The sequence below is a fragment of the Homo sapiens genome, chromosome 6, assembly GCF_000001405.40.
Source record: "Homo sapiens chromosome 6, GRCh38.p14 Primary Assembly".
Lineage (NCBI taxonomy): Eukaryota > Metazoa > Chordata > Mammalia > Primates > Hominidae > Homo > Homo sapiens.
The window spans coordinates 7,066,667-7,630,999 of NC_000006.12; the positions used below are offsets into that span (position 1 = coordinate 7,066,667).

Here is a 564,333-nt window from a genome sequence, read left to right on the forward strand (position 1 = left end):
ATTATTATTAGAATATCATTTATAAAACTAATTTGATTATATAAAGAATTTAGCTGTGAAGGAATGGAACCAGCTTACCTAATGACCCAGTAAGAGCATTTTAGGCCTTTGGGGTTTAATTTTAATTTTTTTTTTTTTTTTTTTTTTTTTTTGAGTCAGGGTCTCACTCTGTCACCCAGGCTGGAGTGCAGTGGCTCGAACATGACTCTGCAGCCTCCACCTTCTGGATTTATGCAATCCTCCCACCTCAGCCTCCCAATTAGCTGGGACTACAGGCACGTGCCACCATGCCCTGGCTATTTTTTTTTTTTTTTTAATTTTTTGTACAGACAGGTCTTGCCATGTTGCCCAGGCTGATCTCGAGCTCCTGAGTTCAAGCAGCCCTCCTGCCTGGGCCTCCCAGAGTGCTGGGATTACAGTGCCTGGCTGGGGGTTGAATTTTTTTTTTTTTTTTTTGAGATGGAGTTTTGCTCTTGTTGCCCAGGCTGGAGTGCAGTGGCGCGATCTCAGCTCACTGCAACATCGGCCTCCCGGGTTCAAGCGATTCTCCTGCCTCAGCTTCCCCAGTAGCTGGGATCATAGGCATGTGCCACCATGCCCAGTTTATTTTTTGTATTTTTAGTAGAGACAAAGTTTCAACGTGTTAGCCAGGATGGTTTTGATCTCCCGACCTCCCAGAGTTGTGGGATTATAGGCGTGAGCCACCATGGCTGGCCCAGGTGGTTGAATTTTTAACAGCTTGATTTTCCCATTGTTGTCCTAGTCTCTGAAAGTAAACTTGGTGAAGTTGCCCTAAAATGCTAGCTTCTATCAAGGGTGTGACATCACTATCCTGGTACATCCTGGTGTGTTTCTTGGAAAGTGTACACACTGACAGGCATTTTCCAAATAAAACATTTGTTTCAGTAAACAAGTGTTTTATCCAGCAGCCCAAGTGGAGAATTTTAAAACCAGTGTTTGTTTTGCCAGCAAACATTTTGTTTCAATCCTTGCAGCTAAACAAGTGGGTAAGATTTAAGTGGCCTCCTAGTAAAAACAAATGTAAAACCATTTTCAGAAAACTCAGGGCTGAGCAGAAATCTATTTGCTGTTAGAGGGTGAGTGTAGACCTTCAGGGATATAATTTATACTTTCTGTATAGTTCTGTGCTTAGCTGCAGTCAGAGTGAAAAGTCTTAGGTTTGGGGAAGAGAACTTTATTTTTTTTGAGGCAAGAAGGGAAGAAATAGAAAAGAATTATTCAATAAAATGTATTGGCTAAGTGTGGTGGCTTACACTCATAATCCCAGCACTTTGGGAGGCTGAGGCAGGAGGATCACTTGAGCCCAGGAGTTTGAGACCAGCCTGGGCAACATAAGGAGACCTCATCTCTATAAATAAAAAATAAAAATAAAAACAAGGTATCATCATATTGCCGTATTTAAATTTTATAGCCTACCTTTAAAATATAACTAAAACATCATCAGGTATTTGCTCTGCTGTGAATTTCCTACCTCTTTTCTAATTATTTTGTGATAATTCCTCCAATACATAATACAACTCAATGTCCATGCTAATTTTCAGGCTTCATCTTCTAACAAAATTTGACCAAAAATCAAATTTTGGTCAGCTGTTGTTGCTTTTATTTAGGGTTTCTTGTCATTGAACATTCTTGCTGTCTTGAATAAAATTTCATTGCGACATATTTCTCTTTTCTTTTTCTTTTTTTTGAGACAGGGTCTCGCTCTATCACCCAGGCTAGAGTGCAGTGGTGTGATCATGGCTCACTGCAGCCTCTGCCTCCCAGGCTCAAGTGATCCTCCCACCTCAGCCTCTCAAGTAGCTGGGACCACAGGCATACGCCACCATGCCCAGTTAATTTTTATATTTTTTATAAAGACAAAGTTTTGCCATGTTTCCTAGGCTGGTCTCGAACTTCTGGGCTCAAGCAATCCACCAGCCTCAGCTTCCAAAAGTGCTGGGATTACAGATGTGAACCACCATGCCCAGCCTCTTTTTCTTTTTCTTGTTATTTATTTTTAATTTTTTTTTTTTTTTTTTTTTGAGGCAGTCTTGCTCTTGTCACCCAGGCTGGAGTGCAATGGTGCGATCTCGGCTCGCTGCATCTTCCGCCCCCCAGATTCAAGCGATTCTCCTGCCTCAGCCTGCTGAGTAGCTGGGATTACAAGTGCCTGCCACCATGCCCGGCTAATTTTTTGTATTTTTGGTAGAGATGGGGTTTCAGCATATTGGCTAGGCTGGTCTGGAACTCCTGACCTCAGGTGATCCTCCCTGCTTGGCCTCCCAAAACTCTGGGATTATTACAAGTGTGAGCCACTGCGCCTGACGTACATCATCTAGTTTCGCAATTTTGAACATCATATAAATTAGAACAGTATATATTACTTTTTATATGTTTGCTTTTGTCGACATTATGATTGAGAGTCTGGCCCATGTTGATGCTAATAGCTATCATTTGTTCATCTTCATTGTTTAGTATTCCTGTGTACTACAACAATGCATTTATCTGTTTTACTGTCAATGGACATTGAACTGTTTCTAACTTTTGACTCTTATGAAAATGGCTGTGAAGGACATTGTTGTACGCATCTCCTGGTACAGTTACACAAAAGTTTTTCTAGGGTATAGGTGGAAGGTGGATTGTTGGATTGTCAGATATTTGTATTTTTAGCTTTGTGCTGTAACTCGAAACTGTTTTCCAAAGAGGTGGTTCTAGTTTGTACTCCCTCTAACAGTGAATAAGAGGCTGGGTTTTTTTGTTGTTTCTTTTTTTTAGATGGAGTTTCACTCGGTCATCCAGATTGGAGTGCAGTGGCGCAATCTCGGCTCACTGCAACCTCTGCCTCCCGGGTTCAAGCGATTCTCCTGCCTCAGCCTCCCGAGTAGCTGGGACTACAGGCACGCACCACCATGCCCGGCTAATTTTTGTATTTTTAGTAGAGGCAGGGTTTTACCATGTTGGTTAGGCTGGTCTTGAACTCCTGACCTCAGGTGTTTCACCCGCCTCGGCCTCCCAAAGTGTTGGGATTAAAGGCATGAGCCACCCTGCCTGGCTGAGGTTGGGTTTTTAAAAAGGGTTTTTTTCTTTTCAGCTTTATTGAAGTATAATTGACAAAATGTTAATATATATTTAAAATGTACAACAGGGGCTGGGCGCGGTGGCTCATGCTTGTAATCCCAGCACTTTGGGAGGCCAAGGCGGGCGGATCGCTTGAGCTCAGGAGTTCGAGACCAGTCTGGGCAACATGATGAAACCCTATCTCTACCAAAAGTACAAAAACTAGCCAGGCGTGGTGGCACATGCCTGTGGTCCCAGCTACTCGGGAGGCTGAGGTGGGAGGATAGCTTGAGCCTGGGAGGCAGAGGTTGCAGTGAGCAGAGATTGTGTCATTGCACTCCAGCCTGGGTGACAGAGTGAGACCCCATCTCAAAAATAAGTAAATAAAATAAAATATACAAAGGATGATTTTATATATGTATACATTGTGAAATGATTACCGAAATCAATTTAACACGTCTGTCACTTTACATAATTATCTTTAAAAAAAAATTTTCTTTTGGCTGTGTGGGGTGACTCATGCCTTTAATCCTAGCACTTTAGAAGGCTGAAGTGGGAGGATTGCTTGAGGCCAGGAGTTTAAAACTAGCCTAGGCAACATAACAAGACCCCATCTCTACAAAAAATTTTTAAAGATATTAGCTGGGCATGGTGGTTCTTGCCTGTAGTACTAGCTAGTTGAGAGGCTAAAGTGGGAAGATCTCTTGAGTCCAAGCGTTCAAGGTTGCAGTGAGCTATGATTGCACCAATGCACTCCAGCCTGGACAATAAAGAAACTCTGTCTCTTAAATGAAAAAAATAGAATGAGCATTTTTATTATTCCTAATTTTCACCAAAACTCGGTAGTGTTAGATTTTTATATTTTTGCCAAAATGGTGACTATGAAATGGTATCTTGTTGTGGTTTTAATTTGCTTTTCCCTGATTACTAATAGGTTTGTTGGCCATCTGTATACTTTTTTTTTTGAGTGTTTATTCAAACTTTTTGCCCATTTTTCTGTGGATTGTCTCTTTTTATAAAGCTAATTTGTTACTGATTTGTAGGACTCCTTAATATATTCTGGTATGAATCTTTTTTTCTTTTTATTTTTCAGTGCCCAGCATCCGAAGATATAGTATGACTCTTTTTGTCGAGAATATGTGTTGCAAATATCTTCTCCGACTTTGTGATTTGTCTTTTTACTTTTTACTGATAAATTCAACAATATTAAAATTAAGAATGTGTATGCATTCAAAGGCATACACATTTTTTTTTTTTTTTTTTTTTTTCTGAGACAGAGTCTGGCTCTGTCACCCAGGCTGGAGTGCAGTGGCACGATCTCAGCTCACTGCAAGCTCCACCTCCGGGGTTCAAGAGATTCTCCTGCCTCAGCCTCCCAAGTAGCTGGGACTACAGGCGTGCGCCACGACACCTGCCAATTTTTGTATTTTTAGTACAGGCGGGGTTTCACCATGTTGGCCAGGCTGGTCTCGAACTCCTGACTTCAAGTGATCCACCCATCTCGGCCTCCCAAAGTGCTGGGATTACAGGCATGAGCCACTGCGCCCGGCCAGCATACATTCTTAAGTTTAATATTGTTGAATTTATCAGTCTTTTTCTTTATGGTTAATGCTTTTATATTTTAAGAAATTCTTCCCTATTTATGAAGTTATTCTCCTGTATTCTTCATAGTTTTTTGAAGATATTCTCCTCTATTCTTTATAGTTTTTTTCCCCTTTCACATTTTCTTATATGGTATTTCACTCATCTGAAACTGATTTTTATGAATGTTGGAAGGTAGAGGTCCATTTCAGTTTTCATTTAAATAGATATGTGTTTGTCCAGGCACTGTTTATTGCAGCTTCCATCTTTCCCACACACTCTGGAATGCCACCTGTGTCATGCATGTGTGCTCCGTCTGTTTCTGTGCTCTCTATGTGCTGTCCGTCTCTTTGTCAACCTTAGATCCAGCTCTACATTGTCTTAGTTATGACAGCCTTTAAGGAGTCATGCCATCTGGGAGGGCATGTGCTTCCACCTTGTTCTTCTTCAATGATGTCTTGGTGTTCTTGGCCTCTTGTGCTTCTATGTAAATTTTAGAAACAGTTCCAATTCTGTTACAGAATCTTTTGGAGTTATTAGGACTGCACTGAACCTGTAGACCAATGTGGGGAGAACCAGCACGTTTACAATAGAGTGTACCACATTGAAAGGCAGTGTGCAGAATCGCTAAAAGGATGGAGGCAGACCTCCTGGGTGCAGATCCTAGCTCCGCTCCTCACTGGCCATGTGACCCTGGAGAATTTGACCTTAGAGTGTCTCAGTTATCTCACTTGTGTAATAGGGATCGTAGTAGTACCTACCTTATAGGGTCATAATAGTACCTACTGTATAGGGTAATTGAGAGGATTAGGTGATTACATGTCTTGCATATAATATGTGCAAAGTGCTCAGAATAGTCTCAGGCACATAGTAAAATTATATAAGTGCATGAACACCAATTATGTATATCTTCTTCAATGCCCCAAGAACGTTGTGGTTTTCTTTATAAAACTTGACCTGTAGAATATACAATCCAGTCATGTGTCACTTAACGAAGGGGAGGCATCCTGAGGAATGCATCATTAGGTGATTTTGTCATTGTGTGAACATCAGAGTGTACTTACACAAACCTAGATGGTATAGCCCACTACACACCTAGGCTATATGGTATGTAGCTTATGGCTCCAAGGCTACAAACCTGTACAGCATGTTATTGTACAGAATACTGTAGGCAACTGTAACACAACAGAAATTATTTGTGTCTCTAAACATATGTAAACATAGAAAAGGTACAGTGAAAATATGGTGTTATAAGGAATGTGTATATACTATCCCTCATGGGACCCCTGTCATATATGCAGTCCATTGTTGACTGAAATGCTGCAACTGTGTGTATTCCTACATCTCCCTACATACGTAGAATATATTATATTACATATGTATTAGTGTATAGTAAATATTCCTACATATCATATAATATATAGGAATATATATAACTTTTAAAATATATTAAAATACCTTAAAACTTTTGATGCTCTTATAAGTGGTATTTTTAAGTGTTTCTGTGTACAGTGTTGTGTTTAGTTAGTATGTTTTAAGAGCTGATTATGACCATCTTTGATAAATACTTAAATACTTGTGTTGCATGAGGTACTGCTTGGAGGCTGGGCACAGTGGCTCATGCTTGTAATCCCAGGACTTTGGGAGGCCGAGGTGGGCAGAACACTTGAGGTCAGGAGTTCGAGACCAGCCTGGCCAATGTGGTGAAACCCCCATCTCTACTAAAAATACAAAAACGAGCCGGGCGTGGTGGTGGACACCTGTAATCCCAGCTACTAAGGAGGCTGAGGCACGAGAATTGCTTGAAGGCAGGAGGTGGAGGTTAAAGTGAGCCGAGATTGTGCCATTGCAATCCAGCCTGGGCGACAAGAGCCAAACTCCGTCTCAAAAAAAAACAAAACAAAACAAAACAAAAAGAGAGAGAGAGAGATACTGCCTGGGACCAGAAATATGGACACTTTTATCTGGCTGATGGCCCATCACGATTACTGCTCTGTTCTCACAGGGTTGAACATTTTACTCACTTTACATGATTTTAAACCACTGTATCCCATTGACTTCTGTTGTTGAAACAGAGGATTTTGGCAGCCTGGTTCATTTTCTCTTGTATATCAGGTTCTTTGGGTTCACTATTTTCTTTTTAATAAGATCATGATATTTCAGTGTTTACCTATAGCTCACCCACCATTTAGGTTTTATTTCCAGTGCTCTCATGCTTCCCTAAATCCTGTACGAAAGATGCTATGTCAGGAGGCACGGTGACTCAGGCCTGTTGTCCTGGCACATAAGAAGGCGAGGTCAGGTGTTTGAGACTAGACTGAGCAACATAGGAAGCTCTCATCTATTAAAAAAACAACAAAAAAACCAAAAACAAAAAAACATGCTATGTCCTTGGCTATTCGAGCCACAGCTTTGTGCATTGACACACATCCAGCATCAGCAAGCTTTTTCTAAATGAGAACAAGCGTCATTCCTTTGTCCATTTGTCAGACTTGTCACATATGTCTCTATGGGATTATAGTTTTTTTAAAAAAAGAAAAGAAAGTAAAGGGGGAAATATCTGTAGGTTCCCCTTGCCTGTGTGTTCCTCTGCTTTCAGCTCTTCAGCACAGGCAGTCTCGGTCACGTGGCCCTGCTCACGCAGGGCCCAGACCCACGCTGCGAAGCTCTGTATGATTGTGTTTTGGGTTGCAGGAGGCAGAAACTCAAAGTGAAACCAATGAAAAAAACCAATGTGTTCTTAATGGTTTTTACCTAAACCATAAATCCCTCTCTTCGAGGGAGAGGGGAATCACCCAAGATTTGGCCCAGTTCCCTCATTAAGTTCCAGGGCTATATTTGTCTGTATTTTTTCTTTTCTTTTCTTTTTTTTTTTTTTTTTTTGTTCATATGTGTGTCAGTTTGGTGACGACCTGTGTCCAACTCACTCAAGGAAGATATTTAAAATGCAGATTCCAGGGCCTGATCTAGACTAAGGGAATAAGACAGTGGGAAGAGGAGGAGGTAGAGAGTTGAGTCTCCTGACTCCCTGGTGGTGCTGACAGTCAAACAGGACTTACTAACAATGATGAAGGTATTATGGGCTCAGATTTTTATCCATCACTACATTATCACTAAATTTTTTTTTTTTTTTGAGACCAAGTCTCACTCTGTTGCCCAGGCTGGAGTGCAGTGGTGTGATCTTGGCTCACTGCAACATCCGCCTCCTGGGCTCAAGCGATTCTCCTGCTTCAGCCTCCCGAGTAGCTGGGACTACAGGCGCACACCACCATGCCCAGCTAATATTTGTATTTTTAGTAGAGACGAGGTTTCACCATGTTGGCCAGGATGGTCTCGATCTCTTGACCTCGTGATCTGCCCACCTCAGCCTCCAAAGTGCCAGGATTACAGGTGAGAGCCACCGTGCCAGGCTTAATTTTTATATTTTTAGTGGACACAGGGTTTCACCATGTTGGCCAGCCTGGCCTCGAACTCCTGACCTCAGGTCATCCACCTGCCTCAGCCTCCCAAAGTGCTGGGATTACAGGCATAAGCCACTGCGCCTGGCCTAATGGAACATTTTTTACCAGGTTTAAAATAAGATATCTAATGCCAGATGCTGTGGCGCACACCTTTAGTCCCAGCTGCTTGGGAGGCTGAGGCAGGAGGTTTGCTTGAGCCCAGGAGTTTGAGACCTGCCTGGGCAACATAGTGAAACCGCATGTCTATATGAATAAAATAAATAAATAAATAAATAAATAAATAAATAAAATAAATGAAATAAGATAGCTAACACTTATTAAGTGCCATGTGTCAGGCAGGCACTTCACATTTAAACCTATGTGTAGGCTACTATTGTTAGTCCCACTTTATAGAAAAGGAAACTGAGGCACATAGAGTTTAAATGCTTTGCCCTGAGTCAAACACCTGAGGCAGAATTGTCATGTTCTTTGACAATCTTCAAAGCAAATTCACGATATTTGTTAATTACAAAATAACGGAGTCTCTGGCACAAATGGGCCCAAAGAGTCTGCTTGGATCATAATCATGCCTTGGTGCTATATTAGGTCCCTTATAAATTATTCATTCTTTTAGCAAGTTCTTACTGAGCATTTAGAGTCCCCGTGGCTTGGGACAGGTATTCCACAAAAGGGAGGGATGTACAGGAAGTTATACAGACAAACTAGAAACTTCTTAGCAGATGCCTGTGCATAAATGAGAGGACTTGGATTAGGGCTGGGGGGAGCGGTGCTGACAGAATTACTGTCCAGAGAGCTGTTATCTTGTTATCTGTTATCTTGGCTGTGTGCTAAATGTTTTAGGTGTATTTTTTTCATTAATTTCTCACAAGAACCCCACTGGGTTAAATTCTATGAATAATCTATTGAACAGGAAACTGAGGCTTAGAGATGTGAAGAGACTTGCCTGTGGTCATATGGCTTCGGCCTCATGGTTGTGATATGAAGGCAATGCGTATCTCTCTCTGGACCCTGGCTTTCATCCGCTGGATTTTCTGCTTTCGTCAAATAGGATTTTGTTTTCTAGAAGAGAACTGCCATCCCTCTGATAGTGACCCAGATGGCCCCATCACTAGGATCACTCTGGGCTTTAAAGAGATCATGGCTTATGATGTCAGTCATCGTTGGCTTGGCCTCTCTATTTTGTCCTCTGGTTCTGGTGTCCTCACCTGGCCCCTAGGGAATCCTTCAGAAATATTAGTATCAAGGCCATGTCCATGGCCTATAACCAGATTGGCAGATGTCTGTAGGCTGGAGGAAGCCAAGAACTGTTTTTGAAGGAGCATCATGGCTTTGTCCATCCACACTTACTGCTGTGCAGAGGTGAGGGGCCTTCTGTCCCTACTCAGGCTTCTTCATTTTCACTAGAGGATGTTCAATGTTTTGTATTGTTCCCTATGCAGATGGGTATTCAATATAATTTTTTTTTTGAGATGGAGTCTCACTCTGTTGCCCAGGCTGGAGTGCAGTGGCGCGTTTTCGGCTCACTGCAAGCTCCACCTCCCAGGTTCACGCCATTCTCCTGCCTCAGCCTCCCCAGCAGCTGGGACTACAGGTGCCCGCTGCCACACCCAGCTAATTTTTTGTATTTTCAGTAGAGACGGGGTTTCATCGTTATAGCCAGGATGGTCTCAATCTCCTGACCTCGTGATCCACTCGCCTCAGCCTCCCAAAGTGCTAGGATTACAGGCGTGAGCCACCGCATCTGGTCTCAATATAATTGTTTTTGAGCCACTTCAGAAGGGTAAAATGGAAGAAACCTTAGAAATTTGATGTCTCCATTTTACTGAAAAAGGAAGGAAAAACCTACATATTAAGTTACTTATTCAAGGTAACAACTAATTAGTGGCAAGACTGGAATCCAGTTCCTGACGCTCAGTTCAATATCTTCCTTTTACCCCTTTAATCTGATTTTACGCGAGGACTGCCCTAATGAGTCTGAATCTTGTCATGAATAAGCTGTAAGAAATTCAACTTCAAAATGATTCCTGTGGTGGGGCTTTGTTTTCAGAGGCAGGTTTACCTTCCTAATTATGAATTATTGAGGTTAATGATAAAGTGACTTTACATTTCTAAATAAATAGCGGCAGGTGATGGCAGAGGATCTCCTAAAATAGTATCAGGTCAGCTGGAAACTTTAATATTCAGCAAAGTAGAAAACCTACTTGTTGATATTACATTTGCTTATACGTGTTTTTAATGAGAAAGAAGAAAATCTAACAAAAAGATAAGAAGAGATGAGGTACATGTTGTTGTTACCATAATTATTGCATTTTGATCTATTCTCGGCCTGCTTCCTTACTGTGGAGGCCTCAAACACACAAGCATGGGTTGTCACTTATGTCATCCCTGTGACCCAGTGTCCTTGGAGAATGGGCATATGAGAGGTGCAAACTTAATAAAGAATCCATTCATTAGATGTACTTCATTCATAAAAATAATCCCACCATTACAGATTAGTTAAGACAGTAACATCAGGACCATGCCTGTAACTCGTTATAGTTGGCCTTAGGATTCAACCAGCCGAGGATCCAAAATATTCTAAAACAGAGCTGGGCGTGGTGGCATGTGCCTGTAATCCCAGCTACTTGGGAGGCTGAGGTGACTAGGAGTTCAAGACTAGCCTGGGCAACATAGTGAGACCCTGTCTCTAAAAAAATAAATAAATAAATAATGTAAAAAATTTATTGGAAAAATAAAAACAACAAAAATAATACAAATAAAAAGCAATACAGTACAACAACTATTTACACAGAATTTACATTGCATTAGGTGTTAGAAGTAATGTAGAGGTGATTTTAAGTATATGAGAAGGCTGGGCACAGTGGCTCATGCCTGTAATCCCAGCATTTTGGGCGGCTAAGGCAGGCGGGTCACTTGAGCTCAGGAGTTCAAGACCAACCTGGGCAACATAGTGAGACTCTGCCTCTACCAAAAAAAAAAAAAAAAAATACACGTGAACAAACTGAGACTGGAAAAAAAAGTTAAAAGTAAAAAGTATATGAGAGATTGTGCATAGGTTATTTGCACATACTATGCCATTTGACATCAGGGACTTCAACACCTGTGGATTTTGATATCTGCGGGGGTCCTGGAACCAGTCTGCTGGGGCTGCCAAGGAACAACGTGTACCTTGTTATTCTGCTCTACCTACATCCTTTATTTTGTCACATTGGCATTGAATTGAGATACATCAGAAGAACCTTGTGGCCTTTTTCTTTTCCCATTTTATAGCAGTGTAATATTCACCCAGAAAAGTGCAGATCATAAACATACACTTCCTTGAACTTTCACACAATGAACACACTTCCATGAGCTTTCAAGTGCCAAAGACCTGATTTCTAAATTCTGCCTTTACCATCTGTGTAACTTTAGGAAAATTAACCTTTTGGGGCCTCCATTTTCTCACCTATCAAATGGGGAAGAAATAATAGCCTTTCATAGGTGTTTGTAAGGAGTGAAAGATAATACATCTCATTTACCTGGCATTTTTCTTCCTTTCCTCTGATTGCAAGAGAGCTTTTGAAAAGAGACACCCTCTGCCGGGCACAGTAGCTCACGCCTGTAATCCCAGCACTTTGGGAGGCCGAGACGGGTGGATCACGAGGTCAGGAGATCGAGACCATCCTGGCTAACACGGTGAAACCCCATCTCTACTAAAAATACAGACAAAATTAGCTGGGCGTGGTGGCGGGCGCCTGTAGTCCCAGCTACTCGGGAGGCTGAGGCGGGAGAATGGCGTCAACCCGGGAGGCAGAGCTTGCAGTGAGTCGAGATCGCACCACTGCACTCCAGCCTGGGCAACAGAGTGAGACTCCGTCTCAAAAAAAAAAAAAGAAAGAAAAGAAAAGAGACCCCTTCAAAGTGCATTAGATGTGTGGTAGTTGAATGTTTGTAATGTTAAGTAACAGCTCATTTGTGTGTGGAAATGTAGTTAATAATATGGACTATGGAAAATAAATGACTAAAAGTTTTCCTACTTCCTACTTTGCTACAACTGATTTTTGACCATTTATCTCAGGGACTCATCTGAGAACGACGATTAAAGTAGTAAATTAGTCTGGGAGTGGTGGCTCATGCCTGTAATCCCAGCACTTTGGGAAGCTGAGACGGGAGGATCACTTTAGCCCAGGAGTTTGAGATCAGCCTGAGCAACACAGTGAGAGTCACTGTATCAAAAAATGAGTGAATGAATGGGAGAAAGAAGGAAGGAAGGAAGGAAGGAGAAAGAAGGAAAGGAGGAAGAGAAAGAGGAAGGAAGGAGAGAGAGGGAGGGAGGGAGAGAAAGAGAGTGAAAGAGGGAGGGAGGGAAAGAAAGGGAAGGAAGTGAGGGAGGGAGGGAGCGGAGGGAGGGAGATTAAAACTATAAGTGGTAGATTAAAGATTCATTCCGGCCGGGCGTGGTGCCTCACGCCTGTAATCCCATCACTTTGGGAGGCTGAGACAGGCAGATCGCCTGAGGTCAGGAGTTTGAGACCAGCCTGGCCAACGTTGTGGAACCCCGTCTCTACTGAAAACACAAAAATTAGCTGGGCGTGGTGGTGGGTGCCTATAATTCCAGCTACTTGGGAGGCTGAAGCAGGAGAATCGCTTGAACCTGAGAGGCGGAGGTTACAGTGAGCCAAGATCGCGCCATTGCACTCCAGCCTGGGCCACAGAGTGAGACTCCATCTCAAAATAAATAAATAAATAATAAAGATACATTCTACTTATTCATACATACCCTGCCTCATCCCAAAAAGGGATTGTAGAAATACACATAGTGAGTACAATAGTATTTATTTCTCCATGGGGAAAAATATTATAGAAATAAAAATATGTTAAACTTACAAAGACTCTAATGAGTCTATTTTAACCTCAGCCAGTCTGTTTTAAATAGTGTCATGAATTTCTGGGGCCTGATTCTAGTTTTTTCAGATTTTGTTTATTTGCTAAAAGTTTCTTTCATTATACCCACAGTTTTTTCGTGTTGTTCCTATTACTATTATTATTTTTGAAATAGTCTTGCTCTGCCGCCCAGGCTAGAGTGCAGTGGCGCAAATTGGCTCACTGCAACCTCCGCCTCCTGGGTTCAAGTGATTCTTGTGCCTCAGCCTCCTGAGTAGCTAGGATTACAGGCGTCCACCACCATGGTAATTTTTGTATTTTTAGTAGAGACAGGGTTTCTCCATGTTGGCCAGGCTGGTCCCAAACTCCTGACCTCACGTGATCCATTCACCTTGGCCTCCCAAAGTGCTGGGATTACAGGTGTTAGCCACCATGTCCGGCCTCATATTATTTTTAATTGACACAGAATAATTATACATATTTATGATGTTCAGTGTGATATTTCCATTCATGTGTACAATATGCAATGGTCAAATTATGGTAATTAGCATATCCATCACCTCTAACGTTTATCATTTCTTTGTGTTGGAAGCATTCAAAATCTGCTCTTCTAGCTATTTGAAAATATACAATAAATTGTTGTTATAGTGCTGTCGAACTATATAATTGAACTATATATAACTGTTGTTATAGTGCTGTAGAACACCGGAACTTACTCCTCCTATCCAGCTAGTACAACAGTATTTAAAATAAATAAGTGGGTGAACTGAGGCTAAACCTTGAGATAAGGTTGATGCACAAACTGTATATCCTGAGATCCAGATCATCTACTAGACATGGTCTGCAGAGTTGGCTTTCAGCTTCCTAAGAGCACTCAAAGCAAGAAGGGGAAGTGATTAATGATACAATTTGGAAGGTCCTTATAATGTGAAAACAAACTGGTAGTGCAGGAGAAACTCGGTTTTTTTCTTGGCCCCCAGACCTTCCTTCCATGGGTCTTCACAAAGAGAATTTAATGTGAACTAGCAGGATTCCCTGTAATAAATAAGAGTATCTGATTTATCATACTGTGCCTCTGTGTAGACAGGTGACACAAAGCCAGTGCTTCATTTAATAAAAACAGTTTGATAAATGACCATAAAATAGATTAAATTATATTCTCTAATATTACAATGGTGCTATGAAAATTAACAGAGACTGGGCTGGGCGTGGTGGCTCACACCTGTAATCCCAGCACTTTGGGAGGCCGAGGTGGGCAGATCACCTGAGGTCAGGAGTTGGACCAGCCTGGCTAACCTGGCGAAACCCCGTCTCTACTAAAAATACAAAATTAGCCGGGCATGGTGGCGGCCACCTGTAATCACAGCTACTCGGGAGACTGAGGCAGGAGAATTGCTGGAACCCGGGAGGCAGAGGTTGCAGTGAGCCGAGACGTGCCATTGCACTCCAGCCTGGGTGACAGAGTGGGACTCCATCTCAAAAAAAAAAAGAAAAAGAAAAAGAAAAAAAAAGAAAGAAAATCAACACAGACTGGGTTACATGCAACCTGTGATAAATTCATTTATGAAATTTTAAACCTACCAAGCAGTGTCATGGTAAATGGAAATTCTATGTGTAGGCCAGATGGAGAAAGAAGCACTTTCTATGACTGTTCTAAGGAAGACCCCAGGGAGGAAGTATGGTCTTTAGGAAGCACTTAGGAAACAGAGCTTAGCACTTTGGGAGGCCAAGGCAGGAGAATCGCTTGAGCCCAGGAGTTTGAGGCTGCAGTGAGTCTAATAAAAAAAAATTACACATAATAAAACAATTAGCCAAACATGGTGGCACATGCCTGTAGTCCCAGCTGCCCAGGAGGCTGAGGTAGGAGGATCGCTTAAGCCCAGGTGGTTGAGGCTGCAGTGAGCCATGATTGCACCATTGCACTCTAGCCTGGGCAACAGAATATCTCAACAAGAAATAAATAATCTTATCTTTTTTTTAAATAACAAGTTTGGGGAGTTAGGAGAAATTTAAAGTAAAAAAATGAAAAAATAAAGGCCGGGCGCGTGGCTTATGCCTGTAATCCCAGCACTTTGGGAGGCCGAGGTGGGCGGATCACTTGAGGTCAGGAGTTCAAGACTAGCCTGGCCAACATGGCAAAACCCCGTCTCTAATAAAAATATATAAATTAGCTGGGTGTGGTTGTTGGCACCGGTAATCCCAGCTACTCAGGAGGCTGAGGCAGGAGAATCACTTGAACCCGGGTGGCAGAGGTTGCAGTGAGCCGAGATCGCACCAATTCACTCCAGCCTCAGCGACAGAGCAAAACTCCGTCTCAAAAAAAAAAAAAAAAAAAAAAAAAAAAAAAAAGCTGTTTGGGGCTGTCAGTAATTTTAAGTGTGTAAAGGGAGTCCTGAGACCAAAAAGTTTGAGAAGCCCTGTGTTAGGCATATGTATACCGTAGACTGTGTTGGTACCGTGCACTAATTATGCTACACAAAGCAGCTGTGGTTCCTAAGATCAAAGACATACTACCATCACCCACTGGATACACACCTACAAATAAATATCCACAATTATTCCAAAGAGTATTGACACTTCTGTTTATTAATGTGTTTATACAACAGATATTTATTTAGCACTGAGATTAGGGCTGTTTGATAAAACAGAAAAGGCCTCTGCCCTTGTGGAGCTTGTTTCTAATAAAAGTGCATCACAAAATCCGAAAAGATGAATAGATACAGTTGGTATTTGTGACTCTGGAATTGGTAGAAAGAGAACCTCTGAGGGAATGAATCCTGTTCTTTACCATGGGCCAGGCACTGTGCTGAGTGCATGTGTGCATTATTTAATTTATATAATAATCCTGTCTAGTACACAAGGTCGTATATCTTTATAGGTGAACAAATGAAAACCCACAGAAGTTAGATAATTTGTCTGGGTTGCCAGCTAATAAGAGATAGAACCAGGATTTGTGCATTTTTATAACACCCTTGTTCTAGGTAGCCTTTCTATTTTAAGGAAGCAAATTTCTCGTTTAACTCTCCACCATCCATTTTGAGACAGGGACTGGCCTTGCCATACTTACCTATTGCAAGGTAGCTTTTGGACCATGTTCTTGCAAAGGTGTAGAAACTTTCACATCCAGGTTGGGACTCTTTCATTGCAAAAGCAGCCAGGGGCATCTACAAATGTGTTGTGCATGCTGAATGCACAAATAGTGTGGTTGGGAACGACAAAGAACCCAGTTAACTGGGAAAGCCCACCTCCAGGGATGCTGACATGATACTGAATGCCAAGAAAGTATCCATGGCAAGGTCTATATTCTTCCACCATCTTTGTGCCACAGCCAGTTAAGATTTCAGATTTTTTTCTTTCATTGCCAGGGCAGACAATTGTAAATTATCTCCTAGAGGAGACCTCTCGACCTGTAAAACGTTTTAATTTGGACCTTTACAGGGATGGTGGGTTCAATCTAGGAGAACCTTTGGATTCAAAGCCAGCCAGTCTCCACTGCTTGGGGTTTTGTGGCACCTGCCATGGCAGGTATTTCTGTTCCCATAGGAGCCTCCTCTGACTTGTCTGGGCACCACCTCCCCTCCTCTCCCCACCCTCCCACATAACTTTCTCCATCAACCGCCAGAAAGACGTTGTGACTTATGGCCGTGCTTAGTGGTGACAGCTTTGTGTATTAACCCCCATCAAAAAACAGTACAATCCTGGAATCTTTCAGAAGTTTGAGGAACTGGAAATAAGTCTTTCTTTCTTTTTTTTTTTTTTTTTTTAGACAGTCTTGCTCTGTCGCCAGGCTAGAGTGCAGTGACATGATCTCTGCTCACTGCAACCTCCGCCTCCCGGGTTCAAGCGATTCTCCTGCCTCAGCCTCCCAAGTAGCTGGGATTACAGGTACCCAACACCACACCTGGCTAATTTTTTGTATTTTTAGTAGAGGCAAGGTTTTGCCATGTTGCCCAGGCTGGTTTCTAACTCCCGAGCTCAGATAATCTGCCCACCTCGGCCTCCCAAAGTGCTGGGATTACAGGCATGAGCCACCGCACCTGGCCAGAAATAAGTCTTTCTAAGTGGAGAGCACACACGTACACACTCACAAATAATCTTCATTTTAGGATGGAATTTGGTCCTCTGCTTGCCAGATTTTTGACTTACACCCTGCCTTGACCCATATCATTGTGTTGTTTGAAATACCCATTATGCGTGCAGTGGATGAAGCATAAACTACCTGTTTATGCTGGCGATGGCTGAATATGCAGAAAGGAGCACCATTTATTCTACACATGAGTTCACAGCGTTCTGTTTCCCCAGTTTCCTCTGGGTGGTTTCTTCTGTTGAAAAGCCCCTTACTTGGCTGGGCGCGGTGGCTCACGCCTGTAATCCCAGCACTTTGGGAGGCTGAGGCGTGTAGATCACAAAGTCAGGAGATGGAGACCATCCTGGCTAACACGGTGAAACCCCATCTCTCCTAAAAATACAAAAAATTAGCCAGGCGTGGTAGCAGACGCCTGTAGTCCCAGCTACTCGGGAGGCTGAGGCAGGAGAATCACTTGAACCCAGGAGGCGGAGGTTGCAGTGAGCTGAGATCGCCCCACTGCACTCCAGCCTGGGCAACAGAGCCAGACTTAGTCTCAAAAAAAAAAAGCCCCTTACTCTACCGGGCATGGTCGCTCACACCTACAATCCCAGCACTTTGGGAGGCCGAGGCAGGTGGATCACCAGAAGTCAGGAGTTTGAGACCAGCCTGGCCAACATGGTGAAACCCAGTCTCTACTAAAAATACAAAAATTAGCCAGGCGTGGTGGTGGGTTCCTGTAATCCCAGGTACTCGGGAGGCTGAGGCAGGAGAATCGCTTGAACCCAGAAGACCAAGGCTGCAGTGAGCCAAGATCGCGCCATTGCACTCCAGCCTGGGCGACAGAGTAAAACTCCGTCTCAAAAAAAAAAAAAAAGCAAAGCCGCTTACTCTAGTTAGCTTGTCAACTAAGCCCTCTCCCTGGGTATGTGATGTTTCTGCCTGTCTTCTTCCTTCCTGTGGCTTCGCTTTACAGTATTCAGATAGCTATAGCAGTCTCGGCTGCAAATCTCTTTTCCAGTGGATCATCCCCTCTTTAACTTTTGTCCTGTTAGCTTGGTGACATCTTTGTATGTTGGAGGGGCAGGCAGAAAAACAACAGCTCTGTGCTTAGAGCCATTTCTCCAGTTTATCCCAAGGTGCTCCTTATCACTGTAGTTTAAGTAAGAACCTTTCTCCGCCTTTCGCAAATCTAGTGTCTTGGTGTGCATTTAGGAAAAAGAGGAATGGCACTTCAGCAGCTTCTCATGTCCAGCCTGGCGTTCCAGCAGCCCTCTTCTTCCCATCCTTAAGGTGCGGCCCACAGGGAGGGTGGGGTTCAGAGCTGTCTGAACAAATCAAGTTCGATTTGTTGGTCTGTTTTAACCACAACACCTTTTAAGAAAATTAAAATCACTATTTCAAGTAGGGACTAAGTCGGTAGAGGGACCCCTCACTGTTGTGATTTCTGGGTGTTGGCAAATGGTACCGCATCATTTCACTGTCCACATGGGGACTTAGGATTGGTTCATTCTAGGACCTTGGGTGATTTAACCTCTCTGAATCTCTTTTCTGTCAATGGGGGCAGACTATCTGCCTCAAAGGGCAATTGCAAGGGTTAAATGAGGTCCCTTGGGCAAACCACTTGACTCAAAATTGAGTCAGGGCTCTCAGCACATGTCAACTTTTATTTGTTTCCAACTTCATAATCCAGATTTATTGAAAATGCAATGTTTTGTTGCTCTGAAATTCACTATAAATGGGTTAAGGAGGGCCGGGCGCCGTGGCCCACGCCTGTAATCCCAGCACTTTGGGAGGCCAAGGAGGGCAGGTCATCTGAGGTCAGGAGTTCGAGACCAGCCTGAACAACAGGGAGAAACCCCGTCTCTACTAAAAATACAAAATTAGCCGGGCGTGGTGGCACATGCCTGTAATCCCAGCTACTTGGGAGGCTGAGGCAGGAATCGCTTGAACCTGGGAGGCGGAGGTTTCAGTGAGCCGAGATCACACCACTGCACTCCAGCCTGGGCAACAAGAGCGAAACTCCATCTCAAAAAAAGAAAAAAAAAAAATAGAATGGGTTAAGGAAACTGGAGGAGACCAGGTCTACAAGGGGTATCCTTAGCTGCTTGGAAGACAGAAAGGAAAGACAACAGAGAGGTAAATAAAAGCAATGCTTCAAGCAACTTGAGATGCCAGAACACCTAGAAAGACCCAAGGCGGATGAAAAGCCCCAAGGGATATGCAAGCCTGGGGGGCCATCTGGGTGGTTTGCATCCTAGCCCGCTGACCTTGGAGGGGCTTTCCTGTCTTTCCCTGATTTCTTTCACTGCTGAAGAGGCTGCCCTCAAAGCCTGGAGCACTTGGCAGGGTTCCAGGGATCTGTACCAATGCCATGCCTCCTGATGACAGAGCAGAGGCTGGTGATGCTAGCTCACAGCCATGTGGCCTTGGCCTTGTCCTGCCTCTCTCTGACAGATGCTAGCATCAGTGGATGCTTTTGAGTTTCACATAGAAGACTGCTGAACTCTCAATTCTTGGGGTCAGGAGGTCTGAATCTAAGTCTCAGCTCTGCTTAGCTTTGCTGCTCTGAGTAGCTTTGGACTTTCAGCAAGTCACACATCAGCTTTCAGAATCCCAATTTCCCAATTTATTAAATGACTGTTAGACTCATTTAATAGGTGGGCTCTGGGTCCTTCCCCCGCTGGCCGGTATGCATTTTGAAGTCACCTCACCAGGCCTCCTTCAAGGCAGCACCACCTTTCAGGGTCAGTACCTAAGGCACAGTCCCTAACTACCAGCACCTCTCAGACTCTGATCTGATTTTGAAAAATTGTAGTTTTGGAAGCCTGATGTCCACAACCATGACCGAGGTTGCTCAAATGACTCTGATGAGTTTCCAGCACACCCTACACCCTGGCTGCACCCACAGCGACCCCGTCAGCCCAGCCTTCCTCAGCTTCCATCTGTGCGCCTGCTCCTCTTCCCCTGCACTATCTGAGAATTAAAGACGCATTCTTAATGAATCTTTCACTTTCAGTGTGTTCTTCCTGAATGAGTCGTAACTTCCATTTTTTTCTAGCTTCGCTCTCTGATCTCAAGGGCCACATCTAACAGAATTCACGTGTTCGATACAAAAAAAAAAAAAAGAACAGGAGGTTTCCACCTCTTTTTATTAATCAGAATGATTTCAGTTTAAATTAAATGTCCCACACAGAATTCCTTTAGAAGACTAGAACTGTTCATTAGAAAGTGAAAGTAGCTGATAATCCTTTTTTAAATATGAGGGGGGAAAAAAACTGGCAAGTCATTTAAACATCTTTCCTCTGGTAACTTACAAAAAATAAGCAAAATACTTTAATTTTGTCACTTTTCTTTTTCCCTCCTTTTGCCCACAATAAAGATGTCATAGAAGCTTTTCCATTCGTGCCGGACTCCTTAGGTTGGAGAAATAATTGGCTTTTCCTGGAGAGAAGGGTAGTGACAGACTGTGTCTGAGGTATTCTCTTGCAAATCCCTGAGGGTACTGAATAACAAAGTCTGTCTAGCTTCCAGTCTGCAACTCTTCTCGCTTTCCTTTGAACAAGGGCAGTAAGTTGCTCTTTTTCTGCCCAGCTCTGGCACTGAAAAAATCCAGTAGGTGGCCAAAGAGCCTTTAGAAGACTAAAGGCAGCTTCAGAGAGCCATTGGACCAGATTTTAAAAAGAAAAGTGTGCTTGTATCTTTGTATTGCAAACAATGCTGGAGGAGCTGAATGGTGCTTCAGACCTTGGGCTTAAAGACAGGTGACTTATTTAGGCCCCTTACAAATGGGCATGTTTGACTACAGCTAAATTAAGTTCTCAAAATAATCCCTGAAACTGGAGCTTAGACTGTTGAAGCAAGTACTCAGGGCAGACGTCTCAGGCGTACTCATTTTCACCTTTCATTTATGACATGGTGTCATCCTTCACAGCTCCACAGAAAAGCTCCTCCAGTGTTCTCTGTGAAACAGGAAAGAACTCTCTATGCACCAGATAAGCCAAACCCCTGGAGTTCCATGGGCTGAGAACTTTGCCCTTCATAAATTACTTCTGTGAAAAGTTCTAAGCTGAGGAGATGGCAATAAAGAAATTGCTCTGCGTTGTTTTATGGTTCCAGCATTCGGTTTCCTGTGGCGTCCCGTGGTCTTTGGTTTGAGTCATGAGAAGAAGCCTGAGAAGCAGGTATCACCCTGCTCTCAGCTAGGTATGTAGAACTGGCTACGGTACTGTGGACATCCCATTTGCCCAGCCACAGCTGTGTGCTGTATCACTGGGATGCTCTGAGTGCAAGGTGCATCTTTGAACGAAATACTAGATGTGACTGGTGCCTTCAGCAGTCATGTGGCAATTTTTAAAAAAGTGTGGTAAAATATAAATTACATACAAATTGAGCATCTTAACAATTTTTAAGTATACAGTTCAGTGGCATTAAGTATATATATGCACAGTGTGATACAACCATCATCACCACCCATTTCCAGAACTTTCTCATCTTCCCAAACTGAAACTCTGTACCCATTAAACACAAACTCCCCATTCCCCACCCCCAGCCCCTGGCAGCTGCCATTCTACTTCCTGTCTTGTTAAATTGGAGTGCTCTGGGTACATCATATAAGTGGAATCACACAATGTTTTTCCTCTTGTGACTGGCTTATTTCACTGAGCTAACGTCTTCAAGGTTCATCCACTTGTAGCATGTGTCAGAATTTCCTTTCTTTTTAGGGCTGAATAATATTGTATTGTATGGATAGGTCACATTTTTTGTTCATCCATTCATCTGTTGATGGACACTTCAGTTGCTTCTCTGCCTTTTGGCTATTGTGAATAGTGCTGCTACGAACATGGGTGTACAGATGTCTCTTCAAGTCCCTGCTTTCAGTTCTTTGGGGTATATATCTAGAAGTGGAATTGCTGAATCATATGGCAATTCTATTTTTAATTTTTGAAGACCTGCCATACTTTCCATAAAGTCTACAGCATGTTACAATCCCACCAGCAGTGTTTAAAGGTTTATATTTCTCTAGAGCCTTGCCAACACTTGCTATTTTCTTTTTTTTTTTTTTTTTATAATAGGCACCTGATAGGTGTGAGGTGGGGTCTCATTTGGCTTTTCTTGCATGCTCCCATACTCTTTTATTATAGATTTATAAGAGTATTAATATCTAATACTCCTTTCTATAGTTCTTCAGGAAAATTTTATTTGCTATTCTCATCTGCTTGTTTTCCTCAGATGTACTTGGGAATTATTTTTGTTATATTTCTCCCTGTACAATATTTTATCCAGTTAGGGTTTTGATTGGAGTTGCATTTAAGATATAAATTAATGTAGAATGAACTTCTTAAAAATAAACTTTTGGTCTTTCTATCTAAATCTTCCTTCATCTCTCTTCTTATATGTAGGTCTAGGTTTGTTGTTTTTCATTTATTCGTTGTAGACAAACCTTCCTGAATTTGTTGCTTTGTGAATGAGGTGTTAAAATTGTATTTTTGTAATGGTTATTGCCTTCCTATAGGAGTGTGTGTGTGTTTGTGTCTGTGAGTATGTGTTGTAACTGTCCACTTTACAGAGCAAAGCAATAAGATATTCAAAAGAACACAGTCTTTGTAGTCAGTCAGACTTGGGTTTGAATCCCAGCTCTGCCACTTACCAGATGCATGACACTGAGAAAACTTTAGTATGGTGTTTTACATACAGGAATTCAATAAATAATGGCTACTACAGTTAGATTTCTCTTTAAATAATTTCCATTAATTTCCTTGAATTTTCTGGTTACACAATGATATAATCTGTAATTAATGATAATATTAACTTTTTCTTTCCAATATTTAAATCTCTCACATCCATTTCATGTCATATTGTATTCACCAGAAAAACTTGTGGGACAATACTCTACAATTATGTGAACATATTCATTCCAGGGGAGTTTTATTCTGATTTTAAAAGGAATGCCTCTAGCTTTTTACCATTAAGTATAATATTGACATAGCTTGAAATTGATACTTTTTATAGGTTAGAGAGTATATTTCAGTTCTTTCTTTTTAAGTGTTTTTAAATTAGAAATCAGTTATCTTGGAAGATTTATACAATTACAACAACTTTATTTGTAAATTATAGTATTAATGTTACCTAAGAAGGAAGAGATGTAGGATCAATCTTATCCTGTCTGTGTGAAGTCTTTATTTTATTTTTTTTTTTGTCACTGACTTCAGGCTCATGAGTGAAGCACTTTTTTTTCTTTTTAGATTGTTCATTATGAAGTGGATTTGTGTGTGTGTGCTTCGCTTTCAGACCCTCATGAATTTTTTTTTCATGTGTGAAGTCTTTATAAGTATTTTTTAGGGATTTGAATATGGAAAGGAAATTAATTTAATTTGCCTGGGGATGGGTTTTAGGTGACATCTTCCTTTTACTGGCCAAACCACCAGTTTCTTTCTGTTATAGAAATTAGTACCTTACTTTTATATCTGGTTTGTGTCCTACAGGCACATTTTTATCTTTGATTCCCATGAATAATTCAACTATGGAATATTTAAGTTTTAAGTCGGGGGGCCCAATCCTTTGGTGTCCCTGAGCCACATCGAAAGATGAAGAATTGTCTTGGGCCATACATAAAATACACTAACACTAACGATAGCTGATGAGCTTAAAAAAAATTGCAAAAAAAAAAAATTCTGATAATGTTTTAAGAAAGTTTACGAATTTGGGGTTTGTTGTTGTTGTTGTTGTTGTTGTTGTTGTTGTTTTGAGACGAGTCTCGCTCTGTTGCCCAGGTTGGAGTGCAGTGGCACCATCTCAGCTCACTGCAACCTCCGCCTCCCGGGTTCAAGTGATTCTTCTGCCTCAGCCTCCCAAGTAGCTGGGATTACAGGTGTTCACCACACACCTGGCTAATTTTTGTATTTTTAGTAGAGATGGGGTTTCATCATGTTGGCCAGGCTGGTCTCGAACTCCTGACCTGAAGTGATCCACCCACCTCGACCTCCCAAAGTGCTGGGATTACAGGCGTGAGCCACGCGCGCCCGGCTGAGTTTACGAATTCATGTTGTGCTTCATTCAAAGCCGTCCTGTGGCATATGGGGCCTGCAGGTCACGGATTGGATAGGTTTGTTTTAAGTAACTCTATAATCTTAAACTAGTTACTCTTCTGGTTAAAGCTTATTAATATTTTAATAATAACTGTTTTCTTGATATAAAAGTAACATATTAGCTGGGTGCGGTGGTGCACACCTGTAATCCTAGCACTTTGGGAGGGCCAAGGCAGGTGAATTGCTTGAGCCCAGGAGTTTGAGACCAGCCTGGGCAACATGGCGAAACCCTATCTATTAAAAAAAAATACAAAAATTAGCCAGGGCTGGAGCAGTGACTCACGCCTGTAATCCCAGCACTTTGGGAGACCGAGGCGGGCGGATCACCTGAGGTCAGGAGATTGAGACCACCCTGACTAACATAGCGAAACCCTGTTTCTACTAAAAATACAAAAATTAGCTGGGTGTGGTGGCACACACCTGTAATCCCAGCTACTCAGGAGGCTGAGGCAGGAGAATTGCTTGAACCCAGGAGGTGGAGGTTGCAGTGAGTCGAAATCATGCCACTGCACTCCAGCCTGGGCGACAGAGTGAGATTCAGCCTCAAAAAAAATTAAACATTAAAATTAAAAAATAAAAACAGCGCATACAGTTATGTAAGATGCTTTTTTTCTCTTACTGTATTTTGAAAATTCCCAATTTCAAATAACCTTACACCTTATGATTGTTAATGGTTAGCATGTCATTTTTCATCATGTGAATACATTTAAATTTATGTTCCAAAACTCTGTTAGTAGACATTTAGCTTGTTTCCAGTTTTTCATGCTGGCAAATAATCTAATGACAATCATTCTTATATAAATAGTATGTATCTCTTTAAGATAGCTTCTAGAATTTTTTCTTCTTAGAAGTTGAGTGGCTGACTGAGTTATACATTTTCATTTTTCATTTATTTATTTATGTATTTATTTGAGACGGAGTGCTGGAGTGCAATGGCGCAATCTCGGCTCACCGCAACCTCTGCTTCCCGGGAAAGCATTTCTCCTGCCTCAGCCTCCCGAGTAGCTGGGATTACAGGCATGCGCCACCACGCCCAACTAATTTTGTATTTTTAGTAGACACGGGGTTTCTCCTTGTTGGTCAGTCTGGTCTCGAACTCCTGACCTCAGGTGATCCACCCACTTCAGCCTCCCGAAGTGCTGGGATTACAGGCGTGAGCCTGGCCGAGTTATGCCTTTTTTTTTTTTTTTTTTTTTTTTTTTTTGAGATGGAGTCTCGCTCTGTCACCCAGGCTGGAGTGCAGCAGCGCGATCTCAGCTCACTGCAAGCTCTGCCTCCCAGGTCCACGCCATTCTCCCACCTCAGCCTCCCGAGTAGCTGGGACTACAGGCACCCGCCACCAAGCCAGGCTAATTTTTTGTATTTTTAGTAGAGACAGGGTTTCACTGTGTTAGCCAGGATGGTCTCGATCTCCTGACCTTTTGATCCGCCCGCCTCAGCCTCCCAAAGTGCTGGGATTACAGGCGTGAGCCACTGCGCCTGGCCGAGTTATACATTTTTAAGAATGTATAATCCTGGTTGGGCATGGTGGCTCACACCTGTAATCCCAGCACATTTGGGAGGCAAAAATTTGATAGAAGAAAAAAAATCTTACTACCTGTTTTAATTTGCATTTCTTTGAGATTGAACATTAAAAAGGTGTTTCTTTCGTATTTATATGTCTTCTTTCATAAATTGTTCCTTCTCATCCTTTGCTCATTTTGCAATTGAGGTGTTATTTTCCATGTTGATTTGTAAGAGTGAGTAGAGCATAATAATTAAGATCAAAAGCATGGAACTCAGAAAGTTTTATGTTGAAATCTCTGTTCTGCTGCTTATTAGTGATGAGACCCTGGGCACATTACTTCATAGCCATTTGGTGTTTGTTTCTTTATTTTCAAAAGTTGAGCTAGGCTGGGTGTGGTGGCTCATGCCTGTAATCCCAGCACTTTGGGAGGCCAAGGCGGGTGAATCGCCTGAGGTCAGGAGTTCAAGATCAGCCTGGCCAACATGGTGATACCCCATCTCTACTAAAAATTCAATAACTAGTGGGGTGTGGTGGTGCGTGCCTGTAATCCCAGCTACCCAGGAGGCTGAGGCAGGAGAATCACTTGAACTCGGGAGGTGGAGGTTGCAGTGAGCTGAGATTGTGCCACTGCACTCCAGCCTGGGCAACAGAGTGAGACTCTATCTCAAAAAAAAAAAAAAAATTGGGCTGGGCTCGGTGGCTCACGCCTGTAATCCCAGCACTTTGGGAGGCTGAGATGGGCGGATCACGCAGTCTGGAGATGGAGACCATCCTGGATAACAGGGTGAAACCCTGTCTCTACTAAAAATACAAAAATTAGCCAGGCATGGTGGTGCACACCTTGTAATCCCAGCTACTCAGTAGGCTGAGGCAGGAGAATCACTTGAACCAGGGAGTCGGAGGTTGCAGTGAGCTGAGATCACGCCACTGGGCGACAGAGTGAGACTTCGTCTCAAGAAGAAAAAAAAAGTGGTACTAATTGTACCTCCTTTATAGGATTATGATGAGATATTTTATGCAAAGTGCTTAGCATGTCTTATACCCAATAAGGGATCAATAAAGTGAAGCTTTTCTTATACTGAGGCTCTTAATTAATTCTGTCTGTAAATATGTTTTTTCCTAGTTTGTAATTTCCATTTTAATTTAACCTGTAGTAGTATGTCTAGAATTATGTAAATGAAAATACATATCTTTTCTTTTGTGGTTTATTTCTTTTTCCTCAAAAACGCTTCCACACCCTCAAAGATCAGATAGATATTTACCTACTTTTGTTCTGGTTCCTTTTTTTTTTTTTTTTTTTTTTTTTTTTAGAAGGAGTCTTACTCTGCCTGCCACCCAGGCTGGAGTGCAGTGGTGTGATCTTGGCTCACTGCAACCTTTGCCTCCTGGATTCAAGTGATTCTCCTGCCTCAGCCTCCCGAGTAGCTGGGATTACAGGCACCCGCCACCACGCCCAGCTAATTTTTGTATTTTTAGTAGAGACGGGGTTTCATCATGTTGGCCAGGCTGGTCTGGAACTCCTGACCTCAGGTGATTCGCCTGCCTCAGCCTCCCAAAGTGCTGGGATTACATGCGTGAGCCACGGTGCCCGGCCTGTTCTGGTTCTTTAATCATTTCATATTTTACATTTAGCTCTTTAATCCACTTGGAGTAACTGTTTTGTTTTTGTGAGAGGGTCTGGCTCTGTCACCCAGACTGGAATGCAGTGGCACAATCTCAGCTCACTGCAGCCTCCATCTCCTGGCTTAAGACATTCTCCCACCTCAGCCTCCTGAGTAGCTGGGACTACAGGTGTGCACCACCATACTTGGCTAATTCTGTGTTGTTGTTGTTGCTGTTGTTGTTGTTGTTGTTGTTGTTGAGATGGAGTCTCACTGTGACATCCAGGCTGGACTGGAGTGCAATGGCCTGATTCTGACTCGCTGAAACCTCTGCCTCCCAGGTTCAAGTGATTCTCCTGCCTCAGCCTCCCAAGTAGCTGGGACTACAGGCATGCACCACCATGCCTGGCTAATTTTTGTATTTTTAGTACAGACATGGTTTCACCATATTGGCCAGGCTGGTCTCGAACTCTTGACCTCAAATGATCCACCCGCCTCTGCCTCCCAAAGTGCTAGGATTGTATCTCTGATAGAGATGGGGTTTTGCCACGTTGCCCAGGCTGGTCTTGAACCCATGAGCTCAAGTAGTCCTCCCGCCTCAGCTTCCCAAAGTGCTGGGATTACAGGAGTGAGCCACCGTGCCTGGCCTGGAGTAAGTTTTTTTGTTTTTTCTTTTATTCTTTTTGAAATGAAGTTTTGCTCTTGTTGCCCAGGCTGGAGTGTAGTGGCATGATCGCAGCTCACTGCAACCTCTGCCTCTCAGGTTCAAGCGATTCTCCTGTCTCAGCCTCCCGAGTAGCTGGGATTACAGGTGCCTGCCACCACGCCTGGCTAATTTTTGGTATTTTTAGTAGAGACAGGGTTTCACTATGTTGGCCAGGCTTGTCTGGAACTCCTGACCTCATGATCTGCCTGTCTCGGCCTCCCAAAGTACTGGGATTACAGGCATGAGCCACTGCACCCAGCCATAAGTTTTAATCTTTAGTGCAAAGTGGGTATTTGGTGTGAATTTTTTTCCTCTAAAATTGTTCCACATATATTGACTAATTTTATTCTTTCCCCCACTGATATGAAGTGCATTTTACCATACACCAAACGCTTCTAGGTTTTCTGTTTGATCCCATTGCTCCATCTGTTGTTGCACCAGCACTGTACCCTAGTATATGGTATGTGTACAATATGTACATTCTAGACTTATCACAGGATTAATATCTGGAAGCATTCATCCCCTCTCCCCTCAACACCATCTATTGTTCTCAGAATTTACGGACTTGGATTACAGCCTGATCAGGATTTAAATTTTTCTGTCATTCCATACAGTGCACAGAAAGAACCTGGGCTGTAGACTCAGAGGACTTGGATTCCAATCCTGGCTCCACCACTTAGCAGCTGTTTAAATTGTGCATGTTATTCTCTGTAAACCTCGGGTTCTTTATTGAAATAATCCTGTGAAAATCAGCACTTAACCCAAGTTCCTCTGAAATAATGGGACCAAATCGACAAACCATGGAGTCACATCACTCAGGTTTACATATTTCTGCAAAATAAGCCATTGTTGGCCGGGCGCAGTGGCTCATGCCTGTAATCCCAGCACTTTAGGAGGCCAAGGTGGGTGGCTCCTTGAGCTCACCTTGAGCTCAGGAGTTTAAGACCAGCCTGGGCAACATAGTGAAACCCTGTCTCTACCAAAAATACAAAAAATTAACCTGTTGTGGTGGCACGTACCTGTAGTCCCAACTACTTGGGAGGCTGAGGCAGGAGAATTGCTTGAACCCAGGAGGCGGATGTTGCAGTGAGCTGAGATCATGCCACTGCACTCCAGCCTGGGCAATAGAGTAAGACTTGGTCTCAAAAAAAAAAAAAAAAAAAAGGCAATTTGATGTAACCTTAACACTTTTATTGGTTTAAAGTACATGTATTTGATTGCAAAATATGACTATTAAGCAGCTCATTTTCTTTTTCTTCCTTTTTTTTTTCTTTTGTATAAATGTAGGGGGTACATACAAGTGCAGTTTTGATATAGGGAAATATTGCATAGTGGTGAACTCTGGGCTTTTAGTGTAACCATTGCCCAAATAGTGTACATTGTATCCATTAAGGAATTTCTCATTCCTCACTCCCCTCCCACCCTTCTGGGTCTCCAGTATCTATTATTCCACACTTTACGTTTGTGTATACACATTATTTAGCTTCTGCTTATAAGTGAGAACAAAACATCTAATTTAAAAATATATAATATGAAGGGCTGGTGCAGTGGTTCATGCCTGTAATCCAAGCACTTTGGGAGGCCAAGGTGGGAGGATCACTTGAGGCTAGGAGTTTGAGATCAGCCTGGGCAATATAGCGAGACCCCTTCTCTATAAAAAATTTAAAAATTAGCCAGATGTAGTGGTGCATGCCTGTATTCCTAGCTACTTGGGAGACTGAGGCAGGAGGATTGCTTGAGTCCAGGCATTTGAGGCTGTAGCTGGCTATGATCAGGCTACTGCACTACAGCCTGTGTGACAGAGTGGAACCCCATCTCTGAAAAAAATATATATGCACAAACATATTTTGCATATATATGTACATATATTAGATATATACATATGTATACACATTATATGTGTGCATGTTGCATACATGTATCTTTCACATGCATACATATTTTATATATGTATTATAATACACTATAATACATCTACATGTATATACAAGGTGTATGTATTTGTATGCTTATGTACGTAGTATATATACAATTATGTACATAGTATATATACATATTATATATATACACTAAAAAAGTATATATACATATTATATATATACACTAAAAAAGTGTATATACGATACTTTTTTTTTGTTTTTTGTTTTTGAGATGGGGTCTCGCTCTGTCACCAGGCTGGAGTGCAGTGGTGATCTCTGCTCGCTGCAACTTCTGCCTTCTGGCTCAAGTGATTCTCCTGCCTCAGCCTCCCAAGTAGCTGGGACTACAGGCATGTGCCACCGCACCCAGCTAATTTTTGTATTTTTAGTAGAGACAGGGTTTCACCATGTTGGCCAGGATGGTCTCGATCTCTTGACCTCCTGATCTGCCCGCCTCGGCCTCCCCAAAGTACTAGGATTACAGGCATGAGCTGCCATGCCCAGCCTTACAATACTTTGTATACTATATACACTATAAAAAAAGTATATATACAATACTATGTATACTATATCTGCATCCTGCCTGGCCAAACAGCTGAGATTTTATTTCTTCACAGTTCTGGGGGCTGGAAGTCCAAAATCAAGGTGTGGACAGGGTTGTCCATCTCCTGAGGCCTCTCTTTTTGGCTTGCAGATGGTTGTCTTCTGTGCCCTTATGTGGTCGTCCCTTTTTTATTTATTGATTTATTTATTTTTTTGAGATGGAGTCTCACACTGTCACCTGGGCTAGAGTGCAGTGGCACGATCTCAGCTCGCTGCAACCTCCGCTTCCCGGGTTCAAGCGATTCTCCTGCCTCAGCCTCCCGATTAGCTGGGATTACAGGCACACACTGCCACACCCAGCTAATTTTTTGTATTTTTAGTAGAGACAGGGTTTCACCGTGTTAGCCAGGATGGTCTCGATCTCCTGACCTCGTGATCTGCTCCTCGTGGCCTCCCAAATCACGCCTGGGATTACAGGCATGAGCCACCGCGCCTGGCCGTCCCTTATTTTTGTATCTGTGTCCTCATCTCCTCTGATAAGGAGACCACATTGAATCAGGGCCCACCCTAAAGACTTCATTTTACCTTAATCCCCTCTTTAAAAGCCCTTTCTTGGCCAGGCGCAGTGGCTCACACCTGTAATCCTAGCACTTTGGGAGGCCCAAGTGGGTGGATCACCTGAAGTCAGGAGTTCAAGACCAGCCTGTCCAACATGGTGAAACCCTAGCTGGGCATGGTGGTGGGGACCTGTAATCCCAGCTACTCAGGAGGCTGAGGCAGGAGAATCACTTGAACCTGGGAGGTGAAGGTTGCAGTGAGCCGAGATCATACCACTGCACTCCAGCCTGGGCGACGAAGCAAGACTCCGTCTCAATCAATCAATCAATCAATAAAGGCCCTCTCTCTAACTACAGTCACTTTCTGAGGTCCTGGGGTTTAGAACTTCAACATATGGGTTTTGGGGAACACTTCAGCCCATCACACCTACGGTAAAGCCGGGGTCATCTGTTGATTACCTGCCTCTTCCCCTCTTCTAATCTCTAAGACACACCTCCTTCACAAAAGCCTAAGTAGCTGCTCCATACTTTTCCTCTCACCCCCTCCGCTTCCTCATTTTTGGAGACAAGACCATCTCTGTCAGGGACCAAGTCCTATTCAGGCTTCATATCTGCTCCACCTCCCAGAAAGCCCAGTGATTGGGATTTCTGCTCCATCTTAGAGTCATTGGCATCTGCCCCTCAAGGGCTCTGACCCTGTGTCTCCCACCCTCACCCCTCCTGCTTTCCCTGCACCTGCTTCACCCCCCTGCCACCCCTCCAGCCACTAAGCCTGCCTCCTTCCACATCTTCAGGCCCCCTCGACCACTCCCAGTTCTCAAGGTCTCAGCCCCTTCCCGCCTTATCCTCCTGGCTCCATTTGGACCTGGGCATGCCCACGTTGGCACCCAATCACATCCAGAAACCTCTGGACATCTTCTGTGGCTCTTCTGGACACTTTTGTGTCTGCCTTGCTGATTTGAATTTCCAGCTGCCAGTCATCATTCCCACTGTAAGTTTCCTCCCCTCTGGGGTGCCCATAGCATTGAAAGGAAGCTGAAACAGCTGGTCTTCCACCACCAGTTCCTGCCTTCTTCTCTCCTTACCCTCAGCCCCGGGCCCCACCCCTACTCTCCTCAATGCTGCCGTACCCAGTCAAGGCCGGCAGATACCTTTTCCCACTCACATATTTCTCAGTGTGTTCCTACTATTCTTTCCCCCTTCTCTCTCATCTTAGAAGATGAAGTATTCCTCTTTTCCTTCCTAGGCTGATCTCTGCCTTTCCTCCTGTGCCATAGACTCTCTCTCACCTCCCTTCCAACGTTGTTTCATACATCTCTATACGCTCCCTCTCTGGGTCTGCATTCCTTTCCTGTTGACATAAATTGTTTGGGTGGTTTAACCCTTCTAAAACCCCTTCTCCACATTCTAATACTCACAGAGATAATTTTTTTTAAGAGATGGGGTCTTGCTATGTTGTTGCCCAGGCTGGTCTTAAACTCCTGGGCTCAGAGATCTTTCTGCCTCACCTTCCTAAGTAGCTGGGATTATAGGTGTGCACTACCACACCCAGCTCCTAGAGATAATTTCCAAGGCACTGTGGAGCAGGGCTTCTCAACCCCGACACTATTAACCTTTGCGACCAGATAATTCTTTGCTGTGGAGGGCTTTCCCTATGCAGTGTAGGATGTTAAGCAGCATCCCTGGCCTCTACTCACTAAATGCCATTTGCACATTTCCCCCAGCTTGTGACAGCCAAAAAATGTCTCCAGACATTGCCAAACATACCCTAGGGTTCAGAATCACCTGGTTGAGAACCACTGGTGTAGACACTGAAAATGTGGACTCTACTGTGCTAGTTCATCTTTAGCCTTTTGCTATGCTAGGCATGTTGGAATCTACAAAATACCCAGCTACAGCTTCGGAATTTATTCTGCACATATGGAACGTAATACTTGGAGAACAGAAAGAGATTTGTACCTTATGTTCATGTGAGGGAGGGGTGATTATAAACCAAATTAGCAATACTTAAAAATGTGCACTTAACTTATCCTTCTAATTAAATCCTTGTAAAACAACTGCACAGACAACAATGGCCCTACTGCAAAACTCCAATCAAGAGGGTTTTATTGAGATTAGTCAAGACAATTAAGTAGGTTTTTTTTTTTTTTTTTTTTTTTGAGATGGAGTCTCACTCTGTCGCCCAGGCTGGAGTGCAATGGCACAATCTTGGCCCACTGCAACCTCCGCCTCCCGGGTTCAAGCAATTCTCCTGCCTCAGCCTCCCGAGTCACTGGGATTACAGGCGCATGCCACCATGCCCAGCTAATTTTTGTGGTAGATATTTTTTAAATTAGTAAACTATTTAATTCTTAATAGGCTAACAACAGCAACCATGACAGTGACAATAAAAAAGTGTGGGCTCCAGGGTCAGGCTGCCTGGTTTGCCTCTCAGTGCTACCCCTTCCCAGCTGGGAGATGTTGGGCAGTTGAGGAAGCTCTCTGCTTCAGTTTCATCAGCTGCAAAATGGGGGTGGTAATGGCACCCACCTGAGTGAGGGTGGAGGGCACAGAGCCAGACTATACAGAGGAGGCCCTGGAGCGGGGCCTGGGCAGAGCCAGCCCTTCAATAAATGCTAACTGTTAATGGTCATTGCTATTGTTATTTTTCTTTCTTTCCCTTCCTTTCTCACCTAAGTTCACGCCAGAGCACAGGGCCTTCACTTCCTCTTCTTCTACTCACTGTTTAACCCCTTGCTTTCTGGCCCCTGCCTACCATACTCACATGAACTCACTTTCTCAGCTCTCAGCCTTTGTTTCTGCCACTTGCCTTGGTTTCTCTTTGTTTGTTTGCTTTTTGCATAAGTTTAAGGGGTATAGGTGCAGTTTTGGTACATGGATATATTGCACAGTGGTGAAGTGTGGCCTTTTAGTGTAACCATCACCCGCATGATGTACATTGTACCATTAAGTACTCTTACCCCCTGCCACCCTCTCACCCCTCCAAGTCTCCAGCATCTATTATCCCACATTCTGTGTGGTTTCTCTGTGTTTTAACACTGTGGGCCACCTTTTCCCTTAGCTGTTCTGCTTCTTTAGAGGCAAAAGAGAAGGAGCTCTTACCACTCCCTCTTCTTTTTCCACTGAATTGCAGCCATTTCCTTGGGTCCTGCCCTAGCCTGTCATTGTCCATGGTCTCTTTACCTAGACGTGTCTTTAGGCCTCCCTCCTGAGTTCCCCTCCTCTCCAATTCCACAAGTCGCACCCCCATCCACGACTCATGCCGCTGGTGAATGGACACACCCTCTATCCAGTTATCTAAGGCCAAGCCCAGAGAATCGGCCTTCTTAACTCCATGACTTCTCACTCCACAACCAACGGGGACCAAGCCTTGCGGATCTGTCCCCTTGACATCTCCTGTCTCTGGTCCTTCCTGCACTGCCACGGGTCACGCTAACTGCTGCGGCAGTTTCACCTCTTTTGTTGCCACACACCCTGGTCAGTGCTCCAGAAGGATTGTTTCCTTTCCTCTCACAGTCAGTTGGTCAAGTTCTGTTGATTCTATGGCCTAATTATGTCCCAGATGAATCCATTCCTCTCCACCTCTACAGCCAGTGCCTCTTCCACCCCTACAGCCAGTGCCTCCCTAGGTCTTTATTCTTGCTTAACTAAATTCTTCTATTACTATTAATTCCTAACTCCCCCTCCTGCCTTGTCCTGCCATCCTTCAGACCATCCTCCACGGTACCCTCCTCCGTGAGCCCTTTCACGGCCTGACTGCTGGATAACGTCCAAGTCCGCTGTGCATAGCGCTCTTGGCGATCTGGCCCACTGGCTACTCCTACAGCCCCATCTCTGGCTGCCTCCCCTCCTCCCTCTGCTGCTCCAGCTCCAGAGGGTGGTATTTGCAGTTCAGGAAACTGACCTTGTTTTACGCCTCTGTGCCCTTGTGCTTGCAGCTCCCTGCCCACTCTGGCTGGAGTGCCCTGCCCCCTCCTCTCTGCCTGGGGACACCTACACAGCTGTGAGACCTCATCCAAGTGGCCTTCTCCAGCATCCACACCTTTTTTCTTCATGATCCTCTTCCACAGCTTAGCTCTGTTGTCCATTTATTTCTACCTCCAGGCTCAATATCACCTACTCTGTCACCTTCCACCTCAAATGGGTTCCCCTTCTCCCTGACTTTCTCATTTTTGTCCTTCTGTCAGCTACCTAGCTAAGACCCAGGCATCATCTTGGCCCTGATTTCTGCACCTTACCCCCCATCCCTCGTTCCCCCTCCATTATGGGTCCACCGCTTGCTTCTCTGTGAGTTCTTCCTCTGAAGTGCTTCTTGACCTCCTCTACCCTCACCCTAGTTCAGGCCCTTGATACCTAAGCTTTTCCACAGCCAATATTCAGAAGTTTTCGTGGGACAGGCTCAGCTTATTTACCTTTTAGTCTCATCACCCATCTATTCCTGTAAATGTTATATTCAGCCAAGCTGTAATCCTTACTGGTCTCCGAGTGGGACCCATAATTTGTTACAATCGTGCTCTTGTATCTGCTGCTGTTTTTAATTCCCAATCTTCATCTACTGAATTTCTAGTCATTCTCCATGGCCCAAATCCATTACTTTCTCTTCCATGAAGCTTTCCCTGATCACTCTTCTTAGAATTGATCTTGGCTAGGGGCAGTGGCTCACACCTGTAATCCCAGCACTTTGGGAAGCAGAGGTGGGCAGGAGTTCAAGACCAGCCTGACCAACCTGGAGAAACCCTGTCTCTACTAAAAATACAAAATTAGCTGGGCATGGTGGCGCATGCCTGTAATCCCAGCTACTCAGGAGGCTGAGGCAGGAGGATCGCTTGAACCCGAAAGGCAGAGGTTGCAGTGAGCCGAGATCGCACCATTGCACTCCAGCCTGGGCAACAAGAGCGAAACTCAAAAAGAAAAAAAGAAAAAAGATCAGCCTGGCCAACATGGTGAAACCCCATCTCTACAAAAATACAAAAATTAGCCAGGCATGATGATGGGCGCCTGTAATCCAAGCCACTCAGGAGGCTGAGGCGGTAGAATAGCTTGAACCCAGAAGGCAGAGGTTGCAGTGAGCCGAGATTGCGCCATTGCACTCTAGCCTGGGCAACAGAGTGAGACTCTGTCTCAAAAAAAAAAAAAAGAAAGAAAGAAACAAGGAAAAGAAAAGAAAAAAAGAAGTGATTTCTGCTGGGCACAGTGGCTCACACCTGTAATCCCGGCACTTTGGGAGGCCAAGGCGGGAGGATCACTTGAGGTCAGGAGTTCGAGACCAACTTGGTCAACATGGTAAACCCCATCTGTACTAAAAATACAAAAATTAGCTGGGCATGGTGGTGGGTACCTGTAATCCCAGCTACTTAGGAGGCTGAGGCAGGAGAATTGCTTGAACCCGGGAGGCAAAGGTTGCAGTGAGCTGATATTGCACCACTGCACTCTAGCCTGGGCAACAGAGTGAGACTATGTCTCAAAAAAATAAAAAGAAAAAAAAAGAAGTGATCTCTTTGCTCTGAACTCCTGGATTTTGTATGTATTTAATTTTTTTTATTATATGTTAGATTACGTCTCAAAAAAAGTGATCTCTTTGCTCTGAACTGAATTTGGTATGTATTTAATGTTTTTTATTATATGTTTTATGTTATATTATATATTATATATATTAATATATATTATATGTTAATTAACATATAATATATAATATTATATGTTAATTAACATATAATATATAATATTATATGTTAATTAACATATAATATATAATATTATATATAATATAATATATATAATATATAATATTATATATAATATAATATATATAATATAATATATAATATATTATTTTATTTCATGATTACATCATGAGGATGCAGAGATCAGATTGCAAGCTCTTTTAAGGCACAGATTATAAATTACCCATTTTTGTATCAGTTCTCCACTACAGAACCCAGCACAATTCCATATATGTCTATACAGCTCAGCTTTATTGGGATATAACTCACATACCATACAATTCACCCATTTAAAATGTACAATTCAATGGATTTTTAGTATATTTAGAGTTGTGTACCCTAACCACAATCAATTTTAAAACACTTTAATTTTAATTAATTTTAATTTTTTTGAGACAGGGTCTCACTCTGTCGCTGAGTCTGGAATGCAGTGGCACAAGCATAGCTCACTGCACCCTTGATCTACCAAGCTCAAGTGATTTTCCAGCCTCAGACTCCCAAGTAGCTGGGACTATAAGCATATGCCACCATGTCTGGCTAAGTTTTTAATTTTTTTTAATTTTTCCTTGAGATGGTGTTGTGTTCTGTCGCCAGGCTGGAGTGCAGTGGTGCGATCCTGGCTCACTGCTATCTCCACCTCTGCCTCTTGGGTTCAAGGGATTCCCCTGCCTCATCTTCCCCAGTAGCTGGGACTACAGGCACACACCACTATGCCCAACTAATTTTTTTTTGTATTTTAGTAGAGACGAGGTTTCACCATGTTGGCCAGGATGTTTTTTTTTTTCTTTTTTAGACAGAGTCTCGCGGGAGTGCAATGGCGCGATCTCAGCTCACTGCAACCTCCACCTCCTGGGTTCAAGCGATTCTTCTGCCTCAGGCTCCCAAGTAGCTGGGATTACAGGCACCCGCCACCATGCCCGGCTAATTTTTTGTATTTTTAGTAGAGACAGGGTTTCACCACGTTGGCCAGGCTGGTCTCAAATCCCTGGCCTCAAGCGATCCTCTGCCTTGACTTCCCAAAGTGCTGGGATTACAGGCAGGAGCCACCTTGCCTGGTCTACACTGTTGTTGCTGTTGTTTTGTGAATGGGAAGCAAGATACTTCTTATATGGCAGAGTGAGAGGGAGTGAGAGAGTGGGAGACAGGGAGGGGGAAGGGGAGAGGTGGAAAGAGGAGGGAGGAGGGAGGAGGTGGGGAGAGGGGTAGTCTGGCCTACTACATTTTTAGCATCCCAAAAAGAAACCCCACACATTAGCAGTCAATCCCTACTTCTCCCTAGTCCTCAGTTCTAGGCAACCATTAATCTACTTTCCATCTCTATCAATTTGCCTATTCTGGACATTTCATATAAACGGAATCATCCATTATTTGTCCTGTTGGGTCTGACTTCTTTCATTTAGCATAATGTTTTCAAGATTCATCCATGTTGTATCGTGCATCAGTACTTCATTCCTTTTGATGGCTGAATAACAGTCTATGTATGGCTGTATCACATTTTGTTTATCCATCCACCAACTGATGAATATTTGAGTTGTTTCCACTTTTTGGCTATTGTGAATAGTGCTGCTATGAATATTTGAGTACAAGTTTTTATGTGGACATATGTTTTCATTTCTTGTTTATGTACCTAAGAGCGGAATTGCTGGGTCATATGGCAACTCTGTGTTTAACATTTCGAGGAACTGCCAAGCTATTTTTCAAAGTGGCTGCATCATTGTACATTCTCACCAGCAATGTATGAAGGTTTCAATTTCTCCATACTCTCTTCAACACTTATTGTCTGTTTTTTTATTATAAACATCCTAGTGGGTGTGAAGTGGCATCTCATCATGGTTTAGATAGCATGACTCCTGAACAGCTGGTTTGACTGCCAAGTTTATTAATTAGCTAGAAATGAGAAACACAGGGCCCAGCATCATGATACTCCAATTTTGAAAATATAACATGTAATAGGCTGGGCACAATGGCTTACACCTGTAATCCCAGCAATTTGGGAGGCCAAGGTGGGAGAATCACTTGAGCCCTAGAGCCTGAGACCAGCCTGGGCAACATAGCAAGACCTCCTCTCTACTAAAACTTTTAAAATTAACTAGATGTGGTGACATGCACTGTAGTCCCACCTACTTGGGAGGCTAAAGGTGGAGGATCACTTGAGACCAGGAATTCAAAGCTGCAGTGAGTTGTGATCCCACCACTGAACTCCAGCCCGGGCAACAGAGTGATGCTCTGTCTCCAAAAAAAAAAAAAAATTAAAAAAAGTTGTAGTAAAACTGTTTTCAATCTTTTTTGTTGCCAGTATTTTCTAGATGGCATTATACAGGTGGCAATTTGTCATGAAAATTCATATAGCATTGGAGATTTGCTAAATTATGCATAAAATTCCAATTTTGATATTTTTCCTATTCAAAACTTATCCCTGAATGGGGAGACCAGGAAAGGCTAGCTCCTGAATCAGAGACAAAGTGAGTAAATAAAGTAGCATTCCCCACAGGGCCCTTCCTCTGCCCTCATTGGAACACATTACAACTTAGAAACACAAGACACCTATTCTATGATGGCAATGTGAACTATTATTCCTGTCTAGAGACCTGCCCATCTCCTCCACGACTGGCCTGTCTTCAAAAAAGCATTTGATAATACATTTGGGGGCGGCGGGGTTGGGGGAGGCTCAGAAAAATGCAACCGCTAAAATTTCTCTGGATGGAGTTTTCTTCAGTAAACAGTAGACCCTGGGAAACATAACAGGTTCCGAAAACTTAATTTTGATGACTGAAAGTCAGAGAAACAGCCAGCTGAATCAGCTCCTTCTTGGGCAGTGGTTTAGCCTACTTATCTCATATCAGACCTAAGGGTCCAGCTGCTTTTCCTTGGTTCTAAAGAGTTCTATTCTGGCCAGGACCCATCCCGAGACAGACACTTCTGTCTGCAGCCCTGAAAACTAGAGGTCAATGGAAGGGCTCAAATTAAAGGCCCACAGTTGGGCTTACAACTCTCCATGGTGTTCAAGCCTTCTCAGAGGAGCTGGTGTGGTGGAGCCAGGGTCAAAGGTCATAGTAAATAGAAAGTAGCCAGCTTTCTGCCTGCATAACATCATCTTGCCTAACCAGACTCAAACGCTTAATTCTACTGTAGTATTCTTTGGACATTCTTCTTTAGAACTACGGGGGCGGGGGGGGGGGGGCGTGTTTATTTTCAACAACCACAATCATCCTTATCTTTCTGAAGATGTTTCCAAAGGCTGAGAACAGACCCCTTTCAGAACCTCGGTAGGAGAAGTATTAACAGTTGGAAACATGTCAGCTGCTTTATGGAGGAAGCACAGCCCAGGCCTGGTTTCTCTGGGCTCCGTGATAACTTGGGGCAAGGCAGCCAGTGCGAAGCGTGGTGGCAGGAGCTGGAGAGATGGAGAGCGGCTCGGAGAAGGGCCCCTGCTTTTCAGAGTTGAAACAGGAGCCCTCTGAGAGAAAGAGATACTGCGTGTGGCTTCTCTGAAGCCTTGGAGGGCGACGTGGATGACACAGCATCAGCCATTCCATCGCGGGGTGGGGACACAGTGGCGGCAGGAACCGTCCTCAGCCCCTGGCGGCCACGGCAGTTCCCCGCTGAAGCATCCTTTGTGGGGTGTGGGTAAGGGAGGGGGACCAAAGTCGGGTCGGAGTTGAGTTTGTTAGACGGCGAGCACACTCAGGGCGGCAGCCCGAGTAAGAAGGATGGCCCCGGGAGAGAAACGGCTCGAAGCTAGGGGCGGGGTGAAGCGCCTGCTCCTTAATCTCCTGCCCCATCATCCACTCGCCCCACCTGGATGCAGAGCGAGGACCGCGTGGAAAGGAAACGGCGCGGGCGGGGCTCCCCCTCGCAGATGCCTCGGAGACCCAGAGGGGCGGCGTCAGGCCAGGGCCCCGAGCCCTACGCCCCCCATCCCCCCAACTCCAGCGCCTCTGAGGTGCCCCTCTCGCAATTCCGAGGCATCACCGTGTCTCCCCCGCCTCCGTTAAAATAGTGAAACTGCGGAGTGAAGTGATGGAAAGCCGGGGGCGGGGAGTCGCCCGCGGCGAGGGGCTGCAGGGGAGGGGGCGCGGTGGCCGAATAAGGTGGCCCGCGAGCAACGGGACGATTGGGATCGCAGCCAGTCGCGGCCTCCCGGACCCTTCCCCTCGGGCAGCCCGGCCCTCCCATGGCCCGGGGCGCCTTGGGAGGGCGTAGGGCAAACCTGGGGCTGCGGTGGGGGGTGGGGAGGGGACTCCACCTCCATCCATCCCGGGATGGCAACTGCGGTCACCCTGCTAAAGTCGGGGCGGGGGCGGCGGTCCTCCCCCTCACCCCCCCCAGTCCGAGCGCCGCCGCCGCCGCCGCCGCCGCCGCCGCGGCCGCTCAGTAACACGTCCCCAGGAGACTCGCAGGAGCAACACGTGATGTGTCTACTTATCAGGGTGAGAGGGGGAGAGCGAGACTCCGAGCGTGCGGGCGAGGAAGCTGGGCGGGGGGCCGAGACGGGGGCCGGGACGACGGCTGGGGCGCCGGGGTCGCCAGCTCCTCGCCCACCTCCCTCCCTGTGGGAGAAGAGGAGGAGGGGAAGTGACTGCGGAGTTGATGAACTTTGCACATCCAGAAACGCCATTTTGATTCCTTTTCCGGAACAAGTTTGCATCTCTCCTCGGTCTCTCCCTGAAGCCCACCGGTCCCCAACGCATCATGCCAGGGAGCCAAGCGTCCTGCCCGGCCGTAAGTACGTGCCCCGGATTCCGACTCGCGGTACGCCGGCGGCAGCGAGAAGTCTGGGGCACAGCCGGAGCGACCTTTTAAAGAACTTTGGGGATGGGGAGGGTGAAGTCTGCAGAGCGCGTTGTACTTTTGAAACTCGGTGTGTCCCGGAGCCGGGGACCCGCACGCCCCACTCCGCGCAGCGTGCGCTCGGGCCGGCGGGGCGGCCAGGGATGAGCGGGGCAGCCCTCTCCCCTCGGGCTGCGCGCCGGGCCATTCCTCCTCCTCCTCCTCCTCCTCCCCTTCCTCCGCTCTTTTCCCTTTCCCGAGCCGCCGGCTCTGCCAACCAGCTCCCAGCGCGAGCCGCCGCAGCGCCCCGCCAGCAGGACCTGATGCGCATCCATATTAGCCGTCCGAGCGCAGGAATCCGGCCCGACCCGCGCCGCCGAGTTTATTTTTAACCAGCACCGCCGGGACTCGGATGGTGCGCGCACCGCCGGCCAGAAACATCTTCCCAGCGCTGCTCTCCATCTTCCGCCCTCTCTCCCTCGACATCCTCCCCCCCATGTGGGAGGGGAAACTTTTCTCCTACATACTTTCGAGTCCTTCTCGGGCCGGGAAGCGCGGAGATGACGGCGCCCGCCCTCCCGCCGCCGCCCTAAGGTATCCGGGGGTGCCTGCCCGGGGTGCTCGCGCGGGGGTGCCTGCTCGGGGCTGCTCGGTGGGAGCATCCGCCGCGCCCTGCTCTGCGGACTTTGAACCTCCCGGGCGGACGGCGCCGGCCGGGAGGGGGCCGCGGGCAGCCCCGCGCCCTCGCGGGTTCCCGGCTGGCGGTCGTGGTCACGCCGACCACCGCCCCGGGGGGCCTGGGGAGGAGGGGACCGGGCCCTAGCCGTGCGGGCACGTATTGTTCCCTCGCCCTTCCGTTGGCGGGGTGAGTGTTTTCGTGGGAGCCCTCGGTGTGGAGCTAGCCTGCCTCGCGGGCGGGGGGGGTGGGGGGCTCGGCGCCGTCACGAGCACAGGAAGGAGGCCGGGAGCATCCGAGGCGGGGCCGGCCGCCGGGGCCCGCTCCGCCGCCCAGCTGTGGAGCGCGCTCGGAAACTTTTGTCCGCCGCCCGCTGGACCAGTTTTTCACGAGTTCTGGGGCTTCCCTTCCTCCTCCCATCCCGGCCCCCGGCGTCTAGCTGGGTGGGGGGAGGGGGCCTGTTGCTGCCCCCCCCGCCCCCAACTTCCCGCACAAGCCTTGGGCCGGGCCCCCCGCGCCCCCTCCCCGCTCGCGGTCTCTTAGGAAACTGCGACCTTAATGGTTGCTAAGGAGCAGGGGAGGTCCTTCCCGTCGCCGACCCCCTCCCTGGGAAGCGGCGTGTTTTCTGGACCGGGCCAAGGGCGCGTCGAGGATGTGACCTGCTCCGCGGCCGCGCGTGAGTGCGGGGCGCGTCGGCCGAGCCCACCGATGGGCGAGGCCACCTTTCTCTCCGGGCGGGGCGGGGAGCTGGGGGACGCGGGGACCCCACGGGGTGCGGGCCCGGGCCGCTTGACAGGCGCCGCGTGCAGCTCGCGCCCCTCGGCCGCCGTGCATCCGTGATGGGTTATAAAAGAGGAGGAAAGTATTTCTCCTTGCTCAGCAGATTTGCCCTCCCTCGCTCCTTACTGGTTAGGAGATAGAACGTGAGCCCAGATCCGGACGAGCAGTTCACATTCCATTACGAAATTCTACACGGCTTCAGAGCCAGCAGCAGCACACATTCGGGGCACTTTGGAGGGGTTTTCTTCGTTTGAGGATGCTCCTGCTGCTGCTGCTTGTGATGGTGGTGGATGTGGAGAGAGACAAAAGGGTGAATAAAAAAATATAACGTTTTGGTATGTTGAAAAACCTGTCCGGGGGTTTTCATTAGTAGAAAATTGAACCCTCTTAGAGTTTAGATTTAAGCTTAGCTCTTTAAAAGCCAGTGGAAATAAAGTTTGCCTGTTGAATGGTGTTGCTGGAAATAGCGAGGAATTTCTGTCTTAAGAAGAAATGATTTCTGCAAAGGCAGAGTTGCTAGTGCATCTCCATTATTTTTGATATTTTTTTTCCCCTTTATATATGTAGTGGACCCTGCATGTGTGCGAGTTGATTCTGAAATAAGTTTAATTGAAGTGGAAGGTGGGGAAAAGAGAACTGCCAAGAAAAGAATGTGGTTTAGTTTTGTTTTTTCACACCCATGAAAATCATCCTCTAGATTTGGTGCTTTTTCAAGTAGGCAGGTATAGTTTCTAAGACATATTTCAACCCGGAAGTCTGAGTTAGATAGAGGCCAAAGTGTTGGCTAAAACCTCTTTGAAAAACAAACGTTGAGTTTTGTGCTATCTTCAAGAGTCCACAGAACTTCTGAAGGAATGGGTTCGAGCTACTCTACAAGTAATTTATACAAAGACAGAATCACTAATTTTAGGGGTGGTGTGTGTGTGTGTGTGTATGTGTTTACCTCCGCCCTTTGGAGGGAGCCTTCTGGGTACCCGCTGATGGGTCCTGCTTTGATGTGCTTTGAGCTTTGGTTACACTGATGAATTAAACATTTGAATGGCTTTAATCAAGTTTTAAATGTGTTAAAAAAATACCTTTCCCCCATTTTTACAAAAGAAAAGGAGAGAAGAACTCTTTGATTTAGTTATTTGCTTAGCTTGTGCTCCATTTTAGGTTAATGAACTTGCATTGTCTTTGTCTTAAAAATACTGCTAAACTGGTTGCATTTTAGAATGTCTTGTTTTTAAAGAGGATTTGCTGGATGTGTAATACTCTTAAGAAATGCTGCCGATGCTTACCGTTTTGTGGAATATCATTCTCTGGGTTTTTCTAGATACTGCTTTATTTCTCATCAGAAAATCAGACTCTAAGCCCTTATGGCAGACAAGTATTTGTTATGTGATGGGGAACATGCGTCTTATTGAGCTGGTACAGGTAGTGCATCCATTCCTAACTAGTTACATCATCCAACAAGCGACCTTTTGATTGAAGGGTCTTTTAAATTTCTTCGGGCAGACTCCCAAGGCCTTATTTGTATCCAACACAGGTACAGCGTGTTGAAGGAAGAAAATAAACCTACACGTATTAGTCCAGCATCTGATCAACAGCAGTTTATTGGTTACCTGCTGTGTGCCAGGCACTGTACAGTGTAGCTGCCTTAGGTCGTTTTTGCTCTTCAATTTTGAACTGTTGCGTTATTCCACTTCTGAGGTCAGTTAGGAAGTCTTTGCTTGCTATCTTATGCTTGCTTGCTAACATCATTTATCACCTTCAGCTAAGGAAATGTCCTAGTTAATGAAGTTTTAAAATGCTACCCTTTTAGGATTTTGCTCAGCATAATTAATATAAATTTAACTCCTATAAGAATTGGTTAAATATATTCTTTGGAAACAGAAGTGAATTCTTTTGATGTTTCTGTTCATTATCCTTCTGAAAAGTAGGTGGTGCTTAGAAGGTCATAGGATAAGGGTTGCTAAGCAGCTAAACAGAAGGATGCTAAAATTAACCAAAGCATTTTTGAAAGGGAGTCATTCCCTGTTTTACATTATTTACTAGGTTTAGTTAATTTCTGAATCTTCTATGTCCTTTGACCTGGGAAGGTAGGATGTTAAAGTTTGTTTTGGTTTTGTTATTATATTTAAATAATCTCTTTCTTTTGTAAGTGTCTTTAATTGAAGTTCAGTACTCTATGACCAGCCTTGTGGTGTCAGATGGCAGCTTGTCTGGTGGACTTCTTGACTATTACCAGTGTGTTCAGGTTGAACCTTCCTGAGGATTTGTGTGTATAGTACCCTCTTATTTCTAGTATTAATAACTGATTCCATGGTTTGTTTTGGAAATTCTGCATAATCCATAAAGTTATGTCTTTTATTCCGCATGAAACAGATTTGTATTCAAAGATAGAAATGCAATTTAGTATCAGTAGAAAGTATGCAATGTAGTCTGTCCTGATAAGGGGACAATAGCTTTCTTTCCCCCTTTACTGAGATTACCATTCCCTTAGATTAGGTTTTGATAGGGCTTCTCCTCCATTTCATTCCACCTCCCTAGTGCAGTTTATTCCGCCCAGTTCATAGCTATCTTTTTAAAAATAATTATATTAGGTTCAGAGTATCTTTGGAAGGACTGGCCAAATGTCAGAAAACAAAAATAGGTGTGATGTACATTACATTTCTGCCAAAAGTATGTTCAAGTATCTTGAAGTTTTTCATTGAGATAAAATGGTTGAAATCTAATTGAAGCCATGATGAGTAACTATCATCTCTTGGTTGAATGGTAAGCCTGTTGTAAGCCAAAAGTTTCCCTGCTTCAAGGTTAATTTCTGTACATCTGACCTATTGAACAGGCAGTGTTGAGTCATATTTTTTATGTCCAAATATAATTAAGAAATTGATAAATGTATTTTCTTTCTGTTTCTTTTCTCTCTTTCTTTCCTGATTTAGACAGTGATTTTTGAGTAGAAGTAGCCATGGCAGTTTTCAAAGAGCAAGGGTCAGACAGTGATTTCCACAGGGGGGTGAGGGTTGCAGGGTTGCAGGTACCTTATATCAAAGGTAAAAGGTACACCGTATGAAACCCAGAGGGAGGCATACGGTGTGCTCTCTGAAATGCATCACTTATTTTTCATTTCCCCCACTCCCATAGAAGGCAGAATACAGAAAAGAAAACTACTGTTGTTTTCATTACTACGGAGGTAAAAGAATGAGGAAGGTGGAGAGGGGTTTTTCCTTTTTTGTTAGCAGTCCTGTCGGCAATGTCATCGACTGTGCTCCGCCCAATTTCTCTTGTCACGTTCTCTGGTGTTCAGCGTGGTCTGAACTGCAGCCGAGTGTAGCTGGGGATTGCACTCTGCCGTTGGCAGTGGCGGGTTGGGGTGAAGCGGATGGGGAGGAGGAGACTGGGAGCGATCGGTGCATCTTATTTCTGGTGGGACTTCAAGGGTACTGAAGTTAGCCAGTCTGCCCATCAGTAGAGGTGGCTGACTGTGAGTAGGTGCTTCAGACGAAAGCATGGGAGAGGGTGGAGATTGTTTGTTCAGTGTGATTCAAGCCAGTAAAGCTAAGAGAATTCGAAAACCTCTGTGAAGTCCGGGGACTGGGGACTGGGTCCTGACTGCTCCTGCAGGGATTCACCTGAGGGCTTGCAGACATCATGAGGGTGGGTGGAGAAAGAGAATGAAAACCCCCACAGGCATTGTCAGACAGCCAGAGTGAAGAGAAAACGTCTCAGTGGGGGTAATTAGATAAAGCTTTTAAATGCTCTATTTGTTTTTCTCTAGTTTGCTTGGTATTTCATCTCTTTCCCCCTTTTCAGAGACTATGGGATAGAATTGTTATGAAAGTGTCTGATACTTCTGGTGGTTTAATCACTTTAAAATTTTTCTTTTTCATTCAGATATACCTTCTAGGACTTAGTTAATTTCACCCTGCTTTTGTGGAGGCCTTTAGCAAAGATTCCACGTTCATGCTGAGAGGAACACTGTGGGAGTTGGGTGGGTATGTTGACCCATTTTACAGCTGCGCGGTGGTCCACCCGGGGGCTGTTAATGAATCAAACTTGGAACCCAGAACTCCTAACTCCAGCCTAGCCCTGTAGAACAGCTGCTTTTTAGAGTCAGTTTGACCTCAGGAGGACTTAGCAGCATTAAATATATACTGCCTATTTATCTCCATGTGTATGGTGTGTGGTTTTTAAATAAGACCAGATCCTTTTCAAAATAAACCTAATTGAGTTTGAAGGTATAAGGAAATTTTAAAAAGCACTTCTGCTCTTGGTAGCATTTCTGTTGATGAACTGTGATGACATGTATCTTTTTAGTAGCCTTTCTACCTCATGAGATTGTTGTAAGGATAAAGTAGATGTTCCAGAAAGTCAAAATCTATAAACGGAAGAAAGTGGTATATTTTGAGCTCAGGAAGCTTTGTGGGTATCCATTCTGGATTTCCTTTCCAGAATTTTGCACACCTCCATTACCTTAGTCAAATTTTGCCTAGGAGTTTATGTTCAGATTGGGGAAATGCAGCACTTTGTTTTTGTTTTTAGTGCTGGGAGACTAACAGGACTAGCAAATTCTTCTTAATGTGGTTCACTTAGGTGAGGCAGAGTCTTGCTGTCGCCCAGGATGGAGTGCAGTGGCACAATCTTGCCTGTCTGCAACCTCCACCTCCAGGGTTCAAGCGATTCTCCTGCCTCAGTCTCCTGAGCAGGTGGGACTACAGGCACACACCACCACGCCCAGCTAATTTTTGTATTTTTAGTAGTAACAGGGTTTCACCATGTTGATCAGGGTGAGGGATGAGTTTTAAGGAAAAAGCTGATGACAAGCTTGGGGCTTACTCTTTGAAGAAGTGGTTCTCAACCTGGTGGGTTTGCCCCCAGGGGACTTTTGGCACTGTCTGGAGACATTTTTAAGTGTTTCTGGTGGGGGGGGGGGCGGCAGCGGGGAGCTGCTACTGGCCTTTAGTGCATAGACCCCAAAGATGCTGTTCCACATCTTGGAGTGCACAGAACGACCCCCATACGTCAGCAGAGCTGAGGTTGAGAAAGCCTGCTTGAAAGGTACAGTAGTCGTGGCCTGGGTCTCATCTACAAGTCCACTGGGTGCGCTGCCTGTATTGCATGCGATATATTTAGAAATCTGAAATTCCATAAAGCAAGTAAGCTCTTATTTGCCTCTGAGGTACCATGGTTGGCAAGTTCGAAGTTTCACAGAAAATTTGGGGTTGAGGAAAATGTTAAGTGGCATTAAATATATTTGAAAACCCCGTAGTAAATGAAAATTCTAGAAGTCATCTACTTCTAAAACAAACTAGATTCATTGGCTTTGTGAAGCTGTTGTGGTCGATGGCTCAGCTTTCCCAGTCACCTCTTCAGTTATTTGGGAAACTTGCTCTGGTGCTGTCATCTGCAGCCTCCTTCATGTTCTAAGTTATGTGGAGTATACCTTTTTTTTTTTTTAAGTGTTTGAACTAGCCCTTACTTGCTTAACAGTTAATGTTTTTGCATTCGTAGTCTCCCTTGTTTTATTTTCTCAAGTTTTTGCAAAATTCTTACATAACCGTCTGCCGTTTTTATAGGGCAGTGTTTCTGAGCCGGGTGCTCTGTCCATACATCTCCTCTTGAGAGGGTGGATGGCTGCCAGCTGCTGTGGTTGGGAGGGATAGGGAGGGAGTAAGGGGATGCAGGGTAGGAGGCGGTGATTATTTTTATGTTAAGGGACCCCAGGCCTCAGACCAGAAATGTCTAATATAGTGTCAGGAGTGATCTTTTAGCCAGCAAGTGTTAACTGATCTGACCCTTGGCCTTCCCCCCCACCCCCCAGCCTATCACACAGACAGGAGGTAAGGAAACCATAGAGGGGAGAAGAAAACAGGGAGACAGAGATCGAATTCCAGAAAAGGAAGGGCTGCCAGTGGTAGGCAGAGTCACCCCTAGAGTGGCCTGGGCTCCCACTTTATAGACATGTGCAATACTTGAAGATAGCTCTTTTTACATCTAAACCAGCGGTTAGTCAGTGTCCCATTGGTGTCAGTCGCACTGATGGTGCTCAGGGCCATTGCTCTGCAGCCACCTTTGCAGTCCCATACGTGGTAACGAGTCCTGTTCCTGCAGAACGCACTCTGCGTTCTGGTGCTTTTCTGTCTTCTCGTCTAACCTATAAACTGCCAACTCCCAACTCTATATCTCCATTTACAACTTCTCCCAAGCTTGAACCTTTTGTCACCCTGATCACCCTGCAAGTACCTTACCCTGCAGGTACTTGTAAAAATGAAAGTCCTCTCCCTTCCTTCTGGAAGGTGATCACCATCCACCCAGCCTTCTAGGCCAGGAGTCTTACTGCCGTCCTGACGTATGTCTGTCCTGCCCCAATGTTCGATCAGTCACCAGGCCCTCTGCAAAACCACACTCCAGTCTGGCCCTGGCATTGGCTGTTCTATCGTTTCTGACCTAAGGCCCTCATCAAGTCACAAACGCCTCCCAAGTTAATTTCCTGCCACCAGTTTCTCCTTACTGCAGTTCATCCTCCACTCTGCTGCCAGAATCATCAGAACTAAAGCCGTGCGTGGTGTTTGCCTGCTTAAAAACATCTCTTGGCTCTCTGTTGTCTACAGGAAGAAATCCAAACTCCTTAACTTGGCATACAAGGAACTTCGTCTGCTTCCAAGCTGAATTTCTAGTCTCAGCTCTTGTCACTCTCTTCTACCCCACTGCCACACTGAATTGATTCTTACTGCCTCCTGTTGCCTGGATTGTTCATTCTGTTGCATCCCCATCCCCTTCCTTCAGCAATAAAAATTTTGTACTCTTTTTTTCAAGACCCAGCTTAAATACTACCTCTTCTATGGAGAATTAGCTCTTCTGTTGTGAGTAACTTTTACCCCCATCTGTCAAGTCTTGTCTGTTGTAATTTATCTCTTAACATGTTTCTCTCACTTCAAGAATATTTTCCCATCTCCTGCACCTAGAACGATTGCATAGTTGGTGCTCACTCACCACTGTGTGTTGATTTCTGATACAAAAATGAGAGTTTCTGAAGATTTTGGAGAATAGCCACATGTAATTTGGAAGCTAAGGCCTAAATAGTGCTACAAATTCAATGAAGGAAATAGACATGAACTAACGATTTCAGCATACCCATCATGCAGAAGGTGGTGCTAGGTGGGAAAGAATTAAGTTCTTTGGTGGGAAAGAATTTTGAATTACAGAAATTCTAAAATAAAAGTTGGCTCAGCTTAATGTAAAAGTGAAAAAAACTCCTTGTTAATGCCTGGTTGCACTAAAAGCTGTCACACTGGGGCCTTTACTAATTATAACCATTTTTCATGGCTCTTGATTTGAAGTTTACATTAAATAGGAGAGATGGGCACACAGATCAAAGACCAAAATCATTTCAGAGCTCCAATGTGTGGGCCCATTTTCTCTGCTTAGTTAGAGTTTTGTTTCATTAGTGGTATGAGTTAATAGGAGTGTTGGTCTGTGTATAATTTAGCTTCTCTTTTTTCCATTACTCGTAGGATTCAAAACAGAATACCAAGCCAGAAATCTACAGGGTATAAATCTTGCTTTATGTGTTTGTATGTGTCTGTGTATGTGCAGTATACACGTGGTAATAGTTGATTTTAGATCATATTTATAAAAATAATCATTTTCACTGTTTTAAGGGAGCTCCCTTTATTCTGACACTTCAGTGTAAAAAACAAAACATTTCTCTGAATATACAAAATCAAAATCTTAATTTTCTCATAAAAGAGGTAGATATGTCTTCAGAAATAGGGGAGATAACCAGGAAGATGGGGTGGGTGTTCTGAAACACAAAGGTGAACCATGTGAATAGGTTTCCTGTTTTTTTTTTTTTTTTTTTTTTTTTTTTTTTTTTTTTGAGACGAAGTGTTTTACTCTTGTCACCGAGGCTGGAGTGCAATGGCGCAGTCTTGGCTCACTGCAACCTCCGCCTCCCAGGTTCAAGCGATTCTCTTAGCCTCCCGAGTAGCTGGGATTACAGGCGCCTACCACCACACCCAGCTAATTTTTGTATTTTTTTTAGTAGAGATGGGGTTTCACCATGTTGGCCAGGCTGGTCTTGAACTCCTGACCTCAGGTGATCTGCCCACCTTGGACTCCCAGAGTGCTGGGATTACAGGCATGAGCCACCGCGCCCCACCAGATTTCCTTTTTAAACAATGAATTTTTATTTTTTATTTTTTTGGAGACAGGGTCTCTCTATGTTGCTCATGCTGGTCTCAAATTCCTAAACTCCTGGGATGGAGCAGTCCTCCTACCTCAGCCTCCCAAAGTGTTGAGATTACAGGTATGAGGTATGAGCCACTGAGCCTGACATGAATTTAAAAAAGCAAAAAGAAGAAAATGACATAGTGTGTGGAAGTTCTTGGTATTTTTTATACAAGATGAAATCCTGGTTGATTAAAAATATATTACTATAAATATTTTTTAACAAGTGCTTATCTGCTAACTAGAGTTTAGGCTCAGATTTGGCAGATACATTCAGATATAATATTCTAACGTAGTTTTATTTATCAGGAGGCTCATATATTTTCCTCTTCAATACAGAAAATAGTTTTTTGTTTTCTTTTTGAGACAGAGTCTTGCACTATCTCCCAGGCTGGAGTGCAGGGGTGGAATCTCAGCTCACTGCAACCTCCACATCTTGGATTCAAGCGATTCTCCCACCTCAGCCTCCTGAGTAGCTGGGATTACAGGCGCATGCCACCACACCTGGCTAATTTTTGTATTTTTAGTAGAAACAGAGTTTCACTATGTTGGCCAGGCTGGTCTCAAACTCCCAACCTCATGTGATCTGCCCGCCTTGGCCTCCCAAAGTGCTGGGATTACAGGTGTGAGCCACCGCTCCCGCCCAGAAAATAGGTTATTTTAAAGTCAGTTTTTCCTTTGCTTTAGGAATTTTAAATGTTTTGGAGGATAATTTTATAAAACTAGTGAACATCTCAAACAGGTTTTCTATGGCTTGGTTAGTTAAATCTGTATGTATTTGGCTAAAGTGTTCTATTAAAAGTTTAAAACCAAGTATAGTTTAAAGGAGGCTTAACTTGCGTGTCTCTGAATTTGATTTGTATTTAAATCATGAAAAGAAGGTTTCTGAGAACCATTTGTTCAAAAGCTTAATAAGGCTTCACAACCTCCTGTCCTGGAGTGTGATTCAGTATGAGATTTAGCGTCCTTTTGAAAATAGTCAGTTTTTCACCACCAAATTTGCCAATCCCATGGTGTTTTTTTTAATTTTTTTTTTTTTTTTTTTTTTTTTTTTTTAGAGACAGGGTTTCACCATGTTAGCCAGGCTGGTCTCAAACTGCTGACCTCAGGTGGTGCACTCACCTCGGCCTCCCAAAGTGATGGGATTACAAGCGTGAGCCACTGCACCTGGCCTCCCATGGTGTTATTATTTTTTTAACATTTACAGATTTTTATTGATTCAATACATATTTGAATATCCACTATGCAAGGCTACTGTGTTAAGCACCAAGTTTACTGGTATGGGAAAGATAGTTGAAAGCCTCGTAGAGGATATATTGCATCAAAAGAAATGGCAGGCGTGGTGGTTCACGCCTGTAATCCCAGCACTTTGGGAGACCAGCCTGGCTAGTATGGTGAAACCCCATCTTTACTAAAAACACAAAAATTAGCTGGGCGTAGTGGCGGGCGTCTGTAATCCCAACTACTCAGGAGGCTGAGGCAGGAGAATCGCTTGAACCCTGGAGGCAGAGGTTGAATGAGCTGAGATCGTGCTACTGCGTTCCAGCTCGGGTGACAGAGCGAGACTCCATCTCAAAAAAAAAGAAAAGGACACGTGTTCAGCAACTAAGAAGTCATTTTTATATACACGTGCTAAGTGCCACCAGTGTGTGGCCTTTGTGTGTGGGGGAGGAGTGAAAGATGCTGGGAGGCCGGTCAAGGAAGGCACCTTGTGGAAGTGACATTTGAGCTAATAGCTGAAGGATGGGTGAGAGGAAAGAAAAAGCGTCAGAAAACGGCTTGTACAAAGACCCTGAGGTTGGAGAGAGGTGTGCGTCCAGGAAAATGAGAAAAGCACAGTGTTTGGAGGAAGACAAGACACAGAACCAGTGAATTACAGGGATGGTGCGGTAGATAAGGGCTAGAGCAGGCTGCTAGGAACTCTGGGAAGCTACGAAAAGTGTTAGGCCAGATTAGCATGATGAGATTTGCATTTTTAAAGATTATTCCTACCCAGAGTTGAGAATAGACCTGGCTAGAAGGAAGCAACTGTTTGCCTTCTGTTTGGAAGAATGTCAGTTAGAACGCTAGTTTTTGAAACTTTGAAAACCGGTGGTGGCAGTAGAAAAAGGGAGCTTAGAAGGATTTGATAAAGGTTTAAGAGGTGGGAGGGGCTTGGCGATGAGGAAGGGTCGTGGAAGGGAGACATGACTTCCTGGTCTCTGGCTTTTGCAGCTGAGTGGATGATGATGCCTCTGACAGTGAAACGCTGGATTAGTCAGGGTTTACGAACAAGGTGTGTTCTCTACCTTTTAAAGAGCTATATTTATGTCCCCACCCCCACCCCCCGCCCGCCTTTTTTAGCTATTTCTTTACTTGCACTGTGTTTTAGTTGATTAAAAATTATGTACCTAGGCCGGGCGTGGTGGCTCATGCCTCTCATCCCAGCAGTTTGGGAGGCCGAGCCGTGCAGATCCCTTGAGGTCGGGAGTTTGAGACTGGCCTGGACAACAAGGTAAAAAACCCTGTATCTACAAAAAAATACAAACCTTAGCCGGGCATGGTGGTACACACCTGTAGTCCCAGATACTCAGGAGACTGAGGTGGGAGGATCACTTGAACCCAGGAGGTTGAGGCTGCAGCGAGCTGTGATTGTGCCACTGCATTCCAGCCTGAGCAACAGGGTGAGACCCCTTCTCAAAAAGAAAAAAAAGTACATGGCATGGATGAAGCATGAACAGTACTTATGTAACAGTGAGAAACAGACGTTATGTTCTTACCATTGGGGAAAAAACCAATGGCTGCCTCGTATTCTATCCTCCTTTTTCCTTTTTTTAATTTCCCGATGCTAAAAGGAACAGGAAAAATTTCTTGTAGATGGTCTGAGCTTTTGAATGATTTTTAGATGAGATGTACACCTATTTTTTTTTTTTTTGAGACAAGGCCTCGCTCTGTCAACAGGGTGGAGTGCAGCCTCGACCTCGTGGGCCCAAGTGATCCTCCCACCTCAGCCTCTTGAGTAGCTGGGGCTACAGGTGTGCGCCACCACGCTTGGCTAATTTTTTTTTTTTTTTTTTTTTTTTGAGACAGAGTCTTGTTCTGTCACCCAGGCTGGAGTGCTGTGGCACGATATTGGCTCACCGCAGCCTCTGCCTCCTGCGTTCAAGTGATTCTCCCTCCTGCCTCAGCCTCTCGAGTAGCTGGGATTACAGGTGCCTGCCACTACGCCTGGCTAATTTTTGTATTTTTAATAGACATGAGGTTTCACCATGTTGGCCAGGCTGGTCTCGAAGTCCCAACCTCAGGTGATCCACCCACCTCAGCCTCCCAAAGTGTTGGGATTACAGGCGTGAGCCACTGCGCCTGGCCAGTTTTTGTATTTTTTTGTAAAGATGGGATTTTACTATGTTGCCCAGGCTGATCTCAAACTCCTGGGCTCAAGTGATCTACCCACTTTGGCCTTCCAAAATGCTGGGATTACAGGTGTGAGCTACCACACCTGGCCTAGACCTAAATCTTAAAAGCACTGAAGTGTGTTTTAGCGATGCTTTATCTGTTTGACTTGAGCATAGGGTTCATGGGAAGAGCCTTTGGGTAGGGACCAAGCTAGGACTCTCACAGTGGCTCAAACCTTTTACTTAGGAGCATCAGAACTCATTTCATGACCTGATTTTCCAACTTATTTCTTAGTTGGAACCACATAAAGTACCTCAGTGGTCACCCGATGCCCTTAATATATTAGAGTTACATTAGTATTTTGCTTGACCTGTAATCTGTGTGAAAACATAGTTCATTCAGTCAGCAACACTTGTTGTGTATCTAATGTGTTGGGCCCTCCACTAGATCTCCTTTGGGTGCCAAAGGAGAAGATTTATTTGACCCCTTTCACAAGGAGTGGAACCTGTCCCCGTGGAGTGATTGTCTAGCTGGTATTTAAATACCTCTGGTGATGGCTGACTTGCTCCCTACCCCCAGGCAGTCCTTTGGTTTCTACTACGTTAATTAACTTTTTTTTTTTAATGGCAAACAAAATCTTTTTGGAACAAAACCGACAGTGACGTGTTTTCCACTGAGTTGGTACACACTAGAAGCTGGAGTGCAGGTGTGCTGCCCTGCTTGATGCAATGCAGGGAGGCAGGGTGCAATCTGACCCTGAGACTTCCATCAGGGTGTGCTCCGGCCACTCAGCAAGTGGTTGTCACCTACTTAGGATTTCTGCTTCCCGAGGGAAGGTGCATGCCTCACTTGGATGCATGGCCCATCCCCTTCTGTGTGAGTTGGGTCACCAGCCTTTAAGATGGTCTCACATGAAAGTCTTATTGGGCTCCCATTTTGGATAATGCTTTTCTCTAATATCATCCGAATAACTCATCAAAACCTCAGGTGAGCATGCTCCAAAGAAGCTTCTCTTTTATAAGGTATCAACCCTGATGGATATAACCTGAACATTCCTTTGGGCCCCAGGTAGTATACTGAGGAGAACGTGAATTTCCATCTCTCTCTCATTTTTTTTCTTTTTTCTTTTTTAAGGGATGGAGTTTTGTTGTGTCACCCATACTGGAGTCCAGTGTTGTGATCACGGCTCACTGCAGTCTCGACCTCCCAGGTTCCAGTGATCTTCCTACCTCAGCCTCCTGAGTAGCTGGGACTACAGGCGGGCACCGCCATGCCTGGCTAATTTTTAAAATTTTTGTAGAGGTGGGGTTTTACTATGTTGCCCAGGCTGGTCTTGAACTCTTGGATTCAAGTGATCCTCCTGCTTTGGCCTCCCAAAGTGCTGGGATTACAGGCATGAGCCACCGCGCCTGGCCCAGCCCTGTATTTGGCCAGATGAATTGAATAGATGGGAACAAAACTCAACAAAGACCTTCTACTCCTCACTTTTTCTGATTGGAATAGCTTGGTGAAGAGATGGCTGGGAAGAAATCTTTGAAAACTGGACTTAAGCGTATTTTTGAAAATTTAAATTTTAAAGTACTCTACAAACAACTTGGAGTCTTTCACTTCAGTGTGACCTAAGCAGATGTGTAGATTTAGAGGTCAAATGAGAAGTGTGTTATAAATACAGCATGCTAGATAATTGCCTTGTCATGAATATCCAAAATTGGGGGTGATAATACATTTAGAAACCAGTTTCTGCTGACAAGCATGTATCAGCTCACTTTTGGATAACCCATCCACAGCTACTTATTTTGAAGAGTGCTGGATAGTGGTGACCACACATACTCTCTGTTGGGTAATGTGTTTTACCTTAAACATTTGTGTTTTTGCCTCACCGTGGTGTTGCCCCTCGGGTCCCTGGTTTGTTGGTTTCTCTAGGCTGTGGGGTATTGGCATGTCTTACATACGGCTGTTTTCTGGATATGTTAGACCATCTGATGCATCATCTGTGAATGAAGTTGAATGTGTTTTTTTTTTTTGGAGACAGAGTCTCACTCTGTTGCCCAGGCTGGAGTACAATGGTGCAATCTCGTCTCACTGCAACTTCCACCTCCCGGGTTCAAGCGATTCTCCTGTCTCAGCCTCCTGAGGAGCTGGGACTCTGTACAGGCGCGTGCCGCCACGCCCAGCTAATTTTTTGTATTTTAATGGAGACAGGGTTTCACTGTGTTGCCCAGGCTGGTCTCGAACTCCTGAGTTCAGGCAGTCCGCCCGTCTCAGCCTCCCGAAGTGCTAGGATTACAGGCGTGAGCCACCACGCCTGGCCGAAAGTTGAACGTATTTTACATAAAGCTCCTGAGGACCTGAGGAGATTACTGAATAAGTTAATAAATAAATACATGTTTTGGAATTTTAGTGAGGTTTTCTCAGAGAAGTTCAGAGTGGCATCAGTTAGGCCAGGCCATGTGATGTGTCTTTTTTTTTTTTTTTTTTGAGATGGAGTCTTGCTCTGTCGCCCAGGCTGGGGTGCAGTGGCGTGACCTCAGCTCACTGCAAGCTCCGCCTCCTGGGTTCACACCATTCTCCTGCCTCAGCCTCCCGAGTAGCTGGGACTACAGGCGCCCGCCACCACGCCTGGCTAATTTTTTTGTATTTTTAATAGCGATGGGGTTTCACTGTGTTAGCCAGGATGGTCTCAATCTCCTGACCTCGTGATCCACCTGCCTCGGCCTCCCAAAGTACTGGGATTACAGGTGTGAGCCACCGCGCCCGGCCTCATGTGATGTGTCTTAAGGGTATCTGTGATATGTCCCTTCTTCGTGTACCCAAAGGCCTGTCATCTTGCTAAGAATGCGGCATTGGGATACATGGTATAAAAATTACTTTTTCCTTAGGAAAGTGGACACTCTGCTTTAGAAAGAGAGTGTATGCATGTTTGGTCCTGTTGCGGTAGTAAGCTCTGGGACCGGGGTGGTCACCCGTCTGAGAGTTTTGTCGTTGATTTTATTTTTTGTTTAAGCAGTTCTTGATATAGATGTGGCAAACACGGTGGCCTGTGTGTTCTGAGGCTTGCTTTGTGCCTTTGTCCTTCCATTCTGCCCTGGAGAGTAGATGCTGTGTGGTCATGTGTTCCTTTTGTGGTGTGCTCAAGAAAAGGGGGGGAGTATATGTGTATTGGGGAGGCGGTGTGGTTAGCATTGGCCAAATTATTATATTTAGAGATCATGATTTATGTCATTGTTATCTTTGCAGGAAGTGGAATTTTGGAAGGGCTCATTTGGCCAGCTTGTCTCATGGTAGCTACCAGAAGTCTCATGGTAGCTAGCATTGCCTCTTGTGTCTCTTCAGGAAACTGAGTACACAGAAATCCAGTCCTAAACACCAGAAACTGCAAGTGGTTATATTACAAATTAATCTGTCTAGAGTACTTTTAAATAAGTTCAACTCCCAGCATTCAAGTAACTCCATGGGACTCCATTGTTATAATTTAGTTTTCACCCTTTGTTGGTTGTTAGGCTTTTCATGTAGAAATACTCCCAGCATGGTGGCAGTAGAAGCAGCAGTCATAAGATCTAACATTTATTGAGCCTGTACTAGTTACCAGCCGCCTAAATTCCTTTCATGCATCATCTCATTCATTCATCACAACAATTCTCTGACCCCATGATGTAGATGCAGTTGTTATCCCCATGATTCAGATGAGGAAATTGAGACCCAGAGAAGCAGCTAGCTAGTAGGGCTCAAACTGTGAAGTGTGACTCTGAGCTGTGCTTCTGACCTCTGGCAGACTACCTGTCATAGAGACATGATCCATTCACCAAACAAGAACTCACTGAAAACCTGCTGTGTGCAGATCCTTCCTTGTGAGGCACATCGAGGGGAAAACTGTTCTGGCTTGTGGAAACAGCAGATTACAGCTTACCAGTGGAACAGCTTATTCTAGCTGGTATTTGACAACATAAGCTAGATCTTCACTTCTGTGATGGTCAGAAGGGAGATTCAGTGTTTTGTGGAAGTGAGGGGTTTGCAAAAGTGGTGTTAGTACACAAACCAGGTGACTGGAATTTGGGAGCCCTTATAGAAGGGAGGTCAACAAGACACTAAAGCATAAGACTGTCAGGGAAAGACCTGGTGGAGAGGTAGGGTGAAACACTGGACAAATTCTGCCAAGTATGGAATTGTCACCCTGTTCCCCTTGGAAAGGTTAGAGTGTAGAACAGAGATGATCTTTTGCGTGGTGGGAAATGTCCCAGAAGTGGAAGAGTGGGGCCTTGGACTCCAGGCTTCTGCTAGTCCTCCATGTGGTTAATGGGGGGGCCTCTCCTGTCTCTTGAAACCTTTCATGTGGGCACCACTTTTAACCTCCCTGAAAGTACTCAGCCCTGTTTCAGACTCACAGGTTGCCTACTTTTGAAGAGACTCTAAGCTCTATAAGCATTTGGGAATTTAGTTTTGCATTGGGTAGGGCCAGTGCCTTGAGAACAGGTCCATTGTTGTTTTATAATAGTTTATTATTTTACATAATATGGAAACTCAAGGTTTTGCCTCAGAACTGGTATTGGGGTGATTGTAAGAGGCCCAGTGACATGTGGCAGTGCTCAAGTGTGATAGCCTCTGGGAGGTGTTGTTTCTTTGTTGTTTTACTTTTCAAGCAGGAAGAGCCGTGTGGACTGGAGGGCAATGAGAGGAGGCTGTCCTGTCTCTTAGAGTGTGTTTGGGATGGGGGTTCCCAGTGTGCCTTGCTCCTTTGTGAGGGCATCGGAGCAAGTTATGGAACTGGCAGATACTGAATTACGGTAAGTACTTCAAGGTCTGTTTCCTGCTTCTTCCTGTCTGCGGAGAAGGACTGTTTTTTGTTTGTTTGTTTGTTTGTTTGTTTGTTTTGAGACGGAGTCTTGCTCTGTCGCCCAAGCTGGAGTGCAGTGGCACGATCTCGGCTCACTGCAACCTCCGCCTCCCGGGTTCAAGTGATTCTCCTGCCTCAGCCTCCTGAGTAGCTGGGATTACAGGTGCGCACCACCACACCCAGCTAATTTTTGTATTTTTAGTAGAGGCTGGGTTTCACTATGTTGGTCAGGCTGGCCTTGAACTGCTGACCTCGTGATCCGCCCGCCTTGGCCTCCCAAAGTGCTGGGATTACAGGCGTGAGCCACTGCGCCCGGCCTCGATTCCCCCCCGACCCATTCTTGTTGCCCAGGCTGGAGTGCACTACAACCTCCGCCTCCCAGGTTCAAGCGATTCTCCTGTCTTAGCCTCCCTAGTAGCTGTGATTACAGGCACACGCCACCACATCTAGCTGATTTTTTTATTTTTAGTAGAGATGGGGTTTCATCGTATTGGTCAGGCTGGTCTTAAACTCCTGACCTCGGGTGATCTGCCTGCCTCCGCCTCCCAAAGTGCTGGGATTACAGGCATGAGCCACTGTGCTGGCAGGACTGTTTTGAAACTAGTAACAGAGAATTACGTCTTGTGTGCTACCAGCTCAGTTATAACTGACCTATCTTCTCTATTTGCTACTGTTATTATCATTGTTATTTTGCTCACAGCAGCTGGGTAGTTTCAGCAAAATAATACTGAGAAGCAATCTGGATTAGGAGGCCAGCATTCTGGGCTCCTTTTTTCCCATCTGTGGAATACCACCATCAGCAAGCCTGCATCAAGAACCGTTTCTTGACACTTGCCCTGGGTACCAGCCTCTGGAAATGCAAGGATGGGTAAAACATGGTCCCTGCCCTAAAACTCGTCAGTGCCTCATAACCAGCAAGGACAAGTGGAGGGGCCTGCAAGTGGGAAGTGGTTGGGAAAAGAAGAGGAAGTGATGCTCTCAAATGTGCAGGGCTTGTCATGTGGAGGAGGATGATGTGGGGAAGGAAAACGTCCTTCTAGGCAAAAAGCAGTTTAAGTACAGGCCCTGGAGTATGAAAATATGAGGCTTAGTTGAGGACAGGGTAGGGCAAAAAGTGGAATGTGACTAGAGGATAGGGCTTAGGCGTGTTGTATTGAGTTGGAATGATGAGAAGTGTTGGCCCTGGAAAAATGGACGGGGGCTCGGTGGTGGAGTCTGTTGTGAGCCATCAAATGCTTTGGAGCAGGACTGTGATGTGAGCAGCTCTGTGGTTCAGAGAACTGCTAACCCTTTAGAAAATTTAAGTCGGAGAGAAGACAAGGTGTTTAGCAAACTGCAGTGTGAACTTGGAATTTGGTATTCTCTTTAACAGAATAACTTCTTCCCTTTTTTTTTACAAGAGATTTTTCAACCCAGGATATGTGGGCTGCCTTCTGAAGCCTTGTTAAATGATAGGGGAAAGGTGGGAACATTTATTTTCAGCAAATATAATTCAACAATGTTTAGACTTCCCTAATTGTGTTGTACTAGTTGGTACTTACTTAAGGTCATTAGAGATTGGAATTCTTTAGAGGAGAGGGACTCATTTCTCAAAAATATTGAGGATGGACACTGGGAGCTGAACTGGGACAATGTATTCCTCGTAACCACGAGTTTGGTGTGTCAGTTGGGAGTGACTGCAGGGTGGGATAGGTGTGAGCAGAGGGCCAGCTAATTTGCTGTCTTGATGACTCTGTGGGTGATGGCTTTAGGGGCTGGCAGCGTCTGGTGGAAATAGAATCTGTTCAAAAGGTGGAGCTGCCTTACAGCAATTGCCAGCTCGCTGCTCACCTGCAGAGCATGTGCCCTCATCTGGGTCACGACTCTGCCCCTCAGATGTTCCTGGTCCTCTGCTTGGATCCACCCCCTTCACTGCAGCTGAAACAGCCAACAAAGGAGCATCATGTGCCCGAGGCCTGAAAAGTTAGAGTGGATGTGAAGGAAGTCAGACTGCAGGCCCCAAAGACAATTAATGGTGTAGTAATTATTGTAGAGGCACAACATTGCCTTGTACTCTCAGGTTTTCAGAGTCCTCTGGGGAAGAAATACGAATTTTTTATAGCCTGACTTTATACATTTCAAAGCTTGTACTCATGGACTAAGGGACTTGGATGGGAGGGTTGTGCAAAATGGGGGTAGGCCTCCTGTAAACTTGGTGGGTTGGACAGAACACATACCTCAATCATTTCCATCACTGAAAACAGATTGTTTCATTTTATGATTTTCCGAATTGTTGGCGAACATTTTTTGTTTAGTTTTGTTTTTTCATGTGTTCTCGCATTTGAGATTGTGCAGGAGGAAGTAGGATTCTGGTAAGCTGAAGTGGAGCTTTTGGGGGACCTGGAGGGGAGCTGGGTTGGAGGCAGTGTCTGAAAGTGCTGCTTTTAGTGGGTTCGACCAGGGCACACTACTTAGGGGAAGCAGAGCACCATGTATGTCTCTGTGTGTAATCATCTCAACAACTTCATGAGGTGTAGCTGTTATTTTCTCCTTTTTAAAGACAGGAAACTGAGGCTTAGAGATGCTCCTGTTTCTGAGATCATGCAGCCAGTGACACATGACCAGGAAGCTTTATGGCAGGCTTTAAGAGTTGTTCTTTTAGATAATCTCAATATACGGTGATACCTGGAGAGTTTCTACCACTTGACTCAATTTGTTTGTCTTGGGGCCGGGCGTGGTGGCTCACACCTGTAATCCCAGCACTTTAGGAGGCCAAGGCGGGCAGATCACCTGAGTTCAGGAGTTCGAGACCAGCCTGGCCAATATGGTGAAACCCCATCTCTATTAAAAATAGAAAAATTAGCCAGGTGTGGTGGTGGGCACCTGTAATTCCAGCAACTCGGGAAGCTGAGACAGGAGAATTGCGTGAATCCGGGAGGCGGAGGTTGCACTAAGCTGAGATTGGGCCACTGCACTCCAGCTTGGGCAACAGAGTGAGACTCCGTCTCAAAAAAAAAGTTATGCTTTTGAGCTTAACACATTATTTGAATACCTCCAGCTTCATCTGAAATATCCTTAATTGAGCAATTGCTATGCTAGGTTTAGGCATGGTGGAGTTTGGTGTTTCTTGCCTTTGGGGAGTTGACATTATGAAAGGAATTCTTATGCCATGTGGACCCTGAGCCAAGTTCCCATGGGAAGGCCAAGGCTCACAGAAGCTCGCAGGAGTGGGTCTGCACTTCTAGGAAAAGCACAAGTAGGGGCTGAGAGCCCAGCAGGAAAGCAGGTTGGTTTTGAGTTTACAGTGTAATTTGGTGTTGAGGAAGGTGTCTGAGAAGATGGGTTGGAGGGATAGTGGGGCAAGGTGGAAGGTGGGGCAGGATTTGACCTTTTCTTCTTAATTTAAGTGGTAGGGAGTCCAAAGTTTTTGAGTAGAGAAGTCACAGTTGGCCTGCTTAGGCCTTGGAGACACCCTCAACAGTGGGCATGTGGTTTGTGTGTCTGTGCTTTGGGTGACTGCCGTGGCTCACTTCACTGTTTGCTTTTTGGCCTGAGGCAGAGAGTGCCTCCCATGGCAGCTCGTACAGGATGAACCAAGAGGCAGCACCCAGGATATCTGAATTGCCTAAAGCCACTGCAGTGATGTACACACATAGCGAAGCTTTATTTCTTTACAGCCATAGACTTGTTGAAAAGCTGAATCACATACTTTGCTTGATATTTGACTTTGTGGTTACCAATTCCAGGTGAGCCACCTTCGAGAGGGGTAACATCCTGTTGTCGGAAAGGTGCAGCCGGGCAGCAGGGAACCTGGGTTCCACTTTAGCCCTGACATAGAAGGTTTTGGTTCATGTCCCTTTGGTCTGGTAGGCCCCTTTTTGGTGCTTGTTTACGGAACTGATTTATCTTGTTTATAATGTTGGTAGACGGGTGTATATACCAAGACCTCTGGTTTACTGAAGGTAGGGCCAAGAGCTTTCCAGCAGTCTGTTGAGTGGAGCTACGGGTCAGTCAGCACACCTGGCCCAGAGCACCGTGAGCTGGTGAACCTACTTGTCCCAGGTGTTGTAGTGTGGCACTTGAGCCCACTCTACTGACTCTCCCCTCCCTCACTCAATTTTGGAGTCTTGCTGTCTTTGCCTGTTGCTGTTCTCTGCCTCAGCCCAAAAGGAGACAAGGAGTGCCTTCACCTGCCCTCACTGGGGGCAAGAGCAAGTCTGGATAAATGACTTTTACTGATAATTCCTCCAAATCATTTTTATCCTCCATAGCCAACACTCCTTCCTCTAAAAACCTGCAAAGTAGTAGTAGTAAATCCCTTTCCATTCCTCTCCTTTGCTCTTTCAGGCCTCTGGTAAAGCTGGAAGCGCCTGAAAGAGAGGCAACCGAAGCCAAGGCTGCCATAATCCACGCGCTCTGGACGTCACCCTGGGTGACTCAGATTTGGTTGCATTTGTCATTTCACAACCACCTGCATCTGATCCCACTGTGTGGGCAAACTGTCTGCTGGGAGTCTCTGCCTGGTGCCTGGTCTTGGGGGCATAGTGTTCTTCCCCAGAATTGCTTTTCCCAGCTGTTTCTCTATAGCTTTAGTCATGGGGTTCACTAGTGAAAGCTGCCATGCCTACCCTCCCCATTTACTTTTGTTAGTAGTCATTTCTTTTTTTTTTTTTCGAGATGGAGTCTTGCTCTGTCACCCAGGCTGGAGTGCCATGGCGTGATCTTGGCTCACTGCAACCTCTGCCTCCTGGGTTCAAGCAATTCTTCTGCCTTAGTCTCCCGAGTAGCTGGGCTTATAAGCACCTGCCACCACACCCAGCTAACTTTTGTATGTTTAGTAGAGATGGGGTTTTACCATGTCGGCCAGGCTGGTCTCAAACTTCTGACCTCATGATCCATCCACCTTGGCCTCCCAAAGTGTTGGGATTACAGGCGTGAGCCACTGCTCCTGACTGTTAATAGTCATGTCTTTTTTTTTTTTTTTTTTTTTTTTTTTGAGACGGAGTCTTGCTCTGTCGCCCAGGCTGGAGGTCAGTGGCGCGATCTCGGCTCACTGCAAGCTCCGCCTCTCGGGTTCACACCATTCTCCTGCCTCAGCCTCCGGAGTAGGTGGGACTACAGGCGCCCGCCACTGCGCCCGGCTAATTTTTTGTATTTTTAGTAGAGACGGGGTTTCACTGTGGTCTCGATCTCCTGACCTTGCGATCCATCCACGTCGGCCTCCCAAAGTGCTGGGATTACAGGCGTGAGCCACCGCGCCCGGCCAATACTCATTTCTAAGAAGCAAATATGTACCATCGTATGCCAGTCATGGTAAATGCTTTCTGTGCATTATCTTCATAGTCCTCACAACAGTCCTATTAAATTGGTATAATTATCCTCATTTTGCAGATTTGGAAGGTGGCATTTGGGGAGGTTACCCTAATCTTTTCAGTTACCTAACTTAATGTACAGGAGGCATTATACCTCTTGCAGTCTGTATTTCATCTGATTTAATCTTTGCATCAACTTAAAAGTTCACTGTTATTTCTGTTTACAGATGAGGAAGCTGGGGCTTAGTTTAAATAACTTGCCCAAGGTTACTCTAGCTAGTTAGTGAGGGAGTCTGAATTCAAACCCAGGCCAGTGTACTCCAATACAAGTGCTCTTCATCTTTTCACTTCTGCATTTGTTTTTTAAGTAAAAATATCCACTTTTGGGCTGACAAAGCTGATAGCTTCTCGAACTCCTGGCCTCAAGGGATCCTCCCATCTCTGCCTCCCAAAGTGGTAGGATTACAAGTGTAAGCCACACGCCCGGCCAAAGCTGATGGCTTCTATTGGATTTGTTTTCTAATGCTTTGTCCATTTTTAAATGGGGGAAGAAAGGGAGATAATGTACTATAGGTTAAGCTCCTTGAGGACTTTTTTTTTTTTTGGAGACAGAGTCTCCTCTGTCATCCAGGCTGGAGTGCAGTGGTGTGATCTTGGCTCACTGCGACCTTCACCTCCTGGGTTCCTGTGATTGTCGTGCCTCAGCCTCCCAAGTAGCTGGGACTACAGGCACATGCCACTACTCCCAGCTAGTTTTTGTATTTTTAGTAAAGATCGGGTTTTTTTGGTTTGTTTGTTTGAGACAGAGTTTTGCTCTTGTTGCCCAGGCTGGAGTACAATGGTGCAATCTCGGCTCACTGCAGCCTCTGCCTCCCGGGTTCAAGCGATTCTCCTGCCTTAGCCTCCGAAGTAGCTGGGATTACAGGCATGCGCCACCATGCCTGGCCAATTTTTGTATTTTTAGTAGAGACAGGGTTTCATCATGTTGGTCAGGCTGGACTCGAACTCCTGACCTCAGGTGATCTACCTGCCTCGGCCTTCCAAAGTGCTGGGATTGCAGATGTGAGCCACCGTGCCCAGCCGAGATTGGGTTTTACTGTGTTGCCCAGTCTGGTCTCCTGGGCCTCAAGCGATCCATCTACGTTGGCCTTCTAAAGTGGTGGGATTAGAGACGTGAGCCACCACGCCCAGCCACTTTTTGTTCTTTTTAAGCATTTTATTCACTGATGCCTCCCAAGCGCTTGCCATAGTGCCTGGCACATACTAGGTGCTCAGTCAGTATTTGTTGAAGGAATGAATGCGGTAGGGGTTATTTGACCTGTTTCACAGGTGGCGATATTGACACAGAGCAGTTGGGTGTCTTGCCCATAGGCATGCACCATTGTTGAAAACAGCTTTTGCTCTTCACACACAGATCTTTTTTTTCTTTTAACAGATTTTTTTTTTACAGGTATAAAATGGAAGTCATTAGACCTAAGTGATGGGATTGTAGAGTGTAATATAACACACTATAAATACCCCGTGTCTGGTATACAATGTCAACATTCAGTAAGTGACTGTGTTTGTTGTGGTTGGAGCTTCTTTTCTGCATGTGCCCTCATTTTGGGTAGGGTTGCCACACAGATAAGGAAACTTGAAAATTTGTGAGCCATGGAAACCTTTTAAAAACATGTTTAATTAATGCAGTGTTTCTATCTTTGCTATACTATCCATCAAGCAATACAAGTAGTCAAATTGGTGATAGGAGTTCACATCTATCCTGAGCAAGTCGACAAGTGGGTTATGACTGGCAAGATTTGATTAAATGATATTTGCATTTTCCCTGTTTACAATCGTAGAGCATTGCACTGGAAGGGGCCTCAGGGAAGCATGGTTCGTTTCTTTTCCTTATACCTCCTTAGCTTACAGGTGAGGAAAGTGAGGCCTGGAGAGATGCAGGGGGCAGGCTTGATGTGGAACTCTGGACTTGCATGTCACATTCTCTTAGACATCAGCTCACCCTGCCAAATCCAGGTGCCTGGACGGGCTTGTATGAACTTTTGTGGTGGAGCCACAATTATTCCTACTATGATGTTAGTAGCAGATTGTATCAATAATCCACCAAGAGCCAATACATCAAAATCAGGACTGTTTAAACATTGTTTTTTACCCATCATAAAATGTTCTTAGCCAGGCACCATGGCACACCCGGGAAGTCCCAGCCACTTGGGAGGCTGAGGCAGGAGGATCGCTTGAACCTGGGAGTTTGAAATCAGCCTGGGCAACATTGTGAGACTCCATCTCTAAATAAGTAAATGAATGAATGAATGAATGTTCTTATTCATTGTACATAATAAGAAGGAATATGAAGAAAAAACAAGTTATCCTAAATTAAGATTATAAATAGTCCTAAGGATTAAAAATTATTTTTTCATCAGAATTTTAATTATTTCACTGCACCTATGCCCATAATAGAAGAATTATAAATGAACCCAAAGGAAAAAACATCTAATGATGCAAAAAGGAAAAAGGAAAGTAAAATTGTTTATGCCCACAAGTCAGAGATAAATCATTGTTGATACTTTACTATTTCCTTTTAGGTGGTTTTCTATGGATATATACACATATTACAAAAATGGGATTTATTGTGGACAATAAAACCCATTTTTGTACATGTCTTTATACCATATGTTTTACAATTTTAATATGATATGACAAGTCTTTTTTGGTGTATTCAAATATTCTTGAACATGAAAATCACATTTTGATGTGGCATAATTTTGGGGGGCAGGGTCATAGGCTAATGTTATAATTATTTTGCATTCCCTGGGCACTCATTGTGTGAGTGAAGGAACCTATCTTCTAGGTTACATGAAACCAACATAGTATTAAACTTTTTATGGTAAATTGTGAATATGTAGTTCATCAGAAATTTATTTTAAAGAGAAAAATACTGAACTGACAAAATGTGTGTGTTTATTTTTGGATAGCATGTGATCTGTCTTATTACCCCAAACCCGTGAGGGTTACTGATGAAAAACAAATTGAGCAGTTCAAAAAGTCCTTTCGCTAGAGGGTTGGCCTCTCTTGAGAGGAAGGTGTTTGTTCTCTTACATAGGGCACTGTGTTGTGAATGTTAGGAATGATGTGATGTGTCCTTTATCTGTGGTTGTATTTTTACTGGATGTTTTTCTTTAATCAATGTCATGTTATTTGGACATTCTAGAGCAATTATTCCCCATCTTTTTAAATGTAAGATACTCTTTTAATGTAAAAAATTTCCAGACCAAGTGTGATTTTAATTATTTTTTTAGATTCTGTTGAGAAGCTCTAATGACAGAAAAACTCTATCGACATTTTAGTGGCACTTATCTTTATTAAATACAGCAGCATTTTCATATACTTGCAAAATAATTGTACATATATGTGTAAATTTAATTGATTTCTAGATGCTTGATGAGCAAATGAATAAGTGGATCCCTTGAAATAGCTCCCTGGAGGGCCCCTGCCCTAGAGGAAGACAGATCCTGCATATGTAACCCTAAAGTCTAATGTCAGGAAAATAACGATTAGACTAGTTCTGAACCGCAAGTGGAGTTCTGTAACTAGAGCTAAACGCCACTGTATGACAAGTTAGGAAGATATATTTTCTTCCACCTGTTCATACACTGAACGGTTTCCAGAGCAGCCCTTGATATCACCTCATTTTCCTCATCATTTCAAAGAATTCTATTGGGAAAGAGAATGCAATCAGCCAGATTGTAAGAAACATTTGGACATACTTAATGACTCTCCCTTGGCCCTTTTAATTAATCTACTGTGATCTATTAGAGAGAGGACTGGGTTTGTTAGCTAGGAGACTAACGTAAGGTCCTGAATGCAAGCCCAACCTTGATTATGATTAAAACAGAAAAAGATATACTTCACACCTTGGTTTTTCCATCTCTAAAATGGGTAGAATTATCTTCCTTGTGCCTTCTTAGGAGGTGACACAATGATACCCATGGGCAGCATTTTCTTTCTTTTTAATCAGTAAACGTAAACAAAAACCTTTGTAAGGATGGAAGCTATTGGAAAGTACCATATAAAGGATTAGGACCGTAAATCCAGGGAAATTCTAAGCATTCTGAAAGCTGCTTTTAGGCAGGGCAGCAGCCAAAAGACCAGCTGGTAGATTGAGACCTTTCTGAAAAACCTGACTTCATTCTCTTGTGGTTCCATTTTCCTTTTTTTCAAATGGGGTCTAGTGGCTTAGCTGTGGTTATTCCACAGCTGATGCCTCTTTCATTGCTGTTCTTCTGGTTCTGACAACAACAGCATTCTTGCACCACTTAACTCTCCAAGATGCAGGCAGGGGAGGTGACTGCCTCATTTCTGATGTGCTTGTTAGCTACAGGAAAAGCATCTTAGTATTCTACCTTTGTCTAGGACTTGGGACTGGGAGCAGGTATTCCGTTTAAGTTTTATGTGCCATCTGTATATTTTCAAAAACATTTAACATGATCTTTATTTCAAGCTTTTATAGCCCTTTCAAGTTGCTCTAGGGGACTTAGCAAAACAGGTAGACAGTAAGTATGGATCAACTGAGCACAGGAAAGAATGGGATTTGGGAAGATCACATTGTTTGGATTTTCTGCTGATACTAAAGCTGGATTTTTACTACACAGGCAGGGAGAAATTACTGTCCTGTGGTGGACCTGGTGAGAGAGGTGGCATATGACTAAGCAAGTCAGCTGACCTCAATTAAAGGGCTGTGACCATCTGTACAATGGGACCAGTACCTCCTCCAACTGTTGGTCTCAGCTGAGTGAGATTCCCATGTCTGAGGAGGTGATCAGGGGTGATGATGACTTTTGATGGAACTGACCTCACACAGGTTTCTGGGGGAAAAAACCCACCAAACTTTATTTTAAGAATTCTAAAACAATTTTACAATTCTGATTTGAGTAGAAGTTTGATTTGAAAAGGGACTTCATCTGCACCTTCTCTCTTGCCTTTGTTTATAGATGTCAGTAATGCCCGTATTTTAAAAAGTTGAAATGAGTTATAAATTATATCTTAAGGATTTTAGTTTGTTTTGAAGAATTGTTTAATTGGCTAGGATTTCTCCCCCCTTCAGTAGCTTCAGATCCCAATGGCTAGGCAATATGGAGATAATAGTAAACAGGATTTTGTAAGAGATGTTATTTATTTATTTATTTTTAAATAGAGATAAGGTCTTGCTATGTTGCCCAGGCCGGTCTCGAACTCCTGGGCTCCAGCAACCCGCTATCCTCAGCTTCCCAAAATGTTGGGATTACAGGCATGAGCCACTACCCTCAGCCTGAGACATTATTTGAGGAGGAGGTCATGAATATATAATTAACTTAGGAGTACAAATGAAAAGTTTTCTCTTGAACCTACCTTTTTGAACAGAAGAGGTGATTTTTAGGTATAATGGTGTGCAAAGTAACAAATAACAGCCTCTAAAGACATTTAAAACAATAAATAAAGCATAAATATCTTTATTCAGGATGAACTGAGTTCTGAAGCCTGATGTTTTCAAGAGTTCTTTATTATCAGGTGGCTTGTGAAAGCCCGTCGTTAACCAAACGTGTTGTGTTTGCCTCAGAATTTTATTAAAAAGGTATGCATAGGTTCATATCCCCCTTATGTGAGGTGGCAGTGAAACAGAAACTTGATAGAAATATTGAGGAGGGGAAAAGATGAAGCCACCGCGGCACCTGGCCTCCCTCTTTCACTTCCCTTTCCAACTCTGCTCCTTTGAGATGTTCTTCGAGAAGATGGAGGAAGCTTGCTGGGTTTAGGGTCATCACCCAGGATCTGGCGACGGGAGTGCCTCAACATGGGGAGTTCCCTCCCCAAAGCCCAGAGCTAATTCGTCACATCCAGCTGCTGTCAGGAGTTGAGCAGTCCTGTCCCCTGGCTTTCCTGGGAAGGCCTGGGTGGAGGCGGCAGGAGCAGGCAAGGGACCAAGAGAGTGCCTGCTAGACCTGATGCCTCTCCCTTCCCCCCTGAGCCCCCAGGGAAGGAGCTGCCTTATAGACTCGGGTACAGGGAGGCAGGGAATAGAGGGTTGGAATCCAGAAAAGAGGGTGGAGGGCATGACTGCAGTTACTGCCATTGTCTCAGGACAGACAGACCAAGCCCTGGTACAGAAATTGTTTGGCTGTTGGCCTTTTCTCTTCAGATGTTTACATGCAGGAAGTGCCTTTGATAAAGTATGGTTTGCTAACATGAGTATGATATGCATGCGCATTTTTGGATGCCAAACACATAGGCAGATGAAACTAAGAAGCCAGATGCTAAGATAGTTGTTGATGAATTGAAACTAGCCTAACTGGCTCCACTGTTGGAGTCATTTGCTCAAACTACTCCAAACTTTTGTTTGGTCTACTGAAAACATTAGTTGGAAAGGTACAGCGTTAATTTAAGGCAGGGAAGCCTCCAGCACGTGAGAGTCGTGTCTCTCTCGGTGATGCTGGGAGGGAAGGATGGGAGATGAGAGTCATTTCACGGCCGCCTAGCTCCTCCTCTTCCTCTCCCTGCCCTGGAGCTGCAGCCTCAGCTTTCAGAGTCTCTTGCCTGGTGGTAGGCCCGGCGAGCGGTTGGATTTTAAGTATCTCAGTTATTTTCAGTATCATCAGTCATCACTTTCAGAGTTCCTTTTCTTTTTCAAGGGTACCCAGTCTAACTGTTTAGCTCCTTTTCAATAGCCCTCCTCACTCACTTACGCCTAGTCAGGAAGATTAATAATGTTAACTGATTTACTATCACTGCAAAAAGCATTAGTTAATTAGACTTTTACACCTCAGTCAGATGGCATTAGACACCCTTTGTGCACTTTAACTCAAGGATGTTAAAGACCTAAATCTTTCAGAAAAAAAGAAAAGAAAGAAAAAGGACAGGCACTTTTCCAGTTTAAGCTGCATGTTGGTCCATGTTAATTAGGCATTTGTCCTTTAGTCTGGAGGTGATAGAAAATGCCAGTTACTGTGGTATTTAACTGACATCAAACTCCTGTCCAAATAATTCAGTTGGGCCCAGCCTTCTCTCTTAATTGGTGGGAAGGAAAACTTCGGCACACACCCAGAATAGGGAGGAAACTGTTACGTTGAACATTTTGAAGTTTCATTCTGAAGGATCTGAAAGACACTTGAATATTTTTTAAATTAACTATCCAGTTGAGCTTTTTAAAAACAGTAACAAAAGAATCTCCCCTCAAACTTGAGCTACCCCAAATGATTAGCTTTTGTAAGTCTTCAGAAAATGAAAGTTTAGTCATTGTAATCCAAGGTCAAAGTGGTGGTTGTTATCCAAAGCTCTTATAGATTTATGTATCTGTTTGGCCCTGTTTTAAACAGTGCTCTGAAAATTGACAGTTTTCTAGCTCACACTCGTATTTCTTTATTAATACCAGAAATTCACAAGTGGGTTAAGGCACCCACCAGTATACACATTTAAAAATCAATATATGCTAGCATATTGGGACAAAAGTGACATGAATATGATTGTTTCATGGGAGCAATTAGATGACACTTTTTTTGTTTTGTTTTTAAAAGTAACTTGTTCCTAGTTGCTGGAGAAGGTAATCCTCCGTAATAAGAGTATAGTTTACCTTATTCATGAGTTACGTAAAACAATTACAAAAATAATGAAAAGATTTTTTTTCTAACTTAGTAGGTAGCCTTATTTGACTCTAAACCTTACTCACTTTTGTGTATGGTTTCTAGCCAAAGGTTCACACATGTGAGAACATTTCACTTTTAGTACTGAACTACTTTTTCGTGCACTGAATGAATACAATATGTTAACACTCCTGTAAGGCCCAGAATTGCTTGGCTGCCCCTTGCCCTGCCTGCCTGGTACTGGCTGAAAAGGTACCATTGTTTGTTCTGCAAACACTGAGTGATGTTTGTTTCCAAGGTGACTGGTTCTATTGCTGCCCTTTAAGCAAAGGTGGGAGGGGGGATGGGGGAGAGAGAAAGTTGGCTTCAGACACCTGAGAGCATCCTGTTCTGGGTACAGTGTGTGTATGTATATGTTTGTAAGTTGAAATTTTATTTTAACTGAGGTAATTGGAGAAAAAGGGATAGTGTAGAAATGGGAGGAAAAGACAGTATCAGTAAGTTAAAAATATCAGTAGGTTCTGATGTTTAACTCAATATACTTTGAGTGAATGTAATGGTAAATGTTAAAATTAAAGATCTGGTTTGACTGAAGTTAACTTTACATTTGGAGTTAAGGGGAGAAAAATAGATAACTGTTGAAATGTTAAATTTATTTTTGCATAAAATAGTTCTGCTATAACCTATGTGTAGCTATTCAAACAAATAAATATTCGACAATATAACTGAATTGGTTATTGATCAGGTAGTTGGGCCTTCAAAAAAAAGTATGAGAATATGAAATATAAACAGATTTAAGTTCTGTAAAAACAAAATCTGTAAAATCATTCAGGTATATTTGTGTTCAAAATTTTCCAAAAAGATTAGATTAAAAGTATCTTTTAATTGGTGATATATATTGACTCCATTAGACTTTGGAAATTTATATTTTATCAGTCAGAACTTTTAGATTCAGACTAGAAAAAAAATTCCTTCTTGGTCCTTTCCCCCACCCACCCTTTTTATTGTACATAGATGCTGTTAACAGAACTTTGCCTTTTTCATTCCTATCAGGTTTAGTACAGTTCATGCGCAGGTTTCAGTAAACATTAACTACTTTTATCAGAGCTTGCAGTGTGCTGAATGGTTAGCAAAGAGAGTGTACTGCAAGAGACAGATGAAAATGAGAGAGTCCAAGGTCACATGGATTTTGAATTTTTTTTAATTATTGAGAATTTAGGGGAAAGACCATCAGGCTTCACACTTTAAATCTCTTTATGTGGGCCTGCCACACGGCGTCTTTGCCAGCTTTTGTATGTACTGAAGCTAAAACATTTGTTCAGATGCTGATTGGCAAGGCAAGTGACTTTAAAACATGGTTTTTTTTTCTTTCAATTAAAAAAAGTTTTATTCAGGGCTGCCTTCTAGGATGAAAGATTCTCAAGGCCCTATCAAAGACGTAATGCAACACTTATCGTGGTGATTCTTAAGACTCCTTTGAATTTTATAGGGATATCCTTTTTCTCAAAGATTTTTCAGGATTGCCTTCTGATAATCTATTTCGTTTCTGGAGTTAGCACAGTAACTCGTAAACCAAGTGCTAAAAGATGAAATCTGAAACACAGATATAGAATAAACGTGTTTTGGATATCATGTAATGTTCCCCAACTTTTGCCTATCATTTTCGAAAACAGGAATGTGATCTGTACTTATTTTTAGAGAAAAGGACACGAACATTTGAGAAATTACTGACAAAAATTATTCTCCTCCTGCCCCTCCGATCCAATAGGTTTGAAGCCGCTGGTCCTCGCCTTTTACTCCTTAGCTGGACAGCGGGTTCGGGATCTGCCCCATGACTAAGGCTGAAGTGGAAAGTTGCGAAGATAGAACAAGAGTTGTTCCTTAGGGTGGTGTCCCTAAACTTGAAAGTGGACTTGGTCCTGCTCGCAGGTGGGCTTGCACGCGCCAGGCTTCGTGTGGTGGCTCGCGCGCGCTGGCCCCCGAGCGCCAGCGTGGGTGACCCGTGCCCCGCCCCGGACGGCCTTTTCACCCTGTTCTGTTTCTGGGGAGGGGCGAGGGGAAAACTGCGGGTGCCTTCCCTCAGAGGCGGGCAGCCATTGTGCCTCGGGAACACGGTCTGAGTAGAGTTGTGTTCGCACAGCTGAAGGCGGCCGGCGGCCCTCCCAGGGCCTCGAGGGTCTGTCTGTGCCCTCCTCAGGCTGGGACCGGGCAGCCGACTGCCCGCGTCAGGGCTCCACGGCCGCAGGGGCCCCCTCGGGCCGCCCCCAGGGCTCCCGCGGTGGGTGTCCGGTGAGCGGGTAGCGAGGCCATCAGTCAGGGCGGCGGGCGCCGATTGGCTGGCGGGCTGGCGGGGGCCGGGCGGGGCGGGGCTCGGTGTTCGTTCGCGCTGGCGTTCCCCCGTGAGTAGAGCCGCGTCTTCCAGCGGATCTTGCCGCACTTTCCTCAGTTGCGAAGGGCACGGCCGCTGGGGACACAACCTAATGAACAACCGGAGCTCTTCAGAGATGCCTTTAGCAACTCAGCTCCTTAAAAATAATAAATTCCTCTTAGGGAAAGATTAGAAGATGAGTGTGCTTGGAGCGAACCCGTGCCCGCCCCCCCGCCTTTTTTGGCTAGAGGGCATTTAGCCTGTGACCACTTTTAAATTTTCACAAGATTTGCATAGACATGAGCATGCCCACTCGCATTATGTAATTATTTCCCCAAATAAGTCCCCATTGAAACATTTGGCTTCCCCGATGGCTATTTCAGAATAAAAACATGTAGCAGGGTATTTCATGATGGGTAGCTCCAAAAACTTTTGTTTAAAAGAAAAACCACGTATCTAGAAAATGCTCCTTTAAGCCTTTTTTGACGAGGAGGAGGGGTGCAGACACTTGCCTGCGGCAAAGTGAACCTGGAAGGAGCGGGGCGTGTGTAGGACAGAGCCCAGGAGAACGGGCAGCCGGGTGGCCGGGCCAGGAAGCAGGGCCTTTCTGGCCCTTTCCGCAGAGGGCTGGATAATTGCCTCTCCTTTCTAAAAGGAGCCGTTTTCTGGGCCGGGAGCGGTGGCCCTCGCCCATAGGCTCACGCTCGTAATTCCAGCAATTTGGGAGGCCCAGGCAGGCGGATCATCTGAGGTCAGGAGTTCGAGACCAGCCTGGCCAACATGGTGAAACCCCGTCTGTACTAAAAAAAATACAAAAATTAGCTGGGCGTGGTGGCGTGCGCCTGTGATCCCAGCTACTCAGGAGGTTGAGGCAGGAGAATCGCTTGAACTTGGGAGGTGGAGGTTGCAGTGAGCCGAGATCGCGCCACCGCACTCCAGCCTGGGCAACAAGAGTGAAACTCCGTCTTAATTTAAAAAAAAAAAAAAGGCTATTTTCTGAGAATGGAGGTGGAGGACCACACAAAACCCAGCCAGTTCTCGTGGCTTCCGCTTTTACACCCTCCTCCGAGAGCCGGCTCCCATGCCCTTCCCAGCTGCGCTGCCCTCGGCACCACCGGGTGCGTCCCCCCGCAAAGCTGGACGCCCTTGTGTCCTCCCGCCTGCCCTCGGTGTCAAGTCTCCCTCCAGGACGCAGTTTCTCGATGTTCTGTACTGGAAGTACATCACCGGTGAGGGCAGCAGGTCACTGTTTGGTAACCATCAGGCTGTTCCGGTGGCTAAAGGTTGCCTGCTGCCAGGCGCCTTGCTGAGTGTGCCCTGCCTTAGTCTGAGACAGTTCGTGGGGTCAGGCTTGACCCCCAGCAGGCCCGCTTCATGAGCTGGCGCCTCTGCAGCCATGTGATGGGCGGAGCCACGTGGGGCTAGCTTACCAAGCCAGGGCACTGACTTCTGCCCCAAGGCCGGGCAGGGAGGACCCCAGCACCGGCCACTCTAGGACCCTAGAATGAGTTCAGTGACTTTACGTGGCACCCCCTCTTTCCACTTTGAGACTTACCTCACTTTTGCTGCACCACCTTTGGTGGTCGCTTTTCTCTTAATAGTGATTCTTCATTCTTCATGGGGGGATAACTTTTCTCTTCTACACATGCTGGGACCCCTCTCCAGGAGGTTCTGGTGGAGCATGAACCAGTGGCTGGGGCATTGGAAGCTTCCCAGGCGATGCAAATACAAAGCCCTAATAAAGCTTTCAAAACTGCGTTAGAAACAGGTCACTTTTACATTTGTGTTGGAAACTTGTCTTGAGACAAATGAATACATTTGAGCCACTGGGATTTTTGGGGAAAATACAGCTAAAAGGGTTAGGAAATGATACATAAGGAAATTCTCCCATCTGATGCTGGCTGGCTTGCTTGCTTGCTGCAAACCCGAGTGTTTTCTATTAAGTGAGGCATTGTGGTTCCTATGCTAGCCCTGATGGGCCTTCAGCACTGGCAGGTGTAAATGCGGCTCATTAATTTTTTAAGAAGTTGGAACTCTGACAGTTTTCAGGGATGCTGAGTAGCTGGTACCAGATGTTTCTTTTGTTAAGGGCATGGAGAGGCAGTGTCACAGGTAATCAGGCTATGGTCGTTCACTCCCTTGGTCTGAGACTATGCGTTTTGTGGTGCTGAATGTTTTCTTAAACCAAGAAGGGTGTGGGGAGGTGCATGTTCTGGTTTCTAGTTGGGCTTTCCCCCGACACTGGCTCTTGCAGTATTATCTTAGGTAGAGGTGTTGACTCAATTATCATTAGACCCAGCTCCTGTTGGAAGAGAGTAAATGGTGCTTGGGGCCTCTTTATCTAGACCGTTTTGCCACCGCTGAAGTGACAGCCTGTGCTTCTAACTGAATTCAGTCCTTTTTTTTCACTCCCTTTCTGTGGAACAACAGCAAAGTCGGCTGCTCATCATTCGGGTGCAGACTTTACAGCCTCTGAACAGCCTCTGCTTTTGCAGTTTATGAATGCACCATTTGTTGTTTTGAGCACAACTGTTAGATACAACTGGCCTCTGCAGCCCACTCTGCCGGCGACCAGTGTGCATCACTGCAGCCTTTTTTTCTTTCTTTTTTTTTTTTTTTTTTTGCATAGGCCAAATTTTTGCTTTAAATACCACCATTTTGTCCACACTAGAATTTCTTTGACCCAACTTACATTTTTTCAAATGTAAGTTTCAGAAATAAGGTTTTAATTTGCTCAAACTGTTGGTCTAGGGATCCTGAATAAGTGCAAGTATTTTACTTTATTAAAGGGGGAATTGTTTTTGTGGCTTGGTTTTGCACACTTTTTTTTTTATATTCTCAAACATGTGACTTCCAAATTTTCCTTTAAATTGGGTTGAAGTTAGAAAGTTTTATTATTTCCTAAGTCATTATATTTTTTCTTTTTGAGCTTTATGCACAAATAATGTTTTCAGTTTAGAACTTAAGATCTTAAATGTTCTCATAACAAAAAATAAATATATGAGGTTATAGATATGTTAGCTTGATTTAACCATTTCACAATGTATACATGTATCAAAACCTCACCTGTACACTGTACATATACAATTTTAATTTGTCAACTATATTATAATGTGAAACTTAATTTTTAAAACTGAATTTAAGGGAAACTGTCAAAACCAAACTTTACAATGTGGTATTGAAGAGTATTTATAAGTAACTGTTTAATTTCTCATTCTTCTGCTCTTGAAACATGGTCTTATCCAAAGGTGATAGCATTAATGTTAGGATTTTCACTTCTGTTTTGTTTTTCTCACATAGACATTCTTTGGCCCTGTGTAATTATATAGGTGCTGTGTTCTCTGGTTGTATACATTGACATTATTCCTTTTTTTTTTTTCACAAATTATTTCTATTTCTTTGTATTTTAGTTAATGAAGTATATTTTAATCTTTTTCTACTGTGCTTTACATATTCAACAACTGGTTCAAATTGTCAGTTCTAACTGCTTTTAGGCCTTGCTTCTCCCAAGGAGATACATTTCTGTTAAGGCAGCAGTAAACATCTTACAGCAACCAACTCTATGTGCCTTGGTATCCTGGAGCTTCCAAAAATGAAACAGTCACTTGTTGAAAATGAAGAAGCTTTCTGTAGTTGAATTTTGAAGTAGATATATTTATTTGTTGTCCTTCAGCGAGGTTATGAAGGCCCTGGGTTACATCTGCATTTTTTATAAAATTGCGACATACAAACATAGTTAAGGGGGGAAAGTGTAATCTTTTGTGAGAGTCATGCTTTCTTCTTCGTCTCACCGTGTAGAGGGGAAGATCTGTCTTTTTATGATTAAAAAAGACACCCATTCTTTCCACTACCTGAAGAATCTTGAAGGTCCATGTGAAGACAAAGCAGCCATAAACAACAAGTTAGAGGGAAAACGAGCTTGTGTGTTAGTGCTTCCAAGAGCAGTTTTCTCAGCTCTGATCTGTTGTAATTTTCAGAGCAGGTTTACATGTGTGGTCGCATGTTTTGGTGGTTGGTTTTGACCTGGACCTTTCAACTGAGCAAAGTCTCCTTGGACTTTTCTCCTTTTCCCATAGTTTCTTGCTGGCTTCTACCTGTGATTAGTATGTGTGTTGCTTAAAATGGCAACTGAAACATCACCAGGAATTTTCACCAGGTAGAAACTGCTTTTCCTGTATCAAAACAACCAGTACAGCTTAGCTGATGCTTCTGTTGCTAAGCAGGTAAATTTCTGGTCTTCAGGCTGCCCTTATTAACCCTGTAAATGCCTAATGTCAACCGAAGAAGAAGAAGAAAAGAACTTGATGCTTCCTTCTCACCTTAGTGCTTTGTTCAAGTGCGTGAAAACTGGACCTAGCTCAGCCTAATTTCCATGTATCTATTTTAGAGGACCTAACCTCGATTAACCTATTTTGCAGGGTCAGGAGGAGAATTGGGAGATGGAGAGGGCCTGTGAGGTTGGTAGTTTCCAGTGAAATGTCAGCCCCAGTAGCTGATAGTGGAAGTCTTATACTAGATGACCAAAATTATGGGTTTATTTCAGCCAGTAATGGGCCCCGTCTTTTTCTTTGGGACTTTTCTCTGCCTGTAGCTGCCCCTATGCCTGTGGGGAGAAGAAGAGGGAAGAAAGGGGTTGCTGTTTGCATCTATTTGCCAGAAAGGAGTTAACAGAACATACCGCAGAACAGGTTGGGCAAGACTGTTAAAGCCAGTGCCTTCCTCTCTCTTTCTCTCTCTCTCTTTCCCTACCCCCTACGCCACCTCTCCGTATCCCTCTCCTTCCTGCTCTGCGCACCGTCTCCCCACCGCCCCCCAGGACTTTAATACATCTTCAGACTATACTCCCCCCACCAACACACACACACAGATACACACACACACTTCAGTATCTGGCTTTCCTTCTAGGCAGAACATGGATGTGAATAAAACACTTTGTGGAGCCTGTTGTGTGAGAAGCAGGCAGCGGCTGTGGGCCTCAGCCTTGCCATCTGTTTCTAGAGCAGTCTGTGGCCCGCTTACCATGCCCTCTGTCATGTAACATAGGCCCCATTCAGCAGCAGCATTCTTGAATGTGCATTTATGTCTCTGTGGGACCGGGGGTAGATGGCCTGAGAGGGGGAAAGCAGGAGATGGGAGGGGAGGAGGCGAGGTGGGGACGGAGAAGGAAGTGTGTGCACACGCAGACAGCCTGGGAGGGCAGTGAGGTGGAGTCACTGCAACTCGGTGCCAGCAAGTCAGGAGACATTACTGCTGGAAGTATCCACAGTTAGCTCTGACTTAGGGGACGTCTTGTGGCCATAAATGTGGAGGAACCGAGCTCTTTAAAAGCCAGTTTGGGTCTGATATAAGTTCTGCTTCGTGTTTGTGTCCATTCACTCCGTAAACATACCATATATAGTCATGTTTGAGCTCACTATAACACACATTGCAAGGGAGCCGCTCATAGTGCACACATCCTTTGGCTGTTAGAAGCAGACTCACATAGGCTATTTCTGGTGTGTCGTGGCTTTCTTCTTTCTTTTTTTTTTTTTGGTGGGGAGGAGGTGGTGGGGGAGGGAGAGGAAAAGGAGCTCTTTTTCCTTCCATCTTCACACTGGTTGGAAGATGTTTCTGATTCTAGTTTGTCTGGCACTCTGAAAGCTAAGGAACTGTATTGTCATGGCAGAAGAAACAATTCTCTGTGTGCATCTGTTTTAGAATGAAACCGTACTTTTCTTAGTATCTTAACATCACATGCATTTTGTAGTTTATGGTCTCCAGTCTCCAGCTGTTTTTGGAGCACCTTCTAACTTTGAGAGGGTGAGCTCTAGCCTGTAAAATGGACTGTGGGTGGCTCGTGGAGAAGGTGCCCTGGTGTGCTTTTCTGTGTCCTCTCTGGATTCTCCCTGAGCTGTCCACCTCTGAAGCCTGCTTCACCTTCAGACTGCCAGGGCAAGACATGCAGCTTCTGCAGAACTCATGGCAGCCGTTTTCCACTTGGCCGAGCTGGGTCTGTGAAGCAGAGAGGAATCAGTAATAGGAAAGAAATGTAGTTGTTTTTTTCCCCCTTAGAATACCTACCATACTGCATTTCAGCTTGGAGTGCGCAGCATGAGGCATTTGTGGTTCAGAAAAGAGGTCTTCCTTTTTCCTCCTCCTGTTTTCTTTTCCTTCCTTCTCCCCAACTCCCCAAAGGCTTACTGCCTTTCTTCTCAGGCCACGTGTGTAGATAACCTTTGAGGAAAAGATGGTTTCCGTGCTGGGATATTTGGATATTACCTAAAGGGACAAGATGAGCCCTTTCTTTGCCTTGTTTTCTTTCTCTGGCCTCATCAGAGTGAATTATATCTGACTGTGTGACAGTTAATTGTACCATCCATCCCGTGTCCTAAGCTGATAAGCCCCTCTCTGTCTGCCTCCATCAAGCTTCTTTGTTTGAGAAGTTCCTAATGCAGTAGGAGAACAAAGTGACAGTTTTCTTATTTACTGAAGTCTCTAAAGCACATTCATAATGCTCTTCATTGTATCTTTCTTATAACTTCATTCCTTCAACTTAGGTAATTAAATTGTTCCATAGTACCAGTGATTGATAAGTTAAAACTTCCTCAGAAACATCAGTGAGTTCAGGAAAAAAAAAAAAAAGTTTGTGTTTTAAGCTGCGTGTATTCATTCCAAACTATTATTGGCTTGGTAGACAGTATTCACAGTAAGACACTGGACACTGCTGGATTGCCAATTACCATTGTGGATATAGCAGTTGATTAGCTAGCTGACTCAAAAGTAGTATATTGCTTATGTAGAGGTCGCTTATTTGGCATTCTTCGGTCCAGAATATTCAGCCGATGTGCTTGCGAGTGAGTGAGAGCCAGCAGGGTATACGTGGGGGGAGAGGTATGTAAAATAAAGTTTTCAAAGCCACAAAGGTGTTAGGAAGTCCTGGTACTAACACTCCTACCTTGATTCCCATTGATCCTTTAGGCCTGCACTTCAGCACTATTTATTCTTACTGTAGATACAGCCCTGGCCACCTTGTCTCACATTTTCCAGTCTACATTTCTGAGGCCAATGTTGGGGATGGAAAAAAGCCATCAGAAGGAGACACATTGACAACAAGCAGAAAAGATGTTAGGGGATGAGACAAGAATTCAAACGGCATGGCGGATTCCCATTGGGGGAATTTCACAGACTGGACAGAGGAGCCCTCTGTGTTATTTCTTAAAACTGCCTGTGTATCCACAATTATCTCAGGAAAATTTTCAATTGAGAAAAACAAGCATGGCCAACAGAGCCATGTGGTACAGTGGCAAAAGTAAAGTGGGGGGGGGTGGGTATGTCACTAGTTTCCAGAGGCAGCCTAGTGTAAGTTGTTCATCGTGATGATCCTGAGTCACCCCCACAAAAGGCTGAATTAATCATACATTGATTCACCATGCTATGCTTAAGGAAACAGGGAAGTTTGAAAGATACTTTAGAATGATTGACACCCAGGAGTTTTATATGGAAAATTAATTTCTGAATACTTTCCTTCCCCCTCAGTGATGTGCAGCTGCTTCATGAGTTAACATGACGTGTTAGAATAAACCTTTCAGTATAGTCAGACATATACTAAAATATTATATATTTTGCCCAGATTTGTAGAAAAAAAGTTATTCATTAACAGATTCAGATGATGTCCAAATACCATACCAGGTTGTCTGTATTCCCTTTATTTTTTGAGACAGAGTCTTGCTCTGTTGCCCAGAATGGAGTGCAATGGCATGATTTCGGCTCACTGCAACCTCTGCCTCCCAGGTTCAAGCAATTCTCCTGTCTCAGCCTCCCGAGTAGCTGGGACTAGAGGCGCGTGCTACCACACCCAGCTAATTTTTGTATTTTTAGTAGAGTCGGGGTTTCACCATATTGGTCAGGCTGGTCTCAAACTCCTGACCTCAGGTGATCTGCCCGCCTTGGCCTCCCAAAGTGCTGGAATTACAGTTGTGAGCCACCACGCCTGGCCATTTGTCTGTATTCCTAATGTGAATTGTGCATATTTATCACCAAAAGAATATATAAAATGTCATGGATTTTTAAAAGCAAATGATACCAAAGATCCCTAGGTACCAGAGAAGTCATAGACATCCTGGAAAACATAGTCTCTGTAGAAAAGGAATACTGAACTTAAAGGAAGTCTCAAGTTAAATTTAAACCATCAAATGGTGAATTGGAAGGAAGGAGTGCCCTCAACTAAGACTTACTGTAAAAAACCATAGAATTTTAGAGCTGGAATGGACTTGAGAGGTGACTTGTTCTGTTTTTATGAGTTTGTCTTCATTTTACCCAGTGTTCTTCCACAATTCATGTCTGTGCCCAGAATTGAACAACTCACCTGGAATAGTGTCCACATGGCTTTTTGGCCATGAGGAATAATCCTAACTTGGAAAATAATAGGTATTTACTCAGCAGAAATTATTAGGTTTTGGGTTTTGTTTGTTTTTTGTTGAGACAGAGTTTCGCTCTGGTCGCCTAGGCTGGAGTCCAGTGGCGCAATCTCGGCTCACTGCAACCTGGCGCCTCCCAGGTTCAAGCGATTCTCCTGCCTCAGCCTCCTGAGTAGCTGGGATTACAGGTGTGCACCACCACGCCTGGCTAATTTTTGTATTTTTAGTAGAGACGGGGTTTCACCATGTTGGCCAGGCTGGTCTCAAACTCCTGACCTCAGGTGATCCACACACCTCGGCCTCCCAAAGTGCTGGGATTATAGGCGTGGGCCACTGCGCCTGGCCTGGTTGGTTTTTTTTTTTTTTTATTCTTTTTTCAAGGTTATTTGCTAATTTTATTCTTCTCAGTAGTTCCATTTTATAGGTAGAGAACACTTCAGCACTCCATGGTGCTATACCAGACTCTTTCTTGGCCTTGTTATATATTAATGGACATTTTCATGGAAATCCCAGGGTTGAAAACTCCCCAGAGTTGCTAATACCTGCTACTGGTTCTCAAGTGGTTTGATATTATATACATAAGTGTGGAGCATTGCTGGACCCAGGTTTTAATAATCAGATTAATAGATACATTTGAAACATTGTCATATTAGCTTTTAATACTACTGAATTTAAGTCTTCTGTGCACTTAGGTTTGCTGTAACGCATGGTTAACATATATAGGTTGGTATAAATTTTTCTGTTCCTGATTCAGATAGGGTTTTTGTGTGTTTTGGGTTTTTTCTCCATAAGAGAAATTGTTCCCTTTGAAATTTTAATTAGTTTTGAAATTAAACTATAGTTGTGCATATGCATGGCAGCTATACCTCCTGATTGCTATGCTGAAGGTAGAAAGTATTCTCTTGTTGTATAGACATTGGTCATACTGTCAGGCAAGGGAAATGCCACTAATTTCTGTTTCTTGAATTGCATACCAGAAATAGGAATTCGTTGTCTGACTGTTAGATGCTCAGGGCAGATGGAAAAGTAAGAAAAACCAGGACTTCCCAGGAAGCAAGTGGCAGATCTGTGTGCTGACTGTTTCAGGGTGGGGATGGCACAGAGGGGGCTTGCAGGAGAGATGTGGCCGAGGGTGGAAGAGCTTGTCTTCGGTGCCTTGTGATAAGCGACCTGCAGCCTGTTGCAATGGCGACTGCATTTGAGATGGTGTGCTTGTAACATCCGCCGGGTAGGCGGAGCCTCAAGGACACATGTTGAGAGGTTGGGGTGGTGGAGCCAGGAGGTGCAGTGAGCGAAGCATCCAGGCGTGGATTTGAACAGCTGCTGGCCGCCCGGAGATCAGCCTCCATGCATCAGTCATAGGCACAGAGAACTCATCCGTGCGGCTGGAGGCTGAACATGGAGAAGGAGGGAAGGGAGCTGCTTTTTCAGTTAATACTCTTGATGCTTCCAGAGCAGTTTAAAGATACTGCGGAAATTTGTTGGGTGGTTCATTGTTTGTTTTAAAAGCTTTGCCCCCTTCACGTAATCCTATCTTTTATTTAATATAAATGCAATCAGTCTGCTTTAAACACTGACTAAAATTGCTTTTACTAGATATTGTATTATGTATAAGGGGGGAGCTGAGGCCCAAAGAGAAGAATTTGATCAATTGATTTAAGGTTGTTGGAGGATTGAAATGTTACTTGATTGCTGGTCTTATCCAGGATTTCAAGATTTCAAGGAAAAGTGGACAATGCCTGCTTTTATCTAAGGGATTTCAGCAGTCATATGATCTACAAACCAGCCCCCAGGAGCAGCAGGCCCTGGCAACCTCTGTGCTATGGAGTCCACGCAGAACAGGGACTTCAAAGTGCTTGGGGTGTGCTGGCTTGGGAGTCATTTCGCTGAGAACTGGTTTTGGTCATGGCCTTAACATCTGCATAGATGTTGCACATTGCAGGCACATGACACTTGAATGGGCTGAGATTTAGGTGCAAGTTGGTAGAGCTTAAAGGGGAGGTAACATTAGTGAGGCCAATGGGCAGCAGCCCCACTGCTGAGCACACACTGCAGTTCCCTGCAGGGTCAGGGAGAAGGTGGCCTTGCCAGGTTGAGGCTAGGAGCAGAGATCATCTTGTTAAGTTCTCACAAATCAATTACTGACACGGGAACAGTGTGTAAAAGTCTGAAACCACAAATCTTTTTGGACATTTTGGCTGTATAAAGCATATCATTTATAAGCTCCCAGGAATTTACTTATAGTTTGAGTGTCTCTTGTGATGAACAGGACTATGGGGGAGAAATAAACCAAGCAAGTGAAATCACAGAAACTATGTGAAATCACTTTTAGATGGCTTTCGTTTTCAAAACGTTGGATATTCTCACTATATTTCCCTTGTAGGTACATACACAAGGACATTGATTTGAGGATGCATTATGAGTTTTAGAAAATCACCTTGCTAAATAATAGGGAGTTCTGGGGCTTTATGGGAGAGTGATAGTAAGATGTGATGCTGAGTTTTTTAGCTGTGTGTATAAGTCCACTTGGTATCTAATTGCACATTATTCCTGTTGTTTCCAGTATCCTAAGGGAACCTCTCTCAGTGTTAGCTCCTTATGAAAAGTACAGAAATAATCCTGTTTTAGGGTGTACATGATGACTTTCTTGGTCTCTCTAATTTCTTATAAGTGGTGTATTACATGATTTTAAAAATAGACCTTCACTAATGTTAGATCTTTAGGTTTTCATTATTGTTAATTGACTTTTTTTATGTCTCCTGAAAGACAGAAATGAAGAAAATAATCCACTCACCAAAAAACCCAACAGTTGCTGAATAGCTATGAAACATATGAAAGAAATTCAGCCTTTAGCATTGGGGCCTTTTTATTATTCTCAAGTTTGATTTTACAGCTGAGCTATAAATGTGACCAAATGCATCACATGAGTGTTTACCTTTTTTTTCCTTTCCTTTTTGGCCACATGGAAGTACCTAAAGAGATGGAATGTGACACACCCAGAGAATGAGGCACTGGAGGGGCCTATGAACTTGAGAAGGCCAGGAGCAGCAGGGTCCCTTCATCTCAGTGCTTAGCTTTGCCAGTGCTAAGTGGGAAGCAGAAGTCACTGAGCTCCTTAGCAAGTGAGTTTTTAAAATGTGTGTGTGTACACAAAGGAGTTGTTCCAGTGCTCTCTGTAGAAAGTGCTAGAGAGAATTCTAGCAGGAAATTCCACCACCTTTGAGATTAGTTGTCAATCCCACTAAAAGATAGCCCTCCAAAGAAGTGCTGCTTTGCTCTGCAGACCTGAAAGGTCCTATGCGATTCTCTTACATACTTCTTAGTTCCCTCTCCCCAATTCTTTTAATTTTGTGTATTTCATGAATTTTGTAGTCTTAAGTTGTTAATTGAGGTGTTCTGGATTGTAATGTGTTTTGGTGTGTGTGTGTGACAGTGAAGGAGGTATTAATCTTTGTGAGAGGGTTTTTTTTTTTTTTTTTTTTTGAGGAAAATATTTTTAATGTTTCATTCCACAGTCTGGTAAGTTGTATACTGTTGACAGCTCATTACCTACATGTTAAACTGCAAAATGTTCCTAGATTAGTAGAACTATTATTTTTTTTTAAAAAAAGTAGCTTTGTGGTTAAATTCTGATGCCCTTAAAGAGATCACTTTCTCCTGTTTTGGCAAAACAAGTTATCAGTCCACACGTGATTACATAAATAAAATTGAAACCCTTTACTCTTGCTCCTCCCTACTCAATTAAAGTCAAGGGATTCCAGTAGTGGTATACACACACACACACACACACACACACACACAAATCCTCCAATGTATTTACTTTTCACATTTTTAATACATTTTAGCGGACTGAGCTTTCTAAATTATTAGCAACTAGTACATAATCATGTTGCAGTAAATAATTTTTTTAGTTAGTGAGAAACAGACCGAAAATAGGAGGTTAAAAACAGTTCATCTGTTTTGGTGAATAGAAGTGAATGAGAGTAGGGTAGAAATTCTGGCTGATTTTATAAAATATCTCAGATCTGTTTGATAGGTTGGGCTTAAGACTGATGATGTGGGCATCCTCTTTATAATGAAGTCAGGCTAAGCGAAGCTATGTTGAAGTATCAAACAAAGCCTGAAATCCCAGTGGCTCAACCCATAAAGTGCCGTTGCTTGTTGGTGTAGAATCCTCTGCAGGTCTGGCAGCTCTCTAGTATAGCTCCCTTACAAGTGGTAACCCAGGGATCCAGGCTGCTCTTGTCTTATAGCTACTCTGTCATTACACATGCTTCCAGGTTGCCACCACAAGGAAAGAGCTAGTGGGTTACATACTGACTTTGAAAGGCTGCAGTCTGGAAGTGATGGCTGGTACTTGTGCTCACAGCTCATTGGCCAGGACTAGTCATGTGACCTGCCTGACCACAAAGGTATACGGTTGCCAGGAAATATGGAAGAATATGTGGATATTCTTTGAGCAGTGAGCATCTTTGCTTTATTCTCCTTTTCCATTTCATCTCCATAAGGTTCTCTATGCACATAAACTAGATGAAGCTTAGGCCTGAAGCCTAGAACATAATGACACTTTGGTTCTCAAAGTGTGGTCCCCAGACAAGCAGCATTAGCATCACCTGGGAACTTGTTAGAAACACAGATTCCTAGGCCCCACTCCAGCCCTGCTGAATCAGAAATGTGGAGGTGGGGCCCAGAAATCTGTTATCATAAGCTCTCCAGGTGCATACTAAAGTTTGAAAATGACTGCCCAGTGGGAGTACAATGTTTGTAGCACCTGTTGAACTCATCACTGGGGACGTGAAGGACTAATAGACACTTGCTAATGTGAACGTACAGTATGTGTGCTCAGGTGTGAGCATGTATATGATAATAAAAAGCACTGAGGGATGGTATCATGTGTGCCAGACAGGTTTTAGCACTTTATAGATTTGACTAATCTATTTCTCAGAACAGTCATATGATTTCAGTATTATTATTGTCTCCATCTCACAGATGAGGAAATTGCAGAACTGAGAGGTTCCCTAACTGTCTAAGGGTCAGGCCACTTACCACTGCTGGCAAGTGGTAGAGGCAGGATTTGCGATGTGGTTCCAGAGCCTACTCCTTAACTACCATGCAATTCCGCTTGTTCATCTTTGGGTGGTTACCCACCGGGCCTTAAGGTAGTCTTTTCATTTTTTCTTGAATGGAGACAGTCTGTCAGAGTTCGCAGGAAGTGTGGTGTGCTGGTGACAGTTCACATTCCAAGTTAAGCCCCCTTACCACGAGCTTCATTCGTTGGTGGTTTACGTGTGGGGGGTGCTGGTGACAGTGTTGGTCAATACTAGAGGGGCATGGCTAGGCAGCAGCTGCCCAGTCATTTAAAACTGAACAATAAATAGAACGGGGTTGTTAGGGGCGGAACGAAGGGGCCTAGTGGGAAGTGGTTTCTCAGAGGGAGATAGTTCAGTCGCACTAGAAGAATATTTTCTTCAGTTAACCTATGTGTAATTTTCAGGCTTATGAGAAGAAAGGCCCTGTTCTCATCACCCTCCCTTTTGATTCTTCTTTGGTCTTTTTCCATCATCCATCTGCCTGCCCTGAGATGCTCATCTGAGGCCTGATTCCATCAGGTGGTCTGAAGAAGGTTTCTATGAAGTCTTTATGAGCTGGACTTCAGTTTTGTTTTGTTTGTTTGTTTGTCTGAGACAGAGCTTTGCTCTGTTGCCCAGGCTGGAGTGCAGTGGCACGATCTTGGCTCACTGCAACTTCCGTCTCCCGGGTTTAAGCGATTCTCCTGCCTCACTCAGCCTCCCGAGTGGCTGGGATTATAGGCCTGTGCCACCACACCCAGCTAATTTTCATATTTTTGGTAGAGACAGGGTTTCACCCTGTTGGCCTGGCTAGTCTCGAACTCCTGACCTCAGGTGATTGGCCTGCCTCAGCCTCCCAAGGTGCTGGGATTACAGGCGTGAGCCACAGCATCCGGCCAGGACTTAAGTTTTAATAGAGAAAATGTGTTTTCCCTTCCAAGAAACCTGATAAAATAGTTTCCTCCCCTTGCACTTGGGAAATCCAGATAGAGTTAGATGTGATTTAATCTTTTGAATTTTGAACTGATTGAAAAGGATTTTCCAAGTGACATTAAGAACTTGCATCCTTTTAAATTTTTTAATTATTAACTGCATTTTCTTTCTTCCAGGTGGGTCTATTATTTGTTGTTGTTTAGGTGTCCTTTGCTGGCCCATGTATTCCCTTGGCTTCTTTGTCTTTTGTGTTCAGCAGACTAGAACTGAGACAGCTCCTTGGCAGCTCTGTCCTGGACAGTACCGGCTTTAACTCTAGGTAGAAGATAAAGATAGCATCACCCCTTTCGGGTTTCATGTTGGCTGGGAACAGCTGCTAAGCTTTGTATAACTCACAAAGTAACATTTCATTCCAGATTTGCTGAAATTTTTAGTTTTCTGCAAGCCAGGGCTTAACCACGGGGTTTTTTCTCATTCACACTTAAGAGTCTAGACTTTTCGTTTGAGAAGCAGTTGCTTGTCTTGGAGTTTAGTAATTGAAGGGAACAGAGGTGGGAGAGGGAGGAAATTATTTGCATAAGTTGTTTTAAAGCTCCGTCCACTTCCTTTCCCTTCATCACTTTAAATGGTTTAATTTGCTTAGGTACTTCAGCAGAGGTGTAGATAATTGAGGTAAATCTCGAGTCAAATCTAAACAAAAGAAAGAACTGACCTAAAAAAGAGCAACTGAACTCACACTAATTGAATCACAGATTTGCTCAGACCAATCTAACCTGTGAGGAAGGCCAGGGAACACTGTGCCCTTGATGTGCTTTTTGCCTCTTAAGAGGGAACACCAGCCAGTCCCTTGTGGCTCTCCCAGCCACCTTCCGCACTGAGCCACATCTGGGTTAGAGCTGCAAAATTCACCCTGAAAAAAATGTGAAAGCCATTTTGGGTTGGACATTTGTAAAACAAATTTTTTCTCCTTTTGGAGACCTGGTGCCCTTGGTATTTGTATATAGAATCCACTTGTTTATTCTTGAGGAGAGCAGCTATGTGTGTGAATTGGGCATCCGTTGGAAGAAACATAACAGGCTTGCCTGTAACAGCTGGAATATAGTTGCAGCCCTTTGAAATAAGACAATCTTAGTTTTCCTTCCTTCTCCTTAGCCAGCCATCCAGCGTAGGAAACAGGATGCTGTGTACGTACCCTGAGTAGGAGGAGAGGGTTCCAGAGTGCCACTTGGCTGCTCCTGTGTACCCATTCTTGTTCAAGAGCACCTTGAGATCACATGGTCTTAAATGCCAAAGCTGACCAAGAGCTGCCCCTCTGTTCAGCTTCGTCGTCCCTGGCTGTTGGGGAGGACTTTGTCTGTCTGACTGCCGCTGGGCTGCCTTGCCCCAGCTCCCTGGGGTCCTTTGCTCCGTAATCCATCAGCTCTTCTTTTCTCTTCTTCTTACTCATAGTATAAGACCCGACTGCCCATTTTTTGGAGATGACTAATTAATTAGTAAAATATTTGGCTGGGCGCGGTGGCTCACGTCTGAAATCCCAGCACTTTGGGATGCAGAGGCAGGCAGATGGCTTGAGTTCAGGAAGTTGGAGACCAGCCTAGGCAACATGGTGAAACCCTGTCTCTACCAAAAATACAAAAACTTAGCCAGGTGTGGTGGGGCGTGCCTGTAGTCCCAGCCACTTAGGAGGCTGAGGCACAAGAATTGCTTGAACCCGGGAGGTGGAGGTTGTAGTGAGCCAAGATCGTGCAGCTGCACTCCAGCCTGGGCAACAGAGTAAGACTCCATCTCAAAAAAAAAAAAAATTGAGTGCCTACTGTGTGCACATGTACCCTGTGTGACCATGGGCCAGGCACAGTGGTTCATGCCTGTAATCCCAGCACTTTGAGAGGCTGAAGCAGGTGGATTGCTCGAGCCCAGGAGTTCGAGACCAGCCTGGGCAACATAGTGAGACTCCGTCTCTCCAAAAAAAAAATAAAGTTAGCATGGTGTGGTGGTGCGCACCTGTGGTCCCAGCATTTGAGAAGCTGAGGTCGGAGGGTTGCTTGATCCTGGAAAGTCAGGGCTGCAGTGAGCCATACTCCAACCTGGGTGACAGAGCAAGACTCTGTCTGTCTCTTTGGGAAAAAAAAAAAATCCAACTTACGAGTTCTCTTGTGCTCCCTCTCCACTGTTCCTCTTTGCTCTTTCATCCCTCCTGACTCCAGAAGAGGGCTCTACCACTCGCTGCTAATGCCTTCACATTTGTCTGGATTCCTGCCTCCTGGGGACCTCATCCTTGCCAGCCCCTGTTGCTGTGCCTGTGCCCTACCAGGGGTGTTTTCATGTTCTCATCAGTGACCCTGCTTAGCCCTGAATATCATCAGCCGGCTCATGCCTGACTTCTCTGTGGAGGGATTCATCCCACGTGCATTCTTCAGGGTATGAATCCCACAGGACCAAGACCTTCTGGATCCCTTTCCATTTCTTCACATTCAAGAATCTCTGCAAAAGAATGTAGCCTAACCCCCCTAACAATCTAAAACTTCTTCCCAAGCACCATTTAGTGCCCCAGGACACTTGCCTGTGGCCAGAGCGACTCTCTTCCTTTCTGCCCTTTCCATTGTCTACCCCACCTGCCTCCCCTTTGAAAGTTGTTCAGGTTTAACTTTCCCTCCCTATTCCCTTTGTTCCCGTTTGTAGGCAGGTCTCCCTCCCCTGCAATCCCATACCATGTTCAAACAGGTTTTCTTAAAACTCTTACATCACTTTTCTCAGCCTACACCCCCTACTGCCCCAGACCCAACCCCAACTCTCCCACCTCCTGTAATTTGCCCACTCCACACACACCCTCTGTAATGAGGCCCCTGCCCTTCAGCAGGACCTGGCTCCTGGGCTTCTTGTGGTACTTCCTGGGTATCAGCTCCCTCCAGCCTCCACCTCCATACCCTTCCTCTTACACTACCCCAGTCCACTAATCTCTGCTTTTTCTAGACCTAAAATTAGAATTGTATAGACAGCACTTAATTCTCTTACCTTCCCAAGCTTTCTTTTACCTCTTACCAAGTGGTAAGCTTATGGAGTTCCCCACCCCAACCTAGTAGTGGATCAGGAGTTACTAATTGAAGTAGCTGACATACATTTTTATCATCAAGAAATATTTGAGGGCCTAAAGTAGAGTATTTCACCCCCAAATCATTTGAAGGTAGATTGTGGGTCCCATTTGTTTATTTTTTTCAGACTCTTTTTTTTTTAAACCTTGATAGCTTAAAGGCCAGGAAAAAACTGATTAGTTTTCATCTTCAAAGGACACAGGATAAAAGAAGGACTGAGCCAGCTCACCCCTACCCTCCAAACACCTTTAAATCACAGTCACTTTTCCCACTCCCCTGGTTGTGACTTTTGAATTTTATAGTTGATATAATCCCTCCTTTTATAGCCGATTTATGCACTGCAATTTAAGTAAGCAGAAATGTTCAGTGCATAGGGGGACTCAGATTTAATGATTGTTGACTTAAATTTAAAAGGATCACTAAGGCCCCTGTACCTCTTACTTATTGCAAAACAAACATTCTCCGTAAGACCACCCTCTATTCTGTGACCCCTTTGAGGTTCCTAGGAATTGATAGGTTGTGGGCCATGTTTACACCCACAGGAGGACTTCTTTACAGAAAACCTCCCCAGCATCTTTGATGGCCTAGATGTGTTCACAGTCACACTGAGAAAGTTTTAACCTGATAGTCATCATTCAGAAACTAACTCGAATCCCAACATCATTCCTGGAATAACGGGACAGCCGCATAGATGGGGCTCACAAGGATGTCTCCCCTCTCGTTCCTTTCCAGAGGATGAGTTCTGTTTTAAAATTATAACTGTTTATTACAGGCACTGGGCGGATTGCTTTAGGAATTGATTTAACGAATGTTCACTGGGTTATTGCCTTGTGTCAATAATGTTTTGAGTGAAATATCAAAACGCTGATGAGATGGTTTATCTCATCTCATCTTTACAAGAAAAGGGAAGGTTAGAGGATTTGGTGTTGCCAGTGTTTTTACTTATTGTTGGTGGCCTGCCTGAAACTGATGGCAGTAGTAAGTAAGGAAAAAGCCTGCCAGTCTCCTTAACTCTCCAAAAGTAGGATTAAATCTGCTGAGGGTCAGACCACTGCCGTAGTTCTGTCCTTTCCTGGAAATCATAGATTCTTTTGAAAGGCTGATCAAATTTATGGACTATTTTCCTAAAGCTGAATACTGTCTGCATTTTACATGTGGTTTCAAGGGTATGACTCTTGCACTTGTCTACAGAACAAGGCTTATCAACCTAAGCATGTCATCTGTTCAGCTCAGCTGGCCCATAGTTGGCTTGCAGTACCTGTTATAGATTGAGAGAAACAATGCCTACTGTGTGCCAGGCACTGAGCTACAGACTAAAGATACATAAATTGGGGGAGGGAGGGCAGGGTGCAATTAAGGACTGAAATTTGATCACTTTCTTTTTTGCATTTTTTTTTTTTAAATGAGACAGGTTTTCCCTCTGCCACCCAGGCTACTTGAGTTCAGTGGTACAATTATAGCTCACTACCAAGCCCAGCAAATTAAAAAAAATTTTTAGACACAGGGGTCTTGCTATATTGCCCAAGCTGGTCTCAAACTCCTGGCGTCACGAATAGTTGGGTCTTTCTGGTATATTTTCAAAAATTATGTTAAGTTTTTTTAAAAAAAAATAGTGACATCAAATTATACTTAAAAAAGCACTGTATTCTCATGATACATACGTTGTTTCAGATTGCCTTTTCTAGACTTTATCCATAAGTATAGCATAGAATCTTAAATGTGCCAGCTAGCTTTTTAAACTTGACCTAACTTTATAAACATTTTCCCATGTTTTCACACATTGACTTTTTTTTGAGACAGGGTCTCAGTTTGTCACCCAGGCTGGAATGCAGTGGTGTGATCACCGCTCACTGCAGCCTTGACCTCCTGAGCTCAAACAATCCTCCCGGTTCAGCTTCCTGAGTAGCTGGGATTACAGGCGCACAACACCACACCTGGATAACTTTTTTTTTTTCTTTTTTTTTTCTTTTTGAGACGGAGTCTCATTCTGTCACCAGGCTGAAGTACTGTGGTGCAATCTCAGCTCACTGCAACCTCCGACTCCCTGGTTCAAGCAATTCTCCTGCCTCAGCCTCCTGAGTAGCTGGGATTACAGGCACGCGCCACCATGCCCAGCTAATTTTTGTATTTTAGTAGAGATGGAGTTTCACTTTGTTGGCCAGGATGGTCTCCATCTCCTGACCTCGTGATCCACCCGCCTCAGCCTTCCAAAGTGCTGGGATTACAGGCGTGAGCCACTGCACCCGGCCCACATCTGGGTAACTTTTTGTGTTTTTTGTCTAGATAGAGTTTCGCCATGTTGCCCAGGCTGATCTCGAACTCTAGGGCCAAACCGATCCTCTCGCCTCGGCCTTGCAAAGTGCTGGGATTACAGGTGTGAGGCACAGTGTCCAGCCCACATTGACCTTTATGTTTGAGGTGGGACCAGGTTCAAGCAGGTTTAGGGTAGATGGGGCAGGGTGGGGATGACTCACCTGGGAGAGGTCAGCCTGCTTATGACACGTCCCTCTATTGTTGGTTTCATGGATTATTTCCCTCTATGAACTGAAACTCTAGTCAACACTAGGCAAAGTAAGTTACTTTGAGATCCACTAACTCCCCTCCCAAGCCTGCAGGTAAAACCATCCCAGATCACCTTTATTCCTGCTTTAGGGTTTAAAAACCCCAGGAGGCAAACAAATTAAAGACTGCAGATGTTCTTAGGATGGTTAGACTTGACACAGAAGAGAAAGAGGTACAACTGTTCATAGAGTTCAGTTTGACAATTAACATGTATATTAGTATGGTTGCCTGTGTTTGTGTTATGTTTCACTGTGTTTCATCTTCCTGTGCCTGGGATCCCCCATGCCCTCCTTTCCTATCTTTCTCAAAACCAGCTGTTTTTCCCCATCTGCTGCATTTTGGTTATAGATATTTATTTGTAGGTTTGCTTTAAAACAAAACTCCTCTAAATCCTACTTGATAACCATCCATGCTCTTTACTCTCTCCTGTCCTGGGAGCTCTCTTCCTAACTCCTGCCCTTCATTCTCGACGCCTGCCTGGCCTCCTTTTGGTTCCTTCTCTACAGCATTGCTTCCACCCACCAGCTGTAGTGCCCCTGTCCCTTAAGAGTATGGCAGTGCCTCCTAACTGGGTTATATACCTCTGATTGTCCATTTTTAAATCTGCTACCAAGAGCTTTTTAAGCTGTGGATACGATTATTTCATCGTGGGCTTTAAAAATTGTGAGGAGGGGCCCTTCAGTGGGTTTCCAGAGCAACAGGATAAAGTTCATGGCTCTTAGATGGAACCTTGAGCCCAGCATCATTCTGCCAGCCGCATCTTTGCCATTTCCCCCACTGCACTCTCCCTCCTTTCTCAAAACACACTGGTGCACTCTGATAGCTCCCAGGGGTTTTGTTTTCATGGACAAGACACACAAAACTTTTGCAGTTAGACACAAGGTTGCCGTTTTTTTATTTTGCTAAGTAAGGGCATTAAAAAATGATCTCTACCATCTACTGTCTTTATCTCATTTTAAAAGATGGCAGTTTACCCTAAAAAAAAAAAAGAATGAATTCAGCATTGTGAGAAACTCAGCAAATCATCTGCTTTTTCTGCACACTGTGTTAACAGCTTTCTGCGTGTGGCTGGGAGGCGAATCTCTTCTTCAAGCTCAGGTTTGCTTTTGCTGTGCTGCCCTCGCCTTGCACTCAGTGGTGCTTACCTCTGGTGAGCCACTGCAGCTCTGGAAGTGTTTGGCTCATACTCCAGGTTCCCTGGAGTTGAAATTTCCCTCTCTGTGTTTCCTCTGACATAGGAAGCCAGGGCTCTCTGTCTTACAGCTCTTGGTGGTTCTGGCACCTGGAATGTTAGTAGCCTTAGATGTCTGAGGATGATCGTCATAATCTCCCAGGTTTTCGCACAGATCCCAAACCTTACCCTATGTGTAGGGTATACAAACAGTATAGAATATTTTAAGCCACTAATTTTAACAACATGCTGAGAATACCCATTTTTCTCTGCCTACGGATTGGATACACTCTGAAAGCAGCAAGGATGGGCCTACAACTCCAGCTGCAGGAAACTGAGTAGACTGCTCCCCTTTATTTTATTTTATTTTATTTTTATTTTTTTATTTTTTCATTTTTTGAGAGAGGGTCTCACTCTGTTGCCTAGGCTAGAGTGCAGTGTCACGGTCAGTGCTCACTGTAGCCTCAACCTCCCTGGGCTCAGGCGATCCTCCCACCTCAGCTTCCTGAGTAGCTGGGACTACAGGTACCCACCACCACACTTGCATATCTATCTTCCAAACTCTCATCCATTAAAAGTGAATCTTGACTAGTAGGGTAAGAGAAAGCCATCACCATAATTAGCAGTGTCTTTTGGAGGAAGCCTTGAAAGGACTATTCTTCCCTTGATGAGAGCAGAGCGTTAAAGTTTAACTACAAGGAATAAAGAGACAGTGAGTTTTTTCTCACATATTTACCGTGGCCAGGTAGCCATTTGTATAATCTGTTGAGCCTTTTTTTTACCCCTTAGGAAAATTCTGTTTGCAGATTGGGAGCACTCCAGGAAGTCACTGGCCTCTGAAATACTTCGTGGAAATGTGTTAGTTCCCATTCTAAATTGGTTTGGTGACTGAGGCTGTTCTTTGACTTCAGCGTTTTATTTTATTTTATTTATTTATTTATTGAGAAAGAGTCTTGCTCTGTTGCCCAGGCTGGAGTGCAATGGTGCTATCTTGGCTCACTGCAAGCTCTACCTCCTGGGTTCACACCATTCTCCTGCCTCAGCCTCCTGAGTAGCTGGGACTACAGGCACCCGCCACCACGCCCGGCTAATTTTTTTTTGTATTTTTAGTAGAGATGGGGTTTCACCGTGTTAGCCAGGATGGTCTCGATCTCCTGACCTCATGATCTGCCCGCCTCGGCCTCCCAAAGTGCTGGGATTACAGGCGTGAGCCACCGCGCCTGGCACTTCAGCGTTTTAGTTGTGGGGCTGGCAGAGCATGAAATTGAGTTTGTGTGAGCACGTGTGTGCCTGGGTATAGTGGACTGCATTTTCTTTGCAGAAGTATAATGAAGCATCTTCAAGGACTTTGAAAAAGTTTCCTCGGACATATCCAGTGAGCATGATAGATGCCATTGTTTCGCAAGTTTTCTATTTTCTTTGTCTGTACAGGTTGTTCCTGACTTCGTGGCTGGGAGGAAATTGAGGATGCTGAAGAGTACTTGCCGTTTGGCCGGTGGGGTTGAGCCAGTCAGCTGGCTCCTGTTCTCCCATGGGCCCCTATCGGGGCTGGGTCCTGTGGCTGTAGGAGAGGGGCCACATAGAGGCACCGTTCTAAGTTCTGTGGGGGGACAGCACAGTTCCTCTGGTCGCCACACATGCCCTGTCTGACTCATCTATTATCTAGACTCATAAAAAAAAAGATCCTAAAAAATACTGGCTCCATTCTGGAGAGTTGGCGCAGAAATTCAGATTGTGGACTCATTCTGTAAGCTGGCTTCTGTTCCTCACCTCCCACCCTTTTCGCCATGGCCTTCCCTACCTACTATCATCAATCCCCACTGCCCATCTCCTTTCCCCCACCCGGTTCTCTTACCTGTGTGACTGTTAGGGGTTCAGTGGTAGGTATTTGGGCAAGGAAATTTCTCCTTTCCTTAATTGATTTTAGGAAGATCTTTTGTATCCCAGAAAGGAACTCCAGGGGGACTGTGGTAAATGTCTGATTTAATCATTTTCTGAATGCATTAACCTCACATATGCTGATGGGATGCCAAGAAAATGGAACTCCTACCCTTGTATGGCAGGGAGTCAGGAACTCTGTCCACTGGTGTGTGAGTTCCCTCAGGTCATCCCATCCCATAAGTGACAAGCACAGTCTCACAACCCTCTTGATTGATGCACAAAAGAGTGGATTTTGCTGCTATACTGAGTCCTGGATATTCACAGCAAAGCTCTAAGTGCCAGGCAGATGGAAGTGCTTTTGAGTCTGAACCTAAAAACACCTAGACATCCCCACAGAGTCAAATCTCAGGCACAGAGTTAGGATTGGGAGGAAAATCAAAGACCACGACCTGGCCTCGCTCCAAAGGCGAGGGGTCCAGTGTATTCCAGGCCATTTGCTTGTGCAAGGACATGGTGTTCTGCTTTCAGTTCCAGTGGTTAAAGGACGCTATTAAATGCTACTGAATTATTTTAAGAATAGTAGTGTAAACTACATTTAACTTGAGCTACTGTAACTAACTTCTCGGGTTTCTGGACTTTGATGAAGATAGCTCTTGTGTTTGCAGCAGACAGAAAGCAAATGTCTAAGTGAGCCCTGAAAGTAAGTTCTCTTCTCGGAAGCATTGGCCTCTCACACACAGAGGCACAAGGAGTGCTATCCGTTGGACTTGAAGGCTGTTAGAGTTGGAGCTGCAATGGATGCCGGGTAGGTGTTGCTTGGGCATTGTTCCAAGAGGCTCTGGAGGCAAATATTTTAAACAAGTCAAACAGCCCCTCTAGGCGAGCTGCAGGAAGTCCAGCCCTTGCCTTCGTGTGGTCAGCAGGAGATAAAAGTGTGGACTGTTGGAGGCTAGGCCCCTCCTAACACTGGATAACAAACTGTTAAGGGAAGATAAAAGGAAAGAGTAGGGATGTCCTTTTTAAACAACATGAAGGTGCCTTTGTCACATGCATTCAAGTAAATTACGGGTGGTGAGCAAGACATGCCTCATTTTTATGATCACAAGCGTGTTGAAGAATTCTGAGAAGCAGGACTTGGTTTCAAAAGTATGCCAAAACAATTTCATGTCATGAAAATACTGGTAGAGGTAGGCTTTTGATTGAGAATGTTCCCATTACATACTGGGTTACATTAAATAGGCATCAGCTTGGATTTACAAATCTGTGTGCTACAGAGATTTTCCCTGTTAAGGTGTGTCTGACCCATGGGGACTGGGTGGGCGTGTCCAGCTGCCCTTGGACTGGGCAGATGAGCAGGCAGGGCGGCTGTGCTTCTCTGAAGTGTGCGCATCTCCTCTTAGTTGTGCTTCTGGTGTTGACCCAATTATTGCCCGGGTATGAAAGAGTTTGAAGGAAGAGACTGTCCTGCTGGTGTCTATCTCCCCTTTTCAGTTTTCCTTCCTGTTCTTTGTAACATTTGGGGGGAGTTTGGGGGCTTGCAAAGGGGTTATCTGTTTCTCAGGGTGGGGCTTGTAAACATGAACCCACACTTAAGAGCCTGGGCATGTTCAGTGCCCTGTGTGAGCTCAATCCAAAGCAAGTGAACAAGTGTGCTTCAGGGACATGATGCTTGTTTCAGGCCCCGCTGGGCCGTGGAGGGGCGGTGGCCCTTTGTGCAGTTAGACCCCCCAGGGAGTGCAGTTGTGAACTAATCACCGCCTGGAGAGCCTGTGTGCCTCACACTTCCTCCAGGACTGCACTAATCCCCACTCCCACCCCCAACTGCCAGCCCCTGGCCTTGGCCCCCTCCTTCCAAGGTGCCTCTGCTGGTCCAGGAACATGCCACCTCCTCTCCCAGCTGCACATGGGCTTTCCAAAAAGGCCCATCCTGCCTGCTAGTCATTTTTGGTTTGCTCAGTTTACTTTAAGAAAACCCATTTGCTTGCCAGTGTTTTTGGTTGGCTAGCTTGTGATAAACACTTATCAACCACTTATATCTCAGAGCATTTGTTTTCCTTCATATGCACAGTAGTAAATACTTTTCTTAGAGGCGAATTTGGGGGTGAGGGGATGGGAGGTTTTCTGTTGTATGGCGGAGGGCAGCCCATGCAGCTCCTGGGAGCTGGGCGTGGTCACTTCACCGCACACAGTCATTCCCAGCTGACGGTTTGTAACGTCTGATTACGCACTGTGAAATTTTGACCACAGCTGACCACTTTTCCAATGGGCGAGGAAAGATGTGATCTCCTCCTTCCACTGCCTTCTCTAAGCTAAGCTGTTAGGGGAGAAGCATTTCAAACGCTTGTATCTTCCACAAGTCATTTTGGTTTTCTAAGGAGTGTCATCCTGAATTCTGGGAATTCGAAGCCCAGATTTAAGGTAAATCACCTGCCCTGGGATTGCTTAGCTTGCAGCTCGTCCCTGGGGCAAAGTGGAGAATCCCGTTGCTGCTGCACCCTTTCCCTGAGCATGTCAGAAAGGCCAGCCCGGCGACCTCAGGGCCTGTGAAAGAGTTGCAGGATATTGCCTAAAACTCTATGCAAACTGCTACTGAACTTTACCCTAGCTTCTTACCAGAAGCTGGAAATGTGACCGAAGATACTTAGATTCACTTCAGAGATGTGTCCCAGAACACTCCCATTTCTACCATACATTGTCATGGTGTCAGCCATGCTGTATTCAGGTGCTGCAGTTAGTTGGGAGAGAAGCAGCTTGGTGAATATAGGGAAGAAAGAGCTGCATCCCTGTGGCAGCCAGTAGTGTGTACTTCCGTAATTAACCAAACGTGAAGCTGACCAGGATTGGTTTCAGCAGCAACTGAAGTCAGAGGGGTTTTTATTTCCTGGTCGCCAGATAGCATGGCGACTGTGTCAGCAGCTGTTCTCATTGGCCAGGGGATTGCATTTGGGAAAAGCCAAATTATATTTATTTTAAATTGTCCAACTTGTGGGCTGGGACAGGATTTTTTTTTTTTTTTTTTTTTGAGATGGAGTTTTGCTCTTGTTGCCCGGGCTGGAGTGCAATGGCACTATCTTGGTTCACTGCAACCTCTGCCTCCTGGGTTCAAGCAATTCTCCTGCCTCAGCCTCCTGAGTAGCTGGGATTACAGGTACCCGCCACCACGCCCAGCTAATTTTTTGTATTTTTAGTAGAGATGGGGTTTCACTATGTTGGCCAGGCTGGTCTCGAACTCCTGACCTCAGGCAGTCTACCCGCCTCAGGCGTGAGCCACCGCTCCCGGCCGGGGACAGGAATTTTTTTAGAAGACCATCAAGGTGAGCTCCTGCCTTCAAGGTTTTGGCAATCCAATAGGGGAAGCAGATGGGTGAATTGAGGAGTTAGGAGAATCATCCCAGGGACTACCTGGAATGTTGGAGGATAAATAGTGTAGCATCAGTAGCTCGCATGCTGGAGGATGCCACAATGTTTGTAAAGTATTTTAACAAGCACTCCTTTGAACCTATATTGTAAGGTAAGGAGGGCAGTGTTATCAGCTTCATTTTTCAGCTAGGAGAACTGAGGCTCAGAGTTCGGTGGCTCCATTGATGGCAAGCTGGATTTCCAGGCCAAAATTTAAGACTCCCCATGTCAGGCTGGGCACGGTGGTTCACGCCTGTAATCCCAACACTTTGTGAGGCCGAGGTGGGAGGATCACTTGAGGTCAGGAGTTTGAGACCAGCCTGTTCAACAAAACTCCATCTTTACTAAAAATACAAATTTAGCCGGGTGTGGTGATGCATGCCTGTAATCCCAGCTACTCGGGAGGCTGAGGCAGGAGAATCACTTGAACCCAGGAGGCAGAGGTTGCAGTGAGCCGAGATCATGCCACTGCACTCCAGCCTGGGTGACAGAGTGAGACTCCGTCTGAAAAAAAAAAAAAAAAAAAAAAGATTCCCCATGTCATGTGCTTTTAAAGTTATGCTGTAATGGTTTATTCTTGCACATGCTTTTGGAATCTTAAGGTATTATGCAGAGAGGACAAGTGTTATGCAAGATAGATTGTCCCCTTAGAAGTGCAGAATCTGGAAGTCAGAAGAGTCTTCTAACCTGGTCTCCCACCCATTGCCGGACTGGGGTTTTTTGTTTGCTTTTTAATTAACTAGTGGTTACCCACCCTCTGCTTGAAGACTCCTGGGGACAGCGAGCTCATTACCTTATCTGGCCTGTATCCATCTGAGGGCTTAGTTCAAAGCTCTGGTTTAAAGAATCATGGAGCTCCAGAGTTACTTGTTTGTGCCTCATTCCTTCCATGGTGGACCTGTGCAATGAGTGTGCCCCTCTTCCACACACCAGTCCTGCAGCTTTTGTAGCTGGCTCTTGTCTCCATTCTGTTAGCCATTTCCAGTTTTCCCCTTGACTTGGTTTCCCAATCCTCTAGCTTGCTAATGACCCTTCTCCAAATGGTTTTTCAAAGACCCTTCTTGTGCTACAGTGGAAAGTACAAGATTTTTGGAGTCAGACAACCCCAGGCTAGACTCCTGGCTCCGCCCTTTAAGAGCTGTGCTATATCTAGCAAATAACCTAATCATTACCTTACAAGATGTGGGGGAGGATTAAATATATGTAAAGTGCCTAGCATATTTCTAGCATAGAGTTTATGTCACAAGTGTTAGTGCCCTAGGTTATCAGGGAAGTGGGTGCTCTGGAAAAAATATAATTGGATGCACATTAGATTTCCAGTATACTCTGACTTGAATCCTGTTTTCTGTTACTTATAGCAACATTCTTTTCTGTTTTCAAATTCCTCAACCAAGGTGTGTTGTGGAGGCCTCTTCCTACCCTTTCTTGCACCTGGGTCTACCTGATAAGCCAGGAGAGCAGATCTTAGGGTGGGACAGGGCAGGGGAGCTGCTCAACTTAATTCCCTGTGGGACATCTTTAGCCTTGGCCCAGGAAACCCTGCCTTGCCCTGGGGGTAGGTGAGGGTGCCCTGTGGGCCCTCTGCCCCTGTGGTCCAGCATGGGTGCTTCCTTATTAGAGCATAGTCCACCTTGGGCACCCAGAGTAGAGACGATACATGTTTCTGCTAAGTTAGGCAAGAAAGTGATGAAATACCAGGGTCCTGGCAGGCAGGCTGAAAAACAATGTTTAGGAAAAGTCTGGCTTTTTTGGGGAAAGGGCCAGGGACTCAACTCTTCCCACAGCTGAGTGCCGAGGGCTGCTGTGTCCCCTCCCAGGGGAGCCGGGTGCTGTGTGACAAATGGCTGCCATTTAGCAGCTGTGTCTTGGCCTTGCAAATCTGGCAGTAGTTAGATCCTGGCAGGAAGACATGCTCCCTGGAGAAGAGCTACAAGAAGTGGAGTCAGCTTCTTCATAGTCCTCATGTACTAGCAGGAAAGCTTATCACTGGGACTGTGCCCCATTTCCTTCCTTTAAAGAAGCACAGAGCCTTGCAGAGAGGTGCAGGAAGAAGAATGGGGTACCACAGGATGGTTTTATCTGGCATTGTCCAGAAAATCTCCCTAGCTCTCCCGTGGATCATGTTTTAAATACTCAATCTGACTGACGTAGATAAATTTGGTAGGCAGGGACCCTGTCTCCCCAGTCAATGTGTGCCTCCCTGCTGAAGTTATATTTAATGTAATAATTTAAATGTCCAAGTGATTTTTAAGAGAAGCTGCTTCCTGCATGGAACCTATTACTCTGCATTAAGCTGCTCCTTCCCCCACACTTTACAAAATATTGAAGTTTTCCTTTACCTAAGAACAACCGACATTGCTTTTGAAAAGGAGCATCAGTAGCTTGTGTTATTTCTAATAAAATGCTCCAGGTCAAGACCAGCGGGGTATTTGAAACCTAGTCAGAGTAAGGAGCAGACACCCTGGCCTGTGAGAATGACCTCTGATTTTCCTTCCTCCACCCTCTGGTCCCATTAAGAGATAAACTGTAGTAGATGGTGAGCAGTTTCCAAGGCTGTAAGAGGGAACCCCAGGGCTGCGTGTCTCCCCTTGAGGTCATCTCCCTAACTGTTCTCCCCGTCACCTGCCCCTTGTTGCTCACTCCTCACTGCCCAGGAGCAGCAGAGAGGTGAGGGAGGGTATCCGGGGCCACCAGGAATCCTGGCTGAAGGGCTCAGGTTTGGAGGTGATCCACAACCACCTCCAAGGAGCTTTTCGGGAAGTACCACAGGCTTGGCAACTGCTGTTTGCTGGAGAGAAGGCTTTTAGGATCCAGGGCTGCGTGAAGGCCCAGGCCATGTGGTTTTGCCAGCCATGCACTGCAGGCTGGCCTTGCCTGTCTGAAGCCTACCTCTGATGTGTGTTTGTTCCTGAGGAAGCCCTGCATAGATCCATTCCTCCCTGTCCCTCATTTATTATTATTTTTTATTGTGGTAGATAAAGCCAGAGTTAGAAATGGGGATCTTTGTCTCTGACCCAGGGCCTTGGTTTTTGCTCTGGAGGTGTATGATAAGCCAAGCAGCTTCTCCCAAATCCTCACTAAAGGAAGGTTTTCAGTGAGATCCTGAGCTTCTTCATGAGCTGGTTCTCAGGGCTGGATGGAAGCCTCCAGAGAGCTGTTAACTCAGAAACTCACACTGCTGTGCCAGCCCCCAGAGGGTTTCTGACTCGGTAGGTCTGGGGTGGGACTGAGAATTTGCATTTCTAATAAAGGGCTGGATGCTCATGCCCTTGGGGTTTGTTTGGTGGAGGGTCTGTAGTAGTTAATTTCTCCCTGCCTCGTGTTGGTGGATCTTCTCTGCAAGGTCAGCTCATCAGATAGGACTAGACTGTTCAGGATTCAGGCAGAGCCTCCTTTGCTTGGCTGCTTCTAGAACACAAGGGTATATAACGTGAAGTGCCCCATCACTTTGCAGAGCAAGCGTAGTGTTTCCAAACTCTTGCCCGCTGCAACGAACCTTTTAGACTGAGGTGGAAGTCCAGTTCTGCCTCCTGCCAGGGAGAGGAGGGCAGAGGTGAAGGGGGAGGAGAGCACTCCGCCTTCCTGCCTTGACGGGGACGGAAATGGAAAGCCAGGTGCAGAGCATCTGGAAGGGCAGCAGTGATGCAGAGCGAGATTATTAGAAGTCAGAGAACGTGACTAAGGGAGCACACCTGTGCTCTCCAGCCATGGGCCAGGAGTCGCACACTTTTCCAAAAGAAATTTAACAGAGTTCAGCAACTGGATTTATTACATTGCTCTACCACGCAGCAGCTCTAGGATCTTGGAGACAAGTGACTCAGTCCCTCTCAACCTTTGTCTTTATGGCTGTACACTGGGAACAATCCTCATGGTTGTTGTTTTGAGGATTAAATGAGACAGTGCATGTGGCACATGGTGCTCAAAAATGGTTAGCCATGATGAAGTGTGATGGGTGTGATGGCAACATTAGAGGTGAGTGTGTCCTGGAATTTGGAACCACGAGCCATGGGTCAGTGGGAGTCATGTGGAACATGGCCATGAGGGATGAGGTCAGGAGAGGGGTGCAGGCAGATATTCTGGGGCAAGGAACTGAGCAGAAAGGGTAACCAAGGGGACTGGTGTGCGACGGGGCCAGAAGGTGGACTGAGGCCAGAGCATGGAGACTCTTGAATGGCAGGTTAAAGAGCCTGACCATTAGTCTTTTTTTTTTTTTTTGGAGATAAAGTCTGGCCCTGTTGACCAGGCTTGAGTACAGTGACGTCATGCTAGCTCAGTGCAGCTTCGCACTCCTGGGCTCATGCAATCCTCCTGCCTCAGCCTCCCAAGTAGCTGGGACTGCAGGAGGGTGCTACCATACCTGCCTAATATTTAAATTTCTTATAGAGATGTGGTCTCACTTCGTTGCCCAGGCTGGTCTCAAACTCCTGGTCTTAAGTGATCTTCCCACTTGGCCTCCCAAAGTGGTGGGATTAGAGGCATGAGCCACTGTGCCTGGCTTGCTGTAGTCTTGAGAGGATGAGAGTATAGGAGTGTTCTGGAGCTCAGAAGATACCCAAAGAGGAGGCCGACATATATATCTTGGGTCCCAAGTTTGCTGCCCCCCTTCACCTCTGCACTTTTGTCTTGAATGTGGCCTGTACCAAGGGATGCATCCCCCCACCCCGGCTTCTTTTTTTTCTGTATCAGAGATGGGTTTTGCTGTGTTGCCCAGGCTGGTCTTGAACTCCTAACCTCAAGTGATCCTCCTGCCTCTCCGTCCCAAAGTGGTGGGATTATAGGCATGAGCCACCATGCCCAGCTCTCCCCAATCTCTTAGGAGTCCCTTCTCACCCAGGAAGAGAAGATCAGAGTTGGACGAAGCAGCTCACGGTGCCCCATGGTGTAGGGGCCTGCTCTAAGGCTCCTGTCTTACCAAAGCCTGTGCCAGCCACGGGTTGCCGGTGTGGGGGGGTGGGGGTGACTTTCTTGGGTTGCCGCCCTATCCAAGGCATAGCCTGGACCCTAAGCCAAGAAACACATCAACTTCCTGGAACTCAAAGCCGTCATCACAGCTGTCTCAGCCCTCAGAGCACATGTGAGGTGGTTAGAAGAGATAGTTTTGCCCCGAGCTTTGCAGGCAGAACAGGCATGGCCCTCGTGGAACATTTAGCCTGGTTTGATTCTGTCCCCAGCCTAGCCAAGACTCAGCCCATCCTTCAAGAGATGCCTTTGCTGTTTGTCAAGCTCCCTCCTGGCTCAGACCATTTTAGTGTCTGATCTCTTAACTAAAACTTGTAGCCTGTCGTGGGTTGGCCTGAACTGGTCAACTAGGCTCTTACATAGTATGGATCAGCCATCCCAAGTATTTGAGGGTGTTGTGGAGACTCTGCACTGTGCCCATCCTGGTCAAGTGTTGTAAAACCCACTGTTCTGTCGTCTGTGGGAACATTTTTTTCAGGGCCTCTACCATCATCCTAGGCATCTAAACTTATTCCACATTTCCTGGGGGCCTTAGGACAGAGTTTAGATTTCACTTCAAGAACCCTCAGGAGGCTGGGGCGGTTTGGATCACCTTAGGTCAGGAGTTCGAGACCACCCTGGCAAACATGGCGAAACCCCGTCTCTACTAAAAATACAGAAACTAGCCAGGCGTGGTGGTGCACGGCTGAGGTAGGAGAATCACTTGAACCCAGGAGGCGGAGATTGCAGTGAGCCAAGATCGCGTCACTGCACTCCAGCCTGGGCGACAGAATGAGACTCTGTCTCAAAAACATGAAGAAAAAAAAAAAAAAGAACTCTCAGGTTTTTGCCTATAATCCCAGCACTTTGGGAGGCTGAGGCGGGTAGATCACTTGAGGCCAGGAGTTCAAGACCCACCTGGGCAACATGGCAAAACCCTAAAAACCCAATTTTAGTCTCAACTAAAAATGCAAAAATTAAAGTTAGCCGGGTGTGGTGGCACACACGCCTGTAATCCCAGCTACCCGGGAGGCTTGAGGCACAAGAATCGCCTGAACCAGGGAGGCAGAGGTTACAGGCTTTCAGCCTTGGCGACAGAAAAAAAAAAAGGGAAAGAAAGAAAAAAAAGGAAAGAAACCCTCGGGTTTTTCAGAAGCTGGGATGCAGCCCTTATCTTTCATCTCTTCATTGCTGTCTCCTTAGACCTGGAGACCTGCCCCTTAATCTTCTGTTTCTGGCTTTACATAGCATTGTCCCGTATCTCCCCCGGGGCTTGGGGGCTGGCCTTTCCCTCCTCCCACAGAGGGACTTCCGCCCTCTCTTAGTCCTCCTGCCTCCGTTGACTTTGCGTAAATCTTGTGGGAGTGCAAATCCAGAAATTCAGCAGCCTCCACCAACAACCAGACCCAGGCTTTCTGTCACACTTCACCTACAGGAGTCATCTTTAGGGTGCTACTAGTCTTTCCTTTTTTTTTTTTTTTTTCTGAAGCATTGTTGATGGAGGTAAGGGGTGTCTTAGAGTTTCTTCTAATAACTCTTTTGTACTTTTCCGCTCTTCAAGCTCTGTGACTCCCTCAGGCCTAATAGAACCCAAAACAAACAGCCTCGTGAACTCTGGCTTTATATTGCAAGACATTCTCAATATTCAAATCATTTACACCCAAGGGCAAGAGGATGGAAGTTTCAAGGTCAAGTCTCTCAGCCTAGCCCTCTTTCTCTAAAACCATCCTCTCCTTGCTGTCCTGTGTGCTTCCAGGACGCTACCCGGTGGACCTTTTTTTAAGGTGTCTTTTTAAAATGAAGGGAAATAAAATAAAATGAAATGAAGGGGAGGCAGCAGATCTAAATTTTAATGGAAGTCTTAGCTACATGCTAGAAAATCTTAATTCTAGACACTTGTTTAGACTCTGAAGTGTGTTTATTTATTGTATTTATTTATTTTTTTGAGACAGACTCTCTGTCGTCCAGGCTGGAGTGCAGAGGCACAATCTCAGCTCACTGCAACCTCCGCCTTCCGGGTTCAAGTGATTCTCCTGCCTCAGTCTCCCAGGTAGCTGGGATTACAGGTGTGCACCATGATGTTCAGCTAATTTTTGTATTTTTAGTAGAGATGGGGTTTTGCCATGTTGGCCAGGCTGGTCACAAACTCCTGACCTCAGGTGATCCACCTGCCTCAGTGTCCCTAAGTGCTGGGATTATAGATGTGAGCCACCGCGCCTGGCCTATTTATTTATTTATTTATTTTAATTTTTGTTATATCTTTTTATTTTGAAGTGTGTTTTTATTAATTATGAGTAAAACTATGGTTCATGCTATTTATTTGGAGATCTTGGCAGTTTCTAGAAAAAAACCAAAGGGCTATTCCTCTTCAGGCTTTGTTCCTAATGAAATTTGTTATTAATTAAAATATGAAAAAAGAATAACTGCTTTTTTTTAAGCAATATTTAATTTCACCTTAGATGGGTGAAGATAGTCTGAAAGGATGTTTGTGCATTTCTGAAAACTCCACGGGTATTTTTCATAAAATGGGCTTGATTCATAGTTTACAAGAGGGCAGGTCATGTGTCACGCAAAACAGGGATTCTTACCCTGCTGTCCCTGGGTGGGTTTCTAGGGTCCCTGACCCTCCTGGTACTGAATGAAAATGTTGAGTATAGAGTATGTGCATTGTTTCAGTGGGGTGGGATGGGGGGGGTATAATGTCCAGTTTGAGGGTCTCTGCATTCCCTTCTGTGGCACAGGGTCCGTCCCTGTGGGTTAGTCCTGAGGTTCATGGTGACAGCTGTGTGGCATGGATGGGCAGCTTGTCTGTAGATGCTCCAGAAGGGGAATAAAAGTGAGAAAATATGCCAAGCAGTTGTTTCTCGCCCGGTGTTGTCCGTGTGGGGTTTATTTTACCTCTGAGTTTTCTCCCAGTTTTGTGCTCTTCACGTTAGCTGAGGGAGGCTGTGTTGAGAGCCAGGGAATGTGGCCACATGCTGTAGCTCTGGGAGATGCTGCATTCCAGTTTTCTCCCAGCACAGGGCTTTGAAGCCCTTGACACCCCAGAGCAGACTTGCTCAAACTTTTGAAGGGCATGTGTAATTTGAGATGTTTTCTGCATCTTCCCTACAGAAAGGAAAAGGTCTGCATTTGGTCCTATTTGACGTGTGTTACCAACACTTTCTCCTCACACCTGCGAGAGGATGTAATCATCTCTCCTCTACTTTAAGGCACTGTTTAGTTGTATATTTCTTATTATTTATTTTTTGAGACAAGGTCTGGCTCTGTTACCCAGGCTGGAGTGCAGTGGTGCAATCTCAGCTTACTGAAACCTCTGCCTCCTGGGCTTAAGCCATCCTCCCACCTCAGCTCCAGAGTAGCTGGGACTACAGGCGCATGCCACCACACCCAGCTGATTTTTGTGTTTTTTATAGAGACAGGGTTTCACCATGTTGTCCAGGCTGGTCTCGAACTCCTGAGCTAAACGATCTGCTCAGTCTTGGCCTCCCAAAGTGCGGGGATTACAGGCATGAGCCACTGCTAGTTGTATATTTCTTAATTTCTTCAACTGTCTTATTTTTCCCCCTCTGTTTCTGATAGCACTAATTGCTGCCTTGCTTTTCTCTTGTTAAACTGGCAGTCTGTAGGTGTCTGCTGTGAACATGCCATTAGGATGCACGAAGCTCCCCCCCGGAGCCAGTGGTCCGAGCCATTCTCACATGGTGCTGCCCTTGACGTTATTGGAATGTGCCTGGGGGATAGGGGTGTTCCTGTCTGTTCAAGGCACACTCAGTTCCAAGCTCTTACTTGGATGTTAATGGGACAACTCTGGATGGAATCAGCCTGGCTCCTGGCAGCTTGCTTGTAATTGCAGGCAAGGGATGGGAAATGTTTTCTAGTCCTAATTGGTGACTCCCGGTGATGTTGAGCAGAGGACCATTTCTGGTCTTAATCCTCTTTTAACATCACCTTTTCTTATTTTTGTAGGTTGCTCCGACTGTGTGTTCCAGGAGTGGTGGCTCTGAGGTGTGACCCTGCCCACGTTTGGGCCCAGCCAGGTTCAGCCCCCCAATAAGGAGGGCAGCTTGATAACACAAAGAAAACAGGTTAGTGAAACAGTTTTCACTCGCAGTGAGTCACAATAATGTTGAACGTCGAGTCTTCCCATGCCCTCCTCTCCTACCCTCCCCTACCTCCCGTTTAATTGTCATGCCATTTCCAGGTCCTCCTGAGGCTTTGTTGCAAAATCGTGTTGAAATTGTAACTAGGCCAGACATGGTGGCTCACACCTATAATTCCAGCACTTTAGGAGGCTGAGGCGGACAGATCACTTGAGGCCAGGCATTCAAGACCAGCCTGGCCAACATGGTGAAACCCTATCTCTACTAAAAATAAAAAAAAATTAGCCAGGCGTGGTGGTGCGTGCCTGTAATCCCAGCTACTCAGGAGGCTGAGGCACGAGAATCGCTTGAACCTGGGAGGCAGAGGTTGCAGTGAGCTGAGATAGTGCCACTGCACTACAGTGTGGGCAATAGAGTGAGACTGTCTCACAAAAAAAAAAAAAAAAAAAAAAAAGGAGGAAAGAAATTGTAACTATAACTTGTTAGTTCTTGATCTGATGGGCCTGAAATGTGGGATGAGAAAGGGTGCCAAGGGTTCGTCTCAGGAAGCAACACTTTGGACATCTCTCTCTTTTTTTTTTTCCCTTTTCTCTCCCTCCCTCCCCTCCAAATCCAGACCATGTGTGTTAAAAACTGGAACACCAGGTTCATCTGCTTGGTAATGTTGATCATATCTATGACTTGGGAACTTCATCTGGTTTCCCAGTGCTGATTCCAGTTGGAAGAGATTATATTAGAATATGACCAGTGATATTTATTTTTAAGAGACAGGGTCTCACTCTGTCGCCCAGGCTGGAATGCAATGGTGTGATCATAGCTCACTGCAGCTTTGAACTCCTGGGCTCCTGTGATCCTCCCACTCAGCCTCCCAAGTATCTGGGACTACAGACACATGCTACCATACCTGGCTTCTTTTTTCTTTTCTTTTCTTTTTCTGTCTTTCTTGTCTTTCTTGATGGAGTCTTGCTCTGTCACCCAGGCTGGAGTGTAATGGGGCTATCTCAGCTCACTGCAACCTCTGCCTCCTGGGTTCAAGCGATTCTCCTATTTCAGCCTCCTGAGTAGCTGGGATTACAGGCATGTGCCACCACGCCCAGCTAATTTTTGTAGTTTTAGGGGAGACGGGGTTTTGCCATGTTAGCCAGGCTGGTCTCAAACTCCTGACCTTAGGTGATCTGCCTACCCTGGCCTCCCAAAGTGCTGGGATTACAGGTGTAAGCCACTGTGCCCGGCCCCGGCTGATTTTTATTTTGTATAGGTGGGGTCTTGCTGTGTTTCCTAGGCTTGTCTCAAATTCCTGGCCTCAAGCCATCCTCCCACCTCAGGCTTCCAAAGTGCTGGGATTACAGGTGTGAGCCACCACACCTGGCCTTATTTTATAATAATAACATATATTATTACTAATATTGGAGTGATGTCAGGGAGAAGAAATGTTGCAGAAGAAAGAATGAAAAGTCTAGGATTGTAAATATCCAGAAAGAAAAAAATGCTTTGTGAATAGACCATAAAAATGTTAGTAATGGTCTTTTATTCCCCGAGATTGAGTATCAGAGGGTTTAGGTTGGTTAGTTTGGGCTGTTGTTCCAAAATTGTCCAGGATGTGGTTATAGGGTAGATAGGACCAACTAATACTGGCCAGCTTGCTCTGGTTCGATGATCTTGTAGAAGAGCCCGCATGTTATGGTGGGTTTTTTCTAACGTAGAACAATGAGCTCCATTGTGCCTTGCACCAGCTTCTTCCCCTTCTTCCCTGCTCTGTGGTCCTGAAGGAAGAACTCAAATAGAAGACATAAGAACAAACTGAAGTACAATCTTGTCACAGCCCAAGGGGCTGGTTGTTGGTTCCTTCTGGAACAGATTCTCAGGGATGAGGCCAGTGACTCTTTTCTTTTTTTCAAACAGTGTAGCTATGAGTTTCATTTTATTAATTACGCTTTCAGATTAGAGATGAGTCTCTATTTTTTTTTAATTGTTATTTACTTAAAATAGGAAAAGGAAGTAAATGTAAGTGATCTTGGTGTCATCAGTGGGTAGTGTCACACTTTATACTTTATCCCCAAGGAAGAAACATGTTTAGCAAATATCTTCCTGTCCAGACAAAATGGCAAACAACAAGGCTTTTCTCCTTTTCAAGTGGGATAAGCTTTTGCAATTTTCAGCCCTTACATTGGTTAACTATACTGACTGTTGCTAGGCTTTCTGTGTTTAAGACACTTAGGTAGTTTGCAAGAATGTATCTTTGATAACATGACTGAAAAGAATTTTTACTGGCAATTTGGCTCTGTTTAGTGAATATATTTTTTTCACTTTGCTTATTATTTCCCTCCTCTCCACTTCCTTCCCTTATTCAATGATAGAATTAGAATTTTTTTTATAACTTAAAATTTTACATTTAGTCTTAAAGGTGTTTAACCTGTTCCCAGACTTGAGCAAACTCTAACTCTACCACATTTTTCTTTCCTTTTTCTACACACATACACACACATTTTGTTGTTTGTTTGTTTTTGCTTTTAAAATTTGAGATGGGGTCTTGCTGTTTTGCCTAGGTTGGACTTGAACTCCTGGGCTCAAGCAATCCTACCGCCTCGGCCTCTGAAGTAGCTGGGAGTAGCCCTCTTTTCTAAATGTAGTAATAGGACAAAAGCAAGATCATCTTCAAAACTCATAGTATAAATTGGTGGAAAGTTTGTAACAATTACAGGAAAGAGAGATTTCTAGTCAGTTATGTTGTAATTCTCTGTACATTAAAATTGTGAGGGAGATATACGTATTTAAAAGAAGGAGGTGAGTTCAGTATTGAAGGTATCCATTTATGAATCAAGTATGTAATTATGTGATTGATTACAAAAATTCTAGGGACTGATGACTCTCTTTTTAGTAGTCCATTAAGAAAAAATTGTGTGTACACACTCATGTATGCACTTTGTGTCTACATGTTTTTTCCCTATAGAGAAATCACCCAAAATAAACCTTCAAAGACAGTTAAAAACAGAAAGTTTGAAACACAGTTTTTTTTTTTTCTTTTAATTTTAAAAAATCTTTTGTAGAGATAGGGTCTTGCTGTGTTGCCTAGGCTGGTCTCGAACTCCTGGGTTCGAGTTGACCCTCCCACCTTGGCCTCCCAAAGTGCTGACATTAAGGTTGTGAGCAACTGTGCCCGGTGTGAAGCACAATTCTTCATAAATTTAAAGGGTCTGCTAGCATGGGGAAATGTCATGGAAAGATGAAAGTATAGATGTTTTTTTGGGGGGTGGGGGCTGTAGCTTTCTTCTCTTTATGGAGAAAGATGTGGACAAAGAGGCTGGATCCATAGTCTCAAATTGTATGTTTCTGCGGTTAGTCCTTTTACCTACCAGTTGGAAAACCATTTGATTCACATCTTCAAAATGTCTATTGACAAGGAAGGTACATTTTATCTCTTTACAAGACAAGTGCTTTCCCTAAGATTCCCTTTTGCCCTTTTGGTAAGAATTTAGGCTGGTACTGCAGGTTTGTAGCTGCTCTGGGTGGTACCATTTCTCATATGCTAGGTCATATCCCCTAAAGTTGGAGGAGGAAGCCATGAGAAATCATATTCTTCCTTGTGTTGTTCCTACACGTTCTCTTTACAGCTGAGATGATGAGCTTGATCTTCAGCTGCTGTTGTGGACTCGTAGAATTTATTAGCACACATTGTGGGATAATAGGATCTTAATATCCAATTACCTTATGGTAGGGCTTCAGCTGTAGAATATCCTCCTAGTTAAAATGAGGGAAGCAGTAGACTTCATACCTACTGACTGGACCTGTAGCCATAATAGTCTAGTTGCAAGGAACGCACATGGCCTGAAAAAGTAAATTGTGACATGGCCATGGGCCATAGTTTTCCCTTTGGTCATTCTTTTCATGTCGCCAGGTTTCTTTTAGGTCTGTCCTGAGAGTGTCTAAACTCAGCCTTTAGTGAATGCCTGAACTGTTTTGTCTTTGGTCACTTTTAGATAAAGGCGTGAGACGGGTCAAGTGGAGCCTGAGCATCCTTGCAAGGGACTGAGGCACAGTGTGAAAGAGAATTTGATGCATGGGTATAAATATGAGCTTTAGAAAGTAAAATTTTACTGCAGAGTCCTTTTGGCTGTTGGGAGTGTGCGTAACAGGCAGTACTGTAGGGGTTAAGATAAGGTTGAGAAACAGCTGTAGAATGTGGTTTTGGAAGAAAGAAAGGCAGACATTGCCTCTCATTTGTGCTCCTTGCATTGTTGTGAATATAGTGGTCTAAGATTATAGCCAATAAATGATTTCAGTTTTTTCTTCACTAAGTGAAAAGATGTTCACTTTGGGCCTTTGCTTCCCTTCCAGTGTCAACGAGTACTACCAAGAGAAGAAGACAAGAGGTCAACACAGACTCATTTTCTACTCCGTGTGAATGATAGCTACAGCAGGGGAAAGTTTCATAGTCTATCAGTGGGTCAGAAAATGGAGGTAATCAGCAGTGTGGCGGGAGGGTTCTTCTTTCCCTCCTAGGGTACGTTACCTGCTTTATACATATTTTTTAAGAAACAGGCTTTGATATGTCAATTTGAAATTTGTTTGTAACTCTGATAGCGTTGGCTTCTTAAATCTCTTATAAAATTCAGGCTCCCCATCAGAATCACTGTATTGCAGCAGTGGAGTTAAATGAAACCTGATGTTTCTCATCACTAGTTTTAGGTCTGGAACATTTGTGTAGTAGTGAATAAGCCTAGGTTCTTAGGAGGGTGCTGCAGGGCGGCAGCTTTCTGGGCTTTGTCATTGTTGGCTTGGCCTTTCCCACTCTGCCTAACCCAGATTAGGAAAGGTAGAGAAACCTGCCTCTCATGAGTTTGAGTCCTGTTGGTAGTGCACACTCAGAAAGGAGGCAAGGTTACTTCGTCCTTGGTATGCCAAGACTTGGTTTAAATGAAAGCTTCCATCACTCTGGGCGTGAATGTGGCCTTTAACTGGAGAAAGACAGCGTTGGATGTTTTTGACCTGAATTACAATTAGAGTAGCCATGGCCAGCGCCCCCTGGCAATGACAGAAGCCTAAACTTCCCCATGATCACATCAGCAATTTCCAATTTTCAGTTTTATAGCAGAGGCTTCTTAGAAGCTTAAACCCCTGTCCCAATGACGTCAAGTTCGCCCGCTGGCTTGGAAGGTTCAGACCTATCTTCCATCAACACCATGATGTCGGCGGTCATGAGTGTAGGGAAGGTCACAGAGAATGGCGGGAGCCCCCAGGGGATCAAGTCCCCCTCGAAGCCTCCAGGACCAAATCGGATTGGCAGAAGGAACCAGGTAAGTGTTCACACCTAGTGGTGACCTCTGGTGGGTTCAATCCATGAGAACATTGGGAGATGTTTCCGAGTTTCCTATGATAAAACCTTGGAAGAATTGGGAATAAAACGGACATACCCAGAGGCCTTGATCATTTTTCAAGGGCAAAATTTTTATGGCTTATGTTAGTTTCCTTTCATGGAGAAGGTTTTCTTTGCTGTGGTGTCGATGTTGGTGGAAGTGCCCTTATTTTTGGCCCCACCATTGGATTTTAACTCAAGCTTTCTTCACTTGATGGCCATGGCAGGGAACATCACTGATTTCTGTGATGTGGTTTGTTTCCTCATTCACACAGCTGGCTATTTTTAAGTATCTTCAGATTAGGTAGCAAATAAGTATTGCCTGTGCTAGGGCTGCCGTTCAGCTTTCTATCCTTGAAAAAGCACAGAATTTGGCTTCAGATAATTCCAGTTAAGATGCTGTTTAGTCATCTTGGATTTTCATTGGGCATCAGATCAGAACAGGGTAAAGTAAATAGGTGGAATTGAGAAGGGTTAATGCTGTTACAAAAGTTGATGTCTTCTCTGTTGGGAAATAAATGAATCTTCAATGTAAGATGGGACATTTCCTTGAAAAGTTGTTGCTGTCTTGGCAACATACTGTTGAACAGAAAGAAGGAAGGTGGTGGAAGGAGGCAGAGAGTGAATACTTCTCATTTCAACTCTGGATCCATGTAATACGAGTTGACTTCCTCGTGTTTAAAGTTTGGTTTAACTAATTTAATGAGACTATACTAAATCCTTGGAGAGAAGGTGGTCTTGCATTTGTCCAGGAACCAGCAATGGATGAGAAAGCAAACCTGCTGGGCTTTTGTAAACTAATTTTCTTTTTTTATAAATAATCCTACTGTGGCTGTCCTTATACAGAATTCTCTGAGTATTAATATGATGGTTTTCTATAAATTCTTAGAAGTAGAGCCTTAATTAAGGCTTTCGATACAACTTGCCCTACAAGAAAAGTTGTACCAGCCCCAAACCCTGCCAGCAGTATGGGGGAGGATGCATTTCTCCACACCTTGCTGAAGGATGGGGACTTGGCAGAGTTCAGTGATGTTTTAGGGTTGGAACATTGATTCCTTTCTCTCTCTCTTTTTTCCCTTTTCTCCTTGTGCCTCTCTTCCTGTGGGTGCCTGAGAAAATACTCAGCCTGTATGACTGTGGCCTGAGTCGAGAAGGAGTGCTAGCTCTGAGAAGAAAAGGTTTATTTCCACTCTCATGTGACTATCCATCTATCCATCTCTCCATCCATCAGCCCATTGGACAATATGTACCCAGTTCCTATATCCAGCTAGCTACTGTACCAGGTGCCAGGCATTTCGGGAAGAATAAGACAGACAAGGTTGTCGTCCTCATCCTTCTGCTCTACCAGGAACAAGTGAAGTGATAGGAAGAGCTTTTCCTCAAATAGCTCTGAGTTGTCCCAAGTCCAGCCTCCAGATCAGAGACCGTGGTTAGGGCCCTGGAGGATGCCCACAGCACCTCCCATGTTTGCATGCTAACTGGAGGCTGCCTCTTCAGGTGTGAGGAGGCAACTGTGCAGGTGGGGCAGGGCTGCCTTTCATCCCCCTCCTTTCTTCTCCAGGGATCTGGTATGCTGAGTTTGCTTTTGAAATGGAGGTCCTGGCCAGAGGTAGCCTGGTAAATACAGTTCTTAATCTAAAAAAACAAAACTCAGTGGGGAGAGAGTATGGGGAAGAAGGAAGCATTCTCCTTACCTGTGGACTAGACAGGGAGTGCTGAGAGACGGAGCCTGGGGAAAGTCCCATTGGTGTGAGCTTAGAGTTCCAGGAGAGATTAGCCACAGCCGGATGCTGACAAGGGTGCCAGATTGTTTCATTATGGAATGGTTAGTTATCACATTAGCTGCTAATTTTATCTTTCAGCTCAGGAGGTGTGCTCCTTCCACCAGCATGGCTGCAATAACTGGATTCAGAATTCTCCATTAGGGTGCTGGGCGTGGTGGCATGTCTCTAATCCCTGCTACTTGGGAGGCAGAGGTGGGAGGATTGCTTGAGCCCAGGGGTTCAAGGCCAGCCCGGGCAATATTATGAGACCTCCATGTCCTATAAAAAACAAAAACAGAATTCTCCAGGAGGGCCTCTCTTCCAGTATCACAGTGCTGTCTTTTCTAGTAGGTTCATTTTATTATTATTATTTTTTTTATTATTATTATGTTTTAAAATAGAGACAGGGTCTCTATTTCTCAACCAGAGCATGGTTGATTCCTAGTTTCATAAACTATACAGCTAATGTGTGTAAACTGTCTTAATTGCTGTGATATCTGGCTTTTTTTTTTTTTAATTATAAAAAAAACTTTTTGCAGAGACGAGGTTTCACTATGTTGCCCAGGCTGGTCTCAAACTCCTGGGCTCAAGCCATCCTCCCACCTCAGCCTCCCAAAGTGCTGGGATTACAGGTATGAGCCACCATGCTTGACATGGTTCATTTTAAAAGATTACATCTGGGTCTGTAGACCTCCTCCCATATAACTTGGATTTTGTGGACCTGTATGATGGCCTGCAGCACAGCACTGCCAGCCTCAGAGAAGGCTGGGGTGTCAGTTCATGAGTCACCCCAGAGTCAACACAAGTCAGCCCCACCAGCCGCACAGTGTGCCTGCTGTCTATTGCAAGGTGAATGCAAGATGATTTTTTAAACAAATTTGTCTCCCTGTGGCTGGTCACTTGGAGGCCTTTTTTTTTTTTTAAAACATGTATTTACATCCTATTGATGTATCACCATCCTGTTGGTAACTTTAAAAATTTTGTGTATGTAAAATTGCCTATCTACTAATTTGACAACAATACCCCGGAGGTGGAACTCATCCCCAACTTTTGGCCTGGCTGTGAGACATCCCTCCTTGTTATGTCTTACTTTGTTGCTGTTGCTTTTGTTTCTCCCCACACCCATGCCCCCATGGGGGTCCTTGGCCAGCTCTACTCCGACTGCAGTTGTAGAACTGGGCAGAGAAGGTATGACACCCCCTCCCCCATTATACCTCAGAAAGAACTAGAAGTATGATAAATGAGTACGACTGGGAATTTGTTTTTTCCACTATCTCTAGGATGTTCATGTTTTGTAGAATCCATATCCTTAATTCTTTTTGTGTGAAAATGTAGAGCATACCTAGTTCTCAGACCCAATTCCATAGATTAGAAAAAAGTTTTGGCCGGGCACGGTGGCTGATGCCTGTAATCCCAGCACTTCGGGAAGCTGAGGCGGGTGGATCACCTGAGGTCGGGAGTTTAAGACCAGCCTGGCCAACATGGCAAAACCCCGTCTCTACTAAAAATACAAAAATTAGCCAGGTGTGGTGGCGCACACCTGTAGTCCCACCTACTTGGGAGGTTGAGGCAGGAGAATCACTTGAACCCGGGAGGCGGAGGTTGCAGTGAGCCAAGATCGTGCCACTGTACTCCAGCCTGGGCAACAGAGTGAGACTCCATTTAAAAAAAAAAAGAAAAAGTTCCTATTGCTCAGAATGAGACTTGTTTGTCTTTGAAGAGGAGTGAGAGGGAAGGTGGCTGTGAGCTAGACATCATCATGCCTTCATTCCACCCGTCTGGTTTATGGCGCCATTTGCTTTTATAGTCTTCAGGGTGACTTTTATTTTCATCATCTCCCATAAGCAACCACAAGAGTGTTTCCTTTCCGTGCCTTGGGGTTAATCCTTTTGGTCAGACTTTATATAGAGCATAGTGGCTTAGGGCATGGGCTGTGGAGCAGCTGGCCTGGGTTTTAATGCTGTGCCTACCACTTAATAGTTCTCTGACTTGGGGCAGGTTACTTGCCTCTGTGTACCCCAGTTTCCGCATCCAGAAAATGGGATCCATAATAATGCTTGTCTATTAGTGGTTGTGAAAAAACCCTGATGGTTCTGTATAGAGTTTAGCACATGGTAAGTGTGCAGTAATTGGTGTTATTTGCAAGGAGCAGAAACTCATTCAAATGAATGCAAGTAAAAAGAGGTCTATTGAAAGATGCCCGAGGATAGGAAATGACCCAGAGCCTAGACAGAGCATCCAGCCCTAGGGACGGTGCCCTCCATCCCGTTGGGTTAACACTGACATCTTCCACACTGCTTTCTCCTGGCTTGGGCTTGCCGAGGTGCAAGCCTCCTTGGGTTCAGCCCTACCTCTCCATGAACTTTCAATTCAAGTGCTCATAATCACCCAACTTAGTAACTTAGCCATCCTCAAACCTGGGCACATATCACCATCATCTGGGGAGCTTGTGAGACAAACAGATTTCTGGGGTTCTACTCCCCCAACCCCAGTCCCCCAGTGACTCCGATGTGGCACGTCCAGAATCTGGTTAAATGCATAGAAACCAACCCCCCAGGTGATTCTGCTGATCTTCAGAAATCTCTGAGCATCCCAACTCCAAATTACTGGGAGAGGTATCCAAGCCTAGGTCCAGTTAGTTTTGGGTATTGAGACAGGAACCCGTGGTCTTAGGGACTGTGGGGGTGAGGAGTCAATGATGCACACAGCCTAGAACTCTGCATGAATTATTTGGAAAGAGGATCTGTAGCATAGGGTTAGTGAACGACATTGGCTTTTTCTGAAAAAGACAAAACATACTGCTTGACCTGTGCATTCTGAGGGAACATAAAAGGAGCCCCCTCACCAAGTAGTGAGCTGGTTCTTTTGTCACCTTCTGTGGAAGTCTTCAGTTTGGGTTGGCATTCCTATCAAAGTTGTCGTGATAAGGACAGCAATTTTCTCAGTGTGATGTTTTTGTTGAGTATTTATGAGCAGTGTTAAGCAGATGCTAGCAGTGGGCAGGGGCATGCCCACTGGGTGCACAGCTAGGCACTGAGGGCTTCCCTCTTTGTAGGGTGGGCTCTTCTGATGAGAACCTTGTTATCTCTCAGGTGTTCTTGGAGACCCTGAAACCTGTTGCAAAATAGCCCAGGCTGGACTTGGGGAGAAATGTATTCCTTTCTAGCTCTTCCGTGAGTCAATGCTTAATTTTTCACCATCACAGATTATTAAGTGGTGTCTGTGTAATTAGAATGCTAGTATTGATTGAGTACTGACTATGATCCCAGCACTGTTCTAGTGCTTGGCATGTGGTAATTTAACCTGCATCACAGCATGGTATGGTAGGTGGTACTGTTTTTCCCATCTTTCAAATGAGGAAACTGAGGCAGACAGGGCCGTGACTTGCACAAGCTTATACCTGGGCAGGTTCTGGAGCCCATGCTCTCAGCTACATAGACACAAGTGCTTATTACACTTATTACAGAAAGAAAAGGCACTTGTTGACTGTGAGTTGAAATTTATCTTCCCTTTTAATCTTTCTTTTTAGGAAACGAAAGAGGAGAAGTCTTCCTATAACTGCCCCCTGTGTGAGAAGATTTGCACTACCCAGCACCAGCTGACCATGCACATTCGCCAGGTAGATTCCCACTGTTCTTTTATTTTATTTTATTTTATTTTATTTTATTTTATTTTATTTTATTTTAGTCAAGTGCAGTAATGAGAAGAGGGGGAAGAGTAGAACAAGGAGTTAAACACTCACTGTGAGCAATCAGTTGAGATAACTCAGTACCTTCGGACCAGCCTATTTTTGATCTAAATTATTCTTCCTTAAGCACAGGGCAGGGTAATTGGATTTTAATGGATGAGCTGTAGCTGTGCCTAATTTAAATTTAGTTTTTTAAATAATTTTGGGAGGTGGTTATGAAATGACTTTTGTATATGCATATTCCTGTGACAAAGTCTTAGGTCAACACAGAATTCCTTTTTGGCTGGGTGCAGTGGCTCATGCCTGTAACCACAACACTTTGGGAGGCCAAGATAGGCGGATCACTTGAGATCAGGATTTGGAGACCAGCCTGGCCAACATGGTCCAGACCAGCCTGGCCAACCCATCTCTACCAAAAATGCAAAAATTAGCCAGGCATGGTGGCATGCACCTGTAATCCCAGTTACTTGGGAGGCTGAGACAGGAGAATCACTTGAACCCGGGAGCAGAGGTTGCAGTGACCCAAGATTGCGCCACTGCACTGCAGCCTGGGTGACAGACCGGGACTCTGTCTCAAAATAAATAAATCTCAAAATAAATAAATAAAATAAAATAGAATCGCTCCCCCCCACACGTGTGTGTGTGTGTGTGTGTGTGTGTGCGCGCGCGCACGTGTGTGACGGAGTCTCGTTCTGTCGCCCAGGCTGGAGTACAGTGGTGCGATCTCAGCTCACTGCAACCTCTGCCTCCTGAGTTCACGTGATTCTCCTGCCTTAGCTTCCCAAGTAGCTGGGATTACAGGCGCCCACCACCACGCCCAGCCAATTTTTTTATATTTTTAGTAGAGACGGGGTTTCAGCACGTTTATATTAGTATAAACGTACATAACACAGAAGGAAATCTACTCAGCTTGGGGTCTTTTTTTGCTTTTCTCCTTTATTATGAGATTTACCCTTCTTCTCCTGCTGTGGCCAATTCATGACAAAATATTGATGAGTGTAGAACAGTGAAGGATTGATGACCTAGTAAAATCATGACATAGTACTGAATTAACATCAAGTTACTAAAGTAACTCGGGTTTGAATAGAAATGTTCCTTTTTACCGTCTTTCAGAGGCCAAAACTCTACCCTGTGCAGGTTTCAGTTCTCTTTCTCTGACGGCAGGCCTGAGTCATCAAATCTGAAGAAGGGACGTTGACTCCTTTAATGGAAGGACATATTTCCTTCACTGTTGAGTGTCCTTCGGCTTGTAGGAGTTAATATATGTGGTCACTGAATCTGTATGTGGTTCAAAGCAAGACCTGGGAAGGCTCTACTTCTTTCTGAGCCTTTCAGTAGAAGTAGTTTTCAAAACAATGTGGGAATGGAGGAATATCATACAAAATATTTATTTGCCTGTTTTCCTGATACATTTTACCCCTTCAGAAAGATATTTAAAATGAAAGAGAAACACATAGCCAAGAAAGTTGATTGGTTTTTTTAATAAAGCTCTGGATCTGCATTTCCTAAGAGCTGAGCTTCTGATGCACTTTCTTAAGTGACCGCTGTGACCATTGCTTTCTGCAGCACAACACAGACACTGGAGGAGCCGACCACTCATGCAGCATCTGCGGAAAGTCACTGAGCTCGGCCAGCTCCCTCGATCGCCACATGCTGGTGCACTCTGGCGAGAGGCCTTACAAGTGCACTGTGTGTGGCCAGTCATTTACCACCAATGGGAACATGCACAGGTGGGTGAGGGCGCCCTTTGCTTGGGGGGTTGGCTGGTACTTGGAGGTTGGCAGGCAGGACAGTGGCCTCTGAGCCTTCAGAAGACTTGCCTAAAGGTACAGAGAGTTCTGGAGCTCTGTCCATTGTATGGAAAAACCAGAGATGCACACTATCTCTGGGGTATTAGAGGTGAAGTGCCTTGGCAAGGTCTGTGGCCCTTCAGAGTTCCTCAGGATGAAACACAGAGTCATTTCCCCTCTGCCAATTGGAGTTGGTTGTTTGTTTGGGTGCTAGAAGTGGGCAGATTATCACATGTAAGAGAGGAACTCTCCATGAGTAGCATCCACGTAACCCTGCCATTTAAAAAATATTTGCATATGCCTACCAGATTCCTGACAGACCTTTTCATTGCAAATAAAAACAAAAAGTCTGGGACCTTTTAATAAATAGTTAAGTGGACTGGTCCTGGAGCTTCAGGATAAGATAGGATAAAATTAAGAAAAAGAAAATCTGATAAACATCAGGACATTAATTCCTGAGAGAGAAAGATGCTCACTCAAGTGGGAGACAGTAGAGTGGTAGACATATTAAAATTGTTTGGGGTGAACCTATGGAAAATAGAGTTTATAGGCTGATCATACATGTTTTGAGGGGTTTACTTTTCCATATTCCTGTCCAGTCCTTATTCTGCTTTCTTTTAAAAAAGTTGAGTCACATTTGTTACATGTTTATTTCAAAAGAAAACTTTATATAACTACTATAAAATTGATATGCTAGTTATATTTGGTTATATAAACACTAAAATGAGTTGGACCAGTTTATTACACGTACACATGGGACATACTGATACAGCGGTTAAGTTTCTTGATTTGGGAACTAGGCACCTGAATTCAAGTCTCAACTGCTACTTGTAAATTTTCTATCCTCAAGCAAGTTACTTAACCTCTTTGTACTCCAGTTTCTCATCTTTAAAATGAGATTTTTTTTGTTTTATTATTTTCTTTCATGCTATTTTGACCCCCCAAAACGAGATTTTTAATCGTACCTACATCACTGGATAAGGCTGAGGATTCGGTGCTAATTAGTTTAGCACACAGTTCCTGGCACAAACTAAGCACTCAGTGTTTATTATTATTTGCGTTTCTAAGTAATGCTGCAGTAATTTAAAGCCAGTGTATATCTCAGTCTAAACTCTTAGAAGTGAGGTATAGTATGACTTCATGAAAAGTGAATATTTTAAGAATTTACAAAGTGTTTTGCTTTTTATTTTCTCATAAATTTCAGTCCTGATGGGTTATTCTCTTTGCCCCTCATCTCTTCCTGGGACTGTTTTTGGGTACAAAGGAATTGAATAGTGTTACTATTTTACAATACAATATTTTGCATTTTAGCTTTTTATTTTTTTACCACCATGTTGGCCTGTTGGTATCCTTTATTTTTGCCTTCTGTTTAGGTCTGCTCGTTCTACACCCCACACCCCCAAAAAGTCCTTTGTCCTTTACATATTTGCCCTTCTCAGAATCTGGTCCTAGAGGTATTGCCTGTTCCCCTCTTGGGGGTTCCATCACTTTTTCCTGCTGAGCCTCTGCTCAGTGGAACTCCCCATGGGCCAGCTCCAAGTTGGCAGGGGCAAGTGGGCACATTGGTAAAGAGGCCCCTCCTAGTGGCGTTTTGGCCCTAACCACTGACCACTGTGATCCTCCATGAGACATCTCTTGATGGTAGGCCCAATCACTCCTGATTCAGACATTTTCTATTTTGAGACATGATTGAAATAAACACAGCTATAAAAGGCGTAGTTATTGTCTTCTACAATAACCTGTGTGGCAGTGTGTTTTTACAAATAATCATTGCTGAAACTGTGGTGCTCTGGGTGTCATATCTGTATTACGTGAACACATGTCTGTATTCACTTTTCATTTTTTTTTTTTACATCTTACGGTATAATTCATACATCATACATTATACCGTGTAAAGTGTGCACTTCAGTGGGCTTCAGGTTCTTTTTTATTGTTAAATAATAGTTCATTGTAGAAATATGATACATTTTACTTATCCCTTGATCAGCTGATGGACATGTGGGTTGTTTCAACTTTTTGGTTATTACGAACAAAGCTGCTGTTGACATTGTTGTACGACATTTTGTGTGGGCCTGTGTTTTTATTTTTCTTGGTAGACACTTAGGAATGGAATTGCTGGGTCATATGGTAAATCCATGTTTAAGTCGAGGAATTGCCAAACTGTTGTTAAAACTTTCAATTTGGGGGTATTGCCATCATAACAATACTAACTCGATCTATGAACATGGGATGTTTTCCCATTTGTTAAGTCGTCCTGAATTTCTTTCAACGTCTCATAGTTTTCAGAGTACAAGTTTTATATCGGTTAAATTTATTTCTAAGTATTTTATTATTTTTGGCACTATTATAAGTAGAGTTTTCTAATTTAATTTTTCAGTTGTTCATGGCTAGTTAAAATTTATATATTGATTTTGTTCCCTCCAACCTTACCTCATTTATTCATTCTAGTAGTTACTTAGTGGATTCCTTATCCTATATCATGTCTGTTATTCATTTTCTCGCCTACTTGCCCTGGCTAGAACCTGCAAAACAATGTCAAATAGAAGTGAAGAGAATGAACATTCTTTTTTTGTTTGTGATCTTAAGGAGAAGGCATTCAGTCTTTCCCCATTAAATATGATGTTAGTTGTGGGTTTTTTAAATAAATGTTCCTTACCAGTTTGAGAAAGTTTCTTTCTTTTCCTAGTTTTTTGAGTGTTTTTATTATGAAAAGGTATTGGATTTTGTCAGATGATTTTTTTTTTTTTTTTTTTTTTTTTTTGCATCTATGGTTGGGTTGTTTTTGTCCTTTATTCTTTTGTTGTTGTTGTTGTTCGTTTGTTTTTTTTGAGATAGAGTCTCATTCTTTCACCCAGGTCAGAGTGCAGTGGCGTGATCTCGGCTCACGGCAACCTGCGCCTCCCGGTTTCAAGTGATTCTCCTGCCTCAGCCTCCCAGGTAGCTGGGACTACAGGCGTGCACCACCACTCCTGGCTAATTTTTGTATTGTTAGTAGAGATGGGGTTTTGCTATGTTGGCCAGGCTGGTCTTGAACTGCCGACCTCAAGTAATCCTTCTGCCTCAGCCTCCCAAAGTGCTGGGATTACAGGTGAGAGCCACCGCGCCTCACCCCAGATTTTGTTTCTTCTTGAGTCAGTTTCAACAATTTGTGTCTTTCTAGGAATTTTGGATATTTCATCAAGTGATATAATTGGTTGGCATACAATAACTCATAATATCCTTTTGTAATCCTTTTTATTCTGTAGTTAGTAATAATTTCCTTTCTTTCACTCCTAACTATAATAATTTGAATCTTCTTTTCTTCCCTTAGTCAATCTAGCTAAACATTTGTAAATTTTATTGATCTTTTCAAATAACCAACTTTTGGTTTCATTGATTTCCCTCTATTCTGTTCTCTGTTTCATTAAATTACTGTTCTAAACATTATTATTATCCGTTTTCTGCTTTCTTTAGGTTTAGTTTGACCTTTTTCCGGTGTTATAGCAAAGTATAAGGCTGGATTATTGACTTGAGAACTTTTTAAATACAGGCTTTTATAGCTATCCATTTTCGTATAAGCATTGCTTTAGTTGTTTCCCATAAGTTTTTGTATGTTGTGTTTTCTTTTTCATTCATCTCAGCATATTTTCTAATTTCCCTTGTGAGTTCTTCTTTGACCCATTGGTTATTTAGAAATGTGGTCTTCAGTTTTCACAAATTTGTGACTTCTCAAATTTCTTATTAATTTCTAGTTTCATTCCATTATGGTCGGGGAAATTCATTCTATTAATTTGTTACTGATTTCTAGTTTCGTTCCATTATAGTTGGAGAACATACTTTGCATGATTTCAAACTTTGTGAATGTACTGAGACTTGTTTTATCACCTAACATATGGTTTATCCTGGAGAGTGTTCCATCTGTTTGAGAAGAATGTGTATTCTGCTGTTGTTGGGTGGAGTGTTCTGTAGATTTGCTGTTGGGTCTAGTAGGTTTATAGCATTGTTCAAGTCTTCCATTTCCTTATTGATCTCCATTTATTTTTATGTACTCTGCCTTGTAAGGATTGTATAATTATTATCCCATTTTGCAAATGAGGAAAGGACTAAAGTAATAGACAGTGCTAAGATTTGAATAAAGGATATCTGGCTTCAGAGGCCATGCTTTTAACTACCACAGATTGAGTACCCCATATCCAAAATGCTTGGGACCAGAAGTGTTTGGGATTTTGATTTGTTGTTTTTTTGTTTTGTTTTGTTTTTTTGGAATATTTGCACATACATAATGAGGTATCTTGAGGATGGGACACAGATGCAGGTCTACACACAAAATTTATATATGTTTCATATACACCTTATACACATAGCCTGAACATAATTGTATGCAATATTTTTGATAACTTTGTGCATGAAACAAAATTTTGACTGGGACCCATCACATGAAGTAAGGTGTGGAATTTTCACTTGTGGCATCATGTCAGCACTCAAAAAGTTTTGAATATTGAAACATTTCAGATTTCAGATTTTCTGATTGGGACGCACAGACTGTATGTGAGAAATAATTGATGTAGCTTTTGTGTCACTTTGCATATTAGAAAAAAAGCACTCTTTCACTCTTTTCCTCATTCTCAACACAATTCTGTGCTGTTATAGAACGTTATTTTCAATGTTAAACTATTTCTGTCATCCCAGTAGCATATTCTATGTATAGTGAGCATGGGATAGTTTTGGGGGCAGCCATTTTGACTGAATTTTATTACTCTGTGTTGTTTGGGTTTACTTGGATAGTCTTAGAAATTATTTTGAATTTTTTATAGCATAGCCCTTGGTACTATTCTAAGATACATTTCTCATTTATGGTCATTGTATTTTGGAGTTGTTTATAAATATTTTTTTAAAAGCAGGCATTGGCCGGGTACAGTGGATCACACCTGTAATCTCAGCACTTTGGGAGGTTGAGGCAGGCCCATCACTTGAGGCCAGGAGTTTGAGACCAGCCTGGCCAACATAACAATATCATGTCTCTACTAAAAATACAAAAAATTAGCCGGGTGTGGTGATGTGTGCCTGTAGTCCCAGCTCCTCAGGAGGCTGAGGCACAAGAATCGCTTGAACCCAGGAGGTGGAAGTTGCAGTGAGCCGAGATCTTGCCACTGCACTCCAGCGTGGGGAACAGAAGAAAAGCAGGCCTTGGTGCTACTTGTTTGTGCTAATTGTTGGTTTTCTGGTACTGATTTTCCTTATTTTGAGGCACCTTGAATCAGAGGAGAGGACTAAATTGGGGCTAAGTTCTAATCTTAGTTCTGCAGAACTTTGTGGAAATCTCTTAAATTTTTGACACTTTAACAGAATGGCTTAGTATTACCTCATATTGAACTTGGGCTCAGATTTAATAATGTTTGTAAAAGGGTTCTGAAGGTTTACAGTGTACTATGGACATGCCCTAGGTAGAGGGAGTTTCTGAGTCTGTATTGTTAGAGCTGAAACCACCGTAATGACAATCTAAGGAAGTGTTCCACTACTAGCTGTGTGATCCCAGACAAGTTACCTGACACCTCTGTGTCCTAATTACTTCATCTGTAAAAGGTAGTATTATCCGTACCTACCGCATGGGAATGTTGTGATGATCAGTAAATACTACATGCAAAGCACTTGGGGTAGTGCTTGTTAAATGGTACATATCAGTAATGGTTACTACTCTTTTATTGTTGTATGTGCCAGAGAGGGAAAATATATTGAGTAAACATTCATATAATGCCAGAAAATAAATTGAGTAAATTGAGAGTGATTTCTTTTAAGTGTGCTTGTTTTACTTTTTGCTACACTTAATCTGTAATTTAAGTAATAATATATTTGAAATACTAGGGATTATCATACTACATTTATTATGTCTTTGCAGAAAGTTGCAAATAATGAGTTAAAAGAACATTTGGGTTTTGGTAAATCACATAAAAGTCATTACCATTTCATTTGTTAGCGAAACTGTACTTTTGAAAAAAATTATAAAAATGTGAGAACACTTACAAAAATGTGCCAGAGAGAATGGAGTTAGATTTATTTGCCCCGGTGGATCTGTTCCAGAATCTGAGACTCTAGTAGTGAGCTGTGATCTCTCCCAAGCACATACCTGTGGGCCTGTGTTACGTTAATCAGGGGCCAGAACTGCCCTGGGATGTGTGTGCAGGAATTAAAAAGAGTAATGCAACCCAGGTCCTGAGAAGTATGAAAGGAAATCAGTCGATCTGTGAGAGTTTAGTGCTTAAGATCAAAGTTCTTTTTCTTGTTTCCCTTCCGCTACCACTGCTTCCCAAGGTCTGTTGGCACCTGCTGGGATTGGGTAGTGCACAGGAATTCCCTCATGGGGTCTCCAGAGCCGATGCTAAGCTGAGGGATCAGAGAACCTCTGCCTCAGCTTCCCAGGACACCCACACCCAGGTGCCTCCGTTCCATCTTGTTTGTAACCCGTTTGAGGCCCTCCCTCAACTGTGCCAGTTTCATCTGACATGGCCCTGTGCTCTGATTTTTGACTCTTCCCCTGAGGGGCACAGATTGGGTGGGCCCTCTGCTGCGGCATGATTCTCTGTAGCGTGGATTTCTGGAGTTTCATTTCTCTGAAGGCTTGATTCCACAAGGCTGGTCTGTGCTCTGCTCCTCAACAGCACAGTTGACAACTACACAGCTTACCCTTCCCCCTCCTCCTGCTCACCCCCTGCTCTGAAGGCTGTCCACACGCACACGTGGGATGCACACCTCCGTGTGTGTGCACACTCTTCCAGATGAGCCCAGCCCTCCGGTGTTGCCTGCTTGAGGCAGATCTGGGCTCCACCCCAAAGTTCGTTGTTTTTTGGTTTTTTTTTTCGTTTTTTTTTTTTGTTTTTTTTTTTTTTTGCTGAAACACTCGGCCTCACAACACAGACTCTGAGGACTACATCCTTTCAAGTTTCAAGTTACTCTTAGCTGATATTGAGGTGCCTTTATAGAGCAACTCACTCTATTTCCTTTGGCCTGTGGTCATTTTATGAGTATTTGTTAGTTATCTGTATTTGTAATGCTACTCAGTCTTTTTGTAGAGTTTCCTTTATCTTAGTTTTATAAGAGGACACTCAGAATTGTTATATTGGTCAAATAAAGTAAACTTCACAGAATGAAGGTAGCATATTAAATTATGTGTAGTCATTGACAGTTGCTTTGTAGCACTGATAAAGCCTATAACTTACTATACTTTTTTCTAGTAAATAAATTTACTTGATCTTTTAAAAGTAATTATATTTTGGCAAGTAGGGAGATGAGAGTGATGCTAATTCCAACTTATTTTGAGAAAGGTTAGGATAAAGACCTTTTTAATTTATTACTTATATTATTTTAATTTATTTTGAGAAAGGTTAGGGTAAAGACCTTTTTAATTTATTACTATATCTGGTACAGCTTTGTGAGCTGCCACTTGCCTGTATGCAGATTCTCATGTGTTTGAGGTTTGAAAATCCTTTGTCCCAAGCCTTTCTAACCACAGCTCAGTTGCTGAGCAGAAGAGTAGGTTACCATCAAGTACAAAACATGTAGCACGGAAACATCACTGTGGATCCAGCTTTTAACTTCCCAGAACTCTTTATCAGTTGCTCCCACGTTGAAAATTTGGATTGAGTGGTGCTCGTCTTCCAAAACAAACTTGGGAAACTGAGCCAGAGCACGCCTCTGGGAGAGCTCAATGTAGGAAAAAGGGCATTGAGCTTTGCAGTTTGCAAAGCTTGTTCCAGGAAGTGCTGAGCTGCAAAGCTGTGAAGAAATGATACTTGAAACAGAGGATAGAAATGTGCCTCATTTGGAATAAAGCCTGTCTCTAAAACTGGTATTTTCCTTTTAAAATTGCCTTGGGAAAATAGGAAATTAATTTTCACTTTGCTCCTTATTTTACAGACTGTAGACTTTTAATTCTAAAGAGTTGTGGAGCATGTCTTACATTTAAGGGCATGCTTAAGACCCTGGCAGGGGCAAGCTTTCATGACTAACTTCACTGATTCTTTGAAGAGTAGGGATGTGTTCTGATTTCAGCTGTCATTAGAATGGTGAAGATGGGCCAGTACTTTGGGAGGCCAAGGTGAGTGGATCACTTGAGGACAGGAGTTTGAGAACAGCCTGGCCAACATGGCAAAACCCCATCTCTACTAAAAAAACAAAAATTAGCCAGATTACCCATAATCCCAGCTACTCAGGAAGTTGAGTTCACTTGAACTCATGAGGCGGAGGCTGCAGTGAGCTGAGATCACGCCGCTGCACTCCAGCCTGGGCAACAAAGCAAGACTTTGCCTCAAAAAGAAGGGTGAAGATGAAGAAGGGAAATCCTTGGAACATCATCTAGTTGTTTCGTTGCAGGCTTTTTTCCTGCAGCCATAGGCACGATTTTTTCTGTTGCCAAGTATGGGAGACATAGGCCCTGAGGATGCCCCTGGACATCAGGATAGGCTTCAGGAAGAGGCTTATATGTTCCTATTATGCTTGAAGAAAATATTAGCTGCGCAGAAATGTGACCTGCTCCATGACAAATGAGACCACGAAGGCTCTGAATTTAGCATGCTACTCTAAGATGCTTAGGCTAAGCCAGCCCTTGGCGCACAACTGCAGTTGGGTATCTGGAACAGGTGGCCAGTATTAAATGAGACAAGGAGCAGAGGTAGCACAGTGTCTCTGAAAGCAGGGGACAGTCACTTCTTTACCCTCAGTTCCCCGCAAGAGGAAGGGTCCTGTGAACTTCCATCATGGTCGTATCAAGTTTCTGAGGACACCCTGTATGTAGCTCGTTCTGGCGCTTGCTGCTTCTGAAGGGTGGAGGTGACCACTCAAAGGTTCAGTCAGTCCCATCTTAAAATTAATGTCATAATCACCAGGTCCCTGTCCCTCTTGACATATTCTTCTGCAGGAAGGAAAGTATCAGGACAGTTCACATGGGAATAAATTATATATTTATTTGTAGGATAAAAATCTGTGGGTCACCCTGCCCCGGACTGTGTGAATGTTTTGTTTCCCTTGAAATACTTCTATGGAAAAGAAAATCTTAAAAGCATTTCAGTTGTCTACATCCAAGGGGGAAGGACAAATCAAAAGCAAATGTCCTTCAGGGATGCTCAGAGATCTTAACACATTTAACTCCACTTAGAAGGACATAAATGTTCTGTGCAAAGACTGTTGAGGGGTTCGTGTAAATGTGATTTTAATGGGATATACGTAGTCAGCATAGTTGTATGAACTGTATATATCTCCTTATATATGTTGGGCGTTTAGTGAATATTTGGTACTGTAGTTTCATTATGATAATACTTGGGTATCAAAGCAGTTTTCAGCATATGTTAGTACTCTGAACACTAAAATAGACATACTTCTGGTATAATTTAGAAAGCTTTTCTTTAAGAAGGGCTGAAACTTCTCTTTTCAACCAGATTAAAAAAAAATATGTAAGTGTAATATCCCATTCCATGATCATTCCACTTAATATGCTTTTCACTCTTGAGAGTGCACCTTGGTAAGAGGCCCATAATCTTCCCTCCAGAGTGGAGATTTTCCACTAGATAAGACATGGAGAAAAAGAGCGGATATTTACAAATCTGTTTATTGCAGCAGAATGTCTGGGCTACCAGTTCCCCCCAGTAGCATTATTAAGCTTTCACCACATAAGCTTATTGATTGATTAAACAAATTTAGCCTTTCTTTACATCTCGTTGGCTGGATTTGAAACCTGGGTGCTTTTGTTTTTACTTCAGTAGTGGTTTAAAGAAGGGCGACATTTTCTTTGGTGCTTCTGAGTCCTCTGATAGCTCCGCCTAACTTTTCTGGCCAGGGCTGATAAAGGATACTCCCTGGAATGGTCAAGAGCCTCAATTTCTTCATCTTTAGTGGGGGTAACGTTTACTCACAAAATCCGTTAGAAGGATTAAATGCTGTAACATATACTCAAGCCTCTGGCTCACGTTAGGTGCTCAACAAATTGTAGTTCAAGGCCTTCCTTTCTCCTCTCCCTTAAGATATTTAACCCAGCAGTTCCTTATACATACTAGTTCAGCAGATGGATTTACTAAAGTGAGAAAATAGACTCCCAGCTTCTTAACAATTGGGGCAACGTAGACTGCATTCTAAGAACCCAAGAACCTGGTAACAGTGCTGTGTATCATGTGCTGAATTTCCATGGCCAAGTTGTGCAAATCCTTATTATTTGAACACTTGCCTTTTTTTCTTCTTTTTTGATTGCTTGTTCTATGATGTTTACATATATATGTGTGTGTGCTTGGGTTTTGTGTGTGTGTGTGATTTTTTTGTTTTGTTTTGTTTTGTTTTGAGACGGGGTCTCACTCTGTCTCCCAGGGTGGAGTGCAGTGGTGCCATCATAGCTCACTGCAACCTCAACCTCCCAGGCTCAAGCGATCCTCCCACCTTACCCTCCCGAGTAGCTGGGACTACAGGCACACTCCACCATGCCTGGCCTATTTTTATACTTTCTTAGTGTGGATTTGCATTAATACTATTAGATGAGATTCTGTGGTTCTTTCCAGAATTTTTACTTTGCATTTTAGAAATCTGTGAATAATCGAAAGCTGCCACTATCCTCTGAGAAAAAGGGTAGGCAAGTGTGATCTGTCACTGAATTTTATTCTTCAAATTAGATAAAAAGTGTAAGAAAATTATCAAAGCTAAAAGTTGGCCAATTTTAATTGACAGTCTCTTGTGTAGCCTGTTTTTTATTTGCTAGACTTGACCTTCCTCAAAACATTTTTCCCTTTTACTTTGTGTTTTTTTCTTTTCTAATACCCTTTAACAATCAGCACAGCTTATTTTATATATATGTGTGTGTGTATATATGTATGTATGTGTGTGTATATATATATATGTATGTGTGTATATGTGTGTGTGTGTGTGTGTGTGTGTGTGTGTGTGTGTATTTTTTTTTTTTTCTTTTTTGAGATGAGGTTTCACTCTTGTCGCCCAGGCTGGAGCGCAATGGCACAATCTCTGCCTCCTGGGTTCAAGCAATTCTCCTGCTTCAGCCTCCCGAGTAGCTGGGATAACAGGCATGCGCCACCATACCCAGCTAATTTTGTATTTTTAGTAGAGATGGGGTTTCACCATGTTGGCCAGGCGGGTCTCAAACTCCTGACCTCAGGTGATCCGACCACCTCAGCCTCCCAAAGTGCTGGGATTACAGGCGTGAGCCACCATGCCTGGCCTATTTTATATTTTTGAAGAAATATTTGAAAAACCTCTTGTGGCCGATGCTTACTTTTGATTTAGAATTTCTCTCTGAATTGAATTGACCAAGTTCATGTTCAGTTATGCCAAAGAGCATAACAATCATAAAACTGTCCAAGTGGACACTGTCCCCTCAGTGGACATGTTAAGCAACAATCAAGCCTTTTTCGTCCTATCACTGGTTCTCAAATTTATGATCTGGTTCATAATTAGTTTTTTATCATTTGGCCAACTGGATGCTAATATTTATAACTTAAGTTTTCTTCTGTTTTAGCAGAGTTGTTGTCAGTTTGTGTTTTGGAAAGGAAATGCAAAATAAATTTTATCTTTAATGCAAGCAGTACAGTATTTTTGACATATCTTGTTGAGGTATTTCAGCAGCTCAGTCTTACCGGGTAAAACTGGTGGATGGCAGCAGAATCTGGAACATCGTGCTTGCCCACACTTGAACAGCAGGCAGTGGTGAGAGTGAGAAATTAGGTTAGGGAAGGTTAGGGATGGGCTTGCTGGGGGTAGGATGACTAGCAGAGAGCTGGCCTCTGCTCCGGAATGCAACATGCCCAGGTGTCCTCTCCCACCATGCCCCTCGTCTGATGCACTGAGAACTTTGAACAGGTCCTGAGTGTGTGTCCGGTTTAGTTTCATAACTCGAAAGTAGCAAAGTCAAGAGGGAGCCTGACTTCCAGCATTAGATCACAAAATGAAACCTGCAGGGAGCTGGCAGCATTTCCACCGTAGCACTTCACAGGGCTTTATACCTTACATTTTTCCGCCTTTGTTTAAATATCCAACCTGTCCGACCTGTTCGGGCTGAACAAGCTGGTGCTAGCAAACACTGAAGCGTGCCCACTCACTGTCAACCTTTTTCTGATGTGTTAAGGAAGGTGATTAGTGGCAACATTGTCCCCCCCCCCCAACCCCCATCCCACCCTCCCCACTGAAACATGAACAGGAAGCACTGAAGTCTTAGCCTGTGTATTCATGACACGGATCCTCATCTCACCTTTGGCATGTCTGTGTGCCTGTGGGCCATCCTCAGCTTCTCTTGGGGCTCTGGGATGCTTAGTGGAAAGGTTGTTGGCCTTCAGTGGAGACAGATTTTGTATTTCCTTAAACCGGAGATTCAGTTGCATAATGGGTTCATTGGTCCTGTGGTGTCAGCACTTAATTCTTCCTTTTCATGCTTATATAACCCAGCTTGCTCAAGAGGACTGCTGTTCCAAGTTTATGGGTGGGAAAACTGAGGTCTGCCATGCTGCAGGTTCTTCTGGGGCCCTCCTCTCCAGTTTCTGTTGGTAGATGGTGTACTGTTCCTCCCTCGACATCTCTGGAGAACAGAGGCCATGTGTGCACCATGTCCATCCGTTTTAGATAAAAGTGGCTATAGACGGCCTTGGTCATACAGAAGGGCTCTGTCGCCTGGTTGGTCTTGGGAGGTGACATTTCTCTTTGGATTCATTTATATTCATTCTCTCTCCAATCTTGGTTCCCCTTTCCTTGCCAGCAGTTTCTCAGTGGCCCGTAAGTAATATAACACAACATCCCCAGAGTGGGTGGCTTTCCTTTTTCACTACGCTGCTTCTTGCACTCGCCCACGGCACCTTCCACTTCCCTTGTGGGCGCATGGCCGACCATCTGGGATGGCCCCACCCGTGCATTTCTTGTTCCTCTTTTGGAACTGGCTGAGGAGTAGCAGTGACTTAGCACTGCCCTATCATGAAGATAGTCATCTCTTCCTCCTGCACAGAAAGTGAGTAAGTAACTAGGTCCTGCCTTCTTGAAGACACCTCAAGTGATCGCCTTTCAAGCTGAAGTGGGAAATGGCCCGTGACTTCAGCACTTCCCTCCTCCTACAGAGCTTAGGTGTGGGGATTGGGGTGTATGATTTTAGTCGTTGCCCTGGGAAGCTGGTCTCTGGTGGCCGGCGATGGCTTCCCTCAGAGGGGACAGCTCTGGGCTCTTGAGATCACTTTGGGAATGATGACTTCAGTTGGGGCACCATCACCTCAGACTGTAATATGGGGATATTCAGCATCCCTGCTGGGAGAGGCCAGCCATGAGTGTGGGGATTTGGACCCCAGGCTGCATGTAAATGTTGAGGAAACTGAGGGAGGTTAGCCTGGGGAAGAAGAAGAGGCCATGGCAACACAGCAGCTGCCCTGAGGTATCTAAGGCCTGTCCGTGGGAAATGAGAGCCTTCCACTGATGTCTCTGGACTCACCCAGGAAGGTCCTAGCTGGCCGATTATAGCTCTATGTTAATGAGAGTTCTCTTTGGGTGAGAGGAACATCAATTCATCCAACTTCTGAGGTCTTTTGTTTGTTTTTAAGAATGTCTGACTTTGTATGGACATATTACTATGTATTTTTGTGGATTTTGTAAATAGATATGGGGACCAAATAACATGAAAATTTATTTTAGCAAAACACAAGCAGGCAAGGGAAAAAGACAAGCACAGGAGGATGTAGGGTGTTACTGATTCAAGGGTAGGGCAGTTAGGAATCATGTCTAGAGTAAAAGATTTTTAAAAGGTTAGTGCTGGTTCATGTGGACTGCCAACACCTCTCTACCCCCTACTGGATCTGAAAGTCAGGAGAGGAGGAAGGAGCTGTAGAAGCAGCAGAGAAGGGCCCTCAGTTTTCTAAGTAGACAGTCATTAGCAAGAGAATGTCATCCCTCAACCCTTGGCCCAGGAGTTTGAGGCTGCACTGAGCTAGGATTGCACCACTGCACTCTAGCCTGGGTGGTGCAGCAAGATTCTATTTCCAAAAAGAAAAGAATACATATCCTTCAGGCATTATAATTCTAGCTCAATGCATCATTAAGGAAGTATCTGTACCAAGAATGCAGAAGGGTCTTTACCCAGGACCAAGATAGAAAAGGAACTGCTCTCTCCAAATACTGCCAAGGAACCTGAGGTAGGAGAGCAGAGATGGTGGTCCAGCCTGGAGAACCATGACCCCATGCCTGGGTTTGGAGAGAAGCTCTGGGCTGATGAGCCGTGGAGATTGAGAGTCCACCAAAGCGTTTGCTTATAAGGAACATGAAAATGAACCCCTGGTACTCCTGGACTTCAAATTAAGATTCCTTAACTTCTGATAAAATTTAACTATCCTTATACTGGCTCCCTTGGAATACCATGCTACAGTCAACAGATGAGAGACGTTCTCTATTCTGGGGACGTATTGCCCTAGTATTGCAGGGAAAGTGGGGGCTTGTAGAAGACATCCATGCTGTGGAGCATGTGGTCTTTATAGACACCTCCCAGAATGGAGGCAGTAGGAATAAACGTCAGTATCAGCCGCAAAGCTTGACTTTGTCATGGCCTCTGTGGGCCATATTGCCCACATCAGAGACTGTGGGATCTAACTGGCCAGTGGTGGTGGCTGCAGTGTCCGGTGCATTTCACCAGGAGCATCCTGCGAGCCCTGGGAGCTGCCTGGCTGACGGCATTCCCACAGCGAGCCTACAGACTGTGGGTTTACACTTCATGCCAGGCTGACTTTAGATTTTTCTAAGGGCTGGCTTTGGAGGTCAGCACAGGTGCTTACGCATTGTCTAACCTTCCTCCACACCCTGGGAGAGCTGGTGTGACCTGCCTTCCGGACAAGCATGACTGAACCCATACAACACCTGAATTACTAGAAGGTGCCTCTGTACTTTACAGGTGGGGCCACACCAGGAATTGCTCAGTTGCCGCCTTGCTGTCCTCCCCCCGCCCCCTCCCTCTCTGTGTCTGCTCTCCATCCCCCATTTGTTTGCATAGAACTTGATTGGCATTACAAGCATCATCCACAGCCCTCCACACTGAACTCCTAGGCATTTGTTAGGAAAACATACACACATCTTTCTAGAATCATACTTTGGCCAGAAATGTAGGTTGTGCAGCTGTGGGGGTTCTTAATCTTATTCGTTCCCTCTTTGTTTATCACAAAGCTTTGTTGGACAAAAAAAAGCGAGCACCAGGTACGGATGGGGATGTCTCTATAACCAGGCTGCTAGACCCTGTTTGAACCTGTTGCCTCCAGCTTGGCAGGTCCTGGGCCGTGCTGTGTGTGCTTTGTATACAGTGTCCTGTGTCCTGACGGAGTGACTTTCCTTACGGTACCATTCACTCAGAGTATCAAAGAAGTTGGCTCCTTCATTAACAGTCCTAGGAGGAAATTGAGACTGAAAAGTTAGCAAATACTGGAAGTGTCTAGATTTCTCCTGAGGTTTAACCTTCACATGCAAATTACATACGGGGAGCTTGAAGAATGTCTGAGACCTGCTCTGAGGGCAGCTATGACTAAGTAATCTTTGGTTTGGATCACATTTAAACTTGTTGAGAGTTTCCCAAAGGATTTTGCCCCCAAAAGAATTTTAAGAATGTTAAATTTCCCAACTTTTTGGTTAAGCATTTATGCCTGGTAAACTGATGGAGAGACTGCTGGTATATTGGAAGATGAGTCTGGGAGATGTTTAATGCTGGTATCCAAAAAATGTCAGTGTCCTGGTCAAATGGTTGACCGAACCTGCAAACGGTGCAGAGAGCTGGAGAAGTTCACTGTGATCCCATGGTTCTCACACTTAAGCAGGCTTCAGTATCACCTGCAGGGCTTGTGCAAGCCAGACTGCTGGGCCCCGACCCAGCGCTACCAGTCTGCAGGCCTGGGATGGGACTCGGGGGTTTTTATTTGCATGAAGCTCCCAGGTGGTGCCCATGCTGCTGGTCAGAAGCCTACAGAGTGAACACTGGTGTTCTAGGAGACTGACAGGATTGTCCCCATTTTACCAGTGTGGAAACTGAAGCTGAGGTAGCCCAAGATTCTCTGGAGTCTCCGTAATTACTAGGTGGCAGAACAGAGATCACACGTCTCAAATGTGTCACTGCTCAGAGACCACCCAAAAGCTTCATTGCATCACATGGTCTCTGTCTACACCATCTTTCCACCCAGATTCCTGATTGCTGCTCAGAGCAAGCCAGTGCTTGGATAGCTAAGAGCTTTACCCCATTCCCAAATCTAATGACTTCCATGCCTAAGGAAGGTCCGCAGAAAGTTCCTGTATTTGGAACTGGAAAGGAGAACATTCAGGGAGGCAGGGAGGGAGGGTCAGCTTTTAGGGATTGGTCTGTCTCCCTGGAGTTATTGACCAGCCTTCAGCCCTTGCACAGGGTGTACTCTTTGGTTTAACTCTGATGTTTTCAATATTCTTACAGACAACCTACCCTGCTAAAATGGACCATCTCAAATTTTAGAAAGCAAATGATTACACTTGTGGGAGAAAAGCCATTTAAGTTGAAAATCAGCATCTACTCCTAGATTCAAAGTAGGCTCCAGTTGTGCCAAAAAGTGCTCAGATTTGGGGGTTTTTTCCACGTTTAAAAAACATCTGCTATATTTGTGTTCGTTCATCACTGTAAAAGCCTCTTTGGGTGTTATGAATAGGATAAAACTTCTCTTGACTCCAAAAGTTCTGATAAAATTCCTTCCTAAGACCACAGTGCGGTAGGATTCCTACTGTTAAAGTGTCATGCTTCCAAAAGAAAATTACAGAATTTTATGGAAAGGCAGAACTCTACTTGGATTTTATATTAACCTCTCTCTACAATGAGTGTAGGTATTGTTTTGAATGAACAAACATATGAATTCCAATACGAAAACATTAACACATGTCCTCAGTGTTCATTGTTGGAGTGTTTTCGATTGAAGTCCCTTCAGTGTGGCACTGTTCATAATCTCGTGTCATGTTTGCTCACACCAAATTCTAGCAAGGCAAGTTATAAGATGTCCTGGAACCTGAGCGTGTATGTCATAGTAATACTCTGAGTGAAGCAAACATTTTCTACATATACTTCATTCCTTCCTTCCTTCATTTGTCCATTCAGGAATTCAACAAATATTTATTTGTTTGTTCTTCCATCCAGCAATTTAGCAGATACTTACTGACCAACACCTATGTGCCACCAGGGCTCGTGCAGAGAACAACATAGACCAGGTTCTTGCTGTAATGGAACTTACTTTCAACTGAGGGTGAGGGGACAGTCAGACGAGTAAAATACATGATATCTTCAGCTACTGCTGTGTGCTGTGGAGGAAGGAACACTGAATTGTGGGTGTAAGAGCATCTGCACAAGTAGGGTGTGGGGCCTCAGGGAAGGCTTTGCAGGTGAGGCGCGTGGCACGAAACCTGGACGGCAGGAGCCAGGCTTGGGAAGGTCTGGGGTGCAGTTTTCCAGGCAGGAGCAGCAAGCATCTTGAGTCCCAGAGGCGGGAACTAGTTGGATGCATTTGAGGGACCCACAGGGGCTAGTCTGTCTGAAAGAGCTTTGGGATGGAAGAGGGCAGGGTGCTCCACTATTGAAGTCTAGCAGATAGGTGGAAGCCAGATTTATTTTAATTCTAAGAATGGGACTGTCAGAGGAATTTAAGCAGGGGAGTGGTATGATTGGTCCTGTGTTTTAGATGCTCAGTCTGGCTGCTGGATAGAAAATGGAAAATAAGAGAGCAAGAGGAAGAGCAGAGGGGCCAGCTTAAGATACTAAGACCAGCTGGTAGGAATTCCTGCCATTGCTAGTGTTTGTGCAATGTATCCATTGAAACATGAATCCTTATATATGGATCTTTGCACATTTGTTCAGTTATTAGACCTTAAGACAGATTTCTAGGAGTAGAATTACTGAGGCAAAGAGCATACATATTTAAAATTCATATCTCTAGTGCTCAGCCACTTTGCAGAAAGGCAGTCACTCATTTCTACTCTCACCAACGATGGGAGAGTACCAGTCTTCTGAACCACACCAACACCGCATATTGTTAATGTAAGACTTTCTCACCCTCGCCAGTCTGGAAGGTGAAAAGATGCACTGCTCAGGTGCAGAATGGAGGAGATGTGGTTTGATAGCAGTAAATGAAGGAATCGTGGGGATTGTGATTGACAACAAACTTGGTAGGAACTGAGGGTATAAACACACCCAATGGAACCCACCCAGGCTCCCTTTATGTACCTTCTGGAGGTCATAGTGCCAGCCATGTGCCCTGAGCTGTCAGATCACATCCAGACTGGAGTTTGCATCTGGATCCAGCATTTCATGAAGGATACCTGTACGCTGGAGAGCATTCCAAGGTTACTTAGGACCAGTATAATTCCACAGACTTGCAAGCAGAGCTTGAGGGGGGCTGTTCACTTTTGAAAAGAGAACGCATTACAGAAACGCAGTAGTCCTCTTACACTATTTGAAGAGCTGCCACGCAGATGAGAACATGGACTGATGTTATAACACAGCATCTCCCTTGAGGACAGATAGACAGAATTTCTGACTCAATGTGAGGGAGATGGTTTTAACAATTAGAACAGCCAGTGAAAATGGAGAAGTCCTTGTTGGTGGAAGTGTCCAAGCAGAACTAAATGGTGATGCCTCCAGTCTGCTGTGGAGAGGGACTTTCTATGCAGAGTAGAGGGCTGAATCCCATCCCAGCTCCCTTCCAGTTCATGGGCTCCTTGTCATTTATTGACTCTCAGGATGCGTGGAAATTAGACAAATTAGCCCTTGAAATCAACCCTGAGAGAAAGACAAGACCCAAGCCTTCTAAGGATTGGAATACTCTCTTTCCCACCACCCCTAATTTGTTTTGGCCACAGCTTGAGGGAAGGGGTCATTAGTGTCTCATCATGATGATCCTGGCTGCACTTCCTGTGAGCTTTTGGGAGGAAATGAACAGCTCCAGTTGCCACTCCTGTTGTTGGAGGCTAGGGAAGCAGAGCAGGGGTCAGAGCAGTGGGGAGAATCTCTCACTACATCAAATCCATCGTCAGACCTGGCCGGACCCCTCCAACCCTGCAGTTCACCCGTGGGCTGAATTGAGGTTGTCAGTGCAGCTTTTGCTCATCAAGCGGCTGGAAGGACAAAGCAGGAACTTCCCATGTTGTACCCGGTAGCTGGGGATTTCACCCTGAAATGGAGCGGTGCTTGTGCTTTTGCACCTGGGGCTCCGGGGCTCAGTGGGAGAACTGGAGTGAGCCGCTGTCTGTCAGACTGCCTTGGCCTGCTTTGGTCACTCTGCCACTTCTAGGAGTGATGCAGTTCAAGGGCAGCCCTGGTTTTCCAGACTAAGCCAGAGGCTCTGCAGTCCTTGAGCAAAACTGGAGGTGGGAATGTTCTATGCCTGAGCTGTGGGCTCCTCACCCTCTTCACTTTGGTAGTAACTGTGCCACCTTGGGCCACAGTCCACCAGAGAGGAAGTGTCCAGGTTCAGGTTATATCCTTAAGATTCCAGCTGGTGATCCAGAACAGAGTTAACTGACTGGCGTGGTCTTGGGAGATAGGCTGGGTTTGGGGGAAGAGCATGAGCTCAGAGTTGGTGCACATAGGTCGGCTCAAGCTCTGAGGCTATGGGCAGGTTGGCCTCCCTGCACCTCAGCTGCCACATCTGCAAAATGGAAATAATGATCTGTCTAAGGTTCCTACTAGGCCCTCAACTAAGTGTTGGCCCCAGTCCCTCCTTTATGAAAACAGCTTCTTTCATAAATCCCAAGAACAAAATAATTACCATTTTGTATTTCTATAAATATTGTGTCATATGATTCAAAAGATATAGCTTGAAATGGGCTCATGAACTGTTTACAGTTGTCAACCTCTAATTTTTAATATTCTCATATCAACTGTAGAAAAGGGCGTGGATTTTGTTAATTAAAATTAATTTTGAGTAATTTATTGAAAGGGCAGGTTTGATGCTAGTTTACATCTCTTATACTTTCTCAACTCTTAGATGCTTTCTTTAAAATGAGCATTTCTAAAATTGGAGTGTGAAAAACTTGCCAGCCTTTCTTTTTTGCTCCTAATGCTGATATTGAGGGATGGTGTCCTCAAATCATAATCACTTTGGAATAGAGGTGCTTAGAACAAAGCTACTTGTTCCCATTAACTTTCACAAGGCTTTAGGAGGCCAAGAACTAAATAATGGTTGTCTGTGATTCTTAATTATTATTCTATTTCTTTCCTTTTTTTTTTTTTTTTTTTGAGACCGGTTCTCAGTCTGTCTCCCAGGCTAGAGTGAAATGACATGGTCATAGCTGACTGCAGCCATGACCTCTTGAGAGCCAATACCGTGCCACTGCACTCCAGCCTGGGCGACAGAGCAAGACTCCATCTCAACAACAAAAAAGGAGAGTACAGCTAAAAAGAGAGCAGAACTTCTTTTCAGAAGGTTGACAGGATAGCTCATGAAAATTTTGCTGTCTTTCCCTACTCCTGAGAATTTCTCAAGCAAGATAATCCTATAGAATAGTTATTCATAAAAAGCTGTGGCTATGGTCCTAAATCTGGCACAGTTCAACCACGGCTACGTGATGAGGGTGATGATGATTGTCATTGGCAAAACTAAATCATTTTTATGTTGCAAAATTAGGAAATTAAAACTCACTATTCATTTGTAATGTCATTCGTTTCCTGTATATCTTGGGACCTTGTTCTTAGAATGTTTGTTTTAGAACTCAATAAAGTAAGGTCACTTAAGTTGAATAACCCATAAGACTCTCTTTTTGGAGTAGACATGCACATATTTTATGTAATACTTAACTATATGGGTAGCCTAGTCCTGTAGATATTAGAGTTACCACATGTAACTTTTTCATTCCACTGTCCGAGTTAACTCTTGTGATCTATAAATCCACATAATACTACGAACAACAGGGAACTGCTTTCAGGTCTTAAGCACTCTGGACATTTGCTCTGTTAGCATGTCTCAAATTTGACCACCAAAATGCTTCCAAAGCAGAAAAGAGAGATGTGTACAACAGATAGATGGGCAGTGGGTTCTTGGGGCAAGGATAGCATTATCACTTAGTTTATGAACTAGTGGAACAGTTTAGGTATCTGGGAATTCTTTATTCTATAGAATTCCATGTCCTAAAATGGTACTTTTTGTCTGCATGAGTGGAACAGGTCACCAGATAGTTTGTTTCATCTTGTTAATGTCAGTTAAGTTCATGAATGTCTTCCAGTGAACAGCAAGACATTAAGCAACGCTTTTGGACAGCACTTGTAAGAGCTTTAAGAGAGGTTCAAGGAGATTATAGAGTTTTAAAAAGATAGAAGTCACTGTATAAATTATACCTCATATCTCTTAACTAAAGAAAATTTAAGTACCAGTGCCTAAATATAAAATATTAAAAACATAAATGAACTGACTTCTTTGTTAGATCACATTGTGTGTGTGTTTGTTCTTTTCAGACATATGAAGATCCATGAGAAGGACCCTAACAGTGCCACAGCCACAGCCCCTCCATCTCCTCTGAAACGTAGGCGATTGTCCTCCAAGAGGAAACTGAGTCACGATGCCGAGTCAGAGAGAGAAGACCCAGCACCAGCTAAAAAGGTCCTCTTGGCTCCCAGTGCAGATTCACCTGCTCAGGGGACTTCTGTCAGAAATACCACTAATCTTTATTTTCTCAGTGTGGAGACTTGGCAGACATACATCCTAAGCTCTTAACGTGTGTTTTCCCATACTGTTTCTGTAAAGTGTCTAAGAAAAGAGTACCAGTGTGCACTTCCTCTTGAGCCCCTCTGCTGAGCCCAGAGATGAAATGAAGAGCTTTTACAATTGTTTCCATGCTTTCTACCTGTTTTTTCTAGCTAAAGCGCAAGCTTCATAAGCATTCGGGACTCTTTTGTCCTCACTTTTTTATTACCAGTGCCTGGCAGATACCCGGTGCTGCAAAAGTACTTGTCAGGTGGGTGGGAGGGTGGGTGGATGGATGGATGGACAGATGGATGGATGGATGGATGGATGGATGGATGGATGGATGGATGGATGGATGGTAGCGTTCTGGGAGTATTTGTTGTGTGAATGAATGAATGGTCAGGTCCTTAATAATCAGGATTGGATAATGCAACCCTTGCCTTTTATTATTGTAAATCTCTGAATTTAGCATTGGCCTCTCTTCCGAAGCCATCCCATGTGGGAGACCTTCATGACTTCACTTTTTTCCTTTTCCCTCAGATGGTAGAAGACGGGCAGTCAGGTGACTTGGAGAAGAAAGCTGATGAAGTCTTTCACTGCCCAGTATGTTTCAAGGAGTTTGTTTGCAAGTATGGACTGGAGACCCACATGGAGACCCATTCAGATAACCCACTAAGGTAGGAGAAAGAGTGAACTAGACCTTGTTCATTCCTGTTTCTCCTGGCATGTGACAATGTTCTTAAGTCCCGTTACTCCACACCGGGCTCCAGTGATTGAACTTGGGCACAACAACATTAGGGAGGCAGTTAAGAAAGTATCGGTGTGGGGAAAAAGTTGGCTGAGAGTTGTCAGAGGGTGGCTGTATCCACAGGGTGTTCACATGGTTCACTGTGCCTTCTTTCTCTCAGCAAAGCCCCTTGAGTAGTCACCAGTGAGCCCCTGAACACTGGGGAGTCTGCTATCATGGGTGTTCTTGGACAACAGATAGATTTTCTTCGCAAAAGATGTTGCAACTCAAATGACTATTAGCAATGCATGAATATGTGGCCCAAACAGGGACAGCCCACGTGTTGGATACCCCTGGCACAGCACTGGTCCATCATAGGCACTCCGAAGTGTTTGAACTGAGCTGGACCTGATAGCACAGAAACCTGAGAAGCCATTTTGGGGTCAGAGAAAGTTCTACTTAGTGCAGGACACTTGGCCAAAAATGGAACCTGATATGTTTCAATAAAAAAGTGACAGGTGATTGCTCTGCCATCCAGCTTCAATTGTAGGGGCTTCGCAGCTCCAGTGTTTCTGATCCTCAGCCTTGCCAGGCAGAAAACACGGGTAGTGACAGGACTTCCCACAAGAATTCAGGGGACTCATCTTTCTTTCTTTACCTTCTCTGATAACTCATCAGGCAACCGTTAGTTCTGTATTCTTGATGAGTTGATAGATTTGGAAGTTATTCCTAGAGAATTGCCACTTTAAAACTGTTAACTGCCAGAGATTTTAAGCATTGGAAAGAACAAAGAACTACTTAGGAACCCCTGTTGTCGTTGAGAGACTTGAAAGTAGCCCATCCTGGAAGTCACACACAGCTGCAGGGTCACGAGCACACAGCAGGGCCATACACGCGTGCAGCTTTGGGTTTTAGAAGACAGCTTGGGAATGCAGGAATTTGGGCATCTGTTTGCCTGAATCCCTGATATATGGACCAGATTTCCTTCTTGAAGACACATGTTTAGCTGTGACTTAGGAATGGGAAAGTCTGAGCAAGCTGAAGACTTATGTTATAGGGAAAATCCAAATTGTACAGTAACTTGATGCCAGGTCAAATATGATTATCCTTAATCACATTAGCCTGACATTTTTCCATTGGTGAGGGAAAAAGGAACTTACGAAGAATTTAAACTGCTGAACAATTGAAGTGCTATAAAATGTCTTTACGGAACTCCCCAGTCTCAAGAAATTGCCTGATCATTGGGTTGGGCACAGACTGGTTGTCAGGCCTAGACCCCACTCCTCCCTCTGCTCATACAGGACCTCAGCCAGCTACATCTGAACCTGTTTTCTCATCCTTCAAATTGAAGGAGGGCAGGACCAGATAATCCTTGTGTTCCTAAAACCTTATTTTTATTTATTTATTTATTTTTGGGTTTTTTTGAGAAAAGTTTTGCTTTGTCACCCAGGCTGGAGTACACTGGCGCAATCTTGGCTCACTGCAACCTCTGCCTCCTGGGTTCAAGTGATTCTCCTGCCTCAGCCTCCCGAGTAGCTGGGATTACAGGTGTGTACCACCACACCTGGCTAATTTTTTGTGTTTTTGGTAGAGATGGGGTTTCACCATTTTGGCCAGGCTTGTCTCAAACTCCTGACCTCTGGTGATCTGCCCCATCTTGGCCTCCTAAAGTGCTGGGATTATAGGCATGAACCACCATGCTCAGCCCCAAAGCCTGCCTCTTAACAGTTGTTTTATTCTGTCTACCAGGAAAAGGCATATGGCCCCTCCCTGTGTAGGCCCTCTAGTTCTGAGAGATTTGGGAAACTTCACAGGTTCAGGAATGTTCACAGCATCCCCAGGATGTGGGCTTGTGGTGGGTGGCAAATACTGAAATAGTTCTCTAGATCAAGGACCTGAGTGAGCAGAGATGACATTACCAGCTGAACCTCCCAAAGAGAATCATGAGCAGAGGCAGAAACAGCACAGGGGACCCCAGCTCCTGCTCACGTTCCTACCCAGCAGCCTTCAGAGCCAGTGCTGCAGTGAATACAGGCTGTCTCTGAGCCCGTCTGTATACTTCATCTCACTTCATATTTTATTCTGTGATCAGATACCACCTTAGAAACTATTATTTACCCCCTTCTAGATAATTCTGTTCTGCAGGAAAAATAATGTGGCTCCCACAAGAGATTTCTGAGCAGTCCAAGCCTGCATAGCATGGTGTGTGGCAGCGATAGAGGCAGATCAGGTGTCTCCTTCTGAAATGCTGACCTGGGTGAGGGACGAGGTTCTCCTGGAGCAATCCTCTGAACAAGGACCTGCTCCAGGGAGAGGCCAGGCTTCCTCTGCACAGAGGTTGGAGATGGGCATTGCACTGGACGCTCGTCATTTTTTTCATAGTTGGGATGGGTAGGATTTGGTGGGTGATTAATCCACAGTGATGGTAGGGCTGGTGCTGTAGACAGGCTGTGAAGTTGAACCCTCAGTCCTGCACGTCCAGCTAGCCGACCTAGAGGATTTTCCTCACCTGTTTACTAATAATGCCCTGTGTTTGGTGAGGGGTTGGCTTAACAATTTTGTAACCTGACAGGGACTTGGCCCCTCTGGGCAGGCTCTCACTTCGCTGGCCCCACAGCTGTGGCTGAGGGGTGGCCCGTAAGAAGAGAGTTGCCAGGCATCCTTTGTGGGGGCACACAGGCCACCCCTGCCCTGTGCCTCTATCTATAATTGTTGCTAGATGGGGTGGGGCTGGCATCTGGAAACCAAAAAGAGTTGATTACAGAACATGGTTAATGTCCCTTTGCTCCTCTCTGCTCTGCCGATCCCCATAATAGGCTGCTATCATAGGAGGCCTGGGGCAGCCTGCGCCAGCGGGGCCTAGCCAGGCGGTGAACTGGGACAGTAGCTAGTGGGAGAGACAGCTTGTTAACCCAGAACTAAAATAGACACCAGCTCCATTTCAAATCCCAGAGGCAGCAGAACCACAGTGGGATGCTACCCGCTTAGACTGAAGGTTTGTAACTCAAAACAGCTGTTGCCTTCTCACTCTCCTGCACTTATCCCCCTTCTCCACTCCCCACCAACACTGGCAAGGTGCCCATTGTTCCTTAATAAAAAGTGTTGGAAATCCAAACTCATATAAATCTCAACTCCATTTCCCTCCACTCCACTGTGTTTCAAATGAATGAAGTGTTGTCGTAGAACAAAAGGAAGACACAAAGCTGCCTGTAGAGATGCCAGCTCTTAGGATCAGGTGTTAGCTTCACCCTGACATGACCAATGGTCAGTCATCCCCCTTCCCCCAGGGCTCCCCAGATGAGGGAGAGAAGGCAGAGGAGGAAGCGGAGTCAGGCTATGGCGAGCTGGCGTTTGGAATCGGAGGTGAGGGACGGAGTGTTCAAGAGAGCAGGCGGCTACACAGAGGACATCCTTTGTGTGAGGATGTTGCTGGGCATTGAATGTCCATCAGAATAGAACTGAGCAACTGGCCATACCCTGCTGTGAATGAAGTCAGCTGGGAGAAGCATCCAGGTCAGCCCGGCCAGCAAGAGAATCTGGGCCACGCACGTCCTTGGAATTTTCTAGTAGCCGTTTTTTATTTCATTTCATTTCATTTTGAGGATCTCGTTCTGTCACCCAGGCTGGTGTCCAGTGACATGATTATGACTCACTGCACCTTGACCTCCCAGGCTTTTAAGTGACCCTTCCACCTCAGCCTCCCAAGTAGCTGGAACCACAGGCATGTGCCGTCACATGCAGCTAATTTTTTTGTATATTTTGCAGAGACAGAGTCTCCCTTTGTTGCCCAGGCTGGTCTTGAACTCCTGGGCTCAAGTGATCTGCCCACCTTAGCCTCCCAAAGTGCTGGGATTGTAGGCGTGAGCCACCCTGCCTGGCCCTAGTAGTCATGTTTTAAAAAGTAAAAAGAAAGAGACAAAATGAATAATGCTTCATCGAGTATACCAGTATCATCAAAATATAATGTCAACACATAATCAATAGAAAAATGGTGAGTGATGTGGTTCACATTCTTGCTTCCATGTACTGACTCTTTGAAATCTGGTGTGTGTGACGTGACCCCAGCCCGTCTTGGCTGCACCACACCAGCCACATTTCAGGTGCTTAACAGCCCACAGAGAGGTTTCAGATGAGCCACCTACGGCAGGGAGGGCTGCAGCTTTGACGCGGAGCCATGTCTTGTGTGTGAAGAAGGCCCAAGGGCGGCAGCTGGATGGTCACCCTGTTGGCACAGCCACTGCTGAGGGTGAAACTCGGCCAAAGTTATTGTGTAATCTTAGATGGCCCCCTGATGAAAGGAGTTCGGGTAATAAGTAACGTTAACATCATTTCAGTTAAAATGTACCCAGCAAATGATTGAGTTTGTACTGTGTGCCAGGCACTTGCCCAGGCTTGAAGGAAAGAGTGATGTTTGAGACAGGGTACGGGCTAGGCACAAAACAAGCTGGTTGGTTATAAAACAAAGTTCAGGGGTGAGTTCAGGGCCCAGGAGGGCACATTTCCCTCAGATTCCAGGCAGGCAGAGGGATCTGGTGGATGCAAAACTTCTCCTTGGGATTTTACATCAGAGGCTGTGGTGCTTCACTTAATTTCCTCTGGGTCAGGGCCCAACCGGGTCTGGTACTTCATTGACCCTGGTCATCTCTGAGTTCAAGGTGATGACATTAAATCTCTGTTGGGAATTGGTACATAGGGAGCCCAAGGGGGCTCTGACAGGAACCTCGGCTCCATGAGTAGTGAGGGCAGCTGAGACCACCCCCTTCCTGTATCTTAGTAGTGGGGCCACCAAAGGGAAATGCCTTCTTTTTCCTGCATTCTCCACTGTTCCAAGGAATGTTTATCTCCCTTCACCACACGCCTACCACCTACAGAGACCCCAAGACTCCTCATGTACCCGGGATTGATCCCACCCTTGTCAAATGTCATCCTAAAAACAGGGAAAAGATAAAATATTTGTCAGCATCTTCTGTTGAAGAGTCTGTGAGTCTGAGGCTTGGGCAGGCAGAAACAGATTTTAAACACTTCCGGGGGCTATGAACAGAGGTCCCTCAAGGAGGGGAAGACTGCCCCCACCCCTCACCTGACAGGTACAGAAGCCTTGGTCAGGACTACCCTGTCCCCCACCCAAGGCCCAGAGCAAGGAGTGGCCCACCCAGCTTCGGTAGCCACTACACACCCTTTGTGAAGTCCCTCAGACTCTGCCCAGTGCTTCACGCCACGCTGGTTTGGTTGAACAGTCAGAGCGGGGCATTGGGTTGCTGTGTGCAGCCTGGGCGGGTTCCTGGGTCATGGGGAGGGACGGCTGCCTGGCCAGGGCCCTGTCACAGGGCCATCACTGTTGCTCGCAGCAACTGGGAGAGATTAGTGCAGCTGTCGGATGTCAGTTCTCTGCCCCGAGATGGGCAGGGGAGGGTGGGCTGAGGAGAGAAGAATGTGTGAGTTGGTTGGGACTCTAGAGGAGAGGTTGTTTGCACTTACTCCTTCTGGCCTCTGGAGACAGAACAGGAAAAATGAAGCATGAAATCCCTTTTGAGAAGGAATGCCAGTCTCTCCATTAAAACACAATAATGAGGAAGGAATTCAGTATCTGAAGGAAATGGTCAAGCTGAGTGGCAGCTTCTCGGCAGGTATTTCGCAGGTTCTTCTGATGAGGGTTGCAGGGAGCAGGGAGTGTCAGCATTAGGAAATGCTCCCAGCTGAGCCAGCGTCCAGGCATTAAGGATGTGTGGGTCACATAAGGAGCCAGGGCATCTGCAAATAGCTGTCCTCTGAACGCACAGCCTGGCAGAGTGGAACGAAGCCAGCCGGCTCCGTCCCAGCCTGCCGCCTGGCAGCTCTGTGACCTCGGGCAAGTGCTGACTTGGTTTCCCTATCTGGAAAATAGATTTGAAGGCTGTTGTGAGGATGAAGGGAGATAATCCACAATCCTCAGAGTGTAACAAATACTAAATGAAATTTTTCTTCTGATACTATTATTTAGAATGTATTTTTTATATAAAATTTTATATAAAATTAAAATTTTTAGATATTTTAAACCTTCCAACATTTACAGTTATAGGTGTTGTGGCACTCTATGGCTATCCCATTCCAATGGAATTGAAAAGGAGTCAACTTCCAGGTGCGATTCACTTGGCAGAGAACATGAAAGCAATTTGTCCTTTACTCTTATAAACAGCTGTTTTTATCTAGTTTTCGCTTTTGTAAAGATTGGGAAATGGAGTGGCTCTTTAAATTTGGTTTGAGTCTTGCTTCCCACGTTTCTTAATCCCACTGTGTGAAAAGCAGATATTTAGAAACGTGAAGGAACTCGACACCTTTATGTAACAGAACAACACATCACTTTCTTTAGATTGTTGGGGGAACCCTAGGGTTCTAAGGAAGTGAGTTTCCTGATGTTTGAAATTTGCCAATGCAGCCTTTCAAAAATATGCTTAGCATAGTTTAAAAAAAAGAAAATTCACCCTTCTTGCTGATTGTGAGGAGGTCAGATATCTGTCCCTCAGCTGTCACAATGGTAGACTTGATGGAGTTACATGACAGAGAAGAGAGCCCAAGGAAGCACCTGAGTGGTTTCTCATCTCTGGGCCACTCTGTTAAGGCCTGTTTGTTGACTTTGGGATTTTCATCTTATTCTGGAGAGTTAAGGTCGCCAGATGAATAAAATACTACTGTTAGTGAGCACTGGGGGAGCTAATCCCAAAACTGTTTAGCCACAAGGTTAAGAAGTTAAAAAAAAAAAAGAGACTTTTGGTGTCCTTGTTTTCCATTTCTGTAAATCACATTGCTGATAAATTTGCCTTTGGGCATGCACCCTGCCCATTTTAGGTACTAGGCTCAGTTACTGGCTACAGATTGCAGATTCCCTTTTCAGGGCTGATGCTTTTAACAGTGATAGTTATTCCTGATAAGTACCTTAACTCTGCTGTGAGGTATCAAAACTGCTGGATCTATTTTTGGCTGCCTCTTTACCATTACTCCCTCTAGAGAATGTCCATACCATAACAACATATTTACATATTTATCACACTGCATTTCTATCCCAGCTCAGAATTGTGCAACTTTCTTTAAAAAAAAAAAAAAAAAAAAAAGGATATCCTGTCTTCTTCCAAGGACATTTGCTGTCAGAAGAACAGATATCTGTGCCCTGCCTAAATAGGCAGACTGTGTAGCACAGACAGCCATTAATTCAATGCTTTTTAAAATTTTAGGGCCTCACGGTGGCTCATGTCTGTAATCTCAGTACTTTGGGAGGCCGAAGCAAGGGGATCGCTTGAGGTGAGGAGTTGGAGACCCGTCTGGCCAACACGGCGAAACTCCATCTCTACTAAAATACAAAAAAAAAAAAAAAAAAAAAAAAAAAAAAAGCCAGGCACGGTGTCTCAGGCCTGTAATCCCAGCTACTGGGGAGGCTGAGGCATGAGAATCGCATGAATCCGGGAAGTAGAGGTTGCAGTGAGCTGAGATCGCACCACTGCACTCCCTCCTGGCTGACCGAGTGAGACGCTGTTTCTAAAATAATAAAAATAAAATAAAATTTTAATTTACTTTTGTTTTCTTAAGACTTAGTGAATCTGAGTGTGAATAAGAACATTATTTGTTGTATTAAAGTCCCTTGAGGATTGAAAGGACAAAACCCCAGCTAGCAACTGAGTGTATTTTCTTGACCTGTTGGAGCTGGTTGGTCCCACCCCTCGCCCTATGTACCTCCTGCCTTTGGTGACTCAGGCACGTGGTCAGGCAGTGGCTGGCGGGTTGGGTCTCTGTGACTTCAGGACAGCGTGGAGTTCACCAGCTCGTGTGGGAGTCAGACTTCTCTGACCATGTTAGCGCTGTGCCCTTTCCAGCCCAGCAAGGGTCAGAGCCAGTATGCTGTGGGATTTGGCTTGTCTGTTTGATTTTTGGAAAAGGGACAGTAAGGGCTGTGACAGTGCCTGTGTAGTCACTGACAACCACAGGCACTTCTCTAAGCACATATCAGAGACTCTCTGTGATCGTGGTTCCCGGCCCCTGGTGTTGGCAGCCACCTTCCTGCCATCTGTGCCTTTACATACCAGGGGCCATGTAGAAAGAGCTTACCTTATGACCTGGGAGTCGTCTTCCTCCACTGGGACCCCCAGCCCTTCTCTCTACTTCACCCTACCCAGTGCCGCCAGGGACATTACAGTTGATACTAAGGGAGGAAGGAAGGGATGGAGGATAAGTGCAGGCAGCTGCTTCACCTCTGCTGTTCCAGGGAGCCCCAATTCCACACACCCCAACACCACAGCCCCCTCCTACCATCTACCCTGAGAACTGCTAGAGCCCCTCCACCCCATAATAGGAACCTCCACAGTGGAGCAGCCCCACTGGAGGCAGGACCCACAGTTCAGCGACTGGCGTGTCATACAGGGGGTGGGGAATGGTCCAATCTACTCCAGCACTCTAAAGTTTCTTATCCTCTTACAGAAACACTGGCCAACGTGTGCTAGAATGCAGGTGTTTTCTGGGTGAAACAGGCTCTTGTGCACTGTCTTGGTACAGAAACACTTATTTCTGTGAGCAGTGATTTGGAGTTCACATATGCTAAGCAGCTCCTGTAAGTTGAGGTCAGGCTGAATGTCCATTTTGGATTCCGTGTGTAATCTAACCTTAATCTGTCATTTGGAGATTTTTCCACTGATGATTTTTTTTTTCTTCCTAAAAGTAATGTAGTGTGATTTTAAAAGAAAAAGAAAGTTTTGTTTTTGAAAGGGTCAGTGGGGTTTTGTTAATTTTCTTTAAATTCTACAAAGAGATACACTTCCCCCAAATACATTTACTTTACTGACAGCAAAGTTAGTTTCCATTTGGAAAAGTTATCCTGTTTCCAACATCGAGTTATCTCTGTTGCCAGAAAATCAAAAGGCAGCCAATCCGATTTGTAAACCTTTCCTCTGGCACATTGTCAAGATCTCTTGCAAAACGAAATTGTCCTACAGCCCTCCCCTCTCCTGTGGCTCTAAGTGCAGTTCTGCCCCATCTAAATATTAATATTTTGCAATCGTGCTCTTTATGAGCCCCTGGCAGAGTGGAGATACGCCACAGACGGGTTGAGGAGAGAGTCGTGGGGACCACCTGGCCAGTGGCTGTGGTCTTAATGGAGATTGACAAGCCCAAAGGAGGTTTGCAAATACCCTGATGCCTGCAGCCGGCTTTGCATCCAGCAGCTCCCTCCACAGATTTACAGTGGCCTCTATTGTCCTTGAAGAGCTGCTTAGAAACAAGGTTGCAAAGCTTTCTCCTTGGGGCCTTGGGAAGGCTGGATGAACCCTCGCGTCTCCACCTGATAGGGCTGATCCAAGTGTTTCTGGGTGGTGGTTTTCCACACTGGTTTTATTTAAGGTCTATCAACAGGTGCTGAGTGTGAGGCAGGGAGGCAAGTGTTTTTCTTTTTTTTTTTTTGAGACGGAGTCTCGCTCTGTCGCCCAGGCCGGACTGCGGACTGCAGTGGCGCAATCTCGGCTCACTGCAAGCTCCGCTTCCCGGGTTCACGCCATTCTCCTGCCTCAGCCTCCCGAGTAGCTGGGACTACAGGCGCCCGCCACTGCGCCCGGCTAATTTTTTGTATTTTTTTTTAGTAGAGACGGGGTTTCACCTTGTTAGCCAGGATGGTCTCGATCTCCTGACCTCATGATCCACCCGCCTCGGCCTCCCAAAGTGCTGGGATTACAGGCGTGAGCCACCGCGCCCGGCCGCAAGTGTTTTTCTGTGGGTGTTTCTTCCTTTTAACCAGCTGCACCACATGCTTCTGGTTTCAAAGCAGAAATTTCTTCTCTGCCACTTTCATGTTTTATGTCTTTTGACTTATAGGAGTGCCTTAGTTGAAATTCCATGAAAAGGGTGTGAAGTGTGGATCACCTTGCTTAGACTCTGTTAGGAGGTTGAGTGCTTGTGCAGGCTGGGAGAGCATGCACTTCTTTTCAGGAGGCAGGTGAAGGGAGCAGGTGGGATGAGGCAGAAGACTGGCCAGAAAGAACACTTTTCTCCCCATGAGTTTTGCAGTTAGACAGAAGTAGTAAGGACGATTGTGAAGTTCTTGAAAGTGAGAAGAGAGAACATGTTCCTTTGAAATTAAAACTCAGGTTTTCCTGATTTTTCACGTTAGCTAAAACGTGCCAGGAAACGGGCTTTTCCTGATTTCTTTTTTTCCCTAGTACAATAACATAATGACTAAATTTGGAAAAGTACTTTGCAGTTTTCAAAGCACTTTGTTATTCACAGTAACTGCAGAGATCCCCCCGTTTTAGATGAGAAGGGAAACTGAGGTGTGAAGAAGGAAAGGAACAGGAGAGAAGTGACAAAGATGAGTAAAGTATTGGTAATTTCTTTTCTCTGGGAGTTCTAACATTCTAACAGGCTTGTAGTTTAAGACGTTTCTAGATAGCAGATTCTCACACCTAACTCACTATATTTTCCAAACTTATCTAACTATAAGAATCCGCTGGTGTGCTTGTTCATATACAGATTCTTAGGCCCATCTTCTAGTTATTCTGATTTCAGTTGGTCTGGGGTGATCTAGGAGTCTGCTTTTTTTAACAAGGTCATGTGGGGATTCTTATCTCTTGGCATGTTTGGGAAATTTTACATAGCCGGCAGCTGAAGTGCACATGGAAATAAGTTGTCCAAGGTCACGCAATCTGAACTCCCTGATCCCCACCTGGTGTCTCTGGTCCCTGAGCCCACATCCCCCTACCACCCACTGTTCCACAGCTGCCTTCCCAGGGACACAGAGTTTGTGATCAATACTGAATAATTCTGCCACGTCTTTATTGTCATGCCTTCATCACCTACTACGTATGAAGGTGTCCAGAAACAGGAGGGATTTAAGGGTGAGGGAGAGAATGAAGAAGACAGACACAGGCATAAGAGACAAAAAGAAACCTCAATGTTATTAAAAATTCAAGCCAGGTGTAGGGGTGCACACCTGTAGCCCTAGTTACTAGGGAGGCTGAGACGGGAGGATTGCTTGAGCCCAAGAGTTCAAGGCCAGTCTGGGCAACATAGCGAGCCTGCCTCAAAAAAGAAAAAAAAATCACTACAACCATAGAGGTGCAGTAAATTCTAAATCTAATTGCCATATTAAGAGGCATTCATTCTCCATTCCCTTCATAAAACCTACTTATTAATGCCAGTCACACTAAATATTCATAACCAATAGGCTGTGCACTAGTACAGAAGTCTCAAAAGTGGAGAGTAGCCAAGCACAGTGGCTCACACCTGTAATCCCAACACTTTGGGAGGCCAATTCAGGAGCATTGCTTGAGCCCAGGAGTTCGAGACCAGCCTAGGCAACATGGTGACACCATGTCTCTACAAAAAATTTTAAAAATTAGCCAGGCATAGTGGCACATGCCTATAGTCCCAGCTATGAAGGGAGGCTGAGGTGGGAGGATCACTTGCGCCCAGGAGTTCAAGGCTGCAATGAGCTATGATCATGCCACTGCACTGCAGCCTGGGCGACAGAGCAAGACTCTCTTTTTAAAAAAAAAAAAAAAAAAAAAAGGCCGGGCACGATGGCTCACGCCTGTAATCCCAGCAGTTTGGGAGGCCGAGGCGGGCAGATCAGCTGAGGTCAGGAGTTCAAGGCCAGCCTGGCCAACATGGAGAAACCCCGTCTCTACTAAAACACAAAAATTAGCTGGGCGTGGTGGCGCATGCCTGTAATCCTAGCTACTCAGGAGGCTGAAGCGGGAGAATCACTTGAACCGGGGAAGCAGAGGTTGCGGTGAACCAAGATTGCGCCATTGCACTCCAGCCTGGGCAACAAAACAAAACTCTTGTCTCAAAAAAAAAAAAAAGGTGAAGAGTATTCAGGAAGATCTCTAGGATACAAGGAAAAAAATATATTTTTTATCTCACCCTTTTAAAATGTCTATTTGGTAATGTGCCTGGCACATTACATATATGCAAATACATATGTACATAAATACATATACTACCTACGTACACACATACACATTCTCAGCTAAACAACAAACACATGTGGAGCACATACGAAAACTTTTTTATAGAAGCGGTACACATTTCAGAAAGTTTGCAGCCACCTCTCAGTCCTACCTGCCTGCCTTTTGCAGTTGACTTGTATGCTACGAAAAGTCTCTTCCCAACCTGTTTATGTCTGTAATACTTGTAATAATTTCTTATAATTTAATTAAATTTTATATAAGCTGATGGAATGTTGTTTTAATAAAAGAAAAGAATAGTCTCTGTGGAAACTTATGTTGGAAAGGCTTAGTTACAGTGCAGATTGGACAGAATATTTTTTTTTTAGTTGCTGTCAAATTTAGGCTAGGTAAGATACCTGTGCACAGTTGAATGCCATAATCGTAAAAATCTAGGATTCTGCTTTAGTTTGGCTTGCAAAATTCTGGTATAATAAACTCGATGTACCCTTATCCAGTTTCAGGGATTATCAACTCACAGCCAATTTTGTTTTCTCTCTTCCCCAACCCAGGTAATTTCAAAACAAATCCCAGATATCCTATGTTTTATTTATAAATATTGCATTATATATCTTTTTTTAAAAGGAACCTTTTTAAAAAGCATAGCCAAAATATTATCATAACTAAAAAATTCAGTCACTTGTGAATATATCAAATATCTCTGATCAGAGTTAGATTTTCCCAATTCAGACATATCTCTTATCCTTTCAGTCCAATATAGATCTTTCAGCCAAGTGGTGGCGAGGTGATGGATTGGCGACCATGGGGAGGGTGCAATTGAACTTGAGCATGGGGGAAATGAAGTGGGGGTGGGAGAAGGAAGGAGCTCTATCTCCAGGACAGAGGCTGTTGTTGCCTCCAAGGGTCACTGTCCTCTCTGTGTGCACAGCTCAGAGCTTGAACGTATTTCAGCCAGAAAGAACCTCACCCAGAGGGGCTGTGTCCATTCTGCTTCCCCGCAGGATCTGTCTCATGGCCTGTGATTTAGACCGCTGGGTACTTTGACATCTGGGCCCGCAGTGTGAGGACTTCCAGCCCCTAAAGGTGTTCTTCATTATCCAGATCTGTCCCTTCCCTGGGCCTTGACCACAGTGGTGAGCTCAGCAGAATTCCCTCAAAAGGAACTCTGTGTTTTGAGTGGCTCATGGGAACCCGGGTTTGGGGTTCCAAAGGTAGCTGAGCAGTGACAGGAGAGTGCTCAGGAGAGGCCCTTCCTGAACAGGGGAGCCAGGGGAGGAGCATGCACAGCAGGACCGGGTTCTGCTGTGCCCGCTACAGCGCGATAAGGCAAGCAGGGCGGCACATACTGGCACTTCTTCCTTTCAGTGCTTCCTGAAAGTGAGCACAGCTGCTTCGTGGCTGACTTCGTTATCTCTTTATTTCCAGAGAAGACTCTCAACTCAAAAAAGTTTTCACTGATGTACATGCAGTGTGGACGTAAGCAAGTGGCTTTGCCTGGCTAAAACAGTGATAAAAGGAGCTACCTTAGCGGTGGTGAGGGTCAGATACGCTTGCACACATAAATACATGGAATGATGCTCGGTATACAGCATTGTCCAACAGAATATCCTGTGATCTTGGAAACATACTGTGTCTGTGCTTCCCGATGCAGTTGAGCCCTTAAAAGAAGGCTGAAGTGACTGAGGAACTTTAATTTAAATTTGAATAGCTACATGTGGCTTTGGTGGCTACTACATTCCATGCAAGTCTAGGGGATGTTGATAATACCATAACGATGGTATTTTGTTTTTATCCACCCATCTGCACACTGATGTAAAATTTTTAATATGGTTCTCAGTGAAGACCTAGAAGACAATACTGGTCTGAAAAGCAGAGACAATATTATAAAGTGGTGTTTGCTATGCATCTGTGTGGCCCAGAACATTTAGGATGTCAAAGATCATCTCTGAAATGAAGGGTCAGATTTTGAAGTGGACTGCCTCTGTGGGAGTCTTTCAAGGAAGGGGAGACAGCCTTGTGATAAGCATGGGTGGGAGCAGGAACTCAGGCTGACATTTTGTGTGTGCTTCTTACTGGCTGTGGGGCCTGAGTCACATCGCTTCGTATTTTTGATCACCGGTGTTCATCTGGAAGATGAGGGTCATGATACGCACCTGCCTGCTGGGGTTGTCATATGTGCTGAGCTGTCAGGGCGCCTGGGCTCAGTCCATGAGGACCATGGTTATCATTCAGATAATGATGATGCTAATACCACAACTTAATGCACAATCACCATCACTTCTAATTAGATTGGAAAATTTAATAATTTTTATCCCTATCAGATGCCAAGGATGCTGATTGATTGCCCTAGATACTACTTAAATGTATGCTCTTCTGACTTTTAAACATTTACAATAATTAGAATCCAGTGAACTCAGGGAGAGAGAAACCTCTGACATGATCCCATTAATGCCTGATCGAGGCGAGAGCGAGCAGGTCGGCCATGGTGGCTTCAGGATCCCAGCTGTCTTCTTGTGCTCAGACTGTGGGTGTTTAGGTCGTACGTACACCTTGTGCTGCCTGCAAAGATTTGGTATCCAGAAGTTGATAGAATACAACTTTTTTAAAAGGAAGAGGTTTTTGGTGCTAACCATGCAGCCTGGCTTCTTGACATCATATCATTTTTATTTTACTCAATTGAAATGAATCAACAAAAACTTAAGTCTGGAAGAGTGGAAACTCTGACTTAACTGCTTCCTCATATGCTCTCCCTTTCTGCCTCATATGTTCTCCCTTTCCTCTCCTAGATGTGACATTTGTTGTGTCACCTTTCGAACACATCGAGGACTGCTGCGTCACAACGCGCTTGTCCACAAACAACTTCCCAGGGATGCAATGGGCAGACCTTTCATACAGAACAACCCTTCAATTCCTGCTGGCTTCCACGACTTAGGATTCACGGACTTCTCCTGTAGGAAGTTTCCTCGCATTTCTCAGGTATTCTGATCAGCCCATGGAAGCAACCAGCAACTGCCTTCCATGGTCCACACAGTTAGACCATGGGAACTTCCTCTCCTCAGGGTTTCTTTCCTTAAAATGTCGGTTGGGCTTTGTCTTTTTTTGTAACACCTTTTTTCTTAAAATTATTGTTGGCCCTTTCGGTCTCCCTTGGGTTGTTGGGTTGAGAAGGCTGCATAGGCTTGTTTGGGGTTGAATATCCTATGAACTGTGCATCAGTCTAGCTCTTCTGTGCCTTTTGTCCGTTCTTGGGTCTTTGAGGTTTAAGTTGTCAGTTGTAGACCAGGCCCCAGTGGCTCACACCTGTAACGCCAGCACTTTGTGAGGCCAAGGCAGGAAGATCATTTGAGGTCAGGAGGTTGAGACCTGCCTGGACAGCACAGCAAGACTTTATCTCTACAAAAAATTTAAAAATTAGCCAGGCGTGGTGGTGTGCACCTAGTAGTCCCAGCTACTTGGGAGGCTGAGGTGGGAGGATCACTTGAGCCCAGGAGGTTGAGGCTGCATTGAGCCATGATCGTGCCACTGCACTCCAGCGTGGGTGGCAGAGAGAGATTGCCTCAAAAATAAAATAAAATTTTAGGGCCGGGCGTGGTGGCTCATGCCTCTAATCCCAGAACTTTGGGAGGCCAAGGCAGTCGGATCATGAGGTCAGGAGTTCAAGACCAGCCTGACCAACATGGTGAAACCCTGTCTACACTAAAAATACAAAAATTAGCCAGGCGTGGTAGCATGCACCTGTAATCCCAGCTACTCGGGAGGCTGAGGCAGAAGAATCGCTTGAACCCGGGAGGCTGAGGTTGCAGTGAGTCGAGATCGCGCCACTGCACTCCAGCCTGGGCAACAGAGCGAGACTCCGTCTAAGAAAAAAAAAATTTTTTTTTTAAATAAAATAAAAGTGGTGAATTGTAAAACACCCCAGTCCTATGATAATCGGAATTCGTGGGATTTTAAAAAAAAATCTTTCTTTACTATCTGCATTGCAGCTAAATATTCCAGCGTTGTGGTTTCTATTAAAAACAATTTGGGTCATTATTGACCTGAATAAGAAAAGAGCCATATATATTCACTGCTAATAAAGCACCTGCTAAAACTACTTTGAAACTGGCTGGGCACAATGGCTCATACCTGTAACTCCAGCACTTTGGGAGGCCAAGGCAAGTGGAACACTTGAGGCCAGGAGTTCAAGACCAGCCTGGCCAACACAGTGAAACCCCGTCTCTACTAAAAGTATAAAAAATTAGCTGGGCATAGTGGCACATGCCTATAATCCCAGCTGCTGGGGAGGCTGAGGCATGACAATCTCTTGAACCCGGGAGGTGGAGGTCGCAGTGAACCCAGATCATGCCTGGGTGACAGAGCGAGACTCAGTCTCAAAAATAAATAAATAAAACTAAAACTGCCTTGAAATTATTTTTTTCCCCATTTTAAAAAGTTGAGATAGAAGGTATCAACAGTGTTGTTGTTCAAGTGTACAAGGTACAAACTCAATGGATTGTTCCATATACACACACCCATGTGTGTGCACCCCCCAGGAGACATTCCTCATAGACCCTCCTAGGCAGCATCCCCCTTCCACAATCATAGAGGGGTAGGGTAGCTGATTCTCCAACATCTCTGGACCTCAGTTTTGCAAGGCACCCACTTTTACAAAGAGAATTAATTCTACCCTTGTGGTATTGTTACTTAACTATACTTCAGAATCTCTAGTGAGATACCCTGTGGGTTGATATCAGTTATCACGCAAACATGATTCTTAAGATGCTTTGTGGATTTCCTTATTCAGTCCAGTGTGTTAGCAAGCAGGAGAAGGTCAACTTTTTTTTTTTTTTTTTTTTTTTTTTAAGGCAGAGTCTTGTTCTGTTGCCCAGGCTAAAGTGCAGTGTGGCATAATCATGTGTCACTTCAGACTCAACCTCCTTAAGCTCAGGTGCTTTTCCTGCCTTAGCCTCCCAATAGCTAGGACACAGGCATGTACCACCACATCTGGCTAATTTTCTTATTTTTTTTTATAGAGACAAGGTCTTGCTATGTTGCCCAGGCTAGTCACAAACTCCTGGCCTCAAGTGATCCTCCCGCCTCAGTCTCTGGAGTAGCTGGGACTAGAGGCATGAGCCAACACACCTGGCTAATTTTTTTTTATTTTTTGTAGAGATACGGGATCTTGCTATATTGCCCAGGCTGGGAACTCTTTATGTTATGGGGAAAGGCTGTGTACTGGGATAAATGTACAACAAATACTTTGTGCATCTCCGTTTAGTGATTATTTTTTCAATCTTCACATGTGTTCCCTTGCTTTTACCGGTGGGTTCTATATAGGCCTGGTGCGAAACAAACCTGCGGAGGTGCATCAGCGAGCAACACCGTTTTGTCTGCGACACCTGTGACAAGGCGTTCCCCATGCTCTGCTCACTGGCTCTGCACAAGCAGACCCATGTGGCGGCAGACCAGGGTCAAGAAAAGCCGCAGGCCACGCCCCTGCCTGGTGACGCCCTGGACCAGAAGGGCTTCCTGGCCTTGCTTGGCCTGCAGCACACCAAAGACGTCAGGCCTGCCCCCGCCGAGGAGCCCCTGCCGGATGACAACCAGGCAATTCAGCTCCAGACACTCAAGTGTCAGCTACCTCAGGACCCCGGCTGCACCAACCTGCTGAGCCTGTCACCTTTCGAAGCTGCTTCCCTAGGCGGTTCTCTCACAGTTCTCCCCGCGACCAAGGACAGCATAAAGCACCTGTCCCTGCAGCCCTTCCAGAAGGGCTTCATCATCCAGCCTGACAGCAGCATTGTGGTCAAGCCCATCTCTGGCGAGTCGGCCATCGAGCTGGCAGACATCCAGCAAATTCTGAAGATGGCAGCCTCGGCTCCCCCTCAGATCAGTCTTCCGCCCTTCTCCAAGGCCCCTGCCGCCCCACTGCAGGCGATCTTCAAGCACATGCCCCCTCTGAAGCCAAAGCCCCTGGTCACACCACGGACGGTGGTGGCCACCTCCACGCCCCCGCCTCTCATCAACGCCCAGCAGGCTTCCCCGGGCTGTATCAGCCCCAGCCTGCCGCCACCGCCCCTGAAGCTCCTCAAAGGCTCAGTGGAGGCGGCCTCCAACGCCCACCTGCTGCAGTCCAAGTCCGGGACCCAGCCCCACGCGGCCACGCGGCTCTCCCTGCAGCAGCCGCGGGCGGAGCTGCCGGGCCAGCCTGAGATGAAGACGCAGCTGGAGCAGGACAGCATCATCGAGGCCCTGCTGCCGCTGAGCATGGAGGCCAAGATCAAGCAGGAGATCACAGAGGGGGAACTCAAGGCCTTCATGACAGCGCCCGGCGGCAAGAAGACGCCCGCCATGCGCAAGGTGCTCTACCCCTGCCGCTTCTGCAACCAGGTGTTTGCCTTCTCGGGGGTCTTGCGTGCCCACGTGCGCTCCCACCTGGGCATCTCGCCATACCAGTGCAACATCTGCGACTACATCGCCGCCGACAAGGCCGCGCTCATCCGCCACCTGCGCACGCACAGTGGGGAGCGGCCCTACATTTGCAAGATCTGCCACTACCCCTTCACTGTCAAAGCCAACTGCGAGCGGCACCTGCGCAAGAAGCACCTCAAGGCCACCCGCAAGGATATCGAGAAGAACATCGAGTATGTGAGTAGCAGCGCGGCCGAGCTGGTGGACGCCTTCTGCGCCCCGGACACCGTGTGCCGGCTGTGCGGCGAGGACCTCAAGCACTATCGTGCCCTGCGCATCCACATGCGCACGCACTGCGGCCGCGGCCTGGGCGGGGGCCACAAGGGCCGCAAGCCCTTCGAGTGCAAGGAGTGCAGCGCCGCGTTCGCGGCCAAGCGCAACTGCATCCACCACATCCTCAAGCAGCACCTGCACGTGCCCGAGCAGGACATCGAGAGCTACGTGCTGGCCGCCGACGGCCTGGGCCCCGCAGAGGCGCCGGCCGCTGAGGCGTCGGGGCGCGGGGAGGACAGTGGCTGCGCTGCCCTTGGTGACTGCAAGCCCCTCACTGCCTTCCTGGAACCCCAGAACGGCTTTCTTCACAGGGGCCCCACCCAGCCTCCACCTCCCCATGTCTCGATCAAGTTGGAGCCCGCCAGTAGCTTTGCGGTGGACTTCAATGAGCCCCTGGACTTCTCGCAGAAGGGCCTGGCCCTGGTCCAAGTGAAGCAGGAAAACATCTCCTTTCTGAGCCCTTCTTCCCTGGTCCCCTATGACTGCTCCATGGAGCCCATCGACCTGTCCATCCCCAAGAACTTCAGGAAAGGGGACAAGGATTTGGCCACTCCCAGCGAAGCCAAGAAGCCTGAGGAGGAGGCGGGGAGCAGCGAGCAGCCCTCTCCCTGCCCAGCACCCGGCCCTTCTCTTCCTGTAACTTTGGGGCCCAGCGGAATCCTGGAAAGCCCCATGGCCCCTGCTCCGGCGGCCACCCCGGAACCCCCAGCACAGCCCCTGCAGGGCCCTGTTCAGCTGGCGGTCCCAATCTACTCCTCAGCCCTGGTCAGCAGCCCTCCACTCGTGGGCAGCTCAGCCCTCCTGAGTGGCACAGCCTTGCTGCGTCCACTGCGGCCCAAGCCCCCGCTGCTTTTGCCAAAGCCCCCCGTGACAGAAGAGCTGCCCCCGCTGGCCTCCATTGCCCAGATCATCTCATCTGTATCCTCGGCCCCCACCCTGCTGAAAACCAAGGTGGCGGACCCAGGGCCCGCAAGCACTGGCAGTAACACCACGGCTTCAGACAGCTTAGGAGGTTCTGTCCCCAAAGCCGCCACCACCGCCACCCCCGCTGCCACCACCAGCCCAAAAGAGTCTAGTGAGCCTCCCGCTCCAGCCAGCAGCCCAGAGGCTGCCTCTCCCACCGAGCAGGGCCCAGCGGGCACGTCGAAGAAGAGGGGCCGGAAAAGGGGGATGAGGAGCCGACCCCGCGCCAACAGCGGCGGGGTGGACCTGGACTCCAGCGGGGAGTTTGCCAGCATCGAGAAGATGCTGGCCACCACAGACACCAACAAGTTCAGTCCGTTTCTGCAGACAGCGGAGGACAACACTCAGGATGAGGTGGCCGGAGCCCCTGCCGACCACCATGGGCCCAGTGATGAAGAGCAGGGCAGTCCCCCAGAAGACAAGCTGCTGAGGGCCAAGCGGAACTCGTACACCAACTGCCTGCAGAAGATCACCTGTCCCCACTGTCCCCGGGTTTTCCCTTGGGCCAGCTCCCTACAGAGGCACATGCTCACACACACTGGTAAGAGGGCCACCGGGCTCCCAGGCAGTGAGTCCTACTTCCTGGTAGGGGGAGCCACGAGTGGGGGTCAAAAGCGAGACCCATCTCCCACAGTTCCAGTTATTCCTAGCTTGGCTTCTTCCCCGGTCTCCGAAGCCCCGAGCTTGTCTGGTGGTGCTGTATTTCCTATGTGCTCTCAGTACCCACATGGCCTTTGTGCAGGGGCCGAGCCCTCCAAGGGCAGCATTCTACTAAGTGTTCATCCGGGGCGTTTTGAGGTGAAAGTGGTCACAGGCCCTCAGATCACTCATGGCGTCGCCTCATCCCTTCCGGAGGTGGTAGCCAGATTATCTGCTGGGTTAAACAGGGAGGCGGCTCCACAGACGTGAGACTTTGTATTAAGGTATTGGGGCATAATGAGCTCGGTGCTTTGACATTCCATTCCAGTGTCCTCAATGCAGCTTTTTAAATTTTGACAATTTTGTGAAGTTTTTTTGGATGCCATGTCTTCTTAAAGAGAAATATGACAAATTGTGAGGTTGGCTGTTTTCTTTCAGTTCACTAAGGCAGTCACATCTTCCCCTGTTGATTGTGAAAATCAGCAATGAGTGGTGGTAGAATGTTTTAAAATTTCTGTTTATACTACAATTGTAAGCCTTTCTGAGAAACTTCTCTCAGAAGGGCCTGGCGCTGGTCCAGGTGAAGCAGGAAAACAACTCCTTCCTGAGCCCTTCTTCCTTAGCCCCCTACGACTGCTCCATGGAGCCCATCAACCTGTCCATCCCCAAGAACTCACACCCAAGTGTGAAAAAATTCTAAGTAACAAACTTAAATTGTCAAAGTGATACCCCAAAAGTATCTTCCTTTTTTCTTTTTCTTTTTTTTTTTTTTTTTTAAATAAAAGAGTCTCACTATATTGCTCTCAAACTTCTGGGCTCAAGCAGTTTTCTTGCCTCTTCCTCCCAAAGTGCTGGGATCACAGGCATGAGCCCCCACACCTGGCCCCAAAAGTATTTTTCTTTTTTTGAGACGGAGTCTCGCTCTGTTACCCAGGCTGGAGTGGAGTAGTATGATCTCAGCTCACTGCAACCTCTGCCTCCCTGGTTCAAGCAATTCTCCCTGCCTCAGCCTCCCAAGTAGCTGAGATTACAGGCATGCGCCACCATGCCCAGCTAATTTTTGTATTTTTAGTAGAGATGGGGTTTCACCATGTTGGCCAGACTGGTCTCAAACTCCTGACCTCAGGTGATCTGCCCACCTTGGCCTCTCAAAGTGCTGGGATTACAGGCGTGAGTCACTGCACCTGGCCTGCCCAAAAATATTTTTCAAATGTTAGTTTCTAGAAGCTGATTTTTAAAGAGAAGTTTAGGATAGGAATATACTTTAAATAATTTTGTTATCAGGTGCTTCTAGTATATAAATGGCCATACAACTCTCATCTGAATTATAATTTTCTAAATTTTCTCAGTGAACAGTCTCAGTATTCAGTGATTTGTGTTATTGAACTAAGCGCAAATTAGTGAGATCCTATCTTTTTGGAGTTTACAACCAAAATATTAATAAATAGATAGGGCCTAAAACCAAATGGTACTGGATTGGTGAATAAAATACAGAACACCAGTTAAACTTGAATTTCAGATAGACAACAAATAATTTTTAGTATAAGTATTTTTATGTAGTTCTTGGGATTTACTAAAAAATTATTTGTTTATCCAAAATTCAAATTTAGCTCTGGGCATCCTGGGTTTTTTTTGTGGGTTTTTCTTTTTGCGCTAAATATGGTAACCCAAGGTAGTCAGGAGGTTTATGACAGGATGTTGAGGGTGGGTTGTGGGAATTGGTGTGAGCTGTGCTCTGTGTCCAGGTGGAAATGCATTCACAAAGCTTTGGAGAAGCTCGTGGAAGGATGTTTCTCCTAGATGAGGTGGAACAGCAGGAGGGAGGTCATGGAGCCACCGCTGGATACCTGAACAGTGTGCAGAATGGAGCCTGGGGAGGGAGAGGAATCTGGGAGCCAGAGGGGAGTTGTGGCTGGGAGCGATAGGACTCTCAGTGGCTGCACTGGTCACCAGAGCTTGCCACACAGACACGGCATTTCCTTCTGCTGTGGTGGGTCCTTGAATCCAGGGATTGAGGAGTAGCAAGTCAGGAGTGCCTATCCAGGGAGGACTCAAGGAGAACCAGGATTTCTAGATTTGTAAAGTATGTACTGCCCTTTCATACCACTGTCTCCCTGTTAAAATAGTTTAAGCCTGACAAGTAAAGCAACCATTCTAATGATGACAGCAGTTCAGGGAAGAAAATGCATCTTCAAGAGAAGGTGCCCCTTATAGCAATGTCTTTTGCTACCCTTTTTTGGGTGCCACCTGTTTATCGCCTACTGAGAGTTTATGGAGAAGTGAGTCTTTCTGTTACCACTTTTCAGAAAGCAGATGGTCTGGATCTGATGATTGGCTTGGCTCGCCCCCTTCCTCGGTGCTCCCACCTCCCCCTGCTGTCACCCAACCTCCCCATCTTCCTCTTCTAGTATTTTCTTTTTTAAGAGTTGTGCCCATGTCTTTGCAGGTGCCTGATATGTGTTCCCATTTGTGAATCCAGTCATGATTGCCTGGCTTTTGAATGCCAAAATGTCAGTGTTGGTTTAAAATTTAGTAGCATCTGAAACTGAGCAAGAAAGCAGGAGGTTTGTTTAAGTTAGGATGGGGTAGATATAAATATAAACATTCTGCCTCTTGTCCCTTAAAAGTTATTGATAACCTTGATAGATGTGTCTGCTTTGGCGCAGTCCCTGTATCCTACCATAATATGTTCTTGGTAGAGCTAGTCTTCATGACAATCCTGTGAGGGTGATGTCATCCATGTGTTGCCACAAGGAAATTGAGGTTTACTTTTAAGGAGCTAAGTAACTTGCCTACAGCCATATGGGGAATAAGAGATGGAGCTACTGTTCCAAGCCAGGGTCCGGTTCTGTGCAACTGCCCACTGGTCAGGGTGTGTGTGCCCAGTGTGTCCTCTGTGTGAAGGCAGAAGGCGGGCAGAGTGCACCTTCCATGTCTCCCTGTGTTCCCACATGTCCACATTGCAGAAGGTTTGGAAGTAGTTTGAGATAAGGGGGGACACCACTGTGGATCAGAATGTTATTAGCTAATTTCAGACTTAATGACTACAGAATCGTGTTAGCCACATGCATAGACACTGTATGAAGGTTGGTGCCCATTGAGCTCCATTAATTTCCTTTGCTGGGCTTCACTCTCAGCTTCCAGGGATGTTCAGCATCACCACTGCTAAATCATGTTATATGGAGCACTTGGCTACATCCAGTGTCGTGTTAGAGCATTTTCCATTCACGGAGCATTAGAGCTGGAAGGAGCCTGGGAAGTCACCTGATGGCCCCTCAGCCCACAGACCTGATCTTTCTCCTGGTAGGCAGCTCTGCTGTCACTCAGAACCACATGGATCCTTGGCTCCCTAGGCTTCTGTGAGGCGCTGTCTCCAAAACTTTGAAAAAAGTCTTGAGTGTACACATGTTAAACATTGACTCTGCAGCCACCCTGCAAACAAAGGTGTTATTCGGAGAAGATGTTCTGTGGGGTATTTTTGTTTTTTCTAGTTTTTTGCTTTTGTACAGACAAGGTCTCACCATGTTACCCAGGCTGTTCTCGAACTCCTCAGCTTTGCAAAGTATTGGGATTTTAGGCGTGAGCCACGGTGCCTGGCCGTTTTGTGTTTTTGAGTACAGTGTTAAAATCTAGCTGAGTTCCAGCCAGAAGCATTGAGCAGCATCTGGTTTTGGACTGCATTTAAACAAACTGTCTACACCTTGAATGCTGGCCTCCTCCTACCCCCTCAGCAGATTACTGTACTGTCTCTACTTTGTCTCAAAACACGTGTTCTCCAGTCCTCCCAGTCCTCAAAGGGGCAGCAAGAAGCAGATCCGGTGTTCAGTGTCCAACGAGGGGTATACCTGCTGGCTGCTGGCAAGGAGCATGTGGCCTCAGCCTTTTCTTGCTCCCGGCTCAGGTTCCAGGAACTGTGTTTGATGAGGAAGCTGGCAGGGCTGTCATTTTTCATACCCCCTGGCACAGTCTCCACACACACCTGCCTTTCCTCCTTCCTTCCACTCCTCTCCAGCTCTCTCCCAGACCATACTTTCCTGCTGATGAGGACAGTTCCTGGTTCCTTACCTTTCTCTACCTAAACGCGCCACTCCATAGGAGACAAGAGTGCACTGTTCCTGCCTTTACCCCTCGGGAGCATCTCGTGTGTTTTTAGGCCACAGGTGGAGGAGAGGGTGCCAGGAAACACAGCCAGTCTGTTCTAGCCTCTGTCCTCATTTTCTTCCCCCTTCCCTTTGCTCCAGTTCCTTGTCCCACAGTGATGGGCTTGGGACTATGGGGTGTCCATTCCGGGCTTCCCTGGCTTGCTTACTTTCTCATGGGTGCTTTGAGCGCCTTTTTTGAGCCGGCTCAGGCTTTCCCCCCACACCCTTTCCTCCCTGCTTCTATCTGGCAGTGAGGGTCAGAGCTTCGGTCAGTGAGTCATCCAAACCTGGGTGTGGAAAGCACCTGGGACACCACTTGTATTTGGCTCCTTTTAGCTTTCTTAAAAGACAGCTTTGGCCGTTTGTACCCAGTCCTGTGTACACTTCTGCCAAATACAGAGAGAAAATACCAAAAGAAAGAAACCTGCCTGCAGGGGTGGAGGAGCAATGGAGAGAAGGCTGGGCTGCTCAGGCTGTCATCTTGTTACAAAAAGAAAAGCAACTGCAAGGTTTTCTATGCTAGTTAGACCCCACCTTTCTAACCCTGATTGTCTTTGAAAAATGAACAGAAATGTTTTCAGTTCTGTTTTTTTTTTTTTTTATCTTGGAGGCCAAGGCCCCAATCTCCTCATCAAACTATTCTCACTGTTCACTCTTCTCTTGCCCCAATGTCCTTCTTCGTTTCTTGACTGTTCTGGGAGAGTAAACACTGGCTAATTTTTTTTGTTTGTTTTTGGAGGTTTTTTTTTTTTTTTTTTTTTTTTTGAGACAAGCTCTCACCCTGTCACCCAAGCTAGAGTGCCTGTGTGCACCCTGGCTAGAGTACAGTGGCATGATCACAGCTCACTGCAGCCTTGAACTCCTGGCTGAGTTCAAGTGATCCTCCTGCCTCAGCTTCCCAAGTAGCTGGGACTACAAGTGCACATCACCATGCCTGGCTAATTTTTTTATTTTTTGAGACAAATTCTTGCTCTGTAGCTCAGGCTGGAGTGCAGTGGCGTGATCTTGGCTCACCACAACCTCTGCCTCCCGGGTTCAAGCGATTCTCCTGCCTCAGCCTCCAGAGTAGCTGGGATTACAGGTGCGCGCCACTGCACCCAACTAATTTTTTGTATTTTTAGTAGAGACAGGGTTTCACCACATTGGCCAGGCTGGTCTTGAACTCCCGATCTCAGGTAATCCACCAGCCTCGACCTCCCAAAGTGCTAGGATTACAGGTGTGAGCCTCCGTGCCGGCCTTTTTTTTTTATTATTATTTGTTATAGAGACAAGGTCTCACTGTGTTGCCCAAGTTGGTCTTAAACTCCTGGGCTCAAGCGATCCACCTCCGTTGGCCTCCCAAAGTGCTGGGATTATAGGCATGAGCCACTCTGCCCAGCTGGCTGATGGTTTAAGCGCTCGCGTTGGGGCTTGCAGAATGCTGTAGGTCCTGAGTGCGCAGGTAACTCACTGTGGTTACAGGTGCTTTTACAAATCCCCTTCTAAAGCAGTTATTCGTGGCAGCTACCAAATAAATAGAATCATTTGCTACTTTCTATATAGATGGCTGGCCAACAAGTGTTTTTGAAACCTGCGTTATTATAAAATACTAAACGGGCCCGTTTTCCTGCATCCCTGCAATCCAGAGAGCCCACCACTATGTAAAAATGTCAGACTTACGCAGTGAAATGTGAGCTTCTAATGACTCATGTGAGTTGTTATGTCACTTTGGGAGCCTTTGTAGTTTGATGCAATACTTTCACATCATGGATTGTTTTCTGAATTTAGCATTAATAGGGACCTTCTCATGGGGACGTCAGCCTGGCAGTCCTAACCAACTGTAAAGGTGACGCACTTACCAGTGTGAAAATTACAGAGTAAACCATGTGACAGGGGGGAGCGAGAAGCCGATTGTTTTCTTTGAAATCAAGAATCCTATCATAGTAGCTTCTTACTTGTTTTCCTCTTGGCCCAGTTCTTTTCTCAATCTGGCCAGACTCAGAGAAGCAGCAGTGTTACCTTTTGACAATAAAATGTTAAAAGTACTTTATTTTTACTTGAAATTATTAAATACTGTGTTCAATTTTAAATGAAAAACAATAAGTAATTTTTTTCATTTTATTTTATTTTTGAGACAGAGTCTGTCTGTCGCCCAGGCTAGAGTGCAGTGGCACAATCTCTGCTCACTGCCACCTCCGCCTCCCAGGCTCAAGCAATCCTCCCACCTCAGCCTCCCCAGTAGCTGGGATTAAGGTGTGCACCACCATGCCTAGCTAATTTTTGTATTTTTAGTAGAGATGGGGTTTCACCGTATTGGCCAGGCTGGTCTTGAACTCCTGGCCTCAAGTGATCTGCTCACCTTGGCCTCCCACAGTGTTGGGATTACAGGCGTGAGCCACCGCACATGACCACAAGAAGTAATTTGGAAGACGCACCATGAACACTGACATACTGTACAACTAGTCACACTTTTTTTTTTTAATGTGGATGTTTTAAAAATAAATTTTGCAGAAAACACCTGCAGAATGATATGAGGAGACCCTGAAAACAGTCAGTGGGGTTCTCCACTTTTGTTCAGGTTGCCTTGTGGAGCTACTCAGAAGCACACAGGCCGGATTTCTGGGTGTCTGATTCTGCCCTTTCCGGGTTTCTAATTCTGTTGTCTTTGATTGTTGCATCTTTATTCTTAAAAGCGCCTGAGGAGATTTGTAAGCATCATCTTAAAGGGTCTTTTAGCTCAGGAGGGAATCAATGTCCCCTGTCTCTGATTATTACTCCTGATGTGAAATTGTGGCCATGCTGTCATGGGGGCGGTGCCAGGTCCACACCTTCAGGCTCTGTATGAATGGCGCCCCCTGGAGTCGTGTGACACAGCCAGTGCCGGTTAAGGCTAGTCCCTCCTTCCCCTGGGAAAACACGTGGCCCCTCTGGCTGGTCCCCAGGTGCCAGGCCCTTGCTGTGCATTCACAGGGGAGTGCGTGGCCTTGGGCACCTGCACTAGTTCAGGCTTCTATCGACATTAATCTAACGCCAGAGGCCCCTGTGATCTGTGTTTCCAGGGAGCTGTGTTTAATTGTGGCAATCCTAGGGTTATGAGACAAAAGTACTGGGCCCCAGCTCTGAAGTCATGTTGGTTAACACACAAAACCTTTTACCCTGTAACATTAGCAACTGGGACCTTGGACTCCAGCAACTTGGGGGAAAGGGAGGAATTCAGTGATACACAAGTGATGCACCACCAACTTCCGCCTCCTGAAGGCCCCTGATCCCCTCCCTCCTCCTCTCTTTTCCTCTCCACCTCCTTTTTCCCTTGTGCTTTCTTTCTCCCTCACATGCATCCGCACAAACCCAGGACAAGTTGTAGAGGAGCTTCTATTGCATTTTGAAACATGATGTTTACAGCACAAAAGGAATCCAAGTAAAAGGAGAGGGTAGGCAGACCAAAGCAGGAGGGGACTGTGCCTCTCTCAGTGGCTCACCCATCTGTGCGTTTGGGATGGGTCTAGGGGCGAGGCAGGGCTGCCAAAATGTCCTCTTCACATGCACATCTGTTGAGTGGAGCACATGATCAAATGCAGACATAGTTACGTATTGGTCACTCATTTGCAACCAAGCTTGGAGCAGGGGGAACAAAGAACCTTTAATGAGAAGATCTCCTGACTGTTGCCACCTAGGACCACAGTGAACTTGAACAGAGGTCACTGCAGGATGTCTCGGCAAGTCAGACAGGAGTTGTCCTGGGAAGTCAGAACTCACTGCTCCCGTTCCCCTGTGGGAGGGACACAGCCACCAAGGCCAGGAAGGGGGACTGGCCACCCTGGCTGGGGGCTGTCCCTGACTTCTTCTCTTCATGGGCCCCCAAAGATACCCAGGGGTTCCCCATTGGATTTCCTAGTGTCCATATTACGGTGTCCTTGCCACACTAGAACTCGTTAGAGGGCGTCTTTCTCTTTGTGATAGAATATAGGTGTTTTCTTGCTGTGCTCTAAAATCTCTTCATTCGCTTTTTTTTGTTGTCGTTAATATTTTAATTGTAATACCGTTGTTTTACTTTAAATGTATATTTTTCAGTTTCATTTATTTTAGTATTTTGAGGACAAAAATTCATATTCCATTCAACTTAGGAAAAGGGAGAATGATCATTTTAGTCATTGATGGTTTTTTTTTTTCTAATGTGTTTTGTTAATTTTCTTGAAGGGATGGAGGAGGGGGGAACAACTGCCAATGATCCCAGGAGAATAAACAAAAGCGACTTTTCTATTTCATTGCAGTAGAAAGCCAGATAAATATATATTTTTTTTCCTGCTTCAGGTCAGAAACCCTTCCCTTGTCAAAAATGCGATGCCTTCTTTTCTACCAAATCTAACTGTGAACGCCACCAGTTGCGCAAACACGGAGTTACCACCTGTTCCCTGAGAAGAAACGGGCTTATCCCCCAGTCAAAAGAGAGTGATGTTGGATCCCATGATAGCACAGGTAGTGCCGCCAGGTGAACAAGAACCCAGGAAGAGGGAGAGAGAGGAGTTCGGTTAAGAATTGTAGCAAACTCCAGTCCGAGCTGTGGAGGGGCTGCTTGTTCACTTCTCTGTAGGATTCAGAGCCCACAGCCTGTTAATAGAAAGGCAGGCCCTGCTGATGATTGGGAGGGAGTATAACTCCTGGGTCAGATCGCCTAGACAGACAGCAGAAAACAGTGACAGTGCCCCTCGGTGACTCTCGGGGCTGCTAGGGAAGATCTGTCACCCTCTTGGCAGAAGAGGCCTTTGTTCCCGATGTTGGGAGGTGGGATGTATGGGAAGGCTTACAACTTTAGCCCTGGGTATGAACTCATCTAAAGGGGATGTGAAACCTAAAGGTTTGGGGAGCCTTAGCCGCTGCAGCCTCCTCGGGAGCAGGCCTGGGCTCCCTGGGATATCAGGGTATTGTAGGAACGAGGGGTGCGGTGTTCTTCTTTTCAATAACTCTCTTCCCGGTGTAAGACTGTCCTTGTTTGAAAAAGCACTGTGCATGTCCTTTCTTTAATCACATCTCTGCTTGACCTGAATCCGGGTATTATTCTCCTGTGCTGATGTGTGCTTCCTCCCTCCAGCACCCACAGAGCAATTAACGGCTGCCCGATACGTCTTGTGCCACCTTGTTTCCCTTATAGTTTCTGAATTTACTCATGTCCTCTATCAGTACACTCCATCCGCTCGGACTGCTGGGGTTCTCCATCCTCACCCCCAAGAGCAAACAAAACGAAAGCCAGCCTGCTGCAGGCCACTTAGATATCCCGCCAGTTGGCACTGATTAGTAACAGGGACAGCATCATGGTGCTGGGTCCAGTTTTGCAAGTCTTGAAAACCTGACACTATCTTGTGGCTGCGAAGAGATCCCCCCAGCTGTGTTTTTTTAGGGTTGTATTTGCGTCCTGTGGCTTCTATTCCTCAGACTAGGGTGGAGATGGGGTGCCCTGTAGTTACGAGGCACCCCTGCCTCAGGAGTCAGTGTGGAAGAGGGTTGGGCATTAATCTTAGCCCCTTGTCCTTACCTTGGTTACAGGGGTACAGGGTGTATCTGAAGTGGAGAGGCCACCCTTTGCCCATCTCTACGCCTCCCACTGAGCCCTAGTGAAACCAACTGTGAGTGCTCTTGACTGCCCAACCGCCAGTCTAGATCAGATCCTCTGAGGGTATGAAAGGGTAAGCTGGTTTGTTCACTGCTTCCCCAGCTTCCACTTCCACATAACTCACCAGTATCTTTGAGTGAAGAAAGATGTGGGTGCCCACGGAATCTTAGCCTAACTTGGACCCCTGTGAGCCAAAGATGACCTGGAGTTCAGCCCACTGGAAGCGCACACCAGTGCTGGCAGGCACGCGTTTGCTGCAGACCATCCTGTTAATGTTTAACCATCAGCCGCCACATTACCTGTTAGTCTGGAACATTTTCTTTCATCCTGGTTTAGAAAGCTGCCCTGTGATCTTCCCATAGTGGTTCCACAGTAGCGAAAGCAGCCGGTAACTGAGGGAGCTGAGGGGGAGCCCTTGGGTTTCCATGTTTACAAATAAGTCTTAGTAACTCCGTGCTGGATGTGCATTTTGCATTCAGCTTCTTTATCATAAGGGAGGAACAAAGACTGGGGCTCCTGCTGACATCTGCAGACACAAAGCTGAGTCGGAATTTGTGGTCTTAGCTTCGGTTCAGCACCAAGTGTATTTATAAGTTTGCAGTCATAGGTTTTGTTGTCCAAATCCCAACAAAGCCCTTTCCCACCTCCACCCCACCCCGGAAGTTATATAGGGTTCCTTGAAGGGACAAAGCCTCTAGAAAAAGAAAAGTCACTGAAAGTTGTAATGTGAAACCAGCAAAGAGAAAATACATGTTTGGTTTAGTTGTGGTCACAGTCCATGGTGAGAAAAGGGACTGAGATTTAAGTGGGAGGGAAAAGTTTAGGGAGGCAGAGTTTAGTGATTTCAAGGAGGATTTTAAAATGCAGATGAGCATGATGGACATGGGGTGAAGCCTTCATTCTGGGTTCCCCCCCCCCAGTGAAGTTTAAAAAGTGAGGCTTTGAAGGAAGACCACTTAAAAAAAAGGGGGGGGGGGAAGGAAATGACCAAGGAGGTCCTTGAGGGGTTTTCTAGGCTTGTATGCCTAGGTGGCATTTTCTTAAAATTCCTACACATGTTTTATAATGTAGGTCTGACATTTTTCAGTCTCATAAAGTCCCCCAAAAGAATGCTAAAAATGCCACAGTGGGGGCAGTTCTCCCTTAAAGGTCCATTTTGAATATTCAAATTTCAACTGAAATTCTTCATTCACTGTCCTGGACAGAGAGGCAGCCTGGCCCCCTCTGCCCTTGAGGGATATGCCCTTGGTCCTTCCTCCGATGATGCCCCGTCTTTGTGTTTGTAGGCACCTACATAGGGCTGTTTTTAATTCGTATAAACATGAAAGTGTTTAAGCTCTCCCTTAATGGTGGCCGCCTTTACCAGCCCAGAAGTCCCACATGTCAGCATGGACTACACCTCAGGAAACCCTCTCCATCCTCAGATGCTTTGGGTGGAGTGCAGACACAGCAGCTTCCCCTGCAAAGGCACCCCTGCCAGGTCAGATAATTACTTAGGTTGGTAGTCTGTCACAGTGGTTGAGGCTCATTTAATTTTTAGGAAGCAATAGATCTTTAATTGTTGAGCTGACTAGGGCTGTCTCCACAGTCCTGTAGGAGGAGCTGCGGGTTTATTATCTACCAGGATTCCTTCTGCTTCCTCTAACAGTTTTCTTAGTTGTTGAACAACACAAACCGAGGGACTGATGGGGAGAGGGAAGAACTGCATATTTTTAAGGTAGCATTGCTTATAAAAAGTCATCAGCTCAGCTACCTGCATTTGGGAGTCTGGGTGTTGAGGGCGGGGATTTATACAGCACCTGGCCTTATAAGTTGAGTATTCATGATAGGTGAAGAGGTGAAGTTTTTTGTTCATGAGAATCACTAATGAAAATCAGTTGTTTAGAATGTGAAGGGCACAGCCTACACTGCTAAAACACTCCCCCTAGTGGGAGTTTGGTAGAATACAACCAAGCCCCCTGTGTCCAAAGAGGGAGTTGGCCTTTCATTGTACTCCGGGTGATCTCTCTCCATTATCCGCGCAAAGGAAGGGCCCGAGAGCAGGAACAATTTGATCTTATATTTCTTTGGGTTTTGTTTCAAAATTTATTTTACTTTCTTTAAAGCTCTATCATGTTAAATATGTTCTGTGCAGTTAAAATAATGCATGTTCTTTGCTGAAAAAAAAAAAATAGAAGTGTAGTCTAGGATATACTGGGGACAAAGGGGAAGTAACCAGAGATTAAACCTTCTTTTAAAAATTACCAGTCGGGCGTGGTGGCGCATGCCTGTAATCCTAGCCCTTTTAGAGGCCGAGGAAGGTGGATCACCTGAGGTCAGGAGTTCTGAGACCAGCCTGGCCAACATGGTGAAACCCTGTCTCCACTAAAAATACAAAAATTAGCTGGGCATGGTGGCTCACACCTGTAATCCCAGCTACTTGGGAGGCTGAGACAGGAGAATCGCCTGAACCCAGGAGGCAGAGGTTACGGTGAGCTGAGACTGCACCACTGCACTCCAGCCCGGGTGACAGAGCAAGACTCCATCTCAAAAAAAAAAAAAAAAATTACTTACAAAGGCCAGCCACAGTTGCTTATGCCTATAACCTCAGCACTTTGGGAGGCCAAGGCAGGAGGACCCCTTGAGCCCAGGAGTTCGAGACCAGCCTGGGCAACATAGGGAGACCCTGACTCTAGGGAGGGAAATTACCCACAAAGCCAGCAAACAAATTGAGCGTTCTGTATTTTTATTGTAGAGTTTATACCAATATCCATTCTATAGATGCTCTCTGTTGAAATGATTCAAGAAAAACGAACATCTAGTTTTTCCTTGGAATGTGGCCCAGACATTGGTGTGCATATCCCAGGACTCATATTCTTTAAGCTTTTGGATAATTTTGCAAAATCATTTCTTCTTTAAAATGTTATATTCACACCATAATATTTCTTTCTGAAACCTCTTGAGATACCCAAACAGTGGCTGCCAAAAAGTGCAGTCAGTGTAAAACTAATGAAATGAAATGATGTAAGTAGCCGCGTTATGCAGATGGCTGTGGGTAAAGCCTAAAGCCCCAAGCAGGTGTGAACAGTAGGTACTGTCTCCTCAGACCTCAGGACGGGGCAGAACCAGCTCCTTACCCCAGCCCTCCTGACCGCCTTGATGGCAAATCATCAAGCATGTGACATTGAGGAGGTGTGATGGATGCAGGTTGACATTGTAGTTACACCTGATCACGTCAAGTGAGAATCCAGGTTAGGTGCGTGAATCTGCTGGCTCAAGGACTGCAATCACATCTGGCCTATTGAGGGAGGGGCATCTCGTACTTGTGCCATAAAACAATGACTTTCATCCACCCAATTATCAGAGGAACTTGAATCCCTGCAGTAATAAATCAGACAGTGGCCGGGCACGGTGGCTCACGCCTGTAATCCCAGCACTTTGGGAGGCTGAGGTGGGTAGATCGCCTGAGGTCAGGAGTTCGAGACCAGCCTGGCGAACATGATGAAACCCCATCTCTACTAAAAATACAAAAATCAGCTGGGCGTGGTGGTGGGCGCCTGTAATCCCAGCTCTTGGGAGGCTGAGGCAGGAGAATTGCTTGAACCCGGGAGGTGGAGGTTGCAGTGAGTGGAGATCACACCATTGCACTCCAGCCTGGGCGACAAGGCGAAACTCCGTCTTGAAAAAATAATAAAAACTAAATCAGACATAGGATCTGCAGCTAAATAATAGGTCCCACCAGCTTCCAATGTACTGTCGTAATGCATAATTTTAAGAAGTTATTAAGTCTTCTTTCAACCTTAGTAAAGAGAAGGCCTTTTGACACTGTTTGATGTGAATATTGCAGCCGTGCCATCCCTTAAAAGGACTGTTGAAAACTGATAGGCTTTCCACATACAGTTTTACTGGGTGGAATGGACAGATAGGAACAAATCAAGAGGCAGGAAGTCAGGGTAGGTGAGATGCCTGGAACCCAGAACCCCTTGTCTTCACAGGCACCCACAGCCCTTCACAGTCCGCTCCCCTCACTGTGTGCTGTTGCCAAGCCTGGCATCAAGGGTGCCCTTCCTTTGAAAGATTCCACCACCCCTGGGAGGCTGACAGCTAGGAAGCCTACAAGCTTGCCTGCGCCCCCTTGGGTCTCTGCAGCCTCCACCTGGAGATGAGCGTCAGGCAAGAGTGTGCATACCATACACACACAACGCAGGCTTGGGGTCGTTTCCTGTGAAACTCATCAAGACCATGCTTTGGAGGATTAGGGGTAGGGGTGGTCCTGTGTATGTTGCATGTTTGTATGATCTCTTTGCACTGGAAAAATAACTTATAACTCAAGCTTCCTCAACTTCCCTAGCGCTGCGAGTCTCTGGAATGCACCCCTCTCCTATCTCGCAGCCCCTGTCTGCCCTGCCTGAGTCACTCACACCTTCCTGGGGGCGGGGGCAGTGGAAGCCAGGGGTTCAGGGGCACAGCCAGCCCTGGGAACACACCTGAGGTGATGTGGAGGCTGCTTTTGCCTTTCTTCACGTCCCCAGGGTCATCTTGGTCCTCCTGGGGGATGTAACAGGTGGTGAGGATTTGGGCCGAAAGAAGTCCTCACTGGTTTGGGGTTCAGGCTGCTGGCGTGGGTCTAGCCCATTCCCGGCGACATCCCTGGCATGGGCGTACCTGGTGGTGCCCCTCTGAGCCCTCCCCGCTGTGCTTGCCCCACAGACAGTCAGTCGGATGCGGAGACTGCAGCCGCCGCGGGCGAAGTGCTAGACCTCACCTCACGGGACAGAGAGCAGCCGTCGGAGGGCGCCACTGAGCTCCGCCAGGTCGCAGGGGATGCGCCTGTGGAGCAGGCCACGGCGGAAACGGCCTCGCCGGTGCACCGGGAAGAGCACGGGCGTGGGGAGAGCCATGAGCCGGAGGAGGAGCATGGCACTGAGGAGAGCACTGGGGACGCCGACGGCGCGGAAGAGGACGCGTCGAGCAACCAGAGCCTGGACCTGGACTTCGCCACCAAGCTCATGGACTTCAAGCTGGCGGAGGGCGACGGCGAGGCAGGCGCCGGGGGCGCGGCCTCGCAGGAGCAGAAGCTCGCCTGCGACACCTGTGGGAAGAGCTTCAAGTTCCTGGGCACCCTGAGCCGCCACCGGAAGGCGCACGGCCGCCAGGAGCCCAAGGACGAGAAGGGAGATGGCGCCAGCACTGCAGAGGAGGGGCCCCAGCCCGCCCCTGAACAGGAGGAGAAGCCCCCCGAGACCCCGGCAGAGGTGGTGGAGTCGGCCCCGGGTGCCGGGGAGGCCCCGGCGGAAAAGCTCGCGGAGGAGACGGAGGGCCCCTCCGACGGGGAGAGCGCGGCCGAGAAAAGGTCCTCAGAGAAGAGCGACGATGACAAGAAACCAAAGACAGACTCCCCCAAAAGCGTGGCCAGCAAGGCAGACAAGAGGAAGAAGGTCTGCAGCGTGTGCAACAAGCGGTTCTGGTCGCTGCAGGACCTGACCCGGCACATGCGCTCCCACACAGGTAACCAGGGCAGGCCAGGTCCCCGGCCCAACAAGAGGAGGCGAGCCGGGCACCTCTCCTAGGAGCTCCCCTGAAGCGGCGCTGGAGGCCACCGAGAGAACGTTTGCTTACGTTGCCGGTGTGCCCTTTAAGCCCGTGAACTAGGAGTTTTAAGGAGTTGTACTCTCAGCCCTTGAAGACGGTGCAGGCCTCCTGCAGCCAGGCAGGAGAGGGTCCTTGGCCGTTGTGTTTTTGAGAACGCTGTGATCCGCCTTTAGCTCTGCTGCCTCCGCCTCCCCATCTGTAGAGTGGGGGTAACAGCTGCCCTGTTTCATAGAGGTATCTAGGAGAGGGTGCTTGTGCTGGGCATTTGGGCCACTTAGTCCTGTCTAGTCCTGTGGCCTGGACGACAGGCACTGCCCCAGGCCGCTGTGGGGCAGGCACCCTGGGTGATCCATTAGGGTCAGGAGGGCCTTTTCCTTTCTTAGCCGTGCAGTTCGGCTGAGATGACTGGGACAGGACCCTTAGCCACTGCCCTTCACACCGTTCTAGAGTTCACCCACCACCTGCAGGGTGGAGGCTGCAGACCCCAGAGCAGGGGCGCTTACTTTGACACAAAGACCTGAATATGCTCATGGAGTCCAGAGATATATCCTTCTTCTTTCCAAAATAACCTGTCCCTCCTCTCAGCCGCAGCTTCCCTCCCTGTCACAGCTGCAGCCCGCAGTGAACACATGTGCCCCGACCCAGCGCAGTCGGCTCTGCCCTGCGCTTGCCCGTGTGAAGGGCCAGGGTCCTTGGCTCTCAGAAGAGGGATATTCTTGGGCTCCCAACAAGCGTGGTGGGCCCTGCCCTGGGCCTGGCGTGTGAGCCATCAGGAAAGCCCCCGCTGCACCACATCGCAATGCAGAGGGTAACTGGTGCCCCCGACCTAGGTGCTGCTGTCCATACAGATCCCTGAGAGGGTCCACTCCTGTCCCCCTCTAGATTCCTTCCCAGTCTCTGGTCGAGGCCAGTCTGCACATCTCCTGAGGCTTCTGCTTCTGGGACCTGGGTTTTCTGGATCAGTATGTAGAGTGCCTGGGCTGAGAGAGGAAGGAGAGGAAAGGTCTCAGACTGACAGCTTGAACCAGCAAACAGAGCTTGTCCGTCCTCAGTTTGCTGGTTCAAGGAAGAGGCCTCTGGCTGAGTAGGACGGAGTCCTGGCCCCCCGCACATAGCCTGGGAGCCTCATTCTTCCTGTGCAGAGCAGGGTGCAGTGGGTACTGGTGCCTTTTGGTTAATGGAAATTCTTTCTTCCATTGTTCCAGGGGAAAGGCCATACAAATGTCAGACCTGCGAGCGAACCTTCACCTTGAAGCACAGCCTGGTTCGCCACCAGCGGATCCACCAGAAAGCCAGGCATGCCAAACACCACGGGAAGGACAGCGACAAGGAAGAGCGGGGTGAGGAGGACAGCGAGAATGAGTCCACCCACAGCGGCAACAACGCCGTCTCAGAGAACGAGGCTGAGCTGGCTCCCAATGCCAGCAACCACATGGCTGTCACCCGGAGCCGGAAGGAGGGCTTGGCCAGTGCCACCAAGGACTGCAGCCACAGGGAGGAGAAGGTCACGGCAGGGTGGCCGTCTGAGCCTGGCCAGGGTGACCTTAACCCAGAGAGCCCGGCGGCCCTGGGGCAGGACCTGCTGGAGCCGCGCAGCAAGAGGCCTGCCCACCCAATCCTGGCCACAGCTGATGGCGCCTCCCAGCTCGTGGGGATGGAGTGACAGCCTCAGTCCCCCTCAGCACAGACAAAAGCCAGCAGAGCAAAGCGTCTATACTTCATGGGGTTTCCTCAGTGCCCTTTGGCTGTTGAGGAGTGAGAGAGAGAGAGAGAGAGAGAGAGAGAGAGAGAGAGAGAGACAAGCAGGAGCGTGGCTGCTCGCTCAGTGCCATAGCCTTACCGCAGCCTGCGCGGGAGGCCACAGCCCGTGCCGATTCCAGTGCCTTAACTACTTACCGGATCCCTCCATATTATCATGGGTGTTGTATTTTTCCAAAATGACTTCTTAAACAAAACAAATATTATAATGAATTGTCTGGAGAGGACCTCTTCATTTGAGCATTAGCGTTATTTTGTATTGGTGTGTGTGAGCTTGTTCTTGTGAATCTGTGATAGCACCGTTTGTTCTGTGAGCTGGAAACAGAAGGAAAAAACATACCCTTGGGTACCCATAGCCAATAACTGGAAGAAAATGATGTGAATTTCATGTAAATGACCAGAGGAAAGATGGATAAGATGATAATTTCTTAAATAGACATTTTCCTTTTTTCTTTGTGCTTCATGGTGGAGCTGTCATCTGGTCCTTGGTATTACAGGATGTGGTTGATGAAGGTTTCCAATATGGTTTCAGGCCAAAACCAGGGAAGATTCTAGCTTCAGCCTCATGTCCATTTCCAGTCTGTCAGCATTAGACATGGTCACTGTTCAAGTTTCAAGACATCCATTCTTAACTATAGAGAAGAGTTACTCCCCTGGCGTCTTAACCTATGGAAAACATGCACGGATAGGATATATTTGATTGCCTCCTCTTCCCTTTCAGTATATGTATTATTAATATTATTATTATTATTATTATTATTAGTTCATCAGTTTGCTGTTCTCTGCAGTGAGCAGAATCAAATGGGCAATATTTGTCCTGGGAGACCTGTGCCGCACCCAGGTCCCCGTGTTAACGTGTGCCTGCGGTTGTGGTTGGCACCCTCGGGTGGTAGCTCTTCTACTGTAATGAGACAAGCCTTTCTTCTGTCACTGCAGAATTTAGAAGGGGCCGTGAGCAGTCTTCCCAAGCATGGTCCAGGAGCAGCTCAGAGAGGGTGGAGTGAGGATGCATGCATCCAGGGAACAGGCATCAAGAAGCCAGGGCCGTGCCTGGAGCACTGCAGAGATGACTTTGGAGAAAGCAAAGCAGTGACCCAGTGACCAGGCACATTACTCGTGAGCGAGGTATTCCCAGTCTTCCTGCTAAGCCTAATCCAAGCCTTACCCAGCTGTGCTACTGTCATTTGCAAAGCAAGGAAATACTACTACTGGTAATAAAACTACACATGCAAGATGTCAGATAAGAAATAGGTTTATATTTACCTTCCTGCGATGTGGGGTTGGTGCTTGAAGATAAATGTGCTGTTTCTAGTTTCTTAAATAGCCCACACCCCTGGATGCAAAAAGGCAGGGTTATTTTTACCCATGAGCATCCTGTGCAGGCAATAGACTTCCCTCACTGTCTCCGCCTGCAGGGAGGAGAATGTACCCCACTGCACCTGAGCTCCTGGTCCCTCAGCCAAGACCTCAGGGGTCCCCAGCCAGCCTGCTGCTGGGGACCCCTGTGCTTGCTGCAGTGTATGGAGCCTCTTGCCTTCCCCTGGGGAGGCACCCCTGTACCCCAGCTTCCTTCCCCTGGCCTTTTCTGGCCCCAGTGCTCCTCCTTTACATAGACTTGTTCACACAGAAACGTGCACGCCCCCTTTTCTCCGCCACTTCACCAGTTTCTGAAATCCAACCTCCCAGACTTCACAGGAAGATAGATATTCTTGAGATAATGAAAAGTGATATCTTCGCATACGAAAGGAAAAAAGGTTGAGGTATATATGATTTTTAACTGTATTAGGGGTGTATGAACCAGTTTAAAAACGAGGTTTTATTTACTGTAGAGATGAATGCAAATCAGAACCAATGATCCCTTGGCCTACTTAGTTAAAACCAGTTCATACATCCCTTAGGGTTTTTATTATTATTATTATTATTATTACAGTTGTTATTGTTGTTTTTGTTGTTATTATTATTTGGGGTTTCTTGTGTTTTTTCTTTGCGACTCTCCACACTAAACTTGCAATATTGTGGGGAGAAGCTGTGACTAAACTCTACGCTGCGGTGAGATGTAGCAGTAATCAGCTCCCAGCGACGTGTGTAGCTGGGGCTGCCGCTCGCAATAATCACTATTGATTTAAAGCTTTACTTAGCCTTGATCTGTACCCTCGTAGTCAATAAGGTCTTGCCACATTTTATTAGTGAGGTGGAGAAACGTATTATTTGTTTGTTGTTTTTGCCCTTCCCCCACCCCCCAATATTAAACTGTGAAATTTGTGATTTGTTTAAACTCTGGGTGAATCATAGCTTAGTTTGCATGTCCAGCTAATTTGTTTCTATACATTTTGTTTGATTCTCTTTCTCCTTCTCTCAGGGCTTTTACAAAAAAATATATATATATGGATCTTCTGAAAAGTTTTTTGAGGTGCAAGTTTTTTCTCTTTTTTTTTTTTTTTTTTTTTTCTCATTGATTAATGGACATGATGCTGAGATTCAATCACTACATGAAACACCTGGCTGTGAAAACAAAACAACCCAGAGGGCTGTGTTCCAAGCAGCGCTGGGGAAGCTACGTAACAGTCGGATGCCAGTTTTGGAAGATTCACCATGCGTTCTGACCCTCTGTTCGTCTCTTTCCTCTCCTCTTTCTTCAAGAAGGAAATTGATCCTAGTGATTTCAGCCCATGCATTAAACAGGAAACAATAATAAATTTGTAGAATTCATATTTTTCTAAAGGGAACTTAAAAACTGCTGCTACATGTTATGTACAAAACTGGTTTATGCCACATGAACAGAGAATCACAAGTTTGGTTTTGGTACTTTTTGTTCCTCTTTGTATTCAGTTGTATAGAACTTCCAAATTCAGAATGAGAAGAAAGCTGTTCTGTATCAAACCATTTAAGCAATAAATGTTATATTTTAAAAGCTGCAGATTGCCGGTCACGTGGCCGTCCTGTGATTTGTTGTGATCCCATCCCCAAACCCACAGCCCACTTGGGGCAGGTCCCAGGTGTGCAGTACCATTGGGGGGAGTCACAGGTGCCCAGGAAAGCTCTTGTCACCCAGGCAGCATTTTTATTTGCGCTGGAGGCTGTGGCAGTGACTCTTGCCTATGCTCCCAGCACTTTGGGAAGCCAAAGCAGGAGATTCACTTGAAACCAGAAGTTCAAGACCAGCCTGGGCAAAATAGTGAGACCCCTATCTCTAGAAAAAAATGTTTAAGAACTAGCTTGGCATGGTGGTACATGCCTGTTGTCCCAGCTATTTGGGAGGTTGAGGCAGGAGGATCGCTTGAGCCCAGGAGTTTGAGGTTGCAATGAGCTACGATCGTTCCTCTGCCCTCCAGCCTGGGGGACACAGCAAGACCCTGCTGTATGTAAAAGCACTCGGCTGCAGTTGTGAGAGCTGCTTTGAGAGCATGTGGAAAGTTAAGTGCATGGCCACTGTCAGAGCTTCAGAGTGGAGATCTTGGTGTTGGGTGCACAGGGCCAGGAGGCTGGACCTAATGAGGCACCACAGTGCAGGCCACTCTGTCATTGGCTAAAGCCAGCATTTTTGTTTCCTGTGCAATAATGCCTAAGAAGTCCGCCTCGCCTCTTCTTCCTCCAACCCAGTGGTAAGTGATTGAGTCAGCACCTAGTGGAGGGAGAACAAAATCTGTTAGTGTGACCAGATTTTGGTGAGACGGGAGGGGACAGCAACCCTAGGGCTGGGGATGGTGCAGGTTAAAACTCACATTTGGGTAAAATAGCAATCAGCAGAGCCCCAACTCCTAGCAGAGCCTCAACTCCTATAACTAGGGAGTGGCTCTCAAAAAGCAACACTGGGGGCTGGGTGCGGTGTCTCACGCCTGTAATCCCAGCACTTTGGGAGGCCGAGGTGGGTGGATCACAAGGTCAGGAGATTGAGACCATCCTGGCTAACACGGTGAAACACCATCTCTACTAAAAATACAAAAATTAGCCAGGCATGGTGGCAGGTGCCTATAGTCCCAGCTACTCGGGAGGCTGAGGCAGGAGAATGGTGTGAACCCGCGAGGCAGAGCTTGTATTAAGCCGAGATCGCACCACTGCACTCCAGCCTGGGCGACAGAGTGAGACTCCATCTCAAAAAAACAAACACTGGGCCGGGAGTGGCGGCTCACACCTGTAATCCCAGCACTTTGGGAGGCCAAGGCGGGAGGATCACTTGAGGTCAGGAGTTCGAGACCAGCCTGGCCAACATGGTGAAACTCCATCTCTACTAAAACTGCAAAAAAATTTGGGTGTGGTGGTGTGTGCCTGTAATCCCAGCTACTCGGGAGGCTGAGGCACGAGACTCCCTTGGACCCAGGAGGCAGAGGTTGCAGTGAGCCGAGATGCCGCCACTGCACTCCAGCCTGGGCCAACACAGTGAAACTGTCTCAAAAAAAAAAAAAAAAAAAAAACGAACACTGAAAGAAGTTGGTTGTGGAGGAGGCTGATTGTGGATAATGCTAAAATGCATTGAGTGCACTGTACCATACACTGCTAAGTGCCACCTCCCTGCAGGACCAGAGCTGTGGCTGTGGTCCTTAAGCTTTTTCAGGCCCCTCTGTTGAAAGACGTAGAATTTAACACACATTTATATGTGGGAGCTTGGGGGATCCGCATGCCTGAGTGGGCGGTGGCAGGTGGAGATGTACTAGCCCTGGGTAAGCGGATCTCAAACCTCAGGTCCTCCGCCCAAAGACATAGCCAACCACCTGCGCTGTGTTAGAGATGCAGGACAAAGAAGTGGCCACGAGCTGTGTTGCTGGGGACAAGCTGGCTGGCATGACAATCCCAGTTCTGCCTCTTCGGGCTGGTGAATGGCCTTGTGCCTCAATTTCACCATTCCTAAGAAAGGGATAGCGATAGTACCTGCCTCATGGGCACTGTTGTGTGGATGCTATGAGTTAATTACATAAGGTGCATGTTAGGGGCTCTCGTTATTGTTTCTACAGTCTTCTCATGGGAATGCTTCCTTGGTTGCCTGGTGAGGAAGTAGGTAGAACTTCACCACACACATTCATGGCACAGTGCGGGGAACAGCCAGAGGAGGGCCTTGTGGGAGATCACCAAGATGCAGGCACTGTCTTTGAACCCCAGGGAGTCTTGTCACCTTCTCCTACCTGGCCTCCTCTGGCCCTGTAATCCCACTACCTTCCCGCTCAGCCTGTGACCTCCCCATGGCCCCAGGACTCTGCCTGGGCCTTGGTGCTTATCCAGCATCCCCACCCTGGACCAAAGCCTCCTCCACTGGAGGAGGGCATGGGGCATGGGGATGGGGGAGCTGGCGGCATAGACCTAGCACCCAGGATGAGGCCTAGTCCCTTGTTACCTTACTGCTCAGAGTGTCGTCTGAAGACCCAAAGCATCAGCATCCCTGGGAGCTTGTTAGAAATGGCAACCTCAGGTTGACCTGGTGCGGTGGTGCATGCCTGTTGTCCCAGCACTTTGGGAGGCTGAGGCAAGAGAATCGCTTGAGGCCAGGAGCTCAAGGCTGCAGTGAGCTATGTTCACACTCCAGCCTGATTGACAGAGCGAGATCGCATCTTCACAAAAATAAAAACGTAAACCAAAAAATAAAAGAAATGAGAACCTCTGACCCACCCAGACCTGCTGAGTCAGAATTTGCATGTGAACAAGGGCCACAGTGGATATGTGCACACATTGAAGTTTGAGAAGCTCCGGTCTAGACCCCAAAGCTTGGTTCAGAATAAGGTGGATGGCGGACTCGGCAGCTGGCTGCAGAGACGGCTGTGGATTCTCCCCCTCAAAGACAGAATCCATCTCAGAATGAGTGGGCAGAAGCCACATATGGCTTTAGAGAGTGCCGATCTTGGCCCTCCAGAGGTTCCTTCCACAGTCCCTACTCCAGCCCCAGCACAGACTCAGCCACTGCCTAAACCCGAGTGCCCCAAGAGTCTTGTTTGGGGTTTCTGCCTGTTTGCCATCCTTGTGGATTCCAAAGGCTACTTTGAAAGGGCTGAGGAGCGAGTGGGGCCTCCAACCACTGGCCAACAGCGCCAGCTGCCTGCTTGCCTGTCCTGGTGTTAAGCCTTGGGCCTGGAGCGCTCAGGCCTCTCCCCTTCATAACCACCTCCCTGAGGAGGACAGGAGTGAGGGAGGATGACTAGGCTTATTTTAAGCTTGTAATTGAAGGTTGCTCTTTAGCAACAAAAGAGTCCCCTCCAATTCTAGACTGCCAGAGTCAGTGTCCTAAATAAGAAACAAGCGGTCACTCCTTTCCCGTTTTACTGTTAGGGGAAGGAAGCCACAGCCCAGTGGGGAAGTGACATCCCTGGCCCTTGCCGTTCACCACTTCAAGTCTTGCCCAGCTGTCAGGGCAGGAATTCATGTCCCCACGGTGGCATCTGCTTCCCAGGCTGTGGGGCCAGCAAGGGGCTCAGCTGCTCCCCAGCCCTGCCTTCCTCCATGGATCTGACATGACTCTTTTATGGGAATTTACGTAAAAGTAACGCCTTGCTCAGTGTGGAAAATTTAGGAGCTTCAGGAAAATATAAAGAAAATTAAGGAAGTCATCTCGCTTCTCAAATACCGTGTTAATTTGGTGAGTGTTGCTCTTTTCATTGGGCCTCACTTTTCCCTTCCTCATTCTCAGATGTGTTTGTACAGGACTTTGCACACTGCAGTGTTTTCCTGTGGTTTTTGTTTCTTTTCTTCACCCAAGTCCAGTGAGCTGTGAAGGAAAAAAAATCCTTATTCCTTCAGAGCAGGGACGAGCATTGAAATGATTTGCCCAGGTCAGCTGGCTATTGAGTGCTTTTGTTGGGATGAAATTCTCCACCAGAAAAATCCTAAAACAGAAGTCCCCAAGAATGGGTGGTGTGTGTCGTCCACTGAAAAGGGAGTTACTGAAAACTAGGAATGCGTGGCCTCTAGGAAACATGGCACTGTTGTGATTTGGCACATAGATATTTGGCATACATATTCCCAGGGTCACTGAGTAAATTCCCAACTGTTCCAGTTCTCTTTTGCTGCATGACGAAGAACACCAAAACTTTGGGTCAGGATTCGGTGGGTTGGGCAGGGCTCTGCAGGGATGGCTCATCTGTCCTCCATGAGGCATCAGCTAGGGCAGAGCCTCCAAGACCATTTTTTCTCGCTCATATCAGGTGCCTCTGTGTGTACAACCCACCCACTCACCTACCCACTAAAAGAACCATTCTTTGGGTTGCTTGTTAAAAATTGCATTTCAGGCCGGGTGCAGTGGCTCACACCTGTAATCCCAGAACTTTGGGAGGCCAAGGTGGGCAGATCACCTGAGGTCAGGAGTTCAAGACCAGCCTGGCCAACATGGTGAAACTCCATCTCTACTAAAAATACAAAAATTAGGCTGGCATGGTGGCAGGTGTCTGTAATCCTAGCTACTCGGGAGGCTGAGGCGGGAGAATCACTTGAACATGGGAGGCAGATGTTACCATGAGCCAAGATCACGCCACTGCATTCCAGCCTGGGTGACAAGAGTGAGACTCTGTCTCAAAAAAAAAAAAAAAATTGCATTTCAGATCTACTAATTCAGGATCTCAGGAGGGAGGACCCAGCCATATACATTTTTAGCAAATTCCTAGAGAATTTGCTAAAGCCCAGAAAAGTTTGCAAACCAGGGCTCTGTTAAAGACTGTTCCAGATTCCTGCCCCTCAGTTGTACCTCTAGTTGCCCCTCAAGCTAACACCAAGGCAAATTGTTTGCAATGGAGCCATTGTTTGGTCTGGGGTAACTCTCTGATATCTAGGATATGTACTGGAAACTTCCTTCAAGCCTCCTGCCTGGCCTCTTTCCCTGCTTTTGCAGCCACTCCTCTACATACATTGGCACAGGTGCTCCCACCCAACTTTACCACCTACCCCCCAAAAGGGAACTTCTAAGAACCTGTGGCTGGGCTCGACCTTGGCACTGAGTCTAGGAGCAGTTGCCTCCACCTGGCTTACCTCCCTGAAGCTTTGGGTCCCTGGTCTCCTGATACGCACTTGTCAGGGCTGGCTCATAATGCTGGGATCCATATGGATAAATGAAAATGTGGGGCCCCACTCTGTCGCCTGGGCTGGAGTGCAATGGCACAATCTCAGCTCACTGCAAACTCCACCTCCTGGGTTCAAGCAGTTCTCGTGCTTCAGCCTCCTGAGTAGCTGGGACTGTAGGCATATGCCACCACAATTGGCTAATTTTTTTTGTATTTTTAGTAGAGACAAGGTTTTACCATGTTGCCCAGGCTGGTCTCGAACTTCTGGCTGCCTCAAGTGATCTGCCCTCTTGGTCTCCCAAAGTGCTGAGATTACAGACATGAGCCACTGTGCCCATCTTGTGTTTGTTTTTGTTTTGTTTTGTTTTTTGTTTTTTAAGAGACACGGTCTCACTCTGTCGCCCAGGGTGGAGTGTAGCGACGCAATCTGAGCTCACTGCAGCCTCAATCTCTCAGGCTCAAGTGATCCTCCTGCCTCAGCTTCTCGAGTAGCTAGGACCAAGGTGCACACCACCACACCCGGCTAATTTTTTTGTATGTTTTGTAGGATGGGGTTTCGCCATGTTGCCCAGGCTGGTCTCAAATTCCTGGGCTCAAGCAATCCTCCCACCGCGGCCTTCCAAGTGTTGGGATTACAGCGTGAGCCACTGTGCCCGGCCAATGGGCTCTCCAAGGCCACATTACCTTAGACATTGGGATACTTACATGCAGGTGTCCACAGGTGCCTGAGATCTCACATCCACCCGACCCTCTCTGCCTCCACACCCAGGCCTCCACCAGGAGCCAAGGGGGCCGCAATCACTAGGCAAGGGCAGGGGGTTGAGTGGCCAAGAGCCCGTCCCAGGGAGGCAGGAGAGAGAGGGAGGCAGGACCACATAGGAGCCAGGGCTCCCGGCAGCCAGTGCACACTCCATTGTCCCATCAGAGTTCACTGACGAATCTCAGTTCAAAGATAGTATCGTAAAGAGTTTCAAGATGGGGCCCTGGGAGCATTGAACTCCAAGCACAGGCCCTCGCAGGGGTCCCACTGCAGGAAGCCGGCCCTGCTGCTGACCCTGCCCACCTCCCTCAGCTCCTTGGTCCTGTCGGGTCTCCCTGCTGACCCCATGGCACTGCTCCACGCTCCTGTCTGTGGGGCCCCCGTCTGTCCCCACCTAGAATTCTGTTTCCATACCAAGGCCTAACCAATGGCCCCTGACCCCGTTCAGTGTTTTGAACCAGCCACTCCTGTTTTTGGCGGCCCTGCCCTCCCATGAATCTCACGCCCACGGCTGCCCTCGGATCTGGACACAGTTGCACTTGTTATCTGGTATCAGCACTAGGGAGGCTCAGTCAAGCCAGCACTAACGGTGGGTTTGGTGTCCTTGGGACTTCTCCACCCAGGGCCTGTGCCAAGGCTGGTCCTCAGTGCTTGGTCAAGAGTGGCTCTGGCGGCTCTGGGGTGGTGGCCTCTGCAGCTCAGTGCCCCTGCCACCCATGCTCACTGGATGGGGGCAACACCCTTCCTCCCAGTTCAGGGTGGATGGGCCCCAGAGCACCACCCAGCCAGCCAAGCCTCCTTGCCCCTGCCCTGCCCTCCGAATGGCCCAGATCATACCTGCTGCCTTTCTTTCCTAGCTCACTGCCTCCACCCAAGTCACCTTCTGTCCTGACTCCCAAGGACTTGGGTCCCACTGGGGAAGTCGGGAGGAAATGGGAAGCCTTCCTGACTGTGAGTGAGGGCAGGAGGGGAGGTGGGGTCAGAGAGGGCACCTGGAGGGTGGCAGGAGAGAGCAGGAGAGCGTGAGAGAGGTGGCAGAGGAGGGGGTGCGAGTAAGAAGAGAACACCATCATTGTTTACCAAACCTGAATTACACCACACCAAGTTGTCCTGTTATTTATTTATTTACTCATTTATGTATTTTAGTGTGTTTAATTGAGGTTAAAAAAAGAAGCAAGAAAAGTGTTTGCAGATTGGCTTTATGGCGGTGAGCTTTGCAATGATCTCTGAAAAAGTCCGGGGAGTCCGGCAGGCAGATGAGAATCTAGGCTTGCTGGCGTATCCAGATGACTCGGAAGGAGGACCCCAGACGGGGAGGGGCAGTGCTGGGAGCAGGAGGCGTCCTGGTCAGGCTGTCCATCCATGTCTACCCAGCAAATATTTGCAGGCCCTGAGCTCAGCAGGGGAGGAAATCTCAGGCAAATGAGACACAGACTCTGCCCTCCAGCCGCTTCGGAGAAAACAGCCGAGAAGGACACTGTTAAATGGAGTGGCAAGCCCAGAGCATCAAGGGCATTTGGAGGTGGGGGGCACTGCTGCTTGGGGACATGTAGACAGAATTTATAGAACGAGGCCCCTGGAAGGATTTCTGCAGGTTGCAGCAGGGTGGAGGAGCGTCGCCGGCCCGGGGCCAGGAAGAAGCTCAGGGCACAGGGAAGCTGGCCACGGGGTGTCCCATCACATCAGAGTGGTGTGGGCTACGGCTGGAAGGGGAGGCAGGCCACTGGCTGACACGCCGCACAGCAGACCGTGAATAGACGCATGAGCGAGTCAGGGAGTCAGGAGAGCTCTGAACACTTGAGTTCATTTCCTGCTGGAGGTGGGAGCCGTTGAAGGTTCTTGAGGGCATCCGTGAATGCACCGGAACTGTGGTCTAGAAACGTCCTAGCAACAGTGTGAGACGGGGAGCCAGCAGAGAAATCATCAAACAGTCTAGGCAGAAGGTAACGAGGGCCAGATGTGGTGGTGTGCACCTGTAATCCCAGCTACTTGGGAGGCTGAGGCAGGAGGATCACTTGACCTCAGGAGTTCGAGACCAACCTGGACAATGTAGCAAGGCCCTTTCAAAGAAAAAAAAAAAAAGGAGTTGGGGAGAGAGAGAAAAGGTAATGAGGGTTTGAAGTGGGCTGGGGAGGAGAGGAGCACTGGAGAGATCGCATTTGGCAGTACTTGATTAACGAAGATTGCAATGGGGGCGCACTCAAGCTTTCAACATTGTCACCGGAAATTGGGGGAGGTGGTGCCATGAAGGATGCCGGGGAAGCCAGGTGGAGAAGTCAGTTTGATGGAACACAGAGATCATGGGTTCCTTCTTGTTGGAGGTGTCTATCAGAGGTCTTCAAGTGACAAAAATTCAACTCAGAGGCTGGGTGCATTGACTTATGCCTATAATCCCAACACTTTGGGAGGCAGAGACAGAGGCAGGACTTGAGTCCAGGAGTTCGAGACTACCCTGGGCAACAAAGTAAGACCCCCATCTCTACTATAAATAAATAAATAAATAACTCAGATCAGCCTCTACAAAAATGAGAATGGGTTAGCCCACATTGACAAAAAGTCCAGAAAGTGACTTTAGTTAGATGCACGTCCACCAAAGCTCATGTTCGAGCCCACCATGTCCCATCTCCTGGTTCTGCTTTCTTCCTCAGGGAGAGCACCTGCCAGGCAGCAGTGTCGCTCAGCTTATGCGCAGCCAGCTTGGGGACTACAGCAGCTCATCCTAACAAGAGACCAGAACTTCAGGCTGGTCTGAGGCATGTGCCCACCTCTGGGTCACACGTCATTCTTGAAGCAGTGGGCAAGTCAAATATCCCCACCCCTCCTGCACAGAAAAGGGGAGGATCCCAAGAAGAGAATGTGGGGGCTGCCTCCAGGAGGAGAAGAAAGACTTGTGGGTCCACTGCAGACATCCAGGTGGAGATGTCTGGAGCCCAGGGGTCGGGTAAGAGCTACAGCCAGGTTGGGGTTATTGTGGGAGGAGCCGTAGGAGTGAATGAGATCAGGAAAGGTGGCCGGGGTAGACCTAGGACCTAGGGACCTAGGAAAGAGACAGACACGCTGGGGAAGAAGCGTCAGAGGACAGAGGGTGAGACGCTTGAAAAGGAAGTGGGCGAGAACAGTGTTGCCTAAAAAGAGGGAGCCCAGTTCCCTGAAGGTGAGGGTGAAGACAGGCCATTGGGCTGAGACGATGGGCAAAGGGCAGGGTGTGGGCAGAGCTGGTTTGGGACCCAGAGCAGTGGAAGGGCAGAGCAGCCCTTGCCGAGACCAAGGGACAGCAGGGCTGAATGACCGCAATGCAGCACCCGCTTCGCTTTGCAAATAAAATGCGGACTGCGCGAGAAAGCCTGGCTTTTAGCGTCCATGCGTGTCCAGGAACAGCGACCAGGGCAAGTGCTTGAGTGCGCCAGGCTGGGCGAGGCAGGGAGGGACTGAGGGCTGGGTCCGGGGGAGAGGAGTGGCCAGGGAGGAGGGGCGACCCAAAGGCCTCCGGTGATGCGCTGACAGAAGGTAAAAACAAGGAACAAAGCAAAACCACACACAGGACGGCAGCGCGGAGTCCGGGCCCTGCCCTCTGCAGCAGCGCAGCCCGGGGACTCTGGGGCTCTCCCTGCTGCCTGTGGAATTTCCAGGCCAGCGCATCTGATTGGCCTGGCCTGGGGCAGTGGGTGGGGATTTGGATGTTTCCAGAGAAGGGAAGATGGCGGTGAGACAGCCGCTCGGCAGCTCCAGAGGGGTCGATCCCGCGACAGGGGAAGGGGGCGTGGGCGTCACATGGCAGCGCTGAGACTTGAGTGCTGGAACAGCCCAGCGAGGAAGGTCCCAAAGACAGCTCTTTTCACCAGAGACAGGCCGTGCGTTTGCGGTGCGGGCTCCACCCGCAGTTCTGCTTCAGGTAGAAAAGGGATGAGGGTGCCGGGCCAGCTTGACCCGGTTTCCGCAGGGGCAGAAGCACTTCTTACCTTCGGCCTGCAGAGCCCCTCAAGCAACAGGGAACCACATTCTCCTGCCCTTGGAAAAAGTTGACCCGCTTCACAGTGAAGCCAGAGAGGCGAGGTGGGGGCGGCGGGGGGATTTGGATGGGACTTCCAGACGCCTTTCTTCTTCCCAGTGCCTACCTAGGGATGGGGACGCTAGGACAGCTGAAGCTGGCACATATCTGATCACTGTTCCTCAAGCACCTCTTTGTCCATGCACCCTCCCTGCCCAACACCTCCAATGGCCTCTGAGGCTTGGAGAATGACATCCAAGCTCTGCTTCCCAAACAGGCCCAAGCCCACCCTCTGCCTCCCAACTCATCCGACCATGACCACCATCTGTCACCCTTTGCAGCCACGCCCTGTGGTGACCACGCCCACAGACGGCCCTGGTGACCTCGCCGACAGATGGGCACGACCTTGAATGGCTCTGCTTTTGATAGTCACGCCCCTTGTAGCCATGTCCTGTGATGGCCACACCCACCAATGAGCATGCCCTCAGGTGACCACTCTCAGACACCCTGGGATCCAGCTGCCCTCACACCCCCGGGGCATGCCTGGGCACACCTGTCCTCTCTTTGGCCCTCCCCTAAAAAGCCCTCCAAATCCTAAATCCTTCTTCCAAATCCTGTTCTGCTGCTTCAGTCTCACCACCTCCTTGAGGCCCCCTGTGACTACCCCAGCTCTCTGGTGTTCACTCGCTTGGTTCCTACGATACATTGGAGCACATTTGCCTTTTTAAAAATAAGCTGAGCTGTCTCCACAGCTAGATTTTCAGATCCCGAAGGATAGGATGGAGGCAATTATTCTTTTTTGTGTACCATCCAAAACTTATCCCAGCACCAAATACCTTTTAGCTATTCAGTCTATGTCTCTTTTTTTTTGAAATGGAGTTTTTGTTCTGTTGCCCGGGCTGGAGTGCAATGGCATGATCTCAGCTCACTGCAACCTCCGCCTCCTGGGTTCAAGCGATTCTCCTGCCTCAGCCTTCCGAGTAGCTGAGATTACAAGCACCCGCCGCCACACCCAGCTAATTTTTTGTAATTTTAGTAGAGATGGGGTTTCACCATGTTGGCCAGGCTGGTCTTGAACTCTTGAGCTCAAGTGATCCACCCGCCTCAGCCTTCCAAAGTGCCGGGATTACAGGCGTGAGCCAACGGGCCCGGCCTGGCTCCCGAGAGCTTTCTAATGTGCAAGGAGGGCTGGGACTGGCTGATCTAAGGGTACCCTGGGAGTGCGATAGTGTGGTCAGCTTATGGGATTTGGAGCCAAACGGCCCCAGTCCAAGCCCTCACCTCACTCTCTGTGTGCGATCCAGCAGCCCTGGGCCTCAGTCATCTTCATCTCCCATATGGGTTTAAAATGCCCACTGCCCAGAACACACAGTGCCTACAGAGCTGCAGATGAGTCGAGCCCCTAAAGCGATAGCCCCCAAGCCTCCCTCAGAACCTAAGGGCTACACTGAGATAGACCCTCAGTCTTCTATACCCAGGGACATGTGGGGACAATGCAACACTCTCAAAAGAGGTGGCTCAAACAATGTCAACCGTAGTCATTTTATAGTGCTGGGAAAAGAATAGCCTTAATTTTACATCTGATTATAGAGGGAAGGATTCATAGTGTCCCTAAATTGACCTGTCTAAATATTTCCACATAATATGCACAATTGTCATCTGCAGGCACAAACGTTTCCTTTTCTTTTCTTCCCTTTTTTTTTTTTTTTTGAGACTGAGTTTCACTCTTGTTGCCCAGGCTGGAGTGCAGTGGCGCCATCTCGGCTCACCACAACCTCCGCCTCCCGGGTTCAAGGGATCTCCTGCCTCAGTCTCCCGAGTAGCTGGGATTACAGGCATGCACCACCACGCCCAGCTTTTTAGTAGAGATGGGGTTTCTCCATGTTGGTCAGGCTGGTCTCAACTCCTGACCTCAGGTGATCCACCTGCCTCAGCCTCCCAAAGTCCTGGGAATACAGGCGTGAGCCACCGCGCTCAGCCAAATGTTTCCTTTTCTTTTTTTCTTCCTTTCTTTTTTCTTTTTCTTTCTTTTTTTTTTTTTTTTTTTTTTTTTTTGAGATGGAGTGTCGTTCTTGTTGCCCAGGCTGGAGTGCAATGGTACAATCTCAGCTTACTGCAACCTCTGCCTCCTGGGTTCAAGTGATTCTCCTGCCTCAGCCTCCCAAGTTGCTGGGATTACAGGCGCCTGCCACTACGCCTGGCTAATTTTGGTTATTTTTAGTAGAGATGGAGTTTCGTCATGTTAGCTAGGCTGGTCTCGAACTCCTGACCTCAGGTGATCCACCAGCCTCGGCCTTCCAAAGTGCTGGGATTACAGGCGTGAGCCACCTTGCCTGGCCCAAACGTTTCCTTTTCTAAGAGGCCGTGGGGTGTCCTGGATCTGGGCAAAAAGGGCACTTCAGGGCGCGGGGCCCCACGAGGCGATGCCCTTGTTGGCCTGTCTTGGTATTGCTGCCCACCTGAGCCGGGGGAGTGGGCCGTAAACTCGCAATATTCCTCCACCCTGCTGCCCACCACAGGAATGCTTGCCTGTGAAAGTCATGGGTCCCCTTTGTGTCCCAGAGTTGTTGAACAAGATCCTGGTATACACCATCATCACACCACATGCCGGGAAGGCCGGAGGATTCTGGGACCGGAGCTCAGGTTTTATTTTTTATTGATACTAGAGAGAGGCTTAGAAGCTTTTCTAATTCTAAGAACCTGCTTAGAATTATACAAACTGAAGGGGATGGGGCTTCAAGTATTTTCAAGAGCTTGGGGGTTGCAGGTGTTACATGTTTGTCTGAAGATGAAGTTAACTAGATCACGAGGTAAGGAAGGGCAGCTTCAACTTCAGATGGTAACTCTTAAGTAGTATGCAAAGCCCTTATCCACATAGATAGCCAAGTCTGTAGGAAATACTGCTTGCTCTACGCTGAGCTAAGTCTCGCCAAAACCATACGGTGAAGCCCCCACTACCTCAGAATGGGACTGTATCTGAGATAGGGCCCTTACAAAGGTAATTCAGTTTCAGTGAGGCCATCAGGGTAGGTCCTAATTCAATCTGACGAGTGTCCTTATAAGAGGAGCTTGTAACACAGACTCAGAGGACGCGGCAGGAGGAGACGGCTGCAAACCAAGGCGAGGCCTGGGGGAAACCAACCCTGTCGAAGCCTTCCTCTCGGGCTTCCAGCTCCTCGGACAGTGAGGAAATCTGTCTCTACTGTGTAAGCCCCCCAGACAGAGGGCTTTGCTGTGGCATCCAGCCCTGACTAGTGCACTGCCCTGGTGGATTTTCTGCATGTTCCTGATACAGCTGACAGACAAGTGGATGATGACAGGGCTTTTTCATTATGGAGTCTCATGAGATGCTGCGGGCACAGCACACAGGACACTCTCCATCAGCATTAGGGACCGACACAACCATCGCAATGACAACCCTTCTCTTACTGCTCACGGGAGAACGCATGACCCAAGGTCCAAGGTCCAAGGCCTGTGCTGGGCAAGTTATAAATCAAATCCACAAATCTTCACTGGGCTCCTACAATACCATACCAGGTATGGAAAGCACTGCTTTAATCACGCTGGCTGGTCCTCACATTTCTTTCTTTCTTTTTTTGTTTGAGACTGAGTCTCGCTCTGTCATCCAGGCTGAAGTGCAGTGGTGCAATCTCGACTCTCTGCAACCTCCACTTCCCAGGTTCACATGATTCTAGTGCCTCAGCCTCCCGAGTAGCTGGGATTATGGGCGCCCGCCACCATGCCTGGCTAATTTTTGTATTTGTAGTAGAGACGGGGTTTCACAATGTTGGCCATGCTGGTCTTGAACTCCTGATCCCAAGCGATTTGCCCACCTCAGCCTCCCAAAGTGCTGGGATAACAGGCTTGAGCCACTGTGCCCAGTGTGGTCCCCACATTTCATTAAAATATCTTTATGGAATTCAGAGAAACAAGAAAAGTTATGGAGTTTTTTTTGGGAAAGTCAGGAAATTCCTCTGTCCTAGAACTAGATAGGGTGTCTTGAGTTCTCTTTGATTGGGAATATTTATTCGTCTAAAGGGGGTTTCTCAGCTCTGGGTGCCTATCTGTAAAATGGATGCTACCAGTTTATCTGTTCAATCTAATGGCAAGAAGCCTATGAAGGACAGAGTGTGAGGGCAAGGAGAACAAGGTGGTACAGTCCCTCTCTCCCACCCCTCCGAGCTGTGTGGCCTTGGTAAGAGGATTGGTATTGTATTGGGAGTGGTGAGAGGCTGGACAGAGGAGCTCTTGAGGCCCCTTCCAATTCTCCTGCTCCTCCGATCAAATAATAGGTTTGCCAAGTTCCCACACCCTGGACTCTACTGTCAAGGACCAGACAATCTTTGGGAACTGTGCCCCTTATCAATTTAGTGCCACACAGCTCCAAGTTCATCCTTCATTGCCTGCTTTGAGAAAATGGATCTGGCCCCTTTAGACATGTTTCCTTTGTGTGCTGACATGGTGTTAGGTTTTGTCAGAGAGAGAAGTGATAGGACACGGCCAGAAGGTTTTTCTTCCTGTGCTATGTGTCCACTTGGCTGACTCCTGCCATGCTCATGGACCCTCCAGCACCAGGCTCCTGCAGTGCGTGGTGGTCAGCAGCACCCAGCAGCCAGCAGCTTCCTCCAACCTCTTCAAGCAGTTTGTGGCTGACTTCCTCCAGGAAGGCACTTCTCTTACAGGAACAGTTTAACTCTGGCCCCCCCCAGAGCTGGATATCCAGCAACTCCCACTGCTTTGGCACCAACAGCAACTTCTCAGCCCTTCGGTGAGTCGGGGCAGTGCTCTCTCAAATGAGGGCTCGAGGTGGGGTGGAGGAGCGGTTGGATGAGAGGCTGTTTCTTTTTTTTTTTTTTTTTGAGACAGAGTCTTGCTCTGTCGCCCAGAGACTGAAGTGCAGTGGCAGGATCTCAGCTGAGAGGCTGTTTCTTATAGCTGCTCTTCCTAGATGATTGGAGTTGACTTCTTACTAGCCAACCCCTCACTACTCTAAACCTGTTACAGTTATGTCAAACTTCCCCCATTCAAATTAATATGTGGTTTCCTCTCTTGCTTGGTACAGCATTGGTACCATGAGTAGTCCCAGCCATAGACCTGCAAAGATGGGATTTGGAAGCTGGTTGTGCCTTTGGGCTTGAGCACAGTGCTGAGCTCCTTGCTGGTGGTACATTGGGTTCCTACTGGGAACAGACTTATCATTCCCAGGGGCCCTTCTTCCAATCCTGTGTAGCCTGCTGATAAATGATCACCCCTAGATCCAGGACGTGACCAAGCCCCACGGGTGATGGCAGCACAGCCTTCCAAGGGACATCTGGGGTTTCCACCTGTGACCTTGGTAACACTGGAAGCATTTCTGGGTGCTGGAATCAAGGCACTGCATGGATGCCCAGAAATGCTCCTAAGTGGCCTCAGAGCCACAGGTCTCTGCTGCACCGCTTAGGAGATGGCATCACCCTGAGCAAGGGACCCTGGCGGGGACCACTGGGCGGCGTGACCCAGGCTCACCCATCTTCAGATCGGGGCACTGGGTGTCTGTCATATGTCCAGAATACCATACTACTGTCACAGGCCGGGCTTGAAACCAAGGATGGGCACACAGAAGAGAAAGGCACATCTGGTCAAATCAAAGTGCTGCAAATATTGCGACTGTCCCGGCACCTCAGTCTCAGGAGAGCCAGTGAGGGCTTCCTTCAGTCTGGCTGATGCCTCATCTCTCTCCAATCCATCTTTTTCTCAGAGGCCCCTGTACCAGCATCACCCATCAGGGAACTGATCAGCAAGCAATTCTGGGCCCAATTCCAGGCCGACTGACTCAGAATTTCGGGGGTGGAGCCCAGCAGTCTGTGTGTGGACAAGTCCTGCAGGCAACTGTGCTGTGTGGTGAAGTGCAACAATTACTCATGTGCCAGGGGCAAATCCTGGCAGGCCCAGCCTGCAAATCACTGAATGCCCCCGCACCCCCGCTGGCTGACAGAGGCTTACCACCCGCCCCCAACACACACACTGTCAATCTCTGAATTCCCATGTAGAGCTTGTTTTAAAATGCAGCTTCCTGGGTCGGCTCCCTGAGATTCTGCTGGAGTAGGTATGTGTGTGTGTTCTGGGTGGTTCTGATGCGTGTGGCTCACAGGCTGAGTGTGCGATGCCTCTCTCTGCCTGTGACTCTGTGTGCACGTGTGTGCCTCTGTCAGGTGGCAAGTGAGCACTGCGTCTCCGCCCTCTCCTGTGTTCGCCTCAGATGCAGCGCACCTCTGCTCCTGTTGCCTCCCAGGTCCCCTGTGTCCTTCTTACCTTCACCTTTTTCCAAAATCCCCACTCCCATTCTCAAAGGCTCAGCTCAAAGATCTCCTCCTCCTGAAGCCTCTCGCCCCCCTCCCCACTCCCACCCACCACCCCCAATATGTTCTTGCTGCAAGTCCATAATATTAGTTATGGGCCCGGCTAGTGTGAAGACAGGCAGCGGCTGTCTTACTCAGCTGTGACTCCCCAGAGCCTGGCACTCAGCAAGAGATTCATACTTATTTGTAGGCCTTTCAATTCAGTTTATTTCAGTCTAATCTGATTCAGGGCAATTCAACTCCACTCACGTCAGCACAAGGGAAGAGCGCCCCGGAGCCCACAATGGGCACCAACACACAGACAGTGGCCTCAGGCAGCCCGGCTGGAAGGAGCCCACTGGTCTCACAGGCGTAACCCGTGTTTGCAGGCATAACTCGTGCGCACGTGTGGCACTGCTCGGCCTGGGCACCGAGCGCTCCCCGTGCCTCAGGTCCCTCCAGACATGCCCCCTCCACCGCCCCTCCTGAGGACGCTCATCTTTGAAAATGTCCTAAGACGGAACTGGAAGCTCTAAGGTACGCGTTCCAACCATCACGTGGCAGGGGCTGGTGGGCTTCACGCAGAGCCCCCTGTCTTCTGGCCTCATTCACCATCAGTGTAGTGGGTGGGGACAGCTGACCCAAGGGCCCTACTGCATGGGTCGCACGGTTCAGCCAGTCCTTGCTGGCGGGACCTGCATCCCCATCCTACTGGCTGGCAGAGTAGGACTGGTTTCCTGGGACATCTCCACCCAGAAACAGCACACGACAGCTGTTATTCATCAGCCACAAAGCCCTAGTGACACAGCCATGCCCAGCGGTGACTTCCCAGAGCCATCCGGCGGAGGGCCCGGTTGAACAGGCGGCTGCTGTCCTAAGTTTCACAAATTGCAAAACGATGCAGAAAAGATGGCCGGGTCTCCAGGAACGGCTGTGCTGGGGGATGTCCTGAAGCAGCCACGGCGGAAGCGCTGGCCTTGCACCTGGAGACTGCGAGGCGCCCGAGCTGCAGGAGCGGCCCGATGTCATCAGTGCGTCTCCCTCCTCCTGCGTCTGAAAGAGCAAAGGGAGACAGTGACCTCCTGAGAGGCTTCCAGACGCCCCGCCAGGCACTTCCCTACTGGTGCATGAAGTGTGTGGCTGGACAGAGGCAGCAGGGCGGGGGGCCCAAGACTCTCTGCTGCTCTGTCCAGGCCAAATAGTTCCCACAATCAAAGACCCAGAGACTCTCCCCTCACACCCATCCACCCTCCCATGAAGAAACACATGGAAAAATCTAGGATGGGGTTCCAAGTTTCTAAAACTGGTCCATTCTGTGATTCCCCAAAGGAAGGATAAATATCATGCTTTTTTCTTGGGATTTGATCAGAGTTTCATGCTTTCAGTGAGAATCTGGCATAAAAAGAAACCCCAACATTTAGCCATGCTTCACGAGTAAAGCAGTGAAAACTGCACACAAAGACCTATCTGGAGAGATTTGGAGGTTTCTGCTTTGTAACTCAATCAGCTCCGAAATCTCACTCATTCTTTCATTCACTCAAGAAATCTTAATATATTAAGTGCCTACTATGTGCCAGGCCCATAGGAGCTGGGGCACCATCATGAGCAAGATGAGGTCCCCTGAGCCTTGCAGTCAAGCGGGGGAAGAGACACACACCAAGATGGCTTGGTCAGTGCAGGTGAGGCACTGTACCCAGGACTCAGGTGAGGGAACAGACACCTACCCTAACTGTGGGTGCCTGGAGGGGTCTATGCAAGCTTTCTTAGAAGAGGGGTCATGAATACGGAGGTTGTAAAAAATAAATAAGACCCCACCATTCCCAAGTCATCAGTATCCACATCACCAGTAACGGGGCCAACCCAGCAGCACCATGTGGTCCTTGAGATGCTGAGCTGGGAAGGCCAGAGCATTGCTGCAGGGCTGTTCTTGCCAAAAAGGCAGAATCTGAATCTAATCCAGAGGAAGGATCACACAAACTCTCCCTGGGGTACTCTCTGCAAAACAACTAGCCTGCGCTCTTTAAAAATGCCAGGGACGCTGAAAGAGAGGCTGTTCCAGAACAAAGGAAACCAAGACATGACAACTAAACATACTGCGTGATCCCAAACCAGGAAAAAAAATAGCCATCAAGAGGATTGCTGAGACAATTAGTGAAATCTGAGCACAGCCTGTAGTTTAGAAACCATTACAAAAATGTTAAATTTCCTGACTTTTATAACTGTAGTTTAGTTATGTAAGAGAATGTTTGGGCCGGGTACGGTGGCTCACGCCTGTAATCCCAGCATTTTGGGAGGCCGAGGCGGGTGGATCACCTGAGGTCGGGAGTTTGAGACCAGCCTGACCAACATGGAGAAATCCCATGTCTACTAAAAGTACAAAATTAGCCGGGTGTGATGGCGCATGCCTGTAATCCCAGCTACGGGAGGCTGAGGCAGGAGAATTGCTTGAACCTGGGAGGCGGAGGTTGCGGTGAGCCGAGATCACGCCACTGCACTCCAGCCTGGACAACAAGAGCAAAACTGTCTCTGAAAAAAAAAAAAAAAAAGAATGTTTGTTCTTAGGAGGTAAACACTGGTGGATTTGGGGGAAGGGGAAATAGCATATCTGCAATTCACTCCCAGAGAGCTCAGAAAAATATACATATGGTGGGTGTGTGCATTTGTATATGGTGAAATGCTAACCACGATCTGGGTGAAGGTGAAGGGCACAGGGAATTTCTTTATACTATTTTGTAACTTTTGTGTAAGTTTGAAGGTGGCAGAGAGTCTGGGAGAGAGGGCAGCCTGTGCAGGCAGGAGGTGGCACCAGTGTGGTGTGCACAGGGAATGAGCTGCTGGGCTGGAGTACAAATTCACAGCAGGACCAGTGAGACAGAAGGGCCAAAGGGCAGGCAGAGGCTAATGGTGGAGAACTTTGTCCTGATGGTTGTGGGGAACCTTTAGAAGGTTTCCAGCAGGAGAGAGCAACAGGGTCAGAATGCTATTTGACAATGACCACAGAAGCAGCTCAGGTGGTGGGCTGGAAGGGGACCAGACTGGCAGCTGGGAGAGTGGGGCAGGGCTCTCACAGCACTGCAGCCAAAGGCGGGCACCACGCCCACACGGGGCAGCACACGGGAACCAAGAGTTGCCACACATTCCTAAGGCCCAGAGCAGGGCAGGGCCGCCGAAGAGCTGGATATAAAAGACTGTTAAGAGGCAGGAGGATGGAGGGGGTCTGCACAAAGGGAGTTTCTTCTGGAAGCGATGGCACCAACCGAGACAGGAAAAACTGCAGGAAAAAGTGGTTTGGGGCTGGGCGCGGTGTCTCACGCCTGTAATCCCAACACTTTGGGAGTCTGTGGCGGGTGGATCACCTGAGGTCGGGAATTCGAGACCAGCCTGACCAACATGGAGAAACCCTGTCTTTACTGAAAACATAAAAAATTAGCCAGGCATAGTGGTGCATGCCTGTAATCCCAGCTACTCGGGAGGCTGAGGCGGGAGAATCGCTTGAACCCGGGAGGTGGAGGTTTTGGTGAGCCAAGATCGCACCACTGCACTCCAGCCTGGGCAACAAGAGCAAAACTCTGTCTCCAGAAAAAAAAAGAAAAGTGGTTTAGGGAAGGAAAATGATCAATCCCCATATGGAGTTCCAGGTGCCTCTGGGATACGGGTGTTTGGCTGGGTCTACCGTTCGCTGGAGAGAGTGGGGGCACTCCTGGGGCCAGCCTACCCACCTCCAGATCCTGGCTACCTTTCTCACTAGCTGGGCAGCCTTACCGTTCTATACCTCAATTTGCTCAGCTCTAAAATGGTGATATCATAACCTGTCTCAGATAGAGAACGGTATGAGTGAAGACAAGTCAGATGCTCTCAGATAGAGAACGGGATGAGTGAACACAAGTCAGATGCTCTCAGATAGAGAACGGTATGAGTGAACACAAGTCAGATGCTCTCAGATAGAGAACGGTATGAGTGAACACAAGTCAGATGCTCTCAGAGAACGGTATGAGTGAACACAAGTCAGATGCTCTCAGATAGAGAACGGGATGAGTGAACACAAGTCAGATGCTCTCAGAGAACGGTATGAGTGAACACAAGTCAGATGCTCTCAGATAGAGAACGGGATGAGTGAACACAAGTCAGATGCTCTCAGGTAGAGAACGGTATGAGTGAACACAAGTCAGATGCTCTCAGGTAGAGAACGGGATGAGTGAACACAAGTCAGATGCTCTCAGATAGAGAACGGTATGAGTGAACACAAGTCAGATGCTCTCAGATAGAGAATGGTATGAGTGAACACAAGTCAGATGCTCTCAGATAGAGAACGGTATGAGTGAACACAAGTCAGATGCTCTCAGAGAACGGGATGAGTGAACACAAGTCAAATGCTCTCAGATAGAGAACGGGATGAGTGAACACAAGTCAAATGCTCTCAGATAGAGAACGGTATGAGTGAACACAAGTCAAATGCTCTCAGAGAACGGGATGAGTGAACACAAGTCAGATGCTCTCAGATAGAGAACGGGATGAGTGAAGACAAGTCAGATGCTCTCAGATAGAGAACGGTATGAGTGAAGACAAGTCAGATGCTCTCAGAGAACGGTATGAGTGAAGACAAGTCAGATGCTCTCAGATAGAGAACGGTATGAGTGAACACAAGTCAGATGCTCTCAGATAGAGAACGGTATGAGTGAACACAAGTCAGATGCTCTCAGAGAACGGTATGAGTGAACACAAGTCAGATGCTCTCAGATAGAGAACGGGATGAGTGAACACAAGTCAGATGCTCTCAGATAGAGAACGGGATGAGTGAACACAAGTCAGATGCTCTCAGATAGAGAACGGTATGAGTGAACACAAGTCAGATGCTCTCAGGTAGAGAACGGGATGAGTGAACACAAGTCAGATGCTCTCAGGTAGAGAACGGTATGAGTGAACACAAGTCAGATGCTCTCAGGTAGAGAACGGTATGAGTGAACACAAGTCAGATGCTCTCAGGTAGAGAACGGTATGAGTGAACACAAGTCAGATGCTCTCAGGTAGAGAACGGTATGAGTGAACACAAGTCAGATGCTCTCAGAGAACGGTATGAGTGAACACAAGTCAGATGCTCTCAGGTAGAGAATGGTATGAGTGAACACAAGTCAGATGCTCTCAGATAGAGAACGGTATGAGTGAACACAAGTCAGATGCTCTCAGATAGAGAACGGTATGAGTGAACACAAGTCAGATGCTCTCAGATAGAGAACGGTATGAGTGAACACAAGTCAGATGCTCTCAGATAGAGAACGGTATGAGTGAACACAAGTCAGATGCTCTCAGAGAACGGTATGAGTGAACACAAGTCAGATGCTCTCAGAGAACGGTATGAGTGAACACAAGTCAGATGCTCTCAGGTAGAGAATGGTATGAGTGAACACAAGTCAGATGCTCTCAGATAGAGAACGGGATGAGTGAACACAAGTCAGATGCTCTCAGATAGAGAACGGTATGAGTGAACACAAGTCAGATGCTCTCAGATAGAGAACGGTATGAGTGAACACAAGTCAAATGCTCTCAGAGAACGGGATGAGTGAACACAAGTCAAATGCTCTCAGATAGAGAACGGGATGAGTGAACACAAGTCAAATGCTTTGAGGGTCCCAGGTCAGAGCTAAGTGCTCAGTAAGGGGCAGCAGCCCCCACCCATTTCAGGTGACCTTGCAGCTATGAAACAAAGGGTGAGAAGTATCAGGAAGGGGTCACGGAACACGGCTGGGCAGCAGGAGCCTCATCAGACACAGGCTCCCCCCGCCCTCGGCGTGCTGGTGCCAGCCTGCCACATGGCTGCTTAGGGACGTCGTGGCTGTCAGCCACAGCTTGCCCTGGGTAACGGTGTGCAGCACGCTTGTGGGAAAACCAGCAGCACTTGTTAAAATACAGACTCCTGGGCCCCAGCCCAGTGTCAGAGCCTCCCTGGGGATGGCATCCTGAACCTTGCACTTCAAGGAAGCCCCACCCTTTACCCCCAGTCTCGGGGCACTTTGCAAGTGCCACAGAGCAGGAAGGAATTGCTGAAGTAACGTGTTTTGGAGGGAGAGAGCTAATGGCCATCATTTCCATCTTTTATCTCAGGTCATCACTTGGACCCTTTAATTTACATAATTCAATAGAATCTGTAAGGTTTCAAGGAGCCAGACAATTATCTTAATAAAGGCAGTGTTTCCTTGAAAACAAAATTGCTCTATGGAAATATATATATTATATATATATTATATATAATATATATATATATAATATATATTATATATATATATATAATATATATATAATATATATTATATATATATAATATATATATATATTTTTTTTTAAGACAGAGTCTCGCTCTGTCGCCCAGGCTGGAGTGCAGTGGCTCAATCTTGGCTCACTGCAACCTCCGCCTCCCAGGTTCAAGCAATTCTCCTTCTTCAGGCTCCTGAGTAGCTGAGATTACAGGCACGTGCCACCATGCCCAGCTAATTTTTGTATTTTTAGTACAGACGGGGTTTCACCATGTTGGCCAGGCTGGTCTCAAACTCCTGACCTCATGATCTGCCCGCCTCGGCCTCCCGAAGTGCTGGGATTAAGAGCCACTGCGCCCGGCCCGGAATATAGTCTTTAAAACACCCATGTAGGCTGCAGGACATTTGACCTTGGCCTGGATAACATGATTGTTCACAAAGAAAGAAGTGATAGCTCTCTTCAAACACATCAAGGGCTGTTGTAAGGGACAGAAGGCAGATTTTTTTTTTCTAAGAAGATCTGCAGAGCAGAACTAGGACATCAACAGGGAAGTTGATTTGGGTTCAAGGAGGAACTAGTATTTGAGCTGTCCAAAGACAGGCCACCTGGCCAGGTAGAGGTGTTCATACAGGTGGTTAGAGAAGAGGGTCCTGCATTGGGTAAAGAGCTGGACTAGATGACTCTTAAGATTCTTTCCAACTCGAACATTAAGTAGATGAGAGGCCGCTACCAGAAGTTCACAGGGAGGAATAAGTTGCTGATAGTGGTTTTCAGTTGGCTGACAAATAAACATGGCTTATGTAATGAAGAAATAAATATTCTTAGTGGTGAAAATTTGAAGGCTACTCTGTGCCAGGCATTGGGATCAGCTTTTTCTTAACATGCAGAACCTTTAAAAAGTAAAACCCTTGACATACAGCAAGGACTTTATTAATATTCCTAGGGTAACTAATAACTGTAGTTACTATTATCCCCATTTTGTATATGAAGAGACAGGCTGAGACAAGTGACTTGCCCAAGGTAATCTAGCCACTGAGTGGGTAAGTTTTGATTCAAACAAGGGCTAATTCCAACAGCTATTTTTTTAATACATAAAAAACTAATTTTAAATTTTTTTGTAGAGATGGGGTCTTACTATATTGCCCAGGCTGGTCTCGAACTCCTCGCCTCAAGTGATCCTCCTGCCTCGGCCTCCCAAAGTGCTGGGATTACAGGCTAGGATTACTGTTGGAGCTACCGTGCCTGGCCTCCAACAGCTATTAACCATCATACTATACTACTGACTGTCCAGCAACTGAAAATATTTGATTTGTTCATCTGAAGTCATCCTGTGTGTATACGTATATGGACATGACAGTGGCAAAGTCGACAGGTGGCCAGCTTTGTCTGTCCTCAAAGACTGCTCCTTTGGGAGGCAAGCTGCAGCACATGTTGGGCGTGGTCAGGCAGCTCTACAGATGACCCACGGGCTTGTCTCACAGCATTCATCTTTCTACCAACACAAACCATTCAAATTACTTAAAAAATCCGAGATTATTTCACTGATGTCTTAGCAAAAGCAGCATTTTTCATTTTCATTTTAATTCTGGGGTAGGGGTGGAGCACAGGCTGTTAGGCTGGTTGGAGTAGGGGGTTTGCTTTAGGAGAGAATGATTCCTAACAGTCTTGTCTTCTTCCCAGGCTTCTCCAGCTTTCTGGCAATACCAAGGGGCAGACCCGGGAATGGGTTGTTCAGTCACTGCTGTACCGCCCATGAGCGGCAGAGGGCAGCAAAACACACTCATCGGACGGGCATCAAGGGAGCCTGAGGATAACCAGGTATGCTTTAAAATGTTTTCGCATCATTTAGGGAACTCTTGCAGAGGAGAAATACTACAGATTTAAAATTATGAAACCAAAAAAACCACAGACACGAGTAACTATTTATTCTCCTTATGAGAAACTTAGAACTGGGCGTGGTGGTTCACACCTGTAATCCCAGCACTTTGGGAGGCCGAGTTGGGAGAATCACCTGAGGCCATGAGTTCGAGACCAGCCTGGGCAGCTCGGCGAGACCCTGTCTCTACTAAAAATTCAAAAAAAAATTAGCTGGGCATGGGGGCATGTGACTGTAATCACAGCTACTTGGGTGGCTGAGGAACAAGAATCCCTTGAACCTGGGAAGCGGGGGTTGCAGTGAGCTGAGATGGCGCCACAGCACTCCACTCCAGCCTCGGCAACAGGGCGAGGCTCTGACTCAAAAAACATAGAAGTGGGCCGGGCGCGGTGGCTCACGCCTGTAATCCCAGCACTTTGGGAGGGTGAGGCGGGTGGATCACGAGGTCAGGAGATCGAGACCAGCCTGCCTAACACGGTGAAACCCCGTCTCTACTAAAAATATAAAAAATTAGCTGGGCGTGGTGGCTGGCGCCTGTAGTCCCAGCTACTCAGGAGGCTGAGGCAGGAGAATGGCCGGAACCCTGGAGGCAGAGCTTGCAGTGAGCCGAGATCGTGCCACTGCACTCCAGCCTGGGTGACAGAGCGAGACTCCGTCTCAAAAAAAAAAAGCCACAAAAATTAGCCAGGGGTAGTGGCACCTGCCTGCAGTCCCAGCTACTCGGGAGGCTGAGGCAGAAGAATTGCTTGAACCTGGGAGGCGGAGGTTGCAGTGAGCCAAGACTGTGCCACTGCACTCCAGCCTGGGTGACAGAGCAAGACTCCATCTCAAAAAAGAAACAAACATACAAACAAACAAAAAAAACCATAGAAGTATACTTTTACAAATTCTTTTTTAAAAACACATACATATAATTTAAAACACAGATGGGGGTCTCACTCTGTCAACCAGGCTGGTCTCAAAATCTTGGGCTCAAGTCATCCTCCCGCCTTGGCCTCCAAAGTGCTGGGATTACAGGCGTGAGCCACTGTGCCCAGCCAACTTTTACAAATTCTCTTCTGTTTTTTTTTTTTTTGGAGACGGAGTCTCACTCTGTCACCCAGGGTGAAGTGAAGTGGCACACTCTCGGCTCACTACAACCTCCACCTCCTGAGTTCAAACAATTTTCCTGCCTCAGCCTCCCAAGCAGCTGGGACTATAGGCGCCCACCACCATGCCTGGCTAATTTTTGCATATTTAGTAGAGACGGGGTTTCACCATGTTGGCCAGGCTGGTCTCAAACTCCTAACCTCAGGTGATCCACCTGCCTTGGCCTCCCAAAGTGCTGGGATTACAAGTATGAGCAACTGTGCCCAGCCTCCTTTTACAAATTCTTAAAGACACAGCTAGTCTCCTGACGTGAGGCACTACTCAAAGGGAGCTTGAACAAATAGTTTTCCTTTGGTCTCTTTCCTCACGGGGTTCGTGTGGCAGCTTTGTGTGCCTGTGATATGTTACGGAGTTGTTTCCACTGGGAATTTGGTAACTTTGTCATTATGCGTTTAAGGAGAAAATAGTTAAGATTACAATTCACTCAATTTAGGAACCAACTTTTTATTTTGAAGCTACAGCTGTGATCTATTGTTTCACTTCCCTTTATGGAACTCACCTAATGGAATTTCACAGAAACCATCTATAGCAACGCCTATGCACTTGCTTGCCAGTTTCTGTTAAGTTTTTGTTTTAGTAAATGCTTCCTGGTTTGAGCTGCAATGTACAACCAAGATGCCATTTCCACTTCTCAAGGTGGAGCAGTCTGATCCATAACCCTGCAAGTTCCCAGCCAGAGATGCACGCATTTGTGAACAGGACACACAAACCTGTGTCCAGCTCTGCCACTTAACGGTTGTGGAATTTCTGGCAAGTTAATTTAACCTGTGTTCAATTTCCTTATTTGCAAAATGGAGATACACCTACTTCACAGTGTGATAAATAATTCACATGAAACACCTACCACGTGTGTCAGGTCCTGTTTTAAGACTTGGTGAGCTGGTGACAAAATTCTTGCTGTCATAAGCTTACATTCACAAGGGGTGATGGGCAATGGAAGGACAAGGTAACTTCTGTGTGTGTGTGTGTGTGTGTGTGTGTGTGTGAGAGAGAGAGAGAGAGAGAGAGAGAGAGTCTGTCTCGCTCTGTCGCCCAGGCTGAGAGACAGAGAGACTTGCTCTGTCGCCCAGGCTGCAGTGCAGTGGCATGATCTCGGCTCACTGCAACCTCTGCCTCCCGGGTTCAAGTGATTCTCCTGCCTCAGCTTTCCAAGTAGCTGGGATTACAGGTGCGCGCCACACCTGGCTAATTTTTGTATTTTTAGTAGACACAGGGTTTCACCATGTTGGCCAGGTTGGTCTCGAACTCCTGACCTCAAGTGATCTGCCCACCTCAGCCTCCCAAAGTGCTGGGATTACAGGTGTGAGCCACTGCGGCCAGCCCAAGGTAACTTCTGATAGTGGTGAAGATAATGAGAACAGAGCAGGGTGTGTGGGGCCTTCCATGAGGGGAGTTTTCAGGAAGACTAAGAGCAGGGAAGATGGGGGCTGAGACCTGGGCAGAGGGGATTACTGCCAAGGCCCTGATCCTGGACAAGCCTGGCAGGGTAGAAGATGAGGAGGTGGCTGGCCAGGAAGCCTGGAGGGCAGCACAGGAAGGGGCAAGGCAGGGAGGGCGAGATACTGGAGAGCCCTGCAGGCAGTGGTGGAGCACTTGTGCTCACCTAGATGCCAGTGGAAGCCAGAGGAGAGTTTCCAGAAGAGAAGAGTCAGGATCTGATAGAGTGGCTTGGACTCTTGTGGGCATAAAGCCCGAGAGGCAAGGGGGTGGGGCAGGAGTGGCTGCACTGAGCACTGGCCTGGCACCAACTCGGCAGCAGAGAGGAGCTCATGTTTTTACAAACAGCAAAGAGAAAGGCTGAGTCCCTGAAAAGGAGAAATACTTTCAAGGGTTTTCTATTAAGAATCTATCTTGGGGCCGGGTGCGGTGGCTCACGCCTGTAATCCCAGCACTTTGGGGGGCCAAGGTGGGTGGATCACGAGGTCAGGAGATCGAGACCATCCTGGCTAACACGGTGAAACCCCGTCTCTACTAAAAATACAAAAAATTAGGCGGGTGTGGTGGCGGGCACCTGTAGTCCCAGCTACTCGGGAGGCTGAGACAGGAGAATGGGGTGAACCCGGGAGGCGGAGCTTGCAGTGAACCGAGATCACGCCACTGCACTCCAGCCTGGATGACAGAGCAAGACTCTGTGTCAAAAAAACAAAAACAAAAAAAGACTCTTATCTTGGGCTGGGCGCGGTGGCTCACACCTGTAATCCCAGCACTTTGGGAGGCCTAGGCAGGTGGATCATCTGAGGTTGGGAGTTCAAAACCAGCCTGACCAACATGGTGAAACCCCGTCTCTATTAAAAATACAAAAATTAGCTGGGCGTGGTGGCACATTCCTGTAATACCAGCTACTAAGGAAGCTGAGGCAGAATAATCGCTTGAACCCGGGAGGCGGAGGTTGCAGTGAGCCAAGATTGCGCCATTGCACTCCAGCTGCGCAACAGAGTGAGACACCGTTTAAAAAAAAAAAAAAAAGAATATCTTGATTTTCTTTCACTATGTAGTGACAATGCATCCAAGTTTTAAAAAGTGGCTCCGTTTCTTTTGGGGCCACAAATAAGCTATCCACAACCACTGGATTTATTATACTCATTGTAGGAGGCTCAGATAAATTTCACATTTGCATTTATTGCTTCCATTATAAAATATAGGCTCATTACAAACATTCTGAAGAAGAAAAAAAAAGTCCACTATCCTAACCAAAAACGGCTTTAGCATTTTGGTGTATTTCTCTTCAGACTTTGGATTAATCCAAAGTTTAATACTGAATGTTTCAAGCATTGCAGAGAAGACGTAATGCTGGTTCTTACTGCCCTAATATATTTTTTCCTAACTCCCCAAGCTTGTTATGCTCTAGTATTTTTTATTCTTCAAAGCATTTTTTCCTCTCAGCAGAAAAAGCTAAAAACATTATTATCTGGTAACAAAGACTGATTCTCCAGAGTTTGCACAGCCTCTAATTAAAAGTTACTTTTTCTATGAAGAACACTTTAATTCTACTGCTTAGAATACAATCTTGAAGGGAAAGAAATCTTAGGTGCTACTGACTTACTGGCTGGGTATACAGATGAGAAAATTACATCAAAGATCCATCTCGGCTTCCTTAGAAATGTTTAATAAGCGATCAGAGTATGCAGTCTGTGCAATTATTGGGAATGGAAAGTCAGTATGGGAGTGTGGATGGGGTAGACCTTACTTACTCATATACCTGCGTGAGGGGGAGTGTCTTTATGATCATCATCTGAAAAGCCAACTAGCTGACAGCCCAAGAGTGCCTGTAAAACCAATCTTAAATCACCTTTATTCTAAAACATCACTGAAATGTCTAAAAATGTGTGAACTTTTTTTTTTTTGAGACGGAAGCACCCAGGCTGAAGTGCAGTGGCGTGATCTCAGCTTACTGCAACCTCTGCCTCCCGGGTTCAAGTGATTCTCCTGCCTCAGCCTCATGAGTAGCTGGGATTACAGGCGCGTGCCACCACGCCCAGCTAATTTTTGTATTTTTAGTAGAGACGAGGTTTCACCATATTGGTCAAGGTAGTCTTGAACTCCTGACCTTGTGATCCATCCACCTCAGCCTCCCAAAGTGCTGGGATTACAGGCGTGAGCCACCGTGCCCGGCCAAACTTTTAAATAATTTCCAGGAGGACATTCCGATCAAAATTGTGATTTTTTTTCTTTTCTTTTTTTGCTTCTATTTTGGATTCCTCGTGCGTCTTGAGACCAAGCAGGAATATGCACTGGTACTTTAGAAAACATTTCATGTTGCACACAAATACTTTCATGATCAGCTTTAATTTAAGGGACATGTAAATAAAAAGATGCATTTGACAGGACAGCAGACTAGTTCAAGCAGGAGGTTAGACCAGTAACAACAACCAAGAAAGCAAAGTGCTCGTTTCCATCTTGGCTTTACCACACTTACAAACTGATACCCAAATAACAGAAATGTTTCTCAAAGCTGCACAAGAATTTTAAGGATTCATGACCCCACTTTCATTAAATAGTCCCAGAAGATAGCTAAATAACATTTTCAGATAGAACCTCACACTGCATAAGTTTCATAACAAACAAACCTAAGATATGCTGACAGAAATCACATTGAGTTTGCAAGCACTCAAATAGAAAACCCAAGACCTCCGGCAACAAATTAGAAAATATGAACAGAAATATTTTAAACCACAAGTATTTCATCCCAACTAAATTCCAATTTCTTCAATGTTCTCTGAGTTGTTAGATTTCAAAGTGAAGAGAACTGAAATCTCTTTTTATTCATAGCAGAGCCAAAACTGGAAGTCACTTATTAAATACCTGTGTACAAAACACCATACTTGGGGCTATATGCGATTTCAGGTTGGATAAACGAGTCATGTTGAATGACAAAAAGTTAGACTGGGGAGATTTATGGAGAGAAGCAAGCACCTGTGATTTGTTGGTTTGGCGTTACAATAAACACTGTAAGTGAAAATGAGTCACAGGCAGTTAGAATGGCGTTAAGGAAACCATTTAGGTCTAAAAATCAGGACTGAAGTGATCAACAGTTAACAGATGAAGCCATGAGAACTGGCACGCTCTGGAAAGGCTGGTGCAGAGAGCAGGACGGTGAGCCTGAGTGAGCCTGGAGTTAGTCAACAGATTCCTCAACAGAAAAGGAGTGAGGAGCAGGGTCAAAGAAATGAAGGTGAATTTGGGGGGTGGTGGTCAATGGGTTAAACGTACAAGTTGAGGCCGAGGAACTGAGGCTGAAGAAGGTTCTGGCAAGTGGAGAACCATGAGATCCTGACAGAGCAGGCTTTTGTGGGCAGAAGCCATATTAGAAGAAGAGCTAAAGGAAAGCTGAAAACCTGGCGACGAAAAGGAAGCCAAGAACATAGGAGATATTTTGACAAAACGGAAAAACAACAGAACAGGAAGTGAGGCAGGAGAACCACAGAGATGGAAGCCAGGAGGTGTCCAATTAGACGGGCACAAGAGAAAAACAGCCAGAGACCGAGAAAACGGCGGGAAGGAAAGGTTCCATCTGGAGAAAAAAGCCTCTCAAGACTGGAAGGGACAGGAGCTGGTGACCATGAAGCAGTTCAGACTCAGCTCTGAGCCCCTTGTGTGGACCACAAGCAGCACTGCAAAGTCCTCGCTGTAGAGAGAAGACCATAGATGCACACAGACGGGGTTATCCCTTGAAACCAGATCCGGGAAGCCATCAGTCAAAAAGCCTGTGTGGTCACAGATGCTTACTGGTGGTTCCTGAAATGAGTATTTCTAGGCAGGGGGCTTCAGTATAAACCAGATGTGTGCTAGCTGGGTGGACTTCAAGTAAGGAGTCAAGACAAAACACTTAGAGTGACCTTTTGGCCACTGCTGTGTCTGCAGGCTCAGCCTCCTCTAGATCTGATTCCCACAGTGGAGGGACAAAGGGCCAGCAGCTTGTAGGACCAAATGAGAAAAATACATAATCATTATGTTTTAGCCAGAAAAAGGCAACTTGATTATGAACTGGATGACATATCAAATGCAAGGCCTTAAAATGCATTCACTCTAATAAACTGCTCTGTAGAATTCAAGGGAATGAAATCCGCTTCTCATACGTACCAAGGACCAACTGCTTTGAATCTTCCACTGTGGATGATGGCAACTGGTCCTTTTAGGAGAGCCATTTTCCAGACAGTCTTGTCTTTATTTATTTATTTTTTAATTGTTAGTAGCTTTTACTTATTATTTATGTACTTATTTTTTGAGACAGTCTCACTCTGTCACCCAGGCTGGAGTGCAGTGGTGCAACCTTGACTCACTACAACCTCCTCCTCCTGGGTTCAAGTGATTCTCCTGCCTCAGCCTCATGAGTAGCTGGGATTACAGGCGTGCACCACCTCGCTCGGCTAATTGTTTTTGTTCTTTTTTGAGATGGAGTCTCGTTCTATCTCCCAGGCTGGAGTGCAGTGGCACGATCTCAGCTCACCACAATCTCCACCTCCCAGGTTTAAGCAATTCTCCTGCCTCAGCCTCCCAAGTAGCTGGGATTACAGGCATGCACCACCACACCTGGCTAATTTTTGTATTTTTAGTAGAGGCGAGGTTTCACTATGTTCGCCAGGATGGTCTTGAACTCCTGACCTCAGGTGTTCTGCCCACCTTGGCCTCCCAAAGTGTTGGGATTACAGGTGTGAGCCACCGTGCCCGGCCTTTTTGTATTTTTTAGTAGAGATGGGGTTTCACCATGTTGGCCAGGCTGGTCTTGAACTCCTGACCTAAAGTGATCCACCCACCTCAGCCTCCCAAAGTGCTGGAATTACAGGAGTGAGCCACCATGCCCTGCCCAGTCTTTATAAATGAAGCTTGACTCTGGACTGTGATAGCAGAAACAAATACAGGCAGTGCCTCAGAGAATACAAAATATCAAGCAAATCCTAAGTGTTGAAGCTAGAACCCAGGTGAGTGCACTCTGCATTACTGAGAATGTGCTCCCTGCCAAAAGGCTCCTACCCTATTCCAACCAAGCCGGAAATGGCAACAGACCAAACGTGAGGAGTGAGTGCCTCTGTGCTCCTTGAGGCTGTTTCATTACAGATAACAAGGTTACCTAGGGCAGTTGTGAAGATGAAATGAGGATGTGTGTGGAAGGGCAGAGCAGATGCTTGATGTTCTCCATCTGAACACTACTCTTGACCACAGTATTTCTCATTCTCCTTTCTGAAATGCCTCTAGGCCTTAAGCGCCTATTTCTATAAATGTTGGGTGATCAGACCAATATGGTTTCTGAAAAAACTGTTCAGAAATAGACTAATTTTCTTTGGGTGGTTCAGTCTGATGCTGAAATAAATTGCAAGATGATTTTCAAAAATAACATGAACCCCAACAGCTTCACTGAGAAATATGGAGCCTCTTCAAACGTGTTTTTAAAAAGAACTGGATGTGCAGGTGTAAGAGATTTATTACAAAACAAAAACTCCCCTTGCCAGCCTTATTACTCTGGCTCATCATTAAAATCCAGTGCTAGCCATATTACATGCCCATCTTAAAACTTTTATCCTTTAGTTACAAAAAGAATACTATGTAGCTTACATATTCAGAATTTACCTACTACCCCACCACATCAAAGTCCATAAGGTACCATATACTCTTCCCCGCCCCATGCTTCATGGGATGTTATTACAGTATGGTGCTTTACAGCGAAAATGAGAGCAGTCACTTAAGCGGCTTACTGAGACCCAGGCAATGTTCTAAGCAGCTACACACAGTAACTCCTAACAACCTTAGGAGGCAGGAACCAAAAGCTGAAGCATCATACAACTTGCCTCCAACTAAGAGGGGATCTGGGGTTCAAACCCAGGCAGCCTGACATGAGCGTTTCCTTTTTTTTTTTTTCTCTTTTGCTAAGTAAAAAGTAGGTTTAAGGGAAGAATCATTTATAGTAACACTGAATTAAGTAAGGGTTTGTAGGTCACAGAATCAGACTATTTAGGGCTGATACTTCAAGCATATCTCAATTAACAAAAAAGCACATTGAGACTCCAAGGATGAACTGCCTTTGCTTAGTGGCCAGGGCACTGTCAAGACCCAGAGGTCTCCTAATTCCCACGCTAGCACACCATACCACCCCTTTGTTCAACCTCACAGAATTGCCAATACTAGCGTATCACCAGGAATACTTACGAACCATACTAACTCACATGGAAGAATGGCAAATGAAAACTGGCCCACATTTTCTTGTTCCTTCTTCAAAGAGTAATAGGGTTCTACCTAATTGTGAACTAGAAGCTGGGGATGAAAAACAAGCCAGATACAGAGCTCACAGTCCAGAAGGAGATGTCAACAAGATGACAGGCTGCCATGGGTACTGACAGAAGTCTACATAAGGGACAGCAGGGGAACAAAAAAAGGCACAGTCAAAACATCTTTGACTGCAATTTGGAGACTTTAAACAAGGATTATCCTTTCTACAGGCATACTGAATTTTCTTTTTAATGCCTCACTGTGCCTATTAAGCAAAATCCGTAATACAACACACCAGACAGAAGCCTTACCCTGTGAGCCGGGCGCAGTGGCTCACGCCTGTAAGCCTGACACTTTGTGAGGCCAAGGTGGGTGAATCACTTGAGCTCAGGAGTTCGAGACCAGCCTGGCAACATGGTGAAACCCCGTCTCTACCAAAAACAAAACAAAAACATTAGCCAGGCCTGTGGTGTGCGCCTGTGGTCCCAAATACTTGGAAAGCTGAAGCAGGAGAATCGCTTGAGCCCAAGAGGCAGAGGCTGCCGTGAGCTGAGATCATGCCACTGCATTCCAGCCTGGGCAATACAGTGAGACCCCATGTCAAAAAAAAAAAGAAAAAGAAAAAGAAAAAAGATAAAAGCAGCTTTACCCTGTAATCTTAGTTCTAGTACTATCTGGTTCTGTAACCCAAGAGCAGATACTTCACTCTTACCTTTAACGTGAAGATTTATCTTTCAATCCTTTAGAGCTTGAAAATGCAATCAACCCATGAAAATGTTTTTAAAGACCATGATTCTGTTCATCAAGGAGACATTTAAAGGTATGTCATTAACAGAAATTTAAAAGGGTATTGTGGGTAACTGAATTATCATAGATACAATACAGCAAGTATATATGGTATATTCATTACTGAGATGATTTGAACTTTCCATATTCAATATGGAACCTTGAGCAAGCTACTTAAATTCAGGTTTTGTCTATTCCATCTACAAAATGGGAACAGTATCACCTTCCTTCAGTGAGCTGTCGTAAAGGTGTGTGATATGATGACTAGAAAACAAACAGAACACAGCACGTGATTGATGTTTAATAAATGAGTTCCCTTCCCCCTTTCTTAAACTGCAGCAAAGTGGTACCCAAACCTAAGAGCTATTATCCCTAAATTTCAAAATCTAAAAAAAAAACCTTAGAACCTCAGATGATATAATTAACATAAAAGCCCAGGTTTTTGTATAAATGAAAAGGGATAAAAATTCATACAAAATCCATTAGTAACATTCATAAGCACCCGAAATAAATTATTTAGATGTTTGCAAGTCAGCTGCAAGGTGTTCTTCCTCCTCAAATATCCTCTAAGGATGAGCTTATAGACAGATTAACTTAACAACGAAACCTAACATTCCACCAGTAAGAATCTTGTTTGTGTGTGAAGCTGCTTTTTACTAAGTTGGAGGTAAGAGCTCAAAGTAGAGTTTTACTTAAGAAAATTGGGGCAAACATTGATTTTAGTTCTACAGCTATAAAATGATGCCATTCAAAAAGTGAACAGTGGGCCGGGCACAGTGGCTCACGCCTGTAATCCCAGCACACTTTGGGAGGCCAAGGCAGGCGTATCACCTGTGGTCAGGAGTTCAAGACCAGCCTGGCCAAATGACGAAACCCCGTCTCTACTAAAAATGCAAAAATTAGGCAGGTGCGGTGACGGGCGCCTGTAATCCAAGCTACTCAGGAGGCTGAGACAGGGAGAACTGCTTGAACCCAAGAGGCAGAAGTTGCAGTGAGCCGAGATCGCACCACTGCACTCCAGCCTGGGTGACACAGAGACTCCGTCTCAGGGGGCAAAAAAAAAAAAAAAAAAAAAAGTACTATGGAAGTACTTAAGTACATCTGAAAATGTTTTTAAATTTAAACATCTAATTTAGGAACTAAAATACAGGGTCTAGTCTTGGCAAGAGATGGTATGTGTCACTGAGTTTTAAAAAATTATTTCAGTATTCAAATGCACAAACCAAGTCAATTTTCCTTCATATCAAGGGTATGGATATCATTGTACAAGATGAATGCTATATATGAGGCTCGCCTATTACTATATTGATCTACTGTACCTCGAAAATAACACATCATTAAGTAAAGGTGGCAATGTTACATTACCACCATTTACTTCTCCCCAGCACAGCCATGATACAGTTCTAGGCTGATGTGCCACAAATGCACTTTTAAGGCAGTAGTTCTTCCATATTTTTTAAGGTCTAAATTTGCCCTTTCCTCTTATCAAAATCACATTTTCTGAAGGTACTTGAAGTTAAAAACCTTATTACTATCAAGTGAAGCTTCTTTTCTTCTGATTTCTACTTTACTCCTTCCCTGAGGCTTCTACTTCTGAGGTCCCATTTCCTTTTCCTCTCCTGGGACAATGCTTTAGAGGGCAGATTAGCCCTGAAAGTCACCAGCTATGTAAGACCATGAAGTAAATGAGGAAGCTATACAACCAAAGCGAGATCCATGCTTTATGAACACATTATTCTCACACATCCGGGGATAGGTTTGATACACAAGATCCTTAAAGTCATTTTACATATTCTGAAACCAAGTTGTTCAAAAGATGAATTCTGAAAACATAGTTGGTGTAGCAAATGAATATATCAAAACAAAGAAAAACTTCATCCAAATATTTACATTTTAAAAAGACATTTAAAAAATAGGCTACTTATTAAGTGTGCTTGAACAAACCATGTGTGGAATTGAATTCCATTCATTACGGAGTTAGTTTCTGCTAAATACTTACTGATGCTAGAGCAGACCCCTGGCATCTGAGGATTTAAGAGTTCAACTGTTCTCAATCTATGCTAAAAAAAAAAAAATGACAAATAATAAATTCTACATTTCCGAGGCACTAATTTGAACTTCAGAAGTGGGAGGGCTGATATGTAAGGCAAGTTATTTAGGAATGAGGAGGGCTGACAGCTGTAACTCAGTGTGGTTTTGCAGCTGCCTACGTTAGTACCAGGTATTCCATAAAACTCTGTAGAGGCCATTTACATTTCGTAAATTCTGTAATTACACCTTACTGTATCATGCCCTAGTAGTTTCACAAACTTAGATATTCACAAAAATGTTTTGGAATATATTCCTTGGGAATGTGAAGGGTCTCCTATATTACATTAAACAAAAAACCATGCAGTTACTTAGAGCTCATAGAGCTTTCTCAAAATCAACTACTGATCATAACAGCCCAATTAAAAACTCAAACACTTTATATTACAGATATAGAGTTTATAATCCAGCAATGCCAATATAGGTAATTTGATAGCCCCTATTTGCAAAGTGATTAACAATTATACAATAACTTCTATCTGCTTTGGCTCAGATGTTTAAATACTTAAACAGTTTGGAAAGACTTTTTTCTGTGTGTATTTCGTTTTGTTTTTTTGTCTGTGTGGGCATGAGCATAGGGGAGGTTATACTGAAAAGGAGAATGAAGAGGTCAGGAATTAAAGAGCCACTAAAATTTGACTTAACATTTTCTTATAAAATACATGTAGGAGAATATGGCTTAAAGACAAGAGGGGGAGAGCCTCTTAATTGTTCATACTATTTTACTTCACCCTCCATCCAGTCTGACAATAATGCCAAACTTAATTTACAATCTAGGGCAAGAGTAACTCTATAAGAGGATTTTATGAAGTACAATTTAATTTTGGTTCCAGTCTCAAGCACTTAAGAACAATTTTTGGAATCTTTCAGGTTAACTAAAAAGGTTATATCAACAAGCAAAACTCCCAAAAGATTAGGTAAGAAAAAATTAGTTAACTGCTTTAAAAATATCCAACTCACTTTCTTCATTGATTAGGAGTAACTGGGAAATATCTCTGTCCTGATAACTTGGTTTTCTGCTTAGTGTGTGGACCAAGGCAACTTCTCTTTAAAAAGGATGCTTCTATTAAGGAGAGAAAAATTCTCTCTCAAAACAAAACAAAAAAACCTACACACAACTGAGTGAGTAGGTCTAAAATCACTCCAGAGCTACCTCTGGGTCAGAACTAGAGCAACAATGGACAACACAACACAATTTTCACAAATGTACTAGTTTCTTTTTGTTAAAAAAGGGGGTAGGATTAGGTTTCATATATTAAAGTCAGCAGAAATTTCATGTTTCACAATTTGTTGCCAGAGAGATCCCCAAATTCCTTGAAGCCACTGGGAAGTTTTCTGAAGATGCGCATTAAACAGCAGCAAAATACTGAAACAATTCTATTGCTAAAAAGCAGCTACTTCTGCTTCTGCCTTTAGAATACTAATTGTAATACAGTAACAACAACAAAATGCTGATTTGTGCCATCAATTGAAATTTGAGCTATTCCAAAAATTGTTTTCTTTAAAACTGTTCAAGGCAGGACATCAATAATCATAGTGGGTAAATATTAACTGAGTTTTGGGGGAAAAAATCAGAAAATGTCAAAAAGGAAGAGACAACAGCATTATATTTAGTATTCTAAAGACTTGTTTCAGGTAGTTCAACAATGATTCTGGTAAGACCAACTGCTCACATACATACACACGCACACACATAGATTTTAATGGTTTAAAAAAAAACCAAATTTGTTACTTTAGAAAAATGAATGCAGTGCATTTTCAGCAATATTATCGCCACAGACTCTGATTGCTCAGTCCACACACAAGTAGGAGTTGCCTTCTATGGTGACATGGCTTCTCTGCACTAATTCCCATCAGGCCGAAAAATATTAGGGCAGGTTAAGTAAAGACCGAATTGTTGCACAAAGGAACATTTACTCATCAGATCCCACTGATCTCTTCTGTGCCCGTTTCCTGGGCAACCTTCTTGGTGAAGCTTTATCTGGAAGAAAAGAGAAAGTTTTAAGCTTGCCTATTATAAGTATATTGAATTCAAAAGACATGTTAAAAAGTATTTACCTTCAACTTTACCACTAAGTTACACACACACATGGGTGAACACCATCTAATAATGAATGCCTCCTATCTAGCTCTAGGTTTTAAAAACAATCTTTAACATAATCCTTCAAGAGGTAACCCCAATTAAAATGAAAGTGTTTTGCAATTAGGGTGGGTAAGAGATTTAAACTTGGTTATTGTACTGCTGAAGACACCATGCAAAATCTTCAATTCTATAACTTAACCAAGTTTATACATGCATAAGTAAACGCTTAAAAACTGCTGATTTTGTATTTACAAATGCAGTCATGCAGTTTGCATAATTTTTCAATTTCATAAATTTACCTGGAATAAGCAGCAGAATAAAGGAAATCAGTATTTCAATGCTAAAACAATTCTATGCACACAAGCTGTATCTCCCATATGTTTGTTAGATTCTCAGTAGGGTCTATTTAACAGAAAATACATTTGTGGTGGGTTTTTCTACTTCCATTTGGTAAGAGGTGTCATTTATAAGTTTCCTCAACCAGTGAAAGGCTGGATGTATGTACCTTCCCTCTATTATTGTCTTGTCTTACTTTCTGGGGGGTACTTTACATATTAGGAAGATTTTAGAATAAGTTAGAAATTACTTGTATAATTGTTTTTGTATTGATTTTGATTGATTTTGCATTCATTGATTTCGTATTGTTTTTTTTTGGTATGTTTGTATACTGTAGAATAAGTTAGAAATAAAAATCATTTTTTCCAGTTAAAAAAAGTGAAGGGCTAGAAAGTGATTTTCACCAAAGCATGGGGCTTATCTGTAAGCATTTCATAAAATGGAAAAAAAAAATCTGTTCAAAAGATCTCTCACCCCCCAAATTATGAGATCACCATGCCTAGAAAATGAGTAAATGTTTATCAAGAATATTTATTTTTTTTGAGACAGAGTCTCACTCTGTCGCCCAGGCTGGAGTGCAGTGCCACGATCTCCGCTCTCCACCTCCTGGGTTTAAGCGATTTTCGTGCCTCAGCCTCCCAAGTAGCTGGGATTACAGGCACACACTATCACACCTGGCCCAGCCAAGAATATTTAAAGACTACACATTTTTCAAAGAAATCTCCTTAAGATTAAGGGCTAAGGCCAGGCACAGTGGCTCATGCCTGTAATCCCAGCACTTTGGGAGGCTGAGGCAGGCAGATCATTTGAGGTCAGGAGTTCAAGACCAGCCCAGCCTGGCCAACATGATGAAATCCCATCTCTACTAAACTATAAAAATTAGCCAGGTGTGGCAGTACACGCCTGTGATCTCAGCTACTTGGAAGGCTGAGGCAGGAGAATCACTTGAACCGAGGGGCCGGAGGTTGCAGTGAGCCGAGATCACACCACTGCACTGCAGCCTGGGCAACAGAGCAAGACTCCGTGTCTCAGAAAAATAAAAAAAGTTAAGGGCTAAAATATTAAGACAGAGCCTACATATCACAGGAAAACTGCCCTCACTTTTCAAGTGTGAAAAAAACCCAGAAAACTGCTCTCACTACTTCATTAAGTAGGTTACTAATAGATGGTTTCAGGGGCTCTTCAACTTACCTAAAACTGAGCTGTGAGTACAGACAAATGTTTCTGATGAAGAAAGTCTACAACTTTTATCAGATTTTCAAAAAGGTTAGACTAGGAACTACTGCCCTTACAGACAACCAATCTCTAAATAAAACTTTTTCAAATAAGCAGTATGCTGAACATAGTCTTTTGAGGATTCAAAAAGTACTCTAGGATTTAACAGCCATCTGTGTGAGCATCACTGTTATATGCAGATGTGAGCTGGGCATGGTGGCTCACACCTATAATCCCAGCACTTTGGGCGGCTGAGGTAGACAGATCACTTGAGCCCGTAAGTTCAAGACCAGCCTGGGCAACATGGTGAAACCCCCTCCCTACAACAAATATAAAAATTCAGCTGGGCATGGTGGTGTGCGTCTGTAGTCCCAGTTATTTGGGAGGCTGAGGTGGGCGGATTGAGCCCAGGAGGTCGAGGATGCAGTGAGCCATGATCACGTAACTGCACTCCAGCCTGGGTGACAGAGTGAGATCCTGTCTCAAAAGAAAAAAAAACAGATGTGTAGCTCCCATGACTTGAGCTACCACTGATGCTATATGTCCCAATGTTTCCAAATCTTGATTCACTTGTGCTCTGAAACAGAACTTTCAAATGTTTCCTGGACATCCTTATCTGGGAGTCCCAAAGGTTTTTCACACTCAGCATAGCTAATCCAAACACATCTCTCCTCATCCTTCCATGCTTCTCTTTCCTAGATTATGGGACATTAATGGGATCAGCTTTCACCCAGTTGCCTAAGTTCAGAATGCTCTTTCATTCCTCCCTCACTAACACATCCAGTCATAAAAAACCCCATCTACTCCACCTGTGAAACATCCTTCTACTCCCTTTTACTCCTATCACCACTGCCTCTGCTTAGGCCCCAGTGACTTCTGTGCTTTACTGAAATCGCGGAACTGGTAACCCTGCTTCCAGCAGCTCCTTTGCAGTCCTCCACAAAGTGATCCTAATTTTTCCTTTCTTTTCTTTTTTTTCTCTTAGAGATGGGAGACTTGCTATGTGGCCGAGGCTGGATTCGAACTTCTGGGCTCAAGCGATCCTCCTGCCTTAACATTTCCAGTAGCTGAGACTACATGTGCACACCACCATGCCCAGCTTACCATAATTTTTAAAACACAATTGTAATTCCTCTCCTTTAAAGTGGCTCTTTGACCTAGGAGTCAAAAGTTGTTAGCATAGCTCATAAAACCTTAAAGACTCCTTCTCACCCAACCTTTCAAGACTCGGGTCTAGTGCTGACCTCCTCCTGTGCTCTTGTTACTTTGAACCCACCTTTCATAAAGCAACTGCTATACTGCAATATGACAGCTAGCTCACAGAAAGAGACAGCTAGCTCACAGAAAGCAGTAGAGAAAACAATTTAAAAATGGAAAAGGACCTGAACAGCCAATTCACAGGAAAAGAAACCCTAGCCAATACAGTCATCTCTATTATCTGCAGGAAATTAGTTCCAGGACTACTCCCCCACGGCAACCCCACCCAAATCCAGGCATACTGAAGTTCCGCTGTCAGCACTGAGGAACCGGTGGATACAAAAAGCCTTCCCTGTACTTAGGTTTGGTATCCTGCAAAAACTGTGATTTCCTTTTTTTTTTTTTAATAGATTTTATTTTACTATTATTTCACTAGTTTTGAGGGACAGATGGTGTTTGGCTACATGGGTAAGTTCTTTAGTGGTGACTTCTGAGACTCTGGCGCATCCATCACCCAAGCTGTGTATACGATAACCCATGTGTAGTCTTTTATCCCTCACCCCCCTCCTACCCTTCCCCGAGTCCCAAAAGTCCATTATATCATTCTTATGCCTCTGCGTCCTCAGAGCTTAGCTCCTCAATGATTTCCTTTCCTCCCCACCCCCACCTTTTCTTTTGAGACAGAGTCTCACTGTCACCCAGGCTGGAGTGCAGTGGCACCATCATGGAGCAATCACGGACCTACCAGGCTCAAGCAATCCTCCCACCTCAGCCTAGGCGCACGTCAACACATGTATTTTTTTTTCATTCTTTGTAGAGATGGGGTCTCACTATGTTGCCAAGGCTAGTCTCAAACTCCTGGGCTCAGGCGATCCTCCTGCCTCAGCCTCCCAAAGTGCTGGGATTACAGGTGTGAACCACCACGCCTGGCCAAATATTGTATTTTTTATCTGCTTTTGGTTGCAGATGTGGAACCCACCAATATACCGAGGGTCAATTATATTGAAAAAATCTGTATATAAAGTGAAACCCAAGCAGTTCAAACCTGTGTCTTTCAAGGGTCAACTATGAATATGTATAAAGGAGCTGAACCTCATTCTTAAAGAAATGCAAATGAAACAGTAAGACACTCATTTTATATCATACCGACAGATTAAATAGGCAATATTGTGCATGGTTGAGAACATAAATTGGCACTACCTTTTTTTCCCCTTTTAGGAGGGAAATGGGGTCCCTTCCATAAAAATTCAGTGTATTTAATCTTAGACCTAGTTACTCTACCTTTAAGAAGTTATCCTATAAATTTATATATAAGAATATTCATTACAGTATCATCTGTAGGAGTGAAAAAATAAAAGTAACCAATATCCTTCCAATACAGAACAGGTTTAATCTATCATGACATACATATATATATAAAATAATATTGTCTAGTTGTAAAAAAACAGTTTAGTAAATATTTATGTAGTTACTACAAAGAGACATCCAAGGTATGAAAACTGAAGTTGTAGACAGCATGATGCAATCTGAACTAAATACTCACATAAAAACAATAGGCGTATATGCTTATAGATATATAGAAATTAATGGAAAATATAAACATAATACCATTTATGAAAAATAGGGCCGGGCGTGGTGGCTCACGCCTGTAATCCCAGGACTTTGGGAGGCCGAGGCTAGCGGATCACTTGAGGTCAGGAGGTCGAAGCCAGCCAGGCCAACATGGTGAAACCCTGTCTCTACTAAAAATACAAAAAAAATTAGCCGGGCGTGGTGGCACGTGCCTGTAATCCCAGCTACTTGGGAAGCTGAGGCAGGAGAATCACTCGAACCCAGGAGGCGGAGGTAGCAGTGAGCCAAGACCATGCCACTGCACTCCAGCCTGGGCGACAGAGCAAGATTCCATCTCAAATAAATAAATAAATAAATAAATAAATAGGATTAATGAAGTCAGGAATTGACTTATTTTTTTCACTTCTGTACTATTTAATTTTTTATAATGAGGCTGCATTGGTTTTATAATAAACATTTTTAAAATGTCCTACAATTGAAGAAACATTTCTATATTCTTTTATAAAGGTTAGTATTTTAACTGAATATGTAATAAAACTGAAATGTATCTGTAAAATAAATTGTCGGGTAATATTTTAGGTTTATTCTTTCAAGTTATACTGGGTAGTTTTTCTAATAAAATGTAGTAAGAAAAATTGTTCCATTACTCATTAAACTTGACGTAAAATATTTACGTGCTATTTGAGAGCCCCCAATTCTCTAGCAAAAACCATTAAAAAAATTAAATGCCTCACCTCTTCTACTCTGCACTGAAGCAACAGAAAGAAAAGAGACAGGAAATGGATTAGGAACACAGAAAATTCACACATTCATAAATAAGCTGCAGATCTGGAAGAATTTCCAAATTAAAGCATAAGAAGACTACACACTGAATAAACCTTTAAGGTCTTAATTAATCACTATACTAGATTCTACACAAGTAATGGAAAAGATGAATGTTAAATAGTACTGAAAAAGTTTTTTTTTTAAACTAAATCTAAGGTATTTAATTTCCACTTAAGAGAAAAACTTCCCAGCCAAGTCTGTAAGACTACTTACTGATTTGATTCAATGTTTCCTGAGGAATCCAACTCATGTCAACATCATTCTGACTTGATGTACCCATTTCTACTTTCTGTATGGGTCTCTTACGCTAAAAGAACATAAAGACATATTTTAAAGGAGTTCCGTTACACCATTTACTTAATATTTTTTAAAAAAGAGTTGAGGTCTTGCTATGTTGCCCAGGCTGCCTGGAACTCCTGGGCTCAAGCAATCCTCCTGCCTGAGCCTCCCAAGTAGCTGGGACTATAGGCACATACTATCATGACCAGCTGTTTACTCTAATTTTTAAAACACCTATCAAATTACTTAATTTAAATATCTTGGTAAACAAGTTATATTCTCTTCTAGTCTTCCTAGAACATACTTCTACTCAAATACTTTATTAAAGGGAAGGAGAAAATCATGTCTAGTACTGATGATAAAGAATAAATCTTCATCACATTTATTTTCAGGCTTTAAAGACCTTTCCCCTTGCTATAAAGGTTCATGTTATGTACCACTGGTGGACCACATAAGAGTATCTATTTATACAATGACTTTATTTCCCTTTAGGAATCAAATTGTAATCAAAGAATAAATTTATTTCTATATTCAACAAAATTCAGGATAACTGCTGATATGTTACATGCAGGCAGTTTCTGCATCGTAAGCTAAATACAATTAAACAGTTGGCACAGACAAAACAAAACGAAACCATAAAATCTCATTAAGCTAACCACCTCAATTTAAGAACTTCAAACTTTCTCCCTAGAGTATTTACAGCAAAACTGCTAGAAAGTAAAAATGACTCATTTAGCCTTGCTTTAAAAAAAAACCCAAGAAACCAACAAACCTCAGTTTATCTACATAAGAAACAGTATTAATTATATAATCCGTAAGTTAGAACCTAAGTACATGGAGAGATAACTTAAAAATAGTTTCATTTAAATAGAAGAAAAATGGAGATGCAGTTATACCTAATATACAAATTTACAGCAAAAATTCCAACCATTATGACAATGAGGCAAAGCGAGTTTTAGAAATTAACATTTAAACACAAAGTATTTCTCTTTTAAAGAGAAAGAGCTTATTAATAACATTCATTGTTAATTTTAATATAGATTTGACTGCCTGACTAAAGGCTTAATAAATAATCGCCAAAATGATTAGCAACTGTTTAGGGTCTAATGAATTATATTAACATATTTGATAAAATTGTTTATATTTTCCCACTGAGAGAAATAGTATAGGTTTTGTTTTTGTAGGCTGGAGGGAAGGAAAGGAGGAGGGTGAGTGAGGGAAGGAAAGGAGGAGGGTGAGTGAGGGAAGGAAAGGAGGAGGGTGAGTGAGGGAATGGGGAAGAGGAGGGAAATAAGGATGTGGTAGGGAATGAATCCAGAGTGAGAACCATGATCGTGGCAGACCCTAGGTGTTACCATTTTATTACTCTAACCACAAAAACAGAATTTTGACTGAGAGAACAAAATGTATTAGTTCTTTTTCCAATGAAAGGACTTGTTTATTAATTAAGGATTGTTTCTATAATTAAGAGTATTAACGCAGGCTGAGTGTGGTGGCTCATGCCTACAATTCCAACACTTTGGGAAACCAACATGAGAGGACAGCTTGAGCCCAGGAGTTCGAGACCAGCCTGGGCAACATGGCGAAACCCTGTCTCTACAAAACATACAAAAATTAGCTGGGTGTGGTGGCGTGCACCTGTAGTTCGACTACTCAGGAAGCTGAGGTGGGAGGATGACTTGAGCCCCGAAGGCGGAGGTTGCAGTAAGCAAGATTGTGCCACTGCACTCCATCCTGGATGAAAGAGCCAGACTGTCTCAAAAAAAAAAAAAAAAAAAAGAATATTAAAGAAAATATAAAAGCTAGGTTACTTGCAGATAAAATAGCATACCCATTAAAAAGTAAAGTAAACAGAACAATAAAATCTGAGTTTAGGGAATAAAAATTCTAGCATTTAGAGCTACAATACCAATCCAAAGGTAAATATCACTCTGGAGGGCACAAAGGACAATAAATAATTGTATGTGTGTATGAAAGTCTAAATGAGGCCAGGTGCAGTGGCTCACACCTGTAATCCCAACACTTTGGGAGGCCAAGGTGGGCAGATTGCTCGAGTTCAGGAGTTTGAGACCAGCCTGGGCATATGGCAAAACCCTGCCTCTACAAAAAATTTTAAAATTAGCGGGGTGTGGTGGCATACACCTATGGTCCCAGCTAACCGGGAGGCTGAGTTGAGAGGATCACTTGAGCCCAGGAGGTTGAGGCCACAATGAGCTAAGATCACACCACTGCACACTCCAGCCTTGGGTGACAAAGTAAGACTCTGTCTCCAGAAAAAAAAAGAAAGTAAGTTTAAATGAATCAATTTACATATCTAAGGCTTCAGGTTTTATTTTAAAAAGGTACAACAAAGTTCTACGTATACAAACCCACAGTGACAGTATGAGGCCGAAGAACTAGACTGCTTAACTTAGTACTTAACAACTTTTGAAACACGGCTGTAAGAGGTGTTCATCCATAATTACCTTTCTAGATTCTAGGAGTTGATGAAGGCCAACAATAACCAGAAGCCCAAGACCAGCAAGGAACATATACATAAAGATTCTGGTACAAAAGGAGAAAATATGAACTGTCTTTAATTCAGAGGAAATACCACGTCTAATTACAACTATAATTATAACACATAATAGAAGCTTTCCAAATAACTTGTGGCGAAAAGGAATAAAATGCTTTGTATTCAACTTAAATCCAGGTAGTTAAGTTTTATAAATTACCTTTAAGAGCAATTAGTCAATTAAAAAAAACTCTATGATTGAAAATAGAATTACAATTTATGCTCTATTCAAAAGCTTGGTTTATAAAATAATTGCATTAGCTTTCATCTCCCTGGAATATTACATTATTTTGCACAATCCAATTTAAAAATTACCTTAAGTGAATTATATATAAGTTTAGAGTAAAAAAAGATTCATCATTCAGAAAGAACACTTACATTTTTCAAGATAAAATCTTCTAACTTATGTTTTCAATAGTAATTTCAGAGGCACGAGACTTAGTTTAGGCTGGTGAACAGTTTATAAGCATGAGGTAGAAAATTTAGATGAGAGGAAGGACAGAAAGCCAATACTAACTTTTAAAGAGATTCTTCCATCAGTTTCAACTATCTTTCCTAATTTGACTTTTATAGTTATAAGAATCATCTGAAGTATGAATGAATATCGTAAGGATTTCACCAAATCTATACAGTTCATTCCATCGTCAACATCTAAAACAATGCTGAAACAGAGCAAGCTTTCCAGTCTTACTTTACGAGCAAAATCAAGATCTACATACTACAACTTTCACTTACGTTTCTCCATCTAACCCATCCTCTCTTTCAATAACTGTAACTGTTTGATTGAAGACTGCATCTTGGAATACATTGCCCTGTTTAAGAAAATAAAATAATCAGAAAAATCTAAATGCAATAAAGGAAGTAAAACATGTAACATTACTTAAAACAGTTACTCTAACAGATTGAATATAGCCTTCCCATCACTTAGAAGACTCAACAAATTCATATGTAACTGCAATATTCTGTGGCAGGGACTCAACATTGTTATTTTCTCACATGAAATAAAGTCTCTGGGCCAGGTGAGATGGCGTATGCCTGTGGTCCCAGGTACTCGGGGGCTGAGGCAGGAGGACTGCTTGAACCCAGGACTTGTGAGTCCAGCCTAGCAAACATAGCGAGATCCACACCCCTTTAAAAAAAGTCACCGACTTTGCCAAAGTTGTCCCCTGAATTTTCTTCTGGGGTAGGGGTGGTGGTGTGAGGACCCAGAGAGTAAAATAAAAATGAGATAAAACGTGCAGAAAGAAACAAAGCTCACAGCATTCTTACGCCAACAAGCTTTACCTTCTGTTGTTTGCAATCCTTCAAAACAAGGAAGGAAGAGTACAGCGGCAGCTGCAGAAGCAGGTCATTTTAAGAACTAGATCGGAACAAAAGTTAAATTCATGTTCTAAAATGACAGTGGTGCCGGGTGCGGTGGCTCACACCTGTAATCTCAGCACTTTGGCAGGCCAACCGAGGCAGATCACCTGAGATCAGGAGTTCAAGACCAGCCTGGCCAACATGGAGAAACCCCCTCTCTACTAAAAATACAAAATTAGCCGGGTATGGTTGCGCATGCCTGTAATCACAGCTACTCAGGTGGCTGAGGCAGGAGAATCACTTGTGCCCAGAAGGCAGAGGTTGTGATGAGCCGAGATCACTCCAGCCTGAGCAACAAGAGCGAAACTCCCACCTCAAAAAAAAAAAAAAAGACAGTGGGCTGGAAACCAATTTCTTCATAATAAATGGGATGGTCACTTTAGGTATGAAAATATTTTTATGTTGTGGTCTTGAAATAATTTTATCAGTTCACAATTTCAGTTTTCAAATGCATTAGACTCACTGGGGCAATACACAGCTATTCTTCACAAAGGTAGTACATTGTCAAAACTGTCACTTATTGCTAAACTGTAATTATGTAAGTTTTACTTCAAGATCCTTCAATTTGCATTCCTCTATTGATAATTTCAGGAATAATACACAGATTAAAAAAAAAGTGGTACAGGTGAATTTAAAAGAAGGAACTAAAACTTCATATATACCTGTTGGATTAAATTTTATTCTACTCAAAAACAAGCTAAAATCAGTAATTCTTTAAGCTACTTAACTATAGAGTTAAGTAATAACTGTAAGTTATTATTTTGAGGACAGGATGAAAATACTTCCTTTTCTCTACTAAGTAATCAGAAAAAAGAAAACTTGATTGCAGCACTAGAAATTTAACTCAGACACAAGGTAAACATGTTAACACCAGGGTAATGAAAAGGTTGAATTAGCTTCCAAGAGAAAATAAAATTTCCTCGTCTGAAAACTTTTTGACAGAGGAATGGTTTAGATGTGCTCTCATTTAGAGGACCTATTTCTACTAGGGTTCTCTCATTCAGTCATTGATGACTGATATATAGTATACATTATTAAAAATCATAAGGCATCAGAGCTTATATTAGGACATTTGGTTCTCCTAAATCAAAAAGTAAATGATAAACCTTGCTGCTGAAACTACATTGAAAATATATGGTTCTATTTTATCTATGAGTACATAAAATGATGGGAAAACAATTATAGACAGTCTTTAAATTTACAAACAGAAGTAGTAAAATGGGCAAAATGCAAGCAACAAAAGGAGGTACAAAACAAATTATTTGACAGATCTTTTATTCTTTTTTTGAGATGGAGTCTCACTCTGTGGCCCAGGCTGGAGTACAATGGTGCGATCTCAGCTCACTGCAACCTCCGCCTCCCAGGTTCAAGTGATTCTCCTGCCTCAGCCTCCCGAGTAGCTGGGATTACAGGCGACTGCCACCATGCCCAGCTAATTTTTGTATTTTTAGTAGAGACAGGGTTTCACCAGGTTGGCCAGGCTGGTCTCGAACTCCCGACCTCAGGTGATCCACCCACCTCAGCTTCCCAAAGTGCTGAGATTACAGGTGTGAGCCACTGTACCCAGCAACAGATCTTAACATCTGAATAAGCTGTAGACTCCATTGTGTGTCTTACTGCTCCTTTTCCCATTAAGATCCGGCTCATAGCTTTACTTACATCTCCATTTTCACTTCCACTCCCACACAATAGCACCTTATTCCCCTTATCTCTAGTATGCATCACTTATCAGCATGTTCTAGTGCCTGTTTTCATATGCCTCCCCCACTGGATTAGACTTGAAGAAGAAACGTGCAATTTATCTTTGCTTCCCTGGTGGCTATCACAGGTTCAACCACAAAACAGGCAACTGAATGAACAGATATATTCTATTAAACAACGTCACCGCCCCCATCCATCTCTAACTTAAACAAAAAGAAGGTTTAGAGGATCTTACGTTCAAATCTTTGTAGTTCAGATTGATGACCAAACCAAATGGTCGTCCGCCCATGGGCTCTGCAGGAATGAAAGAGTACTCAAAAGTTGCCTGTCTCTGGGGTGGCACTACAGTGTTCAGAGGAAGAGCTGTGAAATTCTGGATATAAAACTGGTAGTCCTGAGGATAACGGAATGAGGCATCTAAGGATTCAACAATAAAATCTTCTGTACCCTTGTTGGTAAAGCCTACCAGGAACTTCACAATGTTATTTGCTGGAAAATCTGAGAAACAAAATAGAGACAAAAAAATTAGAACACATGGAAAGAGCACAAAATATTTAAAAAGGCATTACTAATGGATTCTGGCACCCTTTCCTGTGGACTTTGGTGTCAGAATCCCTTCCAATAGAGCACTCCAGTCACCTACTAACGAGAAATTGGTTCAAGTTGCTGTATAGGCTGAAACCCTTTTGTCTGTACGCTAGCACTCCCACATAAGCATTCAATAAGCGTCTCAATTTCAGACCAGATCACATCCAAATCATGTGGTAAAAAAGAGTTGCGTATTTTTGGCAGTGAAATAATCAAGCAGCAGGGTTACGTGTGTTGGTGAAGTCACCTTCACCTCCAGCTTAGTGTTATCTGTGCAGGTAAATAGAAGAATGAAGAAAAGATAAAGTCCAAGAGTTTCATCTGAAAACTAGCATCTGTTAGAACGTAAAAATTAATCAGGCAATCCCAATCCACGTTAAGCAATTAATCAAAATGCAAATTTGAAGGTTAAGACCCAAGGATGTAGCTACAAAAATGGAAGAAAAAAAGCATAATAAAATTATACTTCCTACAGGCATAAAGTTCAAAAGCACATGAGAATAAAACAGAAAATGTAAGAAGACCAAGAAAATTCATAACTTTCAATATTAAGTCTTCAATAATTATACAGTAGTCTACAAAGCTGAGTTTCACTGAGTACAGCACAGGCTATGGGGCCAACAGATCTAGGTCTGGATCCTGTGTTCTCCAATCTATTTATGAACTGGGAGCCCTGACCAGTTTCTTCTCCAAACTTCAGTTCGACAATGACTACGCTCAGTGGGTTTGTCAGAACTAAATAATACATGCCAAGTATTGAGAATATAGCCCTCAATAAATTATCAGCCATAATTATTTTCTTTTAATAAAACCTAGGCACTGGCCGGGTGTGGTGGCTCACACCTGTAATCCCAGTACTTCAGGAGGCAGAGGCGGGCGGATCATGAGGTGGAGATTGAGACCATCCTGGCCAACATGGTGAAACCCCATCCCTACTAAAAATACAAAAATTAGCTGGGCGTGATGGAGCGTGCCTGTAGTCTTGGCTACTCAGGAGGCTGAGTCAGGAGAATCACTTGAACCTGGGAGGCAGAGGTTGCAGTGAGCCGAGATCACACCACTGCACTGCAGCCTGGCAACAGAGCAAGACTCCATCTCAAAAAACAAACAAACAAAAAATCCTAGGCTCTAACCTAGACCATATTGGAAAAATTAAGTATCTCATTAATGGTTAACACTCAAAATGTGACAAAGGGCCAGACGCGGTGGCTCATGCCTGTAATTCCAGCACTTTGGAAGACCGAGACGGACAGATCACGAGGTCAGGAGTTCGAGACCAGCCCGACCAACATGGTGAAACCCTGTCTATTAAAAATACAAAAAATTAGCCAGGCGTGGTGGCACGTGCCTGTAATCCCAGCCACTAGGGAGGCTGAGGCAGGAGAATCGCTTGAAACCGGGAGGCCTCGGAGGTTGCAGTGAGCCGAGATCATACCACTGCACTCCAGCCTGGGTGACAGAGCGAGACTACATCTTAAAAAAAAAAAAAAAAAAAAAAAAAAGACAAAGTTACTTTGCTGTGGCAGTTTAAAGAAGTTTTAAAACATCATCTTTCTCAGGAGGCTGAGGCAGGAAAATCGATTAAACCTGGGAGGTGAAGGTTGCAGTGAGTCGAGAGGGGGCCACTGCTCTCCAGCCTGGGTGACAGAGCCAGACCCTGTCTCAAAAACAAAATCTTTGAAAAGGACAGTCAATTTCTAGTTAAACTAGGTAGTATTTATTTTATTTTTTCCCCTTGGTTTATTTTTTATTGTGTCTATATCACCTACGTATTCCCTTTAAATGCCAACAATATTACTTTACAGATATGGGTATTCAGATATATATGAACAAGCTCATCGTTTTAAAATGCCTACATCTGAATTAAAACTAATACTTCTGTATTACCTTCTCCTTTTACAAACAGTATAGTTGTATCTGCACTCGGTGAAGCTTCAGGTTCACCAGACACATCTTCTTCCTCTTTATCTTCTACCTAAGAAAAAGAACAATTAAGAGGAGATTACTATGGGAGAAAAAAAAATCATTATTTAAAAATAAAGATTTGGCCGGGCACGGTGGCTCACACTTATAATCTCAGCACTTGGCCGAGGCAGGCAGATCACCTGAAGTCAGGAGCTCGAGACCAGCCTGGCCAACATGGCGAAACCCCGTTCTCTACTAAAAATACAAAAATTAGCCAGGTGTGGTGGCACATGCCTGTAATCCCAGCTACTCGGAAGGCTAAGGCAGGAGAATCGCTTGAATCCGGGAGGTAGAGGTTGTATGAGCTGAGAATGCCCCAATGCAAGACTCCGACTCAAAAAAAAGAAATAAAGACTTCACTTTATGTTAGGAAGAAATATTGCTTCTCTACAGCTTTGCTGGGATTAGCAATAAGAATTTCATCATACCTCATTAATTAAAACAGAACTTTTGGAGCAGTGCCTCTTGAACAGTAATGTGCCTACCAATTCTTTGGGGATGTTGCAGATCTAATTCAGGTCTAGGGCAAAGCCTATCATTCTCTTTCTAACAAGCACCCAGAAAATGCCAAAGCTGCTGGTATTCAGACCATATTGTGAACTCCAAGGTTCTAGAACAGAGCTTGGTAAACTTTTTCTGTAAATGGCCAAATAGCAGATATGGCCTTGCAGACCATAAAGCCTCTCTTGCAACTATTCAACTCAACTCTGGGGCTACTGTGTGAAAGCAGCCTCAGACAATACGTAAATGAATGGGGATCGCTAGATGTGGCTTGCAACCACATTATGCCCACCTCTGCTCTCAAGTACCTTGTTAACAGCCTACAGAGATTTCCATTCTAATTAACAAAATTTTCCTGTGAGGATCAGTCACATAATTTTGAAGGAAAAAAAAAAGAGTGTGACCAGAGATCTTCCTGGGTTGATAGAAACGTCCTAAAACTGAATTTATGTTGCAGAACTTGGTAAATTTACTAAGTGTATGTTTAAAACAGATGAATTTTATGATACATAAACTGTATCTCAACAAATTTTTTTAAAATGTGAACAAATTTTATTTAAAACTTTAAACACAGTGCAGCATCATTTCTCCAGGCATCAATATGGATTAGAGACAGTCACACCTTTGAAGTATCCAGACTCTTAATAAATTGAGATGCTTCAGGATGCCATTGTTTATTGGCATTTAACTTTTCACTTACATAAAATACTCCTTCCTCCAATAGATAAAACTTGTCAAGAGCAAAGATTATCTCATAATTTTAAAATCCTCCACCATCCAGCTCATGCACTTAAGAGAGAGTGCACTCAAACACACTTGTTCAATGACTGTGAAACTGTGTTGTAAGTTATATTTTAAGTATCCTTAATGATTTCATTCATTTAGTAAGAGTAAGTTTCTATTCTGAGAAAAGAGACCCATAAGTAGGAAAAGAGAACAGAGACAGAGAGGCTGAAACCATAAATGACAGGGATAGACAGGAACAGGGTATATTTCAGCAAGAGAAATCCCTGATATCTGATTAATGGGTTTTGGAATAAAAACAAACGGAAGAAGTAACAAGACAACAGCTTGAATCACTGGAGCCATATCAAAACAATAAAGAGTTTATGGAGTAGGACACATGGCAAAAGATTTGGACATATAAAATGTGAAGTACTTATGGAGCATTCAGATGAAACTATCCTGTGAAGAGCTGGAAAAGAGCTACAACAGGATAACAACGGAAAACAAGGAATTAGGCAATTAGGTTGCTGGTGACCTTAGCAATACTAGTTTTACTAGATATATGGGACCAGACCATGATAGAGAATAAATGTGAAGTGAGCAGAAGAGAAAAGCTGTCCCTGTTTCTCTTTCAAGAAGCCACCGGTCTTGGTAAAGATAAGTAGGTGCAGCAAATGTGGATGAACAGTATAAGCAGATGTGTGGCTTAACAGAATCAAATCACTGAGGAGGATTAATGCCTGACGTTACAAAAGGAAAGAATAATGTAACAAAATTCCGCAGGAAGAGATGAACACAGGTGGAAGGGTTAGCCTTAGAAGAGAACAAGGACAACTCATTATTAAGAAGAAAATGCAGAACGATGGGTGAATAATATATTTGGAAGTAGAAAATACAAAATCTGATAGAGTTCATGCTTGATGGCCTTCTTCACTTTCTGACACTGAAGGCAATGTTGCTGCCAAGACTGAAAACTCATTTAGGGATTTAAACATGGCAAATGTTTGGAACACTGATTGTGGAAAACTAAGTAACTCATTTATCTTACAGCTATTCAGCATGTAAGATGTATAACGCTTAGTATCTGCTACCCGGTAAAACTCCAGAATATTTCAGCTATTGCAAACAATCTCCAGAGGAGAGTATAGAAACTGGTGGTACTGCTTGCCTACAGGGAGATGACTTCATGGCTGGAAGGCACACAAGGGAAACTTTTCATCATATATTCTGTACCTTGTAAGTTCTGAGCCATTTGAATATATCATCTATTTTAAATAACTATTTTTTTTTTGAGACGGAGTCTCGCTCTGTTGCCCAGGCTGGAGTGTAGTGGAGTATAGTGCCCAGGCACGATCTCAGCTCACTGTAAGCTCTGCCTCCCAGGTTCACGCCATTCTCCTGCCTCAGCCTCCCAAGCAGCTGGGACTACAGGTGCCCACCACCACACCCGGCAGATTTTTTTGTATTTTTAGTAGAGACAGGGTTTCACCATGTTAGCCAGGATGGTCTTGATCTCCTGACCTCGTGATCCACCCGCCTCAGCCTCCCAAAGTGCTGGGAGTACAGGCGTGAGCCACTGCACCTGGCTAAATAATTTTTTTTAAGTTAGTTAGTGTTATTACTACTACAGCTCTTGTTTTAATAAAAATTAAAACAAAAACCTCTCTCATTTCTATGGGGAGGACAAAAAAACCTTTCAGGAATGATGGCAAGTTCCATTGCGACCCAGTTTTATAGAGTAAAAGAATAATCAATGGGTTAGAAAAGCCCAAGGTGACTAGGCCAGGTGCAGTGGCTCATGCCTGTAATCCCAGCACTTCGGGAGGCCGAGGCGGGCGGATCACGAGGTCAGGAGATCGAGACCATCCTGGCTAACATGGTGAAACCCCGTCTCTACTAAAAATACAAAAAATTAGCCGGGTGTGGTGGCGGGCGCCTATAATCCCAGCTACTCGGGAGACTGAGGCAGGAGACTGGCGTGAACCCGGGAGGTGGAGCTTGCAGTGAGCGGAGATCCACGCCACTGCACTCCAGCCTGGGCGACAGAGCGAGACTCTGTCTGGGTGGTGGGGGGGTGGGGGAAAGCCCAAGGTGACTTAAAAAAAAAAAAAAGGTTTGTCCTCAAAAATTCTAAACCAATAACCTGTGTCTAAACCAGCTGTTGATATCTTAGATCTTATGAAAAACCCCCTTTTCCTTCACTTGACTCCAGGACACTGGCCCAGTGGCAAAGGATCCTTCCATATCTCCCAATCCCTTGATGCCTTGGCAGCTGAGTATAGGGTGATAAATCTTGGGAACAGCAGCAGTAGGTGAACTTTCTAGCTCATTCAGTTCTGGAGGTGACTTCTGTAGCAGCCTTGCCTTTGAGGGCCCATCTTTCTTAGACAGTCTACACACAAGCCTACCCCTGCTGGTGTGGTCTAGTACAATGGAAGGTAATACTTTTCCTGCCTTTCTATTTCAATCTACCTTAATTATTTTCTGATTTGAGATAAGTAACAAAGCAGAGGGTACTAACACTTCTGTACTAATTGGCCAGGGTAGAAAGTGGATAATCAGAGTTGTTCTTTTTCCTCTAATGGTTCTCAAGACAGGAGAAATTAAGATATGGAAAAGTTCTGGTCAACGACACAAGGCTATCAAGGATCTAACAGTTCCCTTCTCTACTCCCTACCCTCTACTTATTTATTTAATTTTTTTTAGAGACAGGGTCTGACTCTATCACCCAGGCTGGAGTGCAGTGACACACTCATAGCTCACTGTAACACTGAACTTCTGGGCTCAAGTGATCCTCCTGCCTCAACAGTTAGGATTACAGGCGCAAGCCACCAGACTCAGCTAATTTTTTTAGTAGAGATGGTGTCACACTATTTTGGCCAGGCGGTCTCAAACTCCTGGACTCAAGTGATCCTCCTGTCCTGGCCTCCCAAAGTGCTGGGATTACAGGCGTGCCTCATGGCGTTCAGCATCTCTCTTCTACCCTCTTCCTCCACAATAAGTACATTCTAGTGCCAGAGAGCACAAGTAATTTCATATAATTGGTAACAACGATATAATTCATCAATAAATTTCAGTACATGCCCAAATTTCAGTGCCCCAAATACCATCTTTAATCCTAAATTCCTAGATGGATTCCCTTCCAACCATCACTCTAAGTTATCTTACCACAACTAGTCAAATATTTATTAACAACAATGCAGCAGAAATGTATTAATCTAGTTAAAGCTATTCACTTAATGCAGGCTGGGTTGAAGACGTGGAGTCTTAACATAAACCCTAAAGGTATGTGTATACATACATATGAAAGGCTTGACTCACAGATAATCAGTAAGGAGTTCCTAAAGAGGGGGAAATTAGGAGAGTTCACAAATTACTAGGGACATCCTATCCAGATAAAACAGTAGGTGCAGAAGCATAAAAATGATAACTCAAAAACACCAATAAAATAGCAACAGATTTGCTTAGTTGGAAGACATATTCCATAAAAATGAAAGTAAGTCAAAAAAGAAGCAGAAATCTATATATAAGAATAAATATTTTGATACTGAAATAAGAAAATAGGGAACTAGTGGTTTAATTTTGAAGGAAATGACAAAATCTGGAATCATGAGAGGTTCCAGGTTCAAGTATGACACGAAAATAGAAAGAAAAAAAGCTGTGTAGGATGGATTATAGTCGTTCCAGAGAGGAAATAAAATTAACTAGATGCATGCTGCAATGATCCCAATTCCAGCCCAATATTCTTACTGTTGTATTACATAGTAAACATTTCAGAGCTGAACAACTTTTAAGAGATCTTCTCTAACCCCCTTATTCTTCACCAGATATATTTTACATACTGTTTGTTGTCTGCTTCTCACCCCCTGCCATTAAAACACATATAACTGCCCCAAAAAAAAGTCTGAAAGAGCAGAGAAAATATCTGGTTTGCCCACCCAGCACCAAGAACAGTGCCTGGCACATAAGGATTCAGAAATACAACAAGCAAGCAAAAAGAATAAAAACAGAGTAAAAGCAAGCAAGCGAAAAAGAAACTGAGACCCACAGAGATAAGTCAGAAAAGGAAGCAGCAGGTATTCCAAATCTATGAAACCATGAGGTCCAGTGCTATTTCTACTATGTTGTTACCCTTCTAGACTCATGTCACCACGATCCTGAATTGTTAACTATTTCATGTCTCCTTCCCTGTTCCAGAAAATACTTATGCTCTGTTCTCAATGACTGGTGCCTATTCTCCCAACTTCAATTCACTTTGATCACATTAACAAACCTCTAAAAGTTGGGATTTTAAATTTTTGTATAAGGATAAGCTCTAGGCCAGGTGTGGTGGCTCATGCCCATAATCCCAGTGCCTTCAGAGTCCGAGGCATGAGGATCATCACTTGAGCCCAGAAGTTTTAGACTAGCCTGGGCAACATAGCAAGACCCTGTCTCTACAAAAAAAAATTACAAAAATTAGCCGGGCTTGTTGGGGCATGACGGTAGTCCTAGCTACTCAGGAGGCTGAGGCAAGAGGATCACTTGAGCCCAGGAGTTCGAGGCTGCAGTGAGCTATGCTCGTGCCACTGCACTCCAGCCTGGGGAACAGAGCAAGTCTCTGTCTCTAAAAATAAATAAGTAAGGATAAATTCTAGATGTACTATTGATAACGGTTTTGCTGTGTCCCCAACCAAATCTCATCTTGAAGTGTAGTTCCCATAATCTGCACATCGTGGGAGGAACCTGGTGGGAGGTAAATGAATCACGGGGACGGTTACCTCCATGCTGTTCTCGTGAAAGTGAGTTCTCACAAGATCTGATGGTTTTTATAAGGGGCTTTCCCCACCCTTTGCTCTGCACTTCTCCTTGCTGTCACCTTGTGAAGAAGGACATGTTTGCTTCAATTTCTGCCATGATGGTAAGTTTCCTGAGGCCTCCCCAGTCATGCTGAACTGTGGGTCAATGAAACCTTTTTCCTTTATAAATTACCCAGTCTTGGGTATGTCTTTATTAGCAGCATGAGAACAGATGAATACAATTACATACATTTTACATATATTAAATAGTATGTAACACTAACCAAATCTGTGGGTTCATCTTCTTCTACCTCGGCTTCATCATCTTCATCCTCAATTATGGAATCTTCTACTGTTTCTTCATCCTCTGTAAGATCTTGTGCCACTGCTAACAAGCCTAATGATAAAATACAGAAAAAGCAGTTACCCTTTACTCTGAAATACTAATTTCTTTTTTTAACATCAGGTATAGGCAAAAAAAACTTCCCTTGGACTAACAGAATCTCCCAGTTCACCTGAATGATGCCAATTACAATGCACCGAAGAATATTTATATTTTAGTTTACTAGTAGTCTTAACAACTGCATATCAATTTTTTTTTTTTTTTTTTAAGAGTCAGGGTCTTGCTCTGATGCCTAGGTTGGGAGTACAGTTGTGCAGTCATAGCTCACTGCAGCCTCAAACTCCTGGGCCCAAGTGATCCTTCCACCTCAGCTTCCTGGGTAGCTAGGACTAGAGGCGTGAACCACTGTTCCCTGCCTTCCATGTTATTTTTAATGGGAAATGTGGTTTAACTTCAAAAAGTGCCCAACAGATGGAAAAATGAATGGCACAAACTAAAGATGCCTTGAAGCACAAAGAACTTCAAGCAACTTTGTTAAGCAAATTAAGGAAAATAATTTTTTGCAAAGATAAGAAACTTCTAAATGTAATCCCTGTCATTAACCATACAAAGCAAACTAAACAACCCCCACGTTTAAAAGAAAACAGCATTCTTGGCCGGCGCGGTGGCTCACGCCTGTAATCCCAGCACTTTAGAAGGCTGAGGAGGGTGAATTACTTGAGGCCAGGAGTTCAAGACCAGCCTGGCCAATACAGAGAAACCCCGCCTCTACTGAAAATGCAAAAATTAGCTGGGTGTGGTGGCACACACCTGTGGTTCCAGCTACTCCAGAGGCTGAGGCAGGAGAATCGCTTGAACCCAGGAGGCAGAAGTTGCAGTGAGCCAAGATTGTACCACTGCACTCCAGCCTGGGCGACACAGCAAGACACCGTCTCAAAAAAATAAAAATAAAAAAATAAAGCATTCTTAAGTTCTAATGTTCTATGTAGGAAACACTGTTATCAGAGGTGACTACAGCTGAAACTCTTAGAACTGGATAGTTTGTAAGCCAAGGAACAAATATCTGTAATCATATCCATGGTAAAAACTGGCTTGCATGAAAAACATTGTTTAGTAAAAACTGTATTGGTAGCTTCAGGTTTGATAGCAAAGAAAGAATCCAATTATTTTTGCATGTGGCTTCAAACATGTTTTAAGATATTTTTTCTCAAACTTAGTGTTACAAAGTACAGGTATAATGCAAAAAAAAGGTGAATCACAGTTTTATAGACAATAGTACTCTAAGTAAGTCACATTATATCTATTTCAGGCAAGACCATAAAAAGAATTTCAAAGTTCTAGTGTCTTCCAACATCTCTCAGAAAAAATGATGATGTGGCAATTCTGTGGATAAAAAACATGGGAAGGGAAGCGTGTTTTCACCCAGGAGAAACAGTTAAGGACCATGCATTTGCAGTCTTTTCCATGTCTTTAAGTTCTCACTGGCTGCTAAGATTTATTGCAAAATATTAAAGAACACTGAACCATGCATTATGAACTAAAGAGATTTCACTGCCTGCTGAACAAAGCCTAAAATAGTGCATTCATAACTTACAAGTCCTTTTCAAAAACCAGTAAGAAAAATACCATGTCTGATATAGTAATTTAAAGTCGTGGTTAAATTTGAGCACTTTGGAATATAAAGGCCTTTCATAAATATTAAACAATTTTATTATTTTAATGTTAACCAATAACAATTTTGTCCCCATGAAGTCTAACAGTCTTCATTCAACTGGAAAAACCAAACACAAAAACCGTTTCTCACAAAAAATGTTTACAAGATATTAATTCAGTTTAGATAATGAATTCATGCTTCTTGAAAGTTTTTATAACTTGAAAATAGTTATAAATAGTTCTAAAACTAAAACTACATTTGTCAAGTTTTCTTTTAAAAAGCTTAAAGAGTACCAGCAAACGACTCCTAAAGTAAAAAATCTTGTTAAACCTGCAGATTAACTCATTAACAGTTGTTTAATTCTCCCACTTGGTTTTCTAGCCATTAAACAGAAGCCAGTCACTTCACTTTTCATCGCAAAACAACTCGTGAATACCTGTCACTACCGTTAAGACACACAGCTTGCTTAAACTTACAGAATGAAAGGGATGCTTAGTCAGACTAATTATTTCACTTTACAAATTAGAAAGTCGAAGTTCACGACAAAACCTGTGCAGGAAGTCAAGTTGCCATATTTTTATATTCTGCTAAGTTATTTTCACACTTAATTGCTGGGTTAATTGTTGAAAGAATAAATCTATGTATTAAAAACACTCGAAGTAGGCCACATTTTTTCAGCACAATACGATGTTTCCACAAACAAAAAATTGTTCCATGGAAAGACAAGAAGAGGAAGAAGGCAGAAGGGAGACATCCCACAGGGATTCTTCAGTCTGCTTGGCAGCAGGGGCGGATAACGGGGGTGACGATGGGGTAGTTTTTCTGAAATCAAGCCTCCTAGTAACACATACGGGTCAAGCAGGGCGTGAACAAGGCAGATGACCATTGAACAAGACACTCTGATGGCTTAGATGTGTAGAAAACAAGGGTTTTGGCAAATGAATGAAGACGGACTCCCGGCGTGGAAGCTAAAGACACGTCAGCCCTGAGCGCGAGGGGCTGGGGGTGGAGCGGAGCCGGAGGTGGCCAAAAGAAACAGCCCGGCTGCGGCGCGCTCGGAGCGCAGCCGTGTCCAGCGCCTCCTCCTGCAGCCGAGGACCCTCCAGTTCTGGCCGCTCCTGCAGGCGAGGGTCCAGGGCAAGAGGAGCAAGCCCAGCCCTCGGCCGGCCACGAAGCAAGGTCGCCCGGGCACGGCCCCGCGCTCCGCGTGCAAGGGGCAGGCCGCAGCGGGGTCTCCAGCGCCCGCGGGGACCCCTGCTGCTACGAGCCTAGGCTTGGGGAGAGGGCGGAGAGAGGCCAGCGGGGTGGACGCGGACCCCAGGACCCGGAGCGGCCACCGCCTCCAACTTCAAACTTGCCATCACTGGCATCTCCTTCCTGGCCATCCCCTCCGCACACTCCCCCAGCCTCACCTCTGGGGCCGCCTCGGAACAAGACAGTGGCAGGGAACACGAGTAAGAGAAGCAGCAGCAAGCGGGGGAGGAGTCTCATGGCGCTGCCGGTCCAGTGTCCAGTTTCCGTCGGCTAAGGCTCTCGGCGGCTCCGGCGGTAATGGCGTTACTCTTCATCCGGGCTCCGGGCAGCGAGGGGCGGGACACGTACCGCGCACGGGCCTTTGCCACGCCCCTCCCTGGACCAGGGACCGCCGCCGACGTGGCTGCTCAGCGCGGAGAGGTGGGGAGAGCAGGCCACCGGGAAGTCACGTGGCCGGCTGCTGCCTCTTTGTGGCTCCCGCGAGAGTCCGCCTTCCGCCGCAGTTGCGACCCGGCAGCTTGCGGTTAGCCGTTCTTTCCGCCCAGTTCTTTACTTCCAATTAATTAGCATTGTCAGTGGTTACTTTATTTGAATGACGATCCTCTTGATAACGGCGATGTAAGGAACATGAGCTGCCTTTATGTGGCACTTAAAAGCAAAAAATTTTGTTGGAAGAGAGGACATTGTTCAAAGGAAAAACCATGAAAATACACAGTGGAAAATCTTTGTCCCCTGTCTGCCCACACCCTCTCCCATGGTTAAGTAATGACAATTCTTAAATTATTATTTTTGAGACGAAGTCTTGCTCTGTCGCCCAGGCCAGAGTTCAGTGGCACCATCTCTGTTCACCGCAACCTCCGCCTCCCGGGTTCAAGCGATTCTCCCGCCTCAGCCTCCTAAGCAGCTGGGACTACAGGCGCGCACCACTACGCCCGGCTAATTTTTGTATTTTTACTGGAGACGGGGGTTTCACCATGTTGGCCAGACTAATCTCAAACTCCTGACCTCAGGTGATCCACCCGCCTGGGTCTCTCAAAGTGCTGGGATTACAGGTGTGAGCCACTGCGCCTGGCCAGCAATTCTTAAATTCGTATGTGACATTCCAGAATTATAAGTCACCTAAACAGTGTTTTGGTATGTAGTCAGCATTTGTAACTATACAATAGGTGCAGCAATGGCTGTCCAGTTTTCTTTAGTTTCCTTTTCATCTATTTTGGATTTGAGTTGCTGGAGTAATATAGCAGTTCATGAAATTAATCTGAATATTAAGTAATCTTGGTCTGGACCAGAGTGAGATGTCATAAAGATGAGGAAATAAATCATATGCTTACTATTGTCAATCACCTCCTTAGAGCTGTGCTTTTTCATTTAATTTTCTAAACCTCTCTATGAGCTGGATATTATTTACTGAGGAGAAAACAGACCCAGAGAGGTTAGTAATTTACTCAAAGCTTCAAAACGCTAGCAAACGGCAGATGCAAGATTTGAACAAGGCTATCTGGTTCCAGATTCCATACACTACTGACCTAGGACATTTGCTGTTCTACTCCTGCATTGTTTCCGCTTCAGGTCTCCTTGTCCTGGGGGCTGTAAATGCAGCTTGGACCCACTGCCACCACTACCTACAGTCTGCTAAAGTCACAGCCTGATGGTGCTGGGCTGAATCAACCAAATTCCACTCTGCCAGGCCACCAGTGGCACCGCTGCTGTGTTGCTGCTGCTACTAGGGCGCCCAGCATAAGTGGAGGGCCTCCTCTCACTTTGCTGCTGCCTCTGCTCCTGTGCACGCTACCAGTGTTGCCACTCTATGTCAGAGCTGTGTCTGGAATAGGGTTCTTGGTCTCACTGACTTTAAGACTGAAACCGCAGACCCTCGTGCTGAGTGTTACAGTTCTTAAAGTCCAGAGTTTGTTCCTTCATCATGTTCGGATGTGTTCCGAGTTTCTTCCTTCTGGTGGGTTCATGGTCTCACTGGCTCAGGAGTGAAGCTACTAGACCATCGCAGTGAGTGTTACAGCTGTTAAGGTGTCCATTCCTCCTGGTGGGTTCATAGTCTCGGTGGCTTTAGGAGTGAAGCTGCAGACCTTCGCGGTGAGTGTTACAGCTCATAAAGGCAGTGAGCAGCAGCAAGATTTATTGCAAAAAACAAAGCTTCTGAGAGGTGACAGCATGCTGGCAGTACTCAGCCCTCGCTCGCTCTCGGCGCCTCCTCTGCCTGGGCCCCCACTTTGGTGGCACTTGAGGAGCTCTTCAGCCCACCGCTGCACTGTGGGAGCCCCTTTCTGGGCTGGCCAAGGCCGGAGCCAGCTCCCTCAGCTTGCCGGGAAGGTGTGGAGAGAGGCGTGGGCGGGCGGGAACTGGGGTTACGCGCGGTGCTTGCCAGCCAGTGCGAGTTCCGGGTGGGCGTGGGCTTGGCGGGCCCTGCAGTGGGAGCGGCCAACTGGGCCAGGCGGGGGGCAGTGAGGGGCTTAGAACCTGGGCCAGCAGCTGCTGTGCTCGATTTCTCACCGGGCCTTAGCTGCCTTCCCGCGGGGCAGGGCTCGGGACCTGCAGCCCACCATGTCTGAGCCTCCCCCAACCCCATGGGCTTCTGTGCAGCCGGAATCTCCCCGACCAGCGCCACCCCCTGCTGCACGGTGCCCAGTTCCTTCCACCACCCAAGGGCTGATCAGTACAGGTGCACAGGCATGGGACTGGCAGACAGCTCCACCTGCAGCCCCAGTACGGGTTCCACGGGGTGAAGCCAGCTGGGCTTCTGAGTCTGGTGGAGACGTGGAGAACCTTTATGTCTAGCTCAGGGATTGTAAACACACCAATCAGCACCCTGTGTCTAGCTCAGGCTTTGTGAATGCACCAATCGACACTTTGTATCTAGCTACTCTGGTGGGACCTTGGAGAACCTTTGCGTCCACGCTCTGTATCTAGCTAATCTAGTGGGGACGTGGAGAACCTTTGTGTCTAGCTCAGGGATTGTAAACGCACCAATCAGTGCCCAGTCAAAACAGGCCACTCGGCTCTACCAATCAGCAGGGTGTGGGTGGGGCCAGATAAGAATAAAAGCAGGCTGCCCTGAGCTTAGCAGCGACAACAGGCTCCAGTTTCTTTCCATGCTGGGAAAATATCTGTTCTTTTGCTCTTTAAGCTCATATTGCCTTTATGAGTTATAACACTCATTATGAAGGTCTGCAGCTTCGCTCCTGAAGCTAGGGAAATCACGAACCCGCCAGGAAGAATGAATAACTCAAGATATGCCACCTTAAGAGCTGTAACGCTCACTGTGGAGGTCTGTGGGTTTACTCTTGGGCTAGTGAGATTACAAGCCCACCAGAAGGAAGAAACTCCGGATACACTGCCTTTAAGAACTGTAGTACTCACTGTGAGGGTCTGTAGCTTCATTCTTTAAGTCAGGGAGGCTAATGAGCCCCCAATTCTGGACACTGGAGTGGGACCTGAGCAGGTTGCCACTGATTCAGGCAGCCTGCTTTTTTTTCCGTTTATTTGGCTTCACATTCTGCTGGTTGGTTTATTTTAGAGCTGATTGGTGTGTTTTCAATTGGTGAGCTAGACACAAAGTTCTCCATGTCCCCACTGGGTTAGCTATACACAGAGTGTCAATTGGTGTGTTCACAAACCCTGGGCTAGACACAGTGCTGATTGGTACATTCACAATCCCTTAGTTAGACATTCTCCAAATCCCCACCAGATTAGAGTGCCAATTGGTGCATTCACAAACCCTGAGCTAGATACAGTGTGCTGATTGGTGTGTTTATAAACCTTGAGTTAGATACAGAGTGCTGATTGGTGTGTTTATAATCCCTCAGCTAGGCAGAAAGATTCTCTAAATCTCCACTAGATTCAGGAGCCCAGCTGGTTTCACCCAGTGGATCCCACACCGGGGCTGCAGGTGGAGCTGCCTGCGAGTCCCGCGCGGTGCGCCAGCACTCCTCAGCCCTTGGGTGGTCGATGGGACTGGGCGCTGTGGAGCTGGGGGTGGCGCTCGTCGGGGAGGCTCAGGCATGGTAGGCTGCAGGTCCCGAGCCTTGCCCCACGGCGGAGCAGGTAAGGCCTAGCGAGACATAGAGCACAGCAGCTGCTGGCCCAGGTGCTAAGCCCTTCACTGCCCGGACCCGCTGGCCGCTCCGAGTGCGGGGCCCGCCAAGCCCACGCCCACCCGGAACTCGCGCTGGCCCACAAGCGCCGCGCGCAGCCCTGGTTCCCGCCCGCGCCTCTCCCTCCACACCTCCCCGCAAGCTGAGGGAGCCGCTTCTGGCCTTGGCCAGCCCAGAAAGGGGCTCCCACAGTGCAGCGGCGGGCTGAAGGGCTCCTCAAGCGCTGCTGGAGTGGGCGCCAAGGCCGAGGAGGCCCCCAGAGCGAGCAAGGACTGCCAGCACGCTGTCCCTGCTTTGAGGTGACTGTACCTTACAGAGTTCTCCACTGACTCAGCATAATCTCCCTCCCCTACTTTGAGGCACCCTTTCATGAGTTTCAAATGAGACCTGCTCTGAGCTTGTTGATGTCTGACAGGTGTTTTGACAAATACATCTTTCTGTTTAACTTGCTACTCTCTCCTAACACCAAAAACAATTGATGGGAACTGTAATAGATGGTGAAGTTACAGACTTCATGCTGTACTCAAAATCACACCTGCTCTCCATCACGGCACCACCGTGTCTTACTGGCTTGCTTTCCCCATTCAGAGGACTGATTACTGAAGGGGACGACGTCTCATTCTTTATGGTAAAGAGATTCCTAGTAGGTCTGTCTCACCGGTTCTCAGATGTTTAGACGTAGCCTGAACATGTAAGGATAATTTAGTTTAGGCTTAACCTGTGACTTCCACTCCAATGATGATGTCATCAATCGATTACTATCGGATTTTATTTGGGACTTGAATTTTACACAACCAGCTACTATTGGTACAACAGGAAAAATAAAGTGTGCCTACTCGAGATATTACTGATGTGATGAATTTAGGGAAAATAACATGTAAACAGAAAACAGAAGACCTGTGTGACTGTCCAATTAGTATTAAAAAATGACAGCTGTGATCAAGGAAGTAAGGGGCTCACCCTGACCAGTGTGCTCACCAATTCTGCATCACTGTGATCCACATTCTTCCCGTAATAAGCAGCTTTTCCTTGGTGCCCACCCAGAGCTCTCTGCCCTACTTGGTTCCAATCCTTAATTTATGGAATTATGAATTCCATTTACTAATTTATTTAAGTCTTTCCAAATCTCTCCCCATGTCTGTACCAATCTCTTTGAAGGGATTTCTTTTCAGGGAATATTCCATATCCTGGTGACTCTCCTTCACAGACCTCAGACAAATCCGTAGTTGATTCTCCACATCTGTCATTTCATTCCCTTAGAATGTGTAAAAGCAGAGGATTCTTTCCCTTTGATTACTTAAGATTTCCCTCCACATCACTCACAAATGTGTTTGTTAAGTACTCGTGTTTGTTCTTTTATACCCCCACCAAGTAACTGTGTGGCCAAGAAACTCCCTCATGTCCTTTATTTTTTTGAGATGGAGTCCTGCTCTGTCACCCAGGTTGGAGTGCAGTGGCACAATCTCGGCTCATGGCAACCTCTGCCTTCTGGGTTCAAGCGATTCTCCTGCCTCAGCTTCCAGAGTAGCTGGGATTACAGGCACCCATCACCACGCCCGGTTAATTTTTGTATTTTTAGTAGAGACGAGGTTTCACCATGTTGGTCAGGCTGGTCTCGAACTCCTAACCTCAAGTGATCCACCCCCCTCCCCTCGGCCTCCCAAAGTGCTGGGATTACAGGTGTAAGACACTGCGTCCAGCCGCTCATGTCCTTTAAATCTTTGCTCAACTGTCACCTTCTCAGTGAGGCTTACCTTGACCTCTGCTTTAAAATTCCAACCCTCCTGCCCCCACATTCTCCATTTCCCTCTGTTCTCCTCTTGTTCATAGTACTGGTTATCTCCTCTCACAATATAGTTCAGCCTGTCTCCTGTTGGTCACCTGTGAACATCTTGTGGCCAGGGAGTTTGTGTCTTAATGTTATAGAAGGGTGCCTGACAACCAGTGTGAACTCAGTAAGTATTTGTTGAATCAATGAAGGTATAGTGTTGTTACAAGTCACATCTTTCCTCCATAAATTTGAACCCAAGTTTGATTGTAAACCTAATAAGAAATGAAAAAACATTGAGTAAAAAACCCCAAAAACATTATGTTTATTATATATAAGCAAACGCTTAAGCATTCTTTCATGTAGCAAGGGCAAAAAAAAAAAAAAAAAAAAAAGAATTAGCTTTTGTGAACTATACCTCCAAGGAAAAAAACTCCTTTATAATCCTTATGAAAAGAGGGCACTATGGGAAAGGAAACAAGAAATAAGAACGACTTTAAAGGGAGTGCTGGCTCTCCAGCCCACCTCCTCACTTAGGAAGGCCTCCAATCCTTCCCCAGCACATACTTCATAGAAAAGAACAGATGAAGTCATAACTACCTGATCAGTCACCACAAGACCCCCCACTTACTTGCATCCTTGTGCTCAGGCTCTGCCTTTTTTTTTTTTTTTTTTTTTTTGTGAGATAGGGTCTGGCTGTGTCTCCCAGGCTGGAGTGCAGTGAAACAGTCATAGCTCATTGTAACCTTGAACTCCTGGGTTCAAGTAAATCCTCCTGCCTCAGCCTCCCAAGTAGCTAAGACTACAGGCACACCACCATGCCCAGCAAATTTTTTTTTTTGTAGAGATGGGGTCTCGCTATGTTGTCCAGGCTGGTCTCCAACTCCTGGCCTCAAGCAATCCTCCCACTTTGGCCTCCCAAAGTGCTGGGATTACAGGTATGAGCCATCAGTCCTTTCAGTTACAATAAAACGATGTTTAGAGGCCCATCAAAGGCCAACCACCATTTGTGGTTTAGATCCCATCTCCTGCTCAAGGACATGAGATTCTGAAAATAGCCCCCTCTTTTCTCCCTCACAATACATTTCTACTTCTCTAATTCATTATTTGAACATCAACAGACAAATATAATATTCCCTGTCTTTAAAAAAAAACTCTCTCGGCCTTGGTTCCCCTTCAGCAATAGTCTAATTTCTCCGCTCCCTGACACAGTAAAGCATCAGTATTTTACCCCTCCATTTTCTTCTCAGTCTATTCCAACTGTGCTCTTATTTTTAACACTTCACTAAAATTTGCTAGGTCTAATGGCCCTCATGTGAGCCTTTCCTCCTCTCATTCTTGAGCACTTGTTTCTCGAGGCTCACCGACATCCATGCTTCTGGTTTTCCTTCCACCTCAGCAACCCCTCCTTCTTCTCTGCTTGGCACCTAAATATAGGCCTGCTAGAATGGGCACACTGTCTACTCTCTGTGTCTACAGGTTCTGTATTCTTGGATTCAACTGACTGCAGATCAAAAATATTGGAAAATAAATAAAAATCAGAACAATAAAGATACAAATAAAAGTATAACAGTTTACATAGCATTGATGCTATGTTAGATATTATAAGTAATCTAGAGCTGATTTAAAGTATATGGAAGGGTGTGTGTAGGTTATGTGCAAATAGTATGTCATTTTTTTTTTTGAGATGGAGTCTCGCTCTGTCGCCCAGGCTGGAGTGCAGTGGCACCATCTTGGCTCACTGCAAGCTCCACCTCCAGGGTTCACCCCATTCTCCTGCCTCAGCCTCCCGAGTAGCTGGGACTACAGGCACCCGCCACCATGCCTGCCTCATTTTTTGTATTTTTAGTAGAGATGGGGTTTCACCGTGTTAGCCAGGATGGTCTCGATCTCCCGACCTTGTGATCGACCCGTCTCGGCCTCCCAAAGTGCTGGGATTACAGGCGTGAGCCACTGCGCCTGGCCAAATAATATGTCATTTTAAGGAACTTCAGCACCCGCAGATTTGGGTATACATTGGGAGTCTTGGAACTGGTCCCCCTCGGATACTGAGGGATAACTGTACTACATAAGGCTGGGAAACTCACCTGCTTATATTCTGTAAGAGGCCTTAGAGGACACTCCATTTACCAAAGCGATGAGAAATGCACTGGTGAGAGGGGCTGAGAAGAACATTGGTCAGCTGTGCTCTGGAGGTCTGGGCTCAGGGCAAGAGATGCCGTAATGGAACTGCACTGACAGCAGTGGGAGTAAGGATGGGAATGGAGGCCAGACGGCATCACCTAATGGTCAGCAACAATGTGGGCACACTGCTCACAATTCTGCAGGGTCAGAATAGGGGAGAGGGGCTGGGGAACGGGCAAGGGGAGTAACCTGTAGAGAGTTATGGTAATAGCTGATAAAACGCCTTCCTAGAGGCAAGACAGATGGGCACCCAACAACAGCATTGTTTAGTTTATACAATTAAATAAATCAAGAGGCCGGGCGCAGTGGCTCACGTCTGTAATCTCAGCACTTTGGGAGGCCAAGGCAGGTGGATCACGAGGTCAGGAGATCGAGACCATCCTGGCCAACATGGTGAAACTCCGTCTATACTAAAAATACAAAAATCAGCCAGGCGTGGTGGCACGTGCCTGTAGTCCCAGCTACTCGGGAGGCTGACGCAGGAGAATTGCTTGAATGTAGGAGGTGGAGGTTGCAGTGAGCTGAGATTGTGCCACTGCACTCCAGCCTGGAGACAGAGCGAGACTCCATCTCAAAAAAGAAAAAAAAGAAAAAAAGAAATCAAGAAAAACCAGGAGGCTGAGGGCAGTCATCCCAATAAAAAGTTTTGATACTGCTGTGGTCTGAATGTGTCCCCTAAAATTCACATGATAATATTATAAGAAGAGGAGCCTTTCGGAGGTGATTAAGTCTTGAAGTCAGAGCCCTCATGAATGAGATCAGCAACCATATAAAAGCTCTGGAGAGAACTAGCTAGGCCCTTTTTGCCAGTCTTGATTTTTTATTATTATTAGTTTTTGAGACGGAGTCTCACTTTGTCACCCAGGCTGGAGTGCAGTGGCACGATCTCAGCTCACCACAACCTCCGCCTCCCAGGTTCAAGTGATTCTTGTGCCTCAGCCTCCTGAGTAGCTGGAATTACAGGCATGCGCCACCATAGCCAGCTAATTGTTGTATTTTTAGTAGAGACGAGGTTTCACCATGTTGGCCATGCTGGTCTTGAACTCCTGACCTCAAGTGATCCACCCACCTCAGCCTCTTGAAGTGCTGGGATTACAGGCACAAGCCACTGCACCCGACCTGCGTTCTTTCTGCCATGTGAGGACACAGCATCCATCACCTCTGGTGGCCACAGCAACAAGGAAGCAGAGAGCAGCCTTTACCAGACTCCGAACCTACTGGCACCTCGATCTCAGATTTCTAAACTCTGAGACTGTGAGAAATAAATTTCTGTTCTTTTTTTGTTTGTTTGAGACAGAGTCTCACTCTGTAGCCAGGCTGGAATGCAGTGGCTCAATCTCGGCTCACTGCAACCTCTGCCTCGCGGGTTCAAGCGATTCTCCTGCCTCAGCCTCCCGAGTAGCTGGGACTACAGGCGTGCGCCACCACGCCCAGCTAATTTTTGTATTTTTAGTAGAGACAGAGTTTCACCATGTTGGCCAGGATGGTCTCCATCTCTTGACCTCGTGATCTGCTTGCCTTGGCCTCCCAAAGTGCTGGGATTACAGGTGTGAGCCACTGCGCCCGTCCTAAATTTCTGTTCTTTATAAGTTACCCAGTCTCAGGTATTTTGTTACAGCAGCAGGAACGAATTTAGACAGCTCCCCTTCCTCCACTGGGCCTGACCCAATTATCAATCCCAGAACTGAAGCAGAAGTCAGGTTCCTATGACAAAGAGCCCTGAAGCACCACCACAACTGCCATTTAGTATTGAATACCACCACTACTCCCCTCCGCAGCCAAAATTAAAAATTAAAAATACAAACCAATCACATCAGTGGGGAATGGTAGAGGTGTGTGTCACCTTCAAAGGGGTGGTGGTCTGTGTTAAATCCCAGTTTAATTTGCCAGCTTGCCCCTGCAAAAACTAGATAGTTCATAGGAGATGACAGCAGAATACTAAAACTTTCCCAGGTAGCAGCCCCGATGCCTCAAGCTCAAACACAGCAGTTGATCACAGTTTGTCCTACCAACCCTTCTCTTGGATGTTCCCCAGGAAGAAGATTGATCAGAATCCTTGGGAAACATGGGGTGGGAGCAGTGACGGACTGCAAATAGGATGGAGGAAATTTGGGGATGGGGTGATGGAAATATTGTAAAACTAGATTGTGGTGATTATTGCATGACTATATAAATTTGCTAAAAATCACTGAATTGTATACTTAAAATAGTTGAATTTTACAGCACATAAATCATCCCTCAATAAAGGGAAGAGTATAGAAAATACATTTATTGGTGGTAATAACTTGTGTATTTATGTACTATAGGTTTTATGCCTCTTCTTCCAGTTACCAACACTCTTTCATTAGGGGATCAAATCCTCCCATCAAACAAGTGGAGACATGCCCAGTGGAGCAGCTTTGCTGTGAAATTTTGAAAATTGAAAACTCTTCTCCCAGCACCTTCTTTGGCCCTTGGCCCCATTTATGATAAGAATCCTCCACTGTATTATAGTGTTGAATTTTTACCATATTGTGCCCACTAGACTTTTATAAAAATATATTCTAATTGTTCTTCATGCACATTTAACCTTGCTAAATACAGGATGATCTTTGTCCAGTTTCACACCTTACCCCTAAGGTGCAATCATAATTCATACTAATTCCCAAAGTCCTTTGCAGTTTTTTTCAGACTGGATCTGCTAGATTTGAATTATATAGGCGGCTCACTCTTACCAAGAGTTGCATTTATATAGGCGAATGTTAACGATCTTTGAAAGATAGAACATAATATACAAAACATTTATATCCTTAAACAATATTAGCACAGTCCTGTAACTCTTCTTAAACTAGAGTGACTATGAACTTAGTTTCCTAAAACAGATGTTATGGAGGAGCCAGGGTTTGAATCTGAATCTTATGATTCCCTGTCGAGTGCTCTTTTTCCTATTCCGTACTATCTCTCCTGCATTATAATTTAGGGAAGAATGTGCTAAGTGCCATTAAAAAGTCAGATAAAACAGACGAAAGAGGCATTTCAGATGAGGATGAGGGTGAGATCTGAATTAGATCTCAAAGGGTACAAATGTTTTAAATATGAGGTACTGCATGGTGGATGTGAAGAAAGGAGAGCTTTTAGTGGGCAAGGAAAGTGCATTCCCAAAAAAGGAAACAATATGGGGAAAGGCACAGAAGTTTGGGCCCAGAGCATGGAAGGCAATGAACACTGACTATGGAGTAAGGATTTGAAAACCTGTCCATAAAATATATTTAAGTGAATTATGACACATATCCATGAAATATTATACAGCCTTCAAAAATCAGAGTTATGAAGACTGGAGATACAGGAAAATAGCTATCAGAAACACTATGAGTTCAGATAACCTACTTAGGATAGTGTGTGAAAGTGCCTTGTAAACTGCAAATAACAATTTTTGGAAGGTTTATCATGGGGAGTGAAAAGAGAGGAACCATGATAGCTTTAGAAAAGAAAAGGGTTGCAGGAAGGATATTTTTTAAAGGCTAGGGTAGGGTTCAATGAAGAGTTATAAAGGAAGGTGTGAGAAGATACAAATGATTGCCGGAGCAAATCCTCAAGGAGATACGATGGGTCAGAGTCAAGAGGACAAGAGACCAAACAGACCAGAGGAAAAAAGAGGAAAGTGCGTAAGTCCACAGACGGGAGAGGAAACTGCGTCCCCATGCAATCTCCTGTGGTGAGAGCCAAAGCTTTACTCTGTGAAGGCAGAAGCTGTGGCTATTTCCAACTTTCACTTCTCTCTTCCGTCCCCCTACTACAAGAAGAGAGTGACACTCCCGGCCATGAGCTCCCTCAACTTACTACACCACGGCTTATGTTTGCCCTGAACATGCCTGTCCTGATTTCAGAGGAAGAGCTGTCCCTGTCCCTAGGCTGTGCTGTGGAGCCTAGTCTCTCTTTTCTCCTCTGACATCTTGCTTCATCAATGATCCCTCTCTCTCCTTGATCTTCAGTCTCTTCCCTGATCACTTCTCAGCATATACATAACTGCTTATGAAATACCTCCACTCAAGATGCTTCACAGCTACCTCAAACTCAGGGTATCTCTCCTTACAAACCAGCTATCCCTCTGGTCTTCTCTACATCGTTCATCCAGAGCTCTTCTAGGCTTCCTAGACCCTTCTCTCTCCACTCCCACAGCTAACTAATAACCCCATCCTTTCCATGACAACAATAATAATAGCTTTTATTTATTCACCACTTCCTTCAGGACCAGATATATACTCTACATATATTTTCATCTCGTATTTATCTAATTTAAGTGCAAAACTAACTTTAGTGAGATAAAATAGTTTTTCTCTTCCACCTAAGGGGTGTGTGTGTGTATATATATATATTTTTATATGTATATATTATATATATATATATATATATATAATTTTTATTTTTTTTTTTTTTGAGATAGGGTCTCACTCTGTTGCCCAGGCTGGAGTGCAGTGGTGAGATCTCAGTTCACTGCAGTCTCTGCCTCCCAGGTTCAAGCAATTCTCTGGCCTCAGCCTCCAGAGTAGCTGGGACTACAGGCACTCACCACCATGCCCGGCTAATTTTAGTATTTTTTTTTAGTAGAAACAGGGTTTCAACATGTTGGCCAGGCTGGTCTCGAACTCCTGACCTCAAGTGATCCACCTGCCTCGACCTCCCAAGGTGCTGGGATTACAGGCGTGAGCCACCGTGCCCAGCCGTAAGGCATATTTTGATCAATAGCTATACCTCCAGTCCGGTTCTGGGATTTATCAAAAGGATAATATGTATGTTATATACATTTATTTTTCTAGTGCATCTCACAAAATCAGCTCTCTCTGGCTCCTTTGTTTAAATTCGGAACTAATTCCTCAAAACTATGTGAAAGTGGAAATTATAAGGGTTAGGTCTTAAGAGACCAGTCCTTTCCTTTCATCTGGGTTTTTCTGTTTTGAGACAGGGTTTCACTCTGTTGCCTAGGCTAGAGTGCGGTGTATGATCATGGCTCACTGCAGCCTCCTCCTGGGCTCAGGCCGTCCTCCTGCCTTAGCAACCTCCCATCCCCACCCCCTTATACCACACTCCCCTCCCCTGCCACCCAGTAAGCTGGGACAACAAGTGCTTGCCAGCATACCTGGCTAATGTTTCTGATTTTTAGTAGAGATGAGCTCTTCCTATGTTGCCCAGGCTCTTTATTTATTTATTTATTTTATTTGAGACAGAGTCTTGCTCTGTCGCCCAGGCTGGAGTGCAGTGGCACGATCTGGGCTCACTGCAAGCTCCGCCTCCCGGGTTCACACCATTCTCCTGCCTCAGCCTCCCGAGTAGCTGGGACTACAGGTGCCCCCGCCACCACACCTGGCTAAGTTTTTGTATTTTTAGTAGAGACGGGGTTTCACCATGTTAGCCAGGATGGTCTCGATCTCCTGACCTCATGATCCACCCGCCTCGGCCTCCCAAACTGCTGGGATTACAGGCATGAGCCACCGCGCCTGGCCACCCAGGCTCTTTTATCTGCGTTATAATTCCAAAGGATTTCAGAGTTGGTGTCTTTTAAAATTTGGTTGGTATTATGAAGAATCTGCCTGCCTGGACAGAAAAAGGATGTCCTGCAGAGGAAATAAAAAGTTGAAGTGAAATCCATGACTATTTTTGTGCATCATTAAAGGCCTGATAATATGGGAGTGGTATTCTGTGAGAATATTTGGTCAAAAAACCACTGTATTCTTCTGTTTATGTTAAATAGAATATATTTGATTATTCACAGGAAGAAATTAGAAGAAAAGTAATCACATCTTTGGAATGTAAGACTTTACCCTTTATACAGATTTTAATATATCATCTGCATGGATTGATTTGGCTAGCATATGTAGTAATGACTCTTCCTGGAGTGGTTGACAAAAATGATTACTGTTTAATCTTCAGGCTTGTTTAATCTAAATCATTTCTATTTTCTTTAAAAAGAGCTGGCATCTAAAAATGAAAGGAAAAATGTTTCGTAAGTTTTGGGGAAAGACTAACATTCAGTGACAGAACCCCTAAACAGCCAATTTTTTATTACATATGGAAAAGGGGTGCAAAGTAAGCCTATAGATAGATGAATTCCACAGATAATACCAACACTATATTTTGTTTGTTTGTTTTGAGACAGAGTCTCACTCTGTTACCCAGGCTGCAGTGCAGTGGTACAATCTCGGCTCACTGCAAGCTCTGCCTCCCAGGTTCAAGCGATTCTCCTGCCTCTGCCTCCCAAGTAGCTGGGATTATAGACACTCAACACCATGCCCGGCTATTTTTTGTATTTTCAGTAGAGACGGGGTTTCACCATGATGGCCAGGCTAGTCTCGAACCCCTGACCTCAAGTGATCTGTCCACCTCAGCCTCCCAAAGTGCTAGGATTATATTTTTGATAGAGATGGGGTTTTGCCATGTTGTCCAGGCTGGTCTCGAACTCCTGACCTCAAGTGATCCACCTGCCTCAGCTGTGAGCTCAGGTGTGAGCCACCACACCTGGCCCCCAACACTATATTTTAACTGATATTTTTGTTTGTTTGTTTCAACCTTTTTCCCACTAAGGAACACCATGAAGAACAATGTGGATTGAGTTTCATCTTCCTTGGTTTGGTTGGCAATTGACAGATGTAGAAAAAGGAATAGAAGCAAGAATCTGAATAATCCAAAAGTGATTTAGCAGCATGGCATAGTTAAAAATTGATAGTATTGGCTGAGCGCGGTGGCTCACGCCTGTAATCCCAGCACTTTGGGAGGCTGAGGCAGGCGGACCACCTGAGGTCAGGAGTTTGAGACCAGCCTGACCAACATGGAGAAACCCCGTCTCTACTAAAAATACAAAATTAGCTAGGCGTGGTGGTACCTGCCTGTAACCCCAGCTACTCGGGAGGCTGAGGCAGGAGAATCACTTGAACCCCGGAAGTGGAGGTTGCAGTGAGCCGAGATTGCGCCATTGCACTCCAGCCTGGGCAACAAGAGTGAAACTCCGTCTAAAAAATAAATAAATAAATAAATAAATAAATAACCATTGACAGTATTAAGGCACCCTCTTAGTTCAACTATGAGAAAAGCTGGGTCTCAATGGCAGCATATGGAGGCATGCCCTATTGAGTGTCCCCTCATCCCCAAAGCTATGTTACAAATAGGCCACGGCATTTATGAACATACCCATGTCCTGGAATGGGACAGAGGTGGCAGCAGCTGTGTCTGCTGTTTGGGATCACTCCAGCAAGTGTAGCATTGGTCCTGGGTCCCAAGTCTAACATTCACTCCTATTTAGTACCTTTTATGAGATAGGTACTTGAGGATATCAAAATGAATATGAGACAATTCCTGTACTCAAAGAGTTCTAGTCAAGTCAAAGGACATGCAAGCAGAGAACTGTAATGCTGTGTCATAGGTGCTATTACGTCAAAGGGTATAGTGTGAGCACATGGGAGGAAGCAAGTCAGTTCCATTTGGGAGACAGAGCAGGAAAAGCTTCAGAGAGGAGGCAGAGCTTGAGCTGACAGGCGTTTGTGAGGTGGGAACTGAGTAACTGAGAGAAAGAGTTGGGGAAGAACATACCAAGTAGGAGAAGCTGCATGAGCAATAACAGGAAAGCACAGAAATGACATACCATGCATAGAGGTAGGAAGTAGAACCATGGTTAGTAGAGGCTGAGAAGGGCAGTGAGGGGAGGATAGGGAGAAGTTGGTGAATGGATACAAAATGACAGCTAGATAGAAGGAATAAGTCCCAGTGTTCTGTAACACTGCAGGGTAACTAGAGTTAACCATAATTTATTGGATATTTTCAAATAGCTAGAAGAGAGGATTTTGAATCCTCCCAACACAAAGAACTGATGAATGTCTGGAGTGATAGATTTGCTAATTACACTGATGTAATCATCACACATTGTGCACATGCATGGAAGTACTACTCTGTATCTTATAAGTGTGTGTGTGTGTGTGTGTGTGTGTGTGTGTGTGTGTGTGTGTGTATATATATATATATATTTTTTTTTTTTTTTGAGATAGAGTCTCTCTCTGTCGCCCAGGCTGGAGTGCGGTGGTAAGATCTTGGCTCACTGCAACTTCCGCCTCTTGGATTCAAGCTATTCTCCTGCCTCAGCTGCCCAAGTAACTGGGATTACAGGCACGCACCACAACATCTGGCTAATTTTCTGTATTTTTAATAGAGACGAGGGTTCCCCATGTTGGTCAGGCTGGTCTTGAACTCCTGAACTCAAGTGATCCACCCGCCTCGGCCTCCCAAAGTGCTGGGATTACAGGCGTCAGCCACCGCGCCCAGCCTGTATCCTATAAATATGTACAAGTTATATGCCAACTAAAAAGAAAAGAAAAAAAAATCGCTTGCTTAGAAAGCTGCAGTTGGTTAGATGTGGCCAATATGCATGATGAGAAGGAGAAAGCAGTGAACGGTAAGACTGGATAGGAGGGCTGGAGCCAGATCATAGGGGACTTTATACGCCTCGCCAAGGAGCTCAGATTTGATCCAGAATGTGATTGGGAACCACTGAAGGGCTTTATGCAACGGAGGGGCATGAAAATATTTTGCTTTTGAAAGATCACTCTGTCTACTCTATGGAGGATGGCATGAAGGGGACCAAAACTGGAGGCAGAAACAATAATTAGGAGGTGAGTGCAACAGGTCATATGAGAAACGACAGGGGCTTGAAGGAGTAGCAGTGGGGATGGTGTGAAGGAGCCCTACAAGATTAGAGGGAGGGGTTTCCAATTATAGCACCAGCTATGACAGGAGACGGAAGAGCCCTCATCTGAAGACAGAGGGGAAGGCTAGGTTGCACAGTATGGAAATGTGACTTCAGGAACTCCTATTAAATCTTGTGTTATTGTCAAATTACATGGAAATGTAAGATTCTTTATCATGATCATCAAGGTGACCTACCATGGTCATGGACTTCGGATGATTTTCTAAGCTTTTTGATCTGTAAGAAATAGAAAGAAAATAATGTAAAAAGGAGGAAGGGGGGACTGAAATAGTGAACATGGTGAGCAAGTTGCCATTATTTAGCATATTTTCCCCTCACTTTCAAGGAGAAATCGTCATTTAAGATAGAACTATGAGACCCTCAGAGATTAAGATCAAGCTTTTTGGTATATAACATGTGAATCATTCTCAGTGCATTTAAATAAAAACAATGAGGCAGGTTGCGGTGGCTCACACCTGTAATCCCAGCACTTTGGGAGGCCCAGGTGGGTGGATCACTTGAGGTCAGGAGTTCAAGACCAGCCCTGCCAACATGGTGAAACCCTGTCTCTACCAAAAATACAAAGATTACCTGGGCATGGTGGCACGCACCTGTAAACCCAGCTACTCACAAGGCTGAGGCGGAGAATTGCTTGAGCCTGGGAGGTGGAGGCTGCAGTTAGCTAAGATCGCGCCATTGCACTGCAGCCTGGGTAGCAGAGTGAGACTTCATCTCAAATAAAAAAATACATAAAATAAAATAACGATGAGGCACACTCTCACTACATTTAACATTCTCATAGATTTACTTAGGATACGATTCTGACTTGAAAACTTAATGAATTTCCTTGAAAGTCATGAAGAACTAGAGGCAAAAATAAAACATCTGAGGCTATTCAGATACTCGCTTTTGTATCCTTATTTCCCACTATTTCCACTACTGAAGACAACTGGCAAAAGCAATGCCATAATTTTGAGAGGCTGCAGAGTAAGCTGAAGCTTGTTTGAGTGCCGAATATACTGAGATCAATTGGGCCAGTCATCACAGGCTTCACAGAGGGTGGTGGCTGAAAGCTGATGTAGGTCTGGAGTTTTCTAACAAATGTCCTCTTGGCTGGAAAGGGCTTTGAGAGCTCTTCTGCCCATCTCACCCCCTGGCTTCTAGGCCAGTCTAAATCTATATAAATGGGCCTAGACTCCATTGTGAAAATAGGCCAAATATAAGTAAACAGAGGTCTGAACTGGTGAAACACATGTAAATTCATATTTAAATTTTCTTATTTTAAAATAAGCCTAGGAAAAAAATTCCATTGTTTCTCTCAGCAACTCAGAGAAGATCCATCTTCAGTATAAATTAGCATTTACTGAGCATCTGTGGTATGCCAAGGATCAGATCACATTTTTTCATTTTGGGGAAAAAGTCATAGTTAACCTATCACTTGCAAATGCTAGTTTAAATCTGCCAAGGGTTTTCTATTTTCTTTCTCTCTTTCTTTTTTTACATCTTTAATGAAATGACCTTGGAAATAACGTACATTTCCATGACACCAACACTATAGTTTTTGGGGTCACGGTAAGATACACAGAATTACATCTGTAATTAATATGACTGCCAACATGTCAAGCAGTGGTTTATCACATGGCAAACAAAATCAAGAAAGCAACCATCAAACAAAAGAGACCCGTAAGTCTGGACAAGGCAAATCCCAGGACAGCATATGAGAACAGCTGCTACTTTAGTGCAGGGTTTCTGGCATAACCAATGATAAGGCTACCAAAGACTGTTCCAATACCAGCAGCAGAACCAGCCACTCCTAATGTTGCAGTGCCTGCACCGTTACATTTCACACCAGTCTCAATGTCTCTGCTGATTGCCCTGGTTTGAAACTCTTTGGTTTAGCTGAGACACACCATTCTGGGCCCCATTAAATACCACAGAGCCCTCTCCAGGTCTGTATGCAACTCTACGCTGTTTAAGATAGAACTTCAGAGCGGGGGTGCAGGCGAGCTTGGCATAGGCAAACATCTTAAACTCTTCGAGGTGGTGCAGCTGGAGGACTTGGGTGACAGGAGACTTGGGCTCCTCTCCCGCTTCCTCTCCTCCTGGGAAGTGGCAGTGGCAGCAGTGGCAGCAGAGGTTGAAGGAATGGGCCTCCGATTTTCAAAACAGTTGTATTTGCAAATGGTATGCTGAACAAACATGACTTATGACAAAACCAAAATGCAACTTTAATTTTGGTCTTCCATTTCTACTTTAAGCTTTTTGCACTCAGAGAAGCTTTTCCTTTGCCCTTCCTTGGGTGAATACACAGCAGGGCCAATGCTTCTTTTGCTTACTCTAAAGTAACAGTCTTCACTGTGAGGCATAAACAGTCTCAATTCATTAGGTATACTGTACTGTCTTAATATTAATCAATCCTTTAATCTTCACTCAAAAGCAGGGCTTCTCCTCCCCATCTATCAGTTCAGGTCTGTAGCTGATGGACACCACTGTCTTTGGAGGCCAGTTTCCCCTTTTTGCTCATTTCCCTCTCCATTTGTAGGAGGAGAGCAAAGGCCACAGGACAGCTCATACTTGGCTGGGTGGCTTCAGAGTCTCAGCTTGGCAATTGGCTAATGCTGATTCTTTCTCTTTGGAGCTTGCCGTTGCTGGGGATCTCTGTCCTGCAGTTCCCAGGACCTACGCGGAGGCATTTCTCCTCTGGGTGATCACTCGATACTCTATCAGCCCCGAAGAATCTGGCATTCTCTTCTAGTTTCTTGCTGCTTCCAGGCCTCCTTGGGCAGAGCTGAAGATAACTCAACTCTCAACTGCATGGTTCTTAAGGGATTTTCACACCCATTCTTTGTCTCAACAAGCTCAGAGAGAAAAGCTATCCAACACAGCCCCTCTGCTGAGCAGCCACAGCTTGCCTTAGTTTTCTTAGGCATGAATGAATCACCAGTCCTCTGTGTTTCCCAACTTTTAGGGAACACGTTTCAAAGCTCTTTAGGTGATTCCCTGGAAACTCCTCATAAGGCTTTAGGTAAAAGAGGTAGAATTACCTGGGAGACAGGAACTCATGACACGACAGATTCGAAGAAATCCTTCTCCAATCTTCCCTACTCTCCATACTTTTATATCTTGGATCTGGCCAAGAGATAGGAGTCATGGAAGGGGTTCTCTGAAATCATTTATTTCGGAAACTCTGCACATGGGAAAAACTCACTCTCACTTTGGGAACTGGTAACAGTGTTATTAGCACCTAAGGAACTGGGCTAGAAAGAGTCTCATTTTAACATACTGCTGTGTTCTTTTTTTTTTCTTTTCTTTTCTTGAGATGGAGTTTTTGCCCTGTTGCCCAGGCTGTAGTGCAGTGGCACGATCTCAGCTCACTGCAACCTCTGCCTCCCGGGTTCAAGCGATTCTCCTGCCTCAGCCTCCTGAGTAGCTGGGATTACAGGTGCCCACCACCATGCCTGGCTAATTTTTGTATTTTTAGTAGAGACAGGGTTTCACCATGTTGGCCAGGCTAGTCTTGAACTCTTGACCTCAAGTGATTCACCCGCCTCAGTCTCCCAAAGTGCTAGGATTACAGGCATGAGCCACCGTGCCCTGCCTATACTGCTGTGTTCTTAATCAACCACACAGGGTTTGCGCATACATCTTGTAGCATCAGATGTTGAGCCTCTTCTAAAATAGCAGACTGTGAGGCTTAATGTTACTGTAAGAAAATATGGTGATAAAATACAGAGCAGGGCAAGTAGTTTTGTTGTAGACAAAAATCTTAGCCCATAATCTTTATAGTTTCTTCCTTAGAGTGACTGTACATTCCATGAAAGCAGGGAATCTGGCTTTCCATTTTAGGTTCTACAAAAAACATTAATCAAGCAACTACTTTATGCTAGGCAAAACATGAAGCACTTTCATATAATTATCTTGTTTACCTTAAATTGAGATAAGGAAAAGAGTTTTTTTTTTTAAGTATTATCTAACTATCTATCTAACTATCTATATATATATATATATATATATATATATATACATTTTTTTTTTGAGACAGAGTCCCACTCTGTTGCTCATGCTGGAGTGCAGTGGCACGATCTCGGCTCACTGCAACCTCCGCCTCCCAGGTTCAAGCGATCCTCCTGCCTCAGCCCCCCAGTAGCTGGGATTACAGGCACGTGCCACCATGCCCGGCTAATTTTCGTATTTTTAGTAGAGATGGGGTTTTGCCATGTTGGCCAGGCTGGTCTCGAACTCCTGACCTCAGGTGATCCACCCACCTTGGCCTCCCAAAGTGCTGGGATTACAGGCGTGAGCCACCGCACTTGGCCATATTACCTATATTTTAAAGACATTATTAATTTTAAAAATAAAGGGAAACTTACCTTGGTTTTCTGGCTTTTTCTCTGGGCTTTCTAATTAAATCCTCTAAATGTTTATTTCTCTCTTCCAAACTGAAAGAAGAAACAATTGAATTTTATGACTAAAATGGACTTTTCTAGACCAATATTTTGTTAGATTCACTGGAGGATTTTAGTAGGTAAAAATAGGTAATCTAATTATCTATATGCTATCCAACCACCTAACCATATAGAAACTTGGGATTCTTTCCTAGCAACTCAAAATTATTCTATCAGTTTTTCCCTTTATAGGTTCCAGTGGTGAAGAAGGAAAGTAGACAGTAGCAAATATGTAAAGCAGCATTCAGATATTCTCCCATTTGCTTACACAGTGGTTTACTCATACTGATCCCTCTATATGAGTAAATCCAATATGATCCTGGGGGTAACATGTTAAAAACAAAACTCCTGGCTAGACATGGTGGCTCACACCTGTAATCCCAGCACTTTGGGAGGCTGAGGCAGGCGAGTCTCTTGAGCCCAGGAGTTCGTGACTAGCCTGGGCAACATGGTGAAATTCTGTCTCTACAAAAATACAAAAATTAGCCGGGCATGGTGGCACATGCCTGTGATCCCAGCTACTTGGGAGGCTGAGCTGGGAGGATTGCTTGAGCCGAGGAGGTGGAGGTTGCAGTGAGCCAAGACCGTGCCACTGCACTTCAGCCTGGGACAGAGCTAGACTCTCTCTCAAAAAAAAAAAAAAAAAGGAAAGAAAGAAAATAAAAGAAAAAAACCAAAAAACCCTGAGCTAGAAACAGCTTAACATGGGAAAATATGTGATAGCATTACAAGACTGTCACAAACCCATTTTTCCATCCAGAGAGGTTGTATGAGCTTCCTGTGGCTGCTGCAACAAATCAACACAAATTCTGTGGCTTAAAACACCATTTATTTTCTTCTGGAGGTCAGAAGTCCAAAAGAAGCTTCACCGGCCTGAAATCAAGGTGTTGGCAGGGATGTCCACCCTCTAGAAGCTCGAGAGGAGAATCCTTCACCTGGCCTCATCCAGCACCTGGAGGCCGTCCTCATTCCTGAGGGGGCTTGGCCCCACATCACACCACCTTTTCTCCCCGTTTCCACTGTCATGTTGACTCTTTATCTTCTGTCATCAAATCTCTCTCTGCCTCCCCCCTCTTATAAGGACCCCTGTGATTGCATTTAGGGCCCACTCAGATAATCCAAAATAATCTCCGCAACTCAAGATGTAATCACATCTGCAAGGCTCTTTTGCTATATAAGGTAATGGTCACAGGTTCTAGTGATTAGAACTTGGATATCTTTGGGCCATTCCTCGGCCTACTATAAAGGATAAATAGACCTGAGAGGATATGAAATTCTACTGCAGAGGTCTAAACTCAAACGCCTGTAGAAGGGTCAGGCAGGTATGTGAAATGAGCGAAGCCAGCTAAATGGTGATTCAGACAAACCAAAGAGCATACACTCCTAGGCCCTGCCTAAAAGAAGTTGCTACTTAGCTCTTGCCAAATGTTGCCATGTGAGAATGCTGCAGCCGTGAGATCAGATCTTCTTGTTTTATTTATTTTTAAAGTTTTACTATTCAGAGACAGAGTCTCACCCTGTCATTCAGGCTGGAATATAGTGGTGCAATCACAGCTCACTGCAGCCTCAAACTCCCGGGCTGAAGCAATCCTCTCAGCCTCCTGAGTAGCTAGGACTGCAGGTGCATGCCACCACACCTGACTAATTGTTTTACTATTTTGTGGAGACAAGAGTCTTGCTATGTTGCCCAAGCTGGTCTTGAACTCCTGGCCTCAAGCTATCTTCCCGCCTCAGCCTCCCAAAGTGCTGGGATTGTAGGCATGAGCCACCATGCTCAGCCTACTTTTGTTTTTAAAGAGGAGATATAAATCTAGATTTTTACAGAATTATCTTCCCTTTTCAATTCTGGCAATTAATTTAAAAAAAATGTGTTAAATATTATATGGACAAAACACATATACCCTAGAATATAACTTGTAGATTGTCATTTTGAAAGTTATACTCTTTCTTTCAGAGATATCAGGCTTTTGTTTTAAAGGGATAAAGAGAAGTTGTCAAACCCAGGAACAGAAGATAATGTGAAACAGACTCTGTGTATACCAAAAGCCTGAGTCTATCATGCTTTGTCATCAGAGAAATAACATGGAATAAATCTTCTGTATTTCTAGAATTGAAAAGAATGAGCCCAACTCCTGAAGGAGGGAGATACCCAAGGAAAGAAAGTGAAAAGTTTTTCCAAGTGTGCAACATAGCAGCAGTGGAATATATTGACACTGCACTCCCATGTGTAGAGCTGCACGCAAGAAGCTATAATCTAAGCCTACCTAAATGGAGTCCTTGGTTTATTTTGGAGGAAGTCATGTCCTCCGTAGAGGCCATGGGAGAACTCTGCTGAGAGCTAGGCAAGCAAAGCAGCACCACTGAATGGAGTATAATGAGTGCTTTGATTTGCATTTAATGACATGAGTGTATTTCTTTCTTTTTTTCTTTTAAGACAGAGTCTTGATCTGTCGCCAAGACTGGAATGCAGTGGCACAATCTCAGCTCACTGCAACCTCCGCCTCCCTGGTTCAAGTGATTCTCATGCCTCAGCTTCCCGAATAGCTGGGATTACAGGTGTGCGCCACCATGCTTGGCTAATTTTTGTATTTTTAGTAGACATGGGATTTTGCTGTATTAACCAGTCTGGTCTCAAACTCCTGGACTCAAGTGATCCTGTCACCTTTGCCTCCCAAAGTGCTGGGATTACAGGCATCAGCCACCGCACGCAGCTGACATGAATATATTTCATGTGCTTATTTGCCATCCATATACTTTCTTGGTAGAATCTCTACTAAAATCTTCGCCCATTTTTATTGGGTTATTTGTTTTCTTATGACTGAATTTTGAGAGTTCATTACATCTGGATAGAAGTTCTTTATTGGATACACGATTTACAAATATGTTCTTCCAGACTATGGCTTGTCTTTTGATCTGTTAACAGTGTCTTCAGAGAGCAGTTTTAGGCTGGGCAAGGTGGCTCACACCTGTAATCCCAGCACTTTGGGAGGCCGAGGTGGGTGGATCATGAGGTCAGGAGTTCAAGACCAGCCTGGCCAACATGGTGAAACCCCGTCTCTACTAAAAATACAACCAAAAAAATTAGCCCAGTGTGGTGGCGTGCACCTGTAGTCCCAGCTACTTGAGAGGCTGAGGCAGGAGAATCACTTGAACCTGGGAGGCGGAGGTTGCAGTGAGCCAAGATTGCACCACTGCCCTCCAGCCTGGGTGACAGAGTGAGACTGTCTCGAAAAAAAAAAAAAAAAAAAAAGAAGAGCAGTTTTAAATTTTGATGAAGTCGAATTTATTAAAATTTTCTCTAATGAATCATGCTTTTAGTGACATGTCTAAGAAATTGTTGCCTAACCCAAAGTCATAGAAATTTTCTCATATGTGTTCTTCTAGATATTTTATGGTTTTAGCCTTTATCTTTGGGTATATTATCCATTTTGAGTTTACTTCGTATGTGGTGGAGTGTATAAATCAAAGTTAATTTTTTTGAAAATGGGCAATGATTTCAGCACCATTTGTTGAGAAGGCTATCCTTTTTCCACTTTGTTGCCTTTGTACCTTTGTCAAAAATCACTTGTCCATATATGCATGGGTCCAGGTCTGCATTCCCTGGTCTGTTCCATTGATTTTTATATTTTTACACCAATGCTACACTGTTTTGATTATTGTAGCTCTATAAAAAGTCTTAGAATCAGAGTTTCCCTCCCATTTTATCCTTCTTTATCAGAGTTCTTTCAGCTATTCTATGCCTTTTGAATTTCCATATGAGTTTAGAATCAGCTTGTTAAGTTTATTTAAAATTGGAATTGCACTGAATCAATAAATGAACTTGGGGAAAATCTTAACAAAATTGACCCATGAAAGAGATATACCTCTCCATTTATTTAACTCTTCTTTACTTTTTCTCAATGATGTTTTGTAATTTTTAGTATATGAGTCTTTTACATACTTTCGCCAAATTTATCCTTATGTAGTTTATATTTTTGGTGCTATCAGAAATGTTTCTTAATTTCTGATTATCTGTTGCTAGTATATAAAAATACTACTTTTACATATTTGTACTGGATCCTGCAACTTTTTTTGTAGATTCCATCAGATTCTCTACATAGATGATCACGTGTCTGTGAACACATGCATTTTTGCTTCATGTCCAATTTGGATGAGTGTTATTTTTCTTGCCTGATTGTACTGGACAGAACTTCCAGTACAATGTGAATGTACTGGAATGTCTTGTTCCTGATGATGAGAAAGCATTTAGTCTATCATCATTAAGTATAATGTTAGTAGGCTTTTTGTAGGTGCTCTTTGTCCTTATTGAGACAGTTCCTTTCTTTTCCTAGGTTGTTTAGGTTTTCTCATGAAGAATGATGTTGGATTTTGTCAAACGGTTTTTCTGTCTATCGAAATTATCATATGCTTTCTCTTTTTTAGTTTTTTAAATATGCTAACTAACATTGATGGATACAATTGTTATTACACATAAAGCTGGCCCTTTTTTGCTATATAAGGTAACATTCACAGATTCTAGGGATTAGAACATGGATTTGCCATTTACTTTTACCTGCCATTTTTAGCAGTATACACTGTACCCAATTTGTAATCTTTTATCCCTCACCCCCTTCCACTCTTTCCCCCAAGTCCCCAAAGTCCACTGTATCATTCTTTTTTTTTTCTGTCTTTGTACAATATTTTATAAAGGTCTTTACAGAGCAACATCCAGACTCCAGAATACAGCTGCCAAGGAGATCCTGTTATGCTGTGGTGACTGAGGGCACGGCAGGAGGCTCTGGCTTCCCACCCTTCTGTTCTGAGATGGGGGTGGTGGGCAGTTATCTCATCTTTGGGTTCCACGATGCTCACGTGGTCAGGCAGGGGCTTCTTAGGGCCAATCTTACCAGTTGGGTCCCAGGGCAGCATGATCTTCACCTTGATGCCCAGCACACTCTGTCTGAGCAACACATGGCGCACAGCAGTGTCAACGTAGTAGTTAACAGGGTCTCTGCTGTGGATCATCAGGCCGTCCACAAACTTCATGGATTTAGCTCTCTGTCCTCAGAGTTTCCCAGACACCACGACCTCACAGCCTTTGGCCCCAGTTTCCATGATGAACCGCGACACACCATAGCAGGCCCTCCGCACAGCAAGCCCTCCTAGGAGTTTGTAAGGCAGAGACTCTGCCTGGGCAATGGCACACAGACCCCTAGTGGCCACCTCTTCAGCATAAAGCTCTACACTGCCCTCTGGAGAGCCAAACCTCTTCTGAACTACAGCAGTCAGTTCCCGAATCCGCCGGCCCTTCTCACCAAGAACATTCTGTGTTCTGGTGGCTAAGACAATGATTTCTGTCCTGGTTGGTGTAACTCGCATCTCAACTCCAGAGTAGCCATCTTCAGCCAGCTCCTGAGTAAGAAACTCATTCATTTCAGCTTAGAAGATGCCATCAGTGACAAACTTCCTCTTCTTGGAAATTTGTAAGGCGATCTTGCCGCCATGCTCCGCTGAAAGGAAAGGCACTGTATCATTCTTATGCCTTTGTGTCCTCATAGCTTAGCTCCCACTTATGAGTGAGAACATATGATGTTTGGTTTTCCATTCCTGAGCTACTTCACTTAGAATAATGGTCTCCAATTCCATCTAAGTTGCTGTGAATGCCATTATTTCATTCCTTTTTATGGCTGAATAGCATTCCGTGGTGTATATATATACCACAATTTCTTTATCCATTCATTGATTGATGGGCATTTGGGCTGGTTCCATATTTTGGTAATTTCAAATTGTGCTGCTATAAACATGCATGTGCAAGTATCTTTTTTGAATAATGACTTCTTGTCCTCTGGGTAGATACCCAGTAGTGGGATTTCTGGATCAAATGGTAGTTCTACTTTTAGTTCTTTAAAGACTTTCCACACTGTTTTCCACAGTGGTTATACTAGTTTACTTTTCCACCAGCAGTGTAGAAGTGTTCCCTTTTTACCGCATCCTTGACAACATCTGTTATTTTTTGATTTTTTGATTATGGTCATTCTTGCAGGAGTAAGGTAGTATCACATTGTGGCTTTGATTTGCATTTCCCTGATCATTAGTGATGCTGAGCATTTTTTCATACGTTTGTTGGCCATTTCCATATCTTCTTTTAAGAATTGTGTATTCATGTCCTTAGCCCACTTTTTGATGGGATTGTTTTTTTCTTGTTAATTTGTTTGAGTTCCTTGTAGATTCTGTATATTAGCCCTTTGTCAGATGTACGGAGTGTGAAGATTTTCTCCCACTCTGTGGGTTGTCTGTTTACTTTGCTGATTATTGCTTTTGCTGCGCAGAAACTTTTAATTAAGTTCCACCTATTTATCAGTTTTTTAAGAGAACATAGAATTTATTAGATATTGAATATAAAAATAAACCATCTAAATAGGGGCCCAGGGAGCTTCCTTTATTTCTGTAGGTGCCTCCAGGCCTTCCCACCCCAACCCCAATAAAAACATTTTGCATATATAATATCTAGCAAACACTAAAAAGATGCAAAGCTTCCAAAGACAGCAGGCACTCAGCTTAAGGAGGGTGATGACTGGGTCAGATGAGATCTTCCTGGAGGAGCCCACAATTTTCTTAGTTGCAGCACTGACAAAAATACACCCCAGGCTTCTGGACCAGGGGCTGACATTAGGGGGTCCCTGAGCAAGTGATGGGCTAGAGCTACTCGTTGGGAGGCAGACAGTCTACTCCCTCAATGCATCTTCCAACTGCTTCACTAGCAAAGCCTGCTTCTGTTCCTGCAGCACACCACAGAACTGATGTATGGCCAATTTTAGCCGGGGGGAGCTCGTCTGCAAAGATGAGGTGGAACCGGCCTGGCTCCTTATACATACAGGCTTTGCCACAGGATAACAACAGCTTGTTGTCCAGGAAGCGGAGAGAGGAGCTGTTGCTCTTCAAATGTACAGGGATCCAGGTACTTTTTCAAGTTGATCCAGATATAGAGGCCAGAGCTGCAGCTGTGAAAGGGGATCTCCAATGCCTTTAGCTTGGCAGTGATGTACTTGTGAGCTTCCCACAGCCGGTAGTTATTGGTGGGCAGGTACACTTTGTCAATCCATTCTGTGTTCTGGAGCAGTTGACACAGCTTGTGCTAGGTGATGCCAGAGATACTGTGGAGGTAGCCAAAGGTGCTCACAGCAGAAGCCATCTCCTTGTGGTGGGTGTAAACAGAGTACCAAAGAGGAAGCCAGAGATGCCAAAATCCTTACTGGTGTCCCAGATCACATGGGTCCTGTTGTGATCAGGCAGACTTTTCATGCTTAGGACACTGTGGAATGTGATGGATTCATCAAAAACACAGATAGCATGTAAATCTCATCTATGATCACATGTAGGTTATACCTCTTGGCAAATTCCAGGTATTCCATCGCGAGTCTGAGGAGTAGATGTCACCCAGAAGATTCTGAGGGTTGATTAGCACAAGGCCTCGGACCTTTTTCCTCTCAGGCCTAGCTTTAAGCAGGGCTTCCTCTAACTTGTCCACAGCAAGGTGGAACAGATGGGTGTTTGCAACAGTGATCTCACTCTCCAGGTGGACAGGAATCAACTCAACCTTCACGTACAGGCAGGAGCTAAAGTCAAAGCCACTATAGAAGGGAGCAGGCGCCAGGAAGGCCTCGCTTGGATCACACAGAACCATGGCCAGTGCAGAGAAGACAGAGCAGCAGCCATTTAGAACAACCACATTTTCTGGATCAAGTCGGGCAGGTGCCTTGCACTAGTAGGTCAGGAACTGGGCCACTTCTTCTTGCAGGAACGGGTGCCCTCTCCAATCAGGGTACTGCAGCAAGATGTCCTCAATGCCGTTCGTGTCACTTTCTTGCAATCTTTCAGTCATCAGATCTATGCAGAGCTTGTTCTCACTGGTGCCAAGGTTAACGAAGCTCAAGGTGTTCTTGTCCTTATGATATTTGTCTTTTTGGTAGGCATTGTAGTCCTGGAAGCTCGACTAATAGAAGACAGAGATGTCAATCCCACAGTTGGATAGGTCACGGCTGATGAAGGCAGCTTCACAATCACTCAGTTGGGGAACTGGATCAGGCTGCCTGGACAGTTGGGCCCCCTGCCCATATCTGACATCACCCCTAGAGTCCTGGGAAGGAAGAGGCACTTGGAGCTCCAGGCCACTTATGGCCCCAGACTATAGGAGCTGGATCATCTGGCACATTAAGCGACCCAGAAGGGCTTCATGCTCACGGATGGCCTGAGTGTGCCTCCATTCTTCCAGCGGCAGGGCCCTGCCTGCTCATCAGCTGCATGAAGTACTCCCTCATGGTCTACCGCAAGTGCAGCATCATCTCAACAGCTGGGTATAGATGCTCTGGTCTCTGAGGACCTGGCCTCTCATCTGGCCAGATGGCACAGGAAGGGTGTCTGACTGATGACTCATACTCCGGGTATCTGTAGTGGCTCCTGCAGGCTGGCTGTCACCTCTGTCTCTGTTTTCACTTATCTTCTCTCCAGTCTAAAGCCTCACTGAACAAACTGTCCTTGACTGTCAGTGCTCAGGGAACTGCTCTGCCACCCTTCTCCTCAATGAATGTGTTAATCATTGTTTTTGTTGCATTTGCTTTTGGGTTCTTGGTCATGAAGTCTTTGCTTAAGCCAATGTCGAGAAGGGTTTTTCTGATGTTATCTTCTAGGATTTTTATGGTTTCAGGTCTTAGATTTAAGTCCTTGATCCATCTTGAGTTGATTTTTGTATATAAGTTGAGAGATGAGGATCCAGTTTCATTCTTCTACATGTGGCTTGCCAATTATCCCAGCACCATTTGTTGAATAGGGTGTGCTTTCCCCACTTTATGTTTTTGTTTGCTTTGTTGAAGATCAGTTGGCTGTATTTATGCCAACCCTTTTTTCATTAAAAAAGAAGCCTGGCCAACATAGTGAAACCCTGTCTCTACTAAAAATACAAAAAAATTAGCCAGGTGTGGTGGTGGGTGCCTGTAATCCCAGCTACTTGGGAGGCTGAGGCAGGAGAATCGCTTGAACCCGGGAGGTGGAGGTTGCAGTGGGCTGAGATGGCACCACTGCACTCCAGCCCAGGCGACAGTGCGAGACTCTGTCCCACAAAAAAAAAAAAGAAAAGAAAAGAAAAGAAAAAGAAGTCAAAGAAATACAATGGGATTGTGACTATAAATAAGGGCAGTACTAATGTTGTTTTTACTATATACTGAAATGCAGCTTTCTGTGGGGTTTACAAGTTTTAGGGGTAAACAAATGTTCACCTTATTCTCTATGATCAAGGTATAAAATCACATGGATTTTTAAAAGAATGTTCAATCCAATCAAACTTTTTGATCATTCTGTACTCAAAGTATCATGAAACTTAGAAAGAAAGGTTGTGGATTTACACTGAAATTTTCTGTTATTTTTGATATGGTTTTGCATGGAAAAACATTTACAGGGGCTTCATGTGGGTAGAAATAACAGTTGCTGTGACAGGGCAGTGAGTTGTCATTTATGAATTCAGTGTTGTCTGTAGGAGATATGGCATGGAAGTATTCTTCCAGGACTCTGTTGGCATTCTGTGGATGGTGAATAGTAAATAAGTTAATGCAGATTTTGATGAGTGACTTCAAAAACTACAGATTATGATCAGGGATCATATAATGGGTAGGAATGGAATAGAAGGTCACCTTGAATAACAAGGTAGCAGGGCTTGAGAAAATGGGAAGCCAGGACAGGAAATGAACTGGAACATTTTTATAAGAGGATCGACCTCTCACCAGGATGATGTAATGATTGTGATGGGGACAAAGATAGAACAAGTCTCATTTTGTAGGCAGGTGCTCCTTCCTACAAAGGAAGAAATGGGATAGATTCATCAAAAACACAGACAGCACGTAATGTTGTTTGGAGCAGGAACTTCTACATCTGAAACAGACAGATCTGGACTTAAGTGTTAGAAAGTGGTGAGAGGTGACAGCGTGCTGGCAATCCTCACAGCCCTCGCTCGCTCTCGGCACCTCCTCTGCCTGGGCTCCCACTTTGGTGGCACTTGAGGAGCCCTTCAGCCCACCGCTGCACTGTGAGAGCCCCTTTCTGGGCTGGCCACGGCCAGAGCTGGCTCCCTCAGCTTGCAGGGAGGTGTAGAGGGAGAGGCGCCAGCGGGAACCGGGGCTGGGCGTGGCGCTTGCGGGCCAGCTGGAGTTCCGGGTAGGCGTGGGCTTGGCGGGTCCCGCACTCGGAGCAGCCAGCCGGCCCTGCCAGCCCGGGCAATGAGGGGTTTAGCACCCGGGCCAGCGGCTGCAGAGGGTGTACTGGGTCCCCCAGCAGTGCCAGCCCACCGGCGCTGTGCTCGATTTCTCACCGTGCCTTAGCTGCCTTCCCGCAGGGCAGGATTCGGGACCTACAGCCCGCCATGCCTGAGCCTCGCAACCCCTCCATGAGCTCCTGTGCGGCCCAGCCTCCTGGATGAGCGCCGCCCCCTGCTCTACAGCGCCCAGTCCCATCCACCACCCAAGGGCTGAGGAGTGCGGGCGTACGGCCCGAGACTGGAAAGCAGCTCCACCTGCAGCCCCGGTGCCGGATCCACTGGGTGAAGCCAGCTGAGCTTCTGAGTCTGGTGGGAAGGTGGAGAACCTTTATGTCTAGCTCAGGGATTGTAAATACACCAATCAGCACTCTGTATCTAGCTCAAGGTTTGTAAACACACCAATCAGCACCCTGTGTGTAGCTCAGGGTTTGTGAATGCACCAATCAACACTCTGTATCTAGCTATTCTGGTGGGGCCTTGGAGAACCTTTGTGTCGACACTCTGTATCTAGCTAATCTGGTGGGGACGTGCAGAACCTTTGCGCCTAGCTCAGGGATTGTAAACGCACCAATCAGCGCCCTGTCAAAACAGGCCACTCGGCTCTACCAATCAGCAGGATGTGGGTGGGGCCAGATAAGAGAATAAAACCAGGGTGCCCAAGCCAGCAGCGGCAGATGGCTGGTGTTGAAAGCTTTGTTCTTTCACCCTGCAGTAAATCTTAACTCTTGTTGCTGTTTGCTCTTTAGATCCATATTGCTTTTAGGAGCTAGGTCCATATTGCTTTTAGGAGCTATGACACTCCTTGTGAAGGTTTGTAGTTTCACTCTTTGAAGTTAGTATAAGCTACCAGCCTACCAAGAAGAAGGAACAACTCCAGACACGCTACCTTAAGAGTTGCAGCACTGACTGTTAAAGGTTTGCAGTTTTATTTCTGAACCAGCGAGACCACTAAACCCAGCAGGATGAAAGAAACTCTGAACACATCAGAACATCAGAAGGAACAAACGCCAGATGTGCCATCTTAAGAGCTGTAACCCTCACTGCAGGGGTCTGTGGTTTCATTCTTGAAGTGAGACCAAGTAGCCCAAGTCCAGACACAAAATGGCATACTCACATTATATTTCAGCAAGATCACTCTGGCTGCATATACAGAGTAAGCTATCACCAAGTAGTTTTCTTTCAGCCTTTTAGAAAAACAATGTCACTAATAGCTTTCATAGTAAACAGCTGTTTCTAACGTCTAAGGCCTGTGAACGGAAAAATTACAGGCCCGGCGCAGTGGCTCATGCTTGTAATCCCAGCACTTTGGGAGGCTGAGGCGGGCAGATCATGAGGTCAGGAAATTGAGACCATCCTGGCTGACTAAAACCCCGTCTCTACTAAAAATACAAAAAAAATTAGCTGGGCGTCGTGGCAGGCCCCCATAGTCCCAGCTACTTGGGAGGCTGAGGCAGGAGAATGGTGTGAACCCGGGAGGAGAAGCTTGCAGTGAGCCGATACTGTACCACTGCACTCCAGCCTGGGTGACAGAACGAGAGTCCATCTCAAAAAAAGAAAAATTACAGTATAGCCTATGAATGCATTTGAAGAACAATACCTCAAACTCTATTAAATTTTAGCAGAATCAATAGACTAGCACCAATTTAAAAGAATATTGTTCTGATGATGTGTGTATTTGATAATTTTTTTTAAATTTTAGGTGAACCTATAAAGTGAGAGCAAGTTTATCAAGAAATAAAGGAATAAAAGAATGGCTACTCCGTAGGCAAAACAGCCTGATAATTTTTGAAGCAGTGTATACCTTTTAATGAGAGTAAAGCTAATTCACTATAATTAAAAATACTGTTCTTCATGGATATAACAGACTAGATTTGATTTTTTAAAAAGTAAATCAGGGCGGGTGCAGTGACTCACGCCTGTAATCCCAGCACTTTGGGATGCCAAGGTGGTAGGACTGATTGAGTCCAGGAGTTCAAGACCAGCCTGGGCAACACAGCAAGACCCTGTTTCTAAAATAAATAAAAGTCACGCATGGTGGTGCATGCCTGTAGTCCCAGCTACTTGGGAGGCTGAGGTGGGAGGATCATTTGAGCTCAGGAGATGGAGATTGCAGTGAGCCAAGACTGCGCCACTGCACTCCGGCCTGGGCGACAGAGCCAGACCCTGTCTCAAAAAACAAAAAAGTTAGCTGGGCACGGTGGTTCACACCTGTAATCCCAGCACTTTGGGAGGCTGAGGTGAATGGATCACTTGAGGCCAAAAGTTAGAGACCAGCCTGGCCAACACGGCAAAACCCTGTCTCTACTGAAAAAAGAAAAAAAAATAGCCAGGTGTGGTAGTGCACACCTGTGGTCCCAGCTGCTCAGGAGGCTGAGGCAGAAGAATTGCTTGAGCCTGGGAGGCAGACACTGTGCTACTGACTCCAGCTGAGATTGTGCCACTGCACTCCAGCCTGGGCAACAGAGCAAGACTCTATCTCAAAAAAAAAAAAAGAAGAAAGAAAGAAGATTCTAATAAGCAGCCACAGTTGACAATGCTTATGATAAAGCCTAAATTCAGATTCTGACCTATGGTCTCTTCTTCAACACAAATTGGATCAACCACTCAACTGAAATATACATTAGGAAAAAATTTTTTTTCACCCAAGCCCTGCAGAATATTTACATTTTTTAATTTAAAAATAACTGGGGCAATCCTCATGGTGGACGGGAGGCAGGACTAGATTGCAGTTCTGACTAGGATGGACAGAGCAGTGTGTGGAGGCTCGCGTCATGAATTTTAGCTCCAGAATGACTGCAAGAACAAATCAGGAATCCTGACAGGACCCACAGGCCCTCTGAAGGAAGCGGACTGCTCCTGCAGGAGCTGGGAGACACCCCAAATACTGTGAGGGCCCAAACTGCAGAAGTGGGAAAGGGAGACCCTCTGCTCCCAAACACAAACCCCAACTGAAGAAAATGAAGGTCTAGTTTGCGAGAAGTTTCCGACCTTACCTGGAGCTGAGTCAATTTAGAGAGCCAAGCGAAATACAGGGGTAGAGGAAGCAGCGGGAAAGGCCCTGGGAGCTCGCTGGGTCCCCAAGCAGGCCCTTCCTGCCTGGCCCCACAGGGATCCAAAGCGAGGGTGGGGGGGGGGGTTGGGGGGGGCGGTGGGGGAACTTTGTAACAATTTGAATTGAGCAAGAAGCCTCCTGGCCAGAACGTGGGGGAGGGTGGGAAATCTATCTGGTTTGCAGACTCCACAGGAGGGAAAATAACCAAAGCCCTGTTCTTTCACAGCTGGGAGGCAGGTAGCCTGGGGCAAGTTCTCAAGCCCTGCTCACCCACTGCCTGGAAACAGACTGTAAAAGGGGGCATGGTGAGAGTGAGACAGGCCCTTTGGATTGTGTGGGAGTTGGGTGAGGCCTGTGACTGCAGGCTTTCCCCCACTTCCCGAACAACCTGCATGACTCAGCAGAGGCAGCCATAATCCTCCTAGGTACACAACTCCAGTGACCTAGGAATCTCAACCCCATCCCCCACAGCAGCTGCAGCAAGACCTGCCCAAGGAGAGTCTGAGCTCAGACACACCAAGCCCTGCCCCTACCTGATGGGCCTTCCCTATCCACCCCTGGTAGCTGAAGACAAAGGGCATATATTCTTGGGAGTTCTAGGGCCCTGCTCACCACCGGTTCCTTTTCTCTCCATACTACACAGCTGATGCTCTCTGGAAAGTGCCACCTCCTCACAGGAGGCCAACCAGTACAAAAATAAAACATTAAACCACCCAAGTTAAGAACGCTCACAGAGTCCATTTCACCCCCCTGCCACGTCCACGGGAACAGGTGCTGATAGCCACAGCTGATATCCATAGACAGTTCACATCACAGGACTCTGTGCAGACAACCCCCAGTACCAGCCTGGTGCCAGGTAGACTTGCTGGGTGGCTAGACCCCAAAGAAAGGTAACAATCACTGCAGCTCGGCCCATAGGAAGCCACATCCCCAGGAAAAGAGGAAGAGCACCCCATCAAGGGAACACCCCATGGGACAAAAGAATCTAAACAACAGCCTTGGACCTTCCCTCTGACAAAGCCTACCCAAATGAAAAGGAACCAGAAAACCAACTCTGGTAATATGACAAAACAAGGCTCTTTAACATCCCCCAAAATCACACTAGCTCACCAGCTATGGATCCAAACCAAGAGGAAATCCCTGATTTACCTGAAAAAGAATTCAGGAGGTTAGTTATTAAGCTAATCAGGGAGGCACCAGAGAAAGGTGAAGTCCAATTCAAGGAAATCCAAAAAATGATAAAAGAAGTGAAGGGAGAAATATTCAAGGAAATAGATAGCATAAAGAAAAAAAAACTTCAGGAAACATTGGACACACTTATAGAAATGCAAAATGCTCTGGAAAGTCTCAGCAATAGAATTGAACAAGTAGAAGAAAGAAATTCAGAGCTAGAAGACAAGGTCTTTGAATTAACCCAATCCAACAAAGACAAAGAAAAAAGAAAAAGAAAATATGAACAAAGCCTCCAAGAAGTCTGGGATATGTTAAACGACCAAACCTGAGAATAATCGGTGTTCCTGAGGAAGAAGAGAAATCTAAAAGTATGGAAAACATATTTGGGGAATAATCGAGGAAAACTTCCCTGGCCTTGCAAGAGACCGCAACATCCAAATACAAGAAGCACAAAAAACACCTGGGAAATTCATCGCAAAAAGATCATCGCCTAGGTACATTGTCATCAGGTTATCTAAAGTTAAGATGAAAGAAAGAATCTTAAGAGCTGTGAGACAGAAGCACCAGGTAACCTATAAAGGAAACTTATCAGATTAATAGCAGATTTCTCAGCAGAAACCCTACAAGCTAGAAGGGTTTGGGGCCCTATCTTCAGCCTCCTCAACCAAAACAATTATCAGCTAGGAATTTTGTATGTAGCCAAACTAAGCATTATATATGAAGGAAAGATACAGTCTGTTTCAGACAAACAAATGCTGAGAGAATTCCCCACTACCAAGCCACCACTACAAGAACTGCTAAAAGGAGCTCTAAATCTTGAAACAAATCCTGGAAACACATCAAAACAGAACTCCTCTAAAGCATAAATCACACAGGACCTATAAAACAAAAATACAATTTAAAAAACAAAAAAAAACCAAGGTACACAGGCAACAAATAGCATGATGAAAGCAATGGTACCTCACATCTTAATACTAACATTGAATATAAATGGCCTAAATGCCCCACTTAAAAGATACAGAACTGCAGAATGGATAAGAACTCACTGGCCAGGTGCAGTGGCTCATGCCTGTAATCCCAGCACTTTTGGAGGCCAAGGCGGGTGGACCACCTAAGGTCAGGAGTTTGAGACCAGCCTGGCCAACATGGTGAAACCCCATCTTTACTACAAATACAAAATTAGCCAGGTGTGGTGGTGCACACCTGTAATCCCAGCTACTCAGGAGGCTGAGGCAGGAGAATCGCTTGAGCCCAGGGGCCAAGGTTGCCGTGAGCCAAGATCTCACTGTTGCACTCCAGCCTGGGCGACAAGAGTGAAACACTTGTCTCAAAAAAAAAAAAAAAGAAAGAAAGAAAGAAAGAAGAAAAAAAAAGAACTCATCAACCAACTATCTGCTGCCTTCAGGAGACTTACCTAACACATAAGGACTCACATAAACTTAAAGTAAAGGGGTGGAAAAAGGCATTTCATGCAAATGGACACCAAAAGCGAGCAGGGGTAGCTATTCTTATATCAGACAAAACAAACTTTAAAGCAACAGCAGTTAAAAGAGACAAAGAGAGACATTATATGGTAAAAAGCCTCGTCCAACAGGAAAATATCACAATCCTAAACATATATGCACCTAACACTGGAGCTCCCAAATTTATAAAACAATTACTAATAGACCTAAGAAATGAGATAGATGGTAACACAATAATACTGGGGGCTGGCTTCAATACTCCACTGACAGCACTAGACAGGTCATCAGGACAGAAAGTCAACAAAGAAACAATGGAGTTAAACGATACCTTGGAACAAATGGACTTAACAGATATATACAGAACATTTCATCCAAGAACTGCAGAATACACATTCTATTCAACAACACATGGAATTTTCTCCAAAATAGACCATATCATAGGCCATAAAACGAGCCTCAATAAATTTAAGAAAACTGAAATTATATCAAGCACTCTCTCAGACCACAGTGGAATAAAACCGGAAATCAACTCCAAAAGGAACCTTCAAAACCATGCAAATACATGGAAATTAAATAACCTGCTCCTGAATGAGCATTGGGTCAAAAATGAAATCAAGAAGGAAATTTAAAAATCCTTTGAACTCAACTACAATAATGACAGAACCTATCAAAACCTCTGGAGTACAGCAAAGGTGGCAATAAGAGGAAAGTTTATAGCCCTAAACAATTACATCAAAAAGACGGAAAGAGCACCAACTGACAGTCTAAGGTTACACCTCAAGGAAGTAGAGAAACAAGAACAAACCAAACTCAAACCCAGCAGAAGAAAGGAAATAACCAATATCAGAGCAGAACTAAATTAAATTGAAACAAAAAATACAATACAAAGATAAATGAAACAAAAAGCTGGTTCTTTGAAAAGATAAATAAAATTGATAGATCATTTATTAGATAAATAAAATTGATAGATCATTGATAAATATAATTGAAGACTAACCAAGAAAAGGAGAGAAAATCTAAATAACCTCATTAAGAAATGAAATAGCAGATATTACAACTGACACCACTGAAATACAGAAGATCATTCAATGCTGCTATGAACATCTTTACACACATAAACTAGAAAACCTACAAGAGATGGATAAATTCCTGGAAAAATACAACCTTCCTAGCTTAAATCAGGAAGAATTAGATACCCTGAACAGACCAATAACAAGTAGCGAGATTGAAATGGTAATTAAACAATTACCAACAAAAAAAGTCCAGGACCAGATGGATTCACAGCAGAATTCTACCAGACATTCAAAGAAGAATTGGTAGCAATCCTTTTGGCACTATTCCACAAGGTAGAGAAAGAGAAAACCCTCCATAATTCATTCTATGAAGCCAGCATCACCCTAATACCAAAACCAGGAAAGAACACAAATCAAAAAAGAAAACTACCCTAAAACTTAAAGTATAATAAAAATAAAATAAAATAAAATAAGATCACAGCATTTTGGAATAGAAAAAAAAAAAAAACTACAGACTGCTATCCCTGATGAACACAGACGCTAAACTCCTTAACAAAATACTAGCTAACTGAGTCCAACAACATATCAAAAAGATAATCCACTATGATCAACTGGGTTTCACACCAGGGATTCAGGGGTGGTTTAACATATGCAAGTCAATAAATGTGATACACTACATAAAAAGGATTTAAAACAAAAATCATATGATCTTCTCAATAGATTCAGAAAAAGCATTTGACAAAATCTAGCATCCCTTTATGATTACAATTCTCAGCAAAACTGGCATACAAGGGACATACCTCAATGTAATAAAAGCCATCTATGACAAACCCACAGCCAACATAATACTGAAATGGGGAAAAGTTGAAAGCATTCCCTCTGAGAACTGGAACAAGACAAGGATGCCCACTCTCACCACTTCTCTTCAACATAGTACTGGAAGTCCTAGCCAGAGCAGTCAGACAAGAGAAATAAATAAGGGGCACCCAAATTGGCAAAGAGGAAGTCAAACTGTCACTGTTGGCTGAAGACATGATCATTTATCTTGAAAACCCTAATGACTCCTCCCAAAAGCTCCTAGAACTGACAAACGAATTCAGCAACGTTTCCTGATACAAGATAAATGTACACAAATCAGTAGCTCTTCTATATACCAACAGCGACCAAGTGGAGAATCAAATCAAGAACTCAAGCCTTTTTACAATAGCTGCAAAAAAAAAAAAAAACAAAAAAAAACAAAAAAAAAAAACCTAACCAAAGAGTCGAAAGACCTCTACAGGGAAAACTACAAAACACTGCTGAAAGAAACCATAGATGACACAAACAAATAGAAACACACCCCATGCTCATGGATGGGTAGAATCAATATTGTGAAAATGACCATACTGCCAAAAGCAATCTACAAATGCAATACAATCCCCATCAAAACACTACCATCATTCTTCACAGAATTAGAAAAAACAATTCTAAAATTCATATGGAATCAAAAGAGAGCCTGCATAGCCAAAGCAAGACTAAGCAAAAAGAATAAATCTGTAGGCATCACACTACCTGATTTCAAACTATACTATAAGGCTATAGTCACCAAAACAGCATGGTTCTGGTATAAAAATAGGCACATAGACCAATGGAACAGAATAGAGAACCCAGAAATAAATGCAAATACTTATAGCCAACTGATCTTTGACAAAGCAAACAAAAACATAAAGTGGGGAAAGGACACCCTTTTCAACAAATGGTGCTGGGATAACTGGTTAGCTGCATCTAGGAGAATAAAACTGGATCTTCATCTCTCGCCTTTTACCAAAGTCAACTCAAGATGGATTAAGGACTTAAATCTAAGTGCTGAAACTATAAAAATTCTAGAAGATAACATTGGAAAAAACTCTTCTAGATATTGGCTTAGGCAAGGATTTCATGACCAAGAACCCAAAAGTAAATGCAATAAAAACATAGATAAATAGTTGAGACTTAAACTAAAGAGCTTTTGCATGGCAAAAGGAATAGTCAGCAGAGTCAACAGACAACCCACAGAGTGGGAGAAAATCTTCGCACTCTATACATCTGACAAAGGACAAATATCCAGAATCTATAAGGAACTCAAACAAATCAGTAAGAAAAAAATAATCCCATCAAAAAGTGGGCTAAGGACATGAATAGACAATTCTCAAAAGAAGATATACAAGTGGCCAACAAACATATGACAAAATGCTCAACATCACTAATGATCAGAGAAATGCAAATCAAAACTACAATGCGATACCACCTTACTCCTGCAAGAATGGCCATAATAAAAAAATCAAAAAACAGTAGATGTTGGCATGGATGCAGTGATCAGGGAACACTTCTACACTGCTGGTGGGAATGTAAACTAGAATGTAAACAGCCACTATGGAAAACAGTGTGGAGATTCCTTAAAGAGCTAAAAGTAGAACTATCATTTGATCCAGCAACCCCAATACTGGGTATCTACCCAGAGGAACATAAGTCATTATATGAAAAAGATACTTGAACACACATGTTTGTAGCATCACAACTCAAAATTGCAAAATCATGGAAGCAACCCAAATGCCCATCAATCAAAGAATGGATAAAGAAACTGTTATTATATATATGTACACACACACACACACACACACACACACACACACACACACACACACGATGGAATACTACTCAGCCATAAAAAGGAATGAATTAATGGCATTTGCAGTGACCTGGATGAGACTGGAGACTATTATTCTAAGTGAAGGAACTCAGGAATGGAAAACCAAACATCGTATGTTCTCACTGATATGTGGGAGCTAAGCTATGAGGACACAAAGGCGTAAGAATGATATAATGGACTCTGGGGACTTGTGGGGAAGTGTGGAAGGGGGATGAGGGATAAAAGACTATAAATATGGTGCAGTGTATACTGACTGGGTGATGGGTGCACCAAAATCTCACAAATCACCACTAAGGAACTTATCTAACCAAATATCACCTGTACCCCAATAACCTACGGAAAAAAAACAAAAAATAAAATAAAATAAAAATAAAAATAACTGAGGCAAAGCAATATCAGCAAAATGATAGTTTGATATTATTTTTAAATATTAGTTTTTTAATTTTTATATTTCATTGGCCTATGATCATTGAACATTGGCTGAATTTCCTTGGTTATAAGCTGAAGAGGAATCAAATTTTACATTTCCTGAGTATACAACATCCTCTCCCCTCTTCAAATTTAAAACTTGCCTGCATTAGTTTGAAAAAATGGAAAAACTGTTTGACATTTGTTCTGCTTAGAAACAATTGTGAAAACCAAATGCAAACTTTCTAAGATACAAATGCATGCACTTTTAATTATTTTGGGTGAGGCAGGCTTATAGAAAGCTCATATTTTGGGGGCGCTGTCTCTATAAAATTAGACCTTTTGTTAGCTCCAGTGATAGCCAGCACAGCATATATGAAATTGGGGGAAGGATGGAAGAAGCAGCATATTAGAAACAAGTATAATGAATAAATAAGAACTATGCAGAGTTTAGGAGCACAAATTTTGCAGTGTTTCATGCTGAATCCCATTCTCATGAGTTTATTTCCTTCTTGATATATGTATGAATATGTTTAATTTGGTGTGCATTCAATATCTTTTTGTGAGTAATTTCTAAGCACTACAAGATTTTACTTGAATACTACGATAATGTCCTCTAAAATTGCTGAATGTTTCTTAGTAATTCCTTCATCACCCCTTTAAATCAAAGGGAGCTCTGAGAAAGGAAGATGAAAATCTGGTTGCTTAACTGTTGAAGTAGTCCAGACATTAAGCAGTCTATACCTATATTAATAAAGAATGAACTTAATTAATAAAACTGCACATTTTTCTTCTTTCTAGGAGTCTGAAAAAAAGAATTTAGAATCCAGAGAATAAGGTATTAGTAAATATTCACAAAATTAAGGATTCGTTTTTTCAACTTACTGTGCAATCTGGGAGTGGGATATTGCAAGCCTTTGGTCAGCACATTCAATGATTTCTTCATATGATGTAACCTTGAAAAAAATAAGCTAAACCAATTATTTTTCATTCTAGAATTTTTATTTTTTTCTTTTTTATGACTACAAGTTGAAGCTTAATTATCTGACTATTAATGAAAGTTTCATAATAGGCAAAACACTTTCCTTACATTTTGAAATCAGGAACATGAAAGAAAAGAATGATAACACGCCCATTAATCATGCAGAAAACGTGAAGTACCAAAAAATGGACAACAGTAATGAGTCAACCATAATCTAGTTGTCTTCCAAATAAGTACTGTATGCATCAACTAGGGATTAGAGTTCATTTGATTAAAGTTAAGGCAGTTTTAATAAGGTAAACTGGAACACTAAGTTGGCAAGATTTAGAATTATCCTGAAAATGAAGTAGCAATACTAAGATTTTAAATTGCCAACAGCAGAATGGATAGACACACACAACAATCTTTGATAGCTTTCAGCTAAAAGGATAATGGGGGTGTTTTATAATATCATTATGAAGTAAAAGGGATCAATATAAATGTGCTACATCATCCCACAGACCCTTTTTAGCTCTAAAATTCTATTAATATTTGGCATAGTTTTTAAAAGGCACAAATATTTCTGTAAGGCAGTTTGTACCAGGCCGGGAACAGTGTCTCAGGTCTGCAATCCCAGGATTTTGGGAGGCCGAGGCAGAAGGATTGCTTGAGACCAGGAGGTTGAGACCAGCCTATGCAACATAGCGAGACCATGTCTCTACAAAAATTTTTAAAAATTAGCCAGGAATGGTGGCACATGCCTATAATCCCAGCTACTCATGAGACTGAGGCAAGGAGGCTTGCTTGAGCCCAGGGGATTGAGGCTGTAGTTAGCACTGCACTGTACTTCGGCCTGGGTGACAGAGTGAGATCTTGTCTCAAAATACAAAAGAAAAAAAAATGTCTACCTTCTTTATTAAGTTGCCTAAATGTCTTTGATACTTGTCATTTTCTTCAATGAGTCTGTTGCAGTGGTTTTCTTTTGACTCTAGGAGATGTCCCAGTTTTGTGATCTATGGAGAAATATCAGTAAACATACTAATCTGGAACCTGCCAGGAAAGCTATATATGGATGCCAAGAACAAATGAGAAAACTGAGCAATACTTTATTCCAATATTCTTCTAAACCGAGCTGTACCGTAGGTGAAGCATGAGAGGCTATGAACCAGATAATGGTTGGACTGCACTTAGAACAGATAAACAAAAATTATAATGGGGTTTTACCTTTCCTCTTTATACTATAAAACAGCATTACAAATAACAGAACACCTATTGGTACATACAAATATTTATCAGCCCCAAATCTTCCTTATCGTCTTTCCATATATAGCCAATGGGTAGACATATTTGACTCTATATGAAGTAAAGCACTGATTTTTCAGATTTGAGAAATACTCTCCCTTGCATAATTTTCAGGTTTGAGAAATACTCTCCCTTGCATAAATGACTGCAAGTTTTTAAAAAGGTTCAGCTTAATGTATTTCATTTTCTGACCTATGGTCCAATTTTTATTTGCAAGAAAGCCATTAAAAATGAAAAATTATGTGACATCTGAAATTAATTATCAGGAAATGGTATTCACAATTTCCCCTAGCAGTTACCTTAATTTTCAAAGCAATTATAGAAGAAAAACTATAAACATGAAATAACAATGTTAAATGACTTTTAATCATCTAATGTTTTATTATTTATTTATTTATTTGAGATGGAGTCTCTGTCGCCAAGGTTGGAGCACAGTGGCACGATCTCAGCTCACTGCAACCTCTACCTCCCAGGTTCAAGCAATTCTCCTGCCTCAGCCTCCTGAGTAGATGGGATTACAGGTGTGCGCCACCACGCCCAGCTAATTTTTGTATTTTTAGTCGAGATGGGGTTTCACCATGTTGGCCAGGCTGGTCTTGAACTCCTGAGCTCAGGTGATCCGCCCCCCGTCGGCCTCCCAAAGTGCTGAGATTACAGGTGTGAGCCACCGCGCCCAGCCTAATGTTTCAAATATACTTACATGTCTGTAGTGAAGAACCCTAGAGGAATCAATAACAGAGCAAATTTGCAGCAGAAATAGCAACTTTCTTTCTCTTATATGAATAAATTAATGAGGACAATATCAAATCAGTGGTCCCACTTCTCTAACAACATATATTATTTAAGGTACTTAATCTAGTTGTTATTACCTCAATTTAACAGTTGGAACAAAAGTGAAGAGAATTTAAAAGACTTTTGAAGTAGAAAATGTTAGGCTCTTTTCATCCCATCTCCTCACTACATCCTGGAGGGGGGTTCCACTCTGCTTCATGACACTTGACTGAAGCAATGTGGAATTCCTTCTCAATTTCTCTTTTTCATTATAGATTTCATGGCACACTTTGAATTCTTTAATAGCTTTCAAGATCAAAATAACAACCCTTTTAAGTCTGCAGATGGATTTTTTTTTAATTTGCTAACCTCAGATTAAATAAAGAATAGCAAAAGCTTCCTTACAGAATAATATTTATTTTAAAGGTAAAGGAATTGCTCTGCAGAAGCCGGGTTTTTAGATTATCATGAAAAGAAATACAACATTTTGAGTTTCTGCTAACGTACAAATTTTAACTGCTTTAAGGGTATAAGTGACACACGATTAATAACACATATTTAAAGTGTATGGTTTGGTAAATTTTTGTTGTTGTTGTTTGTTTTTATATTTGTTTTTGTTTTTGAGATGGAGTATCGCTTTGTCACCCAGGCTGGAGTGCAGTGGTGCAATCTCTGCTCACTGCAACCTCTGCCTCCAGGGTTCAAGTGATTCTCCTGCCTCAGCCTCCCTAGTAGCAGGGACTACAGGTGTATGCCACCACACCTGGCTAGTTTTCATAGTTTTAGTAGAGACGGGGTTTCACCATGTTGGCCAGACTGCGGTTAGGTAAGTTTTGAGATATATATATATATATATATATATATATATATATATATATATATGCCTCCAAAACCATCACCAGCATCAAGATAATGAGTCTGCCCGTCAACCTCCACAACCAAAGTTTCTTCTTGCCACTCAGCAATCCCTCCCTCCTGCCCATCTGCCTTCCTTGACCTCCACACTCTCTGCCAGTCCCAGGCAAACACTGATCCACTTTCTGTCATCATAGATTACTTTGTATATTCTAGAATGTTATATAATGGAACCAAACAGTATTTACTCTTTTTTTGTCTAGTTCTTTTCACATGGTATAATTATTTTGAGGTTCTTCTATGTTGCATGTGTTTCAGTAGTTCATCCCTTTTTTATGACTGAGGAGTATTTTCATTGAATGAATATATACAATGTATTTACCCATTCACCTGTAGACAGACATTTGGGTTGCTTTCTGATTTGGGCTATTTATTATAAATAAAGCTACAAAGACCTCATACATATTTGTATGAACATATGCTTTCATTTCTCTTGGGTAAACATCTAGGAGTAGGCCAGGCACAGTGTCTCATGCCTGTAATCCCAGTGCTTTGGGAGACGGAGGCGGGAGGATTGCTTGAGCTCAGGAGTTTGAGGCTGGCTTAGGCAACATAGCAAGACTCCAGCTCTACAAAAAAAATTTTTTTTAATTAGCTAGGGCTGGTGATGTGCACCTGTAGTCCCAGATATTCTGGAGGCTGAGGTGGGAGGCCACAGTGAGCCAAGATTGCACCACTACACTTCAGCCTGGGTGACACAGCAAGTGATACCCTGTAAACAATAACCAAAAAAAACTAGGAGTAGAATAATGGTAGGTGTGTGTTTAACTTTTAAAGCCATCGCCAAAATGTTTTCCAAAATGGTTGTACAATTTTACATCCCAACCAGCAGCGAATGAGAGTTGCATTTGCTCCACATTCTCTCCAAGCCTTAGTATAGTCAGTCTTTTTAATTTTAGACATTCTAAAACGGGTGAGTGGTATTCTCTGTGGTTTTAATTTGCATCTTTTTTTTTTTTGAAACGGAGTTTCGCTCTTGTTGCCCAGGCTGGAGTGCAATGGCACAATCTTGGCTCACTGCAACCTCCTCCTCCCAGGTTCAAGTGATTCTCCTGCCTTGGCCTCCCAAGTAGCTGGGATTACAGGCATGTGCCACCATGCCCGGCTAATTTTGTATTTTTTAGTAGAGATGGGATTTCACCATGTTGGTCAGGCTGGTCTCAAACTCCTGACCTGAGGTGATCCACCCACCTCGGCCTCCCAAAGTGCTGGGATTACAGGTGTGAGCCACCTTGCCTGGCCTAATTTGTATCTTAAAGATGTTAAGTATCTTTGCCACCTCTTCAGCACCTCCTTTCCTGAGTGGCCTGCCCATGTGTACTGCAGCACAGAGCACAGACACAGACCCACAGAAGTTGTGATGGGCCTCACTGACTGCCTTGAAGATGTAGGCTCTAAGGGCAGGGGTGAGTTAGGCAGAGGCTGAACACACATGTTGGGTCATGTTCACAGCAACAGACATTTGACATAGCAGAGGAGGAAGTCCTTTTGGAGAGCTGCTCCCCGGGCAGTGTGGACTACAGCCAGTGAGAGGCAGAGAAGCCAAGATGAGGTTCACTCAGTCCAGGTGGCACTGCTCAGTCATGAGCCCTCCAAAGATATCCTGGGTTTGGTCCTCTCTGTATCCCAAATTTGTGGACACAGTTCCAAGTTAATAATATATTAACTTGCTTCAATATATTATGAGGCACTGAAATCCAAATCACTAAAAAACTGAGGTCACACATCTTGTATTCACTTTCTGTCGCTGCTGCAACAAATTACCACAAACTTAGTGGCTTCACACAACACAAAGTGATTATCTTATAGTTCTGTAGGTGGGAAGTCTGGCACAGGTCTCACTGGGCTAAAGTCAAAGTGTCAACAGGGCTGCGCTCCTTTCTGGAGGCCTTAGGGGAGACTTTCCAGCTTCTAAAGGCTGCCCACATCTTTGGCTTAGGTCCCCTCTCTTCATCTTCAGAGCCAGCAAGTGTCGTAGCTTTGAATATTCTTTAGTAGTCAAATCTCCCTCTGACATGTCTGGGAAAGGTCCTCTACTTTTAAGAACTCATGATTATTGGACCCACCCTGACAATCCAGGATAATGTACCCCTGAATCTCAAGGCCCTTGATTTAATCACATCTGCAAAGTCCATTCTGCCATGTTCTGGGGACTAGGGTGTGGGAATCTTTGGGGGTGCCATTATCCTGCTACCACACACCTGTTATGAGGGTTACTGAGGCCCTCTATGATTTGAGGTGCCAGGCCAGGTGGCCTGGCCATAAGGTGAAGCCAGGGTATTTAGCTCTATCTAGGTCGTAATTCAAGGTTTCCTAAGAGGCTTTTACTTGCATTAACACACTTTCCTCATATAGGGTTGTCTTACACTCTGATAGTGTCAACTTAGAGGGAAAGTATGTCAAGGTAGACATAACATTCACCATGAACAGTGGATAAATCAGGCATCATTATTAATAGCCTTGCAGATTGAGATATGGGAAGAAGATTGGCTGATTGAGTTTCCAATTCTCTACACAAAGGTTTTGAGGTTGTGTACATACAATACAATATAAACCTGGCTGGGAGAGATGGCTCACAGCTGTAATCCCAACACTTTGGGAGGCCAAGGCGGGTGAATCACCTGAGGTCAGGAGTTCAAGACCAGCCTGTCTAACATGGTGAAACCCCGTCTCTACTAAAAAATACCAAAAAATTAGCCAGGTGGGGTAGTGCACGCCTGTATTCTCAGCTACTTGGGAGGCTGAGGCAGGAGAATCACTTGAACCCGGGAGGTGGAGGTTGCAGTGAGCCGAGATCACGCCAGTGCACTCCAGCCTGGGTGACAGAGCACGACTCTGTCTCAAAAAACAAACAAACAAATACAATATCAATCAGAAACTAAACATTAAGCCAGAATATATAGAGCAGGTGAGGAACAACAGGCAGATATGAAGATAGCTAAGACCTACACTCCAGTGTCATATTTGCTAATAAACTTCTTCGTAGCTAGAACGAAATGGAAATCTGGTCAGTTACATAAATAATGACAAATCTGGTTGTCATTATTCATGTGATGAAAATATACCTGCTTCTAAAAGAGGAACTTGTCCTAGTGGGCCTGAGATCTCTAAGGAAGTTCTCATCCAAGTGAAACAACCATGTCTCTGTAGCAAATTAGAAGGATGTTTCCTAGGATTGTTGAGAGTCTAACACCAAAGCACAACTCAGTAAAAGCAATTCTGCAAGGGCCAAGAAAGTATGTTCCAAGCAGCAGCTTTCACATCATGAACATGATTCAGGTTATGACTCTTTATTAAGTGGTAAAATGAATTTATAACCAACATAAAAAATGAAATGGAATAGAACAGAACAGAATTTTAAAACCCAATGTTTTAGCTGTGTGTGTGTGTGCATATAAGTATTCCATCAAGATGTAAAATGTATTTTTTCTAAACTGAGGATTACTACTAGAGGAACAAAAGAACTGCAAAGATAATCCTTCAGAGATACAAGAGCTCTTAAGCTCTTGCTAAGAGCTGGTCAGGAAACAGATTGGTGTGATATCCTTTAGCAAGGATCTGTAGTGCAAATATTGTTTCCCACCCTTGCTTTAGAATGGAAATTAGGAAAATCAGAACTAGGAAGGTGAGGGATAGAGTCAGAGTATCAGAAGGACTACTGTAAAATGCCAGGATGCTTGAGAGAACAAGAAAACAGCTGGTAAGGTTGACATCTATGTAAACTAAGAATGTAAGATTCCATCTGGCTGGACAGCCCTCCCACCTGTGTGACCCAAGTTTTAGTGATGATCCTAGTCTCTTCCTTAGGAGGCTGGTCAGTGGCAGAGAGGCCGGCAAACTATAAAGTATACTCAAGGTAACACCGTGCCAAATCCAGATACAGGTGGGTCCCTTTGGTCATTCAAGTGGACCACAAGATACTGGGCTTTGATTGTTTTCTTTTGGCTCACTTGGAAAATTTTTCCTAAAGCAGTAATTTTCTACTTTGCCTGTTCCTTTCTTATTCTTGTGACTTCTTTACAATTTAACAAGCTGTTAATTTTAAAGGCTACCAAAATAATAAGTTAGGTAAATGTTTTACGTAATATATGATTGCCATATTGAAGTGGTATGTTTTAGGACAGATTTTGATTTTTAAATTTTAACTACTCCATAATACTGGTTAGAGATATCTTATTTGTATTAAAAGTTATCTATTTTACTGAAGATGGGATCTAGGAGGAACTTACTATGAGCCTCTTTGAACTCTGAACATCAGTACCATTAAGTGGACTTTTGCCTTGTTCCCAGTGGTCAAATCCCTGACTGTATCAGTGTCTTCCTGGACCAGGAGACATTTTGCACTTGACAGTTAAACACCCAGGATGCTTGAGCCAGCAGGAAGGCAAAGCTGAAGTCAAGGACCCTGTCTCAGGATGGAGGAGGCCAGGCTGTGAATGGAGCAGATGGCAGGGTCAGAACTGTGAAGAGGAGCCAACGGCAAGGGGTCAGAAGGACATGAGAGAAGCACGCGACGATGTGCCAAGGGAAGCATGAGCATCACCCTGCACTCCAGCGGCCACACCTTGCTGGCCCAGAGTTCCTTAGAGAATGAGGTGTGAATCTTCTGGAGTACATTCTGCACTACCAAAAAATAAAAACAAAATCCTTTTTATCTTGAAAATTTTCATGCAAGTCTAAAGAATAACATAATGAACCTCCATGTTTCCATCCCATAACTTCAACAATTATCAACATTTTCCATTACTGTTTTATCTTTCTCCAACCCTGCCCCTACACCTACTATGCCACCTTTTTGTTCTCCTGGAGTACTTTAAAGCAAACCTTGCCATCATATTAATTCACTCATAAATACTTTTCAAAATGTAATACTAACAGGCTGGGCATGGTGGCTCACACCTGTAATCCCAGTACTTCCCAGAGACTTTGAGAGGCAGGTGGATCGCCTGAGCTCAGGAGTTCGTGACTAGCCTGGCCAACATGGAAAAACCCTGTCTCTACTAAAAATACAAAAAATTAGCTGGGTGTGGTGGTGGGTGCTTGTAATCCCAGCTACTTAGGAGGCTGAGGCAGGAGAATCGCTTGAACCCTGGGGGCGGAGGTTGCAGTGAGCCAAGATCGTGCCACTGCACTTCAGCCTGGCGACACAGCAAGGATCCGTCTCTAAAAACAAACAAACAAATGTAATACTAACAGATAAGGGCTTTTAAAAACAAAATGGTACCACTATCACATCTATTAAAATCAACAATAAAATTTCTTAATATTATCTAATATGCTGAATTCAATTTTCTATTATCTCACAAATGTCTTTTTATAGTGGTTGGTTGAGTTTCATACACTGCCTCTGGCTGATTTGTCCTCTAAGTCTCTAGCCTCTCTTAGTCTATAACAGTTATTCCCTCTCCTTCCCTTCTCTCATGCCAATTATTTATTTATTAGAGTTCTCCACATTCAGGATTTGTCATTATGGTGTGATCAAGTACATTTCTTTACCCACTGTAGTTCCTGTCTGCTGGTAGTTAGGTCTAGAAGCTAGCTTTTGGATTCAGCAGTTTTGGTAAGAAGCCTTGTGGAGGGTGTTGTGTGCTTCCTCTGCACCATGTCAAGGGGCAGGGGTCTGCCTGTCTCACCGTTAGTGGGGTTGAGATTTATCGGTGTGTTCAAGTATTGGTCAATATGACTCATTCATTAAAAACTCCTTATTAATCTTGAACCTACAGGTTTTAGCAGCCATTATGATAACTGCTTACATTCCTTAATTTATTCAGGAGTGCAAAATATAATTTTCTAAACTTATCTTTTCTTCAGCTTTTAATAGCTTACATTCTTCAATAAAGAACTCTCCCTCATCAATTATTTGGATACTCTGAGATAGGGTTTGTACATCAAAGCCTATAGTGCATTTTAAAGGTGTGTCTGACACTCTGCCATTTGTGACCTTGTTCCCATTCCAGCTCCCACTGCTGGGAACACTACTGTTTACTCTCATCATCTTTGTATCACCAGGGCCTGAAGCATAGGTACTGCTAATGGACAACAGAATGTATTGAGTGCTGTCCTCTTAGCTCCCTATGCCCAAATTTTACTGGTCTTTAAGACCCAACTGCCATCTCCTTCATAACCTGCACTTAGAAATAATCTCTTCCAGTCCTCGGACAAGTATCCACTCTGTTAGATGCCAGCCATTGTACCTCTTCTCTAAAAACTTTCCCTTTCCTTCTGATAAACAGTTATTTATGTATCTTATCTTCTTTTCTAGATTCCTTAGTACCAGGGTTTATGTTTTGTTTCGCTTTCTAGCTCCTTAGTGATTAGCTTATTTAATCTTTTCTGGGAAGTCAATAATAATTACTGGTTTTTTGTTTGTTTGTTTGTTTTTGAGACAGAGTCTTACTCTGTCACTCAGGCTGGAGTGTAGTAGCGTGATCTCAGCTCACTGCAACCTCCGCCCTCTGAGTTCAAGCGATTCTCCTGCCTCAGCCTCCCAAGTAGCTGGGATTACAGGTGCCTGCCACCGCGCCCGGCTAATTTTTTGTATTTTTAGTAGAGACGGGGTTTCACCATCTTGGCCAGGGTGGTCTTGAACTCCTGATCTCATGATCCACCCGCCTCAGCCTCCCAAAGTGCTTGGATTACAGGCATGAGCCACCGCGCCTGGTCAATAATTACTTCTTATGAAAAAAAAATTACAAAAGAGGAAAGCTTTGAACCTTCACGTTATTAGACACTTTTCTATTAAAAGTGAATTGTATGTAATGAATTTAGTATAGAATGCTGCTTTTTAATCATTTAAAAAATATGATGGTAGACTTAGCTAATTAACTCCTATAAAAATTCATTATGTTAATTAGTCGTTTTCATTTTAGTGAGATCCAACTGAATTCCTAAATTGCTCTATAAGTATCTAGATTCTAAGATCACATTTTCATTTTCTTCTAACATATTTTTCCTATTTTATCTGCCTTTATCTTTACAATACCATCTAAAGTACATTATGAGTGTTATTGCCTGAAGCATACCTTAACCATGGCTGTTGTACACAGCTATTACTGCAGCATATGCAACAGTATTAGTGTACTTCATCTACTGTGAAAAAACAGCACTTTTAAAATTTCTGCATTTGGAAGGAAACAAATCTGATTAATCTTAACAGAAACGAGGTAGGACAATATTTAAAATTTCAAAACCCCAAAATGCAAACTTCGATTCTATATTATTGTGGGTAAATAATAATGCCATGATGCCAGTGTGTGACCCTTTTTATAAGCCAGTTTTTTGAAGGATGATAACTTCTTAAACTTGCTAGTAAAATAATGTTGTGTATAAAAATAATAGCAAGGTAAAAAAAGGTCTTTCTTACCAAGAAATCAAGCTCCTCATTTAGACTGTGGTACTTATCCAGTTTGGCTCCCAGAAGGGTAGGTACATCTCTGATACTCTTGGCTTCATCTGAATCACAGTCTATGACCTGAGATTAAATATATTTGTTCTCACTTTCAATCATTTCATACTCCTTGGAATACCTGACAATAAATACTTTATTAGTTTAAAAATCAAAGAGATTATCAGTGGCTGGAATAATAAAAGTGCAGAACTTAGAACTAGAAGTACTTCAACAAATTTACCAAAAGAACATAAATACCTGAAATTGTATATTTTTATGTTAAAGATAGTACGTAGTAAATATTAAGCTCACCTTAATAGCATGATCTTGAAATGCTTTTTCCTTAGCAATTAACTCTCTAAAGGTTGTGATTCTATCTTTATGTTTCAGTAGCTAAGAAAAGGAAAACATTCTGTATTTTAGAGAGAAAATACAACTACGCTCTAATATTTATAATAAAATAATCAAACCGGGCCGGGCGTAGTGGCTCATGCCTATAATCCCAGCACTTTGGGATGCTGAGGCGGGTGGATCACCTCAGGTCAGGAGTTCAAGACCAGCCTGATTAATATGGTGAAACCCTGTCTCTCCTAAAAATACCAAAATTATCCGGGCATGGTGGCTGGCACCTGTAATCCCAGCCACTCAGGAGACTCAGGCAGGAGAATTGCTTGAACCTGGGAGGCGGAGGTTGCAGTGAGCCGAGATGGCGCCATTGCACTCCAGCCTGGGCGACAGAGCAAGACTCTGTCTCAAAAAAAAAAAAAAAAAAATCAAACCATGCAGTCTAACAGTCTTCAAAAAACATACAAAAAATATGTTTTTATAGCTCTTGTGAGGAAAAGAATTCACACAGCAGGTCCAAGACTGCTAGGCTTAGAGAGGCCTGCTGGCAAGGCTGCCCCATGACTGGCATTTGGAAAGTTGGACTGCAGAAAGTTTTCCACCATTCTCTGATGTAAATGGCTTATGGTGCTCAACCTACTTGCCCAAAGCATGGGCATCTACTTTCCTTCCAGGGGTCTGGAATTTTGGTACGCACTAGGCAGAGGGTGCTTATGTGAACAGCTCCTGATAAAAACCTGGGGCACTGGGTCTCTAAGAAGCCTCGCTGGTAGATGACACTTCCACACCTGTGGTTGCAACTCATTGCTGGGGGAACGAAATGCATCCTGTGTGACTCCATGAGGACTCTTGGAAGCCTGAGTTTTGCTTTCTCTAGACGATGCCCCTGTGCCTTTCCCTCGGCTGATTTTGCATTGTATCCTTTGCTGTGGTAAGTCATAGCTGTGAGGACGACTCACAGTCCTTCAGCTAATCATCAAACCTGGGGGTGGTCTCGGGGTCTCCAAGGAGTTATCCTAACATAACGATTGTTATTACAGTCAGGCTATTAAAATTTTTCCTTAAAGAAAAAAATTAGCCAAATCTGGGCGTAATTTATAATCATTTCTTATTTATTCCTTCAGTATAATAATAATCTTAATATCCAATATTCAAACTGATTAGTGAAGTGTGGTGTGCAAAATATTTTTTATTCTTTATTGCAAACATTTTCCAATATTTAAAATAGAAAAAACTTTAATGAACACCACGTAACTATCATTCAGCTTCAATAATTAACAGCTAATGGTCAATGTCATTATATCCTCAATCACTGCCCTCTTCCCTCCATCCCCCTTCACTGAATCAAACTGCAGACATCATATCACCTGTCAATACTTCAGTAATTACACAGAAAAAATTAACCAAAAGAACATAAATATCTGAAAGAAATATTTGGGGGATTTTTTTTTTTTTTTTGCTTTTTGTTGTTATTGTTTGTTTGTTTTGAGACAGTGTTTTGAGACTTGCCTCACCACAGCTTCGACCTTTCTGGGCTCAGGTGATCCTCGCACCTCAGCCTCCGGAATAGCTAGGACACAGGTGTGTGCCACCACGCCTGGCTAATTTTTGTATTTTTTGTAGAGACGGAGTTTCCCCATGTTTCCCAGGCTGGTCTCAAACTCCTGGGCTCAGGCCATCCGCCTCCCTCAGCCTCCCAAAATGCTGGGATTACAGGCATGAGCAACTGTGCCCAGCCTGAAATTGTATTTTTGTAACAACCTCAGTTGGGCTTATTTTTGAAAGCTGTTTAGAGGAGTAGAGGCCAGCCGTTTCTCTGCATGACTGTGCTCATACTTTGGTCCTGTCCTCTACAGGCTGGCTAGGAGGCAGAGAGATTCTTCAGGATACCCGCAACACGTCAGTTCAGATAAGTGTTACAGAATGAATTTGTTATGATCCAAGATTCCAGGTTTGAATACGTTTTGATTCCTTTAGCCAGATAAAATTTTCATGTCTGCATTCCTCTCAGATTCAAAATGGTACAATTTGACATCCTGTTATCACCTTCCTTATTTAATTCTCTTCATTTTATCCTTCAATCTGTATACTACCACACCTAGAAAAGAGTACTTGAGGCCGGGTGCAGTGGCTCACGCCCGTAATCCCAACACTTTAGGAGGCCAAGGCAGGTGGATCACCTGAGGTCAGGAGTTCAATGGCTGCATTTCATTAAATTCGGCCTGGTCAACATGGTGAAGCCCCGTCTCTACTAAAAATACAAAAAATTAGCTGGACGTGGCAGCACACGCCTGTAATCCCAGCTACTTGGGAGGCTGAGGCAGAAGAATCACTTGAACCTGGGAGGCGGAGGCTGCAGTGAGCCAAGATCATGCCACTGCACTCCAGCCTGAGCAACAGAGCAAGACTCTGTCTCAAAAAAAAAAAAAAAAAAAAAATTAAAGAAAAGAGTAACTAAAGACAATCCAAGAACCTCTGCCCTCACCCTTCAGCCACCTGAGAAATAAAATTATTTTCAATGTTTCTGTTATTCCAAAGGATGAAGTTTGAAATCACTATAGGAAAGTCAAAATAAACAACCCTTCAGGAATCAGTAGTGCCGTGCAAAAATGAAAAAATTTATCATACTAAATTTTTTGTAGGTGAATGAGATTTTCCCATACAGACAAACAATAAAACAAGTCAAATGTTGAACATTTTATCTCTTTAGTGAGGGGCACAGTAAAACTAATCTGGTCCCCCAAAATAATTTTTAAAATGATTCCAACTTTAAGAGTTACTTCTTCACTACCTTTTAACTATTTTTTCACTAAAAATAATAAAATTTTTAGAAGAAGAATAAATATAATACCTCTTTATCTAAAGTTTTCTTTTTAAGATGGAGGCTCTTCAGTTTTTGCAGCATTATATCACTAACCTTCTCACTCTCTTTGAAATGTTCAGCATCAGAATTGATGATGTCCTAAGGGTAAGAGTTTCAGAAGCTAGATGAAAAAGTTTTTACTAAAGCTAAAATGAGGCCAAAACTATGCATATGAAACAAAAACAAATCTCCTTTCAATAAGTAAGCCAATCAAAAGAGGTAAAATCATATTGAACTCCATTCCTCAATTACTTATCAGAAGGCATCCAATAAAGGGTTAGTACAGAAAGATTTCATTTTTTTTATTTTAATTTTTTTTTTTTTTTTGAGATAGAGTTTTGCTCTTTCACCTAGGCTGGAGTGCAGTGGCGCGATCTCTGCTCACTGCAACCTCTCCCCCCAGGTTCAAGCTATTCTCCTGCCTCAGCCTCCCAAGTAGATGGGATTATAGGCACCCGCCACCATGCCCAGCTAATTTTTGTATTTTTAGTAGAGATGGGGTTTCACTATGTTGGCCAGGCTGGTCTCGAACTCCTGACCTCAGGTGATCTGCCCGCCTCGGCCTCCCAAATTGCTGGGATTACAGGCGTGAGCCACCGCACCTGGCCGTGCATGTCCCTTAATTGTTTTTTTCATTAAATGCAGTGCTTATAAGCTCCCAGGACAGAAGCATCATTTCCCCATCTTAAAGATAAGGAAACTGAAATGGAAGTTAGGTTACTTGGTCAAGTTACACAGCTAGGAAATGATAAGCCAGCATCTGAACTCATCTGACAGCAACTTCACTTTTCATTCTACTAATGTACACAACTCTACACTGCCCTTCCCCGACTCCTAACCAAACGTGGTATTTTAGATTGGGCAAACAGCTCATTAATGTGAACAGTCATTAATCACTAGGCGCAGACTGACCAGAGCACAAGACTACTGATCTGGGAGGGCATCGCTGAAACGTGGGAAGTACTTAATAAAGGGTTCTTTTTATCTTATTACATCTTATCTATCTCTACGCTTGTGAGCATTAGGTGTTCAAGAAAGATAAGCAGAAAGAAGACATGGGGCGAAGAAGGGTTGGATGGATGGCTTAGGGGTCTGTATTTTATCTTCAATTCTTCATTTTCTTCTTCCACAACTTAATTCCTTTTATTGCCTCTCTTTTTGTCCAACCCCAGTATTTATTCCTCCCCTACTAAAATATCTAATATATATGTTTTATTACCTGGCATGTGAGAAGTCCCACCATCAGAGCCAGAAGACTGTGCATTTTGGAGGCCAGCTGAGAAGCTCTTTTTATATCTGCAGGATTCAGCCTCTCTTCACAAGGTGAGCAATCCGGGAGCAGATTAGAATGTGTCGTTTTTGTATCCTACATGCACGTAATTCAGATTTGTCAAAATAATGATGAAGAACCTGAAATATCTTTTAAGTAAAATGCTGAATAAAATGGCACTCTTAAAAACCTTGGGCGACAGTTCTCAAACTTTTTCATCTTAGGATCCCTTTAGAAATTAAAACTGAGAATATTTTTAAATATTTGTTTACTAATTCTTTTAAAGTAGCAATAACTCCATTATGTAGAAGCATAAATAACAATTTATTTATTTATTTATTTTTGAGCCAGGGTCTCACTGTCACACAGGCTGGAGTGCAGTAGTGTGAACATGGCTCACTGCAGCCTCAAATGCCTAGGCTCACACAATCCTCCCACCTCAGTCTCCCCAGTAGCTGAAACCACAGGTGCATGCCACCACACTCGGCTAATTTTTCAAATTTTTTGTAGAGATGGGGGGTCTCACCATGTTGCCCAGGCTGGTCTTGAACTACTGGGCTCAAGCAATGTTCTTGCCTTAGCCTCCCAAGTGCTGGGATTGCAAGTGTGAACCACTGTGCCAAACCAATAACAATTTTTTAAAAAAACAATTACCACATTTTTTGAAACAAAAAATTTGTGAAAAGAATGGCACTGCTTTGCATTTTTTGCAAATATTTTTAATGCTGGCTTAATTGAAGATAGCTGGATTCTCATATTTGCTTCACACATTCCATCAGCCATGAGAGCAATTACATCATCACACATCATGTAGCTTCTGGAAAACTCCACTGTACACTTGTGAAAAATGAGAGTAAAAAGGGCAATAATGTCTTAATATTACTATAAAAATACTTTTGACTTCACAGATACTCCCAGACCATATTTGGAGTAAACAGAACTAGAGTTCATGAAAAGCAAAACTATAAGCAGAGTAAGTATGAATTCAGTGTTAGAGAAATTGATTAATCAAAATAAAATAAGGAACTTAAAGAAAATTATATACTATGCTAAATTTCTGTACAATTAAACTAATTCATTCAGAGCTTACCAATTTAAAATTCATCATGATTTGCTTAGGAGCTCAAGTTAAGGTGGCTTAGGTCCGTGGTTCTCAAAGTGTGGTCCCAGGAGCAGCAGCATCAACAACTGGGATCTTGCTAGAAATGCACGTTCTCAGGCCCCACCCCAGAATTACTGAATCAGAAACTCTAGGGTAGGGCCAGCAATCTGTGCTTTAACAAGCGTTTTAGGGAATTTTGAAGAATGTTCAAGTTTGAAAACCACTGGCTTAGATAATCCTTTTTTCTTAGATCTTAGATTTTTTTTTTAATTTAGGAAAAGAATATTTTCCTAAGAATCCTTAAAAACAGTAAAATCATTCACTTGTAAAGAATACTTAAAATGATTACAGATTCATAAAAGAGGGTCCACTAAGGACATCTTAAGGTAACATCAGCTCAGTTCAAGTTATTAAAACAAATATAAACATAGCCAGGTGCGGTGGCTCACGCTTGTAATCCCAACACTTTGGGAGGCCGAGGAGGGTGGATCACCTGAGATTGGGAGTTCAAGACCAGGCTGGCCAACATGGTGAAACACTGTCTCTACTAAAAATACAAAAAAATTAGCTGGGCATGGTGGTGTGTGCCTATATAATCCCAGCTACTTGGGAGGCTGAGGCAGGAGAATTGCTTGAACCCGGGAGGCAGAGGTTGCAGTGAGAGGAGATCACACCACTGCACTCCAGCCTGGGCGACAGAGCGAGACTCTGTCTTAATAGATAAATAAATAAAACAAATACAAAAAATAAACTTACACATTTTTCTAGTTCATATTAGCCTTCTTTCTAAGTAATCATTTAATAAGATTTTACTATACATACTTTAAGGCAGGCCTACACAACTGAAATAGATGTGCTCTGTCTTGTGAAAATTATCACTTCCAGAATGTGTTTCCAGGTTCTTCGCTGCCAAAAAAGCCTTTTGAACTACATATAATAAAAGATTACAGCTTCTCCAAACATATTGTTATGGTTCTGATGCTGTTCTTAAATGTATAAAACTAGTATATGATACAGGTTTGTTTTGCCTTGTAAACCAAACATGCAATTATATTATTTTGTTTTGTTGAATAGGATTGAGAGACAACTTAGAAAATCTTTTCTCAAAGGAACCCTGGGGTTGGGCGCAGTGTCTCACACCTGTAATTCCAGCACTTTGGGAGGCTGAGGCAGGTGGATCACTTGAGGTCATGAATTCGAGACCAGCCTGGCCAACACGGTGAAACCCCATCTCTACTAAAAATACAAAATTAGCTGGGCATGGTGGCGCACGCCTGTAATCCCAGTTACTCCGGAGGCTGAGGCAAGATAATCACTTAAACCTGGGAGGCAGAGGTTGCAGTGAGCCAAGATCGTGTCACTGCACTCCAGCCTGGGCGACAGAGCAATACTGTCTCAAAAAAAAAAAAAAAAAGTAACTGCTGGAAGATGCTTTTGATGACTGGCAATGAGTACCCACAAAATTCCCACGTTAATGGCCACCTCTACCAAAAGAACCACAAGAAGGCAGGAATAGCTGTTCTTTGAATATTCATGAACCAAAAGAAACTTCTCCAAACCTGTGGTGTATTTTCCTTTCCATATCTGTTTTTCTTTTTTCTTTTTTTCTTTTTTTGAGACAGAATCTTGCTCTGTCACCCAAGCTGGAGTGCACTGGCACAATCATAGCTCACTGCAGCTTCAAACTCCTGAGCTCAAGTAATTCCCCCATCTCAACCTCCCGAATAGATAGGACTATAGGCGCACACCACCATGCATGACAGATTGGCTGCTTTAAAAAATGTTTTGTAGAGATGGGGTCTCACTATGTTGCCTAGGCTGGTGTCAAACTCCTAGCCTCAAGAGATCCTCCTGCCTCAGCCTCCCAAAGTGCCGAGATCTGTTTCTTTCTTTAATAATTCTTTCTGCAAACAAATATAAGTGCCACGTCTAAATACGCATCACTAGACCACTAGAAACTCTTGAAATTCCGCATTAGAGATTTAGAATGTGTATCAATACCTTGGTAATATCTGACTTCAAGACTTCCTCTAATTGATCCTTTAACTGAGCTGTCTCAAATTTAGGGACATAATTTTGCTCTTCACTCCTTGCAACCTGCTGTTTAAGTTTTGCATTCTCATTTTTTACTTCGTTGATTTGCTGCTGAAGTTTTATATTCTTCGTTCTTTCATTTTCAGACATAAATTGCAAATTTCTAACTTGAGTGAGCAATTTCTCAAGTCTAGATTTCAGTTTCTGTCTTTCTTCCAGGTTTTCCTTTTCAAGTTTCTGGAATTCCTCCTGTAAAGACAAGAACTCTTGTTCTTGGGCCTCTTTTTCCCGTTTCAACAAGTCCAAAGCAGAAGCTGTGGCCTTTTCCAGTTCTTTTTTGAGTTGTTGTAGTCTCTCTACCTCTTCTTCTTTCTTGCTTAAGGTTTTGTCCATCTCTAAATACTGACTTACAGATTTATTTTTTTGTTGCATTTCAGTCATGTACCTTTCCTGTAAACACACATAATTAGCCTTGATCTTCTTAAATTGAAGCTGTAACATTTCCTTGTCATTCCTGGATTCCTGAAGATGTTTTTGCGTGTTAGCTAAAACCTCTTCCAAATTCTGCAATGTCTTTTTAGTATCATTCTTCTCTAGGATTATTTTGTATTTGTCTTCAATTAATTCTTCAACATTCTCCTTTAGCTTATTGATGACATCAATGAACACTTGCTGTTTGGTAATCTTCATCTGTAGTTCTTTAACCCTCTTCTCTAAATACAGGTTACTACACTGGAGTTCTTGGATTCGCACTTCCTGCTTTCTGTTAGTATGTTTTAATTTCTGCAAGACTTCATTTAAAGCCATGTCCTCTTGAACAGGTTGTAAGCTTTCAGCACTTTGCTCCCAGTCAGGCATCTCACAGTTCTCCCGACATGCTTCACTCCTCCAGGAAATGCCTGCCGAAGACCAAGTTGAGACAATTTCTGGCCTCTCCACACCCTCTGCTGTGACTTCCTTTTCATAACTGACTGACATCTCAGGAATCTCCCCATAATTCTGTATTTCTTTTGAAGGAACTGCAGTCTGTAAATTATAGTAAACAAAGTAAGTGTGAACGAGTAGAAAGATAATGAGCTTTCAAGTCAAATAGGGCTGGCCTTGAATTCTATTAGTAGATCCCCTGTTTGGCTTTCTCCGCTATAAAGTAACAATAGTATCTACTTCCAATAATAATGCCTATTAACAAAAGTTAATACCTATGTATTAATTGCTAAATGTTTGTACAGCACCTAACAGCACAGCAGGGCACAGGCAGTAGGTATATGACAGATATACATCCCATTTACTTTGACAAAAGGAAAATTAAACTTTCATCCTCTTACCATTTTCTATTATGCAAACTTCTCTGAACACATATAAGATGCTTTGACTTCAAATAAATTCAGACAAATAAATGTATCAATTACCTTACAGACTGCAAGTTCTCTCTCTTTTTTTTTTTACATGTTATTACTGGGCCAAAAGTTTGGATTTTTAGGGGGGAAAGTTCTCTTCTCTTTTGAATATTTTTTATTCCACATTTAGACCATTATCTCATTATTCTGTGACTCTCAGGAACATTAGAATGGCAGAAGAACATGCCTCATGATTGACTTTATGCTGCCGATAGAGGTCTCGAGGAGGTTATAAAAAGACAGTAGGCCGGGCGAGGTAGCTCACGCCTGTAATCCCAGCACTTTGGGAGACTGAGGTGGGTGGATCACCTGAGGTCAGGAGTTTGAGACCGGCCTGGCCAACATGATAAAACCCCATCTCTGCCCAAAATACAAAAATTAGCCAGGCATGGTAGCACATGCTTATAATCCCAGCTACTTGGGAAGCTGAGTGAGGCAGCAGAATCACTTGAACGCAGGAGGTGGAAGTTGCAGTGAGCTGAGATCACACTACTGCACTCCAGCCTGGGCGATAGAGCGAGACTCTGTCTCAAAAAATAATAATAATAAAATAAACAAATAAAAATAAAAAAAGACAGTAATTTGTGGTAAGAAATGGTGAAATGAATATGACATTAAAAACCCAGGGCCGGGTGCAGTGGCTCATGCTTGTAATCCCAGTACTTCAGGAGGCTGAGGCGGGTGGATCATGAGGTCAGGAGATCAAGACCATCCTGGCCAACATGGTGAAACCCCATCTCTACTAAAAATACAAAAATTAGCTGCGCGTGGCGGTGTGCACCTGTAGTCCCAGCTACTCGGGAGGCTGAGGTAGGAGAATTGCTTGAACCCTGGAGGTGGAGGCTACAGTGAGCCGAGATCACGCCACTGCACTCCAGCCTGGGCGACAGAGCGAGACTCTGTCTCAAAAAAACAAAAAACAAACAAACAAAAAAAACAAAAACAAAACCCAGGCCAGGCACAGTGGCTCATACCTGTAATCCCAACACTTTGGGAGCCCAAGGTGAGAGGATTCCTTGAGACCAGGAGTTGGAGACCAGTTTGGGTAACACAGTGATACCCTATCTCTTCAAAAAAAATATTTTAAAAATCAGTCAGGTGTGGTGGCATGTGCCTGTAGTCCTAGCTCCTTGGGAAGCTGAGGCAGGAGGATTTCTTGTGGGCCATGATCACACTGCTCTCCAATCTGAGTAACAGAGCAAGACACCTTGTATCTAAAATAAATAAATAAGTAAAAACCCAGTAAAAGGTATCTGTAGTGGTGTGCTGTATAATTCTCTGGAATTTAGAGACAAGGACTTCTGTATTTTGTTTTTTGAGCTCATCCTTCTGCAGAACCTTGTATCTTAATGGTTTTTCATTGTTCTGGGATAAAGATAACTATCATTACTGAGACCTACAAGGCCCTAATATCTTGCTCTTGATATCTGCTGTGCTTTAAATGCATCCCCTAAAGTTAACGTGCCGGAAGCTTGATCCCCAATCCCCAGTGCAACAGTGTTGGAAGACGGGGCCTAGTAAGAGGTGAATAAAAATGACTAAATGTTGTTATCACAGGAGTGTGTTAGTTATCACAAGTGGATTTGTTACAAAAGTGAGTTTGGGGGCTGGGAGTGGTGGCTCACACCTGTAATCCCAGCACTTTGGGAAGCCGAGGCAGGTGGATCGCAACGTCAGGAGATTGAGACCATCCTGGCTAACACTGTGAAACCCTGTCTCTACTAAAAATACAAAAAATTAGCTGGGCGTGGTGGCACACACCTGTAATCCCAGCTACTGGGAAGGGTGAAGCAGGAGAATTGCTTGAACCCGGGAGGCGGAGGTTGCAGTGAGCCAAGATGGTGCCACTGCACTGCAGCCTGGGCGACAGAGCGAGACTCCATCTCAAAATAAATAAATAAATAAATAAATAAATAAATAAATAAATAAATAAAATAAAAGTTAGTTTGGCCTCCACTTGCTCCCTCGATCTCACCTTCTTTTGCCCCTCCACCTCCCACCATGAAATGACAGCACAGAGACCCTCGAGTGATGCTGGCACCATGGACCTAGCCTCCAGAACCGTGAGCCAGATAAATTGTTATTCATTATAAATTGCCCAGTCTGTGATATAGTTGCAGCAAGATGAAATGAACTAAAGCAGTATCTGACCCACACCACCTCTCTGTCTTCATCTGCTGTACCCCTCCTCCTTCCTCCAACTCTGATCTTCCTGGACTCAGGGCTTCCTTCAGGTCCTAGTAGGTACCATGCTTCCTGTGGCCACAGGGTTTGCAGACGTTCTTCCTTCTGTATGGAAGGCTCTCCTACCCATGGCTGCCTAATTAACTTCTACCCATCCTTTAGAGCTCAGCTCAATGATCATTTCTTCAGGGATGCCTTCCCCAGACTCCCTGATCAGGGTAGTGTCCTTATCATAGATGCCCAACCTACTTACATATGCAGCACTTATCATAGTTGCAAGTTTATCTGTAACTTGATATAGCATCATAGCATAAATAGTAACTTTATATAACATGCTCTACATATACTTTATATGTAACTTTATTCACCTTATTGATCTTATTATAGTTGCAAGTTCACATTTATTTGTGTGATTGATTAATGACTACCTCCTCTAGTAGGATGCTGTCTTCATGAGGACAAGAACTACATCTTTTTGTCTATTTTCTAACCATCACCTAATGTGTAGTACAGACCTGCCATGTAATAGATGCCTAAAAGTATCTATTGACTGAATGAAAAATGGCTAAATGCAATGAAAAGAGGAAAGAACAATCTTGCGAAACCCTATTTAAGCTGATTTTTAAAAGGTTGTTTTCCAGAAATCAACTTGGACAAATAAAGTCCTTTTAAATGCTGTCATCTACTTTCAAAAAAATGAAAATGCTCATACTTGTAAATAAGACATTATAGTCATAGTGTTTCCCATCAAACTCACATTGGAAAGGTATTATTGGCCAGGTGTGGTAGCTCACACCTGTAATCCCAGCACTTTGGGAGGCCAAGGCGGGTGGATCGGCAGTTCAAGACCAGCCTGGCCAACATGGTGAAAACCCGTCTCTACTAAAAATACAAAAAAAAATTAGCCAGGTGTGGTGGCACACGCTTATAATCCTAGCTACTCAGAAGGCTGCAGCAGGACAATCGCTTGAATCCAGGAAGCAGGGGTTGCGGTGAGCCAAGATCATGCCACTGCACTCCAGCCTGGGCAACAGAGTGAGACTCCGTATCAAAAACAAAACAAAACAACAAAAAAAGAGAAAAGGTATTACTTATACTATTCTTGAATTTTATCTATTTTCCCATACCAATTCCTAGTATTTTTAATTTTTTTGTTCAGAAAGTACACAGAATATATACTGTCGGTATCTTCAGTGCTCTTAGGATACTACATGTGTGCTCGGAATCAATAAACCAAATGATAAACTAATATTTTCACTTTAGTAGAAAAAGTAGTATTTTTTGCTTGTCAGTAGAATTCCAATATGACAGAGAAATCTTGTTTTTCTTGAAAAATGAATTAGTGCCTCTGCACTCCTTCCTCTTCTTGACCTTTCCATCAGTGTAAACTCTGCTACTTCCAGCCATTTTGATTCAACAAATATAAAAGCTTATTATATTCAGACTGCTCTGTCTACACAGTAGCCATTCTTTTGTTTCTTTACTTCTCTAATAAACTTGTTTGTGGTGAAAAAAAATTATGGTAAAAAAAGCTTATTATATTCAAGGAAACATATAGACGCTGTGGTGCATAAGAGGGTGAGTAAGACAGTCCTGATCCTTAGAGAAATTACCATTTGGTAGAGCTAATCCTCAAGTATGGACTTGATTTTACTAGAAAAATTTATTTCTGAATTGGCTAAGATCTCAGAATGCATTTTCCCCAGAGAAGCAAAGTCCCTCATGCTAACTAGGTGATTTAACACTACTTGGAAAAGTCTCAGATTATATATATATATATACAATTTTTAAAATGCATCCTTTAATACTCCACAGGCTTTACTGACCATCACAATCGTACCTCCTCTGCTTTATAATTAACTCTCAGATGAACTAGGTTAGAACTATTCTCTTTATCAAATGGTTTTACAATATTATTGTGTACACTTTCCTTACATAAGAAGCTTGGAGGTTGGCTAGGGTTGAGGGCAGATTCCTTGGCAATACTTTTAGCCAGTGACTTTTCTGTAAATTTCAGCATCTCTCCACTGCAGTGGATTAGAGGCGGGCTTCTAGGAGGAGGCTGTCTAAAATACTCGTTACCAAGTTGGTCTGTATTTGCAGAAACACTAGTTTCCATTGGATTTTCTTCCTTAAATGAGTCTTGCTTTATATTGTTGTCTTTTGCATAATTATACACTTGACTTTGAAATTCTGGCTTCTCTGTCATTTCATCATCAAATGCTTCTACCCAGTGAAATTTGCAAACGGTTTCAAATTGTCTCAAGGAAGATATGCTGATGGTGTCAACTGGCTGAATTAGTGCATTCGTTGAGTAATTTTCAATGTTGTTATCTCATAAGAAAGAGAAAGAAGGAAATAAAAACGAGTAGACCATGAACTTGGATGGTAACAGTTATATTTATATTTATCAAATAAACTGCTGTAGCCACTTAAAAATTATATATTATTTCAACCTTATTTACTGTGTGAATTTTAGCATGGTTTTGTGCTAGCAAACAAAACAAAACTTTTTACATGGGGGAAAGAAGTCCCCAAATGACTGCTAGGAAAAAGTGTGTTATATGTAATTCTGGTCAAATAAAATTACAATAAATTTCAAGAGATCTTCAAAATTCTTTTGTTGTACTGTAATTTTAAGATGTTTTAAATTATACAATGTTTCAAAAGGACAAGGATAGTATAATAGAAAACACATATAAACTTGCTTAATCTCACAAAAATCCCATGATGTCAGTACTGTTATTATCCCTATTTTACAGATAAGGAAACTGAAGTGTAAGAGATGTTAAAGTCACTTGTCCAAAGTCACAGAGCTGCTAAGCAGTGCTGCTGAGATTCTAGACTACTACTTCTAAATGCTATGCTATACTATTTTTCAATATGACAAATTATGCAGATGTAATGTTTTTTAAAATCAGGAGCAAATAAGAAAACAGAATGTTACAAATTATTGATCCCTTTTATCTAACTTTCCTCCTCCCCAGAGATAACCAGTGTACTGAAGCCCATATGTATTCATTCTTCCCATTCCCATTTTACTTTTACTACTGATTTATGTATCCTAAATAATAAAATCAACATAATCTTGCCAAAGAATAAAGTTCCCAGATTTCCTCATTTTGTGACACCCTTAATGTCTCAGTACTTTTTTTCACAGTACCTCTGGACCAAAAGGAATACTTAAGTTCCATTTAGTAAATAATTAAGTTCAAACTAGTATTTGTCCTAAGTTATTAGCTGTTTGAAAATACACATAAACTAAAAGAAAAATATAATATTTTATTCTTAAACAACCACACTTTACTACTTGGATGTACACTGTTAGGCACCGTACAGCACCTCAAATCGTGGAATCAGATTGGAGACCACCACTCTCACTTCCTATTCCACAATGATTTTCATACGGGACTTGCTTTTTATTATAGCAACCTCCAAAAACCTACCTTTACAAATAAGACATCATAGGAAGGACTATAGTATGGGTTTATAGTGAAAACTACAGCTAACAGATTGTGGGGGTCTGATAGATGTCCAGTGTCACTGTTTCCCTCAAACTCCAAAATACCCTGCAACACTTTAGGTGAGTGATTAATATATAGTATTGTTTTATGTGCTTTTATATTTTACATAAATAGCATCTCACTCTATCTATAGCCATATAAAAGTCTTGGACGCAGTGGTTTACGCCTGTAATCCTAGCACTTTGGGAGGCTGAGGTGGGTGGATCACCTGAGGTCAGGAATTCGAGACCAGCCTGGTCAACATGGTGAAACCCCGTATCTACTAAAAATACAAAACTTAGTGGGGCGTGGTGGTGCACATCTGTAATCCCAGCTACTCAGGAGGCTCAGGCAGGAGAACCACTTGAACCTGGGAGGCGGAGGTTGCAGTGAGCCGAGATCATGCCACTGCACTCCAGCGTGGGTGACAGTGCAAGACTCCATCTCAAAAAAAAAAAAAAGTCTTTATTTCACACAAAATTTTGCTTCTGAGGCTTAGCCACATATATACATATATATGTAGTTCATTCTACTGAAAGATTACACTTTATTCCTTTTTTGTTGGCTATTTAAGTTGCTTCTAATTTTGCCCTTAAAAACAGCACTGCAGTGAACATGTTTCCTTCTATGCCAATGTAAAAACTTTTGGCTAGGTTCTGGGGATACACCTAGAAGTGAAATTGCTGGATTATAGAAAATACATATCTTCAACTTTACTAGATATTGCAAAATTACTCTCCAAAGTGTACCAATTTATGCTTCTACCAGTAGCCTCTGGGTTCCTTTGCTCTACACATCTCTCCAAAACATGTCAAATTCATATGCATGAAATGGTATTTTACTGTGACCTTCTTAATGTACATCCTTTCATGTATTTAATGGTCTTACAGGTTTCTTTTTCTGTGATCTTCTTGTTGTATACTGTTATGGGCTCAATTGTGTGCCCCCAAAATTCATATGCTGAAGCTCTAACCCCTAGTACCTTAAAACATGACTCTTATTTGCAGACAGGGCCTTTAAAAAAGTAATTGAGCTTAAAAGAGGTCACAAGGGTAGGCCCTAATCCAGTATGACTGGTGTCCTTATAAGAGGAGGAAGAGACAGCAGCAAGGCATACACAAAGACAAAAGGCCATGTGAGACACTGCAAGAAGCTGGCCATCTGCAAGCCAGGGAGGGAGGCTTCAGTAGAAAGCAACCGTGCTGGCACCTTGATCTTGGACTGCCAGCCTCTAAGAATGAGAAAATCAATTTCTGTTGTTTACACTACCCAGTTTGTGGTGTTTTGTTATGGCAGCCCCAGTAAACTACTAATACATATACTTTGCCTGTTTTTCTATTACGTGCCTTTTTTTTTTTTTTGAGACAGAGTCTCTGTCACCCAGGCAGGAGTGCTGTGGCACGATCTCGGCTCATTGCAACCTCCACCTCCTGGGTTCAAGCAATTCTCATGCCTCAGCCTCCCAAGTAGCTGGGAATACAAGCGTGCACCACCATGCCCGCCTAATTTTTGTATTTTTAGTAGAGATGGGATTCCACCATGTTGGCCAGGCTGGTCTTGAAATCCTGACCTCATGTGATCTGCCCACCTCAGCCTCCCAAAGTGCTGGGATTACAAGTGTGAGCCACTGTGCCCGGCCTGAATTATGTGCCTTTTTCTTTTTTTTTTTGAGACAGAGTCTCACTCTGTCCCCAGGCTGGAGTGCAGTGGCGCGATCTCGGCTCGCTGCAAGCTCTGCCTCCTGGGTTCACGCCATTCTCCTTTCTCAGCCTCCCAAGTAGCTGGGACTACAGGCGCCCACCATCACACCCAGCTAATTTTTGTATTTTTGGTAGAGACGGGGTTTCACCGTGTTAGCCAGGATTGCCTCAATCTCCTGATCTCGTGATCCGCCCATCTTGGCCTTCCAAAGTGCTGGGATTACAGGCGTGAGCCACCGTGCCCAGCCATTATGTGCCTTTTTCTAAGTGACTTGTAGTTCTTTATTTTAGATACCAAATCTTTGTCAATTATACATATTGCATGTATCTTCACTCCATGCTTTTTACTTTATTATACTTTGGCCATACAGACGTTTTCTTAATGTAGTCAATGCATCGATTATGGATTGCATTTCTCCTGTCTTTTTTTTGAGACAGAGTCTCACTCTGTCACCCACGCTGGAGTCAGTGGCACGATCTCGGCTCACTGCAACCTTCGCCTCCCGGATTCAAGTGATTCTCCTGCGTCAGCCTCCTGAGTAGCTGGGACTACAGGCACGCGCCACTATGCCCAGCTAATTTTTGTATTTTTAGTAGAGGCGGGGGTTTCACCATATTGGCCAGGCTGGGTTTGAACTCCTGACCTCCTGATCCGCTTGCCTCGGCCTCCCAAAGTGCTGGGATTACAGGTATGAGCTACCGTGCCCAGCCCTGCATTTCTCATGTCTTAAGAAATCTTAGGCTGGGCGTGGTGACTCATGCCTGTAATCCCAGCACTTTGGGAGGCTGAGGCCGGCAGATCACAAGGTCAGGGGTTCAAGACCAGCCTGGCCTACATGGTGAAACCCTGTTTCTACAAAAACACAAAAAAACTAGCCGTACATAGTGGCAGGCAGCTGTAGTTTCATTACTCAGGAGGCCGAGGCAGGAGAATAGTTTGAACCCGGAAGGTGGAGGTTGCAGTGAGCCGAGATCGCTCCACTGCACTCCATCCTGGGTGACAGAGCGAGACTCCATCTCAAGAAAAAAAAGAAAAAGAAATCTTTTCTGTTGTCACAAAGGCATTTGATATGGTTTGGCTCTGTGTTCCCACCCAAATCTCATCTCCAATTGTAATCCCCACGTATTGAGGGAGGGACCTGGTGGGAGGCAATTAAATCATGGGAACGGTTTTCCCCATGCTGTTCTTGCGATAGTTGAGTTCTCACAAGATCTGATGGTTTCAAAGTGTTTGGCAGTTCCCCTGCCCCTCCTGTCGTCATTTAAGACATGCCTTGCTTCCTGTTTGTCTTGTGCCGTGATTCTGTTTCGAGGCCTTCCCAGTCATGTGGAACTGTGATCCAATTAAACCTCTTTTCTTTATAAATTATCCAGTCTCAGGTAGTTCTTTATGGCAGTGTGAAAACAGACTAATACAGCATTTTCTACACTTCTTTTATAAGTTAGAACTTTGCAGTTCACATGTAGGCCTTTACCCATGTGGACTTTATTTTGTATTTGGTGTGAGGTAAGGTTCTAATCATTTTCTGCATTGAGAGAGCCAACTGTTCCAGCACAACCAAATGAACACCCCCACTGGTTTATAATGACACCTCTATCAAATACCAGGTGTCCTCATATATAAATGGGTCTACTTTTGGACTTTGTCTTTTATTTATCCCACTGGTTTGTTACCCTTCTGCCTATAATACATTGTTATAATTACTATAACTAATAACTCTTGTTATCTAGCAGGGTAAGTCTCCACATCTTCTTTTTCAAAATTGTATTGGGTATTTTTTTTAACTTTTTCACTTCTGAATGGGGATGTTAGGATTAAGGTAGGATACATGAAATTGCATTAATCAATAGACTTCAGGAAAACTGACATCTTTACAATCTGAACATGAAACATTTAATTATTTTTTATGGCCTCCAGGAAAGTTTTATAATGTTTTTTAATGGAAACTTACACTTTTTGTTAGATTTATTCTTAGGTACCTTAGTTTGTGCTGTTACTGATAATAGTAAGTTTTTAAGAATTACTGTTTTACATTTGTTGTTGCTAGTGCATTGAATGCTATTGGTTTTTTAATATTAATTTTATATCTAGCTTTCTTCTAAACTTTCTTATTAGTTTTAATAGCTCATCTGTAGGTGCTTATGACTTTTCTATGTAGAAAAGTACATATTTGCAAATAATGATAATTACTTCTCTTCCTTTCTAATCCTTATAGCACTTATTGTCGCCCAGGCTGGAGTGCAGTGGCACCATCTCGGCTCACTGCAAGCTCCACCCCCTGGGTTCATGCCATTCTCCTGCCTCAGCCTCCTGAGTAGCTGGGACTACAGGCGCCCACCATCATGCCCGGCTAATTTTTTGTATTTTTAGTAGACACGGGGTTTCACCATGTTAGCCAGGATGGTCTCGATCTCCTGACCTCGTGATCCGCCTGCCTCGGCAGCGCTTATTTTTCTTACACCTGCATGTATTAAATTCCATAATTTCAATAAGCCTTGTCAAATCTTTTCATTTTAGTATTATTTGCAAGTATTAAAAATAAAGACATTTGTATACAGCATTTAGATTTACTTTAATAAACATGATCAGTGTAGGGCCCGGTGTGGTGGCTGATACCTGTAATCCCAACACTTTGGGACACCGAGGCAGGAGACTCACTTGAGCCCAGGAATTTGAGACCAGCCTGGGCAGCATAGTGAGATCCATTTCAAAAACAAAACCAAAAACATGATCAATGTATCTCATTATATGATTAAATCCTAAATAGCTTTCATCTGTCAATTTAGGATTAGAATAACAGATTTGGGGTTAAATCAACACACAGCTCTCTTTTTTTTTTTTGAGACAAGGTCTCACTATGGTTGCCCATGCTGCAGTGCAGTGGCGTGATCTCGGCTCACTGCAGTCTCAGCCTCCCGCGCTCAGGTAATTCTCCCACCCAGGCCTCCAAAATGGACCACGATGCCTGGCTAATTTTTTGTATTTTTAGTAGAGACGGGGTTTCGTCCTATTGCCCAATCTGATTTCAAACTAGTGGACTCAAGCAATCCTTCTGCCTTGGCCTCCCAAAGAGCTGGGATTACAGGTGTGAGCCACTGTACCTGGTGTTTTTTGTTTGTTTTGGTTTTTTTTGAGATGGAGTTTCGCTCTTGTTGCCCAGGCTGGAGCGCAATGGTGCAATCTCGGCTCACAGCAACCTCCACCTCCTGGGTTCAAGGGAGTCTCCTGCCTAAGCCTCCCAAGTAGCTGGGATTACAGGCATGCACCACCACACTCAGCTAATTTTGTATTTTTACTGGAGACGGGGTTTCTCCATGTTGGTCAGGCTGGTCTTGAACTCCCGACCTCAGGTGATCCACTTGCCTCAGCCTCCCAAAGTGCTGGGATTACAGGCGTGAGCCACCGTGCCTGGCCCCCGCTTTTTTTTTTTAAGAGACAGGTTCTCCTTCTGTTGCCCACTGGAGTGCAGTGACATGATCATAGCTCATAACAGCCTTGGACTTCCTGGCTCAAGCAATCCTCCTGCCTTGGCCTTCCAAAGCACTGGTATTATAGATATGATCCACCACACCCAACCTCAATACACATTTAAGGATACTTGTATAGTAGAAAATTTTTGTGTCTGAGTCTGAGACTTGATCACGGCTCATTCATTTAAAGCTACACAATCCTGGGCAAGTTACTCTCTGAGCCTTATTTTCCTTATCTGTAAAATGAAGATAAAAACAGCCCTTACTTCAATTTTTTAAAATTCTTATTTCAATAAGATTTTTTTGTGGATTAAGTGTGATGATGTATATAAAGTGCTTAGCACAAAACCTGGCTATTGTTACTATCACGGAACACAAAAAAAAGTTTCTCTCTTTTGCATATTGCTAACAAGTAGATACTTACCATTTAACAAATTGTCTAGTGTGCCATAAGCATCTTCACAAAGTGTGGATTCATACTCATTTTCCCTTTCAAAATTCTTTATTTCGTTCTGTATTAATAAAAAAGGCATCAATACTTCAAGCAAACATCACAAGCTTCTTCTAAAGGTATTTGCACATTGTTACATAATTCTGCTATTAGAATATTTCATTACATAGGTAGAATGTGCTTTCTAGTATCTTTCCCCAGCATGTATTTGGCTCCCTTTTAGTAAAACTATGCTAACAGAGTCCCAATATTAAACAACAATGTAACAAATAGCTTGTTATTTTAATATTTTGGTTTTTTGGTAAGTCAAATCATGTGACTATAAACTTAGGGATACGTGATAGCATATTTATGTATTGATAATTATTTGATGTTTATTAAATCTAGTCTAAACAGCATTAAGATGGTTATTTCAGTCTTTTAACACTGAAGATATATAAAACAGGCATATATCTTTGATGTATTTTTATAAATTCCTATTTAGTGGAATCAGATGTCACTGACTATCAAACGTTTAGCACAACACTCATGAAGATATTGGGACATTACAATCTTTTATTTTTTAATAAAGGGAGCTAGGCATTTTCATGAAGACAGGAAAGTTGTCATTTATATGCAGGGTGCTGTCAATGTCATTATGAATGACAACTGAATCATTTGCATACTGATGTAAGTGGAAGATGCATTAGACTAGAAGTCAGGTTCCTTGGGCTCTTGTCCTGCCTCTGACTGAATTGGTCACGTCCCCTGGCTGCACTCCTGGCTAGAAAGGATCAGTTTTAACACTGTGTGTAAAAATGTACCTTGCTCTCTCGCATAGGCTGGAGTGCAGTGGCGCGATCTTGGCTCCCTGTAACCTCTACCTCCCAGGTTCAAGTGATTCTCCTGTCTCAGCCTCCAGAGTAGCTGGGATTACAGGTGCTCGCTTCCATGCCTGGCTAATTTTTATATTTTTAGCAGAGATGGGGTCTCACCATGTTGCCCAGGCTGGTCAAAATGTATCTTACGCTAGCGAAACTGGGAAAACCAGACCCTGTATTCCCCTCCTTTATGTGTCCACCGAATATTGTTTTATTGTTCCTTATAGTTTTGAAGAAATTTTCATATGGAAGACAATGTGAATTCTGAATACATCTGAGCCTCCTGGAACTTATAAGCAATGCACACCTGAGGCAAGTCACAAGTGGTGCCGGTGGTTTCCATACAGATTGGAGAATGTGAAAGCATTACACCTTGAGAAAGATTGCTGACATTCATGGTATCCGATTCTGACATGCTTTCTACTTTTTCATGAGAAGTATCCACTTCAAAATGTACAGGATCTGAAGGTGATGACCAAAATTTTTGATAGTCCTTGTTCATAACTGTTGAACAATAGAAGACTTCTTTAAAAAAAAAATGTGTCTATTAGTAGGTATAAACAAAAAGTTTTTTCCCTATCCCTCTTCTCATTAAGAAAGTAGCAAAGTTCACTGCCCTTATTTGAAATGTCATTTGTCAAGTTATTAGAAAAATTAAAAATTTTAGTCTGAGTATACCGTAATTTGGTATGGTAGTAAATACTGATTTGGAGAAAAACAAACAGTATTGGCTACTATCCAATAACTCCCTAGAAGGCTTTGGACCTAGAAGTGAAGGGATCTCTGTGTTATTTAATCAAGGATATTTACAAAATATTATCAGAGACCTAATAGTTTCCACAAAATCCTGGATTTTTATTTACTTGATACCTTCCACTTGAACACCTCACTACCAAGTCAAACCCAGCATTGTAACTGTTTTCCCTCCTCACTTTCCTATACTGCGCCTATTCCCTCAGGTACATGTGTTTGAAAACTGGACTTGTCTTGGCATCCCTCTACCTCATCATGCATGGCTATTCAGATACCAAGTCCCGTCCATGTCTCCTTTAAAAATGTCTTTCAGGGCCGAGCGCGGTGGCTCACGCCTGTAATCCCAGCACTTTGGGAGGCCGACGCGGGCGGATCACGAGGTCAGGAGATCGAGATCATCCTGGCTAACACGGTGAAACCCCATCTCTACTAAAAATACAAAAAAAAAAAAAAAAAAAAATTAGCTGGGCGCGGTGGCGTGTGCCTGTAGTCCCAGCTACTCTGGAGGCTGAGGGAGGAGAATGGCGTGAACCCCGGAGGCAGAGCTTGCAGTGAGCCGAGATGGCCCACTGCACTCCAGCCTGGGTGACAGAGCAAGACTCCATCTCAAAAAAAAAAAAAAAAAAAAAAAGTCTTTCAGTAACCTGTGCTTTCTTTCCATCCCATGTTGCCACACTGGTCCATATTCTCCTGACTTCCTCAGGCCTGTCCAGAGCTCCAGAGCTGAGAGTGGAAAGGATGGCCACTCACATTGATTCTATAAATTTTTGTCCTTCCAGGCCATCCATAGCCTGGAGTGACATCCCCTACCCGGTACTCCCCTGCTCTACTCAGATCAGGCTCATTTCCCTGCAGACAGATAATGTTCCTTACGAATTAAGCTTCAGTCATCTGCCCTGGCACGTGCTTCTCTCCTAAAACCTTCCCATCTACCCATTCATCTATTTTCAAAATTCCTACAATGTCTTCAGTCTCTAAATCTCTATCTTACAATTCAGCACTTGGTGATTTCGTTTACTGTTTTAGAGCTTCACCACTGTTTCAAGGGTGTTAGTGTTTGTGTTTACAGATCATAAATGTCTTGAGAGGAGCATACTTAGGGCTTTCCAATATCCCCTACTGCAAATGGACCAGTGCTGTCTACACAGCAAATATTGATTGAATAAAACCTGCATTCCAATGACTTATTTCTATCAAGCTCTTTCAATTTATAGTCATTACTCATCTGCCTGGATTCTTTTATTGAATTTCTGAATGAATAGTTTATTGAAAATTAGTTGTTTTCAAACCTATGTCATCACTTGGTAAAATATAAAAAAGTAAGCCAAGCAGACCAGTCAGGATCAGTGAAAGGCCCAACTTTATGCTCACTTCTCCCTTGTCTTTCAAATAATGCTGCCTGGATTGTGGTGAGATCTGAAAAATTCTTGCTTTGTTTTCCCAATGCAAAAAAGCGCAAAGGCCTTGTTTCTTAGTTTTCTTGTTTGTGAACCCAGCACTTCCAATTACATTTCTACAACTTTGTTCATCCCTCATGTGGCACTGCACAATCTGCCAGTTTACCTTTTTAATTTAAAGTTAGACTATTTTTTCCATCTTTCATTTGTCCTTACAGGTTTATGTTGGATTTTTAACATATTTATCAAATGTTTGAATAGATGTTCCAGAGACATTCTAAAGCTGTTTTAAGATAGGAGTTAAAAGAGGTGTCACGGGAGTTACTCGCAAAAACTATAGTTTTGTTTAAAAGCTTTTTCAGTTGTAAGACAAACTTTACCTTTTTAAAAAGCACTTATCTCATTCATTTTTCACCTCAAAACGAGACACCAAACTTTTTAAGACACAAAAGTGTGCTCACTTCCAGGATCCATAGTTTCTTGGACCCACGCTACGGACCTGGCTCTCCCTCCCTCTGCACCGGGTTTTGTGGGAGGGAGAACGCTTTCCAACCTCCTCCACCAAGGACTCTCACAAACTCGCAATCGGGCTCCCGGAGTGCTGGAACGCCCCTGTGTGACGTCCGCCCGCGCCGGGGGAACTCCGCAGAGACAGGTGCAGCCCGCGAGGCCCGAGCGACCCTACTGTGGGTGCGGTGTCTTCCCAGAGAGTGGTGAAGTTAGGAAGGTACGACCCCCTAGGCCGAACAGCCTGTGGGCTAGCTGGCGCCTCCTGCCGCAGTAAACACAAAGTGGGGTACAGAAACGAAAACTCCGGGAAGAAACGGCCAGCACGGGCCTCGCCGTGCCGGCTACTCAACACGCCTTCCTGAGAGCACAGAACATCCACAGCCCTATACAGCGCGCCATCCAGAGAGCTCCGGACTCCCAGCTCGGCGCAGGGGCGGGACTTCCGCTCAAGTCAGACTTCCGGGCGAGGCGGTGAGGGGCTTCCGGTTGGGGTGGCAGGGTGGTGGATCTGTCGGTCCCGTTTTCCCGTCGCACGTGGTGGCCACTGTTGGCTTCTGAATGGTTTGCAAGGCGGATATCCACGCCAAGGCCTTTGGATCGGCCGTGGGTACATCCGTCTGAGCCGTTCCTTTCCATCGCAGAGCGGCGGCCTCCGGCGGCGCTCTCCAGTCATGGACTACCGGCGGCTTCTCATGAGCCGGGTGGTCCCCGGGCAATTCGACGACGCGGACTCCTCTGACAGGTAGGCGGCCGTACAGTGCCCTGGCTCTGGGTACGGCTCTCTCCTTGACCGCCCCCTTGGGGTGTGGACTCTTGTTTGCGGTTTAGAGGGAGACTAGTGGTTCATCACTCAGCGTCTCTCTTGACAACCCTTTGCCTGTTTCTGCATCCCAGCTGGGTTTTTCTCCCAGTTCACGCGGCAGAGTTAAGTGAAAGCTACTTGTCAAGGGAGTCTGCGGTTCTCAGGTCGGTTAGCGTCACTGGGAGGCAGAGTTGGGGATAGCGATTAGGAAACATGGGTTTTTGCGTTTTAACCACATTTAGCGTTCAACAAATACTTACTAAGCACTTAATATGTACCACGTTCTGTCCTGGGCGCCGGAGGTAACAAGAAGAACCAACTTCCTGCTGTCATGGAACTTTACCTTCTACGTGAAAGAGAGGGCACACCATTTAAAAACCAAATAATGATGTAGACTATGCAAATCGTTTGATATACCAAGTGGTGACTGAATGGGTAGGGAAAGGTTAAGTCCAGATTTGAATGACAAGGAGCTAATCCTGGCAAGAGCAGAGGGAACAGCATTTCACACAGAAGGGACAGCAAGAGCAAAGGCCCCGAGGCCAGAGTGCCTAGAGCACAGTGGAGGTAGTTGAGAAGATTGGTAGGGTGATAGAGAAGTAAGAAGGGGGGCCAGATCATGGAGACCTTTACAAGTGATGGTGAAAAGTTCAGATATTAATGTGGGTCTTATGGAAAGCCATAGGAGGGATTTTAGCAGAAGAATGACATTATTTGCTTGGTGATTTAAAGGAATCATTCTTTCTAGGTAGATGATGTTCATGGAGGGTGGGAGTGGAACAGAGAGACCAGTTCAAAAATAATAAGGTAATCAGATTCAAAGATGGTGGGGACTAGAGCCCAGATCCTAAAGATATGTCTTGGAGGTAGAAGTGGCAGCGTTTGGTGGTAGACTGGACGTGGAGTCTGGGGAAAGAGGGATGAAGGATAACTCCTGCCTAAAAGCAAAATGAAACATATTGGAGTTATTTTGGAATTCCAAGAAAACAGCTTGTACTTTATGTTTACAGTAAGGATTCATCACATGCGGATTTTGTTAATTATTGGGGATGTTTTCAATAAATATATGTATGTTGAATGCTTTCTGTGAGTCAGATCTAGTCTTAGGTGGTAGGGAGGCATTGGTAAATACCATCCTGAATGACACAGAGCTTGCACCCTAGCAGGGGAAACCGATATTATTAAATAATTAGACTATTTGTATTCGAATTGGGTAAGTAGTACAAAGGAGAAGTGGGGGAAAAATAGGGAAGACTTCCTTGAGCAAGTGATAGTGAGCTGATACTTGATGGATGAGTAGGGGTTAGCCAGAGAAAGAGGAAGGGCATTCCAGTTTTATGGTTACGGAGAAGTGTACAAAAAGCTTTAGAGAAGAAAAGCAGCAGAAGAAACACAGCCAGCATAGCTAGTGGGTAGTTAATGGTAATGAGAGGGCACTAATTTACCATCCACCCCAGGGTATTGTAAGGATACACCAGTGATTTTCCATTGGGGAAGATGTTGCCATCCCGACTTCTACCCAGGGGACTTTTGGCAATTTCTGGAGACGTTTTTGTATGTCACAGCTGGGGGTGGTGGTACATTAGTGGCATCTGGTAAGTAGAGGCCAGAGATATGCTGCTAAAAATCCTACAGTGCAGAAGACAGTCCCCCACAACGAAGAATTATCTGGCAAAGTTACAACTTTAACATGCCACTCTAGGCAATTATATATCAATCTGTGGAGCATATGTATGAAGTCCTGGTAAGTAGCAAGTGTTTGATGATTGTCTGTTTTCTTCCTCCACATGTCCACGGGGAACCCTCAGAGCCATGGCTAATTAATAAATTGGGATTGATAATCTGAATTTACTTAAACTCGTCTGTTTTTCAGCTGGTATCTCATATTATCAGCTGCTTTTTTATGGTTTCTGTCCTTTTCTGTACATGAGAGGTAAAAACTGAGTCCTCTGTTGAATTTGGCCTGCAGACATGTTTTGTTTGGTATGCACAATTATTTGTAAAAATTGACTATGCCAGTGAAGGGATAGATTTTACACAGAAATCCAGACTTACAGCTTCACTTGAAAAATTAAGATCTGGTAACACTAGGCCTGAATTCTAATATGGCAAAAAAAAAAAAAAAAAAAGCCCTTACTGGTTGTGCTCCCTTTACCTTGGACCTCTTCTCCCAGTTTGCCAGTCCCCACTTCTATTGTGCAGCCTACTTCTCTCATTTGTAGTGCCTGGTCCCTGTATTCACCATTTCTTCCCATCATGAACAGGGATGATTTGGATTTCTTTGTGGAACACAAATCTTGATGTAACTTCTTTTATTGCAAAGTGTTATCGAGTTCAAAGTAAGACTGCCTTAGACTTATTCCCAAATTTTTTGTCAGAAAGCTTTTTTTTTTTTTTAATTACAATTTTTTTTAGAGACAGGGTTGCCCAAGCTGGAGTACAGTGGCACGATCATGACTCACTGCAGCCGTGAACTCCTGGGCTCAAGCAATCCTATGGCCTCAGCCTCCCGAGTAGCTGGGATCAAAGGTGTGAACCGCTGCACCAGCCTTTTTTCCCCCTTTCTTTTTTCTTGTTTTACAGAAAGATTTTCCTAGAGATTTTCTAAAGCAGCTCTGCGAATGATTTTCCTAGAGTCAAGTCTGGTATACTGGTCTGAGTTGTTTATTCAGCAGAGAAGATAACAATATAATTTCTAACTTTAACAAGGCAGAAGCAGATTTAACTTGATGTGCTTCTTGAATAGTAGGCTTTGGGCATGGAGAATGAGCAAACAACTGCAACAGAACTGGAAAACAGGAGAACATGGTTTTAAGGAGATGGAGCTTATCGGAAGGTGTATTTTATATAAATATATAATCTTTTAGATTTATCAATATTTTAATATCTTACATCATAAATATGTGAGATCAGTTAGGGTATGTGGAAATATTGTTATGAAATAATAAAACATTGTTATTTCTAGTGAAAACAGAGACTTGAAGACAGTCAAAGAGAAGGATGACATTCTGTTTGAAGACCTTCAAGACAATGTGAATGAGAATGGTGAAGGTGAAATAGAAGATGAGGAGGAGGAGGGTTATGACGATGATGATGATGACTGGGACTGGGATGAAGGAGTTGGAAAACTCGCCAAGGGTTATGTCTGGAATGGAGGAAGCAACCCACAGGTATTTTATAAAGGATCCTGCACATCTTTATGTAGTCTGCTTATGTCTACTTTTTTAAAAGGCTGTTTTGTGATTCTGAAATTGAATAACTAAAAGATTTTCTTCATGTTATATTGTCCTGTAGCCTCAGCCTTTACTGATTTTCACTTTTCATCCTTTCTGTATTTCTGATAATTTCCTGGGTGTGGATTCTTTCCAGAATCTGTAAATTTAAAAAGAGTTATAAAGATTGTGAGCTTAAAATCTTCATGGGAAAGGGCATGGATTGGCAGTTTACTACAAATAGTTAAGAAACATGGTAAAAAAGTTCAGCCTCATTGGTAATTAAAGAAATGCAGATTAAATTTGTAGAGATGCCGTTTTTTCACCTGTGAAACTGTTAAAGACAAAACATATCATTGATGGTCAAGTAAATAGGTGCACTTACTTGTAGGATAAGCTGGTATGTGATAAAAACTTTAAAAGCTTCAAAATACTTTGACTTAGCGATTCTGTGAGTGTGCCAAGACTTAGTTACAAGAATGATCCTCCAGGATTGTTTATGGTAGAGGAACATTGGAAGCAACCTTGAACGGGATTAAACCTGCTATGGGACTGATTCGCACAATGAGGCATTATACAGCCATAAAAGATGTTGTAATGGAAGACTGTATTAATGAGATAGGAATATGTTTGTGATTATTTACCATGTACAAAAAAAAGTTACCAAACCACGTACAGCTGCTGCTCATACTGGAAGTACCAAGTGTGTTAGGAGTTTGTAAGGCCATAGGATTAACATGGTACATCTTCCTGGAGCATAAAGGTTAATCCAGCAGTCTTCCTTTGACCATTAAAATGGCTATATCGGCTGGGCGCAGTGGCTCCTGCCTCTAATCCCAGCACTTTGGGAGGCCGAGCTGGGCGGATCACCTGAGATCAGGAGTTTGAGACCAGCCTGGCCAACATGGCGAAACCCTGTCTCTACTAAAAACACAAAAATTAGCCGGGCGTGGTGGTGGGTGCCTGTAATCCCAGCTACTCGGGAGGCTGAGGCTGGAGAATCGCCTGAACCCAGGAGGCGGAGGTTGCAGTGAGCCAAGATCACACCACTGCACTCCAGCCTGGGCAACAGAGCGAGACTCTGTCTGTAAAAAACAACAACAATAAAATGGCTATATCATGGACCAGAATGTGTGCATTTTAAAATAACCACATTGTGAGTGACGACAAATTTTGCATTTTTATATCGTCTTGTTCTGGTGACTCCTTCACTGATTCATAATGAGGCTTTGAGCAATTTCATTATTGAAGTTTGCGCATAGCACCAGCGTAAGTGCTGAGCCTCGTACTTAATATTTCCCTCTCTTGAGACATTGGGCCCAAAATGAAATTCTGAACCAGCTTAATGCTGGTCTTAGCTCTTTATTATATACTTTGGGGGTAAATGAACATTCTCAAATTTTAAGTCTATAAACCAGTCAAATTAGAAAACTACACTTAATTTTAATCTGTTACTTATAATAAGAGGAATCATAGAGAAGTTAAAAAAACGGATTATGCAGACTCTTTTAGTCAGTAATTTTAACCTTCTGTTTCAAATGCTCTTTAAAAAATTTTTTGAGCCAATTTGATTGACTCTTACCTTTCCTTAAGATACTCCTCTAAGTATTGATGCTTTAATAGCTAAGTATGAACTAAGGAAATGTGATGATGAATCTTAGGTTTGTTTTTACAGCTAGTGCCTTAGACTCTGGAATTCCCTTCTAGGCAAATCGACAGACCTCCGACAGCAGTTCAGCCAAAATGTCTACTCCAGCAGACAAGGTCTTACGGAAATTTGAGAATAAAATTAATTTAGGTGAGTTTACAAAATACATCACTGGGCTAAGAGGACATTTTTCAAAAACCATGGAGTGTTGTATAATTTTATTAGATCAAGAAATGAAGGCTGGCCGTGGTGGCTCACGCCTGTAATCCCGGCACTTTGGGAGGCTGAAGTGGGTGGATCACCTGAGGTCAGGAGTTTGAGACCAGCCTGACCAACATAGTGAAACCCTATCTCTACTAAAAATACAAAATTAGCTGGGCGTGGTGGCACATGCCTGTAATCCCAGCTACTTGGGAGGCTGAGGCAGGAGAATCCCTTGAACCTGGGAGGTGGAGGTTGTGATGAGCCGAGATTGTGCCGTTGCACTCCAACCTGGACAATAAGGGCAAAATTCCATCTCAAAAAAAAAAAAAAAGAAAAAAGGAATGAATGTATTCAAGTGTTACTAACTCAATAATGTTTAGAGAAAATAAAAATCGTAATTTAAAAACATAACTTTAGGAAAAGACTTAAGCTTATGCTATTTTGGTTGTTTTCCCACTTGCCATAGGAATGTAATGTTACAAAAACCCATTTAAGTATTGTCTGTTCGGTTTTAGGTTTTTTTTTTTTTTGAGACAGGGTCTCACTCTGTCACCCAGGCTAGAGTGCAGTGGCACGATCTTGGCTCACTCCAACCCTGATTTCTGGGGTTCAGACGATCCTCCCACCTTAGCCTCCCAAGTAGCTAGGACCACAGGTGCACACCACCACACCCGGCCAATTTTTATTTTCTGTAGAGACGGGGTTTCTCCATGTTGACCAGGCTGGTTTTGAACTCCTGAGCTCAAGTGATCTGTCCGCCTCAGCCTCCCAAAATGTTGGGATTACAGGTGTGAGCCACTGCGCCTGGCCTGTTTTAGATTTTGTAATAGGGTTATCTCATAGTAGGATGTTGAAAATACTAGAGTATTGAATATAGTTACATACGGTTTCACTAGAGGTTTTTTGTGTAGGTGTTAATTATTTAGTGACCTGTTCGATGCCAGGCATCAGAATGTTAATTTGAATCATCATCTCATAGAAAATGTAAGAGGGATGGAGGGAAGGAAGGAAGGCCATCTTTCTATTCTTGTGGATCTTCACTCTAAACCTAACACAGTGTTTCTCATATAAGCTGTCAATACATGCTAAATTAATATAAGTATTTTAGGGCCTTCTTTGCCTATCATAGACTTATAACTTGAAGTGAAACAAGTTTTTAGAATTAAACTTGAAATTCAGGCAGTTTTATTAGTCATGTGGAGTACTAGCAAGTGTCTGAAATTTATTATGCAAATTATTATCTTTGAAGAATTTCTGCATCTAGAATTCTGTGGCTCAAATATTATAGCTGTAGTGATGAAAGTGACACTTACGAAGGAAACGCAGTTTAGTGCCTACTTTTAAAAACATTACATTGTTTTCATTACTAAACTGTATTCTATTTACAATAAAACATTTAGAAAGTGTAGAAGAGAAGGAAGAGGGGAGAAATACCCTGTTCAGCAACTCTGTTAATGTCTTTTCGTCTTACATATTGTTTACATTGTGGGTTTCTTGTATTTTAGATAAGCTAAATGTTACTGATTCCGTCATAAATAAAGTCACCGAAAAGTCTAGACAAAAGGAAGCAGATATGTAAGTAATATTTTAATAATATGCATGGGTGATAAGGACTAATCTAGATTAAGCAGCACCTTGATCATAATTCTTTTACAGAGGATGTTCATTTGTATACTTAAACCAATCATTATTTTGGTGTGTGTGTGTGTGTGTGTGTGTGTGTTTTCCTTAGCTTAAATTAGGATAACCTATGCCTTTGTGAATTAAAAATATTAATGAATCTTGGCTGGGTGTGGTGGCTCATGCCTGTAATCCCATCACTTCAGAAGGCCGAGCTGTGGGGATCACTTGAGGCCAGGAGTTTGAGACCAGCCTGGCCAACATGGTGAAACCATGTCTGTACAAAAAATACAAAAATTAGCCAGACATGGTGGTGCACGCCTGTAATCCCAGCTACTCAGGAGGCTGAGGTGTGAGAATCTCTTGAACCTGGGAGGTGGAGGTTGCAGTGAGCCAAGATCGTGCCACTGCACTCCAGCCTGGGCCACAGAGCGAGACTCCATCTCAAAAATAAATACATAAAATAAAAATTAATGAATTTTAAGAAATACATGGTAAAAGTGTAATCTCATGAAATTTACAAATGTGTTCTTATGAGGGGAACAGTGTTTGTAGATTTCAGTTTAAACTAAAATGTGCAAAAATGTTCCCTTAAAATTTATTAAGAATTATTCTTTCCCATGAAGTATTTTTAAAAATTTAAGGGAAGACTATGAACTAATGATATAACTGAGAACTGTTTCTGTTTACACTTCTGTTCTCAAAGCCAATTGTTTAAGATCTGAATAACTTCTCTTATATGCTAATAACTCTAAAGTATTATCACTATATTATAGAAAACGACACTAAGATCATACAACTAACTGTGAGAATTGAACGTAAAAGCCAGCTTTCTTCCAATTTATTGCTATGTCCAAGAGGTATCAGCTTTTTGAGATACACCATAGTTATTTGTTATTTCACTGGTATCTGTTTGAATCTTTGTGTTTAAACCTTTATTAGTTTAGGTTAGTGTGCTAGGTGGAGTCACTCAGTGTATAAGCAGAAGCAAATCAGAGTCTGCATTTGAATACTGTCTTGAAACGATTTTAAAAAACAAAACTGCCAGGTGCAGTGGCTCACGCCTGTAATCCCAGCACTTTGGGAGGCAGAGGCGGGCGGATCACAAGGTCAGGAGATCGAGACCATCTTGGCTAACAAGGTGAAATCCTGTCTCTACTAAAAATACAAAAAAATTAGCCGGGCTTGGCGGCGGGCGCCTGTAGTCCCAGCTACTCGGGAGGCTGAGGCAGGAGAATGGCGTGAACCCGGGAGGCAGAGCTTGCAGTGAGCCGAGATCGTGCCACTGCACTCCAGCCTGGGCGACAGAGCGAGACTCCATCTCAAAACAAACAAACAAAAACAAAAACAAAAAAACTTGTATCTTCTTAGAAAATGCCTCTAAACAGAAAGCCTTGTAAATGACTAACTCTATGTGGAGGCTGGGGCAGGAGGAATACTTGAGCCCAGGAGTCTATGCCTAGCCTGGGCAACATAGTAAGATGCTGTCTCTTTAAAAAAAAAAAAGAAGACAAGACTTTAATTGTGTGCTAACAGAATCATTAAAGATGTGAAGGACAGTACAAATATACTCAATGTTTTCTCTTTTTCAGCATAGTTCACTTTACCCTGGCGGCTCTTTGATGCTTCTGAAATAGGAATAGATTTTTCTTTTTACTGTATACATACTCCTTTTGCCAAAATACAGAATTGAATTTTGGTATTCAGGGGAAATGAAGAAAGTTTCACTGAGTAATGAAAAATCTACAATCATATCATAAAATCTGTTATTTAGAGAAACTACCTACTTAGGAATTTTCATGAAATTATCTACATTTAGAAGATTTTGGCTTCTCACTGAATTTTGAATGTGTCAACTATACGTTTTTGTTTTTGGTTAGGTATCGCATCAAAGATAAGGCAGACAGAGCAACTGTAGAACAGGTACAATTTAAATGTGTTGCAAACTCTTCTTTTTAATTAGCATTTCTTCTCTCTTTGAATTGTAGTTTGCTTTTATCCTTTTTGCTTAATGCTAATGTTACCTAAAATTACTCCTATATAAAATTATTCCTTTTTATAGTTTCGAGTTTAGAGACCTACATCTTGCTTTTATAGGACTATTGGATGAATTAGAGTCATGGTCCTTCAGTGGCCTTGCAGAGCCACCATGCGATGCTTTCCCTTCTTGGAGAGATTATCAGACCAGCAATCTTTTAGAAAAGGTCCGTAGGAATTTTGTGAGCTTTCCCAGAAGATAGGTAGGGTATCTGCCACAAAGCAGGAAGTGTGGGTGTAAAAGAGAGAGGGGCAGATAATGTCTTCAAATTTCCAGTTAGGAATCCTTTGTTTAGAAATTATGCTTGTTTTATTCTTTCTATTCAAGAATGGGGAAAAATTGGCCCCTAATTTTCCCACATTCCGAAGAATGTGATTGGATATTAGCCTTGGCCCAGATTTTTGATGTGAAGAAAGTGATAAAAAGAGTCAGAACATTTGCCTCTGCCACCTACCACTCCTTTCCACCACCCCCTCCCATATACACAAGCACATGTTCTGAATTCCACCATTAGACAGAAGCCGGGTCTGTGGTCTGTGTCTTCATTGTCCCCTAGTTTATTTTGTGATTTATTTCTGTAATTGAAAACAAAGTATGGTTCACCTCGGAAAAATGAGATAGCCTTAAGTTTCAAAGACCCTAAATAACTTTAGGGTTATTTTTGGCAGGAAATTCTTTTTCTCTTTCAAAATTAATTTTGAATGATAGAGTACATAGCTGGAGTCTTCAGCTGTCTATATAAAATATATGCTTGTGTGTAAATTTATCATTTCTCTTTCCCTGTTTTGTTCTTAAGCCATCTGGTTTGTTACTTCTTCCTATGCCCCTGACTTGTCTAACTGCCAACTTCGCAGAAGCACAGTTCTGTACCTAGAGGCCCATACTCAGCCAGCTGACTTCCCCTCTTTGCTTACCTGTGCAGTAGAGAAGAAATGGAAACTAGTGCCTTTTCATTCTTCTCTAGTTGCAATGGTCGTGATTTGGTTTTTAGTCCTATAGTCTTCCCAGGTGGTTTTGTTTATATTAACCTTAGGTTTGTGGTGTGACCCCAGCCACTTCATTGAAGGTGGACCCTAAAGTATAGTTGAGTTTGGCTAGTTTATAATACCGTCTCACCCCATGGGGGCTAGAGGGCCTGCCTGAGCCACAAGGAGTTATTGGTTGGTATCCTTAGAAATTGCATACAAATATTTGGCTGCTTTAGTTTCAGAGATAAACAAGAACAGCCTTTAAATTCACTGCCTTCTGTTTGTTAGAGAAGACTTTGAAATCCATTTTACTCAAGATTGATTATTCTGGCTTGAAGGAAATGCTTACCGTGATTTACTAATCTATAATGGCAGGGGTCTGCAGACTCTTGAAAGGGCCAACTAATAAATATGTGTGAGCATTGTGGCTCACATATAGTTTCTGTTGATTTTTTTTCAAAGCAATCATTTAAAAGTGTAAAACCCATTCTTAACTTGCAAGCTAAGGAAAAACAAGCTGTGGTCTGATTTGGTCCATGGGCCGGAGAGTGCTGACCCCTGATTTACAGCTGCCTGTCCACGACGGTAGCCACTGGGCACTTGAGATGTGGCCAGTCTGAATTGAGATGTGCTTTAAATGCAAAAGACACCGGAGTTTGGAGACTTAGTGTCAAAAACAAGGATTATCTCACTGATGACTTTTTATATTGATACAGGTTGAAATGATAGCGTTTTAGATATTTTGAGTTAAATAAAATATATTAAGATAATTTCACCTGATTCTGTTTACTTTCAGTGTAGTGACTAGAACAATGTAATACTATTTATGTAGTTTGCATTATACTTCTATTAGCTAATAGCCTAGAGTTCTGTTTCTCTTGAACTTGGTTGCCTTTGATTTCCATGACTGGATGAACTTGCTAGTTGGTTTTGCCTTTGGTTCCTTTGGCCTTTACCTGACATTTTACTGATTAACAATTAGAGTGAATAAAAGCACCAAATAGTGACTCTCATTTAGTCAACCAGGATAGCGTCGTACAGTTAAGCTCTGCTGTTTATTGATTGTCACAGGTTTTAATGAGGAAAATTTGGTACCGTCTTTTGGAACTTTTTAATTTTTGCATTTCTTTTTAGGTGTTGGATCCCAGAACAAGAATGATTTTATTCAAGATGTTGACTAGAGGAATCATAACAGAGATAAATGGCTGCATTAGCACAGGAAAAGAAGTGAGCTCTTCTTTGGATGATTGGATATTTAATTTTCTTATTTCAGATACCAGATGAAACTGGCACTTAGAACTACATTATGCCTTTAAGAAGAAAGAAAAACAAAGCCATACACATTAATATTCATGGTTAGAGAGGAAGTTGTACATATAACTACGCCCTTTTCACTACCGCTGCTGCATTGGATCATTGAGTCTAACTAGTTGTGCCCAGTAGTGAGTGAGATGGTCAGATTATTACAGGCCTGAGTTCTAATAAAATAAATTACTCATGGGGCCAGGGGTTTATGGTTATGTTTCTATGAGTCAGCAAGTCTTTCTTATTTTTTTCTTTACCTACGGGTATACTGCCTTCTGTTTGTTAGAGAAGACTCTGAAATCCTTTTGACTCAAAATTGACTACTCCAGCTTGAAGGAAACTCTTACTGTGATTTACTCAGCTATAATGGCAGGGGTCTGCAGGCTCTTGAAAGGGCCAGCTAATAAATATATGTGAGTGTTGTGGCTCAATATAGTTTCTGTTTTTGTTTTTTTTTTAAAGCAATTATTTAAAAGTGTAAAACCCATTCTGCTGGAAGCAATTCTCAGTAAAATTCAACTTATAAATCACTGGATTTTTAAATTTTTTTTAAACAGAGTCTTTTTTTTTTTTTTTTTTTGAGACAGTCTCCCAGGCTAGAGTGTGGTGGCATGTTCTCAGCTCACTGCAACCTCTGCCTCTCGGGTACAAGCAATTTTCCTGCCTCACCCTCCCGAATAGCTGGGACTACAGGCGTGCACCACCACACTCAGCTAATTTTTGTATTTGTAGTAGAGGCAGGGTTTTGCCATGTTGACCAGGCTGGTCTCAAATTTTTGGCCTGAAGTGATTCACCCGCCTTGGCCTCCCAAAGTGCTGCTATTACAGGCATGAGCCTCCACGCCTTGCCTAAATCACTGGATTTAAGAATGTCTTTAATTATTTTGCATATACTTGAGATATAAAAAAGTTTGAAACCACTTCTCCCCTATATTTAAATTGGATTTTACTGTACAGTCTTGCATTGCTTAATGAAGGGAATACTTTCTGAGAAATGCATCATTAGGCAAATTTGTCATTATGCGAAGAACATTATAGAGCATACTCATACAAACCTAGATAGTATAGCCTACTGCACTCTCAGGCTATACGGTAGTTCCGAATCTGTACAACAGGTTTCTGTACTGAATACTGTAACAATTGTAAGACAATGGTAAATATTTATCTATCTAAACATAGAAAAAGTACAGTAAAAATACCTGTTATAGTCTTACGGAATCACCTCATATATGCGGTCTGTCACCTGTCAGTAACTAAAACGTTATGTGGCACGTGACTGTATTTGTATATTGGAGCTATGTTTACTGTCCTTTTGATGTAATGTTTTACATTTTAATTCACATATTCAAAAGACAGTGGTATTCCTTATGCATGTTATTTCAGTTCACTTGACTTTTGAGGTTAGAATCAAATAGATTGAAAAAGTGGTTATTTAACATAAACTTCATTTTCTTTTTTTTTTGACTTAATATAGGCTAATGTATACCATGCTAGCACAGCAAATGGAGAGAGCAGAGCAATCAAAATTTATAAAACTTCTATTTTGGTGTTCAAAGATCGGGATAAATATGTAAGTGGAGAATTCAGGTAAGTTCAGATTTTTCCCTCCAGTTGGTTTAATTTCTATTTCCTAAAACATTAAAATAATAATGGAATGATTGAAATAATAAACATTTTTCTTATTCAAGATTTCGTCATGGCTATTGTAAAGGAAACCCTAGGAAAATGGTGAAAACTTGGGCAGAAAAAGAAATGAGGAACTTAATCAGGTGACTGTCTGGGATGTGTGTATGTCTGTCCTATGCCCTGTACATGAACATCAGCCCTTCCTCCCAGCAGATCCCAGTGTGGTTCTGCCCAAATGTAGGGACTTGTTAGGGCCTTTATTTCTATTAGGTCTGCTGAAGTAAGCAGAAGAAACACATGTCTGGACAAATAGAGATTGTTTCCTATTCTGTTGTTTTCTATTCTGAGAATCCATTTCAAAAGAATACTGCCACAATTCATATTTATTCCACGAAGCTAGATCATTTGGAAGGCCTTGTAAGCCATTGAAAATGTTTAGAATTTATACTGAGGATAATAAGGAACTGCTAAAGGATTTTAATCAGGAAAGTGACACAATCAGATGGTTATAATGCTCTGTCATGTTTTCGTAGGTATTGGAGTTTTCGACTAATCTTGTTAGGTCGTGAACTCTTTGTTTATCATAGTTTCCTTTTCTTAGTCCAGTTTTGGACACTTTTTTTATATTCTTTGTTTGCACTAACACCTTTTTATCAGGTAAAGGCCTCATCTAGTTGAGATCAAGTTTCCTGAAAATTATGGAGTTTTAAAAAATGTCTTATAACTTTTTATATGGTGTACACAGGTGACACATTGGATAGTGTAGTATTGAGCAAGTACTACTCGTTTTGAAAGTCTTTTGTGTTCAACAAGCTATTAGGTGTGAGTCCAACTATTTTTATTAAGCATTTTTCAGGCTATTCAACACAAAAGATACTTGTGGACCTATCTCCTCTATTTCCTCCATTGTAAGATGCACATTTTTTTCAGTTTAACATCTCTGGAATTGCTTTGGGTATTACAGGTTATGGGATGTAATAGTTGAATTGCTAGTGTTTTATCATTCTCGGTGGTACATAATGGTGCCACTTAAAATAATCTTAGAGTTTATGAAATATTATAATACATTTGAGAGGCCTTGGTGCTATTTCTTAACAGCAATATTAATCTTGGGACCTGCAGTTGTAATTTATTTAGATGCCTTTTCAACTTTTCAGTTGTCCTTTTATTTGTTATAATATCACAGGCTAAACACAGCAGAGATACCATGTCCAGAACCAATAATGCTAAGAAGTCATGTTCTTGTCATGAGTTTCATCGGTAAAGATGACATGTAAGTACATGGAAGGGCTAATAATTGCATTCTCAGAACTGTATTTTTAAGTTCTTTGAGTTTATCCACTATATGAATATTTCCCATTTGAATAACTTATTAATCTTTCCCACTATATTAGTGAATAAGTGTTATCAATGTATTCTACCTTTTCAAGTCTGAAAATGCTTCAGAATGAGGAGCAAGTTAGTCCTGTGTTGGAGGGTGGTCTTATACAGTGTGTTGGGAAAGCATCTATTTGCCGGTACCTTCTTGGTTTATGTGCATTGAGACAGATTGTCCCACATACAGCTCACATGATGAGTTGTAGAAGAGAAGGGCATGTAACAGTATAGTAAGAAGCAAGAAAACTTGTTCTTGGTCATTTTATCTTAGTTCTTTTCATTCAAGGCCTGCACCACTCTTGAAAAATGTCCAGTTATCAGAATCCAAGGCTCGGGAGTTGTACCTGCAGGTCATTCAGTACATGAGAAGAATGTATCAGGATGCCAGACTTGTCCATGCAGATCTCAGTGAATTTAACATGCTGTGAGTGTATTTTGTCTCTTAAGAACTGCCTGTCAGTTGTTTCGTGTCCTTTAAAATGATAAACAAAATCCCAATCCAAGAAGTCACACTAACTTCTGAAGTTTTATTGTTGACTTCCAAATGGTATAAGATAGGATTCCTTTTTTCAGTGACCTTAGTCACCGAATTGACTGCTTGGATCATTAACAGTGAATGGATTTTGGAAATTTTCCCAGTTCCATCTGTTAGTCAAGATTGCCTCATCTTATCTACCTTGGTGATTTTGTGAGCTACTTCCCTTGCTTTTAAGAGTAGAATTTATTTTAAACGAAAAACATAGTAAAGTAATACCATCCCACAGCTTCTGTGTCTCTGGCCCATAGGTACCACGGTGGAGGCGTGTATATCATTGACGTGTCTCAGTCCGTGGAGCACGACCACCCACATGCCTTGGAGTTCTTGAGAAAGGATTGCGCCAACGTCAATGGTGAGTAGAAACGGCAATTTTCGAAACAGCTCATTGGTCTGTTTTGGTTTTGTACTCAGTTAAGCTGTTGGCGTAAAATTTTCTCACTAAATTGTTTGGTGCAGTGATGCTTAAACCATTTGCTGGGAGATGGTATGTAATTTTATCTCCTTGTTTCTCTATAAGGTAGTTGGAATAATAATATTTTTCCTCATAAAAGCTGTCATTAACGTTTTTCCTTCTGACAGATTTCTTTATGAGGCACAGTGTTGCTGTCATGACTGTGCGGGAGCTCTTTGAATTTGTCACAGATCCATCCATTACACATGAGAACATGGATGCTTATCTCTCAAAGGTAAGATGGGGAGAGGAAGGAGGAATAGGAAATAGCAGTACAGGTGCAGTATCTCTTATCTCAAGTGCTTGGGACCAGAAGTGTTTTGGATTTTGGATTTTTTCCAGTTTTGAAATATCTGCCTTGTACTTACCCTAGTTGAGCATCCGAAATATCAAAATCCAAAATCCTCACTGCTCCATTTCACATTTCATTTGAGCATAATGTTGGTGCTCAAAAAGTTTCGGATTTTGGAGTATTTCAGATTTTTGATTTTTAGATTTGGGATGCTAACCAGTAATTGCATTTGCTTGACACTTCTGAGGGACCCAGATTGCATAGTGTAGTTTATTCATTTTGACAGCTTCCTGAGACCTTTTCCTTCCTACTTAACAGATGAAGAATCAAAAATACAGCACAACAGCCAATGGTAAAGCCAGGGGTTTTTTTTTTTTCCTTTTTTTTTTTTTTTTCTTCTCCTGAGTCAACTTGATATCCAAGCTTTTTACTTCAATTATCTGGCAAGATTACATAGACTGTCAAAGTTTGTGAAAGTTTAGCAAGAAAACTGTCAGTTTTTTGGTCATTAATTCTTTTCCCTTGTTTCTCAGGGGCCTTTCTCTTTTTTTCTTTTCTTTCTTTTTCTTTTTTCTTTTCTTTCTTTCTTTTTTTTTCTTTTTTGAGACAGGATCCCACTCTGTCACGCAGGCTGGAACATAGTGGCGCACTCTTGGTTCACTGCAACCTCTGCCCCTCAGGGTCAAGTGATCCTCCCAGCTCAGTCTCCGAGTAGCTAGGACTACAGGCACACGCCACCACACCTAGCTAATTTTTATATTTTTTGTAGAGACAGGGTTTCATCATGTTGCCCAGGCTAGTCTTGAAATCTTGGCCTCAGGTGACCCACCTGCCTCAGCCTCCCAAAGTGCTGGGATTACAGGTGTGAGCCACGACGCCCGGCCTCAGAGGCCTTTCTGAATATAGAATTTTTTAGAATTCTGGTAAAAGACATAATATAAAATTTAATGCTTTAACCATTTGAATGTATGGTTCAGTGGCATTAAGTACATTCACATTGTGGTACAAACTATCACCACTGTCTATCTCCACACCTGTTACATCATCCCAAACTGATATTCTGTACCCATTAAGTAACAACTTCCCATCCCCTGGCAATCACCATTCTACTTTCTGTCTTTGTGAATTCACCTACTCTAGGTACCTCTTATAAGTGGAATCATATAGTATTTGTCTTTTTGTGTCTGGCTTATTTCACTTAGTATGATGTCTTCAAGATTCATCCATGTTATAGCATGTGACAGGATATCTTTTTCTTTTTTTGTTTGAGACAGGGTCTCACTCTGTCACCAGGCTAGAGTGCAGTGGCGTGATCTTGGCTCACTGCAACCTCTGCCTTCGGGTTCAAGCAATTCTACCACCCTGGCCTCCCTGAGTAGCTGGGACTACAGGTGCGAGCCACTACACCCGGCTAATTTGGGTATTTTTTGGTAGAGACAGGGTTTCACCATGTTGGCCAGGCTGGTCTCCAACTCCTGGCCTTAAGTGACCCGCCTGCATCGGCCTCCCGAAGTGCTGGGATTGCAGACATGAGTCACCACGCCTGGCCTAGGATTTCTTCTTTTAAGGCTGAATAATGGTCCAGTGTATGTATATACTATATTTTGTTTATCCATTCATCTGTGGATGGACATACGGGTTGCTTATACCTTCTGGCTATTCTGAATAATGCTGCTATGAACATGGATGTATAAATATCTCTTCAAGATGCTGCTTTCAGTTCTTTCGAATATACACCCAGAAGTAGAATTGCTGGATCAAATGATATTTCTATTTTCAAGTTTCTGAGGAACCCACCATACTGTTTACTGTAGTGGCTGCACCATTTTACATTACCACCAACAATGCACAAGGGTTTTAATCGCTCCACATCCTCACCAGCACTTACTAATCTCCATACCCTCACCAACACCTATTATTTTGTTTTTTGTTTTGTTTTGACAATGAGAGACCCCCTAATGAGTGTGAGGTGTATGTTATTATGGTTTTGGTTTGTGTTTCCCTGATTACTAGTGACGTTGAGCATCTTTTCATGTGCTTCTTGCCCATTTATATATTTTCTTTGGAGAAATGTCTTTTTTTTTTTTTTTAAGAGACAGGGTCTCTCTGTTACCCAGTCTGAAGTACAGTGGTACAATCCTGTCTCACTACAGTCTCAACCTTCTAGACTCAAGCAGTTCTCCTGCCTCAGCTGCTTCAGCCTGCTGAGACTATAGGTGCAGACCATGACACCCAGCCAATTTTTTTTTTCTTTTTCATTTTGTTGGGACAGGGTCTCACTGTGTTTTCCAGTCTGGTCTTAGACTCCTGGGCTTAAGCACTCCTTCTGTCTCGGCCTCTCAAAGTTCTGGGGTTGCAGGCATGAGCCACAGTGTCCAGCCCCATGTCTTTTTTTTAATCAGGTTTGGTTTTTTTTGTTGAGTTGTTTGTATTTTCTGGATATGTCAGATACGTGATTTGCAAATGTTTATTCCCATTCTGTGACTTGTCTTTTCACTCTGTTGATTGCAAGCTTTGATGCACAGAAGTTTTAAATTTTGATGTGATCCAGTTTATCTATTTTTATTTTTGTCTCTGAATCATAGAGTTTTGAACACATGGCATGTATGCCTCTACACAGGTTTTCAGGTTTGTTTGTTTTTGAGATGGAGTCTCGTTCTGTTGCCCAGGCTGGAGTGCAATGGCACAATCTCAGCTCACTGTAACCTCCACCTCCTGGATTCAAGTGATTCTCCCACCTCAGCCTCCTGAATAGCTGGGATTATGGGCACCTGCCATCATGCCCAGCTAATTTTTGTATTTTTGTAGAGATAAGGTTTCACCATGTTGGCCATGGCAAGTCTCGAACTCCTGACCTCAGGAGATCCGCCTGCCTCGGCCTCCCAAAGTGCTGGGATTACAGGCATAAGTCGCCTTGCCTGGCCAGGTCTTCAGGTTTTATCCTGTCCTTTCCTCTTTTTCCATTTCCTTGCAATACCTTCCCATTTCTGCCTTTGCTCAACTTTGCTCCGCCTGGTGAACTTTAAAGCTCCAGTTAGAAAGCTCTCTGGAGGGGTATTTCAGCAGAAATTGTTTTCATAGGTGTAGTCTCCTACAACTATAATAGAAGTAGTCACACTGTGTCACTTATTATACTAAGTCCCTAATTCTGTCACCCTCAATTATGAACTTTTATGGAACAGGAGTTTTCTCTATTGCCAAGTACCCAATATCTGGCCCATAGTAGGCAATCACATCTGTTAATGGAATAAATAAGTGTGTCATTTTTATTCCTCAACTTTTTAACTTAGCACTGACTTTCTTTTTCTTTTTCTTTTTTTTTTTTTTAAATGGAGTTTCCCTCTTGTTGCCCAGGCTGGAGTGCAGTGGGGCAATCTCGGCTCACTGCAACCTTTGCTTCCTGGGTTCAAGCGATTCTCCTGCCTCAGCCTCCCGAGTAGCTGGGATTACAGGCATGCGCCCCCATGCCCAGCTAATTTTGTATTTTTAGTAGAGATGGGGTTTCTCCATGTTGGTCAGGCTGGCCTTGAACTCCTGACCTCAGGTGATCCATCCGCCTCGGCCTCCCAAAGTGCTGGGATCATAGGTGTGAGCCACCGCACCCGGCCTCTTTTATTTATTTATTTTTTTGACGGAGTTTCGCTCTTGTCACCCAGGCTGGAGTGCAGTGTGCAATTTCGGCTCACTGCAATCTCCGCCTCCCAGGTTAAAGCAGTTCTTCTGCCTCAGCCTCCCCAGTAGCTGGGATTACAGGCACCCAGTAGCTGGGATTACAGGAGCCCACCACCACTCCCGACTAATTGTGTGTGTGTGTGTGTGTGTGTGTGTGTGTGTGTGTGTGTGTGTGTGTGTGTGTGTTTGAGATGGAGTCTGGCTCTCTCACCCATGCTGGAGTACAGTGGCACGATCTCGGCTCACCACAACCTCTGCCTCCCGGGTTCAAGTGATTCTCCTGCCTCAGCCTCCAAGTAACTGAGATTTCAGGTGCATGTTAGCATGCCTGGCTAATTTTTGTGTTTTTAGTAGAGACGGGTTTTCACCATGTTGACTAGGCTGGTCTGGAACTCCTGATCTCATGATCCAGCCGCCTCAGCCTCCCAAAGTGCTGGGATTACAGACGTGAGCCTCAGCCTCCCAAAGTGCTGGGATTACAGGCGTGAGCCTCAGCCTCCCAAAGTGCTGGGATTACAGGCATGAGCCTGTAATTAGACTGCACCTGGCCTAATTTTTGTATTTTTAGTAGAGACGGAGTTTCCCCATATTGCCCAGGCTGGTCACAAACTCCTGATCTCAGGTGATCTGCTGGCCTCACCTCCCAAAGTGCTGGGATTAGAGGCGTGAGCCACTGTGCCTGGGTCAGCACTGATTTTCGTGTCTAAACTCAAAAAAAAAAAAAAAAAAAACCTCTGCTCCCACTATTTTTTCCTTTCTTCTATATAGAGAAGAGAACACTCAGTTTTACAAACCAAAAGAACCCTTTGGAATCTTTGTCACCCTCGTTTCAGTCATTGTTTGCTCAGAGAGCTTTCTTCAGTGCAGCAGCAATAAAGCCGTATATTCAAGATTTACAGCCAGCCTTTGCAATTCCCTTCGCCGACTGCTCAGGATTTAAGGAATGGTTCTTTCATTCTTTAGGTCTCTGTATTCCTTTAGTAAATGCTAAAGCATTTACTAAATGCAAAAGCTAATTATTTAAATTTAGTAAAAGTAGCATAACTTTTGAAAAAGGGGGGCTAGGGATCCCCCTAGGCTAGAAGAGTTTGATTTATTGTTACTTTTGGGTTGATGGCAGCCTTTTTGGTGAGGTCTGTGCTGGAAAGCTAACTTGTACCATTAGACCTCACTAAATGCTTTCCTAAGTGTGAGGAGGTGATACTTAAAAAGACTGGAACAATTTTATACCAAAACTGGGACATGGATGTGCCTTCTGCAGTTTGAATATAAAAGAAAGTCATTTTTGTTTTCTTTCCAAGGCCATGGAAATAGCATCTCAAAGGACCAAGGAAGAACGGTCTAGCCAAGATCATGTGGATGAAGAGGTAGGATTTATTATCTATTCACAGCCTTTGGAAACACTTGTGTTTTGAGGGTTTTTTTTTTTATGTTGCTAGAGCATAAACTTGATTTAAATAGATAAGCAGCTTTTTCAAATGATGGTAATATTTCCTTAAGATATATTATAGTAAATGATTTAAGTGAGCCAAGTTGGATAGTTTACATTTCACTGTATTGGTCCACTCAGCAACCTGTTAGCCCATTGTCCTAGATGGAGAAAATTTTTAAAGAGCCTGTTAGGATATAGGCGTCAAGAAGGAAAAGCCTGTTTTTAATTTGCAAATGTGAGTTTTTAAATGACTTAAATATTGATTCTAGAAATGTTATAGATTTTAAATATTATGCTTTGATAAAAACGAGTCAGGGTGTTTTTTTGTGAAGGAGCCATAGTAGGCTTTTAAAAAAAATTCTCACAACTCTTAATGGTTGACTATGAGGTGCCCTGTGTTTGTCGGCAGCTCTCCACCTTTTTCACTGTAGCAGCTGGGTATGTTTCGTAAGGCATAGCCAGGCAGCGCTTGCCAACTGTAATTCCGCCCCTTTCCCTCCTGCTCAGAAAAGCTTTTTGGAACAAAAATGAAGGAGAAGTGTTATTCTAAGGATAATCTTGAATCAGCTCTAATGTTTTTTTTCCCTTCCTTAAAATAAATCATATGCAAAATTTAGTGTTCTATCATTAGTAGTGTTACTTTTGGGACACCACATCACAGATGGGATACCAGTGTGTGCAGACAGCTTAGCCAAGCATCAGTGTTAGGGATGAATGAATATATAGATTCCCCTGTAACCTGATGGAGGAGTATGCTGTGTGAATGTGAGAAGTGTATGAATAACAGTTTTGATTTTGCTTTTCCTCTCTGTTAGGTGTTTAAGCGAGCATATATTCCTAGAACCTTGAATGAAGTGAAAAATTATGAGAGGGATATGGACATAATTATGAAATTGAAGGAAGAGGACATGGCCATGAATGCCCAACAAGATAATGTAAGTAGCTTGGTTTGTATATAGCAAGCAGCTCTTCAAAAGTAGTAGGGGACTGTCCCAAACCTATCTGGGCCTTTTAAGTTCCCCTAATCTTGAATATTGGCTTCTGAGCTAGTGAAATGACTAACTCTATCTGTGTTAACTTGTGTGCACATTGAACGCAAAGGGAATTATTTGGAATTTATGAGAGGAGGTAACACATTTGAATGAATCCAACAAGCTGTAATTGTAGAAACAAGATTCAGATAGAAGTCTAGGCTATTAATGGTTATTATATTAGGTCCATTAACATATATTTCTTTAACATACATCATTCAGGAACAATTTCTTTTTGGTGAAGGGTCAGATAGTAAATATTTTAGGCTTTGCAAGCCAAGAAACAAAATTGAGGTGATTACGTAGGTCCTTATGTAACAAGAGAGAAAAAAATTCACCCTCAATTTTTATTCGTGAAATTAGAAATACTTTAATAATAGTTGAATACACTTTTGTGTAATACAAGTATACTAAAGAAGAGTGGAATTATTTGATGTGGGGCAGATAATATTTCACTTAATTGGGGCTCAAAGTTTGTGTTTGCTATCTTCAAATTGATTGCAAATGTTTATCTGTAAAAACTACCAGGTAGGCTGGGCGCAGTGGCTCACACCTGTAATCCCAGCCCTTTGGGAGGCTAAGGTGGGCGGATCACTTGAGGTCAGGAGTTCGAGACCAACCTGGCCAACATGGTGAAACCCTGTCTCTACTAAAAATACAAAAATTAGCCAGGCATGGTGGCGTGCTCCTGTAATCCAAGCTACTGGGGAGGCTGAGGCACGAGAATCACTTGAACCCGGGAGGCGGAGGCTGCGGTGAGCTGAGATTGCGCCATTGGACTTTAGCCTAGGCTACAGAGCGGAACTCTGTCTCAAAAAAAAAAAAGGCCCAGTACGGAGGCTCACACCTGTAATCTCAGCACTTTGGGAGGCCGAGGTGGGTGGATCACCTGAAGTCAGGAGTTCGAGACCAGCCTGGCCAACATGGTGAAACCTCGTCTCTACTAAAAATATAAAAATTAGCTGGGCATCGTGGCAGCTGTAATCCCTGCTACTCAGGAGGCTGAGGCAGGAGAATCTCCTGAACCCCAGGTGGTGGAGGTTGCAGTGAGCCAAGATCGCGCCACTGCACTCCAGCCTAGGCCACAAAGCAAGACTCCGTCTCAAAAAAAAAAAAAAACAACTACCAGGTGGCTGGTTGGATTTGGCCAGTAGATCTGGTAGACAGAAATAATATCAATATTATAAACTTCCTGTGTTACAGTGAGATTAATTTTAGATACCTTTTTATAATCATAGGAGACATTATTTAACCCACATTGTTCTTAATAGTGCAATATGCATATTTCATTGTCTAGTTTTATGTTGATCCTTATTTTTTTTTTTTCATTTTGGTTATAAGATTCTATACCAGACTGTTACAGGATTGAAGAAAGATTTGTCAGGAGTTCAGAAGGTATGAAGAACATGTGTTACTGTTTGTTTATGTGAAAACAGTTTTAAAGGATATAAACTCTAGTCATACTGTTTTTTATTATTATTTAATATTATTAGAACTAAATGTTATTTTATATTGTTAAAATGTTATAATTGCTTTCAAAGTCTGTGGACATCTTCAGAAATGCCATTTTTGTGTTCTTTCTAAACACAGCACTGAAATTTGGAAATTAATTTATTTTTCTTTCTGTCTCTGAATTGTTCAGTGATTGCAGGTGAGGTATTTATCTTTTTGTATCCTGGTCGTCATTTGTGGAGCTCTTAATGATAGCCATTGTGCTTCTTGATGGTTTTACAACCAGCTTAGGAGAACTTTGGAATGTAGTCTCCTACCAGGGTATTACTTGTTAAAGAACAATCTCATGAGTTCAGCAAGTCCTGCTGTGCTGGATTCCTGTGATGTTCTTTTTTCTTAAAACAATCTTGTTTTGTTTTACATTTTAGAAGGGCAGGGATTAAGTAATTCTAACTTAGGCAGTCATAAAAGCAGTCTTTATTTTTTTAAATCTTCCTAATTGAAGACTTAAATAAAGGATCACAGTTTGCTTTCTTAAAATCATGTCTTTTCTGTGGAAAGAATTGAATTAGGGGAATTCTGGTATTTTGCATTTCTGAGTTATAATAACAGGTGTCATAAGGAAGTTATGCTTTGGATTCCAGAGCATGAAGATTTTATTGCAGCAAGCTAGAAAATCTTGTTGTACAATTGACTTCTAAAGATCTGTTTTTTTCTTATAAAAGGGAAACCTCACTCTTAAAAACTGCTAGGAAGCGCTGTATTAGACAACTGCTGAATTTCAGGAAGTAATGAAAATTTCTCTTCTTCACATATTGTTTTCCCTCCCAATTGGATTAGTTTATTGCTAGAAATGTGGTTCACAGGAAAACAGCTGTGAAGTTATCCATATAAATCTTCATTTTCTACCTCTATGTATATTTTGCCTCTTTCCCAATCCCAACTAAATGCTCCTGATTAGCTGAAAGAAGGAGAACAGCTCTGTTGTTGATCTAGGTCACGCAGTAAAGCCCTGGTTCCTTCATTTGAGTATGTTCTGGAGCCTTACTTGGAGTGGCTACTTTCATGTTTCCCTCCTGATGTTCATTCTGGTGTTTTGATGTTTCAGTACAGGATGTTAGTTTTTAACATATATTTGCGAGCCTAAAATCTGAATTCTGGCATTAACACATTTAACAACAACACATAACTTGGTTTGTGTGTTGTTTAGAATAACATGGTTCTTTAATAATTTCAAGGTCCCTGCACTCCTAGAAAATCAAGTGGAGGAAAGGACTTGTTCTGATTCAGAAGATATTGGAAGCTCTGAGTGCTCTGACACAGACTCTGAAGAGCAGGGAGACCATGCCCGCCCCAAGAAACACACCACGGACCCTGACATTGATAAAAAAGTAAGCAATGAAATACCTTCCCCTTTTCTTTAGTGTGGGAGCACAGCCGCTCTTATTTCTCTTTGCTCAAGGATCTAGCTAGATTATGATGGCTGAAAACATTATTGATAAGTACCTCTAATTACAGTTTTAATACCTAAGTGTGAACTTGACTTTTGGTGGTAACATTATCTTGAGATTGGGCTGCTCATCAGAGCACCTTGGGCATTGCCTAGAGAGAGCACGCACTAAATTCAGTACATTTCACATGAAGTACAAGTGATGTTAGAGTTGACCCAGGGTAAATACTGAAGAGCCATTTCAGGGGGATTTATAGCCCAGCTTGATGTTTCTGGAATCTGAAAGACCATATAATAGTCCCCCCATCCATGCTTTCAGTTTCTACTGTTTCAGTTCCCTGCAGTCAGCCTTGGTTTGCAAATATTAAATGGAAAATTCCAGAAGTAAACAATTTATAAGTTTTAAATTGCTCACCGTCCTAAGTAGTGTGATGAAATTCATGCTGTCCTCCTCCATCCTGCCTGGAATGTGAATCATCACGTGGTCCAGCGTCTTCACACTGTCGACACTCCCCACCCGTTAGTCACTTAGTAGCCTTCTTGGCTATCAGTTCAGCTGCTGTGATGTTGTGGTGCTTGTGTGCAAGTAACCCTTACTTTGCTTAATAATGACCGTAAATTACAGGAGTAGTGATGTTGGAATTTCAGGTATGCTTTAGAGAAGCCATAAAATGCTTCCTTTAAGTGGAAAGGTGACCATTCTTGACTTAACAAGGAACTCATGCCTGTAATCCTAGCACTTTGGGAGGCCAAGGAGGGCGGATCACTCCAGACCAGTCTGGGCAATAGAGTGATACCCCGTCTCTATTAAAACATTGGTGATGAGCACCTGTAGTCCCAAATACTTGGGAGGCTAAGGCAAGAGGATCCCTTGAGTCCAGAAGTTTGAGGTTCTAGTGAGCTGATCATGCCACTGCACGCCAGCCTGGGTGACAGAGTGAGATTCTGTCTCAAAAAAATAAATAAAAGGAAAAGAATCATATGCTGAAGTTGCTGGTGAGAATCTTTTATCCGTGACATTGTGGAGAAGGAAAAAGATGTTTGTGCTGGTTTTGCTGTCTCACCCCAAACTGCAAAACTTAGGACCATAGCATGTGATAACTGCTTAGTTAAGATGGAAAAGGCATGAAATTTGTGGGTGAAAGACGTAAACAAAAACATCTTCCAGTTGATGGCACCATGTTGCACCAGAAAGCACTGAGCCTATACGAAGGTTTCAAAGGTTTCAGCAAGGGTTCCCCTGAAATGAGTGCCACCAGGCCATTTACTGTAAGGAATAGTTACACAGATTCAGGAATAGGTTTGGACTAAAAAATAGAAAAATTACCAGAGAGGCTGCATCTGCCAATGAAGAAGCTACTGTCACATGAGTATGATACTGTGGGATATTTGGAGAGAGAGACCACATTCAAATAACTTTTACTATAGTATATTGTTACCATTCTGTTATTAGTTATTATCTCTTACTGTGCCTAATTTATAAATTAAACCTCATCATAGGTACGTATGTATAGGTAGAAGCATAGTATATATAGGGTTTGGCACTATCCACAGTCTTAAGCATCCACTGGGAGTCTTGGAACATATCCCCCATGGATAAGAAGGGACTCTTGTATTTCTTTAATCCCTAGCCATAGACATAGAGACACTGCTGACTGAGTGCTATGTGACTATTATTATTCCATCTTAGTCTAATCCTTTAAACCTTATACAATGTGGGTCCCAAGACTTCTGAGGGACATACTCAGCTGCTAGCATATTTTCTCATATGTCTACTAGAAACACATATTTTGTCTCTTTCCAATGTCTATTTCTGTTAGAATATGGAACTTGTAAAGAAAAGTATTTGCAAACATTTAATAACATTCTTAGGGATATTTCTGTTTGGCTGTCTTCACATTTCTATTAAGGAAGCTCAGCTGGGCGCGGTGGCTCACGCCTGTAATCCCATCACTTTGGGAGGCCAAGGCAGGTGGATCACGAGGTCAGGAGATCGAGACCATCCTGGCTAACATGGTGAAACCCTATCTCTACTAAAAATACAAAAAATTAGCCGGGCGTGGTGGCAGGCGCCTGTAGTCCCAGCTCCTTGGGAGGCTGAGGCAGGAGAATGGCGTGAACCCAGGAGGCGGAGCTTGCAGTGAGCCGAGATCACGCCACTGCATGCCAGCCTGGGCGACAGAGACTCCGTCTCAAAAAAAAAAAAAAAAAGAGGAAGCTCAAGGCCGGTTATGGTGGCTCATGCCTGTAGTCTCAGCTACTGGGGAGGTTGAGGCAAGAGGATTGCTTGAGCCCAGGAGCTTGAGGCTGCAGTGCACAATGGTCATGCCACTGCCCTCCTGCCTGGGTGACAGAGTGAGTCCCTGTCTCTAAAAAGAAAAAACTGAAAGACAGTTTTCACCCCAAGTTCCTCCACCAACCCATAATCATTTTCTTTTCTTTTCTTTACATTACACTCACTTTTATTCTTCTATGTGTGTATTTTATTTAGTTATAATCATAATAATACTCCAGGTGGGTGCAGTGGCTCATGCCTGTAATCTCAGCATTTTGGGAGATCAAGGTGGGTGGATCACTTGAGCCCAGGAGGTCGAGACCAGCCTGTGCAATCTGGCGAAGCCCCATCTCTACCAAAAAATACCCCAAAAAAACCTAGCCAGGTGTGGTGGTGCACACCTGTTGTCCCAGCTACCCAGGAGGCTGAGGTGGGAGGATTGCTTGAGCCCAGGAGGTGGAGGCTGAAGTGAACCATGGTCACGCCACTGACTCCAGCCTGGGCGACAGAGCAAGACCCTGTCTAAAAAACAAAAAACAAAAAACAAAAACAAAAAATGCATACTCCAAATGAATGAAAGTTGGCTTTTTTGTTTGTTTTTTACAGGAAAGAAAAAAGATGGTCAAGGAAGCCCAGAGAGAGAAAAGAAAAAACAAAATTCCTAAACATGTGAAAAAAAGAAAGGAGAAGACAGCCAAGACGAAAAAAGGCAAATAGAATGAGAACCATATTATGTACAGTCATTTTCCTCAGTTCCTTTTCTCGCCTGAACTCTTAAGCTGCATCTGGAAGATGGCTTATTGGTTTTAACCAGATTGTCATCGTGGCACTGTCTGTGAAGACGGATTCAAATGTTTTCATGTAACTATGTAAAAAGCTCTAAGCTCTAGAGTCTAGATCCAGTCACTGACTCTGTCTGGTGTTGACAGAGGATTTATTTAAGCTATTATTTTAATAAAGAACTTTGTACATTTTTATTTTTATATTTTTTTCTCTTACAAATATGTTTTTGGAAGCATGATAAATGTTTAAATGTAGTCAACATCTGTAACTCTTACATGAGTGTCCAGAGGCACTCATGGGAAAATTGGTTTTGCTTTCTTTGTACACACCAGAGACCCATCTGAGGTCATCTGATTATAAGGCCATGTTTATATAAAGGGAATTTCACCCACAGTTCAGCTGGCTGTTGATTTTCACTGCAACTCTGCCTTTGTGTGTATTGGCGATCATTTGTAATGCTCTTACACTTCGTCTTTAATGTTCTTTTTGGAGTTAGGACCTCTCAGTTCATAAAGTTTTTTACAATTCAATCATTTGGCATATTCATTCATTCATCAAAAATTTGAGTATTTTAGTTGCTGGGGATACAGCAGAAAACAAACTAGACAAAAATTACTACCTTTGAGTAGTTTACATTTTGATAGGAAGATAAGACATTAACCAAAGTAAGTAAAAAGCAGTGTATCAGCAGGTGATAAATTCTATGGAGAGAAATAATGCAGAGATGAGAGGGCGCCTATAGATGAAAGAGTTTGCAGTTTAAAATAGGGTTCTTGGAAAGGCCTTACTGAGGGCTGATATTTGAGCAAATACTTGAAGAAGGTGAATTGTTTGCATAACAAGAAGGAAGAACATGCCAGGCAGAACAACCAGCAGTTGCAAAGCCCTGAGGCAGGAGTGTACGTGACATCTTCCAGAAACAGGGCTGAGACATCATCATCAAGGGAGAAAGTAGTAGATGCAATCAGATAGTGTACGGCTGTGGGAGGGTTTTGGCAGGGGAGTGATATGATCTGACTTCTGTTTTAAAAGGATTACTCTGGCCTCTGTGGAGAATTGATCAGGAAGCAAGGGTGGGAGACCAGTGGGTATGTTCATTGAAGTAAACCCAAGCAAGAGACGCTGATGGCTTGGTATAGGATGGTGGCAGACATGAGAGAAGTGGTTGCACATTCTAAGGGAAGAGATGAGATTGCGTGGAGTGAAGGGTGACTTCAGGGTTTCTGACCTGAGCAGCAACTGAGATGACTGGAGTTGCCACTTACTGTGATGGGAAAGACTGGACGGGAGCAGGTTTGGGGAGGGTAGGAGGGTGAGATAAAACCTTACATCACAACATAGTACAGATACTAAAAGAAATTACCAATTTAATTTTTTTAATGATATACTTTATGTTGGAAGTGACTCTTGTAGTCATTGCATTTAGAAATAATTTCTATAAATCAACCCCTAGTTTTCACTTAAACTGAAGCTTGCCCCTGCTTATTTGACAGTGGGTTATAGGGGGAAATCATTTGAGCTCTTTATGTTTATTTTGACTATAAAGTTCAAAATATGAAATATAATTTCAATGAAACACAAAAATAATCCCTCTAAAATAGTCTACAGTTAGCACAACAAAAGAAAAAGCAAAAGCAGATATCAATCCTGCACACATCTGGGGAGTTTATCTTCAGGATCTTCTAACTCTTGTGTTTGTTTTGATCTTACTCTCCGACATGGTATGTTTGCATTAGGAGGTCAAGCTGCTCAGTGCTGTCTTTTGCTGAATCTCATGCAGTTTCCAAGCTTGGAATCAGTGCCACTTGGCCAGATGTAGCAATAGCCAGATTGTGGGGCAGTTCATTCTCTTACATTGCTGCTGGGAGGAAGTGACTTGTAAAACATCAAGAGTTGGTAATGAAGATTCTAACCTGAGAAAAGCTTTTCTGATACCCCTCTTGCTCATGTGGCTGTATCCTTGTTTGGATTCTGGGTCATAAGGCTGTGGCTGGTTAATAGCCACTCATCGTATTCTTGCCAACCTTGTCTGAAATTATCATCCTCATCAGAAGGCTTAGAAGGAGCCTAATCTTAGGCAAACAACTAGCAGGGCTGCTTGCTGACTTTGATAACAATTGAGTTTTGATTGTTTGGCAGGTTTTAGTGTTAATGGATTATTGGTTGTACAGTTACTTTCTACTTGGAAAGGTGAAGTTTGGGTCTCTTGGCCCAAAGCTGGGGACATTATTTTGGTGGTTGTAGATATATCTGATTTCATGTTTTGTTGTTTTTCTCATCCATCAAAATAATGCAGATGTTTCTAAAAGTTTACTATGAGAAATCTGGGTAACTTCTTTGAAGCACAAAATTACAGCTGTTTCCTATGCTGCTGTCACTCTTATTCTTCCTTTGATAGACCTGTTCAGGAATAGAGTGTTTCTCAGCCTGAAAGTACCACCATTTCTTTTTGTTTGTTTGTTTTGAGATGGAGTCTCGCTCTGTCGCCCAGGCTGGAGCGCAGTGGTGAGATCTTGCCTCACTGCAACCTTCATCTCCCAGGTTCAAGTGATTCTGCCTCAGCCTCCCAAGTAGCTGGGATTACAGGTGCCCGCCACCACACCTGGCTAATTTTTGTATTTTTAGTAGAGACAGAGTTTCACCATGTTAGCCAGGCCAGTCTCGAACTCCTGACCTTAGGTGATCCGCCCACCTCATCTCCCAAAGTGCTGGGATTACAGGCGTGAGCCACCACTCCCAGCCAGCACCACCATTTGAAAGTGGTCTTTTAGTGAAGAAATGAGAATGGTGGCAGCTCTTTGCCCAGGTCTGGTCAAGTATGAATCCATGGTTCTTGGCTAACATCAAGTTTTCTTCAGCTTTATCGCTAACTTGATGAAGACAGACCCAAGATGTTGAAAAACTTTATAGCTTGGTACTAAGAGTTGTTTGAGATCTTTCCTTTTCATGAGTATTCTGTTTAATTCTGTGCTAGCAGCTTGTTTCTTGGCTGTGGGCCCATCCTGTTTTGTGACTGTGATTTCATTAACCTTTTGGCTCAGAAAAGGAAGAGATTAAATAAAAGTTCCTCCAGATGCAGGTAAAAATGAAATTTAAGGACATCTCAAATGTCAGGCTCTGAATGCTATCTCTAAAAAATCCTTTTCATTTTCAAAAGCTTGATATACTCTCTAATTTCTAGTGGTCTATACACATCGTAAATAAAGACCTTGACTGTTCAGAGCTTTACTTTGATTTCTGAGGTTTACTTTTTTGATGGAAGAGCTAAAAGGATTGGCAGCGTGAGCAGATTCTCCTCAAGTATAGTTTCCCATGAAGATTTCAAGCGCAGGGATCAAAACCAAGAACTCTCCACATTCTGTCTCCTAAATGGGATTAGGGTGTCACATTCCCTGCATTTTGGTTGGAGTATTTAACTTTCATATCCTTTGGGTTTGTGTTGCCTTGGACATGAAGGCTTTTAACTGTTTCAAGGGAAACCATAATATTGGTATGAAATCATTAAAGCCAGTTTTGTAAGGAAAGAAGTACTATCTTGCATCTATGCCTTCCAGAGATCTTAGTCCCAGTTGATGGTGTTGCAGAAGGTGGTGCAGGGTCTCAGACCCTGACACCATTAAGAAGGCAAATGCTGTAACCATTGTGGAAGTAATAGTAGCACCTCCCTCATAGATTATTGTGAAGGATGCTGAGAAGAGCTGGTGGGAAAGTTTGCAATGGTTGGATCAGGCTGATAGTACCCGAACCCATTGCTTTGTCATTGAAAGCGGAGCAGCCAGCCCCATAGGTGCTCCTGTTGTGATGTAAAAGGAAGTACACAGAACCATCTGTAAAATACCTCACCTGCCCCTAAAAACATTGAACCTGAACTATGTGGCCACTAGATGTAACTAGCAGTTTACAGGAAACACAGGACGCAGGAACAGGATAAATGATCCTATGAGGACACAACCAAATCTGGAATAAGGGAGACTCCATAAGGAAAAAAAAAAAAAATGGAAGGCAGGGCACTGTGGCTCATGCCTATAATCCCAGCACTTTGGGAGGCCAAGGCGAGCAGATCACGAGGTCAGGAATTCAAGACCAGCCTGGTCAACATAGTGAAACCCCGTCTCTACTAAAAATACAAAAATTAGCTGGGCATGGTGGCACATGCCTGTAATCCCAGCTACTTGGGAGGCTGAGGCAGGAGAATCGCTTAAACCTGAGAGGTGGAGGTTGCAGTGAGCGGAGATCGCACCACTGCACTCCAGTTTGGGCAACAGAGTGAGACTTCATCTCAAAAAAAAAAAGAAAGCACAAGTGGTTTCAGACCACATATCCCAATGCTGGGTACTGCATTTGGATCCTGATGAAATCAAACCAATTGTAAAAAAAATTGGGATGGTTTTTTTAAAAAAAGGAAAGTTAAAATGAAATATGTATTAGATGGTAGTAAGGAATTGTTCATCTTATTACATATGATAGTGACATTGTGGTTACATTTTTAAAAAATGTGTTCCCTTCAAGTATCTACTGAAGTCTTAATGAATAGGATGTCTGGGATTGCTTTAAAATACTCCACCCTGTCTCTAAAGAAAAGTGGCAGTAGATGAAGCAAGATTTGCAGAATGTTAATAATTGCTAAAGCTGGGTAATGGATATGTGGGGATTCATAATACTGTTCTATTTTTGTATATAAAAATTTCTCTAAGAAAAAGGTTTTTTAAAACAATTTTTAAGAGCGTCTCACTCTCTTGCCCTGGCTGGAGTGCAGTGGCACCTTCTTAGCTCACTGCAGCCTCGACCTCCTAGGCTCAAGTGATCTTCCTGCCTCAGCCTCCCTCGACCATCTGGGCTCAAGCAATCCTCCTGCCTCGGCCTCCCAAAGTGCTGGGATTACATCTACCACACCCAGCCAATAAAATGTTTTCTAAAAATATGTTTAAGTATATTGAGCACTCAACATGGCTTATCACGTAGTAGTGCTATATTATACAAGTGTCTATGTATTTGTTATTTTACTTACTACTTTCAAGTAACTTCTTTTGCCTAGGCATCAGGTTAAACCATGTGAGCTAAGAAGATAGGTCTAGGCAGAATTATAATGCCAGTACTCACCTAGCTTGGTGTCATGAAATGCCCTTTTGGTTCTGAAATTTAGATTCTATTAGTGGGTGCAGTAAGATAACTTGTATATTGAACAAATGCAGATAGAATTCATTTTGCCAACCTGATCCTTGTTTTAAAAGACAATATCAGCCAGGCGCGGTGGCTTATGCCTGTAATCCCAGCACTTTGGGAGGCTGAGGAAGGTGGATCAGCTGAGGTCAGGATTTCAAGACCAGCCTGGACAACATGGCAAAACCCTGTCTCTACTAAAAATACAAAAATTAGCCGGGAGTGGTGGTGTGCACCTGTAATCCCAGCTACTCGGGAGGCTGAGGCAGGAGAATCGCTTGAACCTGGGAGGCAGAGGTTGCAGTGAGCCAAGATCGTACCACTGCACTCCAGCCTGGGCGACAGAGTGAAACTCTGTCTCAAAAAAAAAAAAAAAAAAAAAAAAAAAAAGGCAATACCACTTCTGTGAGACCTGTTCTAACCACTCTTTGAAATTGCCATCCTGCCTGCTTCCCAAAGGCCCCACATGCCTTGTCAGCTCACTTGCATTATTTTTCTATAGCTCTTCTAACAACCTAAACTCACATGTTGAATTTACTTATTCATACCGTGTCTCTTTCCTCGCCTTCCACCTCCGTCTATAGTGTAAGCTCCACAAGGGCAGGGATTTCTGTCTTTGTTTTGTTTTGTATCCCTGCTCCTAGCATGGTGCCTGAAACGTAGTCAATGCCCAACAAATACTTAACTGAATAATATGTTGTGTTTCCTAAACAAAGATCAGGCTATTCCATCCATGGATCACACCCCTCACGTTCATAAAAATGAAAATAAGGAGTCGACGTGGGTTGATCTGCACCTTCTAGTCAGACCCTCCCTGTGACCAGCGGCCATGTTTTCCAATGGCAGCCGGAGTCGGGTCTGGGGGCTCAAGTGCTACACCCTGCAACAGAGCCTGTTTTGTCATTGACCCTTGGTGCGGAAGGCACTCAAGCCAATGGAACTGATTAGACTAAGATTAAATTAGACTAAGATAATCGAGGAATGTTGCTATTTTAATCTTGACCATGTGAGACCATTTGACTATCATCCAAAGGGCTCAGCCAAAAAAAGATTACCTAATGAGTTAATCCCAAATCATCACAATATGTGAGAAAATGGGGCCGGGCATGGTGGCTCCCAGCACTTTGGGAGGCCAAGGCAGGTGGATCACCTGAGGTCAGGAGTTCAAGACCAGCCTCGCCAACATGGTGAAACCCTGTCTCTACAAAAATACAAAAATTAGCCGGACATGGTGGCAGGCGCCTGTAATCCCAGCTACTCAGGAGGCTGAGGTGGGAGAATCGCTTGAATCCAGGAGGCAGAGGTTGCAGTGAGCCGAGATCATGCCTTTGTACTCCAGCCTGGGCAACAGAGCGAGACAATGTCTCAAAAACAAAAAAAAAAAAAAGAAAAGAAAATAGGAAAATGGGAAGCTTTATGAAATCAAGACGTGTGTTCACACGTCATCATCTCTTCCCAAATGTTATAGCTGATAAATTTAAAGAGCTATTGATTCCAAGAGATGGCCCTGAGTTTAAACAAGACCTCGGCCTACTTGGTAGCCTGACAAATTCCCACAGTGACACTGCCATGATCCTTTCCTCCAACAGGTTGTGAAATAGTGCCCCAGTCCCATGGGACTGGTGTGATTGTTAGTGGGTACTCAGTCTTGCCCAATCTGATTTTTCCTTAAATAGTACCAATATGACAGCAATGTTGGGATGTTGTCTCCGGCTGCCTCTGCATGTAAATATTGTCAACCTTGCTCAAGGGAAATGGGGTTGCCGACTTTAGTCCAAGATCCCTCTCTTGGCTATTACTGGCAACCTGCCATGGAACTGGGCAAGCCTCTTTCCTTTCGGGGGAAACTGCTCATCTGTAAATTGAGGGAATTGGGTTATCTAGTCCAACTTGGTCTAGATGGTCTTAACATTTCATCTTTAAAATTCTGTTATTAAAAAAAAACAAAACAAATGATTTGGAACAGCCAAGTTGGAATTACAAATCCTGAAAGGACTTGTTCATTAAAAATAAAATGGCCAGGTGCAGTGGCTCATGCCTGTAATCCCAGCACTTTGAGAGGCAGAGGCGGGCGGATCACGAGGTCAAGAGATTGATACCATCCTGGCTAACACGGTGAAACCCCATCTGTACTAGAAATACAAAAAATTAGCCTGGCGTGGTGGCGGATGCCTGTAGTCCCAGCTACTTGGGAGGCTGAGAGAGGAGAATAGCATGAACCCAGGAGGTGGAGCTTGCAGTGAGCCGAGATCGTGCCACTGCACTCCAGCCTGGGTGACAGAGCCAGACTCCATCTCAAAAAATAGATAAATAATAAATAACAAATAAAATAAATGGGTTGAAAGTGTCGATGATCACACAGGTCAGGTATGCCTTTTCTATGAATCATAATCTCATAAGGCAACTTTTTACCCTGTGCTATTTTAATTTTGCGATAGGAATTGTTCATTGGCTTTGCAATAATGTTTGCTCCTCTAGAGGGAGGTGTGCTCTTGGGTTCCGATTATTAGCTTGTACTCAAGCAAGCGGAGGACAGGCTGCTGAGGGCCAGAACTGTAGACTGTGCAGGACAGCAGGCATTCCCCTCAAAGAAGGATTACATCAACAGACCCTGGTGATAGTGGGGGCATGTTTGGTGGCTGATTTTTTTTTTTTTTTTTTTTTTTTGAGACAAAGTCGCTCTTGTCTCCCAGGCTGGAGTGCAAAGGCACGATCTCGGTTCACTGCAACCTCTGCCTCCCCGGTTCAAGCGATTCTCTTTCCAGTCTCCCCAGTAGCTGAGATTACAGGCGCCTGCCACCACGCCCAACTAATTTTTGTATTTTTAGTAGAGACGGGGCTTCACAATGTTGGCCAGGCTGTTCTCAACATTGTGTTCCCAACACAACGTTGGCCAGGCTGACCTCAGGTGATCCGCCCGTCTCAGCCTCCTAAAGTGCTAGTGAGAGGTGACAGCGTGCTGGCAGCCTTCACTCGCTCTGGGCACTTCTTTTCCATGGGCTCCCACTTTGGCGGCACTTGAGCAGCCCTTCAGCCCGCCGCTGCACTGTGGGAGCCCCTTCCTGAGCTGGCCAAGGCCGAAGCCGGCTCCCTCAGCTTGCCGGGAGGTGTGGAAAGAGAAGCACGGACGGGAACTGGGGCTGGGCGCGGCGCTTGCGGGCCAGCGCGAGTTCCGCGTGGGTGTGGGCTCCGCGGGCCCCGCACTCGGAGCAGCCAGCTGGCCCCGCCGGCCCCGGGCAGTGAGGGGCTTAGCACCTGTGCCAGCAGCTGCTGTGTTCGACTTCGCGCCGGGCCTTCACTGCCTCCCCGCGAGGCAGGCCTCGGGACCTGCGGCCCACCATGCCTGAGCCGCCCCCCAATCCCGGGCTTCTGCGCGGCCTGAGCCTCCCCGACGAGTACCGCCCCCTGCTCCACAGCGCCCAGTCCCATCAACCATCCAAGGGCTGAGGAGCGCGGGCGCACGGCGCGGGACTGACAGGCAGCTCCACTTGCGGCCCCAGTGCGGGATCCACTGGGTGAAGCTAGCTGGGCTTCTGAATCTGGCGGGGACTTGGAGAATCTTTATGTTTAGCTAAGGGATTGTAAATACACCAATCAGCACTCTGTCTCTAGCTCAAGGTTTGTAAACACACCAATCAGCACCCTGTGTCTAGCTCAGGGTTTGTGAACGCACCAATGGACACTGTATCTAGCTACTCTGGTAGGGACTTGGAGAACCTTTATGTCCAGCTAAGGGATTGTAAATACACCAGTCAGCACTCTGTATCTAGCTTAAGGTTTGTAAACACACCAATCAGCACCCTGTGTCTAGCTCAGGGTTTGTGAATGCACCAATTGACACTCTGTATCTAGCTACTCTGGTAGGGACTTGGAGAAGCTTTACATCTAGCCAAGGGATTGTAAATGCACCAATCGGCACTCTGTATCCAGCTGAAGGTTTGTAAATACAACAATCAGCACTCTGTGTGTAGCTCAGGGTTTGTAAACACACCAGTGGACACTCTGTATCTAGCTAACCTAGTAGGGAGGTGGAGAACTTTTGTGTCTAGCTCAGGGATTGTAAACGCACCAATCAGCACCCTCTCAAAACAGACAATCAGCTCTCTGTAAAACAGACCAATCGGCTCTCTGTAAAATGGACCAATCAGCAGGATGCGGGAGGGGCCAGATAAGAGAATAAAAGCAGGCTGCCTGCCCTAGCAGTAGCAACTTGCTCAGATTTATGTTTCCGTAGTGTGGGAGCTTTGTTCTTTCACTGTTTGCGGTAAGTTTTGTCAGTGCTCAGGGTTTGGGTGTGCATTGTCTTTGTGAGTTGTCACGCTCACTGTGAGAGCATGCTGCTTCGCTCTGAAAGCCAGGAAAACCCTGAACCCCGCAGGAAGAACAAACAATTCCAGACGCGCGACCTTAGAGACCTGTAACACTTAGCGCGAAGGTCTGTAGGTTCATTCCGGAGCCAGTGAGACCATGAACCTCTAGGAAGAAAAAACTCAGAACGTATCTAAAATGCCAGAAGGAACTAACTAGGGACACGCTGCGTTTCAGAACTTTAACACTGAACGCGAGAGTCTGCGGCTTCATTAAGTCAGTGAAACCAATAAACCCCCCAATTGTGGACACTAGGATTACAGGCGTGAGTCCCCACACCTGGCCTGTTTAGTGGCTGATTTTAGAATTAATCCTCACTGAAGAACTCCTGAGGAACTAACTCCTCAGTAACATTTTTCAGAAGTTGTTCATCCAATCAGGATCTGGCTTACTTCAAAATAAGCTGGGTTTGGTGACTCACACTTTAATCCCAGCGCTTTTGGAAGTTGAGGTGGGCGGATCACTGGAGGTCAGGCATTTCAAATCAGCCTAACATGTAATCCTGTCTCTACTAAAAATACAAAATTAGCCAGGTGTGGTGGTACATGCCTGTAATCCCAGCTACTTGGGAGGCTGAGGGGGATCATGCTTGAAACTAGGAGGCGCAGATGGCAATAAGCCGAGACCTCACCACTGCACTCCAGCCTGGGCAGTAAGAGTGAAACTCTGTCTCAAAAAAGTAAAAAGCACGCTTTAACAAAAGAATAACAATAACAAAAATAGACGTTTAAAGGGCCTTAGATTGCGAGGGTGAATGCTGATGAACTTGCTGAGGCTCACGTCATCTTTCTGGGCCTCCGCTTTCTCATCTGTAAAATAATATTGAACTGATAAAGCCTCTGATAGGTTTAGAGCTGCCCTCTTCAGCAGGGAGTCAGGAGCCACATGTGACTACTGAGTGTTTGCATGTGGCTAGTTTGGATTGTAAGTGTGAAATACATACTGGGTTATGAAGATAGTATGACATATATAATGTATAGAATAATTTTTAAATGTTGGGTACATGTTGAAATGGTAATATTTTGCATATATTGGGTCAAATATTTACATTAATTTCACCCACCTTTTGGTAGGATAGGAAATTTAAATTCCGTTAGTGGATATGTGATACATAGGATAAAACAACATACAAAGGAAGGAACTTTCCCCCAGAATCTAAGTTAAACTTCACATAAGATACTTTTTTAGCTGGATGCTGTGGTTCACACCTGTAATCCCAACAGTTTGGGAGGCCGAGGATCTCTTGAGGCAAGGAGTTCAAGACCAGCCTGGGTAACAGAGAGAGACACCACTTCTACCAAAAATTTATAAATTAGCTGGGTGTGGTGGTGAATGCCTGTAGTCCCAGCTACTTAGGAGGCTGAGGTGGGAGGATCGTTTGAGCCCAGGAGGTTGAGGTTTCGTGAGCAGTGATCGCACCACTGCACTCCAGCCTGGGCGACAGAGTGAGATCTGGTCTCACACACACAAAGATTCTTTAAAATTTCATACTCAGGAATATTAATTCTGAAGAACAAAAACAAAAAGTTAAAATTGCCATTCCAATTGGTTTAAATATAGTTGATATACAGAGTATGGGGGAAAATGAGACTTCTTAAGAATAAATAAAAGGAGACGTAAAATACTTGTTTTTTTCCCCAACAATATTTTGTTAGCTTATAAGTTTGTTCCTCAAAGTTTTCTACCAAAGATGGAAGAACATCACTGAGCTGCTTCTACTCCACCTCCAAGCGTGACATTTCTTTCAAATCTCTTGTTTGAGCTTGAAAAAAAGTCCATGTGAATTTTTCATTCCTTTTCATACTAAATTCCTGTTAAATTGTTTTAATTTATTTTTAAAATTGGCCGGGCACAGTGGCTCACGCCTGTAATCCCAGCACTTTGGGAGGCTGAGGTGGGTGGATCATAAGGTCAGGAGTTCAAGACCAGCCTGGCCAACATGGTGAAACCCCATCTCTACTAAAAAATACAAAAATTAGCTGGGCGTGGTGGCAGGCGCCTGTAGTCCCAGTTACTTGGGAGGCTGAGGCAGAAGACTTGCTTGAACCTGGGAGGTGGAGATTGCAGTGAGCCAAGATCATGCCACTGCACCCCAGCCTGGGCGCCAGAGTGAGACTCCATCTCAAAAAAAAAAAATTGATACATATCAGATGTACATATTTTTTGGGTACATGTGATAATTTGATACATTCATATAGTCAAATCAAGGCAATTGGGATATTTATCACCTTAAATCTTTATCTTAGACCAGGTGCAGTGGCTCATGCCTGTAATCCCAGCACTTTGGGAGGCTGAGGCGGGCGGCTCACTAGAGGTCAGGAGTTCAAGACCAGCCTAGGTAACATAGTGAAACCCCATCTCTACTAAAAATACAAAAAAAATATATATATATTGGCCGGGCACAGTGGTGCACACCTGTAATCCCAGCTACTCGGGAGGCTGAGGCAAGAGAATTGCTTGAACCCAGGAGGTGGAGGTTGCACTGAGCCTCGGTCATACCACTGTACTCTAGCCAGGGGAACAGAGCGAGCCTCTGTCTCAAAAAAAAAAAAGATTATATTTTCTTTACCCTAGGAACATTTGAATTATTCTAGCTGATTTTGAAATATACAATCAATTAACATTATAGTAACCCTACTGATCTATCAGCACCATGTCTTATTTCTTCTATCAGCTTAAAACAAAATTCATGTGAATTTTTCACTCCAGTTCATAATAAATTTCTGTTATGTTTGAAGTTTTAAACTCACATCAAGTAATGATGCTCCAGAAAGTAGTTCCCCACGTTTAACCTGTAGTTTTCTTGTGGCACATCAGGATGACCATAATTGTATTGTATATTTTGTTGCTCCTAAAAAGAGTATGGCAAGATTTTTGTCAATTGGAGGACAATGGTATCCATTATATTGCAGTTAGGATTAAATGAGATATAATGCAGGCATGTCATTTAGCACACAATACACTTTAATAAAAATAAATACTGGTTACTTTTCTCATTTGGTTCCTAATAGGTGCCATTCCATATAAAGTGAAGGATAACGGCTACAGCATTTTTTGTTAGACTTGGACAATGTTGAATGTACTACAGAAGCATACTTTAAGGTATGTGCATGGAGGCTGCTATAGGACATATAGGTACCCATTCATTTACAGTTTGTTGTTGTTGTTGTTTTGAGATGGAATCTCACTCTTGTTGTCCAGGCTGGAGTGCAATGGTGCAATCTCGGCTCACTGCAACCTCTGCCTCCCAGGTTCAAGCAATCCTCCTGCCTCAGCCTCCCAGGTAGCTGGGATTACAGGCATGTGCCACCACGCCCGGCTAATTTTTTAGTATTTTTCGTAGAGACGGGGTTTCACCAGGCTGGTCTCGAACTCCTGACCTCAGGTGATCCACCCACCTCAGCCTCCCAAAGTGCTGGGATTGCAGGTGTGAGTCACCGCGCCCGGCCTACAGTTTCGTTAATACTTATGCAGGTGTTCGTAGGCAGTCATGTGCTGTAATTGAAAAGTCCCAGATTTGAGTTAAGAGAACCTGATTCTAGCCCAGGATCTGCTACTCCTTTTTAATTTTTTAAAAATAATGTATACCTTGCCTATTAATAATTTTTAAGACCAGATACAGTGGCTCACACCTGTAATCGCAGCACTTTGGGAGGCTGAGGCAAAAGGGTTGCTTGAGCTCAGGAGTTCGAAACCAGCCTAGGTAACATAGAAGACCTCATCTCTATTAAAATAAAACTAAAAAAAAATTAGCCAGGCATGGTGGCACGCGACTATGGTCCCAGCTATTCAGAGGCTATGGTGGGAGGATCACTTGAGTCTGGGAGGTTGAGGCTGCAGTGAGCCACGACGGTGCTCCAGCCTGGGTGAATGAGATGCTGTTTCAAAAAAAAAAAAGAAAAGAAAAGAAGAAAAAGAAAAACAACACAACCCAAACACCAAAAAACAGAAATAATTTTTAACTAGTCTTCGTTAAGCAACATTCTCAATACTATCAGTAAAAAGATCAAAGCCATTTAGAGGAAGGGAGAAGGTATTATAGCCAAAGCAAAATAGGCTGCCATAGCTGGTGCCTCGCTGAATTTCCTGAGTTGTTGAGCACAGGGTCAGTGAGCTTGGGGAAGTCATTGGACATTTCCCACCTGGCCTGGGTCCGCCCACCTCCACAGTGCAGTGGTTGGATGCCGCCTCCTGCAGTATTGACTAACTGGGCGAACGTGGGCAAATCCAACTTTCTGAACATACTCCCTTATCTGAAATGAGGACGGTGTGGAAGGTGAATGTGCTGCCAGTGAAAGCTCAGAGCTTGACACCAGGAAGCACTCAATTAATGCTGGCTTCCCCTACGAATTCTCAGAGTCTAATACAAATTCACTTGCGGTGTCATTCTGTCGTTCTGTTACCCTCTTCCAAAATGAGGAAGTGAGTGTTCTTGGACGAACAGGCTCCTTTGGATTTAAAATCACCACTCCAGAGCAAAGTGGTCTTTCCATCCTTAGCACAGCCCGTGGAGGAGGAAGGAGGATCACTGTGGAAATCGTCCTCACCTCCCACGCGGCTCCTGGGAATATGTCTCAAGAGCAGATGAGGGCCTTGACCTCAATGGCAGATCAGTTCACCCTACATTGTAAATGGCTCATATGCGTAGAGCAAACGGTGATGGGTGGAGGGCAGTGGAAGGGGCGTGGTGGGAAGTCCAGAGAGAAGTCCAGAAAAGAGAGGATGGAGAAATCCAAAAGCCACTGACTTCACAGTTTTACCTGGGCCAGCCCTGCCCTGGCCTAAGCCAGGGGGAGGAGCTGGTTGGCTTTCAGGGCCTCCTCATCGCGTCAGGAAGCCACACCCCATTTGGGACAAGGGACCACAGTGCACAGCTTGTGGGCTCAGGTGGAGCTGGGATCGGAGCTGCGGCCCTCACCGGGCAGCCTGAGTCCCATAGGGCGGGACAGCAGGGCGGGGGCTGTGGCACCAGCCGAGCTCCCGACCCTGCGCCACTTGAGACCCCAGATTTCCTCTGGCATGTAAGCCAAGTGGTCATTTGGATTCTGGAGGAGAGCCAGGTTGTTGTTTTGGGTGCTTATGTTTGTTTTGTTCGTTTGTTTTCGGTTCGTGGCAGCCTCATGGAGCATCTAGTTGCTCAGCTTGGTGCAGTGTGGAAAGCCCGGAGCTGCGGCTTTGCTGGAAAGCCAGATCCGGTTAGGATCTCTTCAGTAGCCTCTTTGCTGCGGTGGTTTCCGAGCAAGTACACCCGTGCTTGCTGCCTTCAGTCTGTGGCCGGGAAAGAAAGTGTCTTGACCACAGAATCAGTGGGCAGTTCTGAGGCATTCGCTGGATTGCTCTCCCAGCATCTCTCTAAAATACCGTGACCTTGGGAGCGGTTCTGAGTCCTGGGGTGGCCGAGTGGGCTTACATGCTTCTGCCTCTGGAGGCAGGGGATGGGGAACAAAGAGAAGATTCTCTGGGGACGGCTTTCCAGAGTGAGAGGCAATGTTTCCAGAGGTGTCACAGAGACAAAAGTCCAGCCCTCTGACTAGATGGGCTTGCTGCAGACAAGGCAGTTCTGGAAACAAACAAACAAAAAACTTCAAACAGGTTAACAATGGGAAAATATTTTTGCAATGAAGAAAAAACAAGCCCCTACGAGAAGGCAGGTCCAGAAAAGATCGCTGCATGATTGTATTTTGGGTTTGAAATTTCAGCTGCTTCTATCTTCAAGCCAAAGGCAGACCCACCCCCAGCCTCGGCGGGCTCTCCCTGGTCTAGGGAGGGCCACACCAAAGGGGCCTCACCCCTTTTGGTGTGGGCTTTGTGCCAGCCAATGTCAGCATCCCAGCAAGCCAGCATTTGTTTCCTAGAACTATGTGTTTTGAAGGGGAGAAAGATTATATTCGGCACATTATGGGGCCTTTGGATCCTGCGGGTGGACGCTGGGTGCGGGTAGGGCTGGCTGTGCTGTGGGACGCCAAGTGCTGCCCACTGGAGCTGCAGGGGTGTGAAGGCAGCACATGCACCGCCTGTGCTAGATGGAAAACGAAGTGTCTGCAAATACTAACAGATATGAAAGAAGGCTGCTCAGCGTGTGGAAACGGGTGGGTGCTGGAGCCATTGGAACCCTGTGGCTTTTAGGAATGTGGATGGCCAGTGCTTGCAGATGTTCACAGAGTGAAAACTGTGGATGGACCAAGAGGCCAGACTTCACAGCTTGGGTTGCCCCTGGGAGGGCAGGTGAGAATCAGGCAGCTCTTGGGTTTGAAGGCCCGGACCCTTGAAGGGCTGCTGTTAGTGTTTGTGTCTCTTCCTCAGTTAACACCTGGAAGCAGGACAAGGAACGCCCAGAGGAGCTCCTTTGGTAGTTCGCCAGCATAGGGGCAGGACTGTCATCTGATCTGTGGAAATGGGATCCACTTTCTGTTGGCCTATTAGGGCCTTTCTCTGTCACACATAATTTCAAGAAGAGGAGGGGAAATTGAAAAGTGGTAGCCTTGACTGTCAGCATCCTGCCCTAGTTTGGAAGTCAACAGTCTGTCCTTCTCCGGGAGTGGCCAGTGCTGCTCTGGGGCTGCTTCCTGCACCCCACAAGCTGCAGAACTGCAAAGCCTCTCAGCCTCCCATGAGTCTGGTCTGATTATTTTTTTTGAGATAGTCTCATTCTGTCGCCCAGGCTTGAGTGCAGTGGTGCTGTCTTGGCTCATTGCAACCTCCGCCTCCCAGGTTCAAGTGATTCTCGTGCCCCAGCCTCCCGAGTAGCTGAGATTACAGGTGCGCACCACCACGCCCGGCTAATTTTTTGTGTTTTTAGTACAGATGGGGTTTCACCACGTTGCCCAGGCTGGTCTTGAACTCCTGAGCTCAGACAATCCACCTGCCTTGGCCTCCCAAAGTGCTAGGATTACAGGCATGAGCCACTGCGCCCAGCCTGATTTTTCTTTCTTTTTTTTTTTTTTAAGTAGAAAATGTGAACAGCAGAATGAAATGCCACCCAGTTAACCCATGTATGCCAGAGGTTGCAAATTTTTTGTGTGTGTGAAAAATCAGACCTTAGCGATGACCTTGAGCAGTAGAGTATAAATAACTCCCATAAGCTTAGCATTCCGATAATGGAACACTAGGCATAAATGGGCTAATGACCTCTTTCCTTCCTTGGGCTCTTTTTATGTAGCTTTTATGCTGCTGGTTTTTGTTTTTTTTTTTTTTTTTTGAGTCTTACTTTGTCACCCAAGCTGGAATGCAGTAGTGCAAACATGGCTTACTGCAGCCTCAACTTCCCAGGCACAAGAGATCTTCTCACTTCAGCCCCCTAAATAGCAGGACTACAGGGGCACACCACCACACCTGGCTAATTTTTTTTTTTTTTTTTTTGGTAGAGATGGGGTTTTGCCATGTTGTCCAGGCTGTTCTCAAACTCTCCGAGCTCAAGCGATTTGTCCACCTTAGCCTTCCAAAGTGCTGGGATTACAGGCGTGAGCCACCGCGCCTGGCCTCACGCTGCATTCATAAAGAGACTTACCACACGGAGTCTGATTGGAGGTTGCAATAGAGGTTTGAAAGCTAGGAGTAAATGTTTACGTTAAACATAGACTTATGTGGCTTAGATTCTTTTCCCAACATCCCATCCTCCTATCAAAATAAAATAAAACTTCTTCCCCAGCAAGTAGAAAGTTGATGAAAATCAAAAAAACCATATAGTTCATTCACTGTATTATTTTTCTAAATTGAATATTATTCTAAGCCTATCAACAGAATGCTATTGGGGAATATACAAGGGTTATATGTTATCTCCTATCCTTAATATTGCTGTTTCTTATGCAATAACACACACGTGGACACACACACACTCACATGTTCACACTCACACACAAATGATTTGGAAAGAATGTGAGGTCTAAGTGCTAAATTGTGTGGCCCAGAGGTACATGCCATAGATGTACAGAGAAAGGAGCAAATTGCATGGATTGGAGTGGTTGGGTGGGACTGGTAGGACCAGAGCCAGACTGAGGGATGGATAGGTTTGGGTGGGGACTGGGAGGGTGAAAAGCTGAGCTACATGCCAGAGGTAGATGACAGAGAACCTGCTCTGCCTGGATGGAAGAGTGCACCAACTGGTGTGCTTCTGGTTGCAAGTAACAGTAAACCCTGACTTGCACCGAGATGATCACCAGAAATATCCCAGAACTAAAATATGAAGATAAGACAGTTTTCAGGGCCACAAAGAGGTGAAAAAAACCCGAGAAGATGGTAAGATAATCAGATTTCCACATCTGTGACACCCCTCCCCTCGTTCTACCTGGCAGCAAGTGTGTGGAAAATTTCCCCCCAACTCACTGTTTCTACACTGGTGTAAGTAAGATCAAGGTCAACAAACAGCTCCCCCACCATCTTGGGTTCCCCGGCAGGAGATCCGTTCCTTCCTTAACCCACAGGAAGCATAAAAGGAGAAATATCTCTGAGAACAGGCAGAGACAAAGGGAGGAGGCAGGACTACCATCCCCACCCTGGAAATTCTGTTCTGTAACTCAACCAAAGGAGGCACCAAGTCAGAGTGACTATTTAGCAGTACGACACTGTAGGGGGTTCAGCTCACAGGTCCCCTGGGCACAAACTCCTAGCCAGGAAGGGCAGTATACTGATCAGTTACTAGAGTCAAAGTGAACCTGGGCTTTAAGGTGCCACCCAGAGCTGAAAAGGGGGCAGTGGCCTAGCAGTGAATAACTTCTAAGCAAATATATTCAATAAAAACCCAAACAAGCTAGAGAAGACTGGAATACATAATGTTTCAATGCAAAGACAGACGTACATCCAGAAGAAACAACGGCAAACAGGGAACAACAATCCTCCAAAATGGACAAACCAAGGAACCAGTAACTGACCCCAACAGGATGGTGATATGTGAGCTCTCTGACCAATAAGTCAAATAGTAGTTTTAAGGAAACTCAGTGATCTCCAAGATAATACAGAAAAGCAATTCAGAAATTCATCAGAGAAATTTAACAAAGAGATTGAAATAACAACAAACAAACAGAAATATTGGAACTAAGAAATACATTTGCTGAATTAAAATATTCATTAGAGGCTCTCAACAGCAGAATGGATCAAGTTGAGCCAAGAATCAGTGAGCTAAAGACAGGTTATTTGAAAACACACAATTGGAGGAGAAAATAGAATAAAAAGCAATCAAGTGGCCGGGTGCAGTGGCTCATGTCTGTAATCCTAGCAATTTGGGAGGCCAAGGTGGGCAGATCACCTGAGGTCAGGAGTTCGAGACCATCCTGTCTAACATGGTAAAACCCTGTCTCTACTAAAAATGCAAAAAAAATTAGCTGGGCATGGTGGCACACGCCTGTAGTTCCATTTACTCCGGAGGCTGAGGCAGAAGAATCGCTTGAACCCAGGAGGCAGAGGTTGCAGTGAGCCGAGATCATGCCACTGCACTCCGGTCTGGGTGACAGAGTGAGACTCTGTCTCAAAAAAAAAAAAAAAAAAAGAAAAAAAGACTCCAGGGTATTTGGGCAGACAGCTCCTGTCATCTGTCTCCTCTGCCTTCTGCATTATCTCCACTCTCTTCCAAAGTGCAGATTCCTCCCTTTCCTAATTAAAGAGTATGCTTGATAGCTTTTCCCACACCTTGCCCATCATTTCCTCTCTCCTTTTTTTTTTTTTTTTTTTGGAGACAGGTCTCACTCTGTTATTCAGTCTGGAGTGCAGCGGCATGATCTTGGCTCATCACAACCTCCGCCTCCTGGGTTCAAGCAATTCTCCTACCTCAGCCTCTCGAGTAGCTGGGACTACAGGTGTGCACCACCGTGCCTGGCTAATTTTTGTATTTTTAGTAGAGATGGGGTGTCACCATGTTGGTCAGGCTGGTCTCGAACTCCTGACCTCAGGTGATCCACCTGCCTCGGCCTCCCAAAGTGCTGGGATTATAGGCGTGAGCCACTGGCCCCGGCCTATGGTGCTGTGTTCTTACAGTTCTAGAGACAGCCTCTGGTTCAGAGGAGAAAGAAGGGTCTGGTTCTACAGAGTTTCTCAATCTTGTTCTATGAGCTACTTCTTTGAGAAACAGCTTGAGCTACAGGTGTGTGTCCGTAAGCTGTTGAGACGGGCAGCTGCATGAACAGAAAGGGTGTGGGCCACTCAGATAAGGGTGACTATGAGATAAAGAAATGACAGGTCTCGGGGCTGAGTGTGGTGGCTCCTACCTGTAATCCCAGCACTTTGGGAGGCCAAGGCGGGAGGATCACTTGAGCCTAGGAGTTTGAGACCAGCCTAGGAGTTCAAAACATAGTGTGACCCCCATCTCTACAAATTTTTTTTTAAATTAGCTGGCATGGTGGCACAAGCTTACAGTTCAGCTACTAGTGAAGATGAGGGGGAAAGATTGCTTGAGCCGGGGAGATACAGGCTGCCGTGAGCCAAGATCGCATCAGTGCACTCCAGCATGGGAGACAAAGTGAGACTGTCTCAAAAAGGAAAAAAAAGAAGAAAACGAAAGAAAGAAAGAAAAGAAAAGAAGAAAGAAGAAAATAAAGGAAAGAAAGAAAAGAAAAGAAAAAAGAAGAAAATAAAGGAAAGAAAGAAAGAGAGGAAAGGAAAGGGATGGGACAGGGAGGGGAGAGGAGGGGAGGGGAGGAAAGAAAAAAGAAAAGAAAAGGACAGACAGCCACAATATGACTGAGAGAGGGTAGATTTTGACCAGATGTCTGAGCTAGGAAAAACCGTGAGGAGAGGAGACAATAAACTCCAAACCCAGTTTAAGATGGAAGTCTGGCTGGGTGTGGTGGCTTACGCCTATAATCCCAGCAGTTTGGGAGGTCGAGGTGGGCAGAAAACCTGAGGTCAGGAGTTTGAGACCAGCCTGACTAACATGGAGAAGCCGTCTCTACTGAAAATACAAAATTAGCCGGGCATGGTGGTGCGTACCTGTAACCCCAGCTACGCGGGAGGCTGAGGCAGGAGAATCACTTGAACCTGGGAGGCAGAGGCTGCGGTAAGCAAAGATTGCGCCATTGCACTCTAGCCTGGGCAACAAAAGCAAAACTCCGTCTCAATAAATAAATAAATAAATAAATAAATAAAAAGGAAGTCTTGAGAATAATCTGCTCATTTAAAGAAAAAAGAAAAAGGGAGGGGGTGGACTTTAGTTCCACATGTGTTGTGGCCTGGCTGTGAATGTGCTGTGGGTTTCCACAATAAAGGCCTGGCCAAGGACTCATCATGCCCCAAATCCTAGATGAGAAACTTTCATAAGTCAGAGGGCCTGGCCCTTCTGACTCTCAGATTCTGAAAATTAGTTTTTACCTTGATTTGGACAAGAAGATTTATTGGGTGGGGGGTTTTCCTACAAATTTGAAAACTTCTAAAAGCCATTTGAATTTTACATCTATATTGAAATATGGGAAACTGGCCTTTGTAAAGATGTTTTTCACTTCTTTTTTTTTTTTTTTTTTTCCCGAGACAGAGTCTTGCTCTGTCACTTAGGCTGGAGTGCAGTGGTGTGATCTTGGCTCACTGCAACCTCCGCCTCCTGGGTTTAAGCAATTCTCCTGCCTCAGCCTCCAGAGTAGCTGGGATTAGAGGTGTGTGTCACCATGCCTGGCTAATTTTTTTTTTTTGTATTTTTAGTAGACAGGATTTCACCATGTTGGCCTGGCTGGTCTTGAACTCCTGACCTCATGATCCACCCACCTTGGCCTCCCAAAATGCTAGGATTACAGGTATGAGCCACCACGCCCGGCCTTGTTTTTCACTTCTATAAAAAGCATTGATAGAAAGGATGCATACTTTCATGATTTAAACTTCCTATGGATGTCTCATGTAATTAATATCATTGCTTCAAAGATGAGTTGTGAATTTCTTATGGAAATTAAATAACTCTACCTGTTTTGGATGAGAAATTTCATTCATTTTAGTGTTAGCCTACCATAATGATAGCCAGGGGATTCTGTTTCTTTATTGTGAAAAAAAGGTCTAAACTTTATATTAATGTTACTTTAGTTTAGAATAAACATTTTTTCCACTTGCAAAAACATCCAATATTGCCGTTTCACTTTTTGTCAAATGTATATGTATGTACTTATTTTTCTTTTTTAAAAGGTTTGAGACAGGGTCTCACTCTGTCACCCAGGCTGGAGTACAGTGGCTCGACCTCAGCTCACTACAACCTCTGCCTCCTGGGCTCAATCAATCTTCCCACATCAGCCTCGTAGGTAGGTGGGACTACAGGTGCACGCCACCACATCCACTTATTTTTTGTATTTTTTGTAGAGATGGGGTCTCACTGTGTTGCTCAAGCTGGTCTCAAACTTCTGGGCTCAAGCCATCTGCCTGCCTTGGCCTCCCAAGTGCTAGGATTACAGACATGAACCATCATGCCACGCCCTTATTTTTCAAAGTCAATCAAATTATTAAGTTAAAAAAAACCACTTCCCCTATACCCACTTCCCCAATTTCTCCTTTGCTAGTGTCAGTTATGTTCTTTTAACTGATTATTTTGGTATTTACCTGGATAAATTTAATTAACAAGCTTGTATTGCTTTATTTTTCAGTTTAAAACATTAGTTATTTTCTTCTATGAAAGTTGAAGATTTAGTTCTTCATTCTCCACATATTTTCACTTCTGTCCTCTTGCCTGTCATCCCAGTTATGTTTTAACTTTTATTACTTTTTGTTAGACACGGAGTCTCCCTATGCTGCCCAGAGCAGATTTGAACTCCAGGGTTCAAGCCATCCTTCTGCCTCAGTCTCCCGGGTAGCTTGGAGTTTTCACATCAATTTCCATTATTTGTGTCAGTGTGACTATCTGTGTTCAGAGTCAATCTTGTAATATTGCAACTACTTTTTTCTTTTGTGCTTAGCTATTAAGTTTCCCCCAAATTAACAACTGTCCTTTTTTTTAAAAAATTGCCTACTTTTCTGTCTGCTGTGGCTAATTCAACTCCAAACTTTCTGCTCATTGTCTGGGTCCTGTCCCAGTAGGTTCATTTTCATCATATATCCTCCCAGTTTGGTCTCCATGCAGACCCTCCGGGCTAGTTGCTCCCACGCTGGTGTCCAGCAATCATCTGGCAGGCCCCTTTTCCCGTCACACGGGGATTCTCTTCATCTCTCCACCATCAAGTCTCCAGTTCCTTGACTTATTTTTCATCTCCTTGTCATTTTACTCTGGGAGATTTCCAGTTTTACCTTGAACTTTTCATTTCTATTATATTTTTAATTTCCAATAGATCTTTCTTTGTTCTCTTGAATGCTACTTTAAAAAAACTCATTGTGGGCCGGGCGCGGTGGCTCATGCCTGTCATCCCAGCACTTTGGGAGGTTGAGGTGGGCGGATCACGAGGTCAGGAGATCGAGACCATCCCTGGCCAACATGGTGAAACCCCGTCTCTACTAAAAATAAAAAAATTAGCCTGGCGTGGTGGCGCGTGCCTGTAATCCCAGCTACTCCAGAGGCTGAGGCAGGAGAATCACTTGAACCTGGGAGGCGGAGGTTGCAGTGAGCTGAGATCACGCCACAGCACTCCAGCCTGGCGACAGAGAGAGACTCCGTCTCAAAACAAAACAAAAAACTAAAACAAAACAAAAAACCTCATTGCATTCTTCTTTTATGAATACACTCTCTTTTCTCTATATTGCTGTCATCTGGCTTTAAAAACATGCTGTCCTGACTTGGTTTTGAGTCTCTAGCTAGAGACAGGTCAGTTTCCCTTATTAATACTCGAGGGGGTTCTGGAAGTTATCTTTTCTCTGCAGTGTCCCATTTCCCCAAGTTGCTTTTCCCCCTTCCTTGCGTCTCCTTGATATTAGAGACTTTGGTGGTATGCTGCTGCATTCTTTAGGGTGTAAACATTCACACCACCCTCCCCACTGACTCTCGGGTCCTCCCCCGCAGCTGTGCCCCTGGTCCCCAGTGCAGAGACCTTCTCCTTTCCCCTCTCCTGAAAATACATCTGTCCCCAGGCTTGTGCTGCAGTGGGAAAGGGCCCGTCCAGGAGTCGGGGAGGGATCCTGGAATTTAAAAGCATCTTTAACAGCTCCTCCTCAGAAACCCAGTCACACTTCCTTCCCCGCTAGTGAGAGGTGCCAGCCTGCTGGCAGCCCCCCTTCGCTCTTGGCACCTCCTCGGCCTCGACGCCCACTCTGGCCGTGCTTGAGGAGTCCTTCAGCCTACCGCTGCACTGTGGGATCCCTTCCAGGGATGGCCGAGGCCGGAGCCGGCTCCCTTGGCTTGCGGGGAGGTGTGGAGGGACAGGCACGGGCAGTAACCGGGGATGCGCGCGGCGCTTGCGGGCCAGAGCGAGTTCTGGGTGGGCTTGGGCTCGGCCGGCCCCGCCGGCCCAGGCAGTGAGGAACTTAGCACTTGGGCCAACAACGGCTGTCCTCGATTTCTTGCCAGGCCTTAGCTGCTTCCCCATGGGGCAGGGCTCGGGACCTGCAGCCCACCATGCCTGAGCCCCCCGTCCCAACCCCGCCCTGGGCTCCTGCACAGCCCGAGTCTCCTGAGCCTCCCGGACGAGCGCCGCCCCCTACTTCACAGCACAGAGTCCCATTGACCGCCCAAAGGACTAAACAGTGCGGGTCCACGGGCGGGACTGACAGCTCTACCTGCGGCCCCGCTGGGGAATACCACCGGGTGAAGCCAGCTGGGCTCAGTCAGTCTGGTGGGGACTTGAACAATCTTTATGTCTAGCTAAGGGGTTGTAAATACACCAATCAGCACTCTGTATCTAGCTCAAGGTTTGTAAACACACCAATCAACACCCTCTGTCTAGCTCAGGGTTTGTGGCTGCACCAATCGGCACTCTGTATCTAGCTAATCTGGTGGGGACTTGGAGAACCTTTTTATCTAGCTAAGGGATTGTGAATACACCAATCGGCACTCTGTATGTAGATGAAGGTTTGTAAATGCACCAATCAGCACCCTGCGTCTAGCTCAAGGTTTGTAAATGCACCAATCGGCGTTCTGTGTCTAGCTGATCTGGTGGGGACTTGCAGAACCTTTATGTCTATCTAAGGGATTGTGAATGCACCAATCGGCACTCTGTATCTAGCTCAAAGTTTGTAAATGCACCAATCAGCACTCTGTGTCTAGCTCAGGGTTTGTAAATACACCAATTAACACTCTGCATCTAGTTAATCTAGTGGGGACGTGGAGAACTTTTGTGTCTAGCTCAGGGATTGTAAACGCACCAATCAGCACCCTGTTAAAAACGGACCAATCAGCTCTCTGTAAAACAGACCAATCGGCTCTCTGTAAAATGGACCAATCAGCAGGATGTGGGTGGGGCCAGATAAGAGAATAAAAGCAGGCTGCCCGAGCTAGCCCCGGTAATTTGGTTAGTTTGTTTCATATGATGTGAGATATTTGTCTTTTTTTTTTTTGTTTTTTGGGTTCAGATTGTTGTTGGGAGTTTCAGCGGTTTTTTGCTAAAGTCTGTAGATTTTTCTGAATCTAATGTGGGTTGTGAGCCCTTGAAAAAGAACAGAGAACTTCAGATATGGTACTTTAAGTATGATAACATGAACTGTGAAGGTCTGCAGCTTTACTCCCGAACTAGTGAGACAGCGAACTCTGGGCAACGCTGTGTTTAACAGCTGGAACACTCACTGTACAGCTAAAACACTTTAAGTTTGCAACTTCGTTCTTGAAATTAGTAAGACCGAGAACCCGCTAGTTCTGGACACACTAGTTCCCAGGGTTACCAGGTGCTGCCTCTTTATGAAAGGCTGAGGCTTTTTGGCTGTTAGCTTTTCTCTATCTAGTATTCGGCTTTTCTCAGGTTAGTTATTTGCCCTACCGCTGACGTTTGTCTTGTACGTTTTTCCGCAGTTTTCTTTTAAGCGCTCTATTCTTGTGGGTGGTTTTGTTTTGGTAATTCAGGAAAGAAAATGAGGTGTGTGCATTCGTTACCTATCTTTCCCCTGAACTACAGTTGAGTGGTGTGTTACTTATCTTTCCTCTGAACTACATGGTAATTTGTGGTTCAGGCTACAGCACTCTGAAAACATGACTAGAAATCCTATTTCATTGGTGTATGCTCTTAAAATTCAAAAAAACTAAATGCCTAATTCTTTCGTGTCTATATTCTCAAAATCTTGTCAAGCCAAGGAAGGTAAAGGAGAAAGTAGTATTCAGTCATCGGTAGCTTTTTGTATTCAATCTTTCTCATTGATAAAGCTTTAAAGGTCGTACAGGTCCTCACTTCATGACAATGATAAAAGGAATCACAAGAGGGCAGGTTTACTTGGTGAGCAGAAGGATTGGAAGCATTTTCTCTCTTGACATTGTTTGGAATTGCCAGCCCATGATAATAAAAAGCAGAGTTTTGATCAATCGGTTGATTTTTGAGACAGGTTCTCACTCTGTCACCCAGAACTGAGTGCAGTGGTGAGATCTCGACTCACTGCAGCCTTAGCCTCACAGGCTCAACCGATCCTCCCAGCTCAGCCTCCCGAGTAGCTGGGACTATAGGCATGTGCTTCTTATCCCCGGATAGTTTTTTTTAATGTTTTGTAGAGACGGGGTCTCTCTATGTTACCGAGGCTGGTCTCCAACACCTGGGCTCAAGTAATCCTCCTGCCTTGGCCTTCCAAAGTGTTGGGATTACAGGCATGAGCCACTGGCACCTGGCTCGGTTTATTATTGTTTTTTTTAAATCTCCTTTGTCTGCATCTGTCTGGTGGTTTTAGTTGAGGATCTTGGGACAAACAGGCTCATAGCAATGATAGGGAGATTTTAGGCAGAAAATGGAAAGTTTCTGGGATTTCAGAAATTTTCAAACTTCAGAAACTGTAACGGTTGTTTGTAGCTCTTTATATTATTCCATCTTTATAAAATTCCATATGTGGAAATAATGTGTGTTCTCATATTTAACTCCATCCAGTCATGCATTTAGTGCATATTCATTGAGGACCAATTACGTGCCAGTGTTGCTGAACAGGGGAAGGACGCAACGCTATTGAGACTTCCCAGCCGGGCACAGTGGTGCATGCCTGTAAGCCCAGCACTTTGGGAGGCCAAGGTGGGTGGATCAGTTGAGGTCAGGAGTTGGAGACCAGCCTGACCAACATGGTGAAATCCCATCTCTACTAAATACAAAAAATTAGCCGGGTGTGGTGGACATGCCTGTAATCCCAGCTACCTGGGAGGCTGAGGCAGGAGAATCTCTTGAACCCGGGAGGCAGAGGTTGCAGTGAGCTGAGATTGTGCTATTGCACTCCAGTCTGGGCAACAAGAGCGAAACACTGTCCAAAAAAAAAAAAGCCGGGCGCAGTGGCTTATGCCTGTAATCCCAGCACTTTGGGAGGCCAAGGCGGGCAGATCATAAGGTCAGGAGATCGAGACCATCCTGGCTAACACGGTGAAAACCCATCTCTACTAAAAATACAAAAAAAAAAAAAAAATACTAGCTGGGCGTGATGGCAGGCGCCTGTAGTCCCAGCTCTTAGGGAGGCTGAGGCAGGAGAATGGCGTCAACCTGGGAGGCGGAGCTTGCAGTCAGCCGAGATTGTGCCACTGCACTCCAGCCTGGGCGACAGAGTGAGACTCCGTATCAAAAAAGAAAAGACTTCCCCTGGGGAGTGTCTGTAATCTAGCTAGAGAGATATCTTTTTATTTACTTTGTTTCTTTATTTTTGAGAGGGAGTCTCACTCTGTCACCCAGGCTGGAGTGCAATGGCACGATCTGGGCTTACTGCAACCTCCGCCTCCCGGGTGCAAGCAATTCTCCTGCCTCAGCCTCCCCAGTATCTGGGATCACAGGCACATGCCACCATGCCCTGCTAATTTTTGTATTTTTAGTAGAGAGACAGGTTTCTCCGTGTTGGCCAGGCAGGTCTCGAACTCCTTCCTGACCTCAAGTGATCCACCCCCTCGGCCTCCCAAAGTGCTGGGATTACAGGCATGAGACACCATGTCCGGCCGAGAGATATCTTCTTAAAAACTGCAATACAGGGACAGCGTGATGAGAGGTACAGCAGAAGTTTTCTTGACTATGAGCTACAAAAGAAGCCCAAAGGAGGATGGAATTGATCTTGCCTGGGGGCATCAGGGAAGCCTTCGGTTGGAGAGGACATCAGATAGCACAACAGTTCATGCAGAGAGTGGGGAGATGAAATCATTCAGTGTGTCTGAAGAGTAGGATATGTGGTGGGGAAGGGGCCTTTGAAGGGATCTGAAGATGATTCTTCAGGCAAGGAATTTTCAAAATCCACTCCACAGCAGGAATAACCTCCTAAGACTCCCTGGAGATCCTGACTCAGCCCTTCTTGGGCCCTCGGAATCTCTGTTTTTTTTTAAAGCTCCCAGATGTATCAATCAGACTTAGAAATCACTGCTCTGGGCAGTACGATTCCACTTTAGGAATTTAAGTAGGGGAGAACATAATCAGATTGGCATTTTAGCAATATCCCTTCAACCAAAATGTGGAAATTGGACTGAGAGAGAATGGAGGCAGGGAAGCCCCATGGGAAGCTTGTGAGAAAGTGGGGACAGGAGCCAAGGCCATGGGAGCTGGGGTGGAAAGGATAAGACCCGACAGCACACGGCGGTTGTGTAGCTGTAGAGAGGGGAGCAGAGTCGTCACATGGCGCCCAGGTTTCGACTGGGACAGTAACTGGGTAGGCAGTGGTCAAGATGGGAAATCAGTGGAGGGTCAGAACTGGAGACAGAATGAGATCCTTTGGGAAACAATGAGTCTGAGCTATCAGCGGGCAGATGTGGGAATGGATGTGAAAATTTGAGGTCCCCCTTACGGGGGTGCTACTGGACATCATAGGAATAAGTGAGTCACCCAGACAGAGGGTGAAGAGTCAGAAGGGAAGACAACGACGCTGTCAACCTTCAAGGTAGGTAGGACCGTGAGCATGGGGGTGGGTGGGAGAAGGTGGTAGGGTCAGAAAACTGGCAAGGAGGAGAGTCGGGAGGAAAAGGAAAACACGGTGTCCCCAAACTGGGGAGGAGGACAGCCTTAAAGAAGAAGGGTGTGGTCACCCAGGCCCACTGCCCTTCCTGAAAGCCACCTCCCACCCTGCACGGCACCTCCTGGGAGCAGGCAGCTGCAGCCCCGAGGGAAAGGCGAGGGGAGCAAAACTGAGGATCTCCCTCAATTATTTTTAATCTCTTTGCGGATTTCGTCAGTGCTCAGCAGCATTTTCTCCCAGAAACAAAAGCAGGAGGGTGCTGGGGGCCTGGGTGTGGCTCCGGGAGCCCTAATTGCTGAGTGAGACACTCCTCGGTCCTCTGGTGTCCTGGAGAACAAGTTGGGGGAGCCGCCCGCCCCACCCTGCAGGAAGAGGCCAACTCAGAGCTGTGCATTACTTTGTACATTTCTTTGATTTTTCTTCTTATTTTTTGAAGCATATGCAGTACTCAGAGATCATTTTAGACACTGCAAGAAGACAAAGATACCTAAAGAGGAAAAATGAGTTTTTCTCCCTCATTCTGGGCTCTCCACTGCTTATATTTTGAGTTTAAAGGAGACATTATACACACATTAAAGAGATTCATGGAGGCCCTTATTACTGGGTGAAATATATTCTGTAAGCCAGCCGTCCCTAGCCTTTTTGGCACCAGGAAGCGGTTTGGTGGAAGGCAGTTTTTCCATGGATGGGAGGGTGGGGATGGTTTCAGGATGAAACCACCACCTCAGATCATCAGGCATTAGTTAGACTCTCATAAGGAGCACGCAACCTAGATCCCTCACACGCGCAGTTCACAATAGGGCTTGTGCTGCTATGAGACTCATGCCACCGCTGTTCTGACAGGAGGTGGAGCTCCGGCGGTAATGCTTGTTCACCCCACGCTCACCTCCTGCTGTGCGGCCCAGTTCCTAACAGGCCACACAGATACTGGTCAACGGCCGGGGGCTGCGGACCCCTGCTGTAAGCCTTTTCTTCACCCAGCAAGATTTAGTGTTGTTCATCCGAAGAGCTCAATTCTTATTATGGACACAAATGAATTGATCTAACCAGCAGCCCTGGGAAGTGAGAAAGACTAATTACCCCAGGTTGTAGTTATTTCTTGGATGGATGGCTTTGGGTGGATAGCCGGGTGCTGTGAGTACATTCATTCACTATTCATTCAGCAGATATTTTTATTGACTGCCTACTCTGTACAAATTAGTGTGGATGAAACTATGCCCTGCCCACAGGAACATGTCCAGCTGGGGAGCAAGATGGAACATGCATGCAAAGGTTTAGAAACACTGCAAACAAGGCTACCTGCTGTCGTTCCTGGCCAAAGGAAACAGAACGGAAGAGCCTCTGTTCCCCAGAAGTGGTCACTTAGGGTTGCCCTGATCTGGGAAGGTTCTGTGCAGAGGTGGCCTCGTGAGGTGCGCTGTGGCACATAGACCTGTCACCAGTGGAGGGTGTCCAGGTTCTTGGCATCTTGAACAAAGAATTGGACAAAACGCACAAAGCAAGGAAGAAATGAAGGGGGTTTATTGAAAATGAAAGTACACTCAGGCCAGGCGCTGTGGCTCAAGCCTGTAATCCCAGCACTTTGGGAGGCTGAGGCGGGTGGATCACAAGATCAGAAGATCGAGACCATCCTGGCTAACACGGTGAAACCCTGTCTCTACTAAAAATACAAAAAAAAAAAAAAAAAAAAAATTAGCCGGGCGTGGTGGCAGGTGCCTGTAGTCCCAGCTACTCGGGAGGCTGAGGCAGGAGAATGGTGGGAACCCGGGAGGCAGAGCTTGCAGTGAGCTGAGATTGTGCCACTGCACTCCAGCCTGGGCGACACAGCAAGACTCCATCTCAAAAAAAAAAAAAAGAAAGTACACTCGACAGCGTGGGAGTGGGCCTGAGCATAGGGGCTCAAAGGCCCCGTTACAGAATTTTGGGGAGTTTAAATACCCTGTAGAGGACTTGGGGTATGCCCTATGTAAATGAAGAGGTTGAAGTAATGTTACAAAGTCATTTACTAGGGAGAGGATATTTTCTGTCATAGCGGAAGTGTGAATTGGCCTTATGTTCCCTGCCTCCAGACCCTATTTTCCTGCCTCAGACCTTGGTCACTCGCTGGCTGTCCGTGTCCTTTTCAGACCTTCAATATCTATTCCTAAATAACAGTTGTTAGAAAGTGCTTGAGAAGTGTAACTGAAGTTGCCTTTCTCTGTCCAACCCCCAACTCTGCTCTCCAGCCCCCAGCCCCATACCACTTCTCATGGGGGTCACAGCTGCCTGATTCCCGGTGGGCCGCCCTCATGAGCTGTCTCATTGTAAAGTCTGCCTCCTGGTACATAGTGAGGACTTTGTAAATGTTTGTTGAATGAGGCAATGAAGAGCCTTCTAGACAGAGAGTAGAGAGTGTGGGGCTAGCATGCGCTTGTAGTGTTCAGATGAAAGGGAGTCAGCCTGTTGGGTTGGAGTCAGGTGTGTGTGGGAGGACGGTGGAAAGATAGCCAGGGTCCTGTCTGTCCACACACGAGGCTGAGAATTGGGACTTTGTCCTGTTGGTACCAGAGAGTCACAGAATGTTCTGGAGCAGGGGATTGACAGGGCAATGTGGGGGGAAGGTCAGCTTGCGCCGCTGTGTAGGGTGGACTGGACTGGGTTAGATGAGAGGAGGAGAGGCCAATTAGGACTGTCCCAGTAGTGCAGGGGAGATGACACTGCCGCTCCCAAAGCAAAAGATGCAGGTTAAAAAAATGTGTCTATTTTCCATTAAAGAATATTTTAGCCACTGGCTGGGCACGGTGACACACGTCTGTAATCCTAGAACTTTGGGAGGCGGAGGCGGGTGGATCACTTGAGGCCAGGAGTTTGAGACCAGCCTGGCCAACGTGATGAAACCCCGTCTCTACTAAAAATACAAAAATTAGCCGGGCGTGGTGGTGGGTGCCTGTAATCCCAGCTAATTGGGAGGCTGAGGCAGGAGAATTGCTTGAACCCTCGAGGCGGAGGTTTCAGTGAGCCGATATTGTGCCATTGCACTCCAGCCTGGGTGACAAGAGCGATACTCTGTCTCAAAAAATATATATAAAATAAAAATAAAAACAAAAAATAAAAAAAATATTTTAGCCACTGATAGGGCAATGATATGTAAAATTTATTTTTTTGTTAGTTTTTTTTTCTTTTGAGACAGGATCTTGCTCTGTTGCCCAGGCTGAAGTGCAGTGGCACCATCACGGCTCACTGCAGCCTCAATTGTGTGATCCTTCCACCTTAGCCTCCTAAGTAGATGGGATCACAGGCACGCACCACCATGTCCAGCTAACTTTTTAATTATTTATAGAGACAAGGTCTCACTATATTGGCCAGGCTGGTCTCCAACTTCTGGTCTTAAGCAATCCTCCTGCCTTGGCCTCCCAAAGTGTTGGGATTACAAGTATGAGCCACCACGCCCGGCTACCATGTATAATTTTAAAATCCACATGAGTTTCACTTAGGCCATAGTAGAATGGCCTCATATTCTGAACAGGAATTGATCTGAAACTGACCTTTCACTCCTAAGGATGCCTTTCTTGTAAATTCGGCCTTCTCTCCCCCTGTGAGTGGAATTCTCTCTGGAAATCAGATGGCAATGAAAGACTGGGAGCCCTTATCTTTTGTGTTATTGATTTGGTTTTGTTTACTCTGACTCCCAGGAGAGACTCCCAGCAGGGATTCCTCGGGAGGGCTCACGTATGTGTGTGTTGTGTGTCTGCACATGTGTGTGACTTTTCCTAGATCTCCTCCAGATTTTTTTTTTTTTTTTTTTTTTTGAGACGGAGTCTCCCTCTGTTGGCTAGGCTGGAGTGTAGTGGTACGATCTTCGCTCACTGTAACCTCCGCCTCCCGGGTTCAAGTGATTCTCCTGCCTCAGTCTCCTGAGTAGCTGGGATTACAGGTGTGCAACACCACACCCGGCTAATTTTTGTATTTTTAGTAGAGGCGGGGTTTCACCATGTTGGTCAGGCTGGTCTTGAACTCTTGACCTTGTGATCCACCCACGTCGGCCTCTCAAAGTGCTGGGATTCCAGGCATGAGCCACTGCGCCCGGCAGCTCCTCCAGAATTTATCTGGAGCTAAACATTGTCCAGTTGCTGCTGACCCTAATCTCTGTTAAGAGAGTCTTGGTTCTCCACCCACAGTGCTCCACTTGACCAGCTTCAACTAGTCTTAAAAAAAAAAAAAAAAAAAGCGAGATTGAGTTTCTTGGCGCTCAGTAAGCCAGGGCTTGAAAACACCACAGCTTCCCACTTCCCCAAGACTGCGGACAGGATGGGTTTCAACAAACCTCTTGGCCTACAGGCAAAGAGCTCATGGCAAAAACGACTGTTTAAATAAAGCTTGGGTGGGCCAGCTTTTTAATTTTTTCCAGGATGACTTCATTTGGCAATGATGATTGTGCATGTTGGCAAACAGATGGGAGAATGAAAAAATGCACGGTAAAGGTGTTCTGTAGGAGGGAGAGGAGAGAAGGTCTGGGAGAGAGAAAGGGCATCTGAGGACAGCAGCAGCAGCAGCAGCAGGAGAAAGGAAAAGATGAGAAGACCTGAGGAGGGTGGGTGAGAGGTGTATGGAACAGGAAAGAAAAGATTTGCCTTAAGTGAAACTTTGACTCTTTGCTTGCTTTCTTTTTTTTTTTTTTTTTTTTTTTTTTTTTTTTTTTTTTTTTTGAGATGGAGTTGTGCTTTGTCACCAAGGCTGGAGTGCAGTGGCGCGATCTCGGCTCACTGCAACCTCCACCTCGTGGGTTCATGCAATTCTCCTGCCTCAGCCTCCCGAGTAGCCGGGATTACAGGCATGCGCCACCACGCCCGGCTAATTTTTGTATTTTTAGTAGAGACAGTGTTTCACCATGTTGGCCAGGCTGGTCTTGAGCTGACCTCAGGTAACCCACCCACCTCAGCCTCCCAAAGTGCTGGTATTACAGGTGTTAGCCACCGCGCCCAGCCAACTTGGACTCTTCATAGCTAGACCAGCATGTATTTTAAATGTGTTTTAAAATGTATATAGAAGAGATCCATCATGTGGCAGTAATGCCACCCAATTCTTGTTTTGAGTATTAGGATAGCTTGGAATGGATGTGGATCAAAATTTTGCATTTCTGAAACATTATTCTCCCTTTTTTGTTTTTGAGACTGAGTCTTGCTCTGTCACCAGGCTGGAGTGCAATGGCACAATCTCAGTCACTGCAACCTCCGCCTCCTGGGTTCAAGTGATTCTCCTGCCTTAGCCTCCCGAGCAGCTGGGGTTACAGGTGCATGCCTGTAACAGGTGTTACACCTGGCTAATATTTGTATTTTTAGCACAGACAGGGTTTCACCATGTTGGTCAGGCTGGTCTCGAACTCCTGACCTTAAATGGTCTGCCTCAGCCTCCCAAAGTGCTGTGAATACAGGCATGAGCCACCGTGCCTGGCTGAAACATTATTCTCGATAGCTGAAAAGCAGAAACAACTCAGATGTCCATCGGCTAATAAGTGGATGTGGGTATGCAAACAACAGATTATTATTCAGCCTTAAAAATGAGTAAGTTCTTTTGCAACATGCAACAACATAGCTGAATCTTGAAAACATGATGCTGAGTGAAAGAAGCCAGCCACAAAAGATGACATATTGTATGATTCTCTTTTTAAGAAATGTCCAGAATGGGCAAATCCATAGATACAGAGGACAAATTGGTGGTTGCCAGGGACTAGAGGGAAGAGGGAATGGGAAGTGACTGCTAAAGGGTTTAGGGTTTCCCTTTGGGGTGATGGAAACGTTCTGGAATTACACAGTGATGGTTGTACACCTGTGTCTGTACCCAAAAATCACTGAACTGTACACTTTAAAAGGGTAAATTTTATGTGACTACTATCTCAACTTTTAAAAAATGTTGTGTTTGTGTGACTATACTTTTCAACTTTGGCCCTACTCATTTTGTTTGTATTTATTTATTTTTTCTTCCTAGAAATAGTATTACGGTCACATGATTCAAAATTCAATATATAAAAGGATGTAAAGTGAAAATTCTTTCTCCCATCCTCGTCATTCCCAAGCTACTCAAAAAGTAAGCAATATTACCAGTTTCTTGTGTGACTTTCACAGATTTTGTGCACACAAGCAAATAAGTACAAACAAATATTCTTCCCTTGCTCTTTTTAAATAAATAGTGACATTCACATGGTTCTGTACCTTGCTTATTTCACTAGCCAACACATTTGGTTGAAACCTTGTTCATATCAGTGCATGTAGATCTCTGCCATTTGTCCAAACATATGCCTTTGGATTACATGTGTCATTTGTTTAATTGGCCCACTCTTCTTCTTCTTCTTCTTCTTTTTTTTTTTTTTTTTTTTTGAGACAGGATATCTCTCTGTCGGCTAGGCTGGAGTGTAGTGGTGTGATCATCATGGCTCACTGTGGCCTCAAACTCCTACTATGGACAGGAGACAGGGAAATACTGGGTAGAAGAGGACAGTTCCCCAGCAAAGGCCCCACCCTCAAGCCTGGATACCCATGGCCCTAAATGGGAACAGGCATTTCTGTTTTTGCACCCCAAAAGTTGACTTTTGGCCCACATGCTCCCTATCCTGTACCCATATAAACCCCAAATTCCAGGCTCCAGAGAGAGACAAGGAGATGAGGAGACAAGCAGACGAACAGCGGAACAATGCAGCAGAGAAAGAGAGAAGAGAAGGAACGTCTGAACGTCGAGAGGAGTTCGGCTGCTGGACGGCCAAACTCCAGGGGAAGATCATCTTCCCACTCCATTCCCCCTCCAGCTCCCCATCCATCCCACTGAGAGCCACTTCCACCACTCAATAAAAGCCCCACATTTATCCTTCAAGTCCATGTGTGATCCAATTCTTCTGGGATGCTAAACAAGAACCTGGGATACAGAAAGCTGTCACACTGGCCCTCTGCCCTTGCAGAAAGGCAGAGGGGCCCTGAGCTGGTTGATACTTAAGCTGTCTGTGGATGGCAGAACTAAAAGAGCATTGGGACACTGGGGTTGCAGGCACCCCCCCACCCCCAGACACTACTGCAGGGCTGGAGCCCAAAGTGCTCGCTGTGGCTCACGCCCCTGCCCATCTGCATGCTTCCCCTCCTGCAAGAAGTTTGAGCTTGCAGTGGGCGGTCAAACAGAGAGCCGCACCCCTGTCACATGCCCTGTGAGGGGGGCCAGGGAACTCTCCCGTTTACCTCCCAGGCTCAGGTGATCCTCCTACCTCAGACTCTCAAGTGGCTGGGACCACTGGCACATGCCACAATGCCTGGCTAATTTTTTAAAAATTATTTGTAGAGACTGGGGTCTCCCTGTTGCCCAGGCTGGTCTCTAACTTCCGAGTTCAAGTGATCCTCCTGCCTCGGTCTCCCAAAGTGCTGGGATTACAGGTGTGAGCCACCAAGCCCAGCTTAACTGGCCCACTCTTGATGGAAATTTGGTTCTTTCCAATCCTTTCAGACTTCAGTGAATAATTTCCTTCATACATGATTTCACCCATACAGGAGGTTATCTGTAGGCTTAAATTCTTAGAAGTGGGATTGTGATTAAGGGGTATGTGCACTTGTAGTTTTGGTGGATATTTTCTAGTCTCCTTTCACAGATATAGGCGTGGGTTTACACTCCCACCAGCAATGGATGAATGCTCCTGTCCCCAGATACTGTCAATATGTTGTTAACATTTTCACCCTGCCAAACTAAATGATGAATAAATGTGTCTCAGTTGGGGGGTTTTAACTTTGTCTTTTCTTTTCTTTTTTTTTGAGACAGAGTCTCACTCTGTCACTCAGGCTGGAGTACAGTGGTGCGATCTTGGCTCACTGCAACCTCCACCTCCTGGGTTCTAGCGATTCTCTGCCTCAGCCTCCCAAGTAGCTGGGACTACAGGTGCACACCACCACACCCAGCCAATTTTTGTATTTTTTGTAGAGACGGGGTTTCGCCATGTTGGCCAGGCTGGTCTAGAACTCCTGGGCTCAAGTCATCTGCCCACCTCGGCCTCCCAAAGTGCTGGGATTGCAGGCGTGAGCCACCTCACCTGGCCATTAACTTGGCATTTTATTGTTATGAGAGAAGTTGACAGATTTTCTGATGTGAAGAGCCTTTTCTATGAGCTACTTTGCCCATTATTTTATTGAGTTTGTTCAGTTTATTATTAATTTTCAGGAGCCCTTATATGTCTTTGTCTGTGATAGGGATTTGGAAGATAAGTTTTCCAAGGATCTTTAAAAAAAAATTTTTTTTCAGAGGTTGGATTGATTTTTTTCTTCTGTGGTTTCTAGGAATCTTACTTACAAATAATTTTGGTTGCACGCAGTAGCTCACACCTGTAAATGCAGCACTGTGGGAGGCTGCTGTGGGTGGATCACTTGAGCCCGGGAGTTCAAAACAAGCTTGGGCAACATAGTGAAACCCCATCTCTACAAAAAATCAGCTGGGTGTGGTGGCACACACCTGTAATCCCAGCTACTCAAGAGGCTAAGGCATGAGAATTGCTTGAACCCAGGAGGTGGAGGCTGCAGTGAGCCATGAGCTGAGATTGCACCACTGCACTCCAGCCTGGGCAACAGAACAAGACTCTGTCTCAAAAAAAAAAAAAATTCCTTGCCTTTTAATTTTCAAATATTAACCAGTATTTAATAATTGTGTGTTTGTGATCCCCAGACGCTTGTTCTCTCTGTGTGTTCTTTGGAGCATTTCATTAAGTCTTTAATAGCTTTATCCTACAAGACCTTCTGATATGTTCCCAATTTTTTCTATAAAGAAGACTACCATCCACTAATTTTTTTCTGATTCCCTCCTGCTCTTGAAATCAAGCATCTAAGTATCTCACCAGACTTGGCCTAAGGCATAATTCCAGGGTTGGTGGTTTGGATACCAGCCTCACTGATGGCTCTGTTTGTCCCCCCACCTTCAGCACTGTCAGCGTTAGCACCTCCTCCTCCCGTTTTCCCTCCCTCTTCTCTCTCAGCATGAGAAAGAAACTGGTCCCTGTGGGGTCTGCATATTGTTTGATACTCTTTTCTTTAATAGGTGGAGCTTAATTCCCCTTGTGTTTGGCTTGGACTTGGTGACTGACTGCCAATGAGTAGAGTATGCAGAAGTGAGGATGTGTGGCTTCCCAGACCAGGTCACAAAGGCATTGGAGCTTCCTCGCTCTCTCAAACCACTTGTTCTGGGGTAAGTCAGCTGCCACGTTGTGAGGACACTCAAGCAGCCTTATGAGGAGATTCACATGTGAGGAACTGAGGCCTCCTGCCTGTAGCCATACCACTGAGCCATCTCGGAAGTAGGTCCTCCAGCCCTAGCCAGGCTTTCAGATGACAGCAGCCCTGGTTGATTCTTGACTGCAACCTCATGAATGACCCTGAGCCAGAACTGCTTAGACAAGCCATTCCCAACTTCCTGATCCACAGGAATCGTGTGAGCTAAAAAGTGTTTATTGTTGTTTCAAGCTGTTTGGTTTTGGGGTAATTGTTATACAGCAATAGAACAACACAGTATCTGTAGAAATTACAGCTGGGATGAATCTCAATCACTCAAAGCCCTTGTGCCTCTGGCATCGCCCACGGTTGGGTGCAAATGTGCCTGGAGTATAGCAGTACCCCAAATCTCTTCTTTCGGGCTGGGCGTGGTGGCTCATGCCTGTAATCCCAGCACCTTGGGAGGCCAAGGCAGGCGGATCACCTGAGGTCAGAAGTTGGAGGCTAGCCTGGCCAACATGGCAAAACCCCGTCTCTACTAAAAATACAAAAATTAGCTGGGCGTGGTGGCGGGTGCCTGTAATCCCAGCTGCGCAGCAGGCTGAGGCAGGAGAATCGCTTGAACCGGGAAGTGGAGGTTGCAGTGAGCCAGGATCGCGCCATTGCACTCCAGCCTGGGCGACAAGAGCAAAATTCTGTCTCAAAAAACATTTTTTTAAAAAATTATTTTCTTTTTTTTTTTTTTGGTGGCAGGGTCTCGCTCTGTCACCCAGGCTGGATGACAGGCTCACTGTAGCCTCCCTTGACCTCCCAGGCTCAAGTAATCCCCCCACCTCAGCCTCCCGAGTAGCTGGCACTACAGGCGTGCACAACCACACCTGGCTAATTTTTGTGTTTTTTGTAGAGACAAGGTTTTGCTATGTTCCCCAGGCTGGTCTCCAATTCCTGACCTCAAGGAGTCCGTCCTCCTTGACTTCCCAAAGTGCTGGGATTATAAGTATGAGCCACTGCATCCAACCACTCTTAATTTTGAGAGGTGACAGTGTGCTGGCAGTCCTCACAGCCCTCGCTCGCTCTCGGGGCCTCGGCCTTGGCGCCCATTCTGGCCGTGCTTGAGGAGCCCTTCGGCCCACCGCTGCACTGTGGGAGCCCCTTTCTGGGCTGGCCAAGGCCAGAGCCAGCTCCCTCAACTTGCGGGGAAGTGTGGAGGGAGAGGCGCGGGCGGGAACCGGGGCTGCGCGGCGCTTGCGGGCCAGCGCGAGTTCTGGGTGGGCGTGAGCTCGGCGGGCCCCTCACTCAGAGCGGCCGGCTGGCCCCGCCGGCCCGGGGCAGTGAGGGGCTTAGCACCTGGGCCAGCAGCTGCTGTGCTCAATTTCTCGCTGGGCCTTAGCTGCCTCCCCGCGGGGCAGGGCTCGGAACCTGCAGCCCGCCATGCCTGAGCCTCCCCCCACCCCGCCGTGGACTCCTGCGCCGCTGGAGCCTGCCCTATGAGCGTCGCTCCCTGTTCCACAGTGCCCAGTCCCATTGACCGCCCAAAGGCTGAGAAGTGCGGGCACACGGCGCGGGACTGGCAGGCAACTCCCCCTGCGGCCCGGGTGCGGGATGCGCCAGGTGAAGGCAGCTGGGCTCCTGAGTCTGGTGGGGACTTGGAGAATCTTTACGTCTAGCTAGGGAATTGTAAATACACCAATCAGCACCCTGTCTAGCTCAGGGTTTGTGGATGCACCAATCGGCACTCTGTACCTAGCTAATCTGGTGGGGGCCTGAAGAATCTTTATGTCTAGCTAAGGGATTGTGAATACACCAATCGGCACTCTGTATCTAGCTCAAGGTTTGTAAATGCACCAATCAGCACTCTGTGTCTAGCTGATCTGGTGGTGACTTGGAGAACCTTTATGTCTAGCTAAGGGATTGTGAATGCACCAATTGGCACTCTGTATCTAGTTCAAGGTTTGGCAATGCACCAATCAGCGCTCTGTGTCTAGCTGATCTGGTGGGGACTTGGAGAATCTTTGTGTCTAGCTAAGGGATTGTGAATGCACCAATCGGCACTGTATCCAGCTCAAGGTTTGGAAATACACCAATTGACATTCTGTACTAGCTAATCTAGTGGGGACATGGAGAACTTTTGTGTCTAGCTCAGGGATTGTAAACGCACCAATCAGCACCCTGTCAAAATGGACCAATCGGCTCTCTGTAAAATGGACCAATCAGCAGGATGTGGGTGGGGCCAGATAAGAGAAGAAAAGCAGGCGCCCAAACCAGTAGTTGCGACCCTTTTGAGTTACTTTGCCGATAATGGAAGGGGTGTGTTTTGTGATGTCTTGCTGCAGGTTGGTGTATATGTTTCTATTACCTTTGTGAGCTATAACGCTCACTGTGAAAGTCTGTAGCTTCACTTTTGAAGCCAGCGAGACTACGAAACCACCAGGAAGAACGAACGACTCTGGCTACACTATATTAACAGCTGTAACACGGATAAGGTCTTTAGCTTTGTTCCTGCGTGTTTTGCCAGAAGGAGGAAGCTGAGCACATCCATCCATCAGAAGGAATAAATTCCAGATATACCACTTTTAAGAACTGTAAGAGTCACCGTGAGGGTCTGTGGTCTTGTTCTTCAAGGCAGTGAGACCAAGAACCTGCTAATTCCAGACCCAATTTTAAAGGTCTGATAAGCCTACTTGAGTAGTAGTGATAAAAATGGGAGCCAAGTGCTGGTTAGAAGAGGGAGGTTCCATGCTTAGTAAGGCCCCAGCCTCAATCCTGGGTGGCTGTTTCTAAATGAGGACAGGCATTCCTGTTATGTCTAAAAGGTGTTTTTTGGCTTGCCACACCCCCTATCCTGTACCTATATAAATCCTAAATGCCAGGCTCCTGAAGCAGGTAAGGAGATAAGCAAATGGCAGCATGGCACGGCAGAGCAAAGAGAAAGTGCATGTAAATGCTGAGAGGAGTTAGGCTGGGGATGGTCAGAGAAGAGATTGGCTGTTGGGCGGCAAAATTCCACAGGAAGATCATCTTTCCGTCCTGTCCTTCCACCTCTCAATCCATCCAGCTGAGCCACCTCCACCACTCAATGAGACGGTTGCATTCATTCTTCAAGTCCATGTGTGACCTGATTCTTATGGTACACTGGACAAGAGCTTGGGATACGGAAAGCTGTCACACTGGCTCTCTGCCTTTGCAAAAAAGCAGAGGATCCACTGAACTGGTTAACACCTATGCCATCCATCTACAGATGGCAATGCTGAAAGGGCACTGTAGGGCTCTGCATGGTGGCTCATGCCTGTAATCCCAGCACCTTGGGAGGCCAAGGCAGGTGGATAACCTGAGGTCAGGAGTTTGAAACCAGCCTGACCAACATGGTGAAGCCACATCTCTACTAAAAATACAAAATTGGCTGGGTGTGGTGGCAGGCGTCTGTAATCCCAGCTACTTGGGAGGCTGAGGCAGGAGAATTGCTTGAATCTGGGAGGCAGAGGTTGCAGTGAGCTGAGATGACGCCATTGCACTCCAACCTCGGCAACGAAAGTGAAACCCTGTCTCAAAAAAAAAATCAGTCTTTCTAAGAAAGGGAGGTCAGGGGTCTATCATCAGGTGCCTGGAACAGTCAGATCAGTTGTCAACCTTGAGTTTTTCCAGACGAACTCAAGGGGGGCTGGATTTTCCCAGAGCTCAGGCTGTAGGCTGCTAGAAGCCATGTCAGAGTTTGGTCAAAGCTCTCAAGAGACAGATTTAGATGAAGTTTTTCAGGCCGAGAGTTTTTGCGGTTCTCAGAAGACAGTGGCATTGAGTACATTCACACTGCCGTACAACCATCAAAACCCTCCATTGCCAGAACTTTTTCATCTTCCAAAAATGTGTACCCATTAAACAATAGCTCCCCATTCCTCCTCCCCTTAGCCCCTGACAACACCAATTCTTTCTGTCTCTATGAATCTACTCTAGGAACCTCATATAAGTAGAATCATACAGTACTTGTCCTTTTGTGATTGATTTATTTCACTGAGCATAATGTTCTCCAAGATTCATCCATGTTGTAGACTATAAGAATTTCCTGCTGGGGGCAGTGGCTCACGCCTGTAATCCCAGCACTTTGGGAGGCCGAGGTGGGCAGATTATGAAGTCAGGAGATCGAGACCATCTTGGCCAACATGGTGAAACCCCTTTTCTACTAAAAATACAAAAATTAGCTGGGCATGGTGGTGTGTGCCTGTAATCCCAGCTATGCAGGAGGTGAGGCAGGAGAATCGCTTGAACCAGGGAGTCGGAGGTTGCAGTGAGCCAAGATTGTGCCACTGTACTCCAGCCTGGGTGACAGAGCGAGACTCCGTCTCAAAAAAAAAAAAAAAATTTCCTTCCTTTTATAGTCTGAAACATCTCAGTATTACATTTTGAATACGGTACTGTCTATGTGTAACACTTGGCTTGTTTTCATCTTTTGGCTACTGTGAGGAATGCTGCTGTGAACATCAGTGGACAAATATCTCTTCAAGACTCTGCTTTTAATTTTTTTTTTTTTTTTTTTTTTGAGACAGGGTCTTGCTCTGTCGCCCAGGCTGGAGTGCAGTCGTGTGATCATGGGCTCAAGTGATCCTCCCACCTCAGCCTCCTGAGTAGCTAGGACCACAGGGGCACACTGCCATGCTCAGCTAATTTTTCTTATTTTGTAGGGATGGGGTCTCACTATGTTGCCGAGGCCGGTTTCCAACTCTTGGCTTCAAGCGATCCTCCTGCCTTGGCCTCCCAGAGTGCTAGGGTTAAGGCATGAGCCACTGCCTTGGGCCTGCTTTCAATTCTTTTGCTTATTTACATTTGCATCGTTAAGGCTGATCATCTATTAGCTCCTAAAATCTTGTCGAATTAGTTTCTTGGAAACAGCAATGGTCACGGCCGCTTGGCTGAGGCCCACCTTGGAGATGAGATCTTGGGAGGGCCAGGTGAAGATGAGGGGCCTTCAAACAAGGAGGCAGTGCCATGGGGATCGCAAAGCTGGCTGCACTGCTGGTGAACTGGGGCTCCTTGGCATAGGCTTGGGAGCTGTGGTTCGGCCCAGGCAGCAGCACGTTGACTCTCCTGCTGGCTTTGAAAGCCTTTGCAGTTGCTGTCAGCCTCTGCCTAGCATGCTCCTCCTCCAGCTCCTTCCCCACCTTTAGCTCTCAGATCTCATATCTTCTCCTCAAAGAGGCATTCCCCAAACACCTTAGACTCAGCATTTCCGTGGCCAAGTGATTCTCTAGCCTATCACCTGTTTAGAACCATTACAGCCTTAGCCTATATTGCAACAATTTCTTTTGTTTACTTATTTATTCTCTGATCTTCAATGTTAAAAGGTAAACTGAAGCACACTAAAATATTAAAAAGTTTATTTGGGCCAGGTGTGGTGGCTCACGCCTATAATCCCAGCACTTTGGGAGGCCGAGGCAAGTGGATCATGAGGTCAAGAGATCAAGACCATCCTGGCCAACATGGTGAAACCCCGTCTCTACTAAAAATACAAAAATTAGCTGGGCGCGGTGGCGGGTGCCCATAATCCCAGCTACTCGGGAGGCTGAGGCAGGAGAATTGCTTGAACCCAGGAGGCAAAGGCTGTAGTGAGCCAAGATTGTGCCACTGCACTTCTGCCTGGCGACAGAGCGAGACTCCGTCTCAAAAAAAGAAAAAAAAAAAAGTTTATTTGGCAAACGGTAATTCATGAATCTGGCAGTTCAAAGACCACAGGTAATTTGGGGCTTCCCTCAAAGAGGTACTAGGGGAAGGCTTTTACAGGGTGAACACGGAAGCAAAACAAATAAATTCATTTCTGTGTAAAATCTTGTTAGAGGTTAGTTGGCAGTTTGTGATGCCTAGAATATGACCATTTACAGGGAGTTGGGTTTCAGTTTGCTAGGTAGGAACCCAAGGTGCTGGAGTCTTCTCAGCCTAATGACCTCCCAGTGAATTATTTTGGCATCAACCATGCTGTAAGCACCGTGAGGGTGTGGGTCTTACCTGCCTGCATCCAAGCAGTGCTTGGCACATAGTACATTGTATACAAATTGTGGAATGACTATGATGATTTTGTGCGCATGAAGAATGTCGGCACCTCTAGTTATAGTCTAAACAGCACTGGGGAGGAGGCTGTGACCCCAGGACCCTGGTCACCTAAACCTCCCTGACCCAGGAAGTAGGCTTAGGAAAGATCTCTGGCACAAGCAGTTGGAGAAGGTCCTGGCAGGTGAGTAGAATGCAGACAATCATGATCTGAAGAGGGCTTGTGGAGGTCCAGGCACAGGAAACAACCACACTCAATCCTGGGATTGAGTTCAGGTACAAGACTCCATTCATTAGAAGAACCCCTGAGAACAGACAGGCTCAGCTAAGAGCAACGGGCCTGACATCGGAGTTACTTGACTAGGGCTGGACCCAAGGAATGCTGTCAGGAGAGGCTGATTAGTGGACCCAGGAATGGAGGCTTGAGTGTGACTAGCCACTCTGTGGCTAATGAGCTCTGTGTTTGCCAATGGGCTCATGGCTGTGAGGGCAATGCTGTGATTCAGCCAGCATTGGTCTAGATCCTGAGGTGGGGGTAAATAGTCTCAGCATTATGACTATGGGGCAATGGGAACCAGAAACCAGGCAGGCCATCCGAGCAAGCGTGGTACATTTAAAAATGATGTTTTACGGGACGTAAAAAGCACAGACCATCAAGGAAGGGTAGAAAAAGTAAATGTGTTAATATTATTTTATTTTATTTATTTATTTTTGTTAAAAGACAGCATAAACAAGGCTGAGGAGGATCACTTGAGCCCAGGAAGCAGAGGTTGCAGTAAGCTGTGATCACACCACTGCACCCCAGCCTGGGCGACAGAGTGAGACCCTATTTCAGAAGAAAGAAAGAAAAAAAAAAGCAGAAACTCAAACAGATACTGTATGCCAATTTTTATAGCAGCATTATTCCCAATAGTCAAAGGGTGGAAGCTGCCCACATGTCTGTCTATTAATAGATAAATGGATAAACAAAATGTTCTATACGTGTACAATAGATTTAATATTCAGCTTTGGGGCTGGGCACGGTGGCCCACACCTGTAATCCCAGCACTTTGGGAGGACGAGCCGGAGGAACGCTTGAGCCCAGGAGTTTGAGACCAGCCTGGGCAATATAGGGAGGCCCCTCTCTACAAAAAAATAAATTAATTAGGCCGGGTGCAGTGGCTCACGCCTGTAATCTCAGCACTTTGGGAGGCCAAGGCAGGTGGATCACTTGAGGTCAGAAGTTTGAGACCAGCCTGGCTAACACAGTGAAATCCCGTCTCTACTAAAAATACAAAAACTAGCCAGGAGTGGTGGCAGGTACCTGTAATCCCAGCTACTCGGGAGGCTGAGACAAGAGAATCATTTGAACCTGGGAGGCAGAGGTTGTAGTGAGCTGAGATCATGCCACTGCACTCCAGCCCAGGTGATAGAGTGGGATTCCATCTCAAAAAAAAAATTATCCAGGTGTGTTGGTGCACACCTGTATTCCCAGCTACTTGGGAGACGGAGGCAGGAAGACTGCTTGGACCGGGGCAGATCAAGGCTGCAGTAAGCTATGATCACACCACTGCACTCCAGCTTGGGCAACAGAGAGACTCTGTTTCTAAAAAAATAAAATAAAAATAAAATTATTCAGCCTTAAAAAGAAATGAGCTGGGGGGAAGGGAGAATGGGGAGTTATTATTTAATGTTAACAGTTTCAGTTTTGCAACATGAAAAGGAGTTCTGTGGATAGCTAGTGGTGATGGTAGCATCACAATGCGAATGTACTTAATGCCCCTGAAATGTACATTTCAAAATGATTAAGACATAAATTTTATGTGATGTATATTTTGCCACAACTTTTTTAAAAAGCAAGGAAATTCTGACACAGGCTACGACATGGATGAACCTTGAGGAAATTATGCTTAGTGAAAAAGGCCAGACACAAAAGGACAAATATTGTCATTCCACTTAGATCAGGTCCTTACAGTAGTCAAACTCATAGAGACAGAAAGTAGAATGATGGTTGCCAGGGGACTGGGGAGGAGAGAAAGGGGAGTTAGTGTTTAATGGGGACAGTTTCCGCTTGTGAAGAAGAAAAAATTCGGGAGATGGGTGGTAGTGTTGGTTGCACAAAATTGTGAATGTACATAATGCCGCTGAACTGTGCAGTTAAAAATAGTTAAGGCCGGGTGCGGTGGCTCACGCCTGTAACCCCAGCACTTTGGGAGGCTGAGGCGGGTGGAAAATCAGGAGTTCAAGACCAGCTTGGCCAACATGGTGAAACTCCACCTCTACTAAAAAAACAAAAATTAGCCAGGTGTGCTGGTGTGGGCCTGTAGTCCCAGCTACTCAGGAGGTTGAGGCACGAGAATCGCTTGAACGTAGGAGGCAGAGGTTGCAGTGAGCCAAGATGGTGCCACTGCAGTCCAGCCTGGGTGACAGAGTGAGTTTCAAAAAAAAAGTTTAGATGGTAAATTTTATGTATATATATTTTACCACAATATTTTAAAAAAGACAACACAAACAATGGGAAAAGACAAGCTATGGACTAGGAGAAGACATCTGTTTGGTTTTTATATCTATATTCATTGATTTATCCTGTCTGGAAACAAAGTTTCTGGATCAGAAAACAGACCAATTATTTGCTCGAATAGCAGTCTGATTGCCAACTCCCCATCCCTCAGTTTCCCACAGGGCAGCACAGTGTGACCCAGATGTACCCTGCAGATACAGGCCTCTGTGCCACAGGCAAGAGCTTGGAAATGATGCATCTCAGAGCACAGCCAGATGCTGCTGGCATGTCTGGGCCTCTCACTCACTCTGGAGGCGGAGGGAAAGACCTTTGATCTCCAAGGCAAACACAAATCCATTCCGGAGAAAGGAGAGGAAGGTCTCTGGGGTTTTACAATCCTTTGGAATGCAAGCAAATGGTTCTGGGGAAAAGGAGGCATTCGTTATCTTTTTAGCATGTCACTCTCTGTTTCTCAGAAAGGTCCAGAAGTTTCAGGAACACTGAGAACTCCAGGGAGGATGGCGTTCCAACAAGAACTACAACATATATAACCAAAAAGGATTAATATATGATTAATTAGCTAATTCCTACAAATAAGGATAAGGTAAGCAATCCTATCAAAAATTGGATAAAAGAATGTAAATTGGCAGTTTATAGAAGAGGAGGCTGGGTGCGGTGGCTCATGCCTGGAATCCCAGCACTTTGGGAGGCTGAGGCAGGTGGATCACCTGAGGTAAGGAGTTCGAGACCAGCTTGGCCAACATGGCGAAATCCTGCTTCTACTAAAAATACAAAAAGTAGCCCAGTGTGGTGGTGTGGGCCTGTAGTCCCAGCTACTCGGGAGGCTGAGGTGGGAGGATCACTTTAGCCTGGGAGGCAAAGGTTGCAGTGAACTGAGATTGTGCCTCCAGCCTGGGTGACAGAGTAAGACCCTGTCTCCACAAAAAAAAAAAAAATTCCAAATGGCCAATAAACATTTGAAAACATTGCTGGACTTAGCTAGCAATTAGGGAAATGGAAATTTAAATTAAAATAGGTACCAATAAAATGCTGAAATATTTCCCAATATTTACAAAAAGGTGTGTGATGTGTTACATTTCAGGTTATAGGAATTTGTGAAGAAAATGAAAATATAATTCTACTTATATAAAAAGTCCAGAATAGGCAAATCTATAGCCATAGGAAGTGGATCAGTGGTTGCCTAAGGCAGGGGAGACTTCAGGAGAGGAGAGAGGAATTGCAGGTGGCAGCTAAGAGGAATGAAATTTCTTTTGGGGATAATGAAAATATTCTACAATTAATTGTGGTGATGGACGCATAATTCTGTGAATATACTAAAAGTCACTGAATTATACACCTTCAATGGGTAAATTGTATGGTATATAAATTATATGTCAATAAAGCTGTTTTTAAAAAGTGGAGGATGGAAACCATATATACAGCATGCTGACATAGTTAATAATAATGTATTATATACTTGAAATTTGTGAGAATAGATCTTAAGTGTTCTCACCACACACACAAGGATAACCATTTGAGTTGATGGATATATTAATTAGCTTGATAGTGGTAATCATTTCACCATATATATCATATTGTATACCTTAAATATAGACAATTTTTATTTGTCAAGTATGCCTTGACAAAGTATAAAGCTGAAAAAATTAAAAATAAATACGCTGGGCACAGTGGGTCACGCTTACAATCCCAACACACTGGGGAGGCTGAGGAAAGCAGATCGCTTGAGCTCAGGAGTTCTAGACCAGTCTGGGCAACATGGCGAAACCCTGTCTCTCTAAAAAACACAAAAATTAGCTGGACGTGGTGGTGCGCATCTGTAGTCCCAGCTACTTTGAGACGATTGCTTGGGACTGGGAGGCTGAGGCTGCAGTGAGCCATGTTCATTCCACTGCACTCCAGTCTGGGCAACAGAGTGAGACCCTGCCTCAAAAAAAAAAAAAAAGATAAAATACATAAATTAATAAAAGGGGTAGGGATGGAATTTGCTTTCCACTAGACTACCAGAAAATAAAAAGTCTGACTATTCTAAGTGTTGGTAAAGATGTGGAGAGATAGGAGATAGCTACTCTCCCTACTGCTGGTGGAAGTGTGAGTTGGTAGATGTTGGAAGAGCAAATTAATTGGACCTTAAAAGGTCCAGAATTTTCAGGAACACTGAGAACTCCAGGGAGGATGGCATCTAGTTAAGTTAAAGATATACCTACTTTGTGTCCCAACAATTCCACTCCTAGGTAAGAAGCCTGGGGACATGGGCACAGGGAGACATTTACAAGTATGTTTGTGAACACCTTATTTGAAAGAGTGAAAAATTTAAGCAATAACTAACTTATCCATTAGAGCATGGCTATTAATTATGTGGAGTGCAATCAGAGATAATACTGTCTCCGTAGTTTGTATAGGCTTTTAAACAAGTATGACTTTCTTACCTCTATACAGTGCTGTGATGTGCTAACATTAGCATGGTTTGCAAATTAGACTCCAAAGAATAAGAAATTTAAATGCCCTTGAATGGGAGAATGAACAAGTAAATCATTTTTCTTCATACAATGCATTACTATTCAGCAAATAAAAATGAATGAACTTGGCGGGGCACGGTGGCTCACACCTGTAACCCCAGCACTTTGGGGAGCCGAGGCAGGTGGATCACTTGAGGTCAGGAGTTCGAGATCAGCCTGGCAAACATGGTGAAACCCCATCTCTACTAAAAATACAAAAATTAGCCAGGCATGGTAGCGGGTGCCTGTAATCTCAGCTACTTGGGAGGCTGGGGCAGGAGAATCGCTTGAACCCGGGAGGCAGAGGTTGCAGTGAGCAGAGATTGCGCCACTGCACTCCAGCCTGGGTGACAGAGCGAGACTCCCTCTCAAAAAAAAAAAAAAAAAATGAACTAGAGTTACATGTATCAACATGGATACATCTCACTAACATAACATTGAGTGAAAAAAATCAAGTTTGCAAGTGGATGCATACAGTGTGATACTGTTTCTGCAAAGTCATGCAAAACAATAACACATTTTTATTATATAACGAAGCGATAGCATAAAATATGCATGGGAATGATAAATAGCAAAGTCAAGATGATAGTTAGCTCTGCAAAGAGGAAGAGAAAGAGGATTGGGAGGGACACCCAGAGAATATTAACAATACCCATACAGGTTTGTTTCTTTTAAACAAAATCAATGTTTGATAAAGCTGGCACAGACATATTTGCAATATTAGCTGCACTTTTCAGTACAGGTGAAATATTTCCCAATACTAAAGAACGAAGTGAAGTTTTATGTAGTGGGGCTGTAGGAGTTTGTGCAGAGAATGAAAATGTGCGGTACAGATGAAACCAGAGCCCCCTCAGCCACCGCCTGTTCCACCCACTTTGGGATGGAACATGATGGATGAGTTCACAGCCCTGTCTCCGTGGTCCTCACCATGCAGACTCATCTCAGGAGGTGCTGGTGGGCAGTAAGATGCTGCTGGATGCAAACGTTGTCCTTATCCTAGGGGCTGCACAGTTGGTATCTGTGCCAGAGGGGCGCAACCGAGGCTCATCCTTTGGTAATGGTCTCCTGTTCTGGGCCTTGAGGTCTTCAGTCAGGGGAGGCTCCTGTTTTACCATCTACCCTCTTATTTAGAAAGTGTGCCTCCGAGCCTCAACTGCCTTTTAGTTTATCGGGTGACAGGCTGGAAGACTTAAAAAAATGAGAGTGCTTTGATGACTCTGGCATTCCTTGGGCATTGAGAAGCTGGTTATCAGTGTTGCCATGACGACTGCGGGGCCCATAAATAAAACGGTGGAGGCGAAAGGTCATGTTGGACACTAACAATAGTGTAAAGCCTCTTAGATGCCTGGACTATGTACTTGAGACACATTGGATGGTTGTTTTGAAAGGTAATTTTTCTTTTTGCTCCCAAATGACCTCCTATTAATTTTGTTCTTTTTTCAGTCTATTGCATTGGAATGTTGCTTAGCAAACAATTATACCTGGTACTACTCTTCAAGGAGCATGTCTATTAATTGTGTGGAGTGCAATCAGAGATAATACTGTCTCCCAAGCTAGTACAGGCTTTTAAACAAACATGATTTTCTTACCTCTACACAGTGCTGTGATATGCTAACATTAGCGTGGTTTGCAAGACTCAAAAGAGTCAGAAGGATTAAACTTGGAATAATTTAAGGTGCAGAATAATCTCCCAGAAAGCTGAAAGTGAGGGAAGGAACTGTGAGGTTCCAGATGTCGTTTATTAAGAGGAGTATGGTCTACAGGTGGTTTCCTAGGTCCAGCTCCTTGCCACTCAAAGTATGGTCCGTGGACTAGCAGCAGTCTCAGAGAGATTCTTCAACATCCGGAACCTCAGGCCCCACCCAGACCTATTGGATGAAGTGCTGCAGCTTAATAAGATCCCAGGTGACTTTTATGCACATTGAAGTCTGGGAAACAGAGTCTTACAACGTGAGTCAATGGCCTTCCAAAAGGGTGCTGGCACTGTAAGAAATAAAACCTGAGAGATCAGATACTCCTGGGAGAGTTAGGGAGGAAAAGCTTTGCTAAAAGCTGCTGGAAGTAGTGGGTGTCTATTTGTGGATCATATTTTGTACTGAATTGTTATGTTTCCCCTACTTACTGAAAACATGAGCTGAATTCCAGAAAGTAACAGGAAGAAGGATGAGGATGGAAGAGTTAAAAAATAACACAGAAGTCCTGAGTTCTTGCAGGAGCATCCCCTTGCAAGATACTCATCATGACCTTGGGCCCCATTGCGCCACAGTTTTCTCCACTTTGACAAGCCCAGATCACTTCCTAGGGCCTGCAGGATTCCTACATTAGTGCTTCTCAAGGGCTCCGAAAGCCTGGGATGAACGTCATGGCGCATGCGTGAAGCTTATCAGGGTCGCGCTATGAGTTCCAGGCTGGCTCCTAATTCCGCAGCCTCCTCGCAGCTGGGGAGCAGTGTGCCCACTTTTATCTCAGCTCCTGGCTTCTACAGAGGACGAGATGGGGAGGGCGTAGGGCGAGGAAGGAGGAGATAAAGCGGTTTGGTGCATGGATGAGTCAGAGCCCGGGCACTCCCACCCATGGCTGAAAAGAGCATGAGTTTCCCACGTCCCTGTTCTGCTGTGAGAGGGGACCGCGTATCCACGTCCCCCAGCTGCACTGTGGGAGGGTTAATTGCAGAAAGACATTATTAAACAGCAGATTGGCTGTCACACGTGTCAACACGTAGCGATGGAGGTGAGTAAATGACTATGACTCAAAGTAATTTTTAGAAACAAGCACAAAATAAAATGTCTGTGAATGGGACTATTACAGAATCTCCTTGAGGAAGTGGTTGCAAATGTGCAGCTCCCAGAGCAAAACCTATCACAGGCTCACTATAACCTCAAACTCCTGTGCTCAAGTGATCTTCCCACCTCAGCCTCCAGAGTAGCTGGGACCACAGGTGCATGCCACCATGCCCAGCTAATTTTTTCTTTTTTCTTTTTTTTTTTTTTTTTTTGAGACGAAATCTCACTCTTGTCCCCCAGGCTGGAGTGCAGTGGTGCGATCTCGGCTCACTGCAACCTCTGCCTCCCGGGTTCAAGCGATTCCCCTGCCTCAGCCTCCCGAGTAGCTGGGATTACAGGTGGGTACTACCACACCTGGCTAATTGTATTTTAAGTAGAGACGGGGTTTCACCATGTTGGCCAGGCTGGTCTCGAACTCCTGACCTCAGGTAATCAGCCCGCCTCGGCCTCCCAAAGTGCTAGGGTTACAGGCGTGAGCCACCGCGCCAAGCTAATTTTTTAAATATTTTGTAGAGACAAGGTCTTGCTGTGTTGCCCAGGCTGGTCTGTAACTCCTGGGCTCAAGTAATCCTCCTGCCTTCTCCTCCCAAAGTGCTGGGATTACAGGCATGAGCCACCACTCCTGGTATCCTGCCTCTTTTTGATTTTTTTTTTTTTTTTTTTGCATTCTAAAAATAGCATCTTTTCTAAGATTATAGAATTAGTATTCTACATCACAAATATTTAAAATATGAAAAGTTATGAAGAAAATCAAATCACTCCTAATCCCTCCACCAAGAGGTAATCACTGTTAACACTCGTAGTTTATTTCCCTTTAGTATTCTTAGTCGAATCACTTTTTTCTCCAAAAACTATATAGCAAATAAACCAAAAGCAGTTTTCCCATTTGTAATCCATATCCATCTGGCATAAGGCCATGTAAGCTTGGTTTGGAGCTTGTCCCAATAGCCCTGCCAGCCCGAGTTTCCCATCCCTGCCTTGTGGTCTATTTCTCCATCCACCCTGACCCAAATGCCACTCTCACAGAACTCTAGATTTGAGTTTGCCTTCATTTCTGTTTGACCCCTCAGATCTTGGGAATGTAAATTGTAAAGGCAAAACTTCATGAGACTTTTTTTTTCTCTGAACCCGATATATCAAAAAACAAGTGAGACTTTGTTAAAATCTACATTCCTTACTGTTTCTGATGCTTTGGAAATTAATCCAGGTTTACTCTGCCTTTTTTTTGAGATGGAGTTTCACTCTTGTTGCCCAGGCTGGAGTGCAATGGCATGATCTTGGCTCACCGTGACCTCCACCTCCTGGGTTCAAGTGGTTCTCCTGCCTCAGCCTCCTGAGTAGCTGGGATTACAGGCATGCACCACCATGCCCAGCTAATTTTGTATTTTTAGCAGAGACAGGGTTTCTCCATGCGGATCAGACTGGTCTTGAACTCCCGACCTCAGGTGATCCGCCTGCCTCGGCTTCCCAAAGTTGCTGGGATTACAGGTGTGAGCCACCGCGCCTGGCCTACTCTGCCTTTTTCAATGCAGGTATTTCAAAGGATATGAGAAACTCAAGGGAAGGCATCTATATTTGTAACTCCAGTACATGGCCCATAGTAAGTTCTCAATAATTCATGTTCACTGGTCACTTAAATAACACAGAACTATTGCTTCCTGTCTGGGTGAATATAATCAATGGTTAAGATTAATAAGGGCAACAGTAATGAATGCGCTCGGTGGTTCAGGATCCTTTACTAGCCAGAATCACTGGTCTTTAACCCCTACACATTTCTGTTCCCCTAGTTGGGTCTCACCTTTTTAACTGCTAGCATTCTCCTCCTGCAGCCATGGACTCAATCTGTCTTTCCAGCGACCCACCCCTGGCTGGCTTGGATGCTGCTCTACCATCAAGGATGGCATTTGCCTCCTCACTTCACTGACTTGAAGTCTTCCCCACGGTTCCTCCACCTACTGCGGGCTGCCCACTCCCACCCTCATCTCTCTACTGAAACAATTCTTGCCAAACTCTGGCCACTTCTCAATCCTTATCTCGCCTAAGCTCTCCAAGGCATTTGACACACTTGACCTTGCCCTCTTCTTTGGAGATCTTTAGAGAGCATGACTTCTTGCTCTGAGTCTTCCATGTACCTCTAACTGCCCCTTCCCAGCCTCTTTTGCAGAGTCCTCTTCCTCTGCCTCAACCTTAAATGTTGAAATCCCCTGAGTTTCCATCCATCATTTGCTTCACAAGGGGAACCAGTTCTGGGTTCTTGTTCTTTTGCAAAATATACATATAACATAAAATTTACCATCTTAACCATTTTTAAGTGTATAGTCCGGTAATGTAAAGTACATGTACCTTGTTGTGCAACCGTCACCACCATCCATCTCCAGAACTACTTCATCTTCCCAAACTGAAACCACATTCCCCTCCCCATAGCCCTTGGTAACCACCATTTTACTTTCTGTTTCTGTGAATTTGCCTACTCTGGGTACCTCCCATAAGTGGAATCCTATGGTACTTTGCAGTTGGCTTGTTTCACTCATCATATATCCTCAAGGTTCATACATGTTATAATGTGTCAGAATTACCTTCCTTTGTAAGGCCAATGACTTTATATTCCATGATACATATGTACCACACTTTGTTTATCCATTTATCTGTTGGTAGACCCTTGGGTTGCTTCCACATTTTAGCTACCAGGAATAATGCTGCATGAACATGGTGTATAGCAAGTGTGTTCCAGTCCCTGCTTTCGATTATGTGGGGTTTATATCCAGAAATGAAGTTGCTAAATCAAAAGGTAATTTTTTTTTTAAGATAGGGTCTCACACTTTCATACACAGGCTTGAGTATGCCATGGCATGATCCTGGCTCCTTGCAGCCTTGACCTGTGTTCAAGTGATCCTTCCATCTCAGCCTCCCAAGTGGCTACAGGTGCATGCCACCATACCCAGCTATTTTTTTTTTTTTAGGAATAGGATCTTGCTATGTTGTCCAGGCTGATCTTGAACTCCTGGCCTCAAGTGATCCTCCTCCCTTGACCTCCAAGTGGCAGGGTTACAGGTATGAGCCACCATGCCTGGCCTGATAATTTTTTTTTTTTTTGAAACGGAGTCTTGCTATGTTGCCAGGTTGGAGTGCAGTAGTGTGATCTCAGCTCACTGCAACCTCCACCTCCTGGGTACAAGTGATTCTCCTGGCTCAGCTTCCCAAGTAGCTGGGACTACAGGCGTGCACCACCACGCCTGGCTAATTTTTTGTATTTTAGTAGAAATGGGGTTTCACCATATTGGCCAGGATGGTCTTGATCTCCTGACCTCGTGCTAATTCTATCTTTAATTTTTTGAGGAATCACTATACTGTTTTAGTTCCAATTTTTTCATATCCTCACCAACACTTGTTATTTTCTGTTTGCTTTGTTTTGGATTTTGCTAGTAGCCATCCTAATGAATGTTATTGAGAAGTATCTGGGTTTTTTTTTTTTTTTTTCCAGACAGAGTCTTGCTCTGTTGCCCAGGCTAAGGTGCAGTGGCACAATCTTGACTGAGTGCAACCTCTGCCTCCAGGGTTCAAGCAATTCTCATGCCTCAGCCTCTTGAGTAGCTGGGCCCACAGTTGCGTTCCACCACAGCCAGCTTATTTTTATATTTTTGGTAGAGATAGGGTTTTGCCATGTTACCCGGGCTGGTCTCAAACTCCTGGCCTCAAGTGATCCACCCGTCCCAGCCTCCCAAAGTCCTGGGATTATAAGTGTGAGCCACCGCACCTGGCCATGTCTGGGTTCTTTTAAATACCAGTGTTTAAAAATAGAATTATTCTATGAAAAACAATCTAGTCTCAAAATTTTGACTGCTAGAATAAACAATATAGTAAAATGTGTATAATTTCCTAGTTATACTTTAAAGGTAGGATGAAGCTTAAGGTGCAGAAAGTGAAGTTAATTATTATTCTTCATTCATGGTTAGCCTCATCTTGAGTCTAGCAGGGCGCCACCCCTCCTCCCTGTTCCCAGTGCCTGTCCCACTCTCTCTCACCACAGACACTCAAAGTCACTGTTCTGTTACTCTTCTCACTCAAGCCACTGTGCTGGGATTGAAAGACTTTGCTCTTCATGGCTTACAGGAAAGTTAAGGTAGTATTTTTTGCTCTAGAAGCCATGTGAAAATGGGACTGCGTTGGAATAAGCATCTATAGGAGCTGATACCTGCCCTGGCAGTATCTGGTAACCAAGAATTTCCAGAATTGCAATGGGGGAGTGTGGTGGGAGGAACAACCCCAGTTCAAAAGAGGAAAAGCAATCAAAAGGCCACGTGCCGTGGCTCACGCCTGTAATCCCAGCACTTTGGGAGACCAAGGCGGCTGGATCACCTGAGATCAGGAAGGGAGACCAGCCTGGCCAACATAGTGAAAGCCTGTCTCTACTAAAAATACAAAAATTAGTCGGGTATGGTGGCATGTGCCTGTAATCCCAGCTATTCAGGAGGCTGAGACAGGAGAATCGCTTGAACCTGGGAGGTGGAGGTTGCAGTGAGCCAAGATCATGCCACTGCATTCCAGCGTGGGCGACAGAGGGAGACTCTGTCTCAAAAAAAAAAAAAAAAAAAAAAAAAAAACCAAAGGAGGGGCAAAATAAAATGGTAGAAATGAATACGGATATGTCCATAAATGGACTAAATTCACCAGTAAAATAAACAACGATTATTAGTAAGAGATAACCAGATAATGCTGCAATTCCTGCGTGCCTGAAGGCCTGAGAAACTTTCACAGTAGGGTTAGGGGAAGTGAGAGAGACTGAAGGTGTTGTGAGGGCTACCCAGCTCTCCACTTTTTCGAATGTGAAAAGAAATAAAGCAAAAGAAAATGTAAAAAAAAAAAAGAAGAAGAAGAAGAAAGACTTTGCCCCTGAACTCTCAAGAGCAATGGAACTGAATCTCAGGGAGGGCATCCACAGGCTGATGAGTGCTATGACTAAAGGCCCATTGAAGGCATGTGGGGCAATAGGAGCCATAGAGAGGGACCTACTTCTGTTCACCAGGGAACTGAGAGCTCAAAGGTGGCTCCTAGCGAGAAGTGACTCCTAAGCTGAGTCCTGAAGATCGATGTGAGTGGGCCAGGCAGAGGAGAAAGGGAGGAGGAGCGTGTGCAAAGGCCCACTGCCGAGAGAGCCAATTTGTGGGAAGAACCAAGAATCACTCAGTAGCGCTGGAGTTGAGTGTTGGTGTGGGGTGGGAGGGTAAGAGAAGAGGTGGACAGGAGCTCATTCATGGAGGGCCTTGAACCTGTGCCAAGTCTGTAATTTATCTTGTTAGAAATGCACAGACATTGGTTTTAAACCAGGGCATGTCATGATTACATTTTTTTTTTTTCAGAATGATCATTCTAACCCAAATATGGAAAATAAATTGGACAGGGGAATGGGGAGGTCTTTTAGGAATCTGTTTTATCCTGGCAAGAGACAAAAAGGGCATTGGCAAAAGGGAGAACATTCGTTTGCTCATTCCTTTATTCATTCACTTATTTGACATTTACTTTATGTTTTCCCCTGAGCATCTTTTATGTGCCAGCATTGTGCTGTGCTGGGTGCTGGGAATACAAAGGCAAAAAAGAGAAACAAGGTCCCTGCCTTCCTAGGGCAGACACTTACTTGGCAGTTCTGGTTTTCTTAGTCTGTTCTGTGCCAATATAACAAAATACCACAGACTGGGTAATTTATACGGAACAGAAATTTCTTTCCTCAGAGTTCTGGAGGTTTGGAAGTCCAAGATTGAGGGGCTGGCATCTTTCAATTCTTCTTCTTTTTTTAAAAAAAATCTATCTCTTGGGCCAGGCATGGTGGCTTATGCCTGTAATCCTAGCACTTTGGGAGGCCGAGGCGGGTGGATCACCTGAGGTCAGGAGTTCGATACCAGCCTGGCCAACATGGCGAAACCCTATCTGTACTAAAAAAAAAAAAAAAAAAAAATACAAAAATTAGCCAGGCGTGGTGGCACATGCTTCTAATCCCAGCTACTCAGGAGGCTGAGGCAGAAAAATCGCTTGAATCCAGGAGGTGGAAGTTGCAGTGAGCTGAGATCATGCCACTGCACTCCAGCCTGCGCAACAGAGGGAGACTCCATCTCAAAAAAAAAAATCTATCAATCGCTCTGTCTGTCTGTCTATCTATCTATCTATCTATCTATCTATCTGCTTATTTAGAGACTGAGTTATGAGACTGGCTAATTTTTGTATTTTTGGCAGAGATGAAGTTTCACCATGTTACTAAAGCTGGTCTTAAACTCCTGGGCTCAAGTGATCCATCCCCCTCCACCTCCCAAAGTGCTGGGATACAGGCATGAACCAACGCGCCCGACCAGGGATCTCCTTGCTTTGTCATCCCATAGTGAACAGTGGCAGGGCAAAGAGAAAGAGAGAAAGAGAACAGGAATAAGTGAACCCACTCTCTCAATAATGGCATTAATCCATTCATGAGAGCAGATCCCTCGTAACATAGACAAGGTCTCACTCTGTTGTCCAGGCTGCAGTTCAGTAATACAAATATAGCTCAGTGCAGCCTCAGCCTTCTGGGGTCAAGTGACCCTCCTATCTCAGCCTCCTGAGTAGCAGGGACCACAGGTGCATGCCGCCACACCTGTCTAATTTTTTTTATTTTTTGTAGAGATGGGGTCTCCCTGTGTTACCCAGGCCGGTCTGTAACTCCTGGGCTAAAGTGATCTTCCTGCTTTGGCCTCCCAAAGTGCTGGGATTAGATTACAGGTGTGAGCCACCTCATCTAAACATCTCTTAAAGGTTTCACCTCTTAATATTGTTGTAATTGCAATTAAATTTCAACGTAAGGTTTGGTGGGGACAAACATTAAAACCAGAGCACCGGGCCAAGTGTGAAGGCAATGACAGTATGTATGAGCTAACATGATACAGAGTATTTTGGGAGCATATATACCAGGAGCATATTCCAAGAGATTTGGAGCATCAGAAAGACTTTCTTAAAAACTTCCCTAAAATGATGTCTCAGCTAAGACCTGAAGGAGGAGCAGGAGACGGCCAGGTGAAGGAGAGATATTGGGGGTTCCAGGTGGTTGGAATAGTAGAGGCAGCTTTCCAGAGAAGAGAGACATCAGAGCCTCTGAGTGAATGTAAAGAAGTTCAGTACGACTGGACCACAGGGACTATTAAGGTGTGAGGCTAATGAGGGAAGCAGGGACCTGATCCCAAAAGGCCTCTAAATCACATGAAGGAGACTGGACCTTATAAGAGGCATGGCATCATATAAGAGAAAGGATCAGATGGACATCCTGAGAAGATCACAGTCTGGATAAATAGTAACAAGACAGACTAGAAAGGACTTGGTGAACCATTAGCTAGATTTGGGGTTACAGAAGGGCATGAAGACTCGCAGGTGTCTGACTTGGATACCATAAAACAAGAGGAAGAGAGGTTGGGAAGGAAGATCTAAATTTTATTTTGGACCTGTTGCTTTTGAGGGACATTCAAGTGGAGCTATTCAGTAGGTGCTTGCATATACATTCCACGTGGAGATGGAATAGAGTTATTGGCATGTAGGACCTACACAGTGCAGAAATCATAGGAGTGGATGAGACCAGGTAGGCAAGTCTGCAGGGTGAGAAGAGAGCTGTGGATGGAAACTCAGGGGATTCCAACATTTAAGGTTCAGGCAGAGGAAGAGGGCTCTGCAAAAGAGGCTGGGAAGGGGCAGTTAGAGGTACGAGGAAGACTCAGAGCAAGAAGTCATGCACTCTAAAGATCTCCAAAGAATAGGACAAGGTCAAGTGTGTCAAATGCCTTGGAGAGCTTAGGCGAGATAAGGATTGAGAAGTGGCCATAGAGTTTGGCAAGAATTGTTTCAGTAGAGAGATGAGGGTGGGAGTGGGCAGCCTGCAGTAGGTGGAGGAGCCGTGGGAGGTGGGGAAGACTTCAAAGTCAGTGAAGTGAGGAGGCAAATACCATGCTTGATGGTAGAGCAGTGTCCAAGCCAGCCAGGGGTGGGTCGCTGGAAAGACAGACTGAGTCCGTGGCTGCAGGAGGAGAATGCTAGTAGTTAAAAAGTTGAGACCCAACTAGGGGAACAGAAATGTTTAGGGGTTAAAGACCAGTGATTCTGGCTAGTAAAGGATCCTGAACCACCAAGCGCATTCATTACTGTTGCCCTTATTAATCTTAAGCATTGATTATATTCACCCAGACAGGAAGCAAGAGTTCTGTAAGTTCTGTTTAAGTGACCAGTGAACATGAATTATTGAGCACTTGCCATGGGCCATGTACTGGAGTTACAAATATAAATAGGTGCCTGCTCTTGAGTATCTCATATCCTTTGAAATACCTGCATTGAAAAAGGCAGAGTAAAACTGGATTGATTTCCAAAGCATCAAAAACAGTAAGAAATGTAGATTTTAATAAAATCTCACTTGTTTTTTTTGTTATATTGGGTTCAGAGAAAAACGAATCTCATGAAGTTTTGCCTTTACAATTCACATTCCCAAGGTCTGAGGGGTCAAACAGAAATGAAGGCAAACTCAAATCTAGAGTTCTGTGAGAGTGGCATTTGGGTCAGGGTGGATGGAGAAATAGACCACAAGGCAGGGATAGGAAAACTCGGGCTGGTAGGGCTGTTGGGACAAGCTCGAGACCAAGTTTACATGGCTTTATGCTAGATAGATATGGATTACAAATGGGAAAACTGCTTTTGGTTTATTTGTTGTATACCTTTTGGAGAAAAAAAGTGATTCTACATAAAAATACCAAAGGGGCCGGGCATAGTGGCTCACGCCTGTAATCCCAGCACTTTGGGAGGCTGAAGCGGGCAGATAACGAAGTCAAGAGATCGAGACCATTCTGGCCAACATGGTGAAAGCCAGTCTCTACTTAAAATACAAAAATTAGCTGGGCATGGTGGCGCACGGCTGTAGTCCCAGCTACTCTGGTTGCTGAGGGAGGAGAATCACTTGAACCCAGGAGGCAGAGGTTGTAGTGCGCCGAGGTCACGCCACTGCACCATCAGCCTGGTGACAGAGCAAGACTCTGTCTCAAAAAAAAAAAAAAAAAAATACTAGAGGGAAATAAACTACAAGTGTTAACAGTGATTACCTTTTGGTGGAGGGATTAGGAGTGATTTGATTTTCTTCATAACTTTTCATATTTTAAATATTTGTGATGAATAATACTAATTCTATAATCTGAGAAAAGATGCTATTTTTAGAATGCAAAAAAAAAAAATATATATCGAAAAGAGGCAGGATGCCGGGAGTGGTGGCTCATGCCTGTAATCCCAGCACTTTGGGAGGACAAGGCAGGAGGAGTGCCTCGGCCCAGGAGTTACAGACCAGCCTGGACAACACAGCAAGACCTTGTCTCTACGAAATACAAAAAAATTAGCTGGGCATGGTGGCGTGCACCTGTGGTCCCAGCTACTCCGGAGGCTGAGGTGGGAAGATCACTTGAGCCCAGGAGTTTGAGGTTATAGAGAGCTGTGTTTGAGCCACGGCACTCCAGTCTGGGCAACAGACGACTGAAAAAGAGAGAGAGACAGAAAGAGGGGCAGGTTTGTGTTCCAGTGCAGTGACCAAAATGACCAAAATGAAAACAAACAAACAAAAAAAGATACTGGGTGATAACATCGCTTCATCAAAAACAAAAAATGTAGAAGATTATACTGGTAGGAGCAATATTCAGAAATAACACTGAAGACCTAAAAATCACATGCCATGCTTAACCTTGTCACAAACTAGGGGTGGTCCTAGGCATTTTCTTTAATGTATTTATTAATATATAAAATCTAGTAATAATCAATCTGAAAGAAATGGTGTGATTGTGAGTCAGCCCTGCACACATTGCCCCTAGAAGAGGAAAATGACTTGCCCAGGTTTGTACAGTTATTATCTGCATTTTTCTGATCATGTGATATTAATTTTCTCTTGAAACTTGAAATTATGAGGTAGAAAGTGCACTGTGAGAACAAATGTTGAGTTATGGCTGCCGGAGCTCCAAAAAATTGAGTTATAATTCTTTTTTTTTGAGACAAAGTTTCACTCTTTTTGCCCAGGCTGGCTGAAGTGCAATGACATGACCTCGGCTCACTGGAACCTCCGCCTCCCGGGTTCAAGTGATTCTCCTGCCTCAGCCTCCCAAGTTGCTGGGACTATAGGCGCCCACCACTATGCCCAGCTAATTTTGTATTTTTAATAGAGACAGTGTTTCACCATGTTGGCCAGGCTGGTCTCGAACTCCCGACCTCAGGTGATTCGCCGGCCTTGGCCTCCCAAAGTGCTGGGATTACAGGCCTGAGCCACCGCACCTGGCTGAGTTATAATTCTTAATTGTGACATTTTTATTGATGAAAAGAAAATGATTTGATGCCTCTGATAAGAGACTGATATATTCTAAAATAAAGGCTCATTACTAACTGAAATAGAGTTTTTAAAGTTTAATTTGGTAGGAGGGAAGTAATCTCTTAAAAGATATGGCTGGCTATTCTTAAATTCAATTTTAATGAGTATTTGTGGGTAACGAGATAGATGGAAATGTGTTTTGGGAATGTATTCTCATTTTCAATACGATTCCCTTTTATTGATCTCATGGGAAGAGGGCCTGCTTTCCCTTGTATGAAATTTCTAGACAAAAGAGACCGGGTGCTGTGGCTCACACCTGTAATCCCAGCACTTTGGGAGGCCAAGACAGGTGGATCACCAGGTCAGGAGATCGAGACCATCCTGGCTAACACTGTGAAACTCCGTCTCTTATACAAAAAAATTAGCCGGGCGTGGTGGCGGGCGCCTGTAGTCCCAGCTACTCGGGAGGCTGAGGCAGGAGAATGGCGTGAACCCGGGAGGCGGAGCCTGCAGTGAGCTGAGATCGCGCCGCTGCACTCCAGCCTGGCAAGAGAGCTAGACTCTGTATCAAAAAAAAAAAAAAAAAAAAAAGAATAAAGTGTCCGTCCTGCAAGTTGCTGCCAGTGCAGGCAGGTCAGGGAGTCTGCTGCCGCTGGTAGGGAAGACAAGCTTGCAGCTTTCCACACCCATTCCTGAATTGCGAGAAGGGAAACTTACCCAGAAGCTGGAAGGAATCCAGAAAACATGAGCAAACCCACAGCTTCTCCGTTGATAGAAAGGCGTGTCCACTCATTTCTTACGTCTACTGAAGCCTTGAGAAGATTAATTGAGGGTTTGCCTGCCTCGGAGGCATTTCACCTGGGCAGGCTGTGTCCTGATCAGCAATGTTCTAGGCTGTCAGGACAGACACACACTTAGGCACTACGTGTGTGAAATCTCAAAACCGCAGCTGCTGACCTAGGATTTTGTAGACACTCTCCGCTCTTTAGGGCCAGAGAGCCCCAGCAGTGAAAAGCCCAAGGAAGGTCTTGTTTTCCTTGTCATGTCTTTCAAATAAATTAGGGAGAATGAGCACAGCTAAATTTGAGAAATTATTGGCACAGCCGTCAATTAAATCCTTCAGATAGAAAACACATTTTTCTTTTCTTTTCTTTTCTTTTTTTTTTTGCTGTGTTTATTTTCCAAACAATTTTATTGAAATGTGCCAAGAGTACATGGGCAGCACAAATGTATGAACAGGAAAAAAAAAAATCACATGTACAATAATTTTTTTTTTTTTTTTTTTTGAGATGGAGTCTCGCTCTTGTTACTCAGGCTGGGATGCAGTGGCACGATCTTGGCTCACTGCAACCTCCGTCTCCCGGGTTCAAGCGATTCTCCTGCCTCAGCCTTCTGAGTAGCTGGGACTATAGGCGCCCGCCACCACACGCGGCTAATTTTTTGTATTTTTAGTAGAGACGGGGTTTCACCGTGTTAGCTAGGATGGTCTCCATCTCCTGACCTTGTGATCCGCCCACCTCGGCCTCCCAAAGTGCTGGGATTACAGGCGTGAGCCACCGCGCCCGGCCCACAATAATTTTTTAAAAGTGAAGAAGTGAAGGTTAATCTTGGGACAGATCAGGTCCCCTCTCGCTCCCCCTGCAGACTTCCAGCGTTTCCATTAAGGTTAAGCCTCTACAAACCTAGCTTTCAAAAAAAAAACAAAAACAAAAAAAACAAAAAAAAAAAAAAAACGAAAAATGGCATAAAGGGAAGAGAAATGACTTCCTGCTCTGATGGGACTCTTCCTAGCCACCTAATTAGGAGGCATGCTGAGCGGTGGAGAAACACAGCTTCAGAGTGTAAGGTATGGACCACTTGGGTTTTTCATCTGGTAATGGTTCAGGAAGCCCCGAGCCTCCAGGGCATCGCTCTTGGATTCCCACTCCAGCAGTCCAGAAGAGCTGCGCTCACTTTTGCCTGAGAATACTTTCACAGAAGATGGCCGCTTCACGCCCAGCTCATCTCAGATCTCAAAGAAGTTGTCAGTCACCTCCAGCGGGGCGTTGAAGAGGTGCAGCACGTTGCTGGGGTGCTGGATGCGGTTCTTCCCTGCCCGCTCCAGCGAGGGGAACCGATTGTTCGGGATTCACTGAAGTCTCTGTAACTGCAAGACGTGACTTCCAACCCGCATGACTGACAGGGCATGATGGCTGGCTGCTTGGAGACAGACATTCAGCTTCTGCCCAAACATGAAGTTGTTGCTGAGGTGGGTAGTGGCCCGGTCCACAGTGTAGCCGTCAGCCATCTCCACCATGGCGGTCCCCGGCTTGCTTTTCATGACTTTCACCTTCTCCACATTGCTATACAAGCAGAAGACATTGAAGACTTGGTCACAGTTCATCTTAGACTGATCCAAACTGTAGACCATGAGGACAGGGCTGTCGGGGTGAGGGCCATGCTCGGGTGGTGGGGAGGGGGTGGGGGGTGCCCATACTAGGGGCCGTTGCGACTTGGGCCCCAAGGGTGACTCCCCCTCACTGGTGGACCCGTCCTTCTCCCTTCGTAGTGAGGTCGCGGGCTGGGGGGCCATAGCCCTCATCATGGCAATGGGTGTGATACCCACGGTGGGGCCCTCCATATTCTGTGGGGTGATCTCCCAGGAGAGGGGGCTGCCTCTGGCGTTTGTTGGGGTTGCTGCCAGGGTCACCTTGTCCACTGAGATTGGGGTTTGTGTAGTCCCAAGTATCCTGATCATTCTTGAACACATTCAAGCGTGTAGGCTTCGTGTATTTGATCTTCAGAGTGCAACAGCCGGAATAGATTTCAGCCCCATTGAGTGAGGCCTTGGCCCACTGGGCACTTTGAACACAGTCAAATTCCACCATGGCCTGAACTCCATTCTTCCGGAAAATGGCAATTCTCTGGACAGGGCCACAAGGATTACCGATAGTGTAAAGAACATCCGTGGTGATCGAATAGATGGGGTTCAGGATGGTAAAGAGAAGCACACTGTTCACGCTCCGGATCATCCGAGTTCCCGGGGCGGGAGATCTTCTGGCTGGTAGAGTAGTTGACAAAAGCTGGGTGACCGGCAATATGTATTTGGTTGTCGGCTGTGTAGTTCACTGCGTTGCAAGCCTCTAGCACATCTTCAAACTCCACCAGTGCTTGTCTCTTTTTAGACATTACCATCACATAGCTGATGAGTCCAAACTCCTGCAAGGCCTCCACAATGTCAGCTTCCACCACACCATCAATTAGGCCCCTGATGTGGACAACTGGGGAGGCAGAGGTTTTGTGTGGGTCATCACAGTTCTCCTTAGAGATTAGGCTTCCATCAGATGGAATTCCCCACTCTAGAGGACAAGGCCTCTGCCCACCCGTTTCTGCTCCCTCAACCGCCCACGAGGCAGGGCAGGAGACACATTTTTCTTTTATAAAATCTGAGTTGAGAGCCCATCTAAGATTTTTCAGTACCTTTTGGAGTCAATTTAAAAATCCCACTGCAAGCCAGGTGCGGTGGCTTATACCTGTAATCCCAGCACGTTGGGAGGCCAAGGCGGGCAGATCACCTGAGGTCAGGAGTTCAAGACCAGCCTGGCCAACATGGCCTTGGCCAGCCACAGCCAACCCCGTCTCTGCTAAAAATACAAAAAATTAGCCAGGCAAAGTGGCACGCGCTTGTAATCCCAGTTTCTAGGGAGGCTGAGGCGGGAGAATCGCTCGAACCCGGGAAATGGAGGTTGCAGTGAGCTGAGATCGTGCCATTACACTCCAACGTGGGCAACAGAGCGCAACTTCAACTCAAAAAAAAAAAAAATCCCACTGCAGGTATCTATCAGGGTAATGTGGTAGAGTTTCTTCCAAGGGACTCAGAGCTTGACAAATCTGGTCATAGTGAGAAAAACATTGGTAAAGTTGTCCAAAAGAGCAGACAAGGTCATTCAAGGTATTTGATCCACTTTTAGGAGTTAAAGCAAAGAGCTAATTATTCAGGATTAAAAAAAGATTTTTAGCATTACTGTAGATACTCTTTTGTGTAAAGCGTAAGATAAGGACCACACTTTTTATTTTTTTTGGCGTGGCATCTTTCTTGAGTATCGATTGATCTTCAATGGAAGGGCTTATTTTGGGATGTTTTATTCTATTCCACTGGCCCATAACATAAGTCTATGCTTAGGCCAATACAAAATTGTCTTGATTACAGTAGCTTTACTCATATAGTAAGTTTTGAAATCGGGTAGTTTAAGTTCAACTTTATTTTTCAAAATTGTTTGGCTTAAGGTTTTTTTGCATTTCTATATAACTTTTAGGGTCACCTTATCAAATTCTATTTTTAAAGCCTGATGATATTTGATAGGGATGCATAGAATCTATAGATCAATTCAGGAAAAACTGTCCTCTACAATATTGAGTTTTTTGATCAATGTTCATGGTACGTCTCTCCATTTACTCAGCTCTTCAGATAAATATCTCAGTAATGTTTTGTGGTTTTTAGTGTATAGTTATTGCACTTTCTTTGTTAAATTTATTCTCAAGTATTTTATTCTCTTTGATACTATTGTGAATAAAATTTTTTTTAATTTCATCTTACTATATTGAAATACAATTAATTTTCATGTACTGAACTTGAGTCCTGTGACCTTGCTGATCTGGTTGATTAATGCCAGTAATTTTTTTGTAGATTCTTTGGGATTGTCTACATACAGAATCATGTTGTCTTTGAATAAATACACAACCTTTATACCTCCTTCCTAATCTATATATGTTTTATTTGTTTTTCTTGCATTATTTCATTGGCCAGAGCCCCAAGTACAGTAAGTCCTCCCTTAAGACCATTGATAGGTTCTTAGAAACTGTGACTTTAAGCAAAAAGACATTTTGTTCAATCAAAGTATTTTTTTCTTTTTTTTTTTTTTTGGCTGGGATTATAGGTGCATGCCACCATGCCTGGCTATTTTTATTTTTTGTGGAGACAGGGTCTTGCATTGTTGCCCAGTCTGGTCTTGAACTTCTGGGCTCAAGCGATCCTCCCACCCCTACCTCTCAAAGTGCCTGGGTTACAGGCATGAGCCACTGTGCCCGGCCTCAATGTAATAACATTGATGAGAAAAAAAAAATGGATTGTGTTATAAGTCACTTTGCTTAAAGTCACAGTTTTCAAGAGCCTATTGACATTACATGAGGATTTACTGTACAATGCTGAATAAAAATGCTGAGAGCAGATATCCTTGCCTTGTTCCCAATCTTAGAGGAAAACTATTTGATCTTTCACTATCTTATTATTTAAAAAATTGTAGTAAAATATACATAACAAAATGTACACTTTTAACTATTTTGAAGTGTGCAGTTCTCGGCATTAAGTCCATTTACACTGTGTAATCATCATCACCATCCATCTCTAGAACTTTTTCATCTCCCCAAACTGAAACTCTGTACCTATTAAACACAGACTCCCCATTCCCCCAGCCCCTGGCAAACACCCTTCTACTTTCTGTCTCTATGGATTCCATTATCCTAGGTACCTCATATTAGTGGAATGACAATATTTATCCTTTTGTGTCTATCTGGTTTCACTTAGCACAGTGTCCTCAAGGTTTGTTCATGTTGTAGCATGTCTTGGAATTTTCTTTCTTCTTAAGGCCAAATAATATTTCACTATATATTTATTCTTTCACTTTTAAGTATAATGTTAGCAGTGGGGTTTTCATAAATGTCTTTCATCAAATTGAGGAACTTTTCTTTTACTCCTAGTTTATTGAGAGATTATATCCTGAATGTAAATTGGATTTGGATAAATGATTTTTCAGCAGCTATTGAGATGACCATGTGGTTTTTGTATTTTATTCTAATTATAGAGTGTAATTATATTAATCAAATATTGACTGTTAAACCAATCTTGCATTCCTGGGGTAAGTCCCACTCAGTCATGGTGTATAATCCTATGCTTTTTTCTAAGAGTTATATAGCTTTATAATAGCTCTTACATGTAGGTCTATGATTGATTTTGAGTTACTTGTTGTATATTATGTAAAGAAGGGTCCAAAATCATTCCTTTGCATATGGATACCCAGTTGTCCCAGCACCATTTGTTGAAAAGCCTATTCTTTCCCCACTGAATGATCTTGGCACTCTTGTTGAAAATCAATTGACTATAAACGTAAGGGCTTATTTCTGGAACTTCAATTCTGCTCCATTGATCTTTATATCTTCCTTATGCTGTACCACACTGTCTTGCTTACTGTAATAACTTGTAGTAAATTTTGAAATCAGGAAGTATGAGTCCTTCAACTTTGTTCTTTTTTGAGACTGTTTTCGTGAATTTGGGTCTCATATTTCTTAGAGTCCTTTTTAACTTTACCTCATCTGGGAAGAATTGCCTTAAGATTATACACCACAGCAGTGCTTCTTAACTTGGCAGTACATAAGAATTACCTGGGAGGCTTTCTATTTTTTTTTTTTATTTTTGGAGACCAAGTCTCGCTCTGTCGCCCAGGCTGAAGTGCAATAGCATGAGCTCGGCTCACTGCAACCTCTGCCTCCCAGATTCAAGCGATTCTCCTGCCTCAGCCTCCCGAGAAGCCGGGACTACAGGCACGCACCACCATGCCTGACTAATTTTTGTATTTTTAGTAGAGACGGGGTTTTACCGTGTTGGCCAGGCTGGTCTTGAACTCCTGACCTCAAGTGATCTGCCCGCCTCAGCCTCCCAAAGTGCTGAGATTACAGGGATAAGCCACTGTGCCTGGCCTATATAAATTCTTATAGCCTGCACATTTATAGTATTTTCCCCTCTTTTATTATTAGCTTTTATTTTACTTTAACTGCTTATGTTTATGGTATCCATGGTTCTATTATTTTATTCTCTCTCTTTTTTTTGAGACAGAGTCTCACTCTGTTGCCCAGGCTGGAGTGCAGAGGTTTGATCTTGACTCACTGCAACCTCTGCCTCCTGGATTCAAGCGATTCTTCTGCCTTGGAATTACAGGCACACGCCACCACACCTGGCTTATTTTGTATTTTTAATAGAGATGGGGTTTCACTATGTTGGACCAGGCTGGTCTCGAACTCCTGACCTCAGGCGATCCACCCGCCTTGGCCTCCCAAAGTGCTGGGATTACAGGCGTGAGCCACTGCACCTGGCTTGTTTTATTCTTCTTTATATTTAATCTTTTTTCTTTTTTTCTTTCTTTTTTTTTTTTAAATGGAGTCTGACTTTGTTGCCCAGGCTGGAGTGCAGTGGTGTGACTGCTGCTCACTGCAACCTCCACCTCCCGAGTTCAATCATTTCTTTTGCATCAGCCTCCTGAATAGCTGGGACTACAGGCACACACCACCACACCCAGCTGATTTTTGTATTTGTATTTATTTTTAGTAGAGACAGGGTTTCACCATGTTGGCCAGGCTGGTCTTGGATTCCTGACCTCAAGTTATCCGCCCGTGTCAGCCTCCCAAAGTGCAGGGATTACAGGCGTGAGCCACCACGCGGGGCTTAGTCATGTTATTATAGGTGTCTTTGTGGTAAATCACTTTAAATCCCTTGTGGGAGAAAGTGGGATGTAAATAAAAACATTTAAAGCTTGACTTTTCCTTTCAAGAGCCTAGTATAGTGCATGGAACTTCCTGTTCTCCATAAAATATGTTTTGAGTTCTAAAACAGGCTGAGGGCGGGAGGTCAGAAAAAACTAGGTAAACCGTTATCAAATTGATTAGGACAAGGATCCAGCCAACCCCATTCATCATTTATCAAATACCTACAGTGCTACATGTTTGCCTTGCCATTTGACCATTGTGCTCAAATCCGGCAGAGTAAGGATGTCTGCTGGAGATCTCAGTACCACACCTGTAAAATGGGTTAACAGTACCTACCTCACAGGCATGTTGAGGGAATGAGGTGAGATGATATATTCAGAGCACTCACCCCAGAGTCTTGCACTTGGTGAGTTTGTCAATGTTATCTTCCCTCCTCATCTCCTTCCTCAATTAGATGCTGTGACTCCCTCCTAAGATTGTATTTACTTTACAAAAGGATATAATTTGTCGAATGTGCAAATGAACTTTGTCATGCTTTGATCCAAGGGAGTTTCTAATCTTTTTGGGGGAGGTGGGAAAGGAGAGTAAGAAATGAGAGGCCGAGCTCTCCACGCGGCCCATGATAAACACCAGGCAGCTTTGTGTGGAATCATCACTTGAGGGTTTGAGTAGCAGAAACATGATGCTGGAAGACATTAGAAGAGAAAGGTCCATGGGCCACAGAAGGAGACAGGTGTGGAATGAGAATTGCCGGCAGCAGCCATCCTTAGAGAAAGAGGTAAACTCTCCCCTCTGCAGGGGGCTTGACTCTACGGCCTCAAAAACTGTGAGCTCTCCAGACAACTTCTTCCTTGTGCATCACATCCAACTGCTGTAGCCCTTCCTCTGCCTCTGCGCTTTTCAGTCTGGACCCAGGACAACACCAACAGCAGGGCCCTGGTGCCAACCAAAGCCCATCAGGGAACTGCCCCCATAGTATCTACTTTTTTTTTCTTTGAGATGGAGTCTTGCTCTGTCATCCAGGCTGGAGTGCAGTGGCACAATCTTGGCTCACTGCAACCTCCGCCTCCTGGTTTCGAGCTATTCTCCTGCCTCAGCCTCCAGAGTTAGCTGGGACTACAGGTGCCCACCACCACGCCTGGCTAATTTTTGTATTTTTAGTAGAGACAGGGTTTTCAGGCTGGTTCCAAACTCCTGACCTCAGGTGATCCGCCCACCTTGGCCTCCCAAAGTGCTGCGATTACAGGCATGAGCCACTGCGCCCGGCCAAATGACAATTTTTAAAAATTGAGGATGGCTGGTGGCAAAGGAGATTCTTATGCTACTGGTTTTCTGGAGTCTATAGTTGAGCTTTAAGAGTCTTGGTTCAGGGACAGGCCTGGTGGCTCATGCCTGTAATCCCAGCGCTTTGGGAGGCCGAGGCGGGGAGGATCGCTTGAGGTCAGGAGTTCAAGACCAGCCTGGGCAACATGGTGAAACCCCATCTCTACCAAAATTACCAAAAAATTAACTGGGCATGGTGGTGCACACCTGTAGTCCCAGCCACTTGGGAGGCTGAGGAGGGAGAATCATCTGAGCTCAGAAGGTTGAGGTTGTAGTGAACTGAGATGGCACCACTACACTCCAGCCTGGGTGACATAGTGAGACTCTGTCTCAAACAAAAAAAAAAAAAAAAAGATACTGGTTTGGTGTTTCCTAGGACCACTCCTTCTCCTTCTATCTCAGTCCTATTTTATAATCTGATAATGCAATTTAGGTTGTGCGTTTTAAGGTGAAGATTAATGAGCTGTGCAGTGGCTTCCTTTATTAACATTAAAATTTTTTTTCAGAGACAGGGTCTTGCTCTGTCACCCAGGCTGAAATGCAGTGTCATGATCATAGCTCACTACAGCTGTGACATCCTAGGCTCAAGTAATCCTCCTGTCTCAGGCTTCTGAGTAGCAGGGACTACACATGTGTGCCACCACGTCTGGCTAATTTTTTTTTTATTTTTGTAGATACAGGGTCTTGCTATGTTGTCCAGGCTGGTCTCCAACTCCTGGCCTCAAGCCATCCCCCCATATCAGCCTCCCAAAGCACTGGGATTACAGGTGTGAGCCACTGTTCCTGGTCCCTTTGTTACTTACTGAGGAAGATAAATATAGAGATTTCATGCCTTATTCCACGTTCAGCTCCTACATTTGCAGTGTCACCTCCCACTAACTTACTCTCCAGTCACAGTGATATAGATATATAAGGAGTTGTCCCAAACCCACCATGCTGTACCTTTGCACATGCTGTTCACTCTTCTTTGAATGTCTTCCCAACTTTTGTATGCCTTGAAAATGTTTATTCATTCTTCAATATCTACCTTAGACTTTAGCTTTCTCCATGAAGTCTTCCTGGGGGAAGTCTTCCATCCTCAAACCCCTACTCATTTTTTTGTGTGCCTTTTTCAGACTCTATTTTCATTCTTGCATATCAGTCTCCCTTACTACACTGTGAGTTCCTTCAATACAAAATCTCCATATTCTTTATGTTTGTATTTCCAACACTATGACTATCCCTTTTATGTGTGGGTGTGATGAATGTTTCTGCAATTTTATATTAAAAGAAAAAAATTCATGAAGGGAATTTCCGAACTTATTGTACGCCAACAGGTTGGCAATCTACTTGTAGAATTATCCCCATCTTAGTTATTTGTTAGAATGAAAATTACACCCTTATGTGGACACTCCCAGAAAAGCTTGTAAATTTTCTCAATTCTTTGTTTGTCTATAAGATGGCATGAAGCCATAAAATAAATTATACCTGTGAAGTATATAATATGCTGTGTAATTACAGATGTGATGCTAGTTGAACCCACTTCTCTGCAAGGGCTGTCTCTAAACAATTAGTATTTGGGGCCAGCTCTGTGGTATGTTTGATTAATACAATTTAAACAGAATAAAGCAACCAGAGTAAAACCAACCAAACTAGCTGTCATATCAAATCCATCCAGTACATATCTATTTTAAGGTCTTCTTTTACATTTTAACCAGTATGATGTATTAGTTATGCCTTTTCATTTGTGCTTCTCAGGAGGCCCATTTCATGTAGGACACTAAAGTATTTGAGGACACATTTGATTCGGAGGCAGCTTACCCTTCAGTTTAATAGTGGATATCCCTGAAAATCAATTCCTGATCAAACTGAAGGTTTAAAATCATCCAAATGAAATTGCAGGCTGGGCACAGTGGCTCTTGCCTCTAATCCCAACACTTTGGGAGGCCAAGGTGGGAGGATCACTTGAGCCCAGGAGTTCGAGACCAGCCTGGCCAACATAGCGAGACCTCATCTCTACTAAAAATACAAAGGAACGGCTGGGTGTGATGGTGCGTGCCTGTAGTCCCAGCCATTCAGGAAGCTCACGGGGGGAGGATCGCTTGAGCCTAGGAGATTGAGACTGCAGTGAGCCATGATCATGCCATTGCACTCCAGCCAGGACAACAGAGTGAGACCTTCTCTAAATAAATAGAAAAAAAAGAACAAAGAAGTTGCAGAGGTACTTGAAGAGGCTGGTAATAAATAAGGACCATATGCTCTCTCTTTTAAAAATGTACCTGTCTGAAGCTTGAACTTAAGCTTCATTAGTATTCCATGGATGTAATTTTTTTCCTCCTTAAATTACCTGCTTATGCTCCTTTCTCCATCTCACAGAGAAGTGAGATTTTCTATAGTTCAACAAGCATAGTTTGAATATCTACTATGTGCCAAGCACTAAGAGGCACAGGATCTCAATGCTCATGCCACTCTGGGTCCTAAATCCTGTAGCACTCTGGAGCCAGTGCCCTGGGGGTGCAAAGGCTGCGGGATTCTGGTACAGCTATAAATGCCTGAACATCCCCAGGAGGAGAGTTTTAAGTTGAATCTTTGTGTGCAGATAACATGACTATATGGAGCTTTCTCTTAAGATAACATAATTCATAATGCCACAAAATAGGAAACGGACATATTTTATCCAAAAAAGTAAATTAAAAGGGCTATCTATGCAAGACATAATGTCTTCCCCCCATCCGCCTTTTTTTTCTGCAGAAGAGAGGCTGGAAGATCAACAATTTTCTAGCCAAGCCAGCTTCAGACATTTGTCAGCTGAGGTCATTCTTTATATTCCCATATTTGATATAAGACTTCAACATGGCAAAGTAAGTGCCACCAGAATTATAAAACTTTGGCATAGAAAGTGACATTGGAGAGCATTATCTTGGCATCTTGGGGTGGCCCAGAGGGCCTCGGGGTTAGCTTCCTAATTCCAAGGGTGAATCTTGCAACTCCTGTATTCACTGGAGCGAATCTCTCCTACCTATGATTTTTGTGGATTTCGATATATTTTGGTGTCTAACACAAAACATCCTCTGAATAAAAGGCTCATCATTACCATTCACTCTTTGAAAAAATATCCCATTCCAAAGAGTACCATAACCATGTTGCACCTTGCAACCATCTCTTCCTCGTATCTGCCAATGCTCCTTTTATTTTATTTTTTGGAAATTTTTTTTTATTGTAGTAAAATACATATATACAATAGAATTTTCCATTTTAACCAAAGTGTACAATTAAGTGCTGCTAAGTACGTTCACAATGTTGTACAACTATCAACACTATCTATTTCTCAAACTTTTTCACTACCCAAAACAGAAACTCTGGAAGCATTAAGCAATAACTCCCCATTCTCCCCTTTCTTCAGCCCCTGGTAATCTATATTACACTTTCTGTGTCTATAAACTTTCCTATTATAGATATTTCATATAAATGGAACCACACAATATTTGTCTTTTTGTGTCGAGCTTATTTTAGTTGGTATAATGTTTTTAAGTTTCATCCATATTGTAGCATGGATCAGAACTTCATTCCTTTGGCTGAATAATATTTCATTGTATGGATATACCACATATTGTTAATTGATTCATGTGCTGATAGACATGGGTTGTTTCCAGCTTTTGGCTATTGTGATTAATGCCATAACAAACATTGACATATACATATCTGTTTCAGTCCCTGTTTTCAATTCTTTAGGAGTGGAATTGCTGGGTCATGTGGTAATTCAATGTTAGATGTTTGGAAAAATGTCAAACTGTTTTCCACAGTGGCTGCACCATTTTCCATTCCCACTAGCAATGTACCACATTCCAATTTCTCCATATCATCACCAACACTTGTAATTCTCTGCATGCTTACTTATGTATATGAGATAAACATCCCAATGGGTGTGAAGTGGTATCTCATTGTGGTTTTGGTTTGCATTTGCTTAATGGCTAATGATGTTGAACATCTTTTTATGTGCTTGGTGCCATTTGTCTCTCTTCTCTGGGGAAATGTCTCCTCCATCCTTTTGCCCATTTCTTAAATTGGGTTGTTTGTCTTATTGTTGTTAGGAGTTCTTTATATATTCTGGATATTAAACCCTTATGAGATATATGGTTTGCAAATGTTTTCTATTCCATTGGTTGTCTTTTCACTTTCTTGATAATGTCCTTTGGTGCACAAAAGTTTTTAATTTTTAAGTGCAATTTATGTTTTCTTTTGTTGCTTGTGGTTTGGTGTCATATCTAAGAATTCGTTGCTAATAAATCCAAGGTAATGATTGATTAGTGTTTTCTTCTAAGAGTTTTATGGATTTAGCTCTTATATTTAGGTCATTGATCCATTTGAGTTAATTTTTGCTTATGGTGTAAGATAGGGATTCAACTTCATTCTTTTGCATATGAAAGTCCAGTTTTCCCAGCACTATTTGTTGAAAAGACTTTTCTTTCCCCCATTGAATGGACTTGGCACCCTCATTGAAAATCATTTGAGCATAGACACACAGGTTTATTTCTATACTCTCAATTCTATTCCATTAGTCCATAAGTTTATCCTTAGGCCAGTGCCACACTGTTTTGATTATTATATCTTTGTAGCAAGTTTTGAAATTGGGATGTGTGAGTCTTCCAACTTTGTTTTTCTGTCTCGAGATTCTTTTGGCCCTTTGGGTACTCTTGCAATTCCATATGAATTTGAGGACCACCATTTACATTTCTGCAAAAAATACCTCCAACTGTTCTTTGTCCTCTTCCCATAAAGAGCATTCGAACAACTGCCTCCTTCCCCAAAGGCCACCCCGGCTCCAGCTCTCTCAGGCTCTCTGTGTGATTCTTATCACTGGTTTTGGTCCTATCTGCCTCCCAGGACAAGGTAATCATCTCCTTAGGTGCAGACTTCCAAAAGCCTGGTCTGCTCAACTCCTTTATCAACAAGCTCCTTTTGGAGGCCTAAGAACCCTTTCTGATATGGGGCTAATGGTTTTTTGAGCTGCATTAAGAGAATAAGGGGAGAGATAGTGGGGTTGGGACTTAAGGGCTATTTCTATGGAGTGGAATAAATATGATTGCATTCTATCTCTGACCTTTTTGCCAACCTACCCCATTCCCTGGGCCAAGGGAAAAATCCTACATGGACCTATGGGGTGTTAGCTATCATCTTAGCATGAATTTGCTGAGCCCCTAATATGTACTGGGTTGGGCAGTGTAACCATCAGTACACAAGAAGCCCTAAATTCATAACCTCAAGGAGTTTACCATCTCCTGGGGGAGTTTGCATGACATATGAATGTTCCAAATATCTAAAGCATGTGCATGATACATTATTCAATATCATGATGCGTTTTCTGATATAGACAATACATGTGATTGAGGTTCAGCTGAGGGAGAGTGTCATGTGAGCTGCAGTCATCAGAGAGCTGCATGGAGAAGGCAGTATACAAACCGGGATGGATTTCCAGAGGTACGGAAGAGAGGACATTCTAGTAGGTGCAAGAAGTGTGATGAAAGGAGATGAAAACAAAATCCAAGACATAATGGGGATTTAATGCCTCTGTGAACCAGTAAGAATCTCAGTTTGAGTGTAAACTACTCATATGAGAGAAGAGAAAGGACCCACTTGCAGAGCCAGGGTGGAGCCAAATTGAGAAGGTCTTGAGTCAAGAGGAGTTGTCTGGAACTGTGGTGTTCTGGGACTTAGGAGCTCATCCTATCCAGCTCTGGCAGCCACTGCCTTTCCAGTTTCTATAGGACTCATTGTTCTCAAGGTGAAGGTGAAATGTGGCTCTCACGGACACATCAGCAGGTGAAGGAGTTTGGAAAAACTGCCAGGCACACCCGTCTGTATCCAGCTTTTATCCAGGCCACCACCCTGGTCAAGGCCCTTGTCACCTCATACCTGGAATGACTGACTAGTCTCTCATCTGATCTCCCTGCCCTCAGGCTCAACTGTGCTCCAAACCCCAGGACAAATGAACACCAGTTAAATGTGCCTGCAACAATGTCAATGGCATGTTGTTCCTTTGCTCAAGAGCATCCTACAGCTAGGCTGTGGACTTCTGTCTCTGGATCTCAAGGCTCTCCTTGATCTTGTCTGCTTTTAGTGTCCCACCAACCTCCCACTGCACCTGCAAACAAAGCAATCCCATTTGCCTCATTCGTTCAGCTTTTCAACTATTTTCTGACCATCTACTACACCTCAGGCATAGGTACCGTTGTGAGCCGAACGAGTCTCCCTTAAATTTGTATGTTGAAGTCCTAACCCCTAGTATCTCAGAATGTGACTATATTTGCAGACAGAGTTTTTAAAGAGGTTATTAAGTTAAAAATGAGGTTACATGGATGGTCCCTAATCCAATATGACTGGTGTCCTTCTAAGAGGAGGAGATGAGGACACAGACACATACACACAGAGAAGACCACGTGAAGACAGAGGGAGAAAAATGACATCTACAAGCCAAGGAGAGAGGCCTCAAGAGAAACCAACCTTTCTGACACCTTGATCTTGGACTTCCAGCCTCCAGAACTCTGAGGAAATAAATCTTTGTTGTTTAAGCCCCGCAGGCTGTGGTACTTTGTTATGGCAGCTCTAGCTGATGAAGACAGACTACTTTGCCAGGCCACCCTCAATAGCAGCATTTATGTGCACTGCACACGCCATTTTCTTACGGAAATAATGAGATGATTATGCACATATTCTGCAACTAACTTTTTTAATGTAGCAATATTCATAAGCATCTTCCACGTCAGTACTTACAAATCTGCATTCTTTTTAGTATGTGCACAGTATTCCATGTTCTTCCCTCAGTCTTTTTTTTTTTTTTTTGAGGCAGAGTCTCACTCTGTCACCTAGGCTGGAGTGCAATGGCACGATCCCGGCTCACCACAGCCTCCACCTCCCGGGTTCAAGCAATTCTCCTGCCTCAGCCTCCTGAGTAGCTGGGATTACAGGCGCACACCACCATGCTTGGCTAATTTTTGTATTTTTAGTAGAGACAGGGTTTCTCCATGTTGGCCAGGCTGGTCTCGAACTCCTGACCTCAAGTGATCCACCTGCCTCAGCCTTCCCAAGTGCTCGGATTATAGGCATGAGCCACCGTGCCCAGCCCCATCAGTCTTTTTAATAGCAAAATTCCCATGACATCAATTTTATTAAAACTTCTGGAACCTATAGCATGACTGAATCTTTTTTATTCAAAGCTCTATGTTGCCTTCAGAATGTGAAGCTGGATTAGAATGCCAACTTTCTATGAAAAGGACCATAGACACCCCCTTCTAGAACTCCCGTATTTTAGAGATGCAAAGACAAAGGGCCAAAGAATTTCATTACTTTCTCAAGGTAATTTCAATGGTAAATACTGAACCCAGGGGAAGAGGCCACACCTTCAGGGTTATTCGCACTGTATCACAGTGCCACTGAGATGGAGAGACCATGAGTACCTTTCCTGGGATTGCTATGCCAGGTTCTATTCCTTAGCCCATTTAAGCATTGCTTTTTATTAACGTGGAACAAAAAAAACCCATAGAATTAAGTGTGACCCTAGAGTCAGCTGGTCTACCCTCATCTTATAAATAAGAACACAGAGGACCGGAGTTCCCTAGGGAGGGTTTTGAGGTTGATCGATATTTCCTATAAATGAAATCATACAATACATGTCTGGCTTTTAAAAAAATTTAAATCTGATTTTGTTCATTTTAGACTTCAGTCCCTCCAAGAGCTTCCTATTACACTTGCAATGAAGCACACACTCCTCCAGGCTCCAGGACTGATCTGGGTCCTGCGTCTCAGCCTGTTGTCTCCTCTGCCCACCACGCTTTTTCATACATCCTCCTTGCTGTTCTTTAAACCACAAAATATTTATTGAGAAGCTATTTCATGTAAGACCCACTGGCAGATATTACAGGAAATATGAGTCAGATTTAACCATGGTCTTTTTAAAATGTTTTATTAAAAAATTTTTTAATTAAAAAAAATTGTTGTAGAGACGGGGTCTCACTTTGTTGTCCAGGCTGGTCTCAAACTCCTGGGCTCGAGTGAACCTCCTTCCTTGGCCTCCCAAAGTGCTGGGATTACAGGTGCGAGCGCCACTGTGCCCAGCAAACCCTGGTCTTAAATGAGCTTTATATGTATTTCTCTAGATAGATAGACAGATAGAAAGACAGAATGGGCTGGGGTTCATTCTTTTCTTCAATTACTTAGTAAAAAAATTATTATCTGTCTATACATTTTAAGTCCACAGCTAAGCACAGTGGACACAAGGCAAGGGCCCGGAGACCAACAGGGAGGACAGCCTGGCACATCACTCATAAGAATGGCATGCACTGGGTCCTGAGAACAATCAGAACAGTGAAGAGGGCTCTCTCATCAGCCTAGGAGGGTCAGGGGGCCTCTCAGAGGAGGTGACAGTTGAGTTGTGTCTTGGAGTGACACGGAGTTAGTAAATGTGGGAAGTAGAGAGTAAGGTGGAGGTGGGCCAGGGAGGAGGGGAGGGAGTGAGAACTGCCTGTGTGAGGCTCGAGTACGTGGAAGGACGTGTGGAAGGGCGTGCCGCACGGGAGAACTGGGCACACTTCTGTCCTGGTAAAGGGGGCATGTCAGAGCAGTGGGTGGAGCAACCAGGGGAAGCTGGGCTGCCGCGTGAACAGAGCTAAAAAACCATCCCCCACCGCAATTTTATTCTAAGCACGTTCTATTTTATTTGATTAGCATTAAAAGAAAAATTATTTGTAGAATTTTATGTCTTTTATAGAACTCATTGGTGGTGTAGTGGGCACTGGATTTTATTTGTGTGTTGTGGCAGCCAGGGGCTAGTTAGGAATTTATTTTATTAACTCACGCAAAAAGAGTTTTAAATTTATAATTTTATTAGTACTTGTTATACATGGTAATTTCTCTCTCTCTCTCTCTCTGGATCAGGGATATATATATATATATCCTGATCGAAAAATCTGAAACCTAAAATGCTCCAAAATTCAAAATGTATTGAGCACCCAAGACATCACAGGTAGAAAATTCCACAACAAACCTTATGAGACAGGTCACAGTCAAAACTTTGTTTCATGCACAAAATTAAAAATATTGTACAAAGTTACCTTCAGACTATGTATATAAGGTGTATATGAAACATAAATGAATTTCCTTTTTTGATTTGGGTCTGATTCCCAACATATCTTGTTCTATACAGGCATACCTCGAGGATATTGTGGGTTTCGTTCCAGACCACCACAATAAAGCAAATGTAGCAATTAAAGTGAGGTACAAATATTTTGGTTTCACAGTTCATATAAAAGTTATGTCTATACTATATTGTTGTCTATTAAGTATGCAATAGCATTATGTCTAAAAAAGGTATATGCCTTAATTTTAAAATGGTTTACTGCTAAAAATGCTAAAAATCATCTGAGCCTTCAGTGAGTCATAATCTTTTTGCTGGTGCAGGGTCTTTTGTCAATGTTGGTGGCTGCTGACTGATCAGGGCGGTGGCTACTGGAGGTTGGGGTGGCTGTGGCAATTTCTTAAAATGAGACACAATGAAATTTGCCACACCAATGGACTCTTCTTTTCACAAAAGATTTCTCTAGCAGATGTTGCTGTTTGATAGCATTTTACCTACAGTAGAACTTCTTTCAAAATTGGAGTCAAGCCTCTTAAACCTGCCACTGCTTTATCAACTAAGTTTATGTAATGGTCTAAATCCTGTGTTCTCATCCCTACAGTGTTCATGGTACCTTCACCAGAAGCAGATTCCATCTCCAGAAACCACTTTCTTTGCTCATCCATAAAAAGCAGCTCCTTATCTGTTCAAGTTTTCTCATGAGATTGCAACAATTCAATCACATCTTCAGGTTCCACTTCTAATTCTAGTTCTCTTGCTATTTCCACCACATCTGCAGTGACTTCCTCCACTGAAGTCTTGAATCCCTCAAAGTAATCCATGAGGGTTGGAATCAACTTCTTCCAAACTGCTGTTAATGTTATATTTTGGCCTCTTCCCATGAACTACAAATGTTCTTAATGGCATCTAGAATGGTGAATCCTTTCCAGAAGGTTTTCAATTTGCTATGCCCTCATCTATCCAAGGAATCATTGTCTGTGGGAACTATAGCTTTATGAAATGTATTTCTTAAATATTAAGACTTGAAAGTTGAAATTATTAAGTCTTAAATATTAAGACTTGAAAGTTGAAAATTGCAGCTCCTTGATCCATGAGCTGCAGAATGAATGTTGTGTTAGCAGGCATGAAAACTACATTCATCTCCTTGTACATCTCCATCAGGGTTATTGGGTGACTAGGTGCATTGTCACTGAGCAGTCATATTTTGAAAAGAATCTTTTGTTCTGAACAATGGGTCTCAACAGTGGGCTTAATATATTTAGTAAACCATGCTATGCTGTAAGCAGATGTGCTGTCACCTAGGCTTTGTCATTCCATGTATAGAGCACAGGCAGAGTAGATTTAGCTTCATTCTTAACAGCCCTAGGATTATTGAAATGGTAAATCAGCATTGGCTTCAACTTAAAGTCACCAGGTGCATTAGTCCCTAACAAGAGAGGCAGCCTGCCCTTTGAAGCTTTGAAGCCAGGCATTGACTTCCTCTATTCTAGCTATGAAAGTCCTAGATGGCATCTTCTTCCACAGAAGGCTGTTTTGTCTAAATTGAAAATCCATTTAAATCATCAATGCTATTAGCTAGATCTTCTGGATAACTTGCTGCAGCTTCTCCATCAGCACTTGTTGCTTCACCTTGCATTTCTATGTTATGAAAATGACTGTGCTTCTTAAGCCTCATGAACCAACCTCTCGTAACTTCAAACTTTTCTTCTGCAGCTTCCTCATCTTTCTCAGCCTTCACAGAATTGAAGAGAGTTAGGGCCTTGCTCTGGATTAGTTTTGGCTTAAGGGAATGTTGTGGCTGGTTTGATCTTCTATCCACACCACTCAAACTTTCTCCATATCAGCAAAAGGCTGTTCGCTTTCTTATCATTCATGGCTCTCTGGAGTAGCACTTTTAATTTTCTTCAAGAACTTTCCTTTGCATTCACAACTTGACTAACTCTCTGGTGCAAGAGCCCACCTTAGCTTTTGACATGCCTTCCTCACCAAGCTTCACCATTACCAGCCTCTGCTTTAAGGTGAGAGACTTGCACACTTCCTTTCACTTGAACACTTAAGAGGCCATTGTCAGGTTATTAACTGGCCTAATTTCAATATTGTTGTGTCTCAGGGAATAGGGAGGCCTGAGGAGAGGGAGAAAGATGTGGGAAAGGCCGGGTGGTGGAGCACAGAACCCGCAAAACATTTATCAATGAAGTTCACTGTCTTATATGGGCGTGGCTTGTGGTGCCCCAAAACAATCACAATAGTGACATCAAAGGTCACCGGTCACAGATCACCAGAGCAGATATAATAATAATGAAAAACTTTGAAATATTGCAAAAATTACCAAAATGTGACAGAGGAATGAAGTGAGCATATGCTGTTGGAAAAATGGCGCTGATAGACTTGCTTGACACAGGGTTGGCCACAAACCTTCAATCTGTAAAACATTCAATATCTGCGAAGCATAAAAAAGCAAATTGCAATAAAATGAGGTATGCCTGTATATACAAATGTTCCAGAATCTGAAAAAATCCAAAGTTCAAAACATATCTAGTCCCAGGCATTTCAGATAAGGGATACTCTGTGTGTGTGTGTGTGTTTGTGTGTGTGTGTGTGTGTGTGTGTATGAATTTTGAGAGTGTTGTTTATTTTTATTTTGTAAATACAAGGTCTTGCTCTGTCACCCAGGCTGGAGATCAGTAGCATGATCACATTTCACTGCTGCTTTGAACTCTGACTCAAGGAATTCTCCCTCCTACCTCAGCCTCCCAAGTAGGTAGGACTCCCAAGTAGGTGGCGTACACCACCATGCCTGGCTAATTTATTTTATTTTTTCTAAAGACAAGGTCTGTCTATGTTGCCGAGGTTGATCTCGAACTTCTGGCTTCAAGTGATCCTCCCTCCTCAGCTCCCCAAGTGTGTGTGGTTTTTTAAATCCCCTTTTGCGGGTGAGGCAATTGAGGAAAGGCTGAGGACACACAGGTAGTGGGTGAGCAGGAAGGGGCTGCCTACCTCAGGGACACATGGGAAGTCCTGCCCCAGCTCCCTGGATGAGTGTGGCCTGAGCCAAGGGAGGGAAAGGAAGGCTGAACAGAAGGGGGTAAAAAGTGGGGCGATTTAAGGAGCAGACTTGGGAGCACTGGAGCGCAGGGGGAGGGAGAGGAAGGAACCTAGAACAATTTCTAAGTTTGTGTCATGGACAACTGAGAGATCATGGCATTCCCAGAGGTGGGGGGAAAGGAAGAAGGCGCAGGTGAAAGAAAACAAGCCCAGGCATTGCTGTGGAACATGGCAGAAGAGGACACGTGCCCCAGACCAGGAGCATGGTGCCGTGAGCGGGTACCAGGAAAGGCCCCGAGGGTGCTGTGTCTTTTAAAATGGGCCTTGCAGCCAGGTGCAGTGGCTCATGCCTCTCATCCCAGCACTTTGGGAGGCTGAGGCAGGTGGATCACCTGAGGTCAGGAGTTCGAGACCAGCCTGGCCAACATGGTGAAACCCTGTCTCTACTAAAATACAAAAATTAGCTGGGCATGGTGGTGGGCACCTGTAATGCCAGCTATTCGGGGGGTGGGGGGTGGTAGGGATGGTGGCAGCAGGGGTCTCAGGCAGGAGAATCGCTTGAACCCAGGAGGCAGAGTTTGCAGTGAGCCGAGATTGCACCACTACACTCCAGCCTAGGCAACAAGGCCAGAGTCCTTCTACAAAAAAAAAAGAAAAGAAACAAAGGGCCTTGGATTCGGTTCAAAGGGCTTTCAGCAGGTGAGGTTGCAATGGAGAGTGTTCTACTGAGAAGAAACAGGTAGGGAAACATGAGATTGTGTGTAGGGAGTACTGACCGTATATTTTGGTCAAGGCGCTCCATCTGTGGCCGGAAAGGTGTTTGAGCTTGCGGCATAGAAATCCTGGGCTGGGCTTGCTGACGGAAGGCTGTCAGGACGGATCTAGGTTGGCTTAGAATGGGGAGATACTGGAAGTGGGGAGACCAGTTTGCAGGGTTTTGCAATGATGCAGGGAAGAGGTAAGGTGCCCTTGGATTGGGTGGGGATGCTGGTATTGGAAAGAGGAGGGTGTAAAGGGACCAGGGACATAGAGTCAACAGGCTTTGATAACTAGAGGTAGGGCTAAGCGGGTAGGGAGGTAGTCCAAGGCCATCCTGAAATTTTTGAGCTTGGGGTGAAAGAAATAAATTCATTTTGGGGAATACTGTGGTAAGACAACCATTGCCTATCCAGGCAGTGCAGCCCAGAAGGTTGACAATGTGTCTGGAGAAAGTCAGTGCTAGATTTGGGATCATCCTCCCAAGGTTACAGCTGAAGTCTTGAACAACAGATGATACTGTGGAGGACAGAGTGAAGAGACAGGAAGGCAGCAGAGGACGTAACCTTGCCAAACAGCCCGTTTTTGGGGCAGGAGAAGAAGGAGGCATCAAAGGTGACTGAGGCGATGTAGGAGGAGAATGAGGGCAGTGCCAAGGTTCAGAAGTCTGGAGAGGGATTTCAAAGAGGAGGTGGCATAAATCAAAAATCACCTTAAAACCCAGGACCCGGCAGGGCGTGGTGGCTCACGCCTGTAATCCCAGCACTTTGGAAGGCCTAGGTGGGTGGATTGCCTGAGGTCAGGAGTTCAAGACCAGCCTGGCCAACATGGTGAAACCCCGTCTCTATTAAAAATACAAAAATTAGCTGGGCGTGGTGGCATGTGCCTGTAATTCCAGCTACTCGGGAGGCTGAGGCAGGAGAATTGCTTGAACCTGGGAGGCGGAGTTTGCAGTGAGCTGAGATCGTGCCGCTGCACTCCAACCTGGGTGACGGAGTGAGACTCCGACTCAAAAAGACAAAACAAAACAGCTGGGCACAGTTGCTCACACCTGTAATCCTAGCACTTTGAGAGGCCGAGGCGGGCGGATCACCTGAAGTCAGGAGTTCAAGACCAACCTGACCAACATGGAGAAACCCCGTTTCTACTAAAAATAGAAAATTAGCCAGGCGTGGTGGCGCATGCCTGTAATCCCAGCTACTCAGGAGGCTGAGTCAGGAGAATCACTTGAACCCCGGAGGCGGAGGTTGCGGTGAGCCGAGATCATGCCACTGCACTCCAGCCTGGGCAAAAAGAGTGAAACTCCATCCCAAGAACAAAACAAAACAAACAACAAAAAAACAAAAACCAGGACCTTAACTATTTAGCAAGCTGCTGCTGCTTTAGTATTTTGGCCAAGAGTAGATACAACCCTTTCCCTCTTTTTCCCCTCTTACTGTTAGATGCTGGAACTTTCAAAGACTTTTCTAAGTATTGCCAACAGAGAGCAAAAGAATACAGTAAACATCAGATCTGCAGGCTATACAGTTCTCATTGCCAGCACAGCCATGGTACTCTATGGGGCTCGTGGGTTTCCCTCCAAAAGGGAGCAGAGTTCCTCACACCCCAGCCCGAAGTTGGTATGGCCCCTTGGAGTTCTTGGCTGGGCTCCCTGCTTCAGGGGGTGGCTTCCACTCGCTGGCCTCTTTCTGCTCCCATCACATAGGGGCCCCTGCTCTGACAACTGGCATTTGCATCTGGGCAAGACGGCAGCCTGTCCAGGCCTGGCCTCCCTCTTCCTTTGCCCAGCATGAATGACCCCTTGTCCTGGTCAGGGACACCAGGAATCCTGTCACTCTTCCCAGGAGACAGTGACTACAAGCAGGGCCAAGAGCCCAGTGATAGGCTAAAGAGCTACCAGCACTGCAGTGTGTAACGGACCGAGTCATGCGGTGCAGCTGGGGCATGCGGGAAAGGAGGCAGTGCTCTCCCTTGGAGCCAGGTGTAGCAAACACTGCCGCGGTGGAGGAGGCTGGGACTGAGATGAGCCTCTAGGAAAGGACGAGAAGGACGCTGGTGGCTTTCGGCAGAGCTCACTCATCGTAGGGCAGGTTGGACCAGACAAACTGCAGACGGTTATAGCGTGAGTGTGGAGGCTGTGGCGTGGATAGCCCCACTGGAGAGATCTGGCCCATTCCTCCCTTCTCCTGCATCCCATGCAACCTGGCCACTCCAGCTCCTGTTCAGGTCTCACTAGTCCAGGTGATTCAACCACATGGAAGCAGAGGCCCCATCATTCCCCGCAGGCTCGCTGCCCTCTGTGGGGTGGGGCTGTCCCTTTACCTTTCCGAGAGTCAGCTCTTGTGGCTGCACCCTCTGACTTAGGTTTGGGGTGTATCCTGGCAATTTAAAGAATCACCCAGTGTTGCAACCATAGAATTGTGGCATTTTAGGGCTGAAACGGATTTCACATATACAATGTCATAGAACTTCAGAATTTAAATAACATGTGGTATTGATCCTATCTGGTATTGTCCTGGAACTGGTTCATACTGGCTCCCCAGAGCCACCCTAAGAAGGTGGAATGCACCCTCTAACTAGAGTTTCCATCTCTTCCATCCATCCTTTCCTTGCCTTGCCTGTCTTACATTTTAATTTTTTTTTTTCTTTTGGTGACAGTCTCGCTCTGTTGTCCAGGCTGGAGTGCTATGGCTCAATCGGGGCTCCAGTGATCCTTCTGCCTCAGCCTCCCCAGTAGCTGAGACTACAGGCTTGAGCCACCATACCTGGCTAGCCTTCAAGTTTTTTGTAGAGATGGGGTCTTACTATGGTGCCCAGGCTGGCCCTCAAACTCCTGGCCTTAAGTGATTCTCCTGCCTTGGCCTCCCAAAGTGCTGGGATTCCAGGCGTGAGCCACCATGCATGCTGCTCTAATTTATAAGTGTCCATGCTTTCCTGACTTTTATCCTCCTGTAAAAGTCCTAACCAGAACTTTGAGCTCAGCTGTGCAAGTACAGAAAAATCACACTGTGGGGGAAAATGCGAGCATCAAAGTTAATTTGCTTTCGTGTTGAATTCACATTTATCACAAAGACAATAGAGCGAGTCCAATAACCCATTCTAAATGACGTATTTCCAGTCTAGTTTGTTTCTTCTTACTTGTGGTCACGCTGTTGACCCCAGCCTACAGGGCATGCCACTTTTCCCCTCAAGGGCAAAGAAGCCTCTAATTGTTGAGGATATTACAAATACACGATTGTGTCTGCATCTCCCTGTTGCATTCCACCTAAGTATAGTAAGAACATTGCCCCATATTCAGCTTAAACTATGAGAGGGAATTTCAGGAGGGGTTTAATAGCAGTCAGTCTCTTTCCCCTGAGAACCTATTTTCAGAGGAATTATTTGTCCCTCACTCCCTATTAATAGTGCAATAACATCCTCCTGCTTCTGTTTTTTGACAGGATTCTAGGCTGGTGTGACCAGACTATGCTTTCAGCATCCACTCATTGAAATAGAATGCAAAAGGCCAGGCGCAGTGGTTCATGTCTAGGACTTTGGGAGGCTGAGGCAGGTGGATCACTTGAGGTCAGGAGTTCAAGACCAGCCTGGCCAACATGGTGAAACCTTGTCTTTACTAAAAATACAAAAATTAGCTGGGTGTGGTGGCGGGTGCCTGTAATCCCAGCTACATGGGAAGTTGAGGCAGGAGAGTCGCTTGAACCCAGGAGGCAGTGGTTGCAGTGAGCTGAGATTGCACCACTGCACTCCAGCCTGGGTAACAGAGTGAGACTCTGTATCAAAAAAAAAAAAAAAGAACGCAAAAGATTTGGATTCTAAATTCTGCTGCTAATTAATAGCATGACCCTGGGTAAGTCATTTCCTGTCTCTAGGCTGAGGTTTTCTCATCTATAAATGAAGGATTTGGACAAGGTCAATGATGGGCTAGTACATTTTTTAACAATCAGCTCTTAGTGAAGTGGGAGGGGAGATAAGCCTGATTTGTAGTGTTTGTCAGTTTCTGTGGTGTAAATAATCCCACTAAAGGCCCATTTCAAACTACCAATTTGAAGTAAACCGGCTTGAAAATATCCTGAAAATGAAGCCATTGGCTCTGGTGAGCCAGTTATTTAAATTCTGAAGTTCTATGACATTGTATATGTGAAATCCGTTTCAGCCCTAAAATGCCACAGTTCTATGATTGCAACACTGGGTGATTCTTTAAATTGCCAGGATACACCCCAAACCTAATTAACAGCATTCGCTTGCTGCCTCCGTGCACTGGCATCCTAATGAAAGCTGGCTTTGGTCCAGATTCGGAGCCAGATGCCGTGGAAGCAGAAGCTGCTCTGACGCTGTCGTGGCTGTGAGTTGGGGAACTCGGGCCTTGAAACTCACTCAATCAAGAGCTGCTCCTGCCTTCCCTTCTTTTGGTCAGGTGGGGATGATTCATTCCTGTGTTATTTCAGCCACTGTTTCCCAGGGTGCCTGGAAGCAGAGAAGGCCTGAGAGCTTGAAGCAGACAGAGGAAAAACAGGGAGAAGGAGGAGAAAGGGACCCGCCTTGGGTAGGGCCCCTGCTGAGTCGTGGGCAGGTGTGAGTCATTCCTCTCTGCTTCAGCAGCCACACCTTTTGTCAAGTTCTGAATGCCAGGTGGAGAATCTGCCTAGACCAAGCGCCCTTGATCAAGTCAGAACAGGTTTCCTGAAAGATCATTCCCATTAAAATTAATGGAATCAGAATAGGCTGATCTTTTCTGTAATGTGACGTGTTTCTTTTCAACATGTTTCCTAAATGCTTAGAGAGACCCCCTAAAAGTATAGAAGAGGGAGAAAAGAGGAAGAAGTGTGCTTTCACATCCCCAGGGCTCGGGACTAGAGAGAGAAGGTAGTTTTATATTATCCATTCCTGCCTTCCCAACCAACCACCTTACCAGCTTACCAAAGAACTGACCAGCAAGGACAGTGAAGAGTGTAATGAGCATGAATCCTCATGAGCTGCCATATTATGATCAAGATCTTTCCATTGAGTGTGTGTGTTGCTATTGAATTAAGAAGAAAAGGTCTAGAAGGGAAAGACTTGGCATATAACTAATTTCAAAGTCTTAGGGACACACTTTACAGCCATAAGGTTGGCAACTATTGAAAACAGAAACAACTCCTCTCTCTGGTCCGTGTCTTCAAGATGATGAAGAAAAGAAGGAACAATAATTGTGCCAAAAAGAGCCGCGGCCACGTATAGCCTATTCGCTGCACAAACTGTGCCCTATGTGTGCCCAAGGACAAACCCATTAAGAAATTCGTCTCTCGAAACATAGTGGAGACCGCAGCAGTCAGGGACATTTCTGAAGCGAGCGTCTTCGATGTCTATGTGCTTCCCGAGCTGTATGTAAAGCTACGTTACTGTGTGAGTTGTGCAATTCACAGCAAAGTAGTCAGGAATCGATCTCATGAAGCCCGCAAGGACCGAACACCCCCACCCCGTTTAGACCTGCGGGTGCTGCCCCACAACTGCCAGCAAAGTCCATGTAAAGAGCTGAGTCCTTAAAGACTGAAGACGAACTATTCTCTGGAAAAAAATTAAATGGAAATTGTACTTAAAAAAAAAAAAGAAAACAGAAACAAACAAAATAATAATGGTGGGTGAGGGTGTGGAGAAATTAGAACCCTTGTGCATTGTTGGTGGAATGTGAAATGGTGTAGCCGGTGTGGAAAACAGTATGGGAGTCCCTCAAAAAAACTACACAGACGATTACCATATGATCCAGCAATCTCACCACTGGGGTTACATCCAGGAGAACTGAAAACAGAGTCTTGGCTAGGCACAGTGGCTCACGCTTATAATTCCAGCACTTTGGGAGGCCGAGGCAGGCGGATCACTTGAGGTCATGAGTTCAAGACCAGCCTGGCCAACACGGTGAAACCCTGTCTCTACTAAAAAATACAAAAATTAGCTAGGCGGCCAGGCGAAGTGGCTCATGCCTGTAATCCCAGCACTTTGGGAGGCCGAGGTGAGTGAATCATTTGAGGTCAGGAGTTTGAGACTAGCCTGGCCAACATGGTGAAATCCCGTCTCTACTAAAAATACAAAATTAGCTGGATATGGTGGCACATGCCTGAAATCCCAGCTACTAGGGAGGCTGAGGCAGAAGAATTGCTTGAACCCGGGAGGCTGAGGTTGCGGTGAGCCCAGATCGTGCCATTGCACTCCAGCCTGGGCAACAAGAGTGAAACTCTGTCTCAAAAATAAATTAGCCAGCCGTGGTGGCACGTGCCTGTAATCCCAGCTACTCGGGAGGCTGAGGGAGGACAATCACTTGAACCCAGGCATGGGAGGTTGCAGTGAGCTGAGATCGCGCCACTGCACTCCAGCCTGGGCGACAGAGCAAGACTCTGTCTCGAAAAACAAAAAAGAAAAGAAAAGAAAACAGGATCTTGAAGGTATATTTGTACACCAGTGTTCATGGAAATATTATTTGTGATAGCCAAAAGGCAGAAGCAACTGAGTAACCCATGATGATGGATGAATGGACAAACACAATGTGGCCTGTCCATACAATGGAATATTATTCAGCCTTAAATAGGAAGGAAATTCTGGCACATGCAACAACAAGGATGAACCTCGAGGACATTACGCTTAGTAAAAATAAGCCAGACACAGAAAAACAAATACTGGATGATTCCATTTATTTGAGATACCTAGAGGAGTCAGATTCATAGAGAGAGAAAGTAGAATGTGGGTTACCAAAGGCTAGAGTGGGGGAGGGGAATGGGAGTTATTGTTTAACAGGTACAGAGCTTCAGTTTGGAAAGATGAAAATGTTCTGGAGATGGACGGTGGTGACGGCTGCACAATGTGTGAATGTGCTTAATGTCAGTGAACTGTACACTTAAAAACGGTTAAGATTTCTGTGAATGTGTCTTTTACCACAATTTGGAAAATATTCTACACATATACATAAGAACGACAATAACCAAAAACGTTGGAGACAAACTCCCTGGAAAAAAAAAAACTCTCTTTTTTTTTTTTTTTTTTTTGAGACAAGGTCTCACTCTGTCACCCAGGCTGTTGTGCACTGGCACGATCATGGCTCACTGTAGCCTCAACCTCCTGGCTCAAGGGATCCTCCCACCTCAGCCTCCCAAGTAGCTAGGAGTACAGGCACATGCCACCGCACCCAGCTAATTTTAAAAAATTTTTTAATAGAGACAGAGTTTCATTATGTTGCCCAGGCTGGTCTCAAACTCCAGGCCTCGAGCAATTCTCCTGCCTCAGTCTCTGAAAGCGCTGGAATTACAGGCACCAGCCACTGCGCTGGGCCTTCAATCTCTATTTTGTGTCTTTATAAGAAATACGAGCTCAGGCCGGGCTCGTGTGGTTATAGATAGATGTGATTATAGAAGTGGTGGCTCACATCTATAACCGCAGCACTTTGGAAGGCCAAGGCAGGTGGATTGCTTGAGGCCAGGAGTTCAAGACCAGCCTTGGCCAACATGGTGAAAACCCCTCTCTACTAAAAATACAAAAATTAGTTGGGTGTGGTGGTACATGCCTGTGATCCCAGCTACTCGGGAGGCTGAGACACAAGAATTGTTTGAACCTGGGAAGCAGAGGTTGCGGTGAGCCAAGATCGTGCCATTGCACTCCAGCCTGAGCAATAGAGCGAGACTCTGTCTCACAAAAAAAAAAAAAAAAAAAGGAAAAAGAAAGAGAAAGAGAAAGAAAGAAACAAAGAAAAAAGAAAAAGAAAAAAAAGAAATATAAGCTCAGAAAAGTAACTTGATCAATATGAGTCTGTTTGGTTATCTGTAAAATGGAGATGATAATGACATGTACTTCTTAAACCTGCTGTAAGGTTAAAATGAGACAGTCAAGTAAAGCCCTTGGTACAGTTTTGGCACACAGTATGTGCTCAATAAGTGTTAGTGGCTGGGTGCGGTGGCTTACACCTATAATCCCAGTACTTTGGGAGGCTGAGGAGGGAGGATCACTTGAGCCCAGGAGTTCAAAACCAGCCTGGCAAATATAGCAAGATCTCATCTCTTAAAAAAAAAAAAGTGTTAGCCATTACTATTATTGAATCATCGGACATCATGGTTGAAAGTCAACTAGAAGCTCTCCATGGGCAGTCTTATCTAATTTATCTTTTTAAACTGGATCCAAAAAATGGAAACAATTTTCTGCCACATATTCACATCCATCAATACATGCATCATTGAGACCTACATATAAGTGGAGCAAAAACAAGCTACTATCTCTAGTCAGCATTCTTAACCTGTCTTCGTCGCTTATTCTGTATATCAGAGTCCTGCCTTTGTCCTCAGACAAACTGCACTTGGAGCACAGGTGTTTTATGTTTATCAACACCATCAAAGATGAGACATTTGTTTTCTACAAGGAACTACCAGAATAATGTCAGCGGTGCTATGGTGTCCACATAAACTTAAGAGGAAGGCCCGCAGGAGCAAGCCAGCTCTGCAGATAAGGCAGTGGTGATGGTAGAGTATGCCTGCATCCCCCAGGGTCCCACCCTGGGATACATGGATCCTCCAAAGCCATTTCCGTGCTCCCGGCTGCAGCATTCAGCATGTCACCTTCAGGATATTTCCTGGGGAGTTCATCCAATGAGGGCACAAAAGGCAAGGACAGGGAGAAAAACAGAGAAACAATACTGGGAACACCTAATACGTGGCCTTGAAATCTTTGAAACAATAGTTAAGGATGCAATATGGCAAAATGTGAATGTGTGGGGTTGCAATGCCAGTGAATATTTCCAGAACAGTGGTTCTCAAACCGGGGTGATTTTGCCCCTCCCTCTCTACTCCCCAGGGGACATGAGGCAAGACATTTTTGGTTGTCACACTGAAATGAGGTGCTGCTGTGTCTACTGGGTAGAGGCCAGGGATCCTGCAGAAAATCCTACAATCTACAGGACAGCCCTCCATAACAAAGAATTATCCCATCCAAAATGTCAATAGCACTCAGGTAGAGAAGTCCTGCTCTAGAACAACCAGAAGGAATGAAAGGAAATCATTTCCTCCTCAGTGAGGGAAGGATGGAAGAAAATAGCTATTACTATGGATGGTTACAGACGAGGCCCAAAGAAAAAGAATCTAAAGAAAAAGACTGCCCTGCCGGGCACGGTGGTTCACACCTGTAATCCCAGCACTTTGGGAGACCAAGGTGCGTGGATCACCTGAGGTCAGGGGTTCGAGACCAGCCTGGCCAACATGGTGAAAACCTGTCTCTACTAAAAATACAAAAATCAGTCGGGTGTGGTGGCACATGCCTGTAATCTCAGCTACTTGGGAGGCTGAGGCAGGAGAATCACGTGAACTTGGGAGGCAGAGGTTGCAGTGAGCCAAGATCGCACTACTGCACTCCAGCCTGGGGAACAGAGCAAGGCTCCGTCTCAAAAAAAAAAAAAAATAGCAATAATTTTAAAAAATGCCCTTTACCTTTTTAATTTTTCTTTTCTTTCTTTCTTTTTTTCTTTCTTTCTTTTTTTTTTTTTTTTAGAGATAGGGTCTTGCTATTTTGCCCAGGGCTGGCCTTGAACTCCCAGGGCTGGCCTTGAACTCCTGAGCCCAAGGAATCCTTCCACCTCAGCCCCTCAAAGGGCTGGGATTACACCCAGCCCAAGAATGCCCTTTGTATACTACTGGACATTTCTTAACTTTCTTACCCTTATATCCACACCCATACACCCACTACTGAGCAAAGGACACATTTATTTATCATCTTTTTGCAACAGAGATATCAACATTTAAAACTGGATTTGGTGAGGAGGGGAAAATTCCTTTATAAAAGTAAGACTTCTTCATTCAGACCTTCATCTGTGTTAGTCAGAACTTGTTTCCTATCTAGCTTAACATTCAGTAGGAATTTGCCCAAACATGAAATCATTTTAAACTTCACAGTGGGTTATACGTGTGGAAGCAGTTTTATGGACCACATATCAAAGTGGGGAAAAGATTTAGAAAAACTGCACTCAGTGGTCTGTCGAGAACTAAGAAAGAAGCAGCAGCTGCCCCAGGTCCTGGAATCCTAAACCGCATTGCTGTGTTCCTGGAGCACCGTCCCCCATAGAACAAGCGGCCCAATAGCGACCAGCATGTTCTATGACTGCCTGGGTTTGGGTCCAGTCTTCAGGAAGACAAGCTGTGTGGCCTTAGGCCAGTTACTGAACTTCTTTGTGCTGCTGTTTTTTCATCCAAAAAATAGAGATAACAATAGAATGTACCTCATAGCATTGTCGGGTAGATCAAGTGAGATAATACAGGTAAAACACTTAGCACCTGTCAAGGCATTGCAAGCCCTCTAGAAGTCTTAGCTGTTACAGTTTGGATGAGAAAGTGAAACATGGTATATTGATCAAGGTTAAAGGACTGGGTCTGTTTGCTTTTAAATATAATCAACTTTTGTATCTCTGTGGCCTAAAATAATCTGTAGTTTGTTTTAAAACTAGACAAAATAGAATTAATTTTCTTTTCCTCTACTCTGGAAATGACAAGCCAAAATTATACCGGTACCAAAGAATGCTTATACAATTAGAAAACAGCATTGGTGGAGAAAGAGCCCAAGAAAGATAATTTAGATAATTTACTGTGAAAGGAAGTTTAAGAATGGGTTTTGTGTTTGTGCAAATCTTAGGTGCTCAATAAATGCCTACTGAGAAATAAAACTGAGTGATATTTTTATGGAAGATGAGAAGTAATACAATCTTAAGGGAAAGTTGCATGGGAAAAAAAGGGAAATCACTATAGAGGTGACACACTGGGCTCACAAAATATTGTAGGAGTTTTGGAGAGTTCCCATGAAGGCACTCACAGTGTTTCTCTTCCCTGGCAGCTCACTGGGGCGCCTTTAAAAATCCTATTTTTGGCCAGGGTGTGGTGGCTCACACCTGCAATCTCAGTAGTTTGGGAGACTGAGGTGGGCGGATCGCTTGAGTCCAGGAGTTCAAGACCAGCCTGGGCGACCAAAAAGTACAAAAACTAGCTGGGCTTGGTGGTGTGTATCTGTAGTCCCAGCTACTTGGGAGGATGAGGTGGGAAGATGGCCTGAGCCTGGGGAGACTGAGGCTGCAGCGCCACTGCATGCCAGCCTGGACAACGGAGCAAGACCCCGTCTCAAAAGAAGAATCCTATTGCTCAGGGAGGATTGATTAAATCGGATGGGCAGAAGAGGGCTGCAGCTCAGGCTCCAGAGTTTTTTATATGATTGCAATGCACAGCCAAGGTTGAGAGCCAAGGCTCTAGTCTAGACCACTGGTTCTCAACCTTGAATGCCAAAGGAATTGCCTGGGATTTTATTAAAACTCAGATTCCAGTTCAGTCGGTGTGTATAAGGGAAGCGGGGAGCAGAAGGGAGCAGGAGGCAAAGATAACTTTTTCCTAAATAACTCCCAGAAGAGGTCAGTTTTGCAGTTCTGCAGATCCCATTTGCAGCTGCAAGGCTCATATGCTTTGAAAATGGCTCTATATAAACAAATGTATGATGTCATTATAAAATGCTACTGTTGTTCTTTCAGAGGAAACTCATTTGTTCTACAAATGTTTAGTAGCCTATGTGCTTTTGGAGGGATACAAAGATGGATAAATAGATGGCTTCCCTCAAGTTATTTACAATTCAATTTATAATAGATGACATTTAAGTTAAGCAGAAAATAAAACTTCCTGATTGTAAGGCTTTCTGCTGGTGGTGAGATGGGATGGGTGTTCAAGGACACTAGGAGGGTGTTGATGGGTATTGGGGTTGAGGATATTAAGGGGAAGTTTTGCTTCAGGAAAGTAATGAAGGAAGAATATCTGTGTCACGCAACAGAAGATAAGTGGAAAATTCAAGAAAGAGGTAGAAGAAGTTCATAGCAAAAAGAGATTGAGCATCAGGGTTTGGTTTTGTTTTTTTGAGACAGGGTCTCACTCTGTTGCCCAGGCTGAGTGTAGTGGTGCAATCATAGCTCACTGCATACTTGACCTCCCAGGCTCAAGCAATCCTCCCATCTCAGCCTCCTGAGTAGCTGGGACTACAGGCATTCACCATCACACCCAGCTAATTTTTTTATTTTTTGTAGAGACAGGGTTTGGCTAATGCCGCCCAGGCTAGTCTTGAACTCCTGGATGCAAGCAATCCTCCCACCTCGGCCTCCCAAAATGCTGGGATTACAGGCATGAGCCACTGCACTGGACCATGAAAGTTTGAAAGAAGTCGTCTTATAGATGGTTATGAAGAGTTGGAAGTTTCTGAGGAAAGAGAGCCTTGTTGCTGAAGGTAAGAGGACATTGCTACTGGATTTGAGGTTGTACCTGGGAGCTCCTACTGGTCTATGATACTCACTGGGCTTCTCGGGTAAGCCAAGCACATAAGTTCAGCTAAATTTTCTCTAAGAGATTCATCCATATGCCATTTGCACCTGACTTCCAAACCAAATAGATTTATAGACATTGAGAGCAGCTTCGGTCAAGTGTTAGAACCTAGGGGTTTGTACCATGAATCTTTCTGAATAGTTTCTCCTCGTGTCTTCTCCATGCATTTAACATTATCAGTCAACAGCAGTCTGACATCAAGAGTGTTCAGATGCGTTCGTATGTGTCAGGCACCAAGTGGACAGACAAAAGTTAAACTGGAACCTCATCTTTATTGGTCACCTGGCTGATACCAACTTTGCTGACGCTGGCAAGCTCCACACCAGGCTTGCAAAATCTCCACCTGCTTATGAAAGCACTAATGGACCTGCTGAGTTTTCAAACTGTCGGGCAAACCTGCTCCTCCTTGTCTAAGTGCCAGCAGATTTACAAATGCCTCTGATAGTCATTCCCCAAGCTTGAGCACCTTAAATTTTTTTAACCCACCTCCTGCACACACACACACACACACACACACACACAATTTTTAAAGAATAGTGTGTTTTTTTCTTATTAAAAGTAATATCTGTACTAGGCAGAACATTCAGAAAATAGAAAAGTATAAAGGAAAACATAAAAATCACCATAATCTCTCTATCCAAAGATAACTATGAGCCCTGTTCATATTTTGGTAAATTTCTTCCAGGTCATGTTTATTGCAAATGTGGGATTATGCAGCAGAGACAATTTTGCTATTCTGCTTTGTCAGTTAACATTCTTGTTAAATAAGTTAAAAGGGGAAATCATTTTTCTTTTCCTAGTCTGCTCATATCCGTGAAGGCAAATAGCTCTTCCATAGTGTAAATACCCACTGGTGGGTCGTGGTCTTCATTATATACTGGAAACAGCATTTGGTAAGAGAATTATCCAGTGTTCCAGATGCCTTGTGCTGAGACTGCTGTTGGATTCAGTAAAGAATGGTTCTGTCTGAGGTAGGGATCAGTTAAGGTAGGTAGAATTTGCTGATTCTCACTATCACAATATTCTTGGGGATAAGGTGTTGTGCCAAACTCCTATTAATCTCAATAGGGAAGGTACCAGGTTCAAGAGGCCAAAGAAGAGACCAAGAGCCAGCAAATGAGACACAGGGTTTTATTAGGGAATTACATACAGGGGAGAGAGTCCAGCGGTGGCAGGATGGACAACATAACCACATAGCCCAGTGGCAGTGGGTTGGGCAGGAAAACTGCAGCCACCTGCAAACAGCATGCAGTTTCCATAGCATTTCCACTTAACACCCTCCCCGTGACAACCTCCACCTGGCAACCTTCATTTAACCCAAAACTCAGGGCCTTGATGTACAGCCTGTGTTCCATGGAACATGCAAGGGGCTCAGATGTTTATCATAGATAAGGAACGAACTTCCAGGTTAGCTACTTGGGTTCCCCAGCTTGGAACACACATTTAGATGCATCTGCCATCCAGGGGCATTCTCAGAGTATGCTTAAAGAATTGCTACCAGGTGTGTTTACCCTACGTAAGACTATCCCAGGTTTAGGATAGCAGCCTCTACGACTTAAGAAGGCCACCTTTGTGTTCATAAAATCATCTGCATATTGTCATAATATTTGCTTAACTAACTATATAATCCACCCTCAGGACATTTTCATATTAAATGCTCATTATTTCTTAAACTTGCCCTTTTCTTCTCACCTGTCAATAGACATTGATTCTCATGAGGCAATTCTTTCAACAAGCACTTATTGAACACCGACAGTGCTAGAGTTTTCAGAACGCTGATGATCAGGCCCTTCCCTGAGAGATGATTTTAGACTAAGGATGCATGGTTTGGGAAGCCTATGAGCAATGGTTCTCATATCTGCTATACATTAGCATCACCTGGAAAGCTTTTGCAAAGGCCAGGGCTCAGGATGCACCCAGACCAGGTGATTGACTGTTTCTGAGGATGGGACTTAGGCATGTAGCTTTCAAAGCTCCCCAAGTGATTTTAATGTGCAGCCAGGGTTGAGAACCAGTGCCAGAAAACAATGATTCTCATCAAATTGGCTGCATATGAGAATCAGCCAGGGAGATTTTTTTAATAAATAAAACTACCTGGGCCCCACCCCAGAACAAATGAGTCAGAATCTTTGGAAGAGGGATCTGGGCAACTGTATGTTTTCCAAAGCTCCTTCATATAATCTGATACATGGCAAGTACTGAGAATCATTGCTACAGGCAATCTAGTGAATGAGAACATCTAGAGTTGAACCCATTTCTGGCTCTTTGGCTTTGCAAGCCACGCATAACTGTAGGATGAAGAGTCACCTCTGAGCGGCCATGTTGGGTAATGAACAGCAGGGCTGAGAACCTGAAGGCATGGGTCAAGTCTTGGCTTTGCCATATAACATTTGCTCTGCAATGTCACACAAATCACGTAACTTCTCTGGGTTAGGAGTCCTGTCCACCTGCCTAAAAATCCAGTGCTCTTTCTACCATACCTCTGTTTTTAGACTTTTTTTCTACCTTAATTGATATTTTACTGTTTTGTTTTTGTTTTTGTTTAATGATCAGTACATAGACCTAATGATTCATTTCTATATAGTTCTTTTATTTTTTTTCCCAAACCTCCAGGTAGTATTTATCCCAGATTCCAAACTTTCCTGTGGCCTAAAAGCTATTTAGTCTATTGGAAACATTCAGCAAGCTCTTTACAAAAATGACTGCAGTGTCTTCAACGCGTTTGAGTTGCACTCATAGTTTGCCCCAGTCACGTGCGAGTTTAACGTACAACTCTACATCACGTAATGGGACATCTTTAACAACAAAACCTTCCCGTGCCCAAGGTCATGCACAGGAGAAGAAGGGAGTGAATTTCTACTTTATGCATATTTTAGGGAACAATACTGTGGCTATCACTTACCCTTTGAGCACTCTTGATTTTGGTCATTTATATTAGAACATGAGAAACAGTGACAGTGAATACAAATGAGTACTAACCGAATTCCTAGGCTGCTACCAGAAAATAAAATTTAAAGTCCCTTCCCATATTCACAACGGTGGCAATAACTGTATATATATATATGTCTATAAACTTACAATAAAGATAAACTCTAGCTTCTAAACAAATTACACAATCGATTTTGCCTTTATCCTTGAGTGTGACACAGAAAAATGAAAACCTGTAGACCTAGTTATCAAAAGACACTTATCCTCCTCAGCCCAGGTATGAACGTAAAGTTTGGCCTGAGCCAGTTTGATCTTCAAGTTTTCTCCAAGTTTGTCCATGAACTCAAAAGTATTCAAGTAGTCAGAACATTGCGCACTGGGTAAACCTTTAATGCAAGCAGCCAAGTCCTTGGTCATGAAACCAGCCTCAATTGTCTCAATACAGACTTCTTCCAAAGCATTTGCAAAAAAGGCAAGCTCTTTATTGTTATCAGTCTTTGCTCGGAGGGCCAACCCTCTGGTCCAGGCAAAAATGGAAGCAATGGGATTGGTGGATATCTCCTGGCCTTTCTGGTACATGCAGAAGTGACGGGTTACAGTCCAGTGGGCAGCCTCTGCTTCTACTGTCTTGCCATGTGGACACACTAGCATGCTGGTCATCATGCCAAGAGAGCCATACCCTTGGGCCACAGAGTCTGACTGCATGTCACCATCATAGTTTTTACAGGCCCAGATGAAGCCTCCTTCTGATTTCATAGCTTGGGCCACCATGTCATCAGCGAGCCTATGCTCATACCAGATCTTTTGGGCTTCAAACTGGGACTTGTACTGCTTGTCATATATCTCCTGAAAGATGTCTTTAAAACGTCCATCATATTTCTTCAGAATAGTGTTTTTGGTGCTCAGCTACAAAGGCCAATCCTTAGAGCCATTTGGAAGGAACTGTGTGCAAAATCTTCGATTGACTTATCTTGATTATACATCCCTATGGCAACACCACCACCCTCTTCCAAGTTATGTACCAGGTATGTCACCTTTTGGGTTCTGTCACTTAGTGTGTAGGTTATCTCTACTTTTCCAGGCCCAGGAACAACAAAATCAGCTGCTCTGTATTGATCCCCATAAGCAATGCGACCTACGATGATGGATTTTACCCATCCACTCACAAGCTGGGGGATATTTTTGCAGATAATGGCTTCTCTGAGGACCGTGCCAACCAGAATATTTTGGATGGTGCCATTTGGCGATTTCCACATTTGTTTCAACTTGAACTCCTCAACCCTTTTCTCATCAGCAGTGATAGTGGCACACTTGACACCAACGTTATACTTCTTTATAGCTTCTGCAGCATCCTTGGTGACCTGGTCGTTGGTGGCATCACAGTACTCTATGCCTAAATCATAGCTATGTACATCCAGTTCCACATAGGGAAAAATGAGTTTCTCTTTATTCAATTCCCAAATGATTTGTGTCATTTCATCTCCTTGCATCTCTACCACAGAACCGCCACTGATTTTTTTAGACATTTTGAGTTTAATAAACCTTGAAAGTGAATCAATTTTTTTTTTTTTCTGAGACGGAGTTTTGCTCTTGTTGCCCAGGCTGGAGTGCAATGGCATGATCTTGGCTCACTGCAACCTCCATCTCCAGGGGTTCAAGTGATTCTCCTGCCTCAGCCTCCCGAGTAGCTGGGATTACAGGCATGCGCCACCATGCCCGGCTAATTTTGTATTTTTAGTAGAGATGGAGTTTCACCATGTTGGTCAGGCTGCTCTCGAACTCCTGACCTCAGGAGATCTGCCCGCCTCAGCCTCCCAAAGTGCTGGGATTACAGGCGTGAGCCACCGTGCCCCGCCAACAGTGCATCAATTTCTTATCACCCCAATTCCTTCCAGTCTTTCAGACTTAACTGAACGTAGTTTATCTCCTGCCGGGATGATATGCTGATGGGGAGCTGGGGCGCTACAGCTGCTCACATGCTCAGACTCACACACACAGGCTGGCAATCCAAAACCGGACTCCCGCTGCCTTGGCTTCTGACACAGCCTCTGCAGAAACCCTGTATATAGTTCTTAACAGTGAGTACTGAAAATATAAAAAGCTATGCAACTATAATTCTTTTCCAAACAGTTATTCTATTGACTTTTTAGCTTACGATTTGGAGACAAATTATTTTTTTTAGAAACAGGTTTTCAAATGCCATCATCTTAAAACATTGAAAATTTGTTTGGTCTAAAATTTGACTAATTCACGATTTCATATAGATACTACATGCTCAAAACTGTCCAATCTTTCACAACACATTGATAAAATTATTAGGAAAAATTGGATTACCAGGAACAAAAGTGTCATGGAGGACACCCTCTTCCATCAGGGAACCCAGATCAAGGAGTAGTTTTATAAATAATTTTAGTAAAAGACAAGGGAATAAAGCTAAGCAGTATAAAATGTTTATAAGTTAAATGCATGATTACGACTTTAAATTGCCATTGGATTGTGCTTTTTTTTTTTTTTTTTTTTTTTTTTTTTGAGACAGGGTTTCCTTCTGTGGCCCAGGCTGGAATGCAGTGACCTGGTTCGATCTCAGCTCACCGCAACCTCTGTGTCCTGGGCTGGGGTGGTTCTCTTGAGTAGCTGGGACTACAGACGCGCACTACCACGCCCGGCTAATTTTTCTGTTTTTAGTAGAGACAGGGTTTTTCTGTGTTGCCCAGGCTGGTCTCAAACCCCTGGGCTCAAGTGATCCACCCGCCTTGGCCTCCCAAGGGGCTGGGATTAGAGACACACACCACCACACCCAGCCTGATTGTGCTTCTTGTAATGGGATGTTGGAAACTGCTAGCACAGTTTCCACCACCTCCCCTCCCCCACCCTCAGACTACAGTCAATGTCTCCCTTAATTCGATTTCCACTTATTCTATGAATAGCTAAATTGAAAAATGTATGATGTATATGGAAAAATATACAACCAGGGTGGGGAAAGGGCACTAAATAAAAGGAAAAGAAACCTAACCCCAGGCCATGAGCTTACTTCTTTAAAAAAGTATTTACCCTTATCAAAAACAATTTTTTTTTTTAAGGGAAGGGGTAGGTTTCCTGCTTCTTACAAGTGTGTTTCTAGAACTATTAAAAACTTGCCTTTACAAAATAGTTGGTAAAATGGCTCTTCTGGCTTCTGCAAGAAGGCAATGCTGAGATAATCGAGGGTACTCGGTTGAGGATACTCACCAGATTTGGCTGCTTTCTCTCCTGCTTCCCCAGAGTCTGGCCTCTTCTGGTTTTAGCATCTTCATTTTCTGCAGGTGAGTCTGATTTCATAGTTTTGCTCCTCCTTTCCCTTTTGTTTACACTTTCTTACTTTTATTGTTTGTATATTTTAAAATCAGTTTCAGCATCTGCAGGAACAGGTTTGGATACCATCTTGCCAGTCTCTCCATGACTGTCTCTTGAGCTGAACTGCTCCTTTTCCCCGGCTTCCTGGCAGTGTTCCGGGCCGGCACTGCGAGGGCCTTTGCAGAGCTGTCCTGGCTGCAATTCTTACCACCCCTAAGCTGCTGGGACCCTTAAAACTTCTTAAAATCATCAAAACTCCTTTTTTACTTGCGAAATCTTGCACAGAATCCTGATATTTCATAGGGATAGAGATGTAATTGTCCTTGCTGAAGTGGGAGTAAGTACACTTTTGTGGAATGCTCATACCTCTGATCTGGAAATTCCACCAGTCATCATGTGATGCTGACAGATTTTTACCTTTGAATATGAAAAATGATTAAGAATACTTTGGGGGATTTTCTTTTCATAAAGAGAAATTACCAGTCACTTCTCCCAATTCTTTTTATTTTTTATTTGTATTAATCTAATTTTACAGAGATGGAGTCTCACCATGTTGCCCAGGCTGGCCTCAAACTCCTGAGCTCAAGGAATCCTCCCACCTTGACCTCCCAAAGTGCTGGGATTATAGAAATGAGCCACCATGCCTGGGCTCCCAATTCTCGAAGTTGGAGAAAATGGAAAAAAGGTGATATTGATGGTGAGGAGTTTGGGAACAAATAGCCCTCATGGTCCTGTCTGCTCATGTCAATGAGGGAGGGGATCCCTGGTGGAATACCTCACGGGAGAGGCAGGCGTCAAAATCTGACTGGGTAAGAATACACGACCCCGGCAGGCCCACGTTGTATTGGCCTCCTTTATCCATAAAGGGTGAGGTGGAAAGTGAGAGGAAGGAGCATTTCCTCCTGAGAGAATAGAGTTGTGACACAGCCATATTTGACCTGGTCATCTCTGATGGTCTATCAGGTGCTGCGTAAGACCAACAGAAACTACTCACTGAGCCATCCCTATTAGGTGACCCATGACCTTAATTAATGACCACTAATCTGTGTTCATTGTTTACCAGCAGGTTAATAAGCCCTTTAGTAATACCAGAGAAGAAAACAATTAGGAAAGTACAGGCTAAATGACTGTATGACCTGCAGAGAGCCTAGACTTTTATCTGGCCCATCAGTTTGGGCTCCATAGTAAGTGTAGCACAATATTTCCTTTAATAATTATGTAGGACTAACGTCTCATCTCCCTGGGAAGCTCCAAACACTTGACTTATGAATAGGCTCTCTTTCTCTTCATTGCTAGAATTCCATCCATCACCACCCTCATTAAAGAAAATATATATAAGTTTTGAAGTTGCTTGTGTTTTTATAGAGATTCAATTGCCAATGAAATAATCTTGAAATTTCTAGATAGCACTGGGCATGGTGGCTCATGTCTATAATCCATGCACTTTGGGAGGCCGAGGTGGAAAGATTGCTCGAGCCCAGGAGTTAGAGACCAGCCTGGGCAATATGGCAAAACCTATCTCTACAAAAAATACAAAAATTAGCCAGATGTGGTGGCAGGCACCTGTAGTCCCAGCTCCTTGGGAGGCTGAGATAGGAGGGATCACCTTAGCCCAGAGAGGTTGAGGCTGCAGTGAGCTCTGATAGTGCCACTGCACTCCATTGGGCGACAGAGTGAGACCCTATCTCAAAACAAAACAAAACAAATGTCTATGTAGGCATTTTGAGTAAACTTTTTACTAAAGTGTAATATTCATATAGAAATACATACAAATCATAAGTACAGAGTGGGATGAATTTCCTCACTCATCAACACACCATGTCCCCAGGTCAAGAAACAAAACATTACTGTCATCCCAGAAGTCCCCTCTTTGGACCCTTTTGGTCACTCCCTACCCAAGGTAACTATTACCCTAATTCTTTTTTTTTTTTTTTTTTTTTGAGACAGAGTCTCACTCTGTCACCAGATTGGAGTGCAATGGTTCAATCTTGGGTCACTGCAACCTCTGCCTCCCAGGTTCAAGTGATTCTTGTGCTTCAGTCTCTTGAGTAGCTGGAATTACAGGTGCATACCACCACACCTGGCTAATTTTTGTATTTTTTGTAGAGACAGGGTTTCACCATGTTGGGCAGGCTGGTCTCAAACTCCTGGCCTCAAGTAATCCGCCTGCCTCAGCCTCCCAAAGTGCTAGTATTACAGGCGTGAGCCATTGTGCCTGGCCACCACTACCCTAATTCTAACGCCATGTATTCATATCATCTGTTTTTGAATGTTTCCTTTTCAAGTTAACCAGTTTAAGTTTGTTCCTGTGGACAGAAAGCTGTCTTGTCAGTATTTTTATCTCATCAGTTATAATGATAAAGAATGCTATTTTTTTTCATCTTTTTCCTTAGTGCCCTAGAGTGATTGGATGAGCTTGATATAAAGCTGTAGAGCTCAAAAGCTAAAACATCTTTCCCACAGATGCCATCAGTCTTTTCGTTTAATCGTTTGACCTAGAGGGGCTGTGAACATCTCTGTTCTGGTGTATTTTACAGAGAACATCTCTGTAGCTGGTGTATTTTAGTGCTTATTTGTGGATCCGATTCAAGTCATATATATTTGCATATTTTACTTTTATGCACGTGTGAAATGTGCACATACACACACACAGAGCTTCCTGTTTTTCCTGCATTGATTTCTCCTTTCCTATTTCTATCCTCAGTAGACATCCTTCTCTACCCCACGCTATCCTTGCCTTGGGCTCCTCGTACAGACCTTCCTCAACAAATCCCACTCTCCAGACTCAGCCACCCCTGTACACACTGCCTTAAAATGATTGACTATTTATCATTCAAAAGGTGCACACAACCATGGAGAATCCGCTTTCACTTCTACTTTTGATGTAAAGACCATAAGAAATCCAGGTTTGGAAGGGGAAACAGTGCAGTTAAAGCAACTGGTAGAATGTGTGGCTTTTCACCATCTGCCTGAAGTTCCATTCTGAGTTTTTCCTGAATGAGGATGGGATGTCTGTGTTCATACATTTTTTTCTTTTTAAAATATGTCTCAGGCTGGAGTGCACTGGCTATTCACAAATGCAATCATAGTGCACTATAGCCTCAAACTCCTGGGCTCAGGCAGTCCTCCCACTTCAGCCTCCCGACTAGCTGGGCCTACAGGCAGACACCACTGCTTGTGGTTTTGTGTTGAGACATTTGTTTGCTGAAGTGACAGGCACCCCGTTCATGAGCTCATTCATTCACTCATTCACTCATTCATTCATTCAACAGATCTTTCCTGAGTCCTATTATGTGCCTGACATTGTTTGAGAAGCTGAACTTCTCAAGGGAGAGATCTGTTCTTCAGACCAGAGGGAAATTTGGAAGCCCAAATAGAGAACAGTATTTCTAGATCTGACCTTTAGACTATAAGAGGCACCTAATTCCTTAAAATAGAATATTGTTGCTTTTCATTATGCCATGCACATGATAAGGGCTCTGTATATATTTTGGGATGAGGGCAATAGTATTGTCCATGTTTCTCTAAAATAAACTGGTAAAACTCTGAATTGTTTAGATTGAAATGAATAAGATCATTATTACTTTTTAAATTAAGTCTAATCTCTTAGTTAAGTCACCACAACGTATTTGCAGTTGTTTGTGTATGGGCCTGTTTCTTTCTTGGAATAATACTCACTCCTTTCTAGGCTGCCACCTTTCCTGTTAGTTCTACAATGATGGTGAGCATCATATTCTACCTTTTTGTGTATTGCCTTTCATTTTAAAGGCTTATGGCAGAAGGATCTGAGGCATCCTTAAGGAAGAATTAGGTAGATGTATGAACAAAATACTACATATCCTTTTTGTGTTATGCAATAAATCATATAGTTCTTGCTTCAGATGATTTCTTCCAGACTCACTCAGCAACACTCTTTACCCAGACTATATAGCCTTGACTTTCAATAAAAAACAAAGATGAGGCCAGGTGTGGTGGCTCACGTCTGTAATCCCAGCACTTTGAGAGGCCGAAGTGGGAGAATCACCTGAGGACAGGAGTTCGAGCCCTGCCTGGCCAACGTGGTGAAACCCTGTCTCTACTAAAAATACAAAAATTAGCTGGGTGTGGTGGCACATGCCTGTAATCCTAGCTACTTGGGTGGTTGAGGCACAAGAATCACTTGGACCCAGGAGGCAGAGGTTGCAGTGAGCCAAGACCACTCAGGGGTGGTGCCTGGGTGACAAAGTGAGACCCTGCCTCAAAAAAAAAAAAAAAAAAAAAAAACGAAAACCAAAGATGAGTTACCAAAAAAGTTTTAACAAAGGGCACAGGGGAGAAACTCCTCCTCTTCCCATGGCCAGCATTCTGTTACCAGTTGATAGTTTGCACACAGCCAGCTTTGACTGAACTCACCCCTGTTAGTTCAAATTTCTCTGAGATCTGAACTGGAAAGAGGAAAGAGACATTAAAAATGAGCTCACTGAGTTGTTTTTAAATTTGTCACACTGAACCCACGACTGTTAATCCCATTCACGGCTGTAGTAATTATATTGCATAATCAGTGAGGGGAGATCCTCCCCCTTTTGTACTCTTATTGAATAGAGAAGACAGAAAAATGTCAGAGCTCTGCCCTAAACTAAGATTCCTTCCCACAAAAGAATTCTGGACTCAGAAGGGAAGCATGATCCTTTACAAGGTGAGCTCACCTTGTCCACTCTCAGCTCAGGGGTAGCGAACTCATAAACCAGTGATTCCTAGTCTATAGGACATGGATGCCTGATGAGGCATTTAAAATTGTGGGGCTGCAAGCATTATCTATAGACTGCATGCATAATATTTTACACCTACTCATACTATTCAAAAACATGGGGATGTGTAATTGCAATTAATAAAACACAAATTTGCTCAAAGGCATCACTAAATTCATGACTGTTTTAAAAATAATGCTAATACATAATATTTATTCCATTGGTTATTGTCAGAAGATTTCTTTGCTTAGAAGCAAATTAGGAGTTTCTAATAACAAGATGGCCCTTGTAATTTAAAAGTTTGGGGGTCACTGTTTGAGACTGTTGGTGATCTATGTTTAACTCACGGATGACCTCCTCCTAGCTCTATGAAATGTTGAGGTGTTGACATCCCAAACCTGTTTTAACTGGAACATACATATGAATCCCACTCTGCACAAGGCATGATATTCTTGATTTCATCCTTTCCTAACTCCCTTTGTCTCATGGCATTTACAAATCTTTTTTTTTTGAGACGGAGTCTCGCTCTGTCACCAGGCTGGAGTGCAATGGCATGACCTCGGCTCACTGCAACCTCCGCCTCCCGTGTTCCAGCGATTCTCCTCCCTCAGCCTCCCAAGTAGCTGGGACTACAGGTGCACACCACCACGCCCAGCTAATTTTTTTGTATTTTTAGTAGAGATGGGGTTTCACCATGTTGGCCAGGATAGTCTTGATCTCTTGACCTTGTGATCCGCCTGCCTTGGCCTCCCAAAGTGCTGGGATTACAGGCATGAGCCACCGCGCCCGGCCCAGCATTTACAAATCTAATTGAAGAAATACGAAATAAGTGCACACAGAAGTTACATAATGAGTTAAGAAAATGCAAGGAGAAAACATATAGTACATGATCAATTGCGAAATGCTGTGAACTCAAAGAGACAGCAGGAGGGAAAGGTAGAGAGAGAGGGAGAGGAAGGTGAGTGGTATGGTGAGAGGAAGTGTGTTCCCAGGGCGGACATCAGAGCAGGTTTTTACAGACTCGCATTCCTGGCTCTGCTGATTGCCACCCAAGTGACCATGGATAGATAACCTGACCCCGCTAAGCCTCTGTTTTATCGTCAATAAAATCAAGATTATAATTATAATACCTCTCATATTGTGTTATTGTGAAGATAATTTATGACAAAATATATTAAATGCTTTGTACTATAGCTAATGTATAATATGTGCAAACTAAATGGTAGCTAGTGTTTATTCTATTAGACTAAATCCCTCCAGGATGGGAAGTATGACTTACTTATTTTTGCTTCCACAGAATCTAGCACAATGCTTGACTCATAAGTACTCAGTAAAAGGAAAACATTTGTTGAATGAAGGGAAGGATAAATGGATAGATGGCGGGATGAATTTTTTTTAAATGAACTATGGGCTTTGGTGACATGGAAGGGTGTCATGGAGAGCAAGAGGTGAATCTAACCGTGCATGGAGAAGAGAGGAGGGCACTGCAGTGGGAGAGGGCAGGAACCAAAGCACAGAGGCAGGAAGGCACCTGGGATTGAGTATTGGGATTCGGCTGTGGAGGGAGTGGCCTGCCAGGCTGTGGAGTGTGTATCTTACCTGTGGATAGTGGGAGCCAAAGAAGATTCATGAGGAGGAGAATGGCATGAGAAGGGAACTTTTCAGAGGGTTAGCCTGGTGCTGGTGTGGAAAGGAAGGGGGCAATCCATACTAAGCGAGAAGTGGTCAAGTTCCTGACCAGAGTGACAACTATGGAAATAGAGACAAAGGACTGACTGAGGAGAGGTCAGAGGTCTCACATCTCAATTCATTTGGAATTGGTAAGGTGGTCACTTAAACCATCTACCAACACGCCTGCTGACTCTTGAAAGGCCACATTTTTGGCTGGGCACAGTGGCTCATGCTTGTAATCCCAGCACTTTGGAAGGTCAAGGTGGGCGGATCACCTGAGGTCAGGAGTTTGAGACCAGCCTGGCCAACATGGTGAAAGCTTGTCTGTACTAAAAATACAAAAATTAGCTGGGCTTAGTGGCACACTCCTGTAATCCCAGGAGGATGTACTCGGGAGGCTGAGGCAGGAGAATCGCTTGAACCTGGGAGTCGGAGGTTGCCGCGAGCCAAGATCATGTCATTGCACTCTGGCCTGGGCAGCAAGAGCAAAACTCCGTTTCAAAAAAAAAAAAAGAAAAAAAGAAAGACCACACTTTTGAAAATCACTGTGGGTGAGTACTGAGTTAGAGAAGAGACATTGGAGGAATGGGTTGACGAGAAGTGTGGAGCCTGCTGCATGAACTGAGTCAAGGAAAGGTGATTTGAGGGGTAGGCTTTTTTTTGTTTTTTTTTTTTGTTTTTTTTTTTAGAGACTTGGGAAGATCAACAGCGGTGAGTATTAGAATGGGCAATGGAGAGGGAATAATCTATAAACGTGGAACTGAACTCGGGGCTAAACTGCCAATGACGGAGACTCACTTGCCTGAACAAAAGTGAACTGGAAGTCCAGCAACAGGCTCTGCCTGTGGTGGGGCCGAGGGCACAGGTGAAGCCTGGTGGTTGGAGCCACACTGGGCCACTCCCCTTCCCTGAGGAGGAAGCAGAGCTGTGGTCACCTCCCTTCCCCCTCCAGCCTCCATGGAGATCTCCCCTCCCTCCTCCACGTCCCGCGGATACTTCCCTTCCCCTCCACGGTGCACGGAGACCTCCTCTGCCCCCTTCAATTTCACTTGACTAGGAAGACACAGAGGAGCTAGCGCAGGTGGCCTGCTTCTTTTATGTTTTTGGAAAAGCGGTCTGTCTTTCAGGAGGAAGTTATTTTTTCTTAGATAAAGGGACTATCTCTGGGGGAAAAATGATTCCAAAAAAAAGAAATAAAAAACAAAGAAAAATAAGGACTCTCCTTTCTCCTACCCTTGGGGGGAATTCACTCATTCATTACCACATTTAATTAAATTGAAAAAATAGCCACTTTCTTCTTCCAATAACTACTATTGTCGGTGACTACTTGATGTTGTCTTCTGTTAACCACATGACATCCTCTGTGAGTTTGTGGAGCACCAGGGAAGAGGTAAGAACACCCAACTCAGTATTGCTTTTCCGTAACACAGGAAGATGCTGTTAGGGCTAGGTATTCTCTGGGGTTCTTAAAAATTAGATCAATCCAAGAAGACTGAGAAAAATCACATGTATTTCCCCAAAGAACTTTACAAAGGGTAAGACGCTCTAGCCCGGAACTAGAACTTTAGCATAAATCTGGTCTGAAACCTTGGTTAAGGATGTAACAGTTTATATTGGGGAATCTGTATGTGGATCTGAAAAGCAGGCAGCTTTCTAGGTTTCTTATTCACAACTGGTGCAGATATAAAGTGGTGCCACCATCTGAGACGACACTTTGGCCTTTTTGTGTGTGAAAATTGACATACTCTATGTGAAAATTCATATATTCTATGGTCTAACCTTCCATCCTTGGGTATATACCAACAAGAAAACCCAGGAGACATATCTAAAGATGTTCAGAGTAGACCTTTTTGTAATAGCAAAAATGTATAAATCAACCAGTTGTCCATCAACAGCAGAAAAGATAAATACAATGTAATACGTTCATACAATGGAAAGTTATTAAATCATTAAATGGCAGATGGTCTTATAGTGACACGCAACAAAGTGGATAAATCTGAATAATATAATAGTGAGAAAGTTAAAGCCGGGTGCAGTGGCTCACGCCTGTAATCCACTTTGGGAGGCTGAGGCAGGCAGATCACTTGAGGTCAGGAGTTTGAGACCAGCCTGGCCAAACTAATTAAACCTAACTCTACTAAAAATACAGAAATTAGCTGAATGTGGTGGCGGGCATCTAATCCCAGCTACTCAGGAGGTTGAGGCACGAGAATCACTTGAACCCACGAGGTGGAGGTTGCAGTGAGCTGAGATCACACCATTACACTCCAGCCTGGGTGACAGAACAAGACCCCATCTCAAAAACAAACAAACAAAATAAAAAAACAAAAATAAAAAAGCAAGTTAAGTCCAAGAATTACACACGACATTAAGCTCCCTTCACAATGTTAAAAACAACTAAAATGAAACAACAAAGTTTTCCAGAATAGGTATATTTATGATAAAACTATAAAACACACATATACTTAATAGGAAGTGAATAGTAAACCAAAAACTCAATATCCAGGAGAGTTCGCTCAGGTGAGCAGATGGATATAAATTACACTCGTTTTGGGTGGTGAGCTGGTGGATGTTCTTTATCTTATTTTACAAATAGGGTGATGGGGAATGCAGGGACCAGAGATGAGTGTGTCATGAGCTATGACGTATGATTAATCCAGTTCTGCACATCTGAGTGGGGTAGGGGTTGTGGGAAACCATCGCAGGTCTTGTGGGACACAGACAGACCTGATGACTTTTCAGATAGAATTGCAGACTGAGTAGGCGGAGGAATGGAGTAGATATATTATTAGAGTTTGTCATCCAGGGCCTGGCAGGATAATCAGTGTCATGAAGGGCAGCACTCCTGCCTGGAGGAGTTTTCAGCTTATTCCAGACAAAACAACAATGGAGACATTGAGTCTGAGTTAAACATTACGGCCATGGAGTCTACTGTTTTTATTTTTCTAAAGATAAAGATATTGTAACTCAAATGTCTTTATTTTATTTTTTCTGTCAAGAAAGTTATTGCAGAGACAAAAATTTGGAAAATAAAGGATAAAAAAGAAAATATTATTCCAATACCCAGAGATCATCACTGTCAACCTTTTGGTGTGTTTGCCTCCTGTGGACTGTGATAGATAAGAACCACTAACTACCCACCCGTTGTATATTTTCTGACCGAGGCGACCTAGCAAAACTGTTTAGAGCTTAATTCTTTGGAGTGAGAAGAACTGAATTTGAATCCCAGCTTTGCACTTACCAGCTCATGGCAAGCCAATAGCCTTCCGTAAACCCCAGCTCGGTGATGGCACTAGTGGGATTTGTTTTGAGGATTAACCAAGAGGAAACGTGGTGCAATTAGCATTTACAGTGTCTGGCACACAGTCAACCTTCAATGAGAGTTGTGAGTTATTATTAAGATGATGTGCCTGGTTTGGGGCAGTGAGGTTCATTTAGTTAAAAGATGGGGAACTCCAAAAAACACCCAAACAGTGGAAGGGATCCTAGGGTTGTGAAGGTGGAAAGGGCTATGTTATGTTTGATTTGAAGACAACCTGATGGGTGACTTCCAATATGTGAAAATGAAGGCTGTCTCAGAGGATTTGAGAGCCCAGAAAATAAGCTTAATCCTGCTCTTTCAGCATAATAGAAAGTTTATTTATCCTCCTCCAGTGAGAAAAAAAAAATACCTTCAACATGAGAAGAGGAAAGGGCAGGGGAGGAAATGACAGGGACAAGCAGTATCATCTTTTGAGCCTTTGTCTTGGCCACAGCAACTCTCTGAGAATAATAATATACTCTATTTCTCCTGCACTGGGGACCGAACAAGGGGGTATCTAGGTTGAATGCCTCCAAATTTATGTTCTAAAAGTGATGGAACATCCTCACCACTGAAGGTTTTATAAAATGTACAACGGACCAGAGTGGCCTTGGGCTTCTCAACAGCAATTCTGCAAACAACAGATAATGGAGCAATGCTTCCAATAGTCTGAGGGGCCATTATTTCCAAACTTAAATTTGATATCTGGCCAGATGATCAATGAAGTTTGTAGTGGAATAAAGACACTTTCAAACACACAGGTTCTCAAAAACTTTACCTCCCATGTCAGTGGAAGATGTGTGCCACCCCACTGAAGGAGTAAACCAAGAAAGCAAAAGACACTGGACCCAGAAAAGAGAGGATCCAACCAACACGCAGCAGGCAGAGGGGATGACGGTGAAGGAGACCCCACCTCAGCAGCTGAGAAGCAGGTCAGGTCTGGAGAGCAACCAGTTCAGATTGGAGCCAGCCAGAAGATGCCAGGAAAGAATGCTTTGAGCAATGAAATTAATAGAATAACTGATATGAATGTATTGAGAAAATCTTTACTCAACTAGGGGAGAGTGTGGGGATAAATTAATAATAGTAACAGACTACTAAGCCAAAGGGGAAAAAAAAGACAGTTCTTAACACTGGGTGATGGGGAAATTGTAATGAAAATGAAAGTTAAGGCTGGGCGCGGTGGCTCATGCCTGTAATCCCAGCACTTTGGGAGGCCGAGGTGGGTGGATCACCCGAGGTTGGTGGATCACCCGAGGTTAGGAGTTCAAGACCAGCCTGGCCAACATGGTAAAACCCATCTCTACTGAAAATACAAAAAAAAAAAAATTAGCCCGGTGTGGTGGCACGTGCCTGTATTCCCAGATACTCCAGAGGCTGAGGCAGGAGAATCGCTTGAACTCGGGAGATGGAGGCTGCAGTGAGCCGAGATTGTGCCATTGCACTCCAGCCTGGGCAACAAGAGTGAGACTCTGTCCCAAAAAAAAAAAGAAAAAAAAGGAAAAGTTTATAGTAATTTTACTACTTAAAAACAACATAGCAGTGTTATTTACAGTATCCAAAAAGTGGAAGCAATCCAAATGTCCATCAATTGATGACTGGTAAAAAAAAATGTGGTGTATTCATACAGTGAAATGTTATTTAGCCTTAAAAAGGAGAGAAATTCTGACACATGATATAACAAGGATCAACCTTGAGGACGTTATGCTAAGTGAAATGAGCCAGACACAAAAGCACAAATACTGTGTGATTCCGTGTTCATATGAGGTCCCTGGGGTAGTCAAATATATTATAGAGACAGAAAGTAGAATGGCAGTTACCAGGGGTGGTTGAAGTTGGGGAATGGGGAGTTTGTGGTTTTTGTTTTTGTTTTTTTGTTTTTGAGACAGGGTCTCACTCTCTCGCCCAGGCTGGAGTACAGTCGCAGCTCACTGCAACCTCCGCCTCCTGAGCTCAAGTGATCCGCCCGCCTCAGCCTCCCAAGTAGCTGGGACTACAGGTGCACACCTGTATTTCTGTAGAGACGGGGGCTTGCCCTGTCATCCAGGCTGGTCTCAAACTCCTGAGCTCAAGTGGTCCGCCTGCCTCAGCCTCCCAAAGTGCTGAGATTACAGGTGTGTGCCATCGGGCCTAGCTGTGAGTTAGTGTTTAATGGGGACAGTTTCTATTTGAGATGATGAAAAAGTTCTAGAAATGGATCGTGGTGATGATTGCACAACAATGTGAATGTACTTAAGATCACAGAACTGTACACTTAAAATGATTAAAAAGATAAATTGTGTTATTTATATTTTACTGCAATAAAATATCTGTGCAGAAAACCCCAAAACACCCGGTAAGGTGCTGTACAAATGAATTGAATTACAATTCAATTATTTTTCTCATAGTGATATCAGATTTTAAAGACTCAGATATTGGTGAGATCCCAATACCTCACTTTGGTAAGGAAAAGGAAATTACCTTTTCCCAACAAAATCACATATCTTTATTTTTAAAATCTATGATTCGAAAGGCATACCCTAACAAATAATCCTGTATATCCATCTTCCAGTGATAACCCCTATGCCTCAAGATCCTTTATCTGTCTCTTCTAACATATAATTTTCAGTGTAAAAAAAGTCTGACCATACTACATATATGGTTTAAAAATTGCTTTCTAAACAACTTTACAATATATTTTGCCTTCTTTCCACATCTATGTTTATATGAACACACTCATTTTTTAACTTATTTTTGGGAACTCTGGGATCAAGGTATATTTTATATTAATGTAAGTCCCTCTTCTAAAGACAAGCCCCTCTGTAGTTAGAGGTTTTCAAAAGCCTCCTTTGTATGTTTTCTATTGTCTCAGAGACACATGAAATAAAAATATTGATTTTTGTTTTAAGAACACAGAAATTCCAATTTTAGATCATGAGATTATTTTTTCCTTATTCAGTAAAGCAAAATAAAAACCTGTTTAGAGATGATGGTGATGTTTCTTCTGTGTGCCTTGGTGGGAAAGGACTCCGAGTTGCTTTGTTCATTTCCACCTGAAGCCAAACTGCTAAGCAGTTAAAACTCAAGGAGCCGTCGGACAGGTTTAACGAGAGTGAAGTGTGCCGCTCCACACCCACCTTTGCAAGACAGAACTGCTTCACGGGTTTGATGAAACTGCTGTGGAACTGTGCTATAACTTCTTCCTATATTGGAAATGTTTCTGTCTCAAGCCAGCATGGTTTAAATGTTTCAGATTAAAATTCTGCAAATTAGTAAAAAATGCACACATTGAATCAGGTTAAATCTGCTGTCACGTATATTAACTTATTATTGGAGAAGAAACAATCCCTGGGGCTGTTCTCCTGATTTGCACGACTTTTTCTTGAATCCAGCTCTTGCTGAAGGGATGCTTTCTCATTTGGAAGTTAATTTATTAAATTGTGAGGAGCTGGTTAAAGAAAGTAGAAGTATGCCGGTTTTCTTAGAGTTTCCTAAGTATGAATGGCTGGTGAATTTCTCAAAGTTTAAGGAGGAAACTCTCCTGTTTCTGACGTTTGCAACCCACCCTTCATTGAGGTCTAAGGAAGGATTGCTGGGAAGATTCTACAAGGAATTGTCTGCACCCCGCAGGGCTGGATTGTTTTCCTAAACACCATTTGGTGGTGGTTGTAACTCCTGCCACTCAGTGATTGCCACTGCCTCACCCCTTCCTGTTTCCCATCCATAGCGAATGCTATTTGCCATTGATGTGAAAAGTTCTAGAACAGGAGTGGATCACTCGCATGGAAAGCTCCAGAACCGGCTGGGTGTGGTGGCTCATGCCTGTAGTTCCAGCACTTCGGTGGTATCGCTTGAGCTCAGGAGTTTGAGACCAGTCTGGACAACACGGCAAAACCCTGTCTCAAAAAAAAAAAAAAAGCTCCAGGATCTGTACCTTGTCACTTTCAGAGCCTTTTTAAAAAATCAAATGCCACCAGGAAATATTATGCACCTTTAAAAGCAATGCTAACAAGACATTTACACGAGGTTGGAAAATGCTCATGATATTATGATCAACTAAGAAGCTGAGGCCGGGCGTGGTGGCTCACACCTGTAATCCCAGCACTTTGGGAGGCTGAGGCAGGTGGATCACCTGAGGTCAGGAGTTTGAGACCAGCCTGGCCAACATAGTGAAACCCTGTCTCTACTAAAAATACAAAAATTAGCCGGGCGTGGTGGCAGGAGCCTGTAGTCCCAGCCACTAGGGAGGCTGAGGCAGAAGAATTGCTTGAACCTGGGAGGCAGAAGTTGCAGTGAGCCAAGATCATACCACTGTACTCCAGCCAGGGTGACAGAGCGAGACTCTGTCTCCAAAAAAAAAAAAAAAAAAAAAAAGAGCTGAATACAAACTTGTATATAACCTGACATTGGTTGGTTAAAAAGTTCATTAGGGGAAAAAACTGGAAGGAACCTTCCAAAAATATTTAGAATGATCACCTTGTCTGGTTGATAATTTGCTTTGCTTTTCTTTGCTTCTCTCCATTCCCTTCTGCCTTTTCTGAGTATTTTACAGCAAATACATAGACTTTTATAAGCAGGAGGAAAAAACATCCTAACTTCAGGTACATCCTTCTAAGCAAGCCTATTAATTGATTTGCTGTGTGAGCTCTCAGCTCCAATCTGGGCTTTGCCCTTTACAGACTTGGGCCTTGGCAAGTAATGCAGGTTCTTTCTCATGGCCTCACTTCTCTTAGCCAGTGTAGGATAAGATGAGGAGTTTGAATAGGGTTTCTTCCCTGTGATCTGTGATCTTACCAAGCTTCTGACAAAAAAAAAAAAAAAAAAGCAAAAACAAACAAACAAAAAAACAAAACAACCATAAAAACAAAAACAAACCAAAAAACCCCAAACTTTTTGGGACCCTAGATGAGGGGAGTCAGTTGAAACTTGAAACTAAAGATGACCTTCCCCCAGCTCCTGCTCTATTTAAATGATCACTTTCTTTTTTCTTTTCTTTGAGACAGGGTCTTGCTCTGATGCCCAGGATGGAGTGCAGTGGTGATCTCAGCTCACTGCAGCCGCTGCCTCCCAGGCTCAGGTGATCCTCCTGAGTAGCTGGGCCCACAGGTGCGCGCCACCATGCTAGCTAATTTTTGTATTTTTTGTAGAGATGAAGTCTCGCTATGTTGTCTAGGTTGCTGTCAAACTCCTGTCCTCAAGTGATCTGCCTGCCTTGGCCTCCCAGTGTTGGGATTATAGGCGTGAGCCACTGTACCTGGCCTAGATGTTCATTTTCTGTGTGTTGCTATTATAACCAGTGGGTTGTTTGATATTTTGTCTCCTGCTTTAAATGTTAAGATCAGTGAAGACAGAAATCTGGACGTTTTTCTTATTCTTTAGTCTCCCGTATACCTACACCTCTATCTGTAGCAGGGAAACAATGTATGTGCAATAACTAGCTCATGATGATAAGAAACAAATGGTTTATGAAATTTGTTGTTGCTGATGCCTAAGATTTTGAAAGGTGGTCACTTTGGAAACCAGGTTACATTTCGTTGGCATTACAATCATCCAAAGTCAGATCATTTATGTCTTAGTGTCCATTTTGATTTCATGATGTTTAGTATATGAATCTCTAATTTCATTTTTTCTTAACAATGGAAGCTACATTCAAACAAAACAAAACAAAACAAAACATGCAAATACATGCACTGTAATTTGAGGACACCAAGAAAATCACCACAGCTTTGGGAATACAACTAAAAAAAATAAGAGTAGCTGGATGTGGGAAGATCACTTGAGCCCAGGAGTTTGAAGCCAGCCTGGGCAACATAGTGAGATCTCTAAAAATAGATAATAAATAAATAAATTCATTAATTCAATAATAACTGTAATGCATTTTGGTGTGACTTCTGCAAAGCAGGCTTATTACTCTAGTGGAGGAAAATAACAATTGAGGTTGGGTGTAGTGGCTCATGCTTGTAAACTCAGCACTTTGGAAGGCTGAGGCAGGAGGATCACTTGAGGCCAGGAGTTCAAGACCCGCTTGGGCAACATAGTGAGACCTCACCTCTACCAATAATAAAAAAATTAGCTGGATGTGGTGGCACATGTCTGTGGTCCCACCTACTCAGGAGGCTAGGTGGGGGAATCGCTTGAGCCTAGACAGTTAGGGTGTAGTGAATCCGGATTGCCCCATTGAACTCCAGCCTGGGCAACAGAGCAAGACCCTGTCTCCGGAAAAAAAGTAAGAAAATAACAATTGATGGGATAATTTCTTGGTTTCAAGTTGATACCAAATCATTGCTCAGAAATGTGTTCTTTCATGACTGATGGGACAGGAATTTTGACATAATGGAAAGGGCATGAGACTAGAAACAGATGGAATTCTGCTATTTTAGGTATCAAGTAACTCACGGACGTTTCTTAACTTCTCCAGGACTCACTATTTTCTCTTTATTAAAAGGTGAGTTCTGGTTTATATAGTGCTTACATTGGGGACATGCTTTCCTGGACAGAGCACGTGTGGTCCAGGTGCAGCGGGTGGGAAGTGTCCTACAACCACTCTGGCACCACCATGATCTGTTTCCACTGGTGGCCATGCTCAGGGGGTTTCATTTGGAGAATGAGTTCTGAGGCTTTACCAGTTTTTAAATAACTGGTGCAAAAATGTTTTAAGCAAGCTTCTGTTTCTGAAATTCTCTATGGAATATAAATGTTGAGTGCCTTCAGTAAAGGATGATTAGCTATTCAAAAGTTTCTTCACGTAACCATTAGCACATTATATCTCCATGTGGTGTTTGCTGATAACTGGGTTTACTAGCAATAATCTGCATCTTGCATTTGTATATATATAAGTTTGAGTAAGTGTTCCAATCCTAGCATGTTCTATAGATTGAGAGTCCCTCACAATCATGATAAGCTTAGAAAATTACTTCCAAAGTATTTTCAAAAGGTAAACTTACTTGGCTGTTGTATTATATTTATTGACTGTGTGGCTTACCCACTAAAGTAAGTGGGAGTTATTGTTTAGCTTTAGATGTCACTTGGCCATGGGTGTGAGTGGCTCCTCTGTGGTCCATAGCGGTACTTGCCCTCACCGGGAACTTTAACCTCCAGCCTCGCATCTTGCAAATCTGGGTGCTACATGAAAACAGGATCAGGCAGGAAAGTATGGATGAATCCCCAATATCCATGCTATCCAATGAAAAGCAGTCAAAAACTTACTCTATTTTTTTTCTTTTTGGAGACAGGGTTTCACTCTGTCACCCAGGCTGGAGTGCAATCGCTCAATCTTGGCTCACCGCAGCCTCGACCTCCTAGGCTCAAGCGATCTTCCCACTCTAGTCTCCCCAGTAGCTGGTGTATACGGCCATGCCAGGCTAAGTTTTGTATTTTGTATTTTTGTAGGAAGGGGGTCTAACTATATTGCCCAGGCTGGTCTCAAACTCCTGGGCTCAAGTTATCCTCCTGCTTCGGCTTCCCAAAGTGCTGAGCTTACAGGCATGAGCCACCGTGCCCGGCCCAAAAAACATATTCTTAAAGCACAATGGATAGCACAATTTACCTGTGCCAAACACAAACCAAATGGCAACAACAATAACAATAAAAACTCATCACTTCAGTGACAAAAAATGAGAAGTTCCTTTGAGCTATTTAATTTCCACAAAGTTAAGTACCCTCCCCCAGCAAAAATGAAAAATCACTGCAAACAGACAAACTCCCCTGTTCCTGAATGACACTTAAACCAAGTAAACCAAAGATAGTTTGGGGTTAATGTATATATTTTACAAACATTTTCCTATTTTTGAAACGAGCTTTGTCAAACAGCTTTCTTCATTTTGACAATTTTAATTAGGAGAGACCAATCTTATTTTTGTGATAATTCAGATCCTAGATTCATTATTTCTGGAGGATTCTAATTTATTCAGACAAATGGAAGAGAAAAGAAAGAGTAAAATATACATATCCATTTTATTATTAAGATTTTAATTGTCTGACATTTTAACAGGCATTTTCTTTTCCTTCACATTATGGTTCCAATCCTAGCTTCTGCCTGTAATTTTGACTTATTAAAATACTACTCCTTGGCCGGGCACTGTGGTTCATGCCGGTAATCCCAGCACTTTGGGAGGCCAAGGTGGGTGGATTGCTCGAGCCCAGGAGTTCCAGATCAGCTTGGGCAACAAGGTGAAATCCTGTATCTACAAAAAATACAAAAATTAGTCCAGTGTGGTGGTGTGCGCCTATAGTCTCAGCTACTGGGGAGGCTGAGGCAGGAGGATGACTTGAGCTCAGAAGGCAGAGGTTGTAGTGAGCCAAGATCATGCCACTGCACTCCAGGCTGGGCGACAAGTGTGAGACTCTGTCTCAAACAAAACAAAACAAAACAAAAACCCCAGAACTACTCCTCTGTTAGGCAGAACAGTTATTTTAACTCATGGGCTATAAATCTTCTTGTGATGAAGAGGTATCATTTACCAACACAAAGATATAGAGAGTTCCCATGGGATTTTGAGCAAGTAAATGATTCTTCTTAATCTCACTGAAATCAAAGTGTCGTTTTCTTTTAAAAATCTGCTCTGAATATGACTGATTCGTCTTTCCTAACTGCAAGGTGATTTCTAAGGTCAGCCAGAGAGAAAGTTGCCTGTCAGTGATCTGTTTTATCAGTACAAGGGGAGCTATCTATGAGTGGCAGGGAAAAAATAGCTGACCTTAGGTCAGCCAGTGAAGACTCTGCCAGACTTTGGATTCTGATTTTTTAAACCAAGTTGTAAGAAAACAAGCTACTTTTAAACCTCTTTGCTGCGCTTTCAAAATTCTATAAATATACCTTCATTATAGCATACTTAATGTTGTATTGTAATTATTTGTTTTACTACTGCAGACTTTGATATCCTGCAGAAAAAGAGTCATGCTTTATTCATCTTCATGTGTCTAGCATTGAATCTGTTGTGTAACATGGTAGATGTTCAATAACTGCTTTCTAAATGAATGCATCTTAAATGTGTCCAAGAGGGAGGTTTACTGATTTACATGTGGGATAAAGACAGGAACATTAACGGTTAAAATTTCGCATCCAGCAAAGAACTTTTGGCTTAACAGGTGGTACCTTAAGCTTTATATGTTTCACAGTGTTCAAGAATGTTCACGTATTTTATCTCATTTGACCCTCACTGTGGATTTGGAAGGTTGGCAGAGCAAGTGTTATTTCCATTATACACATGAAGAAATTGAGCTCTTGCATAAGTAAATTGTAGCACTAAGATTATAACTATGGGCAAGTTATCCTCGCTCTTCACTGTGTGATGAGCCAACCTGGACAACTGATGTGTGTGTGTGTGTATGTGCATGTGTGTGGGTGTGTGTTGAGGTGGGGGGTGTTCCATCTGTCGGGCATGTCAATCTGTTTATTTTATCCTCTTATCTTTCTTTATCACCCTTAGAGAAAGATAAATGAAAGCCACTGTCTTCCTAGAGCAGGCATGTTTGGTAGCTGGAAGCCGTTCGTGTTCTTGGGGATGCCTGGAAAAGCCCAGGAAGCAGTAAGATGGGTGAGGAAGCAACGCAGCCAGAGGTGTGATTGGTGGCGTGGGCTCTTCGCCTCCTCCTCTGTTTTGCCTGCAGATTGAACAGTTTTGTGAGTCTGGGTGGTGTTTGGGTCTGTGTGGAGCCTGGTTCCTATGACCGTAAGGGGACCCTTGGCTAACAAGAGCTTTTGTTACCACTGGGGGGGTGGTTAATAGATATGTGGGTTTTTTTTAAAAGGATAATTCTACCGTGCAATTGTGTAGCCTCTTTATTACACATTAGGGAAGAATAATCCCTGAATTTTTTTTTTTTTTTTTTTTTTGAGACAGAGTCTTGCTCTGTTACCTGGGCTGCAGTGCAATGACACGATCTCTGCTCAATATAATCTCCACCTCCTGGATTCAAGTGATACTCGTGCCTTTGCCTCCCAAACAGCTAGGATTACAGGCGCCTGCCACCACACCCAGCTAATTTTTGTATTTTTAGTAGAGATGGGGTTTCATCATGTTGGCCAGGCTGGTCTCGAACTCCTGACCTCAAGTGATCCACCCGCCTCTGCCTCCCAAAGTGCTGGGATTACAGGCATGAGCCACCGCACGGGCCCCTGAATTTCTTAAATCAAAGTTTTACTATAATATATTTAAGGGCAGTGACTGGACCCTATTTATCTTTGTATGTTGCAGAGTATTTCCATATCCTAGGTTATAATTATTTGCTGAACAAATGAGATGCATAGAGGGAAAACATCCTAAATGAAATGTTGTACATTATGCACTGACATTTTCCCTCCATGCATGTCTTTCTCTCCTCCACCAATGGATATTATGGGCTGTTTGTGCAGAGGCTGACTTCCAGCCATTGATTCTGTTTGAGAAAAACCACCGTCTTGTCTATAGATCAGTGTTTGTACAGGTTGAGCATCCCTAATCTGAAAATCTGAAATCCAAAATGCTCCCAAATCCAAACTTTCTGAGCACTGACATGATGACCACAAGTGGCGAATTCCACACCTGACCTCATGTGATGACTTGCAGTCAAAGTGCAGTCAAAACTTTGTTTCATGCACAAAATTATCTAAAATATTGTATAAAATTACCTTCAGGCCATGTGTATAAGGCATATAGAAAACATAAATAAATTTCATGTTTAGGCTTGAGTTCCATCCCCAAAGATCTCTCGTTACGTCTATGCAACTATTGCAAAATCCAAGAAAATCCAGAATCCAAAATATTTCTGGTCCCAAGCATTTTGGATAAGGGGTACTCAATCTGTATAATCATTTAAACACTTGACCACTTTGGTTTTATTAAAGATTCGAGGAAATTGAGACTACGATGCAAATTATTGGTTGTGCTAACAGTGATAAACTTTTATCTCATTATATGTGTTTACTCCTTGAATTTAAGACGTTCAGCTGTAAAAAGAAAAAGAACAAGACATTTTGTCAAAAATTATGCCTAAAGGGTCAAGTTGTCATGAGAAGTGCTATAATACGACAAATTTTAGAAAGTCCCCCCCACTCCCTTTACAACATAAAAATGTAGTTTTTTATTTTTGTTTTCAGTTCATAAACATTTTGGAAACGCACTGTATCAGAAGGTAATTAGCGGCATTGTTTGGAAAGATGAAAAATTTATTAGAAAAGATCTTTAAATGGCTTTTACTAAAGCGTCATTTAACAATTTTTCATATTATAGAAACAGCTTTTCATGGATGGTGTGACTGGGTCTGTATCCAAACCCGGTTCGGTTCCTGGAGCCAACGGCGTAGTTAACACTCAGCCTCTTGCAGTTAACACTCAGCCTCTTAACTGGGAGTGGCCCTGGAGCAAGTCGCTGGAATGTTCAAGCTCCGCGTCACTCATCGGTACCAAGTTGATGATCTCTGCCTAGGGTTCTTCGCCACCCTCAGGCTCAAGTCCCAGGAGGCCTCCTCCGCTGACTTGGGTGAACAGCTCTGAGTTCCGGAGAGGGTTCGGTCTGCGGAGAAGCGCGCGAGAGACAAGCATCCTCAAGGTTCTGGTACAAAATTTGGAAAATGGACCTGGCGTTGAAATCTTTACTCCTCGTTTAAAAAGACCATCGAAAGGGAAAAAATAAAAGAAATTGCAGTTTATATTTTTGTTATCCCATGAAAAATTAGCTGCAGTGTTTTCCTCTTCATGCCAAAGAGATTAATATTTACGGTGAAGACTTTTCCAGGAAGTCGTGGTTTTCTGTAAAAAAAGGTTTTACACATCAGAAATCGGACTTCTGGGGCAATTTCCTGAATTCCTGGAATAAAACAAAACAAAAAAAAGCCCCCAAACAAAACTCTATCATCTAAAGCGTTCCCTCCTCACTGTGGTCCTAGTCAATGCGTGGTAGGTAGCGTTTCCAGTGATCAACAAAAGTAAATATTTGACCAGTAAGTCTCCAATCGAGAGGCCCCTCCATTCCAGCTATTTCCGCCCGGGGACCGAGGAAATCCTCAAAAGCCGGGCCACGCATTCCCAGCCCGAGAGGCCCCAGCGCAGAGCGCAGCAGCCCCCGCGAGCGCAGGTCCTCCCCGCGGTGGCTTCGCCCAGGGCGCTTGGGTCTCGGGGACCCCGCCCCCGCCCCGCCCGGTGTTACTCAGGCCTCGGTGGCGCAGGGCGGAGTCGCGGGCGGCGGGCGCAGGTGGGGAGGGGCGGCCGGAGCGCGTCGGTGACACCCGCGGGGGGGCGGGGAAGGCGCGGCGGCCGCACCCCACCCTGGGAAGAAACCGGCCAGGTGTGGCCTAGGCGCCCAGTGCCAGCGGGGAGGAGACTCGCTCCGCCGCCGACCAACACCAACACCCAGCTCCGACGCAGCTCCTCTGCGCCCTTGCCGCCCTCCGAGCCACAGCTTTCCTCCCGCTCCTGCCCCCGGCCCGTCGCCGTCTCCGCGCTCGCAGCGGCCTCGGGAGGGCCCAGGTAGCGAGCAGCGACCTCGCGAGCCTTCCGCACTCCCGCCCGGTTCCCCGGCCGTCCGCCTATCCTTGGCCCCCTCCGCTTTCTCCGCGCCGGCCCGCCTCGCTTATGCCTCGGCGCTGAGCCGCTCTCCCGATTGCCCGCCGACATGAGCTGCAACGGAGGCTCCCACCCGCGGATCAACACTCTGGGCCGCATGATCCGCGCCGAGTCTGGCCCGGACCTGCGCTACGAGGTGACCAGCGGCGGCGGGGGCACCAGCAGGATGTACTATTCTCGGCGCGGCGTGATCACCGACCAGAACTCGGACGGCTACTGGTGGGTACCTGCCCGGAGAGCGCGGGCTGCGGGGCTCGCGGGACAGGGAGGGACCGTCCTCCTCTGGACGACTGGGAGACTCGGGTCCCGAAGGTGGAAAGGTTTTTTTGCCCCAGGTCCCGAAAGAACTTCCCGGCCGCGCTGGGAGCAGGACCGGGTGTCCTGACGCGTGCGGGGACAGGTTGGCCCCTGTCCTGCGAACAGGGACTCGGTCGTACCTTTCTCCCCTCCCGCGAGCCCGGGCGGGTGGTCAGAGGGGGCGTCGGGCCCGCGCGGGGCTGTCCCCTGCCTGCTGGACACGGCTGCAGCCGCCTTTGTCCCAGCCCGCGAATGGGAGGTCAGGCGAGGTGGGGCTGCGACCACAAAACCCAACCTCTCCAACCGTAATCAAAGTAAAAGAGGAAAGGAGCGGGGCCCCGGTCCTGTCTGGTGGCCGAGTGGTGCTCGGGGCTCCGCAGTCTCTACCGGCTCACCCCCAATCCCCAGTAACCCCGAGACCACGACTGCAACGACTCCTGGACTCCTCGGCCACCCAAGGACGTTTGTATCAAGGCTGCGCGTCCCGGCGGCGCGGGGTCCTGTCCCGAGGAGGCGCTTCGGCTTCCCCTGTCCGGGAAACGAAACTTCCCCGCCGGGGCGGCTGCCGGGCCCGGGTCTCGAAGTTCGGCCGGGACGTGCCTGTTACCTTCGGTCGTCCGCGCCGCAGCCCCCGCGGGCGAGCGCACCTGGGGCCCTGCCTCTGAGCCTTTTGTTTCCTCCTTTTTAAAAACACCGGATGAAAGACCCCAGTGTGCCTTGGATCGCAGAGCGCCGGCCGCATGTCTGCTTTGATCCAGAATGTGTGGGCAGGGGAGTGGGGGGGTGGGAGAGGACGACGCTGGGGGCCCGCCCTGGCCTAGGCGCCCCGGGAAGACCCCCCGGTGAGAGGGTCAGCTTCTCCGGATCCCAGCGGAAACAGACCGAGGGCGTCATTTGGGTGGGTGGGGAAGAGATCCTGTCCCTGCTTTGACCGGGTCTCGGGAGCTGGACTCTAGATGCCCACGTGAGCCGTGCGCGTTTTGCAGCCCGCCCCACCTCCCCGCCCCCTGCTAGTTGTTCCCACGTCGGGCTTTTGGGAAAGAGGCCCTGAGCGCCGGGACGTTATTTACCAGGCGTTGTGGCCCTAGGCCTGGGAGGAGCAACCTGAATGCGCTCCAGGGAGTTTTGTTTTGCAAGCAGTTTTGAAGGCAGGGACTACTCGAGTTGCAACCTGTTTTCTGCTTAGATTCATTTATTTATTTATGGGGCATCCTGAAAATCTATTTTCGCTTTTTTTTTTTTTTTTTTTTTTGAGTTAGCAAAGAATTGTCTCAATCTTGGAGTTCTTTGTTTCCTGAACAAAATGTGTCTGGGGATTTCCAGGGAAAATGTGCCAAGCAATAGAAGGAATGAAAACTTGGGTTTTCATTACATTTGTTTTAAAATTTTGCCAGCCATTTAAATCTGAAATTTAAATTTTCTCCCGCAGTCCTCCAGGATTTGAGATGCACATCCTTTAAATGTGTGGGTTACACACAGTTTAAATCCAAGTCAGAATAGAATGCGAAGGACTCTTTAGTAGCTCTTTTTGGCGTTTTCATGAACCAAGTATTTATTTTGATTATTATTTATAACTATGCTTTTGCTAGCTTGGATTTCTTATCTTTTAAATAGACAATAATCAGTACTATTAATCGAATATTTCACTCCCTTGGCTTCTTATACCTTTTGTAGGGGAGTAAAACTTTAATAAATTAAGTGGTTAATGAACTGCATCAAGGTACATGTTTTATTAGGATTCCCCATTGAAACATTTAATTTTGGGCAGGCTCCATGTTTTTTCCTTGTGTAGTATCATCCCGTGCTCTGTTTTTCCAACTTAAAGCCTACTTACAAACTTGTCAAGTCTCACATCTCTCTGGGAAGGGGAAAGAGACCCAAGTGAAAAATTACCTGACTTTGAGGAAGGATGTTTTTTCTTCTCATTAATGTTGCTCTGCCCGGCAGCAGGGCGTCAAGCTCAGGGCTTGAGTCGGGAGGCGGTCATTCTTTCCGGGGATCCTGGCAATGGAGGTTCCTCTCGAGCCTGACCCAGCCTGCAGTGGTGCTACTGACTACAAAATAGCCCACAAATGCTGACTTCTGCGTTTTCAAATAATAGCGACCGCCTGAAGGCAGGGCATGTCGCAGTTTTTCTGGTGGCATTCTGGTTTTGTGTGGAGGGATATGTTTGGCTGTGGCGTGCACTTTGTAGAAGCAGGGTGCCCTCTGTGCCCAAGGGAGCCACTGCTCTCTGCTAAGTGAATGATGATTAAGAATTTCATAAGTATTTTTCTGACCCGAAGGTTTTCTAAATAAAGGTTTTTGTGGTTTTCTTTTCTTTCTTTCTTTTTTTTTTTTTAGCATGAAAACTAGTATAAAAACTATTGGTTGACTTTAAACTCATTTATTTCAAAAACTGCTACTTTATGGCTGAATTATTAATAGATTGGTGATTTTTGAGATGAGTGTTTTGTATCTAGCCCTTCCCTGAATAAAGAAATTTGAATGTGTGGAGGGCCCAACTCTTAGTTTTCCTTTGAAAATGACTTTAAAACATCTCTCTCTCTCTCTGTCCTTTCCACGAACAGCACTTACCCGTTTTTAGGACAGTATTAGATCTCATTGTATCCTAATTCCCTCTTTTTCCCCCGACCACCTGCCTGTTCTTTGTGTCTTTGTTTTAGATTGAATGGAATCTGCAACTACTTAATTTTGTTAACATTTGGTAAATGTTACAACCTTGATAATGAAATAATAGACATGTACATGTTTTGAAATGTAAATTTTGGATTCTTCTTGGATAGGACATTATATTAATACTGTTTTCAATTACAGCAGAATTACTCTAGTCTTATTCCTGTCATTAAAACAAATTATAAATAGTGAAATTTGTTACCAAAGTAACAAAGTCTCACAGTTAGATCTTTCTTTCACCCATCAAAGGGTGAATTTGTGGGAGGATTAAAAGCAGAAAATAGTCATTAAGTTTCAGAAATATGTGGTTATAATATTAATGCTTATTTTTCTTCAGATCTCATGATTTCAAAACTGAGATACGTGTGATCATTATTTCATATACATTTTAAAGTTAGTCTTAAATTAGGTTTTAAGAGAAGCTTATTTCTTACTATGAGACAAACAGGTCAATTTGCCTGAATTTTAGAGCGGGGGGACCCCTAAGGATCACTTAGCCTAGGCAGAAACCCCACACGCACACTTCAGAGACAGGAAGCTGAGGACGTGCCGAAGATCCTAGAATCCACTTAGGGCTGGGTTGGCCTGAGGACCCAAGGATCCTCACCTTGGTTTTCCCTGTGCCTTCACAGCCTGACTTTTAGAATGGACAGGCCTGTAATTACACCATGCAAGTATCTCAAATTCCATTAATTCCTTAATTCAGCAAGTATTTACCGAGCATTGACTGCATTCTGTGTTAAGTGTCAGGGGAGATCAAGGTGGAAATCTATAGCCTTGAAAGGAGTGTAGGCCCTTCCAAGGAAGATAAGTACACGAAGACTAGCACGCAAAAGCGGAATGCACAGGAGGGGTGTACGTGACTTCAGAGACTTCACAAGGAGGTGAGAGAACATCTGTCGTGGGGGCACTGGGAAGACTTTATAAAGGAAGTGGTGTCGAACTAGACTTTGGAGTATTTCAGCTGTGTCAGGATGGGTGGGCAGAGAGCCTTCCAGAGGGAGAGAAGAGCATGAGAAAAGTCTGCGAAGCCTGTGGAGTGATCTCCTTTTAGAGCATTCTCTCTGAGCAGGGAGGCAGTAAGATGAAAGGAAGAAGCATCCTTTTTTGACCAAGGCATTGGAGACCTTGAATGCCCCGGAGAGGGATTTGGATAGGCAGAGGGAAGCTGGTGCAGGTTTTCACTGAAGCCATTGAAAGTCTCCTCCATTGGAGGAGCAGGGAAGTGAGACGATCATAACTGAGCTTCTGGACTGTTTAGGCGTTGGCTTAAGGAAGCCATTGCACCAGTGAAGGAGGGAGGGAATGAAAGTCTGAACCAGGGTGAGGGCAGTGGATGGAAAAGTAGGTATTGCCAAGGTGGAGTGACAGCTTCAGCTAAGAATTGGATGCGAGAGACAAGGGAGAGTCTGAGAAAACAGGCCCAGAGCTCGAGTGACTCATAGCGTAGATAGTCTAAACACTTTTCTGGGAAATTATTGCAAAGCAAGATTTAGTTTAGCTTAATATACGGCAGGTAACATTTACATGGTTATTAAATTTAACTTGTATATTTTATAAAAATATCAGGTCTGTGGTTAATAATAGTTACCATTACCCAGCAAATACCTGTGATGTGCCTTGTATAGGATGTTTGTTATCTCAAGCCTCATAACAAACTTCCCAGTTTACAGATGGGAAGCTGAGGTTAAAATATTTAAATGGCTTGCCTAAGGTCACACAGCTAGTTAAGTTGTTAAGCTAGATTTGAATCCAGTATACCACAATGACGCAAGAGAAGATTAAACCTGCAGTGTGAGAATTCACCTTTTCTACTTGTAAACCCTTTTCTATCTGAGTTATTACTTATTTTTAATCTGTTGAATTCCTCAGTCTGCGTTCCTGTGAAATATTTCATAATCATTGTATTCTTTCATTAATACTCTTGTAGAGTTTCTATCTGCTTAGGAAAAAAGAAACTCAATTTGATTCTGCATTAAGCCAACTAATTGTTAGTCAGATCTATTTAATGGGACAATACAGCTTTCAACAGTCATTTTTTTCTCTAAATATGGGCATAATTTCATTGTTCAGGTAATGGAAGTGTCTTGGAAAGGGAAAAACTGCTGATGCCCCTGATGCCTCAGTGCTGACTTCTTAGGGTGGAGCAAAGGAGGGCTTGGGTGTGAGACTTGGAGAGTGTGTCTTGACTCTCAGCTAACCAGTCTTTCCAGACCAGGAGGTTCTAGAAGGAGTGGTTTCAGTCTGGAGGCCTTGTTGCTGCAGCTGGGAGCAGTGCCTCACCCCTTGATTTTCTCCATCTCCCTCCCGCTGGGCTGGTCCCAGTGGCCCTGCCGCTTGAAAACGTTCAGATGTGGTTCTGATTTTGAAGTCACGGCCCCACAGATCCTAAGACTCAGACATGAGCTGCTCATTTGAGGTGACATCTTGTAAAATACTAGTGCAGTCCAATAATTTATGGCTCACCACCGACACCTTGGGCTGGAAGGGCTCATGAATGTGAAATCTACATTTCATGAAAATGAAGACAGTTTAGTGAGAAGCTGCAGCAAACAGATCAAAGGTTCTGCTTGGAATTACATTTTGTTTGTTTGTTTGTTTGTTTTGAGATGGGGTGTTGCTCTGTGGCTCAGGCTGGAGTGCAGTGGCATGATCATAGCTCACTGCAGTCTTGACCACTCAGGCTTAAGTGACTCTCCCACCTCAGCCTCTCGAGTAGCTTGGGACCACAGGCGTGCGCCACCATACACAACTAATTAAAATTTTTTTTTTTTTTTTGTAGAGACAAGGTCTCGCTATCTTGCCCAGGCTGGTCTTGAACTCCTGGGCTCAAGTGATCCTCCCACCTTGGCCTTCCAAAGTGCTAGAATTACAGGCAAGAGCCAGTGCACCTGGCCTTTGAATTTTCTTACCCTCAATAAGTTTCTTTCATGCTGCTAAAGTGTATCACTCTCTGTGAATTGTCTCAGTTATTTTTGAGTCTTGTAGGGAACCTGAGGAACTCCTGAAATGCCTCACACTTAATACCCAATCCATTTCTTCCTTTTCCTCTTTCTCTTTTTTTTCTTATCACCCCGCCTCCATTTTGCTGCAGGACATCCTTAAAGTTATGGACTGGGGCAAAGACAAAACACAAAAACGAAATTTCTGCCGGGCGCGGTGGCTCACGCCTGTAATCCAGCACTTTGGGAGGCCGAGGTGGGCGGATCACAAGGTCAGGAGTTCCAGCCCAGCCTAGCCAATATGGTGAAACCCCGTCTCTACTAAAAATACAAAAATTAGCTGGGCGTGGTGGCGGGCTCCTGTAGTCGCAACTGCTCAGGAGGCTGAGGCAGAAGAATCGCTTGAACCCGGGAGGCAGAGGTTGCAGCGAGCTGAGATCATGCCACTGCACTCCAGCCTGGGCAACAGAGCGAGACTCCGTGAAAAAAAAAAAGAAAGAAAGAAATTTCAGAACCATAACAACAGCAGCAGCCTCCGCAAGTAAGAGCTATCACTAAGTGAGGTCTCCGCCTCTGCAGTGCCCCTCTGAGCCTCACCTCAGCCCCAGGAGGGGGGTGTTCTACCTGTCACAGAGGCAGAAGCTCCAGGCACTGCCAGTGGATGTCACTTTAAGTTGCTCAAGGTCACAGGCTGTATAACTGGAAGTGGCTGAGCTGGGCGTGGACTCCAACTGTGCCCTACTTCAAAGTCCTTCTGAAGTTAATGATATGTGATCAGTTTTCCACTATCCCACAAACACAATCTGCCAAACACACAGTGTGAAAATCGAGAAAACCGCCTGGAAAAGAAGCAGAACTTTTATTAGAGTACTGTTTCTGTAGCTGCTGGGCGAAGACAAAATGCAGGATCAAAGGAGGCTGTCTTTCTAAAATCTATAGAGACAAAAAATCCACCATGTTTGCTCACTGCTGGAGTGGGAATGGGGAGGGGAGAGCTGTGCTCTCTGGTTGAGCTTTTGAAATCAGGGTAATGAGATGAGCCATAATACCCTCAGATGGGTCTTTTGTTTGCCTTTGTTTTTCTTCCACTTTACTAAGCCAAACAAACATTCATTAAGTACCTTCTGTGTGCCGAACCTTATTTATGTTGTTAGGTTAAGTGTTTGTAGGAGTCCAAGATGACTAAGACATGGGACTTTGCTCTCCAGGAGCAGGTAGCCAGGTGTGTTTAAACTAATGCAAGAGAGGAGAGGATGCAGAGGTGTGATATGGAAAACTCCTTGCAGAAGGCTGTAACTTTTGAAGTTCTGAACTTTTGAAGGATGGCTAACACAGCATTTCAGCTGATGTATATAGAGAGTGTTTAATGAATTTTTTTTTTTTTTGAGACGGAGTTTTGCTCTTGTTGCCCAGGCTGGAGGGCAATGGCGCGATCTCGGCTCACTGCAACCTCCACCTCCCAGGTTCAAGCGATTCTCCTGCTTCAGCCTCCTGAGTAGCTGGGATTACAGGCATGCGCCACCACGCCAGGCTAATTTTGTATTTTTAGTAGAGACGGGGTTTCTCCATGTTGGTCAGGCTGGTCTGGAACTCCCGACCTCAGGTGATCCTCCCGCCTCAGCCTCCTGAAGTGTTGGGATTACAGGCGTGAGCCACCGTACCCGGCTAGTGAATCTTAGAGGTAAAGTATCATCCTTAAATGAAGTATTAAAAATATATTTTTCTTTTTATGAAAGATCCTTTCAAGAAACTCAAACAAAATAGTATATGTGAAAAATGCTTTGAAAATTATAAAGAGCTAAGCAAATAGGCCTCACGGTCAATATTAAAGCATTATATAACTATCATAATTCCTAACACACATTTCCTGAGTTTTTCCTAGGTAATTATTCTGTGAACCTGAAAACAGAGAGACATATGAGTCTTTCTGGCATATGTACAAGAGCCTGTGTTGACTGAATGAACAAAAGAAGAGGAGAGAGAGGAAGGGAGAGATGGAAAGAGGAAGGAAGGAAAGGAGTCCAGTTAGAGAGAAAATATATAAACAAAAAGAAAGGCAAAGTTAGGGGGCATGGTCCAAGTGTCTAATGAGCAACATAGTTATTATAAAAGTATTTTTATAAAACAAAGAGAGTAACTCTTCATTTAAAAACTTTGTTTTTGCCTATAATGTCCCTCTTTGAAATATTTGTCTTGTTTTTTTGTGTTTTTTCTTTATCTTTTTGAAAGTATGAACTTTTTTTCCTTTATCTTTCTGAATATTTTTATTTTTTTAAGACAAGGTCTTGTTCTTTCGCCCAGGTTGGAGTGCAGTGGTGCAATCTCGGCTCACTGCAGCCTCTGCCTCCCAGGTTCAACCATCTCATCTCAGCCTCCCATCTCAGCCTCCCGAGTAGCTGGGACTTACAGGCGTGTGCCTTCATGCCCAGCTGTTTTGTTTTTGTTTTTTTTTCTGTAGAGATGGGGTTTCGCCATGTTGCCCAGGCTGATCTTAAACTCCTGGGTTCAAGCAATCCGGCGGCCTCTGCCTCCCAAAGTGCTGGGATTACAGGCATGAGCCACGGCACCCAACCTTGTCTTGTATTTTTAAAAATAATATTTTTGGCAACACATGTAAAGCTAATGCCTTAGGACAGCTAGTTTTGGAGTCCTATTTTTAAAGAAAAATGTTTTTTTAAAGGTAGTAAAATAAAACCTTGAAATCTTGGTAATATTGTTCACATATTCATGTGGTCCGTCTTTGGATTAGAATCCAGAACTTGTTTTCTTTTTAACCACCGATGAAGGGCTCTCTATGCAAATATTTGGAATCCTTACTTGTTTAAACAAGTTTTAGGATGAACTTAAAAAAAAAGTATGTGCAGGTAGGTTCTTTGTAATATGACTCATTTATCTCTCAGAAGAGTTAAAAACTTTTAAGGATGAGTTATTTTTTTCAAGGGCACCTATTAATTTTGGTTTGGAAGTCAATATTCTTTTGATAAATTTGACCCAAATGAGTTGTTTTCTTTTTCTTTTTTTTTTTTTAAAAAAGCACATGACATCTGCCATCTTCTGTGCCACTGAAATGGGATTTAAAAATCGAACTTCATGGCTTGTTAATTTAATTCCTAACATGATTTGAAAATCTTTCAACCCCTAACACCCATATGTAGCAGTATTAAAAATTTCTTTGAGGGTAGGGATTTAAAAAAATGTGTATACGCTTGTAAGTACATCATTTTAAAATTATTTCTTTATCCATTATAGAATTTTGCATTTTCCCAAACTGCACTATATGAATTAAATTTAATTCAATTAGCATGAATAAATTTATTTACCATGAACTTAACATAGACATTTGTATTATTTTCAGTAAGGAAGAATGAGTTTGGTCATTTCCTAAAATTGAGTTACAGAATGAATGAGGTGAAGAAATCTTACATACCATTTAGCCCAACAGATGGAGATAGAAATTTCTGAGATTAAAAAAAAATCTAAAATTGTGTAGTCAATAACATATATATATATAATCTGACTTAGAAAGGTTTGAATTACAGCTTTTAAAAAAATGCATGTTTCCTGGCTGGGAGTGGTGCCTCCCATCTGTAATCCCAGCACTTTGGGAGGCCAAGGCGGGTGGATCCCTTGAGGTCAGGAGTTTGAGACCAGGCTGGCCAAAATTTGGTGAAACCCTGTCTCTACTAAAAATACAAAAATTAGCTTTGCGTGGTGGCAGTGTGCCTGTAATCCCAGCTACTTGGGAGGCTGAGGCAGAAGAATCACTTGAACCCAGGATGTGGAGGTTGCAATGAGCTGAGATTGTGCCACTGCACTCCAGCCTGGGCGACAGAGTGAGACTCCTTCTCAAAAAAAAAAAACAGGCATGTTTCCTGAAGCAAGCTCTCCTGGCTCTCGTGCTGAAGAATCCAGTGCTACACATACAGCTGGTGTATGTCTGACATCAGACTGACCCGATGGGTCGAAATCATTTCCGCTGAACTTCCTCCCTGATTAAGTACAGCGAGTTCTGTGTGGATTCTTCATTGGGCTAAGACAAGCAAACTGACCTGGCAAGGTGGATTCCCTATACCTTAGTTGGCCTGAGTCTCCCTCTATCTTGTTTTGATGGACCGAGCCATTCACAAGGTATATACCTAGTTCCTTTTCTCGCCTCGGTCTGTTTCCAAAGGGAATTCTTGGCCACACCTAAGACTGAAGTTGGATTCTTACAGATGAAAGATAGAAGTAGACCTTGTTTTAAGGATCAGACGCGGTCTTGAAAAGTTGTGTATATGATGAAATTTCGTTAATCAGATCACACTTCCCAATAGACAAATAATGATATCAAAGATTCTTTATTTCATTGTTCCAACACTTAAGCTTTTTATTTTTTCAACCCTTCAAAGGATTAGATTTCTGTGCATTCCCCATTCCTATACAGTTGTTAATTTATTTACTAAGATGCTGTGCAAAACATGTAAGTTTTTTAGTGGATATCAGGAACATATGAGACAGGGCGCGGTGGCTCACGCCTGTAATCCTAACACTTTGGGAGGCCGAGGTGGGCAGATCATTTGAGGTCAGGAGTTTGAGACCAGCCTGACCAACATGGTGAAACCCCATCTCTATTAAAAATACAAAAAAAAAAAAATAGCTGGGCGTGGTGGTGCATGCCTGTAGTCCCAGCTACTCCAGAGGCTGAGGCAGGAGAATCACTTGAACCCAGGAAGTGGAGGTTGCAGTGAGCCGAGATCATGCCACTGCACTCCAGCCTGGGTGACAGAGCAAGACTCCATCTCGGAAAAAAAAAAAAAAAAAGAACATATGGAAATGGAAATCCTTTAGAAAAGCACGAAGAATTTATTTGGTATTATTAGCAGCATATAAAGTTACCTGTTGTTTTTTTTTTTTTTTAAGTTCAAATATGGGTAGGCAAGGGAAGGCAGGCAAGGTGTCTTCTCTTTATAGGATGTCAACTGATCTCTAGAGAAATAGGAATGTCTTCTAAAACTAGGGGGAGGGAATTAAAAAACAGAGCAAACCCACCAATGTTTTAAGCCAATGTTTGGTTGCCTTACCTCCTTTATCCTGGATGTAATTCGTTTCTAACTGTGGTATAACTAATCAGTCTAGTTCTTGGGTAAAAAGAAGTTGGCAAGTTTTATATTTTGTGGTCAAATGAATTTGATCTCATAAATTCACTTTTAAAAATGTGTATGTACACTTCGGTGCGTTCATTCACAATTGTGTTTGTCCTCCCTGTCTCTGTTTTTTAATACATTTTAATTCTAGAATAGTTTTAGATTTGCAGAAAAGTTACAAAATAGTACAAAGTTTGTGTATACCCTCACCCAGTTTCCCATGCCTCCATCATTTTATTTTTTTTTAACAGCGGGGTTTTATGCTGTGTTGCCCAGGCTAGTCTTGAACTCCTGAGCTCAAGCAATCCTTTTGCCTTGGCCTCCCAAAGTGCGGGGATTACAGGCGTGCCCCACCCTCATCTTATAGCTCAGTTTGTGATTGTTTTTACAGTGGCACACATTATTAAATCATTTAGGAAACTCTGACTTTCCATTGTGCTAAGAGACAACTCTTTCATTTATCTGCTTGGGACTGGCATTCTTTGTGGGAATCACCTTCGGAGCCAAATTGCTGAACAGAATTTCTTAATGTTTCAGAATAAAGGTATTCCTATGCCCCTTCAATGAAGAAAATAAAGATAATTACACAGGACCTTCCTAATTTTTTAATTCATCCTAGGGTTCTAAGTGAGGTTGCTGGGCTTCTTAATGTTTTCCTTTGTCTCTTGAATTTCTTTCCTCTGTTTGATAACAGGTACGTTTTGGAAGGTGTTCTAAGTCAGTTGGAATTCTGCACAAGTTAGGACAACAAATGTGATCTTGCTTGTATCTCAGCAGTATGAGAAACGGACCTCATTTCCTGTATAATTCGGAGTGGAAGACAGAGACTGGTTGCATTGGTGGTGGGTGGGGGCAGTCTTGGTTTCGAGAGCTGGATGGCTCTGGCACCACCTCCCCTGGGCCTGCCTGGAGGAGCCTGTGTCTTCTTCTGGGAGTAGTTCCCAGGGAGGTCTGGGCTCCTCACCCACATTCATCTAGTCCTGGCTTGTTGGGGAGCCTTGCCTGCAGGGAGGAACCCCAAATGGGTGGCCAAAAAAGAAATGCTTTCCCATGGTGAGACAGTGCAGCCAGGTGCTTCGGGAGAATTCCCACATTACTGTGATCTTATCCCATCTATGCATAATGCAACCATTGTTTGTCAAACATTTTTTTTTAAACAGTGAAATTCTTTCTTTAAAACACACACACACACACACACACACACACACACACACACACACACCCAGTTGGTTAGACAGGCATCAGATAAAAGCAGGCTCAGGCTGGCCCTGGCTGAAGGTAGGAAGAGCCAACTTCTTGTAGCACATCCGTGAGGACTTTTCACAGACATTAAATAATCACTTGGTCTGCTTTAAATCTCTCTGAAACCAAACTACAGTAGGCTGTGCTGTGGCATAATATATCTTGGTAAATTTAAAAGCCAGACTTTGGTTATACCTTGCTTGAAGAGCAAATGAAACTCTGTCATCTCGTTCTTTAAGATACAGACCATCTGCAACATTTTCCGCCAACACCACCGTTGTTTTAAGGTTTCTGCTAGGTGTCTTCCAGAAAAGTGCCTCATTTGAAATGTACATTGAATGAGCTTCATTGTAGAGAAAAATAGGTATTCTAGGAACATCTTGAAAGGAGAATGGGTTTGTTTTGCGATAAAGACAATGTATTTAAATTTTCCATCACTTTCTTCACACCATGATTTTTAAAAAAAACATTATTGTCTTTTACAGGAATTACAGAAAATATATATATATATTTTTACAGACAGGGTCTCACTCTGTCACCGAGGCAAGAGTGCAGTGCTGTGATCATAGCTCACTGTAGCCTCCAACTCGTGGGCTCAAGTGATCCTCCCACCTCAGCTGCCTGAGTAGCTAGAGCTACAGGCATGCATCACCATGTTTGGCTAATTTAAAAACAATCTTTTTTTTTTTTGTAAGACAGGGTCTTGCTATGTTGCTCAGGCTGGTCTCCAACTCCTAGACTTAATCAGTCTGCCTGCCTTGGCTTCCCAAAGCACTGGGATTACAGGTGTGAACCACTGTGTCCGGCCAATATTTTTGTAGAGTAAGCTTTTTTCTCCTCTCCTACCTTTCCTTCAGCCCGACTTGCCAGTGAAATCTTCATGCTCTGTGTCTGACACCATGAGGTCTTCCTGCAGAGGGACTTGTGGTGTTGGGGACTGTCATTAGGGACCGCTGTGGGATGAAGCAGGAGTGAAGCTGAAATAGCTGTGTGTCATTGTCATTGCCAGAAGTGTGTTTTTATAACTCAGAGAGATATATTTCTGGATTGGATCCTGGACCTGGGAGGGGAAAACTTGCTGTGAATGACATTATTGGGCTAATTGGTGAAATCTGAACAAGTTCTATAAATTAGAAAATCATTTGTGTCAATTGTAAATTTTCTGCTTCTCATCATTGTATTGTGGTTATATATAAGTGAATGTTTTTATTCTTAGGAATGATATGCTAAGATATTTGGGGGTTAAAAAGCCATGTTCTCAAATGATTCAGAAAAAAATAATATGTATACATAGATAAATATATGCTGAAATATTTGGGGGTAGAAGGGCATGGTTATTCTCAAGTGGTTCAGAAAAAATAATATATACACACAGATAAATACACACACATCTATGGAGAGGGGAGAAGGGGGATAAAAGAAACACAACAAAATGTTAACAATTGGGATTCCGGGTAAAGGGTCTCACAGGAGTGGTTTTGTCCCGTTTTTGCAACTTTTGCAAGTTTGAAATTATTTCAGAATTGAAATAGGTTATTTGATGTCTGGTTTCTCTGTGTTTGCCTCCTTAGTCAAACCGGCACGATGTCCAGGCACCAGAACCAGAACACCATCCAGGAGCTGCTGCAGAACTGCTCCGACTGCTTGATGCGAGCAGAGCTCATCGTGCAGCCTGTAAGCTTTCCCTGTTCCCATCGCTTCTCCCAAAGCCTTGGCCACACCCGACTGTCCTCTGGTTAGCTTCTGCTGGCCGGGGCCTATTCACTGACCTCTTTCACGTAGTGTTTAGAGACACGCTTTTTCAGAACAGACTACAGAGAGATGTGTGTCTTCTTAACCTATTTGTAATGTTGGTTTAACAATGAGAACCAGCTTTCAGACAGTTCCCCGTCCCCCTCCCAACAAATGTTTACACTACAGATTGCCACCTTTTTGGAAATAAAGCAATTTATGATTTACGTGACTTTTTGATACTTTCCCTTCTGAGAAATGCAACCTGGCATGTTTCTGTTCCTGGGTTGGGATGGATCTTCATGTGCACCATCAATTTAGTATGATTTTTTTTTTCAGAGAAAATGACTATATTGAGATAACAATTCTATCTGAGAAACAGAAAAATGGGGAAAAATAGGCAATGGAAAATTGAGGAGAAATGGTAACATTTCTGAGAACCTTGCGATGTTTCTTAAGATAACTGAGACATCCTAGGATCTCATCGAATCCAGATTAGAAATCATGGAGTTCGTGGTATTTGCTGTGTGAAGTCTTCATTTTAAAACACTAGCATTCACCTTTGCTCCGAGTTTGCTAAAAACAGAATAGAGAATGGTGGGGCCGTAGCCATCTTTTCTATCCCTTTCCTGAGTCACTGAATCTTTTCAGCGAAGTCTCCCTAATGCCGACACTGGTATCAAGGTTACATCTGGCATCTGCCTCTTCACAAAGTACCCCTTCTAAATAGCCTACATTTGAAACAGATTTTAACCAGATGAATTTACGGGCTCTGTTTAGATAACATTTTAATATTCTAATTTCTTAATTTAGATATTGTGTGGGTTCTAGTTCTGAATTTCTTCATCCAGTTAAAAAAAGAATGTCACGTTAGTCCATGTTCAGAGATATTTGGGGCTCAGCAAACTAGCTTGGCTCCAGTTCTAGTTGTTTCGAGTGTCTGATTTGAAACATACTCCTTGAAATGTTCCTCGCAGTGGCCCGATTCCTTTACACAAAACAAAATAGCAGACACCAGTGACTTAATAGTGAACATACACACACACACGTCATTTGTAGTGACTATGGATACGTTTTACATGTAGCTCTGAAAATTTTGCATGGCCTCATGTTCTCAGTTTATTTTTGCTTATATGCATCAACGTGCAATAAATAAAAACAGGTTAGGGAAATAGTGTCATATTTGCTAACATTTCTGTTTAGAGAAAAGAGGTTCATTTGACTAAAGCCAAGTAAAAGCAGCAAATATAAAATTCCAGAGAAAGATCAGTAGGTGTTACTGAAGCAGAGGAGGAAGCTTTCTGTTTTTGTTTTTCTGAATACAAAAGCCTTTTTAAATTTTGAAGTAGTTATAGACTCATAAGAAGTTGCAAAAATAGTACAAAGGGGTCTCTACCCAGCACCCAGCTTCGCCCAGTAGTGACATCTTATATGATTATAGCGCATCATCAAAACCAGGACATTGATTGGCCCAATACAGTTAACCAGGCAGAAGCCTTCTTTTTAAGAACTAAAACGTTGGCCAGGCGTGGTGGCTCACGCTTGTAATCCCAGCACTTTGGGAGGCCGAGGCGGGTGTATCACTTGAGGTCAGGAGTTCAAGACCAGCCTGGCCAATGTGGTGAAACCCTGTCTCTATTAAAAATACAAAAATTAGCCTGGCGTGGTGGCACATGCCTGTAGTCTCAGCTACTCAGGAGCCTGAGGCAGGAGAATCACTTGAATCCAGGAGGCAGAGGTTGCAGTGAGCTGAGATCGTGCCACTGCACTCTAGCCTGGGCAACAGAGCAAGGCTCTGTCTCAAAAAAATAAAAATAAAAATAAAAAAAGAACTAAAACATTATGTTCTCATAAGGTATAGGAAAAACTCTGTGCATAAGAGGCCCCATCTGTACCACTGTACCATAATGGTACAGTGTCCTTGTCACAATGAGATTCCCATTATATGAGACTTGTGTGTAAATATGAAAGATCAGCATTTAACATACTGAAGCAAGGGGAAGGTTAGCATTCAGCAAATGTGACTTTAAAAGCCAAGTGCAAATTTAAAAGACAGTCCACAAACTTTGGTTCATGAATCTCCGTCTGTTTACCTTCTTATCTCAATAAGATCATTTTCACTGGCGAAACTTACAGTTTTTGTCATGTTTACAGTGGAAGCTCTTGCTTCCATTAATGCCCATGAAGGTTTTCTTCCTGGTAGTATGTGTTTTCCTTCATGTGAGTGTTTTCTTTCAGGAATTGAAGTATGGAGATGGAATACAACTGACTCGGAGTCGAGAATTGGATGAGTGTTTTGCCCAGGCCAATGACCAAATGGAAATCCTCGACAGCTTGATCAGAGAGATGCGGCAGATGGGCCAGCCCTGTGATGCTTACCAGAAAAGGTATTGTCCACAGAGCATGGATCGGGCAGTCCCCATGAAAAAGAACACCACATAACCAGTTACACTCAATTCCATGACCCAGGGCTTCCTTTGAAGGCAGCACAAATGTTCCCAAGGAAAGGTTTGCTTACTTGGTATTTTGCAACTTTATTATGTATCTCTAATACAAAGTGACCATTTCATTATAGGTGTTAACTGTACCTCCCTTTAGAGGACAGAAAGCCCTTTGGCATGGCATTTGACTTTTTTTTTTTTTTTTTTTTTTTTTGAGACAGGGTCTCGCTCTGTCACCCAGGCTGGAGTGCAGTGGCACAAATGTGGCTCGCCGCAGCCTCAACCTCCTGGGCTCAAGCAATCCTCCCACTTCAGCCTATCAAGTAGTTGGGCTATCGGCATGTGCCATACCTAGCAAATTAAAAAAAAATTTTTTGTGGAGACAGGGTTTTGCCATGTTGCTTAGGCTGATCTCGAAGTCCTAGGCTCAAGCAATCCTCCGTCTTGTGCTTCCCAAAGTGCTGGGATTACAGGTGTGAATCACTTAAGGGTCTAATATCAAGTCAAGCTTAGTTTAATAAATATAAAAATGAGACCCTTAGAGTTGGAAACAAAGACTATAAGGCAGAAAAATGTAGTCTGAATTTGTTCTACTACTACCTGGGGCCCAGGGTACTAGGAAAACTCCCAGGACAAAACGCAAGAGAAAATGAAAGTTGCTCCCAGGTTAGGCAAAGGCAGTGACGCTTTCTATGCTGTTACGCACTTTGAACCTCTTCCTAAGATTTAATTTTTTGTATGTGATTAAGACTTAAGTCCTGGGGTAAAGAAAAAAAAATCTTCAAATACCATAAAACATTTGTAGCTTCTCTATTGACACAAAAGACTCAGAAAAGGGGAAATTTGCCCAGAACGGGTTTTCATAGGCTGTTTTCCTGCAGTGGTTTAAAGGTTTTTTTCTTTGCAGGCTTCTTCAGCTCCAAGAGCAAATGCGAGCCCTTTATAAAGCCATCAGTGTCCCTCGAGTCCGCAGGGCCAGCTCCAAGGGTGGTGGAGGCTACACTTGTCAGAGTGGCTCTGGCTGGGATGAGTTCACCAAACATGTCACCAGTGAATGTTTGGGGTGGATGAGGCAGCAAAGGGTAAGCAGCTTCTTGAACAGCCCAAACCTGTGCAGGCCAGACGTTCCAGCACGATGGGGTCAGCCCATGTGTTTGTGTGACAAAGAGTCTTCTAGACCTCAGGTGGCGGCAGCAGCTTGCTGTTTGCAGGATTTTCCTCCTATACAATTTGAAAAGTGGTCTTCTATTTTGGAATGAATGAGATTTCAGTGTGGCTTGGGGAATCAGCCTCATTGCTTTATAGTCATCCTTTATCACACAGGTCATATTTAACATGTGTAATTTAGTTAGTAGACTTTGAATATCCAGTTCTTATATTGACCACCGGAAAGATCTGTTGTGGGAGTTTATGTGCTAAATAACTTCATTGTTCTATGTGAGTGGCAACTGACCTCATCTGTTTTACTCATAGGTACTTGAAAAAAAGCCCATTGTGGCAGTTCATTTAAAATGGTCATAGATTGGAGGAGCTGGAAACAGTGAAACTAGCCATTCTGGTTTAGGCTCATTGGTTGCTTACCTTAGACTTTTGAAGTCTCAGTTGTCTCATTGTGCAACCATCACGTCACCAGTGTGGGAGTGAAGCAAAATAATGTTGGAAGGATATGCTGATCCTTTCCCTAGAACTGGAGTTTCTGCAAAGTATTTTTCAAGACTAATGATTGTTGTGTTGTTTCATGTAGTCATTATGTCCTATAATGAACAGGTGGTGGTAGAAATATGCCACAATCATGTAGATGGGAATTTTATAATGAAAACCTACTCCTAACCCTTCCCTTGAGAATGTGGATGTGTTAGAGTGATAAGTTGTGGAGAGATTGTTATGCAATTTAGATGTGGTTGTAAGAAAGCTTGGTTTGATTAGTTGTTAGACTAATTCAGCAGTGGTTCTAAAATTTCTCAACTCCTTTAAAATTTTTGTGTATTCTTTCCTAAGTAGTGAGGACTTCAGTGACTAAACATTTATTCATTCATTCAGTTACCTTTTTCTCCCATTTATTATAAAGAATATAAGCTATTACAGAAGGTAAGGCTTAGAAAGAACAAAAGTCAGTTAAAATATCAGAAACCTAAATACAAATCTATTTGTATGTTTTTCAAATTTCCTTCTAATCTTCGAGCACATTTCTTGAGGATTTTATATGTAGTGCCACCCAAGGGTACAAAGATTATGGTCCCTAGTCCTGAAAATGAATGTTATCGAAGAAAACAAGATGCATACGCTCAAATGCCAAATTTCTGTCTAGATCAGCTATAATACATTCTTGCTTAGTTAGAGGGGAGGGTGGCCAGCTCCTGTGGAGTGGAACAGTCACAGGAAGACATAGCGGAGCTGATGGGGCTTAACTACATCTTAAGGATCCACAATGATGGGCAAAACAGCCTTCCAATCAAATTAGTTTGAAATGTCATATCTCCTAAAGTTTTCTTAGTATGACAGTTATAAAAAAAGACAGCCTGTAATTTGTCATTTTTTTGTATTTATGTTGGGTGTAGCTTAAGAATGTAGTAAATGCTCAATGTCTTTAAATTTTGGAAAAGTATTACCACATGAATTCAGTTTTATGTCATTTTCTTTTTTTTTTTTTTGAGAGGGAGTCTCACTCTGTTGCCCAGGCAGGAGTGCAGTGGCATGATCTCGTCTCACTGCAACCTCTATCTCCCGGGTTCAAGCAATTCTCCTGCTTCAGCCTGCCGAGTATCTGGGACTACAGGCGTGTGCCACCATGGCAAGCTGATTTTTTGCATTTTTAGTAGAGACGGGGGTTTTGCCATATTGGTCAGGCTGATCTCGAACTCCTGACCTTGTGATCCGCCCGCCTTGGCCTCCCAAAGTATTGGGTTTACAGGTGTGAGCCACCACGCCCAGCCAGTTTTATGTCGTTTTCTAACAGAAGCAATTGATAAGCGATGCTTTCCGGGTTAGGCACGCAGCCCTCATGGTTGCAAACAAACTAAAAGCTGTTTGATTGCTTACTGCAGGTTCGCTCTGGGATTTGCTGTGGCTCCTTTCCTCTTATCGCTTGTTCCCCTGCATGCTTTACCTCATTCCCAGGAGACTGAGCTGCAGGGCCCAGCTGATAAGGGAACTGTTGCCCCAGCAGCCAGTCAGGAGGCAGGCACTCCTGAGCCAGGTTTTTGTTTTGTTTTCCCGATTTGTGTTTGCCGATGGACAGGTCAGATACGATACACCTGGCTGGTAATGAGACGCCTGAGCTGGAGCCTGGTCACGTTGCTAATGTCCCACTGCACGCACCTGGCTGTCTCTGGTTTAAAGCCGAGACAGCTGTGGGAGAGAAGGGTCAAAGTCCCGGGTAACCTTCTGTTGTCTGACTCTGAAATGGCTCCCCTTTCTGAAGCCTTGCCAAGTGTATTAGAACATGGATGTGGCTTAGAACAATGTGTTTTATGTTCTTGCTGCAATCCCAGATTGGAATGTTTGCCCTTGGCATGTCCAAGAGATGACACAGGTGATTTGGAAATTTACATGTACTCATGCAAAAGAAGGGTGAGATAATGGACTTGCCCCAGTGTGGAACTGGCGGAACAGTGTGTGTGATTCTTATTGTGAAACATTCTTAAATTTGAGGCTCAAATAATAAATTTAGTCAGATTTAATTTTTTAAAAAAGGTAACTTAAGTCCACAATCCTAATATTGCCAACACTCATGGAAATTGAATCCTTGAGTAGATATAGTGACTTCCCTTTGAAGTGGCCCATAGGGAGTTTTGCATCCTAAAAGGGAATGGTATATCCTGGATTTTAAAAAGCCAATAATTACATCCATCAAGACAATATAAAGAAATAAACAATGAAAGATGCTTTTAGGTTGACTATTTAGTTTGGGGAACAGTGTATGATTGCATTTATTTAATGATTTTTTTATGCACATTTAAGAATGATTAAATGAGTATTTTATAACATATCATACATATATATGCACACATATGTTCTGTGCACATGCTTGCTTGCCTGTGCACAGGTAGATTTGGTTTTTTTTTTTTTTCAGAAGACATGATCTTGGTTTTCAGGTTCCCATTTCTAAATTTCCTTCTCTGCCCATCTTGAGCTGGGGTCAAGCAAGTTGAGGGAAGTATTTGGCAACCCTGCATTAGCCATTTGGGAACCTTTAAAAAATATTCTGGCTTCAAAAATACTCCATATTTACATCTTTGGTTCTATCTGAAGTAAAGCCGTGATGGTGTGCGTAAGTGAAACAGGTGCAAAGGGGCAACAACAAAGGGCGCCTCTCTTTGTCTTTGTGTCGCAGGCGGAGATGGACATGGTGGCCTGGGGTGTGGACCTGGCCTCAGTGGAGCAGCACATTAACAGCCACCGGGGCATCCACAACTCCATCGGCGACTATCGCTGGCAGCTGGACAAAATCAAAGCCGACCTGGTACTTGTCTGTGTTTCATTTTAGAGTCTTCAAAATATCTACCGAAGGATCGTGTAATTACTCAATCCCAGGGAGTTTCTTCTGAAACATTGCTATTATTTCTTTCCCAGAAGACTGGAAATGTTTAGAAATCCCACTTCTTAAATGGGGAAGTGGAATCAGTAGCCCTATTAGAGATTATGTTAACACTTGAAGAGGAGTTAAACCAGAGGCTGAGGTTGTGCAAACACTCATTTGCAGTTTGTGAATAAGTCTCTTTAGGGGTGGCAGTTTGTTTCTGCGGTAAGCAGAACATCTTTTTGAATAGGGGAAATGCAACAGTCTTATACAGTAGTTTGTGTCATTGGTGAATCCTTTCCTAGGTGGTAATTAAAACATTATTTCTACTGAGCAAAGCCATATGTCATCCCGACACCCGCTCCCATGCTGAAAAAAGTCAGACTTGAAACTGGGTTGAGAATTACAGCATAAAATCATAACTGATCTTAAGTGCTTAGTTTCCCGCAGGTCTCTACACTTGTAAATCACTAAACTTTTTTTTTTTTTTTTTACCTGAGACCATAGCTTCTCATCCTCATTTCTTCTTCTGGCTTTTTGGGGCTTACTTTTGTCCACCTGAGCCCCTGACCAACTTTCTCCTTCATTTCTCTAAGACCTAGGGAATCCTAAATGATGTCTTTAAACTTTAAGACAATTTTCTAACACGTGAGTCTTTAAGTGACCCTGATCTGGGCTTTCCTTTGTGGAGACGGTGCTGCCAGGCCAGCAAGGGTTTGCTTTCCAACCGCCTAGGAAAAAGTCCCCATGGGTGAAATATCTCATAGAGCTAGTAATTCTTTCTTTCTATGGAGGGATCTGAGGCCAGTATCTGAAGAAAAGGAGGCTTAGAAGGGCCACTCTTTTCTATACAATCCACAAGGGGATTTATATCTACCTGCTTTTTGTTGTCTTCTAGCGCGAGAAATCTGCGATCTACCAGTTGGAGGAGGAGTATGAAAACCTGCTGGTAAGCTGATTTATTTCTCAAGTGCATCGACTTTCTGTTGTTTCCAATTCAATTCAGTTCAAGAAATATCAAGCACATCCTGGCGGGGAGGCACCTGTTCATCGATGCTAATGTTGTTGCTGCTGCTGAGTTTCCTTTAGAAGTGAATTTTAAAAGTTGTTTTCTTTTCTTTTTTTCTTTTAAGTAGAGACAGGGTTTCACCATGTTCACCATGTTAACCAGGGTGGTCTCAAACTCCTGACCTCAAGTGATCCGCCCGCCTTGGCCTTCCAAAGTGCTGGGATTACAGGCGTGAGCCACTGCGCCCGGCCTAAAAGTTGTTTTCAGAAGTCAGTCCCTACTGCTGTTCTGTTTTCAAGTTGTGTCACATAAATGGCACTTGTTAAGTACTTGCAGTTGAAGCAAGAAAACGTTGCCACTTGTGAATTGTGGTCTTTTTTACGAAGTGTAAGCAAAAATAAAAGTTATTTTTCTCAAGATAGAGGTCTACCAGATCGTCATCACAATTTTATGACACTCAGTCATATCAGTTACTTGATTCATAAGAGGAGAGATTTCCATTCTTTTGCCTATTTGTGTCATCATATCTTTACTTTTTAATGTTTCCTTGTTGGCAATGATACTTTTTAAATAATGTCACTCGTGGTGACACAGTGATTTTCCTATTGGGCTGGGGTGTGACTTATGGCACTTTGAATTTTTGGGGAGAAGGTAGGAAAAGCTTGATTTCTCTAACAGTCCATTTTCCCCCTTATAGTCCAAAACTAATTATTGATGGGTACAAAAATACAGTTAGATAGAAGGAGTAAGTTCTAATATTTGATAGTACAATAGGGATATTATAGTTAATGATAATTTATTGTATATTTCAAAATAGCTTGAAGAAAATATTTGTAATGTTCCCAACACACAGAAAAGATAAATGTTCGAGGTGATGGATATCCCACTTATCCTGATTTGATCATTATACATTGTATACATGTGTCCAGATATCATGTGTACCCCCAAATATGTACAACTATATCAGTAAAAAATACCAAAAAAAGACCTTATTTAGAAGAATAAAAAAAATTTAAGGCCAGGTGTGGTGGCTCACGCCCATAATTCCAGCACTTTGGGGGGCCGAGGTGGGCGGATCATCTGAGGTTGGGAGTTCGAGACCAGCCTGGCCAACTGGTGAAACCCCGTCTCTACTAAAAATACAAAAATTAGCAGGACGTGGTGGTGCATGTCTGTAATCCCACCTACTCGGGAAGCTGAGGCAGGAGAATCGCTTAAACCCGGGAGGGGGAGGTTGCAGTGAACCGAGATCGCTCATGCCACTGCACTCCAGCCTGGGAGACGAGAGCGACAGTCCGTCTCAAAAAAAAAAAAGTTGCTGCCTTCTTGTTCATTGCAGATTTGGATGGGTCTTTTCCCATACCAGGTGGTCAGTGAATGCACAAGGTTAACATTTTTCCTATCCGTGTGATTTTTTTTTTAAAGGGACCACAGGTTTAATCTTTAAACCTGCAGAGAACACCAGTCACTGCATATTGTTATTTTAATGCTGCCTTTGAACCTCCTGTGCAGAAAGCGTCCTTTGAGAGGATGGATCACCTGCGACAGCTGCAGAACATCATTCAGGCCACGTCCAGGGAGATCATGTGGATCAATGACTGCGAGGAGGAGGAGCTGCTGTACGACTGGAGCGACAAGAACACCAACATCGCTCAGAAACAGGAGGCCTTCTCCGTAAGTTCACCCCACGCGGCTGTAGATGCTTGTCTTGAGCCTGTTGCCTTGAAGAGCTGGGGTCTCGGGGAATGATTGGTCTATTAATAATTTAATCAGCCACTTGCAATTCAGCCTTCTTTGAAATGGTCGTGAAAAATCCTTCCTTCCTGAAAACTTCTCCGTGTGGAGGCCATTATCCTTAGCAAACTTATGCGGGAACAGAAAACCAAATACCACATGTTCTCACTTAGGAGTGGGAACTAAATGATGAGAATACATGGATACATCGAGGGCAACAACACACACTGGGGCCTTTCGGAGGGCAGAGGGTGGAGGTGGAAGGAGGGAGAGGATCAGGCAAGATAACTAATGGGTACTAGGCTTAATCGTGGGTGATGAAATAACCTGTACAACAAATCCCTGTGATACAAGTTTACCTGTGTAACAAACCTGCACATGTATCCCTGAACTTAAAATAAAAGTTAAAAAGAAAAAGAGGGGCAATACCTTGTTTAATATCCCAGAAGACCGTAGTTTGTTTAGAGAGGATAAGAACTGGTACGTTCAGATAACCCAGGATGTGTGTGGCACTGCAGGAGGGTGGGTGGAAGCCTGGGATTAGAAAACCTCAGGATGGATGTAGCTCTTCTTTCCTCCTGTGTCATCTTGAGTAAGCCTCTGCCACATCCTCTCCTGTAGCAAACATCCTTTTCAGCCTTAAAAATGCTGTGATTCTTGAGGAAAACAGCGTGATTCTTTGGCATTGTTCATTTCCAAAATGCAGTTTTGTATTTCACTTTTAAAAAGTACTGTGGGGGTGATGGAAGTTTAATGATGACTTGCTGCAAAGGATTTCTTATTTCTTCATTCACAGATACGCATGAGTCAACTGGAAGTTAAAGAAAAAGAGCTCAATAAGCTGAAACAAGAAAGTGACCAACTTGTCCTCAATCAGCATCCAGCTTCAGACAAAATTGAGGTAGGCTTCATGAGGTTTATATTTTTGTTAGAAAAAAAAAAACTTTTCATAAAGTAAGACTAACCAAATGAGTAATTCTTATATGACTTAAAGCCGTGCCAACTTTATTTTCTATTTTGGGATCAATACCCTACACCAGGGGTTGGCAAACTCTTTTCAGGAAAGGACCAGACAATCAGTATTTTAGACTTTCAGGCCATTTGGTCTCTGTTACAATTACTTAACCCTGCTATTATAGTGCAGAAGGAGGCATAGACACTGTGTAAATGAATGAGTGTGCCTGTATTCCAATAAAACTTTATTTACAAATAGAAGTGGGCCACATGTGGCCCTTGAGCTATAGTTTGGTGACCGCTGCCCTAGACTGCCATCTTTGGGCCACGCTCAAGGCTGACATTAGCTGGTACCACTGGTATGGCCATACTGCTTGTTAAAAAACACAGAAAGTTCCATATCAGTTGGTAAGAATCACTGTCTTGAGCCCCCTAAGCCCTTTGCTTGGATGCCTCGAACCTCCCCATGATTCAGCAATCCTCCAGGAACAGGGCTCGGTGTGGCAAAGGGATGCCACTCCAGTGCTAGCCCCAGTGACAGTTCTGATTGGTCAGTATCTCTGCTATTTGGGTGATACATATTTTGACTAAGACTCCTCATGGTGTCTATTTGTGAAAGCTGATTTTAAAATTTAGTTTTGACCATACCAAGAGATATATGGTGAGAAATTCTCTTTCCAACTTTTAGAAAAATATCTGCTTGACTTAGAATGAGATAAAAACTGCTTACTAGCTTTCATGCAGGCTCACCTATCTCTTGGTGTTCATGCATCTGTACAACTGAGCTAGGCTAAGACAGCTGACATTTTCTTGTTTCAGGCCTATATGGACACTCTGCAGACGCAGTGGAGTTGGATTCTTCAGATCACCAAGTGCATTGATGTTCATCTGAAAGAAAATGCTGCCTACTTTCAGGTTTTTATATTTAGTGATAATTTTGTTGTTATTTAGGTCTTAATACCTAATCTTTTGAGTGTGTTTTATAAAGCACTGAAAATAATCTTCAAAATGTTGCATAAATCCTCTTCATTGATTTTGAGTGCAGAGTAGCATAGATTTGCAACCTTGCCATCAGTCCTACAAATAGTTTCCCGCTGCCACATACCTAAATACTTTCTGCACGAATTTTTTCCTTTAGCCACCTGTCAAAGAGATGTTTAGGGATGACAATCCTTGAAACAGAACTACTAGATGAAATTGCTCATTGAGTTGCTGTTCATTCACTGATCACTCTCATCCTTCACAGTTTTTTGAAGAGGCGCAGTCTACTGAAGCATACCTGAAGGGGCTCCAGGACTCCATCAGGAAGAAGTACCCCTGCGACAAGAACATGCCCCTGCAGCACCTGCTGGAACAGATCAAGGAGCTGGAGGTATCGTCTCAGACCCAGAACCTCAGCAGCTGTGCCTGATCAGGGAGATAAAACACATGCCTTGGATGCAGTTGGCTCTGATTAGTATTATTGTACAATGCACGCCCAGAGCCAAGCAAGCATTTTCTTCAGCTTCCAGTGGCTTTTCTCAAAATTAACTTCTTTACATGCCCAACTACTCTTGACAGTTACTTTTGCTTCAGTCTGGGCAATTGGTTGAAAATAAGAACAGAGAGAACATTACTTCACATGACAATTCCTTTGGGAACGCATACTTCAAATTTTATCAGCATAGCCCTTTCACACAAGGATGTTCTTCCCTGCCCACTTAATTCCTGCCTGCATAGCTTCTGGAGAGTGTTGTCATGAAAGGTTCTCATGTTTCCTGCCGACGAATTTGTGATTTTTTACAATTGATGCAACTGCAGTGATACTCAGTGTGTCATGTAGCTACATTAATGCAGGTTGAAAATCTCCTCTAAAACTCACAGGGTATCTATGTTTAAGTATGATTTTATTCACCATTGCAGAAAGAACGAGAGAAAATCCTTGAATACAAGCGTCAGGTGCAGAACTTGGTAAACAAGTCTAAGAAGATTGTACAGCTGAAGCCTCGTAACCCAGACTACAGAAGCAATAAACCCATTATTCTCAGAGCTCTCTGTGACTACAAACAAGATCAGGTGTGTACTCATTTAGAATGATACAAAAGTTTTCCCTGTCTTTACACACAAATTTTTGTCCATCAAGAAAGCAACATTTAATCTAGAGTTCAATAATCACCACAGTCAATGTCTTTGATCTATGAAATCAGCAGCTATGGAACAAAAGCAGCAGCTCTGTTCTGAATCATATGGTAGTTGTCAATAACAAGGACAGTAGTTATTTTTAGAACTTTTAAAAATTCGCAAGGCTTAATACTTTTCTTCTAGTATGTCAAAGTTGTCTGTGATCACTCTCATCTTTAAATTTCTGATAAAAGAAATGAGAAATGATGCTTTTATGTTGCATATAAAGTGAATGTCTCTCACTATGGGTGACACAGTGAGACCAAATAAATAAATAAAATGTAGCTCACTTCATGTATACCTTTTAGGCTCACATGTATTATTTAAAGCATCGGTATTGTTGGGTTGTATGATGATCAGCTTCATTTGAGGGGAAAAACGTAAAAGCTTTAATAATTCGCATGTGTTCATCTCTGTTTCCATCATTGAGAAAAAAAATAAAAACACATACTTATGAATAAAGCCAAACCCTGGGGTTGCTTGCCTTACAGAAAATCGTGCATAAGGGGGATGAGTGTATCCTGAAGGACAACAACGAGCGCAGCAAGTGGTACGTGACGGGCCCGGGAGGCGTTGACATGCTTGTTCCCTCTGTGGGGCTGATCATCCCTCCTCCGAACCCACTGGCCGTGGACCTCTCTTGCAAGTAAGTCATCCAAGTTCCCAAAGCCACGCATGCACGCATGAATGTGAGGGCAGAGGAAGAGGGCAGGTGTTTATACCTGAAGCTTAGACACACGATGCCTTGCCATAATAAACACCTTCTAAAAAAAGGAACCTTGTGAAGGTCACCTTCACTTTGTCTTGCAATTTTATGTTGAATAGACAGTCGTTATTGAAGAATAAAAGGGAATATCTGGCCGGGTGTGGTGGCTTATGCCTGTAATCCCAGCACTTGGGGAGACCGAGGTGGGCGGATCACCTGAGGTTAGGAGTTTGAGACCAGCCTGACCAACATGGAGAAACTCTGTCTCTACTAAAAATATAAAATTAGCCAGGTGTGGTGGTACATGCCTGTAATCCCAGCTACTCGGGAGGTTGAGGCAGGAGAATTGCTTGAACCTGGGAGGGGGAGGTTGCAGTGAGCTGAGATCGTGCCACTGCACTCCAGCCTGGGCAACGAGAGCAAAACTCCATCTCAAAAAAAAAAAAGGAATGTCTGACTGTAGTGGGGCCAGAGTGAATAATACTTGTCATGCACTTCAAAGGCATCATTTTAAGGTTCTCCTTTTCTTAGAAAATCAGTTGTTATACATGTAGCTACAAATATAAAATGCCTTTAATATCAATATTCACTCATTGTAGGAAGAACATTCGTTTAACAGGTTGTCCATGGCAGATTCCTTTAAACCATTTAGTATCGAAATCTTCAACCACACACTGAATAGGGAGAGTAGTGTAGTAAGCTGCTGTGTGCTCATGACCAAGCTTTGGGTCATTGGCATCTAATGCACCTGCCATCCTGCCTTAGACCTCTGTCAATTACAAAGTTGCCGAAAAACAAGACAACAACAAAAAGTTGTAGTATATATGTCAGCCAATAATGTAGATAATTCAGAATGTACTTTTGGGGAGTAAATGAATCCAAATCCATGAACTGTTTTCAAAGTTATACCTCTACCTGTTACTTTATCAGTGACTGTTGTAGGTTTTTGTGCAGTGGTGTGAGCGTGTCCAGGTTTCCCATTTGGGATGAAGTGTGAAAGCCTGGCTCTAGCATGTTTTCCCTTTGTGCCTCTTAGGATTGAGCAGTACTACGAAGCCATCTTGGCTCTGTGGAACCAGCTCTACATCAACATGAAGAGCCTGGTGTCCTGGCACTACTGCATGATTGACATAGAGAAGATCAGGGCCATGACAATCGCCAAGGTATGTCCTCAGGGCCACTTAGGCTGCCTGGAGGGAGGGCAGCGCTGCCCCCCGCAGTGCCTGTGTCCAACAGTTCAACCTTCTTGCTGTGTAGCAGTGCTTTTGTGTCTCGTCAAGCAAGTCAGCTCAGCCCTCCTTAGAGGTTCTGGTCTGTCCAATAGAGAACAGGAGGGATTAGCATATGGCTGATTATGAGAGAAAGAAGCAATACTAATTCAGGTGGCCTGACAAGCAAGCCAGAAGTGCCTGTGGAAAAGTCATGCACTCCTGTAAGATTCTGGACCCTATGCTCCTTTGATGTAATGGAAAGTTAGGTCATAAAGGATTAACTGGGTATCACAAAAGTAAAAGGTGGGATAGAATTCTTGGAAGAGCACCCAAAGCATTACTTACTCTAAATCAGTTGTTTTCAGATCATGGTCTGAAGAATCCTAGCAGGAGAGGGAGATCCTTTAGGAGTGACAGGGATGGAAGTGAGGAGAGGGGCACAGAAAGTACCTTTTGGGGTCCCCCGAGCCCTTTTTCTCTTTGTAGTTGGAGCAGCTTTGCTGGGCTCTGCTTTACATTTAGGGCTTCTGAATAATATTTCGTTGAAGAAAAATATTCTGTAGGCAAAAAAAAAAAAAAAAAATTAGCAACCCATTCCTGTGGCTCTTGGGAACAATGTCTAAAACCTAAAAGACCTTTTATATCTTAATGAGCCTGTGATGAGTGTTGCTTTGAGTCCCATCTAGTGGGTGGCATTTTTTGGCCAACTCTTCTTGATTGCATTGTGGGGCAGTCATAAATCCCAAATCACTTCTGCCTGTCTCCTTTCAGCTGAAAACAATGCGGCAGGAAGATTACATGAAGACGATAGCCGACCTTGAGTTACATTACCAAGAGTTCATCAGAAATAGCCAAGGCTCAGAGATGTTTGGAGATGATGACAAGCGGAAAATACAGTCTCAGTTCACCGATGCCCAGAAGCATTACCAGACCCTGGTCATTCAGCTCCCTGGCTATCCCCAGCACCAGACAGGTCGGCTTGGGACATCTTTCTCTTTGTATCAACCATCCATACCATTTTAAAAAGAAGGGAGTTTGCATAAAACTGGTTTCAGAACCATTTCTCTGAATGCTATATAGCCAGTGTTCTTCGTGCACTAAATTTTCAGAATTGATTCTGAAATTCAAAGGAAGAAGGTATACTTTTAGGTAGTATGGATGTTTTTTGAGGCCTAGCACCTTGATACCTAGGTATTCTCTGATTTTTGTGGCCCTAACTTCTTTTTACAGTGACCACAACTGAAATCACTCATCATGGAACCTGCCAAGATGTCAACCATAATAAAGTAATTGAAACCAACAGAGAAAATGACAAGCAAGAAACATGGATGCTGATGGAGCTGCAGAAGATTCGCAGGCAGATAGAGCACTGCGAGGGCAGGATGACTCTCAAAAACCTCCCTCTAGCAGACCAGGGATCTTCTCACCACATCACAGTGAAAATTAACGAGCTTAAGGTAGGTATCTGCTAGTATTTTGCCTGGTTACCCTGTATATTTTTATTTACCTGTAAATGAATAAAAAAAATCCTGGTTTAAATGTTTGTAGGCAAAAATATTAACTTTCAAGAAAACAGGCTTCTGGCAGGATTTCCTTATGTATTATGTTTCCAAATTTGTAGACGGTTATCAGGCTGGGGGTTAAACTGTTCGTTTGTGTGTTGTTGAATCAGGCTACCGTCCATCTCAAAAGTTTTCACAACCATTAATTTGGCTTCTTGCAGAGAACAACCTATGATATGGGTTAGACAGGGGGAATGATCTTTATTTGTAGACATGACACTGACATGAAGAGATTTGGTTGGTGAGATACGATCTCAAAGCCATAGACAGAGTGTGACTATGGCCCAGGTGTGTCAGCTCCTAACTCAGTGATGTTTTCTGCTCAACCAAGCCTGGGCACACTGCACTGGAAGGCCTAAATAGAGATATTCTAAGAGGATCACATTTACAGTGCTAATGAGGCCATACTCAAGAAAGAAATAGAAGGTCAACTCCTCTCTCTTCCTTGAATCCTTTACTTTTAGTGGACTTTTTAAGGGCAAAAATGATCATAAGATTCACACAGCTACAATGCAGAGTACTAACCTCTGTGTGATCAGTATGCCAAAATTGGAATGTAGTTGTGTTGCTTAATGACCGGGGCACATTCTAAGAAATGCATGGTTAGGCGATTTTGTCATGCAAGCGCCATAGAGCATACTTACACAAACCTAGATGGTATAGCCTACTATACACCTAGGCTACAAACCTGTAGGGCATGTGACTGTCCTAAATACTGTAGGCAATTGTGACACAATGGTAAGTGTGTATCTAAATATATCTAAACGTCGAAAAGATACAATAAAAATACAGTATTATAATCTTACGGGGGCTGGATGCAGGGGCACATGCCTGTAATCCCAGCTACTTGCTTGAGCTCAGGAGTTGGAGGCTGCAGGGAGCTATGATTGTACCACTGTACTCCAGTCTGGGCAACAGAGCAAGACCCTTCTCTTTAAAAAAAAATGTGTGTGTGTGTGTGTGTGTTTATATGTATGTATGTACATATGTGTGTGTGTATATATCTTAAGGGACCACCATTGTGTATACAGTTCATCATTGACCAAAACATCATTAGTAGACACATGACTATACACACACACAGTGGGGTACTATTTACCTTTAAAAAAGAAAGAGATCCTGGGGCCAGGTGCGGTGGCTCACGCCTGTAATCCCAGCACTTTGGGAGGCCGAGGCGGGTGGATCACAAGGTCAGGAGTTCAAGACCAGCATGACCAACATGGTGAAACCCCATCTCTACTAAAAAGTACAAAAATTAGCTGGGTGTGGTGGCGTGCGCCTGTAATCTCAGCTACTCAGGAGGCTGAGGCAGGAGAATCGCTTGAACCCAGGAGATGGAGGTTGCAGTGAGCTGAGATCACGCCATTGCACTCCAGCCTGGGCGACAGAGCGAGACTCTGTCTCAAAAAAAAAAAAAAGAAAGAAAGAGATCCTGCCATTTGCAAAAGCATGGATGAATGTGGGGGACATTATGCTAAGTGAAATACACCAGACACAAATACTGCTTGATTTCACTTATGTGTAAATTCTAAGAAAAAAGTTGAATGCAGGGAAACAGAGAGTAGGATGGTGATTACCGGGGTGGGGAGGGAGGAGGAAATGGGAAGATGTAAAGGATACAAACTTGCATTTGTGTGGGATGAATAAATCTAGAGATCTAAATTCAGCGCAAGACTACAGGTAGTAATCTTGTAGTGTATATTGAAATTTTGCTGAGAGTAGATTTTAGGTGCTCTTACCACACATACAAAAAAAGATAACCATGGAAGTTGACTGATGTGTTAATTTACTTACCTGATGTAATCATTTCACTGTGTCTATGTGTATTAAAACAGCATATTGTACACCTTAAATATATACAGTAATAAAAAGAATCAGCTAAATCAAAAGAGCTTTCCTTCATTTTTGACAGAGTGTGCAGAATGATTCACAAGCAATTGCTGAGGTTCTCAACCAGCTTAAAGATATGCTTGCCAACTTCAGAGGTTCTGAAAAGTACTGCTATTTACAGAATGAAGTATTTGGACTATTTCAGAAACTGGAAAATATCAATGGTGTTACAGATGGCTACTTAAATAGGTAAACTCAGCTAACACTAATCTCATATTTTCCTTTTCTCAAGCTTCTTTTTCTGGGTCTTCATTTGCTTTAGATGCTTGCCTTACAGTTTCTCTGTTACTAGAGATTTACTTACATCCTTCTGTGGTTTGGAGAGCATGTTAATTCCGCTAGCCTCGCATGTTAATTCCACTATTCTGAACTATAATGTTATCTTAGAACTAAGTTATGCTCTAAGGGCCAGAACTTGAGAATTCTTCAGCGAATACAAAATGTTGGTCTGAATCACAATAGACCAAAAAACAGACAAAATAAATTTTTATCTGCTTTGACGTTGTTCCCTTTCATTACTAGCTGTGAGAGGCAAATCTTCACAGACTAATTATGTCACTGGCAATTTTATGTGCTTCTTTTGCTCTTTCCAGCTTATGCACAGTAAGGGCACTGCTCCAGGCTATTCTCCAAACAGAAGACATGTTAAAGGTTTATGAAGCCAGGCTCACTGAGGAGGAAACTGTCTGCCTGGACCTGGATAAAGTGGAAGCTTACCGCTGTGGACTGAAGGTAACTTGAAAGCTTATAACAGTGGCCCAACTTACAGGAACTAATTCAGATCTGAGCTCCCAATTATAAAGCCTCACTGGGTTTTCATGAGTTTTGAGGATTATTGGGTTTCAGTGGCCACACAGGTTGACATCAGTTGTCATCTCTGTAACTCTGTTTTCCAGACTGTGTTAGCAGGAACTATATAAGAAAGTAATTCGTGATGGGATTAGTTTGGGGAATGCTGAGTTAAACTGGTTTCTTTACTGTGGGACTTCTTAGAAACTTTAATATGTTCATATTATTATTATAACAGGATAGCACAAAGAACAAGATTATTGGAACAAATACTGGGAAATGCAATTCAGTAAATATATTTCCCTGGATTGACTGTTAACACTTTAAATTATGAATATTCTAAAGTGTTTTATAAACTTTGCCGCCCAATTTGGTGACTTGTAGTGTAGCATACAATGGGAGAAGGGATTAATTTGCAATCTTTTTTTTTTTCATCTTGCAGAAAATAAAAAATGACTTGAACTTGAAGAAGTCGTTGTTGGCCACTATGAAGACAGAACTACAGAAAGCCCAGCAGATCCACTCTCAGACTTCACAGCAGTATCCACTTTATGATCTGGACTTGGGCAAGTTCGGTGAAAAAGTCACACAGCTGACAGACCGCTGGCAAAGGATAGATAAACAGATCGACTTTAGGTATGCCAGCCTCCTCCCGCTCCTTCCCCATCTTCTCCCCTTTTGGTTGTTCACAAGATAATGTCACTTGAAGGGAACCACTGAAGAAAACAGAGGTTTTGTTTTTTGTGTAAGTTAGGCGTAACAGATGCTCTTTTCATGGACTGCCTGTATGCAGCTTTGTTAGAAATGGAAGGAGAATGCATCACGATAGCCAACCCTGTGCAGGCCAGGTGCCATCCAGGGTCTTAGAGAAACGGCAGAAGCCCTTTAGCCAGCTCTTTTGTGTCCTATAAACTCTTGTTATGACTCTTGGAAGGAGTAGCTGCCTTGAGTTAGCATTCTCCAAAAGTTTATGAAAATTAAATCTTAGACCAAAAAAAATGCCTTTCTGCAAATAAGAGTTTAAAAAATCTCTGGAATATGAATCTGCCTATTCTGGAAATTTTATATGACTGGAATCATACAATATGTAGTCCATTGTGACTGGCTTCTTTCACTTAGTATCGTGCTTTCAGAGTTCATCTGTGTTGTATCATGTTTCAGTACATCATTTTCTATTTTTTTCATGTGTTTTTATGATTGAATAATATTCCATTGTTTGGCAGTGCCACATTTTGTTGATCTTTTCATCAGTTGATACCTGAGTTGTTTCCAGTTTTTGGCTGTGATAAAAAGTGCTGCTATGAACATTCATGTATAAGTTTTTATGTGGGAATATGATCAGTTTTCTTGGGTATATATCAAGTGAATTTCTGGGTGATTCTATGTTACATATTTTAGGAACTAATAAGATAATGATTTTATTGTATCTATTTCCCCCCAGGTTATGGGACCTGGAGAAACAAATCAAGCAATTGAGGAATTATCGTGATAACTATCAGGCTTTCTGCAAGTGGCTCTATGATGCTAAACGCCGCCAGGATTCCTTAGAATCCATGAAATTTGGAGATTCCAACACAGTCATGCGGTTTTTGAATGAGCAGAAGGTATAAGCCAACTTTTTGTTCCATAGCTGTTTTGAGATTAATTGGGTGTAATTCATGTTTTCCTCTGGTTTTTGTATCAGTGCCTAGGTTTGAAATGATGAATATTTAATATTACTAACCCATTTTGTGAAGGCTTAAAGAATGCCCAGAGGAAAAGCAACTGAGATGTTTACAAGGAAATGCAAATTATGAACATAGAAATAACGTGATATTGTTCTCTTCATGTTATCATAAATTATCTTTATAAATTGAGGGGATAGGCCCAGAAAACAGGCTGACTAGAAAGTAACCTCTTACAGATAGTAAGTTAAAGGGCTTGCTTCTCTTCTCTGAATGGAAAAAATGCTCATCTCCTAAGCTGTAACTATAAAAATATGAGACAAGTACATGTAGTAATAAACTGAAAAAAGGGTACAAATAACAGTGGTAAAAGAGTGAAATCACATTTATTTAAAAATATTTGTATGCATTAACATTGGTAAATATTTCACTTTTTGTATAGAACTTGCACAGTGAAATATCTGGCAAACGAGACAAATCAGAGGAAGTACAAAAAATTGCTGAACTTTGCGCCAATTCAATTAAGGTATGTTGGTTTCATAAAGAATGTTGGTATTTCACCAAGATTATTATTAACTGCATGACTTGCTGATTTGTTGTAAAGCGTATACACTTCCTGAGGATAGCAATTACGGTCTGTATATATTCTTTTCTGAACAAACCATAAAAATTAAAAATCTATTAGCTTGAATTCATTCCACATTGGCAGTATCCATTTGAATGGCTGGTTTCTATTCTTTGACTGGTGGTAGGTGCTGCATTCTCCATTTAGCATACAAAGATGTACTGCTTGGTTTAATAATGGTGTTTGTTTGTTTGTTTGTTTGTTTGGAGAGAGTTTCGCTCTTGCTGCCCAGGCTGGAGTGCAGTGGTGTGATCTCGGCTCACCGCAACCTCTGCCTCCTGGGTTCAAGTGATTCTCCCGCCTCAGCTTCCTGAGTAGCTGGGATTACAGGCATGCACCACCATGCCCGGCTAATTTTATATTTTTAGTAGAGACAGGGTTTCTCCGTGTTGGTCAGGCTGGTTTTGAACTCCCGATCTCAGGGGATCTGCCCGGCTCGGCCTCCCAAAGTGCCAGGATTATGGGTGTGAGCCACCACGCTAATGTAGTATTAGTTGCTTGGCCACTAGTGGCGCAAAGTCTTTGGAGTGGGCAATTAGACGTGCAGCCCAATGATTTAAAACTGTGGAACTGTAGCTGTTAGTGATGCTTTTTAAGTCTATGAAGGACACTTTTCTTAAACTTCATTATGCTGCAGGATTATGAGCTCCAGCTGGCCTCATACACCTCAGGACTGGAAACTCTGCTGAACATACCTATCAAGAGGACCATGATTCAGTCCCCTTCTGGGGTGATTCTGCAAGAGGTATATATGTCATCACATATCTCTTAAAACCTGCCCCTCCTTCTGCTTCTTCCCTTTTCCCTGTCTCCTGCCTCTTCCCTTTTCCCTGTCTCCTGCCTGTCTTCCTTACCATTGCTGATTTCATCCCATTACAGGGTACCACTTTAAGAGGTTTAATAGCAGGTTATGTGCCCTCCAGTGTGAGTCATTGATGTATGATACATTTTCAGAAATGATCAGGAATGTGTTATTTAGAGTCTTTGTAGAAATTGGGCTTAAATTTCTGGGTTTGATGAGAGAGACTTCTAAAAAGTGGAAAATACAGAAATTTCTAAAAGACAGCCTCTTCTCAAAGATGTCAGAGACTATCGTACCTGTCAGATGGTTTAGGGGAAACAGCCTGGAGAGATGAGAATGGGATACATTTTTGGCCCTTTGTTTTGCTGTACTTTCTTTTGCTGATTTTGGAATGAACACACTAAAGAAGAGAATTCACTCTTTATAATTTCACTATTTTAGAAAACAAAATCGGTCAAATTACATAGGACTTTTTTTTTAATGCAATATCTTTTTCTTTCTTTCCTTCCTTTTCTCCAAGGCTGCAGATGTTCATGCTCGGTACATTGAACTACTTACAAGATCTGGAGACTATTACAGGTTCTTAAGTGAGATGCTGAAGAGTTTGGAAGATCTGAAGGTAATTTATACTGTCTTTTCTTGTAGCGTCAAAAAAGAAAATAGAATAGAACCTTATTATTACTTCCACATTATAACATGGATTTGGACACATCCTGGTGAAACTGTATTTCCTCTAAAGGTTTAGTGTAATACTGCTTGTTTGTAAGTCTGGGGTTACTTCCATGCTCCAATACGCTGCTTTAAATGAACTTAAGTAATAGTCATAATATTGCAACAACTTTGCCAAACAAAAGTCACTTGATTTAATGTTTGGTTAAGGAATTTGCTTTATTTCTCTGTGTTAAAGATAACATCTTGGACTAGGTATATTTGAATTTTTTATATTCAGTGATTGTTCCCTTTATTCCTCATTTATGATACTTAAATTGAGATTATATGTAAACTTATTTTAATGTAAACTTGAAATAAAGGGAATATAATTTATGAAATCATAAGCTTTTGATTTTGAAAGAAATTACCTCATTTTACAGATGAGGTAGCTCAGACTCAAAGATAATATATCATTTGCTAAGAGCATATGAGCAGCTGGTGCAAGAATTATGATGAGAATCCAGATTTCTTGAATATTTGCCTAGTCACTCTTTGCATGTATGTCCATGTGTGTAAAGAGAAATAAGAATGCACATTGGTCTGGGAGGGGAAAAGTACTGCTTCTTTCTTGGAATGTGAGGTGTTTTTCTTTTGACATAATCTCTGATTTCATTCCACAGCTGAAAAATACCAAGATCGAAGTTTTGGAAGAGGAGCTCAGACTGGCCCGAGATGCCAACTCGGAAAACTGTAATAAGAACAAATTCCTGGATCAGAACCTGCAGAAATACCAGGCAGAGTGTTCCCAGTTCAAAGCGAAGCTTGCGAGCCTGGAGGAGCTGAAGAGACAGGCTGAGCTGGATGGGAAGTCGGCTAAGCAAAATCTAGACAAGTGCTACGGCCAAATAAAAGAACTCAATGAGAAGATCACCCGACTGACTTATGAGATTGAAGATGAAAAGAGAAGAAGAAAATCTGTGGAAGACAGATTTGACCAACAGAAGAATGACTATGACCAACTGCAGAAAGCAAGGCAATGTGAAAAGGAGAACCTTGGTTGGCAGAAATTAGAGTCTGAGAAAGCCATCAAGGAGAAGGAGTACGAGATTGAAAGGTTGAGGGTTCTACTGCAGGAAGAAGGCACCCGGAAGAGAGAATATGAAAATGAGCTGGCAAAGGTAAGAAACCACTATAATGAGGAGATGAGTAATTTAAGGAACAAGTATGAAACAGAGATTAACATTACGAAGACCACCATCAAGGAGATATCCATGCAAAAAGAGGATGATTCCAAAAATCTTAGAAACCAGCTTGATAGACTTTCAAGGGAAAATCGAGATCTGAAGGATGAAATTGTCAGGCTCAATGACAGCATCTTGCAGGCCACTGAGCAGCGAAGGCGAGCTGAAGAAAACGCCCTTCAGCAAAAGGCCTGTGGCTCTGAGATAATGCAGAAGAAGCAGCATCTGGAGATAGAACTGAAGCAGGTCATGCAGCAGCGCTCTGAGGACAATGCCCGGCACAAGCAGTCCCTGGAGGAGGCTGCCAAGACCATTCAGGACAAAAATAAGGAGATCGAGAGACTCAAAGCTGAGTTTCAGGAGGAGGCCAAGCGCCGCTGGGAATATGAAAATGAACTGAGTAAGGTAAGAAACAATTATGATGAGGAGATCATTAGCTTAAAAAATCAGTTTGAGACCGAGATCAACATCACCAAGACCACCATCCACCAGCTCACCATGCAGAAGGAAGAGGATACCAGTGGCTACCGGGCTCAGATAGACAATCTCACCCGAGAAAACAGGAGCTTATCTGAAGAAATAAAGAGGCTGAAGAACACTCTAACCCAGACCACAGAGAATCTCAGGAGGGTGGAAGAAGACATCCAACAGCAAAAGGCCACTGGCTCTGAGGTGTCTCAGAGGAAACAGCAGCTGGAGGTTGAGCTGAGACAAGTCACTCAGATGCGAACAGAGGAGAGCGTAAGATATAAGCAATCTCTTGATGATGCTGCCAAAACCATCCAGGATAAAAACAAGGAGATAGAAAGGTTAAAACAACTGATCGACAAAGAAACAAATGACCGGAAATGCCTGGAAGATGAAAACGCGAGATTACAAAGGGTCCAGTATGACCTGCAGAAAGCAAACAGTAGTGCGACGGAGACAATAAACAAACTGAAGGTTCAGGAGCAAGAACTGACACGCCTGAGGATCGACTATGAAAGGGTTTCCCAGGAGAGGACTGTGAAGGACCAGGATATCACGCGGTTCCAGAACTCTCTGAAAGAGCTGCAGCTGCAGAAGCAGAAGGTGGAAGAGGAGCTGAATCGGCTGAAGAGGACCGCGTCAGAAGACTCCTGCAAGAGGAAGAAGCTGGAGGAAGAGCTGGAAGGCATGAGGAGGTCGCTGAAGGAGCAAGCCATCAAAATCACCAACCTGACCCAGCAGCTGGAGCAGGCATCCATTGTTAAGAAGAGGAGTGAGGATGACCTCCGGCAGCAGAGGGACGTGCTGGATGGCCACCTGAGGGAAAAGCAGAGGACCCAGGAAGAGCTGAGGAGGCTCTCTTCTGAGGTCGAGGCCCTGAGGCGGCAGTTACTCCAGGAACAGGAAAGTGTCAAACAAGCTCACTTGAGGAATGAGCATTTCCAGAAGGCGATAGAAGATAAAAGCAGAAGCTTAAATGAAAGCAAAATAGAAATTGAGAGGCTGCAGTCTCTCACAGAGAACCTGACCAAGGAGCACTTGATGTTAGAAGAAGAACTGCGGAACCTGAGGCTGGAGTACGATGACCTGAGGAGAGGACGAAGCGAAGCGGACAGTGATAAAAATGCAACCATCTTGGAACTAAGGAGCCAGCTGCAGATCAGCAACAACCGGACCCTGGAACTGCAGGGGCTGATTAATGATTTACAGAGAGAGAGGGAAAATTTGAGACAGGAAATTGAGAAATTCCAAAAGCAGGCTTTAGAGGTATTCACAAATACTTGATCACAGCTTCACTGTTTCTCAAATTATTCATCACATTATTATCTCATCTGAACTGTGCTCTTTCTGCTTAAATAGATGCTTATAGAAAATCTAATTTTTCTTTTTATTGCTCTACTACTTCCTGTCATAATCCAGGTAACTGCTTTAAAATAATTTCAATGCTGTGTGCCCTGCTGTTCTTTAATTGCATCAAATGCTGATCTCTGGGTAGCCTGTGTTTGGCCCTGCTTTTAAGAACACTAATACATGTATAACTTCCTCCGAATGTTCCATTCTACTTCTTAGAAGTTAGCTCTTATTTAGTGAGCTATGACATACATTTGTAATGAAAATTTTCTTAAATAGAAGCCATACTAAAGTGTTTCCCTATGCAATTTTTAAAACACTTTTTCTTTTGCCTGCTTAGATGATTTTTTTGCATGGATTATTTAGTGTTCGCTTTTGATCATGGCCCTAGTGTGTTTCCTTTTGTTTGACTTTCCTTCTCCTAACCCTTAATTTAAAAATAACTTATTTAACTTCTACAGACAATATTTGTGTGTGGCTGGGTTGGTGTGTGTGTGTGTGTGTGTGTGTGTGTATATCTATATATTATATATATAATTATATAATTACATAATATATATTTATCTATAATATATATTTTATATAATATATATCTTCATATATTTGTATTGCTTCATTAAGTATGTTCATCTAGCTGTAACAGGTGAGATGTAGGTGTAGCAGGTATGATAACCTGAAACAAAACTCCCCACATTTTTTCAAAGCATAATTATTGTTAAGAGTAAGACAGGTCTGCAACTTACAGTTCCTTCTATAGAAAAAAATAGTAAGTATGAAGCCATTTATTGAAGTGGCAACATATACAGAATTTTTCCCACAAATTTGTAAAATAACAAGCTCACAGTGTATCCAGGGACAATATAGAAAGAAAAAATAAGCAAGGCTTTTTTTTTTAAAGATAGATACACAAAAGAAAGTTAAGTCGTGATAGTAATATGATATGATTCAAAACATTATTTTTTCCCATTTCTTTCTTCTTCAATTCCAGGCATCTAATAGGATTCAGGAATCAAAGAATCAGTGTACTCAGGTGGTACAGGAAAGAGAGAGCCTTCTGGTGAAAATCAAAGTCCTGGAGCAAGACAAGGCAAGGCTGCAGAGGCTGGAGGATGAGCTGAATCGTGCAAAATCAACTCTAGAGGCAGAAACCAGGGTGAAACAGCGCCTGGAGTGTGAGAAACAGCAAATTCAGAATGACCTGAATCAGTGGAAGACTCAATATTCCCGCAAGGAGGAGGCTATTAGGAAGATAGAATCGGAAAGAGAAAAGAGTGAGAGAGAGAAGAACAGTCTTAGGAGTGAGATCGAAAGACTCCAAGCAGAGATCAAGAGAATTGAAGAGAGGTGCAGGCGTAAGCTGGAGGATTCTACCAGGGAGACACAGTCACAGTTAGAAACAGAACGCTCCCGATATCAGAGGGAGATTGATAAACTCAGACAGCGCCCATATGGGTCCCATCGAGAGACCCAGACTGAGTGTGAGTGGACCGTTGACACCTCCAAGCTGGTGTTTGATGGGCTGAGGAAGAAGGTGACAGCAATGCAGCTCTATGAGTGTCAGCTGATCGACAAAACAACCTTGGACAAACTATTGAAGGGGAAGAAGTCAGTGGAAGAAGTTGCTTCTGAAATCCAGCCATTCCTTCGGGGTGCAGGATCTATCGCTGGAGCATCTGCTTCTCCTAAGGAAAAATACTCTTTGGTAGAGGCCAAGAGAAAGAAATTAATCAGCCCAGAATCCACAGTCATGCTTCTGGAGGCCCAGGCAGCTACAGGTGGTATAATTGATCCCCATCGGAATGAGAAGCTGACTGTCGACAGTGCCATAGCTCGGGACCTCATTGACTTCGATGACCGTCAGCAGATATATGCAGCAGAAAAAGCTATCACTGGTTTTGATGATCCATTTTCAGGCAAGACAGTATCTGTTTCAGAAGCCATCAAGAAAAATTTGATTGATAGAGAAACCGGAATGCGCCTGCTGGAAGCCCAGATTGCTTCAGGGGGTGTAGTAGACCCTGTGAACAGTGTCTTTTTGCCAAAAGATGTCGCCTTGGCCCGGGGGCTGATTGATAGAGATTTGTATCGATCCCTGAATGATCCCCGAGATAGTCAGAAAAACTTTGTGGATCCAGTCACCAAAAAGAAGGTCAGTTACGTGCAGCTGAAGGAACGGTGCAGAATCGAACCACATACTGGTCTGCTCTTGCTTTCAGTACAGAAGAGAAGCATGTCCTTCCAAGGAATCAGACAACCTGTGACCGTCACTGAGCTAGTAGATTCTGGTATATTGAGACCGTCCACTGTCAATGAACTGGAATCTGGTCAGATTTCTTATGACGAGGTTGGTGAGAGAATTAAGGACTTCCTCCAGGGTTCAAGCTGCATAGCAGGCATATACAATGAGACCACAAAACAGAAGCTTGGCATTTATGAGGCCATGAAAATTGGCTTAGTCCGACCTGGTACTGCTCTGGAGTTGCTGGAAGCCCAAGCAGCTACTGGCTTTATAGTGGATCCTGTTAGCAACTTGAGGTTACCAGTGGAGGAAGCCTACAAGAGAGGTCTGGTGGGCATTGAGTTCAAAGAGAAGCTCCTGTCTGCAGAACGAGCTGTCACTGGGTATAATGATCCTGAAACAGGAAACATCATCTCTTTGTTCCAAGCCATGAATAAGGAACTCATCGAAAAGGGCCACGGTATTCGCTTATTAGAAGCACAGATCGCAACCGGGGGGATCATTGACCCAAAGGAGAGCCATCGTTTACCAGTTGACATAGCATATAAGAGGGGCTATTTCAATGAGGAACTCAGTGAGATTCTCTCAGATCCAAGTGATGATACCAAAGGATTTTTTGACCCCAACACTGAAGAAAATCTTACCTATCTGCAACTAAAAGAAAGATGCATTAAGGATGAGGAAACAGGGCTCTGTCTTCTGCCTCTGAAAGAAAAGAAGAAACAGGTGCAGACATCACAAAAGAATACCCTCAGGAAGCGTAGAGTGGTCATAGTTGACCCAGAAACCAATAAAGAAATGTCTGTTCAGGAGGCCTACAAGAAGGGCCTAATTGATTATGAAACCTTCAAAGAACTGTGTGAGCAGGAATGTGAATGGGAAGAAATAACCATCACGGGATCAGATGGCTCCACCAGGGTGGTCCTGGTAGATAGAAAGACAGGCAGTCAGTATGATATTCAAGATGCTATTGACAAGGGCCTTGTTGACAGGAAGTTCTTTGATCAGTACCGATCCGGCAGCCTCAGCCTCACTCAATTTGCTGACATGATCTCCTTGAAAAATGGTGTCGGCACCAGCAGCAGCATGGGCAGTGGTGTCAGCGATGATGTTTTTAGCAGCTCCCGACATGAATCAGTAAGTAAGATTTCCACCATATCCAGCGTCAGGAATTTAACCATAAGGAGCAGCTCTTTTTCAGACACCCTGGAAGAATCGAGCCCCATTGCAGCCATCTTTGACACAGAAAACCTGGAGAAAATCTCCATTACAGAAGGTATAGAGCGGGGCATCGTTGACAGCATCACGGGTCAGAGGCTTCTGGAGGCTCAGGCCTGCACAGGTGGCATCATCCACCCAACCACGGGCCAGAAGCTGTCACTTCAGGACGCAGTCTCCCAGGGTGTGATTGACCAAGACATGGCCACCAGGCTGAAGCCTGCTCAGAAAGCCTTCATAGGCTTCGAGGGTGTGAAGGGAAAGAAGAAGATGTCAGCAGCAGAGGCAGTGAAAGAAAAATGGCTCCCGTATGAGGCTGGCCAGCGCTTCCTGGAGTTCCAGTACCTCACGGGAGGTCTTGTTGACCCGGAAGTGCATGGGAGGATAAGCACCGAAGAAGCCATCCGGAAGGGGTTCATAGATGGCCGCGCCGCACAGAGGCTGCAAGACACCAGCAGCTATGCCAAAATCCTGACCTGCCCCAAAACCAAATTAAAAATATCCTATAAGGATGCCATAAATCGCTCCATGGTAGAAGATATCACTGGGCTGCGCCTTCTGGAAGCCGCCTCCGTGTCGTCCAAGGGCTTACCCAGCCCTTACAACATGTCTTCGGCTCCGGGGTCCCGCTCCGGCTCCCGCTCGGGATCTCGCTCCGGATCTCGCTCCGGGTCCCGCAGTGGGTCCCGGAGAGGAAGCTTTGACGCCACAGGGAATTCTTCCTACTCTTATTCCTACTCATTTAGCAGTAGTTCTATTGGGCACTAGTAGTCAGTTGGGAGTGGTTGCTATACCTTGACTTCATTTATATGAATTTCCACTTTATTAAATAATAGAAAAGAAAATCCCGGTGCTTGCAGTAGAGTGATAGGACATTCTATGCTTACAGAAAATATAGCCATGATTGAAATCAAATAGTAAAGGCTGTTCTGGCTTTTTATCTTCTTAGCTCATCTTAAATAAGCAGTACACTTGGATGCAGTGCGTCTGAAGTGCTAATCAGTTGTAACAATAGCACAAATCGAACTTAGGATTTGTTTCTTCTCTTCTGTGTTTCGATTTTTGATCAATTCTTTAATTTTGGAAGCCTATAATACAGTTTTCTATTCTTGGAGATAAAAATTAAATGGATCACTGATATTTTAGTCATTCTGCTTCTCATCTAAATATTTCCATATTCTGTATTAGGAGAAAATTACCCTCCCAGCACCAGCCCCCCTCTCAAACCCCCAACCCAAAACCAAGCATTTTGGAATGAGTCTCCTTTAGTTTCAGAGTGTGGATTGTATAACCCATATACTCTTCGATGTACTTGTTTGGTTTGGTATTAATTTGACTGTGCATGACAGCGGCAATCTTTTCTTTGGTCAAAGTTTTCTGTTTATTTTGCTTGTCATATTCGATGTACTTTAAGGTGTCTTTATGAAGTTTGCTATTCTGGCAATAAACTTTTAGACTTTTGAAGTGTTTGTGTTTTAATTTAATATGTTTATAAGCATGTATAAACATTTAGCATATTTTTATCATAGGTCTAAAAATATTTGTTTACTAAATACCTGTGAAGAAATACCATTAAAAAACTATTTGGTTCTGAATTCTTACTAGAAGGTGGTCTTTTGAAGTTAGTCCTTTCGGTACTTCTCAGATGCCTGTCATGTACCCGATGGAGTCCTTGGAAAGAAGGCCTGTGTAAAGAGGCCAGCCTGGAGGTCAATAACCTGTTCTAGTTTATTCTGGACATTGAGTACCAAGTAGCATTGGCAAAAGTCATCATCATAGCATTGAAAAAACATGAAGTTGCTAAGATGCTTTTTGGGTATCCTCAAAATAGATAGTGTTTCACTTTGTCCCGTAAGAGGAAAGAATTGTCCTGGAACCCATGAAAATGATTTCTGAAGAGTTCTTGGCTCTCTGTTGAAGGACAAGGAAGTATAAGCCTATTCCTTTGGATCAAAGAGAAACTACTGAAATTCACACATTTGTCATTAGATTAACATGACTTCACTGAATACCCACCATGTCTAGTATTGGGTTAGGTACTATGAAGACTGAGTAGAATTTACAAGCCCCCGACAACAAAGCATTGGCAATATGGGTGGGGACAGAAACAGATAAAGCAATCAGTGGGACAACTTTCAAATGTCAGCAGTATATATTAATACAAATTTTATAGTACAGATAGAAAATAGGAAAACATGCTAATTGTATAGAACAAAAATCAAGATTAGATTAATTATTGGGGGCTTTTGGTACTTAGGGTGAAAGTCACCTCCATTCTCATTGCATGGGCTATTTTTCCTCCACAGCACTCTTTTCTTCCTTATTTCACCTCTTCTTCCTTACTCCCTCTCCTAATTTGGAGGAGTTGAAATTAATTTTATGCATTAAATACTGAGTTCGCGTGCCATGCATTGTGCCAGAAGCCATGGAGTCTGTGCTAGAAATACATGGTGAAAAAGAGCCCTCATAATCCAAAAGGAAGAAGAAAATGTGGTAAATGCTGTATTGGGAAAAATGAAGGAAATTCCTTATGCTAGAGCTGGGAGACTATATTAGTCACCTCACCCTGCCATAACAAGATGCCACAGACTGTGAGCGGCTTAAACGGAAGTGTATTTTCTCACAGTTCTGGAAGCTAAAAGTACAAGCTCAAGATGCAGGCAGGGCTGGTTTCTAGTGAAACCTGGCTCATGGGTGGCTATCAGTCTTATCTGATTAGAGTACCCACCCCTCCTTTATGACCTCATTTAACTTTAATTACCTCTTAGGGCTCTATCTCCTTATACAGTCACATTGTGGGTTGGTACTTCAACATAGGCATTTTTGAGGGACTCAATCCAATCCATAACAGAGGCCTAGCCTAGAACAGGAGTCTGGAGACCACTCCAGGAAAGTGATATCAAAACAGATCAGCAGCATCAGTGTAGAGCAGTTCCTCGGGCTGAAACAGTAACTAGAGAGTACAGTCAATTGACAAATCTTTCCTACTCCCTCCAGGCTTGTGCCAATGTTGTCATGAAGCTCTGAGATGACATGGGGCTGTATCCTGAAGAGAGGATATGTTTGACGTGGGCTAAGTTTTAATTTGGTTCACATATACAAACAGGGAAATATACACTAGAACTTTTTATCAGGAGTCATGTCACATCAGAAATAGTCTCACATTTTTCCAGACCAACCAGCTAACTATGGAAATGCAAATAAAAAGTAAGGATACCGGGCTGGGCGCGGTGGCTCACGTCTGTAATCCCAGCACTTTGGGAGGCTGAGGCGAGCAGATCACAAGGTCAGGAGTTCGAGACCAGCCTGGCCAATATGGTGAAACCCCATCTCTATTAAAAATAGAAAAATTAGCAGGGTGTGGTGGCATGTGCCTGTAGTCCCAGCTACTCGGGAGGCTGTGGCAGAAGAATTGCTTGAACCCGGGAGATGGAGGTTGCAGTGAGCTGAGATTGCGCCACTGCACTCCAGCCTGGGTGGCAGAGCCAGACTCCGTCTCAAAAAAAAAAAAAAAAAGATACTGTAGGCAGAGTATGAATACATTAACTTCATACTCCTCTCTTACCAGCTTCTAGCCACTTCTGTATTTTATGGTGCTGCCTATTTATAGTCTTATGACTATTTTTTTAAGTGAGAACCGTGCTATTTGCCTTTAGAAATAATTGTTCACCAAAAAATTCCCCCACAGTTCCTTCACATGGGTAAACAAAGTGCAAAAGGAAACCAAGGTTTGACACTTGGGCTTGAAAAAATTTTAAAAAGTAATATAAAATGGGTTAGATTCTAGGAGTTGAAACCATTTGGGGAAACTACAAGGGCTAATTCCAGGTGTTGGGTAGGAAATGTACAAAGTTAAGCTTGTGTTATCAAAGCAAGAAAGCATTCAAGGACTAATAGGGATACATGAAAGACACAGATGGCTTAATGTGGCTTCCACTGGCCACATTTGGGACAATTTGAGCATCAACAAGAATTATGATGTTAAAGGAGTATATTATATTGAATTAAAAAAAAACCTTAAATCAATAACTTTAAAAACACCTTGATTCCCATAGTGAAGCAAACACTAAAATGGAGGTGTGGAAAGAATGCCAGTTAATAAACATAAAAGGCATGATACTATTGCGGAATCACTTATAACTCCTAATGTAACAACAGATTCAGTGAAGGACTGTATCAAGGAGTTGGGGAACAGGTTATTCTTATGGACTCAAGGTATAATCCACAGATTGCTTACCAATTCCTAAGAGGAAAATGTACTATTAGAATGAAGAGATGTAGCCACCACCTTTACCAAGTGATCAAATTTAGCATTACTAATATAACTGAGTTATGCGTCCCCGTGAGTTGGCAACATCTCTTAGGTAGTATTGCAAAAGTGCTCAAACTGAATCTAATCATGAGGGAAACAAAATCTGACAAATCCAGAATGAGAGAGATTCTACAAGACAACTGGCCTAGGCTCATCACAACATGTAATGATTTAATAATTTAAAAAGGAGGGTGAAGGAGGCTGATCTGGATTAAAAGAGACAATAACTAATTATAGCTTATGAGTTGAAAAAATAAAACTGCTATAGAAATAATTTTGGGGACAATGGGGAAATTTGAATATGAACTGTATAATAAATGATTTTATGGACTTACTAATTTTCTTAGGTTTGATCATGTATTGCGGTTACACAGGAAAATGTTCTTATTCTTAGAACATGCATGCTAACATATTTGGGGGTGAAAAATCTGCAACTTACTTTCAAAGAATTCAGCAAAAATCATTGGGTGGGGCTGTGAATGTGGAGAGAAGAGACGGAGAGAAATCAAACCTGGCAAAATGTTAACAATGAGCTGAAGGACGGCTAAACGAAAGCTCATTGTACTATTTTTAAAACTTTTCTGTAGCTATAAGCCGTTTTTTCTGAGGAAGTCGAGGAGGGCGAATATCTTTCTGGAAAGGCCAGAGCAAATGCACGCAAGAGCTGAGAAAAGATTGGAAAACGCCTCTCAAAATAACAGTCCCGCCCTTCCCGGGACTCTTCCCTATAGGCTGTTCAAGTCACGTGGCGACTGTGGCCCCGCCCACAGCTCCCAGAGGCCTGCGCGTGCGGTCTGCAGTTCGGCCGCTTCCTCTTGGCGGGTGGGCTGCAGCTATGGAGGGCGAGCCTCCACCTGTGGAGGAGCGGCGGCGGCTGCAGGAGGAGCTGAACGAGTTCGTGGAGAGCGGCTGCCGGACGTTGGAGGAGGTGACCGCGTCCCTGGGCTGGGACCTAGATAGTCTGGATCCCGGGGAAGAGGAGGCGGCGGAGGTGAGGAGCGCGGCCGCGGGGCCCTTTCGGGGACTATCGGCCCGGGGTCTTCTCTGGAAGAAGGGAGATCCGCACTGGCAGCCGCGGAGGGAAGGGCGAGGAGTCCTCGTCCGTGTGCAGAGCCGCGATGGGCGCCTGGGACCCGAGGGGCGCCGGGGGCCCTGGAGCAACCCTGACGTCCCTGGGTTCCGGGCTGGGGCGCGCGAGGAACTCCCGAAGGCTCCACATCGACCTCCAGTGCGGCGCTCCTCCCGCGCAACTTCGAGTTTAAAGAAAACCGGGGGCCGGGCGCGGTGGCGCACGCCTGTAATCCTAGCACTTTGAGAGGCCAAGGCGGGAGGATCCCTTGAGCCCAGGAGTTCCAGACTAGCCTGGGCAACATGGTGAAACCTCTTCTCTACCAAAAGTACAAAAATTAGCCGGGTGTGGTGGTGTGAGCCTGTGGCCCCAGCTATTTGGGAGGCTGGGGTGGAAGGATAGCTTGAGCCCAGGAGGTCGAGGCTGCAGTGAGCCGAGATCGCTCCACTGCATTCCAGCCTGGGCGACAGAGCAAGACCCTGTCTCAAAAAACAAACAAACAAAATCCAGGAAGGTGTGTTGAGTGAGGAGGGAATGGCAGATTTGGTATTTATTTAGAAAATAAGTGAACGTGTCTCAGAGCGCTGCAGAGGGATTGGCGGTTTGCATTGTCATCTGTCATACGGATTCCGCAGTTGCACCAGATTCGGTGTCAGGAGAGCTGGGAGTTTGCCAGTTCGCCTTTCTGTGCCTTAAAATTGGACACTTCTGACTGGGACAGCACCAATTCTAGGATTATTAAAGGTTGTCACCAAGAGGTGGTAACTGGCAACTCCTGTGGACATTAGAATTGCTTTTTTAAAAATGTAGGCAAGTGTATTTAGAGTGAACATTCGTGATTTTTGTTTTTTTGTGGGGTATTTTCGGTGGAATGAGAGGAAGGGAAGTGCTCCAATGTGGGGTAATTCATTATCTTTACTATTACTTCTGGGTTTACCATGCTGTGATAATTTCTCCTGGGTTTAAGTTACATGACTGATTCCTCAGAGGCATTTAAAATATATTTGATTTCTGTATATACCATTCATTGTTTATTGTATTAAAAGCACAGAGGAAATTAAAAAATCTTTAATATTCATTTAGAGGGGTATTTGAAGCTGGGAATTCCACTGAGTGGGGCTTACCAGACCCTTCCATACATTGTTTACTCAGCATTGCGGTAACATTGGATTCCTTGTATTAACGTTTAAATAGCACTTTGTTTGCCACTTACATTACTTCATTTAATACTCAAAATAACCCTATGAGGTAGGTATCTTTGGCCACATTTTATAGACGAGGAAAGGAACACAGAAGTGATAATTTGTCGAAGGATACACTGCTAGTAAATGGCAGTTAGGATTTCCGCCGGTGTTTTAGTACTGAAATTTAGTGAACAACAGTCCTAGTTGTCATCTGTTCCTAGTTGTCACCTAGTTCCTAGTCCTCACAGAGCTAGTCCTAGTTGTCACCTAGTTCCTAGTCCTAGTTGTCACCTAGTTCCTAGTCCTCACAGAGCTTATTGTCTGGTGGTGATGAGGGGTAATACGGATAACTGAACCATTATATTATCATGGGTCTGTGATGGGTGGGGTTGGAATTGCTATAGTACAGTTTATTGTAGGCGGTGGTGGACAAAGTGGTGGTCAGCAAAGGCTTCCTGGACAAAGTGAATTCTAAGCTGATAAATAAAAGTGAGTTGAATTGGCTAGGGGGTTGGCGGGTGCGGGGAAGAAGCATCAACAGCATGTGTAGAAGTTCAGAGACAGGGAGTGACCAGATCGGGAAGCCTCAAGTAGTTAAGGATAGCTAGAGCATAGAGTGTAGAGTTAGAGTAGAATGGTGATGGTGGGTAGAGGTCAGATCTTAAAGGTCCTTGTCAGCCATATTAGAAAGTCTAGATTTTTTTTTTTTTTTTTAATGAAGGCAGTGGGGAGGTATGGAATTATTTTAAGCCAGGGCATATTATAATCACATTTACCTTTTAATAAAATAATAGCATACATTTATTGAATGCTTGCTATGTACCAGGCCCTATTTGAATTCCTTTATGTGTATAAACTTTGGTATACTTTTTTAAATCTTCACAATCACTTTGTGAGAGAGGTCCTGCTATTATTTTTATTTTATATAATAGAAAATGAGGCAAAGAGAGATTAAGTACCTCACCCAGTTTCATGCAGCCAGTAAGTGGCAGAGATGGAATTCAAACCAGCTACAGGATGGAAACTGAAGGGGAGGGCAGCAAGACTGGAAGCAGAGAGAGAGAGCAAGAGTGAGAGAGAGCGAGCGAGCGTAGTCAGGAGATGGTGTTGTATTCCAGGAGAGAGTTGATGATACCCTGAGTTGGGGAAGTGGCAGTGGGGATGGAGGATGTTGAGGGATTTTCAGAAATATTTAGGAGTTAAATTGGCAGGACTAGGTGATTGATTGGACGTGGGTGATGAGGGAGAAGTAGTTTCTTGCTTGAGCAAGGGGGACCTTTCACTGAAATAGAAAAGTACAAAAGGAATAGATTTGAGGGTTGGGAGATGATGAATATAATTAATTTATTTTTGTTTGTGTTGAACTTTTAGTGTCTTTAATATACGGTACTGGAGAGAAACAAGGTTTAAAGATCTAAATTTTGGGAGTCCTCACTGTATAGTGAGAGTTGTAGCTTTGAGATCTTTCAGTAAGCATATATTAAACAGCAAAAGGTCAGTGGTTATATTAATACTTACATGAAAACCAACATCTAAAGGGGGACAAATAGAGCAAGGAAGACAGATATTTAGGATATTTAGAGGAGACCAAGTAGAAGAAGCCAGAGAGGTAGAAAGAACATGAGGGGTGTGTCAGAATCACAGATGGACAATTGGAGTGTGACCTTCCAAGAGTTCAGATAAAACAAGACAGTGACATGTTTTTGGCTTTAGTAACAAGGTTATTAGTGACCTATTGACTGGTTTCAGTGGGGTGATGGTGGCAATGAGTGAGGAATCGTTATAGGTGAGGTGAGGTTGTTTAGACAGTGAGTGTAAATACACCTTTCAAAGAGTTAGGCTTTGAAGGAGTGGAGAGAGGACAGGGGCATTTAGGGAGTTAGGGGTTGAAGGAGTTTTATTTTTCTTTAATACACAACTACATGGGGGTTGAGAGAGGCCTGTAGAAGAGGATGCACTATACAGTACTGGTACATAATTAAATGGTAAACATTTAATGGTAATTATTTATTTAAATATTATGTACCTATTTTCTTTGTTTCTGTTTGATTTTTATAGGATGAAGTTGTGATATGTCCATACGATTCCAATCATCACATGCCTAAATCATCTTTGGCAAAGCACATGGCATCTTGTAGATTGAGGAAAATGGGCTATACCAAAGAAGAAGAGGTACCATATATTTACTATATTATATATACATATATGTCATGCATTTTACACATTAATTCACAATTTTTGGAAGTTACAATGTGAGGTTCACTGACAAAATAATAGCCCTTACTTGAAGGGTTGGTTGGTACTTGCCTAATTGCACAAATTATTGTGAGAAATAATTAAGTGATACTAATCTATTGTTTAGGTCAAGTCTTAAAATAGTCAATTATCTGATACTTAAGAACAGTAAGATTCTTTTTTTTCAGGATGAAATGTATAATCCTGAGTTTTTCTATGAAAATGTGAAGATACCTTCGATTACTTTGAGTAAGTATTAAGTTATTATAATTTAAAAATATCTTAGTGTAGATATTGATTTTTCATTTTTGCATTATGAAAAGAATGGATTGTATAAGCATGCTTATGACAAGGACATTTAGTACCTTAAGAGAATGTAGAATTAATTAATGTACAAGGCAACTAATTCACATAATCTGAAGTTTAGAGACCAGGCTTGTATTAATAGGCAGTGAAAACCTTACAAAGCTTTGTATAGTAGAGCAGACACCTTCTTTCTCAGTTACAACAAAAATTTGAGCATGTGACACAGATTGAAGGATGAGACTGAAGATGGACATGTGTTCCAGGGATTGACAGCATATATAGAGGTTAAAGTCTTGGGCTCTGGAAAAAGAATGTCCTGATTCAACTCCTGTTTTTATCATGAAAGATGTGACTTTCAGCGAGGTAATTAACCTGTTTGTTGCCTAAATTTCTTTATAAAATGGAGATGGTTATAATAGCACTTTGCGAAGATTAAGTGATATATATATATAATATTCTTAGAATAGTGTCAGGCACTTAGCTGGAGTCAGCTAGAGGGTCACAGAGTTGTGACCATTACAGCACAGGCTTCAAGAATGTTAGCTATTATTGGTCAGTAAAATTTGTCGCTGCTACTGCTGCGTGCCTAATTATAGGCATGAACTGCTTGAAGTCTGATTACTTACTGGGCTGTAGATAAATCTGAAAGGATTCTGTGTTCAGATTTCATAGACAGGGATGTGGATGTTTCTTAAGATTCTGGAAGGTTTGTCCACGTGCCCAAAGGGCTTGGATCAGAAACCAGTTAATAATTTAATTGTGGTCACTGATGATTCATATTGTATTTATGGATTTTTTTTTTTTTGACAGATAAGGACTCACAATTCCAGATAATTAAACAAGCTAGAACTGCAGTTGGGAAAGACAGTGATTGTTATAATCAAAGTAAGTGGCATTACAGTTTAAGTGAATTAAAGAATGAAATTATTATTTTTCTCATAAGCATGTTACTAATTTTCTTCAAGAAAAACCTGTGAAAACTGTTACATGGGAAAGGTAAAGTTTTACATTTAACATTGGGCTAATTTGCTTCGTTTCAACTTCATTTGTTAGATATTTCCTGTTGAGATACACCAGAGTCTCACTAAGACACTATCTTAGCTAGGGGTTCATCCTTTGGAATTACCTGGCGATTTATAGGTGAGATTGTCTTGTGGCTAATTAAAAAAATTATTATTTAGTAAATACAGATGGTCCCAACTTAATGATGATTTAATTTAGGATTTTTTCAATTTTATGGTGTTGTGAAAACAATACACAATCACAAGGTTTTAGACTTTAAGTACTAGTGATTCTTTTATCAGACGCTGGGCTGCATTTTCAACTTAACGGTATTTTCAGTTTATGATGGGTTTATCGGGATGTAACCCCATGTAAGTCAAGGAACATCTATAAATGCCACTGAGTGAGGCTCTTTTACTCTTGAGATTTCCTCTCTTTAGAGTGTTGAAATGCAGTGTAAAGAAAAGGCTTAGGCTAAAAGAGATTAGTCTCCACAGCTACCCTCAGATTGCTTGCTACCCAGTAAGTGAGTTGGTTTGAGGTGATGAATGCTTGGGATCCCCTTCTCAGAAAAAAAGTACAAACACAAAAGTTTTACATATAATTTCAGAGGATTCATATTAATAGATCCTTTCATGCCCAGCTTTAGAGCTGGGTTAAAGAGTTTCTCCCTGGGAACCTCAGCAGAGAGTAGGTTAGAAGTTTTAAGCATAAGCTTTTAGGAAATTGAAAGAAAACTTCATCCATCAAAAACATAGACATAGGCCAGACACGGTGGCTCATGCCTGTCATCCCAGCACTTTGGGAGGCCGAGGCAGGTGGATCATCTGAGGTCAGAAGTTCAAGACCACCCTGGCCAACATGGCGAAACCCTGTCTTTACTAAAAAATGCAAAAATTAGCCGGGCATGGTGGCAAGCACCTGTAATCCCAGCTACTCAGGAGACCGAGGCAGGAAGAATTGCTTGAACCCAGGAGGCGGAGGTTTCATTGAGCCAAGATTGCACCATTGCACTCCAGCCTGGGCAACAGAGCGAGACTCCATCTCAAAAAAAAAAACACACATAGACAAACGAGTTAATAAAAGTTTAAATTTCTAATGAATGTAGATATGACATCTAGCCAAAACCTGAACAGCTTCTCTTGTAAGGATTTCTGCATTGTCTTCTTTGAACCTTCTGTAGGTAGCTTTCTCTGGACAACTTACCTTTTTTTCCTCATTCTTTTTTCTAGCTGAATTATATTTACCAGGCTGTAGTCATGGTTGGTTTTCTCCCTCATTGAAATTGAGGATCTTTACCAAATACTGTTCTAAGCCAGTATCTGGACTTGATTTCTCAGAGTTGCTCTATGGCTTCAGAAGAAAGACCATCTTATCCTTAGTTGTCTATATTACATGGGTTCTCTACAACAGCCAGAAGCACATTTCTTGTATTTTTTGTTTTGAGGTTCCCACTTTTGTCCCTGTCAGGGAAATTCCAGGTTTTTTTCTTTGAGGGAGACAGTTGACTCTCATTTTATTTATTCGGAGAGATTACTGAGCTATGACTAGTCAAGCCTTTTTTGGCCTCTGCTATTGGTTCTGCTCATATCCCCTGGTAGTGTACCCATAAAAAAGTTGAGGTTTTTGGTTTTTGAAAGGGTTAATAATACTTAAAGGACTTTATTTGAGTCTTAAGTGGTTAGATTTACTGAATTTTAGAGTTGAAAGAGAACTTGGAGATCATCTAATCCAGTGTCTGCATTTTACAGATAAGAAAAACCCTGTCTGATAGAGACATGATAAAGTTCTAGTGTGTTTGTTCTAAAGGTTCTCCGTATTTTTATTTTTTAAAAGGTTATTTTTTTAAAGCTCTTTTATGAATTACATTTCTCTTTCACAACAAACTTGTGATAAGTTGAACGATATTTTCCCCTCCATAATAGGTGAAGAAACAGGCACACAAAAGTGAAGTAACTCACCTCTGCTAGATAATATCAAAGTGGATCCAGAACTAAGTTCTGAATTTTGACACAAACTCTGAACTGAGTTGTTTGATTTTCTGTTAGAAACCCTACATTTAGTAAAATTTGTGGACCAGGATTCTAGATATTGCTCAAATTTATTTATGATGTCTTTCATGATTAAGTGGAAGAATATCACAAACTTCATATCTCTGCATACTAATCGTGACTATCAGTGCTGTTCATTGTTTATTCTGCTTTGTGTAAACCTGTTTTAAAGAAATAAAAGTAGCTGCTTGGCCATATATTAATGATGATAACTGAGTTTTTGTTTCCTTATCTGTAATACAAAACTCTCATAGAGTTGTTGAGAGGAACAGAGATAATGGATGCTAAACAAGCCTTAGCTCCAAAAATTGGTAGCTTCTATGGTCTAAGTGAAAATTAATATACAGAAAGTAATATTAAGATAATGAAATGGATGAGTTTTATATATATGAGTAATTTAGAAAATGTTCTGCTTTTTAATTTTTATAATAGTAATAAGGGAGATTTGGACATTGAGCTTAGTTCTTTTCAAAAGCAAAGAATTACTTTGAATGAATAGTTAAGAGGAACTATTATATTATTTTGATAGTTAAGAGGAACTTTAATTTTGAATTCTTACACTATCTTAAATTAAGATTTAATTGTTAACCGTAACCTTTTTTTTTTTTTTTTTTGAGGCGGAATCTTGCTCTCTCGCCCAGGCTGGAGTTTAGTGGCACAATCTCTACTCACTGCAAGCTCTGCCACCTGGGTTCACGCCATTCTTCTGCCTCAGGTCCCGAGTAGCTGGGACTACAGGCACCTGCCACCACGCCTGGCTAATTTTCTTGTATTTTTTTAGTAGAGACGGGGTTTCACTGTGTTAGCCACGATGGTCTCGATCTCCTGACCTTGTGATCTGCCCACCTTGGCCTCCCAAAGTGCTGGGATTACAGGCGGGAGCCACCGCGCCTGGCCAACGGTAACTTTATATGATCTTCAACCTTCTTTAAAAATTTTTTTTGGCCACGTGTGGTGGCTCCCACTTGTAATCCCAGCACTTTGGGAGGCCCAGGTGGGCAGATCACCTGAGGCCAGGAGTTCAAGACCAGCCTGGCCAACATGGTGAAACCCTGTCTCTACTAAAAATACAAAAATTAGCCAGGCGCTATGGTGCGTGCCTGTAATCCCAGCTACTCAGGAGGCTGAGGCAGGAGAATCACTTGAACCTGGGAGATGGAGGTTGCAGTGAGCCAAGATGGCGCCACTGCACTCCAGTCTGGACGACAGGGTGAGACTCTGTCTCAAAAAAAGAAAAAAAAATTTTTTTTTATATCCTCTGTAGAGTTATGCAATTTCTCAACAGATTATTTTTGTGGCTCACTTATGTCTTAGACATTTTAAGATCTTTTCCCTCAGGACAGGACTTTCTTTAAATATCTTATTGATGTATTTACTTTTAAGGGAGAATGACTAACATGAAAAATTTTACATTTCTCCATCTAATTCGTATTTTGTTTGTTACACACTACAATGTAAGTTTTTTGACAAGGTTTTATATGTATGTTTTCATTTCATCTGTCATGTCAGGCCTAAACTCAGTGTACAGAATTCTCAATCTTAAACTTTATGAAAGCTCATACAGCTATTCAATCTATATACTTATTTTCAGATATAGTTACTTCGGTTAATTTTTTAACCAAGATATTTCAATCATAAACAATCATTTTATGTTTAGTGGTTTATCTTTTTCTTTCAATATTAAATATTCAGGTTGTATACTTCAGTATTGTGAAGTGTGTTTGAGTCATGGCCATGATATGAAGATCAGTGTACTATCAAAGAAACTTAAAAAGACAGCATAGGATGGGCTTTAGATCCAGTCTGTTCCTATCACTTGTGAGACTTTGGGCAAGTCATGTTACTTCTATGACACTTAATTTCTTTATCTGTAACGTTAAGGAATTGACTCTGAATGAATTCTCCCTAAAATTCTGAATTTGTATCTTTGTGACAACACCTACTAGTACTATTTAATGTTGAATGTTATATGTTTAAGATCCCCTTTGATGACAAAAGTAACAAGAATGAGAATTGGCATTATTAAAACAATAGATTAGAGTTTCAATTTGGGGTGACGAAAAAGTTCTAGAGATGGATAGAGGTTGCACAACGTGAATGCACTTCATGTCTCTGAACAGTACACTGAAAAAATGGTTAGAATGTTAAATTTTATGTTATATATATTTTGCCACAAAAAACCTGCAAAAACAGGCAGCCAAAGGGTCTTAGAGTTATTATAATTACAGCACATTCATATGTACCTTTAAATCATTTAAAAACATGCATTTTGAAAATTTACATTTTATGTAAATGTAAGTTTATTTAAGTATGTTTATCCTTTTTGTTGTCAGAAATATCTATGTTCCGAATGAATTGAATGCAGTTTGTTGCTTAACCTTTCCTGTACTTTTTCTTTTTCAGTAATTGGGGTGAGTATAAAGAGGAATTAGGAACCTGAATGTACTCCTTATTTAAAGATATGCAGTATCCTTTTTGCAAATGATATCCTTTTAAAAGTAAAATTTCTAAACTTTATCTTAATACCTGTCACATATTATAGTCTTGAATTGGAATTTTGGTTGAATTACAAGGAATTTAAGTATCAGTCTTCATCATAAAGAAATTTAAGATGAATAAATTGAAGAAAAGGCTAAAATAATTTAAGAAGGAAATTATATTTCTTTGTTTAAAAATAACAGGCAAAGGTTTATATGAAGCTTGTTTGTAATACATCATTATTTTCTAATCTGTGTTTTCCTCCCAAATTTTTATAGCCTAATTCAAAGGAATTAGGCTTATCAAAGCTGTTTTTATAATTTTGTATTATGAAATGCCTACTATAATTAGAATAAAATTGATTGACTTGAAAGGGAACCCTTTTTTCCCCATTAATTCAAAACCCTTTGACGAGTAAAAATGGCCATATATTGTTATGTATAGCCGTGTTAAACCATGGCCTCAGATTCACTGCAGCTCTCCTCTTAATATGTAGACAAGTAGTACCTCTTTTTTGTTGTAATGCTTAGTTCATAGTATGCTCTTATTTGAATTCTTTTTGCCTCTACCTAGGAACTTAATGAGGTTAGACTTTATCAAATATAAGTATCTGGAAAGAGCTACTGATTTTATGTTGTTCTATGAACCAGTTACTACTTTAGAATAAGTTAGCAAACAATAAAAGGATTCCTTTAGTAGCTCATGTTCTTTGTTTGCATTAGTGAGTAATGAAGTCTAGAAAGAATTGTTTTAAATTGCTTTTTTTACAGTTCCAATCATTTTTTTATTTGAGAAAATTTGAATCTCAAAACAAAAATTTTCTTCAATGTTTAATACATCATATCAAGGTATTGTATTTACTTTTTTTCACTAATGAGCAGATTTTAGAAAATTCTGTAACTACCGGGGGGCACTGCTATTAACTTTTTTCAATTAATTTGGTTAAGCCACTATGCTTCCTCCTCAGGAAATTAAAATGAGTTTAATTTAATCTGTGCTTTCCTGGCGTGAGGAGGTGTGGGATTTCTGCTACTTAATTATTTTGTGGCCCCTAGCTCTAAGTCCTTGCACAAGTGGGATATATTTTGAATATTGACCATCTAGCTTGATGTCTCATACAAAAAGATATTTTTTACACAGTTTTTAATATTTCCATAGTTTATTTTCAAAGGGACTGTAATGCATATTACTTATTAAAAGCATTTTTTCCCCCAACTTTGATGGGGAAAAGCATATCAACAGATACCTACTTTTGTAGATGGCTATAAAAATTGTTACCCAAAAGGCTTTCTTAGAGCAAATTGTCTCTTATGATTATTCCTGCCTGCCTCCATGGGATCTGTCTTTATATTGTTGGAGAGAATAGCAAACATCCATAATACATTTTTTTTTTTTTTGTGGATATAACATTCAGGATAGAATTGTTTGTCATTTATTGCTTAGATTGATATTTTGTATACTTAGGGATTATGAAAAAAGTTTGTGTTAATATTGCATTATTAAAGCACATGTTTAAAGATAATTATTAGATTTTAAGTTCACAATGCTTCATGTATTGTTTATTCTTGTGATTTTATTTTTACTTTAGGAATTTATTCTTCATTGCCTGTTGAAGTTCCTTTGAATCACAAACGGTTTGTTTGTGATCTAACTCAAGCTGATCGTCTTGCCCTCTATGATTTCGTAGTTGAGGAGACAAAGAAAAAGCGCTCTGATTCTCAAATTATTGAAAATGACAGCGATCTCTTTGTAGACTTGGCTGCCAAAATCAATCAAGGTTTGAGATGCACATCATGGCTTTACATTTCTTCATTATCATTTTATTCTATGAGTGTTATTAAGATGATTTAATTCTTGGGCCACTTTGAGTTAGAGTAAAATGGTTTTGTATCATTTAATATTGACATGAAGTTGGCCCTCTGTGTCTGTGGGTTCCATATCCATCAATTTGACCAACGGTGGATTGAAAATATTTGGAAAAAATAAAAGTGTGTGGTTGCCTCTGTACTATACATGTAGAGACTTTTTATTCTTGTCATAATTCCATAAACAATATATTAACAACTATTCATGCAGCATTTACATCGTATCAGGTTTTTGGTGTTTTTTTTGTTTTGTTTTTTTGAGACTGAGTCTTACTCTGTCACCCGGGCTGGAATGCAGTAGCGCGATCTCAGTTCGTTGCAATCTCTGCCTCCCAAGCTGAAGCAATTCTCGTGCCTCAGCCTCCTGAGTAGCTGGGATTACAGACATGTGCCACCACACCTGGCTACTTTTTGTATTTTTAGTAGAGATGGGGTTTTGCTACGCTGGCCAGGCTGGTCCCAAACTCCTGGCCTCAAGTGATCCTCCTGTCTTGGCCTCCCAAAGTGCTGGGATTACAACGTGAGCCACTGTACCCGGCCTGTATTAGGTATTGAAAGTAATTTAGAGATGACTTCAAGTGTACTGGAGGGTGTGTGTAGGTTATATACAAATACTACACCATTTTATATCAGAGACTTGAGCATCCATGGATTTTGATATCCTTGGGGGTTCCTGAACAAATTCTGCATGGATACTGAGGGATATTTACTCAGTACCTGAGGTTTTACTCTGACTTTTACATTAAATGTACCTTCTTTCTGTGAAAATATTACAACTGTGCTGTTACTTTAATCTATGTACCTAAGCACTCTTATGTTCAACTAATGGCTGGAGAGAAGAAATGATATAAAACTTAGCCCGTGTATATAAATAATATACAATTTTTAGAATGTTTTTATGTGCTACTTTGAAACAAGTTAAAATATAGGATTGTGATGTATTTATTTGATAATTCATAGAATTTAAAAGCTTTGAAGGATATAATACTTTTATTTTATTCTTTCATTAGACAATAGTCGAAAAAGTCCAAAATCCTACCTTGAAATCCTGGCAGAAGTACGAGATTATAAAAGAAGACGCCAGTCCTATAGAGCCAAGAATGTTCACATAACCAAGAAATCATATACTGAGGTAAGTTTTACATAATCTTTGTTGATAAGAATTTCCCTTAGGTAATTTTCTAAATCTGTTCTATGAATTTCCACAATTCTTTGGAAATTTTCTGAAAGTGTCTTCAGGGTGGCCACACCTGATTTGTATCTGTTCCATCACTTCTAGATCCACCCTTTAGCAAGCAAAGGCTTTCATAGTATAAGAACCTTATATAAAACAATTGTACAATCTTAAAAGATATCTCCTTGTGAGAAAGTAGTAGTGTATCATGGTAAGAGCATGAGTTTGGGTTTAGGTAGACCATACCTTGACTTTTGATTCTGCTGTTTCTCATTGGCTCTTTGACTTAAGCAAGTTATTTGAGCTTTTTAGATTGAATGTTTTCTTTTCATAATAATAATAATATAATCTTTGCAGGGTTGTTATGAGAATTGACTGACAGAATGTATGCAAACACAAATTTCTTCATGAATATTAGCTATTATCTTTTTTGGCAGAAAGCATGTTTTTATGTACTCTAGTAAATATTTGGACTTAAGAAATGTCTTGATATACATTATTTATGTATTAGTCTCTTGGTGTATGTCTAGACTTATTTTCAGATGCCATTTAATGGCTCGTTAGAGTTGATGAATTTTTTTGGTATGTGAATTACCTTGCCCAGACTCTACAAATAATTGCCTCATTGATTCCCTAATTGTTCCCGTATTATTTCTTACTTCTCTCTGATTTAAAAGACCTTCCATAATCTGGCCTCCTTTTCCCAAGCATTTCTTTTGCTTTAGTCAAGCATGTCTCTTAAACTATATCTGATTGCATATAATTATTCTTACCTCCATGCCCTATTACCTGTTACTTTCTTACCTGAAATGCTCTGTTTTTGCCATTTTAAATCTTGTTGAGTTTAAGGGCCACCATTTCCATGAGGTGCTAGTTGACTAATCTATCACTAGTTTATTGTACTAATACTCTGTACCACACAGCTTAGCTCTAAATTTTATGCTGTTCTTTTTACAGTTAAAATCTGTGTTTTAGACTTAACTTAGCAAGTAGAGACCTGGGTCCCTGTCATACTACCTTGGTGATTCTCATAGTCCCTAAGATACTTGGCTCATCAGTTATTTCTTCTCTCGTCTCATAACCCTTGTAATCAAGCTTAAATGTTGCTGCTAGCATTCTTTACGGTTTTATAGTTGATATTTTATTGTGGAAATATTCAAACATATACTAAAGTGGATAGCATCGTCTAAGGAATGTACCCATCACCCAGCTTCAAAAATTGAAATAAAAGATTGGCAAGGGCTTCATAGAGAAAAGCATTTGAGGGAAAGGGAGAAGCAAGGAGGAATAAAGGAATGTCTGCTATTGACTCTTGCCTATGTGGTGGAGCCTGAGCTAGGTGGATTCTGTGCAAATAGCAGGCTTCAAGGCGCTTACATAGAGCTGCTGACAGGGAGGCTTGTAGGCCTGCCAGGGAAGTGCGAGAGCTGGAACTTGAGATAGGTGTGTGTGACTCATGTCACTCCGCTAGGTTGGACCTTGGCATATCTTAGGTTTTCCATGGGAGAATATAGTGGAGGAGGAGAAGTGGTGGATAAGGATTTTCCGGGTGGAAGAACTAGCATTCTGAAAAGCAGATAGAAGTATAGGAGTTTTTCAGAGACTCATTAGTAACCCAGGGTGGCTAGAGCTTAGGGCTTCTCTGTTGAGAGATGAGGCTAAGTTCTATCTTATGTAGGAAAATCCTGGAGGGCTCTGAAGGCTTCATTAAGGAGTTTGGATATTGTTCGATTTTACTTTGAGAGCCATTGAAAGTTTCTTTAAGGTGGGGAGAAATGCAGTCAGGCCTGAATGAATAGTGTTTCTGAGATTGCCCCGTGTCCCCTATACCTTTTTTCTGAAAACATTTTCTATTTAATCATGAGGGAAGTGTAAACTCCTATTTTAGTTTTGTCTTTGCCTCTGCAGTGACTAACCCTGTGCTTGGTGGCATGGGTAAATAGGAAAGGAAAAACTTTCAAGTGGTTTTTACCTATTTGAAAGTTTCTTTATAGAGTCATTCAGAAAGTATCTGTGAAGTGACTGTATGTTTCATATTTTGTCTTATTAAGTCATATGATTAAGTCAAGATGACTTAATTATAAGGTTTTAAAAAAATCATTTGTAAATAAGCTCTAATAGAGAGATAAATTGCAAAACTAAAAATAGTACCAAGAACTCCCATATTGTCTTTACCCAGATCACCCATTGTTAGCATTTTGCCACATAGCTTCTCATTGGCACTCTCTCTCTCTCTCTCTGCACATTTTTCACTCTCTCGATCTCGATCTGTACATATTTTTTTCCCCTGAATTCTTTAAGGGTTAAATTACATACCTCATAACCCTTTATCCCCAGTATGTATTTCCTAAGAACAGAGATATTTTCTCACATAAAGGTAGTACAGTTATAGCAACTTCAAATTTAATATTGCTGTAAAACTTTTATCTACTATTCATATTCCAGTTTGACCATTGCCTTTTCTGTGTTCTCTAAACTGCACAAGTCCCACAGTCAATTATGTCATAGCACTTAGTAAATATTTGATTGTTAGCACTGATTTTTCTAGCGTTACAGTCTTAATTTTTTGAGCAGTTTTCTTACCTGAAGTTCGGTGCTTACCTCTCCCAAGGTGATTCGAGATGTGATAAATGTGCACATGGAAGAACTCAGCAATCATTGGCAAGAAGAGCAAGAGAAGGCAGAGGATGATGCCGAAAAGTACGTCATTATCTTTATTGGTGAAAATACTCTCTCTTTGATAACAGATAACAATTAACTTATAATTGTTAAATTTTAGCATTTCCAAAACCCTTGATAGCACACAGTAAACTCGTGAAAATGCTTTTTGTTTTTCGTTGTCAGTGCCCAGGGTTATTGTACCAGAGTTGTTCTGACATTACCCTTTGACAGTTTTCAGGGGATAGCCATATTAGTGAAATATTCAAATAGCAAAACATACTAACATTTATGCCTAGTATTCCATTATGGGAACACCAAGCATGTGGGAGTTATTTATGTCCTACTGCTCAAGGTCATCGCCAAGGTCTCATTGCAAAAATTAAAAAAATTGCAACCTCAGGCATAAATGGGTTAAGAGCTGTGTTTATTTGTCCTTTTATATGGGTTATAAGATTGTGCATATTTAGACCATATCTACCATTGGTTTGATATAGAATATTACACTTTAGACTGGTGTGTCTGTGTACGTATACTGGAGACCAGTGGTAACACAAACTGATTAACATTCTTTTCTGTGTTTTAGGAATGAAGAAAGGCGATCAGCTTCAGTAGATTCACGGCAGTCTGGTGGAAGCTATTTGGATGCTGAGTGTTCACGACATAGAAGGGATAGGAGTAGAAGCCCACATAAAAGAAAAAGAAACAAAGATAAGGATAAAAACTGTGAGTCGAGAAGAAGGAAAGAGAGGTGGGTCTAACCCTGCATCATCCAACGTTGAATTCTGTACTTTTTAAAAATAGAACAGGTTCTTCTGTTGTAGACCATGCTGAGAAAATAGATTTTAAGAATAAGCTAAAGTAAGGAGAGTAAACAATTGACGATGATTCTTAACATTCATTATAGTTCAGTTCAAATAACCACCACTCTAGTGACATAGATCTCTACATGCGTGATTGGATGTTTTTTTCCCTTTTTTATCTCTTACTTGCTTGCTTCCTAAACAGGACATATGAAAGTATTGTCTAGGCAGGACATTAACTGTTAAACACGGTTTTCCCAGATCCCTTTCTTCTGCTCATTCCTTCCTTCCTCTTTCTCTTATTCTTTCTTTCTTTTTCCTGCTAATTCCTCAAATAAGGGTATGTAGGGTCAGAGAGAACATCTAAATTTTGACAGTCAATTTTGCCTTTGTTAGTAAAATTTTGATAGCTTGAGAGATGTGAATTAATACCGAATTAGTAAATGTAAATCATTTGAGGTCTATTTCTGTAGTCCAGCTGCTTACAAGGCATGTACCTGGATCTCAAGTTCATCAGGTCTAGAACTAAACTTACCTTTTTCTCAATCTGCTCCTCTTTCCCCAGCATTACTGTCCTGGTTAAAGAGATGACTCTCATCTATTAACCTAAGCCAGAAATCAAGGAGTCATTTTAGATACTTCCTTCCACTCCTTATCATCTGGTCAGTTCCTAATGAAATGATGGTCATTTTCCTAATTTTTCTACTTGTCTCTAAATTTACTGCATATGATTCCATTCCCTTGTATACTGCTAGAGTGAATAGTCACCTCATAGAACTCTTCCGTGGCGGTCTGGCATGGTGGCTCATGCCTATAATCCCTACACTGTGGGAGGCTGAGGCAGGTGATCACTTGAGCTCAGGAGCTCAAGGCCAGCCCGGGCAACCTGGCAAAACCTCGTCTCTACAAAGAATACAAAGATTAGCCGGGTGTGGTGGTGCATACCTGTGGTCCTAGCCACTTGTGGGGCTGAAGCAGGAAGATTGCTTGAGCCTGAGAGGTTGAGGCTGCAGTGAGCCGTGTTCTCACCCCTGCACTCCAGCCTGGGCAACAAAGTGAGACCCTGTCTCAAAAAAAGTGAGAACTCTTCAGTGGCAAAATTCACATTCTTTGAATGGCTCTCAAGACTTCTGGGATCCTGGCTCCTACCTACTTCTTGTATTTTGCTACTACGCCATGAAATGCATAACTTGTCCTCTAGCCAGCCTGAGTTACTTAGAGTTCCTCATCCACACTGTGCCACATCTATGCCTTTCCACTTTTGTGTTCTGCTGCCTACCTCTTTTTAAAAGCCTACTTGGTAAACTCCTCCTCATCCTTTAAGACCCATCTCAGCCATTTCCTGAAGCCTTTTTCTCACTTGTTCAAGCAGAGCTGATCATCTTTTCCATTTTGTTGCCACCCTACCTAGCTTATAGTTGTTCTTGAGCTTAATAGTTATTATTATCGCTGCTAGACTGTGAGCTCCATGAAGGCAAGGTCTGTATCTTACTTAGTTTTATACACAAAGTACTTTCAAATATTAGGCTCTCAAATAATATCCTGTCTCTCCAGGGCCACTGGTAATCAGGAATTAAAGCTTATTGTATTGGTTTGGTAATTTTGTTCATCTTACTATCATTCAGTTAATTAGGTTTAAAGCTACCTATGACTTAGTCCTTTTCTTATACAAATGAAATATTTGCTTAGTAATCCTTTTTGATTCATATGCTGTTTTATAATAACTATAGTGCTTCTTCTACTTAAGTAATTTTTGACATCTCTAATCAATCCCTGTTGACTTAAATACATTAGAAGTCCTCAAAATCTAAACATTAAATAGTTTTTATTTAAAGAAGATAAACTGGATATAAGTAAGAAATACTTCTCAACAGGCTAATCTTTGATATCCAACCCTGGGGTGGACTGAATTATAGGGACTTTGTTTATCTGACGTAAACCAGAACAAGTAAAACATTCATTTCGAATTAAAGTGTTTTTTTTTTTAAGAGTATGTATGAAAAATGCATTATTAAAACTAAGAGACAGGCCGGGCGTGGTGGCTCATGCCTGTAATCCCAGCACTTTGGGAGGCCAAGGCGGGTGGATCACCTGAGGTCAGGAGTTCGAGACCAGCCTGGTCAACATGGTGAAACCCTGACTCTACTAAAAATACAAAAAATAGCCAGGTGTGGTGGTTCGCGCCTGAAATCCAGCTGCTTGGGAGGCTGAGGCAGGAATCGCTTGAATCCGGGAGGCGAAGGTTGCAGTGAGCCAAGATCGTGCCATTTGCGCTCCAGCCTGGGCAACAAGAGTGAAACTCCATCTCAAAAAAACAGAAACAAACAAATAAAAAAACTAAGAGACGAAACTGAAATAGGAATAATCAAAGTGATTTTTTTTTAATTACGCTTTGAAATTCTGCTTTAAAATTAACTTTGAGTATATGTAAATGATAACCAGAAAATTCTTTTCAAATAGAATGTTAAAGTAGCATATTACTGTTGAAAGTGGTGTATTACTGTTGAATTATTTTAAAGCTCTGATATTAAAATGTCCATCATTTATAACCATTTTTTTATACCTCTTTTATTTCAGGGATGGGGAAAGACACCATAGTCATAAAAGAAGAAAGCAAAAAATATAAATGAAGTACTTGTACCTATATTAATTATGCTTACGCCATGATAACCAATATACAGATATATTAATTGGAATTCCTTTGCATAGGAGAATGTTTTTATGATCTGTTTAGTGCTTATTATTTTTTTTATGATCTGTTTAGTGCTTATTATTTTCCAGTAAATATGCTTCAAACCATGAGTACACTATTAGGCCCTACAACTTTGTTTTCCTTATATTTTATTAGATGATTTGCTTCCTATAACTGATGTTGTTTTGTTCGTTTTGCTAATATATGTATCTCAAAATTCTTTAAGTCAATATTTATCATATGTAAATTAAACATGAATACATTCTCATCTTATAACTACATCTTATAAATAAGGCTAATAACCCTTAGAACACCACCTGCGGTTCTGTCCTCACCCCAGTGGTGACTACTGTTTACCACTACACTGGTGAATTGTAGTAGGGAAAAACAATCTAAATATTGAAGAGGAATGGCCTAATTAAAATATGATGTAGTCATAGGATAGATTATTGTATTGGAGTTAAAAGAAATAATCTAGATCCATATTAACCTGGATTGGTCTCAAAAACATAATGCTCAGTGAAAATAGCAAGTTGTAGAAAGTTATATACAAATTATATATATGTACAAAACAATACTATGCATTCTCTATGGCTATATAATGTACGTAAATCTATTTTTAAAGGTTCAGAGGAATCCATACCAAAGTTCTAACAGCGAGTAGGAGGTATAGATGAGAGATTAGGGGTGCAAATCAGGATTGGGAGGGTGGTCAGAGGGAACTTTAGCTTTATCCATAACATTAATTTTTTTAAAAAATAAGGTCTTAATGTTTCATTTAATTTAAAATATACTGTCATGTTGTGTTTTGTAAATCAACTGAATTGAGGTACTATTTACTTAGATTTATTGCACCCTTTTTACGTGTGTATTTTATTGGGTTTTGACAGATTCATACCTCTGTGCAGCCACTATCACGATCAAGATACAAATATTTTCATTGCCCCCAAAATTCTCATACCCCCTTTCCCAATCAATTCCTCTACCCCTAGCCCTAGGCAGCCACAGATTTGCTTTTGGTTACCGATTAGATCTATCCATTGTAGAATTCATGTAAATAGAATACTGTAGTATGTACTTTGCCTTCTTCCTCTCTGCAGATTTTTGAGATTGATCCCTGTGTGTCAGTTGTGCATTTTTTTTGTTGCTGAGTAGTATGTTCTATCTTATGTCAGATCATTCACGTGAGACTTTGGCATGAAATGTTAAGCATCCGACATCTAAATAGCAATATTTTGAATACTGGAAACTCAGGTTAAAGATTTTGTTTCCAAGTAGAAATGAAATCTTATTATTTTAATAAGTAGCTGACAGTGACAGAAAGATTGGATTTGGATCAGATTGGCTGTTAGGCTTCAGGTATGGGAAACAGCTCTCAGATTTATAAATTGGAAATCACCAGGTTACTTGCCAATATATAGTCATATTGCTGCCATTGTACTTAATTTCTAAATATATAAAATCCACATTTAAAAATTATAAAAGCAAGGACTTGGGAGTGACTGATGAATCATGAAATTGCTGCTTTTATAGATCAAAACTACTTGAATCATCAGGAATTTCATATTTTTCATATTGTGTGACAACTTATAATTTTGTTTCAAATTGTGATTTCATTGATTTTACTAACTGGAAGGAAGAAGAGTAAAATTGGCATATTTAGGTTTTTTGTAGAAGAAAGATACAAGTGAAAATTAGGAGTGGATTGGAGAAATTGGGGGGAAATAGAAGAGTACGGAGAAAGGAAGAGATTGAAAATGTTACCAGAGTTCTTTAAAGCTCACATTTTATAGTATCACTGCTACAAACTATTTAATGAAATGTGGCATCGGGTGAAAAGAGGCATTTGTTTGATCCTTGAACGAATTAATCTCACGTACTTCCCTGTTTGTGGTTTGAGCCTTTCACTGGATGTGAGCTACTTGAGAGCAGGGTTTATGCCTTCATCAGCGTGACCCCTGTGCCTGCAGCCTCATAGGTGTTAATCTGTAATTTTAAATTTTGACAAAAGCATTTTCACAGCCCTGCCACATAAGATCTAGTTTTTATTTCTAGAGTGCTGCTATGAATAATTACTATAGCTGCTGTCCATCTTGCCCATCCATTAAGGTACCTTCTCACAAACATTTCTAATCTACTGGCTGGAGTGCAGTGGTGCAGTCTGTAGCTCACTGCAGCCTCAAACTCCTAGGCTCAGGCGATCCTCTTGCCCTGGCCTCCCATGTAGCTGCAACTATAGGTGTGTGCCACTACACCTGGCTAATGTTTTTAGTTTTTTAGAGATGGAGTCTTGCTCTGTTGCCTAGGCTGGTCTTGAACTCCTGGGCTCAGATGATCCTCCTGTCCTCAGCCTCCCAAAATGCTGGGAGCCACCAGGCACCAGGTGTGATCTACCACACCTGTCTAAAAAGTATGTATTTTTAAATTTTTTTGTAGAGACAGGATCTCACTATGTTCTCCAGCTGGTCTCAAGCTCCTGGCCTCGGCCTCCTAAAGTGCTGGGATTACAAGTGTGAGCCACTGTGCCTAGTCACTTTAATTGAGATATTGGCAAGTCAACTGCCATGCAGAGCCCAGGGCACTGGTTATATTCAGTAGGAAACTGAACTCAGCACTCAGAATTTTAAATTAAATCAATGATCTTCAAGTATTTGCCACTTTCGAGTACAGCTAATTGGATAATCTCAAACCCTTTAGTGAAAATATCTTAAATGCATTGAGAATATTTTCTAATTACCTGTGTATGCTACAGTACAGACATTAATTCTATAAACATGTTCATAGGTCTTCCCCCTCGCCCCGCCCGTCTTCTAAGGGCATTTTCTGTTTCTTTTTAGTGAGTTCATGAATGTTTAACGGTTCTGGCGCAAAGCTTTCTTGCATTCTGAGCATAAAAATAATAAAACCCACTTATATTTGCTTGAGTGTGTTTACAAGTCAATTTCCTTTTATGTAGCTTGCTTTTTCATTTGCTATAATTGATCCTGCAGGTGTGTGAATTATTAAACTAACGCTCTTTTAAACCACACTTGTTTTATTAGTGATTGTACTTCCTGCTGTGGTCACAGATTTAGGAGTTTTTGGTGTTACAGAAAATGCTCATAGCTTTTGGATATTTGGACTGGGACCAGTAATTTCTAGAGCTCCCTTTCAGGAAAGAAAAAATAAGATTTGCCAGATGTAAGGGGCTCTGAGCTAGATTCATCTTTATTGAATAAGTCAAGTCACTTTCCCATTTTAAAAACAAGTCCACCTAAGAAAAAAGAGGCTGCCTTAAAATAGAATATAAATTCCTAACCTAGCTTTTAGTCCTTTATTTTAGTATTATAAAGCAGGGGTACTTGCTACATACAGCCATGGGGAGAATGGTGAATGAAGAAAGGCTGCAGGCTCCGGGGAGTCCTTCCTTAGGAGTTTCACATCTTGTGTCACCAATTAAGGGATCTGGGTTTGAGTTACTTGAGTACTCTTTATGAGGATAATTTCCCGTAATTGTGGAGCTTTAGTAACCCATGTTCCTCCAGCTGCAAGCCATGACTCCTAGTCTAGAATGAGAAAGGTAATTAAAGGGAGCGTCAGGAATACAGAGATGAAGCAGGAGCCTGGGCTTTATTTGGTAATGCCGACACAATTAAAAAACCAATACTTTAACGTAATAAATTCTTCACATACTGACAGAATAACTGATCAAAGAGGGCAGTAAGATGAGTCAGGTACAATACAGGCTGTGTAACCCTGGGCAGACTCTTAGTCCCTCCATACCTTCTCCATACTGTATGCCCTCAGAAGATTGTCAAGCATAATGTGATTTGGCCCATGCAGTGTCTGACATGTCGCAGGTACTGAATGCCCACTGTTACTGTGATTCATTACAGATGTGAGCTCATCCTTTCTACTCTGGCTCCTGTGACTGGTTTGGATTCTCAGATCGGTGTTCTCTCTCATTCTGCATGCTCTGCCCAGCAGCTGTGACCCACTCTTAGTTTTAACTATGCCGACAACCAATTCCATGACTTCAGCCCAGACCTCTCCTCCAAGCGCCGTGTCTATGCGTAAAATAGCACAGCTTCTCCTAGTGCTGTCCACATACTTCTGACTCCACACTGCAAAACTACAGTTACCACCCTTCCGTCAAACCTCTGCCTCCTCACTCTGTCTTTCTGCATTTGGTTCACGTCACCATCTTCCTTTTCGATCATGCTAAAGACCAGAGAGCTGGCGAGGTGCAGTGGCTCATGGCTGTAATCCCAGCACTTTCAGAGGCCAAGGCTGGAGGATCACTTGAGCCCAGGAGTTCAAGACCAACTTGGGCAACATAGCAAGACACCATCTCTATGAAAAATTAGCCAGGTATGGTGGTACATGCCTGTAGTCCCAGCAGCTGGGGAGGCTGAGGCAGGAGGATCACTTGAGCCCAGAAGGTTGAGGCTGCAGTGAGCTGAGATTGCACCACTGCACTCCAGCCTGGGTGACAGAGTGAGACCCTGTCTCAAAAAAACAAAAAAACAAAAACAAAAACAAAAAGGACCTGAGAGTCATTCTCGATTTCCCCATTTCCATTACCACTGTAGATTACCTCCTAAGTATCTTGTACAGGTTGAGTATCCTTAATTTGAAAATCTGAAATCTGAAATACTCCAAAATCCAAAACTTTTTGAGTGCTGACATGCTCTTGAGCCTAAGAGGAAAATTCCACACCTGACCTCATGTGATAGGTCTCAGTCAAAACTTTGTTTCATGCACAATATTATTTGAAATATTATATGAAATTGCCTTCAGGCTATGCATATACGGTATGTATGAAACATAAGTGAATTTCATGTTAGATTTGGGTCTCATTCCCAAGATATCTCAATCTGCATATGCAGATATCCCCTAATTTGAAAAATATCCAAAATCTGAATTGGTCTCAAGCATTTCGGATACGGGAAACTCAACCTGTACTGAGCCCACCCCGTCTTTCCATACTACTATTTTAGTAAGAAAAAGCCAGCGGACTGTTCTCTCTTACTATACTCTCACCACATAACACTTTCGTGACCAGATGTGCGTGGATTTTCCCCACTCGTCACTTCTCTGGGGGACGCCAGCTGGGCATCCTACAATTTAACTCATTTCTGACATTGTCTACCTGGAGTTATCATCAGATCCCACAAGTTAAGGGCTCAGTCCCACAAGACTAATCCCCACTTCAGATACAGTCAGATGCAAGTCTGGGCCCCTGGTACTTCTGATGAACTGGCTATAAATTGGGGGTTCCCACAATCCCCTTTGCAGTTTGATCATTTGCTAGCTCAGCTCATAGAACTTGGGAGAACAAACACTTTACTTGCTATTGCCGATTTATTACAAAGAATATTTTAAAGGCTACAAATGAACAGCCAGATGAAGAAATACACAAGGCAAGGTTGAGAAGGGTCCCGCTCACAGGACCCTGCGTCCCCATGGAGTTGGAGTGCACCACCCCTTCTGAATGTAGATGTGTTCAGCAACCCAAAAGGAAACTCTGAACCCAGTCTTTTTAAGTTTTTATGGAAGCTTCAATAAGTGAGCATGGGCCAGGTGTGGTGGCTCACGCCTGTAATCCCAGCATTTTGGGAGGCTGAGGCGAGTGGATCATCTGAGGTCAGGAGTTCGAGACCAGCCTGGCCAACATGGTGAAATCCCGTCTCTACTAAAAATACAAAAATTAGTCAGGTGTGGTGGTGGGCGCCGGTAGTCCCAGCTCCTCGGGAGGCTGAAGCACGAGAATTGCTTGAATCCGGGAGGCGGAGGTTTCAGTGAACCAAGATTGCTGCTGCCCTCCAGGCTTGGCAACAGAGAGAGACTCTGTCTCAAAAAAAAAAAAAAGTAAGCATGATCGATGATATCATTGGCCATTGGTGATCAACTCAACCTTCAGCCCCCCTCCCCTCCTCAGAGATGGGGCACAGGGAGGGCTGAAGGTCCTAACCCTGTCATCATGCTGCCAGTTCCCCTGGTAACTAGCCCTCATGCTGAGGCCATCCAGGAGCCCCCAGCCACCCGTCAGTTCATTAGATACAAAAAGACACCTATCACTGGAGATTGCAAGGAGTTTGGGAGCTATGGCTCAGAAAATGGGACAAAGGCCAAATATATGTTTATTATAAATCACAGTGTCTTACTACCCTGCCTAGTTCCAGTGGCAAACATCTCTTGCCTACACTACTACAACCATCTCCTCATTGCTTTTCCTGCCTCTTTTTGCCCTCAGGCCAGCCCCACTTACAGTTGCCTAAGTAATTGTCTGAATTCCTCCCCCGAGCTCTTCCCTCTGTCTCCATTATGGCCACATATGCTTTCGGAGTCTGAACAGTTATCACCTCCTCCAGAAAGCCTTATGGACCTACTTGGAGAGGCTAGACAGGGAAGGACTGACTGAGAAGATGCTATTTAAGACCAGGCCGGGCCTGTAATCACAGCTACTTGGGAGGCTGAGGCAGGAGAATCACTTGAACTAAGGAGGCGGAGGTTGCAGTGAGCCGAGATTGCACCACTGCACTCCAGCCTGGGGAACAGAGCGAGACTCCATCTCAAAAGAAAAAAAAAAAATATGAGGCCGGAAGGATGAGGAGCACATTCTTCAGAATACCTGCCATGCCTTTAAAAACATATACTCAAAATTGACTTTAGCCTTTGCCATTTTCCCAAAGGTGCTCGCTAAGGGTTGTTTGGTTCATACACAGCTGGCTACTGCCACCTTATGGCAAAAAGTTGAACAGAAACTTCCATGCATAAAATTCTGCGAACTTACAAAAGCCTGACAATTTTCCAGTTCATCTCACCTGGTACAATGGATGAATTATTCTGCATTTGATCTAAGATTATCACCTCTTCTTATGTGCTGGAGACCCTCCCCTCTCACCTGCTCAAAGATGTTGTTCATAATATTTCCCTTTATCTTGCATCACCGACCGTCATCTCTCTATTGACTCATTCTCACCAGCACTCAAACCTGCTGATAGAATATCTGAAAACAAAGAAACAACAAAGACCTTCCCTTAGCCCTACCTTTCTCTAGTTACCACCCCACTTTTCTGCTCTCCTTGATGGCAAGCCTCTTCAAAAGAGTTTTCTATACTTGTCATCCTCACTTTCTGTTTTCTTATCTCTTGAGTCTATTCTCAATCAGATTTGCCCCAGCACTCCACTCAAACTCTCAGCTAAGGCCAGAAATGGTTTCCACACTGCCAAATCCAATGGGGGAGTCTCAGTCTTCGCCTTGACCCAACCATAGGTGGCGTTGCTATCTCCCGGTTCTCCCTCCACTTCACAGGCTGTTCCTTCTCACTATCTGTGGCTCATTCCTCCTCTTACCTCTGAGCTTTAAGCATGGTAATGCCCACAGTTCACTCTTTCCACCTCTTCTCTGTCTGCATTCTCTCCCTAAGTCCCCCACCTCCACTTTTTTTTTTTTTTTTTGAGACAGAGTCACTCTGTTGCCCAGGCTGGAGTGCAGTGGCCGATCTCAGCTCACTGCATCCTCTGCCTCCCAGGTTCAAGCGATTCTCCTGCCTCAGCCTCCCAAGTAGCTGGGACTACAGGCGCCCGCCGCCACACCCAGCTAATTTTTGTAATTTTAGTAGAGATGGGGTTTCACCACGTTGGCCAGGCTGGTCTCAAACTCCCGACCTCAGGTGATCCTCCCGCCTTGGCTTCCCAAAATGCTGGGATTACAGGCGTGAGCCACCATGCCCCGCCTAAGCCGTTTTTGTACTGACTAATCCAAACACCACCAGCTTTTCCCCCTGAATTCCAGACTGGACACCACCACTTGGATACCCAATCTGATTGGCATCTGAAAGCAAATACACTTAACAGCAATTTTTTTATTTCTTCTCCACTTCCCATCCTAAACAGCCTTTCTCTGGTTTTTCTCATCTCAGTAAATTGCAATTTTATTCTTCCAGTGGCTCATCTTTCACTCTTTTTCTCATATCCGCCTCTAATCCGTTGGCAAATTCTACTGATTTCAGTGTTTTCCCATTTCTTACTACCACGCTTGCCATCAGCCTAATCAAAGCCAGTATCATCCCAGACAATCAGAAAACTTTCTTCTGGGTCTGTATGCTTCCAGCTTGTCTCCCATCTTGTCTATTTCTCTGTGTAGGAGCCAGGAGCCTGCACGGTCCTATAATAATGAAGGTAAGACCATGTCACTTCTCTGCTCAGAACCCTCCAGCGGGTCCCCATCTCACACAGAGGAAAGTCCAGATTTCTCACCAAGACCTAAAGGCCCGCATGGCCTGTGCCCACCCCTCGCTCTAACCTCACCTCCCACCGTGGCCTCCCTCACCCATCCTGCATCCACTCCTTGCTCCCCAGGTGCATGAGGTTTGGTCCCATCTCATGTTCTCGCTCTTCCTCCTGTTGAAAATCTTGTTCTTCACGTCCTCTGGTTCTCTATTCCAGAGTCATCTTTTCAGAGCCGCCTTTCCAGACCCTCCTATTTAAAATTGTACTTTCTCCACCCTTTCCCCTTCCATTGTTTTCCCCTGTAGCACTTTGTAGCCTAACATAGCTTATGAGATTGTAAGTTTCACAAGCGCAGGGACTTGGTTTCTCTGCTCCCTGCTGGATGCCCAGTGCCTGGCAGATGGTGGACGCGCCACAGCTATTTGTCAGATGAATGAATGAGGACCAGTGTCCAAGGCGATCCAATTTCGAAAAAAAAGGAACATATTCTCTCTAACCTGTATACGTCTGGTTGACTAAAGCAACAGTATTTTAAATCAATTTTTAACTAATTGATGACTTATTTATATGGAGAGGAGCTGCCATTGCTCATTGTTTCTCTGTCGGGACGGAGACAGCAAGGCAGATTTTCTCTGTCCTGGGAAGAATCAGGTGAATACATTTGTTTCTGTGGACGTGCAGCAAGCTTTGTCCTAGAGGGGTGGGCCAGGGCCTCTTTGGAGACTTCAGGAGGCTGTCCCTTTCTTTGGTCCCTCCTTCAAGTGTAGGGAGATAATGAACTTCCTTTGAGGAAAGAAATGAAAACCCCAATCTTCTCCTTTTTGAGGCTGAGCATTATCCAGACTTCTACATTTGGAGATAGTGCCTGCTGAGGCGGGTCTACTGACAGAAGTAAGCTCCAAGGCCTCCCTCAGACAGCTAACCTGGTGACCTGGGTTCCATGGGATGCCCAGATTGTCATGGACATGAAAAAGGCTGTGGGCAGTGCTGGGTGGAGCACCTCTCTGCCTGGGGTACTTGCTTGTGAGTAGGATCCTGGGGATCCAGGCTTATTCTGAGTGTGGGACTTCCTGGGTGGAAATATTCTGGAAAAAGTGGAATTTTGCTGCCTTAAAGAATCACTAAGTCTTGGAACCCGCAGTAGTGCCCATGATCTCTTTGAATTAGACAAGAAGAGTGCTTGATTGTAGCTCTTGCAATCCTCACTGCCTGGCAGGGCAGCTCATTCCGGAGCAGCCTCGTTCTGGGGTAGCTGTGGTTTTCTTCAGCCCCGAGGGCATTTGCTGAGTTTTGCTTTATGTGACTGGATGGGACTGGCCTTGGAGACACTAATAAGCACGTGAGGGTTTTTGGACAATGCGAAGAGTTGGTGCCAAGCCACAAGTGGGAGATGTTGAACTTCCTGCGAATCTGGTGTGTTGTAGCCTGAGTCGGTTTCAATATGAAAAATAAGAGTGACAGTGCCTTCCTTGTATGCTAATCTGGCGAAGTGGCTCATGCTGGCCATGTAACAACCTGGCAGCCTCCTACAGAAGCAAGTGGGGTGTGGCATTCCTGCTGTCTGCATCTTCTGTTTGTCACCTCGCCCACTCTGTGGCCATATCCCTTGTCCTGATGGCTTCCATCACAGCAGCCGGGGGCAACTCAGCCTGGACTCTTCCAAGCCTTTCTCTCTGTTCCTAGCCGTGTGCGGCTAGAGAGCATCACAAGACCCCAACCTGGTGCCACGAAGGGGTAAGGACCCCAGTCACTCCCCTCCACACCTTTAACTCCCCTCTTCCTGTCTTCTTTGCTTTCCTCAAACTGACAGCCTGGCCACTTCCCACTTCACTTAGAAAATAGAAACTGGCAGACACAAACTTCTTTCCCACCCTGCCACAAAGGCTGTTCCTTTCTGGGCATCTGGGATGATGAGAGCTGATGGGTACTGAGTGCCTCCAAGGAGCTAGGGCTGCCCTACAGGCCTCACACGCTAACTCATTTAATTGTTTGTTCTCTCCTACATAAAAACCCCCAACCCCAAACCAACCAACAAAACCCAACGCACAGAGAGATTAAGCAACTTGACTGAGCTCACACAGCACTGGGATGAGACCTCAGGCAGCCTGACTCCAGAGCACCCAGCACCTGCTACGGAGCCTAGAACACAGAAGGCACCCAGGAAAAACGGGTTGAATGATTCCATGCAGGAATCTAGGAGGCTGAACTTCAGCTTTAGAGTAGAATGCCCGTCAGCTCAATATCAAACACAAAGGGAAAATAATGATGATTTTGGGGAGGAAGAAGTGGTGAGACACAGTAAATTTATACTTAAATTTTATTTTCCAATGCAAAAAATATCTTCTAAGTGAAGAACATGTGACAAATTTGCACAACTATAAAGAAGGAAAATAAAGCCACTAGGAAACACAGTACACTTTGTTCCATTTTGAAATCCAAATATCTCTGGGAAAAATACTTCTACAGGCCACTCTCCTTTACATCTTTGTCACAATGAATTTCAGATCCCCACTGACATTACTGTGATAAGTGTTTAAGATTCAGAGGTGCCAAAATGGAGATCAAAGTCCTAATTGTGGCAGGATGCGCGGTGGCTCACACTTGTAATCCCAGCACTTTGGGAGGCTGAGGTGTGTGGATCACTTGAGCCCAGGAGTTCGAGTTCAGCCTGGGAAACATGGCAAAACCTCCTCTCTACAAAAAAACAAACAAACAAGCAAGAAAATAAAAAAAACCAACAAAAACAAAGTCTTGATTGTATTAATGACAGCAAGGCAGGTGCTCACTCAGTCTCAGGTTCTTGTGAGACCAACTTGGAGACTGAATGTGGACTTCTCATGTCCTCTCGCAGTTTGAAACTGTGTGGCTCTGCCCTGGGCTCACTCACTGTATTTGTCAGGGTTTTTCCAGAGAAATAGAGTCAATAGGGCGTGTGGAGAGAGAAAGAGAAAGAGAGAGAGAGAGAGAGAGAGATTTATTTCAAGGGATCAGCTCATGCAATTGTGGAGGCTGACAATTTCGAAGTCCACAGGGTGGACCCGCAGGCTGGAGACCCAGGGAAGAGTTGATGTTACAGGTGAAGTCCAAAGACCGTTTTCTGGCAGAATTCCCTCTTGCTCAGGAGACACGAGTCTTTTTGTTCTGTCCAGGTCTTCCACTGATTGGATGTGGCCCACTCACATCCAGGAAGGAGATCTCCTTTACCTGAAGTCTGCTGATTTAAATGTTCATCTTGGCTTCAGGAACTGTGGGTTATGGTGCAGACATGGGAAAGTTCAAGAACAACACTACAAACAACCAGTCCTGAAAATAGTACAGAAACACATCAAGAAATCCTGATCACAAAGATTGATTTCTTAAAGGGATGGACCCCAAGTTCCCGAAGAACATGCACTTCGCCTAGAAGCACAACGAGAAGGGCCTGGAGAAGATGCAGGACAACAACATGCGAGCTGAGGCTATCAAGGCCCCCCAAAGCCTATGGAAGTCCAGCCCAGGGTTCCAAAGAGCGCCAGCCGCAAGCTCGATTTGCCTACACTGCCCACCCCAAGGCTGGGAAGCATGCTCGGGCCCACATTGCCACGGGTCTCAGGCTCTGCTGGCCAAAGGCCAAGGCCAAGGATCAAACCAAGGCCCAGGCCTCGGCTTCAGCTGCAGCTCCAGCTTCAGTTCTAGCTCCTGCTCAGGCTTCCAAAGGTGCCCAGGCCCCCATGAAGGCTCTGGAGTAGAGAGCTTCATCTGCCAATGTGAGGACAGAAGGACTGGTGTGACCCCCGGGCTGCTGTCTGCATGGGGCTGGTGTCCTCCTGTGCTATTTGTGTGAATAAACCTAAGGCAGGAAAAAAATGCTGATCTCGTCCCCAAACACCCTCACAGAAATATAAAGAATAAGTTTTGACTACACATCTGGGTACTATGGCCTAGCAAAATTGACACATAAAGTTAGCTGTCACACTTAGCTAGCTGCAGGTGTCAGAGCTGGGAAAAGATCCCCTTCCATGATCAGAGGCCCTGGCTGGCAGGGAGGGGGCTACCACATGGAGGCTAGAGGTGGGGAGCTCATTGTCCTTCAATTCGGGTGGTCTAAAGGCAATAGGCTATGCTGGACAAGGGCAGGTCCTACTTGGACATCTTAAATAGAATTGGGGGCAGATTCCATTTTTGGGGGGCCCTCTTTTTAAGAAAATAATACAAAATTAGGGTCTGGGTGCAATGGCTCACACCTGTAATCCCAGCATTTTTGGAGGCTAAGGCGGAAGGATTGCTTGAGGCCAGGAATTCAAGACCAGACTGGGCAACATAGGGAGACCCTGTCTCTACAAAAAAAAAACATTTTTTTTAATTAGCCAGATGTGGTGGTGTGTGCCTGTAATCTCAACTGCTTGGGAGGCTGAAGTGGGAGGATTGCTTGAGCCTGGGAGGTTGAGGCTTAAGTGAACCATTATGGTACCACTGTACTCCAGCCTGGATAACGGAAGCTGGAGTGACAGAAACTAGGTGATAGAGAGTGGGAAAATAATTAGGTATCAGACCTTGAAAGGAACTCCAAGCATAAATTTCATTACCCCATAGTAAATCATCTATGAGAAAGAACGCAGATAGAAAGGAAAGACGAGAGTAGCCTACTTCTCCAGCATTCCTGGAGCAGGTAGAGAATAGGTTATCAATAATTGCATTTGAATAGGTGACTGAGGGAATGAAACTTTAAGGGTGAAAGTTGGGTGAAGTTTTTGGCCATTGGCCTTGCCGTGCTTCTGAACCATGACTCACCACCTCCATGGATGGACCAGTGTTTGAGCTCGTCCAAGTTCATATGTCTTTTCTCTGAATCAGGGGTTGGCAAGCTTTTTCTGTGAAAGATCAAAGGGTAAATATCTTAAGCTTTGTGGGCCATACAGTTTCTGTGGCAATGACTTGACTCCACTTTTGTAGCACAAAGCAGCCAGAGACAGTTGGTAAATGAAGGTGTGCGGCTGGGCACCATGGCATTTCATTTACCGAAAGAGGTGATGAGCAAGATTTGGCCCCCAGGCTGCCATTTGATGAGCTCTGCTCTAGGTCACTGCTTTTCAGTATTTAAAAACAGGATATTTTCTTCAAATCACCTTCAAGAGCATCTAACACATAAGCCTGATGAAAACAGTTGCTGCAGTTTAAGTTTGGGTGGGTGGGGGTCAGCCTAGAGCCTGGTCCTTCTCATGGTGACACCAAAGGAAACTCCATGGAGCTCCCTGGGTTCTGAGGAACCTAGAGTGAAGTCCACTGCCCCACTCCACATGGCCTGTCCCCAATACGCTTCCAAATGATCCTTCCTACATTTGTTGTGATGTTACTTATTATCCCCACAACTAGACAGTAAGACCCTTGAGAGCCTGGGCCAAGGCCTTGCCAGCTTTTTCCCTTCTCTATGGTGCCAAGCATGAGCCGAGACTCAGGCACAGCTGTTTAACGTGGAATAACCTGGGAACTTGGTCTAACCTGAGTTAGTCCCTGACTCAAGGTAATCAGTCGCTGAAGTACAGATGCTAGAGCTGGAAGAAGGCAGGGGTTCACTTTCTTCTCCGTGTGGGCCCCATCCCCCAATTTGTCAAGTGAGAGAATGAAGCCCATTCATTCATAATGTCATTCACATCTAAATTTGTGCTCTGACCAAGATTTTACTTTCTCACAGATATTAAGTTTGGGTTTATCCCCAACTAGGTTTATCCCCAGTGTTTTCGGAAATAAGTTCTCAAGGTTGTTATGGAATTATTAGAAGAAAAACAGTGGGTGGCAGTGGTGGTATGTGTGTGAGTGGGTTGGGGTGGGGTGGGGAAGTCGGTCAATGTGTGCAGTTCCTGCAATAGGAAAAGAAGCATGTGCTTCAGGTGAAGGGAATGCCGCTGACAAGGGTCCTTACTTATGCCTAGAATGATGCTGGGCAGACATCCTCAATATTGGGAGAATTAAATGGAATGGTAGCCTCCAGGAGCCCTCACTATCCTGCTACTCATTTTCTGAGTTCCTGAAGTTATAGAGTTAGTTACACAAAAACAAAAATAGACACATCATGAAAATATTTAATGACCACAAATAAAATCTTCCCCTGCTCGGCCAGGCATGGTGGCTCATGCCTGTAATCCCAACACTTTGGGAGGCAGAGGTGGGTGGATCACTTGAGGCCAGGAGTTCGAGACCAGCCTGGCCAACATGATGAAACCCCATTTCTACTAAAAATACAAAAATTAGCCGGGCATCGTGGCATACGCCTGTAATCCCAGCTACACAGGAGGCAGAGGCAGAGAATCACTTGAACCTGGGAAGTGAAGGCTGCAGTGAGTCGAGATTGTGCCACTGCGCTCCAGCCTGGGAGACAAAATGAGACTCCATCACAAAAAAAAAAAAAAAAAAAAAAATTCTTCCCCTGCTCAAACAACGTGTGTCCCAGATGCCAAATATCTCTGATGACAGTCTGGTGTTGTAAACACTCAATGCCATGATGCCAGAACACAGGGACTGCATAATGACAAGGTCCATCTAGCAAAACAGGTAGGGGTTTTTCATGAAGTTGATGAAAATGATGATGGATCACTGTTCAACCCCCCTGCAAAGCTGTCATGATGCAAATGAGGCTCCGGAAGAGGGAGAGACAAGTTGAGAAATGAAAAAGAGAAAGCTGACCAAAAAATCAGGTTGGATTCTTGAAAAGGGGATGATTTGAACATCAAAAGATGCAGAGAGACCCTCGGGAGAACTCATAAAGCAAATTTTTTTTGTTGCTGTTAAAATGACCGTGCTGTAAAAAGTAAAGGCAATGATCTTACACAATCATAAAATTTTACCAGAAATATTACCTTCTTTTGAAAAAGTCTGATTTACTTCTTGTTCATTTTGAAAATTAGTATATGGTTGAAATTATAACAAAAATTTTGTTAGATATAGGATTAAAACACATTTAATTTCATGTCCCCCATAAAATTTCAACCAAAACTCTTTTTTGATTATTTCAACCCAAAACTCTTTTTAAAAATTATTTGTTATGAAAACATTTTACCCCTTTTAATGGAGCTCACTCTAAGCCATCTTTCCTTGGTACCGAGTATACTTGGATAATGAGGACTGTTTTCCATAATGTTGGTGTAGAAAAAAACCTTCTTATAAGCAAGACACAAAATGCCAGAGGAAAAGACTGTGAGAATTGATTAGTAAAATGTTAATACTTTTGCATGATGAACTAATAGGCTACAACACCCTGGGTGAAAATATGTATAACAGATATAATCACAGAGCGGTTAATAGCCGTGATACAGAGAAAGCGATACGAGTCAAGAAAAAGAAAAGTAACCTGGAGGCAAAATGGGCCACAACCATAGTTGGTGGATTCACAGAAGAGGAAAAAGGGAGAAGGACTGGAGCGCGGTTAACAAACATGTGAAAAGATACCCACTCCTACCGGTAATCAGGTAAGGGCAAAATAAAGTATCAAACACCACTTCACCCATATGTGTGTGTCCTTTGACTTCACTACTAGAATTAGGAATGTATCCCCTAGAAATACTCACACAGAACTATTTACAAGTTGTTAGCATATTATAATAGCAAAAATAGGAAATATTGTATTACTATTGTGAAAGTTGTCATAATCAAAATGAAGTCACTAATGTTAAGATAACTTCAACAAATAGAGCTGAGGAAGGCCATGAAGAGAGGGTTTTCATGGTTGTATACCTGATCACAATAAAGACGGAAAAAACCACAAAGCTTCTTGGATAAAGTTCTCTTGCACAAAGGCCATCACAACCCTATACAAAAAATACTTCCTCAAGGACATCTGCCCAGCAACTGCCTGTCCAACCACAGACTGGTATCATCCTTGCTGTTGATCTTTGTGGCCAAGGATAATTACTGAAAACAATTATGTAATCTTCCTCATTTTTTCCCTTTAAAAATCTTTGTCTTCCTTTACCTCCCTGAATACACACATGTTTTACTATGGCACACATATTCCTATTGCAGTGCTTTACTCCCAAATAAACATCTTTTCTTTTCAGGAGCTGCTGTTTGTTATTTTGGTTGACACTATTCATAGCTGATACTTGCATAAGGCCTTCTATGGGTGGGCACTTTTCTAAGCACTTTACATAAATGAGCTCAATCCTCCATGACAACCCTGTGAGAAAGTACTTTTATTACCCTTAGTATGCAGACAAAGGACCCAAAGCACAGAACAGAGCGGTTTATTCAGGGTCACTCAAACAGCAGGAGGCAGAATTGTGATGTGCCCCAGGCAGTCTGGCATGCGTCTGTGCTCTATACTTCTTACTATACAACTTACACCCAGGGTAGGATTGGCTAAATAACCCATAGAAAATCCTTACAAGGAACAACAACACATATTGTAAAAGGAAACAAATGGGTGGCAGTGTAATCCTATTTTTGAAATATGCAAACTGTGTATGTGTGGTTTATGGGGGGTGTGTGTGTGGGGGGGGTTGTGTGTGTGTAAATGCATGGACGACAGCAAATGGAATAAAGACACAAACTCAATAGTGGTTGCCTTTGCTAAGGAGCATGTGATGGGGGTAGATGCTGGGGGAGGCGGGGTGCTGGGATAGAAAGACTTCTAATTTCTGCTGCATAAATTTTTGGATTGTTGAATTTTTAGGAGAATGTGTATTACTATAGATAGATTTCTTTTCTCTTCTTTTCTTTTCTTTTCTTTTTTTCCTTCCCTTCCCTTCCCTTCCTTTTCTTCTTTTCTTTTCTTTTGGGATGGTCTCACTCTGCCACGCAGGCTGGAGTACAGTGGCATGATCTTGGCTCACTGCAACCTCCGCTTCCCAGGCTCAAGTGATTATCCCACCTCAGCCTCCCGAGTAGCTGGGACTACAGGCATGTGCCACCACACATGGCTAATTTTTTATATTTTTTAGTGGAGATGGGGTTTTGCCATATTGCCCAGGTGGGTCTTGAACCTGAGCTCAGGTGATCCACCTGCCTTGGCCTTCCGAAGTGTTGGGATTACAGGCATGAACCACTGTGCCCAGCCTGTATTACTACATAATTTTTAAGATGTGCAAATGAAACACGAAGGGGTTATAGGCATGCCTGACCTGGTCTACGAATGGTGTCATTTGAGGCTCAATGATTGTTTATATGTTTTACCCAGGGATGGATAGCAGAGTGCAGGGAGGAAAACCTGGGTGGCTGGGGAAGTGGCCCAGCTGGGCGAGCGGTGGGCTGGCAGCTCTCTTTCTCCATCAGTACTCTTTGGTTGGATTAAGCCTCAGTCATAGGGATGAGAGAGGAAAGAGGGATGTTTCTCATCTGGGAGGTGTATTAACACTAGTGCCCAAGCAGGCAATGACATGCTTAGTATAGCTATGCCATTGTGGATTGGCAAACCCAAGGTCATTTACAATCCCCCTTGCTTTCCTCAACTATACAACTCTACAACTATAGAGGTGTTTTTTTGTTTTATTTTGTTTTTTTTTTCCCAAGAAGTAGTTTCACTCTTTGTTGCCCAGGTTGCAGTGCAATGGTGCAATCTTGGCTCACTGCAACCTCCGCCTCCTGGGTTCAAGCGATTCACCTGCCTCGGCCTCCCAAGTAGCTTGGACTACAGGCATGTGCCACCACACCTGGCTGGCTAATTTTTGTATTTTTAGTAGAGATGGGGTTTTGCCGTGTTGGCCAGACTGGTCTCAAACTCCTGACCTCAGGTGATCCACCCCACTCAGCCTCCGAAAATGCTGGGATTATAGGCGTGAGGCACCGTGCCCAGCCTAGAGATTTGAAAACAAAAATATCCACTTTCCCAGACTCCCTTGCAACTAAATGGTGGCTGTATGACCCAGTCCTGGTCCATGAGATGTACATTGATGTCACTGCTTGGACTTCCAAGAACGCTTCTTCCAGGTGCAGACTAGACTGGAATGGTCCATCAGATGTTTGCTCTTTCCCCCTTCCTCCTGACCAGACCACAGATGTGATGCCTAGAAATGTAGTTGCCATCCTGTGGCCATGAGGATGAAAATCACACACTCTTTTGGTGTCGTAGGGCTGCTGTAACAAATTGCCACAAACCTAGTGGCCTGAAATGGTAGAAGTTTATGGGCCGCACGCAGTGGCTCACGCCTGTAATCCCAGCACTTTGGGAGGCCGAGGCAGGTGGATCACGAGGTCAGGAGATCAAGATCATCCTGACTAACACGGTGAAACCTTGTCTCTACTAAAAATACAAAAAATTAGCCAGGCGTGGTGGTGGGCGCCTGTAGTCCCAGCTACTCGGGAGGCTGGAAGTCTGAAATCAAGGCATCGCAGGGGCATGCTGTCTCTGGAGACTCTAGAGGAGGATGCTTTCTTGCAGTGTTCTCCCCAGCTCCTGGTGCTGCCAGCAATCCTTGGCTTGGAGATACATCACTCATTGCTCCAGTCTGTGCCTCCTTTGTCACGTGGCTTTCTCCCTGTGTCTGTATCTCTCTTGTTCTTATAAAAGGCATTAGTCATATAGATTTAGAATCTACCTGACTCCAGTATGACCTCATCTTAACTTAATTACATCTGCAAAGACCTTATTTCCAAATAAGATCATATTTACAGGTACCAGGGGTTAGAACTCAAACATAATCTTTTTGGAGGACGCAATTCAACTCACAAAACACACTAAGGATGGAGAACGGGAAGACAGAAGCCCCTGATAGCCTTGTGCAGCCACTCCCAACCTTGGGCAGCCTACTTGTGACTTCTTGTTGTGTGATTCAAATAAATTCCCTATTTACTGAAGCCACCGTTTAGGTTTTCTTTTGCTCGCAGTTGAACACATTTCTAACTGCCACACTTTATCCATCCATCCATCCATCCATCCATCCATCCATCCATCCATTCCATCCATCCATCCAGTCAATCAGTTTTTAGGAAGTACCTATATTGTGCTAGTGATGTCTTACTCAGAGTTGAGGCTGGCACAGAGAAAGTACTCAATATTTATTAGTTAAGCACATGAATGGAAGGCAAATTCCTTTCATGGAACATAGAGTTTGGACATACACACAAAAAATAGACAATTGAGGCCGGGCACGGTGCCTCACGCCTGTAATCTCAGCACTTTGGAAGGCCGAGGCAGGCAGTTCACGAGGTCAGGAGATCGAGAGCATCCTGGCTAACACGGTGAAACCCCATCTCTACTAAAAATACAAAAAATTAGCCGGGGGTGGTGGCAGGTGCCTGTAGTCCCAGCTACTCAGGAGGCTGAGGCAGGAGAATGGCATGAGCCCGGGTGGCGGAGCTTGCAGTGAGCCAAGATCGCACCACTGCACTCCAGCCTGGGCAACACAGCGAGACTCCGTCTCAAAAAAAATAAATAAATAAAAAATAAGACAATTGAAATGTATGCAGGGCCTTGTATAATACCTAACTCTGACTTGGGGCTTAAGGAGTTTTCCTGGTGACTAAGAATGGTGGTAGGAGAAAGTACAGAAGCCAAAGAGAGATGGAGAAACAGAAAAACTGACTGTGACTGACTCATGGAAGGCAGGGAAGTGGGGAGTGAAGAGAGGGAAAGGGGAGGTAACGGAGGGAGAGAGAGAGAGTGTGTGGGTGTGTGGCTATTACAAGGTCAGTCTGGAAAGATGAGGCTGGAGACAGAAGCATGAACACTTGGGATCATTCTTTAATATCTAAGCCCTTGAATGCAGGACTACTATATGTATTTTAAGGGCAGGGGGTCTGTGAGTGGGATGTCTTTTAATCTGTAAATTACCTGACTAATATGACAATATGTACAACGTATCACAGAGAAGAAAGAACCTTACGGTGTGAGCATCGCTCTTTCGTATGGTTGGATGCTGCCCTGGTAAATACGTGATTCTTGGGTCAATAGAGTCTGCAAAGCTCAAGTTGTGTATTTTATGTAGCATGTGTTAATACTTAAGGGCTGTTTCCAGTAGGTCTTGCTCTAGCACATCATCCTTATGCAGCTGTGTTTTTTGGATGAGGCCATGGAGAGCTGGTTGACGCCAAATGCTCACTCTGGATACTCGGATTCTCGCCTCGCTTCTGGCTTGACAAAGGGACAGGCGTAGACAGCTATCCTTCCGTGGGCTTCCTTTTCTGCATCTCTAAAATTAACTTAAAAATTTCAGAAAAAAGACATAAAACAAACAGTGCCTTGTGCGTAGTAAGTGCTAAAAATTGATTAAAAATGTACGTAATTTAAATTTAACATCATCTATAATCCCATATAATCCCTTATCATTGTGAGAGGGTAAGCAGAAAACAGGTTGCTTTTGTGTCCCATGGCTCCTTGTGGTGAGCTGGTCCCTGCCCTGGCCCTGGATTAATACTCAGGCAGGATTGTGGCTTTTCTGGTCATCTTCACTGGTAGTGACTCAAGGATGTAGCATTGGTGTGCTCCAGACTTGGCAGATGTTTAAAGCTGAGTATTTCTCTTGAGGGTTCTTTTGTGGGTTCTTGGGAGAACCCCCATTAACGTGGATCCCTCACCTTCATTCTCTTGACAAAGTTGTAGCCCCTTCACAGCCCCTGGGCATCTGCTACTCCCCTCTGGACTCTTGTTTTGGGGTCTTCTTGCCCCTGTAGAGCAGCCTTTTTGGGGCAGGATCTAAGACAGCACCTCCCAGCCTTATCTCACCCATGGCCCCTCCTCTGCCCATCACACATCCTTTGCTATGTCAAGTTCAGGGCTCTCAGGCCAAGCCAGTGTGGCAACCTCTCCTTGCCTCTGCCCACAGCTCAGGAACTAACCCTGCTCGCTTTAGACAATGCAAGTCAGACACCAGTCCTTTGGGTCCCCCAAACTACAAGGGACACACTAAATGCTTTCTAAGTGATCCCACTACTCCATTCTTTAGGCTTGAGGCAAGAGGTAAGCATCCCCATCCTACCCCAGTGAGGGAGGGGTAGACAGACAGCACGTGGAGAACTCTCTATACATCCCCCTTTGTCAGCACCCCCTGCCCTTCCACTCTCCATGTGGTTGAGGAACCCAAGAGTCATGGAACAGTTTTGAGAAATTTATAATGTACTGTTGTGTCCTTCCAAAATTCATATGTTGAAATTCTAATTTCCAAGGTGATGGCATGAGGAGGTGGGGCCTTTGGAAGATGATTAGGTCATGAGGGTGGACCCCTCATGAATGGGATTAGTGCCCGTATAAAAGAGGCCCCAGGGAGCTCTCTTGCTGTTTCCACTGCTGTGAAGACAAGAGGAGAAAATGACCATCCACAACTGGAAGTGGTCTTGGGGCCATCTGGGCAAGGATCCCAGGGTTCTGGGTACCCAGAGCATAGAAGATCATGGCCTCTGAGGGGGCATGTTTCCTTAGTCTTATGGACTCATCACCCTGTGAGATGGAGCATGTCTAGAAAGCCAGAGAAGGGCCCTTAAATCATGGGGCTCAGGGCAGTGGATCCTCTTACCTGAGTCTAATAGCCATTCTTGACTGTCAAGTAGGGTTCCTAAATGAAGCTATATTTCAAGAGAAGATACGTTGGCTATTGAAAAAAAAAAAAAAACCCACACACAAAACAACAGACAAGAAAGAAGGCTGGAAGAATTGGCAGGATGAATAGCTCAGTTTAGTGGAACCAGGTGCAATTGTTCCAAGTATGGGGTGAGGCTGTGCTGGACCAACCCAGCAGCTCTTCTCTAGCAGCCCACCCTGGACCTGTGAGTGCTGGGAAATAGAGGATTTTCACAGAAAGAAAGCAATCATATCCAACCTAATTGCTCAACAGCTCTGGCGTGGGGAACCCCTCTGAAAGAGCTGGCCATGCAGATCAGGAAGCACCTTCCATAGGTCCGAGGAGGAGCGCTGTGGAGGCTGGAGGTATAGCAGGCTGGT

The 564,333-nt window shown here is 43.9% G+C and overlaps 6 protein-coding genes, 2 long non-coding RNA genes and 6 pseudogenes across 28 annotated transcripts, besides 71 other annotated features; 7 read left to right on the plus strand and 7 right to left on the minus strand.

The window, feature by feature from the left end:
- Positions 6,994-7,233: an enhancer, noted in NCBI's record as "active region_23933". NCBI's record gives its function as "activates an Ori minimal core promoter by ATAC-STARR-seq in GM12878 lymphoblastoid cells {active_cell/tissue: GM12878}" and the evidence as "EXISTENCE:reporter gene assay evidence [ECO:0000049][PMID:35858748]".
- Positions 19,397-19,486: an enhancer, noted in NCBI's record as "active region_23934". NCBI's record gives its function as "activates an Ori minimal core promoter by ATAC-STARR-seq in GM12878 lymphoblastoid cells {active_cell/tissue: GM12878}" and the evidence as "EXISTENCE:reporter gene assay evidence [ECO:0000049][PMID:35858748]".
- Positions 21,264-21,333: a silencer, noted in NCBI's record as "silent region_16881". NCBI's record gives its function as "represses an Ori minimal core promoter by ATAC-STARR-seq in GM12878 lymphoblastoid cells {active_cell/tissue: GM12878}" and the evidence as "EXISTENCE:reporter gene assay evidence [ECO:0000049][PMID:35858748]".
- Positions 40,104-40,163: an enhancer, noted in NCBI's record as "active region_23935". NCBI's record gives its function as "activates an Ori minimal core promoter by ATAC-STARR-seq in GM12878 lymphoblastoid cells {active_cell/tissue: GM12878}" and the evidence as "EXISTENCE:reporter gene assay evidence [ECO:0000049][PMID:35858748]".
- Positions 40,514-40,993: a silencer, noted in NCBI's record as "silent region_16882". NCBI's record gives its function as "represses an Ori minimal core promoter by ATAC-STARR-seq in GM12878 lymphoblastoid cells {active_cell/tissue: GM12878}" and the evidence as "EXISTENCE:reporter gene assay evidence [ECO:0000049][PMID:35858748]".
- Positions 41,054-41,273: a silencer, noted in NCBI's record as "silent region_16883". NCBI's record gives its function as "represses an Ori minimal core promoter by ATAC-STARR-seq in GM12878 lymphoblastoid cells {active_cell/tissue: GM12878}" and the evidence as "EXISTENCE:reporter gene assay evidence [ECO:0000049][PMID:35858748]".
- On the plus strand, positions 41,077-185,314 carry RREB1 (ras responsive element binding protein 1). 4 transcript variants are annotated; one of them, NM_001003699.4, is made up of 13 exons: positions 41,295-41,394; positions 109,989-110,107; positions 114,458-114,580; positions 115,204-115,416; positions 120,768-120,857; positions 122,493-122,656; positions 144,138-144,282; positions 144,907-145,043; positions 159,801-159,990; positions 162,331-165,241; positions 173,772-173,936; positions 179,758-180,555; positions 181,845-185,314. In NM_001003699.4, exons 4-13 carry the CDS (start codon positions 115,246-115,248, stop codon positions 182,300-182,302), a joined length of 5,229 nt encoding a protein of 1,742 aa, NP_001003699.1. In that variant the 5' UTR covers positions 41,295-41,394; positions 109,989-110,107; positions 114,458-114,580; positions 115,204-115,245; the 3' UTR covers positions 182,303-185,314. The 4 variants fall into 4 exon arrangements, with proteins under 4 accessions (NP_001161816.1, NP_001003699.1, NP_001003700.1 ...); NM_001168344.2 differs by lacking the exons at positions 41,295-41,394; positions 173,772-173,936 and adding an exon at positions 41,077-41,102; NM_001003700.2 differs by lacking the exon at positions 179,758-180,555.
- Positions 42,064-42,553: a silencer, noted in NCBI's record as "silent region_16884". NCBI's record gives its function as "represses an Ori minimal core promoter by ATAC-STARR-seq in GM12878 lymphoblastoid cells {active_cell/tissue: GM12878}" and the evidence as "EXISTENCE:reporter gene assay evidence [ECO:0000049][PMID:35858748]".
- Positions 42,574-42,663: a silencer, noted in NCBI's record as "silent region_16885". NCBI's record gives its function as "represses an Ori minimal core promoter by ATAC-STARR-seq in GM12878 lymphoblastoid cells {active_cell/tissue: GM12878}" and the evidence as "EXISTENCE:reporter gene assay evidence [ECO:0000049][PMID:35858748]".
- Positions 48,790-49,084: a silencer, noted in NCBI's record as "tiled region #12169; K562 Repressive DNase matched - State 5:Enh". NCBI's record gives its function as "represses a minimal TATA promoter and a strong SV40 promoter by Sharpr-MPRA in K562 cells {active_cell/tissue: K562}" and the evidence as "EXISTENCE:reporter gene assay evidence [ECO:0000049][PMID:27701403]".
- Positions 52,322-52,897: an enhancer, noted in NCBI's record as "H3K27ac hESC enhancer chr6:7119221-7119796 (GRCh37/hg19 assembly coordinates)". NCBI's record gives its function as "activates a minimal SCP1, AML or CMV promoter by ChIP-STARR-seq in naive H9 embryonic stem cells {active_cell/tissue: H9 hESC(naive)}" and the evidence as "EXISTENCE:reporter gene assay evidence [ECO:0000049][PMID:30033119]".
- Positions 57,695-58,213: an enhancer, noted in NCBI's record as "NANOG hESC enhancer chr6:7124594-7125112 (GRCh37/hg19 assembly coordinates)". NCBI's record gives its function as "activates a minimal SCP1, AML or CMV promoter by ChIP-STARR-seq in primed H9 embryonic stem cells {active_cell/tissue: H9 hESC(primed)}" and the evidence as "EXISTENCE:reporter gene assay evidence [ECO:0000049][PMID:30033119]".
- Positions 70,346-70,415: an enhancer, noted in NCBI's record as "active region_23936". NCBI's record gives its function as "activates an Ori minimal core promoter by ATAC-STARR-seq in GM12878 lymphoblastoid cells {active_cell/tissue: GM12878}" and the evidence as "EXISTENCE:reporter gene assay evidence [ECO:0000049][PMID:35858748]".
- Positions 73,709-74,236: an enhancer, noted in NCBI's record as "H3K27ac-H3K4me1 hESC enhancer chr6:7140608-7141135 (GRCh37/hg19 assembly coordinates)". NCBI's record gives its function as "activates a minimal SCP1, AML or CMV promoter by ChIP-STARR-seq in primed H9 embryonic stem cells {active_cell/tissue: H9 hESC(primed)}" and the evidence as "EXISTENCE:reporter gene assay evidence [ECO:0000049][PMID:30033119]".
- Positions 74,247-74,626: a silencer, noted in NCBI's record as "silent region_16886". NCBI's record gives its function as "represses an Ori minimal core promoter by ATAC-STARR-seq in GM12878 lymphoblastoid cells {active_cell/tissue: GM12878}" and the evidence as "EXISTENCE:reporter gene assay evidence [ECO:0000049][PMID:35858748]".
- Positions 74,707-74,836: an enhancer, noted in NCBI's record as "active region_23937". NCBI's record gives its function as "activates an Ori minimal core promoter by ATAC-STARR-seq in GM12878 lymphoblastoid cells {active_cell/tissue: GM12878}" and the evidence as "EXISTENCE:reporter gene assay evidence [ECO:0000049][PMID:35858748]".
- Positions 78,853-79,523: an enhancer, noted in NCBI's record as "H3K27ac-H3K4me1 hESC enhancer chr6:7145752-7146422 (GRCh37/hg19 assembly coordinates)". NCBI's record gives its function as "activates a minimal SCP1, AML or CMV promoter by ChIP-STARR-seq in primed H9 embryonic stem cells {active_cell/tissue: H9 hESC(primed)}" and the evidence as "EXISTENCE:reporter gene assay evidence [ECO:0000049][PMID:30033119]".
- Positions 79,782-79,931: an enhancer, noted in NCBI's record as "active region_23938". NCBI's record gives its function as "activates an Ori minimal core promoter by ATAC-STARR-seq in GM12878 lymphoblastoid cells {active_cell/tissue: GM12878}" and the evidence as "EXISTENCE:reporter gene assay evidence [ECO:0000049][PMID:35858748]".
- Positions 84,131-84,296: a silencer, noted in NCBI's record as "fragment chr6:7151030-7151195 (GRCh37/hg19 assembly coordinates)". NCBI's record gives its function as "represses an EF-1alpha promoter that drives an FKBP-Casp9 reporter gene in an ReSE screen in phorbol 12-myristate 13-acetate-treated (for megakaryocytic differentiation) K562 erythroleukemia cells {active_cell/tissue: K562(+PMA)}" and the evidence as "EXISTENCE:reporter gene assay evidence [ECO:0000049][PMID:32094911]".
- Positions 89,781-90,447: an enhancer, noted in NCBI's record as "H3K27ac-H3K4me1 hESC enhancer chr6:7156680-7157346 (GRCh37/hg19 assembly coordinates)". NCBI's record gives its function as "activates a minimal SCP1, AML or CMV promoter by ChIP-STARR-seq in primed H9 embryonic stem cells {active_cell/tissue: H9 hESC(primed)}" and the evidence as "EXISTENCE:reporter gene assay evidence [ECO:0000049][PMID:30033119]".
- Positions 93,830-94,791: an enhancer, noted in NCBI's record as "H3K27ac-H3K4me1 hESC enhancer chr6:7160729-7161690 (GRCh37/hg19 assembly coordinates)". NCBI's record gives its function as "activates a minimal SCP1, AML or CMV promoter by ChIP-STARR-seq in naive H9 embryonic stem cells {active_cell/tissue: H9 hESC(naive)}" and the evidence as "EXISTENCE:reporter gene assay evidence [ECO:0000049][PMID:30033119]".
- Positions 94,410-94,704: an enhancer, noted in NCBI's record as "tiled region #2085; K562 Activating non-DNase unmatched - State 5:Enh". NCBI's record gives its function as "activates a minimal TATA promoter and a strong SV40 promoter by Sharpr-MPRA in K562 cells {active_cell/tissue: K562}" and the evidence as "EXISTENCE:reporter gene assay evidence [ECO:0000049][PMID:27701403]".
- Positions 97,051-99,155: an enhancer, noted in NCBI's record as "VISTA enhancer hs2061". NCBI's record gives its function as "enhancer in: trigeminal V (ganglion, cranial)[3/7]" and the evidence as "EXISTENCE:transgenic organism evidence [ECO:0001131][PMID:17130149]".
- Positions 98,390-98,684: an enhancer, noted in NCBI's record as "tiled region #2361; K562 Activating DNase unmatched - State 5:Enh". NCBI's record gives its function as "activates a minimal TATA promoter and a strong SV40 promoter by Sharpr-MPRA in K562 cells {active_cell/tissue: K562}" and the evidence as "EXISTENCE:reporter gene assay evidence [ECO:0000049][PMID:27701403]".
- Positions 99,790-100,084: an enhancer, noted in NCBI's record as "tiled region #4659; K562 Activating DNase matched - State 5:Enh". NCBI's record gives its function as "activates a minimal TATA promoter and a strong SV40 promoter by Sharpr-MPRA in K562 cells {active_cell/tissue: K562}" and the evidence as "EXISTENCE:reporter gene assay evidence [ECO:0000049][PMID:27701403]".
- Positions 102,302-102,803: an enhancer, noted in NCBI's record as "H3K27ac hESC enhancer chr6:7169201-7169702 (GRCh37/hg19 assembly coordinates)". NCBI's record gives its function as "activates a minimal SCP1, AML or CMV promoter by ChIP-STARR-seq in primed H9 embryonic stem cells {active_cell/tissue: H9 hESC(primed)}" and the evidence as "EXISTENCE:reporter gene assay evidence [ECO:0000049][PMID:30033119]".
- Positions 102,804-103,303: an enhancer, noted in NCBI's record as "H3K27ac hESC enhancer chr6:7169703-7170202 (GRCh37/hg19 assembly coordinates)". NCBI's record gives its function as "activates a minimal SCP1, AML or CMV promoter by ChIP-STARR-seq in primed H9 embryonic stem cells {active_cell/tissue: H9 hESC(primed)}" and the evidence as "EXISTENCE:reporter gene assay evidence [ECO:0000049][PMID:30033119]".
- Positions 115,466-115,919: an enhancer, noted in NCBI's record as "ENSG00000124782_6:7127364-7127817 (NCBI36/hg18 genome assembly) insert fragment". NCBI's record gives its function as "drives selective reporter gene expression in differentiated C2C12 myotubes {active_cell/tissue: C2C12}" and the evidence as "EXISTENCE:reporter gene assay evidence [ECO:0000049][PMID:22144875]".
- Positions 134,370-134,664: an enhancer, noted in NCBI's record as "tiled region #2698; HepG2 Activating DNase matched - State 5:Enh". NCBI's record gives its function as "activates a minimal TATA promoter and a strong SV40 promoter by Sharpr-MPRA in HepG2 cells {active_cell/tissue: HepG2}" and the evidence as "EXISTENCE:reporter gene assay evidence [ECO:0000049][PMID:27701403]".
- Positions 135,429-135,578: an enhancer, noted in NCBI's record as "active region_23939". NCBI's record gives its function as "activates an Ori minimal core promoter by ATAC-STARR-seq in GM12878 lymphoblastoid cells {active_cell/tissue: GM12878}" and the evidence as "EXISTENCE:reporter gene assay evidence [ECO:0000049][PMID:35858748]".
- Positions 135,629-135,678: an enhancer, noted in NCBI's record as "active region_23940". NCBI's record gives its function as "activates an Ori minimal core promoter by ATAC-STARR-seq in GM12878 lymphoblastoid cells {active_cell/tissue: GM12878}" and the evidence as "EXISTENCE:reporter gene assay evidence [ECO:0000049][PMID:35858748]".
- Positions 169,458-169,557: an enhancer, noted in NCBI's record as "active region_23941". NCBI's record gives its function as "activates an Ori minimal core promoter by ATAC-STARR-seq in GM12878 lymphoblastoid cells {active_cell/tissue: GM12878}" and the evidence as "EXISTENCE:reporter gene assay evidence [ECO:0000049][PMID:35858748]".
- Positions 169,838-169,937: an enhancer, noted in NCBI's record as "active region_23942". NCBI's record gives its function as "activates an Ori minimal core promoter by ATAC-STARR-seq in GM12878 lymphoblastoid cells {active_cell/tissue: GM12878}" and the evidence as "EXISTENCE:reporter gene assay evidence [ECO:0000049][PMID:35858748]".
- Positions 191,716-192,215: an enhancer, noted in NCBI's record as "H3K4me1 hESC enhancer chr6:7258615-7259114 (GRCh37/hg19 assembly coordinates)". NCBI's record gives its function as "activates a minimal SCP1, AML or CMV promoter by ChIP-STARR-seq in naive H9 embryonic stem cells {active_cell/tissue: H9 hESC(naive)}" and the evidence as "EXISTENCE:reporter gene assay evidence [ECO:0000049][PMID:30033119]".
- Positions 194,412-195,203: an enhancer, noted in NCBI's record as "H3K27ac-H3K4me1 hESC enhancer chr6:7261311-7262102 (GRCh37/hg19 assembly coordinates)". NCBI's record gives its function as "activates a minimal SCP1, AML or CMV promoter by ChIP-STARR-seq in naive and primed H9 embryonic stem cells {active_cell/tissue: H9 hESC(naive and primed)}" and the evidence as "EXISTENCE:reporter gene assay evidence [ECO:0000049][PMID:30033119]".
- Positions 194,440-194,569: a silencer, noted in NCBI's record as "silent region_16887". NCBI's record gives its function as "represses an Ori minimal core promoter by ATAC-STARR-seq in GM12878 lymphoblastoid cells {active_cell/tissue: GM12878}" and the evidence as "EXISTENCE:reporter gene assay evidence [ECO:0000049][PMID:35858748]".
- Positions 194,770-194,889: an enhancer, noted in NCBI's record as "active region_23943". NCBI's record gives its function as "activates an Ori minimal core promoter by ATAC-STARR-seq in GM12878 lymphoblastoid cells {active_cell/tissue: GM12878}" and the evidence as "EXISTENCE:reporter gene assay evidence [ECO:0000049][PMID:35858748]".
- Positions 194,960-195,099: an enhancer, noted in NCBI's record as "active region_23944". NCBI's record gives its function as "activates an Ori minimal core promoter by ATAC-STARR-seq in GM12878 lymphoblastoid cells {active_cell/tissue: GM12878}" and the evidence as "EXISTENCE:reporter gene assay evidence [ECO:0000049][PMID:35858748]".
- Positions 195,204-195,995: an enhancer, noted in NCBI's record as "H3K27ac-H3K4me1 hESC enhancer chr6:7262103-7262894 (GRCh37/hg19 assembly coordinates)". NCBI's record gives its function as "activates a minimal SCP1, AML or CMV promoter by ChIP-STARR-seq in naive and primed H9 embryonic stem cells {active_cell/tissue: H9 hESC(naive and primed)}" and the evidence as "EXISTENCE:reporter gene assay evidence [ECO:0000049][PMID:30033119]".
- Positions 195,693-195,868: a silencer, noted in NCBI's record as "fragment chr6:7262592-7262767 (GRCh37/hg19 assembly coordinates)". NCBI's record gives its function as "represses an EF-1alpha promoter that drives an FKBP-Casp9 reporter gene in an ReSE screen in phorbol 12-myristate 13-acetate-treated (for megakaryocytic differentiation) K562 erythroleukemia cells {active_cell/tissue: K562(+PMA)}" and the evidence as "EXISTENCE:reporter gene assay evidence [ECO:0000049][PMID:32094911]".
- Positions 200,670-201,171: an enhancer, noted in NCBI's record as "H3K4me1 hESC enhancer chr6:7267569-7268070 (GRCh37/hg19 assembly coordinates)". NCBI's record gives its function as "activates a minimal SCP1, AML or CMV promoter by ChIP-STARR-seq in primed H9 embryonic stem cells {active_cell/tissue: H9 hESC(primed)}" and the evidence as "EXISTENCE:reporter gene assay evidence [ECO:0000049][PMID:30033119]".
- Positions 200,750-201,044: a silencer, noted in NCBI's record as "tiled region #14963; HepG2 Repressive non-DNase unmatched - State 10:DNaseD, and K562 Repressive DNase unmatched - State 20:ReprD". NCBI's record gives its function as "represses a minimal TATA promoter and a strong SV40 promoter by Sharpr-MPRA in HepG2 and K562 cells {active_cell/tissue: HepG2 | K562}" and the evidence as "EXISTENCE:reporter gene assay evidence [ECO:0000049][PMID:27701403]".
- Positions 206,766-207,267: an enhancer, noted in NCBI's record as "H3K4me1 hESC enhancer chr6:7273665-7274166 (GRCh37/hg19 assembly coordinates)". NCBI's record gives its function as "activates a minimal SCP1, AML or CMV promoter by ChIP-STARR-seq in naive H9 embryonic stem cells {active_cell/tissue: H9 hESC(naive)}" and the evidence as "EXISTENCE:reporter gene assay evidence [ECO:0000049][PMID:30033119]".
- Positions 209,511-209,680: an enhancer, noted in NCBI's record as "experimental_94357 CRE fragment used in MPRA reporter constructs". NCBI's record gives its function as "activates a minimal promoter by MPRAs in K562 erythroleukemia cells, with activity observed for the introgressed 6:7276495 variant allele {active_cell/tissue: K562}" and the evidence as "EXISTENCE:reporter gene assay evidence [ECO:0000049][PMID:34662402]".
- Positions 214,477-246,533, minus strand: SSR1 (signal sequence receptor subunit 1). Of its 3 annotated transcripts, none has more exons than NM_001292008.2 (8): positions 246,376-246,533; positions 243,251-243,363; positions 236,884-236,971; positions 234,644-234,702; positions 232,081-232,157; positions 231,257-231,335; positions 228,726-228,819; positions 214,477-223,265 (listed from the first exon to the last, which is right to left on the minus strand). In NM_001292008.2, exons 1-8 carry the CDS (start codon positions 246,452-246,454, stop codon positions 223,198-223,200), a joined length of 657 nt encoding a protein of 218 aa, NP_001278937.1. In that variant the 5' UTR covers positions 246,455-246,533; the 3' UTR covers positions 214,477-223,197. The 3 variants fall into 3 exon arrangements, 2 of the variants coding, with proteins under 2 accessions (NP_001278937.1, NP_003135.2); NM_003144.5 differs by having other exon boundaries at positions 234,644-234,906; NR_120448.2 differs by lacking the exon at positions 231,257-231,335 and having other exon boundaries at positions 234,644-234,906.
- Positions 215,076-215,276: a silencer, noted in NCBI's record as "peak5642 fragment used in MPRA reporter construct". NCBI's record gives its function as "represses an SCP1 promoter by STARR-seq MPRAs in K562 erythroleukemia cells {active_cell/tissue: K562}" and the evidence as "EXISTENCE:reporter gene assay evidence [ECO:0000049][PMID:32103011]".
- Positions 245,697-246,565: an enhancer, noted in NCBI's record as "H3K27ac hESC enhancer chr6:7312596-7313464 (GRCh37/hg19 assembly coordinates)". NCBI's record gives its function as "activates a minimal SCP1, AML or CMV promoter by ChIP-STARR-seq in naive H9 embryonic stem cells {active_cell/tissue: H9 hESC(naive)}" and the evidence as "EXISTENCE:reporter gene assay evidence [ECO:0000049][PMID:30033119]".
- Positions 245,989-246,038: a silencer, noted in NCBI's record as "silent region_16888". NCBI's record gives its function as "represses an Ori minimal core promoter by ATAC-STARR-seq in GM12878 lymphoblastoid cells {active_cell/tissue: GM12878}" and the evidence as "EXISTENCE:reporter gene assay evidence [ECO:0000049][PMID:35858748]".
- Positions 246,169-246,278: a silencer, noted in NCBI's record as "silent region_16889". NCBI's record gives its function as "represses an Ori minimal core promoter by ATAC-STARR-seq in GM12878 lymphoblastoid cells {active_cell/tissue: GM12878}" and the evidence as "EXISTENCE:reporter gene assay evidence [ECO:0000049][PMID:35858748]".
- Positions 246,566-247,432: an enhancer, noted in NCBI's record as "H3K27ac hESC enhancer chr6:7313465-7314331 (GRCh37/hg19 assembly coordinates)". NCBI's record gives its function as "activates a minimal SCP1, AML or CMV promoter by ChIP-STARR-seq in naive H9 embryonic stem cells {active_cell/tissue: H9 hESC(naive)}" and the evidence as "EXISTENCE:reporter gene assay evidence [ECO:0000049][PMID:30033119]".
- Positions 246,769-246,838: an enhancer, noted in NCBI's record as "active region_23945". NCBI's record gives its function as "activates an Ori minimal core promoter by ATAC-STARR-seq in GM12878 lymphoblastoid cells {active_cell/tissue: GM12878}" and the evidence as "EXISTENCE:reporter gene assay evidence [ECO:0000049][PMID:35858748]".
- Positions 246,849-246,908: an enhancer, noted in NCBI's record as "active region_23946". NCBI's record gives its function as "activates an Ori minimal core promoter by ATAC-STARR-seq in GM12878 lymphoblastoid cells {active_cell/tissue: GM12878}" and the evidence as "EXISTENCE:reporter gene assay evidence [ECO:0000049][PMID:35858748]".
- Positions 257,931-258,040: a silencer, noted in NCBI's record as "silent region_16890". NCBI's record gives its function as "represses an Ori minimal core promoter by ATAC-STARR-seq in GM12878 lymphoblastoid cells {active_cell/tissue: GM12878}" and the evidence as "EXISTENCE:reporter gene assay evidence [ECO:0000049][PMID:35858748]".
- Positions 259,993-323,076, minus strand: CAGE1 (cancer antigen 1). Of its 3 annotated transcripts, NM_001170692.2 has the most exons (14): positions 322,536-323,076; positions 320,313-320,530; positions 319,119-319,206; positions 311,951-312,354; positions 306,407-307,465; positions 303,253-303,399; positions 302,022-302,132; positions 299,138-299,218; positions 298,802-298,909; positions 289,359-289,463; positions 288,375-288,445; positions 267,356-267,424; positions 263,183-263,222; positions 259,993-260,233 (listed from the first exon to the last, which is right to left on the minus strand). In NM_001170692.2, the coding sequence occupies exons 2-14, from the start codon at positions 320,505-320,507 to the stop codon at positions 260,192-260,194; spliced, it is 2,520 nt and encodes an 839-aa protein (NP_001164163.1). In that variant the 5' UTR covers positions 320,508-320,530; positions 322,536-323,076; the 3' UTR covers positions 259,993-260,191. The 3 variants fall into 3 exon arrangements, with proteins under 3 accessions (NP_001164163.1, NP_995586.1, NP_001164164.1); NM_001170693.2 differs by lacking the exons at positions 259,993-260,233; positions 289,359-289,463 and adding an exon at positions 262,430-262,600; NM_205864.3 differs by lacking the exons at positions 289,359-289,463; positions 299,138-299,218; positions 320,313-320,530.
- On the minus strand, positions 272,165-272,932 carry RPS3P4 (ribosomal protein S3 pseudogene 4; annotated as a pseudogene).
- Positions 274,078-275,889, minus strand: ACCSLP1 (ACCSL pseudogene 1; annotated as a pseudogene).
- Positions 275,745-275,907: a silencer, noted in NCBI's record as "fragment chr6:7342644-7342806 (GRCh37/hg19 assembly coordinates)". NCBI's record gives its function as "represses an EF-1alpha promoter that drives an FKBP-Casp9 reporter gene in an ReSE screen in K562 erythroleukemia cells {active_cell/tissue: K562}" and the evidence as "EXISTENCE:reporter gene assay evidence [ECO:0000049][PMID:32094911]".
- Positions 280,083-280,987: an enhancer, noted in NCBI's record as "NANOG-H3K27ac hESC enhancer chr6:7346982-7347886 (GRCh37/hg19 assembly coordinates)". NCBI's record gives its function as "activates a minimal SCP1, AML or CMV promoter by ChIP-STARR-seq in naive H9 embryonic stem cells {active_cell/tissue: H9 hESC(naive)}" and the evidence as "EXISTENCE:reporter gene assay evidence [ECO:0000049][PMID:30033119]".
- Positions 307,196-307,396: a silencer, noted in NCBI's record as "peak5644 fragment used in MPRA reporter construct". NCBI's record gives its function as "represses an SCP1 promoter by STARR-seq MPRAs in K562 erythroleukemia cells {active_cell/tissue: K562}" and the evidence as "EXISTENCE:reporter gene assay evidence [ECO:0000049][PMID:32103011]".
- Positions 322,755-322,814: an enhancer, noted in NCBI's record as "active region_23947". NCBI's record gives its function as "activates an Ori minimal core promoter by ATAC-STARR-seq in GM12878 lymphoblastoid cells {active_cell/tissue: GM12878}" and the evidence as "EXISTENCE:reporter gene assay evidence [ECO:0000049][PMID:35858748]".
- Positions 322,825-322,874: an enhancer, noted in NCBI's record as "active region_23948". NCBI's record gives its function as "activates an Ori minimal core promoter by ATAC-STARR-seq in GM12878 lymphoblastoid cells {active_cell/tissue: GM12878}" and the evidence as "EXISTENCE:reporter gene assay evidence [ECO:0000049][PMID:35858748]".
- Positions 323,005-323,424: an enhancer, noted in NCBI's record as "active region_23949". NCBI's record gives its function as "activates an Ori minimal core promoter by ATAC-STARR-seq in GM12878 lymphoblastoid cells {active_cell/tissue: GM12878}" and the evidence as "EXISTENCE:reporter gene assay evidence [ECO:0000049][PMID:35858748]".
- Positions 323,005-323,814: a biological region, named in NCBI's record as "NANOG-H3K27ac-H3K4me1 hESC enhancer GRCh37_chr6:7389927-7390713".
- Positions 323,028-323,814: an enhancer, noted in NCBI's record as "NANOG-H3K27ac-H3K4me1 hESC enhancer chr6:7389927-7390713 (GRCh37/hg19 assembly coordinates)". NCBI's record gives its function as "activates a minimal SCP1, AML or CMV promoter by ChIP-STARR-seq in naive H9 embryonic stem cells {active_cell/tissue: H9 hESC(naive)}" and the evidence as "EXISTENCE:reporter gene assay evidence [ECO:0000049][PMID:30033119]".
- Positions 323,142-351,371, plus strand: RIOK1 (RIO kinase 1). 3 transcript variants are annotated; one of them, NM_001348194.2, is made up of 17 exons: positions 323,142-323,407; positions 326,433-326,637; positions 328,355-328,477; positions 330,037-330,106; positions 332,032-332,074; positions 334,292-334,384; positions 335,937-336,049; positions 336,151-336,231; positions 337,275-337,361; positions 337,752-337,889; positions 338,252-338,355; positions 338,583-338,689; positions 343,720-343,785; positions 344,666-344,785; positions 346,223-346,276; positions 347,572-347,724; positions 350,665-351,371. In NM_001348194.2, the coding sequence occupies exons 3-17, from the start codon at positions 328,423-328,425 to the stop codon at positions 350,773-350,775; spliced, it is 1,395 nt and encodes a 464-aa protein (NP_001335123.1). In that variant the 5' UTR covers positions 323,142-323,407; positions 326,433-326,637; positions 328,355-328,422; the 3' UTR covers positions 350,776-351,371. The 3 variants fall into 3 exon arrangements, with proteins under 3 accessions (NP_001335123.1, NP_113668.2, XP_011513235.2); NM_031480.3 differs by having other exon boundaries at positions 328,387-328,477; XM_011514933.4 differs by lacking the exon at positions 323,142-323,407 and adding an exon at positions 326,056-326,303 and having other exon boundaries at positions 328,387-328,477.
- Positions 346,227-346,997: an enhancer, noted in NCBI's record as "NANOG hESC enhancer chr6:7413126-7413896 (GRCh37/hg19 assembly coordinates)". NCBI's record gives its function as "activates a minimal SCP1, AML or CMV promoter by ChIP-STARR-seq in naive H9 embryonic stem cells {active_cell/tissue: H9 hESC(naive)}" and the evidence as "EXISTENCE:reporter gene assay evidence [ECO:0000049][PMID:30033119]".
- Positions 358,916-359,417: an enhancer, noted in NCBI's record as "H3K4me1 hESC enhancer chr6:7425815-7426316 (GRCh37/hg19 assembly coordinates)". NCBI's record gives its function as "activates a minimal SCP1, AML or CMV promoter by ChIP-STARR-seq in primed H9 embryonic stem cells {active_cell/tissue: H9 hESC(primed)}" and the evidence as "EXISTENCE:reporter gene assay evidence [ECO:0000049][PMID:30033119]".
- LOC102724234 (uncharacterized) lies at positions 360,206-386,127 on the plus strand. Of its 3 annotated transcripts, none has more exons than XR_926434.2 (3): positions 360,206-360,265; positions 363,381-363,471; positions 385,899-386,127. It is a non-coding gene; the product is annotated as an uncharacterized LOC102724234 (long non-coding RNA). The 3 variants fall into 3 exon arrangements; XR_926435.2 differs by lacking the exon at positions 385,899-386,127 and adding an exon at positions 372,460-372,493; XR_427872.3 differs by lacking the exon at positions 385,899-386,127 and adding an exon at positions 371,989-372,026.
- Positions 389,292-389,911: an enhancer, noted in NCBI's record as "H3K27ac-H3K4me1 hESC enhancer chr6:7456191-7456810 (GRCh37/hg19 assembly coordinates)". NCBI's record gives its function as "activates a minimal SCP1, AML or CMV promoter by ChIP-STARR-seq in naive H9 embryonic stem cells {active_cell/tissue: H9 hESC(naive)}" and the evidence as "EXISTENCE:reporter gene assay evidence [ECO:0000049][PMID:30033119]".
- Positions 397,243-398,235: an enhancer, noted in NCBI's record as "NANOG-H3K27ac hESC enhancer chr6:7464142-7465134 (GRCh37/hg19 assembly coordinates)". NCBI's record gives its function as "activates a minimal SCP1, AML or CMV promoter by ChIP-STARR-seq in naive H9 embryonic stem cells {active_cell/tissue: H9 hESC(naive)}" and the evidence as "EXISTENCE:reporter gene assay evidence [ECO:0000049][PMID:30033119]".
- On the minus strand, positions 414,198-415,929 carry HNRNPLP1 (heterogeneous nuclear ribonucleoprotein L pseudogene 1; annotated as a pseudogene).
- Positions 438,364-439,563: an enhancer, noted in NCBI's record as "MED14-independent group 3 enhancer chr6:7505263-7506462 (GRCh37/hg19 assembly coordinates)". NCBI's record gives its function as "activates an origin of replication core promoter dependent on BRD2, BRD4, P300/CBP and CDK7 cofactors, and independent of MED14, by STARR-seq in HCT116 cells {active_cell/tissue: HCT116}" and the evidence as "EXISTENCE:reporter gene assay evidence [ECO:0000049][PMID:35650434]".
- On the plus strand, positions 439,510-439,952 carry RPS26P29 (ribosomal protein S26 pseudogene 29; annotated as a pseudogene).
- On the minus strand, positions 449,428-451,212 carry IDH1P1 (IDH1 pseudogene 1; annotated as a pseudogene).
- Positions 459,788-460,289: an enhancer, noted in NCBI's record as "H3K4me1 hESC enhancer chr6:7526687-7527188 (GRCh37/hg19 assembly coordinates)". NCBI's record gives its function as "activates a minimal SCP1, AML or CMV promoter by ChIP-STARR-seq in primed H9 embryonic stem cells {active_cell/tissue: H9 hESC(primed)}" and the evidence as "EXISTENCE:reporter gene assay evidence [ECO:0000049][PMID:30033119]".
- Positions 466,015-466,560: an enhancer, noted in NCBI's record as "OCT4-NANOG hESC enhancer chr6:7532914-7533459 (GRCh37/hg19 assembly coordinates)". NCBI's record gives its function as "activates a minimal SCP1, AML or CMV promoter by ChIP-STARR-seq in naive H9 embryonic stem cells {active_cell/tissue: H9 hESC(naive)}" and the evidence as "EXISTENCE:reporter gene assay evidence [ECO:0000049][PMID:30033119]".
- Positions 470,215-472,993: an enhancer, noted in NCBI's record as "VISTA enhancer hs2285". NCBI's record gives its function as "enhancer in: heart[4/4]" and the evidence as "EXISTENCE:transgenic organism evidence [ECO:0001131][PMID:17130149]".
- On the minus strand, positions 473,785-476,417 carry DSP-AS1 (DSP antisense RNA 1). Of its 5 annotated transcripts, none has more exons than NR_183331.1 (2): positions 476,380-476,417; positions 473,785-474,387 (listed from the first exon to the last, which is right to left on the minus strand). It is a non-coding gene; the product is annotated as a DSP antisense RNA 1 (long non-coding RNA). The 5 variants fall into 5 exon arrangements; NR_183328.1 differs by lacking the exon at positions 476,380-476,417 and adding an exon at positions 476,145-476,262; NR_183329.1 differs by lacking the exon at positions 476,380-476,417 and adding an exon at positions 476,105-476,262.
- DSP (desmoplakin) lies at positions 475,005-520,048 on the plus strand. 4 transcript variants are annotated; one of them, NM_004415.4, is made up of 24 exons: positions 475,005-475,419; positions 489,052-489,154; positions 491,450-491,598; positions 492,560-492,734; positions 495,986-496,114; positions 497,070-497,120; positions 498,693-498,854; positions 499,711-499,815; positions 500,688-500,783; positions 501,115-501,240; positions 501,771-501,923; positions 502,520-502,674; positions 503,771-503,897; positions 504,717-504,918; positions 505,176-505,402; positions 507,420-507,586; positions 507,991-508,129; positions 508,629-508,822; positions 509,628-509,790; positions 510,293-510,376; positions 511,113-511,220; positions 511,798-511,896; positions 512,609-514,903; positions 515,976-520,048. In NM_004415.4, the coding sequence occupies exons 1-24, from the start codon at positions 475,250-475,252 to the stop codon at positions 519,210-519,212; spliced, it is 8,616 nt and encodes a 2,871-aa protein (NP_004406.2). In that variant the 5' UTR covers positions 475,005-475,249; the 3' UTR covers positions 519,213-520,048. The 4 variants fall into 4 exon arrangements, with proteins under 4 accessions (NP_004406.2, NP_001305963.1, NP_001008844.1 ...); NM_001319034.2 differs by having other exon boundaries at positions 512,609-513,574; NM_001008844.3 differs by having other exon boundaries at positions 512,609-513,106.
- Positions 494,261-495,836: an enhancer, noted in NCBI's record as "VISTA enhancer hs2191". NCBI's record gives its function as "enhancer in: other[5/5]" and the evidence as "EXISTENCE:transgenic organism evidence [ECO:0001131][PMID:17130149]".
- Positions 523,289-524,028: an enhancer, noted in NCBI's record as "H3K27ac-H3K4me1 hESC enhancer chr6:7590188-7590927 (GRCh37/hg19 assembly coordinates)". NCBI's record gives its function as "activates a minimal SCP1, AML or CMV promoter by ChIP-STARR-seq in primed H9 embryonic stem cells {active_cell/tissue: H9 hESC(primed)}" and the evidence as "EXISTENCE:reporter gene assay evidence [ECO:0000049][PMID:30033119]".
- SNRNP48 (small nuclear ribonucleoprotein U11/U12 subunit 48) lies at positions 523,532-545,301 on the plus strand. Of its 3 annotated transcripts, none has more exons than NM_152551.4 (9): positions 523,532-523,747; positions 527,068-527,181; positions 527,433-527,493; positions 528,361-528,435; positions 534,670-534,858; positions 535,957-536,078; positions 538,732-538,820; positions 539,365-539,529; positions 542,159-545,301. In NM_152551.4, the coding sequence occupies exons 1-9, from the start codon at positions 523,592-523,594 to the stop codon at positions 542,205-542,207; spliced, it is 1,020 nt and encodes a 339-aa protein (NP_689764.3). In that variant the 5' UTR covers positions 523,532-523,591; the 3' UTR covers positions 542,208-545,301. The 3 variants fall into 3 exon arrangements, with proteins under 3 accessions (NP_689764.3, XP_011512614.1, XP_047274194.1); XM_011514312.4 differs by having other exon boundaries at positions 523,532-523,684; XM_047418238.1 differs by lacking the exons at positions 534,670-534,858; positions 535,957-536,078; positions 538,732-538,820; positions 539,365-539,529; positions 542,159-545,301 and adding an exon at positions 533,007-533,193.
- Positions 523,607-523,756: an enhancer, noted in NCBI's record as "active region_23950". NCBI's record gives its function as "activates an Ori minimal core promoter by ATAC-STARR-seq in GM12878 lymphoblastoid cells {active_cell/tissue: GM12878}" and the evidence as "EXISTENCE:reporter gene assay evidence [ECO:0000049][PMID:35858748]".
- Positions 549,330-549,624: a silencer, noted in NCBI's record as "tiled region #13737; K562 Repressive DNase matched - State 25:Art". NCBI's record gives its function as "represses a minimal TATA promoter and a strong SV40 promoter by Sharpr-MPRA in K562 cells {active_cell/tissue: K562}" and the evidence as "EXISTENCE:reporter gene assay evidence [ECO:0000049][PMID:27701403]".
- On the plus strand, positions 553,757-554,219 carry RPL29P1 (ribosomal protein L29 pseudogene 1; annotated as a pseudogene).

Bases quoted from the DNA above. Each gene is read 5' to 3' on its own strand.
- DSP (NM_004415.4), top strand. From the start codon at position 475,250: ATGAGCTGCAACGGAGGCTCCCACCCGCGGATCAACACTCTGGGCCGC. The intron at 491,599-492,559 runs GTATTGTCCACA...TTTTCTTTGCAG, and splicing joins TGTGATGCTTACCAGAAAAG to GCTTCTTCAGCTCCAAGAGC. The intron at 492,735-495,985 runs GTAAGCAGCTTC...TTTGTGTCGCAG, and splicing joins GGTGGATGAGGCAGCAAAGG to GCGGAGATGGACATGGTGGC.
- RIOK1 (XM_011514933.4), top strand. From the start codon at position 326,197: ATGTGCTTCTTGAATAGTAGGCTTTGGGCATGGAGAATGAGCAAACAA. The intron at 337,362-337,751 runs GTAAGTACATGG...TTTTCATTCAAG, and splicing joins TTCATCGGTAAAGATGACAT to GCCTGCACCACTCTTGAAAA. The intron at 338,690-343,719 runs GTAAGATGGGGA...TTTCTTTCCAAG, and splicing joins TGGATGCTTATCTCTCAAAG to GCCATGGAAATAGCATCTCA.
- SSR1 (NM_003144.5), bottom strand. From the start codon at position 246,454: ATGAGACTCCTCCCCCGCTTGCTGCTGCTTCTCTTACTCGTGTTCCCT. The intron at 231,336-232,080 runs GTAAGTGAAAGT...CTTTTGTACCAG, and splicing joins GATGGGTTAGATGGAGAAAC to AATCTTTATGTATATGTTCC. The intron at 223,266-228,725 runs GTAAGTAGTCTT...CTTTTCTTCCAG, and splicing joins GGAAACATTGAATCAAATCA to ATAAAGCTTCACCAAGAAGG.
- RREB1 (NM_001003699.4), top strand. From the start codon at position 115,246: ATGACGTCAAGTTCGCCCGCTGGCTTGGAAGGTTCAGACCTATCTTCC. The intron at 115,417-120,767 runs GTAAGTGTTCAC...CTTTCTTTTTAG, and splicing joins GGATTGGCAGAAGGAACCAG to GAAACGAAAGAGGAGAAGTC. The intron at 145,044-159,800 runs GTAGGAGAAAGA...TTCCTCTCCTAG, and splicing joins CATTCAGATAACCCACTAAG to ATGTGACATTTGTTGTGTCA.
- CAGE1 (NM_001170692.2), bottom strand. From the start codon at position 320,507: ATGAACAAGGACTATCAAAAATTTTGGTCATCACCTTCAGATCCTGTA. The intron at 298,910-299,137 runs GTGAGCTTAATA...ATTTAATCTCAG, and splicing joins TTCAAGATCATGCTATTAAG to GTCATAGACTGTGATTCAGA. The intron at 260,234-263,182 runs GTAGGTCACCTT...TTTCATTTTTAG, and splicing joins ATCCGAAGTCCATGACCATG to ATGCCAGCTCTTTTTAAAGA.
- SNRNP48 (NM_152551.4), top strand. From the start codon at position 523,592: ATGGAGGGCGAGCCTCCACCTGTGGAGGAGCGGCGGCGGCTGCAGGAG. The intron at 527,494-528,360 runs GTAAGTATTAAG...TTTTTTTGACAG, and splicing joins GATACCTTCGATTACTTTGA to ATAAGGACTCACAATTCCAG. The intron at 536,079-538,731 runs GTAAGTTTTACA...ACCTCTCCCAAG, and splicing joins CCAAGAAATCATATACTGAG to GTGATTCGAGATGTGATAAA.